The sequence below is a fragment of the Ornithodoros turicata genome, chromosome 10, assembly GCF_037126465.1.
Source record: "Ornithodoros turicata isolate Travis chromosome 10, ASM3712646v1, whole genome shotgun sequence".
NCBI lineage: Eukaryota > Metazoa > Arthropoda > Arachnida > Ixodida > Argasidae > Ornithodoros > Ornithodoros turicata.
The window spans coordinates 14,674,261-15,219,597 of NC_088210.1; the positions used below are offsets into that span (position 1 = coordinate 14,674,261).

Consider the following 545,337-nt stretch of genomic DNA (forward strand, 5'->3'; position numbering starts at 1 on the left):
GGAAGGAAAAATAATTTTTGCATAGAGTTATAGTGTGTATAAGGTTCCGTTGTTCAAAGGGCGTTTCGGACAAAAGTAACGCGGTCCCGTCTTTCCAGTTATATACGGTCTTCAAACAGGAGGGCGGTTGTGATGGGACCGTGTTATTGCCGTTGTTGGCCTCAGTCAAGTGGGCAGTGTCACGGCAGTGGCGGTGGCCAGGATGGGATGAGATGAGATGAGATGATATGATATGAACAACAACTTTATTTTTAAGGCGATGAATGGGGATTTTCATCGCCAGGGGGCGATACTCTACCCCCATCGCTGGTCGTGATGTGGGGAATGAAATAACGAGCCCCAACAATCGGATCGAATTTACAATAAGGATCGAAGTCCTATGGTGTCCAAAAAGAGCTTTGAGGGCAGAGCGTTAGTGGGCTGGATCTGGCCAGGGACTTTAGATGATTAGACAGGACAGAGTGGAAGGATGTCTAGATGTGCTGTTTATTAAGCGGAGATCGAGCTGAGAACGAACGTGATTCCGTCGCGTGGGTGAGCAACCTTGACCTTGTCTTCTTTGTTGACATAACATATTCAACAGGGACCAAGCAATTTTGAGAGAGAGAGAGGGGGGGAGGGAGAGGGCGGTTCGGGATGGTTGGTAGTGCGGGCAATGAAGAAGAATGTGTGATCCACGTCTTCTAGAGTACTGCATCGACTGCAGCAGCCGGGAGACTCAACCTGTCTCAAGCGGTCAAGTGGTCAAGCCACATCGAGTCGCACGTGGCCAGTCACTGCTACACTCTAAAAACAGGGAGGGGGGTGTATTAAAAAAAAAAAAGGAACGGGTGGAGATTGAAGGGTGGAGCTGCGTAGAGGGTGCGTGAGTTTGTCGAAAGTCGAGAAACCTTAAAAATTTCTCGACTGCCTTTTTCTTTTTTTTCTTTTCTTAAGATGCGGCTTGGAGTGATTTGGAGTGAAATGGGTACCCCTTTTGGAGAAAAATCTGCGACCGAAGCGGGTCGTTTGTTGCACTAATTAATTGGTTTCTGTTTGCATATTTTTGTCGCGGCTGGTCGCGGTGAAGCGCAAACGGACGCTCTTCCACACCCTTATCCACCAATGAATAATGTCCTTTTGCGCTTCACCGCGACCACCGCGACAAAATATGTAAACCGAAACCAATTAATTAGTGCAACAAATGACCCGCTTCGTTGGAGAGTTTTCTCCAAAAGGGGTAGTACCCATTTTAATGCCGACAGCGCCCTCAGTTAGAAGTAATGTTTTATTTTCGAAATTCATTTGAATTCGTATTTAAATAATGAGCGCATCCCACTCATTCACACGGTACGCAGCTTCTAGGCGGCATCGGACAGACACTTGGAAAAAAGAGAGTTCCTTGATTAGTGCACCCGTTCGCGAATTATTTAGCCCGGGGAGACTTTCCCCGGACAGTAATAAAAATACGACAAAGCAAGAATTTGAAGCCGCCAAATACATGACACGACAAATCGCAGAACGGTACGGTTCGCGTAAGCGTGTTTCTTCACTCTGGAGACGGATTCCTAAGCACACACTTTTTTCCTCCTCTCTCCTCGAGTAACAATAGCGTCTTACGGGACGAAAAACAGAGACACCGCCTTCACTTTTTATTCACCGCGATGCTCTACTATAGTTGTTCACATGAAGCAATCGCCGGACCTTCGAACCGCAACTGGACCAATCAGCCGGTGTCCTTCACGAACAATGAGCCCATTCTCGAACGTTCCCAAGCTGTTCTACCGGCGAAATGTTGAGCCGCGTCCAGTAGGCTTAAGTAATTTATCAATTTTAATTAGGGCGGAGAGACCGATCTTTGGAACGTGACTGAGCTTTATTGACCCGCATACTTTGGTTTCATCATCCTTAACCGCATACACTCTAAAAACAAAGCTTCACCGCATTGCACGCTCTGACAGGGTTTTGTCGCTTCTGATTCCAGGACAGAAGGGGGGGTACGCCTTTTTGTGTCAATTTGGATATGTGATGACTGACACAAAAAGGCGTACGCCCTCATCTCGCTTCGAATCAGATATGATATAACTCTACACTCTTAAAAATGAGGGGGGGGGGGGGGGGGTGTCGAGGTAGCTTGCCGTTGTTGGCCGCACTCAAGTGGGCATCGTCACGACTATAGCCAAAAAAAAGGAAAAGAAGGTGGGAGAAAGGGGAGTTGAGGGCTTCAAAGTGATGTAGAAGCAGGATGACCGGTACTGATGGGACGGAAGCACACTGTAGGTGAGAGGTGCACTAGAGTGGTCTCTCCGCTAGGCCCGTTGCTTGAAGAAAGCGCACGAGGCCGCGAGTTTTTGAAAGTCGTTCCGCACAAGAACCTTCGGGGAAGAGGACGTCCGTCAGTATACCAGGCCTGGCGTGGGGAAGATGGGTTTCCCGCATGGCATGGTATGCACGGCATTCTGTCAGGATATGCCCAATTGTCTCCGGATGATTACAGTGTCCGCAACTGGAGTCCTCCCTGGAGCCGATCTTGCACAGTTGCGAGTTCGTGAACGCAGATCCTGTGCGTAATCGATGGAGCATTGTCTGCATACCACGGGGAAGATCTTTCGTGGGAAGAGAGGGTCGGTGATTCTGCATGATGTCCTGTATGCCAGGGTGACGCACCTCAACTAGCCGTTTAACGACCATGAGCCTGTCAGTGTCGGCCGGGACTGCTAAGGATGGGCTGCAGCTGTTGTGTGCTGAGGAAGCTAGCTGGTCCGCGGAGGCGGAGTTTATTTTGTGTCAATTATGCACGGCACAGAATAGACTCCGCCTCCCGTTTTCAACAAATGAGGGGCCAGAACGTTGTCATTCGGGATGATGGTTGGCTAGGAGCGTGCTGTGTGGTGAAGTTCATTTCTAAGAGTGCATCGTTCGTGGTCATGGTTGGGTGCTATGCGGTGAAGTTCTGTTTTTAGAGTGTAGCTCACATCTATAGCTATACGCCGTTCCATGGCGTGTATCCCTCCTCATTTGTTGAATATAGCAGAGTACACCCTCTGGTGACGCATTGCATTCGCGTTAACTGTCACAAAAGAGCGTGCGCCCTACTCTCTCCGCAAATCAAGAACGGCTGAGTATCATTGTGTGAAAAAACTTCACCCCGAAACAGCTTGAAGGTCAGCCATTGCTCCGAAGGATACAGTTATCACTTTCGATTTGTAGGAACGGGGGAAGCGCACACCTTTTTGTGGTAATTTTGTGGTCACAAAAACGCGTACGCCTCCAATTTTCAACAAATCGAGAAGAAAAAAGAACTATTCTGGATGGCATCGTGGTTCTATAGGGGTGGTGGTGAAGTTCTGCTGTTAGAGTGAACTCGTGATTTATGGAAAGCGCGGGGCATGTGCCTTTTTGTGACAAATAAAAGAACTCAATAAGTGTCTCAAAAAGGCGTACGCTTTCTGTTTTCAATAAATCAGGAGAGAGAACGATATATCATTCGGCACGGTAGTTGTCTACTCTCTAAAAACAAGTTCTCATACCTGTCTCATTAAATTTTCCTATAACAAAAACAAGTTCACCGCATAGCACGCTGTGCGCCAACCATTGCGACGAATGTCCTGATTCGAAGAGAGAGAGGGGGCGTACGCCCTTTATGTCAATTGGGATATTTCATAAGCAGCACAAGAAGACGTTCTCCCCCTCATTCCGAATGAGAAGCGATAGCCCTCTCATTCGTGGCAATGGTTGGCGCACAGCGTGCTATGCGGTGAAGTTATGGTTTTAGAGGGTAGTAAGGGTGCTATGGGGTGAAGGTTTGTTTCGAGAGTGTGCAGTATTTACCTCTAGCGTGTTAGATAGTGAGGTTTCATTTTAACGGTGAAACGCATCACACCTTCACCGTCGTGTACACTTCAGCTTCACCGCATAGCGCTCTGAAGGACTATCATTGCACGTCGTTTTCTCCCCTGATTGGTTGAAAACGGGAGGCGTACGTAGTTATTTTAATTGTCACAAAAAGCCGTATACGTCCCCTGTTTTCTCCCCTGATTGGTTGAAAACGGGAGGCGTACTTTTTTTGCGACACTCTGAAAGAGTTGACATTACCGTATAAGTATCACACACACATACACTCTTAAAAATGGGCTTCCCCGCATAGCACGCTCCTAGCCAACCATCATCTCGAATGATATAGTTATCTGTCCTGATTTCTTGAAAATGGGAGGCGTACGCCTTTTTTGACAATTATGAACAGCATAAGTGTCACAAAAAAAAGTGTACGCCTCCCGTTTTCAACAATTCAGGGGAAGTATAGGAGACTGTCATGCGGTAAAGCTCTGTTTTTTTAAAGCCCTGTGAAGCCAGCCCAGGACGCACAATCCGCTCCTGCGATAATCGTCACATTTCCCGCCTAAGCGTGATCTACTACGGCAAGCAGTGCCATCGTCATCGCCATTACCACCACCTCTGTTTTAAGGCTGTACACTCTTAAAACAAAGCTTCACCATATAGCACGCTGAAGGCCAAATATTGTACAGAGTGATACCTCTATCACTCTCGATTTGTGGAAAGCGCCGGTCGCACGCCTCTTTGTGACAATTAACATTTCCTCATAAGTGTCACAGAAAAGTGTTCAAGTTGAGCTGTGAAAGTGTCAAGGTGAAGTTCATTTTTAAGAGTGTACGCTCCCTGCCGTTGATTCCAGTATATAGGTACAATAACTTCCCGGTGACCTTACCAAGGGTTTACCACCAGTTCGGATAGGAGGAAAAAGAGAGGCATACGCCTTTGGCGTACGTAGGTTTAATTTAATGTGTCAGTTCCCTGATTTGTTGAAAACAGGAGGCGCACGCCTTTTTTTGTGACAATTGTGAACCGCATAATTGTCACAAAAAAGGTGTACGCCTCCCATTTCCAACAAATCAGGGCAGAGAACGATGCCATTCGAAATTATAGTTAAACTACAGGTGAAGTCCCGGCCGTTCCACTAACGGCCTTAAGTTTGCCGTCTGACAAGGGTATTACTTATTACAGATCCGTTTTAACATTGAAAGACGACAGATTATGCAGGCTGTCGACACGAACACGGCTTGCATTGAGGCACTTATACCGCGCGTTCTCATCAATACTTTCAACACTTTTCAACACTCCCTCTGATGGCTACTGTCTCTATACAACAAAACAGTGACAGCAGCAGCTGCGCCCTGATACATTAACAACCACCACGAGACTCGTCAAAGTCACGGCGAGCCCCGCAGGCAGCCGAGGTGTGGCGCTCTACAAAACCCTACCCACACCCGAGGCGCGCACGAATATATACGGTCTCGATTTTAACCTCACTCTGACCTTCGTCAAAACTCTTTCAAGCACATATCAGCGTCCTTTCACGAGGGCGACAAGAGAAAGGAATATGGCATCGGTGTAAGGGGAGGAGGGGGTATCATTAAAGATGCGTGCGCTTCGGCGCCATTAGAAATACATTAAATGCAACGATCGACGATGAAAGTTCACGACTTCCTGATGTGGCACCAATATTATAAGTGTTTCGTATAATTGAAGTGTACGTTCGCTTTTATACATACAGGGTGTCCCAGAAAACGTGTCATTGAATTATAATAAAAAAACTACACCAACTAGAGTCATGCGGTCAATGGCATTTGTTCTTACTGGGTTTTTGCCATCTCCTCATGTGAATGTCGTGTAGCGTGAGTTTAATTATGTAAATTTTTGCGAGCTTAAGTCGGAAATTTGCCTAGTAAAGGTCACTTTTTTACCCCACCAATGTGAAGAGCGTGTCTAATTTAGTCAAATTAATGATAATTGACAGGGATATTCAGGAGCTATCCCATCGGAAAAAATAGCTGAACATCATGCTCTACGGAGGTGGCACAGAATAGCGCACGATAAAATTTTCAGCGCAATTTTTGTCAGTCCGACGAAAGGAGGTTGGAAACCCAGCCCTCTCCGACATCGCAGAAAGAGATAAAACGTCCGGCTTAAAAAAAACGGCTTATCGCGTCCGACTTTCGCTGGGATTTTGCTTTCCCTCTCCCAATTTTAGGAACTGTTACTTTTTCTACTATTACTCTGTGGGCTGGCTTCGGAACCTCCTTTCGTCGCACTGAGAGCGATTGCGCTCAAAAAGTCATCGCGCGCTATGGTCCGGTGCTCCGAAAAACATGATATTCGGCTATTCTTTTCGATTGGATAGCTCGTGAATATCACTGTGAATTATCATTAATTTGAGTGAATTCGGCACGCTCTTCATATTGGTGGGGTAAAAAAGTGACCTTTACTTGGCAAATTTCCGAGTTCAGTTCGCAAATATTTACATAATTAAACTTGGAGTACATGACATTCACATTAGGAGGTGGCAAAAAGCTAATAAGAACAAATGCTGTTGACCGCATGATTCTAGGTGGCGTAGTTTTTTTATTATAATTCAATGACACGTTTTCTGGGACACCCTGTATATGAAAGTGTGTTATAGCAGCGATATGTGCGGCTCATAAAATGGCTTTTATTTTCAACGTCATCATCAACGTCACCGAAAGTGCTTTTGTTGGCCCTGTCTTTGTTTGTACAGAAATATTGCCCGTACAATGCCGGGCAGTAAAGCTATTGGTGGAAACTATGGGCCATTGATCTCCGCTCAATCAACTGTGCATTCAACAGAGAGAACTCAATCTTCTGATAATGCTCCGCAGGCGGTAGACAGTACATTGCATTGGCAGGATAGCATTGTTTAGGGTGGGGGCTGTCTAAGTGCTCCCTGCAAGTAATACAAGCACGCCTTTTTTTTTTTTTCGGATAAAAGACTGTGCGTTGCGGTTATGCAGTGGTATATATAGTGATGTATAGAGATACCTATATATCACCATGTGTATATCTTGGAACATAGGAACAGAATACAATGAAGTTGCCGTGAACTATAATTGTTGGTACACCCAACCACTATAGTTCATCATTACAACAACATTGATCAAGAATGCGAAGTGTTCACTTTGTATTCTACATATATATCAGCGGCATGGCCGGGAGGGTAAAAGCATCCGGCGCGTGGTAGCCACTCCAACAGCACCGCATATCCTCTGGACGTACGAATAATGTCCTAACGCAATCGTACGTCCGCTGGATATCCGAGGGACATCTATCGGACGTACGACTCTGTTAGGACACTATTCGTACACCCAGAAGATATTCAGTATTGTAGGGGCAATGTCGGGCGGAAGACTAGGAGGTGTTAGGTTCGAATCCTACCACCGGATGTGCTGTCCGGCAGAGTTCCCAGACGAATGTCTGCGCAGATCCCCCTGAAGTCGGCCCAGGACGCATAGTAGCTCCCTCTGTCCCCTACGCTATTAAAAATGTACTTCAGCAGATAGCATGCACGCTCCTAGGTAACCATCATCCCGAGTGACACCGTTCTTTACCCTGATTTGCTGAAAACGGGGGGGCGTACGCCATTTTTGTGGCATTACGCAGTTTATAATTGACACAGAAAATGGCGCACGCCTCTCGTTGTCATCAAAGAAAGGGAGAGAACGCTGTTATCCGGGATGATGGTTGCTATGCGGTGAAGCTCTGTTTTTAGATAGCCCTTTCACCATCGCCACCACCATCTGTTTTTAGATTGTACACCTTCCTACTGTCATTTTTGCATCTGTCCAGGTATGTCCGCCGCTCATAGCGACAGTTGCTTCGCGGCGCTAACACAGAATAAAAAATAGACAATAACTGTCAAAAAAAAAAGCGGAAGAAAGAAAGAAAGGGAACGTGCTGTATTCCACGAGCAAGGAGTCTAAATAATATCATTCGAAATGTCGGTTGGCTCCGTGCGATGTTATGTGGCGAGGTAACCCTGATTTTTATCGTGCACCCCAAAAACGGAACTTCGCAGCCTAACACACTCGAGATCAACCAGTACACCGCTCTTTCGCCTGATTCGTCGAGGAGTCGGGGGGGGGGGGGGCGTACGCCATTTTTGTAATACTTAGCGTACATGAAGAAAGGGCGTACACCTCCCGTTTTCAGTGGAAGACATAAGGTCACCTTCTCGAGTGTTGTTTTTAGGAGCTGGGCACACAATCCCCTTGCGTCTTCTGCCAGAAGGACATCATCCTGAGTGCTGTTTTTAGATATAATGGACACACAATCTCCCCAGCATCACAACATCTTGGCCCTATATTGGCTAGGCGTTGGCAATATTGGTCGAGTACTAGTCCAATATTGGACCAGTATTCGGCCAATATTGCCAACGTCTAGCCAGTATATAGGGCCAAGATGGGCCAGATGGGGGACCAGTTTTGGGCCAATATTGCCAATGTCAAGCCAATGTTTGGCCAAGATGTGGTGATGCATGGACTCCTTGCGTCTTCTGTATCTTCAGTAGTAGGCGTTTTAAGCCTTGTCATTCAGGCGAACGTCGTTGTATCGCATGGTCGCAAAACTACCAGAAGCGGAACACAACAAGAAGAAGATTAACATGATTCGATGCGTGCCAGTCCCAACGAACGAACGGTCACGACTTTAAGTGCAGCCGGCGCTACCTCTTCCACCGGCATCCTTCGCGGTGCATTTGACGGCAACGAGGTCACATGAGCTGCCCCAATACAATTGCGACGCCGCAAAATGACCGCCGGGGACTGATGATTCCGAAACGTCTTATTTTCCCGCATCTTTTTTTTTTTTTTCCACCGCCGAATTTCTCGTCAAGGTTTATCTTTCCTTTTTTTTTTTTTTTCAACCGCCATTCATTTGTCTCCGATTTGACCGAGTTCGAAGGGCGAGCGAAAGTTGCGAAAAAAAGAGAGCGAGAGTGACGTGCCCACGGGGAGGGGCGCGGTCACGTGATGCTGACCATGAACAGGTGGGCATATATAAACTTTTTCGAGAACACAGTGGCGGACATTTCGTCACACAGTGCACGCGACAAAACTTTGAGCGGCCATGCGTTTCCTGGTAAGTGTGATGTGCTCTTGCTTCGTGTGCATGTGAAAGAAAGCAGGAAAACGGATGTGCTCTTCGGATGCTGCGTGCGAGATGAGGAAGATGGTGCTCGGATGAGTTGTCTCGTTTTCTCTTTTATTCTTGAGGGCGGGGGTTGGATTCAGTCAAACGCTATAGGATGTGAGTAGTGCTGTATCGTATATGCGGAAGGAAGGCACTGCATTGATCTGGATATTATGATTTTCCGGTTAAATTGGAAGGTGCTTCATCGATCATTGAACAAATTCACACAGGGGCATTATTTCTTTCGATTAGAATTGACAGAATTTATTATAGTTCGTTTCTCGTACAGGCGAAGTCCGTAATTCCTATTCCTGGACCACTTTAGGAAGTCAAAGTTCCCGTTTGATATTCCGGAGAAGCTCTTAATGAACTTTAACTGTATTGGTTAACGCGTTAGTAGCTCCTTAAATTTATTCAACTCTTTCGTATAATCAGTTATCTCATCAGATTTAAAGTATTTCTTTCAATGACCTATGCGTAATACTCTATACTTTCTCTTACTGCGTGTACACCTGGGAACATGCCACTATAGGACCCCAGGGGACTATCATCGTTTGCACTTGAAGTTATGGGCAACCATTAACTGTTCCTTATATATTCGATTGAATTTCCAATGTTACTCTGCCCATGGGCAACCAGGATGGGTGTATGTGATGGTGCACCACACGAAAGGGACTTACGCCCACTTCTGTGTGGCTATAACAACGGGAAGTCGATCCTGCTATTACCCCCCCCCCCTCCCCCAACCCCGGGGACTTAAGAACCGCAAAAGACAATTAATTCAATTGACTCACAAATGTACCGCCGCATTACTGCGCATTTATTTTGATTGCATACTGTGCTAGTCAAGAATGCGGAATGCAGTTATATGAGTACAAGTGATCAATGATCGTCCGCCCCTGCGGTTAAAATGAATTGCAGTTCCAATCACTCAACCGTTCAGGGACGGAACAAACAGTCGAACAGCAATCAATAAAAGGACACCCATGCCCGTTTTGCGCACTTTATGAACGCGCGATTTCCTTAGTGATAACCCTCACTCAGGAATGATAATTTCTTCGGCTAATTTTTTTTTTCCCCAACGGCGGGGGAAGCAGAAATAGATGTTGATAGAGAAGATAATTGGGCAGCAAGGCTAGGATTTGGGAGTGTGCATGTGGAATTTTGTGGCATTGACGGGTGAACCAATAATGTGTGGTTGTTCTTCGATAGCTGAACAATACGGAAATGTAAGGAGCTCTGTGAGAAATTGGGACGAGGATGTAGAAAACCGCTTCGTCATGCAACAATGACTCTCAATAAATATATATCCACCCCCCACCCTCTATCGTTATATTTATTTATTGATATGGTTCGCAAACGTTTGATATGTAAAATACTTCTCCCAAAGGGTTTGCATTTTCAAATTTTACGGTTAGATAACTCTCGATGGTGACTCTCGGACTTTCCTTTTCTTATTTCTTTTACTTTTTGTTTTTTATTTATTTATTTATTTATTTATTTATTTTTGAAAGCGAATTTAGGAACTTTCTCAGTTTGAATGTTCTGTGGATATAGACTCAAGTTGGGGGAACGGTTTAGTACAAACCTATACCCTGAGGGCCTGACCTTCATTTATAAATTTGTTACAGAGAGCATCATTCTTTTCTTTCATTCATTTCTTCTTCTTTTTCGTACGACGCTTTCTCGGCGGGGCTTCCTTCCGCTGTGCACTGTTACAGATTAGACAAGATTCGATTAGATTTTTTTAAAATTAAAAAGATAGAGTCGTTAGTCTCGATAGGGCAGTGTCTCTTTTTCACGTGAAACATCCATTCTATTGACAGAGCTGAGTCGCAAATAGTTTCAAACCCGTTTTTGAATAGCACTTAAGTGCCCTTTCATTTTTGCGCCTTGCTTTTTCTAATCAGAAGATAATTACTGGATAAACGATAACTAAGCACGAAATCACGGAATCGGTTTATCATCATTTATGTCGCAAATAGGCGTTGCATCCTACATTATTGGTTCCCATTCTTGACTTTGTTATCTATATTCTTATCGAAACTTATCTACTTGATAATGCGTGCCGCGTGTTTCTGCATCACAGGTACGGGCGCCCGCGCTGATTAAAAAGATAGCAGACAGATATCGAGGAAGGGGTGCAACGGAATTAGTATGATGGAATTTTACTAGATTGAGAGCCCTCTAGGAAAACGACACGACAAAGGAACCTGTCAAATCTAACATCAGCAGCGCGATATGTCAATAACTTATCAACTGAAATAAGACGATCAGCTTACAGTATTTTCGGAACGGTTATCGTGAACACCTTCCTTTATACTAAAACCCCAACGGTCTCGTGTTAGTGCCCTATAAATAATATATTTATTCATAAACATTTATATATTTATAAATTTTATAAATATTATTTATTCCCATTCGCGATTACTGCTTTTCAACTTTTCACACCTGCATACAATTCACGCACCGCAACGCAGACAGACTTTATATTGTGTTAGAAGAAAATTTATGAACATTTATTATTTAGTTGTTGTTGTTGTTGTTGTTGTTGTTGTTGTATTGTTATTAACATCACCGATTGGCTGGTTGCGCTGCTGGGACTCCCTCTACTCGAATGCAATACATGCCATACAATAACTATACAATAGCTACACAATGCTATACACTAACTATAAACTTTTGTACATAGCTACAAGGTTAGATATGTGTAGACGCTTATATGTCCACTCAGGGATGTCCGGATTTAGGGGGGGGGGTCCGGATGTCCTGACCCCCCCACCCCCCGCCCCCTCCCTCGGAAAAATCCTAGAACCGCCCCTGTGTACACTACACACTAGTATGTACACTCTTAAAAATGAACTTCACCGCGTAGCACGCTTCTAACCAACCATCATCTCAAATGATATCGTTATCTGCCCTGATTTCTTGAAAACGGGAGGCGTACGCCTTTTCTGTGACAATTATGAACAGCATAAGTGTCACAAAAAAGGCGTACGCCTCCCGTTTTCAACAAATCAGGGCAGATAACGATATCATTCGAGATGATGGTTGGTTAGGAGCGTGCTACGCGGTGAAGTTCATTTTTAAGAGTGTACAGCTTGGGACAAAAGTTTACGGAACACGGCATTGGCGTATTTCTTCATGGGAGCGGCCCCCTGCTACATATCAAGAAGATATCAAATAAGAAACGGGTGTCCGGCTATTTTGTCCATCTCTCAATGAGTGCGTCCACCTCTGTTTTCTGCTATAGGGTGTCGCTCAAATGGAGAAATGTGACAACCCCGTGTTCCGTAAACTTTTGTCCCAAGCTGTACCTATACAGTCAATATGTACAAGCGCAATGTGTGACCATATACAGACGAAAAAGCGATTCATATTGGCTCCATATTAGCATATTTTTTTATAGCGTGCTTCGCGCCTTCAAATTTTCCCCTTCGAACCGCGTTGCGTAACACTCCCTTCCCGAACACTCTAGAAGAATTATAAAAATAAGAACCACTAGAGGTAGACACTTTTCAGTATAAGCACATAGTACGCGCACTAAAAATTATACTTCAGCTACATTTTTTTTTTTTTCCTTTTCTCTCCGAAAGAATCCAGTTCAGCGCACTTTCTTTCTCTCGCTCGCGCGATAGTTTCTCCGAATAATTCCGACAGTTTTGCCGCCAACGCGAACAGAAGCGGAAAAGTATTTTGTCCAGAGTTTCTCACAATTCGACAGACACGGAGGAAACAAGACTGGGTCACTGGCACAGGCGGCCGGTAACAGTCGGTTCCGTTCCGACAAAATGAAAGAACCATGTAACGAGCGGAGGGGGAAAGAAATATGTGAAACTAAAAGTAAACGCGTCGGCGCCTGCAACAGTTGATTGCCTTTTCTTTTCATTTTTTTTTTTTGTTCTTTCATACTCCGGTGATATAATAGCTATAAAGGCACGCCCAGTTCGAGTGACCGGTTCCGCGGTTTAAATGGGCGCCTTCCGGGTGCCCCTCTCTCCCTCCTTTTCTTTCAAAACAATGGGAAAAATATGCTCAATGGGACCGATCATAACTAAGCCATGTGCAGTGACCGCTGTAAAAATAAATGTGCAGCTCTTCCAATGACCGAATAGGATGTGGAGTCCATGAACCGATTAGAGTATACATGCATGAGCGGGTGTATGAAAAACAAGCACGAAAATAGTCTATGGAGCAATGTGAGAAATTGAGCTGTTCGGTGATCCACAGAAAGCATTGAAAACGGTGTACCTCGAAATGAAGTGATCGAAAGAAATCCCTGTTGCAAAATAAACTACCGTAAATGAACGTTATCTTACCATAAAATGTTAAATAAAATCTTAAAAATAAATATAATATAATAAATAAATATAATATAAAAAATAAATATAATATAATAAATAAATATAATATAAAAATCTTAAAAATCCATAAAATCTTACCGCGCAGTCGCGCGTGGAAAACTGCCAACGGCGAACTTCGACTAAAAAATGACATAAGAAATGCAAACACCGAACTTCGACTAACCTAATAATACCCAACATGCCGCTCAGTCGTGCCCGCCCTGATAAGCCGGCTGCTACGATGTGGCTTTCGTTCGCTGAAACGACTTGGACAGACATAGAAAACCCGTGAATTTGAGTGATTAAATAGCGATGTCGTGGTTTTAAAACACGGCATATAACCTTACGAAGCAGTCAAGCATTCTCCTTGACTTCCCTTGTTTCAAGAACGTGAATTTCGAGATCAGGGATTTCGCAACCAGGATTATCGAGGTCCTCCTCATTGAAAACATCAATGCTTGGACAACACAAAAAAGACGCATACACGACGATGCACTGACTGTTGTATTTTAGGCGCAAGTGTGTCTTGATTAAAATTTTTGTTTGTCAGTCAGTGCATGTCGTGCATGTCCCTTTTGTGTTGCTCAAGCACTGGGGGGGGGGGGGGGGGGATATGTTTATTAAGAAAAAAGAAAGGAAAGGTTAGCCAGGCAAAGAGCCGGCTTGCTATTCCGAAAAAAAGAAAAAAAAGAAGGGGAGGGGATAACGAAAAACAAAAAAAAGAAAGAAAGCACTGGGGGTTTTGAATGCATCCTAGAAAATAGAGTATGTTGTAAAGCATGAAATAATGTGAGTAGTGAGTGGTTGGAAATTATATTTTATGGCCTGAAGTGTAGTAGCAAAATCATCGTTCCCATGGAACTCGAATGCGCGCGACCTGAAGATGGCGATGATCTTTATATTATGTGAAATGAATTACATAAGTACTTTATTTTGCAATGTGAGGAGCCAGAGCAAAAAGCTGCTGGCATCAGCTTCACGGGGCTCCGGGCTCCTCTTGCGACACCGGCAATCGTGATTGAAAAAGAAAAAAAGAAAAAGTGATTGCAATCATTTTTTTTTTTTTTTTGCGGTCACTGTAATTATAACACTACAGTGACCGACCCGCCACTTCATACACAATGACGTACATACATAATGACATTTACAGGGTGACACGTACCATGCAGATACGCGATAAACATTAGAAAACAATAAGTTTTGGAAAAAAGAGCAGAAAGAACCAACCAACCAGCAGAAAGAAAGACGATGAAATGATATATGCTGATGCTTATTATGATTCTGACCTCACAATATTATTAAAAGAGAACAGTAGTGACGCCCATGCGATGATATTGCGATGATATGCGATGAGATGCGATGATTGCGATCATGCGATAATACGACGCTAGTACCATGATACTAACGCATGATACGTTAGTCTTCCACCAATTACGCACATTGACATCCCCTCTCTGTTTTATTTGTCTTCGTTGTCTTCGTCTTCTTTTTTTCTCGGTCTCTCTCTCGTTTCTTCGAGTGATACAACCTGCGACGGGTTCGGGAATTGAGATTCCACTGCTGCAAAGGCGTATCCCAAGTTATGAACCGGAAGAGGCCCAATCCAATCCCCTTAGGTATATATCCCCCCTGCCCCACTTCATGATCCCAACTTGTTATCTATTGGACACACCACCCGTAGCTCCGTTTTCACATGCATGTCGGTAAAATCTGAACCAGCCAAAGCTCCTCATCCCGAAAAGCCCAAGAGAGCTGTGTATTCCGTTGCTAAGCTTGGAGGTTACTGTGCATAATCTAATCCTGTCTGCGGTTACTTCCATACGTTTAAAACACCGGCGTTACAGAAAGAAAAAAAAAAGCCTCCTTTTATAGTTCTTCCTTCAGTCACCAGATGCCGCGAGCTACCCAAAGCGAAAGTACGCTGCTCAGTTCAGAGGCTGAAATATGGTCGGGAAAGTCACGCAGCGGCGTGAATCCAACGTGCCTCTCAATTTGCCATCTTATTTTCCATTCCTTCAATTATACTTTCCATCAGCTCCTTGGCTCGTTCGCTGTCACTCAACGTGATCCTGCCAAAGTCTCGCGTCGTTGCAAACTTTCAGGAACACCCCGAGTGCATCATATACGAACTTTCGGAACGTATACGCATTAGACTGGATCGAATCGATTTCTACACAAAACTCAGTACATAGTATACACATATACTTATCCGCTTCCTTCACGCATAAAAGCTATCCAACAGAGTGGAAAAAGAGTCCGACACGAAATATTGACGCAATCGCACAATAGCTTGTTTGTCGAGTAGCGCCGAACGGGAGTACCAATTTTAAGAACTTGACTATAACAATACAGCTCGGACAACAATCGTGGCGGAAGTCAGGAACTGGAGGGGGTGGTGGGGAAGGGGGGGAATTGTCCGTTCAATGAAGTCGTGCTCCGACCCACCCTGGCATGGTCACCACGCCTTTTGTTGCACAGGTTCATTTGACGCCGGCTGTAAGTGACCATAGAGAAGGCTATGCGGTAGCGACTGGTAAAAATCAGGGCAGCACTTTGCCTTTCTCCCCCCCCCCCCCCCCTTGATTATCGAGGAAAGTCGAGTCGCCAATGCCCAGCTCAGACAATGCACAAAAGCGGTCGCAGCTTGTTAAGCGCAACGATTACAAATCACGGCGGTATATCTACGAAAGCGCGAATGTTAACGACAGCGTTTTTATTCGTCGTGATACTCAATATCTTTTTTGTGTGTTTATTTTATCTCTGCGATCTTAATTCGCCTCTGCTGAAGGATATAATTACTGAGGGTTTCCAGAAAGGATGTTATGTCCGGCTAATAGTTATAAATAGGAACAACAACAAGAACAAAAAAGAACTCGTTATCGAATTGTTTTATTTTCATTGGGTTCCACGTACTATCTGAAACTACATTTCTATGCTGGGGAATCGTGCGTCCTGGGCCGTCTTCTCACAGGGAACCTGTCAGAACTTGCAATGACTTTTTTATTTTTTACATCTCGGCATCGTAAATGTCGCCAGTTATGACTATGACTATGAATGTGAACGGTGAACAAAACGCACATAGCTGAAGGCCCTCTTAGTTTAACAAGTTTAAACGAAGTCTTGGAAAGCACGCCATATGGCACAGTAAAGCATTAAAAAAAATCATGAGATTCTCATAACCGCTGCTCACGATGTCCAACAGCCTTCCGTACAAGGACCAGTACCAGGCGTAGCAGCAGCCATATCTCAGCAACCGGCGAACGCAATGATGAATGCGGATGCGAGGGAAATTGCCGAATGGGAAGAGCACGGTAACGCTACCCCATCTCGGGGAGGATAGACTTCTCGAGCGTTCAGGAGAAGACGACCCACCAAAGTCCGTATAGAAGCTGGTCGTACAGAGCCTAAACGTGTTCCACCACAGAACGACGATTACTGATGTAGTGGAGCCTACGTGGATGATTCCAGAGCATGAGCTAGTCCAAGTCACGGAATACCAGACACCAGCGTGGACAGAAAAGATCACAGGAACGACAGCGCACGTATCAGAGTATCAGCCACGTATGCATCAGCAGAAGCTCATGCAGAAGCCAATGATGATCAGAGTACGATGGATGAGAAGCCGCAACAGAACCCCACTACATACGGACCTCACGGGCTCACAGAAACCAGCTGTCGCGGATGCACGTCAGGAAGACGGAACATTTTCGGGTTCCGCGACGCACCTCGGACTGCGCTTTCTAAGCTTTGATAACGATGTAGAATGCCAGCTGGGGCCTCAGCACGAAATTGTCCCACCTGTGGCTGCTCGCGACAAAGACATCAGAAATGGCATCACCGCATCAGACACGGCGGAAGAACAAAAAAAAAAAAAAAAAAAATACACGTAAGAGCCACATGGGACCCTGGCGGAGATAACAACAACGACAATAAATGATGGCGATGAGATGGGGTGTTTCACCGCGATGGTGCGGTACCCTATACCCCATTGCACGTGGAACATTATATGAAGATGATGAAGGAAGGATGAAAATACAAGAAAGAACTAAAGCGTCTGAAGCAATCCACCAGACGACAGGAAATACATCAAAAGGTGAAGAACCCGACGATGGAGCACAGGGGAGATAAGTGGGGCCCGATGCAGTGAGATTATACAGCCACCAGTACGGGCGCGCCGGCGTCGATCAGGTCTCCCTGCACAAGTCAGGAACAGATGAACAGCTGTTAGCTGTCAGTAATCAATATATGACTCCCGGTTTTTTGGGTGCTTAATTTTTCAGAGATTCGGTGGGAGAAATCGGCGGCTAGTTCGCTCACCAGGAACCGGTGTCTTTCGGTGCTGACATTTTGAAACGTGAAGACACCCGGTGGAAACCGGCGAAGAACATGACAGGAGGTTCCCATGCATACAGCGAACCAACACTTGATGTCCTTGTATGTGTGTGTGTGTTTTGTTTGTTTGTTTTTCATTACAATGCCAACTGTTAAAATCAGGGGTTGATAAGTTTGTGAGGTATATGTTAGCTATGCAGGTGACATTGCACACCTCTCTTTTCACTGTAAGGAATAAACATCGGAGCTTTTTTGTGGAAGGCAAATCTTTCAGTCAGTCCGTGTCCTAGTTTTCAGTGTTTGTGGAATAGGCGAATAGTTCGTAGTGAGGTACACTCCATGCTCTCTATATGCTCTTAGCTGCCACTGTAAACTTTTTCACACCTTGAAAGGTGTGCGCTATGAACATTCAACCTGGTTGCGTAACATTGCATCTCCAAGATGATATTTTACAAAATTTGGAAAGCATTACTAAAGATCAAGTGTCAGTGCAAATCTTGCTTTCATTATGTCTTGGATATCGTAGGTACGAGCTAATGCATATATGCATCGCTATCGATAATCGAGCACGCGCAAGTGTCTACAATACTGTTGAAACAATGTTGAGATGCTGCAAGACTGAATTTTTGGAGGACAGACAACACTCGAGTACAGAAAATTTGTGCGAAACCGTGCTCCATTATGATGTTACCAAAATTACACCTAAAGGCGTGCGCCATGCACGTTGTTTCACCTTTAAATGTGTGAAGAGATTTAGAGTGTGGGGCACTTCCTGACCGAACAGACCTATTCTCATTATGCAGCTCTATTTGTAACTGGCCTGGATCCTGACTATCGGCAACATTAAGACCTACCAAACGCGGCATCGGTCAATGACAAATCAACACCAACGCTGGCTGCACTCTATATATGGAACGTCTTCGAATATGTTCCCCAAGCATATTCTGACAAAAGTGGGCTCACAGGAATATTCTCGGAGAATATGATCTCTAAGATACGCTGTTTTGAATACAGTCCCATGGCCCCAGTCGTCGGCTTTCTTATGCTTCCACCTGCCAACGATTTAATGAATCAAAGTGCAGCGTTCATTTGCTGTGATTTTATAACATCAGGTCATCGCCTTGTTTTGTGTCTGATACGGGTTCGACAAAGCGCCGTACACACTCGATTCCAGGCTTATGTGATGCCTTGTAAATCTTACAGGAATCATTCATCGCGAATCAGCATTAAGATATGCTCTGCATATAACTGGGAACTGCTGAATTATGTAGAAAACAGCATAATTTTAAAATAAAGAGGGATGGAAATAGCACAGAATATACGAGTTCCTTGATGATGGCGTTAATATAAGCACGTATTTCATCATATCTGCACATTCTTCTGCCACCTCATCGTCCTCATTTATTGTTGTTGTTAATGTTGTTGCTATAGTTTAGTTTTACTATTTGACATGGGAACAATGAACTGTCAGAGAAACTTACAACTGTCAGTTTAACACGAGACACAGTTCCCTACGAGGTAAACACGGATGAGTAGAGTGTACAAGATGAAGCGGTACAGTTCCTTTGAAACTCAACCGATTAGAATCGTTTCATAAATGCTTATGAGGCTTTTCTTTAATATTTCAGGCTGCATTTTCGTGCCTACTGGTATGGGCCAATGCCCAGCAGCAGTACCTCCCGGGTCCCCCTCCCCTGGGTGGAGGCCGTGGATACCAACCTCAAGCACAAGCACAAAAGGCTTACCAACCACAGGGCTACCAGCCCCCTGCCTACCAAGCCCAACAAGCTTACTCCCCGCAGTCCGCACCGCAGCAAAGCTACAGCCCCCCGTCCCAACAGAGCACAACTACACCGCCACCCATTGTGTTCGACCCTGCACCTCTTCACTACGTCAGCATTGGAGCTAAACTTGAAGGTGACTACAAGTTTGGATACGACACCGGAAAGAGCAAGGACAAGACTGGAAGTTTCCGGGAAGAATCACGTCTCCCAGACGGCACTGTGAAGGGATCTTACGGATACATCGATGCCACCGGCCGCCAGAGGATTATTCGCTACACTGCCGGGAAGGAAGGTTTCAAAGCTGAGGGAGACATTTACCAAGAAGGTGCTCCGAAGGACACGATCCCAAAGCACCTTCAGAATCCCCCGTCCACACCTGCCCCAGCCCAAGCATCCTCAGCTGCTGGCGCTGGATATGCTGCTCCTCAGTACGGTGCACCTCAGCAACCACAGTACCAGCCACGCGCTGCACCATCCTTCCCACAGTACCAGCCACGCTCTGCACCATCCCTTCCACAGTACCAGCCACGCGCTGCGCCATCCGCTCCGCAGTACCAGCCTCGTCCTTCTGCCGCTGCACCATCGCCAAACTTCGCTTCTTCGAACCTTGCCTTCCCCCAGTTTTTCCAGAACCTGAACCTGAACCAGCCCGCTGCTGCGGCTGCCCCTGCCCCAAGGCCCGCTGCACCAGCTCAGCAGCCTTCCAGTTACTCCCCTTTCCAAGTTCCTCCAGCGGCGAGGTCGGCTCCACAGAGTTACGTCCCGCAGTACACGCCTAGGCCTCAGTCTCCATACGGTGGCCTGCAGCAACCTGCAGCTACTCAGCAGAGGCCATCCTTCCCACAGTTCCAACCAAACTCACCGGCTCTGAGGTCCCCATACGACAGGCCCGCCGTTCCACCCGCGTACGCCCAGCAAGTTGCCTCGGCTCAACAGCGGGTACCACAGTTTGCTTCCCAGGCCCCCAAGTTCAACGTCCCAAGTCTCTTTGGTCAGGAAGCTAACAAGGCCGGAACAAAGCCAAACTACCAAGACTTCCTGAAGCAGTTCATTCCGTTCCAGAAGCAGCAACCAGCACCAGCTGGTTCCCCCGCTGGTGCAGCACCCTACAGTCAAGCTCCACCACAGCAGGCTCCCTTTGCTAGGCCGCAATCCTTCCCACAATTCGGTCAACCAAGCGCCGCACCCGCACAGCAAGCTCTGCCACCTTATCTTCAGAACCAAGGTCGCCCTGCTGCTCCCCCTCAGTTCAGTCAGCCTCAACAAGCCGCGGGCGGTGCGCCACAGTACTCCTCGTACAGACCACCCTTGCAAGTTCCTCAGCAAGCACTTCAGCAAGGTGCCTTTGGCGGTGCTGCCGCAAAGCCAGCCAAGAAAGTAGAGGACGGCACCTACGACGCAAGCCTCTACGACCACGGACTCTACGACCCTAAGAAGTACGAGGATCCTTATTTCGGGAAGACATCTTCGGCTGCAGCTCCAGCACAGGGTCTGACGGCGGCGGCAGCTGCACCTCAGGGTTACGCACCACAACAACAGGGTCAGCAACAGGCCAGGAGCCTTCCCGCATTCGACACATCACTGCTTTCTTATAATATCGGTACGGGATGAGGGACGTCCTCTAGATGAAACCGGCATCCGGTTATGGCTTTATGTAACCGCTCGCTGCACTGAAGTCTGGGGATGTTCTTACCATGCGTTGTGTGATAGATGTGCATGTAATTGTGGTGGCCTTTGCCTTCTTCACCGTAACTCCCACTGTTGCATAGTTCAGTGACTTTTGATTCGGGATGTGCTGCCCACTTTCTAAACTGCGTAGTCGAGACGTAGCTTCGAAGAACGCAACTACTGTGCTGCTCCAGTCCATTTATTTATTGCGATGTTTCTTTGCACATTTCAGGCTAATCAGTGCATTGCCTTGGCTTGTTCCTTGTGGCAGATACAAACGGTAGGACATTTTCTCTACGGGTATGGTATAGTGGTTTTATGGCATCATCAACCAACGTCATCCGTGTACAGATCTGTGCAGGCATACTGACGTCCTTGGTACCATATACTTGTGTCAGTCTGCCGTGCTACACCACGTGCAAAAGATTGTATTTGGCGAATTTGCGTCTCTAGCAATGTTTTCGTTCACTTCGAGTGGTTAGGAAGAAATATTGAACTAATCGGGCATTCACCGCACTGTCGCCGGTTCACAACCACCTGCTGTTGGCACGGGACGAAACGGATCTGTCCAAGAACAACAGTACCTCCGGTTAATTTAGTTAGAAATGCGTTTTCAGACTTCGCCGAATCCGCCATGAATGCGTCCATATCCATCCGCGATATCAACAGCGATAAGAGCACCCCGGGGACCACGAAACACTGACGAACTCCATTGTCTTTTCAGAAGGAAGGCAAGGAACACAAGTCAACTGGTAATGGCTGTTTGTATTGAGAAGGCCCGGAGACTGGGACACACTTGTCACACTGCCCACTGAACACGGGACCTACGGGGGTCCTCAGGTCCAAGATAAGCATTATGACATTTCACACAACAAATCAACCTCCTGTGTCTCCGCCTCCGGGCGCATTTTTCTTTGCAGAATGTTCTGTGTAAGTGGATGACGTGTGCGAGAGATTGTTCTGTGATGCGTAATTTATCGTGTTTGAATATGTGTACGTGTTATATTTCCTTATACTGTTGCAATAAAGCTGTTTGTTTTTGGCGTAAGTTGTTTCTTCATCGCTATCTTATTTCGGTCACATTGACTATGGAGATGGCAAATGTAGATCCTGCTACTCCAGCTAATACTTGTGAGTGTAAGGATGAGTGTTTAGCAACTGCTTGGGATTCAAAGAGAAATGAAGGCGATAAATCGGAGTGTGAAGAAGAAATACGCTAGAGAGAAAACACAAAGAAAAGAATGGCATTACTTTCGCAGAGATATGCGAGACTACCGAAAGCAACGAAGCCGTCACACAGCTCACGACAAGAAATAGCTCTGTTAGTTGGTTGCTTAAAAAAGAGAAAAATGTGGATTATATTGCACCACACTTTCTGTACTTTTGTCAATCTTTTGTCACCGTGTTGCACACAGTGACGACGCATGTGCAAATACGACACATATCCCGAAAGTGCACGCTCAGGAGCTTTCACGGACATTCAGGCATGTTACTTCTAGCCCTAACAATAGACCTTGTATCGCCAACAATAGACCTTTTTACAAAAGCAAACGCCATCTGTGGCACGCTAGGAATCATGGGAACTTAGAGCGCCTTCGAGCATTACGAGACGGCCAGAGGCGGAGGTAGAAGAAGAACAACAACATTTCAAGTGTGCGCAGCAGCAGCGTCGGCCGTGATAAACCATAACCAGACGACGGAGTATAGTGTCCCTCAAAGTTCCCATGCTGCTTTGCGCCGCGCGCGTCTTTTTAAAATCGTCTATTGCAGACATGCCTGGACCTGCAGATAGGCTCAATGGTGTTTGCCTGTGGACTTCAGACTATCCTGCACTCAGGGCTGACTTGAACTGCCTTGAAAGAGCCTGAGGGAAACTCAAGTAAACCACTCAGACTAGCACGGTGCTGGGACACGAGGATATAGAGAAACGAGTTCGATTGCCTCCTACATTTAGAATGCCACACCCTTCATGTCTTAGCCCCTGTGCATGGCCGCTGGTCCAGGTGTGGCGCACGGACAGGTCCGGCACGTCAACTCCGCCCACAAATTTAAGACGTCTGCGATTGGCCTATAGGTGGGCGCATAACGCCTCCGAGTCACAACGTAGTGCGCCCACATACTTCAAGCTGTTGCTTGTGCAGTGGTCGTGTTGCGAAAACACCCTTCAGCGACGACGTACCAGAACACATCTGCGTGCTTTTAAAGTAAACACGGAAGATATTTACGCTAACAAAACGTATGAATCGGCTTCTACGTCTTCCTGGCGTCTGCAACTTTCTCGTGTGCCTCACTCTCAATGTGCGAACATTCTTCTCTGGCGGAGATACACCTTTGTAACTGCACCGCTTGAGTTGTCTCGGAGCGTGGAAAGTGTAACGTATTAAACGTTAGAGATACATGACTTTGGGGCGCACATCTCAAACACTGACACTGTGGGGGACACTGAAAGAATGGTTACAAACTGATCTAGCTGCCGAAAAAGAAAGAAAAAAAAAAACATAACGAAGACCTCAGACTGGGAACGACCTTGTTCGTGTGCGTTTTTCTTGTCGTCCAACATCGTTTAGGTTGTCGTCATGGATGACGTAAAGATTTATTTTCAATTCGATATAGAACTTCTGCCAATTGTTCCGTGGCAGTTTTCATAAAGGCCTTGCCCGCTGCTCTACCTATGCTAATAGCTCATTTTCTTCCGCGCCCATGCATGCCAATTTGATTATAACGCGGAATAGTCCTTGGCAGAGGCCGTCAAGTTTCTCGGGACAAGAAGCAAGACGCCGGCGACCTTACAGTATGCCGCAGGTAGACGTAGCCGACATTCCAGAAGAAAAGTTCCGGTAGAGAAATATAATATCGCCCCGCCCAGAACGGCAGCGCCCATCTGGATATCTGGGTCATCGGAATAACGGCTCTGCGACTTTGGTGAGTGGGACTGTATAGTGACAAAAATATATTAAAAAATGGATATGCCTAAAGCGATTTCTTTTCTTGTATCATTAATTTTTTTTATACCGTGCTCACACCACGAAGCAACTGCGGCTATGAGATGGAGAGGAAGACATCAGAAAGCAGTGGGAGTGGGGTTAGTACGGCATCCTGGGACGACTTCAGACGGGACTGTGCCGGTGCCTGTCTTCGAAGCCCCCGGAAAACCCGAAGAAAACTTCAGACAGCAGTATCGGTAGTCGGACTCGAACCCAGCACCTCCCGTTCTTCAGCATGACCTTGGAGTATACAACCGACCAGATCCAAACTAATTAGTGCAAATTCTAATTAATTTCAATTACAGGTCGTTGACTAATTAAATTTTTATTAATTAATAAAATAAATTACATTAAGTTGCAAGTAACCAATGTAAATTCTACGCTCAGTACCGCACGTATTTCTCCAACGGAGTGAGCCCCTGCATGTTGTTTTTTTCAAAAGAACAACTTCGTTTGCATAATTGCATTGGTGATTTTTTTCCCGCACTGTATAGCTTAATATGTTTTTTTTTTTTTTAATAATCAGCCCGTGAGACGTGATTACATTTGGATGGCCTTCTGTGTTGCTCCCGGACTTGACTATATTACCTAGTTGCATAAGCGCATGCGCCCGTGCCCTGGAAGACGGACGGCACGGAAAATTCCCTCTGCACTCAACAGATGGCGTTATACGCGCAGATTTTGAGATTTACCAGAGTCGTTTATTACGGCTCTGAGGTTTACAGCACATTCAAAAGATTTTATGGCCACAAATTTGATATCCTAAATGCCCGCCAAACTCCTGTCGCCATTCACTTCAATCAACCTAATCACGATTTTGAAACTGATTTGAAAATTATATTGCTAGAATCTGGGTTCCGCACCGACATTAAACGTAAGAATAGAGAGTCCTACTTAATTTCGCAATTCAAGTGTCTCACACCAAATGGTCTGAATCTTAGTCCTGGCTCGTTATATCCGCTTATGTAAATTTAGTAGCTATATATCTATATTTATTTGTGCACAATTCTTGAATCCCCACTTTCAGTCATCGTCTGGTACTCCGTTAGATAATCCGTAACCTTCCCTTTTGTCCATTCTGGGCCACTCGTTTCCCATACTCCTGACCCCCCTTCCGCGAAACTGGGTTGGCGAGCCTTTTTGTTCACAACAACACCTTTTACTGTTCTTAAACGGTTAGAGGTCACTTATCCGTCTGCCCAGCTATTCATTGTACACAGACATGTGGCACCATATCTCCTTTCCTCTTCCCTTTCTTTGTACAGCAGTGTCTATACTATATATACTTATGTGTGTCACCACTTCACTTTGTACCTGAGGAAGCGTGGACCTCCACGCGAAAGCTTGTACAAATTAAACTTAAACAAAAATCTTCAGTGTCGGCTTCTGTATTTTGTTTATGTGATCTACAGGACTTGACTCCCCTCTTCGTATACGCATCTAGCACATTCAGGCTGAACAACTCCCCCGTGCACGACGCATGTTCGTTGGGAGGGGGGTTTGTAAGGAGACGTTAGCCTAGAGTGGATGACTTAGTAGTCCTGGACACATGACACATCGACATCGAGGGCGGGGTTTACCCTGTGGGGGTCTATTTTGGCGCACGACAACTCTGATTCACCGAAGAGCCGCTAGGCTAGCGCTGATGTTGCGTGATTCTGGCTAGGCACGTTAGGCGTCCAGTTGTCATAATTGCGATATTTTTCGATTACTTATCTCAGAGACGTTTAGTATGAGCGTTAACTGTATCTTCCTCCTTTCTTTTCACTTTCTTATATTTTTGATAATTAATAGTTCGTTGCGTTGTTCGTAGCAAGACAGTATATTTTATTTTTAGTCTCTCACGTACTATATAAATTGTCGTTGGCCGGTTTCAAATATGTGTCATGAAAGTGCTTTTGCTGGAGAAGGTAGTGGAGTGTTTTGGTGCTATGGGTACCACATTTAGTTTCGGTTTCTGCACAGGTGGCAGACGCAACTGTGACAACACTGCTATGTCCCATTGGCCACGCAAGCTGTTCTCTGTTAGCATGTCAGCCACGCAAACTTTGCTCTCCGTACATGTCAATATGGCGCCAACAGCACAGTTGCGTCCAGCTGCCGCTAGAGGTGCCACGTTTCGTTTCGTTTTCTTCGCAGGTTGCACCCTTAGCGGTAGGGTGACGCAACTGTGCCAACACCGCCATGTCCCATTGGCCACACAAACTTTACTCTGTTAGCCTGTTAGCCACGCAACCTTTACTCTCCGTACATCCCGAATTGCCTATACACAGATGTCAATATGGCGCCAACAGCACAGTTGCGCCCAGTTACCGCTAGAGGTGCCACGTTTCGTTTCGGTTTCTTCGCAGGTTGCACCCCTAGCGGTAGGGCGACCCAACTGTGCCAACACCGTCATGTACCTTTGGCAACAAACGGAGAGAAAAAATTCCTGCGTGGCTAACGTTTTCGTTATACAAAGTTTGGTCACCACGATTTTTTTTTGTTTGGTTTTTGTTTTTGTCGCATAAATGTGTCACGGTGCACTGCCGGAAGTTCGTACGGTAAGCAGGGCATGCCCTATGCACTCACCCAATGCAGGACAGTGTACTGACAGCGCAGGTTTGAACGTGATGTTACTTTAGCGAAGAGGTCCATCGATGGAGGTGCTACCTGCCACACACTGATATCGTTGAAAGAGCACCACAACGCCCTGACGTGCGACGCACCCGATTCACGAGGAGCGTAGCTGGAAAATTTACAACCTCTCTCCTATTGGGTAAAAGCAGGACATATCGACACATGCGACCGTATACATGCGAGTAGGAAGTAATTAACTCACCATCACCATAACAATCTAAAACACAGAGATCGTGTCAACCGGTACGTGATGCTGAAGTGGCTTCATCAGATAAAAGCCGCCCGACGGCCTTCCTGTCGTTGCGTTGAAGAAGATAATTTGCCGGTTCTTCTTTTATCGGTTATCCTCCATCAGTCAAGGAAAAAGAAAAATCACAGTAGTAGACGATATGTACACGGGTACATATCATCTACATGGGGGGTACCGCACATGTTTATTCGCGAAGTGCGTATATGGGGAAAGCCAGTCAAACACAAGGTCAACTTTCTGTACCCTCGACAAAAAAAAAAAAAAAAAGAAGAACAGGAAAGTTATGGCTATCTAGTGGTTCACCTTGGCTAATAGTTACTCACTGTCACTGGATGAGTTTAAAATCTCGAACTATAAATTTGATATCTGTACTACGAAGAGAAAAGGATGCCGTAATTAGCACTATAAAGCTAAGCTGACGATAATATAGCGTAAACGCAGGCTATACTTGGTGGACGAAACCCATAATAGACGATTTGAAAAATATGCGCTCGCCACCAAGTGCGCTGCGCAAGGCACCATGGGAACTTTGAGGGACGCTGCTCCGTCGTCTGCTTCGGTTATTGTTTACCCCGGCTGACGCTGCTGCTGCGCGCACACCGGGAATATTGTTCTTCTTATACTTCCGCCTCTTGTCGTCTCGTAAAAGCCTGAGCAATGTTTAGTTTCGTCTAGTTCGTGTTGCCCATTGCTCAGGCTCGTTTAATCTATTCTGATGAGAGCTGCATCGCTAGTAGCTAATGTTGTGACTGCCACGCAGGTTCTCTAGTTACATCTTCCGTGGGAGGGATTTTCGACAGGCCAACTTAGAAATCGAGATTGAAATAGAAATTCGATACATTTAATTCGAAAAGGAAAATAAGAAAGTTACATCATATAGAACTCAGTCATCAATCTAATTGATCCCTTCTCTCAATCTCTCTTTCTCTCTCTCTTGATCAAGCCTCTCCCTCGCTGATCAATTCTCTCTTTCTCTCTTTTTCTTTCGTATTTCTCATAGTGGTACAAGCGTGGGTACAATCATCGGCAACTTGTCCGGAGGGAATAAGTTTAATAACTTATTCCCTCCTTCGGTATCCCCTTTACAGATGTTTTTTTTTTTTTAATTATGCTAACTATATACAAGTAGATTTGTACGTAGATTCCCGGATGCATCACTTCTTCGCTATCGTTTTCCAAAGCATCACTACAACAATGCCGACCTGATTTTTCTTTCTTCTATGCAGAACGTGGTCTCCATCCCTCACCACTGCCTGTAATTTGTTCCCGGTCTGATTTCCCTCTCCGTTCCCACTTGCCCTCTCTCTTCTACGGGTGCCATCGTGTTCATCATGTCCGGTGACGTCACAGCGTGAGATACAAGAAGAACAACTTTATTTTGTGATCATTTTTTGGGGAGTTTTTTTTTTAATTCCGTTTTAGCGCCGCGAAGCAACTGTGGCTATGAGCGTCGTAGAGACGTGGACAGATGGAGAGAGGACAGCAGGAAGGAGTTGGGGACAGGGGGGATTTAGTATGTGTCCTGGGCCGACTTCTGGAGGAATTGTGTCGACATTCGTCCTGGAAAGTCTTCGGAAAACCCAGGGAAAAACCTCAGACAGCACAACCGGTGGTAGGATTCGAACCCACACCTCCCAGTCTTCAGGACGACCTTGACCAACGAGCGGGTCATACCGCTGGTGGGGAGTTTCGTCGCCAGGGGGCCATACCCTACCCTTTTGCTGGTGGTAATGTGGTGAAATGGAATAACGAGCCCTCTCTCACAGTGAGGACCGAAGCCCTACGGTGTCCGAAAAGGTCGCAGATGAATGCATACGAATAGACCGGAAACGCATAGTGATACTGCAGTGTTGCAATAAAAATATCCATAGATTTCACTGCCGAATTTCTTTGGCTTCTATCGACAGCATTTGGCGTATATGTTACGCACATAATTTATAATTCATTTTGAACGCGAGAAGGCCAGCAGTATCAAGGGAAGCCAAGTACCATCATGTTTCGTAGAATGCAAGTCCTCCACAGTAACACACGTGCAGTTGAGACTCTGCCCCATCTGTTCAAGAGAGCAGGACCATACGCAGAACTGTAACAAAGTACTTTATTATAACACTAGGTCAAGGTAACAACTGCACCTACACAGTGCAAGTACACAACATTCTCTGTGTGCTAACCACTTTTCCGACTATCCCGCCAACGCAGCGATGGTACAGAGAAAAAAAAAGAAGTGAGAAGATACCTGGCCTTAGTCCCTACCATTACTACACAGACACAGACATAGACAAACATCTTTCGCCCCTTCTGCCCTGGCCAATCTCCCTTAGTGGCTCACGGCCGTCATCTCATTGGATGAAGAAGAAGAAGAAGAAGAAGAAGGTACACTCTTAAAAACGAACTTCACCACATAGCACGCCCCAAGCCAACAATCATCCCGAGTGACATCGTTCTCTCACATGATTTGGGGAAAACGGGAGGCGTACGCCTTTTTGTGACAATTAACATTTCTGCATAAGTGTCACAAAAAGGCGTACGCCTCCCGTTTTCAACAAATCAAGGAAGGGAACGATATCACCCGGGATGATGGTTGGCTAGGAGCGTGCTATGTGGTGAAGTTCATTTTTAAGAGTGTAGTGAGTTCCCGACATAAGACGGATAGCATAAAAGATGACTCTGATACACAGGGTGGTGACATACAGATGGAATCAGGTATAAAATGTAGTACGAAACCGTACACTATAAGCAAGTAGGTAGACGTGACGCTGTGTTGGAGAACGCCAATAGGGGATTGGTCCGCTACGAGCTAGAGGTTACCGACAAGTGTGTCGCAAGCAGTACAGACATGACGGAGGGCTTATGCGGCATTGGGAACTTCAACAAATTTGTAGTTTCACAGAAGCTCCTCGTTGCAAATTCACGTTGTCATACTAGCAGCATCGGGAACCGCTTGGAACTCGCTTTTCCTTATCTCAGAAGTTAGCGATTACCTTTAAATATGCGGTGTGCTCACAGGGAACTGCATTCACGAACTGCATCGGCAATGTGGAGACAACTTCTGCACGTGCCCTATAAATCTTCCGCCCAACACAACTTGTGCAAACGAAAACTGAAAGTTGAAATTGAGAGGTCGTGCAATGTTAAATTTATGGTAAATCCCTGTCTGTAATCACAGATTGAATGGAGTTGAATCCTGGAGTTGAATATAGATATCGCACATTCATGTTGGGAGCTTCGTATACTCGCTAACTGCTTCATATACAGGGTGTCTTTCTTTTAGGCGATACAGATTTTCATTTAAAAAACTATAAGGGCTACAGACATGCTGATTTCACCTTTGGGCCGACGGACGTTCTTGGCCATATGTTGCTCGGCCGTCAAATGACTAATTACCTAAAAATTGTTAATTAAATTTTTAGTTATATGAGCTACGAAGTTGTCCCAATGGGAACGCCTGTTCCTTTCGGTGACCTGATATCGTAGCCGTTTTCAGAACAAAAATCCGTTCGGTAGATCGTCCGCAAAAAATTCGTGAGGGAACACCATTTTTTTACTTTATTTTGTTCATTGCGCATCTTCGGAGACGCGTCTTTCCTTCACCCTCAATGTGAGATGGTGAAGGAGCCTCATGCGTCGAAGATGAACTTTAACTTGTGGAAACGAAACAAAAACACATGCATCAGGTGACCCTATGGGAACTGCCCTTATCTTGTGTTGCATTTCTGTTAGTCTTTTTCCAGGACGCAAGAGGCGACAGTGTGCTCTTTCACCCTCTCACATTGGGGGCAAAGGAAAGACAGGTCTCCGAAGATGCACAATGACTAAAATAAAGAAATACAAAATGGTGTTCCCACGAATTTTTTGCGAACAATTAATCTACCAATGGATTTTTGTTCTGAAAACGGCTACGATATCAGGTCACTGAAAGGAACAGATGTTCTCATTGGGACAACTTCGCAGGCTTTCATAATTAAAACGTTAATTAACGATTTTTAGGTAATTAGTCATTTGACGGTCGAGCAACATATATGGCCAAGAACGTCCACCGGTACAGAGATGATAAAAGTGAAAACAGCATGTCTATAGCCCTTATAGTTTTTTTTATGAAAAATCCGTATCGCCTAAAAAAAGATACCCTGTATATGGACAGGATGTCGCAGAATAAATAAGCACGTTAGAAACCGACGAGGTTTAACTCTGTACTATACACAGAAAGCGTCGACAATTTGTCCACCGGCAGGTCGGCAGGCAAAGTCGGCTGAGCCGTAAGAGCTGACTTTTCGAAAGTACCACATTTCCAGAAGGTGCTACCCGCAGGTAAAGCACATTCATTTTTTAGTCAATGCTACAGAGCATATAGGCACTCCTAAATACCACAGGTATAATTTGGACTACGAAGAAACGGGCGAAACTCCGATGCTATACGACAACAACCGCCTGTCAAAAACGGGTGACGCCACATTCTGTTGAGACTGCACCGCCTGGCTGTTAACTACCGTAGGATTTGCTGTCGAAGAACTGCCATAAGGCGACAGTACGGCTTGACCACCCGTGCCGTAGTCTAGCGTCTGGTACTGAGGAACTGCTTGAACCGGAGCGGCGTACTGCGTCTGGTATGGACTGTTGATCTGGTACGGGGCACTGAAATCGGCTTGAAAAGGATCGCTGAACGCCTGCTGACTCGTTTGCTGGTACGGGTTGAAGAGGGTCGCGGGCAGTTGTAGACCGCTGTACGGCTGGTACGAATTGACGGGTTGCGGCTGAATAACTTGCGGCCGAGTTTGCTGCGCTGGCGGTGGAGAAGCCGTTGTCACCTGCGACGCCGTTTGAATTGCCGGTTGCTGGTTCGGTTGCGCTTGGGCAACGGCTCCGAACTGGTTCGCGGGGAAAGGTTGGTATGGCTGGAAGGTCTGTGGCGCATATACATTAGCAGGTTGCGGTTGCTGTTGAAATGGGGTGGTGGGAAACGACCTAATGAAATTGTTGTACTGTTGGAATAGTGGTTGCGAGCCGGTAAAATTTACTGGAGGTGGAGGCGGAACAGCAGGAACGTGCTCGAAAGAGCTCGTCAAGTTATGGCCAGGTATCGGAACGTTGAGGATGGACAAGTCAACGGAGTGATTGTAGCGCGGTGGGTACACCTCGAGGGAACTCGCTGGCGTTCCTTGCTGTACCAGACTGTGGTGCTGAACAGGCTGTTCAACCGGTTGCTGAACAGGCTGTTCAACCGGTTGCTGACTGAGCTGCTGAGTCACTTCCTCTGGCTGGGACTGGACTTGAACTGGCGGAGGCAAGATTGGACCAGACGAAACAGGATGGAAAGGTCTGAGCGGCTGCTGAAAGAAAGGCACCTGGGACTGGAAATCTTGCTGATTGCTTCTAGGCGGGGCATTGTAAATCTGCTGGTGTGCAACTTGCTGAGTATTTCGGGGTAACGATGGGGAAAGCTGGTACTGCGAAATTTGCTGACCGCTGAACGATGATCCGTGTGTTTTCAAGAAGGATTGTTCAGCGGACGGGAAGGTTTGAGTCGGTTCTTCCGGTTCAGGCGAAGAAGTTACCGCGTACGAAACAGGAGCAACGGGCGGCGGTGTAGCCAGGGTAACGTGGTGCTGTGGTCGCAGCTGCGGTCGCAGCTGTGGTCGCAGTTGCTGGTCGCTGTGTAGTCGCAGCTGTTGGTCCAGGAAATGTGGGACACGGACGACTTTCACTCTGCGGCGTCTCGGAGGCTCGACGGGCACGGCAGGACTTTGAACCTCAACGGGCACGGCAGGATTCTGCACCTCAACGGGAGAATAAACGTCCAGAGGACTTGGCGTCGTGGGTCGTCGCGTGCGACGTACTGCATTCAACCTCCGCGGAGGAAGTTCCGGTCGAGCTTCGGGTTGCTGCACAGCACGGGGGGCTTGTTCCACGATCTGTTGCTGCTGTGGGCGCTGAAACTGGCGCCGTAACTGAGGCTGACGTCGTGCTTGAGGAAATTCCGGAGGCGGCACAGTGATCGTTCCCTTTGGCTCGGGGTCCGGTACCTTGACGGCTTTCCTGCCGCTAATGCGCTCACCGTATCCGTCACCAGGGAGGCCGTGGGTTGTATCCACGAGCCGGGGAGACACGGTGAACAGACGCGGGCGAGGAGGTGGTGGAGGAGGCAGAGCGTCGGGAAGAGGAGTTTCGGTCGTCGTGGTAGTGGGCCTCCTCAGGCGCTTTCTGCAACATTGGTAGAATATTGGTATGTTGGTAAACAGGAAGTGATAGATGGCGTGAAACATGTCATTTAACATTGGCATGAAACAGGGCTGTTATTATGAGACACATGTTCGAGACAAAAGAAAGTAATTTACACATTTGTTTCCTGTCTTGTATCACTACTGAATCAAAAATGAATGGTGAAATCTCTCCGAAGGATAAGTCCTTATGTATAAATTTTCAGGTGGGACAGAGCAGACGTATATATCTTCGATTAGCTGCCCTATGATTGGCATTCGTGAACTGCTGAAGAAAATGTGTAGCTTTCTCTGCATCTATGCATACATACAGCGCCATCCCCACCATTCTCTTAGGACAGATGACTAGCACAGACATTATTTATAAAAAAAAACATCACGGGTATATACACCCATTCCAGACATACTCAGAGCGAGACAAATTAAGTAATATTTTGACAATTACGCAATTAGTGTAGCGCACACGCTTCGCGCTTGTTCGAAAAAGATGTCCAAAATAAAACGAGCCCGCACGCGGGGGTATATAGTTTTCCGGGACATAAATTTCATTAATTACAGTGAACGTACAGTTTAGACGTACATTAAATTTTTATCGGAAAAAAAAATTGAAAAAGAAGCTGATCATTCAAAGTGTAAGACTGGGAATGCCTCTGCCTCTTTACGACAGCTATACTATGCTATACTATGATTTGTTGCAATTGTTCGTATTATCATTATCCTGAAGATTAAATTACTTTCATCGTGTTAATATTATTAACACTTGAGGCCATGCACGGTAAATTCAAATTCATTTGATTCGTGTTTTCTTCGTGTTTCTTCTTCTTTTTTTCGCCCAGCCTTACATTTTGAAGCATGAGGTGGGCTGTGCGGGGAGCTTCTTCTACAATTTTGTCTCGATAAAAATTTAATGAACAGACGTACGTAATTCACAATGCGAAGACTTCTATTGAGGGAAGCTACCTCTACCGCTGAGGCAGTGTTAGCGGACTGGACGAAGACTTCTAGACAGGCGACAGAAGTAATAAAAATATTTAAAAAATAAAATCCACCTATGCGCCCGAAATATTTCCAGCACACGACTTATAATTGCTCTTGCGCAATTATTCTTATAAGCCTGTCTGCGAGTGTGGTTGTTCCAACACAGGAATCCTTCGTCCTTACTATTATTCCTACCAAAAAGTTCTTACCAAATGGGGTCATTTACACGGGGGAGGAAAAGCGAAAAACTAAATACTAGGAAATAACATAAAGGAATAACCGCCTTCATTGCTTTTTACTCTTTCGAGTACTGGCTCTCTACGCACCAAAGCCAATCTTTCTCTCAAAATAACTCGTGCACCCATATATCGTGGTGTATGAAAAAGGGCCCAAATTTCGCGCAATGGCGAAATGGCAGTTCACATTCAACTTCTACGTCTAGCCTATTTATTGCTATTTATTGCCTATTTATTGTATAGCCTGTCTAATTGAGCTGTGTTGTTTGACACCGTATGTGTGTTCCGGCGCAACACGTGTACATAGGTGCTTCAAATGGATGTCCTGTATACGGACCACTCTGGAACAGCGTGAGCGAACTTGGTGCAACTTTGGATTCATCGAAAAAGAATGAAAGTTCTATTTTTCTCAACAAGAGTTGCTTCGGATTCTCCGGGCATGCCCTAGTGGAAAACAGACCAGTATACTATCATGTGAACATAGTTTTAGCATATTGTATAGTTTAGTATCATAATAGGGAACCGAAACACAAGCGGACGACTGCGTGCAATACTATCAGCCGATATATCGAGCAGCATAATTCAGCTTTATTGTAAACGAAAAGACGGGAACGCACTGTAGAATGCCCGGTGACATATATTCCATTGCAGCCATCAGCTGGCCACCAAACCCCCGAAATTGATCTTTAATGATATTCGACCCGTGAAAATGTTTCACAAAACAAACAAGTTGTTAATTCTGTCTCGTACCGATATTGTACGACAAAAGGCCAACATTAATGTATGGTTGACCGTGACTCCTCTCTCTGTACCTTTTCCTTAGAGGACGTCTGTGCTGAACAGGCGGTTCACCGGGCTGTTCACTGTCAGCGTCTTCAACGGGCTCCTCAAGAGCTACCTGGAAAGGCTGCCTGGCTTCTGGCTGAAGGACCTGCTGCCGATGCACAGACTGTTGCCCGACGAAACGCGTGGGATACAATTGCTTGTGGACGTCTTCTGCCGTCTTAGGCCTAGAAATGGCAGCGTCATTGTGACTAGAGTACTCAACGTTTGAGTACTGCTGAATGGACGCTTGCTGAACAGGTTGCTGCTGATGTTGACGTCGCTGTTGAAGAGGTGGAGACTGAACAGGTGCGGGCTGAACGGCCGACTTTGGTGTCGTCACGTCGTACTGGTCTGAGGAGGGCGCATCGTCCTTGATGATTTCGTCTTTAACGATTTGGAAGCCATTTTTACCGGCCGTATAGTGCACCTTCCTCCTGCGTCCCCTGGTGTCGACGTACCCGTACGAGCCCTGTACGGTACCGTCTGTGAGCCTAACTTCCTCCCTGTAACTCTGGCCGGCGGGTCCGGTTCCCGTGTCGTAGCCGAACTTGTAGTCGCCTTCCAACTTCTCGCCAATGTTGACGTAGTGGACAGGCGCTGGAGGGTAGTAGTAGGACGGGGCCGGAGTGGTGGTGGTGGACTGTACCTGACCGCTGTACGGAGGGTTGTAGTAGCCGTTCTGTTGTGGTGCTGTTTGAGCCGCTGTCGGTTGTTGATAGAACAGCTGTTGCTGCTGACAGCTGCTCCACGCTACGAACCATGTGGTGAAGACCTGCAATGAATCGTGACAAAATGTAATCGGACATTTTTTTTTTTTTTTTCAGGGATATATAGTTTCAATGCTGAGATGGAGACAGGAAGCGAAGCTCTGAGGGTAAAAACGGTACATGCACAAACGCGTCCGTTGCTATTTTTGATTGATTGATCGATTGATTGATTTGGAAAAAAATAGAGACGTTGGTCTCGAGCCAGTCGGGACTGGCTACTCCAGGACGCGTTATTCGGGAAGGGGAGGGAAACACACTTTGAAACGGAGTGGATGAAAACATCACCACAAAACTTGGCACCAAAAGCAACACTGTAGGATAGTCCAGGTGCTATTTTTTTAAGCGAACGCGTTCTTAGTCTTTCATGGAATTGATTAATGTGATGTTGTAAATTCTACGTAGTTGCACAAGATAATGCAAATATGGCTAAAAAAAATATAGGCAACCGTGAGTAGCTCCGTCACGCCGAATGACTTTTGCTCTATTTTGCAGAAACTTATCTTCAGCAAAAAAAAGAAAAGAAATCGAAAATCAAATAACGAGACGGAAACACACTTCAAAGTAGAAAACATTGCACAAACTATTCCGTCCATAAAAGCGAGAGCAAGTACGTAGCCGCACTACAGTGGATTCACCATGAAAAGAATTTAGTTGCTTACAACTGGATTATTTATGCCTCCTCGAACTGTGATCGTAAGAACATCTTGCAACATCGAGACGTATAGCCGGTGTAGAAAAGACACTCGTGACTTGCCGGCACACCACGAGAGATGAAAAACTACATAGGGTAATCCACGATACTGAATTTATCAGCAGAGAACCGCCGTGGCAACAAGTTTAGCAGACGACGCGCCGCTCCGTGACGCAGGTGTTGGCCTACGTCACGGAGCGGCGCGTCGTCTGCTACATAAGTTCGCATCACTATGGGTGAACGGGGAGGGATATGTTTATTAAGAAAAAAGAAAGGGATGGTCAGCCAGACGGAGGTCGGCTTGCTATTCAAAAAAAAAAAAAAATGAAAATGAGGAAGAAAAGAAAAGGGGAAGACAAAGAAGAAAATAAATGGGAAATAAGAACACAAAACTAAAACTTAATACTGGATCACAGTCACATCCATCGTTATCGAGGATATGGCGACAACAGCCAAGCAGCACAACGTCATGGACCAATATTGGCTAGATATTGGCTAGATATTGGCAATAGTGGTCCAACAATGGTCCAGTATCGCGCCAGCATTGCCGACATCCAGCCAATATTCGGCCAAGATGTGGTGCTGCTTGGGCAGCAGTATCTGCTTTGTCTGGCATCCCTCCGTGTTTGTAGAACCGATTCTGCATTAAAAATACTCAAACTTTTTCCTCATCAATTATAACCGTTCCGCATGCCACTTACAAACACGGCGCACCCGATATGGTACCCCCACGCCTCTCCCTCTCCACATTTTCCAGTCATGCGGCGTCAAGCGACCGTAAACATGAGCGCTCCAGAATCTTCCATGCATCGGCATGCGACACGCTAACCCGCTTGCTATCGATAAATACTTGAACGCATTCCTTCACAGCCAACTGCTCGCCTTGACACACCCGATGAAAAAAAAAAAGTATATATGTACATATATATATGCATAAACAAATAGCTGAAAGAAAGATAAAGTGGTCGGGAAGATGGCGAGGACAAAAAGGGGGCAGGGAGTCCGACAATTTCAGAAAGGCCGCTTTAATTACTCGTGGCTAACGATGGGTTCCACGCTAATAAAATTCCTCGCGGGTCTCATTTAATTGCTGTTTTGCATCTTGCGTCAGAGAAATCCGTGACCCGCTCTTGAGTGAGCGTGGTATGGTAGCGTGTCAATTGGAGGATCACTGTGGTCTGCACAATGCCGCCAGACTGCCAAATGGGCTGCCAATGCCGCCGTGCTCTCTCAAGACGTGGCCCTCTTGCGGCAGCCCAGTAAAGTGTTGCCTTTTGTCCCACGGGCAGTGATGGGCAAGGTACCACAAAATTGTACTTTAAGTAAAGTACCAAGTACCTAGCACCTATTATACTTTAAGTATACAGTACAAAGTACCACACCACAAATGTACACTTCAAGTAAAGTTAGAAAATCATTTGCAAAGTATTTTAGGGTGCTCATAAAGTACATTAGAAATCTAGATAGTATCACTGCTCGTGTCAACACTTGGTAGTGATAAAACGTGAGGTAATTATGCTTCGACTGTTATCTTTAGAAAGGTTTCAGCTAGCATTTTTGCAAAGTGCTAGTTAGAAAACATGAATAGTTTTGCGATTGTATTACCAATTGGGTACTTGAGTACTTTACAGGAAAGTACCGAAGAAAAGTACTCGAAGTACGGTACAAAGTACACAAATTGAAATGTACTTTAAGTAAAGTACAAGTACTGAGAAATGTACTTAAAGTAGTACCTGCGTATAGTTGGTACTTCAAGTACTTCCCATCATTGCCCGCAGGCGTGTCTCGCTTCTCCGGACGCCGCAGTACCCCTCCCCCTTTACTATCCGGATATAGCGAATTTCCGGATAAGCGTATCAAGACTGGGAGTGCGTGCAGTTTCTTGTTCCAGAACGTCTCTTGTTCCCGCAGAACGTCGCAGATGATGGACCTTCGGACATCAACGCCCACACTCTTAAAAATGAACTTCACCGCACAGCACCCTCCTGGCCAACCATCGTCTCGAATGATATCGTTATTAACCCTGATTTGTTGAAAACGGAAGGCGTACGCCTTTTTTGTGACAATTATGAACAGCATAAGTGTCACAAAAAAGGCGTACGCCTCCCGTTTTCAGCAAATCAGGGAAGATGACGATATCATTCGAGATTATAGTTCGCTAGGAGCGTGCTATGCGGTGAAGTTCATTTTTAAGAGCGCAGGGCTTCTTTGTCGCAGGCTTAAAGGTTATAGAAATATTTCCACATGTGGTTTGGAAAGTCGGCGCTCGCATATCGACTTTTTGTGCCCAGTCTAGAAACCGGACAGCTTCTTCGCTTCGCGGGAGCCATCGCTACTGTCCTATGGACACCAGTCTCCGGTGGCTGACCTGACACCTGACCAAAAGGGTGCCAAAGAGTAAAACTGATGCAGGAGGCGACATTTAATCGGTGACATTTCCACCTTTGTTTTTTTCCTTTTTCAATCACTCAATCAATCCTCGGGGACAATGCCAACGCCAGCAAATACCAAGGACGGGGCTATTGCCACGTTTCCGTATAAGCGAATCAGAGTGACACTATAGTAGAACATTGTTTTCAGTACTTCATGTCCTGATATTCGGAATAACGAATTACGGATAACCGAGTGGAAAAACAAAACAAAACGAGTGTCAATAGCGAGACACGAGACCGTGTGTACATATGTAGTCACTTTGTGTTCTTCCATCTTGTATTCCTATTCTTGTGGAGGGGAACCTCTCAAAGTTCTGCGCCGACACGTGGAGGCGACACCTGGTTCGAATCTCTGTACTGCTGTGCTCTGTGGGTGTTCTCGTTGAGTTCTTTTTTTTTTCTCTCTCTCTCAGGCGGTCTCAGGTAGATGACGGCAACGTTTCATGTGAATACTGCCCGAGAAGTTTTCCTCTTCAGAGCGCTACACACTATCACGTTGTCGTATAGAGCGTTCTTTTTTTTTTTCTTCTTCTTCTTCTTTCTCAGCTAACTGCCGTCTATACTTACGGCGATTTAATTAACGGCGTTTCAACAACGTAGAGAAACTCTCGCAATTGTTTAAGCGTGACAACGACAAAATCTGGGCTCGAAATACAACCGATAATTAAAGGTATTTTGGCCCGTTTCCAACGAAGGGCTATTTTGTCAGTGCAACAATACAAGCCGTATTGTTAACTGAAAACAAGGCACAAAAGAGAAGAAGAAGAAGAAAATGAAAACAACGGAAATGTGCCGTGGACTCGTGTCCAGGCACATCAATTTACGTGACCAGCATTCCGTGCTGCGCCCCGAACACGACGGAGAACTCAACGCGCAGCAGTGATGTATGAGGACGATAGAGATCGACGCAGTTCAGGAAACCGAAATCAAACCACCATTTCATTAAACGTGCCTTTCACCGCAGTATTCACCGTCGAGCATCGAGGAAGTAGAAAATGTATCAGGGCCCGGAATCAGTGAGCCTTGATGAGTGAGGCCTCCGGTGGCCATTACGACTAGACAGGATATAGGTTAGTGGGATCGACAGGCCCGACCCTCGGCGGCAATTTGCGAACTTACCTGTAACACAGTTTACTGATTGCGTAAGCAGAGCAGGCGCCGAACTCACAATGGCGAACGAAAACCGCCAGAGCAGTCTCGCGGTTACACGCGAGCATTGTCCGCGGACAATGGGTATTATTATGCGCGCGTGCAAAGACTTATATTAGTGTATCGCTCTTTTTTTTTTTCCTTAAAAATGTGCAAAAAATGTGCGAGGTTAAACTCTTTCGGTGCAAAGACGGCTAGACATTACACACTCTAAAAACACAACTTCACAGCATAGCACGGTGCACACTAAACGCTACCACGCACGCTTAGAAATGAACTTCACCGCACAGCACGCTCCTAGCCAACCATCACCTCGAATGATATCGTTATCTGCACTGATTTGCTGAAAACGGGAGGCGTACGCATTTTTTGTGACAATTATGAACAGCATAGGTGTCACAAAAAAGGCGTACGCCTCCCGTTTTGAACAAATCTGGGAAGATAACGATATCATTCGAGATTATGGTTGGCTAGGTGCGTGCTATGAGGTGAAGTTCATTTCTAAGAGTACGAATGATAGGGTTGTAGGGTTATTTGCCGAAAATGGGAGGCAGTACGCCTTTCTCTTTTCTTTTTTTTTTTTTCGAGTGACAATTATTATGAACAGTGAAGGTGTCACAAAAAAAAAAAAAAGAAAGAAAAAGGCATACGCCACCCGTTTTCAACAAATCAGGATATATAACGATATCATTCGAGATTATGGTTGGCTACACTCTTAAAAATGATGGTGGTGGTGGAGATGTTGAAAGGGCTTGCCGTTGTCGGCCTCACGTATGTGGGCAACGTCACGACTGACGCCCTGGGGAAATGTGCGTCCTGGGCCGACTTCTAGGGGAACTGTGCCGACATATGTCTGAAAGCGTCTGAGGAAAACCCAGGAAAAACCCCAGACAGCACAGCCGGCACCGGGATTCGAACCCGGGTAAAAATAAACTTCACCGCATAACACGCTCCTAGCCAACCATCATCCCGAATGACAACGTTCTCGCCCCTGATTTGCTGAAAACGGGAGGAGGAGTCTATTTTGTACCCATTTTGCACGGCACAAAATAGGCTCCTCCTCCCGTTTTCAACAAATCAGGGGCGACAACGTTGTCATTCGGGATGATGGTTGGCTAGGAGAGTGCTATGCGATGAAGTTCATTTTTATGAGTGTTCGCGTGGAAGGTAACAATCTACGCCACTCATAATGGCCACTAAGCAACGGTCACTGAACCAGTCTGCGGATCGCAACAAAGCCCGTGACATTCTCGGTTGAGCTTTGGCTTGGAACATATTCAACTGGTGCGTAACGAAACGGAAGCACGCACGTTCCTCGTCTAGTTTTTCCCGGAGTCAGAAATGAAGACCATTGAATTGTCCGACCGCAGTGATTGTGAAGGGGAGCGTTAATGGTCCGTATGGCCTCCGCCTAATTCATTCACGAAAGCGTGACAAAGCCTTGCGCTCGTTGAGAACGCAGTAATTGGTTGCGCCGCGTTTTCTGAATCTGTCTCTCGCAAGGCAAAAAAAAAAAGAGAGATATCGTCTTGCCCGTTGAACACACGGCGCATTGTGGCCAGGCTGGGCTTTCGCGTGGAGAATTTCGAAGTGGAAAACAAAGGCGTGGTTGTGCACACGTTGACCCCCGCTAAACGTGTAAGGGCATTCAAGGTTGATCGTCATGGGGAGCGTGAGAATAGGGGACCCAAAAACGCGAGCGCTATAATGCACGTAGTGACTTCTTGCGCACGGATTGCGTTACTCGTTTGCAGCGCCGCTATACGGCCGACACCGGAGACGTTGGAAAGAAAACAACGAGGAATAAAGAAAGACCTTTTGTAAACAGTGGAGTATTGCGTCATTAGTACTAAAAATGATAAACATAGTAATACTTTTTTTGTGTGTGTGTGTCTTTGCCGAAAGTAACAATATTTATTTCTGGATATTAGTCTGGTGGTGGTTTAGCACTTTGTGACCTCGAGCATTTCAGACCTACAACCGTATTTGTAAAGCAAAGCGCTGTTGTATTGACATCGAGTAGAGCACGCTTTTACAACGGACTAACCGGGACCGGTAATCCAGAAGATGTGGGTTCGAGTACAATACAGCTGGCTAACCGTTTCAGTGACTTCCTTCTTTCATCATTAACCTGCCATGTCCAGTTTGAACATGGACTCTAGTGAGCCAAGCCAGAGGTGGCTTTCGAAAATAGCGTGCGGCCCCAAAAAATTGCTTGAGTCGCTCTCGCAGCCGGCGCGAACCCATGTGAGCGTGTCGTCTGCAGATGGACGAAAATATTGACCCCCCCCCCCAAAAAAAAAAAAAAAAGAAAGAAGAAGAAACGATTTCTGTTTATGACACAAATTATTTTTACGACTAATGACGCAAAATAGTATTTAGCAATTATTATAAGGAGATTTCTAAAATTTTTGATATTATATTTGCCTTTTATAGTAAGGCTTGATGGCTACACTCTAGAGACAGAGCTTCCCCGCATGGCACGCTCTGCGCCAACCATTGCCACGAATCATATACACTCTAAAAACAGAACTTTACCGCATAGCACGCTGTGTGCCAACCATAGCCGCGAGTGATAGGGTTATCGCTTTTGAGTTGAGGAGAGAGGGAGCCGTACGCCTTTTTGTGGCAATTACCATATATCCAAACTGCCACAAAAAGGAGTACGCCCCTCTCTCTCCTCGAATCAGAAGCGATAACCCTATCATTCGTGGCGACGATTGGGGCACGGCGTGCTATGCGGCGAAACTCTGTTTTTAGGGTGATACACTCTTAAAAATGAACTTCACAACATAGCACGCTCCCAGCCAACCATGATCTCGAATGACATCGTTCTCGCCCCTGATTTGTTGAAAACGCCTTTTTCTTTTTTACCACAGTGTGTAACTGGTACAAAAAAGGCGTACGCCTCCCTCTCTTTTCGAATCAGAAGCAATAACGATAATCATTAAATAATAAAATAATAAATCATAAAACCGTTATTAATTAACTAAACAATTAAAATAGTTATAGTTCAAACTGCGCTATAAAGCCCATTATATGCCACGCGCGCAGAAAGGCAGCTGCGTACATTCTACCGCTTGGGCTTCGGTTCACTCATTATCACGTATCCTTCTCTGAAACTCTCTTCGTTCCGATTTCTTCCAGACTGTTTCCGTTCCAGGCTTTCCACTCCACACCGTCTCTAGTGGTTTTCCCAAGATTTCAAAGACGTTTCGCTTCTATTCCATCGCGCTCGTATTGGAAACCAGCCTCCGTAGCTTCGATTTTTCCTGCGGAATATAGCTAGCAGAAAAGCAGAGACGGCTGCATTGAAGCGTAAATGTTACACGACCCAAACACGCCTTGTCGAACGAGAGTACGCGAAACGGTTCACTTTACACAGAAAAGGTACTACGCCCAGCAAATTTATTTTTCTTCTTATTTTCTTCCTTTTCTTTGCATGTGACCACCCCCTGGAGAGATACTTCCTCTTTTAGGACTTTCTATTAGTAGTAGCCCATTGGGCTATCGGCCGAGGAAACGGATTTATTTCGGGAAATATCCAGCAGTGAATGTAATTATCCAGGCAGGCGGAAGTGTATAGCCCACGCGTCGTAGTCACGCGGCGCGGTCGGTAATCCGGCGAATGAGACGGGAAATTAAATGACCAGTTGAAATGAGGAAGGAAGGCTTGAATGAAAAACACCTGGAGCTTAACTGTGAAAGAGTGGAATTGTTCCAATGTGTACAAGTAACATAGTTTAAAGCGAAGGAAAACTCTCGCGCGTGTGCTTTTTTTTTTTTTTTTTTGCATATATCGGTGTAAATGTCTTTTTATGTCCTCGACACATGCGTTTGTGGTGACAGAAGGATGTTCTGTAGAACACCCTCATTAAATTGTGTATCCTACAAAAAACACCATTTCAAGTGGCGTATTCTAAGCACCGTTTCAAAGGTCATATTCTACAAAAGCGTCATTTCGAGGGTATATTCTATAAAAGTACCATTCCAAAGGGCATATACCAAAGAAGCGCCATTTCAAATATTCCATAGAAAGCACCATTTCAAATTGCATATTACATAGAAAGCACGGTTTCAAAATACATATTTTATACAGGTTGATATTTTTTATGGCAAGGTTTATTTTATGGTTTCAAAATGCATTTTACAGAGGTTTATTTTATGGCAAGGTTTACTTTATTTTACTAATTTGCTAACTAACTAACTAGCTAGATACACCCTGAAATGTGTAAAAAAAAATCACTGTGTGCGTTTAACAGCAAACGAGTGGTGTTGTTCCAATGTACTGACAGGCAACACCATTTTGAACCGAAAGAAAACTTATACGGGCAACATTGTACGCTGGTTTCGCAAGAGGAGAAAAAGCAGCAAAATTGTCTCAAAATTAAACCCGGCCCTCACCTCATTACAACATTAAAGAGAGATAATACTGGAAGAGAATTGAGGAACGACGGTTTAAATTAAAACTAGCGCGGTTCCAGAAAGAATAGCAAACTTCCGGGTGGCTGAAGCGATTATACGTACCTACTACTTATTCATGCTACCAAGCAACCGTTCGACTGTCTGTTCGCGCCCGTACAGATTGCCATCTACTCTTTCACAGCAAAAAAAAAAAAAAAAAAAAAGACGAACTATCACAGTATAAAGGGGCATTAGAAGAAAAAAAAAAGGAAAGAAAGAACGAGATAAGAAATGGAAGGCGTGTTGTGCTGAACGGATGCAGCAGTATTTTCTTTCTTCCCTATCCCATAACCTTCTTTCGTCTATCATCTGGAAAAATCTTGACAAAGTATTCCGATGAGAAAATAAGAGCGATCAGCAGACGGATCACAAAAGGCGGTCGGCCAGGTGTGGACGATGATATCGAGGGACTGGAGGCCAACGGTTCCCGGAAATTATCTCAAGGAGCCAAGTTCTACAAATTTCTGTTGCTACATACCCATCGCACCCGTGAATTATCTATCAGTTATGACTATCCGTGGCTTTTTGGCCAACCCATGGTGCCTGAACCGATAAAACCTGCTTCCTGCGTAGCATATTATCGGAGATAAAGAGCCCTTGTGGTCAAGACTAACCGCAGTCCTGCACTCTCAAAAATGATAGCTTCAGCACATAGCACGCTCCTAGCCAACCATCATCCCTACACTCTTAAAAATGAACTTCACCGCATAGCACACTCCTAGCCAGCCATCATCTCGAATGATATCGCTATCTGCCCTGATTTGTTGAAAACGGGAGGCGTACGCCTTTTTTGTGACACTTGTGCTGTTCATAATTGTCACAAGAAAGGCGTACCCCTACCATTTTCAACAAATCAGGGTAGATAGCGATATCATTCGAGATGATGGTTAGCTAGGAGCGTGCTATGCGGTGAAGTTCATTTCCAAGAGTGCAGTGACATCGTTCTTTCCCCTGACTTGCTGCAAACGGGGACGTACACCGTTTGCAGCAAGTCAGGGGAAAGAACGATGCCGTTTTTGTGGCATTATGCGGTTCGTAATTGCCACAAAAATGGCGTACGCCCCCGTGTTTTCATTAAATGAAGGAAGAGAACGTTGTCGTTCGGGATTGTAGTTGGAGGAGCGTGCTATGCGGTGAAGTATGCTACATCATATATCCAAACTCTCTCCGAATGTGAAGCCAAACCCTATCATTCGTGGCAATGTTTCGCGCATAGCGTGCTATGCAGTGAAGCGCTGTTTTTTTTTTAGTTCCGCGTTAGCGCCGCGAAGCAACTGTGGCTATGAGCGGCGTACAGATGTGAACAGATGGAGAGAGGACAGCATGAAGGAGTGGGGGACAGAGGGGTTATTATGCGTCCTGGGCCGACTTCAGGAGGAATAGTGCCGACATTCGTCCTGGAAAGTCTCCTAGAAAACCCGGGGAAAATCTCAGACTGCACAACCGATAGTATTCGGAATTCCGGTAGGAGTCGGTGGGATGCGAACCCGTCACCTCTCAGTCTTCAGCACGACCATGGCGGAACTACCGAGAACAGGATTCGATTATTAAGGGTGTACCTCGGCCGGTGCGTAAAATCACTATAAGATCGCACCAGAAAACGGGCTGGCTCACTTTATGTGTAACATAATTCTGCTTTTACTGCATAACATTACTATTATTACACTTTTTATCTCTCGTTCTCTCTCTCTCTACTACTACTCACTTTCTATTATCACTATCATTGTTATTATCACAGCACGTATACCGGGTAAAGTTACCGCGAGATGAGGTTTCGAGGTCGGTTAATTCAATGAATCAATTGCACGAGAGTATTTCTGATATGCCACTAAGTTTTTCAAAAAGAGGAAATCGGTTTTGGGGAGCCTTTTTCGCACCTCTTCGCTGGAGCACGAAAATCGCGTCATTTTGCGTTGAAAATCATTGGGGAAAGATATTTCATGAATTGATCACAGCTGTCTCGCGACGTAAAGTCACGACTTATTATTACTTCGTTAATTACAATTAATCACGAGCTGCTCCCTGCAACTAATGAAGCTCATTTTCAATTTTCGTACTGGTACGGGTACAATGTGACAGATGCCCAAAACGCCCTGTCTTTTGGTCAGGCAGTTCGTCACCAGGGTCACATATATCTTAATTCCTACACTTATTTCTTATTCTTTTTGTTTCATTACCCTTCATTAGCATACAGCACACGGCTAAAAGTGCTAACTGGCACCTATGTTCATGGAGTCTACATGTTCATTTTTATCAATACCAGTGGTGTCAACCGAGAAATACACCTTGCTGGCATAAACTTCAACATCATGGATTTTGACAGGATGCGTCCTTTTTTAAAAAATGCAGTTTTCCCCGGAAGCACGCAAGAAAGTTCATAAATCGTGGAATCCCCAAATTTGAACTTCATTCCTCAAAAGAATGAATCGCGGGTAATATAATCAAAAACTCTTGATATGGCTCAAAATATAACTCAAAATATGGCTTTTTTGCCCTGATTTCCAACACCTTGAGTGTGAAATAAAATTATCTATTTATCTGAACTCATTCTACGTAACTAGTCTTTACAGGAACCTTGTCTTTACAGGGATATGCAATAAAAAAAAGACAACGCCTGTGGGAATCTCAGATTCCGAACAAAAATAAACCCAGACGACTTGGAACCACATACTCGTACCGCTATCTAGCAAGGTCAAAACATGCATCAGTTCGGTTACACCGATTAATTGACTGCGGTACGAAGATGAAACGTCACCAACACCGTACTTACAAGAAATCGCAGCATGGCTGTCTCTAATGTCGCGGATCCTCGTCCCGTTACTTCACCTTTTTATAGCAGACGACAACACCCGTCTTCAAAAGGGGGGCGGAGATCGACGCAGACGACACAGAATAAATTTGCGAAATGTCGTCTGTTTCACTTTTCCACACTCTGTGAACACGCACTTCACTACTGAGCCCTATCCATGATGTGAACGGGAGCTTAACTCTCCTTCAGAGGGGTGGGACGTCTGCGATAAAAATGAGAAAAAGAAAAAGAAAAAACGAAGAGATCAAGCAGAAAGCGAGAAAATAAGGGAGGAGGCGAAAGAAAAAAGGGGTCAAGTGCAAGAAGGGGAGACGTTTTCACTTCCTACATACCTGCAGATTACGGTGAGTTACGAGGAACTGGACGGACGGTGAGGAGGGTACCATACGGCTCTGGGAGGGTACGCCTCTTGAGCGACGCTTCCCCGGCGACCTCAAGAAAAAACACGTCGCCACAGTGAAAGCGCCAGGGCGGGAGCTTTTGCTTTCCAACAATCCATGAATGGAGAGAAAATAGCGTGGTTTCCATGCGGAATGGCCGGGGAGACGGAGAACATTGGTGTAGTCTTGACCGAGATGCTTGCTCAGTTCCACTATTAGGTACATGTATACTATACGAGGTCCCCTTGTGCGCGACAGCACCTATGAGTACGCACATTCCATTAAACCAGTGGTTTACCCAGAATCCCAAGCATGGAGGGGTGTGAGAAAAATTAGGGGGGGGGGTCACTATTATAGTTATGTCATTACAGCTTAACATATCATTACCGACATATGTCTGAAGCTCATATAGCAAGGGCACCCCCTGTAGGGGGTACACAGGTGAAAAAGTTAGGGCGCTGCCACTGAAGCTTTGGGGGGTTGTTAGGGGAGTGTAGGGGGGAGGGTCTGGATAAATCGCTGCATTAAACGCAAGCGGGAGCAACCCTCAGTGTTCTGCGCTTTCATGGCAAACTACATCTTTTCGTTGTCGCGTTTTGAGAGTTCACATCAGCACTTGTTGAGGCACTTGCGAGTTCAGAGAAGCGCCGCAAGTGCTTCTTCTGGAGCTTCCCTCACGGTTTCTTTTTTATTTCATTTGTATCGCCTTCGTCTTTCTTGAAAATGAAGTTATTTCAAACGTGGGAATGAGTATGAACACGGCGTTTCCCCAATGGAGTAACATTACAAACATGAAATATGTCGTTAAGTACACATTACTCATTACTAGTCTGTGAGGATTCGTATTGCCATGAGGTCTAAAAACAGAAATTCACCACATAGCACGCTGTGGGCCAACCATTGCACACGGATGCTAGGGTTATTTGCTGCAAACGAAAGGCGTACGCCCTTTTATGACACTTATGCAGTTTCCCCGCGCTTCACACGGATGAGAAGTGATAACGGTATCACTCCGTGGAGGTGGTTGATCTTCAGCATGTTATGTGCGGAAGCTATGTTTCAGGAGCAGTCGTTTAAGGAGTGCCTGGGCGCGTTAAATAGCGACTCTAGCCAACGCGCTTGGTGTACTCTGTCCCTCCTACTCCGGTACCTCTACAAAACGGTCTTTCAGAGCCATATCCATGGATAGTGCCACAAAATGGCGTACGCCTACAGTTTTCAACAAATCAGGAGCGACATTGGTATCATTCGGGTTGGCTAGTAGGGTGGTAGCATGGACAGCGGGATTCCGTACTACTTAATACAGTACTTGGTAAACGGCTATATTTATTGCCCATGGTATACCTTCGTATAAGACATTCAACATCGTTTTCCAGGATCTCGCTGAACGCGTCGCATATATCACTGACAATCTTCTATCTTTTCCAGTCATTTCTAAAAATGGGACGCGGGATGTTGTTACGCTTCGGTTCTCGCTGTCCCTGATGGCGTACTTGATGTCGTCAACGTGTTACGCTTAAAAAGGACAAGCCGTGACGACCTTCGGAGAAAAAGAAGCGGATGATGATCCCCGCCCACCTTTGACCACGACCTACTATAGATTATAACGACCATGTCATAATTGGCAACTCCTATGACGAGCCCGTCCGCACGATCCGCTAGGGGCGCTACTCATCGACCCGTGATATCTGCATCATGATTGGACAACGGAAATTTGAATTTTGAACGCGCAGAAGCGGACGTACGACTACCGTAGCAGACGACAGCAACAGATCCTATGAAAACGCGTAGAATGATGATAATCAACTTTAGAAAGAAGCGTCTCCCGGGGAACATCCACCGCTTGTACAAAAATACTAAGGTAAGCTGAAGTACAAAGTATTGCAGAAATTGAGGAAGCAATAACTGGGCCGATGAGTGGCGCCACCGCTACCTTCCAAATGCGGCGCTGGGAGGAGGTACCTATGACATGGTCGTTATATGGTCTAGTAGGTCGTGCCTTTGACCCGGAGATTAAATAAGATACGTAACAGGTTAAACATGATGGTAGTTTCACCAAAACTAGGATGACACATTTTAAAGCTCGTCATGCACGGAGTATAGGAACAGCCGCGCTGAAGACTTTCCCACAGACTTTTGCACACTGAGGTATGTGGCGGACATTCTTCGTAATGTAGGTAACAAGTTGAGAGACAATAACGCCACAGACAATGGTAATGCCTTCCTGGGTCTCTCTCCGCGGAGAGACACTTTAATAGACGAGTTCAGAAAATCCCAGAGTGCTTAGCGCCGCCTTGAACTGTGGGAGTTTACTAACACGAAACAAACGGATGGCCTCCAAACGGTTCCGATTTCTCCCCTACCGGTCCATTGTTCACGACGTGTCAAGGTGAGCGAAAGCGAAATGTGAAGGATTATTATTCGTTCCCCCGCTCAGCAAGTGCCCAGGATGCAACGCGTGCGCAAAGAGCACTGGGATTTTCTGAAGTCGTCTATTAAAATTGGGAGGAAAGCGCTCCCAGTGCCAAACGGAAATGCTTGCTGAGAATCCAGCTACACGGAAGCTTTGACGTGATGGAACGTTTTTGTGTTTCTCTATGGGAGATGCTCAATAGGAAACAACAACAACTTCATTGTGAGATGATGAATGGGGAGTTTCATCGCCAGGGGCGACACGTATCGCCCCTGGCGATGAAAAGAGTACTCTGCCCCATTGCTGCTGGGGATGTGGGGAATACGAAGTACCATGAACGTTACTGCTTTCAGAGCTCTGAAACAAAAATGGCCTCTGTTCTCCACTAATTACCAGCTCTTTTGTGACACTTATATGCTGTTCATAATTGTCACAAGAACGCGTACGCAATTCTGCGTGGCGGCTGGTTCCGAGCGCCCTTAGTCGCGGAAGGACCGGAAGTCTTCGTGGCACCGGAAGTTGTGCTGGCGGGGCGCTTGTTTATGTTGACCCGAAAATGTCAGTATAGGGCAAGCAGTTTCATCACTACCAGAATCTGTATTAAGAGTGCACAATAAATACACCCTAAAAATTTTCACGGTAATCACCGGCATACCTGGCGACCGACGAAACTGCGTTCGCCGAAAATACCCTCTTTTAGCTGTCGTCTGCTGCTTTCGTGTGTCTGCTCGTGTCGTCTGCTTTCTGCGCTGTCGTCTGCTTTCTTTTAGCTGTTCTTTTGGTATTCGTCGAACGCGAACTTTCCAAGACCAACAGCTCCCCTGATCAGGAACAAATCTTGCGTGCAGCAGACACGCCTTCAAAGCGACTGCCCCCGGAAGAGCCTCGAGGATCTACGTCCCAGTTTGTCATGTATACGTACGTTGTGTAACGATACCTGTAACTGCGAGGGCGTCTTTTTCATAAGGCAAGTCGAGCGACCGACAAGGGACGTAGATTGATTTTTCAATGGCGAAAATTAAAAGAAGGGAGCGACAACAGGACGTGCCACGGTGCTTGCGCCCTTGACAATGACAGCCCGTAATTTATTATGACGGCTTTATGCATGCGCCCACCTAGTACAGAAAAGAACCGGATCAGTCCGTGTTTCCCCAGAAAGGAGTAAACACCGTCACGCACCGCATGTTTCTCATAATGATAATTCGCGGCTTTACGACGCCAGAAAACTATGATCATGAACGACACCACGTCATATTTAAAGGAGCACTGAAACCCCCTCGATAATTCGTTTCCATTGAGATTATGCACACGCATGCTAAGTGTCATTTCATTGTCCCTGTAGCATCTTTCGCGAAGGACGCCATGTCCTCCACCGGGTTTGAGTTCGCCTGACATGAGCTAACGCGGGTTCCCCACATGACAAGCTAAGTACAACTATATTACACGGAATGATACATTCCGGATATATGTGGAGGGCGGGCGCATTTTTGTGAAAACTAATGTTAACTTTATAGGTGTCACAAAAAGGTGTATGCAATTCGTTTCCAACAAACCAGGGGAGAGAAAGATCCGTGATGATGGTTGGTCAGGAGCGTGGTATGCAGTGAACTTCCATCTTAAATGTAATAGTTCCTCTCTCCCTAAGCCAATTGAAAGAAAAGTGTGCATGTGGCAGGAACATTTAACTCCTGTTAGACGAAATCGTTGTATTTCCCAAGTTAGCCGTATTTTCCCGTGAGAATTTGCAGCACGGGCAGTTCCACAGGGAGGAGGCAGACGAGCCTCTCATCCGCTCGCGTGACGTTGCATGATGTTCACTCTGGAGTGGTCACGTGGGAGCGAAGATAACAGCCAGACCCTGCCGCTGCTAGACCAGGCGATTAAAGTCCCTGGATGCAGGCGATTGGTGGAAACGCCCTCGTAACGTCACAGTCTCATAATGTCACGCGTAATGCGCGCGAATTTCAAATCGCGTGGATCTCAGAGCTTTCTGATGCTTATGCTGAATTATATACCGTACAACTTCATGCAAAGTGACGCAAAACCTTGGTAAAGCGGGAAGTGCACTACCTTTCCAACGAGTCAAGCCGCCACACCATTCGACACACATGACTATGTCGGTGACCCTCTCAATGCTCTCGTTTTCCTCATTCCTGTATCGACATTTCCCTCTAGAAGTTGTCTCAAGCGGATGTTCCACTCGAAAATTGTGTGCCTTTTAGGCTGACCTATTGACAACGTCAACAGGCTAATCAACAGTATTATTGATTCCGCGAGTATTCCTTGCATTTGTACGCGGTTCAACAAAAACTTAGCCGACCTTACCCGCGAAACCGGAATGTCTTTGATCTCCATGTTTCAAACGTCGTCTGCTTTCACAAGGAGTCCGCTCCCTAGGTCAACGCGACTTCCGCGTGATCACAACCTTTTCTGTCTTGTGCGTGTGTATATGATATGTCCATGGGCGTTCCTAGAAGAGGGTTCGTTTGGAGCTTCAGGATCACCCGTGGAAACTGCACACTCTGTACCGCGGATTGTTATGGTTTATACTCAGATGTTGTCATAACATTAATATCATATACCGGATCCTCTGCGGCAAATTAGAACAATCAAAGCCTAAGAGGTTTTGATTGTTGTTATTTGCCACCACCCCTTGGCCCTGGAAGCTCTTTGTGCGCCCGCTAAACAGTTACAAAATCATAATATATGTACAGTCATACTTCGATAAGTAATTGAATTATACCGAGTTGTAGTCATTTCAATATGTAATTTTGATGTATAGCTTTGTTCTCCCATGAGTAACGTAGTACAAATACGAATATATTAATTGAAAAGCAAAATGAAATGACCGATGGAGCATATGATGTCTGTTATGCTTATAGCTGTATACTGAGGCTGAGAAAGCATGCATTACAGAAGTTTGGTGATTGACTTGAATGCAACAGTAAAAAGGTGGAAGAGGTCCCTGCCTTTCATGAATGAGTAAAACATCGTGGACATTACGAAAAAATTATTTAAAATGAAGCTGAACCCCAAATCGCAAGGCAAAGTAATTCCAAAAGTACAAGCGGCAATACATACACGTTGTTCGCAAAAATATGTAATTAACTTAAATTTACAATTACATAATATCGAAAGTAATCGAGGAAATAACTAATAATTACTGATAATGTATAATTAATGACAGTAATTAGGTTATATGTTATGTAATTGTTTTACAGGTGTGATAGTCAATTGGCAAGACGGTGGCTCGAAGGGTCGCAATACCAGCTCCAAATCACGACACCGTGCGCTCTTTCGGTAGCACCACTTCTACAGTTATTTTTGCCAGTCTATTGTAGTACACTTATTGCGTTTTTTTTTTTATCTGAACATTGTACTTTGCAGTGCGGCTGTCCCACTTTTCTCGCAGTAACAAACGCAAGTTCCTATCCATCTGGAACACGGCCACCGTATAATAGCGATGTACGTCCGTATGGACGTGCTTCCTACACGCATGCAGAGAGAGACGCCAAATCAAACCATCAGTGGCAGAACGACCTACGAAAGGCAGCCTACGGAAGTAATCATTCCAAAGGCTATGCTTTCTTGTAGCTAATATTAGATCAATAGGGACATTGTAGAAGAATCGGAGATGCGAGACACTCGTATGGACTTCTGTTTGTGGGCCTGTTGCGCAAGATGCGATTACCAGCATAAAAGAATCAATAATTCATACACTGGTCCGAAATTTAGGTCGCCGGCTTCGTTTCTCAACTGCTTGCAAATTACGAGCATGACGTATTATTAAGCCTTCCGGCCGAGATGCAACCTAACGGTCAATTGAGGAAGAGTTCCTCCACTTTCGATGACACTCGCCTAGGGTTGCCACCAGGCCGGTATTATACCGGCACGGCCGGTTATTTGCTCGCTCTGCCGGTTGCCGGTAGGAAGGTGATACCGGCAGCCTTTTGCCGGTATTTGTGGCTCAACACCATTCATACACAGTAAATCGAAAAGCACCCTTTTGGGTGTAAATGAGTTTACACCCCTTGTCCTATAACTGACTCCCTTTTTTACACCCCAAATTTTCAAACACCCTTTTTCAGAAGGTGTGTTCTGCACAAAACACCTTTGCAAAGGGTGCTTTCAGCATAGAACACCTATGTGAAGAGTGTATTACATGCAAAACACCTTTTTTTTACGGGGTTTTCCTTTCAACATTCCACTACAGCTTGAATAAATCGGGAACACAGACCCAACTCCGTAGTCACCAGTCGTTTTCTTAGTTATTCATTATTATCATTGTTGTCTTGAGCCAGTACGCTCGTTCTTTCTCTCTCTCTGTATACTCTTCACCCCTCACTTACTTTCCCATTCCCGCGAACATTTCCCCCTTTTCCTTTATTCCACCTCCTCTCCCTCAGCCGGTATTTTTCACTACGAAAGGTGGCAACCCTACACTCGCCGGAACGAGAGCAGAGAGAATTTTCGCTGCGGAATTCAAAATACACTTTCTCCGATTCAGTCTTAACCGTTTCACTTTTTTTGTGTGTGTGTTAGAAGTTCTTTTTCTATGTGGAGCCGCGAAATTCAGAACATTTGCAACAGAATTAGGCGTCAACGCGATGATACGCGATGTGTGCAAACCCCCGCAGACCACTAGGAACCCATTTCCGCAAAGAAAACGTTAGGTTGACTTGGGAAATTTCGGAGTTCATTCCAATGCTAAATTAAATTTTCATTGATTGAAATCAAATAAAAATGGTACCAATATGTGCCAAATGTTCCTGGCAGAAAAAAGAAAAATCCCTTGACCGCAAGCCTCTCTGTTGCCTACGTTATAGTATGAATTTCTATCATGCTTGGTGGACCACCACACTGTATATAAACCCGCAAATTTTGACACGCAAACGCACAAGAACGAAAACTACACATTTCGCGAGAGTAAGAAACTGTAGGGGAGGTGGTGTTTCCCTATATGAGTCCTGACCGGCGATGATGGAATGTCTCAGCGGGCAGATGGACGTGGTCTCACGCTAGAACGGTTCCCGTAGAACTGGCTGCCAGGCGCCGTGGCACGCGCCAGCAGAGGCGCGTCGTCGTCCACGGGCCGCCACATCACTCCCCCCTCAGACGCGGAGCGGTGCATGCGGTTGAGGTCCGTGTCGATACCATGAAGAGGAGAATGAGGACGACTCGTGGATGATGGACTACTGGACACACGGCTTGTGATTAGGCGACATGACACATGATTATTGACGACATGACCTTCGGCTTATCTGCACCAGGAAACTGTGTACCTGGCCATCGGATCAGCGCCTAATCCAATCAGCTCCATCGCTACAAAACACGTGGCCCTCCGACGTGAACGCCCGTCGCGCCGTTTGCGCTCTAGAGGTGCGTCGTACGCAAGGACCTCCATCTCAATATCTCAAAGTACGTGCTCGTTTCGCAATATTGAAAAAGAGAGGGTGGTTACACTCTTAAAAATGAACTTCACTGCATAGCACGCTCCTATAGCAAACCACCATCTCGAATGACATCGCATTTCCCCCCGATTTGTTGAAAACGGAAGCCGTACGCCTTTTTTTTTTTTTTGTGTGTGTGTGTGTGTGTGACACTTATACAGTTCAGAATTGTCACGAAAATGGCGTACACCTCCCGTTTCCAGCAAATCAGGGGCGAGAACAATGTCATTCGAGATGATGGTTGGCTATAGGAGCGTGCTATGTGGTGAAGTGCATTTTTAAGAGTGTAGATAGTGACTGGCTCCAATTCAGCTATCTCGCATCCCCCCCACCCCCGCAAAAAAAATGTCAAAAACCGCATCTACCGCAATTTTCTTTGCATAACACGCTCGTTAGACACGAAAAAAAGTTGAGTTCGTTCTAAACATCGATACATTTCCACATTGTACCGTCAGTGACCGCAGGGTGATGACGGGTCAACGGTTGCGGGTTACACACGATGCTGCTACGCACCGAAAATTACTTAGTTTACTCTCGTAGTTTTATTACACAAATTGTAAAAAGGTAGCGCTTTGCAGGGCGATCCTCCCCCTTTTTTTTTTTCTGGATCTGCCAATGGCTAGCACCCAGGTGCCGCACAGCCCCTACACCGGTCAAGAAGCTAAAAAAAATCACAACGACGCCTGTCGCCATGTTGCCTCACAAAGGGGAGAAGTCCCCAGTCGCGTGCATTCCTGCGTGGTCCAGCATTGTTGAAAGTGGTCTTGCTCATGGCTCGGCATATTTTACTGTCCAGAAGTTAAATAATTAACCTAATTAATTAATCAGAAAGAAATTATATATAACCTTAGAACCAGAATGTCAGTGATGTAGCCAGGGGGGGAACGGGCATTGGGGGTTCAACTCCCACACCACGTAATCGTACGTTTGGTAGTGCATTTGAGAGTGGGAAAACAGGGTGAGCTCCTGTTCCTCCAAGCTCCAGTGGAGCCCCTCCCCGAAATATTTTTCTGGTTACGTTCAACCATGTATGTAGTTTTTTTTCCAGAGCACGCGGCAACGCGTCCGTGCGCCACGATAGTCGCGCCCTCAAGCGGACTGTGAATCAACGAACCCGGGACCGCAGAGCCAGACAGGCCAGTGGACTGAGCTGAACGTTCGTCATTCCATGTGCTCCAAACGTCACGCAACGGCACGGCAAGACTTTTGACACGACAGGCTTTTGTTAGACGGAAACGGAAACAACAATAATAATAAAAATAAGACCGTTTTAATTGGCGGGCTGGAATTCTGAATGAACGTTGTGATTGGCCATATAACTAATCACGGGGAAGTGAGGCATTTTTCGCACGTTACAGAACGAAAACAATAGAGGCGGTTGAGCGTCGGCAGCGCGGACTTTTTCCATTTTCGCAGCTACCGTGGCGCAAACCACGTCCACAAGTGTAGAAGACATGCACACAAGAGCAATGTTAGGCCACATACAATGACTGACCCAAACTATAAAGACAGGATTTATATTCAAAATGAGTAAAATACAAGTCGCCACCTTAGGTCTTCTTCCAAAACCGAAAAAAACGTGCTAGCTGGAAAATTCCGGGTCGCACTTTGACCAAGCGAACATATGACTGCTCGGGATGTGGCAAAAAAAGAAAAGAAGAAAGAAAAAAAACAAAAGAAGAAAGAAGAAAAGAAAAGAAAAGAAGAAAGAAGAAAGAAGAAAAGAAAAGAAAAGAAGAAAGAAGAAAAGAAGAAAGAAGAAAAGAAAAGAAGAAAGAAGAAAAGAAAAGAAGAAAGAAAAAACCTGCCACGAAATGACCACCCGAATTCACCATAAATAAAAATAACTCTTTGATCAGTCCTTGTTCAGCTCCCATCAATGTTAATAATAACGTTGGAAAAAATTCAGGTCACATCTCCGAGCGAGGCAAAATACACCCTGGGGGCACCGGTGGAAATCTTTCCGTTAAACTAACAGAATAATTTTTGGTTCAATTAAGTTTCTTCATGGCAAAATGGGTTGCTTTAATTGTGCTCGGGAACGAGACCATATTTTTTCCCGGTGTTATTATTAAGGTTGATGTGAGCTGTACATGTCCGAGACGTTAGCCTTCACACATGAATGTAACAGCGAAGGGGACAGAAGGACAGACAGTTCACCAATCTGCACCCTTCCAGAAGTCCTCTTGTACGGAACACATAGTCAGAAAAGAAGAGAGGGACTTTTAGGAAAGAAGCAATTTTAATGTTCACATACAGATCAGGTGCATCACAGGAAGGCTTAACACACACACTTTCGCGTACATGCAAGCTACGACACATGCGGAGTGACAGCGAGAGTTTGCCGAGCACAAACACACGCATGACCAGCTTGTCCTCGGCGAAGCAAAAACAACTTTCATTTCGAATAAATAAAAATGGGTGGGCACAGAAAACAAAAAATTGTGCAATGACTCGCCGTGAAAGTTATTTGTGCTGTGTATGAGGTGACCACCTTGTCGACAAGGACAAATGACCGCCACTTCAAACTTATTGTGCGGCTAAACATAGAACGAGAGAAGGGAGTGGTGCCCGTGGAGGACTTCAAAGCAGTCTGTGAGCAATTCTAGAAACAGGTCCAGCGTTAGTGATGCTTTGTTGTGTATGCTTTTTGTGCATGTGCCCTCACTGGCAAAAAATGCTGGTACAGCTTAGGATAAAAGTTTACGGAACACCGGGGTGTCACCTTTCTCCGTTGTAGCGACACCCTAGCAGCAGCAAACAGGAGCGGACACACATACTGAGAGAGGGTTAGAATAGCCAGTCATCCGTCTCTTATTCGATCTCTTTCTCAAACCTAGATAGCAGGGGTGCTGCTTCGATGAAGAAACACACCAGTGCAGTGTTCCGTGCGTACCAGAAATGTGGAAGTGACTCCCAACATCAACAATGCGTGCCTCGGCACCATTGCTTATTGAAGCGAATTATGGTTACCGAAGACATGAACAGTGATGATGCATTACCGTATTAATTGATGCTAAGTAATGCCACAGGACTCCAAATTAGTGCAGAGGCTTAGGATGATACTACAGACTTTACCAAAAAGATATTTAAGCATCACAAGACAAATCACACTGCTCCAAACAGTAACACCTGCTATGTTGTTTAGGATCACCTGTTAGAGAATTTGAAATTTAAGGCCACCTGTGTGCTGTACCTGGCCATGAATATATGAATAACACTCAGAATGAAACTTAAAACCTGTACATAATATTTGAAGCAAAATAACGAAAATGTCCGGCAGGGGGTTCATCTGAAAAAATCTGACCTTGGCATTGTTTTCGATCAACATTGTTGAGGGTATGTATTTCGATGCTATCTGCATGCTACCCTGAATCACATACAACCTGAATCACTCTCCTGAAGTCAAACAAACATCTCTACGAAGCGCTGAACTCTGGAAGTGGCTTAGCTAGAGTTGTACACTTATTAGGTAAGTGTGCTGCATATTGAATGAGTACTAGATAAGCAGAGAAGTAGTTTCCAAATATTCCTGGTATATGCATGTTTATAAATGGTCACATGTAATAAGTAAGTCTGGTTCAGGTACCACGTCATGCTTTGCCTTTTGTACCTGAACCTCGTATCTGTATGAAATGAAATAAAATCAAATGAAATAAAAAATGAAATGAAAAAAGAGAATCTCAGTACCGCGTCACGGAAGCAACAATAACCCAGAAATCCTACGTGTAGGATGACATGCGGTCAACAGACGGGGAAACTTTTGAGTAAACTATGATCTGTCTAACGCCTATGAAACTAAGTTCAAGAATAAACTATGTGCTAATCTTAACACAATAAAATCTTTTAATCATAGTACTATGACTGCAATCAGAGCGCGACCAACTTACACAAGAGCAACACGTTCAAAAGAGGGGTTCCAGAGTACTCAATTTCGTTAACTACCGACGACACGTAGAGCCGTGTACTTTCGGTTAAACACAGTAAAACCTTTTTTTTACCTCAAGCTCGGCACCGCCATTAGATCGGGTAAAACACAGAAAAACCTGACAACGAAACTTGCCAGTGCACAAACAGAAACTTGTACAGGCAGAGATGAACATTAAACACTTCCCACTCTGTGCCCCTTCTAGCCACACACGTTGTTCATGTTGTTGTTGTTGTAATGTTCAGTTTGTTGATTTTTTTTCCCAAACAAAAATCTGCCATTTCGTGTGATACTACCAGATTTTGCGGCACCTAACGTAAAACCCGACCTCCCCCCTCCGGATTTAGAAAAAAACAAATAAAAAAACAGGTGTCCTGAAAACGCAATTGTATAACTATGCGTAGTCACCTCAGTTCACTAACAGTACACCTAGATCCCTTCGTCACTAGAGATAAATTTCGATCCCTTGTTTGCTGTAGCAAGGACGTGTCAATGCAAATCGTCGCCCTTGCAACCCAATGAAGTAGATCACTACGAGATGCGCATAATATTTCCTCGACAAGCATACATGTATACACTGCACAGCAGTTAATAGTTCCTGCAGTGTTGCAGGAATAATTTTCAGTCCTCTAGCAACTGTCGTATATGATTCAATATTTCAGGCATCAGAGGGATCGCCCCCTAAGTAGTGGAAGACATTAACATATTTTACACGCTTATATCTGGCTCAGAATGCACTTTAAAAAAAAAATGGCTGGTGCAAGATTTAAGATTTCATGTAAGGGTATACAATATCTGTGAGCGGTACTTTGGTTTCCTTAATCGTCTGTGCGGAGCTGAAGCGCAGGAGGTAGTGCGGACCGCCGGCCTTGTCATTGGTCCCTGTTAAATGCGACAAAAAAAGAAAGAGAAAAACCCAGCGTAATTATTGCATGAATATTCTGCAGAGGAACACTTAGATAGTGCATAATGTAAAACCCCGAGACTAGTGAACACGAAGGGACAGACACAACACGGAGTCTCAAAGCCCTTGAAAGCCCCTCAAAGTCCCTTCGTGTTCCCTAGTCTCGGGGTTTTACATTATGCAGCAGCATCATCTTCACCAGCTCGCTTGCTTCCTAGCCATTTTTTCACTTAGATAGTGTTAAGGGGTCGGAGATTCTTTTAAATTTCTGTAATTAAATAATAATTATCAGAAAATTTGTAATCTGTAAAAGTTCTCTGGCAAGGAACAGGTTTGCTTGAGAAGGACTATCCTTCGCCAAGCACCTCGGTTCTACGTCTTTCATTACAAGTCTTTTACATTTTTCGTTACATATTTTGTTACATACTCCATATTGCAGGTGGAGTGAGATGTACTTTAATTCCTAACCTGATATCCTCGCTCCTCCAAACGGCTGCTGCCCAACCACAGCTCCGGTTGACTTGTCGTTGACGTAGAAATTACCACCAGTCATTTTCAGCATTTCACATGCTGACTTCAGGAAGTTTCTGGAAATTGTGGAGCATGTTTATATTACAATCGTAGACTCCCGCTGCCACAGTTTGTATGTACCTAATACCAACGCTACATGCAAATATGTTGCAGAAAGAGGAGGTGCGTGTCCCTCCCCCGTGACATGCCCCCCCCCCCCCCCCTTTATGCCCCTTCAACAAGCATGTTGAGGCACAACACATACTGAGTGGGCCCGCTTGCTTTGGACATAGGGAAGATGTGCTGCGGTCCCATTTCTGCATGTTTGTGTTAATTCATGCCTCTTCCAATTTTTAGCTGGTGATTACAAAACAAGACTCAAAAGCGATTTAGATTATGCTCAGATGAGATTTATACTACAAGCTGCACTGAAACTGATCCACAGCAAGGAATGTGACACAAAGCTGCTTCAAAATAAATATGTCCTAAAATACTGGCTTTGTTCTTTACACTGAATGTGCGTGTTCAAAAAAATTTCACGTTTTCTACTACCGTATTACTGCTTACGCAACTTCATCTAGCAATAATGATACGGTTGAACTACATGTTTCTTCAATACCGTTACAAACAAGCTCGATTGCATATAAAAAATGTGTGCACTTTTAATCGACATGTTAACATCTCTACATGCCAATAAAATGCTCTAAAAATGTAATACCACATTATGATCACCGTGCACACAGCAGTGGAAAAAAATTTGTAATAGTCAGCTGGGCATTGATGCAGAATGTTATATGACATAAAAATTACAGGAAATATCACTGTGGTCAGTTCATCAGTGCACATTAAAACCCTTCAAGAGCACAATAAATGTTTTTATTTTCTGTAAGAACACTAGAGGAGTGGAGCAGCCTACATGCTGACTTACTCGTTAATGCGCGTGATTTCCCTTCTTTTTCGGAAGCGCTCGAAAAATGTGATGTGAACTTGTGATACTTGTATTGTCAGTATGTACTATGCATGTATTTTATCTTCTCCTGCTACAGGGCCCACAGTATTAGTAAATAAATATCGCAAGTTAATCCTGTGTCCCATCACTCGTTTTACCCATTTTTGGCATTAAGTGTTTTGACTGTACTCTGTGACGTACACCATTAAGTTCATTAAGGGGCATGAAGGGGGTTCGATATTTTGTAAAAATCGTACGAAGAGCATACGTACTCATCCCTGCCAAAGATAGCGGCAGTGAGACCAAACGGTGCAGTATCCCGTGCCAACTTGAGCGCCCCCTGCACGTCTTTCTCTGGGTAAACGTAAACGGTGAAAACGGGGCCAAAGATTTCCTCCTTCATGAGTTTGTCTGTAGGATCTGCTGTGTGGAAGATAGTGGGCTGAACGTAGTAGCCTTTGCTGTAAGAAGGAAAAAATGTCACGTAATCAAAAACTTGCTAGTCTCGCACTAGGCATGCACTTCAGGAGTACGTAACAACAGGCTTTACGAAACTTAAAATTTTTTTTGTAAAATTACTAAAGGGGCATGAGAGTGTATGAATGAAATACGCTGTTACCTTGACACCAACACAAAAAGAGCAAGATTCATTGGTTGCATCATTTGTGATTTATGAGCAAAGGAAACCGCAATTTACCGCTCAATAAATCACTAACGATGCAACCGATGACTCCTGTTCCTTTCGTGTTGATGTCAAGGTAACGGGATATTTCATTCTGCAAAAAGAAATTTTGGAATTAGTGCCCCTTCAAAAATACAGGCAATAAAACTGATACACCAGCCCAAAGTTAACTTTGAGTGAACTTCCTAATGGTAGCGTTGCAACAATGGAAAACCGTAAAATAAACTGAACGGAACAGAACAGAACTCTTGAATCAAACCAGTGATATTTTCATCCTGACTTCCTCAAACTCAAGGAAATGAACATTACTACTGTCTAACTGCCTTCAGCCTGCTTACACCTTTTCTAAGCGTTCTTTTGCTGGCAGCACCCCTTTAGATGCGACTAGCCTCCAAGGAGAGAGTTAGCCACCATGATGTACGTCTGCCAAAGTTTTGTTTCAGTTCTTGTTTGCTGTCATATGCTATTTAGAAAATTATATAGAAAAAATTTGATTTCTTCTATTAATTCTACTATTAATTATATATAAAAAATCATATGAGAGAAAACGATACTGCGGGAATGATGTTCACGCAGTACAAGAACCTACAGAGACTAAATGAATGGTGAACACAATGACGCAGGACCTATATCTCGGTGGAAAATCCGTCAATGATTGTGGCGTTCCACTGCGAGTGCCGCCATGTGAATATACCTAATACCCTGGATTAATTATTATCCTCCTAACTTCTAGCTATCGGAACCCTTGCATGTTTGTCTGGAATTGTGAAAAGTTTTAAATGCAGAAAAGAAAAGAAAAGAAAAGAAAAAACATTATTTGCATTGCAATGATAACAGATCTAGTCACCCTAAAGCACCCTTCTTGTAACATCTTTTAAACATTCTTCTTCTAAACATTTAGAAGAGCAACTCTTAAGCATTCACAAGAGTAGCTCACCTGTCATCACAGCTGCTCCCAGCCAAGACCTTGAGGTTTGACTTGCCGTAATCGACGTACGACGAGATCTTTTTAAAAGCATTTTTATCAATCACAGCAGAAGTGAACGTGTCAAACTCAAGCGGCGAACCTATCTTCAGAGAGTTCACGGCACTCACGAGGCCATCTCTCATCTGAAGTTAGAAGACAAATGCTTAGGCAATGAAAGTACATCTAGTGTAAGCAAGCAATAAAAAGAAAAACGTTGACGTCGGATACCTTGGACCACAAGGATTCTGGAATGTAGACACGTTCCGCAGCGGAGCATTTTTGCCCGCTGTATTCATATCCAGACCGAACCGTTAACGCGATGGCAGATTCAATGTCGGCCGATGGGTGTATGAAATGGAAGTTTTTGCCACCACACTCTGCAATGAAGGTAAAATATGTTACAATGATATGGCACCCTTGATCTAGATTCTTGGAATGTGAGGGGTTTTAGGTTTTAGTGGTATGAAAACACAACGCAGCAACGGACCAAGCCAGAAGGATCACAACAATACAACAGCGTACTCTCAACTAACAGGTTTTTAATGACAACAGGTTTCTAAATAACCAAGACGTGCACTGGTGTCAGCCTTCAGCAATGCAGGGCAGTCATTGCTATCTACTTCATTTTTAAAAAAGGGTATCTCTTCTTTCAAGTCAATAGATGGGTGTGCTAATAAAACTTCCTACTCCTTTTTCCTTTTATTAGAGAGGCCTCGTAGATCTCCCTCCCAATCTGTTTCGGGTATGTGGCTTCGATAATTTTTTTTTTCTTTCAAAAACCGTATCGCATGTACACGTTCTATGGCGTACCTTAAGGTGACCTGACAGGGTGTTACGTTTTACTGAAGCAGCATGCTCTCTCAGTCTATCATTTGCACATCTGCCAGTCTGCCAGAGATAAACTCTACCACTCTGGATGTTCCTTCTTTTTTCTTTTTTTTCAGGGCTAATTCAGTTTAGAAGCTTTTTAGCTAAGGAAATACCAGGAAGCAATCTCGTGCCTGGAAGCATTTATGAAGAAACTGTGCTACTGCTCTACCTTTACCTTTGCAAGAAATTTTGTGTATATAATTTTGTGTAAGATTTGCTGTGGCTAATGAAAAGAGTGAAAAGGAAAATCCCCAATTTCTGCATGCTCCTTGGAATGTAGGAACAAAAGGAAAAAAGAAAAGGAAGAAAGCAACTATGTTTGATGCCGAACGTTCATACTAACTGGAACTACGTAACATCTGAGGAATGATACTCGTCCGAGGGTAAGGATATAAGAATGCTACACATGCTCAGTATTTGCTTTGATGTGCACTTCTCAATGCATAGGCACTTGTGCCCTCCAGCTAAAGTAACTCATTCCACTTTCCAATTTTCCCTTCTGACTGACTGACTAGTGCTTACTTTAAATGTTCACTGGATATCTGTTGTCACCACAATTTTTCGTACGCCACAGCAGTCATACTTATCATATTCAGGACACAACTGACTGTTAATGAAATCACTGTAACACAGGCACTCAAGCTTATTATACTGGAATACAATTTCAGAGATGGCACAAACTGAAATTAAACTCACCCCCTACTAGCCTCGGGAAATTGTGATAAATCTCCAAGTTTTGTGAAACTTGCTTCCAAATAGTTCGGAACGTCCTGATGAAAGATAATGCCATCATCAAAAGCTTGTGACATAAGACACACACACAACACCCACAGTGGAGAAATTCTTATGAGCATCATCATCAGCACAGCATACCTTATGCTGACTGTAGCTAAAACTCATCTGCAACGGACATCTGCAGTGCAGAAATATCCCGCAAGGCTTACGAAGCTGTCCGACACCGAAAACTGACGTGGTAGGGATAGCCACAATGCCAAAACATTTCTATCTATTGCCCTCCTAACATTTCCTGCACAGTCCACTTAGCCTTGTGTGTATGCAGTTTCGCGTAGCAGTAGAAACCTTGTTAAAACATTTATGGTCCTACGCTTCTACAATTTCAAGGCATAACATGCGCCATTCTCTTGTTACACTCAGACAAGCACACTTAGTCTAGCACACTTAAGGTACACCTCGAAGAATTAATTTCAGAGCGTCACTGATACCCTGAGTGCTCAAGAAAATGGTGGAATAGGAAACTGACAAATTAACTACGTATAAGAACGAGTAGTTTTTCAGAGGCTGGAAATCTCGACAGGATTTTTAAGCACTCTTTACATTTTTTGATGAAGCTTGCATGAGCCGTTGCTGTGGGATTTTCTACAAAACAGGTTGAATACAGCACTTTATCTTGGGTATTCCTGTCAGTGGTTTATCCAGAATTGCAGGCAGAGGGGTGTGCACCCCCCTTGCCCCTAGGATTCTGTCCTACATAGAGATGTGATTAAAGCTTACCCGACGCTGCCAGTGAAATTGACACCGGCAAGGTGCGGAGATGCACTGGTGACATCCCCAAAAAGCTTTCCGTCTGCGGGGACAAAGTTAATGACACCGGGTGGAAAGCCAGCCTCTTGAAACACCTTGTATATGAGGTAGTTAGAAAGCACCGCAGTATCTGATGGCTTCCAGATGACAACATTTCCCTGGGTGCAGCAAAAATGGTAAGCATCATTCATTTCTAAGGGCTATACAGGGTGTTCTAGTAACTATGTGAGAAAAAAACAAGATAAAGAAACAGGCTAACAAAAAGCACACTGCAGAATAACGTGTATGTCAGTGGCATGTGCCCTCATGGAACTTTTCCCACGTACAGTGACTAATTTTATCAAAATTCTGACTAAAACAAATTTTTATTCAAGTAACTTTGCCAAGTTAACGTTACATTTCCGTACCAGAATCAGGAAGCCCAGCAATTGTGCTCGTCGAATTAACTGCTTTCACGGTTTGTCTGTTGTTGTTATCATTGCACTTGGGTACCTACTTGTGTTATATTTTCGAAAAACCCCAATTCCCAATTCTAGTGGGGGAAAAAGAACATTCCTTTGATTTAACAAATTTTTGAAGCTCAGAGCTTAAATAAAATTACTACTGCTAACTAAAGTTTACTAAAACTACTCGCCATACATTACAAAAGTTCACAGAGGACAAATGTGATTAACCATATTTTTTTTTTCATAGTATGTTTCTTTTATCGCAATTTTCTCACATGGTTACCAAGATACCCTGCACTTAAAGGCATACCATCAGTGTGGGTGCGGATGCTAAGTTCCCACCAATAGCAGAGAAGTTGAAAGGCGTGATTGCCGTCATGAAGCCCTGAAATTACATTCAAATATTTTAGTTAAGCCAAATTTGCACCTACAAAAATACTGCACCGATAAACAAAATAGTGGACTAAAGCATGCAATGTAAGAAATGTGACATGTATCAGAAATCACATCTTCATAATTACCTCAAGACCTCTTTGTCTGTAGTGATTTACACACACAGATGGATCGGTGCTGATAGGTTTGTACTTTGTTAGTTCCTACACACAAAAGAGAGTGGATGATGAGAAACCCAAAATTCTAAACAAAAATAAAAAATGGCCATAACATGCCTATAGAAAAGCAGGTGGTTGAAAGCAAGGCGGAAACTAAAGAGTTGCCGTATCTATACAAAAGACCTGAGAGAAATACAGTTATTAAAATTGGTTGAGGCAATTTAGTATTCCATGTTCCATTAAAACCCATTCCCACCAAATTTCTGCGGCTGCCAAAGTTTGATCAAGTCGACATATAGCTGACCCAGGTACATGGCTTAGCAGGGTCGGACTATATTTATCAACATATGAAGCAGATGCACATAAAAGCTGATTTCAACACATTTGTTTAGCCTCGCATGGATACGTTTAATTAATTTGGAGCTCCTCATTTCTTCTTTCGCCTTTTGGTCATTTTACTTTTCAACTCAAGACAACATGTGTTATCTGATACATGCCCTCAGGCTATGAAATGGCATCCACAAAGTTTTGTTCTTGGCATCTTGCCCAGTTGATACTGTCACCCAGCATATCCAGTTGCAAGAAAGCGGACCTCAACAACACTTCTAGGATCACATGCTATCTGCAGAAGACATAGGATGCCTTGACAGCTGGATAACATGTTTTTTTGTTGTGTACTGTACCGAGTCTCTATACCAGCAATGCAGTTATTCTGATGATGCAGTGATTTTACGTGTGCAAAGTTCACAAACAGACCCATACGTGCCTTTGCAAAGAAAGCATTGAACCTGAGGAAGTCTGCCAATTCCGCAGCAGCATCGATTTCTGCCTGGAATACAGTTTTTCCCTGAAAAAAAAAAAAAAAAAAAAGAAGAAAGAAAAAAGATCAACAAAAATTATTGCATATACAAATTCAGCCACACGTACACCTCTAAACACGGAACATCACTGCACAACACGTTCATGGCCAACCAAACATTCAGAACAACATCGTTCTCTCTTCGGACTTGCCAAAGACGAGTGGCGCAAGCCATTTTTGTAATGTGTTGCAGAAAGAAGGTGTACAACTCCTTTTTTCAACAATCAGGTGACGGAACAATATCATTCTAAGTGTTGGCTGGCAATGACGTGCTATGCAGTGAAGTTGACTGCCCACAAGTGGGACTCACCTGACCGATCATCGTTGCAGCAACAAGGTCGTAACGGTATTTCCCGCTGACGAGGTCAGCCACCTTCAAGAACAGCTTCACTTTGTCGTTTAATGGAAGCGCTTCCCATTCTTCACGAGCGTTCATGCAATTGTCGATCGCTTGTTGGATGATTTGCTAAAAGCAAGAAAAGCATGAAGCAAATCTTATGAGGTATGCTAAGTCTGAAAACTCACTTTCTGTCAGAAATGATGTTTTTTTTGTCACTTAAGCGCAGCATAACATATTTACCTCGTTGGCCCAGTAGTACTTTGCAACCTTTTTGGAGTGATCGAACGGCTGAAAAGCAAGTTTTAAAAGTATGTTAAGTTCACATACTATAAAAGTATAATCAAAGAATAATTAGGTATATAAATGCTGCATAGGATTTGACCACTTTGGATCAAGGTGCCCATAGTATTCCCTGACAAAAACAACAAAAAAAAAAGCTATAAATGTCCTATTCCTTTCATTTTCTATCTCCTAAAGCAGTTGTTTGTGACTCGGGGTGTCTGACAGAAGCAACAATATTGTTAGCATGACCTCAAGGAATATTCAGCTAACCTAATCCTCTAACACTACATACGCACTTATCCAGAAATGTGTAAGGTGAGCTCATCAGTATCAATGACTGCTGAACTTCAGGAGGGGCTACCCAGAATTCCTGATTGAAAACCACTGCCCATGCAGAAAATATATGTCTCTCACAGTGACAGTTGGCCTGCTTGCAGACTGTGCTGTAGCTCAAGATTAGGTTAAGATTAAGATTAACAGAACAGGAGGGACACATATTTATGCTTTTCCATGTACGTACACTCTTACAAATGAACCTCACCACTTTTTCATTGTCCCTAATTAATTATGCATATCAGATTAATTAGCAGGTTTTTAAGATATTGATTTTCAGGTGGAGGTGTCAATTGGAAAGTTGTATAGACTGCAAACCATAGAGCTACACATAGAACATGCAGTTCTACTTAAGACGACATCTTGAGCGTTGTTGAAAGAGATACAATAGATGTTTTATAGTATCGGTATTTATAGTATTGACGACTACGCTTATATATATACATATACTCACTGCTACGTGATGTCGTTCTTCCGAAGTTCTAATTTCTTTCCCTCCAATAACGATGGGGACCTCCGTGCAAGTGTTCGAGAGCCTGTTAAGTGACTCTTCGAGAGCATTGCGTTCTTTGCTGCCAGGAAGGTAGCCCAGGATAGGCTCATTCTTGATGCTAAATTCGTCTACGTGCTGTGCAAAGGACAATGTTCTAGATCTGGATAATTCAAAAGGATATGTAAGCACATATAGTTGCTTGCCAGTTCCAGCACAACATATATGCATTTCTGCTCAGTCTGTTTTGCGAACGGGAGCTTCCATCGCATAGCCTGGTAATCATGGTGAAAAATTTTTGCAAGCGCAGCTGGTGCAACCACTTACAAGTAGTTCTGAAACAATTTTTACTTACGAACCTCTTTGAAAGCCCCAAAGTGGTTTTCAAAACGAAATTCCTTCATTTAATTTTTTATTTTTCTCCTATGTGAATTACTGTGATTCGAAAGAAGTTATACTTTGAGCTTCTTTATCGTGCTTAACAATTTATCTAGACTCAGCAATGCGGAAGCCCTGAGACACACAGTTCACTATGCCTAATAATTAAGCGGTGCAAACTCAAAGCCATCATTATGATACAGATAAAATGGTTAAAAAGCAAGCGAGCTGGTGGCTAAGATCCATGACGAAAACCCGAGACTGGGGAAAGCTTTTTTTCGTCTTTTTCCCAGTCTCGGGTTTTCGTCATGCATCATTATGATTGACGCATCGACTTACGTCCATCAAGTAAGCGACGGCCCTTCGAATCGGCACTAGCAACGGCGTGCGTTCGTGCTTGCTCTGAAGAATAACTGTCCCATGACTGGAACGGTTCGGTTATCAGCTGTTTTCCGTGCACTGAGACAAGGCTCGACAGATCACGCACCTTCACATTCCCTTCCCGCGAAGGAGCACTACACTTACTATTGTCGGCCACTTGTGTCGTCATATTTATCTGTATCTCACACGTTTACGATAACTGACGAATACTCTGTAGCGATAACGCGCGTGAAACTGGTGAAAGCTTCCCGTAAAAAAAGGCGGAGCGCAGCGGAGGTCACATCATCATAAGGTGATCGTACAGTGGAGCGAACGGTGCAGGATTACGCTTAAATTATCCAGGAAATGACTTACCTAGTGGCGTTCGCGGAGGTAATCAGCTCGTGTGCCCTTGTCAGCGAGGAAATTCGGCATCGTTTCAGTAAGAAAGATGCCATTGTGCGTTAAATGATTCTCGTAACAAGCTGAAAGCACGCGCGATGCGAAGTGCTAAGCCGCTACGGAAGAGTTGATTTTCGTCTGCTCGTCGGTGACGTGGCGCCGGTATTATACCGCCGCTGCGCAAAATAATCCCATATATTCTGTCGTCTTTCTGCGAATCAGTGCAGCACACATTAAACTTTGAAGCTCTATAAATATGACCTGTTTCGCAGACATCGTTTAGGCAGAGCGATGAAAAGGTTTAAGGGTATTTTGCGTTTTGAAATTTTCCACTCCTCCAAGGGTTGACCACCTCAACTACCCGCGCCAGGCCAAATACGCGTTCCCGCTTCTCGCGTTCAATTCAATTCGTGTTAACCATGGTGTTAACCCCGGATCCCGATTTTGCGAGTCGTGTAATCTCAGATAGGCTTGATAGAATCAGCTATCCTTCGCTTCAAAGTATTTCTTGAAATGTTTTTGGCTCACGTGCAGTAACGTAGCCAGAACAATATGTTTCGAGAAATGTTCTACGAGAACTTTAAATGAGGGAAAAGGAATTCGCTCTTCGTTTTGCCTCTCCCAAATGCACTACCAAAGGTACGATTTCGGGGGGTGGGGGGTTTGAACCCCGAACACCCTCCCCCTCTGGTAGTAAGGTTGTTCAGGAATGCTCGAATGAAATTTTGCATTGCCGATAGTAAACAGATAAATAATGAAAAAAGAAAAAGAAAAGAGCACAAAAGCAGGTATATATAACTACAGAAGCTGCATTATTGCAGCACGAAATGAAGAAAAATAAAGGAAGAAATAAAAAAAAAGAGGAGGGGGGTTACGGCATGTGAAAAGATTTTGCGATAGGCCTTTTCGAAGGGAGGATTAGTTGCAAATCCAGATATTTATTTATTTTACCCTCAAGGTTACACATCACAGATGGGAATGGGTATACACACAAAAAATAAAAAATAAAAATAATCATGGCCTATGTACACATTACACACGCAGTTAATAGGAAGTACAAGAAAGATAATAATTTAGCACATCATTAAAATGTTTTACAGAAGTAAAGCCACAAAACTTAGGGCAAGGCGATTCCACTCCAAGGCTCGAGAAACAAAAACTTTATGAATGTGGTCCAGTCCAATCAAAGTGTAATGCAGAGAGCAGTTTATTATTGTTATTATTATTATTATTATTATTAAGAGAGTTTAGTGACAGCGTATCTTATGAACATAGAAATGCTGTCTATTTTACGTCGAGTTTGTAATGTTTGTAGGGATAGGTGCATCTTCATTAGCGTCACATTGGAAGTTTGATGGTAGTTGAATAGAATAAAACGCGCAGCTCGGTATTTGCTCTGGCGCATTAATCAATACAGAATGCATAGGGTTCCATGCCACAGATGCATATCCAAGGTGACGTCTAACCAGAACAACAACAACAACTCTATTGTGATGATACCAGAGATTTGTATTAATATGTCACTCGGAACGCGGGAAAGGTTACATTTCAAGTATCCAAATAGCTTTGTTACTAATGTGATCAACGTGTACTTCCCAAGACAGGTTCGTTGACAGAACTGCACCTAGATATTTGTATGAGGATACCTGCATGTTCAAGGGGAACGTTATTGATACAATATGAGTGACATGACCTATGCGGAGAACTTTTGCGGGATGCTCTCATGTGTTTACATTTGTTAATATTTAGTTCCATTGACCATTTTGTACACCATAGCCTGATTGCGGTTAAGTCGGTCTGAGGCTGTTTGGTGTCATTAGTAGTTTCGATTTCACGATAAATAACGCGGTCATCTGCAGAACATTCATGCTAGCTACCACAGACTGCGCCTCTTGATGCGTGCAGCCAGAACTGCATGGCCGTGCTGCTTCAATTGTGCTTATGGATCAAATGGAGCTCCCATGTGCTTCTGATGGGGGCAATGTCCTGATGAAGAATACTTCTCACGGTTGCTTACAGAAGCCTCCGGGATAAAAGCGCCACTCTGGAATTAAAAAAGAAAAAGAAAAACGCTTTCTTTCTTTTTTTATTGTAAGTCGACCTCACTCAAAGACTCGGCGTCCACGAATTTTCGAAAGAACCCGCAAAACTTCATGGTTTCGGATCCTCCAAGGGTAGGGTGACGTCGCCGAGAGCTCTGGCGTCCGTCTCCTAGCAACGGCGCGCACCTTGCACGTCTCCGCTCTCCGCCCCACGTTGGACGACTGCCAGCAGCTCGCAGCGCTGAGGGAAAAGGGAGATCGTCCTTGGAGGAGCAGTGTTGCCAGACGGGTGGCAGATTGCGCACGCTGTGACGTCATACTTCCCAAAAGTTGGAAATTAATTTTGTGACATTTCCTCGTCACACAAAGAACAATAGAAACAATATTTTGAGAGAACACAGTGGGAGACATGTGGATTCAGACGGATTATTTTTCCAATCAAACGACCGATCGATCAATCAATCAATCAATCAATCAGAATGGAACTCCGAAGATACTTGGTCCGTTGTGACGGCTTGACAGTTATAAAGGAACAATAACAACTTTATTTCAAGATGATGAATGGGGAGTTTCATCGCCAGGGGTGATTAAAGGGACAATGAAACGATTGTTTTCTTGTCTTTATTTGACACAACACATGTTTCTGAGCGTGCAACGGAAGTGTTACCTTGGGTAACCGCAGCGGTTTGTCCAGTATCGCGGGTATATGAGATAGGGGCTGCAAAACAATTAGGAGGTGGGGTCATTATTGCAGTTTCGTTTTAACAGCCTTATTTGTCGTGTCGACATGCATATAAAGCTGAAATAACAAAGGCCAACTACCCCCCCCCCCCCCCTGCTGTGGGGCAAGGGGTAGTTGGCCTTTGCACAGAAAAGATAAAAAAAGGGTGTCTCCAAACATTGGTGGGTGGGGGGGCTGGCAGAGATGGGGAGGGTTAGGGTGCCTGAATACTAGCTACCTCTGTGTAGGGTGGAGTCACCCTTTGTAGAAGCGAATGCCACAATGCCGCCATGTTGACGCCTACGATTACCATGCGTGAATGCTGTGTACCGATTTCACCCATTTTTTCAAACCTCCTCTTCTACGTATTTACTCAACTTCAAGATGTAGTGTGTAGCTAAGCGTATAGCTACACCTTTGTGAACGCATCGCGAGCTATGCATGGGAGTCAAGATGGCGGAAATTCGTAGCAGACGACGCGCTGTCTTCACCCAATGCAGAGAGAGCTAGTATTGAGGCACCCTATGGAGGGTAGCCAGCACACCCGGCGTCGAGTCAGGACAAGCGGCAGCAGAAGGGCCGTGTGGCGAAACTTGACACTGTACGCGGCCACGTCACCTATGACGTCACTGTTCCTCGCACGGTTGCACCTGTCAACAACGCTAGCAAGGAAGAGAAGCGGAGAAGCACGACGGATCTTTCTGTGAGCTGTGTGCAAAACCAACGTAAGGAGACCCCCTTGAACGCGAGGGGAAGGAAGAACATGGAGGAGAGTTCCGGAGCCCATTTCAAGCGCGCGTCGTTATAACACGGTTAAAAACACGGTGATGGTGGTGGTGGTGGTGGCGGTGAAAGGGCGGCCTCACAGAGGTGGGCAACGTCACGACTAACGCCCTGGGGGAATGTGCGTCCTGGGCCGACTTCGAAGGGAACTGTGCCGACATATATGTCTGAAAGCGTCTGAGGGAAACCCAGGGAAAACCTCAGACAGCACAGCCGGCACCGGGATTCGAACCCGGGTACCTCCCGGGCCCCATAATATTTACGCTGAAAACGGTTTTTCCTGTCGGGAAACTCGTATAGTAATAAAAATCTTGCCCGTGCACTCTTAAAAATGAACTTCACCGCATAGCACGCTCCTAGCCAACTACCATCTCGTATGATATCGTTATCTGCCCCGATTTGTTGAAAACGGGAGGCGTATGACACTTATGCTGTTCATAGTTGTCACAAAGATGTTTTTTTTTCTGGCAAACAAATTGCGCACATCAAAACCTTTCGCGCAATAGACCTCTCCCTGTTTGTAAACAAATGACGTCATAGTGTTTGGCAGCGCCACCAGTTTGGTAGGGTTGAACTACGCTCGAAGCTAGACGCGAACAAGGCCTCGCCCGAAAGCTACGGTCTTGAGAGGATAATGATGGTCCCTGAAAGGGACGCGACCTTCGGTCCCACTTTTCTTTCAATACACTCTTAAAAATGAACTTCACCACATAGCACGCTCGTAGCCAACCATCATCCCGAATGACAACGTTCTCACCCCTGATTTGCTGAAAACGGGAGGAGGAGCCTATTTTGTGCTCATTATGCGCGGCACAAAATAGGCTCCTCCTCCCGTTTTCAACAAATCAGGGGCGAGAACGTTGTCATTCGGGGTGACGGTTGGCTAGGAGCGTGCTGTGTGGTGAAGTTCATTTCTAAGAGTGTAGGAGGCAGTGAACAAGTATCCATTCGTGGAACCCAGCCCTCCCATTCCGATTTGTTTCGGTTTCAGTCTGTCTACTAACGTCATGATGACGTTTCTCGGGTAGAGGTTTATTCGGTAAAAATGACACACACACTTTCATCAAACGTCTAAACCCAAAATTTTTTTGGATGGCCCTCTGTAATACTTTAAGAAGAAAAAAATGCAAATGAACGTTGTGCAGTCTGTCAATCACGCGCTCACGACATGAAAAGGTCTTCTGTCGAGTCTAACAAGGCGCGACCAGGAGACCTCTTGACGGTGCCCACCACATAGCACCCGTCGAAGATAGGCGGCCGATATCTTGCCAAGAGAGAGAGAGAGAGAGATTACGGCTTCTTTCTAGGGCAGGGTTCAGAGGCCCGTATTGAGCAGGTGCCTCAAAGATAGGACCGCAACGTCAGTGACAAGACAGATAGGCGAGGCCGTTATGGGGGAACGTTGACCGTTCCCAGCAACGACGCTTCGGAGCTAAACGTTCTCAGTATTACCACCGTGTTCAGTGCATTCCTCCTTCCATAAAAGGTACGTGTATAGTTATAGGATATCACTCTGAAGTTTGTCCTTTGTACAAACAAACACTTCCGGTGAATGAGATGGTTTAGCGCAATCTAACATACTTGGCGAAATGATTGCTTTGATAGTCCGTTAAAGTAACTTTTTTTAGACTTCTCAGTCTGTTAATTTTTTTTTTTTTTTGTAAATAGACACTCCTACTTATTCCGCAGACCCGCAGCGGAAAGGTGTAATGACGGTGTTGCAAAAAACACCCATCTGAGACAGTACAGAGTTAGTATATACCACAACCGGGAGCCCGCTATAGGCTACCGCGTCTGCCGCACCCATAATATTCACCCACAGTCAACCATAATATTCTGAGTCATGCACGCTGTCATTCCCGGTAGGTACGGTATCTTGATGGTGACGTTACCGACGGTATATATACTGAAACTCCGGTAACTAAAAATGTGGTGTTTTCTGCAGAATATGCTCGTTGAAACTGGACATTTTGTAGAACATACACGACTTGGAAAAGAGGCTAACGTATAACGCCCTTTTGCACACTGAGTGTGAAACGTTCAATGATAAAACAGAACTTCACCACATAGCACGCTCCTAGCCAACCATCATTCCGAATGATCATCGTTCTGTGTCCTTATTTGCTGAAAATGGGAGGAGGCGTCTATCTGGGACACATTATGCGTGTCCCACATAGGCTCCTCCCCCTGTTTTGAACAAATCATGGCACAGAATATGATATCATTCCAAATGGTGGTTGGCTACACTCTTAAAAATAAACTTCACCACATAGCACGCACCTAGCCAACCATCACCCCGAATAACAACGTTCTCGCCCTAGATATGTTGAAAACGGGAGGAGGAGCCTATTTTGTGCCATGCACGGCGCAAAATAGGCTCCTCCTCCCGTTTTCAACAAATCAGGGGCGATAACGTTGTCATTCGGGATGGTGGTTGGCTAGGTGCGTGCTATGTGGTGAAGCTCATTTTTAAGAGTGTAGGAGCGTGCCATGTGGTGAAGTCCTATTTTAATAGTGTATGCCACGAAGATGTGCCCGTACTCGTATAGGTATAGAGTCCCGGGTTTGCGGATATATCCGGAAAAATATCCGAAAAACATAGAACGGTAGAAATTTAAAGCAATTTCGATTCATCCGAAAAAAAAAACAAAAAAATACTGCTTTTGGAGTTTCCACTAAGCGAAAGCCCAGCGAGGAAAGCCATGTCCTGATGGCATAGTTGACGGGGTTCGTCTCCTTCGGTGTCGGCATTGCCCCGCGTCGCCGTCTCGATCTGCTCCACTTGGGGACATTGTGACGTCATTTCGGCTAATTTCCCAGGTCTCCAAATACGCTCTGCAAGTAGGTCACGCTTCCGCGCAGCTCCTCAGTTTTCCCCCTTTCCCTCAACCTCTGACGTAACCCAACGCGGCACATGGTTGCCCCCCCCCCCCCCCCCCCCGGCACAACAAACCGGACGCGGAGGTCTCACGTGGGTAGGTTCACGCGGGAAGGAAGCAACGAAGTAACCGCAACCACAACATCGAGCACGTTGGTTACTCCGCGTCGACCGGTGAGCGGAGGAACGCTGCCCACGTGATTTCTCCGCCCATTTTCCCCTCTCCTGCGCAGAAGTTCAACTTGCACAGAGTATAGCTAGGGCTCCCTATTTCCTTTTTCTGTGAATCATGCTTCCCTCCTTTCTCAAAGTGGATCAGAGCGCACAGATGCAATGCAAATTGTCTTCTTGGGTATGTATGCTAGACTGTGTCTTGAGCCTGCGAGTGCAGAAGTACCGGACGTGCGCAAAATGGACAGCATCCCTGCACCCTGCATCCCAGACTCAGGGTTAATGACACACACATCTACCTTACACCAGCTCCGCTCGCATTTTATCCCTAATATTACATTAATAAACTTAGTTGTTGCTGGAGACACTTCCCGGCATAACGCGCCCCTGTAGCCAAAATCATCATCCGCGGGCTAACGTCGTTCTCTCCCGTGATCTGTTGAAAACGGGAGGCGTACGCCTTTATGTGACACTTCTGCGGTGACGTTAATTGTCCGGCGTACGTCCATGCTTTACAGAAATCAGGAGCGATAACGGTATCACTGTGCGATACGTATAGCCCACGGAGTGATAAGCGGTAAGGTTGACAACCCCGCAGAACATCTTCGCCTACGCGCTTAGAAATGAACTTCACCGCATAGCACTCTCCTAGCCAACCATATCATCTCGAATGATATCGTTATCTGCTCTGATTTGCTGAAAACGGGAGGCGTGCGTCTTTTTTGTGACAATTAAGAACAGCAAAAGCGTCACAAAAAAGGCGTACGCCTCCTGTTTTCAACAAATCAGGGCGGATAGCAATATCATTCAAGATTATGGTTGGCTAGGAGCGTGCTATGCGGTGAAGTTCATTTCTAAGAGTGTAGTGTTGGCTGGATATTGGCAATACAATGATCTAGTACTTATATGTATCAAGTATCCAGTATAGTACACGCTTAAAAATGAACTTCACCGCACAGCACGCTCCTAGCCAACCATCATCTCAAATGATATCGTTATCTGCTCTGATTTGTTGAAAACGGGAGCCGTACGCCTTTTCTGTGACAATTATGAACAGCATAAGTGTCACAAAAAAGGCGTACGCCTGCCGTTTTCAACAAATCAGGGCAGATAACGATATCATTCGAGATGATGGTTGGCTAGGAGCGTGCTATGCGGTGAAGTTCATTTTTAAGAGTGTATATGTATCTAGACAACATTGGGCCAAGATATTCTAGTGCTTGCGAAACGACACCTACAGTCGTACAGCAGCACTTGTGTACAGAAGTGCCACAGTTCCTTCAATATCAGCACATCGTTTACGATTACTGAAACAGCAAAAAATAAACCTGCGAACTCGCGCCGAAACAGACTGGATGAGCTGTGTGCCCAGGTGTTTTTCGCGAGGATCGCGTACGGAAAATGCGACGTTTATTTCGCGATATCCGCCGAACGGAAGCGTAAGACAATGAGACTTCTCACGATTGCACAGGCTGAAAGAGCGCCATGGCAGCCAAACTCTCATATTCCCTGGCACGGACCAGCGCTGCGAGGAAGGCCAAGGAGCGTTCCCTGGAACCTCTGACGGAAGTGGACGAGTTCGAGCGTGGTGTGGTGGACTCCAACTGGTGCTCCAGGCTGTCCATAGCCCTCCTCTGGACCGTGGGTGTACTGCTCGTTGTGTCTCTAGTGTCCGTCATCGTCTACGTCGAGTTCTTCTTCAAGTGGAATTTTCCGTTCAGGATAGACTGTAACCTCGATGACAAGCTCGACTTCAACCGGTGCCTCCGAAGAGGGTGAGTGTGTGATGGTCCTATACCCCTGTTGCTTAAGTAAGCTTCCTCCAAAGCACGAGGAAGGACATTGTCCGAAAGAAAATTGAATTTTGACAAATCGCGTATTGGTGAACTAATTCACACTTTTAGAACAGAAATTCACCGCACGGCACGCTCCTACACTCTTAAAAATGAATTTCACCACATAGCACGCTCCCAGCCAACCATCATCCCGAATAACAACGTTCTCGTCCCTGATTTATTGAAACATACTTAATACTTCATACTTCAAATATACTTCAAAATAAACATACATACATGCTTCAAAATTTGAGGCACACGCCTTTTCCGGACACATTGCATTTTGCATTAATTGTCCAAATAAGGATATTCTGTTTCCAACGGATCACGATACTGAACTGTCGTTGGCTTCGGGCGGAGTTATGTGGCGAAAGCGCGTTATTTTTTTTTTTCTCTCTCTCTCTCTTGCAATTTATGAGCTCGTTCGTACATTTTTCTGTCTCTCCACAGCTGCAGGTATGTGGTGACGGACGAGAAGCTTCCAGTCTGTTTCTTCCCTGATGACCACGGCTACATCAAAGTCGGAACCGAAGAACTTACATCCGATGGTTTCAAGCTCATGTTGCATAGGGATTCCAATCGTACGATCATAGGGAAAGAATATGAATATGTGCGACTGCAAGTGTTCTACGAGACACGAAACAGGATACGGTTTAAGGTAAGGACGTATATACGCACTCCTCTGGGCCAGAGACGTTTATGAGGAGAGTCTGGCCATTCTTTGATCTTTTGCCGTCCGGAGATGGGGAACCGCCGTGACGTCCCAGCCGTCATTGCTCCGCCTGCTTGACCGGGATGAAAAGCGAGCCGCAGCGGCGCGGGGAGATTTCAAGGCTTACCTCTGCTCCAAGATGGCGGAATAGTAGGTTTCAAGGCTTACCTCTGCTCCAAGATGGCGGAATAGTAGGTTTCTAGGCGGTAGCTCTGATCCAAGATGGTGCCACTGGCCTTGGCGCCGCCCATCGTGTGACGTCAAATGGCGCGCTTTGGGACAGGCTCCTCCCGATGGCCAAACTCTCCTAATAAACGGCTCTGCTCTGGGCCATGTGCCGCACAAAACGCTGTCGTTCTCTTTATATGTTGAAAACAACAAGCGCCGTACGCCTTTTCGTGACAATTCGGATGTACGCATTCATAAAACAGAGGTGGTGGTGGAGACGGAACTGCTCGCCGTCGTCGGTAATGCTTAGGCGGACAACGTCACGACTATCGCAGGGCGGGATCGTGCGTCATGGGCCAACTTCACGGAGAACTGTGCCGACATTTGTCTCAAAGCGTGTGAAGAAAATCCAGATGGTGGAGGTGGTGGTGGTCAAAGGGCTCGCCGTTGTCGGCGGCCTCACAGAGGTGGGAAACGTCACGACTGACGCCCTGGGGGAATGTGCCTCCTGGGCCGATTTCTAAGGGAACTGTGCCGACATGTGTCTCAAAGCGTCTGAGGAAAAACCCAGGAAAAACCTCAGATAGCACAGCTTGCACCGGGATGAACTTCACCACATAGCACACTCTAAAAACTGAACTTCACCGCATAGCACGCTCTGCGCCAACCATTGCCACGAATGATAGGGTTATCGCTTTTGATTCGAGGAGAGAGGGAGGCGTACGCCTTTTTGTGTCAATTTGGATACATTATAATTGTCACAAAAAGGTGTACGCCTCCCTCTCTCCTCGAATCAAAAGCGATAACCCTATCATGCAAGCGTGCAACATCACCGCAAAGCGTGCTATGCGGTGAAGTTCAGTTTTTAGAGTGTACGCTCCTAGCCAACCATCATCCCGATTGACAACATTTTCGTCCTAGATTTGTTCAAAACTGGAGGCGGAGCCTATTTTGTGTCTATATAGCATGCACGGCACAGAATAGGCTCCGACTCCCGTTTTCAACAAATCAGGGGCGAGGACGTTTGTCATTCGGGATGATGGTTGGCTAAGAGCGTGCTATGCGGTGAAAGTTTATTTCTAAAGAGTGTAGCGCTGAAAGAGCTCGCCAGGACTTCACCGAATCACGCGTTCCTACACTCTTAGAAATGAACTTCCCCACATAGCACGCTCCTAGCCAACCATCATCCCGAATGACAACGTTCTTGCCCCTGATTTGTTGAAAACGGGAGGAGGAGCCTATTTTGTTCCATTATGCACGGCACAAAATAGGCTCCTCCTCCCGTTTTCAACAAATCTAGGGCGAGAACGTTGTCATACGGGGTGATGGTTGGCTAGGAGCGTGCTATGTGGTGAAGTTCACTTTTAAGAGTGTAGCCAACCATAATCTCGAATGACAACGTTCTCTCGTCTCATAGCTGTGAAAAAGGGCAAATTCACTCCGCAAATTCACTGTTTGTGACAATTAACATCTGCATAAGTGTCATAAAAAGGCGTACGCCTCGGCCGTTTCCAGCGAATCAGCGGAGATAACGATGCCATTCGAGATGAGCATGTTGCGTTGTAGAGTTCTGATGTAGGACTGCGGTATAATTGTCACAAAAAGGCGTACGACCGCTTTCTCCTCAAAGCAGAAGCGATAACTGTATTATTTACTTTGCAATGGTTGCCGCAGAGCTCGTTGTGTGGTGAGGCGGCGTTTTTACAGCGTACAATCGATAAACAACCACCTGGATGGCATAGTTGCATGTACTGGGTGCTCTGCAAGAGTAGGGACACTCCTTCAAACAAACTTGAAAGCCGTCGGTGCAACTTAAAAGTGTTAGGTGTTCACTAATGTATTAGAGGTGCCTCATATAGTTTACTTTAATCGGAAAAACAGGCAGAACCTCCGCCTTTCTCGGCCCGATATTGGCTGGACATCGGGCAACATTGATCCAATACTGGACAAGTATTTACAGTACCATGCCAAAATGTTGCGATGCATGGGAAGGGAGTTATTTAGCAAGTATCTTTCAGTTTTATCAGCATTTAATAAGATATTAATTCATAATGACAAAAATGCAAGAATTTCATTGTAACGTTTCTACATCAGGTCAAGCAGCATTCAAAATGCTATTACTCTGTTTTCTGGATGTTTAAATAGTAGGGAACGCATACACCCCTCTCTGTACAAAATTGGCGTGAGGCCCTTGCCCCTCAGCAAATCACGAGGCAGAGCGATATAGTTCTGGAGTGGCGGTTGAAGCCAGAATGCCTCTACACAAGGAGGTATTGAAGCAGGTGACTAATCTTATTCAATGTCGCTACCAGGAAAAGGGTTTAGATAAAGGCTAAGAGGCATCATTGATGTTTCTTGTGAAACAGATAAGGTCCACTTGACAGGATGACACGCTGCCCAAAGTATGCGATGCGCATTGTCAAGCTTGTGTGACGTTGCCAACGTCTCTTCAGAAGACGTATATGATCTTCGTCCAAGAAATATGACACACTCTATCAGTGCACTCTAAAAAACCAGAACTACACTCTGCATATAGAGCGCGCTATGCGCCAACCGTTGCCTCGAATAATATGGTTATCACTTCTGATTCTAAGAGAGGGGCGGGCGTACGTCTTTTTTTGTGGAATTATCGTATATCCAAAGTGCCACCAAAAGGCGTGTGCCCCCTCCAATCAGAAGCGGCAACACCGATTGGCTCGCAACGTGCTATGCGTCGAAGTTCTGGTTTTAGACCTCATCCTTTTTCTGCAGAATAAGGCAGGCCTTGCTCAACGACCCATCTAATACTTTGCTCTCCCCGACAAACTCGTGCACCCTCACCGCATCCCCCATCCTTCATCCTCCTCTATCCTCCATCTGTCCGTCCTTTCTTTGTGTTTTGTCTTCTTTTTTTTTCTATATTCGTGACGACGCCCACTTCTGTGTGGCCGACAACGGCGAGCCTACCTGCCATCACCCCCCCTCCCTCTATCTGGTTTTAGACAGACAGACCCTTTCAGACATATGTCGGCACAGTTCCCTTAGAAGTCGGCCCAGGACGCACATTCCCCCAGGGCGTCAGTCGTGACGTTGTCCACCTCTGTGAGGCCGACAACGGCGAGCCCTTTCAACCATCACCACCACCACCACCTCTGCACTCTTAAAAATGAACTTCACCGCATAGCACTCTCCTGTCCAACCATAATCTCGAATGATATCGTTATCTGCACTGATTTGTTGAAAACGGGAGGCGCACGCCTTTTTTGTGACAATTATGAACAGCATAAGTGTCACAAAATAGGCGTACGCCTGCCGTTTTGAACAAATCAGGGCAGATAACGATATCATTCGAGATCATGGTTGGCTAGGAGAGTGCTATGCGGTGAAGTTCATTTTTAAGAGTGTACCATTCGCGGCAGTGGTCGGCGCAGAATGTGTTACGCGGTGAATTTATGTTTTAGAGTGTAGTCTCGGATATTTAGAATGTTTTGTTTGAACGCAGTTTGAGCCCGAAAACGACACTCGGCACGAAGCTACAGTGCTCCCAGTCACCACTGCTGTAAACGCTCACCCGTTCGACTCGCTTTACCGAGTCACTTATGAAGATGGAAAACCGTTTGGAATCAAGGTGCACAGGAACGAGACAGGAACGATTCTGTGAGTACTGTACTGCTCAGTAGGTCCCGCGTGTCTTGAGTTAGCCTTAAGAAAGAAAGAAAGAAAAAAAAAGATAAAAAAGCAATCGTACATCGTACGCGAATTATACTGAACGTATAATGCTGACCTGCAGAATTCAGGGCATTTTTGTGTTCGTAGCTCATCAATTTATGATAATATTTCCGAATCGTTTGTGCTAATTCTAGAGTTGCAGGGTCTATTAGAAATTTGTCGAGAGCCTTCAAAAACCCCGGGTTCAGTTGTCTGCAGTCAACTACCCTTACGTCGTATTAAGACGCCAGAAAAATTTGAAAAATGCCACGCGACTATACGCTGTACGTGCACGCCGCAGTGCCCTCAAGCGTGCTCTGAAAGCACGACGTCTGCGTGCTCCTTCATTCGACTACCACGGGTACCAGGTACCTAGTACCCCGGGTACTGGAACGCCGAGCTACAACCGAAATGCGCAGCCGGTTAGTCGCGTAGTACTCGTTCGCGGACGGGATACGAGTAGTATGTTCGTTGTTTTCGCCTCACAGGCCGTGTTATTTTATTTATTATTATATTTAGTTATTTTATTATAGGTTCGACAGTACACTTCCCGGAATGGTGCTCTCGGATCAGTTCCTGCAATTGTCATCGCGGTTGGCTACGGAACATTTTTTCGCATTTGGCCGGAATTTGACGAAACAAAGCGGTCTCGAATGGGAGAAATGGACCCTCTTCTCCAGGGCACACGAAGACGAAGTAAGCTTTTATCAAATTACTTTTGCGGAGCGACTTTATCGGACCAGATGTCGACGGAGGAGAGCGAAAAGGAAAGCGCACACCAAGAAGATATCGCGGAAGAAATGCCATGACTGTCCGAATGTTGTACAAAAAAAACGATGGAAGATTTGTTAGAAAGTGTCACGCGCCTAAAGTGACCCGCTGCTAGCAGACGACGCAAGCCAGTGAAGAGCGGAAGATTTAGTATCCTGTGGCGAGACAGAACCTTCCCCAGTTATACGGTACACGCGACAGTACGCGAGAAGACGTGACGTCATGTCATCCGGCCAATGGTGGGGCGCCGCGCTTTTCCCCTCTCTCTTTGCAGTTATATTTTGCGCCGCCCGTCCCGCGTCTCGACCGGTCGTTCTCGCTAGCAGACTATTCTCGGCAGCCAATCAGAAGTGCTGCTGACCTGACGTCACCACACGGGACGAGTAGCTGGGTGAGATCACAATCGCTTCGCGCATTCTTGTAAATTAATTTTCCCAAGAAAATTTTCACGCTTCCCAAAAAGGAAATATTTTACGTTATAGTTCCTAAAGGTAGCATGTTCATCTGAATCGGTGAGAACAAAATATATATGTTCAAAGTGCCTTCCAGCAGGTAGTGTGTACAACGGAGAGAAAGTGTTACTATACACTCTTTACCAAGCGTTCGGTTATTGCAGAACACCAACGATCCTAGTGTCCATCCGTTTTACATTGTGGTCGAAGACGATGGTAAAGCCCATGGTGTGCTACTACTCAACAGCAATGCTATTGGTAAGCTGCGATCACATCTTTGACGTTATCGCGTAGAAAGCGCTCATTGAATGGTGTAATAGACATATTTAGAATAGGGGACCCAAGCTCATTGAGATCCCAAAGAAATAGCGCCGTCACCACTGCGCACTTTTCTGCGCACTTTTCTGGGGTGTCGTCTGCAAACGGATGCAAACGTTCATAATTTGTTTTTTTTTAGGCCAATTATTTTTACTATTAACCACGGAATATACGTTTACAAAAGGCGAGTTTTTATTTCTTGGTTTCGTACGTCTTTTTTTTTTTTTTAATTCGCGGTTGTCAGAACTTCACACATAATACGCTGCGGAATTACGTCGGAAAACCATCACCCAGAATGGCATCGTTCTCCTCCGCGATTTGTCGGAAACGAGAGGCGTACACCCTTTTGTGACACGTGTATAGTAAGGTCAACTGTCACAAGAGGGCGCACGTCTCGCACTTTCAACAAATCAGGGGGCTTAATCGCTTCATGGTCGTTACAAGCTAACGAGTGGCGGGAAATTCAAAACGGCGGGCGCGGGAAATTTAAAAAGGTGGGCACGTGATAAAACACGTGCACGGCGCTCTTCGCGCGATACGTGAAGGCCGTGGTATACGTCACGCGCAATGTGTCACGTGCCCACTTTTTGAATTTCCCGCCACTCGTTAGCTTGCAACGACCGTAACGACGATGAAGCGATTAAGCCCCCAGGATCGATAACGGTATCGTTTTGTGCACTGACTGGACCTTTTAACGTGTTACTGTGGCGAGGTTCGATTTTAGAAGTGTATAGCGGCGCTGCCAGTTTAGGGAAGGCAAGCTCATCGTAATGCGTTATATGAAAACCCTATTGTGTAAGCCGAAGCGCGGGTGCAGGTCGCCGCATGCATCATTGCGCATGCGTGCGTTCTCGGTCTTCTTCCCCTATATTCTCTGGGTCCCCTATTCTTGGAGCTGGATTTTGTATCTCTCGGGGTTAAAAAGAGACACTCCATGGAACAGCCGCCAAATGTCCACATGTCGTCGGATACTGTATCCCTTGAACGCACAAAACAACTGTTTGTTCTGCACTCTAAGAAAAAATGGCGTGGAAAGGTGGTAACTTCTATAGTTACCACCTAGGTCAACGTAGCGTCTGATAAAGGGTGTAAAAGGGTGGTAAAAGCAATTATCATATCTCCAAATCGCTACAAAAAGGCGTACGCCCCCCTCGTTCACCGAATCAGAAGCGGTAACCCTGTCATTCGAGAACTTTGCAACCTTTTAGGCACAACATATGCGACAACTATATTACCGCCTAAAAGGTGTAACTGCTCCACCCTTTTTTCTAATAAAGAGTGTGGTGCAAACAACACCCCACACCAAACACACAATGCAGGTTAAAACTTAACGTATTGCAGACATGTTGGTGCAACCGGAAAAAGCGATCACCTTTAGAACGATTGGAGGGATTTTGGACTTTTACCTTCTCGTTGGTTCTTCGCCAGCGGATGTCGTCCAGCAGTACTTGGAGGTAGGTGGCGCCACGTCTCACGTAGCGGTGCAAGGAGAAATCGTATAAACACAATGTCGTTTTCACTCAGCTAGTTGGACGACCTTTCATGCCTCCCCAATGGGCACTGGGACCTCAGACGACGATATCGTCAGAAGCAGATCTGTATGCGGTTCCGCACCTGCTAGGCCTGCTGCAGTCTCACGGAGTGTCGCTGGTAGATGGAAGAATAATTCCTAGCAGCCTTTTCGCACACTCTTAAAACAGAGCCTCAATAACACTCTCAAAGGCTAACCGCTCAACAGAATGATATCATTATCATAGCACTCGATTTGAAGAGCGAGCAGGGCGCACGACTTTTTTGTGACAAGGTAAAACCAAAGTTCCACTGCGGACTAAACACCGTGTCTTCTCGTGATTTCGGAATCATACCGAAATTTGCGTCGTTGCAGCTGCCAAAATATTATACTGTGCGACTAGGAAGCATAATAAAATTACTTTCTAGCTTTGAGAAGCATGACGTCACGCGGCGCCCGATCTACACTGACAGCACTGCTGCTCGAAGATCGCTTTCCGTTTCCTCACCACTGCGTCTGGCAGTCTTCCAAGGTGGAGCGGAGAGCGGAGACGCGCACTGTTGTTAGAAGATGGACGGCGGGGCGCCCGGTGACGTCATCTACTCTCGGATAATCCGAAACTTTGAAGTTGTGCGGGTTCCTTCGAAAATTCGTAGAATTGCGTAATGTCATCTGACGGCTCGCTGGACCTTTTCATTGTTGGCGCCGCGAAGCAACTATGGCTATGATCGGCGCACAGACTTGGACATGATGGAGAGAGGAGAGCAGGAAGGAATTGGGGACAGGGGATCAGGATGCATCCTGGGCCGACTTCAGGGTTAACTGTGCCGACATCGTCTGGAAAGTATGCCCAGAGAAAACCTTATAGACAGCACGGCCGGTGGTAGGATTCGAACCCACTACCTCCCAGTCTTCCACACGCCGCTGGTCTATAGGTCTTTGAGCGATGCTAATGAAAAACACGGAATAACGTACACTCTTAAAAATGAACTTCACCACATAGCACGCTCCTAGCCAACCATCACCCCGAATGACAACGTTCTCGCCCTAGATTTGTTGAAAACGGGAGGAGGAGCCTATTTTGTGCTGTGCATAATGGCAACAAAATAGGCTCCTCCTCCCGTTTTCAGCAAATCAGGGGCGAGAACGTTGTCATTCGGGGGTGATGGTTGGCCAGGAGCGTGCTATGTGGTGAAGTTCATTTCTAAGAGTGTATGGCGGTTGGCTAAGAACGTGTTATGTGGCGAAGCTCTGTTTTAAGGATGCAGACCCGAGTAAGGGGGACTCACTTTAACGACATTTTTTCCTGCAGAGTGCAATCCGCATCGACAGGGGTTACGTACGCGGACTGCAGATGAATAATGACGACGTGAATTTGACGTCCCATATCAGGGCTACAGGAGTGAAGCTTCTTCTTACAGCAGTAAGTTTCGACGAGATGGGCGGCGAACATTGTTTGGGATGACAGTTCTTAATTCTTTCTCGGAACAGGATCCTCTCGTTCACGTGACTGACGGCGACAAGGATTTGCTGATACTGGTAATCTTCTTATCTATTTGTGCTGAACCAGAATGCTCGGAGAGTGAACCATAGGCAGACAAGCGTTACACTCTTAAAAATGAACTTGACCGCATAGCACGCTCCTAGCCAACCATAATCTCGAATGATATCGTTATCTTCCCTGATTTGCTGGAAACGGGAGGCGTACGCCTTTTTTGTGACAATTATGAAAAGCATAAGTGTCACAAAATAGGCTCCTCCCCACGTTTTCAACAAATCAGGGACTAGAACGTTGTTATTCGGGGTGATGGTTGGCTAGGAGCGTGCTATGTGGTGAAACTCATTTTTAAGAGTGTACGTGTAACATCACGGCACAATTATTATTTTCGGAGTGAATGCTCTTTCTGAAAATAGGGCTTCGACGCATAACACGTTGAGTGAAACCACGCTCTTAAAAATGAACTTCACCACACAGCGCGCCCCTAGCCAACCATCATCCCGACCCCCGAGTGACATCGTTCTCTCCCATGACTTGTTGAAAACGGGAGGTGTACGCCTTTTTATGACACCTATGCAGTAATGTTAATTGTCACAAAAGGGCGTACGCCTCGCGCTTCCCCCAAATCAAGTGTGATAGAGGTGTCACTCTGTACAATGGTTGGCGCACAGCGTGCCATGCGGGGAAACTCTGTTTTTAGAGCCCGTGTGGAACACTCTTAAAAATGAACTTCACCGCATAGCACGCTCCTAGCCAACCATAATCTCAAATGATATCGTTATCTGCCCTGGTTCGTTGAAAACGGGAGGCGTACGCCTTTTTTGTGACAATTATGAACCGCATAAGTGTCACAAAAAAGGCGTACGCCTCCCGTTTTTAACAAATCAGGGAAGATAACGATATCATTTGAGATTATGGTTGGCTAGGAGCGTGCTATGCGGTGAAGTTCATTTTTAAGAGTGAAGGCAACCAATGAAAAAAAATGAAACCACGCAAAAGGAACGATATCCATCCGATGCGTGTCGTTCGCGATTTATGCGGAAACGAAACTGCAGCTTTCGCCTTCCTCTTTCTCTCTCCTTCTCGAGAAGGGCGGCACGTGCGTAGCGGCATGTTATTGGTCACCCCAAACCATTCGTCCAATCGTTGCTGCAGATCGTTTGAGAAGACCAATAACAAGCCATTCCAGCATTGGCGAGCTTCTTGATGAGAAGCGCGAAGGGGAAGGCACAAACCACAGTAAAGGTTCGTGTGAACACATGACAGACTCGATTTTGTCGAACTCTCAATCTGAAATATATACAGAGTGCGGGAAAAATATCTCCCAGATCCGAAAGGCTAGCAAAAGAGGCACCCTAAACCAGGGGCGGATCCAGCCCCCCCCCGAGACGTACCTCTTCCCCCCATTCCGGCAGATTTTCCTGCCGCACGCTCCGTTTTCCGCACACGCCGCACGGTGGCGTTCCCCTACAGCTTGCTAAGCTTCGCAACATGTAGATCATAAATAAAGTTCTGGTGTGAAGTGAAATGAAAGCGCAGCAGCTCGCCGTCTTACATGGCGATCCCCCCCTTCTTCTCTCTTTTTGTTTAGTCCCCCCCCCCCCCCCCCCCCCGAGGATCTTCCCTGGATCCGCCCCTGCCGTAAACGCTGTTTAAATTTTCATTCCGTAGTCTAAAAGTGCACGAAATACTGTTTATACTTTCAATAGACCTCTACCCGAGAAACGTCATCACGACGTTGTTAGACAGACTCAAACCGAAACAAATCGGAAGGGGAGGGCTGGGTTCCACGAATGGGCACTTGTTCGCTGCCTCCTATTGAAAGCAAAATAGAACCGAAGGTCGCGTCCCTGTCAGGGACCATCGTAATCCCCTCAAGACCGTGGCTTTCGAGCGCGACCCTGTTCGCCCCTAGCTTCGAGCGTATAGTTCATCTCTACCAAATTGGTGGCGCTGTCGATCACTATGACGTCATTTGATTACAAACAGGGAGAGGTCTATGATTGTGGCCTTCATTTGCGATACAGGTTTATATAGTCGGTTCTGAAGTTTCGCATCACTCGGCGGGCATTTTTGGCGTTATCGCTGCAATCTTCCATCGTCCGTTCTAAATGCTGCCTTGTTGTTGTCCAGAATGGATGCTCAGCCTTCACAGACTTCAGCAACCCAAAGGCCGTTACCTATTGGGAGGACAGGTGCAAGAAGCTCTACAACGACGTCGAATACGACGGGCTGGTCCTTGTAAGTTGGAAACATCTAGAAGTAACCTTAGGTTAGGTTAAGAAGTAACCTGTTTCGCTGAACGTTGCGAAGATATTCCATAATATCTCGAAATGGGTGGAAGATGCCGCTCGCGCTTCTTCTACGCTATGCTGTCCCTACGCAGAGCCCAGGGAACCCTACTCGCTTGCTGTTCCCTTTCAATTTTCAGGCGAATTTGAAAATCGCCGAGAAAAATTAATTTCGTGAGGTGAGCATTCCGAGGGACACACAGGTGCGGGCGCGCAAAGCAGTAAAATGCCGTCTTGATCCATTAAATATCAAAACTCTGTGAGAGCAGCACAGATGCCGTCTTTAGGGTTATACCGCTGAAGAGAGTATGCTACTAGATCACTAATAGACGAGTTCAGAAAATCCCAGAGTGCTTAGCGTCGCTTTGAACTATGGGAATTTACTAATATGTACGAAAGAAATGGGTGGCCTCCAAACTTCCGATTTCTTCCCTACCGGTCCATTGTCCACAACGTGTCAAGGTCAGCGAAAGTGAAACGTTAAGGATTATTCTTCGTTCCCCGCTCAGCAAGCGCCCAGCATGCAATGCGTGTGCAAAGCGCACTGGGATTTTCTGAACTCGTTCATTACCTCAAATTCATCATTCTCAGTTTTTTAATTGGAGGTTTTGGAGAAATAGCAGAGTGGGAACCGGTCATCATTTAATGCCACCCTATTAAAAAAAAAAAATTGAGACACAAAACTAGGTACATGCTGGGACAAAAGTTTATGGCACATCGAGCGGCGTACTTTTTCTCCGGTGCGGCACCCTGGCGGCCGCCGGAAGTGGGTGAGTTCACTGTTTCAGAGGGGTGGAAGGGTGCGCTGTTAACGACACATAGCGGTAGCTTCTCTACTTCCGATACACACACCATAGCCCCCAAGCGACACCGGAACTCCATCCGGAAATATCCATCGTTGTAGAGTCTGGAAGTTTCCCACTAAGACACTGGTCGGTCCAGCATCAAACTGGCCAGTACCTTAGTGGGAAAGTTCCAGATGGGTCTGCCATCCCTGCCACTACTGTAGTACGACAGCTATGCCGCGAGTATGACATCCCTTAGGGTACTGGAACGTCTATCTGGCAATCTAAGATCGTAATCGTTTGCAAAACTTCATTACGTGAAGAACGAAATACGATACTGAGCAGGAAATACAACGGCCGAAAAGCATTATACTTGAGATGCATTAAAGCGCATCAAATACAGACTTAGTTGGTCACTCTGGTCTTTCTGCCTTGTATATGACGTGTATGTTTTCACTGAATCACAAACGAAAACAAATTACAGAACTCCAACGAGCCATCTTATCCAGATAATGTGAACTGGTCGTCATGCAGCAATAACACCTGGAATTACCCACCGTACGTTCCTGGTAAACATACACTTTTCCCCATTATTACTTCGCCCGATACTCGACTGGAGGCGTTACATGCTTTATTACGTGCCCATATTCAGGAGGCTTTGCTGAGCTGTTCCACCGCTCAGTGTGCGGCGATGCCAAGCAGTTTGGAGGAAGACACTATGACCTGCACAATGTCTACGGTCACACGCACGCTGAAGCCACGTGGAAGTAAGTCTTCAGAAAGTCTTTAGAAAGTCTTCAGAATGTATACTGGCTTCGATGCAATTTGTCTTCCCCTTTAACAACTACAGAGCAATCCGAGCAACTGCACCAGGCAAGCGGCCAGTGATCATTAGCAGCTCCACGTTCGTTGGCTCTGGGAAGTACGCTGGCCACTTGTATCAGCCCAGCGGTCACTGTTCTGGGGAGGCCATCCGCGCTTCCATTGTCAAAGTCACAGAGCTGTCACTCGTTGGAATTCCTTATGCAAGTCACTATGATGTTTCCGCCGTGCCTTCGAATCCGCATTTGTGAAGTGTACCTTATTCGTGTCTCAAATTCGTTGCAGGCTGGCGTAGAAATGCCTTACGGTTTTGCCGAGTGTTCCGACACACTGCAGGCGAGGTGGCTGCAGATGGCCGCATTTTTCCCGCTGTCTACGTTTCCTGCACCACGAAGGCTGGTAATGTATCAAAGTCTTTGCGTTCTTTAAGAACCCACTCTCTAGAGAATACGACTTATTTAATGACGTCACTCCACTAAGAGGAGCGAAACCGCCACAACGACTTAGGTCCGGCGAACTTTGGTTTGCGTTCGGTGTTACATGCTATTCAGAGCACTATAGATGAAGATGTAAAAGCTACAGAGATATCGTAAGACTAATATACACGCAATAGAAGAAATAGGCACACCAAATGAATGTGAATACGGTGAGAGTGAGTGCCATGAACCTCAGTACCCATATGATGGTAGTAAATCCGCTAGCAGCTGTGGTGCTCCCACGCGAGTGACGTTCTGAGTGACGTTCTGAGTATCGTAATATGAATAATAAAACCCAAGGTTCTTTTACGAAAGGCTAATTCTCATCCATAGACAGATTTCGCAGGTTGAAATTACGGGTGTTGTTTCGGAAGAAGGTTTAGCCATTGTGTCGGGTACACCACTTGGGGGCGCTGCGGGTGCATCACCACTTGAAGGCGCTTGCGACTGTTGGGGAACAGTCTGTTCTTTTGGGGAACATGGCTGGAGACAGTGGGAGAAAGGGGAACAGAGATGCGAAGTAGAGCGCTTTTCTGCGAGCGACGGCAGCGGCAACAAAGGAGCGTGGTTATCATGCTCGTTATAGCCTCGTGACCGCGATATGTTTGCGGCGTCGGCGGCCTGACTTCGAGCTATCGAAGTCTGGTTGGTATGGTGAGCTTGAGGTATTGAACGCTGGGGACATGTCAGATAATAAAACGTTTGAAGTTACAGTATGCATTAAGGCTTTGGTCCCACTCATAACCTGAAAAGTGTCATTTTCAGTCAAAGGATAGGCGACTTTTGAAAAGCTCGTTCCTTAAACTAGCTTCCTAGAGAGCTTTGTTTTTTGATGCAATGCTCAGCTTCTGTGTAATAAATCGAGAAGTACGACCATATTTGATACACGTAGTTTTTTGCTGATTTGCGTAGTGGGCGCTGGAAACAACACCCGAAATTACCTCCTAGCGTTTATCAGAATTTAGACTAATACCACTGTTTGTTTCTAGGAGCCTGACCAGCGGGAGAATGGTTTCCATTTTATTGCGGCCGCAGCGAACGCAACGAAAGATGCCCTACAAACACGCCAACTGCTGGTGCCGTACCTTTACACTCTATTTTTTGAAGCACATACCGCAGGTTTACCGGCTGCGCGCCCATTGTTCTACGAGTAAGATTATCAAGCAATTTTTTGTATACAATATATTATACATTTACATACATACATACATATTTATACATTGATATACAATATACAGCCAAACTATTTACAACAAAACTCAGGAGACAGCAAAAAAAAAAAAAAAAAATTGCTGTAGTGGTATTTTCGTTAAAAAGGTGTTCGCTATAAAGGAGTTTGACTGTATTATACAATTTTGTATAAAATACAAAAACCTTTATCGAATGGAATGTGCAGGTAGTACATGGATTCTTTTTGATACAGATTCCCACAGGACAACAGCGTGTTTCGTATCAACCAACAGTTCATGTTGGGGCCAGCCATCCTAATTTCTCCTGCAGCTGATGAGGTAAGCGCTTTTTTAAAGAGGCTGCCACAAAATTCAAAGCATTAAAGGAACATTGAAGGACCCGTTCATAATTGTTTCGTTTTTGGGGCTGCGGCGTATTGTGCAACAAATAGCATGCACTCTACTTGCACAGAAACAGAGCGCAAGGTCCATGCACTGCGCGCCCTCTAGAAACCCTTCCCCTCTTTCAAACGGCCCGCAAGTGAATGAGCGATGCTGACGTGGGGAGTTCCCCGAAACTGGTGCCGCGTCGTGTCTTTGGTAGGCGAATTATCAATAAGAAATAAGACTTCGCGGCCGCTCGTTATGGTCATACTACGTCACGGGGACCTCAGTACGTCACGACAGGGGATCGAACCGGGGACTCCCGGTTCGATCCCCGCAACCAGGACTCCGCAACCAGGGCTCCAACGCCGTTGCCCGCTGACAAGATACCGTTCAGTGAAAATGTTCTGCATGGTTGCTGCTGCTGAGTCCAGACGACTTCAGACCGATTAAGAGACTGGTTGATAAATTAAGCAGCGTTTTGAGAAATACCAAATGCCAGTTTGCTGCTCATTTAAGGGGTTCCAGCAAGTTCCTCATTGCATTTAGTCGAGGGAATGCTGCCGGTTAGTTGGTATAGTGCATTTGGGAGAGGGCAACGTCGGTGAAATCCTCCTCCCCCAAGTAAAGTCCTCATAGAACCCCTCCCGACATATTTTTCTCGCTACGCCACTGCGCTGTTGCTTTGCGTCGCGAGACGACCATAATCATGAGCGAAGCCACAGTGGTCGGCCCGTGGTTTAATTTTGCCCAGCTGAGGGTTCTTCTAACGCGACCCCAATAATCGAGTAATCGAGCTCAAAACGCATGCATTGCCGTCGGGTCATCGTGAGAGCTCGAAAGAACGATAATTAAAAAAAAAAGCGATTAACGATTGCTAGTTCTTTTTGCAACATAATAAGCACTTTTGAAAGGAGGTCCGAGGGACCTTTTCCCACAACTGCTTATGCGCATGCACTGCGGCGGCGACGACCTTGGGAGCGCCAGACAGGGTTATATTCATATTCAATAGATGGCGCTTGGTGGGGCTGGTCCACACGGTTTATGCCGGCAGGAGTGGAACGGAAAGACACCGCGAGCTCTGACCGCAAGGGCTCGCCGGCGGCACTGCAAGACCGGCTTCTGTTGGCGCATATTTCGCAGTAACGGGAGTCGGCTGGCAACAGAACGCGGATAATGCGGTTCGAAACGCATGTATTCTAGAACTGCGTAAAACTTCGAATAAAGTGATAATTCGAATAAAGCGGTTTCGTTATAACGAGGGCTTTCTGTATATGTTTCGCAACCTGAACTTATAATGAACTGCTTAACGCGCTTAACGAATGGACTTCTGTTTAACAGGAGGGCAACATGGAAGCATACTTCCCGCTCGGTATCTGGTACGAGTTCACCACTGTAAGTTCATTTCAAATTGTCAACTTTCAGAAGTGTGAAACACATTTTACTCGTAATATAACTTAGTGTTTATCTTAATCAACAGGGAAAAGCGATACGGAGCGAGGAAGGCTCATTTTTGACATTATCAACATTCCCAAACCCGCATATCCATATCAGAGGAGGCCACATTGTGCCTCTCCAAAACTCTACTCTGGGGTGAGTGTGTTTTGCACGTACTTACGAAGACACAAAATGGCAAAACCCGGTACACTAATGAAGGAAAGTGCTCTACAGAGTACCATATGTCCCAGTGCACAACGCGCACGCGGACATAGTAAAAAGTGTCGCAAAGAGGCAGTGCGCGTTAGTGATCAGTTTCTTTTCCCGGATGAGCTGCTGCTGAGACGCCATACAACCTTTGGCTTAGCCCCGACGTGTTCGTTTGATAAGATATGTGGTGCATGACATCATGCACACATTGTACTGCACGACACAGTACAGTACAATCCGGTTAATTCGAACTCAAAGGGGGACCGACGATTTGTTCGCATAAAGCGGAGTTCGAAGTAAAGGGGAGCAACCCTGAATGAGGGCTTGATACTAGCTGCACGGGAGACGCGTCACGGTGGCTCGCTAGGCCTTGCCGCACGTTCGTCATGGTCACGCGATGCCGGAAATATAAGAGACTTTCATTCATTCCAAAATATTTATATACAGGCAAGCACGAAAACATCTCAGAGCAGAAAATAATCTAGTATTACACGCGGTTGCATGAGTTTCTTCAGTCGCGACTCAATCAACGTCGTTTGCGATGTTCAGCCCAACCCTCGCGAACTCGAATGTCGCCGACCCAATTCGAGAATATATCCCCTCTCATCCACGCCTTTATCTTGGCTGGGCTGACAACAGGAATTGTCTTGATCCCCTTAAGACTAGGAGGCTTACTTGATTGCCGACCACGAGTATGCGGCATCGTTCCGCGCGTTCGAGCACATTATTGGGATTCGTTCCTTGTTCCTCTGGCACAAGCACAAGTTCGAATTACCCGGAAATTCGAATTACTCGGAAGTTCGAATTACCCGGAGGTTCGAATTAACCGGAAATTCGAATTACCCGGAGGTTCGAATTACCCGGAGGTTCGAATTACCCGGAGGTTCGAATTACCCGGAAATTCGAATTACCCGGAAGTTCGAATAAAGAGATTTCTAATTATGGGGACTGCGGTGCAATGAGGAAAAAGTTGCAAAAGTTGAGGAATGGAATGCAGTTGCAGCTTTTCTTATTCACTGTACTTCGAATAAGCATATGTTTCTCAATAAAATTTTGATTGTTCACGTATTGGTTTCAGATTGTTTGGGTCGGATAGCATTTTGGATGCATTTCATGCGCAAGTTTGTTTCAGACAAACCTCACTGGAGCTGTTTGTTGCACCAGATGTCAATGGGGCAGCTATTGGAAGGATATTTCTCGATGACAAGGAAACCTACCGTAAGCATTCTACGCCACCATTTTTTTAAATGAAATATTTGTGCCGGAGGACTTCTTAGCTCCAAAGCACTACTCTGAATACGCGATATTATTTTCAAAAGGGAGCCACAAAAAGCTTTACAGTTGCACCTCTGTGATTTATGCAGTGTGAGTACATCTCATCGCTGCTTACCTGTACATATCACACCGAAAACAACAGTCTCAGTTGTTAGCTGCCTTATTGCTATAATACAATGAAAAGTAAAAATTCTGTTCGTTCAGTCGTTATATTACATTAATATTATCGTTATACTATCATATAACATATCATATTATAGTAATGTATATCATATAGCATAATATTATCGTTACATTAATCTAAAACAACTGTTTGTTAATAACACATTAACAAAAGATATCAGTCTGCCCTTCAACCACTATTCTCCATCGTCAGGGGAACAACAACTTTGACATTATGGTGAACTTCCACTATACTGTGGTTAACTATAAGTTGTTACCATATGCTGTTCCTAATGCGATAACATGTCACACAGAGGACCATAAATTTATCAGGCAATTCAGCATCTTACATATTTCATCCATGAAGTTGTTAAGCTAACTACACCTTTGACTTTGATGCCCGTTAGGTGAAGACTTGAAGAGCGACAGCCAGCAAATGAGCTTTACATTTTCCAAGGTGATTATGCAATGTTTATGTCACCTTCCAGTGCATCACATATATTCTTCCTCAACACATTGAACTCAACTGTGCTCTTTACAACAAGTGAATGGGGTGCATATATTTTACAGAGAGACACCTTGTACACCTTGACCACAATACTCGAGTCCAGTGAAAGAAATGATGCAGGAGTTGTCTTAAGTAGCATTCGAATATGTGGAATTCCCAAACCATCCAGCATTGAAATGAGTGGAAAAGGCAAAACACTCGACTCCATGTACTACTATGAAGGAAATGTAAGTAGATATCATAACCAGTGCTTCTAATTCATCGAGTCCTTATTTGCTATAACAAAAAAATAAAATAAATAAAAGTGTCAATATCCTGTTGTCTACCACAGGCATTATCTGTAGGGACGTTCATCCTACAGTGTGAGGAAGTGTGGGGGGTGGACTAGCTTTAAGAGCTACAACTATTGTTGTTAAAGCTCACTTCATTTGGCTGCTAGAGATGTAAATTTCGAAGTCCTCCACACCCAAGTTTCATGTTTCATACCTGATTGAAAAATTTAACATGTTTTTGATATGACCATTTAAAAACTTCTTGAACAGCATTTATTGCAACAAATTACCAAAATTTGCCCAAAGCATCGAAACATAAGCCCTGGCTAGATGACTCACTGTATTATATTTTTTGCTCTTTTGTCAGGTACTTCATTTGCACTCCCTAGACCTTCAGCCTGGAAACCACACGATAAGAATCACATCTCCAGCGAATGTTTATTAAAGAACACAGGCTTCTGTACAAATGATGCAATATTTCAAATGATCTACCACGGCAGCTGTCGACTTGCAACTTGAGCTCCATTTTTGCTCTGGGGCTGCAGAAAGAATGCAGAGAGAGAGAGAGAGAGAGAGGTGGGAGAGAGACAGAATGGAGATGATGAATGCTTTTTACTTTACTGTTTACTTGCATCATTTACACACTACAAACACTCTTCAGTACGTAGAGCAGCTCTGCCGTCATAACTGCATGGCAATGGCACCCCTAACGCAGAGAGAATACTGTTTTCCTCGCGTAATTAGCGCACCCTGTTGCAGAGTTAAAATGTGCGCTAATTACGCGAGTAAGTAAGGTAATATCATGGATGGAACAAAGAAATTCAAAAGCGTTTGGCGGACATTCGCATTCATCGTGAAATTCTGTAAATCTCCATCTCCATATCACACTGCTTATGTATGAGCTCTGTAAGCTCTGCTTACCATTATGAAGATGTGTGATGGCACCATCTCTCCAATGAGTGCATCTAAGGTAGATGCATTGACTGTGTTTGGGTTAATGACAATGTGCATTCTGGGAAGTGGAACATAGCCGGACACCAGCGGGTAGAGATTGTACGTCAGCATCTGTTGCTCCCGAGGCAATATCCGGAAGTGTAGCTGCGTAAAGAAATATTTCCCCATATGCGTATAAATGTGCAGTACATCCACTGTGAAAAGAGGAGTGAAGGCATTGTGACTGCACGGCCCTGTACACATCCAAAACTCAAACATCATGAATCGCACCACTGCCTGGACTAAATACAGTGAACCCTCGTTAATATGACCCCCGATAATGTGACATATGCGCTTTACAACCATACTCCTGGGGAACAATGCAGTGAAACCTGTACAAATCCCCCCTGTTAATATGACAATTCTGCATTATGACCAAAATTTTCAGGATCGACCATGGTCATAATAACAAGGGTTCACTGTATTTTTTTTTTAAATGCGCTCGCACACTTCCTTATGGTGCCCAAAATCAGAGTGCAAAATATTTCATTGAAATTTGCGGCCATTTATTTTAATCACATTTTATGTACGGGGCTTTTGCCACAGTGTATCTCACCGTCGCCTAGCTTTTGGTTTCTGCTTTTCCAAACCAATCAAGTTGCCGATTTCAGATAAAACTTGCTGATTACGTTTTACACTTGGATCATGGCGCGTGACTGGTGAAACATTGCTACTCTAAAATTACTAAGTGACATTTCTCCAAGCCATTCACTCACATCCCGCATAATTTACGTTTTACAGGGTCTAAAAATTTGCCACTCATGTGTAAAGTGTGCACTGCGTCATAATTAGAGCCTGATGTTTTTGGGAAATTTTTTGTTTCTAGATTCGTGGGGTAAAAATCAGGTAAATAAACATGTGCACTAAATTGATGCAAATTCCGGTGAAAAAAACTTCCAGTATGCTAAAATTCGTGCAGAAATTGGGCTCAGTTACTCAAAGTAACTATAGTGGTTTGGTACAAAGGTGATGTAACTGCATTTGCTGTCAAATAAGTTAGTGCATTCCTACAGACGTCCCACTGAGGGCAATTTGCCGGGTGAAAATTGGGTTTCACCCTGGAGAGCAATTTGGGGTGCAAATTCCGGGAAGAATCCGGTAAAACCCTGAAACTTCAGGTTCTAGTCATAATATCTTCATTTTCCTCTCTCAGATCATGTCTTCATGTTTGAATATGTGAGTACTCTCGATCACCACACGGACGTAAATAAATAAACAAATCGAACATAAATAATGCTTGCTCAAAAAACTCCATTGGTGGCAGATATTGGTGTACATATTTTCTGCCATACTTAACTAATGGAAACCTGCAATTTCCATTGAGTAACAGAAACGGAACTTCGTTCTCCAGTACTTGCACTTGCCAAATGCCTTCACCTTGGCACGCAATTTGAAAATGTTACAAAGTGCTCCCAAGGGCTCCCATGGCACACACTCTTATACCGAACCAACCATGTAGTGGAAAGGTATGCGGTTGGAAAAAAATATCCTAGTAAGCAACACAGTACACTGATATATTCTGAAGCACTTAGTAGCAGTGATGGCCACTAACTACTTCTACAGTAGTTTAACTATAACTACTAACTACTTCGTGATGGAGTAGTTTAACTAGTAGTTCAACTACTTTTCAGGGGAGGTAGTTAAAACTACTTCTTTAACTACTGCAATGTATTTTAACTACATCTATAACTACTTAACGTTGTCCATCATCACCAATCCCATTCTATAGTGTTCTTGGACACCTAAATATGAATCACAAGCAGTGATAAAAGTGAAGATTTAGTACACATGCACGGCACAATTGTTCTGCACCTCCGTTCTCATCAAACAAGTAGCTCTCAAGGTAAAAGTCTGAAGCACAATCGTGCCCTAAAGCTTGCGGCAAAATCGGAAGTAGTTGGCGCCTGCAGTAACCTAACTACTGTAGCTAACTACTCGAAATAGTAGTTTAACTAGTAGTTGCCACTACGTTTCTGCAAGTAGTTGATAACTACTTTTTTAACTACAATCAGGTAGTTTAACTAGTAGTTTAACTACATGTAGTTAACTACTGGCCATCACTGCTTAGTAGAGACCGCATGCTCCTAAAACTATACTGTACACATAATTTGGGGTGAGAAGCACTGGCAGCCAAGAAGTGACATAACGGATGAGATGGAGGTGACGACGGACATAAGCGACGGAACTCCAGTGAGGGCGCTCAGGAAAGTACTTGAGGTGCAGCAAAGGATCCTGATCGTTTGTCATGTCACACAGAACATTTTGCTTTCACAGCACAGAGGGTTTGCAGACGACGGGTAAAACTTTCAAAAGCGAGTAAACCCAAACTGGCATCATTGTAAATGGCAGACGACCGTTGTATTTGCTCTACCCGAAGCCGATGTCAAATCTAACGATACACTCAACTTCAGACAGATTGGTACAACAAAAGCGTGTTCTGCAAGCACAAAAATATGTAGGACAATACCATCTATGCTCACGCAAATTATTTTTGCCAGTACCAATACCTGGAAATGATCAAATCTACAATATATTTTACTGAATCACATAAAAATAAAATAACTGTCTCGTACCATTTTTCTCATCTCCGTGTCAAATAATTGTACTTATAGACAGAGCTTTGTGTTTTAGAGTCAACCCCAGTAAGACCAGTTCCTGTTCCTCCGATGCAAATTGGGATCATGCACTGGACTCCCAGACAGACTGAACAGATTCAGCCACACATACAGGCGTGAGAAAATGTTAAATACTTCACAAACAGCACTACCACTTGGTATATTGTGTTTATCTAAAATGTGAGAGGCACTTTTTAGTATTTGCCACCTGAAACTGTGCTCTCTTATGCAATATAAACCCCCTTATGCTGTTTTACAGCTCCTGACACAAAACCTGATTTTTAGACTGATTCTGAAAAAAGAAAACACGAAGTTCAGAGGATCCCTTCAGAAGCAAGGCAAACGTTGGGATTGAATGTTACTGCACTCAAAATATTCAAAATTCAATGCTGAACTGAACAAGTGCAGCAGAAAGTTGGACTAGTTGGTAGGATAGCATACCGCAATATTTGGGGGGCAATTCCTGTTCTGTGTGTATCTTATGTCCTCGCCTTTCGCGTGCCCAAATATTGCAGTATCGATGCACTGTACCTCAAACGCTGTAACAAAGGATGATTCATACCTGCTTGTTTCCTGAATACATGAACGAATCGCTAGAGTCCATGAACAACTCAATATCCTGCGCTAGAAGAGTCCGGTTGTGCACGACGTAGCTAACCGTAAGTGGCGTGCGAACTGAGCCGTGAGCTGGTGCTTGAAGTTCTAGTAGTAGAGGACAAGCTTGCACTGCTACGGTAGGAAGTGATACCGAGTGCTCTGCCACTGTAGTCGATTGCTTCCTAGGGAAAACATCGGTAAAATCCAACTTAATCGCTTTCTGTGGCTGTAAGATGTATTCAATAAGACAAAGGTTACTTGAGCTGCCAGGCAAATACAGTGGCCGACAGATTTTTCGGACTCGTTGGCGCGGCCTCATGGCCGCGGGTCCCATAGAGGTGATGTATAAGAACGTCCAAAATTTCGGACACCGTGCAGCTCCGTCGCTCGATATTTCGGACACTGCCTTACCCAACCCGCGAATTTCTCTCATGGGGTGACGGAAAACATTGGTATCATCTGAAATTCGTATCAAAAGAAATCAACCAACTAAAATATTGAGGCAAAAAAACAGGCAGTGATGATTGTTGATTTTCCATTCCTCTGAGTAGAAGAGGTCTGTCGTAGCGCTTTGGCGTCTTCGTTTTTGGTCAACGGCCCAGCACGTGCTGTCCGCCCGCGGGTCACACGACAGAGCTGTAAAGCTAGCTTCGCCTAAAGCACGCATGGGTTAGGTGAAGCCGACTTGCGGACTTGATGACGGCGGTGCCTCTGTCAGCGTACTTACAGTGACGAAATGTCGCTTCAAGAAATAGAAGCTGATGTTATCAGGCAGAGCTGGAAGTGGGTTAGGAAAACATCGACAAATTTTTCCGGCCTACTAGGGCTTAGTAAAGTTTATCTTGAAGCGAAATTCGTTTTTTCGGACTGCTCGATTATTCGGACTCTTGCGCGATCCCCGCCGAGTCCGAAAAATCGGACGGCGACTGTATGTAGGAAGAGAACATAATGACTAGTGCATAGAGTGGGCAAAACAAATCAAAAGTGCTACAAAGACAGATTCCCAGACAAAGTGAAACAAGACACGTAGCCTAATACCCCTGTTACATGCCGTTACAGCCGTTGAAGCCGACCACCTTGGAAAACGCGCGTAGGGCGAGCAAACATGTGATGTGTCAATCTCAAAGAGGCCATTGAATCCAATGCTGCTCGACAGGTTGACATGATTCATGCATTTTTCAAAGCAGTTGGTTTCAATGGTCGTCGAAGGCTGCCTGTGTAACGGGGGTATATAAGCCATTTATGAACTTCTGTTTTGTTTGTGAGTGTGTTTATTGTCAAATAAACACATTCACAGGCAAAACAATTTCTAATATATGAATAATATAGAATAATATTTTTAATCTTTGATACGAAACGACTTTTAATATGTCAAAGCAACACCACCAAGTCCAAAAGACAGCTTTAGTACAGGGGAGAAAGCGGGTCTAGCAAGTGTGAGATTCCAGCAGAGAAAAAGACAATAAAGGGAAAACCAATACGTACTTTCCCCGTTTTGTATAAGGATGAGTGTTCACCACCAAAACTGGCACACCCCGTTCCCCCTGTACAGTACCAATCTCTGACTTCTTATCTCATCACGGGGGCATAGCCAGCAAAATATTTCGGGAGGGGTTCTACGGGGACTTTACAGGGGGGAGGAGGATCTCACCCTCTTTTCCCTCTCCCAAACGCACTACCAAAGGTTCGATATCGAGGCGAGGGGGACGGCTGAACCCCCGAGATCCCCCCCTGGCTACACCACAGCCACATCATCAAGAGAAGTGAACAGAATCAGGGAGGATTCAACCGATCTTCCGGAGGTCCCAAAGAGCTCTGGGTGATTCAACTTTTTCTGCAACATCTCCGAAAGCTTACAGTCGAAGTTCCATCGCGCATGTTTTCAGGAAGCGTAATGACTTTTTAGTTATACCTCTTCCATTGCAAGGTGTATTTCCCCAAGCACGTCGGTGTCTCCACAGCACTTGGTGCCACTAGGCAGAAAAGGTCTCTCGCAGCCTCTTCATTGCAAAGTCCTACTGCAATTGGACAGAAATGTAATTCGTACAGTGCACGCTACAATGCAATACTTTAGGAGTAAATAAGCACATCACGGAGCATCCAGTGCGTGCTCACCATTTTCAACGAGAGATCTCACATCCTTGTCAACACTCGTTACGTGATGCGCCTGTAACAGAACAAAGTTGGGCGGAGAGTGTCAGGACGTAGGTGTAACATCGGCATGCATGTTACCTACTAGCTCTAAGGTTCCTGACACCAGTTCGAGCTGTAATGGGCATTTCGATGCAATATCCACCTGCACAATGAACTGCTCTTCTGCACGTACGCTTTCCGCTGTTTCAAACTGAGAACAAAGGTCAGAACTTTACGTCTGATCCCAGTGAATATCGAAGCACTTCAATATACATACATATACCATGAAATATTCTTCAGCGTTCAGCTGCCCTCACCTTCATATTCAAGATACTCGTAGAAAATGTAAATGGCTCTATGCATTCCAAGTCCATTTGAATCTCTTTTGAGCAGCTACAACACAAAGTTTGATCGTCTACTTCGACATCGGTCTTGTATGCCACCTGCACAAAAACAACAACAACACGTGTACAAACTGGTAAGCACCTGCGTCTCTGATCAAGAAATGGGCGAGTGATCAACACTGACTAAGAAACGTGGGGATCGATACTAACTTTCTTATTTCTTGGTGGATTTTGATGAAAATTGGTATGGTTAATGCCCTTGCTTCAGGGATGGTGCCATTAAAGGCGATATTTCCCGAAGTTTTCGAGTTATGAATTTTTCATGTTTGTGCAGCGTGTGGAGAACTCCAGACCCATGATAGAAGCGTGTGGCAACTTCGTACACATTCCCAAATGTATGCTGCATACCGTAGCTCTCTTCTTTTTCGCGAGTTCCAAAACAAAAATTTGCTGTTCGCATTGTTTGCAGTGTTATTGGAATGCGCAGGTAGTACATGTTTATGTAAAAGCAATTCACAAATTTGAAAGTTATCAATACAAAAAAGCAAGAGAATCATGGTCATGGAGCTCTGTCCTTTTTCCATAAATTGCCCACAACATTTCTGTGTTATCAATTATAAAAAAGAAGTGGTGCAAAGCAGAACACAGAGATTATGCAAAACAAACTGCACATTAACTATTGTTACAGAACTGAGAGATATTCGTCAACTCGTTTTGCTTACTTTGACGAAAATTCTTCTAATTCCTATTTCAGAGTTCCTCAAAAGTATGGTTTGCTTCCTCTGCAATTAAAGCAATGGTGCACATGTACATTACAATACAACTTTGATGTACAGTATCTTGAGTGAATAAGTCCATAGTACATACCTGTTCAGCTGGCAAGATGTCGTCCACATGGAACCCATGAAGCTTTGAGGTGGGCTGGCTTGGCACATCGCCATCTTCGCAAGTAAAATGGGCTGCACGCAAGAATGCTCAAAATAAAGTTATTGTTTTGTTTTGCATTATGCTACATCATAGTTGTATTTTTTTATGTTAGGGAAGGGTTTTAGGTTTTTTGAAAATCGGGAGGTAAAAATCGGGTTTTATTTCGGAAGCCGTAAAACAGGGTAAAATAGGGTGATATCAGGTGGAAAACAAAAAGAGAGCACTTCTTGCATTTTAGATTGACATAACATGCAGAACAGCCGTGCTGAATGTAACAGTGTTTAGCGATCTCCAGTGCCCATACTGCTGACTGAATTGGCACTTCGCAGAGCTCGTTTTAGTTTCTTTTTCGGTTTTTACCCTAAGTGATGATGATGCAAATCGGGGTGTAAAAACGGGTTTTACCCTAAAATACAGGGCTCACTTATATTGTAAGTAATAAAAAAAGGAAGTGAATTAAGCAGGGAATGCAATCTTGTGTCCTCTTCTGAACGCTGCAGAAAAGTTCCTATGACCCAAACTGAAAATCTAACCTCCATTAAGCACTAGAAATTAGTAAAATATACCAGCCAAGACATATTTCATATTTCTCTGCAGCATACAGACAAGTGGGGAGTCCCATAGATGTTCAAACATTAACATAGATAAGAATTATTCAATGCAGACTCACTGCTCGAATAGTACTTTGGATCCAGATCGTCCACAAGGCCCAGACTGAGGCACACATCCGTCAGTGGACTAGCCTCTTCACTGGTGATCTTCACCGACAAAGGGTAGAATTCGTGAAGCAGCACCGGAGGCTTGTGGTCCAGGTCGACCCGAATGCAGGCCCTTCTCTGGTGGATGCTGCATTAATCAGAAGACCCACCATGTAGCCAACAGCAGAACGTTTCTTTTTCTTTTTTATGATTGTACAAATCCCTTGCCGTGTAGAAGAGAGCTGCGGCAGTTGGTGGAAACCTATTTCCTCTCCTCCTACGAAGCTCCGCTTGGGGATTCGATCCCACGCCAATCCTGCCCTGCTGGTTAGAGATGCCTTGTCCACGTTCCACACTAACATCAGGCCGAACCCCTCTTTGCTGCCCAACTGTAGATGGACTGAGGCAACCTGAGGGACAATTAACATCACTAAATGGGTGCTTCGACATCTACTAGTTTGACGAAGGAGGGGGTCTGGAAGCATCACTGATAACAAATTTCAAAACCAAATGAGCACAGTTCAGTGATTTATCCAGACCCTCCTTACACCCCCCCAACACCCCTCTAAATCCTACAGGAGGCCCCCTAAAATTTTGCAAGATTGTGCAACATTTTGTCAAAAGTAAAGACACATGACAGATGAAAGAGACAAAGAAAGACAGATGTAAAGACACCCCCTTGCGGAGCCCTACATCCCCCCCAAGGACGAAATTCTGGGTATACCACTGGCACAGTTCCTTTTCACCTTACACCCCCCCAGCCCCTCTTTTCACTCTTGTGCATTCCACAGAGGGTAGTTCAAACAAAAAAAGAGGAAAACACAGTCCAGACTCCAGAGGGGTAATAATGGAGTAATAGAAATGACGACACAAAATACGGAGCACCTAAAAAATCTTTAATTGCGAGCTTTCATGCAGGCCCTGTGCTTCATCAGGTCCTGCGCCAAAGCTTGCAATTAAAGATTGTTTAGGTGCTCCATACTTTTAGGAAGCATATCCCATAGGGGGTGTACAAGGAAGAAGCAAGGGCGCAACGATACGCAGAGCTGTTACAAATTAAACGTAACTGTAATAATGGCACGCCTTAAGAGTGTGGCTTCCACATGAAAGCCGGAACAACGATAAGCGGTATAGAAATAGGCATACCTGGATTTCTGTGTTGACATCACAAGGCTTCGAGAGGAACGCAAAGGAGAACGCCTGCGTTCTGCGGGGCACAAGGTGAAGGCTGTTCCCAGGGCAGGTGTCGTCCACAATGCAGAAGTCATTGTAATGCTGCGTGCGAGGCCTGTTATAAATTCACCCTCGATAGAGACTTTTCAATCGCAACGCTATAGAAACGGAGCACCTTTCTGAAACACGCAAACACGTAGCAAATGCACGTCCGTAGAAGAACAATCTGGTACAGTATAATTAGGGCCTGACTTTTTCGGGTTTTATTTTTGGCCAAATTCGGGGGGTAAATATCGGGTGATATTTTTCGTGTGAAAATTCGGGTGTATTCGGGTTAAATCCCGTTAGGGCATATTCTGTCGTCAGGAATTCGGGTGATTTTTTTTTGTTTAATAAAAATTTGTCTTAACATGGAACTAATGTTTAGCAATGTTATCAAACTTTATTTTGATGCACACTTATGAGTGTGTCACGCGACCCGGTTGTTTTCGGGTAGATTCGGGTGAAACCCGAATTTTACAGATTTCGTTCGGGGGATAAATATCGGGCGTATACGGGTTTAACCCTAAAAAGTCAGGCCCTAAGTATAATTGATTGAAAACCTAAACTGTAATGTTATTCATCAGTATTATAGAAATGCAGCTGTGAAAGGTTCATTCAGAACAGAGGAGTATAGCTTTCCGGAAATGTTGAGCAAAGTATCAAATTTGCAGACACCAGATGTTGAAGGAAGGGTTCCTTTCACTTGCACAAAATCACGGAAAACATCATCCGTGACGTATGTGCCAATCCCTCATGCTCTAACAGGGTGTATACCAAACTGCAGCCTCCAAATTCCCTGACTTTCCCAGGTTTTCCCTGACTATTTCAAGCCAATTCCCTGACAAAAACAAAAGGGAACTTGGTGCCTGCTCATACGTTTTGATACAGATCCATCATAAAACAGACCATTTATTAAGTATTAGTGGGGCTTTCCTACTTTTCTGCCTCAGAGCTTGTCATACTGGTGTACTACTAATAGTCGCGGTAACGTTGCTGCGACGTTGCGGCATAACGTTGCTGCGGCGCTCAACCTCCGGTCGGCACTTGCGATTCGCCGCGCATCACCACAGCACTAATCTGCGGTTTTCCCTGACTTCAGCTGCTTTTTGGCCAAATTCCCTGACAATTCCCTGTTTTCCGGGTTTTCCAGGTTGGTAGACACCCTCTCTAAGCCTGAGGTTTCCCCCAGGGTAAGAGAATCAGTCGATTGTGGCCCTTGCTTTGGTCCTTTTCTGTTTGTCTTTAAAGTGAGGATGTTAAAGCCTAAGTTTTGAAGGTCATCTGCTCTCGACTGCTCAATGAATTTGCGGTCTTTCTTTTGTTGAGATCCAGATGGATACTCCGGGTGACATAGCAGATGTTGTTGTTGCCAGCACAGGATGAAAGTCGTGGCTGTCGCTTGCAAAGGTGGATTGTTCTTGCAATTTGCTTTTGACTTACACAATAAAATGATAGAAGTTGTTCACAAAAAAAGCTAACATCAGGGTTCAACACCTAGACCTTCCTGATTTCGAGTCGGGGAGGCCAGCAATTACTCGACAGTGGCATGGCTGTATGCTGATGGGGCGATGTAAAATGTTAATGCTACACACAGTTTACATAAACTTTAACAATCATTGTGAACATAAAGCAGGGTGAGATTCATGTTTATTTATCACCAATAAGTATACTTATTTATACTTATTATATACTATATTACTTATTATATACTTATTTATCACCAATCTGTATGCACACAATAATCCAATGTAAAAAGTGGATTCCACATATTTGCTTACCTTCAGCCTCTACATAAAAGAAACATAATTACAGGTAAGAGAATAATAGCAAAAAATTGTCTTCAGTACGAATCCAGAGCGTAAAAGAGGAATGAAATGGCACTTAGCACACAAGTGGAAGTGACAGGGGTGGGGTGGGTTCAGGAGTTCGAATTTGTGTGTTGTCCTTCGGTATTTCCTCAAGCTCAAGGTACAGTTTTGAATCACTATGCAAAATTAGTTAGCTTGTATTACCCTTCCCACTTCTATGTTATACCTTTGGCAGTGCATTTGGGAAAGGGCAAAGGGAGTGAAATCCTCCTCTCCACGTAAGATTTCCATAGAACACCTCCCAAACCGATTGTCTTGCTGCACTATTGATTAGCACTGCTAGGAACCAGACTTCATGCCTCTAAAACTCCACCAGGAACCACGTCTAGGTGCAAATGTTGACCGAATATCAAGTTTACATTATGCTGGCGTGCATCAGCATTTATGTACCATGGCCGTCATCTTTGGTCAAGTGCAGTGCCATGTAGATAAAAATGCGAATGAATTTTTGTGCGATTACAATCAGAGTAGAAAAATATGGCAGATATTTGTAGCTATAGCCACATATTACATGACAAACATGAATGTGACAAACCCAGAATATATCTCTACAATATGTACTCATGGCATAGAGCACAATGCAGTTTATTTACACTTTGGTTACATCTAGAGTGTTACCTGCTGTGTTCAGAGCTAACTGGTGTTAACCTCAGTGTTTTTGACTGCCAGTAAAGCACAGATGGCCCGCACACCGATTCAAAACTTACCGTGGTATTGAAATGCACAGACAGCCTGGTGGCCTTTATCGGCAAAGGGCAGTTGGATCTGCCACACAGAAAAAAAAAAAAAGGAATGTTAGTGTTAGTAACAATGATTCTGCATGTGCAATGTGCTTACCTTAAGTAGACCTTGAGACAGACACGTTGGTCTGCAGAAAACGAGTGCTGGGTAAAATGTACCTTGCATTCGACTGCGGAATGAAAGAGCGGGAGGATGTTTACTCAAGTGACGAAAGGACGAGTTTGTTAACTGTTTCTAATGAAGAGCTTTACTTGACTGAACAATGTGGTCCATTTCTAGATTGTGCATTTGGTCTTCCGCGGGAGCCGAAAGCGCATTCCTCCAGGCCACATCAGCACTGCTGACTTCAGATTCAGAGAGACCGGGATATGCCACAGGATGTTTTCTCTGGGTTAAAAAAAAACAAAAAAAAACATTCAGAATGCCCCTCAGGGTATGATGCAAAACTACACGAGAGAGAAAGATCACATGTCTCAGTCTTTTTTTGGCCGGTGCTAAATTTCACATAACTCGCACATCTCTGTTCTCAAGTCTCATTTCCGAAGATCGTCATTTTTCGGGTTCTGCACTCCGGCACACCTCAAGGAGTTACAATGAACCCTCGTTAATATGACCCCGCGATAATCTGACATACTACGCACTTTACGACCGTACTCCTGGGGAACAATGCAGTGAAACCTCTGCAAATCCCCCCCCCCCCCCCCCCCCCCCCCGTTAATGTGACAATTCCGCGTTATGACCAAAATTTTCGGGAACGACCATGGTCATAATAACGAGGGTTCACTGTATTGCAGTAGCAGTAGAAGCTTACCTCAATGATGTTAAACACGCTAGTCTGAACCGAGCTCTTGTCTTCTTGACTTCCCAGTATCCCTTCAAGTTCTGTTAAGGATTAAAGTCAGACGAACGAAGCAAAACCATAAAGACTAGAGATTAAGAAGCTTCACAAAAACAGAATCTTACCCTTTGATTATATGCACTCAAACTTTCTGAGCAGGTATATGAATACAGTAGTTTAGTGAGCATAATCCGCGGCTTATCTCTTTAAAAAAATAGTTCTCTGGGGTGCACTGCGGCTTATGCGCCGATGTTACTCGTCTGTGGGAAGTTTTTCCTGGAGCATCTCACCCCGCACCTAGGAGCCCCTCGTATGTGGTGACCACGACTTACTACAGGTTTTCCCGGCGATTTTAATCCAAGCGCCATCGAAATTAATCCATGTGCCATGCAAACTTTATGGGGCATGGATTAATTTAGCTGGCACTTGGATTAAAATCGCCGGGAAAACCTGTAGATTATAATGACCATGTCATAGGCACCCCTTCCTGGCGCCGGATTTGGAGGCTAGCGGTGGCGCTACTCATCGGCCCGGTTATTAATCCTTAATTAATTATTATTAATCCTTATTAATCCTCAATTTCTACAGCGCTTTGTGCTTTAGCTTACCCTAGTATTTTTGTACAAGCGATGGATGTCCCACGAGAGATGCCTCTTTCTAAAATTGATTATCATAATCATTCTACGCGTTTTCATACGAGCTGTTGCTGTCGTCTGCTACGGTAGTCGTACGTCCACCTCTGCGCATTCAAAATTCAAATTTCCATTGCCCAATCACGATCTACATCGTGCGGGCCGATGAGTAGCGCCACCAGCAGATTTTGTGGATGGGCTTCTCCTTCAAAAATTTCCAGTCAAAAATTTTTGAGAAATTGAGACCTGCAGCAACCACAACCTGACCACTGCCAAATGAACACACCGAAAGGTCAGGACCCCAGCTACAATCCTTCAATATGGCTAAGTGCGTTTCCCATTTGAGTCAAAGTTTTCTAACCATATGTTGTCAATATCGAGCTGAGAAAGGTTTTGTATGTGTGAGTGCTGCTTTGGGTCATAGGTATAAAACTTTTTCAGTGCAAAATGCGGTGTTGTGCACGTAACTATGCAAGTGAACCTTTCTTTTGAACCTTTCTTTTGTGCCTTTCTTCAGGCTTGTACCATGCTTGTCCCTTTGTAGGTTCCAACCTCAAAACAATTACTTTCCATCACTTTCTTTCACTCCTGCCTGTCACAGAGAGTATTAATTACCGCGACTGCGTACTAATGACCAAACTGACCACACAATTATTATTACAAAATGCCATAAATGGCAATACCTCCCCATTTATTGAGAGGCTGCCGAACTAACTGGAAACAGCACTTTACGATTGAAACAGCAAAGGCGTACCTAATCAAGACAAACTGCAGCATACCTCAAAGATCAACTCTGGCTACTGTAAACCCCACACGCGCCATTTTTCTGCCAAATATTAGTCACATGTAAGCACAGACAATTTCTAGTACCCTGACAAAGCTCTAAGGCTTCCAGCACTTTTACCCAGGTGCGCCCCACAGTACGACTGCGGAATATTCCCTGGATGTGCCTCCGTCAAGAAAGGAGGTATAAGAGGATACAGCTGGAAATAAACTCCAGCCCTAGCATGAGGAACTCTGGCACGCTGGCTGAAAGGTAGGCACACTTGAGGCCAGTTGTCAGGATATCAGACACCAGGGGCCGCCACCGCTCGGTGCGGTAGTCCCACAGGATGTGTGTAAGAATACTGCAGCAAAAAAAAAAAAAAAAAAGAAAAAAAAAGTCCAACATGAAGTGTGCTTCGAACTGATACATTAGTGACATATCCAATGATGATCCGTTCCCACCTGAGAGCCTTGTCGTACTCCTTGTTTGAGTAGTATTCTTCTGCAATCTGGACCACTGCATACAGAAGCAAAATGGTTACTTCAGAGCAGCTCCGATTTGGGGCTATCTGTAGCAGCAGTTCAATTACGTGCAAATGTTTTTGTCAAACTTACTCAACCATTAAAGCTTTACAGATTTCTTTTGCTTAGTAATCATTACAAGGAAGCTACTTCAGATATATTAGAAGCCCACAACGCTGTAGGGCAATAATTTAAAGACAGCACACTTAGTGAGGTGCTACACCGTCCCTGTTCAAACCTGGATGCAACATAATCTAACCCAAATTTTCTGGAAACCAATTAATTATGCAATTCTCACTGATCAATTAGCGTTTCACAGTCAGTAAACATAATCAGGAGTATCAAATATAGAGAGAGTACAAGAAAGCACATGGAAAAAGCTAAACGTGAGGAAGCAGTTAATCTCGTACATGTCACTGGTTGACTAGGCACAATTTTATTTTTCGCTCCGCAGCGGAGAATGCATGTTGTCATCGCTGCGTCAATCCAAATTGGGTTTGCGCATTTCACTCGTTGTTTTGGATCGACTGGCTCCGTGACGGACCTCCCTTTTTCGCCACACAGAGGAAGCACCTTGTATTTGGTCAGAACTCCAACAAAGCACTCTCATCAAATCAATGAAATCAAATAGTTGTTTACGCCACCCTCATCACCTATGCATCTTACGAGGACTAGTCGCTGAGTTTGCCCGCCACGGGAGATTTTCACATTTCACAGAGCAACATCTGCCAGGCTGTTGGCTGGAGCATGATTCTTTCTTGCTGGTGGATTCCGATTCAAACCGTCCGTGCTAGATTTTACTGCTTTACTGCTGCTTTATTTTTGACGGATTTTACTGTTTTACTACTTTACTGCTGAGCAGGTCCCTGCTCTTGCTCCAAACCAACCAGTCAAATTCACTATAAGAGACAATGACACTTGGGAAACACTCACTCAGATGCCTCTTCATCCTGGGACAGCGATACTTCTTGAACTGTGCAACGGCACTGCTTAGAAGAGGTATCACAAGGGCCTGCAAGAATATGCTATTCAACATCAAAGTACATTTCCGTCAGAACACAGTCGTGAAAGAAACTTACTGAGTGATCGACCAACTTCTCCCTGTACAGTAATGCCTTGATTCCATTTTCTTCCAACTGGGGATCAGGGCTGTCCCCCTTTGCTGCAATAAAATAGCCCTCTCATAACGAACACTCAAGCAATGTGGCTAGAGGTTGCGTTCCGCAATAAGCTTAAAGGGACACATCCATTAGCACATCCATTCCAGTCAATCCCGAAACTATAGTGACATTTTATTCTTCGATGACCAATGACCAACAGTATGAAAAATCCTGAAGTGAAATGGTGGCATAGTTTGACCGCTATGTGAGGGAATACACGGCAAGAGCAGATGCCTGATGTTGAGAGTATGCAGGAATTCCTTCTCTCAAAAAAGGCAAAAACGTCATTCTTTACACCAAAGTTTTACACCAACTAGAGCCCGGCCTTGACAAAGAGGGAGCCGTGGCCATGAAGCAGACAAACTTGCGGAAAAAAAGTCTTTCTCTTCTGCACTCCACACTTTCTCTCTCCTCCTGTTACAAAAGCGAATGTCACACTGATGTTGTTGCCACTGGAGCCTCCGCAGCTGCGGTAGCTGCGCTGATCTTTAAAATTTGTTTATTCAATATAGTATAATCACGTTTTGGACAAAAAAAAAGAAAAAAAAGCCGAACATCGTGGTATCTGTTTCATTGGTGGGTTCTCGGATGCAACTGTCCCTTTAAACATTACACAAGCTACTAGATAAGATGTCAACAACTAGTACCCACAATTAGCAAGGTTTTGTTGGGATTTTGAGTTGATGACCATTGTTGCATGAACGCGCGAGAAGAAATAAAAATAAGAAGTACTCAGTCTTCGTTTAACACACGTCGGGTGACGACAGCTCTCATTTTGAAGCAAAAGTTATCTCCCTAGCATAACTGAAATAAACGTGGCTGACAGGAGCGTCTCACTCCGACCAACTCTCCTGCGAGCCCTTTCGCTCAAAATCCCATGTTTCCAGAGTTATACGTCCTTTGCCGTGAAAGCCGAAAGCGGGACTACACCCACAGGCAGGAGAATCACCTCATCAGCACGCGTGACGTTTCGCCAGGATGGTCACATGTGACCAGGGTGTCGAACCGAACCCGAACCCGAACCGAAAACCGTACCCGAACCGTTATTTTTGCCGGAACCGAACCCTAACCCTAACCGAAATTTTCGGAACACTGCTGAACCCGAACCGGAGCAGAACCATAAAAAATAATAGCGGTAACCGGTTCGCAACAAAACGGTTCGGACATAGAAGTCAGCACAAGAGTTCCTCTCTATCCCCGAACGAAGACACAATGGTATCATCGTCACGCGCCTATATCATGAATTTCAGAAATTTTCACCTAGCAGTCAGACGACGACGTATAGTAAGTATACTTTCAGCATCTTTTTAACATGTTGAAGCTCAGTTGTCCGTGTGAGCACCCAGGCTGGCGCCCCACGCACGCGGTGATGCGGCGTCTACTCTTCAGAGACGAGGTGCCACGCGGACGAATGCAACAGGAATGGAGTAGGCCAGTTATGTAGCTCTACACGACGAATATGTGATCAAATAAGCGCCCAAGATTTCTTTTTACACGTGAGCAGTAAAAATTAAACAAGTCAGAAACATGAGAAGTGGAAAAGGAGCGTACGCAGAACGGTGCCTGTTTGATTGGTCGTGGTTTGAAAAGTAAATGTGGCTCTGCTTATTGGTAGTGCAGTTGTGTCGTGATACATTGCCTTGGTGAGGTGGATTAACTAGTACACTGCTGTGAGCTCGGACAGAGTAAGGCTGGCAGGCTTATTTGCCAGTACGGTTTCAGATCGATTCACGCTACGAAGGCAGTGTGCCGGCAAGTACTGTCGTCTATCTTACGCTGTCCATCTTATTAGCCTTCCTTTAAGTTTATCTTGCTGGCACTGTGCGTGTGAAAAAGAGATTTTGGGAACAGAAAGTAGCGGGACAACACCGCTTCATCAGCGTGGACTCTATTTGCAATAAGTGTTCATTCATTTCTTATTTCTCTCGCTAAAGAGCTACCTCACCGCTAAAGACGTCAATGCAGACAACAGCAGTAAGCTATTAGTCACGCATTTCCTAGTAAAAGCAGTTTTATGGAACATACAAAACGGAAGCGTTGAACCGGTTCGCGAACCGGTTCGGGGCTGCGAACCGGTTTGCGAACCGGTTCGGTTTTTGGCGTGGCCGAACCGGAACTGAACCGGAACGAAATCAAAACAACGCGAACCCGAACCGAACCCGTATTTTTTGCGGTTCGACACCCTGCATGTGACACACCTCCTCTTAAGGAGTCCGATTCACACTGTTGAGGTCGCCAATGCATTAAGAACACCCTATAGTTGTTACAATGTCATCACACTGATGTTGCACATAGATCTCTCTGCACGGGAATTTCAAACAGTGCGGATTCAAAACATCTATAATCACGACAATAATTTATACAGCTCAAGTTCGCGGAACGTAAAGCTGGGATTCATTAAGTCACTAAATCGATAGTTTTAGGTCGAACTATCACTTTAGTGGTAGTAATGGTTGATGGTGGTAGTAAAACAGTGTATGACCTTTTATAATGTTTTTTTAGAGACCGCATATGCATCATTCTGGGAGTGTTCAGAAATACTGGATTTTACGATAATCTTCCGCAAGTCTATGAGCTCTCCAAGATTTGTATGTAACGCTTGCAGGAACAGTCACGATGCACTTACCTGATTGGTTGTTCTGCCACGGTCGCTGGCCATAGAACTCTAAGGAGTCCATACCTTCCAGTGGGTCAGGATCTGGGTAGCTGGTCATGTCCTGCATTTTATGCCAGTCAAAGAACGTAATTCCTCGCGACAGATTGTAAGTGCATACCACGGAAATTTTATGCGCTTGTTCCTTCCTGCTCATGGCGTTGTTGGCTGCTTGCTGGTAATAAAAGCCAGGGTGCTGCGTCTGTATCGCCGTCAGCCCTAACTGCACAGCATCTTCAAAGAGGTCGCCAAAGTGGCTGAACCTGCGTCAACATGGCAGACAGACGTATTTCTCACAACATCCGGCGACCCTTTCGCGAAATTCGCGAACTTCGCAGAATTAATCGCGGAATCCCTTATTTTTAGGGAAGTGCAGATATTAGAGTTCTCCAATTCGACTTGAATATCAATCACTCGGATTAGTATCCGATTCGCGAATCGAAATATCCAATATTCGGGTTTCCGGATAATTCGACTGTTCGCCGAATACGAACGACACCTCCCCAAAGTGGGCTTCACCTGACGCTTCATGCGTGAGGTGAAGCCGCCCCTACAAAATTGAAGCCTGCTTTACGAAAATGTTCATGCTGCAGGACAAAACAGACAGATTGTAGTTTAGCTTACGATAACATTAGCCCTAGTTTACTATGTATACTTCACCTTGAGGAAGGGGCAGCGTCCCTCCCGTATGCAGTTTAGCGGTAGCAGTGGGGGATTTTGATTTGATATCTGGGAGGTTGCCTTCAAGAAGTTAAGACTTTTAAACAATGGCTACAGTCCAAGAACAAAAAGGGGGCGCAATAAAAATGTAACTTCCTCAGGGCATGTAACTCCTTCCTATAAAGTTCCTATGAACTCTGTAGATGCAGAAACATCTTTCAGCAGGTATAAAATGATTTCAGGCAACAGGCCACATCACATGAGAACACAAGATATCATGTATGTAATGCTGAGCCACAACAGTGCTTTGAATCTGTAATGTTATAGCATATCTTTTGTTCCCGCATTATCCGAGCAAATAAAGTGTCTCCCATTTCATGCAGCTGTTGACTGCTCGCCACGGAAAATCATGGAATTTACGAGTTAGTGCCGCGAAATTTTGAATTTGCTGCAGCAGAAAACAGAGGGCCTTAACAATGTGTGATAGAGCATGGCACAGGCTTGGGCCATCATTGTGCCACCCCAAGGAAGTAACTGGTAATGAAAGTAATGAAGTAACTGGCACAAAAATGAAACTGCTGTAATGTCTCATCTATACGCTCATTCATTCACATAATTAGAGTCACAAAGTTTGAGGACAGGCAGTTGATGCGGCTTTGTCCTCAAACTCTCGTGGACATCTCGAACTCTCTGAGGCTGTAGTGGTAGAAGCGGCAAGTTTGAGATGCTGTTTTTTTGTAATGCACGTACTGTTTGGAAAGCCACACACTGTGTTCAAAGGCCAGCCTAGGAGATCCAGTGTGGTCCCTGAAATAGTCTATGTGCTTCCTAAACTGATGGATGGCATCCAATGGAACATTGAGCACGAACGCCAGCTGGCATAACTGCACAGATTAGATTCAATCAAATGACATGCAACCAACATACAACACATTGTACACCCCAGAAAACTAACCTTGTAGTTGAGAAACCCAGCTACCGTTTTGACTTCTAACGAATTCCTTTCGGTTACTTTCAATTCACAGAGGTTGGTATATGCCTGCTTGTAATGCCTGTAGTGAAGATATACAACGTTTATCTGGCGACAGCTCCAAAGCGCAAAACGGGAAAAGAAAATACGTGAGACCTGGATAAATTATAAATTGGTGGCAACAATCTGGTCGTACCTAAGAGCCGATGTTGGATCCTGCTTTAATTCGTGCATGAACGCCATTTTGAATTGGTGTCTTATCAAGAGAAGCTGCAAGGAAAACAGAGGTGCTAATAATGTAGCACAGAGCAATATTAAAGGCGCTGTAAACCATTGCACCACGTTATGCCGCCTAGACGTAGACCACAGTTATTTGTATTGATGCGAAACCTGCATTCGAAGTTTTACAGCAACGGGCGTACGTCTACAGACACACTTCCGACTGGCTGAAGACGAGATATTCGACAATACTGCTGCTCTTCGGCACTTACTTGATGGTTGTTCTTGTTCAGAAATTCCTTGTGCGCCCTTATGTGCTTGCACTGGGCTGTGTAATAGCCCTGGGCTATTTCTAAGAATGCACTTTCTAGCCTGCACATAAAACAAGGATACAGCACGCGAGCCCCGGGTTAGCCAAAATCGACGCATCCCTCTCGGCAAAGACTCACCGTAGTATGAAGCCAAATAAGTGGTCCGAATAAGGTAGCACAAAAAGCGACTTCGGCTGGAGATCACAGGCAGTACACAGAGAGTGAGCTCTCTCAGTCGCTAATATGCTGTCACCTGCAGAATGCCACGGCTAATTAGCTGTACTCTCCAGCAATGAAATACGCGTGGGGCTTTGAAACCTCTCTAGGAAGACATTCGAATATGATTTAAATTTTTGCTAAACATCCTCCTCCTGTGGAACCTCTCAAAACTCTCTCGGAGGAATCTCAGCTGGACTTGTCATGTTTAGAGAGTGGATATTTAGGCACTGACAGGCAGACTAACTAACTAACCTTCAGAATCATATCTTTTTATTCCGATCGGAAAGAAAGGTGACACCGAAAAAAGCGTGTGCCCCTTTTCTCAGCTTATCGGGAGACAGAACTATATCATCCGCGACGATGATTCGCATACTGCGTGCTACGCAGTCAAGAGCGCCCCCTGTTAATGCTTCAAAATCCACTCTTTAGACATGTTTGAAGTTTGTGATATTAGCTGTCCTCGATTAATAATTTTTGTACATAATTAAAGGAAAACCGCACTGCACAGGGCAGTGCAAAGGATTGCCAGCCTAGTGCACCACACATGATGCCCTCCTGCAATATATGCCAAAAACTGCATTGAATAGCTTTGAGTGACAGCCGACATATTAATTGATTAAAGGAGCCAAGGACTGGCCGATCTCGACAAAACCGATTGCCACTATGCATCAGATCAATGACAAAACACATCCAACAAACACTGTATTACACAGCTAACCTATTTGTGTTGTCTGCTCCATGGCGTACAAAATGCTGCACAGATATCGCGCAGTGCTCCCGTGAACTCGTGCTGCCCTCTTACAGCACTTTATCCAATCCAATGGGGAAAGTGTAGCGCAAAAGCGTTGTAAAACGATACAGTTGGGTTGATTTGATTTCAAAAGTACCGTATTTTCACGCGTATTAGCCGCGGCTTATGCGCGATTTTTTTTTCTCACGGGCGCCCTGCGGCTTATCCACCGGTGCGGCTTATCTGATGACTATTTTTTCCTGGTATTTTCCCCCATACGCCGATTTTAACGAAAGGGCCGACAGTGTCTCTGGAACAGCACTGCCCTGCCGATGCACGAACAGTGCGTAACAGGGACGGGTCCACATTCGAGTAGATTGATCTTCCTGGTGCATTCCCCCAAGCAGCTTTAAGGAAAGTGGTGACAGTGATTCACGGCTTCTGGAAGATCACTGACCCATCAGTCCACGAAATACACCCGACAAGGGCACAATCCGATCTTGGTAGAACTCCAGAACTGACCTCCTCTGTTGTACACTGTGCCGATCCCGGAGTATGGACCACAGGGTTTATGGCCTTCTCTATGGTCTCCTTTGTCGCACAAATCAGTCGTCTCGTATTGCCCGCGGCTTATCTGCGGGTGCGGCTTATCTGTCAGAAAATTTTCAAAACGTCCCAAAAAACGCGTCCTGCGGCTTATCTGCGGTGCGGCTTATACGCGTGAAATTACGGTACTTTGCTTTGGCTCAGTCGTTCAACTGTGTCACAGACACGTAATTAACGCTGCATTTTGAAACGCCGCGGTGGTGCTTACGACACAAACATTGCAGTCGTGCTGCATTGAAAAGCACTGCTGTTACATACCCACAGGTATGGAAGGACTATTTTGAACGAGGACCAGGGCAACTTTCATGTTTCTACCTTGCACACTTCCTCTAAAAAGCAAAAGAAGCAATAATATTAGGCAAAATTCGTGGCGATTTATCCTGAGCAGAGAGTCAGCTTAAGGTACCTTAGGGCTTTTAATTTTGCGGCGCAGTCATTTCGTTTCTCGGCCCAATTCTGATCATCCCAGTCCAAGTCATAGAAAAGGATTACCACAGCAGGCACCTCGACCATATGCTTGTGCAGCCAATTCGTCTTCAGGATGCCCCTTTCATCATACCATTCATACGAGGGGTGCTGTAACATTGATAAGTATACAACAATTTAAAAAATTCTCAGCAGGATTGGGATAGAGCACTGAACGGGCTGTATTCTTAGGCCCAGGCCCGGCCTCCCTTTGATTTACCCGGCTTTGCCCGGACCAAGGCCGAAGAAAAAAATCTAGGTTTTTCGGCCCAGGTCTGGCCCGGCCCAAGCCCGGGAAATTTATAGGCTACCTGGCTCATCCTAGCATGCTGTAAAAGTTGACCGTTGCTAACTAACACAGGCTTGAGCCCGACCTAGGCCGGGTAATGTACGAGCCCGGGCCCATAATGGCCAAACCCGAGTCCAGCCCAGGCCCCCCAAAAGAGGGCTTTACCCGGCCAGGATCGTGCTTAGCCCGAGCTCATTGTAAGCCCGAGCCCGTGCAGTGCTCTAGATTGAGCAGCGCCTTGGAAAACTTGAATGCACTCTCGGGCTTCAAATAAACTGTACCTTGGGTTTCGGCTTTGGAAATTGGTGCTTCTCCGGCAACAAATTAAAACTTATTGGAGCTCTGTCAGGTCCTCTGTTGCTCGTGAATGCTTGCCACACCGCAGAGTGGATGTTGTTATTCTGTGGGTCCAATCCCATGAAGCCGACGTTCGCCTTTGGACGACAAGTCAGTTCCTCCGGAAGATCTCCGATTTCCAGTGCTTGCATAGCTGCTTATTTGAGAAACACAGGGTAGTCACGATACAACAAGAATATTGTGTAATCAATTAGTTTCGGGCTCATACTTTGTGTAGTGGTTGTCTGCTCTTCGATGATATAGGCAGGGAACGAGCATGCAAGCACACCTGAGCAGCTTAAATTAGATCAAACATCCATGTAACAGCATAGATTTGTACAGATACAACAATTGAGCTAGGTGGGACTGGTCGTGGTGAATGGTAGCATAATCAAAATATCGAGCCCCACACGCCCCGTACGAAAACCACCGCAAAACATGTGTCCTACTCTCGAACCCAGCTTTCGAAGGAATCGTTCTTTATATCCTCGCTCCCACGTTAAGTCGATCATGGCCGCTGTCATCTGTATTTTGAGCGTTCAATCGGAAGGCGTTCCCTCAGTTTTTTAATTATCCCGTGAACTTAATTAATTTCGATATGACATCAGTCGCCAAATAAGCGCACGAGGAAATGATTGTATTGTTGTGCCGTGTGTTTTAGTACGATCCCGCCGGAGAAAACCGATTTGATGCCACTCTTCAGGCGAAAAGCAGGTAAACTTAATCAAAATTCATTCGGCGATACTGGTTCGTACAACAGGTTCACAACTGGCAAAACGTAGTTTTAGAGATTCAACCACATCACAAAAAGACGGATAGCTCGTTTAATTGCAAAAATCTAGTCGTCACCTGTGATACTTCGAACGTGATCGAGTCATTCGGTCACTTGAATGTGATAATGAAGTAGGTACAGCTCATCGTCAACACATCGTCACTGTAAAGCACCGTAATCGAAGACGTAACAACGTGTTCTGGACACTTTTGCAACAAGCTATACGACTCGATTCGGCTTATTCAGCTTATTCAGCAACACATCTCTGTACCGGTACCTAGAAATGCTTACTCGTGCCAGGAGTGCATTATGTGTCTATTGCTGTCTCATTTATGTCAAAAGAAACTGTTCACAGTTGTCTTGTGAAGTACTGCTGAGTTGTGTTTACGCGGGAGTAATATACGCATAGCGCACGACCGTTGTCGGTCGTAGGATGTGTTTCGAAATTATGTCAGTCGCTCCCCAAGAACTGGGTAACATCCTCACCGCCCTCAAATAAAACTTGGAGGGAAAAAAATATTTATATACAGTGGCCTTGGACTTTCGTATAACACGTACGTGAAGGATGATGCTTTAACCCACTCTCTGTACTGTGGGATAGTAAGAATATGCAAAATGTTTCTGAGCTGATTGCAGTTGTGTGCCCCCACGTGTACGCGTGAGACGTTCCGTCAATCGATTATCAATCAATCTATCATTACTGGTATTGATAAAACTAGTCTTGTGGTGTCAGTGTGAAGAGGAGCGAAAGCCATATGGACAGGAACACACCGACACGAGCAGCTCACTTATGTAACTCGTAGTCAGTGCATGTATTCTTGTCTGTGTCGTTTGCTCCCTTTTAATTTGTGGAATTTAATTTAATTTAATTAATTTAATTTAATTTATGTACCAATTGGACCACGTCGCTGTACTTGTGGAGCACTAGAGTACCATATAAGTTGATCTTCCGTGATGGTGATAGCATGAAATGCATGCATAGCAGGCAGGTGTGATGCAAGAGCATGGTCACTCCTAATATTCTTTGCGATGTACATGTGTAAGTTTCTCCTTGACACAGAGATCAGGCCCAGGATAATGAACGTAAATATTGTAACGCAAATACCGGCAAATTATCATATTTTTTGTATTATCGTGAGGAGAAGATCACACTAGAACTGCTGAGCCATAGATATAATTAAGCTGGTGATAATGTGGTGTTTCTTTTGGCAACACATTTCGGGTGGAATGTTAAAGTAGGTTTTGCTACGGATCACGAATCGAGGAAATGTTCGGTATGGGATGCTTAGGGCATCACTGAGGTTTCTTCGCTGGTTTTCTTTCACGCTTTTTAGCTGTTTTTTGTGATACCAATTTCCAGTCAATCAGAAAAATTGATTTATGGCCAGTGCTTTGATCAAGTGATGAGAATAATGAACAAACTTAAAATTACAATTTGCTCGTAGACAAACCCCCGCAACTGAAGCCAAAATGTGGTCCCGCAACACCTCCACCTTCGAGAGGCATGGCAAGAAATGGCCTTATGTCAGCTGATGTAGAAGTGACTCTGATGCCACCTCCTCCATCTCCTCCTCCCCCAGGACTACAGCATGGTGAGATGGGCTACTTATGTGCACAATGAAGTTGGATTGGTTCTGTGGCAAAATGCCAGCAAACATGCTATAAGAGTCTATCGAAAAAAAATGAAAAAAAAACTTGTCTGAAAATTATAAGGTCAATGGCATTTATCTGCAGGGAACTTTTGCCAAGTACTAAGAGTAATTTTGCCAAGTTCTAACTAAAAATTTTAATTTCTTGAATTGGGCTCTGAAATTTTCCTAAGTTGAAGGGGCATTCGAAGGGGCATAATGTTCTCCTTTTTCAACGAAACATGCCGTTACCTTGATGGCAACACAAATGCGAGTCATCCGTTGCGTCGTTTGTAATTTGCGAGGGAAAGAAACTGCAATTTACGCTTTCTCTCTCCCTCTTCTTCTTGAAAAGGCAAACAATGCAGAGTGCGCTCTGATTGGCCTACTCAAAAGATTTCTCCAATTATCCTATTATATTAGGAGGCCAATTCGAGGCCTGTCCACATTATAGCACTTTTTAAGAAGGAGAGGGAAAGTGCACATTGCGGTTTCTTTCACTCGTAAGTAAATCATGAACGCCTGAACCGATGAATCCCATTCCTTTTGTGTTGGCATCAAGGCAACAACATCTCTCATTCCGCACGGGAAAGTTTTTGTAACGTTTTATGTAACATTTTGTAATGTTTTGTTACATTATGTAACATTAACTTTAAAATAACATTTTCTTACCATAATCGTAAATCGCACTGCACGTTTACTGAAGTCCACCCCGAAAACACTACCTGGTGTAAATGTGAAAAAAAGCGTGACCCTGCAGGATGACATCAACAAAATATGTGCTGTCTGGCTAGTAACTAACATTTGCATCAGTCACATTGACAATGTGCAACTGACATGCATAACGTAAAATGGTAGAAGGACGGTGAGTAGAATGTGAGAGAATGAATGATGAAATGGTGAAAGAGAAGGTACGTATTTATTACGGCCTTACTTATCACCCTATTGATTGATTGCCGCACGTAACTTTTGTTCTGTCCTGCGTTCAGCAACCACCCATCTCATACCAGGACATTTCATACTGGGATAGCCCTATGCACATGAATAGGCACTAAACATATGTAACAATCAGTCAGTACATAACATGTCCCGCGTAGATCAGCAACAGAAGTAGTGTTAATGGACTACGAAACATGATCGTTTTTGCGTGGATAATTTTTTTAAAAATCTCCAAAATGTTCGTTTTTAAACATACTCAAGTACTTGATTTCGCCATTGGCGAGGCCCTTCCTCTTGCGAAGTTCCTCAGTTATTTCTGTCAAGGGTGCCATGTCAGAAGGAAGCTAATTGTTTGTTGAAAATTATTGCGTGCCTTAATTATGTGTGCCTTTACAGCCTATTCCTGAATCAGTGTAACTTTATTCTCGAGTAAAATTTTTCACAGTTAAATCCTCACTGCAAAATTCATGAAAATGAATACATCATTAATATAAATACATTCACAGTACCGTCACGGTCTGTTGTTCGTAATCATCAGTGTACTTCTTCAGCTTCGTTGAGGAAGCATGAAACACTCATTCGCGGGTGACATTATTCTGCATGTACTGCATGCCAGTAAGTGCCTGCACAAAGATGGCACCGGTAACTGAAGCGTATGCATTGTGGCATTCGTTCCAGCTGAACAAGACTACGATCCCCGCTTGTGCATGCGCACAAAGTCACGCCTCTCCAAGACGCTCGAAGAAGTTCTGGCAGACAACAGTGCTATGGCTTACTTCATCCAGTTCATGGAGGAAAGTGGATCAAAAGCGCTCATCAAATTCTGGATCGAGGCACAAAGCTTCCACGGGTCCTGCCTGCTGAGGACGGCAGCGAACTGCGCTTCCGCGGCGCCCAGCCGGTCGAAGTGCCAGGTTGTGGACGAGGATGATGATGATGAAGTGTTTAAGGACAGTGCGGTTGCAAGCACAGATAAGGAGAAGTCCGCTGGCGATTGTGCGCAGATTCAGAGCCGGCTACCTACATTGTTCACCGAAGTAAGCTTTATGACACTTCCGGGTGACACATTTATTTGTGGTAGTACCTCAAGGTACCCCATTGGGGCATTACATGAGGGGGTAAGCGAAGATAAAAGTTGACACAAGTAGAATATAAATAACACGGAAATATTAAATACACAGGAAATTGGCTAGTTCTCGCTTGAATACAATGAAATCGTTAATTATGACAATGTTCTGAGGAAAACAGTCCCACTCGTTGGATGTGTACGGAAAAAATGAACGAGAAAATTGGTCAGTGTTGCATAGAAAACGTTCAACTTTAAGAATGTGGACATGTCTTGGCGATGTATAGGAAGCAGCTGTGATGAAATTCGGTCGTAGAAAGGTGCTGTGAAAAAACATGAGCTTCAGGATGGCTGTGGTCTTAAATGCTATTCTAATCGTGTAATCTGCACGAAGATACTGTACTATACTAGCTATTCGAATGTACTAACAAAGCCTTTCACTGTTGACTTTGCTTGCTTGTAGTGTGCCAGAATGTGATTGTTAGGCAGCATAACTTCCCAGTTCTGACTGACATGGCCAAGTGTATTACAGGGCACGGAGCCAATGAACAAGCTTCGACTTTTTGCTGTGACTCTTATAACTTATAAGGCATTGTCACTGGCAGACATTATTAGAGCTGTGCAAATAGCAAAATTTCCGTTGTGAATCGAATTCGAATAATCAGAAAAGCCCCATTCGAATAATTTCAAATACCTCATAGTGAAATATTTTGTGGTGTTGTGCTCATTCGATGATGATCTGCTCCAACTTGTGAGTCGCCCTTCATACAGCATAACATATCGTGAGAGAAGAGTCCCTCTCTGTTGTATATGGTAGACTGCATCAGTGGGATGAACTGCATTGAGAGTTAGTCAACATGATTCATGCAGCCTGCTTTGTGTGCATCTCCTCATTTCTATGTTTACATCATGAATTCCCTGTACTTTATTTTAGAAACTGCACATATTTCCATCTGTTACTGAACATTCCTCAGAAAGTTGTGAGTACATTTACTGGAACATGCAGTGCCCAGAGGACACTGTTGACCGTGAGGTCAAAGAAGTTGTAGACTTTAGTGACAGGATACTGTAAGCAGTGTAAAGTGGGCTTCACCTAACACTCGAGTCTAATGATGTGAAGCCGACTTGCAGAACACAGCCCCCGAAAAATGGTGGTAACATGAAGTGGGCTTCACCTCACCCTTTGATGCATTCAGGCGAAGCCCACTTGCAGAATGGCGATAGCGATACCTCGTTTGAGTACTATTCGAAAAATATTGGAAAACTTTGAGTACTGGAAATAGGTTGCGAATAGCATTCGAATAGCCTCAGCTATTCGATTCGTATTCGAAATTTCGAATATTCATACAGCTTTAGACATCATCTTGTGAAACAGTATGATGTACATTGGCATTTATGCAGATTAATGATACATAACTTTTTTCCAATAGGATGCTCTTGCGGAAGGCCCCGCGGGAGGACCAGTATTACCTGTCGAACATCCGCTTGGTGAAGAAGCCCCAAAGGAGGCCCTCAGTTCCCGAACGCATTTTACGTGCAACTCGGCCCTCTCTGCCACTGGCAGTAATAACGTGCACAATTCCACGGAGACCGACACTGCTCTTGACCCTGCGGAAAGATCCGCGGCGGAGGTTGGCGTGAGCGCTTTGGTAGAAAATGGTTCGGAACTGAGGGCAAGTCCAGCAAGAAGAGATAGTAAGTCTAACAATACTACAGTCTGATCCACAGTGAAATTTGATAATACACAATCGCAGTTCACACAGTTTATACTTGGGTTGTACAATGCCTACATGCACATTGTTGATGACCCCGTTGGAAACGGACAGCATGATCAGAGAACTTCCTCAGCACATACGCCTTTCGTCGTACATTAAAGTACATTAAAGCTCTCCACCCTTTGTAGATGTGAGAAAACATCCGCAGATATCCGTAGAACGCTTGGAGAGTCAGTTGAAGTATGAATAATAATGGCGGCACGCGGATCAGTTGCGGATATAGGCATTGCGGAATGGCAGCTGTCCGGGTGTGGATGAACTGCATGAGAGCATCGAGACAGTCACGATGTTTTTCACGCTGCGCATCAACATTGAGTTGTTGTCGTCCACAGCTGGGTTTCATCCTGCAACCTTTTTTTCTTTGTGTAACAAAGATGAGTGTTGAAAATGAATGACTGAAGAATGTGTTCCTACATTTGGAACAGTACTGCCCTGTGTGCACACGTAAACGTGAACTTTCTGGGAACAGAAGAACAAGTTGCCGGAGAGTAAGATTGCATCTCAACAATGTGAACCTGCACAGAGTTACATCACATTACTGGAACCCGGACTTTTAGGCACCTGCCTATAAGTGCCTATAAATGCCTAAATGCGACATTTTGGGAGTTGCCCGCCTTTTTATCGACTCTCTTGAATTGTAGCCCTTTTAAACATTTTTAAATGGCGTAACAGCCCTATTTAGAGGTGCAAGTGCGAGAGTGCCTTTCAGACTCATGCTGACTGCTGCATTTTGCTTTTCGTTTCCGTGTGCTTGTGCTTTTTCTTTTTTCTTTTTTTTCTTGGTTTTCTTCAGCACCTTGGTTTGCTGGGAGGCGTTCGTGTATATTTGATCAAAAGATTTGGCCTTCCTTAGGCCTTCAAGATCTCAGAGAACTAATTATTCTATAGCGTGGTTCAGGCCGCCTCAGCATTCATGTAGGAGAAGTCAAAGCTTCTTTGATGGAGGGTTCTGTAGCACCAACAAAGCCAAAGAGTGTACCAGATTAACGTACCTATTTTTGTATTTTATTGCCTATTTTGCTGTTTTTGAGGGCCTAATTGCCTACCTATTTCCGTCATTTTTAGTGCCTAAATTTCCAGTCCCTACACATAACACATTGTGTGTGCATTTGACTTTGGGGATGACGCTAATGATAGAATGCAGGTGGGAAAATCTTACCCACTAAGGGCTTCGATATATACGATACTGTAAAACCTAATTTTTGCAAACTTTAACGAAAAATTTCGAGTAAAATTTATCACTTGAATAACAATGCTGGAATCACAAACTTTATAAATTCGATGTACAGGTTATTGATAAACATTTGAACTGCTTTACAGCACAAGCATCACTTTTTTCTGATGCTCTACGTATATGGGAAATTTCGTCTTATCGTGATTTAAGCTACTGACGTGACAAAATTTGTCGTACAGAATTTGCAAAACATGGTCGTGAATATGTGCTTGATTTGCCAAAAATTTGTGTCGCATTACTAAAGGGTTTTGTGGTATTTGTGAATGCATAGTGTAATCTCTTATTCAAGTTACATTTCAAACTTAGTAAGCTTACACGTGTCTCAGCATTAATGACATGTTTCTGTTAAAACGATAATGCAGTTGAATAGCATCATGTCTTCTCACTGTTCTTATGTACGAGTTGTGAACTTTGTGCTCTGTTGTGGAAGAAAATATTGTGTATGACAGACATGATGTCTTAATTGTTATTTGCAGGCTTATGCCAAGATGCGGCTCATATCTTTGCCAAGTACATAGCAAGCAATGCTCCACTCCCCATCGGAATTACGGAGGACCTTCGAAACCGTATTTCAGGTTTGTCTCGACAGCATGTTATTGCCGGATAGCTGGTAACAAGAAAATGAGAAAGGGAAAAAGAAAATTGCTTGTAGATGTACCGGGTGTTTCACCTAACATGAAAAAAATTTGGATTAAAAGATCTGCTTTGGGGTCAACGCTATTTATCTCGGGGGAGATTTTGCCATGACGTCTGAGCACTTTTATAAATTAATTTAATTTTAAATTTAATATAGTAAATTTAATTTATGGTTCAATTTATTAATTCAAAATTATTTTATTTATTTATTTATTTATAATTTAATAAAAATGTAAACTATAAAATTTTATGGGAAATTGAATTTTCCGAATTTAACTTGGAAATTTGCCAAATCAACCTGACATTTTTTCAACAGAAACAGAAAACACATGCCAGATTTGCCCAGGTCTATTAGAAAATACATTCACTAATACAATGGGAATAGCCCAAATAGCTGCAAGGAGGCCTTTTTCTTTTCCACAGTAGGTGAAACACTCTGTATAGGTATATTTTCTGAAGTTTTCAGGAAATATTTTTTTCTGAATTTAGGGGGTAAAAATCGGGTAGATAAACACGTGCTCTAAATTCATGCAAATTTGGGTGAAAAAACTTTCAGTATGCTAAGTTTGTGGAGAACTCTGGATCAGTTATTCAACTGTACTAGTTTAAAACAAACAGTGTTGTAACTGCGTTTGCTGCCAATCAAGTTAGTGTGCATTCCCACAGACATCTCAGTGAGGGCAATTCGCCGGGTTAAAATCAGGTTTCACCCGAAACAGCCAACCTTGAATTTGGGGTGAAAATTCACGGAAGTATCGGGTTACACCCTAAAACCTCAGGCTCTATATATTATCCATCTCATCTTCTAGACACTGCATCAGTGAGGCTGATTAATCCTGTTCCTCTTGTATTGCTGCTAAGCCAATTGCACCTTTTATTCTGCAAGGAGAAATTTTCACTCTTTAGTGCCCCTTGTATAGATCCGTAGCACTGCAGTGCTATTGGAGCCAGCATTGGTAATAACTGCAACTTGTCCCATACAGAGGCAATATCTGAAGAAAGCATAGATCCTGACTGTTTCCTCCCCGCACAGAAGTTTGTACTAAAGAAAATGGAGAAAGAGTAAGCTATCTTACCACTCACCATTCCATATCCCCTCACGCATGCACCCTGTACATGCTCACAGGGTGTTTCCATCATTCCTGCGGAGCCCGTACAACTGCAAGCACCAGGTGGACGTGCTGACAAGTGGGAACGTCTCGTTAGCAGACATCCTCTACAACGACTCTGCGCTGTTCTACTTCATGGAAGTGAGTCTGGGAGATATTTGAAGTTGTTTTTTGCTCGTTAATGAGCAAGTTGGAGTGACTACGGAACTAGTTTACTGCAAATAAAGATACACGCCTTCAGCAAGAATGGCTTTGTAAACTTTACTGGGGGTAAGATTCCTTGTGTCTCGTGCATCAGTTTGAACTTGATCAAGAAAAGATTGTGTCTGCAGAGCACAGTAACCACGTAGTAATAAAATTAAGCCTGAATTTCATGCATTTTTCACACTGCATTGTAACTAAGGTATGACATTTACTTATTTGTCTGGAAAAAGCGTTGTCAGTAAATTTAGTAGCAGCTTCAATTTATCCCAACTGCTATTTCCCAATGTCCGATCGAGCTCATTAGTTTTTTTATACCAGGACTGAACCTAAATTAGGTAACCTAATGAAAGAACATTCCCAAGCACTTACATGTGCCCACTATAGTGTGGTCGCAGCATGTTATGAAACGTGATCCACAATGCTTCTTTCGCATGCTTTACTTTCAGTACATGGAACAGGAACAGTCGAGGCACCTAGTAGATTTTTTGTTGATGGCCGACAATTTTCGGAAGCACCTCCTAGACAAAGGTCACTATGATGGACTGCAGGCTCAAGACGATGCAATGGTCATCTATGACAAGTTAGTAGCCTTGACCACTTCCTTTGACGAAAAGTGGGAAACGCAAAGCACCCAAATATTACCTTTCAGTGGACGTTAAAGAACCCTCAGGTGGGCAAACTTAATTCACGGACCAACCACTGTGGCGTTGCTCATGACATAAAGCTACGAATGATCAACTATCTAATATATTGCCTGATTGTACTCCGGCAAGCACCAACCCATGCCGCAAGTGCCGCATCTACGGGGTGGCCACCAAGCATGATAGAAATTCGTAATAAATAACGTAGACAATGGAGCGACGTGCGGTCAAGGGATTTTTTGCTGCCAGGAACATTTGTCACATATTGGTACCATTTTCGTTTCATTTTAATTGATGGAAATTTAATTTCTTGAATTGAACTCTGAAATTTCCAGTGTCAACCTAAAGTTTTCTTTCTGGAAATGGGTTCCTCGTGGTCATTTTGGCCATTTTACTTAGTTTAGCAATTGATTTCAGCAATTGTCGTTGCGTTACAGGTGCTTTACTGAGTAAAATGGCCGTGAGGAACCCGGTTCTGCAAAGGAAACGTTAGGTTGACCTGGGAAATTCCCGAGTTCAATTCCAGAAATTAAATTTCCATCAATTGAAATGAAATAAAAGTTGTAGGTTGACTTGGGAAATTTCTGAGTTCAACTCAAGAAATTAAATTTTCATCAGTTAAAATGAAATAAAAGTGGTACTAATATGTGGCAAATGTTCCTGGCAGAAAAAAAAAAATCCCTTGACCTCATGGCTCTCCATTGCCTATGTTATTTACTATTATTTTCTATCGTGGTTGGTGAACCACCCTGTACAGACAGTGCCGTGTCGTTGCGATATGCCAACAGGAAATTCTTAAGTCGCTGTGACTACTTTAGGATTTCATCTTTGTCGCTCTGACCCTGAAAGCCAGTCGCATCTTAGTTCACTACCTGTGGCTGAGTAATACTCAACGTGAAAGTTGCTGTCTGAGAAAGAGTTATTAATTATATTATAATTACAATTACTGCTTAATTGGTCAGTAAGTGAATACCAGTAACTAAGTTACTTCCCAAGAGTGCTTGGCGTATTGTATGAAGAGTTGCAACATGTTTGTTGCTTATTGAAGATAAGCCTCATGAATGTTGTTCCGGTTGATAGTGGATGTCAGTTTACAAACTTTCGGAGCTTTCGTTGTACTAAAGGCAGCATTTGTCATGTTTGCAGATACTTTTCACTCCAAGCAACGAGTCCTCTCGGATTCAGCGACGCAATAAGACTGGAAGTGGAGCAAAACATTTGCCGCGAGGAAGGTCCGCTCCCAAACTGCTTCGAGAAACCGGTCATGATTCTCATGCAGCACATGGAGAAGGTACGCAAAGTGTGTCTTCTGCAATGTTTCCCATAACATGGATGAGCTATGAAATTCCAGAACCACTTGAGGCACTTCCTGTCGAGCCAGCTATACGTCAAGTACATAACCGAGTGTATACAGACGATACAAACTGCACAAAGTGATTCAGACTCAGTAAGGTGGAAGAAGAGATCAGGTACGCCATTTATTCCGCTCTGATTTGAAGGTACAGTTCGTAGGGCATTTCCCGATTTATGTACTTGCCACGTAATTTTTTTTTTTTTTTTTGCAAACGTGAGCAGTGTAATTTGTTACGGGCACTATAAATAATCAGTATCCACACTGTTTGAAATTCCTATGCGAAGACACAAATGTGTGATGTCAGTGTGACAACGTGAGGGCATTCCTTCGATTACTATTGGTGCCATTGTCACGTGACCTCAACTGTGTGAATGATTTACATTGGTTACTCCTACTGCGGAATTCTTCGTGTTCCGCTGCGGAGGATACGTGAGGAGGGTACCTGAGAGAGAATTCTCACACGTGATCATCACATGCAAGCTGATGAGGTTCTCCTGCGTGCACCCCCCCATTGGGTTGATTTCCACTGTCGGCTGTCACGACAAGATACGGGTGGATCTGGGAATATGTAGATTTTCAACGAAAGGCTCGTTGGCGATTTATTTAGAGACAAAAACCCCTCCAGAGACGTTTGCTTTCATTGTGGCAGGGGGTGTACTTGCCCTTTAACTAAGATTTTGCGTGTGCACTTGGAGAAAAGAGACTACACGTACGCCCACATGAAGTGACACGTACTCTGACGACTACTCTTCCGCTGTTCTTGCGTTGGAGGCTATTTGGTTTTATCAATATTCCGCAGGAAGCGACAGCAGCAGTAGCGACATGTCAGTGGCGTCTCACACCATCAACACCCTTCTCGCCATGGATGGTAAACAGCCTGGAGCCATTGGGAGTAAACGCATCCTCAAAAACATTGCCAGCAACGATATGAAAATAGACACGGGCCAGTTTAACCCCGACTCTCTGTGGAAGAGGTCACTCGCAGGGTAACCACTTAACACTGCCCATTCCCAACCGTGCCCAGGCTTTATTTCTGTTCCGACACTATTGCAGGAAACTGCAGATGGCGTACGTGGACCATTTGGGAAAGGTCACAACCGAGTTTGAGCCTGAACCGGACAAGAAGACAGGTAGATAAAAAGAAACGGATGACTTTACTTGATTCTGACAGTATAGCTAACTTCTTTGGATGTTTTTCAGGTTCAAATCTCACCAAAGCGTTCAAAAAACTAGTCAACTGGGATGTAGATAAGGTAAGATTTTTCATTGTGTACGGTACCATAACGAATTTGGCCCAGTTTACTACTTTGGTCACCAACTTTTCAAACTGCGGTAATGAATTTAAAAATTTTCTCGGGGGATTTAGTGCCGTATCTCACTGCGCTGGTTCGGGATGGACCTAATTTATGAAGAACGATTGTTTGCAGCACCTTATTTTATGGTTCAAATCTCGTGCGAAGAATATGATGATTCTTGCTTGATAAACATAGTTACCAACTACTATTTAGAATTTTTGGATGCCGTAAAATTAGTCTTAAGGATTATTTTATTCTTGTGTTTTGGGGTCTTATGTTTTCTCAAAATTGGATTGATAAAAATCTGGCTTCAAAATGTGGAGTCAAAGCTGGCAGGGTTTGATTTGGTTCGAAATTGGGTTTGAAATGCATAAGTTTCAGTTGGAAAGGTGTGAGACATTGAATAATGTAATAATTTTAAAAAATTAATTTTTGTTATAAAGACTGTTTGCTATATAACGTTGCAAAAATCAGGCAATGCTACTTCCGTGAGAAACGATATGAAGCTGAATGAAAAACAGTCTAGTTTCGAAATATCAGCAACAATTTCACTGGATTCTGCACTTTCCGAAAGTTTAGAATGGTAATAAAAATGGCCATAAAAAGCAAGCTTTTTATGACAAAATTTTTTGTTTTGTTGGTGACCGTATCTGTTAAGTGTGTTGGAAATGTCGCTGTGGGTCGCTAAAAATAAGCTATTAAAAGCTATTAAGATATTATAAAAATAATTCTTATAAGCTATTATACAAATAATTTTATAAGCAGTTATAAAAATAAGCTATTTTATGCTTTGTCAGTCATATGTAAATTAAAAATGAGCTTTCAGTAACAAAGGGTCACTAATACTATGTTTATCATGCTACACTCGCAGTTGGTTTTGAAGACACCTTGTATGTCTATTGTAAGCATATCAATGTATTGCATATTAACTATGAGAATGTAATCTGAGAATATCACACTGCTGGATGTCCCACATGAAGAGGACTGATGAGGGAGATAAAAGTTTTCACAATGACAGTATAGAAATATTACCTACGCACTTGTTAGTATGAGCATCTGCTGGCTGCCAAAATTAGGGGTCTTTTTCAAAAGTTTATCCCATTCCAGCACTCCACAGAGAAAACTGCTTCTACGTGGAGTTTGTGGCATATCCAAATTGTCTTGCATTGGTATCTAGTAATAGATTTGGAATGTTTAGTTTTTATACATTTAATATGATAGGTTTCCTAATTTTGATGGTGCATATACTGAGCAATATAACAGTTGCTACGAAAATGTGCGCACCATGTGAAATAGGTCATCCCATATTGATTAGAAAATTCTGCAGTTTTATTTGAAATGCACATTTCATTGTTCATACTCGACTTCACAAAGAACATGACATTCTGAACAAATTGATTTTCACATTAAGTCTACATAAAAAATAAGGAATTTTGTAATTGCATGTACTCGAGTAATTTATGCACTTGCATAATTAATGTACCTTCAATTTGGACGCCCAAGCTTTGGCACTTTGTACCGCCTATTTCACACAGCATGACTCTAGTAGCACGGCAATAGCCACTGCAACATAGAGTTTGTGCCACACTTTCAAGGCATGGGTAACCTGCCTCGTGTAAAAGTGCAAACAATGAGTGGCGTACATGAGTACATAGCATTCCAGTGTTTACTCATGTCGCAAGTGGAATCAGCACTTGCGCAGCTCAAGTTTAACATGGTCTCTTGTTTACCCCAACAACATCGAATATCCTCTGGATGTACGAATAATGTCCTAACGGATTCGTACGTCCGATGGATATTCTCAGGATATCCATCGGACGTACGAATTCGTTAGGACATTATTGGTACATCAAGAGGATATTTGGTGTTGTTGGGGTAATGCGCACTTCATTATGTGGCCTCGTCACTGTCAACCTGAGGTGTAAAATGTTCTGCGTACAAAGCCATTCTACGAAGTCCTATGTATATAGTTTGTGATCCATCCTTTCATCCCTTGCAAGGCATAAGTGTGCTCACACCAACATTGTTGGCAACATTGACATTGGCCACCCTCGCCTTCGTGGTCCACCTTCTTGTGGGACATCCCATACACACCTCACTGAATGACTGACTGCTCAATACCTCGAATGCAAGCGTAGTGAAAGCGTAGAGAGCCGGTGGTCTAGTTGACTGCTGTCAACAGCCTAATGCTAACGCATCTACGCAGGCGGAGGAAGAGCTCGCGTGGCAAGTTGCGGAGATGATCGTCAAGGACGTCTGCGCGGTCACTCTACACGCTGACTCTGCACTAGATGATAATGGTTAAAATTCTGACTCAAGGTAAGCCCACTGAGGTTGTGTTATATATATGTACGGTCACTGTGAAATACCCGCGTTATCTTTTCGCCTTGCAGGAGTTCAAGATCAAAGTTTACCGAGGCTTCCACAGTGTGCATGAATGGTGCCAAGATGACTGCAGTTTGTGTAGGACCTTATTTGGTGTCCACTCGAGGACACTGTCTGGACGGAGGACAGCTCTCATCCAGAACGTCAGGCCAACTCACAAAGAGCCGAGCTCTGCGACGCCAGAGCAGATCCCTGAAATGTGATACTAGACAGTCCCGACCTCCTGCTGCAGTGACTGACAAAGCAAACGTATTTTCGCTGGTTGAAAGTGATTTGGGGTTCCGTTCAAAATGAATAAATGTTTTTCTTTTACGCCGTGTTAAAGTGGGGAGCAGCGGAGAGATGTGGCGAAAATCTTACCTCATGCAAAGAAAGAAAGGCAAGAGGTGTCGTGCCTGCTTGAGGAGCATGGAGGGCAGTGACTAGAAATAAGTTTGTGTGGGTTTCGGTGCCTCTTGCAAAAAAAATCTATACAGATCACTAGCAACATTTGCCGAGCATATCTAAGTGGTCATGCATAACAACATTGCTCAACACCATTATTTGTTATTTCACTGCGTAGTCAGTGCAACGCAATACGAGTAGCAGGTGCACATCCTACGGTGGGCAGACGTCGTGGAGCTGGGCATTAACAAAATACAACGAGGTAATGTGCGAAGAACAATACAGCAAATAATATTGCTGCCATAAGTTGTACAGTGACTTGTTAGTTCAATTTCTCTTTTTTTTTTTTCTATGCCAGGGTGTATTATATGGGAAACAGTGTACATATGTAGTATAGGTGCTATGTGATCATGACCACTAGAGACATTGTGTACTTGTTTTATACAATGTGCTCCAGAGAAAATAAATCTTACAAAAATATCCATAGTGCAATTGTTTCAATTCAAGTCTTGTTGGTACGGTACCCATATATAAGTGTCCATGAATAATTGACCACACACCCAAATTTTATGCACGTAGATATTCATTTCCGGAATATCGGAAGATGACAAAAGGGCACTTGCATGGGGCGTTGGGTGACCTTTCGGAGTGAGTTCAATTATTCAAATTACAACCCAAATTTGAAAGATGCAAATGTGGCAAGAAAAGAGGTGGACATTGAATTTGTAACGTCATGTTGAGATAAGCTGTTCACACTAACCCTAAGACTTACCTATGCTCTGCTGAATAGTCCCATTAAAGGAGGAGGCGCCGCATGGCCGCGGCATTCCTTTTCTCAAAGTCGCGCCCTCGTTGGTTTCTTAGGGGGTGGCGCTTTCTCATTTTTTGGGAGAGGGAATTCCGGCATGCTCTCAACATCCGGCGTCTGCTCCTGTCATGTATTCCGTCGAATAACAGAGGTCAAACTACGCTACTATTTCGCGTGGGATTTTTGATACTGTGTGGTCCAGGAGGAATAAAATGATAGTATAGTTTCGAAATCGACTGGAAAGGATGCGACCGTCCCTTTAAGGACAAGCATGGGCGTTTCCGTGATTTTTTTCAAGAGGGGGCAAAGCGTGCAACCCCCTCACCTCTTTTCCTGGAGACTGACGCTGCGAATTGTGCGGGTGTTCAGAGCTTCACCTGACATCTGAGAGAAATCATGACGACCTATGCATAAAGAGTGCACAATTTTCACAAGTGACCTTGAAGCTCCAAAAGCAACGACGCTCCTTTCTGCGAGCCGTGTGCAAAATACAACGTAAGGAGTGCCGCTTGACAAGAGGAGGAATGCGAGAGGAAGGATGAAGAATGTGGAGGCAAGGTCGGGATGGGGAGCCGCACTAATGTTGAGGAACTTCTCAGTGGCGTCCTCAGCAGCTTTGACAGGGCTTCACGCACGAGCCGCGTTGAGGACTGTGGCGCGTGCTCGAACCACGATACGGAAGCTATTGAGGACGCCACTGAGGAACCTCCTCAGTGTTCGTGCACGTGGGCCCCGATTTAAACCGTGCGTGTTTAATAAACGGAGCACTCCGGTCGATTTCGAGACTACAGTGTCATTTTATTCCTCCTGGACCAGTGACCACAGTATCGAACATCCCACGCGAAATAGCGACGTTGCGTAGTTGGGCTCTTATTAGATGGAATACATGACAAGAGCAGAGGCCGGATGTGGAGAGTATGCCGGAATTCCCTCTCTGGAAATACTAGAAAACGTCACTCCCTAAGAACTAATGAGGGTGCGACCTTGAGAAAAGGAATGCCGCGGCCGTGCAGGCGTATAGTTATGGGGAGTCTGAAAGGTGCCTTTCCTCCTCTGAGCACCGCGCTCTCACTCCTCGGCTTAGAGAGTGACGTCACGCCGCCGGAGCTTCTAAGGCCGCGGGTGCAGCGCTGATCTTTAAAATTCGTTTATTTTGTATCCAGGAACTTTTCGGACGAAAAAAATAGTCAAGTAGATTGTCGACTGAGGCCGAAAACAGTGGTATCGGTTTCACAGATGGGTTTCTGGATGCGACCGTCCATTTAAGAAAAAGTTTTCCATCAAAAAAAGAAGAAAGAAAGAAAAGAGAAGCATGACATGTTCGTGAAATATTCACTGAAACCCGAACTAAACTTCTTATCCGTCAAATATGAAGTGTTCACATAACCTACGCCAGCAACCAAAAAAGGGGAAAACAATACCACCACAGAGACGACGGCTAGTTGCGTGCAAATAGGCCCGGGCACCCTTCTCGAGGCACCTTGCTGTTTTCTCTTCCTGGCTTTTTGCGGCCATGTTGCCGCGACTGAGAAATGTCGAGGCAGTATAGCCTCACTTCGAATTCTGGAACGTCGCAACCATAAACAATAGCCGAAGCTGAATACTAATTTTTACCCACCGGTGCAACAAAATTTACATAACAGGATTTATCAAAAAAACATTTTTTCTAAGATTATCGCTTTGGTTAGGACAAGTCAGGTTTGACCGCACGAAATTCAAAATGACGACAATGCTAAGCACGCTCCAAGACTTGCGTGTGCAAGCTTGCATCTAAAGAAGACGAAAGCCGGGTAACACTGTCGGGAAACCTTACACAGTTTAAGTGTCCGTCATGGATGAAGAACTAGCCCTTCTGGAAGACAGCACTATCGAAATAGACTTCGACGACTTGAACGTTGCACGGTGTAATCCAGGTTTCATAAATGACGCGTCATTGCACAGGCGATCTAAAGATGCCCTAAACAGCAACGGGCCCATCTCTACAAGAAGAGCTGCAGAGAGCGTTTGTACTCCCGCTGACGCAACGACAAAATGTAAACCAAGCATCCTACGGGTCTGCACATCGCCACTGTGCAACTTGATTTCATTGATGGCCGCTTCGGAAGGTTTGAAACCAGCCAATGACCTCGATGCTTTTCAAGGGCACGCTGCAGTTCAGAGTACGGGCTCTGAACTGTCATTCACGAACCTTCGCGCCACCGAACCACGGAACGCCGATCGCGCCGAAACGCCGGACGGGGTTGCAGCTCGCGGTGACAATCTGGAGCGCACGTCAACGGGAAACATGAATCCTGAAGAGATACTGACAGGGAGTGCTTTCCCAGGCTGCACGAAGACAATCTTGCCCAAGGAGGCTGTTGAAAGAATTGCAGAATTTAACTTCCCTTCAGAAGCGCTTGTGATAAATGACGGCTTGATTGGTGAAATCAGAAGTGATGGTGATAGTTCAACAGACGCATTCATCCAAGATAATTTTACAGATTCATGCGCGAATTCACCCGCGCCTGATATTATTACCGCCGCAGTGCAAAATTGTGAATTAACTGAAGAATGTGTCAAAGGTCCGCAAGAAGGCGAAACATCAGACATAGTGTCAGACGTCCAAGATGTACAAGTGCTTCCATGCGACCTCAGAAGGGAACACAACAACTGTGTTTTCTTAGGGCAAGTTACGACGCAACCTGTTGGAAATATTAACGCATGCGCAGTGAAGGAAATATTCGATAGCCAAGACAGTCTTACACGAAGCGTCAGTGTAGAAGTAATCCGGGACACTTTGAACCGAAGCTCATGCAAGCTAACTTCATTAACAGACCAGAATGAAGGTTTAGACACAAGCACGCATTTCCTCCCAGCCACTGATGAATCGTCTCTACAAGAGAGTGGTGCCCATGCGATATCCAGTTCATCAGTATCTGTTACAACGACATCAAACAGAGAGAGTTTTCGTGAGGGTACAGCAGACTTACTTGAGTTTCCAGAGACACAAGACATCCGCCAAGTTTCTGACGACATACCGTGCTTGTCCCTGCCGGTTCCTGGGGAGGGAGGTGCGACCGAACATCTTAAAAATAATTATGCTTACGCAAACACCGGGAACGGCATATTCAATAGGGGCACATACAGCGCATGCGCTGGGTCCTTTGATGTCGACAACCAGACATTAATTCACCCTTTTGATTGTGAACTGAACAGTAGCGCTGTTCCCAGCTCAGACTTGGATAGCGCAAGAAACATAAAGTTCGGACTTCAGCGTTTAGATCGGGACATCTGTACCACCATAGGACCATATGAAAAGGACTCTGGCGAGAGCGGCGTTGTCAACTACGGAATAATATGTGATGAATCATTATTTTCTACACATGATAACCCGGACGCCAATGATAATGAAAATGTAATCTATAAGAATGTTGGAGAGGGCAGCTTCCACACTCCAGAAGGCAGGACAAGTAGAAGTATTACTCCGGATCAAGGGGATGTTGAAGGAGGAACTACTGGTCAACAGTTTGACTTCAAAGAAAGCGAACCAGACAAAAATGCTTATGGAACTGTTCAAGCTACCTTGGAGATGAACGACTTCATAACAGGCAAAGAAGTCAAAAGCAGCATAACGGAGGGTTTCCAAAATGTTCCATTTGGCATATGCAATGAACCAGATGATAAGGATCAAAGAGTTTACCGTGAGACCGACTTGCTGTTGGAGAGCCCAACTGAGAGGACGGAAGACACGGCAATTTTTCCTGTGCCAGACAGCCGGGGCGACGTGCATGGGACACTTATGTCCTTGTTAGGTGCGTGTCAAGACCGCAGTACATCCGGATTTACACAGTTTGAGGTACTACTACCTCCCGCAGCGTCTTCACTAGAGTACAGAAGTTCGCTTCCCATATTCTCTGAAGACAGTGATGGGAACAATGAAACGCGAGTTTGTGATTCGCAAGACACTGGGCATACTACTGAGACGCGGGCACTGCTCGAGTTCGATAAGGATAGTTGTAAGGAAGTCATCGCGCATACTCGTGATATACTGCATGACTGGATGTCGGATCTATATACTAGTCAGCATGCTGATAGCTTTGCTACTGACCTGGCAGAACTGTGTCTCGACCGTGCTGACCAAGACGGACGAAGCTCTACAGGAGACATGCTGTCCGTTGAGGGCACGCAATGGGACATACCCATGGGGACATCGGCTCAAAGTGAAACTAAAAACATTTCATCCAATCTTTTCTGGGAGGCAAAAAGAAAATTACCAGGGACAGAACCACGCGATGGCAACGGGCGTAGTGGTGTAGAAGAGAGTTGGCGTTTGGCTGCAGACCAAATGGGCAATGAATGCAGACTGTGGAGCGGCTCCGTTGTAATAGGTAGGCCAGCGGAACAACAAACATCAGACGACAAGAGGATACACCTTGAGAAGTTCTCTAGTACTGGGTTCATGTCCCTGAAAGACGTTATCTATGTCGAGTGTCGCGTTGGGTCCACGCCGGTATATCTGCCGCGAGACTTTGCGAGCTATGATCAGTGCAGAAAGCCCGTATCTTCTGTCTTGAAAAGCATTCCTGTGGTATTGTGTCTCACGGGTTCTCGAACGAGGCATGCGACCTGCGAAAGCCTTCGGTAGAATTTTGTCTCGTCCAGAATAGCACTGAGAGGTTTCTGCTGGGAGGACAGTTTTTACTCTACTCACACGCTTTCGTCGTAAATTGTAAATAAAAAATGCTTCTTATCAGATGAACCAATTGTCATGGCAAAAAGGAAGCTTCCATTGCGACCGGCTATTGTTTAAGTTTCTTCCCTAACCGCGTACTTTATGGTGTAGTTGAAGACGTGGGTCACATACTCCAAGACTGCCCGAAGTACAGTGCACACCGTACCCTTGGGTCATCGCTCGCCCGCCTGGATAATCGCTCATATTCCACCGAAAAGGTTCTTGGGTGCTGACCTGGAAATCAGCTGATACCCGCCATGCGTGCTCTTGTGAAATCCGTCGGTTTTGCGCTTTACTTGCAAGTTTTTCCATTTAGTACGCGAGGACGTTCAATCACAACTCGCAGACGACGGTGTTTCTTCTCCGTGGCCACGATCCTGCTGAAAGCACGTTCGTGATTGGCTGCCGCCGTTGTAAACACGGCCCTGATTGGCTGACTCTTAATTGTTACGTCACGTCGACGAGTGAGCAGGCTTTCTCTATCTAGGTGGTGTTGGCTTTGCGCGGCGGCGTTACGTAATCAAATGACGTAGGGGATAAGCAGGTCGTCTATACGCCACTCATAACACCAGTTGCTTCGTGGCGCTAACACACACACAATGAAAAACTCTTCTCCTCCAATACTCTTACGTGCAATACAATACGTGCCCTACGCAATGAACCGCACGTACCAAGTCGTCACAAACCCTTTAACATATACGCTCCAATCAGATGCAGTTGCGTAACGACTTATACACGAAGGATTTAATCCACACTCTTCCCGCCTACATAGATATCACAGCGGAGCCATTCTTTCTCAACGCTCGCGTTGTTCTACCTAACTTCATTATTCATGCGGTTCAAGCATTCGTGCTCGTCCCAACGGGGGAATGTTCTACAAGGCACGTTTCGTCGGCACAAATGGTTTCCTCCTCCCTCGGCAATGCCACAGGCGCGTGTATGTCGTGATGAACTGGACTCGAGAGACATTTGCGGTAAATGTGCTTAGTCCGGGTCTCTTTCCCCCTTTTCTTATCCCCGAAAAGACGTTTGTTGCGATTAAAAATAGTCGGGTGATGGCCACGACCGCGTAAACTGTATTAAACATTCAAGTTGCCACCCTGGCATTTTAAAATTTGAATACAGTGAACCCTCGTTATTATGACCATGGTTGTTCCCGGAAATTTCGGTCATAATGCGGAATTATCGTATTAACGGGGGTATTTCCAGAGGTATCACCCCGTTGTTTCCCAGGTGTATGGTCGTAAAGCGCGTACGTCAGATTATCTGGGGGTCATATTTACGAAGGTTGACTGTACAGACAGACGCGTTGTCTGACCAGTGGAAATCGTGTATTTTAAAGAGACGATCGCATACGGAAACCCATCTATGAGACCGCGATGCCACCATATTCGGTATCGAATCTCCTTGGCTAATTTTTTTCCGTTCGAAAAGTCCTTCGACATTAAAGATCAGCGCTGCTTCCGCGGCTGCAGAGGCCCCGGCGGCGTGACGTCACTCTCTAAGCGGAGGAGTGAGAGGGCAATGGTAGAAGTGCAAGGGTGCAGGCGAGCTGGTACATTGTAAAACGACGATAAAACCGGAGACGATAAAAAGTGAGAGGGCGGCGCTCAGAGGAGAAAGGCACCGCCAGGTCCCGCAAGGTCGCCATTTTCCCATGTATTTGTTCCTATCCCGATGCGTGCAATGCCGGAGGCCGCCCTTAGATACCCCATTGTTACCAGACGTTGGCTTGCGTGGATTGTAGCGCGCTAAAGATCCAGTTGAAGCACAATCCAAGCCAGGCCAAGTCACCGAAGGAGAAATGGACGACTGCAGCGCCTGCGGCGCCTGGTACGACACGTACGCTATGTGATGCACGCAGCCGTGCACTAGATCCTTCCGATCGCTCAACACGTTTAAAAACGGGACCAAAAAGTGAAACACGACAGAGAAAGTTGTTATACGCATTTTATTTGGACATATAAAGACTAGATTCATTCGCAGAAACAACAAAAACATTTTGCCGCTAAACTTAGCGCGCTGAAGTGATCCGGAACGGCAACAGTGGGGTATCTAGTGGCGGCCTTCTTCGTTGCACGCTTTTCCGAGGTGAGTTTGGGGGACCAGACGCCCTCTGTGAGACACCCGCGGCATTCCTTTTCTCAATGTCGCGCCCTCATTGGTTCTTAGGAAGTGTCGTATTTCTCGTTTTTCCAGAGAGGGAATCCCGGCATACTCTCAACATGCGGCGTCTGCTCTTACCATGCATTCCATCCAATAACAGTCAAGCTACGCCAGTCTTTCGCGTGGGATTTTCGATAACGTAGTGGGTGAGTGGTCCACGAGGAACAAGATGACACTATAGTTTCCAAATCGACTGGAACAGAACGGACCGTCCCTTGACCTTTCTGCCTACCCTTCTCTTCCTCTTTCTTTTCCTTCTGTCATTCTGTGACGTCACGTTGGGCGCGCGCTTTCTCTCTTCTTTCTTTCTCTTTGCGGTTGCCCGCGTCTGACACAGAGCAGTCGACCGGTGGTGGTGGTGCTGGTTAAAGGGATCGCCGTTGTCGACCTCACAGAGGTGGACAACGTCCCGTTCAGCCGACCCCAGAGCCGTTCCAGGGCGAGAGGGGCAGCCGCCCCGGTGAATCCGTGTGAGTTGCGGTAGTTGGTCGCACAATTCTAGTGTGCTACGATGGGAATAAAATGTGCCGCTTTTTTTATACACGACATTCTCGGGTAAACGCAAGTCCCCGCCACAACTTCCGGTGATACGAAGAGTTCCGCTCCTTCCGCGACTAAGGACGCTCGGAACCAGCGGCCGTGCGGAATTATATCGTTCCCTTTCCTCATTTGTTGAAAACGGGCGGCCTATACGACCCTCTCTCTCTCTCTCTCTCTCTCTCTCTCCCCTCAAATCAGAAGCGGTAACTGTATCAGTCAGCACAGTGGTTGGGGCAAAGCGTGTTTGCTGTGAAACCGGATGTCGTTTTGGCACCAAACTGGAAGCGTTAGGTGCATTCTTTTTGCTTGCACCTCCTGCACTACATTCGAGCTGGGTTATTTCCGTGCTGCACTTTTCTGTTGGAAAGAAAGGCATTACTAATAAAGTTCCTATCATCTGGAAAGTGCAGCTCACGAAAACCCGTCTTGCGTGCAGTTCAAGTTAGTGCAATCCAGTGCAAGCAAAAAGAATGCACCTGTTGAAAACGGCATGAATAACACCGTCCTTTCTTCTTCGTCTTTTTTTTTTGTAGTTTATATGAGCAACACGGAACCCATTTTTTGGGGAGCGAGTGACAATTATGCCGCGCTATCCAGACTTGCCGTCCGGCGCCCAGGGCGGCTGCCCCTCTCGTCCCTCCCCTCCCTTTTTCGGGACGGCTCTGCTGCTTAGATAGACGCCGGTAACTGCAAGAACTTTCGCGATCGTAATACTGGACCCCCCCCCCCCCCATCATTTATATATATAATTTTCCTCTTCGGATGTGCAGGATTTGCGTGGGTCGGCCCGTGGCAGGTAAAGGGGGGGGGGAGGCTCAAGCTCCCCCAAGCCCCCAACCCCCACCTGCGCCCCGTGGCTACGCCACTGGAAAAGGCCCAGAAGAACAGTCTCTGTTCCAAATATGGGCGGCGACATAGAGGAGCTCCGCCCTCCATGTGGTGCTCCACTCGAGTCCAGGCTTGCATTTTAAATCATATTTACACAAGTAACGAAGCAGTCAATTAGGTAATGAAACATTGAAGGACGAACACAACTGTGGAGCCTCATAATGGCACTTGAAGGAAAGCCGCTGGCAGTGGGATTAGTTGAGGGAAAGATACGCGGCAGTAGTTGATGATGATGAACTAGCGGTGGTGGTGGTGGTGGTGGTGGTGGTGGTGGTGGGGGGGTAACGTGTTGGTGTGGGAATAGACCCATTTCTATTTGTAAACAAGGGGGCTCATCTGCGCATGTGCATGCACGCGCATGGAGCAAACGTCGCTGGTGAGCAAAAAGGAGTAGGTGAGCATAAAGGAGTAGGAAACCGCATGGTGTGTACGGCGTAATTGGCCTTTCTGCACCGCGTAGCACATCCAATAGCTTTACACCAATTTAATACATCACTTTGCGGCATACACCTTTAATAACGACAGAAAGCACCCAGTGACTCGAGGATCGCGCGGTTTTTGCCCACCGAACAGGATAGCAGCGCCGGCGCATTGGTATATGACGTCACGCATATTGTGTAGCAAGTATCATTCAGGACCGGAAATCGAAGGGTACGAGTTCGAATCACACTGCCTGTACCTTTCATCAACTGTCACTCTCCGTAACCGCATTTGTCCAGAACTAAAAAGAGTCCGCGCGGCAACTTTAAAGGTACTGTAAAGCAGCACCGATCAAATGTCATTTAGTGTGGCTATTCGATAGTCCAAGCCACCACGACAAAAACTACGCAAGTTGCATTCCAATCGACGGTGCAATTAATTAGGAAATTACAATTAAAGATTACGGGCAACACTGTGCTAGGTATTCGAAATGATTCCGTACTCCTGCCACATACGGCGGCAACCACATTCCATGCGTATAACACTGGGCCCGACATAACAATCCACCACAATCCACCATAAAATCCGTCCCTGCAATTCACACAACGATCCACATCTGAGGATAAACGGATAAGCCAACTGAAATGAAATGCTCAGCCCTTTAAAAAAATGTGTCAGACGTTCAAGAGGCCAGACAGCGTCGGGACTTGTTTGTTCACAGAGGTTCACAGAGAGAGTTTGTTCGTTCGAAACAGGCCGCGAAGAGAAGGAGCGCGCAGGCGCAGTAGAGAAGTAGGGAGAGCCTCCATCGAACAACGGCCAGCGCTGGGTTACATCGCAAAAAACGCTGTTAACAGGGGTTTCAGAATGCATAGGTAAACAGGGAAACTAATAATATGGTTACTAAAATAACGAAGTTCCGATGTAATAGTGTGTAATACCAATTTTCAGTGTTGCCCGCTGTACAGGGGGTTGTTTGACACCAGGCGTCGCACCGCTCCACTACGCCGCATTTTTCATGGCAAATTAAAAATATTTATAGCGCGTTGTCGGTCGTATGGTTCCGCATATGGTATTTAGAAGCAACAAAGTCTCAGGTCACATCACCGGCATACCATGCTTGTCTACTGCTTTACAGTACCTTTAAGCCGGTGGCTGAAAACACTCAGGAAACCGAGAACCTGTTCCAAGAAATGCGCCATGGCGTGGGCGAGTGAAGTTCAATTGCTATTCTTCATCTCCTTTACTCGTAGGTAGGCGCGGATCTTTTCCAATAGACCATTTTAGAAAAGCAAGCGCCACCTGTGGTACGCAAGGGCTCATGGGAACTTACGGCGCCTTCAAGCATTACGATACGGCCAGAGGCGGAGGCAGAAGAAGAACAACAACATTCCCGGTGTGCGCAGCCACAGCGTCAGCCGATATGAAGCATATCCGAAGCAGACGACGGAGCAGTGTCCCTCAAAGTTCCCATGCTGCCTTGCGCCGCGCGCTTGATGGCGCGCGCATCTTTTTAAAATCGTCCATTCCAGACTTGAACATGGGGTTCAATGGACCAATCTCAGCATACACGTGGCACTTGTCGACAGCGGACACCCCCTCGGGAAAATCCTATAGATCCGTCCCTGCTTGTAGGTGCTTCGTTATATTTCTCAACTTTCTTCAGTTTCTATCAGAATGTAAACTGGAAACTTAAGAATAGGTATAGCACAAAGAAACAATACCATAAAAGAAGAAGAAGAAGAAGAGAGATCCGTACGTCAAACTTCCCACACTTGGTTTCTTTCGATGACGGCCCAGAAAATGATGTTCGCTCCGCGGTCGTATTACAGAATGAGGTGCCGCATAATCTCGTGTAACGTAAGTACGCCATTTTTTTCCCCCACGCAACTTTCTAATTAAGACTCCTGCGTCGAAGTCGAAAATGAGTTTCCTTCTCACGTTTGTGAATTGGATTTCAAATAAAACAAAAGAGGGTTTTTCGCATTCGGTAACACGAAACCACGTTGTGTGTGCTTAAAAATCACTCTATTTTTTAAAAGTTAACGTATTTTTCATTAAAAATTTAAAAATATTAATTTAAAATTCAGTCGACGGAGCTCGGTGAGATTCCAACGAAACCTCGTTGTGTGTGTTTAAAAATCACTCGATTTTTAAAATTTACTAACCTGTTTTTGATTAAAAATTACAAATTCAAAATATTGATTTAAAAATAAGTCGACGGAGCTCGGTGAGATTTCCCCGCCGTTGGCAAAATCGTACGCATACAATTCCGTGACGTCACCCAGCATTGTCGTCGGCTTCGAACATGGCTTCGCAACTTGCATTCTCCCTTGCCGGATGCCGTATGATGTCAGCAGTGTGTTGCTTTCAGTGCGCTCCCGCTTCACAAAGGCTTATGTTCACCTCTTGGCTTTATGACGACGGAGATATGTCGGTAAGCGACATAACGAGACGTAAACAAAGTCACAAGACCTCAAAATGACGTTTTCTATGGCGTTAGACCAGGACAAGATGGCAGGTTCGCCAAAGGCACACGCTTGAGGGTAGTTACAACAATGGCGGGTTTGTCACACCCCTGTGTTACTATTAGTCGTGAGGCCTTGTGCCCCGAGTTTGGCAGGGAAGCTCACTGCGTGCATCATAGTAGGGTTCTTCTGTCGTGTACATGGTTTGCCCTGCAGTTATCGGCGAATATAAATCGTAGCATAATTTTCAAAGCTGTGCGTCTCTGCGCAGCCTTAAAATCAGAAACCAATACAAAATTAGCCCAGCTGTGTGGCACCACAAAGGGAACACTTTATTGCTTCACAGCTAAGTGGTGGTACCTAATCGTTTCTTTTTATTATTATTTTTTTCTGAGCAGAGCTCTTTTTTTTCGTTAAATTTAACGTGTGCCGCGATTACTCCCCCTAATCTTTCCTCGCACGTCCATTTGTATTCGGATTATTTCGGTTAAAACCGAATAGTGAAAAAATACCGGCGTATATTTTCGATGTTTTTCGGTTACAACAGAGAACGCGGAACTCTAATTTATAGCGCTTGCTTGCTCGCTTTCAATATGCATCAGTATCATTTTTTTTAAAATCCCGTACGTTAGCACCGCGAAGCAACTGTGGCTATGAGCGGCATACAGACGTGGACAGATGGAGAGAGGACAGCAGGAAGGAGTTGGGGACGGGGGGCTTGTGCCCTAGGCCGACTTCAGGGGGAACTAGGCCGATATTCGTCTGGAAGTCAGCAGGAAAACCAAGGGAAAACCTCAGACAGTACAGCGGGTGCCCGGATTCGAGCCCACATCACTTCCTAGTCTCACATCACATCACATCACTTCACTTCACTTCACTTCACTTCACTTCACTTCACTAGTCTCGCAGTGAAAGACGATCATCCTAACCATCACTACGCCACGCGAACTGTTGCACATCAGTATCACCGGCTCGCTTGCTTTCTAACCATTTGATTTTTTAAAAATTATTAATCATTTCTTTCAGTGAAGACTGGGGACTTGCGGACAAAAAGCTCTAAAGCTTGACGAGGTTCGAAAGCCCTGGAACTTGTTGTAATAAATATATCCCCCCCCCCCTCCCGGCATACATGCAATTCAGCAGTACAATACGTTGTACTCTGTTACGTAGGTTATGAAATCATGCAACAGAAAAAGCTTGCAGATGACTAAACAACAACAATACTGTCAAAAGCGGCGTGTTATCATAGAGAAGCAATCAATCATTATCAGCGCGTAATAATAAGTTGCACCTCACTAAGGGCACGTAACAGTCGTAACTAAGGCCCATGCTTTTCGGATGCAGCAAAATCAAAATTCCGCGGTACCGACTTCTAAATTCCACGATTTTCCGCGGCGAGAAGTCAACGGTTGATTGCAACGGGAAGCACTTTATTTTCCTGGATAATGTGGGAACAAAAAAATATTTTATGAAAGTACAGATTCAAACCAATGTTGTGTTCTCCTCTGATGCGGTGTGTCGCCTGCAATCATTTTATACCTGGCTGAAAGATGTTCCAGCATCTACAGAGTTTATAGGAACTTTATAGGAAGGGGTTTACAATAGATGCCCTGAGGAAGTTACATCTTTAGGACACCCTTTTTTTGTTCCGGGGGCTTTAGGCATTATTTAAGTCTTAACTTTTTGAAGGCAACCTCCCAGACATCAAATAAAAATCCCCCACTGCCAGCGCTAAACCGCACGCAGGAGGGACACCGTCCTCTCCTCAGGCGAAGTACGCACAATAAACTTGGGCTAACGTTATTTTAAGCTAGGCTACAAAGTGTCTGTGTTTTTCTTGCAGCATGGACGATCTCATAAGGCAGGCTTCAATTTTGTAGGGCAGGCTTCACCTTATGCAGGGAAGCATCAGGTGAAACCCACCTTCGGGAGGTGTCGTTCGTATTCGGCGAATAGTCGAATTATCCGGAAACCCAAATATTGGGTATTCGATTCGCGAATCGAATACTACTCCGAGTGATTTATATTCGAGTCGAATTGGAGAACTCTAATATCCGCACTCCCCTAAAAATAAATGATTCTGTGAAATTCTGTGTCAAACTAAGGATTCCGCGATTAATTCCGAATTCCGCGATATTTCGCGGAATCGCGGAAAAGCAAGGGGCTTAGTTATAACATATTTTAGCTTAGTTAAATTATATTCTTTAAGACCGGGTTTTACCATCATTTCAGTTTTTCAAGCAACGTCTTATCGTCATTGTCATCATTTCCCCCCACAATCCGTCGACTTGCTGTAGACGTGGAAGTTTCTTTTTAAATACCAGACAGTTTTGGCACTGCGTACGCAAGGTAATAGCTGAAGCACACACCACACGCATGCGCAGAACGTAGTTTTGCATGCTGCGCGTGTGACGCGTGAACACGCCACTTCCTGGCGTACGCAAGTCGATTGCGTTCACAACCCAAATCATCTTAATAGCGGACCCCAAAACGCAAGCGCTATTCCTCTCCACGCGCATGACTTACATAACAGGGTTTTCATAATGCAGCGGGGTACCTGTGTCCTTCGCTCACACAGCACCGATATGGCTAACAAGCTATACTTACGAAAGAAAGAAAGAAAAAAAAAAATATACCGAGCAATAATCTCCTTTTATAAGCATATTGCGTTATTAGTAGCAAAAATGATTGGAATCGTAGAACGAAACCGGTTTCTTTCTTTTGTTTTTTTTATGTGCTTTTTTGCTGTTTTCGGCCGTTTCCAGACGACACGTTCACGCGGATACTAGGCGGCAGCGACGCAAGCCAGCTTTTGGGGCCGCACGCAGTTTTCGAGAAATGGTGCCCAAAGCGCTGTTTGCGTTCCGGGCATGCGCAGTGCCAACGACGCCATATCTTTGGAGCCCCAAAGCGATTGGGTTCGCTTTCGCGGGCCTCGGTGTGGCTCAGTCGGTAGTGTATCCATCTGCTGATCCCCAAGATCGCGGGTTCGAACCCGGCCGAAGACGGGGGCAACTTGGTGGAAAGGGTACAAGGACGTTAAGTATGGTGTGTCGAGACTTCGGTGTACGCTAAAGAACCCTCAGTGGGCAAAGTTAATCCACAGACCCGACCACTGTGGCGTCGCTGATGATCACCGTTAGACCTCTCCGTGTTTGTAAACAAATGACGTCATAGTGTTTGACAGCGCCACCAATTTTGGCAGAGTTGAACTACGCTGGAAGCTATAGGGGCGAACAAGGTCGCTCCCGAAAGCCACGGTCTTGAGGGGATTACGACGGTCCCTGAAGGGGACGCTAGAGTAACAAGATGGCGCATGCTCGCTCTTAGAAATCAGTGTCGCTACTTATTTATTGACTCTAAGGGATGCGACCTTCGGTCCTACTTTTTTCAATAGGCGACCTGCGCTTCGCTAGAGGCGCCACTAGCAAAGCTGCGCAATGCTGTAGCGCACCGAACAAGTGCCCATTCGTGGAACCCAGCCCTCCCCTTCCAATTTGTTTCGGTTTCAGTCTGTCTACCAACGTCATGGTGACGTTTCCCGGGTAGAGGTCTATCATTAGAATTATCATCTAAAAGTTACTATTATCAACCAACTCCTCCAAGAACGTATACATTCCGTTTTCCTCACTTCTCCCGATTAGAAAGAGAAATTGCGTAAGAGACTCATACCTTGTTCAATACCCGCCCTCTACAGTCTGTAAACAAGGATTATATGCGTGAGGGCACACATCGATATAGAGACTCGTTCACGCAGTTACGCCTTACGTAATCCTCCATCGATGCCATCTAGCTTCAGGATCTGAGCCCCGACGATTAATGCGTCACCTGAACTCTTGTGTCCAGTGTGGTGGACCTGTAACGTTACGAAAGAAGCGACGTTCGCTTAGGAGCGTGAACAGGACCAGCCGATCTTCCCTTTTTATGGGAGGAATATCTTGCGTAAGATGGGTGGGGAATTGTCGCCGCATGGCTCAGAAACGCTATATGCCTATCCTGGAAACTGGGATAAAGCGTCGGAGGATGAAAGCGGTGACCCTGTACTCGCCAGTCAATAAGACCAGAATAATCCATTCGCGTGCTCGTACCAGGACATCCGGTGTTAGACGCCGAAAGCATGTTGCCAAGATTTGGTGTGTATTTTTACTCACCAGGGTGCTGCTGGTGTGTAAAGCAGCATGCCCCACCCTGCTGTTCCGGCAAAACTTTCTGTAGATGATATGTGCATGTACCACGACCTACTAGATTATAACGGCCATGTCATAGGCACCCCTTCCCAGCGCCGTATTTGGAGGCTAGCGGTGGCGCTACTCGTCGGCCCGTTTATTGTTTCCTCAATTTCTGCAATGCTTTGTACTTCAGCTTACCTTAGTTTTTTTTTGTACAAGCGGTGAGTGTCTCACACGGGAGATGCTTCTTTCTAAAGTTGGTTATCGTCATCATTCTACGCGTTTTCATAGGAGCTGTTGCTGTCGTCTGCTACGGTAGTCGTACGTCCGCTTCTGCGCGTTCCAAATTCAAATTTCCATCGTCCAATCATGATGTAGATCTCGCAGGCCGATCAGTAGCGCCCCTAGCGGATCGTGCAGACGGGCTCCTCATAGGGGTTGCCGATTATGACATGGTCGTTATAATCTAGTAGGTCGTGTGTGGTGCATACATGGATATATAAGGTGCTCAAGAGTCGAGCGCTCAAATACACCCAGCGTCTCTCTCGACCTTTATAAAAGGGTTTTCACAATGCAAAGCGGTGCGCTTGCGTCCTTGCTGTCCTAAAGGATGCCTGCGCGTAGGGTGGAGGTGCAGTCACCCTATGCGGTCCTCGATCGCTTGCAGCGCCGCCACGTGTAACAACCGAGCCTTACAAGGGAAGAAGAAGAAGAAGAAAAAAAAGTCGCGGTTTGTTGACATACTGCATCGTTTGCAGTAAAAATAATTGGCATCGTAAAATGAAGTAAGTTTAGCCGGTTTTGGGACTCCTTCCTATCAAACATAGTGGGGAATACTCAAAACCCAAAGCGCGGTTTGGGTTATGGGCATGCGCAGTGGGCGAAAAGACGGTGCTTCTTTTGGGTGCCGCCCAAACCGCTTGGATCCCCTATTCTAAAAATATCTTACTTCGTCCCGGTAATAAATAGTACTTTTTCAGTGGCCATAACTAGCAGCGCTAAGAACTAACAAGGTGGTGGTGGTGATGAAAGGGCGCGCCGTTGTCGGCCTCACATAGCTGGGCAACGTCACGACTGACGCCGTGGGGGAATGTGCGTCCTGGGCCGACTTCTAAGGGAACTGTGCCGACACTATGTCTGAGAGAGAGGCTGAGGAAAACCAAGGAAAAACCCCAGACAGCACAGCCGGCACCGGCATTCGAACCCGCGTACCTCCCAGTCTCGACAAGTGTTTTGTTTTTTATTCCGCCGCGAAGCAACTGTGGCTATGAGCGGCGTACAGACGTGTATAGATGGAGAGAGGACAGCAGGAAGGAGTGAGGGACAGGGGGTGGTTAGCATGCGTCCAGGGCAGTCTTCAGGGGGAACTATGCCGGTCGGGAACTGTGTCGGGTTGGGGTGTCCCCGGGGGGGGGGGGGGGGGGCTAGTATGCGTCCTGGGCCGACTTCAGGGAGAACTGTACGAACATTCGTCTGGCTACCGGAAAACCCAGGGAAAACCTCAGAACTGCACAGCCGGGGTGACAGGATTCGAACCCGTGTCGCCTCCCAGTCTCGGCGTGGAAAGCGATCGTCCTAACCACTACGCCACGGGAGCCGGTGTCTCGACGGCTAACAGCAATAACGCCGAGCAACGATAGCATATAGCTCTCGTGCAAACCCAACGGCTGATACGGGACTTCCTAGAAGGGAAGCTACCACGCGTCTGATGAAAGGCAGATTATATCTACGAAGACCGACAGGACTGCTTTCTTGAGTGCCGCAACTTTTACGAGATCTGGATCGTAAACGCCATAAAACACACAAACCACCTCTTCCGACGGCCGCGCAATAAAAGTGCCCTTGTGAAAGCAATTAGGGATGGGGGGAAAGAGGGTGATTCGGCTAACATCCCTGTCCTGGATATCCATCGCATGGAATCCGTCTTCCGTTCCCCTAAACACTTGCTTGGATGTCTTTCTTTCCCTCCTGCCTTTCCCCTCTAATTATATGTGAAAGTTGTAACTTTATACCTGCCATGACTTTTTGTGAGTGGAGACCCTGCAATCCGTAGGCGGTGCCAATAACTATAGGCATTATCATTTATTGGCCCGGAATGGTGCAAAAATACGTACCAGTAATCTTCGCTAGGGCCTTTGCGAGACATTGGTAACGATGGATGAAAAGTACTGGTGTTGGAACCTGCAACAAATGAAACATGTGGCGCCTATAGATGTTCCGAACAATAATGATATGGCAATTCCTAGCCAATGCAATTCTCCAAAAATTTTCTGCAAAACTCAAACGAAGTTCCACGGTATCAAGGAGCTGCGGACGTTGTGGGTTAAGTCCAAATGATCCAATCGAGATGGTCTCCCTATTAACACGTTTGCAGCCTATATTGCTTCACAAAAAGCCTAAATGAAAGTGTGCAAAAAACGAGATCGAGGGAGAACGAAAGCAGCGGCTTGTCCCATAAGAAGGAAACCCCCAGACCGCTGTCTCTCAGACGGGTTCCACAGCTTGCAGTCGCACAAGCTCGACACGGTCACGGCAGAAGCAAACCGAATCATGTCACGACAAGACTCGTTCTTGATAGCCTCACTGAACCTACTCTTCCTTAAGGCGCACTGGTCTGACGTAGCTAAGGAGCCCTGCCTTCGACAGGCCTCCCTCCTCTGCCTCTCAGAGACTTCAAATCCCATTCAAGTCCCATTCAAGACCCATTCAAGACCCATTCAAATCAAGGGCTTCTCCTACATCACTGGAGACAAACGCCCTGGAAACAGAAAGGCCGGAGTTGTCATCTACGCTAAGGATGGCATCAGCGTTACACCTCGAGAGATTCGCAGCAACGTTCACGAATACGGAGAGTCCTGTGCCCTACCGCTTCCCACAGATCTCAACGTCGTTGCTGTAACACAGTAACGCGTTACCGAGTAACGCTGGACTGTGTCCCCCTCACCATGTCGCAGTTGCTTGATTCATGGCCAAATCCATGAACCAAGCCATGAGCCAAGCCATAGCCAAATCCAGTCCCATCAACGCTCTGCCCTCGAAGCACTTCTGACCTTTACGGACAACGTAGGACGCATCGGTCCTCACCGAGCAATACGAGCATCCGCTACAAACCCTAGAAGCAACACGATACTAATACCGCTGCCAAATAAAAGGAACGCGCTACTTTAACGTTGTTAAGTTCCTCTAGCGCTTCGCAAGTCGAGATTTTTTTTTTTCATTTCTCTTTTTTCTCGGCACACAAGATGCGTGAAATCTCACTTAGCTATACAGGTAAAATAAAATGCTCATCGCAGAAAAAAGTGAAAAGCAAATATGCAAGTCATCTATACGTACGCTGCCACGATTGCACCATATCAACTAAGTAAATACAATTTCGGTATTGTTAAGGAATGTGGGAAGTTGTAACATTATTCGCGACGTTGACCTGCTAAGAAGGCGGAGACAACAAGATAATAATGTGTGATAATAAACGATAATAACTCAGTGACGACCAATAATAATTAGGGGTCAGTGTCGCGAGAAAACCATGATCAAAAGCAATTTTTTTTTTCATTCATCTGCATGAGGTCCACTATGGCTTGGTCGACGGCCATATCCAGCCCATCAACGCTCTGCCCTAAACGCACTTCCAAACATCGTAGGACTTCTGTCCTCACCGTGTAGCCACTCATTGTTCCATTTCACCATATATTACCGGCAGCAATGGGGTATAGATGTATCGCCCCTAGCGACGAAGCTCCCCAATCATAATGATGAAAATATTGTTGTTGTTCCCACTGTGTTTCACATGACCACACTAAGTTAGCCGTTATGAATCAGTGTGCTGTACAAGCCCACGATGTGGTCGTCTTGGTCGACATTGAAATCCCGAATGGCACTTGCACATCTCTCAGTTCTTCAAAACCGCACACTAAAACTAAGCTCTAACACAAAACAAAGCATGAAATTCTCACCATTACACATTACAGCTAGGACGGCCTACTGTAAACCTGCATTTGCTTCACCGAATAGCCAACGCATCGTCCGAAGCAACTCGAAGAAGACGCATACAGGTCCGGATAGCACCAGTCTTTCAATTCCATTTGCTTCACCGGACAGCCAGCACATCATTTGAAATAGCTAGATGAAGACGCAAGCAGATCCGGATAGAACCAGTCCAATGCCTTCCAATTCCATTTGGAAGGCTGGAGACCTTCCATTGAAAGAGACTGGAAGGCTCCTGTCTCTCTACTGTACTGTCGGTTCTTCACAAGCCATTTATCGATGCACTGACCGTGCGCGCTTAGCAGCCAACACTACGCCGTAGTAAATGTCGTGTATCGCGATATAACCGCACGGGGAAAAGAGATAAGGGCAGCCGCTGCCCGGAATCTGGTATCAGATAGCACCAGATAATTTATCAGATGCATGTCATCAACACGTACGACAGTGTCTGAAAGAAACGACACCGATACAGATTTCATACGATGATGCATAATGTAAAAAACCCCGAGACCTTGCCTCCTCCAGGCATTTGCTCATACGATGGTGGTATGCTTTAGCATATTTCAACTATTGGAGTAGCCAGTGAAGTCGACCCACCCTAACCTAATCTGACCGAAGCGAACCGATCCCGACCAAGCCAAACCACTTCACCCCTTGGTATACTTTCGAATCCTATAGTGCTGGAGACCTTTGTACCGTGGCGTAAGAGCTGTCGGTTGCACGGCGTAGGAACACCAAACAATTTATCTTATCTTATCGTGATCTGTCCACCTTACAACTATTTTCTCCATAAAAACAGGATCATTTTTAAAATGTTATTCTGGCCGGGCTTCAGCTCTGAGAACAGCTTCGAGAGCACGAACGGAAACACAAGAGGAAAGCGGAACCACAGCTCTATACATATAAATAAAGTAATAACAGCTAGAAGATACGAAGACAAGAATATAGGCGATGTCATGTTGCCGGTGGTGAGTAAATCAAAGAGTGATATTAAGCGGTAGGAGCAAGCTATTTATTTACACATTGTACACAAGACTTTTTTGTGCACGAGACTGCACATCTTGGGGTTACAAAAATATGAACATGCTACAGGCACATATATACAGTTGACGGGAGAGTTTTTGCATGAGAGGGCAACAGGATGGTGGGAACATTGCAAATACAGATAAAAATAAAAAAAATTAACATAAATACAAAAGCAGGGGTATCAGCGTTATGTTGCGCCTCTGATACCCCTGCTTTTGTATTTACGTTCTTTTGATTTTTACCTGTATTTGCATCCTTCCCACCACACTGTTACCCTCTCACGCGCCAAAACTCCCCCGTCAACTGTATAGATGTGCCTGTACCATGTTCATATTTTTGTGACCTCAAGAAGTGCAGTCTCGTGCACGAAAGTCTTGTTTACCGTGCGTAAATAAATAACTTGCTCCTACCGTTTAATATCACTCTTTGATTTAATAACAGCTACTAAACTCAGCTAAACTCACCAGACTTGTGCGTAACGCGTTACTAGTAATTGCGTTACTTGTAATCAATTACTTTTTGAGTAATTTTTCGAGTAATCAGTTACATTACTGTGAAAGTAATTTTTCGAGTAATCAATTACTTTTTGGAGTAATCGATTACTCAGTAATTGATTACTTTTCCGGCAGAGATTAACTTATTTTTCAGATGTTCTGCCCAAAGTCAAGGCCCTCGTGCCGTCAGCCTTTGTTGGATCCTTCTACTAGAGCAAGTACAGGTCATTGTACTAACGTTCTGGAATTTCAGGGTCTCTCTCCCTAATCTTTTCCTACACCAGTATGGTGATACTTGAAGGTTTAGAGGTTTAGTGAGTCATGGGGAGGTTCCAGCTTCCAGGCAATGTTCTTCCACAATCGGGTCAACGTCTTCCCGATAAATACAGTAGACGTACAGTTCTACCTGTCCTAAGCGTTTTTGTTTTTCGTGTTATTTCAGCTGTTCCGCTATTGAACCTTTCTTTCGTTCCTTTCTTCTTTTTTTTTTCTTTTTTTTCTGGGGCACACAAAGACAGGTATAATTTGCGTGAATGCAGAGTAACGACCGGAGTAACGCGTTACTTTTTTACTCGTTACTCAGTTACATTTGGAGTCGAGTAATTGGTAACGGTAATCAATTACTTTTTGCGTAGAAGTAACGGTAACGGTAATCAATTACTTTTTTCGAGTAACGGGCACAAGTCTGCAAAATACTTTCAATAACCTCAATATCTGAACGCACAGCAGTCGGAAGCAAGCGTCCTTGCACAGAAGCAAATCCACAGACACAGAATATGTACCGTACGAATTCCTCGAACGAATCTCGCGTACCCTTGCACCTCAACTATAAAGGGAGGCAGAAAAAAAAAAACAAAAAAAAAACACACTTAATGACGCATGCAGAGGGATATCAGTTAAGAAACGAACCACAGCAAAAAAGAAAAGGAACAAGTTTTGCCAAGTAATGAGCATAGCACTAGTTTCAGAGTCGTGTTCGCAGACCGTACGCATAAAAAAGAAGAGAAAAATTGCGAAAGAATCTTCTCATTATAGATACCTCGTCAGTATCATAATAATGAAAACTAGAGCACGTTCGCCCCCTCCTTTCTCCTTCTTCTGCTCAGAATCGTATATTATGCGTGCGGTGCTGTTCAACGGTTACAACGGCACTATATCTGCGTTGCAACTGCGGCAAAGTGCTCATACGACGCGAGCAAAAGGAAAAGACGCTGAACTAACGGAATTAGTCCTCCCTCCCCTCTTTTTGGCTCCGTATCGTTTCTCTCTCTTCGACAGTTATCTCGGAGAAAGTGTGCGGGAGCGAGGAATGTTTTTTTTTTTTTCGAATGCAGCGATGCCGTATAAGGGGGAATGAAAAAGGAAGAGAGAGAGAGAAAGTGTGTGTGTATAAAGGTACAGATGGTCTGGAGCATCTGCATTCGGCGCGCTGCTAAAGCACTCGGCAGTCGCGTCGCCACGAGAGCGAGTCGATGAATAAGTGAAAGCGTTTTAACCGAGGGCCACATTCCGTTTGAAGAAGAGACGGTAGAGCCAGGTCCTCGCGGTCTTGAACTCTGACATACCATGTGTTATCGTTATATTTAAAGTTCGCGCGCTCGAAAGTCGCTTTGGTTGGCTCACGCAAGGGCTCATGGCGAATCACGACGGCTGTGCCACAGTCGGCACAGTTCCCTTAGAAGTCGGCCCAGGACGCACATTCCCCCAGGGCGTCAGTCGTGACGTTGCCCACATACGTGAGGCCGACAACTCCAAGCCCTATCACCACCCACCCACCACCACCACGACTGCTGTGCTGTCTGGGGTTTTTCCTGGGTTTTCCTCAGACGCTTTCAGACATATATCGGCACAGTTCTCCTAGAAGTCGGCCCAGGACGCACATTTTCCCCCGGGCGTCAGTCGTGACGTTGCCCACATACGTGAGGCCGACAACGGCAAGCCCTTTCACCATCACCACCACCACTACCACGAAGTAACGGCGAGCCTTTTAACTACCACCACCACAACCACCACGACGACGAAATGATCCCGGCGCCGGCTGTGCTCTCTGGGGGTTTTCCTCAGAGGCTTTCAGACATATGTCTGCACAGTTCCCTTAGAAGTCGGCCCAGGACGAACATTCCCCCCAGGGCGTTAGTTGTGACGTTGCCCACCTTTGTGGGTGGGCCGACAACGGCGAGCCCTTTCAACACCACTACCACCACTACCACTACCACCACCACCACCACCACCACCACGAAGTGATGCATTTAATTGATGCATTTTATGGGGTTATAACGAAAAGTTGAAGATCGGGCTCCAGGTATGTCGGCAGTTCATGAAGTCCTGCTAGACCGTTTGCAAACCGTTTCGGCGAAAGGGGCATCTCAAAGGGCATGTTCGGTGCAAATACGACTATATATATACCTTTAATATACGCCTTTAATATGGGTAATATATACCTTTCCCTTTTACCGGTTTCTCCGAGCGGCTTCACGGTAACATCCCTCACCGGACATCGGAGGGTATGGGTTCGAACTCCACTGCGGGTACATTTCCATTAACTGCCATTCTTTAATCGAAATGTCCCCTATATATTTGGTAGCACTTCCCACTCGGACGAATCTTTGTCGCTGAAGGGATTTAATTGAAATTCCAATCAACCCTTCGTGACTTATTTCCTTCCGACATTTGTCGTTTGATCACAACATGCTTTCCGCCGAAAGATAAGCCTTCTTTCGCTGTTTCCCTCAGTCAACCTGGCATTCAATTAACTCCACTAATCACCGCGCCCACACGTGAAATTGCAAGTCATTAAAACGGACTTAAATAAAGAAACCCCTCCGTAATCCGCGGAGGTGGTCTTATACCGTCGGACTGCGTTTAGAAACACAGTGTTTGCGTGAATAATGGAATAGGGAACAAAGTTTTCCACGTTACATACGGGCGTGGGCACAGCGGCTGCATACCTCAGGAAGGAATTCCCGAAAGCAGTAACTTACACTTGGGAAATACAACGCGCGGCGGCAGTTGCGTTTGAGGGCTCATCAGGTGTATACCCAACAAGTTATGCGAGTATACAGTGCGCTTGGCTGTGCGGGCTCAGCCACGTTACTTTAGTACATGTTTATAGCCATGTTGTTAATGTAACATGGCACTCGGGGATGGAAGTTGTGAAAGAGGCCAGACGAAATTTTCGTCTGCATACCCTTTCGCCATGTGCGTTCTCGGTTCAATAAGTTACGGTCCATATGACGCGTACAAAGGTGCACCGGCATATTGCACACATGAGATAAGCCAATCTGTGCTGATACTCAAAAAAAAAATTTAAAAAATACCAATGGTGTTATAGGCTGTGTTGGGAGACGGCACACGTCAACACTATCCCCCCCCGCTTCACTTCGACGCCCCCGCTTCGCGATGTAGTGCCAGCTCTGTCTCCCTCCCCCCCAGTCCCCACTTGGCCACGCTGCACTACATTCGCGCGCGCGGAGCGATTCTTGTGTGGGGGCGTGGTCAAGTGTGTGACTTATGTTGTCACTGACTCCTTTTTTTATATATATATAATGAACTGTCACTCCGAAATGTAGTGCTCGCTCATCTTGTCCTGAAAATGATAGGCGTTCGCTTCCTTGTTTTCATTTTTTTTTTTTTTGGCATTTCAAACATGAATACATACACATACAAATATATCGCGGCTTGTGTTGTAGAAGATTCCTCGAAAGTCTTGCTGGCGCGATCACCGGTTTCCTCCAAGCTGGAGAAAACAGAAACAGTGAGCTCTCCCTCTTCTTCACTTCTATACAGAACTCTTCCCCGAAACGAGATTTTTGCTTCTTGGATTCTCTGTCTACCGAAGTGTATCGCGTAAGGCGCAATCATGTGCAATGCTCGGGGACTGAGCTAATGCAGCGACAGCTGCTGTACGTATGCGATTATGCATGAAGCGATGGTGCAGCAAGAGATTTTGCTTCATCGCACACACAACAGCTTTGGCTATACATTCCTCCTTTTTGGCTACATATTCCCGCGGGTACGAGCGCTTGCTTAATATTTTGTAGAAAGTACCCACAGACAATTTTACGCTCTTGAGAGTACCTTTACCGACGGTTCTGGCATTAAAATGTGACGAAGAGGCCTTTATATAGTCACTGAAATGGTTGGCTGCTGGTATAGGACGGGCACACGGGTTTCCATATATCGTTTGCAAGACGCACTATCCATGCAGCGTTGTTATGTTGGTTGTGTCGTTCCGCAATACTCCTCTACCTGAGAAAAGTCATCATGACGTCGGTAGACACACTGAAACCGAAACAAATCGGAAGGGGAGGGCTGGGTTTCACGAAAGTGGGCACTTTTTCGCTGCCTCCTAGTGAAAGAAAAGTAGGACCGAAGGTCGCGTTTCTTTCAGGGACCGTCGTAGTCCCCTCAAGACTGTGGCTTTCGGGCGCGAACTTGCTCGCCCCTAGCTTCGAGCGTAGTTCAAGTCTACCAAATTGGTGGCGCTGTCGAACACTATCACGTCACTTGTTTACAGACAGGGAGGGGTCTATTTCTGGTTCAATTCTTCTTGTATTGTTGACTCTGAGATGAGCCACAGAAGATTGTGTACTCATCTTCCTAACCGTTTAGCACGTTCGTTAACTGTATCTTTCCTATTGCTACCCGGAGTCAAGGACTGAGACGAGTTCTAAAACTTGGCCACATTGCTATCGCACTGGAGTGCAGCATCCCATCGTATGTAAGTACTCTCGAGGAGTGCCAACACCGTTGTGCTTCACATTCAATGCTGGAAAAACACTTCATCTTCATCTTCTTGTATTTTTGTGAGCGGTTCCCAGCACTTTCTGCATTACGCTGCAGTCAAAATATTGACACAGACAAGGTCTCAAAAATTGAGACCTTGTCTGTGTTTGTCGTTTTTTTGTCCCCTAGTCTCGGGTTTTTTAAGTTATGGATCCATACCACCAGCTCGCTTGCTACCTCTCTATCCCCTCGTTATAATATTGATGTTATCACTATACACAGGGGAAGCACTTGAATCATCTCTATTTTAATTTCAACAACATGCTGTTGTCGCACATCGAACCGACGCTGCAGAGCATGAAGTTTCCACCGTGGTCAAAGGGCTAATTTTTTTAAAGAAAAATAATTATAATTAACGTAAGACATTATTTCCAATAGGAACAGGACTCTCCCGATACCATTTTCTTCCCATGTGTGCATTGGAACGCCCTCTGAAACCTTGGGAAATTAGTCAGAGCACTATTCACCCTCAACCGGGCCGGGATAGTTTTGCGATACAGCAGCTGCACCCTCTCGAGTCCTGGCCTCTCGCAAAGACCCATCGCGTACGCGTAGAAGAATACCCTGTCCTCTTTCACCCTTTCGTCCCCCCTCATCGATCCATCCCAGTTCCTCTTTGATATTCTTCGCCGGTAGACGTCGTACAGCGGTTCCATGATAGCGTTATCTGCCATGAACGTTTCCAAGAAGACGTGGCCGCTGGCGATGGGTAAGATACGTTTTACCGCTCGCGAGAGTTGAGCCTTGTAGCAGTGCGACTTGTTCTGGAACAGGTGTCTGTCTCTGGAACTCCACCACGTACGGTACTTGTTGCCCGCGAGGAGGGATTCCGACCCCCTGCTGTCAATGGCCGCCATGACGCCGTGGAGCACCTTTTGGGCGACGATGGGAACGAAGATGGGATGCAGCCTATCAGATAACAAGATGGGCAACGTCACTATCCCATGTGGAATGTAGAGCGCGTTCGTGTCGCCGTTGTATTCGACCTCAGTGGAGAAGATGCTTGTTTTGTGCATAAAGTCCAGGTTGCTCTTGTTGTGGAAGTCTCGCCGCACCGTATCACTGATTAGGCGACCGAAATCGCGCAAATCTTTTATCTCCGGGGTGTTCTGGGCGTAGAAAGAAGGCGTGGTTATCCTGGCGCCCAGGTAGGTGAGTTCCATGCTCTGTATCTTCTTGACGGCCACGCTGGCCGTGCCAGGACTGAACCATTTCAGCGCGTACTTTGCAAGCACTCGTTTGACGTCTTCAAATAACGAACTCATCTGGTACTCGAACGGTATCCGCCACTGCGCGAAATTTCCCCCGAGTGCCTCCGTGCCCAACATTCGCATACCCTGCTTGTAGATGGTTTCCACGAAGCGAAGGCACCCCTGTACCTTTGGAGGTACGTCTTTGACCTCTTCTCCGTAGCTCAGGGGTATCAACGGTGTGATGTTCAGAAAGGGGGAGTAGTGCACCAGGGTACGGAAGTCCAGATAATTTTTTATGTCTTTCGGCGCGCACACGTCTCTGAGAATGTCTACCATGCGAGTGACGTAACCCTTGTCGAGGACGTGAATGCTGCTTCCTCGCCCGGAAGACGACGGAAGCAACTCCGTCAACCAGTTCAGTGTCGCGTTGCCCCTGCGGGCCATATGTTCCGGCGTCATTACTCTGTCACCGAGACGCGCGGACGAGCCCGATATGACGTCGCTGAGCCTTTTCTCGATGCCTACGATCTTTATAGCGACTGCCTCAGGGTCGTTCACATCAGTGAAAGTAGATGCGATAAGCTTCCGGTAATCTTCTTCGGTACGGTTCGGGTACCGAAGGAAGAACCGTTTTATAATCAAGTCTGGTGAGTCGATGAAGGGTACGTAAAGTCTCGACTTTCTTCCCATAGGTGCCATGTAAACGTTCGCCAGCGCGCTCACCTTATAGCCTTCCAGGTACTGCCGGTGCAGCCTTGGCAAGACATCTCGAAGATCTCGCTCCAACGAGGGCGCCATTTCTTGAAGGCCAATCTTGAAGACCACAGCAGGCTGGGGCGGTGGAGCTGGCGAAGTCGTCGGCGGAGGATGTGAGGTAAGACGAAGATGAGGACGAGGCCGTGCAACATGAGGACGCGGAGTTGCACGTCGCGGCCTTCTATAGAAGAGTGCCCTCCGAAGTGACTTCGAAAAGTTTCCCGTGACGCAGGCGTCGTACAAGAACGCAGAATTCCGCAACCACTTAAGCTGACTGTGTCTTTCCACGCGCAGGTTCATATCCATGGAACTCATAAGTTTTTCCAGGCTGGACATGTGGAACGTTGACTTGTCATTGGGCGCGAACCACTTGTCCGTGCAAACGTGCGAATAAAAGTCGTCGCACGGATCTATGCGCTCGTTCAGCTTCGTACGAATGTGCTGGAGGTACCACAGACACTCCGGCTCCCTGCAGACCTCGACGGTTGCCGGCGTTTGCAATTTGTGCGACCGTCTGGTCGCCCTCTTTGTCAGAGGGGCCTCGTAGTCCGTCAGGATGTCGTCGCGTGGTCGTTTGAATAGCGGATGCGCTGCCATGTACCGTTCCGTTTGCATGTACAATGGTTCCGTCTCAACGGATTCTGGCTCAGTGGTTGCACCCACGGGGAACACGCGGCGCACTTGTACGCCGTTCGTGGCGTTCCCGCCGTCTGTCCTGTAGTAGTTGACGATTAAGACTCCATTAATCGTAGCAAAGACGATGACGGCAAATGCTAGGAGCCAGTGTACAGTGCGCCGCCTGCCGTTCGCCTCGGCGTCCTGGTCGGCGGGTAGCAGCGCGGTCATTGGACCCACGGAGCTGCTGGCTACGGCAGGACTCGATCCGCCGGAGACCACGTGCCACAGGCTGTTTTTTCGATCCAGGGCTGTTCCCGCCTTCCGCTGCTAGGCGTAAAGGTGATGTCTGCTCGCTGGCGATCGCGTGGCGACTTGGATGACGGAGCCTAGCATCTCCGGACGGATCACGAGACCTCTGGCTCCCACTTCTTCGTGGGAACAATGGCGCTGCAATGGATATGTTAGGTCTGTGAATGTGACCATATAGGGGCCCAAACGGTATATCTTCGTGTTTATTCGCAGCTACACGGTACGATACCCACGTTAAAATCGCGCAAAGAGTCACGGACGAATTAAAATGAAACGACACGAAATGGAATCATTCCAAGATCGAATCAGCGCAAGAGTTGCTGCAAAGGTACGCACCTTTTTCTTCTTCTCCTTCTTCGATGCCGTTTCGTTGGCCCCTCAATACCTTTCAGCGGTGAGAGAATGTGCTTTTGCAAATAAGGATATGAATAAACGTTTCAATTATATTTCTTTTATTATTTTTTATTTAAACTACTCTCAGAGCCATGTGGCATTGAAGAGGGGATGGGCGGTTATAACATGACAGTAGACAAAAGTTTTTACAAAACGAAAAAAAAAAAAAAAAAAGCAGATAACACAACGAAGAAAAGGAAACCAAGGAGACAGCTTCACTATGGTAACCTTCTATTATACTTCTATCCCGCCATAGCTTCACGTAGCTTCACGAAGTGACGACCATTTTTTGTTTGGACGAAGAAGAAGAAGTGCCTCGGTTGCCGCTGGCATTTTATATTTTATGTATCAATCACTCCGTTTTTAGCTTTGTGTGTGTTTTCATCTACTTAGCAGCCTAGTGGTTTGTATATCACGAGCCCTGACCAATCTCTCTTTGCAGATCAAGGCCACTGGACGAGGAGGAGGAGGAGGAGGAGGAGGAGGAGGAGGAAGAAGAAGTGCCTAGACACTATACTACCGTATATACTATATGGATATGGCGGGATATGAATAGGACATGGCGGGATATGGATATGGATCAGCGCATGTACAAACTACGACCTGCTCTATACTAGAGACCTGAACGACCGGCAATCCCCTGTGGAAGAGTTTGGTCAAGAGGGCCAGCGACCGCTGCAAGCGCCACATAGCATTATTGCATTATTGGGGAGGGGGAATGACATATGCACTAGAGAGAACTGATGTTCTGAGGCTAGAACAACATAGAAGGGACAATCACATACAAGGCCTCAAGTTGCCTAAGAAATTAACGATGAAAGATGGAAGTCACTGAAAAGGTTAGCCAGGCTGTCATTGCCACCGTCGTTCGTCTGCTACACAGGCTGAAAACGAGAGGCGTACGCCTTTTTTGTGACAATTATGAACAGCATAAGTGTCACGAAAAAGGCGTACGCCTCCCGTTTTCAACAAATCAGGGCAGATGACGATATCATTCGAGATGATGGTTTGCTAGGAGCGGTACTATGCAGTGGAGTTCATTTTTAAGAGTGTGCTTGTGACGATAGTTTGCACGCAGAACATCTATGTTATTGTGTTGGTTAAAAGGAAAGTATAACCAGAGCATTTACTTGTGTAATTAGATAATTATATTAATAAAGTATTCTGAACAGCTAGGAGCGTGCTAAGCTGCGAAGTTCATTTTTAAGAGTGTACATTTCCCACAACGGCAAATGATCATATAAAAAAAGAAACTAAATACTCACAAAGCATTTTCAAGCCAAACAAGAGCGTAAAAACGAAGGCCCGCGGAGCTCCATGCGTTACAACGAATCTTCATCAATGGTATGCCCTTGAAATGTCGTTCATGGATGTGACCATAACCATTATCCCGAAGTGAACTTCCACTGGCGGCGGAAATTCAGGTGGTGGCTCCTCCTGCATTGTAATGCTGCTCGTTGCTGTTCGCTACAGCGGTAGTTACGTTTCCGAAACCAATCCTCCCGCGTCCTTGAGGAATGGTTTGATGAGATGGGCATGGGAGCCCTGACCTTAATCTAATCGAGCGCTTCTGGGATGAACTGAACCGTCGTCAACGAAAACGCGCCCGGGAAACGGCAGGCGCCGTCGCTTTGCGAAAGGAACGAAGCGAAACACCGGCGGACGTTCACAGAAAGCTTTAATGAAGGAGAGTTCCACGAAGACTCGGTGCCATCAAATACGTGGCGCTTTATCGGTTTTCTCAAAAGTCAGGGGCTACGTGCCGATAAGGGAGGTGTCCGGGTGCTTTGGGTTAGATATAGTGCTCATTTTCAAGTTCACAGGGGAGGTTCTCAACGTTGGAAGGGTCCGCGAGTTTCTCGTGTAGAATTTACGTCGATAAGTTTTTAATTTAGTTTAATTCACTGCTGTTAAATTATTAAATAAATTAATCTATAATTGTCAGGTAATTAATAATTAAACATTCGTTATTTTAATTAATATAACATTAATGCAAATCGCAATGCAAGAACGTTCTTCTTCCTCTCAAAAGATGGTAGATGGCGTGATGGCGGGCAGTATATTCTACGTCGAAAGCAGAAGTATGCCACATATACTTCTAATATCTGGATGGCTTCTGCAGCTATGTGGTCTCCCTGGTGGGCACCCGCAGCTCCATTTCTTGTGCATAAAGTCCAGGTTGTTCTTATGGTGGAAATCTCGCCGCATCGAGCACTTTTAGAAATAAACTTCACCGCAAAGCACGCTCCTAGTCAACCACAATCTCGAGTGATATCGTTATCTGCCCTGCACTCTTAAAAATGAGTTTCACCGCATAGCACGCTCCTAGCCAACTACAATCTCCAATGATATCGTTACCTTCCCTGATTTGCTGAAAACGGGAGGCGTGCGCTATGTTTGTGACCATTATGAACAGCATAAGTGTCACAAAATAGGCTCCGCCTCACGTTTTCAACAAATCAGGGACTAGAACGTTGTCATTCGGAATGTTGGTTGGCTAGGAGCGTGCTATGCGGTGAAACTCATTTTTAAGAGTGTGGTTTGTTGGTATCTGGTATCTACACTCTTAAAAATGAACTTCACCGCATAGCACACTCTGCGCCAACCATTGCCACGAATGATTGGGTTATCGCTTCTGATTCGAGGACCGAGAGAGGCGTACGCCTTTTTGTGTCAGTTATCATATATCCAAATTGACACAAAAGGGCGTACGCCTTCCTCTCTCCTCGAATCAGAAGCGATAACCGTATCATTCGGTATGATGGTTGGCGCAGAGCGTGCTATGCGGTGAAGTTCAGTTTTTAGAGTGTAGTTTGTTGAAAACTGGAGGCGTACCCCATTTTTGTCACAATTATGGACAGCATAAGTGTCACAAAAAAGCGCACGATATCATTCGGTATGATGGTTGGCTAGAAGCGTGCTATGCGGTGAAGTTCATTTCTAAGAGTGTATCACTGATTAAGCGACCGAAATCACGCGAGCCTTTTCTGCATAGCACGCCCTTAAAAATGAACTTAACCATACAGCACGCTTCTAGCCAACCGTCATCTCGAGTGACATGATTCCTTCACCTGGCTTGCTGAAAACGGGGGGCGTACGCGTTTTTGGTGGCATTACGCAATTCATAATCGCCACAGAAATGGCGTACATACGCCCCCCGTGTTTCATCAAATCAAGGGAGATAACGTTATCATTCAGGGTGATGGTTGGCTAGGAGCGTGCTATGCGGTGAAGCACTGTTTTTAGAGTGTAGGGAAGGGGTGATGGTGTGATATGAGCGTCATATTCGGACTTTTTCCGAAAATGCAGAACCTGGAAAATTACACCCGGAGGAACTCCAACCGTAATGTTAACACTGGCATATTTCTAGGTTTTGCACAACATATGGTATGCAAAGTTTATTGACTTTCACGTATATCTCCGAAGCACCTACCAGCCATAATTACTCAAAATTAAGTTACGTATATTTATTTTTTTTACCATTATGGATTTTAAGTGTGTATTTACTTTGTTTAATGCTTAGTAGTGCCTATTTTTGTGTTTGGACCAGTACTTACTAATGTCTAGTTAGTCTGGTCAAGAGTGTGTTTTACTTTGTTATCAATTAATTATCAATCAATCAAGCGGCACCTGGCGGCTTTTTCCCCCGGCCTCACCCATCGCTTAATGGAAAATAAACGATTGAATTGAATTGAGTTGACGTTGATTTACCATGATAGGCAAGCCTGAGCGATGTCTTGCTGGTTTTGAGCCTTCGTGTTTGTGTTTGTGGTGGTGGTGATAGGGCTTGCCGTTGTCGGCCTCACAGAGGTGGGCAACGTCACGACTCACGCCCTGGGGGAATGTGCGTCCTGGGCCGACTTCTAAGGGAACTGTGCCGACATATGTCTGACAGCGTCTGAGGAAAACCCAGGAAAAACCCAAGACAGCACAGCCGGCACCGGGATTCGAACCCGGGTACCTCCCAGTCTCGACGTGACATGGCCAGCACGCTAACCACTGAGCCACCGGGAGCTGGTTGTGTGTTTGTTTACGTGTCTTGCCCATCACTCAGGCTTGCCTATCACGGAATTTATCCACCAGCTATAGCCTGCATTTACGTCACTCTGTTAATGACGTTGACTTACCTTTTCCCAGACCTGACATACCTCGTGTCATGCCATCCTCGCCTTTCCCTTTTATCCCGATGCAAATTCATCCCATAAGAGACTTCCGGGCACGTGCTAAGACCCCCAGGAGAGCCATAGCACATCGACCGAGGTTCTTCCCTCTACATCGCTGCCATCGTTATATGGGGTTTTAATTTCGCTCTATATACGAGCGCGCTGTACTAACACAAGTAATGACAGCGACACCTCAACCCTATAGGGGGAGACAATATACAGCCCTACTTGCCCTGGCGACCCACTTGGAACCCTCGCCCCTTTTACGACCTGCGCTCCTTCTCTTTCTCACCTATATCTTCGTTTGTCGTATTTTTTTTTCCTTCCTCGCAGATTTCTTTTCCTGTGAATGCGCTTGTCGCGGCATTTCAAACTTCACCGCATGACGCGCTGCCACCGACAATTTGTTGGAAATGTGGTGGATGCGCCTTTTTGTGACACTTATGTGGTTATCTTCACGAGAAAAAAAAAAGAGAAAAAAAAACGTCCTTTCCACAAATTGGGAGTGACAGCAGCATCATTCTGCGCAATGGTTGCATCCCTTGCTTCTGTTGTCTGCGATATGTCTATCAGGGAGAACTTTGAGACGCGCAACTTTTGAACAAATCCTGTTCTTCAGGAAACACCGAACTTCACCACATAACATGAAAAAGATAATAAAAGTATATGCGTCAATTTGTAGAACAGCACAAAAGGTTTTCATGCAAGCAGTTTTTTTATCACACACACACACACACACACAAAAAAAAAAGAACGTGCACAAACCACGACCTACTAGATTATAACGACCACGCCATAGGCACCCCTTCCCAGCGCCGCATTTGGAAGCTAGCGGTGGCGCTGCTCATCGGCCCGGTTATTGCTTCCTCAATTTTAGTTGGCGGTAGTTTGCGAAGACCGTGCTATGTGGTGAAGCTCTAAAAACAGAACTTCACCATATAGCACTGTCTTAGCCAACCACCATCCCGAATGACATCGTCGACAGGAGGCGTACGCCTCTTTAGGACACTGTAATGTACTGACTGTACAATTGCTAGAAAAAGGCGTACGCCCCGCACTTTCCACAAAACGAACAGCGATAACGATAACATTTGAGGTGCACTTCTTTCCCTGACCACTAACATCAATATAAAGTGCCCCAAAAGGGTGTATGCCTTCCATTTTCAACAAAATTTTTTCGAAAAATTTTTTTTCGGAAAAAAGAACAACGCCATTCGCCTTTGTGTGTGCGTGTGTGTGTCACCAAGTCTTCATTTCACTCTTTCTACCCACGCGCCATCAAATTATGAAATTCCTTGCCACAATCCGTTGTATTCATTCGAGCTCATTCATCCTTTGAGCCCCCTGTTCTCCAAGTCCCGTATAGAGTGTATCTGAAATTGTATTCCATTTTATTGTAATCGTATTTATTTTTGTTGTTCTCTCTCTGTACCCACGTGATGCATTACGACTCTCGGGTTTTCGACAATAAATAAATAAATAAATAAATAAATCTGCAATTGGCCAGGAGCGTGTTATGCGGAGAAGTTCCGCTTTTAGAGTGCACTCTTTTCCGCGACCACCACTTTCCTGCCGATGTTCCCGCACACCAGACATCCCATTGTCTCTTCCTTGGTTATTAACCTGATATCCTCCTGTCTGTACCCTTTCCGGACAGGAACATAAAAGCCTTATAGCGTTCGAGAGATTTTCCCCTCGTCTCCGTTTCCGTCGACCTCGTTATGACGTCACAACAATCTCAGGGGGGAGAGGGGGAAAAGAAACATAGAGAAGAGGGCAGAGCTCTCGCGGGCTTGGTTTGTCCTACTTGGGCGCAATTCATCTTGGTTATGAAGCCAACAGAACACACGAATCGATAGAAAATTAGGGAGACTGGGCACTTACACGGAGGAGCTGTGTAGATTGCACTGTGCCGGAGGAGGCTGGACTGTATGTGGGTCAACTGTGGAGAGATTTACTCGGAAAATTAGAGGTGTGAGAAAGCGGAAGGATTCGACATTCTGTCTCGTAAACAATTTAAATTCAACTGTAAACAATTCCGCCCGACAATTTGGTTGAGCATGTTCAAAACCGTCGTTCTCCGAGGAGAAGAGCGGTTGGGAGAGCGCTGACACCTCCATTCTTCTTCTGAAATGATATTCTTTTGTTTCACGAAGTACACTCTAAATCTTTTCACACCTTTAAAGGTGTAATAACGTGCATGGCGCACGCCTTTTTAGGTGTAATTTTGGTAACATCATAATGGAGCACGGTTTCGCACAAATTTTCTTTACTCGAGTGTTGTCTGGCCTCCAAAAATTCAGTCTTGCAACATCTCAACATTGTTCAACAGTATTGTAGACACTTGCGCGTGCTCGATTATCGATAGCGATGCATATATGCATTAGCTCGTACCTACGATATCCAAGACATAATGAAAGCAAGATTTGCACTGACACTTGATCTTTAGTAATGCTTTCCGAATTTTGTAAAATATCGTCCTGGAGATGCAATGTAACGCAACCAGGTTGAATGTGCATAGCGCACACCTTTAAAGGTGTGAAAAAGTTTACAGTGTATCGTGTTGATAGGTGTACAGAGCGGCACAGGCAGAGAAGGAAGACGATCGCGCGCCAAAAGGCAACGCACTTCGGCGAATGATGGCGAATTCGGGTGGTCATTTCGTAGCAACTTTTTTTGCCAGATCTCGAGCAGTCATGTTCGCTTGGTCAAAATGAAGCAAATCTCGCATGTTCGCGTGGCGCTTTCCGAGCGCTCGGAATTTGCCAGCTAGCACTTTTTTTTGCCCGGTCTCAAAACGATCGAGCAGCAGATTGCTCAACTGTATCCGGTGTCGTCACATCCGCACTGCAACGGTGGCGAATGCCCTCATTGGCCCGCAAGTTGAAATCACGTGGTTTAGCAGACGACAAAACTCGAAGATGGGCGACCGCGACGCCCCTAGCGTGATCCAAGTGCCTAACACCGCTAGATTCCTAGCAGTCATGTTCGGGTGGTAACGGTCACGTGATCCAGCTCAGTCGCCGACCTAGCAATTTTGGAGCGCTCGGCCGTATTGCTACGAAATGACCACCCGAATTCGCTATGAGCCAATTTGTGCAGGATATTTCCGCAGACAGATATCACATAAGGCATCCAGACATTTTTTTTTTTTTTTGCAGCGTGTCCCGTCTAGCACATGAAAAAAAAAGAAAAAGAAAAGAAAACGAATGTCGCCCTCATTTAATTGCGCTCTCTGCTTTCACGCATTTCTTACCTCTACAAAATTGTCGAAGTACAGGCTCAGGGGTAAGGGAGCCAATGAGAACTACAATACGTCATTTCGGTGACTATTCCATTTTGCTATTAGCTCCTTCTAAGGGGATCTTCTAAGTTGTCTCGCGACGTAAACCCCCAAATTATTATTATCCTCCTAAGGGATGGTAGAACTTCACCGCATAGCACGCAGTGCACCAACCATTGCCACGAATGATAGGGTTATCGCTTCTGATTCGGAGAGAGAGGGCGGCGGACGCCTTTTTGTGGCAATTTGGATGATAGCTGATACAAAAAAGGCGCACGCCCCTCTCTCTTCGAATCAGACGTGATAACGCTATCATTCTGTGCAATGGTTGGCGCACAGCGTGACAGGCGCTGAAGTTCCTTGTGAAGTCGGCCCAAAACGCGCAGTTCCATCGCCTTAATTTAGAGGTGGTCCGTCCAGCTTGCTTTCACCGTTTGTCTCTTCCCGTTTTTCCTTTTTTTTTTCCTTCTTTCTAAACAAAGCTCCGTAAAAGGGGCAATGTACTCGTATGTTGTTTGACGATGTCTATACTCAGTTCACATCTACCGCCGGCATCATGTACAAGTTATAGATTTGAAAAACAATCGTACCCTGTGCTAGTTTCGAAAACATTTTTCGGATAAAATCGATACATATTGTGTATCCGCTCTTAACAGTGGGGGATCGTTTCCAACATTCGTACCACGTTTCTGGGGGGCCTAAAACACATACGGTTTCACAATCGTTCGCTTAAACCTCGTTAGTTTGTCTATACGGAGCACGAAGCCAGTTGTATATGTACAATTTTGAGAGCGTGCAGGAAAACGACAGCTTCCTGCATCCGAATGTGCCCTGGGGAGTGTGAGCTCTGTTAGAAGCAATGCTGGATGTAGGTCCTTATTTTTCTTTTTGCGTTCGAAATCGATATGGCCAATTATCCTGAGAAGACTGTCCTTGCGATAGGAGGTCCGATAGTCGTATATAGCGATAGTAATATTGGGGAACGTTTCAGCCAAAAAAAAAAAAAACAAAAAAACACACGAATATGATGGGAGCTCTGGCGGCCCGGTTAATTCGATTTGGGCCCTTCAGCACACATATAGACGGGGAACAGAAAGTTCACCGTACCACAGGCCAGTGGGGGGATCCAGATCCTCGGTTGGGGGGTGGAGGTGGACGGTTTTGTTGTCGAAATGCGTAGTGGGGGAGAGGAGAGAGGGGAATCCAATACAGTCAACCCTCGATTTATGAACCTTCGATTTATGAATTCCCTCGTTTTATGAACAGGAGCACGAGGAACCAAACTTTTTACGTGTATTTTTCCTTCGTTTTACGAACCTCGATATCCGAATAATGAATGTAATTTCTGGGAACCAACTAGGAGTTGCCCAGCGTTTTTGCCCTCAATTTATGAACAGATCGTTCTGAGGTCAACAGAAATCTTCAAAGGTATTATTTCGTGGTCTTATGAATGATGCCGGAACGGACGAATCTTTTTCCAGATATTGCACCCTCGGTTTTTATCCCCTCGAAATCCGAACAACAAACTGCTTTTCCGGGGACGCATTAGGGTCGACCAAGTGTACAGCAGAAGGCATGGTCGAAAGCAAAATTACACAATATATTGTATTATAAACACAATCCCAACTCGCAAGTACTGATTCGTCAGCTCGATAGTACTGACTGAACGGAATTTTCGATTTATGAACGATTTTTCCGGGAACCGAGGGTGTTCATAAATCGAGGGTTGACTGATATAAACTGATGTTTTTGCCCCCCCCCCCCCCCCCCACCTCCGGATGCGCCATTCTCGCGGGCGCAGAGCCAACCGCTTTCCCCAATCGCGTCTTTGTCTTCCTTGATTATAGCTCATAATATGAGGCTCACGCCTTTATTTCGTTAGGTGTATGTTACACATGTAAACCAGAAGTTGTGGAGACCGACCATTTGCATATAGGGTGATACCGTCATCATTGCTGATTCGTGATTCAACTACACTCTTAAAAATGAGTTTCACCACATAGCACGCTCCTAGCCAACCATCAATCATCCCATCCCGGATGACAACGTTCTCGCCCCTGATTTGTTGAAAACGGGAGGCGGAGCCTATTTTGTCCCATGATGCACGTGCATAATAGTTGGCTACGAGCGCGCTATGTGATGAAGTTCAATTTTAACAGCGTACACTCTTGAAAATGAGTTCTTCCACAGAGCACGCTGAAGGCCATCCATTGCACAGTATGATATCGTTATCGCGGCTAATTTGTTGAAAGCGTGGTGACGTACGCCTTTCTGTGACAATTGGCATACGTACATAAGTGTCACAAAAGGCGTACGCCTCCAGTTTTGAACAAACAGGGGAGAAAATGACGTTATTCTGGAATGATTGTTGGCTGGGAGCGTTGAATGAAGTTCTGCTTTAAGAGTGCACGCTTAAAAGAAAGCTTCACCACATAGCACGCTGAAGGCCGACCATTGTACGGAGTGATACCACTTTTACTCGTCATCTGTGGAAAGCGCGGGGCGTACACCGTTTTGTGACAATTAACATTTCCACATAAGTGTCACAAAAAGGCGTAGGCCTCCCGTTTTTAACAAATCAGGGGAGAGAACGATGTTACTCGGGATGATGGCTGGCTACACTCTTAAAAATGAACTTCACTGCATAGCACGCTCGTAGCCAACCATCATCTCGAATGATATCGTTATCTGCTCTGATTTGTTGAAAACGGGAGGCGTACACCTTTTTTGTGACACTTATGCTGTTCATAATTGTCACAAAAAAAGGCGTACTCCTCCCGTTTTCAACAAATCGGGGCAGATAACGATATCATTCGAGATTATGATTGGCTACGAGCGTGCTATGTGGTGAAGTTCATTTTTAAGAGTGTAGGAGAGTGCTACACACTGACGTTCATTTTTAAGATTGTGTAATTGCCACAAAACGGCGTACGCCCCATCCCCTCCTCAAACCAGAAGCGACAGATCGTTCGGGGCAACGGCGTACAGAATTGAATAGATGGAGAGAGGACAGCAGGAAGTAATGGGGGGAGAGGGGGGTTAGTATGCGTCCTGGGCCGACTTGAACTAATTTCAAGTTCCGAATTAATTTCTCGTTAAGGATGGCTTCACAGGGTGCAAAATCTGCCACACGTCTGGAAACTCTGCTACTTCAAGGTCGATTTCCGTCCCCTCACCACAGCTGCCGACAGTGTTCCAAGATGGGACGAAGAGCGGAGACCGGGAAGGTGCGCGCGCACTGTTGCTAGGAGACAGACGTCAGAGCTCACAATGACGTCATATGCTCTTGGAGAATCCGAAACTATGAAGTTCTGCGTTTTTTTTTTTTTTTTTAGAATTCGTTGAAGCTTGTTTACTCATGACGTTTATACTTTGCGTACTGAACTTATAATGACATGAAAACTGCAGTAAACTAAATACATTTTTTTTAGTCGGCAGCGTGTCATCCTCAACAACAACAACAACAACAGATATATTCTGATGATGAAGTGGGGAGGTTTTCCACTCTAGGAATGGAACGCTACCCATTTTCAGAGCACACGTAGGAGCTGCATCTTTTACCTCTGTCGCAGCGGAACGTGTCGTGAAGTTCTGAGAAGATCTGAAAAGCATCATTCGATTTGCATAAAAGCGACACGTTGTCGTTGATGCAGTTCACATTCGCCTTCTAGTTATTTTTGACGGTTTCGGAGTAGAAACGGAAAAATCCGGTTATAACGTTGTGCTGTGGAGACACACCGAATTCGTAGTAGTCTGTACCATACGGGACCATCGGATGGAATCAGGGTGGATGCAGAATGCCAACCGTGAGTCGAATAGATGTCATGCAACAAGAACAACAATTAAATTATGAATGATGATGTTGTGAGACAGAGTATGAGACGAAGGAATGTATGTGCCTGGTGCTGACCAGTTTTAGCGATTTCCTTTTAACGACCGCTGTACCCAAGATCAAGTCTTCTCGACATCGAGGGCCGTGAAGCATGAAGCCTCTCTTCGTAATGCGTGCTTTGACGTTCACGTACAGTCCGACGAAGGAGGTGTTGTATTGTTTGGTGGCTAGATATTGTTCCAGAATGTTCTAAAACGCGAGTCATTCGGCATCCAAGTGGAAAATCTGACCGCTGTTCGGATTCAACTGATGAGTACGTAAGCTATTTGTTGCTCCTGAGTAAGGATCCTAGACGACTGAGAGAGTATGTATGCTAGAAGCCGAAGCATATGTGCTTCCTGCCCGTCTGTTACGTTAATGAAAGTAAGATATTCATGTGCGCATCCATCATCTCGAATTATATCGTTATCTGCTCTGATTTGTTGATAACGGGAAGCGTACGCCTTATTTGTGACACATACACTGTTCATAACTGTCACAAGAAAGGCCTACGCCTCCCATTTTCAACAAATCAGAGCAGATAACGATATAATTCGAGATGATAAGGTAGATAACGATATCTTCGAGATGATGGTTGGCTAGGAGCGTGCTATGCGGTGAAGTTCATTTTTAAGAGTGTACGACGTAAACATTATAACTCCGTTTTCATAAATTTTAATTTTTGACTGCCTAGTGCCACAGAATTACTAATTTAACGCCAGTGGTACATGTGCTTTCTGTTCTGCGTTACGTTCGGCTAATCTATTTTCGACATAAGTTGTACTGCTCACATTAACATTCGTGTCATTATCAACCATGAACTCTTGCTATGTACTCTGATCCCTATATACAAGGTGGCCCACCGAAAAAGGGCCAGGGGCTAAAGAAAAACGGAGTGCTCTATACAAATGGAACCAACTGTACGTGCTTGGCAGTTGTGTGGTCTGCCCAAAAATATGTTTTTTCATCGCCCCTTGTCAATTAGTTAGCGGTAATTAATTTTCGAACTTTTTAATTATCGGCTTTAGCTCTCAGATGTCTATGAGGAAGTTGTTGTACATGTCAAAAAAGACACAACTGAAATGGTTCGAGGTCTCTATGGCTTGTGGTTTCGTTTTTTCCCGGGTTTAAAAGTCCGGCAATCCGGCACCCGCGCGCGACGATTCCAGCGCCCTCCGGCGTACATTGACCTTGAGATTAGCGCTTGGAAACCATCCCTGGGCCACGTCGCATAAGAGGAAGATATTTCACCTGTCTCACGGCACAACTATCAGAGTGCACTGCTATCGTCGCGCGCGTTCGCCGAATTATGGGAAGCGCTCTGTAGTGCGCGCGGCTTCTGAAACCAATTTTTAAACCCGGGAAAAAAAAACGAAACCACAAGCCATAGCAACCTCGAACCACTTCAGTTGCGTCTCTTTCGACATGTACTACAACTTCCTCATTGACATCTGAGAGCTAAAACCGATAATTAAAAAGTTAGGAAATTCATTACCGCTAATTAATTAACAAGGGGCGACGAAAAAAATATTTTTGGATAGACCACACAACTGGCCAAGCACGTACAGTTGGTTCCATTTGTGCAGAGCACTCCGTTTTTTCTTTAGTCCCTGGCCCTTTTTCGGTGAGACACCCTGTATAAGAAAGCACATGATAGCACTCTCTTTAGCTTTTAAGCTGCTAATATTAACTTGCTTAAAAAAAACTACAATCTTACTGCTGTTCATTCCGCTTCGCATTAATTAATTAATGAACCGCGGTAATCGCAGTGCTCTGCACACTGGCAGTAATCCATGATCTTGGCGCCAGACGACCATACATCAGACTGCAAGCTGTACACTGCCTGGCAAATTAAACCCGGACCGCCTTGACAAGGTCGCACACGAGGACGAAAAGAAATAGAAAGAACGACGGGTCGAACAACTGCTCACTAATTAGTCGTCTTAGGGCCTTCCATCATTTCGTTGACGTTAATGAAAATTTCACGATACCTTGACGTTTTGAGGAAAGAAAGAAAGGATTGCATGGGCGTTCCCTTTCGTTTTCCTATACGAAGTTGATGCATTCACTTTAAGATATGCTTATAGGCCTGGCACTTCGCGAGAACCCTACAAAATCGATTTTCCGACCTTATTGAATCAAATTTTATTCATCGAGAGTAATTCTATTGAGTACAGACTTCTCTATACGTCTTGACGAAAGAGGTCTATTTGCATAGGCTCCCTCCTGCTTTCGTCCAGGGCAGCGCAAAGGTTTAGCCTATTACGACTTGCATAGGAAAATGATTAACAGTCGAGGGTGTTTAACTTGACGGATAAAGGCGACGTTTACGGAAAAATACCTCCCGCCATATTATTGAAGGGTAGTCGGTTATGCTACTACTATATACAGGGTGTTGAGACAAAGTATTTTTTTTTTTTAGAATGGTTCTTCGCACACCTAAAAGACGGACTGCATATCATAGCATTACCAGTGGCGTGAGGATACTCAAACTATTTTTGGTTTTGTAATGAATTAATTAATGAAGTGAAGGGGGTATTTATTGGCAAAAAAAAAAAACAAGGAAAAGGAAAGATAAAAGGGAAAGGTCAGCCATGCAGCACGCCGGCTGTCTATTCCCTAAAAAAATGAAGATAAATAAATAAAAATAGATAAAAATAAATAAATAAATAAATTTTTCCCGGCTCCAAAGAGTAACTTTCAGGTTTGCAAAAAGCAGACGGGCGAGGAGCTCCGAATCAGAGCGCTCTCGAGCGAGCTGCTATCGAATGAAGACTAGTCGCAGTTCACATTGACAGTTTGGCTCTAAACCTTATAATAATAAAAAAAACTTACTAAATAATTTTACTTACTTAATTAATTAATTGCAAAACAAAAATTAACTGGTTTCTTTGTATATACCACTGTTATTCACTGCTTACACTGTACATATCATCAGGTTAATGTACGTAATAAATTAGCTTTATATGTAAACAAAAATTGTTTGAGTATCCTCACACCACTCGTAATACTATGCAGTCCGTCTTTTTGGTGTGCGATGAAGCATTCTTTTTAAACTTTGGCTAATTTTTCGTGAAACACTCTGTATGCTAAATTATGTCCACTACATTATCAGGTAGATGATTTTTAATGACGTTGCAGTTTGAGCTGAACAGTTTCCCACAAATGCGCTCTCGATCCGTCCCAGAAACCCAGATGGATTTCAAGGCCGACACTTCAATTCCGGAGAAGATCAATCAATCTGTATAATAACGGCTCGACATGCGCGTTTATTCGCTTACATTGCAGCGAACACGCTGCATCTCCAGTCCTGTTTATGTCACGTTGCAGTGAACACGTTTCGGTTTCAGTCCTCTCTTACGAGTTCCGCACAATAGCATCTACTCTTGCTGCATGCCTGCACCTTTAGATAATACGAGGGCGCAAACATGTACTTCCAGCTTCTGTGCGCTCCTGCGATGGTCTTTCGCTCGGGGAGAACGCATAGCTTGACACTCCCCCCCCCCCCATCCCAACGTATCAATCATCGCCGTGTCATCTGTTGATGACAGTTCAACCAGAAGGTAGGGGCTATACATTGTCGGATAAATTGTTGCACCACACTCTTAAAAATGAACTTCACCGCATAGCACGCTCCTAGCCAACCATAATCTCGAATGATATCGTTATCTGCCCTGATTTGTTGAAAACGGGAGGCGTACGCCTTTTTTGTGACACTTATGCTGTTCATAATTGTCACAAAAAAGGCGTACGCCTCCCGTTTTCAACAAATCAGGTCAGATAATGATATCATTCGAGATTATGGTTGGCTAGCATCGTGCTATGCGGTGAAGTTCATTTCTAAGTGTGCAGGACAGAGTATTGAAGGGGGGGGGGGGGGGCAATAGTATACGCAACAAATTTCAAACTACGAAGGTTTAGGTATAGTTTCGACCCATGCGGAAGTGCACTGTGCCGATTCGTTCTACTGTGCTGCCTCAAACTCAACGAAATTATGCCTCTTTCAAGCGTACACTCTTAGAAGTGAACTTCACAACATGGCACGCTCCTTAGCCAACCATAATCTCGAATTATACCGTTATCTGCCCTGATTTGTTGAAAACGGGAGGCTTGTGCCTTTTTTGTGACACTTATGCTGTTCATAATTGTCACACGCAAAAAAAGCGTTTCCAGCAAGTCAGGGCAGATAACGATATCATTCGAGATTATGGTTGGCTAGGGGCGTGCTATGCGGTGAAGTTCATTTAAAGAATGTACACCAGCTTGCCTTATCCTTCTTTGATCATCAATGATAAGACAAGTTCGCAGCCCTGAAAGCGCGATTGAGACACGACACCGTCAGTTTGACGGATTTGTGCACCATAATGTGTCTGATACGACGGCCCCAATGATATTCACGTGAGCCGTGTATATGGTACAGCACAAAGAGCGTCTCTACAGCCCTAAAGCAAGTTAGAATCTAGCTAGGATATTGCCCTTTGACGTCAGAGAACGCTGATTGGCGTGAAAGCATCGCACTCTCGTCATTGGTGAGGCCATCCTGCATTCCCGTCACGTGGTACATTAGAGTCGTCTGCTACGTGCGCGGGCTCGCAATTTCGGAATCGAACTTTCTCGCGCGATGCATCTTTCCTTGTTACTGCCGTTCTTTTTCTTCCCTCTTTTTTTTCCCTTCTTGTTCTCTTTCTTTTCTTTTTTTGTTTCGTTCTATCCCTCGTCACCGAAATTGGCGTCTTTTTGCTGCGCGAAGCTCCGTGCGGAACTGGGAACAAGGTTAGATGAATGCAGACGACGGCAATTTCGAAGCCACGCGCACGTCATTGAGTACACGGCGTCCGACGTTGAAGGTGATGTCGATGTCGGAGTAATTTGCTGTTTTTGTTCCTGTCCCATAAAGAAAGGAAACGGTACGCGGAAAGAAAGAATCCAATAATACGTCTACCTTATTATCACTTTCTTGGAAAAGTTTACCCGGTTACGATTAAGTAATCAACGTCTGCCAAATTGCAAATCCTATCAGAGTGACATTTCCCGCTGATGACCTTTTAGGAGGACGTTGTAACCGCCAACACTCATTTGTTCATAACTGTTGCGTAATAGCATGCAGTGTCGACTGCTACATTGTACTCTGGGTTTACGCAAGAAACCTCCGGAGGTGATGGAGAAACTCTGCGGGAATGTCATTAGAAGACGAGATAAAAAGTTATTATACCACCGGATACCGCTGGGTGGAAGGTTACCGCAATCACCACTCGATGTAATGTTATCCGCGGTGTACAGGTGTAAAGGGGAGATATAGTTTTTGTGCCATGATGTGATTACAGCTGGCAAGCCTTGTCGGAGCTCCCTATAGCATCCGAGCACTTTTGCGTCTTGTCCCCAAGATAAAAAGTGTCACGATAAAATGTAAACGAGCTCACAGGGTGTGCAAAATCGTGTCTATAACATCAAATTTACAACGCTGTTTTCTGGCGATACATTTGAAATCGAACAAACATGAACTGCTGAGCTCGCTGACATGGTATCGAATCGACGTTCCCGTTCAGCATCTTCACACTGTCTTCCCATTTTTTCCTTCTTCTTAATCTTATCTTACCTCGTCTTCCCGTATGGCTGAATCTAAACTCCAGGGCACTCTCTGATACGGCCTATATGACTGTCTGCACAACGACTAGTGAAGGAGCTGTCTTTTACTGTATTTTTTTCATAAGTTTCTCTGTCTCTGCTGCTTTTATCTTCTTTTTGTTTGTTTGTTTGCTTTTGGGAATAGCAAGCCTACATCATGGCTAACCTTTCCCTTCTGTTTTCTCTTCTTTTTTTCAGCATTAAACATATCCCCCCTCCCCCCGTATGGTTTCCGCTTCCCGCACAAAGTTGGAAGGTCAGACTCACCAAATTGCTTACCGTGCACGACGATATGATCTAACGGTGTCTGTGCAACTAACTAGGGCTTCTGGTGTTTAATTTTTCAGAAATTCGATAGAAAAAATCGGCGGTTATTTTCCTCGCCACGAATCGGAGGTTTTCGGTGGTTAATGGCGAGTTTTAGTGGGTAGGAAGGTGTTTACGGTTCCCCACATCACCACCAGCATTGCCCCTGGCGATGAAACTCCATGGGATTCATCATCTCAAACTAAAGTTGTTGTTGTTTTATGATAACGGTTCCGAAAACATGATAAGCCAATCGCAGTGCTTCTTGGAAGCGGGTGACATCACATTGCTTTGATTTGATAACTTCCTGGATCGTATCTTTTTGGTAGAGTTCCTCTAAAGCAAGAAACCTTGTTCTCTCTCTGCAGGAGACGGGTCTTGCCCAATGACCCCTCTAGCCCTTTGCACTCCCCGACGGACTCACGCACCCTCTACACTCTAAAAACTGAACTTCATCGCATAGCACGCTCTGCGCCAACCATTGCCAGGAGCGATAGGGTTATCTGTTGCGATTGGAAGACAGAGGGGAGCGTTTTCATATATCAAAATTGCCACAAAAAGGCGTTCGCCCCCCCCCCCCCCATATTCATATTTTTTATATCTCAGTCTAGCCATCAAGACATTGCAGTTCCTGTTTTTAGGCTATCTTGATAAACGATTGTTGTCAAATCACCGGCCGGTTTCATTAGCAGCTGCAACCTGTAAACTGTTTGAATACATATACTTTGCAGTCAAGTCCTTCGCTTCGACCCTACACTCTTAAAAATGAACTTCACCACATAGCACGCTCCTAGCCAACCATCACCCCGAATGACAACGTTCTCGCCTTAGATTTGTTGAAAACGGGAGGACGAGCCTATTTTGTGCCGTGCATAATGGGCACAAAATAGGCTCCTCCTCCCGTTTTCAACAAATCTAAGGCGAGAACGTTGTCATTCGGGGTGATGGTTGGCTAGGAGCGTGCTATGTGGTGAAGTTCATTTCTAAGAGTGTACGATGACCCACACACTGGTAGCTATAGGCCGCTACCCCAGGGAGGAAGAGTCCTCGCTTCACAGGCTTCGATTGAATGTGGCGCGGACTCCACTGCTCCTCTTTCAGATGGGCCACCTTTCGTCCCCCAACTGCCCCATCTGTCATGTTGAAGGAGACATCCCGCACTTGCTGCTCCACTGCACCCGTTACCACCAACATCGTACGAGTTGAGTTGAGTTGATAAGAAATGAAAAAAAAAATGGAGAAATAGGCACTCATTACGAGAGCCGGCTACTCCAGATCACTTAGGAAAACACAAATGGCTATCTACAATAAGACCGATGAGTGACAAAGACTCTCGGTCAGTCACTCACACACACTGTCAGTCACACTGTGTCCACCAACTTGGAGTCTGCGCAAAATCGCTCAAAGGCCTGCATGGTGCGAAACTGATGGTCGGGTGTCCAAGGGCCCAGAACCTTAACAACATCAAATGGTCTGCCATCCAGCCGAGCTAAGGGAGCTTCTAGAGATTGTCTGTGCTGCTGATACCGTGGACAGGATAATAAGATATGTTCAGCGTCCTCAACAGTCCCACAGGTGCCACAGTTGGGCGAATCCGCCTTTTCCAAGCTTGTGAAGAAGACGTCGGCTGTAGGGCACGTAGAGACGGAGCCGGTGGTAAAGTGACGCAAACGGCCTAGGGAACGATGTCGGGAAAGTAGACGCAAGCTCCGGGTCAACGCGGTGTAGCAGCGAGGCGCGAGCCCCGCAAGAGAGCCACTGTGCCTCAGCCAGTTGGCGACACAAAGCAGTCAACATGGACCTAGCGTCGGACTTGGTGAAATATATGAGTCGTGACGCATGCTTCTGATGTGCTTTGCGTGCCGCAGCATCAGCGGCATCATGCCCAGGTATGCCGCAGTGTCCTTGAATCCATTGAAAGAACATGTCGTGTCCAGCAGCCACCGCCTCTGCACTCTAAGAAAAAAAGGAGTAAAACGGGGAGTAATTGCAGCTTCTACTCCCCTAGTCTGCAATTACTCCCCATTTTAGTCCCCTAACCCGACATTTAGTCCCGACATTTACTCCCCAGGACTGCAAATTGTCACTAAACTTCGCGATTGGTCTCCTGAATGCGACAGTCTACGTAAATATGTACCCTTGGTCAATTTGGACGACATAAGGCTGTATAACTCAGACAACGTAGCAATTTTCCAGACATACAGAGTAAGAAACAGTTAGCGCATCTTAGAGTGTGCGTGTAGTTTTACAACATCAGCAACTACAGGGTTGGCAGCATTGGTAGTTCCTGCAGAAACAAGGGACTGCAGAGCAGCCTGGGAATCCGAGATAATAACCCACTTGGTCCGTGAATGAGCCGACGCTATATATTCCATAGCCATGAGCAGAGCGTACAGTTCAGCTGCTGTCGACGATGTCGCATAGTACAAACGCACTCCACTTTCAAGACCAGAGGCAGGTAAGACGAAGGCACTCGTCGATCCAGTCGTTGTAGTGGAGCCATACTGTGTATACTACCACTCGGTCTTGGATGTTATGTATTAAGTCGGCAGTCAGCTGCCGCTGGACACAGATAGGTACATATTTCTTCACAGAGAGATTCGGAACCGCCAGCCTCACCCTCGGGATCGCCATACTGCGTCGTCTTCTCCAACGGTTGCGCATCGCTCGCCTGACGGTTTCGGACTTTTCCCTATAGCTACGCTGGTGGGCCCCACACAATATAGTCACGTGACAAAGGCACTTGTTCAGTTTCTGCGGACCTGTGGCCTTCTGGGTGAACTGTGACCAGTTTCGTCTTTGTTTTCCTTTTTGTTTGTTTGTTTGTTTTTCTTTTTTGTTTGTCTTTCTTTTTCCTTTCTTTCCTGGGAATAGCAAGCCACCGTAGCGGTGGCTAAACTTTCCCTCCTATTTTTTTTATATAATAAACTCAACCCCCTTCGCTTTCTGCATGATTGATTGATTGATTGGTAACAGAAAAAACGGAGATGTTAGTCCCTAACTAACAAAGGGAAATGCACTATTGTCTGACCATCAGCATGCTCCTCGGCGAGAGTGTCCTATATACGGTCACTCAGCTTTCTGAATTTGTGCACAGCTTGGCTTTTGGTATTAATGTTAATAATCGAACTGGTGTCACATTTATTGACTTCCGCAAAGCTTTTGACAAAGTTATGCCATCATGAACTGACGATCAAGCTGAAGTTTTTGGTGAAAAGCAATAACATAATCAGATGGAATGAAAACTATCTTGCTGATCGTTAACAAAAGGTAAGGTTCGACCCCAACTGCACCTACTGCCTCCCACCGAAGATGCCAAGGCCGTTAGAGTCCGTCATCCATCGCCTGCGACTCAACGTCCCGTTCGCAGCAGCATTCCTTCATAAGATATAGGTGTCGTTGGATCGCCGAACTGTTCAACTTGCGGAACTGTGAAGAACACAGAGCACGTCGAGCTCTGGTCACCTGCCGACGCTTCGACTCTGGTCGGCGAACACTGAAGAACGCCCTCATGAAACTTGACAACTGACCTTTTAGTGTTGAGAAGGTACTGGGGAGCTGGCCAAGGCAGCACCAGCAACCCGCGCTGTGTGCACTGACGAACTACACCAAGGACATACGTGCTGAAATAATCATTCAGTGCTACCTACGTTCATTTCACCTACGTTTCCATTTTTTTCTTTCTATGTCTATTACTAGAAGGTAAGGTCACGCGCAATAACTGTTTGTCCACGTGCTACCCTCAGGGGTTCCGCAAGGACCAGTGTCAGCTGTTGGAACCATTACTTCTTAAGTACTGTGTTTGTTGTTGACATTGTGGGGGAAAGTACCAGCAACGTCCGGCTTTGCACATACATATGATTGTGATCATCACACTGATCGTCACAAAAGGGCGTACGCCCCCCCCCCTTTTCCACCGATCAAGCGTGATAACCTGGTATCAATCTCTGCAATGGTTTGCCTTTGGCATGCTACGTGGTGAAGTTCTATTTTAAGGGTATGGAATGCCATTGATGGTTGAGCACATTATTTGCCTTTTTTTTAAGGGCACCTCTCCAACTTAGGCTGCAGCATGCAGAGATGGGGGTATCTTTTATCGAAAGAAAAAAAAATAAGAGAGAGAGATAGGGCCTGACGAGACGGGCAGCAAGTTGCCACAGAGTGAAAAAAAAAGGCAAGAAAAAAAAAGGAAAAACGAAAAACGGGACACACCAACACGACACACGCATGTAGTAGAGGTCAATAGATAAATAATATGTAGAATGTTTCATACACGTAACCATTCCTCCCTGTATATGAGAAAGAGACCTTACTCTTTTCGACCCCAACCTGCCAATCTGTCCGTTTCTCGTCTTCCCTCTGCCCTCTCTCCCCCCTCTCGCCTTCCCTACCTTCCCCCTCTCCCAAGCGAATGAGTGCGCTCCTTGCGCTTCCACGTGACCGTAGCCCCCAGTTCTCCGCTCAGTGATTCCAAGCGAGCGCGACAGCGAGTCGCTTCGGAGCCGCTCGCCGGGCCCACGAGGCATGCCCGTCGTCTCGCCGCCCGCCGTCCCACCGCGGCAACGGACGATGCCGCCGGAGCAACAGGCGTGAAAGAAACCGAGCAGCATGGTGTTCTTCGGCCGCGACGCCGAGTCCGCCAGCGTACTCATGTTCCAACCCGAGTTAACCACCAACATCACCGACATCCTCGTTCCAACCCTGACTGTCTCTCAAGCCCCGGCAGATGACCTTCTGGCCCACCCGTTCTTGCTGCATCTAGTCAGCACTGCCACGGCGTCAGTTCTCGGCATTGTCCTCAACGGCTACATCCTAATCGTGCTCATCTGGAACAAGCACTTTCAAACGGCCAACAACTTGCTCCTGCTTCACCTTGCCTTCGTGGACACCCTGTTTTGCGTGGTGGTTCTCGGGACTAATATCGCGTTCTGGGCGCTCCCTTCGACGACGGATGAACTGTCTTCCGCTTGCCAAGCTCATGGCGCTGTGTGGACTTCCCTCCCCGTTGTTATGGTATGGACCTTGTGCGGGTTAAGCTGTGACCGCTACGCGGCGATCTCAACTCCGCTCCACTACTCCAGACTAGTCAACACTCGACGAGCGTCCGTGTTCCTCATCGTCTCCTGGATGCTCGGCGTCTCTCTAGCCATTCCCCCGTTGGCCCGTATTTGCAGCTACGTCTACCAGCCAGCCCGATGTGCTTGCATCTCGCACTGTCCGGGCACGAGCCCAGTGGAACTGGGCTACGCTTTCACCTACGTGTGGGTCGTCATCGTCTTCCCTGTAACTATCATCCTCATCTGTAATCTGCACGTCCTCACCATTGCCCGCTATCACCGACATCGCATCGTGGCCGCCATCTACGAAGTAACGTTACGGGCGCAAGCGACGGTCACCCACCAGCGTAACCCCTGGTACCTCTCCAAGTTCAAAGGCCGCAACGCGGTGTTCACCATCATCCAACTGTTCGGCTCCCTCGCGCTGCTCACTGCACCGTACTTCGGGGTTTTGTCCTGGGAAGCGGCGACGGGCAAACGCATCCACGAGGTGGTCGCGTCTGTGACTACTGTCCTGCTGTGCTGGACGCCGTCTGTGAACGCTTACGTGTACGGCGTCAAGAGTCGCGTTCTGCGACAGACTTTCAAAAACCTCTTGCGGCGCCACTTCTACAAGCAAGAGGTGACTCGGGAGGTGGATAGGAGACTCTCGATGTGCGCGGCGGTGGCCCCAGGTGGGAAACCGAAACTGATCCGACGGTTCTCCGCTCCGGACATGGTAGGGAACACCACTAAGAAGCAGGGTAAAGGATTTTTGCCGCGCCGGGCGTCCGAAAAGTGTATGGTGTTAACGGGGTTGCGAACGCCGCCGACCAGGATGGCGCTGTCTACCAGGAGGTCGGCCCTGAGGCTGGACGGGCAGCCGAGTAGGGTGTCCGTGTTTCCGCTTATTCTCGAGAACGGACTGAGCGAGGACGAGCAGTTCGGAAACAACAACAACGATGACGAAGACGATGACTCGAGGTCACCTTCCCGACACACGCCGGATTCTACTATTACGAGGTAATTGTCGCTTACTTCTTTTTCGAGGTCCTCGTGGGGGCCTCGCAATAGACCTCTCCCTGTTTGTAAACAAATGACGTCATAGTGTTCGACAGCGCCACCAATTTGGTAGAGTTGAACTACGCTCCAAGCTATAGGGGCGAACAAGGTCGCTCCCGAAAGCTACGGTCTTGAGGGGATTACGATGGTCCCTGAAAGGGACGGGACCTTCGGTCCTACTTTTCTTTCAATAGGAGGCAGCGAACAGGTGCCCATTCGTGGACCCCAGCCCTCCCCTTCCGATTTGTTTCGGTTCCAGTCTGTCAACCAACGTCATGATGACGTTTCTCGGGTAGAGGTCTATTGAACCACTGTATGCAATAAGTGGATAAGTAAAAAGAAAATCCGAAACCGAGAAAACTTCAAGTGAATATTTGGTAAAGTAATTGCAGGTGAGTTTCGTCGAATAACGCAAATGTAAAATGTGTAACATATATATGTACGTATGTCTACTCTACATGCATGTCCTGTTAGCATAGTTTTTCTGTGTGTGACTTAGCAGAAATTGAACGAAATCCAAGAGCAGGACATATGCTCTTATTCAACGTAATTACCACCGCACGCGCAGGATTTTCGTGTAGTGCAGTAGCAGTTTTCGTCGTCGATTTTCACGAGTCGGACTTTGATGCATGAACAATGGTGATGCCATGTATATAGGATGAAGTCACCTGTGTGTATAGTAGAACTGCTAGGGTCGGGTTTATCTGCTGGTAAGCGAGCACAATCTCGAAAAATAATGTCCTAGATGACCAGCATAATATGACATATTAGCTTAGTGCACACGTTTTTCCGATTACAACGCTCAGCTGACTCAACTGCTGACGCGGTCACGTGAGGTAGGTAGGAAGAACATATATCTCGAGTGGTTTCATGTCTGCACCGTAGCAAAATTTAAGCTACACCATTTGTATGCGTGCGTAGAAAAAGGGGCCTGATCTGACTGTCCGTCCCATTGGCACACACGCATTTCTCGTTTCTTGCCCTCCTACTCTAGCGTGTCAATAAATTGCGATACGGTTCTAAATTATCCTTGGCAGGTATGTACGTTCTGGTATTTAGATGTCATTGCGGCAAAAACATTGAAAATGATATAAGTCGACTTATACCGTTAGTGTATATTTTTGTCGCGGCTGGTCGTGATGGTGGTGGTGGTGATGGTGAAAGGGTTTGTCGTTGTCGGCCTCACGTATATGGGCAACGTCACGACTGACGCCCTGGGGAAATGTGCGTCCTGGGCCGACTTCTAGGGGAACTGTGCCGACATATGTCTGAAAGCGTCTGAGGAAAATCCACGAAAAACCCCAGACAGCACAGCCGGCACCGGGATTCGAACCCGGGTACCTCCCAGTCTCGACGTGAGACTGGGAGGTACCCGGGTATGACCGGGTACCCGGTCGTGATGAAGTGCAAAAGGACGCTTTTCCACTCCCATATCCATCAATGAATTAGTCCTTTTGCCCTTCGCCGCTACCAGCCGTGACAAAAATATGCAAACCGAAACCAATTAATTACTGCAACAAATGACCCGCTTCGGTGGCAGATTTTTCTCTAAAAGGTGTCCACTGAAGGTCCCAAAAGGGATACTACCTATTCTAATGCCGACGGTGCCCTGCTTTAGAAGTTACGTTTTTCCACGAAACTCATTTGAATTTTTATTTAAATAATGAGCGGCTCCAACTCATTCACACGGTGCGCAGGTTGTAGGCGGTATCGGACAGATACTTGTAAAAAAAAAAAAAGTTCTTCGATTGGTGCTCCGGTTCGCGAATTATTTATAGCCCACGGATTGAACTCAGACACCCGCCAGTATGTATACCTTTGAAGTAGCTGACATCACGTTGCTGATATTTGATTTCATTTGATCGCGAAAAATGATTCTTTTTTTTTTAAGATCCGAAGCTCTGTATGAAAGCTATACGCGAAAGGAAGCCGTCAGATCAAATATCTGCGACGTGATGCCACTTCAAAGGTACCGGAAGAGATACCGCTGAAGAACACCTTCCCATATCACGGAAACTCCCGATGCCGAAAGGGGGAGGGGGACCTATATATTATCTATTTATATTTTTCTTAAATTGCGTGTTAGCGCCGCGAAGCAACTGCGGCTATGAGCGACGTACAGACGCGGACAGATGGAGAGAGGACAGTAGGAAGGAGTGGGGGATAAGGGGGTTAGTATGCGTCCTGGGCCGATTTCAGAGGTAACTGATGCCGACATATTCGTCTGGAAAGTCTTCGGAAAACCCAGGGAAAACCTCAGACAGCACGGCCGATGACAGGATTCGAACCCGTGTCACCTCCCAGTCTCGAGCTGGTATCTATTTTGCTTTGATCTCTTTACTTTACACTCTTATAGAAAAAAAGGGTGAAGCAGTTACACCTTTCAGGAGGTAATAGTTGCCGCATATGTTGTGCCTAAAAAAAGGTTGCAAAGTTCTACCCGCTGCCTACACTCTTAAAAATGAACTTCACCACATAACACTCTCCTAGCCAAACATGATCCCGAATGCAAACGTTCTCGCCCCTGATTTGTTGAAAACGGGAGGAGGAGCCTATTTTGTGCCGTGCATAATGGCACAAAATAGGCTCCTCCTCCCGTTTTCAGCAAATCAGGGGCGAGAACGTTGTCATTCGGGATCATGGTTGGCTAGGAGCGTGTTATGTGGTGAAGTTCATTTCTAAGTTTTTTTTTTTTTGGCTATAGTCGTGACGATGCCCACTTGAGTGCGGCCAACAACGGCAAGCTACCTCGACACCCCCCCCCCCCCCCCCCCACCTCATTTCTAAGAGTGTACGAATGATAGGGTTTTCCCTTCTCATTCGGTGAGTAAGAGGGGCGTACGCCTTTTTGTAGCAATTTGGATATATGATAATTGCTTTTACCACCCTTTTACACCCTTTATCAGACGCTATGTTGTCCTATAGGTGGTAACTATAGAAGTTACCCACCTTTTCACACCCTTTTTTCTTAGAGTGTATGTCTAAACGCCACTGATGAGATAATACTAAGAGGCGCCCGTTGATCATGCTTGACACAACAAAATATGTCACACTGTCTGCGTAACATTGGGCACTCCAAGAAACAAAATGTGCATAATTTGAGTTCTCTCGGGGACGGAGTGCATGGAACTAAATAAAAGTTACAAAGTGAGGACTGCATTTCAGGCTTTGTCCTCGCAGTCCTATACACATAATTCATGCGCATGAATGAAAATACTTTGAATGAAACTGCTGCGATATATTGCGTAATGTAAAATCGCGTGACACGCACAGGGCATAATTTGTCGAGTGTCAGGGCGCTAACTATTTCTTACCCCGTAGGCAGAAAAGTGCTTTTAACTATATTGCTTTGTTCGTCGAATTCCCGCAGAGCACATAGTTACGTTGACGGTGGCCCTTTTGCGAAGCTTATGGGCGTATTTGCAGTACCATGTCATAGTCGCGATTTACTTGTTATTGTTGTTGTTGCAGTAGTAGGGAGCAAATTTGAGGAGCAGGGCACCAGAGTTGGGTGTGCGTAATTGCAATCTCGGGAACTAGAAGCTGTATATAATTACTCCGATTACATTGCTCCTTTTTTGCCCTTACGGTATATATATATAGAAAAAAATGTTTGAATGACTACCTCACTCGGAAGCATCAGAAAAAAGTCAGACAGGTCGCAACCAGACAGCCACACCCACCATAACGTTTATGTCATCCAATGGTCTATTCCTTTCGGGTTGCGTGCCACGTCGAGGCATGGCGTATTATACGTGCCGTGTCTAGGTTTTGGGGAACCGTTGAGATTTTGAGATTACACCAGTTGAGAGTACAGCGACTTCACCGCACAACATGTTCCTGCACTCTTAAAACAGAGCTTCACCGCATGACGCAGTTGTATTCCAATGTGAAACACGTGTGACACAGTGCCATCCACCTAACCTCGCACACTCTCAGAGCAGAGCTTCACCACGTAGCACGCTGAAGGCTAACAAATACCGTTATCGTTCCTGCTGAATTGTGAAAAAGCGCGAGGCGGCGTACGCCTTCTTGTGACAATTGACATAACTGTACAGGGACTCACTAAAACGGCGTACGCCTCCCGTTTTCGACAAATCGGGGGCGAGAACTATACGTCATTGTGGATGATTGTCGGCTATAGGATCGTGTTATGCGGTGAAGTTCTGTTCTGTTCTGGGTTCGAATCCTCGTGCCGGCTGTGCTTGTCTGGGGCTTTTCCTGGGTTTTCCTCAGACGCTGTCAGTCATATGTCGGCACAGTTCCCTGAGAAGTCGGCCCAGGACGCACATCCCCCCCCCCCCCCAGAGCGTTAGTCGTGACGTTGCCCACCTCTGTGAGGCCGACAACGTCGAGCTCTTTCACTATAGCACCAGCAGCACCATCACCACCACCACCACCTCTGTTTCAAGTGTGTAGAACTCATTGAAAATGGGGAAGAAAAGTAGCACGGATTTCAGCAGCAACACAACATGCACTGTTAAAACAGAACCTCACAGCACAACATGTTCCTGCAGTCTTAAAACATATAGCTTCACCGCATTACGCGCTCCTAGCCAACCGTCATCCAGACTCTCATAGTTCTCGCCCCTCATTCGCTGAAAACGGGAGGCATACGCCCGTTTGTAACACTAATCCTGTCGCGTTAACTGTCACAAAAGCGCGTGCGGCCGGCGCTTTCCGCAAATCGGGAGTGATAACAGTATGCAGTCATACCTTCACCGTGTTGTGTGGTGCGGTGCTGTTTTAAGAGTGTATAGTCAACTGTCATTCGGAACGATAATAGTTCTCGCTCATCTTGTCTTGAAAATCATAGGCGTACGCCTTTTTGTGTCATTTCGCAATGACACCCAACCCCAACAACACCGAATATTCTCTGGATGTACGAATGGTGCCCTAACGGATTCGTACGTCCGATGGATATCTGAGGGATATCCCTCGGACGTACTAATCCGTTAGGACATTATTCGTACATCCAGAGGATATTCGGTGTTGTTGGGTTGGCGTCATTGCGAAATGACACAAAAAGGCGTTCGCCTATGATTTTCAAGACAAGTCCACCACCACAAGACAAGACAAGAGCACCACCACAAGGACTGGTGGTGGTAGTGCTGGTGAAAGGCTCGCCGTTGTCGGCCTCACAGAGGTGGGCAACGTCACGACTGACGCCCTGGGGGAATGTGCGTCCTGGGCCGACTTCTAAGGGAACTGTTAAACGGATATCCCACTCTTTCCTTCAATGAGGAGTGACATAAGGGCATCATTCTCTACAGTGGTCAGCCTTGAGAGTATCACGTGGTGAAATTCTTTTCTTTTATTTTTTGGCTGAAAGATATCGCTTTTCCAAAAACATTCTTCACTTTATAGCATAACACTGTCAGGAAATCGGATATATCTTTCCTATCGTTTCGCATGCTAAGGAGAAAGAAATAACATTAGAAGAAGCGAGAGGGGTATATGCTTTCGCTAGCGCAGTTATTTATAAACTCTGGCAGGGTTGGCCTTCCTTTGTTTTTGTTTTTTTCGTTGGCCGGGCGACCAGCTGTCTCAGGCGCACCGCTCTTCGCGATTCTAAATTTTGGAACAAAGCGAGTCCTTTGTATATTGTGCCCCGCGGAACAGCGGGAAACCGTTGAGAAATAGTTTGGCAGGTAAAGTGCAATCTTTATGCGTGAAAAGCAAATACAGAAAAAGAAAGCAAAGAGATGATCGCGCCCGGAGGATGTTTAGAAGAGCCCAATTTTCTCCCTTCGTACAGCACGCCATAACTTAATAACGTATATTAAGTTATGGCGTTATAACGTAAGAAGTAAAAATTATACTATTGGACGTTGTACTGAAAGCGCTAAAAAAAAAAAAACGAAAAACACGCGCTGTTAAAACGGGTGGTGGTGGTGGTGGTGGTGGTGGTGGTGATAGGGCTTGCCGTTGTCGGCCTCACGTATGTGGGCAACGTCACGACTCACGCCCTGGGGGAATGTGCGTCCTGGGCCGACTTCTAAGGGAACTGTGCCGACATATGTCTGAAAGCGTCTGAGGAAAACCCAGGAAAAACCCCAGACAGCACAGCCGGCACCGGGATTCGAACCCGGGTACCTCCCACTGTTAAAACGGGGCTTCACCGCATAACACGCTCCTATCCAACCATCATCTCGAAAGAGAGAGAGAGAGAGAGAAATACATGATGACGATGATATGGGGATGATCTCGAAAGACATCGTTCTCTCCCTCGATTTGTTGAAAGCGCGAGGCGTACACCTTTTTGTGACACTTGCGCGTTTACGTTATTGTGCTTGAGAAAATTTATTCAACGACTCACACTATAGAGCGTTATTTATCACAAAAAGGCAGTGGTTGCCGTTCAGAGCGTTATGTGGTGAGGTTCTGTTTTAGCAGTGCACTGCACAGACTGATACCGTATCACTTGTGGAAAGCGCCGAGCGTACGCCTTTTTGTGACAATTGGCATAGCCGCATAAGTGTCACAAAATGGCGCATGCCTCCCCCCCTTTTTTTTTCTTCAAAAAATCACCGGAGAGCACGATGTCACTCGAAATTTATGGTTGGCTACACTCTTAAAAATGAACTTCACCACATAGCACGCTCCTAGCCAACCACCATCCCGAATGACAACGTTCTCGCCCCTGATTTGTTGAAAACGGGAGGAGGAGCCCATTTTGTGCCGTGCATAATCGGCACAAAATAGGCTCCTCCTCCCGTTTTCAACAAATCTAATGCGAGAACGTTGTCATTCGGGGTGATGGTTGGCTAGGAGCGTGCTATGTGGTGAAGTTCATTTTTAAGAGTGTAGGAACGTGTTTTGTGGTGCAGTTCTGCTTCAGTACCGTGCTACACTGTTAAAACATAACTTCACCACATAGCACGCTTATAGCCAACCATCATTCCGAGTGATATCATTCTGTGTATTGATTTGTTGAAAATGGGAGGAGGCGCCTATCTGGGACACATTATCTTGTCCCAGATATAGGCGCCTCCCCCCTGTTTTGAACAAATCAGGACACAGAATGATATTATTCGGAATGACGGTTGGCTGTGCTATGTGGTGAAGTTCTGTTTTAAAAATATAGTCATACTTTTGTAGAGAATAATTTTTTGAATAATTTTGTAGAGACACTAAACTCGCGTCGCGCGATATTTTTGTACGTCTGTGTAGACGAAGCTCAACAGAGAAACGCAGCTTCCAGCCCCCACAACTTTTCACCCTAAGCTGCGAAATATCATCAGCCCAAAATATTATAACGTTCTGCATGAGCTAATGGGAATTCCTCACAATATCGATAGCATTTTCCAATTTGCGCCCTGCGCATAACAAAGAGCGAGCCTGTCCTGCTTCTTTACCACTGCAAGTACAAAACTTACAGGAGTACAAACTATTTTGCGAGTCGTATGTATTGCCTGCGAGACGAACAGCCGGCGCTGTCCGCACTGTTCTGTAGAAGGTGGCCATGACGTGCTTCCTGGTGACTTTCGTTGCACTATCAACAGCTAGGGTTCCTCGTTAATGCCGGAAAACACCCGCCGAGCTTTTTTCTTTTTTTTAAATTTCGGCACATTTTGAAAGACTTATACTTTATACTCCTGAATAGTATACTTATACTAAACTTATACTCCTGCATATGGTGCTACATGCCAAAAATGCCGGTATTCCATTGCATTCTTTTTTCTTTTTTTTCCCCTCAGGGGCATCACATTTTTGTTTTTTCTTCATCTCGTTTCCAGGTGGAATGCGAGGAGGAATACCGCACTGCGAAGCCGCTAGCTTTTAGTTCAGGAAAAAACCTTCCCCAGTAACACTTTGATCAGTGGGTCAAGTGGGGCGAATATCCAAGCGAATAAAATATTTTCTCTCATCATTCAGTTAGTTATATTTCGTGTGGCTCTTAGGGGAAATAGCACCTCCCTGTTGAACTCTTCCAGGTGATTATAGTTGCCGATTTCTCGGCATCCGTTTTCGGCACGAACGCTTTAAAACGCCGAAAATATCCTAATTTGATAAAGCATATCAATGCCAAAAAACAACCGCCGAATCTCCCCAGAAACAAATGCCGAATATTGGCAATGCCGGCACAATATTAGTATTGCCAATATGGGTCCAATATTGGACCAAGATGTTGTGCTGCTTGGGTATATTCTGCCAGGAATTTTTTTTTTCTTTTTCCCTGTGTGTGACACGTTCAACGACAAGTGTCATAAAGTTAATTTCTAATTTCGAGAAGTATAATATCATAGTGTGTTCAATCCGGAACCTGTCTAGCAACATTGTTCCTCCAGGTTCTATCCCCGTCTCGTCAGCTGCCGGCGCGGGTTTCCAAACGTGAGGCGGACAGCAGAGGCTGGGAAGGTGCTCGTGCTGTTTCTAGGAAACAGACAGAGCTCGTGATGACGTCACATACACTCTAAAAGCTGAACTTCACCGCATTGCACGCTGTGCGCCAACCATTGCCACGAATGATAGGGTCATCGCTTCTGATTTGAAGAGACAGGGAGGCGTACGCCTTTTTGTGTCACTTTGGATATATGATAATTGACACAAAAAGGCGTACTCCTCCCTCTCTCCTCGAATCAGAAACGATAACCCTATCATTCGTGGGAATGGTTGGCTCAGAACGTGCTATGCGGTGAAGTTCTGTTTTTAGGGTAGTTACCGCAATTATGTTTTTTTTTTTTTTTTTTGTCTTTAATAGGCATATGAGCCGTGCTTTCCACAAACCAGGAGAGACAACATTCTCGCCCCTGATTTGTTGAAAACGGGAGGCGGAGCCTATTTTGCACCATTCTGCACGTGCATAATGCTACTATAAGGCTCCGCCTCCCGTTTTCAACAAATCAGGGACGATCGAGAACGTTGTCATTCGGGACGACGGTTGACTATAGGAGCGTGCTATGTGGTGAAACTCATTTTTAAGAGTGTATATATAGCTTGTCATCTGGTGAAGTTCTGTTTTCTGACTGTAGCGCGTCGCTACAAATTTGAGAAAGTTGTTGAACACCATTGCGCTACCCAATAAAAATATCGCAAATACTTCTCCGCCACTTTGTCCCTATTGTGCCTCCGCCATTCAACAATTTCGTTGCCTAGCACGCGTTACGACGGTGTGCTATTTATGTTCCTTCAAACAGTCAGCATCCAGAATAAAGTACACGGTATACCTGGCAGCTGCATATCCAAAAAAATATATTCACACACTGATTCCAGGGCAGGTCGATTCTTTCGCTTTTTACAAGGGGCTTAGCAACCGTGGGTACGTGAGACACTTGTGACAGACGGAAAGCAACAATACTCCGAGACTATATAGCACACACATGCGAACAAACAGCAGCACATAGAGCCCCCACGCCATAGAACATGTAAACAGGGCAATATACCGTAAACGTATCTTTATTCGCGACGTATTTTTATTCGCGAATCGCGCGTTCAGTCATTTGAGAAGTCATTATTCGCGAGTATTTTGATTTCGCGATTCCAGGGCCTGTTTCCTTTCGTGGGATGAACGTCAAGCTGTGTTCGCGAGTACAATTTTTCGCGATTTTTCAGCGGTCGCGAAATTAGCGAAAATTAATACATCGCGAATAAAAATACGTTTACAGTAATCGAAAAGGGCGCATTGCGACTCGATTCGAGCCCGCATTCTAACCACAGATCTAACCAACGGATCTAACCACATATCTCTCTCCTTTTGCCTCCTTGCACATCTGTCTGCTTTCTGAACTTGTGATTGGTAGTGACTTGCTGATCTGCCCTAATGTTTTAATATCATGTTTATAATAGCAGCGAAGACGACGGCGGTAACACGGAGACAGACAGGGAACGTCGAACTTTCAAACTTACATCGTGGGACAGAGATATAACCAGCAACTGAGTAGATTACAACAGCCCCACTCTTTGTTTTTAGTGCCTTGAGACTTCGCTTTTGGTGACAAGCTCGGTGATGATGTTCTCATTTATTCTTTCAAAGCGTTTCAAAGCGTCGAGGTTAGTGTAGTTTCCCTTTCTTTTATTAATAACGCGTCCTGGAGTAGCCAGTCCCGAGTGGCTCGAGACTACCATCTCCATTTTTTTATTTTAAAATCAATCAATCACAACAGCCCCACTTCAACGTCCCCACTTCATCGTCAGATGCCGCAACAACAACAACTGTTGTTGCTGTTACAACAGCCGGCCTGGCGGGAACTGGAGAGCGGCAACCAGATTACTCACCCGAGTAGCACCCGATAAAATTGCCGTGTCTGTATACTGATACACGGGCTTCGGTGCTTATCAATCTGCAAAGTCTCTACAACTTGTCTGACGTGGCGGTCAGCGGATCTGAAAACGGATCTGATCTTTGCTGCTGTCACGTACGGCCCCGTTCGCCTCTTACTTATACGGGGTGTTTCACCTAAAGTGATAAAAAATTCTAACTGGCGACGTACCCGCCGGAGGATTGTGGGACTTTCGGCAATTACCTTCTGGAAATTTTCGCTGCCATTTAGGAAGGCTTTAGACAATTTTTAATTGATGAAAATTTATTTTTCAATTGAACTTTGAAAATTGCCAAGCGAACCTCACTTTTTTTTACAGAAATATGAAGTCCTCCACGAATAACCACAGTCCCAACAGGACGCAACAGAAACAGGTATCGTAACAGAAATAGTCCATAAAAATTAGTAAAAATTCCGCTCTAGCCCCGCCCGCTTGATTGTCGCAAAGAAGAGCGCACGGAAGGTGCGGGGAGGAAGTGTTCCCGCCTCTTATTTTATCTTTCTTTCTCCGGCTTTGACCTTGATGCTGGTGACAACCGTCTTATCACAATGAAAACAAAACAATCGTTTTATCACAAAAAAGGCGAAACAAATGAAGGCGGGGACACTTCCTCCTCTAGACGAACATTTCGCGCGCGCTTCTTTGCGACAATCAAGCAGGCGGGGCTAAAGCGGAATTTGTACTAATTTTTTTCGACTATTTCTGTTGCGATACTGTGCATAGTTTTTGTTGAGTCTGTGGGTATTCATGGAGAACTTCATATTTCTGTAAAAAAAAAAAAGAAGAGGTTCGCTTGACAATTTTCAAAGTTCAATTGAAAAAATTAAATTTCCCGCAATTAAAAATTGTCCAAAGCCTTCCTCAATGGTGTCAAAAGTTTCCAGAAGGTAATTGCCGAAAGTCCCACAATCCCCCGGTGAGTACGTCGCCAGTAGGAATTTTTTATCACGTTAGGTGAAACACCCTGTATGTTTATAATGCACTACAAGGACAACAACAGATAAATTGATGATAATGGATGGGGAAATAAGCCACTACACTGCATATGCACAGGTGTGAAAAGCGACTTTTTCATTATAATTCTTTTTTTCTATGAAGCAACCAAATATGACGATGATGAATTTGTGAACAAATAAGAAGAGAAAACAACGACCAAGATGTTAACCCAGACAGGCTGCAGTCTTAAAGCAGAATTTCACCACATGTAACGTGCCGAAGACGCACCATTCTTTTAGGACTTGTCTTTGAGCCAGTCGACATGGATGACACCGACGCGTACCGTGTCCTTATGCATTTCCTTGAAACACAATACGCTGCCTCTTCGCGGGTATCAGACGCTAGGAATAGAACGGTCTCTCATGCCAGGCGTTTGTGCATTGTGTGGCATGTCGGGAACTGCTGCTTATAGTCATGTGCAGGCAGTGGAGCACATCATGCCTCGGGGCACAGCGCTTTAAGCCGTTTCCACCGATACCGTTGCAGAAAGAAGGTTTAGCTTCTTGACTGGTACTAACACCTGATTTATATCGTGTCCTTGGTAAAAAAAAAAAAAAAAAAAAAAAAAGATGCGAGGAATGGATTAAAACTCTTTCACACCGAAAAGTGCAGATCGGAACTTATTGAAAACAAAGGCACTCCTGGCCCGTATACTGCATGTGGTGTGGCAGCTATCGGTTCGGAGCTCTGTGCACGATCCATCACTCTTGATACAGAACTTCACGCACGGTGAAGGTCAACCATTGCACAGAATTATACTGTTATCACACCTGATATGTGGGAAGCGCGGGGCGTACACCTTTTTGTGACACACTCTTAAAAATTAGGTGGTGGTGCTTTGGAAAGAGCTTCGGTGCCTTTTTTGTACCACATGGACATACTAACACATACTTGGACATAATTGGTAAAAAAAAGGTGTACGCCTCCCGTTTTCAACAAATCAGGGGGCGAGAACGATGTCATTCCGGATGCTGGTTGGCTGGGAGCGTGCTATGCGGTGAAGTTCGTTTTTAAGAGTGCACTCATGCTAATTGTGACAATACGTGACAATTAACGCAACTGCATAATGGTCACATAAAGGGGTACGACTCACGTTTTTAATCAATCAGGGGGCAGAACGATGTCATTCAGGATGGTGGTGAATTTCCCCATTCATTATCATTAACTTATTTGTTGGGATGGTGGTTAGCTAAGAGCATGCTATGCGGTGAAGTTCTGAGCAATACCGACTACAGTCTTAAAAATAAACTTCACTACATAGCACGCTCCTAGCCAAACATCATCCCGAGTGACACCGTTCTTTCCCCTGATTTGCTGAAAACTGGAGGCGTACGCCATTTTTGTGGCATTATGCAGTACATAATTGCCACAAATATGACGTACGCCCCCCCCCCCCCGTTTTCATCAAATCAAAGGGAGAGAACGTACACTCTTAGAAATGACGGGGTGGGGAGGGGTGTCGAGGTAGCTTGCTTAGAAATGAACTTCACCACATAGCACGCTCCTAGCCAACCATCATCCCGAATGACAACGTTCTCACCCCTGATTTGTTGAAAATGGAAGGCGGAGCCTATGCTGTGTCGTGCATAATGGCACAAAATAAGCTCCGCCTCCCGTTTTCAACAAATCTAGGGCGAGAACGTTGTCACTCGGGATGATGGTTAGCTACACTCTTAGAAATGAACTTCACCGCATAGCACAATCCTAGCCAACCATAATCTCGAATGATATCGTTATCTTTCCTGGTTTGCTGAAAACGGGAGGCGTACGCCTTTTTTGTGACAATTATGAACAGCATAAGTGTCATAAAATAGGCTCCGCCCCACGTTTTCAACAAATCAGGGACGAGAACGTTGTCATTCGGAATGATGGTTGGCTAGGAGCGCGCTATATGGTGAAACTCATTTTTAAGAGTGTAGGAGCGTGCTATGTGGTGAAGCTCCGTTTTTAGAGTGTATACGGCAAGCAGTTTCATCACCACCACTACCATCACCACGGTCTTAAGGGTGATGCACGCAGTAGTTGGGCATCAGCGTCCCGGATTACACTCTGGTTACCGAAGCAAAATGGCGGATTTGTTTTCAACCAACCAGAAACCAGAAATAAATCGCGGTGGATAACACCAGAGAAAAGGAGAGACATGCGCTGCAGGAACAGTATGGCCGTATTATATGTTTAATCCATTCCCTCTACATCTCTCATACCAAGGACGCAATATAAATCAGGTGTAAGTATCAGTCAAGAAGCTAATCCTTCTTTTTATAATGGTATTACATAGAAACGGTTCACAGCGCTGTGCCCCGAGCCACAGAGAGGTATTCATGATTGCAAGCACAAAAGTTATGAATTGTTGAAAACGAGAGGCGCACGCCTTTTTTTTTCTGTTTTTTTTGTGACACTCATGCAGCTACACTCTTAGAAATGAACTTCACCACATAGCACGCTCCTAGCCAACCATCATCCCGAATGACAACGTTATCACCCCTGATTTGTTGAAAACGGGAGGAGGAGCCTATTTTGTGGCCATTATGCACGGCACAAAATAGGCTCCTCCTCTCGTTTTCAACAAATCTAGGGCGAGAACGTTGTCATTCGGGGTGATGATTGGCTAGGTGCGTGCTATGTGGTGAAGTTCATTTTTAAGAGTGTACGGTAATCGTCACAAATCTTCAGTGTGCTTTCTGGAAAATTTCTCCACGCGAACTTCTTGAGAAGGGGCGCGGGAGAGGGAAAGCATATAAATTGTAATTTCAGTCGTTCATAAATCAATTAATCCCGTTCATTTTGTTTTGAGTGACAAGCTAGCGGCATCTCTCATTTGGCGAGCAGAGATTTTCGCGATTAAATGCCCCTTTTAAAAAATTAATACCGATCAAGTGCGCTCTTCTTCTACATCACGAAAGCACCAGTGAACCTATACACAATTATTTCTCTTTGCCTCTCCAGCAAGGCGCTCTCAAGGACCCGCGCGCGCGGTGCTGTGTTTATCGTGTGCCGGCTTGCGGAACAGAAACTGATTGTTCGAATAGCGTGTCTAATTGATCAGGGACCGGCGCGAGGACTGTTTTGAATTGTGGGTACAGTAAGCGTGAAACACGGTACTCTTGCGTGGAGGAATCGATTAGAACGAATTGAATTTAAACAACGCTTTCGTTCGTAGAGCATTGAGGGGACAGCTGGATGAAAAGCGTCTTCCGAGGCAACAGCTGTGTGCACAGCGGGTGAGAAAATCCTGAATGCTTAACAACTCTCTAAAAACAAAGCTTCACCGCATAGCACGCTCCGAGCCAGCCATCATCACTAATGACAATGTTGTTCGAATGGCAATTTGCTGAAAACGGGGGGCGGCGTACGCCATTTTTGTAATGATTATGAACTTCATAATGTCCCCCAAAAAATGGCGTACGCCCCCCCCCCCTCATTTTCAGCAAATCAGGGAAGAGACCGATGTCACCCGGGATGATGGTTGGCTAGGAGAGTGCACTCTTAGAAATGAACTTCACCGCATAGCACGGTCCTAGCCAACCATCATCTCGACTGATATCGTTATCTGCTCGGATTTGTTGAAAACGGGAGGCATACGCCTTTTTTGTGACAATTATGAACAGCATAAGTGTCACAGAAAAGGCGTACACCCCCTGTTTTCAACAAATCAGGGCAGACAACGATATTATTCGAGATTATGGTTGGCTAAGCGCCGGCGCCGGCTGTGCTGTCTGGGGTTTCTCCTGCGTTTTCCTCAGACGCTTTCAGACATATGTTGGCACAGTTCCCTTAGAAGTCGGCCCAGGACGCACATTCCCCAGGGCGTCAGTCGTGACGTTGCCCACATACGTGAGGCCGACAACGGCAAGCCCTTTCACCATCACCACCACCACCATCATTTTTAAGAGTGAAGGTCTCATTTCCACGGATTTTCGGCGAATTTATTTCGGCAGTTACGAGTGGGATAATGGCTATACTGAGTAAAATGACCACGGGTAACCCATTTCCGCAAAGAAAACGTTAGGTTGCCGTGGGAAATTTCGGAGTTCAATTCAAGAAATTAACTTTCCGTCAATTGAAATGAAATAAAAATGTTACTAATATGTGACAAAAGTTATGGGCAGAAAAAAAATCTCTTGACCGCATGTCTCTCCGGGGCCTACGTTTTTTACTATGAATTTCTATCATGGTTGGTGGACCACCCTGTATATTGCTTTTCGGGACACGAACATAGGCCGGTACCCTGGGATCCGGACCCTAATTATGTGGTGGTTATCGGTAATACACACCAAAACTACTTCACAGATAACCTCGTATGCATACAGAACGGTGCAATAAGGTTCGTCCTTAATATACATGACCGTTAATTCAGTCTTAGCTTCCCGTTTCGCTGATGCGCATTGCTGATGCACAAGATCACATAATAAAGAAGCTCTACATAAGTACACAAAAGGGAGTTCAATAGCGCACAACATACGGCATATATATAATTTCACCAAAATGTCACTAAAGACACTGTCATCACGGTCGTTATTACTTGTACAGCACACGAACGAAAACTTGAAATACGCGCCCTTTTGCCCTTTTGTGTTGTTTAAAATGATCCGTGTCGCTTTTTTTTTAATTTTTTTTTCCCTGTAACCCACTCCTCCCATGTAACGCACTCCCGAGGGACTCTTGGGAGTAAATAAATTGATTGATTGATTGATTTTGCCGTACGTAGAGTCAGCCGAACGTAAGCGGTGCTCGATGCGCCTCCGCACATCTACTCATGTGAACCGGTCAACTGCCACCGAAATGTCCGGCCTTTCCCTGTTTGTAAACAAATGACGTCATAGTGTTCGACAGCGCCACCAATTTGGGAGAGTTGAACTACGCTCGAAGCTAGGGGCGAACAAGGTCGTGCCCGAAAGCCACGGTCTTGAGGGGATTACGATGGTCTCTGAAAGGGACGCGACCTTCTGTCCTACTTTTCTTTCAATAGCAGGCAGCGAACAAGTGCCCATTCGTGGAACCCAGCCCTCCCCCTTCCGATTTGTTTCGGTTTCAGTCCGCCTACCAACGTCATGATGACGTTTCTCTGGTGGAGGTCTATTGTCCATGCACCAAAACGCCCGTTCTCCGCGATGGCCATGCACCAAAATGTCCGTGCGTCGAAACGTCCACACCGAAATGTTCTGCACCGAAATGTCGGGTTCCCCACTGAAACACTCATCATCATCAAAATTCTCTTTCTATTATAAGGCCTTGAACTGGAGAGAGCATGTGATGGGGAAGCTATAAGCGCTGTTCCTGAAAAGACTGGAGAGAATCAGACACTCATGACGTGGTGCCGTACTATTCTGGTGGCTCTCCGCTGTATTGTCCCCCGATGTTGCACAACGCGCCCTACTGTTGTAACAATTAGACGACGGTGACGCAACGTGACAGCCACGTATTTCTGGCTGCGCTTCTCAACCATCTGTTGCTGGGAGCGACACATTTCTGCAGCCACCAGTGAGCGTTTTTGCGAACGACCTCCGATGTCGACTGAAGCATTGTACAACACGTTTCCACATGCATGATGGGACAAGTCTAACGAACTTTCCACATCGAGCTAATGTTCTGACAGGTGGTTTTTATGAAAGGGCGAGCTGCGTCAGTTGTTGCGTTGGTCTCTGTCGAATATGGCGCGGTGAATAGCAATGGTGGAATTAAAACCGCTTTGATATGTTTGAACCGGAACATCTCTTGCACGAGTGTATTTGCTTATGTGAAACCAAATGGGGAAACCCAAACTCCAACCAACGGCTACAATCCCCATTTTTCTTTCTTTCCTTCAATCAATCAATCAATCAATCCAACCAACGTTAGGGAGTGTCCCGACGTTTCGGAGGCGCGATAGTATCAAGCTGTTTCGTTTCATTTATATTTTCCTGAAAGCGCCCTCGGGACATTGCAGTTTTACTGTTTACAGGGAAAGTGCAGTTTACGGTTCACATTTACTGTTCCTACTGATCGCTACCCAGGTGATAATCACTTGTCCATAATTTATTGTCGTTGTTGACCGCGCTCCGAAACGTTAGGACATCTTTCTGCCGAATCTTGGTTGGAGTTTTGAATTTCCCGCTTCGCCTTGATACAGTAACGAAACAACGCGAGTACCTGCTATTGATTCGTTTCTTTCGTAGCGCACTGAGCACGAGAAAGGTTGTTAGGCGCCGCTGAAGTGCAAGAATTAGTCCTCGTGGAAAGAAAGACGTCGTTACCTTGACAGTAATGCAGAAGGAACGGGACTCATTCGTTGAGTCGTTCGTGATTAATGATAGATTGAAAAAACGCAATTTACACTTTGCCTCTCCCTTTTCTTCTCAACAAGGCCCACAATGCGGAGCGCTCTCTCACTGGTCTTCCTCAAACTTTTTGCCCAATCATTGGAGAATTTAACACGAAAACTACAGCACGATATTTTAACAAAACGGTCACTGTCGAAACGTCGACCGTTTCGTTAAAATATGATGTCGTAGTTTTCTTGTAAAATTCTCCACTAAATAAACTAGTTTTTATTAACTTCTCTGTAATCAGTTTTTCAGGCCCTAGAGACCGAACTACACATCGCTGTGACACATCCACATAACCGATACCTGTACACCTACGCTACACTCGTGCCACGTTGCATCCGAGGACAAGGAAATTGCTTTCCCATCATTGTTCCGCTACATTTCTAACGAATCGTGGAGAGGAAACAAACTACAACAACAACAAAAAAAAAAAAAAAGAAACAAAGAAAAACGGAAATGTGTCCAGTCGGTCGTGAGACTAGCAGCGTTGACAATACTACACGGGAAGGGGACTAGAGAGGGGGGGAGGGGGGGGGTAAGAGAATCAAATCGATGACGAAGACAAAGTGGTTTCCAAAACGGGGCGAGTAGGAACGCCCCCCTCCCACTCACCCCTCTTCTTAATTCCTGCCTAGCCTGATCTCTCTATACAAAATGGAGGTTTCCGTCTGGAAGCACGACAACACGGTTAGAGTGCACTAAATCGATGACTGGGCAAAGATCCTTCTTTCTTGTGCCCTTGTTACTGTTCTCTTTCTTGTTTTGAGGACGGACCACGGGAAGAAATTATAGGCGGCATGCGAGCAGCGAGAATCTGCAAGGGAGTTGCTGATGGTTCTGGATTTTGTGTGGGGGTTTATATCTCTCTGCAGTGTTGTACGCGTAACGCCGTTACAGTAATCGATGCTTTTTCGGTATCGGAGTGTGTATCGCGATAATTTTTTTTTTAAATCGGTATCGGAAAAGTATTATTTCCGCTACAAATTTACGGTACCACGATTTCTGTATCGTTACCGATACCGATACATTTTAGCACCCCACTCTTTCTTCACCGACGATGTTTCTCACTCTTATCCGTTGTCAATGGTCCGCCTAGCCCTCAACAAGAAGCCTGTCGACACGCCTACGTGCTCCGTAACTAGGAATTATGGAATTATACCAAAGACATGCTCGCTGCTTTTCTTTGAAACTAGAGGAAATAACCAGGCTGTGTTCAACAAAAGAGTTGAGGTCAACGAACAGAGGTCAAGTTTTTGACAGCACGCTCTGGATTCCACTGCTAAACTGCTGTGTCGCACGGAGTCCTTGGTCAACTGCACTCTTAAAAATGAACTTCACCGCATAGCACGCTCGTAGCCAAACATCATCTCGAATGGTATCGTTATGTGCCCTGATTTGTTGAAAACGGGAGGCGTACGGCTTTTTTGTGACACTTATGCTGTTCATAATTCTCACAGAAAAGGCGTACGCCTCCCGTTTTCAGGGTAGATAACAGGGCAGATAACGATATCATTCGAGATGATGGTTGGCCACGAGCGTGCTATGCGGTGAAGTTCATTTTTAAGAGTGTGCGGGAGAGACCACGACCTGCAAAGACGGCAGAAGAGGACTTCGAGAACCAGCTATTGATAAAAGTTAAGCATAACGTCACCGAGCTTAATATGAAATATGTTGTCTTTGTACTGCAAAACTGTTCACGTAAGCGATATTTCTATGTTGCATCATCTTCGCATTTCTAACAAAAGTATCGCGCAAGGTATCGCGTTACCTTTTTTAGTAACGGTAGCGGTACTCCTTTAAGAAAATAAGTAACGAGTGTCGGTATCGCGATGCCATATTTCGGTAACGGGTACAACACTGTCTCTCTGTGATTAAACCATGTACAACGTCCCTATACCAGGGTATGAAAAGAGTACCTCACCGCATACCGTATTCAAAACCAACCGTTATTAACATGATTTGCGGAAAATTGGAGGCGTACGCCTTTTCGTAGCAATTTGGATATACGTATGTTAATTGCCACTCTTAATCGTCACCACTCTGGTCGACAGTATAGCGAAGTGTTTTTGCGTAGCAAGCGACCCACGTGACCTGGCCCGCACGCACTCGCAAAATTACCTGCTATATGCCGTATGTTTTACTTTTAAAGTGCAAAAGAAAGTTAAAGCAGAACTAGAAGGAACTGATCTCTCATTTCAAAGCGTTACATTTCAGCTAGTGAATGCTGTACGCTTTAAAGAATGATGGTGGTGGTGGTGATGGTGGTGAAAGGGCTTGCCGTTGTCGGCCTCACGTATGTGGGCAACGTCACGACTGACGCCCTGGGGAAATGTGCGTCCTGGGCCGACTTCTAGGGGAACTGTGCCGACATATATCTGAAAGCGTCTGAGGAGAACCCAGGAAAAACCCCAGACAGCACAGCCGGCACCGGGATTCGAACCCGGGTACCTCCCAGTCTCTTAAGAATGAACTTCACCACATAGTACGCTCTTAGCCAACCATAATCTCGAATAATATCGTTATCTGCCCTGATTTGTTGAAAACGGGAGGCGTACGCCTTTTTTGTGACACTTATGCTGTTCATAATTGTCACAAGAAGGCGTACGCCTACCGTTTTCAGCAAATCAGGGCAGATAACGATATCATTCGAGATGATGGTTGGCTAGGAGCGTGCTATGCGGTGAAGTTCATTTCTAAGAGGGTACACTTTTAAAAACAGAACTTCACCGTACAACACACTCTGCGCGTTGAGCCGAACGACACTGTTAGCGCTTCTAATTTGAGAAAAAGAGCGAGGCGTACGCCTTTTTGTGACAATTAACATATCCCAAATCGTTATAAAAAAGCACGAGCCTCCCGTTTTCCGAGGAAAGACAGCAGCACCAGCCATTCTGAATGACGAACAGATATGACGAATATATAAATGCCTTACGTTACAAGCTCTTGAACATGAGAGAACTGATGTTCTGAGGCTTTCATCGTTACAAGCTCTCTTTTGTGAAACAGTTTTTCACAGCTTCACTAATGATAATGACAATTTGTGGCTTCTCGTCTCGAGACAGTTGCCTCGACTAATTAAATAATGATGGCGTTGGCTGTGCTCGGGGGGTTACAGTCGTTGGGGTTTGACATAGAACTGCGGGCATTTTGCCGCGTGATGGTTGAAGTCATTTTCGCTCGTTTCGTAGCTCAGTAACGAGCGATACAGTCTTATGGTGATGCAATACCGCTGTTAACGCGAGCAGCCGCCTTTTTATGTCTCTGTCCATAAACGTTCTGCAGCGGTGATAGTGACGGTGATGTGATAAAGAAAAAAAAAATGGCGATGTGAGTTTCGACGAAGTCGAACTGGCTGCCCACACAGAAAGTACAAACATATGATGAGAAAAAACAAAGAGATGATGACCAGAGAAGAACGGAGATGATGAGAACGGTCTGCAGCACTGAGTGGCACCTTTTGACATTCCTTATCCCTTAGGAAAATGAAATTTGCCTGTCTATTGACATCTTTTGGATATTCTTTAGTGTAAGCAAGTTACCAGCAAGCTACAGGAATTACATGCTTTGTTTTTATTTGCAGCAACTCCTCATACAGTCCATCATCCGTCAGGGCTGACACTTCAATTGCATTCTTTCCCCTTCCACACTCTATATACTCTTCCGTTTTACTGCTTGACCGAAATGACATTCATTTTGAGCGAGATGAAACCTCAAGTATAATAATCCTCTTGACCAAAAAGATGGTCTGGGACCGAAATGGTACCCTGACAAAAATGAGACAAGACCGTATGAAACCTGGCCCCCATCATGAACATTGCGCCGCGTTCTGAGTTGTTGCGAGAATGCTGTATATTCTCTCTCATCTGGAGGGATCTTTCATCTTTCAAGAGGATTACAGAATGCTGAAAGTGACGTTGGAGTGAGAGGGCATCGTCTTTCTACTATAGCGGGTTCGTCGTCCGCAGAAACAGAGATGAAAGGAAATTGTGAGAGAATTCTGAGTACGAATGAAGATCGTTGCGTCGAGTTTCTAATCTAGTTACGATCGCAGACAGTGAGATATGCTGCGGTGTCGTCGAAGTCAGGACCTATGAAGGCAATATGAGAGAATGAAAGAGGTCGATAATTCGATCAGGTCATCGTCGCGAGATATAACCACGACTGCGTGACCGTATAAGAAATCATTATGAATCTTGACAAGAAGCCAATGTGTGTCTGAGTCGTAAGTCGGAGCTTTCAGATCTGTGGTTTGTCCTGCTGACTACATCACATTTCCTTCTCAACTCGGACGCCTCAAGTCCGACACGATTTTATCATTCGCGCGCTGCAGATTTTTTTCTCGTTTCTTACCAACTCGAGCGCGTATTCGCGTGAGGCATAGCTTTATTGATGATAGCTTTCTTGCAGAGTCAGCACTCCAGAAGGTGACAAAATTGATAGCACAGTCAAGCATATATCAACCAAGCAGGAAAATGTGGCGTGGATACAAGCTGGAAGGAGTAACAATACGAAATAAGGGCACAAAATGGAGTCGTAAACGTGCAGACGTGCAAAGCAGTTTACAGCCTGTAACAACGGGAGAAAAGGCCATACGAGGAAAGGAAAAGGAATTTGTTATGCAATACGCCACGACAGTCTCTCTGTCTGAGAGGGATAAAATTTGGAGGGAACCACGTGACAAATAGTCTGTCCAATCACAAGGTAGCAATAAGGGGCCATTTATAGACCGGCACGGTACTATGGTGAGCTATAACGGTACGTCGCACGGGTCAACAGAACAAACCACGTGCGCGAATCCTTGAGCTGTCACCCCCCCCCCCCACGTTTGGGAGATAGACCAATGAGGTCGCTGCACGTGCAGTAGGGAAGAGAGGGAAACAAGGAGCAGCGCGGACAGCGGGCCTGCTTGCATGGCATTGTTCTGACTCTTAAAACAAGTCCACGCACTTTAGAACCGTGTAACCAAATTCAAAACCAATTGTCATTCAGAATGCTGTCGTTCTTTTTTCTTGATTCAATCAATCAATCAGTCAATCAAAATATTTTATTTAATATAATGAGCACACAAAGTCAAATGTGGGACTGCGAGGGCAAGCCTGTGATGCAGTCGCGAATAAATACATGGTTCCAAAACACTGATAACTAGAGAGCGGATTTTAAGGCAAGAAAAACACGCGTTTTAGGCGCCTAAAAGGCACTAAATAAGACCGAAAAAGGCACGATTTTTTCAGCATAGGCACGATGAATATTGCACTACCGGCACCACGAGCGATGCCGCCAGCATTGGTTCCCAAGCAGCACAACATGTTGGCCCAATATTGGGCCCGTATTGACAATGTCGGCCCAATATTGGACTAATATTTGGCCAGTATTGGCAGTGTCGGCCCAATATTGGACTAATATTAGGCCAGTATTGCCAATGTCGGCCCAATATGGGACCAAGATTGGACCAAGCTACTGTGGTATGTTACCGTAAGCAACCCAAGCAGCATCTTGGTCCAATATTGGACGAAGATTGGGCTAATATTGCCAATGTTGGTCCAATATTGGGCCAAGATTGGACCAAGATAGTGTGGTATGTTACCGTAAAGCAACCCAAGCAGCAGAGCATCTTGGTCCAATATTGTGCCAAGATGGGACCAAGATAGTGTGGTATGTTACTGTAAAGCAACCCTAGCAGCAGAGCATCTTGGTCCAATATTGGACGAAGATAGGGCCAATATTGCCAATGTTGGTCCAATATTGGACCAAGATAGTGTGGTATGTTACCGTAAAGCAACCCAAGCAGCAGATCATCTTGGTCTAATATTGGACGAAGATTGGGCTAATATTGCCAATGTTGGTCCAATATTGGGCCAAGATTGGACCAAGATAGTGTGGTATGTTACCGTAAAGCAACCCAAGCGGCAGAGCATCTTGATCCAATATTGGGCCAAGATGGGACCAAGATAGTGTGGTATGTTACTGTAAAGCAACCCAAGCAGCAGAGCGTCTTGGTCCAATATTGGACGAAGATAGGGCCAATATTGCCAATGTTGGTCCAATATTGGACCAAGATAGTGTGGTATGTTACAGTAAAGCAACCCGAGCAGCAGAGCATCTTGGTCCAATATTGGACGAAGATTGGGCCAATATTGCCAATGTTGGTCCAGTATTGGACCAAGATTGGACCAAGATAGTGTGGTATGTTACCGTAAAGCAACTTAAGCAGCAGAGCATCTTGGTCCAATATTGGACGAAGATTGGGCCAATATTGCCAATGTTGGTCCAATATTGGGCCAAGATGTTGTGCTGCTTGGGTTGGTTTACGGTAACATACTCGTACTACACTATCGCGCGCACTTTGGTGACAATTGCTGCTCAGAAAAAGTATGCTTCTATTATAAATTCTGACGTCATTCGGTCGCACTGCAAAGATTCTACAGAGCCAGTGAGAGAACTAGGAAGAAAAATATTATGGTGCCAAAACGACATCCGGTTTCACAACAAACGCGTACCCGTAGTACCCGTGTGCAATCCGTTCAGTAAATCTCCCCCCCCCAAAAAAAACAAAACAAAAAAAAAACAAAAAAAAACAAAAAAAAACATGCTCTGCGCCAACCACTGTGCCGATTGATACAGCTATCGCTTCGGATTTGAGGAGAGAGAGAGGGGCCGTATACGCATTTTTGTGGCAATTCAAATTGCCACAAAAAGGCGTACGCCTTCCGTTTTTTAACAAATCAGGAAAGCGAAAGATATAATTCTGCATGGCGGCTGGTTCCGAGCGTCCTTATAGTCGCGGGAGGACCGGAAGTCTTCGTGGCACCGGAAGTTGTGGCGGGGGCTCGTTTATGTTTATACCCGAGAATGTCACGTATATTAAATATATCGCGTTTTAGCACCCCGTACTTCACGAAAAGCGAAAATCGTTTCACGGGACATATACGGTAAACAACATCCATCGACTGCCGCCAAACTGTCGGACACAGCCGGTTGAAAAAACCTCCAAACAGTTACAAATGAAACGTGAAAGGTCGGAGGCTCCTATACAACGCGCACCGTGAGAGGTGGCTTTTGTTCGGCAAATTCTGGTTAAATATACGCGGAGGCGCGCAGACGACAGCGCATAAACACTTCCGCTCTTGAAACGAAGGTTCGTTCAACGCCTAACGCTGAACAGCTGCGCAAACCATGTGTGTTTTATATCACCGAAAAGTGGGTGAAACGAGTGATGCTGTTGGGACGCAAGTATATACACGCCTTCGCGAGGTTCGCACACAAACTCGTAACTCACGGGGTGCCTGGGGTTTTCCGCGCGCGCGGGAAAGTGAGGGCCATAAATAGAATGTTGTGGAAGAGGTGCCAAACAAATTGGGCATGTTGCTCACGAAAGTGTGAGCCATGCAGTATCTGCTGTCAGAGGTATATAGTGCGGAACATCCGGTATAGCTTTGTATGAAATGTAGTCTTGTCACGGTTCAGAGCTGCGATACAATTCATAGCATCCTTATGTATATGAGGGGGTGGATATATGTTTATTATGAAAAAAAAAAGAGGGAACAATTAGCCTGCGCTACGGCGGCTTGCTCTTCCCATAAAAAAATGAAAAATAAAAAATAAAGAAAAAGAAAAACAACAACAACAACAACAAAAGAAAAACACGGAATTGGTCGCAGTTCATGATGGCGAAATGCAGCAAGCAAACAAGGACACAGAAAGAAGTAAACGGGACCACCGCGACTCTCAACTGAAGTATAATCATAGAAAACAGCTTATTAAATACAAGCATCAAGGACACTGACTATCTACCCTGTCCTTGATGCTTGTATTTAAGAAGCTGGAAAAAGAACAACAACAAAACAAACACACACGGAATTGGTCACAGTTCCTGACGGCGAAATGTAGCAAGCAGACAAGGACACATAAAGAAGTAAACAGGACGACTGCAAACTCTCAACTGAGGTTTTATCGTAGAAAGCAGCTTTCTAAATACAAGCATGAAGGACACTGATTATCAACTATGAAACCATCAGTCCTTGATGTTTGTATTTAAGTAGCTAGACCTTTCAACCTGCACTCTTAAAACACGGCTAGTAGTGAGTAGTAGTTTTTTTATTTTTTTGATGGGGAGAATTTATGAAAGGAGTGACAGAACACGTCGTGAGACGAGTTCAGTTTCACTTCTTTTTTTTTTCTTACAAAGAAACAAACAAACAAACAGCTTCACCGCATGACAAGCTTCATAGGGTAAAATTGGGCTATATATAGGTATTATGCCGTGTGGATAAGCAGCTTTTCGGGTGGAAAATAAGAAAAAAAAAGCTCGTCTCGTATCTGAGACGTAAACGAGATGCCAGGCAGCTATGACTGATTGATTGATTGCTGAATGCGCGTCAGTGTTTAGCGTTCTCCAGTGCCTGTATTGATGACTGAATTTTCTCTTCGGCAGGTCCATTTTCTGGATCTTTCGGGGTTTTTCCCTAAGTGACGACGATGCAAATCGAGGAGGGAGGCGTAAAAACGTGTTTTACCGGGCTTATCCCTAAAACGCAACGCTCGAAATGTACACAATGGCTCCTTGATTGATATCCGACTACAAATGCTCCCATAGGGCACCCTTTTCCATAGGAAACCACACACGACCGCAATCATTGCTCCCACGCGTGCCTCCCTTTCACGAATGTCGTTCTTAGAGAAACCGCTAAATGAGAGGCACTTGTTTCACGCGCCACATGTACATGTCTTGTAGCGACATCAGAAAGGAAAATCAAGACCCCTTTCACGTAGCTTCCACCGACTCAACGCACAAAATGGACGGATGTTTGCGCCCACCCAAACAGTTACCGGAGAGTACTGCCACGTGCGCTGCCTCACTTTGACACAATGGCGATGTAGGCCGTGTGTGTCAAACGTCAAACACCATCTTCGTTGGGTCGAGAGAATGGAGGGTGTCGTCAGTGGAACACAAAGCTTACCGTGTGTTCACGCAAGCGACATTTGCACGGAATATTCTAGTGGAAGTAAAAGAGAAAAGAAAGAAGGGGAAGGAAAGGAACTGCTTGCAGGGCTGAAATTTCGCCGCGTCTTATGTTGAGTGTTCGCATAGCGCCGGAGTATTGAGAACATAGCAGACGACACCATCGGCGCTGTCGTCTGCTACGCAATATCTTGTAGCTGTGCCGCAGGATATTCCCCACGGTTAGAAGTGCACGAGAAGACACGGCGCTGATCCAACACCACCTAGAGACAAAGCCTGATCGCGTGAACGACGTGACGTAACAATCAAGAGCCCGCCAATCACGGCGCCGCTTTCAGCGGTCGTAGGTATGGAAATGAGCCGCCATCAGCCTCATGGGCAGCCACTGGGAGCCGCAGAAAGCCTGGGTTTCAAAATCGTCTGCGGCGATTGGCTGACATCTTGGCCTGCTGTTGTGATTGGCGGACTTTATGTGTCTACGTGCGAAGGATTGAGAGGAGGATCTAAGCAGGCTTAATGCCTCCTCCTTCGCACGTAGAACGAGGAAAGAGAAGCAGACGCAAATCGCAGCAGCCAGCCAAGATGTCAGAGAATGTGAGAGAAGGCATTAAGAGTAAAAACAGGGACTATATAGTGCACCTAAAAGGGGGAAATAAGTGGGAGAACGATAATTAGGAACCTTGACGTTTCGAGCGGACGCTCTTCATCAGAAAAAAAAAAGGGGGAAGAACAGAAAGGTAGTGTCGGAGGATGTTCAACATACTGCCCCGCCAGCCCGCTAGAGGGCTGCACGTGAACGTGTTAACTAGGGCAGCATGTGTAACACCGGTCGACAGTTGATGAGAAGCCTAAACCCAGTCTTTCATCTAGGCCTGTTGGATGGGTAGAACAGAACTTCACCGCCTGACATATACTCAAGGTCGGCGACTGCACACAATGATACCGCTATCACTCTTGATTTGGAGAGAGCACGGGGCGTACACCATTTTGTGACAATTAACGCAAGTGCAAAGTGTCACAAAAAGCGTATGCCTCTCATTTTGAACAAACCGGAATGATGCGGGTGACTACGCCCTATAAAGCGGAACTTCACCCCACATTCTTAAAAATGAACTTCACCGCATAGCACGCTCTGCGCCAACCATTGCCACGAATGATATCGTTATCTGCCCTGATTTGTTGAAAACGGGAGGCGTACGCCTTTTCTGTGACAATTATGAACAGCATAAGTGTCACAAAAAAGGCGTACGCCTCCCGTTTTCAACAAATCAGGGCAGATAACGATATCATTCGAGATGGTGGTTGGCTAGGAGCGTGCTATGCGGTGAAGTTCATCTTTAAGAGTGCACAACACGCTCGAACTTAGTCATTTTGAATGATATCGCGTTCTCTTTCCGCATTTGTTGAAAATAGGAGGCGTACGCCTTTTTGTGACAATTAACACATATACATAAGTGTCACAAAAAGGCGTGCGCCTCCAGTTTCCAACAAATCGGGGGGAAGAACGATATCAATTAGAATGATGGTTGGCTAGGAGCGTGTTATGTGGTGAAGTCCTGTTTCAAAAGCACATGCAATTACACTCTATAGAAACGAGAGAGAGAGAGAGAGAGAAAAGCCTGATTTGTTGGAAACGGGAGGCACGTGCATTTTTGTGACCCTTGTACAGTTATGTCAATAGTCACAAAAAAGCGTACTTCTCGCGCTTTCGACAAATCGGGAGCGATAACGGGATCAGTTCTTCACGAGCGTGTTATAGCGGCCAAATTTCGTATTTTTTATCCTAATATTTGTACCGGTATTTTTCCCGTATCGTAATATTTGTATCCGTAATAATTTGTCAGTACCATAGTCCAATAGGCGCTGACCTTATAATCACGAAACCCATATATCGTCCGCAGCATTTCAGGCAGTTATAGACGCGGTAATAGAGTTCGCCGTTTCTATAGACTCGTTTGCGTTAAATCGGAACGGAGACAAACGCTGTGCCAGCGAACTCTCCACAATTGTATTCCGGTTTATAGCCAAATGTACCGGAAACTCATTCCGTATCAACTGAGCCAGCTTGAAGTGATATGATTTATAATGAAATGCGCGTCGCGAAGTAACCCGCTTATAGCGAAGCTCTGCGCTCCGGCGTCCAAAGCACCTGCGTTTCCTATTCATCGGTGCTTGACCACAATGCATTGCGCGATACTTGCATTTCACATCGAGCGTGGAGTTGCATGTGCGGTATCTGACGAAACCATATATAATACGCACAGTCGAAAGCAGTGCAACCGGGCTTATGGTCGTTCCTCGTTAAAAGGGCTACGAAATTTTATGAAAGTTTTTTGGACACCCCATAAACTTTTTGCTGAACGGTTCCTCCTATCGAGAAACTTGTTCACGAGAATTTTCCCCGGAAGTTTTTATTTTTCATTTTTTCACCGCGATTAAATATCTACTCCACGTCCCTGGATCCTTCCCCTCGCATTCCTCCTCTCGCTTTTTAACTTCCACGCGCGTAGTTCTGATAGTGCTAATGAAAGAACTCGCCGTTGTCGACGTCATAGAGGTGGGCTACGTCACAGAGGTGGGCAATGTCACAACGTCAGACCCGGAGGGAAAGCTGTCGGGGGGGATGTGTGTCCAGGGCCAACTTCTAAGGGAACTGTGCCGACATATGTCTGACAGCGTCCGAGGAAAACGCAGGAAAGACCACAGACAGCACAGCCGGCACCGGGATTCGAACCCGGGTACCTCCCAGTCTCGACGTGACATGGCCAGCGCGCTAACCACTAAGCCTGCAACCTACGCGTGCTCCTGGGTGCCTCCTTACATTGAGTTTGCACACGGCTCGCAGAAAGGGGCGTCGACCAATCATGGGCGTACCATGCGGTGACGCAGTCGGTGACGTAATCGAGTACAGTGGTGAAAGGGTCAAGTTCCTCCGTATAACATTCCTCCCGCCACTCGCCGCGGCGCGGCGCAAACTGTTCACTCGTCGAACGTAAAACTACGGTTGTGTGTTCAATGAATGCAACAACTTCTGTGAAACAACAACGAGAAAAACTCATTTCACAGTCCTTTTAAAGCGCGTCGATGCAGAAGCAAGTTAACTCCAACCACCCTGCCACTGTTCTCGTTGCAGAGACTCAACTTAGAGAGCTGCAGGACAAGGGAGGGGGTGAATAGGGGTGGGAAAACGCAAACGTTCTAATGTACGTTACAGCCTTAGCCCGCACACGCCTTTATAAAATAGGGATTTCATAACGCGGGCATGCGCAGTGCCGATGATGCTATTTCTTTTGTCCCCTATTGTTTGACTCCGTCATCGCACGAGGCTGGGAGATTGACTGAACCCTTCGCAGATGTGATACTACAGTGCGACGATCTTTTGGTTGAGTAAACATGCCATCAGAACTCTGACTGTAGTGTATGCCGCCGTTTGCCGAAGCTGTCGGTTTCCCGGTATACTGCGAAATACGCATATCCGTACCCGACGCCGAGTGACATTTCATATGGAAAAGGGTTTATTGATGAAGAGATACACTAGCTATACGGAGAAGTGTTGACATCGTTGAATGACTGAATGTATAAAAAAAAAAGAAGGAATAGATGCGACCAGCATTGTTTATACTGCATGCTCTATGACATTTCACGATGCTATGAATTACAGGGGCATCGGAAAGTTGGAGTAAGGGGGTGACCGCCCCCCTCTTTGAACTCTGACTGGGGGGGGGCATCCCCCTTTCCTTTTCATACATAGAACTGAGTGACATGTGCTCTCTTTCATTTCACTAGTATTTCAGTAGTTTATAACGCGCGCATATGCGGGTAGTTTGTAATGCCCCTTTTTTCTTCTCCCAAATAATTAGGCATATCAATTTGTCGCCATAGTGGCGGGACAGCTTTAAAGAGATAAGATAAGTTGATAAGTAAATTTAAAAATATGGAGAAATTGAATTCGGCAGGAAAGGAATACTATGCAGCCGTCGACTGATTTTGAGCTTAGACTTATATTCCACTGTTATTCCTTAGCGCTATATTCCGCTGTAAGTTAGGTGTATAGATGCAACACACGAAATAATTTCAAACCGGAGAGAGCTCCCGGAGTTGTTGCCGCGAATTGCAATGTCAATGCCGAGTCCGAGCTATGTCCAGCCGCCGCGAAAGCAGAGAAGACGACAAGTACACTCTTAAAAATAGACTTTACCACATGGCACGCTCCTACACTCTTAAAAATGAACTTCACCACATAGCACGCTCCTAGCCAACCACCATCCCGAATGACAACGTTCTCGCCCCTGATTTGTTGAAAACGGGAAGAGGAGCCTATTTTGTGCCATGCATAATAGACACAAAATAGGCTCCTCCTCCCGTTTTCAACAAATCAGAGGCGAGAACGTTGTCATTCGGGATGGTGGTTGGCTAGGAGCATGCTATGTGGTGAAGTTCATTTTTAAGAGTGTAGCCAACCATTGCCACGAATGATATCGTTATCTGCCCTGATTTGTTGAAAACGGGAGGCGTACGACTTTTTGTGACACTTATGCTGTTCATAATTGTCACAGAAAAGGCGTACGCCTCCCGTTTTCAACAAATCAGGGCAGATAACGATATCATTCGTGGCAATAGTTGGCACAGAACGTGCTATGCGGTGAAGTTCATTTTTAAGAGTGTAGCCAACCATGATCTCGAATGATATCGTTACCTGCCCTGATTTGTTGAAAATGAGAGGCGCATATACCTTTTTTTGTGACGCTTAATGCTATTCATAATTGTCACAAAAAAAGGCGTACTCTTCCCACTTTCAACAAGTCAGGCCTGACAACGATATCATTCGAGATGATGGTTGGCTATAAGAGCGTGCTACGCGGGGAAGCTCATTTTTAAGAGTGTACGCACACCAGGACGTGACGTCGCTCTGTTGTCGACCAATTGGAAAAGACTTACGTAACTGGAAAACGACTTCACTCCTCTCCCGTGTGAGGAGCGTTGTATGCGTAGTCCACGTAGTAAAGCGTTCAGCAGTTTGCTCCATTGAAGGACTAAATTCTACTCCAGCTGAAGCGAAAATTATGGGACGTCTCGACATATGATGTTAGATTAACAGCATATTAACACACTTAATCTGCCCATTGTGGATTACGGTCGTATAGTTTGGGACCCGTACCTCATTTGTCATGAAAAACGACTCCAGAGCCTGCAGAGAAAAGTAGCTCGATTGACATGCAAAGACTTCCGCACAACAACATCTATAACCAATGAACAAATGGCTACGAAGCAAGCGAGCTTCGTGAAGATGATGCATAATGTAAAAACCTCAGAGACTATAGGGAACACGAAGGGACAGACCAGACAGTGTTTGTGTCTCTTCCTTCGTGTTCGCTAGTCTCGGGGTCGTTACATTATGCATCTGTAACCAGTTTGTGTCACAGAATGGAGTTGCTCCCAATTGAAGAACATTTTTTTAGGTACTCCGTCTAAAGCAGATTTTTCACTTATTTCATTCTCATTATCCTTTCTTGGTGAACGGTGCCTTAAAATCGAGACATAAACATCACTTTGCGTTAAAACCTTTTTTTTTTTAGCTTACACAGACATTTTTAAACTCTCATTCCTTCCACGTACAGTTGAGGACTGGTCTCCCAGCCGCGATCGTAGAAGAACAAAATATCAATACGTTTGTAAGAAAAAAAAAAACTGTTACCTATATATGATGCCGGCCACTTTCTATATAATGACCCACAATGACGTGGGCGAACAGTATTGTTCAAATAAATAAATATAATAAATAAATACGGGGGCAAAAGTGGCTGTCGAAAAAAAAGCGAACCCAAGACAGCTCGCTGCGCGCTCATTCGCTTATTATTTTGATTACGTCATTGGTTATCCGTTCAATGCGGGAGTCAGTTAGACCTTCGTTAACTGTGCCTTTAACTACCAGAGCATGACGGAGTGTCGGCAGAGCTCGTGGTCATTTCATGCGTGGCTCAGAATGCAGGCTTCATCTGTGTAGTAGACACTCATTTCCCCGGATGGAAGTCGATAGAGGGTGGTCGTGAGAGGAGAACATCATTCGGGGTCGTCCACGCGCCGTTTTTCCTCGGCCAAATAAAGGAACCAGATGCCCCAGCTCCCACACCTCCTTTGCTGCCAGGGAGTCTGTGAGAAACACGATACAGATAGCTGCTCAAGCGCCAAGCTGAGAGCCGTACACGTCACAGAGGCCAGCGCCACCTACACTCCAAAAGCAGCGTTATTATCCCCCACTTGAGGAGCGAGCTGGACGTATACGCCCTTCTGTGACAGTTAACGTAAATGCGAAGTGTCATAAAAAGGCGTATGGCTCCATTTTTTTGTTAGGAGAGATCGAGAAGGATATCATACGGAGTGATGGCTGGCCGCACCATTTTCTTTCTCCTGTGCATTTTTCCCTTTTAACTAACTATGTGTAGGTGTACTGGGATAGATATCATCATCATCATCATCATCATCATCACCACAACACTGTTAAAAGAGAACGTCACCACATAACACGCTGATGGCCTACCTCTGCACAGAATGGTACCGTTATCACACCTAATTTGTGGAAAGAGCGGAGTGTACGCCCTTTTGTGACAATGGAGAGTATTAGTGCATCGTACGCTATAGTGCCTTTGCGTGCGTAAGGGATAGCGTTGGTGGCTCTGCGCACTGCGCGAAGCTCTCTTTCTGTTGTGGGCGTGCGCAGAACCATCAACGCTATCCCCTATGCGCGCAACCGCGAGAGCGCACGGCACACAAAAAACTCCACTAACTATTCTGAGTGCATAAGTGTCATTAAAAGGCGAAAGAACGATGCCACTCTGGTTGTTGGTTTGCTAGGAGCGCGTTGTGAGGTGAAATGATGATCATGATGACGATGATATTTAATTACTATTTTAGAGCCTGCACTCTTAGAAATGAACTTCGACACATAGCACGCTCCAAACCAACCATAATCCCGAGTGACATCGTTCTCTCACATGATTTGTTGAAAACCGGAGGCGTACGCCTTTTTGTGACAATTAACATTTCTGCATAAGTGTCACAAAAAGGCGTACGCCTACCGTTTTCAACAAAGCAAAGGAGGGAACGGTGTCATTCGGGATGGTGGTTGGCTAGGAGCGTGCTGCGTGGTAAAGTTCATTTTTAAGAGTGTGCTCTTTCAAAACTTGACAACTCAAAAATTCTCCCTGAGAATACTAATTTCGGAAGAAACTTCAGCTGCGTTTTACTGCACTTCTTGCGCGAAAACATAGCCATAAAAGCGACCTCTAAAAGCGTTACATAAAGTGCACGTGCGGACCAGATACCAATCACGTCATGGAACACTTCCCGCACACGCGGTAGCCGTAATTGTCACGCTCGCTCACCACCGGTCTCCCCGTGACAATTAAGACAAATGTGAGGTTTCAAAAAAGTGTGTCTGCCTTCCTGCAGAATGGAATTTACGAATACGGAGAGGAGACAGACAAAGCGTTGGCCGTGTCCGTCCGTCACTGACAGTCTTCTGTAAAGCGTGCTTTCACTGCATGGCCATTGTGTTCGCAGGAGAAGCAACCTACATGTCTTTCCGGCTCTATTAGCGAGACGACTTAATGTAGCGGAGCTGTTGTAATGGACTGCGAAGCGGTTCCTTCGAGTTTGCTTCGTGCATACATGACGGTGGAGAGACCGAAGCATGTGTGCAGTACATCACCTAAGTCACATTACGTCACAGCTGTACGTCACATGCATTACCACTTCAAACACCCCGGAAATGTTTGTGAAAAGTGTTCCCACTAGTTCGGGATGTTTGTCTCGCGCCTCCCCAACTACAGGGTTTTCTCCTTTTTTTTTATTTATTTCAACTAACTGCGGCTAAGTGGTCTGAGCTAGCCATTCTGACTTTGTCGTGACTTAAATCTCCCCCCCCCCCTTTTTTTTTCGATCACATCACATCATTCCGGAAACGTACAGTTTGGTCAACGAGTAGTAACAGCACAAGAAAGATGAAGGGTCTCATCGACGTCCACGGAAGGCACAAAGCTTGATCTGTACTACTCGTTGACAAAAATTCAAAATTGAAAACTTCAGTGTTGGATTTTTGTCAACGAGTAGTACAAGGAGAGTACAAAGAATAACACAAAGAACAGTACAAAGAGTAGTACAAAGAATAGTACAAAGAATAGTACAAAGAGTAGTACAAAGAGTAGTACAAAGAGTATTACAAAGAGTAGCACAAAGAATAGTACGAAGAGTAGTCCGAAGAGATAGTACAAGCACAAGCACCCTGATATCCTGCAAAATCATCGACTAGATCTCCCGTTTAAAAGACTTTCCCGGAATACACAACCCTGCTCTTCAGGATACGAACAGGAACCGCTTTCACCAACTTACAGTTATACAAGATTGGCTCTCTGGATAACGCAAATTGCAGACGCTGTCAGCGAACCGAAACCATCGAACACATCCTGATTCATTGTCGTGCATATATGCGGCAAAAACACCTCTTACGGTGCAGGAATTGTACGCTGGACGATATCCTACGATATCCTCCAGAGGCTCTTTCACTGGAAGATATTTCAAAACTCGCAGCCCAAATTCTGCTTTTTCCAGCAAAGTGGTCTCGTCCAAGGACTATGACTCAGAGTTCGTTTGCTCACGAGACTTCTAATCAATCTTAAACTCTAGGAACAGAGCTTCACCGCATAGCACGCTCCTAGCCATACTTGTCCAATATATTCCAACATATTGGTCCAATCTTGGTCTAATATTGGGCAGACTTTGCCAATATTGGTCCAATATTGGGCCACTAGGTTGTGCTGTTTGGGTATAGGCACCATACCACCAGATGTACTCAATTTTCCGCTCACACATAAAATCTAGACTCGAAACGCGCATTTCCTTTCATTCCCGTTTGGTTCTCCTCATATATACTGTGGACGCGTTGCCGTCATGTTGTTCCGCCACGAAGTAGGACATGACCAAGCCGGCGTTGAAAGGAGGGAAGCCTGCACGGACTCGATAAGCAAGACACCTCATTTCATTGCCGTATAAGAAGTCTTGCTGCCAGCCCGTTGTCATCAAAAGTTTCCATTTTCAACGAATCAGACAAGAGAACGTTCTCATTTCGAATGACGTTTGTTTGTGAGCGCGTTTTGGGGTGAAATGTATTATAAATGTGGAAATAAATTAAAATGTGTGGTGTGCTATGTGGAAATAAATAAATTATTATTATTATAAATTATAACGTACGTGTAAAACACACGAAAAAAGAAGAAAAAACTTCGTGTTGCATACTTTGTGTCCGCGCGAACTACCAGCTCAATTTTCTACGATATAGAAATGTCCTTTCTTCTTTATTATCATTCACTTATTTGTTGTTGTTGTTGTTTCTTCTTCGGTTACAATAAAGGCTTCCTGGAAGCGTTGTCCTAATAGATTTTAACTAATGCACTTTAATTATGAAAGATGGAAAGTGATAAGGTTTATTTCTTTCGTGGTGGTGGTAATTAGAGTCACTAAATTAATGACTCTAGTGGTAATCATAGAGCTCGCTGTTGCTGACCTCACAGGTGCACTCTTAGAAAAAAGGGTGAAGCCAGTTACCCCTTTTAGGAGGTAATAGTTGTCGCATTCGTTGCGCCTAAAAAGGTTGCAGAGTTCTGCCTGCTACATACGAATGATAAGATTACCGCTTCTGATTCGGTGAGCGAGCGGGGAGTACGCCCTTTTGTAGCATCACCATTTTACGCCCTTTATCAGATGCTACACTCTTAAAAATGAACTTCACCGCATAGCACGCTCCTAGCCAACCATAATCTCGAATCATATCGTTACCTTCCCTGATTTGCTGAAAACGGGAGGCGTACGCCTTTTCGTGACAATTATGAACGACATAAGTGTCACAAAAAAGGCGTACGCCTCCCGTGCGAATCCGTGCGGGAATCCAGTGCCCAAAACGGCGAATCGAATCTTTCGAATCCACCGACCACGTTTGTTTGTTTCTTTTTCAAATTGGCGCCTCAAGTGTCTGCCGAAAGCCTCATTGACCGACGGGTGTTTTCTCGTTTCTCTGTTTACATTGCTCTGGTCTGAAAGAGTTCAGGCAGGAACTGTTACATTACAAGTTTAAAAAGTAATATGGTTTTGCTTTCGATCGTTGCTTTAGCTTTATGGAAATAATTACTCGAGAATGTACGTATTTCTTGTTGTCGATTAACAACATGCTCAGTAAACTATATGGGCATACTTTCTCCCCACATTGAACTGTTATTATTATTTTTTAATTAAACAAATGTATTATATTCTGCTTCAAAACAATCTCCACTTGAAGTTTTTTTTTCCTTGGCTTTTTAAACTCTTTTTTAAAGAAAAGATTCGAAAGATTCGAGGTTCGTAAGATTCGTGGATTCGCAGAACCTTCCTTGGATTCGGATCCGGATTCGGATCTGGATTCGGATTCGCAAAATTCTGGATTCGTCCCATCTCTAATATAGACAGTATCTGAATCTGTGCTGGTACACAGCCCTAAGCATAAAACACAGCCGGTTCTACTACATCACGTGACGTGATGTGACGCTGAAAAATAAAAAATAACTAAAAAAACGCGGTCTGCCTGCCAGAAAGGCCGCAAGGTGCCTGCCCCGCGAAAAAATAAAATAACAAGCACCGACACCTAACGTTTTCGGCTTCCCCTCCAGAAATAGGCGCTGTCCTTCCAGCCGAACTGTTTCTCAATACCTGTTACTACGTCTGTGTGTATATACGTGCATATATAAACTTGGCGCAGATGGCGCTGCTCATATGCGCACGCAAGACTAGTGCCAGAATAGCGTTCTGAAGGAAGAAGTATCAAAGAAAGACGGACGGACGGACGAAACCAGGTGAAATGAAACTCAAGTTATCCGACGGTCATGCCCTTCTTCGATAAAGTAATTTATATCACTGTGTCCGCTTTGAAATGCCTTTCCTTCTCGTAACGAGCACGTCACTTTGAGGCTCACACTCTTAAAAATGAACTTCACCGCATAGCACGCTCCTAGCGAACCATAATCTCGAATGATATCGTTATCTGCCCTGATTTGTTGAAAACGAGAGGCGTACGCCTTTTTGTGACACTTATGCTGTTCATAATTGTCACAGAATAGGCGTACGCCCCCCGTTTTCAACAAATCAGGGCAGATAATGATATCATTCGAGACGATGGTTGGCTAGGAACGTGCTATGCGGTGAAGTTCATTTTTAAGAGTGTAGGGTAACGCGCCCAACGGTCGTTTTATGAGGGGGGGGGGGTATATTTATTAGAACAAAGGGGGAAAAAAAGGAGGAAAGGTCAGCCAAACAGGACGTCTACTTGCATTCCACAAAAAAAAAAGAATCAAAGAATTATATAAATAAAAAGAAAATAATTAGAAAATAAAGGGGTGGTCGATACTGAAAACCGGCAAAGGCAACAGGCGCGCCTCCCATATAGTCTCACTCATGACATCGTTCATATTCCTCACAAACGTTGTTCGTGACGACGTCAAAATAGCGCGACAAAGAAAAAGTTGCTTCAGAGATTGACGAAGTTACGTTGGTGGAGGGACGAAGTACCCCAGGCGCAACTTCTCAGTAAGGGGCACAGCAACGGCTGTAAGGCTGTTCTTTTTTTCCTTGGAGCTCTCTCAAAAGTGCACTCACTCTAAAAACTAAACTTCACCGCATAGCACGCTCTGCGCCAACCATTGCCACGAATAATAGGCTTATCGCTTCTGATTCGAGGAAAGAGGGAGGCGTACGCCTTTTTGTGTCAATTATCGTGCACTCTTAAAACAGAGGTTCACGACATAGCACGCTGAAGGCCAACCATTGTACAGATCGAGTGATATCTCTATCGCTCTTGATTTGTGGAAAGCGCGGGGCGAAAGCCTTTTTGTGAAAATTTACATTTCTGCGTAAGTGTCACAAAAAAAAGGCGTACGCTTCCTGTTTCCAACAAATCAGGGGAGAGAACGATGTCACTCGGGATGGTGGTTGGCTAGCATGGTGTAATGCGGTGAAGTTCATTTTTAGGAGTGCGTATTCAAATTGACACAAAAAGGCGTACGCCCCCCCCCCCTTCTCTCATGGAATCAGAATTGATAACCCTATCACTCGTTGAAATGGTTGGCGCAGAGCGTGCTATGCGGTGAAGTTCAGTTTTTAGAGCGCTGTCATATGAAATAAAGACAACATAGGGTTTCGAGAACACTGATTGAACTAACGACATCAACGGTGAAGAGAAAAAAACAAACATACATGCATAGTACAATAATATGACAATAGTCAATAAGTGACTAGTTCAATTATCGCGCGTCATATTCATATTCAATTTCGGTTCTCGATCATGTCCACGTAAACACATCGCACATAAATGACGACGAGCGCGAACGACACCGGCATTATCCTCATCCGCACTATAGCCGCGCTTGTAAAGACCCGCATCCGCAACCGCACTCTTTGAAAACGGGTGTACGTTGTGATGTATATTAAAGGAAACGGAACAAGAGAGAAAGGAGGGGTCGAAATAAGGCCAGCAGGAGGTGATCGGGATTCCCTGCATGCATGGGACGTCTCATTACGTTTACGAAGATTGTGCGGAAGCTGCAAGCGTGTGGGAGGAAAAGGAAGTTGATGATGTTGAAGTTGATGTTGAAAATACGGAGGAGAGGCTGTATTCGTGACAAGACAGATTCGGCTATTCCCGTAAACAGACCCCTCCCCCCCTCCCATGAAAAATAAATATAAAAAAAGAGGAAGGAAGTTATCATCTTTGCCAACAAATGGTTTAGCGAGGAGTGAGAGGAGGAAAGGGGGAGGGGGCGAGGAACAATGTACTATACCATATCAGACACGGGGACGCCGCTGTAGAATGCCTCCTATAGGGGGCGATATGCGACGTTCCATTAGCCTGTGGAAGGTTTGTGGACGGACGTATCAAGGAGCGCAAGAACAACGTACACTCTTAAAAATGAACATCACCGCATAGCACGCTCCTAGCCAACCATAATCTCGAATGATGTCGTTATCTTCCCTGATTTGTTGAAAACGGGAGGTGTACGCCTTTTTTGTGACAATTATGAACAGCGTAAGTGTCACAAAAAAGGCGTACGCCTCCCGTTTTCAACAAATCAGGGAAGACAACGATATCATTCGAGATTATGGTTGGCTAGGAGCGTGCTATGCGGCGAAGTTCATTTTTAAGAGTGTAGGAAAAGGGAAATAGGGAAGGGGGAGCGTAAACGTGAGGAAACGCCTAAAGACACCGAAATGCGTGACATTCTCGGGTATAAACATAAACAAGCTCCCGCCATAACTTCCGGTACCACGAATTCACACTGTAAACAGAGAAATTAGGAGATGCACAAAAACCAGGCCGCATGGATCATGTTGACTAACTCTCAATGCAGTTCATCCCTATAATGCAATCTATCATACACAACATAGAGGGACCCTTCTCTCACGATATGTTATGCTGAGTGAGAAGGCTCGCATGTTTAGAGCAGAAAATCATCTCATGAGCGCAACACCGCAAAATATTTCACCATGAGGTATTCGAAATTGGGCAAATTGGGCCCTTTCTGATTATTCGAATTCGATTCGCAGTGTTAGTGAAATGTTCGTAAACTGTTCGCAATGAAAATTTTGCTATTCGCACAGCTCTACGAAAAATCCCTAGACAACCCACACAACGGGGTTTGAGGCTTTGTTTGTATCTGTCCCTTCTATGTTGTTCCAGCCTCAGAACATCAGTTTATCTCTTGTTCAACAGGTGCCGCTTGCGTCGATTTCCGTCGTATGAATGTGTGTATGAGTGAGCAAAAATGTAAGAGTGAAAGGAGGGTGAGTGAGAGTGAGTGGCTGGTTTGTCGTCCCTTCGGATGACGCACCCCGAAAGTCACTGGAGAGGCGTGTTAGCTTAGCTCAATTGGTAGAGCCCTGGACCGGCAATCCAGAAGATGTGGGTTCGATCCCTACAGCTGGCTAACCTTTTCAGTGACTTTCATCTTTCATCGTTGATTTCTTAGGCAATTTGAGGCTTTGTTTGTATCTGTCCCTTCTATGTTGTTCCAGCCTCAGAACATCAGTTTATCTCTTGTCCAAAAGAAGGTTTTGCTTGTAGTAGGTATACTTCCAATATTTAATCAATGAAGGGCCATAATCATGTCATTCAGGATGGTGGTTGGCTAAGGGCGTGCTGTGCGGGGAAGTTCGTCTTTAAGGGTGCACACAACGGCACGACGGGTCCCAAAGAATGTCTCGGTTGAAGTAGGTGTATCCTCATTCGGCATCCGCACGGATACTGACTATATCCGCACATTGCATTCGTAAGGGGGGAAATCGACAACAAAACGAACGCTTCGACTTCACAGCATAAAACCCGTCTAGCAGTAATATGCCATCCACGGCGTTCCAGTAATAACACTGCTAACTGTGCAGCGACGAAAACGAATGGAGTATAATTAGATACGCCATTCTGGGTTCATTAAGAGGTCGTCTCAATTTTTGCTCCTCCAAGGGGACGACGCCAGGTACGCTTGAGTATGGCGACGCTGTTATCAGAGCTTATGAAGGTCACCTTCAGACGCGTGACGTGATGCGCGCGCGGTGATGTGATAAAAAAAAAAGGAAAGAGGATGTAAGTCACGACAAAGTCAAGCAGGCTACTCCAGGACGCTCATACACACAGAAAATGCAAACAGATGAACGAGTTAAAGGACGTAAGAACTCCTATCTGCAGGTATTTAGTTAGGGTGTAATAGGTGTAATATTGTTCTTCTACGCTTCGTAATTCTATTCACCAATTTATTGTTCAATACTTCTCCTTCATAACATGTGCAGCGTTAATACAAAAACGGCATTTTTTTTTTCAAATACGAGCGAGTAGTCGTACCGCCATCCAGATACCCCTATCCGTTGCTACGTCATTTGAAGAATTGTAGCATCCAATCAGACGCCAACGCGGAGGTACACATAGCGTTCTGCTCTATACACTCTTAAAAATGAACTTCACAACATAGCACGCTCCTAGCCAACCATCAGCCCGAGCGACATCGTTCTCTCCCCTGATTTGTTGAAAACGGGAGGCGTACGCCTTTTTGTGACACTTACGCAAAAGTGTTAATTGTCACAAAAAGGCTTACACCGCGCACTATCCACAAATCAAGTGTGATAGAGATATCAGTTATATATAGGTATCCTTGCGCTACACGGTGAAGTTCTGCTTTTAGAGTGTGAAAGCACTTCAGCATGTTGTAAATTATCACAATAAGGCGAACGCGCTTTCCACGAGTCATTCTGTACAATGGTGCCACGATTCAGCATGTTACGTGCCCGAAACTGAGCCAAAAAGAAGCTCGTCTCTTTGTTTGTTTTTTTCTTACAAACAAACAAACAAACAGAAGCTCGTATTTTCGCACGTGTTACTGACCCTTCCTTTTCGCATCGCCGACCACGTGATAACTAACAAAAAACAGAAAAGAAAGAAAGAGAACATCGATGAACGCACGCGGTCAGAGCTCCCTCTTTTCATTCTCCCCATCTCCTGAGAGCGGGGAGACGTTGACAACAATAGAAGGATGAGAGTTTCGTTGGCCGTATTTCCTTTCACTTTGCTCTTGTCGTATAACGACAAGGCGGAGATGTCGGACGCAGGAACAAGAGCAAACAATGTACTTTCCCAATCGCTAATATCATAGACGCACGCGGGACAAACGACGAGGAGGGACATTCCGCTATTACAGAATGCATGCATGCCCGTACGTGTGCACCATGCGATGCGTATATGCGTGTCCACCCTGTGCAGGGCGGATTTATTAATGACGAATTGCGTTGCAGTAAAATAAGGATGATACAGCGACGAGCGTTTACGGGAATGACTATTTAGCAATATGGCAAGGCGCATGTACACGACTGAACATACGGTGCCCGTAGAGGATGTCCCATCTGACATGCAGCAAGATTTTGATATTGCAGCAAGGCGGAGCGGTCTAAACTCAAAGAGCAGAACTTCAGCACATAACGCGCACCTATAGGCAACCACCATCTTCGATGACATCGTTCTCGCCCCTGATTTGTAGAAAATGGGAGGCGTACGCTCTTTAGTGATGGTTGTGCTGTCAAGGCCTGTTTCACACGACAGTGTTTGTCGTCCGCCGGCTTCAAATATAGAACCATAAGGGCTACACGGTTAAAAGTGAACTTCACCGCATAGCACGCTCCTGTAGCCAACCATCACCTCGGATGACAACGTTCTCTCCCCTGATTTGTTGGAAACGGGAGGCGTACGCCAATTTTGTGACAATCATGAAATTGTCACAAAAGTGGTGGGGTAGCTAGAAAAAATATTTCGGTGGAGGTTCAATGGGGAATTTACATCGGGGTGAGGATTTCCATGCTGTTTCCCTCCCCCAAACGCACTACACTAAAAAAAAAAAAAAAGAACTTAACCGCATAGCACGCTCTGCGCCAACGATTGCCACGAATGATAGAGTTATTGCCTCTGATTCGAAGGGAGAGGGGGAGGGGCGTACGCCTTTTTGTGGTAATTTGGATACACGATAATTGCCACAAAAAGACGTACACCTCCCTTTCTCCTCGAATCAAAAGCGATAACCCTATCATTCGCAGCAATTGCTGGCGCACAGCATGCTATGTGGTGAAGTTCAGTTTTTAGAGTGTACAAGGTATGATTTCGTGTGTGTGTGTGGGGGGGGGGGGGGTTGAACCCCCGAAACCCCCACTCTTGCTACACCACTGAAGGCAACCGAGATCCGTTTGTTCCAATGGGTCCGTTTGGACTCTGTTAAATACACGACCGAGAGGGACGTTCGTGTGAAACCGGCTTTAATTGTCACAAAAAGGCGCACGCCCTGCTCTTTCGACATGGTTTCAGCTATATGGTCGGCCTTCAATGTGTAATATCGTGAAGGCCAACCATTGCACAGAGAGATGCCGTTACCGCTCCTAACTTGTGGAAAGTCCTGGCCTACGCATTTTTGTGACAATTCGCATATCCGCATGAGCGTCACTAAAAGGATGGTCACTTCGGGATGCTGGTTGGCCAGGTGCGTGTTATGCGGTGAAGTTCTCTTCTTAAAATGTTGGAACGAACTCACTCTAAACACAAAACTTCACCGCATAGCACGGTGAAGGTCAACCATTGCGTTAGCACTCCTTATTTGTGATACGCTCGAGGCGTACGCTTTTGCGTGACGCTTAACATACATACAAAAATTGTGACGCAAAGCAGTACTTACACTCTAAGAACAGAGCTTCACCGCATAGCACGCTCCTTGCCAACCGTCTTCACGAATGACAACGTTCTATCCCTTGATTTGATGAAAACGGGGAAGGGAGGCGTACGCCATTTCTGTGGCAATTATGAACTGCATAATGCCACACAATTGGCGTACGCCCCCCGTTCTCACCAAATCGGGGGGAAAGAACGACGTCACTCGGGATGATGGTTGCCTACACTCTTAGAAATGAACTTCACCACATAGCACGCTCCTAGCCAACCATCACCTCGAATGACAACGTTCTCGCCCCTGATTTGTTGGAAACGGGAGGAGGAGCCTATTTTGTGCCGTGCATAATGACACAAAATAGGCTCCTCCTCCCATTTTCACCAAATCTAGAGCGAGAACGTTGTCATTCGGGGTGATGGTTGGCTAGGAGCGTGATATGTGGTGAAGTTCATTTTTAAGATGACGCCCACTTCTGTGTGGCCAACATACGGCAAGCCAATCCTGCCATTACCCCCCTCCCCCCTCATTTTTAAGACAGGGATTCGAACCCGGGAGGTACCCTGGTTCGAATCCCACAGCTGTCTGGGATTTTTGCCTGCGTTTTCCTCAGACGCTGTCAGACATACATCGGTACACTTCCCTTAGAAGTCGGACCAGGACGCACATCCCCACAGAGCGTTAGTCGTGACGTTGCCCACTTCTGTGAGGCAAGAACGGTGAGCGCTTTCACCAGCACCACCACCACCCCCATAAATGTTGTCAGAGTGCATGGCTGGCCTTCAGCGCGTTATATCGTGAAGTTCAGTATTAGAGAGTACACTCTAGAAACATAACTTCCCCGCGTAGCACGCTGTACGCCAGCCATTGCCACGAGTGATAGGGTTGTCGCTTGTGATTCGAAGAGAGAAAGGGGTGTACGCCTTTTTTGTGACAATTTGGATATATGAAAATTGCCACAAAAAGGCGTACACCCCTCTCTCTCGTCCTATCGCAAGCTGTAACTCTATCATTCGTGGGAATGGTTGGCGCACAGCGCGCTATGCGGTGAAGTTCTGTTTTTAGAGTGTACACTCTTAAAAATGAACTTCACCACATAGCACGCTCCTAGCCAACCATCATCGGGAACGATATCTTTATCTGCCCCGACTTGTTCAAAACGGTAGGCGTACTCCTTTTTTTTGTGACACTTATGCTGTTCATAATTGTCACAGAAAAGGCGTACGCCTCCCGTCTTCAACAAAGCAGAGCAGATAACGATATCATTCGAGATGATGGTTGGCTAGGAGCGTGCTATGCGGTGAAGCTCTGTTTTTAGAGTGTATAGCACAAAACATTTACACGTGAAAGGTGTAGAAAAAAATTACTCCTCACGTCGGAGTGTAATCCCCGTACATATACAGGCGTTCTTCCTCCGCTAGTCAACGCAGAGGAGCAGCGCGTAAGCCGGCCGTATATGAGCGAGTGAAGGCCGTTATTTCTGTGCAGCGCAGCGACTTAACGGGAGCACCGTTCCTACATCTTGCAGCATAATGTCATTCCGGAATGTTCCTTCCAGCCCCTCATCGCGCAAGGCGGACATGACTGATAGGGAAGCTCACGTATAGAGTATATACATGCCGCGTATATAGCGCTGCGCTTCTTCTTTATGTGCTTCCCGTGCGCGTAAGGAAACTTCACCTTACGTAAAAGGAGAAAGAGCTGCAGTCGTTTCGCCGTTTTTACAGCCACCTTTTACGCTCGTGTTCCGCATCAGCCGGGGAACAGTGACGAACGGCCAATTGGGCGTCCCGGAAAGTGGAGCTCAGCTTTTTGTGTGTGATGATGCGTCATCTGCTGCTTCGGAATGTTGCCTCCTGGGAAATGAATCGACAGAAATCACTGGTACCGTCTCCGATAAAGGGTGCTTTTTTTTTATCCTTTACGGATTTTTGTAAAAAAAAAGAACTATGAGAGAAGCATAGATGCCGTTTACATTTACATTTTACGTTTGCCGTTGTCTTTTTAGACGTCTTTTTTTTCTTCTATAACTCTAAAAACAGAGCTTCACCGCATAGCACGTTTGTAGGCAACCATCATCCCGAATGAGATCGTTTTCTCCCCTGATTTCTTGAAAACGGGAGGCGTACGCCTTTTTGTGGCACTTATGCTGCTCATAGTTGTCACAAAAAGGCGTACTCATACCGTTTTGAACAAATCAGGGCAGGCTCACGTTGCTCATTTCGCGTTACACGAAAGCTGAATGAAAACCGCAGTTCCATCCGGCTAGCAACATGTGCGACACGTCGCCGTCTGGGAGGCAGCGTCTCAACTTCTCTTCACTAACTATTCGCACCTGTGTCATTGCATGAATCGCGTTAAAACGTTTTTCTTTTTTATTTCGTGTTAGCGCCGCGAGGCAACAGTGGCTATGAGCGGCGTACAGATGTGGACAGATGTAGAGAGGACAGCAGGAAGGAGTGGAGGACATGGGGGGTTAGTATGCGTCCTGTGCCGACTTCATGGGGAACTGTGCCGACATTTCGTCTGGAATGTCTTCGGAAAACCTCAGACAGCACAGGCGGATTCGAACCCACCACCTCCCAGTCTTCAGCACGACCTTTGCTACTACCAACGAGCGGGACGCCTTAACCCGATCAGCCATACCACTAGTCCAGGATTGAAGTCCTTCAGAGCTTTCTACGTGGGCAACACAATGTTCCACCTGCATTGAGTAATATACCTTTTTGTATATATGTATTGGCATCATCGTACCTTTTTGTATTGCCAACTGTAGGCACGCAAGGGTTCATGGGAACTGAGGGCGTTTTAGAGCATTACAAGACGGCCTGAGGCGGAAGTAGAAGAAGAACAACAACATTCCCGGTGTGCGCAGCAGCATCGACAGTTAAAAACAATTAAAAAAACCCCAGTGCTGGGTAGGACAAGGACAGAGGATAAAAGGACAAGGACCGGCACTGTCCTTGTCCTACCCAGCACTGGGGTTTTTTTTAATTGTTTTTAATTCAATATGAACCAACCAGCCCAAACGCTTGCTCAGCATCGTCAGCCGGGGTAAACCATTACCGAAGCAGACGACGGAGCAGTGTCCCTCAAAGTTCCCATGCTGCTTTGCGCGCCCGCTTGGTGGCGCGCGCATCTTTTCAAAACCGTCTATTGGCGAGCACGGCATGCCGGTGCGGGTAGACTTTTATAGGGTAGGACCCTGTATTTTACGGAAGCGCCTCTCAGCGAATCTACGGAGACCGCTGTGAAATACCTTACACGCAGCGTCATCCTACCTTGGTAAGGGGCGATAGATAATCAGGCGTGACGGTTGTTTACCGCGTTTGCGCTTCACTAGTTCGTTGTCTCTATATTGGTTCTTCGAATACGCGTTCTTCGTAGAGCGAGGCGGAGTTGCTTGCTCTGTACTCGCTTCAGCATCCAACGGAGGCATGGCGGAGAACAAGAACAAGGACTGACGCCAACACACGCAACCGTCTTCTAGTTTTACCACGCCGACACTGCACGATTGGATCCCATCTGCAGGAACCAAAACCCGTCGCACGTCATACGAAAAAAAAGAAAAAAATCCTGTTCCTTATCAGGGCCCTTTTTCTTTTATCAGTCGTGCTCGGTCGACCATCTCATCTTATCTTTGTGAAAGCCTATCACCCGGGTGCTGTAATAACCATAGAAATCATAAGGAAATCACATATACTCCTTATGATTTCTATGGTACCAACACCTCCTAGATAGCATCAGGCCTGCGCCCCATGTGACACAGCGTCACACACGAAGGCCTGCTGTGGATGCTGTCATATGACGTCAATGAAAGAGCGAACAAGAGAAAAGCTCGAAGCAGCTCGCAAAGCTCACGCAGACCTCCGTGAGTTGGGCAGGGCGCCGGCCTTCTAGACTATCTAGGAGGTGTCGGCTGTACACAAGGGCCTTGCATTTACAAGAACTCACGTGTGCACTCACTGGGTCTGGAATACTATTAGCTGAGTTTGCGTGGCTCTCTAAAAGGATCATTGACGCATCTTCCACTATGCCCTAATATACAGGGTGTCCCAGAAAACGTGTCATTGAATTATAATAAAAAAAAACTACGCCACATAGAATCATGCGGTCAACGGCATTTGTTCTTGTTAGGTTTTTGCCACCTTGTCAAGTTAATGTCATGTACCCCAAGTTTAATTATGCAAATATTTGCGACCTGAACTCGGAAATTTGCCAAGGGAATGTCACTTTTTTACCCCACCAATATGAAGAGCGTGCCGAATTCACTCAAATTAATGATAATTGACAGCGATATTCACGAGCTATCCCATCGGAAAAAATAGCCGAATATCATGCTTTTCGGAGAACCGGGCCATAACGCGCGATGTCTTTCTGAGCGCAATCGCTCGCAGTCCGACGAAAGGAGGTTCCGAAGCCAGCCCACAGAGCGATAGTAGAAAAAGTAACAGTTCCTAAAATTGGGAGAAGGAAAGCATTATCCCAGCGAAAGTCGGACGTGATAAGCCATGCCTGCGTTATCTCTTTCTGCGATGCCGGGGTGGGCTGGGTTTCCAACCTCCTTTCGTCGGACTGACAAAGATTGCGCTGAAAAATTCATCGTGCGCTAGTCTGTGCGACCTCCGTAGAGCTTGATGTTCGGCTATTTTTTCGGATGGGATAGCTCCTGAATATCCCTGTCAATTATCATTAATTTGAGTAAATTAGACACGTTCTTCACATTGGTGGGGTAAAAAGGTGACTTTACTAGGCAAACTTCCGACTTAAGCTGGCAAAAATGTACATAATTAAACTTACGTTACACGGCATTCACATGAGGAGGTGGCAAAAACCCAGTAAGAACAAATACCGTTGACCGCATGACTCTAGGTGGTGTAGTTTTTTTATTAAAATTCAATGACACGTTTTCTGGGGCACCCGGTATATGCACTTTTCCACAAGACAAAGGAAGGTCGTAGACCAGCCCACCAGCGGGATCCAATGTACTCAATTTTACGCTTCTTTCTGCATTCACTTCTCGGCACCTGGGTAGCCTCGATAACTTGTCCCCTTTATCTTGCGTGACACAATCGGTGCGCATACGGAATATAATGAGGACTTTTTTTTTTTTTTTTTTTCTGGGATGTGGCGTTTTCTCCAATGTCGTCTGCTACTGGCTGAACCGCAGTTTCGTTTTCGTGTCTTTCGTTCCAGCCTGCTGCGTGTGTTCCCTTTTTCAGTATCCATTTTAGGTTTCGAGCCCGGTGTCTGCTTCTTCTGTCTGAGTGTTTGAGTGTCCCTTTGATGTATGCAAGATGACCCTGGAGTCCGCCGTGCCATTCCGTGCCACATCAATCAGCTGTGCTGCACTGATTTGAAGAAGAGGAGGAGGAAGAAGATGTTGATGTTGACGAAAAGAATAAGAGGAAGATTAGAAGAAGACTCTTGCGCTGGTTGCAGCTATTCTGCATTAAAGCTGTTCCTTATAGTTGCCTGGGTCCTTTTCCTACCTTTTTGGGTGTCAAAACCCGAGAAGCACCAGCTGCATCGCCGAGAGCGTTAAGCGCCCGAGCGAGTCCTCTCTCCATCTGTCCACATCTGTACGCCGCTCATAGCCACAGTTGCTTCGCGGCGCTAACACAGAATAAAAATAAAATACGTTGACGGAAAGATTTCAAGAATGAGAAAATGGTATATATATATAGTAGCGTCAGCGTAGTAATGGTTGCGGCTGTTTTCAGCCAGAACGAGAGCCGCGCATGCGCAGCGCATTCTCAAGCAAACGGTCCTGCGCGCCATTTTTTCTCAGAATGCACAGAGCAAGCAAGCACTTCGTTGCGCCTGTTATTTCATTTAATCTATCTTTCATTTAATCCCACACTCTAAAAACTGAACTTCACCGCATAGCACGCTCTGCGCCAACCATTGCCACGAATGATACGGTTATCGCTTCTGATTCGAGGAGAGAGGGAGGCGTACGCCTTTTTGTGTCAATTTGGATATATGATAATTGACAAAAAAAGGCGTACGCCTCTCTCTATCCACGAATCAGAAGCGATAACCCAATCATTCGTGGCAATGGTTGGCGCAGAGCGTGCTATGCGGTGAAGTTCCGTTTTTAGAGTGCAGGTGCACCCTTTTTTGCACACAACTTTATCGTCTCCTTTTCATATTCATTCATTTCATTTCATAGCTTTTTGTCTCGGCTCCCCCATCGTTCTGATGGTAAATGATAAATAAATAAATAAATAAAAATAAATATCCAGTCGCCCACCCCGGCGCTCAAAGGCTTCCCATATGTGGGACCGGCATGACCGCAGAACGAATGAGAGAACATGGCTCTCCCTTTGTTCACCATGTTTGAGTGGTTGCTATTATACGACAACAATGCTTTTGTGCTCCTGTCGATTGAACTCCCAGCCCATGGCGCTGCCAACCTCCTTCCGTGCTTTCGGCAGATTCACTCTTAAAGCAAAGCTTCACCACACTACACGCTGAGGGCGAACCATTGCACAGGATGATGCCATTATCACTCCTGCTTTGTGAAAAGCGCGGTGCGTACGCCTTTTTGTGACAATTCGTGTAAATGTATAAACGCCACGAAAAGGCGTACGGCTCCTGTTTTCAACAAATCAGGGGACAGAAAATGTCATTCGGCACTACACTGTTAAAACAGAACTTCACCACATAGCACGCTCCTAACCAACCATCATACCGAATGATATCATTCTGTGTCATGATTTGTTCAAAACAGGGGGGAGGCGCCTATCTGGGACAAGATAATCTGTCCCAGATAGGCGCCTCCTCTCATTTTCAACAAATCATTGCACAGAATGATATCATTCGGAATGATGGTTGGCTAGGAGCGTGCTATGTGGTGAAGTTCTGTTTTAACAGTGTACGGTTGGCTACACTCTTGAAGAAATGAACTTCACAACATAGCACGCTCCTAGCCAACCATAATCTCGAATGATATCGTTATCTGCAGTGATTTGTTGAAAACGGGAAGCGTACGCCTTTTTTGTGACGCTTATGCTGTTCATAATTGTCACAAAAAGGCGTACGCCTCCTGTTTTCAACAAATCAGAGCTGATAACGATATCATTCGAGATTATAGTTGGCTAGAAGCGTGCTATGCGGTGAAGTTCATTTTTAAGAGTGTAGGCACAGTTTTCAAACGCGACGGAACGTTGTTTCCTGTACTGTTGCCTGCTTAACCGCAAGTTGGAGTTGCTTCTGTCTCACGTGTTGCTGCAGCACACCCGTGTTGACGACGTCCCAACTGCCATTAAGTCTCATGTGCGCGGACTGGATGCACGTGCGGGTAAATAGTGCAGAGCTTCCTATGCACGCACGAGCGACGGCCGTGCAACCAGCGATATATAGACGTCAGAGTTACCTCGTTATCGCTTCACGCTTGAAGGCTTTGCTGGGCACACTGAACCGATAGCTATGGGAAGATAGGTTTAGCTCTGATGAACCGCCATAGAGGATGACGTCCTTCGCTGCACTCTCACTGCCTTATGCAAACACACTGTACAATTAGAGATGTGGCGATTGGTCATCAATTAGGTGGGTTGTTGCTACGGTGGCAACTTGTGAGCGCGTTGGTTTTGCTTTGAAATTCCCATAACCCTTTCTCTTCTTCTATTTTTTTTTATCAGCATTAAACATATCCCCCATAACCACAGTTGCTACGCTGTGGCAACACGAAAAAAAAAAGGAAAAAAACTAATACATCACACTGTTATAGTCAACAATAATTTCGAATGGTATTAGCTCTCCAGATTTGTTAAAAATGGTAAGCATACGCCTTTTTTTGGTAGAAGTTTAGCCTTCATGGTAATATTCACAAAAAGGCGTGTGCCCCTCTCGCTCTTCACATCAGGAGAAATAACGGTCCGCTCTTAAAGCAGAACTTCACCACACAGCACGCTGAAGGCTAACCATTGCGCAGAACGATAAGTTAATTGCCGCTCACTGATTTGTTAAAAGCGCGGGGCGTGCGCCTTTTTGTGACAAATTCATGCTACTAGCCTTCTCCAAGAACTCTAAACAGAACTCCGATCTGTTATCTCTTTTCGTTTCCCTTTAGTACATCCTCATTGGAGCGGGGTAGGATACTGCGACCACCGCGGGGAAACATATACCATGCCGCCGTCACTGTTCATTCACTTATTGTTGTTGTGACAAATTAACGTAAGTGTCACAAAAAGGCACACGCCTCTCGTCTTCAACAAGTCAGGGGAGAGAACGATATGTCATTCGGGTACAATGGCTGACTACCAACGTGTTGTGCAGTGAAGCTCTGTTTTAAAGGGAATACTTTCCTGTGCTGTGAATTTACGGCGGGTGCGTTCTATTGTGAAGGTCTATCTTGGCTGTCTTTAATTAATCTCACCCTTCTTTCACCTTTTGATAGTTTATCCTTTATTTCCTGATTGTTTTCTTTTCTTTCTTTTTTTTTCGGAATAACAAGACAACCTACCGTTTGGCTGACTATTCATCTTTTTTTCTTTGTTCTAATAAACATATCCCCCCTCCTCTATTTTCAAAAAAAGCGTTTGGAAGTTACGGTTGTGCGCTAGAGGCGCGAAATTACCGGAATTTTGAATATTCATAAACATCGATATTTGACACAGGATATCGATAAAGACGAATTAAAATATAAATACTTTAGTATGGCAATACTATACGTAGTATATCGATATCGAGAAAGAATATCGATATTCAAAAAAAAAAGATCGATATTTTTAAAACATCAATAACACAGGCTGGAAAAAATGTCGATACGAATATCGGAATCCATCCCCATACAGCGGACATTCACTCCATGATGCCTACTGGAGTGACGTCACGAGACAACACTATAGTGCCGCAGTGCATGGTCGGTTTGTGAATTAATTTTGCCCATCTGATTGTCTAAAACCAGATCACACAGCATCCCCTCAGCGGGCGACTGGGTTCTATCCCGCAACCCGCTTCACTCGGGAATGTTAGCTGGAATCGGACTGCTGGAGAGCTGACAAACGACATCCCTTCCCAATATCCTATACCACCAGCCGCGGATGCCTCAACTCCGACGACATATCCCGAGTAGAAGAGGACAGAAAGAAAATATTTGGGCGCTCCGTGCCGGGAATGAGGAAAAGACAAAGCATCTGCGCAGGATGTATATATATATATATATATATATATATATATATATATATATATATATATATATATATATATACCTATTATCTGCGCGAACATTTTATCCCGAAGTACAGCTGGCTGTGTAGGCGTATACCTCCGGTCTTCGGTAGAGTGACTTGTACCTTATCTAGTAGCTTTTCTAGGAATGTATCTGTACCTGCATCGTTTGACGTGAAAGTAGCTGTGACATGTAGCCGTGCAATTATAAGCTTCTGGTAGTGGCAGAATGGCGTAAATGCAGGCTAGCTGGTGGATAAATTCCTTCTGGTAGTGATTTTGTTTTCCCACGCATCAGCTTCCAAACGTCTTAGTTGTCGTTCTTCAGAAAGTTATAGAGAAAAGAGCTCCAGTGCTCAGAAAGTTACGGCTTGAAAGTTAAACGACTGAGAGTTGAAGTGAACACTGAACTGAAAATGAGCTGGAACTGAACGAACTGATGTGATGGAACCTTAGTGACAACGAGTTCGAAAACCAGACCCCCGCTGTTTCGGTGTAGCAAGTATGTGATAGATATTTGCTGTTGAAATAGCGTAGAGTAATTGTCGTTGCACTTTTCGAGAGATGCGCTTACTCCGATTCCGTTTCTTGAACGATAAATGTAAAAGTATCTAAGCTACTTTAACCCGATAACTCTACTGTAAAACTGATAAAGATAACTGTAACTGTGATAACTGAACTTGATAATTAAGAGCTGTAACACAGTTGCGCTTTTCACAGGGTAGCTTGACATAGCTTATTTACTGTTTTAAAGTATCTTACCCCCATGCCCATATACTTCTCCTCACCCTTTCGATACCAAGTGTGGTATCGATACGTTATGTGCAGAGTTTATTCTCGTAAAGGAGTAATGAAATGACATTTACCATTCCTGGGAATCCTCCGCATTCACCAAGCAATCCATCACGATCCACCGTGCGAAACGGATCTACTGCAAATAAATATTTACCGATCGTTAGTGTCTTAATGTAGTTTCGTCTACCTTGTAGTATCTACCTGAGTAATAAACATCCTGACCAATAAATATTTTTAGATCTATACTCCCAACCATCATTATTCTTAGGCGAAGTATTTTCGATGAACGATGTCTGCTCACTGCCCCGCACTTCAATGAACAGAAACGCTCTCAAACACTCTCAGAACAGAACTTCACCGCATAGCACGGTGTCCCCCCACCATTGCCACGAAACTTAAAAGAAAGCTTCGCCACATAGCACACTGAAGGCCAACCGGTGTACAAAGTGATACCTCTATCACCCTTGATTTGTGGAAAGCGCGGGGCGTACGCCTTTTTGTGACAATTAACGTTTCTGCATCAGTGTGTCACAAAAAGGCGTACGCCTCCAGTTTTCAACAAATCAGGGAAGAGAACGAGGTCACTCGGGATGATGGTTGGCTAGGAGCGTGCTATGTTGTGAAGTTCATTTTTAACGGCAAGCCCAATCGCCATCACCACCACCACCATCATTTTTAAGAGTGTAGGGTTACCGCTTTCAGACATATGTCGGCACAGTTCCCCTAGAAGTCGGCCCAGGACGCACATCTCCCAGGGCGTCAGTCGTGACGTTGCCCACATACGTGAGGCCGACAACGGCAAGCCCTTTCACCATCACCACCACCACCATCATTTTTAACGGCAAGCCCTATCGCCATCACCACCACCACCATCATTTTTAAGAGTGTAGGGTTACCGCTTCTGATTCGAAGAGCGAGGGGGCGTACGCCTTTTTGTAGCAATAGGGATATATGATAATTGCTACAAAAAGGCGTACGCCCCCCCCCTCTCTCTCTCTTGAAATCACAAGCGATAACCCTATCATTTGTGGCAGTGGTTGGCGAACGACGTGCTATGCGGTGAAGTTTTGTTCGGAGAGTGATGACCAGCCGCGGCGGCGTGACCTTGGAGGTCCGCCTCGATCTCGTGGCGTGACGTAATCAGATCAGTGTCACGTACACTCTTAAAAATGAACTTCACCGCATAGCACGCACCTAGCCAACCATCGCCTCGAATGATATCGTTACCTGTCCTGATTTGCTGAAAACGGGAGGCGTACGCCTTTTTTGTGACACTTATGCTGTTCATAATTGTCACAAAAAAGGCGTATGCCTCCCGTTTTCAACAAATCAGGGCAGATAACGATATCATTCGAGATGATGGTCGGCTAGGGGCGTGCTATGCGGTGAAGTTCATTTTTAAGAGTGTAGCATCGGCGTGCGCGAGCAGTCGCGAGGTTTCATTTCCTACTGGAACTTTTGTCTGCTTCAGACACGGCGCGGCGTACTTTATACCATATAACGCTCTGAAAACAGAACTTCACCGCATAGCACGCTGTGCGTCAACCATTGCCACGAATGATGGGATTATATCGCTCGTGATCCGAAGAGAGAGTGGGGCGTACGCCTTTTTGTGTCAATTTGGATATATTATAATTGCCACGAAAAGGCGCACGCCCCTCTCTCCCTTCGAGTCAGAAGCGATAACCCTATCATTCGTGGCAATGGTTGGCGCACAGCGTGCTATGCGGCGAAGTTCTTTTTTTAGATTGTATAGTAGCGCGTATAAAGTAAAGAACACGTAAGTGAATGAGGGTGTCGACACCACTCGGTGACATAAATACGCTAGCATCCCCTATTCACTTACGCGTTCTTTGAAGGAGTTGAGGGTCTTCTAATCGCGTGGGTGTGCAGATCAAAGACCACGCACGCGCGTGATAGAGGTTTTCTTTCGTGTGTTCGTTCTTGGGCAACGAGAGCATGTTATTTCTCATACGGTCTGTTGGAGCCAAAAGCGAAATACGTATGAAGGAGTACCTTCACTGTTCCATTAAAATCCATTAATCTCCAGGTGTGTGTGACAGTTTGCGTGTGTTAGTGACTGAGTGAGTCTCTCCGTCACTCATTGTTGTAGTTAGCCATTTTCGTTTTTCTAAGTGATCTCGAGTAGCCGGCTGTCGTAATGAACGCCTATTTCTCCTTTTCTTTTTTCTTATCAACTCAAGCCTATCTCCCGTGGGACCTTCATTGCTTGCACAAAAATACTAAGGTAAGCTGAAGTACTGTTAGGGACACGGTTGTCTAAAATCTCCAGCCCGCGGCGGAACGATCCCCTATCGGCGATGTCGCGCACGAAGGAACTATACCAATACCCTCCCCGAGGGGAGGCCGCGCTGGACTGCTCTCCCTAGCAGACGACACTTAGAATGCGATGGTACTCTCTCCCGACAGGTGGCGCTTCGTGGCCTTACCTCGGAGACTGTAATGGTATAGTTCCTTCGTGCGCGACATCGCCGATAGGGGACTGCTCGGCAACGGGCTGGAGATTTCAGACAACCGTGTCTCCAACAGTACAAAGTATTGCAGAAATGCAGGAAGCAATAACCCTGCCGACGAGTATAGCAAGAGGTGCCTATGACATGGTCGTTATAATCTAATACATCGTGAGGTGGACATGCCGTGATTTGTTGCGGTATGCGTGCAGTTACGAGAGATAAAAGATAGAGAGATAAAACAGATAAAAACACACGCTGCTGCCTTATTCGGTCCGCGGTAAGACACCTAAGACGCATCCTCGTGTTTTCCCATGTCACGTGTGTCAAAGAGTAGAGAGTAGAAGTATAGCTGCGTTCTGGAGCTTGGTGACGCACGAATATGGCGTCTGCTGCTCCATTTCTTTTAGTTGAGGATTACGCTCCTCTTCTTCGCTCTAATGTCGGCTTGGGGGAGGTGGGGGGGGGGAGTAGCTGGATTAGGTAGCTTGACGATTAGAATAGACGATTTTAAAAAGACGCGCGCGCCATCAAGCGCGTGGCGCAAGGCAGCATGGGAACTTTGAGAGACACTGCTCCGTCGTCTCTTCGGATATGGTTTATATCGACTGACGCTGTGGCTGCGCACACCGAGAATGTTGTTGTTCTTCTTCTGCCTCCGCCTCTGGCCGTATCGTAATGCTTGAAGGCGCTCTAAGTTCCCATGAGCCCTTGCGTACCACAGGTGGCGCTTGCATTTCTAAAATGGTCTATTGTAGATCGCAGGAGGAAAGAGGGTGGAAGTGGTCGTTTGGTTTGGGAATATATCCTTTGCACTTTGGATCTATCTGCTGATTAATAACGCGTCCTGGAGTAGCCAGTCCCGAGTGGCTCGAGACTACCATCTCCATTTTTTTCTTTTAAAATCAATCAATCAATCAATCTATCTATCTGCTGATAGTCGACACGCGGAGTTTCTTCTTCAGTGGGTCCAAGCAACACCACCTATAGAGAGAGAAAGCCTGCACACTCGTCGCCATGACGTAACAATTAAGAGTCAGCCAATGAGGATCGTGTTCTCAACGGCCGTAGCCAATCACGAACGTGCTTTCAGCGGTCGTGGCCATGAAGAAGAACCACTGTCGTCTGCGAATTGTGATTGAACGTCCCCGCGTACTAAATAGGAAAACTTGGAAATGAAGCGCGAAAAAAGTCTTTCTCAAAAATCGCTTTTTCTGGAGAGCGTCTTGCATTAAATATTTAGGACTGCAGGTTCCAGGTGAGCTGCAATCATTTGCGAGTTCTGGAATTCGCAGAACGGTGAATCGCGGTAGCAGACGAACTCTGACTCTTCTCTTCGAATTCTGACGAAGGAGAGAGAGGAGGCAATGAGCAGGCCTTCTGCCAAAGGGTGCGTGTGACGTCATGTGTAGGAGCCTCATTACGATGCAAGAGGCGCACGACTTCTGACGCGTGGCCTGGCGCCGAGTGGTGTACTCAGTTTCGCGTCGCCGGTGTCTTTTACTGGTCTCTTTTGAATTCAAGAGGCCTCGGCTTGATCCCTAAATGCATCTTGTCGGTCGCGATAGTACTTTGCGTGGCGCTTCTTCGGCGTCTTTGAAACAGTAAGACCCATATCCAAATTCAGGCCCCCTATACCAAATTGTATTTTCCTGCCGGCCGCCGGGTTGCATTTTTATGTGACGCTCAATTCCCAAGTTACCTTCCTCATACCAAGTACGAAGAAAGATGCAGTTCTATGTCAAAAAAAAAAAAGATGAGAGAGAGAGAAAAAAAAATACGTCCTACGTAAATGTTTTTGTGGGCACGTAAAATTGTAAAACAAATTGTAAAAATTTGTGAAATTGTGTTCGCAGATGCGAACGAAGTTTGTTCACGTTTGCCACACAATGTGTACTGTTGGTGATGGTGATGTGATAAAGGGGAAAAAATGGGGATGGGGGGGATATGTTTTGATAAAATAAAAGGAGGGAAAGGTTAGCCTGCACTACGGCGGCTTGCTATTCCCAGCAAAGAAAGAAAAGGAAAAAGGAAAACAAAACAAACAAAAGGAAAACAACCTGTTAAAGAATTTCACCACATAGCACGCTTCCTAACACCCCATCTCATCGTCATGACTTGTTGTTGTTGTTGTAACGCCCATTCTAAATGACAGTGCATGGTCTCTCGCCCGATTTCTTGAAAATGAAACTCTTGGCCAACCACCATCCCGAATGACATCGTTCTGCCCTGATTCGTTAAAACACGACGCTTATATAGTTACGTTAATGGTCACAAAAAGACGAACGCCCAACGCTTTTCCACAAACCAGGAGTGGTAAAACGGTATCATTCCGCGCAGTGGTTGACCTTCAACGTGTGACGCGTCCAAGAGTGTAACTTGCAATTTCGCCGTTACGGTAACATCACGATAAAACATTAAACCAGACGACTTAACATCCATGCCGGCATAGAGAGCTTCCGTGTGTTGTTCTCAGAAAGTAGAAATTTGAGGCTAAAAGGGCAGCGTTTGTTAGACTGTCCTGAATCAGTTATTAGGCGCGGAAGCGGCCTTCAACGGCACAAGGTGCAAGCCGGATGCGAGAAGCTAAATTAGCAACTACAAGCAACAGCGGCTCTTTTACAATTCCATTAGTACGCGAGGGGGGCACAGGTAATCGGCCTCGCTAATCCTCCGGGCATTTTGCGCTGGCTCGCAGTTTGTTAGTGCCCTGGGGAAAAGCCGCTTCTGCCGTGAACAAGCCAGTTAAGCGCGTAAGCAGAGTGCGTTGCATAAAGAACCCCGCTGTGTGCGTCTGTTTGGTGCGCATACGTCTGCGGTTGGCAAAGGCGAAGCGGCGGTATAAGGGGATAGGGATTTCGCGTAACGCGCCTTTGTTTAAGAACTCCGTGGAGTAAGAACTGAGGTTTCCAGTTTATAAAGGCGGACTCACTTCTTAAGAAAGTCTATGGGGAATTTTTGTTCGTAGGGTTCCCGTAAACCTCGCTAAATTTCTACACGAAACAAGTACAGGCGTGTTTATCTCTAGTTTATCTAGGGAATGACACGTTTTTGAAGGCCCGACGCGATCCACTGATTTTTGGATAATTAAAGTTTATCAAATTTTCGATACATGGGAATCTATGGGAGATGTAACAAAATCACTTCTCAAAATCTTCCCTTTCCCTTTCCTTTATTAATAACGCGTCCTGGAGTAGCCAGTCCCGAGTAGCTCGAGACTACCATCTCCATTTTTTTCTTTTAAAATCAATCAATCGCTTCTTTATTCCGCCCGCCCGTGATATTTGGGCCAAAATGATGTCATTCCCTAGAGTTGTAGTCTGGGAATTGATTGCAGTCAACAAATTCGACGAGCTTACTGGAGTTATTCAGATCCCTTCGAATGAAAATAATGTCTTTGCGGTTTGCTAGCATGTTCTGCACGCTGGCGCCGACTCTATTACTTCCATAGAACGCGCGAGAAAAGCAAAGCGAAGAAAACAATTTTGGGACGGTGGATCCAACCCTCTGCGGAAGTAAACGTTAACTAGATCGCACGAGTCCACCTTAAAGAAAGAAAAAAACCTTTCCAGTGGGACGGCATTGCGCGGAAGGATACCGTTATCATTTAGGATTTGTGGGAAGCGCGGGGCATACGGGTTTTTTTTCTTTCTTTTTTTTTTCCGGGTATATAGTTGTTTAGGTGTTGTAATTATGTTCAGAACTTTGCGGATACTTTTGCACTCCACCTGGCAGATACTGTTAAACTATTTACTGTTGCTTTAAGGGGGCTGTATAGAGCACGCTCTTAAAGCACCACGCGGCGAAACACCCCATCTCATCGCCATCATCTATTGTTGCTGTTGTTGCTCTTAAAGAGGTGCACTCTTAGAAATGAACTTCACCGCATAGCACACTCCTAGCCAACCATCATCACGAATGATATCGTCATCTGTCCTGATTTGTTGAAAACGGGAGGCGTACGCCTTTTTTGTGACAATTATGAACTGCATAAGTGTCACAAAAATGGCGTACGCCTCCCGTTTTCAACAAATCAGGGCAGATAGCGATATCATTCGTGATGATGGTTGGCTAGGAGTGTGCTATGCGGTGAAGTTCATTTTTAAGAGTGGGGGGGGGAGGTAATTACAGAATCGGTTCGCCGTTCGCAGGGCAACACAGAAGTGAGCATCGTCACGACTATGCCCCTCCCCCCCCCCCCCCAAAAAAAAAAAAGTGTGCTGGATAAATCGTGGAGACGCGTAGAGGGTGCGAGAGTCCGTCCAGGAGTGCAAAGGGATAGAAGGGCCGTTGGGCAAGACTCGCCTCCTGCAGAAAGAGAACAAGCAGAACTTCACCGTATAGCACGCCCCTGGCGAACCATTATCCCGAATGACATCGATCTCTGTCCTGATTTGTTGAAAACAAGAGGCGTTCGCCTTTTTGTGACACTTATGCAGTTACGAATATTTGTCACAAAGAGGCGTACGCCCAGCGCTTTCCACAAATCAGGAGTGATAACGGTATCATTCTGCGGAATGGTTGGGGCCTTCAGCGTGCTGTGTGCGAGGTGCTGTTTTAAGAGTGCAGGGCTAGCTCTGCACTTTCAGAACAGAACTTCACCGCATAGCACGTTGTCCGTCAACCATTGCCACGAATTACACACACTAAAAACAGAACTTCACCGCATAGCACGCTGAGCGCCAACCATTGTCACGAACGATAAGGTTATCGCTACTGAGTCGGAGATAGAGGGGGCGTACGCCCCCCTCTGTCTTCCAATCACCAACGATAGCCCTATCATTCGTAATCATCACTACCAATCATCACAATCACACATAAACACTATCATTCGGCAATGGTTAGCGCACAGCGTGTTATGCGGTGAAGTTCTGGTATTAGAGTGTAGGGTTACCGCTTCTGGTTCGAAGAACGAGGGGGCCTACGCCTTTTTGTCGCTATGTGGATATTGTATGATAATTGCTACAAAAATGCGTAAGCCCCCCCCCCCCCCCCCCCATCTCCCGATTCAAATCAGAAGCGATAACCGTATCATTCCTGGCGATGGTTGGCACACAACGTGCTATGCGGTGAAGTTCTGTTCTGAGAGCGTATACCAGCCCTGCACTCAAAAAACAGACCTTCACTGCATAGCACGCTGTGCGGGAACCATTACCAGGAATGACACGTTTATCGCTTCCGATTCGGCCCCGTGCGCCAACCATTACCATACGAGGGATAGAGCTATCGCTTCCGTACGCCGGCTTCTCTTTTCGAATCGGAAGCGGTAACCCTATCATTCGTTGCAATGGCTGGCACGGAGCGTGCTATGCGGTGAAGTTCTGTTTTTTTAGAATGTGTTCGCATCGTGTGTTTTTCGTTCCTGAAAAAAATAAAGCGTCATCGGTCCTTTTATCATCGCTTATTACCTGTGAAGAACGCGGGTACCGTACACCTCTTTGTGACAATTAGCATAACTGCGTAAGTGTCACGCAAAGGCGTACGCCTTCCGTTTTGCACAAAAGCAGGAGAGACGTCAATCGGGATCGTGGTGGGTTGGGAGTGTGTCGAGCGGTGAAGCTCTATTTTACGATACGCACGTTACGCTCGTCATATGTCGGCACAGTTCCCTTAGAAGTCGGCCCAGGACGCACATTCCATCCAGAGCGTTAGTCGTGACGTTTCCCACCTCTGTGGGGCCGACTGTACGGCGAGCTCTTTTCACTACACTCTAAAAGCAGAACTTCACCGCATAGCACGCTATGCGCCAACCATTGCATAGAATGATAAATGATAGGGTTATCGCTTGCGATTGGAAAGCAGAGGGGTAGGGCGTAGGACTTTTTGTGGCAATTTTCATATATCCAAATTGCCACAAAAAGGCGTACGCCCCCATCTCGCTTCGAATCAGAAGCAATGACCCTATCATTCGTGGCAATGGTTGGCGCACCGCGTGCTATGTGGTGAAGTTCCGTCTTTGGAGTGTAGCACCACCACCACCACCACCACCGTATGTTTTACGAACGCACGCCTTTCTGTAACCACCAGGACGCACGCAAAGCGTCACGAAAAGATGTACGCTTCCCATTTTCTGCAAAGCAAGCGACTGTCAGTAGACCCACCCGATGTATAAGTCGACCCGCAATTATTGCTACTCTCGCGACGTAAACACCCAATTATTAAATTAATTAATTATTACTACATTCGAGGAGAGAGAACGAATTTCACTTTCTAGAGTGTAATGGTTGCCGTGAACATTTGACGAAGCGCAAGACGAAAAAAAAAACATTATAGTATGAAAAAGAGAGAGAGAGAACTCCAGGAAAAAGACATTTATTGGAATGCAAATTTATTTAAAATTTAAATGGAAGGGGCTGGAGGGTACCAAAGCACCTCTTCATATTACTAACGCATTCCTTTCACATCGTCTGCCTGCGCAGAAAGAGAAAAGGGATCCAACGACCTTTTCCACGCGGAAGAGAGGAAAAAGGCGGCTCAATTGCCAAGTACGTCGCGTTCACTTTCCTTCTATGAAAACAGGAAGCTCTTCGAATACACTCCATATGTGGAAATGTAAAAGGTACCGGAGAGGCCATCTCGCTTGAATAGCGATTCATATAGCCACGATCTTGTAAAAAAAAAAAAAAAAAAAAGACATCGGCGCGAGAAACACAACACTGGCGGTAAGGGAATCCGTCGCATACGTGCATGTCCGGTATGGAGTGGTTCATATAGGTGGTGGAGGGGGAGGATAGCAGGGGAAAATGATGACGTGTCCACTCGATCCAGAAGGCGGAAATTAGCGTTGGGTTCGTATTGATGGCAACGATGTGCAAAAGCAGGTGCGCTTTGCGTCTGGTAAAGAGTTCGCCGGAAGTGCGCTCCTGAAAAGAGGGTGGGGGGGGGGGGGGTAATGGCAGGATCGGCTCACCGTGATAGTGATACTGATAGTGATAGTGGCCGTTGTTGGTCACATAGAAGAGGGCGTCGTCACGACTATAGTCAAACAAACAAACAAAAAAAAGAAAAAAAATGAAAGACGGATGAAGGGTGGAGATGCGTAGAGGGTGCATGAGTTCGTCGGGGAGAGCAAAGTGTTAGAGGGGTCGTTGAGCAAGACCCGCCTTCTGCAGAAAGAGAACAAGGTTTGTTGCTTGAGCGGAACGTTCGGCAGAAGAACCAGCGGGGTAGAGGATGTCTGCTAGCGTGCCCGAGCTGGAGTGTAGGACACGATATTGTTTTTAGAGCGCAGCTGCTGCCCTCTTCCAGAAGCCGAAAACCCCAGTGATGTCGTAACGCGTGTAAAAAAAAAAACTGAAAGTGCAAAAGTAATTTCGTATTCATTCGTCATAAAGGGAACCGAAGGTATTGAAGCAGTGTTTGATGCAAGAGCGGGCATAATTATATTTTTTTTAGTATTCAAATATAAATACAAAATACGTTGTTGAAAGGGGTATTTAAATGCTCTTCATAAATACTCTTCAACGTGAGTATTTAAATACAAAATATAAATACAGTATATAAATAACGTAACAACTACCATAAATACTATGAGGAAACTGTCATCTGTCCGTTGGCGGCGGCGGTGAATCGCCCACCCCATCATCATCCAATGTATGTGTGTGTGTGTCCGTTTCCATTCAGTTTCAAAGTGTATAGATTTGTGTAGTTTCCCTTTCTTTTCTTAATAACGCGTCCAGGAGTAGCCAGTCCCGGGTGGCGCGAGACTAACATCTCATTTTTTTTCTTTTACAGATCAATCAATCAATCATCTGGAATTACAGAAATAATAATGATCGTAACAACAAATCAGCAACAAACAATAGCATTTATCTGTTCGACTATCATGTCGATTTTAGTATCAGAAGTTTCTCGAAGACTGCATCTTTTAGGCATCTTCTGTTCTACTGTACAGAAGATGCTTCGTACAACTAGGTAATTGGGTAGTCGCGACCGTGTTTCACTGTTGTCGCGACCGCGACAACAGTGAAAAACTTGCCATATAAAATGGTTCGTCACATGCGCGTGCTAGCGTGCTAGCGCAAACACGGGGGGAGGGGATATGTTTATTGCAAACAAAAAACAAGAAGAAAAACAAGGAAAAATTAGTCAGGCATAGACCGACTTGCTATTCCTTTCACGCCATAACTGCGACCCAAACTAGCCCTTCCCGAAAGGTCAAATGCGAGCCAACTTTAAAATATGAGTCAGTGTATATACTGTATTTAGGTGTATTTATCGAGTATTTACGAGAATAAATACCCGAAAATTGGTATTTAAATATAATTATAAATTACATTTTTCGAGCCTGTATTTAGATACAAAATATAAATACGCGCGCCGATGCGCGAAAATGTCTTCAAACCAGGGATGGCCAGTATTTAAATACGTTGTAATTAAAATACTATTTAAACTATAAAGTTTATAGTTTAAATAGTATTTTAATTACAACGCATTTAAATACTGGCCATCCCTGGTTTGAAGACATTTTCGCGCATCGGCGCGCGTATTTATATTTTGTATTATGGGTACTTCATCCAGAAACGCATGACGATTCGTCGTTAGAAGATCCTTAACCGTGACCTTTACCGCGGAGATCGCCGGATTGGTTCACATTTGCGTTGCAGAAAAAAAAAATCGCCTATCTAAAATTATCTGAAAGGATGCCACCCGCGGGGGCGTGTTTTCGATAATTAAAGCCAGGAATCGTTCTCCATATTGGGGATATGTTTGTGTCGGCCTGCTTTCAGGCGAAGCTGCCGGTAATGAGCACTACAACTGTAAAGCCGAAATCCATACTCATTGCAGCCCACGTATGGGTGATTAGCAACTTCGTCTCGACATGGGCGTAAAGGAACTTGCAATGTGCGCGTTGCAAAGTGCTGAATCCTTGGCCACCTGACGAGAGGGATGCATGCCTTGGTCAGCGCTCGCGACATTTACTCAGAGGTGTTTGCGTTTTGAGTCAGTCTATGTTTGGACCGTGTCGTTCATTGTGCGCTACGTTATAACAGGTGATTTGGCCTTTGGCCGATAGTTATCGCGAATGCAGGGGGTTTCTCTTTTTCTATTTTTGTTCCATTTGGGAGAGGGGGGGGATCTGTTTATGGGAGTACCCGAATTTGTCGTGTGACGAATTCAGTCTCTCCCTATTATTTTTTCTTCATCGACGCCAACATCGAGGTTGCGATGCCACGTCGATTACCCCATTTTTTTCTTCTATCACATCACGTGGGTTTAGCTTCCGGTCCGAAGTTCTACTGGAGTCGCATAGCGTCAGCGTGTTTACAACGTAAAAATGGGCGTCTGTTCAGCGCTTAACTGCATGAGTTCAGCGGGAAAAAGACATAAAATGTATCGCCTACGCTGCACTCTTAAAAATTAGGTGGTGGTGGTGGTGGTGGTGGTGATAGGGCTTGCCGTTGTCGGCCTCACGTATGTGGGCAACGTCACGACTCACGCCCTGGGGGAATGTGCGTCCTGGGCCGACTTCTAAGGGAACTGTGCCGACATATGTCTGAAAGCGTCTGAGGAAAACCCAGGAAAAACTTCCCAGAAATTAACTTCACTGCATAGCACGCTCCTGGCCAACCACCATCTCGAATGATATCGTTACCTGGAACTGCACGCGCGGACGGCACGGAACGGCACGAAAGGAAGGCGCACGCCTTTTTCGTGACAATTATGAACAGCATAAGTGTCAGAAAAAGGCGTACGCCTCACGTTTCCAAGGACAAATACACATGTATGTACTAAATACTAAATAAATCTACTAAATACTTTGTATGTATTTGTCCTTTCCATGTTGTTCCAGCCCCAGAACATCAATTCTTTCATGTTCAGAGAGATTGGACAGTTTACTCCGCATCCATTTGCTTTAACCTCGCTTTCGACGGGAGGGAAAAGTCACAAATCGTCGCTAGGTGAATTGAGAAAATGAAACGGGAACGTCCATAGAACGTGCACGGGCGCGACATTAAGTGGGTATATACGCGTATATATAAATATAGCACGCTTCGCTGGCTTCCTCGATCTGTCTTTCTCCGTCTCCTGGCCAGCACGAAATGCGACGCCGCCGCCCCAATATCGGTCGACGAAAGGAAATTAGAGGACTCGCACGACAATTCCTTCCCAAACGCTAGTATACGATCATACTGTGATGAATTGCTTCGTACGAAGGAAAAAGAAAAGAAAAGCGAAACGTCCACAATGGATCCCTTTTTCTGTCTTTCCTCCTTCCCCATTTTCTACACCTCGCTCGCGGCGTTTTTATGCGTCTTTCGTTGCGATTACATGCGAGAGGGTTACACTCGTGGTGTATATAACGTGTAAGCTTAGACCTTGACAGCTATGCCTATAAGGCGTGGATAGACGACCAGGCACTAATTTGGGCCACATCTCTCTTCCTCAATTCTCGCCTCACTCCTGCCCGATTCGCTTAATATACTTTCTTTTTTTTTCTCTCTCCTTTTGCACGCTTGGGTTCTGGAGACTGTGTCTGGAGCGCATCAAGCGTGTGCGGGTGGCTCGGGTTGCTGCCTCCCTCATATCTTTATCCTATTTTTTTGTGTGCTCCGGTATTTGAGCTGACAGGCATTGCACGGAGCGTGCTTCGTTAACTGGGTTGATGCTCCGCAGGTGCGTCGAATGGCATCAGCGTCCACTTCGTCGATAACTGGATCCGAGACGTCGACCTCACCCGACGGGGCCATCGCTTTGCGTTTCATCCCCATTGTCGCCGTGCTTGTTGTACGTGTCAGTCCGTGTCAGCGTGCCCTTAAAACAGGACTTGGTCGCATAACACACTCCGCGTGACATCGTTATCTCCATAGGCTGAGAGTTTTCAATATATGCCGGAGGGGGCTGGAGCACAAAGTCCCCCCTGGGACACAGAGCTCGGGCAGGACCAGGGTGGCCAAGGTCGTGCTGAAGACTGGGAGGTGGTGGGTTCGAATCCACTGGGCACCGGCTGTGCTGTCTGAGGTTTTCCCTGTTTTTTTTTTTCGAAGGCTTTCCAGACGAATGTCGGCGTAGTTCCCCCTGAAGTCGTCCCAGGACGCGTACTAACCCCGCTGTTCCCCACTCCTTCCTGCTGTCCTCTCTGCATCTGTCCAAATCTGTACCGCGCTCATAGCCACAGTTGCTTCGCGACGCTAACACGGAATTTAAAAAAAAAGGAAGAAAAAAGGTCGAGCAAGGTGTCGGGGATTCCGTGTGATGTGACGTTGTGAGGCAATTGTTTTACAAGATTTTCATGTTCACTCGCAGGAAACACGTGATCCTTACACCCTTAAAAATGAACTTCACCGCATAGCACGCTCCTAGCCAACCATCATGTCGAATGATACCGTTATCTGCCCTGATTTGTTGAAAACGGCAGGCGTACGCCTTTTTGTGGCACTTATGCTGTTCATAATTTTCACAAAAAAGGCGTACGCCTCACGTTTTCAACAAATCAGGGCAGATAACGGTATCATTCGACATGATGGTTGGCTAGGAGGGTGCTACGCGGTGAAGCTCATTTTTAAGAGTGTAGGCTGTCCCTCGAAGCGTTGATCAAGGTCCGGTTTCACCAACCACCAACCCCAATTAACATTTGAACCGAGATCAGCAGGCCCTCAACTTGAATTTAATCCTTAACTCTTCTTCACGAAGGGTAGTTATTGTCACTTTAACATTCAACACGCCGTTGCTAAAAAAGAATTGAGTGTTAGCTTCAAGTTTTAGCGACCCTTGATCTCGGTTCAAAGTTCATCGTCATCATGTATTTCTCTCTCTCTCTCTCAAAGCTAACCAGCGTTGGTGAAGCCAGGCCCCTAGAGTGCCAGCTGGGTAGACTTCTCGAGGGGGGCATGCCCCCCCCTCTCCTCCGGGAACGTTCCGGGAGGTACTCAGGCCCTCAAGTCCCCGCGTGCCGTCGGCACCTATGGTTCTCTCCTCTGTTTTGGTGAAAGCGAGAGGCGTACTTATTTTGTGACACTTTCACAGTTAGATGAGATGTAAAAAATAAATATTTAAAAAAGGCGAGGAAAATAAGTCCTGTTTGAAGCGTGCGGTGCTTCCGTGCGGTGTTTCCGAGGCGGTACACCCCAAACCGGAACATACTCGGAATGAGGGCAGGCCAGGAGTATGTTTTGTGGTGAAGTTCATGTTTCAAGAGTGTACGCAATACAGTATAATATTCGGTTAGAGTCTAGTTTAGCTAGAGTCTAGTTCCACAACTCAGGACTGATAACAGTATCATTTATGTACAGTAGTTGACCTTCACCGTGCTACGTAATGAAGTTCTGTTCTACGAATGCAGAACTTCACCACATAACACACTCCTAGCCAACCACCGTTCCGAATAATATCATTCTGTCTCCTGATTTGGTGATGGATGTCCAAGATAGGCGTGTCCTCCTGGTTTCAACAAATCGGGAGACAGAGTGAGATCATCCGGAATGGTGGTTGACTAAGAGCGTGCTGTGCGGCAAAGTTCTGTTTTCAGACATATGTCGGCACAGTTCCCTTAGAAGTCGGCCCAGGACGCACATTCCCCCAGGGCGTTATAGTCGTGACGTTGCCCACCTCTGTGAGGCCGACAACGACGAACCCTTTCACCATCACCACCACCACCTGTTTTAAGATCGTGGTGCGAATCTTGGAGAATGCGAATGCGGAAGAAAGAGAAGACACAAAGAGACGCAGTCCCAGCACAAGTGCATTTGTGCTCACATTCACCCTATTTACATAAGTTTTGCGCAGAAGGTCTCTGCTTTGTTGCACGAAACGAACCAATCACGGAGAAGAAGCGGAGCAAACCACCAGCTGAAAGCTCCACTGTTGCCACACTGCGCTCGTTGGCTGCCTTCCGGGACGAAAATGAGTTCTTTTCCCTCTTCTGAGACGAGTACTCCGCATTACTTTGTCGCGTTTACTTCAGCAAACCGTAGACTGAGGGAAAAAAATACAGTGCAGCAAAGATGAGAACCTCTCTGTTTTGCTTTTCTTGGAATGGATCAATTTATAAGAAGAAAAGAATGGGAGGGAGACCAGTTTGTAGATTTTCTTGTGATGAGACTGCACACTCTTAAAACACAACTTCACCGCGTAGCATGTTGAAGGCCAACCATTGCACAGAAAATGATACTGTTATCACTCCTCATTTGTGGAAAGTGCGGGGCGTACACCTTTTTGTGACAATTAACGTAACTACAGAAGTATCACAAAAAAGGCGTACATCTCCCGTTTTCAACAAATCAGTGAAGATAACGATATCATTCGAAATTGCGGTTGGCTATGGTCATGTGGTTGGCTAATGACAACTATAACAAAACACGACTATAACAAAACATGTGGTTGGCTGTGGTTGGCTGTGGTGAAAAGCGTGCGATGCGGTGAAGCTCATTTCTAAGAGTGTAACATAATTGCATAAGGGTGACGAAAAGGCGTACGCCTCCCGTTTTCGATGCTATTTGGGTTGGTGACTGGTTCTCAGCCCGTTATGGGGTGAAGCTCTGTCTTTACACTCATAAAAATGAACTTCACCGCAGAGCACGCTCCTAGCTATCCATCATCTCGAATGATATCGTTATCTGCCTTGATTTGTTGAAAACGGGAGGCGTGCGTCTTTTTTTTTTTTTTTTTTGATAATTATGAACAGCATAAGCGTCACAAAAAGGCGTACGCCTCCCGTTTTCTACAATCGGGACAGATAACGATATCCTTCGAGATTATGGTTGGCTAGGAGCGTGCTATGCGATGAAGTTCAGTTTAAGAGTCGAATACCGGTGCCGGCTGTGCTGTCTGGGATTTTTCCTTGGTTTTCCTCAGACGCTTACAGACATATATGTCGGCACAGTTCCCTCAGAAGTCGGCCCAGGACGCACATTCCCCCAGGGCGTCAGTCGTGACGTTGCCCACCTATATGAGAACGACAACGGCGAACCCTTTTCACCAGCACCACCACCACCATCATCGTCATTTTTAAGAGTGTAGAGCGTACCCTCGGAGACCCGTAACCTGTGAACAACCACTTCACCAAACACCAGCGTGAGCACGTTTGTCCTCAGCCCCTGATACACGCGGTGTGCTTCCGGTATTTGAACTACAAGTTCTTTTCTCTCTTTTATCTTCCTCCTTTTTTTTCTTCTTTTTTTTTGTCACATAAATTACAGATTTCCAAAAATAGGACCACGCGCATCTGAAAGATTCACTTCCGCCTATACGCATGAGTGGTTTACAACCAAAGAGGGATGCACAATCACTCAAACGGAGCACAGAAGAGAGCAGAAGTGCACGGAAGAGTGGAGGAAGAAATTGAGTGTAAACGAAACTTAATGAAACAAGCTTCCATCCTGAAAGCAGCCGTATCCCTCCTTCCGTAGCGTATTTCGTCGGCTGTCTTGAGAGACTGTCTATATCTACTACAAACGCAATACACGACCAACAATGTGGTTTACATCCCCGGGTTAACAAAAATGGATGGAGGATGAAGGGTGAAGATGCTTAGGGGGTGCGTGAGTTTGTCGGGGGGAGCAAAGTGTTAGAGGGGTCGTTGAGCAAGACCCGCCTTCTGCTGAAATAGAACAAGGTTTCTTGCTTCAGCGAATGATACGGCTATCGCTTCTGATTCGAAAAGAGTGAGAGAGGGGCGAACGGCTTTTTTGTGTCAGTTCGAATATATGATAATTGACACAAAAAGGCGTACGCCCCCCTCTCTTCCTCTTCGAATCAGAAGCGATAACCCTATCTTTCGTGGCAGTGGTTGGCGCACAGCGTGCTATGTGGAGAAGTTTCTGTTTTTAGAGTGCACGCCATTTTTGTGGCGTTACGCAGTTCATAATTGCCACAAAAACGGCGTACGCCCCCGTTTTCATCAAATCAATGGAGAGAACGTCTTAACTCAAGATGATGGTTGGCTAGGAGCGTGCTATGCGGTGAAGGTCTCTTTTTGTCGCGCACTTCGGAAGCCACGCTCTAGAAACAGATGGTAGATGGTGGTGGTGGTGCTGGTGGTGGTGCTGCTGCAAGGGCTCGCCGTTGTCGGCCTCACAGAGGAGGGCAACGTCACGACTGACGCCCTGAGGGAATGTGCGTCCTGGGCCGACTTCTAAGGGAACTGTGCCGACATATGTCTGAAGGCGTCTCTAGAAACAGAGCTTCACCGCATAGCACGCTCCTAGCCAACCATCATCACGAATGACATCCTTGCCTCCCGTGATTTGTTGAAAACGAAGGCGTACCCCCTTCTGTGACGCTTACGCGTTTACAATAGTTGTCACAAAAAGGCGTGTCCTTCAGCGTGTTATGTGGTGAAGCTCCGTTTTATGAGTGTATACGAGCATGTACAAGTTTGTAATCTTCGGCTCATATCTCTTTTCAGGCCCTTTACGGTGTGACGGACTCCGCAGACGGCATGGAAAAGATCGGAACTGGCGTCCAGTGCTTCTCCAGTGTCTCTTTCAACGGGGGTATTTATCTATTTATGGGGACAATACAATATAGGAGGTCTTCCTCCAGTGATACTTTTTTTTTTTTTTTTTTCAAAACGGTGTGCCAACTATATAACTCGTCCGAGTGTTCCGTATAAAAAAGATATTTTACACTAATAATGTTCGCAATTAGCTATCTAAGTGTTGAGGTGGGGAAAACTTCGTGGACTTCACCGCATAACAGGGTCCTGACCAATTAAAATCCCGAATGAAAGCGTCCTCATTTCTTGAAAACGGGAGAGATACTTCAGGCCTTTTTCTGACAACTAACGTAACCGCATCAGTGTCACAAAATGGCGTACACGTCTCATTTATGACACATGAGGGAAGAGAACGCTGTCATTCGGGATGATGTTTATTTAATGTTTATAATTGGTAAGCAGCGTGTTGTGCGGTGAAGTTCCGTTTTGAGGGCGTGAAGTTCCCTTCGACCTGTCCTCGAAGAAGCTGAGGATGATGTTGCTGTCCTCCACTGTTACATATTCGAAGCATTACACAGATTTCCACGTGACACAACATATGAAGGACGTATGGGCATGAATCTGAGTAAAGTTACAGGTACTTATCAGAAATGTAGTCAAACACTAATGGCTGACGCTTTTCGTTCTCTTTTTCTTTCTTTTTTTTATGTCTCATTAACTGGCGACCTGCTTATATTGTTCTGCAGCAACATCGAAAATATATGCGGCCACAAGACCGCAGCGTTGCTTTGAGAATGTGTTACAAAAAAATAGTAATAAAGATCATGGTTCGCCAATTGCGAATGCTGCCCAATTACGCTCGGAGACAACATTTACAAATGCACGGTGGAATTGTATGAATTGTATCGTGCACTCTGAGATAGTAATCAATTGATAAGGACAGCGCCGACGACAACTGGACTTCCGTTATAGTTACTTCAAAAAGAAAAAGAAAACGAAGAAGAAAGAAAGAAAGCAGGTACACTCTTAGAAAAAAAATTTTCCGCCTTACACCATCGCCGTGCAGTGTAGCGACACGCTCAGGACAAACGTTATTAAGAATAATGTCATTATCTTACCCGATTTGTTGAAAACGGGAGGTATCCGTCGGTTGCGTGCACATTTGGACACGCGTTGACTGTCACAAAAAAACGTACGCCACCGTCTCTCCTCAAATCAGGACCGATATATCAGGAGCTGTGGTTAGCGCAAAGCCTGGTTATGGCTTCTCTTTCTGATTCTGAAGTGTACGAAGAAAAATATCGAGATGTTGACCCGTAACGGCTCCTTTTCCCAAGCTTTCTAAGGATGCGCAATATTACTTTTTCTTCTTCTCCTTTGTTTTTTACCGATTTTGTTGGGTATACTACGGCTTCATACATAGCAGCGGTAGGACTGGGGTGGACTCTAAATCTAAAATTATCATAACGGACAAAAATGAATGTAGAGTTCGAAGTGCATGTTTACAAACACGGGTGAAAGAATTTGCCCGTGCTATACATCATGCGCAGGCTCGACAATATTCCATTGTCAGTGCACTCACACGAGCGGTATCTCCACGAAATATTCTAGTGGAACAAAACGCAAAAAAAAAAAAAAATACTCACGGGGTGAAAGCTCCGCCTCGTGTCATTTTAAGCATTCGTACAGTGCAGGAATATGGGAAATGGCGCACGTAGCAGACGACACCATCGACACTGTCGTCTGCTACGAAGTATCTTGTGGTCGGGCCGCAGGATATACCCCGTGGTTAAAAGAACACTAAAATACATTGTGACGGCTGTGGCAATACAAACTAAATGAAGTATGCATAGATTTGAAGCATTATAATGAGTAGAACATATGCGCGCTGGAAACAGAAATTCACCGCATAAAGTGCTCCTAGTCAACCAGCACACCGAATGACATCGTTGCTCCCCTGATTCGTTAAAGCACGACATACTGGATTATACCGACCATGCCACAATCGGCAACTCCTACGCAGGACCCCGACATACGACAGTAGCAGACCACAGCAACAGCTCCCGTTGAAAACGCGTAAAATGATGATGATGATGATCAATTTATAATTTTAACAGGAACGCACCTCTAGTGGAACATGCACCGCTTGTACAAACGTCTTAAGGTAAGCCGAAGTACAAGGTATTATAGCAATACAGGAAGCAATAAACGGACCGATGAGCAGCGCCACCGCTAGCTTCCAAATGCGGCGCTGGGAAGGGGTGCAAATGACATGGTTTCTATAATATAGTAGGTCGTTGCTAAAAACGGTAGGCGTGTTCCCTTTTGTGACATTTATGCAGCTATGTTATCTGTCAATAAAAACAAAATGCATAGGCTCCGCGCTGACTGTAGATAAGATGGTATCAAATGGTCCATGACGTCATCATCTTCTTCCATCGATACAACGCAGACAACAGATCATCGTGGGCTGTACTTACACACTGCCAGAACGTGTTTCAATGCTGTACGTTCCTTGCATATTCGAAACACACCACTACCACCACAGACAGTAGCAGGTCACAGAACGTAGCACGCGCAGATAGATGTCTCCGTAATGCCTGTCAACAAATCACATTATTCTTCCACCCTGACACAGTAGCCGTTGCAGAAACACTAATTTTCTGTTCAACGGTGGGAAATATGATCCACGGGAATACCTAAGATTTAGTAAAATTAGGCATCATTTGCTGTGGCGACACGATTTCTGTATAAATAACAGTGAACGTCGAGTATGAACATGAACGTAAGACAAGAACAAATTCATGATATTGATGGCATGAATTTTCGAACATAAAAAATTTGGTAGTAAGAACAAAAATGGACGCGCATTTCCGAAACTTCAATCATCGGAGCTTACACCTGCATTGAGAAACGAGACCAATAACTATTTGTTCGCCTTCAAATTATTTGAAATAGCGCAGCAGTTAACTGCTATTTCTCACAAATAAAGGATATCGTCAACAGCAGCCTCTTTGATAGATAAATCCGGTAAAAGTACGGTAAATTCTGTGTCGTGTTATATCCCCGGTGTAACAGTGTAATTACAGCTTAATGGGAATTTCGAAACAGTGCCGGCGTTTCGCAATTCGTCATTAAAATTAAAGAGTCGTAACTTATATAAGCTCAGTCTATCTCCCGACAACACTTTAACGTAACCGACGACGCTCACTTCCGAAGTCTGTCAACATTGGGTTCGTGTATACAGTAACAGGTCACTGTATCTCTCTACTAGAGGCGCAAGAATTTCGAAATTCTAATTGTCGATAAACACCGATACCTAAAAGGAAATATCAACGAGCAGCAATTGAAATATCGACTAAAAAGTCAATAATACATCGATAGTGTACGTTCTATATAAGCCAGGTCAATATCGTTATTTTCTTTTATATTCCCGTAAACAAACATCGATATTCTATCGGTTCATAACTAAAACGTCGCCATACCAGCACTGGACAGCTGACTCGAACTTATTGGGCCATCGTCAACAGCGCGCAGACAGGCAACGTTTGAGTGGGAGCATTCAGAAGGTCACGTAGGCACACAAATAGATAAGGTACGACCTTTATACCGGTACACGCACCAATAAAGTAGCGATATTTTAAAGCCATCGATTTGCAATAATAGCGATATCGTTCTCCATCACGGACAAAGACTAAGTCTGGACAACGCAGAGAGAGAGACACACACACACGACTCAATACATGTCCACTCTGTCTGTCCGTGATGACGTTCGACCTGCATTTAGTATGTCATGCCGTCTTATTAAAGTTGTTCTATGCCCACACGTTATTACTGCATCGTCGCGTACTAAGACGAATTAAAAAGTCATTCAACGCGTAATTAGTGCAAAGAGAGTTTCGTTCAGTTCCTTAGAGCTGGAGTAGCATTCCGTTTCCAATCCAATCATTGTGCGCTGGGTTCCTCCCCTGCGGTCTCAGTTCAATAGCGACACCGTCGATTTCAATTACACTGTGTCCCAGCTGCGCGTTCAGGAATCTTAAGACGCGGCGTCATGCCCGGAATGCTGCTTTCAAGGAGTATAACACTGCTTTCCCAGCAATTGCATCGCACACCGCAGGAGAGTGTGGTCCCCTAAAAAAAAATGAGGAAACTGTGTGCTTTTACTGCACTCTTAAAACAAAACTTCACCACATAACGCGTTGAAGGGCAACCATTCCGCAGAGTGATGCCGTTATCACTGTCACAAAAAGGGGGTGCACCTCCCGTTTTCAGCAAATCAGGGGGAAAACCACGATGTCATTCGGGATGTTGATCGGCTAGGAGTTCGGCTAGCTCTGTTTTAGGAGTGCGGTGCCTTTTGGCTTTCCTCGCGTTTTTCTTACGTCTTGTTTACATAAACAAAATACAGAAGCCGACACTGAAGATTTTTCTTTAAGTTTAATTTGTACAAGCTTTCGCGTGGAGGTCCACGCTTCCTCAGGTACCTGAGGAAGCGTGGACCTCCACGCGAAAGCTTGTACAAATTAAACTTAAAGAAAAATCTTCAGTGTCGGCTTCTGTATTTTGTTTATGTGATCTACAGGACTTGACTCCCCTCTTCGTATACGCATCTGTTACGTCTTGTTTATAAAATACCATGCATGAACGACCAGGCATGTTTTTGTTGTTTGTTTCATGTTTGTTAATTTCATTTTTTATGTTTTTCCCACTTTTTGATCCATCGCGAATCACTGAAGGAAAAGCTTTGGAGGATAGGTTAGGAGTTAACAAAATAAAAAGCGTCCTGGTGGCTCCTGTAAAGGGTACTTCACCTTAGCCCCATTCCTCATGAGGGAAAACCACCCTTCCGGTCGCCATGTTGAAACTTCTAGTAAGCGAGCACGACATAGCAAATATATATATATGATAGGCATAACAAATTGTATAGCTAGGTTAATTTATGAATAAGCTAAGGAAAGGCCGCCAGGCTATGAGTACAGGAGTGCGCGGATACGCGCGGATCCCTGCGTCATCCACGCTCACTTTTTAGCTGTGAGTAAGCGAGCAACAATAACGCCGAGAAACACAAAGCATCGAAACTTACTCAACCTTTACTGAGGGTACAAAAAGCAAAACCTCTTGACAAAATCGATAAAGACAGTGGATATTTTTCTATACGACAAACTAGGGCTGTGTTTTAACGAAGATGCACTTAGGATATAAGAGAGCTTTAAAAAATTAGACGAATGTTCTGAATGTCGTGGAGTATATGAAACATATAGGATTATTTTTAAATCGTGGAGTTTTTCAGCATCTTCAAAGACGCGATGAGATGTGACAGAAGAAGAAGAAGAAGAAGAATGGTGATTTAAGTCACGACAACATCTTCAAAGAGTATCATCGGAGTCTGTATCCTTGTACATACCGCACGCACAGGTGTAATATGTGCCAATGTTCGCGTATATAAATATGTGTAACTGTATAAATGGTTGTGTTCAAAACCTATAGGAACAAGACCTCGAATGCTGAGGGGCATCCTTGTGATGTAAACATGAGCACTTTACAAGCACGTTAATTATCAAGTGAATAGGTGCTATTCACTACCTTTCGTTGTGTGTACACTGATTCCTTAATGTTCAACTCCGGGTGCAGACAATGTGCTCGCACTGCCGTTCTTGGGTTCAACGGGACCACAGATAAGTGTCTGAAACATCTTCGAGCTGAACAAAGGACACAAATCATCCTTTGTCATGCCTAAAATTTAACATTTGCTGGTTGCGAGCAAGTTGTGTAAAAACTTCGTAACCTATAGAGAACTACATCAGTATTATGTGCCCTACATGGTAGCGCGAATTTGCAAGAAGCAGAAACCTCGATACCTGACACGAATGTCTTCTCATGACAGACAGCGTCTCATCTGTGCTACTTGTAAGCCAATCATAATTATTGGCCGCGTCCGTTGAAACGAGTTAGTTAGGTATACACTCTTAAAACAAAGCTTCACCACATAGCACGCTGAAGACCAACCATTGTACAGAGTAATGCCTCTATCGCTCTTTATTTGTGGAAAGCGCGAGGCGTACGCCTTTTTGTGACAATTAACATTTCCGCATAAGTGTCACAAAAAGGTGTACGCCACCCGAACGATATGTCACTCGGGATGATGGTTGGCTAGGAGCCTGCTATGTGGTGAAGCTCATTTTTAAGAGTGTACTCTCTTAAAATGAGTTTCACCACATAGCAGGCGCCTAGCCAACCGTCATCCCGAATGACGACATTCTCGCCCCTGAATTGTTGAAAACTGGGGGGGGGCTGAGCCTACTTTGTAACATTATGCACGTGCATAATGTAAAGAAAATAGTCTCCGCCTCCCGTTTTCAACAAATCAGGGGGGAGAACGTTGTCATTCGGGATTATGGTTGGCTAGGAGCGTGCTATGTGGTGAAATTCATTTTCAGGAGTGTAGTTCTGCACGCTGTAAATATCGCAGCACGAAAACTTTGTTGATATTGAAAACTATGTACAGTGACAAGGCCTACTTAGTGCGAATTTTCATTCCATCAAGCATGTCTCACCCCCGCATGCACAGCACAGTTGTAAATGTTTTGTAATCCAAGACGCGCTGTCGAAACCGAGCCTTGCCACATGACGCGCTCTGCGGAAACTTAAAACGCAACTTCACCGTACAGCACGCTCCCATTGCCAACAGGCATCCCGAATGACATTGTTCTCTCCTCAGATTTGTTGGAAACTGGAGGCATACGCGTTTTTGTGACACTTATGCAGTTACGTAAACTGTCACAAACAGGCGTACGCCCCTCCCGCCCTCCAAATTTTCAAAAATCACGAGAGTGATAACGGTATCGTACTGTGCAATGGTTGACCTTCAGCGACTTGTGTAGTGTAGTTCTGCTTCAAGAGTGTACAGTGAACCCTCGTTAATATGACCCCCGATAATCTGACATACGCGCTTTACGACCATACTCCTGGGGAACAATGCAGTGAAACATCTGCAATCCCCCCCCCCCCCGTTAATATGACAATTCCGCATTATGACCAAAATTTTCGGGAACGACCATGGTCATAATAAAGAGGGTTCACTGTATAGTTATCGCTTCTGATTTGAGGAGAGAGCGGGGTGTACGCCTTTTGTGGCAATTAAAAGGCATCCAGAATGCTGGAAAAGGGGCGTACGCCTCCCATTTTCGACAAATGATGAGACAGAGCGATACCATTCTGATTGGCGGTTGATTCTGAGCGTGTCATGCGGTGAAGCTCTATTTTTAGAGTGTACTAACAGTAACCCGTGCTCCCAAGAGACTCAACTTCACCACCTACACTCTAAAAACAGAACTTCACCGCACAACACGCTGTGCGCCAACCATTGCCACCAAGTTCTGCTTTTAGAGTTTAGCAAGTTCAAGGTCAACCACTGCACAGAATGATAGCGTTATCACTCGCAATTTGAGGAGAGGGTGTGATGTACACCTTTCTGTGACTATAAACATAACTGCAAAGTGTCATAAAAAGGTGTACGCCTTCCCTCTCTAACAAATCAGGGGAGAGGACGATGTCATTCGGGATGATGGTTGGCATAGAGAGCGTGTTCTAGGCTGTGAATGGTGAAGAGAGCTCGAAAGACATAACTTCACCACGTACAGTTTATTCTGGTCAACTATCATTTCGAATGATATCGTTCACTCTCTTGATTTGTTGAAAATGGTAGGCGTACGTCTTTTTATGACACTGTATTATTATGCTAATGGTCACAGTGGCAAATTAAATCGCAAATTTCCTCACACATCGTCACAGCATGTTTTTCTTCTTCCTCTTCTTATTTTCCTTTTTTTTTTATTGTTAATTCTCACAAAAAGGTGTACGCCAGCGTTTCTCCACAAATGAGGAGCGATAACGTTATCATTTCGTGTATCCTTGAGCGTGGTATGTGGTGAAGTTCTGTTTGTAGAGTGTAAGGGGTGAACTTGTATAGAACAACCTTTGCTGCAGCACGTGGGTAATGCAACGTTGGACAGTTGCGAACTTGTGAACAAAAACAACATAGTACATCTGTGTACGAGAAGAGATAATCAATAATAAACAGATAACATTGCGAGTGCGAAATTATTTAGGAGTACCAGATGGGTCCTCGTCCATTGCCATTGTTGAGAAAAGAAGCTGTTACTTTTGTTGTCTGTTTCTGCTGCCATCTTCCTCTCTTGCTTCGCTGTTACGTCTGTTCGGACAATAAAATGAAGCAAAGACGCAACCTTTCTTGTGAAGGGCAATGACATATCGTCTGTGGTTTCTGTCCTGTTGGCCTTGTGGAGGTAAGGTGAACTACAGCTACAATGGGGTTGGCGCATAAGCGTTGAAGGTGCTGTGGATTGCAACTCCGAATTGCACGTTTCTCCCACATCAAATATCGTAGTGATGTGATGTGATGTGATGTGATGTGATAAAGAAAAAAAAATGGGAATGTGGGGATGGGGAAATATCGTAGTGTTACGTGTTGCTTCTGTTGCTCTTCTTAAAGGGGCAGTAAGGTGCCAATAAAAAAAAAACTATCCTCGCGTAATGAAAGACGACGTTACCTTGGCACCAACACAAGCACGTGGCGTACACTTTTTTGTGACAACTAACATAACGATAACAACAACGCAATAAGGCGTACGGTTCCCGTTTTTAACCAATCGGCGGGTAGAACGATGTCATTCAGAATGGTGGTTGGCTGAAAGCGTGCCGTTTTTTTTTTTTTTTGTTTTTTCGTGTTAGCGCCGCGAAGCAACTGTGGCTGTGAGCGGCGTACAGATGTGGACAGATGGAGAGAGGACAGCACACTCTTAAAAATGAACTTCATCTCACAGCACGCTCCTAGCGACTGAGGAAAAGATTGAGGAGATCTATAGATTTATTCATATATTACTCGTAAATTCTTTTTTGTGACACTTATGCTGTTCATAATTGTCACAAAAAAGGCGTACGCCTCCCGTTTTCCGCAAATCACTGCAGATAACGATATCATTCTAGATGTTGATTGTCTAGGAGCGTGCTATGCGGTGAAGTTCATTTTTAAGAGTGCAGGAAGGAGTGGGGGATAGGAGGGGGAGGGTTAGTATGCGTCCTGGGCTGACTTCAGAGGGAACTGTGGCAACATTCGTCTGGAAAGTCTGAAAGCGTGCTATGCGGTGAAGTTCTGTTTTAACAGTGTATCTCATGGACTGTTAAAAACAGGAAGTGAACGCCGTTTTTGGACAAGTAATGTAAAGTGGGAAACGTTCAACAACGACGACAACTACTTCTGAAAACATAAGTCCACCGCATCACACGTTCCTAGTCAACCGTCATCCCGAATGACATCGTATCTCCTCTCCGCAAAAGACTACGGAAGAGCGAATAGCATGAGTAAAGTCAGAAAGGATATTGTGAATAAATTTGCATTGTGAATTTACATTGTGAATTTACATAGAATAGGTCTTGGGGACGTGGGACGCCAACCAGAGAGACGCCGCATTCAAGGCTCTCGTAGGCTTCATCTCAAGTTGTTCTCTTGATGTTCAGTACTAGTTCATCTGTACGTGACACCCTGGTTCCTGTGTGGCGCGATCCTCTGACGGTCATGTGCCCGTGAACACCGCGCCGTACAGCCTAGCCTAGCTTTTTTTTTCTTTTTTTGCTTTTGTTTTGTTTTCTCGGAGTAGCAGAACTTGTCAGGTGACAAGTTCAACCCCTCCGTATTATTTTTAGTCCGTCCAACTCCAACTCCAATAAATTTACGAGTAATATATGAATAAATCTATAGATCTCCTCAATCTTTTTTTGTTGTTATTGTTTATCTCTAAAACTACGAATTATCTCCAAAATAACGCACATGACGTCAACACGTAACTCACATCCCGATACAACTCTGACCTGAAGACCAGGGTCGCGGAGTTGCCACTCCCGGAGTTGGAATGATTCCGGAATCATTCCCGATTTAGCAGAGCACGGAATGGAATTAGAGTGGAGTGGCGGAAACTATCCTATAGGAATGGGAATGGAATGGTCTGGGTGCCCCTGTGGCAGTTTCGATTTCAACGCGCTGGTTTCTGCCCGCGCACCCTTTGCACCGCACCTGCACACGGTCAAGAGTGAAATAACCGTGTCTTTGTGCTTTTTCCGTGCTTGGTAATGTCAATCTCCTCCATACCTGGGTAAATTACTCCTAAAATGTAATTAAATTACATTACTCATTACTGCAATTGAAATGTAATGAAATTACATTACAATTACTTCGAAAAAGTAATGACATTACAAAGTCATTACTGCCAGTTTAATCGCAATGATATTGAGGATGTGGAAATTCATTGTCAGACAACGCTACGTTATAAAAAGAAGACACATTTTATTCTGTGCCGGTTGAGTGCGTCACCGTTTATAGTGGGCGTTGGAATTCTTTTAACTCACCAGTCGGCAACTCTCTCTCTCTGCCAAGTGCCAGCACAGAACACACAGTCGATTCTTTTGTAAAAAGTAATGAGTAATATCATTAAAATTACTGCCAAAATGTAATTAAATTACATTACAAATTACATAATACCAAAAGTAATGTATTACATTACAAATTACCAGGAAAAGTAATTCATTACTGTAATTTCATTACAGTAATGACATTACTACCCAGGTATGATCTCCTCTAGCACTGCTGGACTTGCCAGTATGGTTACCGGTCCTTTTATTTTATTGAGGGAATTAACGGAATGGGAAATTGGGTTGCCAAGCCATTCCAGGAGTGGGAACTGACCGTACCTTTTCATTGCGAGGAATTGAAAGGAATGGAATTATCGCAAATCTCCATTCTTCTGAATGGAATTAGAACGGAATGAGAGACCCCATTCACTGTAAACTTTTTCACACCTTTAAAGGTGTGCGCTATGCACATCCAACCTGGTTGCGTAACATTGCATCTTCAGGATGATATTTTACAAAATTCGGAAAGCATTACTAAAGATCAAGTGTCAGTGCAAATCTTGCTTTCATGATGTCTTGGATATCGTAGGTACGAGCTAATGCATATATGCATCGCTACCGATAATCGAGCACGGGCAAGTGTCTACAATGCTGTTTAACAATGTTGAGATGTTGCAAGACTGAATTTTTGGAGGACAGACAACACTCGAGTAAAGAAAATTTGTGCGAAACCGTGCTCCATTATGATGTTACCAAAATTACACCTAAAAAAGCGTGCGCCATGCACGTTATTACACCTTTAAAGGTGTGAAAAGATGTAGAGTGTTCCACAACTCTGCTCAAGACCGCCCGACTGTTCCACACTGCCCGTTAAAATCAAACGATACCCGCTCGTGAGAAAGTGAAGGACAAAAAATAATAATAATAAAACAGCGCGAACCCGACAGCACAACGGACAGCGTAGACTTTCCTCCAAGAATAAAACGTGCACCAGTATCCGTGGGTGAGTGACACATACGGAACAAGGACATCGTATGACGACCCCTTCGCAGGATGTCATGCACGGCACGTCGTGAGCTCAGGGTCCTTCGCTCCGTCTCCTTTCGTGCTTGTCAACGAGGCGTGACGTATACACTTCTCTGTCAAACATAGCGCTCTACATATCTTTCTGGTGGTCGCTGTCAGTGGGAGTCGATATCTGGGTGATTGGGCTCAAGGTAATTCTCTCGGGGGACGAATCTGCCATTGGGAATGTCTGTGTGGCTTTCAACATGGCCTATCAAATGTGGACGGTACGCTCTAAAAACAGAGGGGGGGGGGGGGGGGGGGTTCGAGGTAGCTTGCCGTTGTTGGCCGCACTCAAGTGAAGTGGGCATCGTCACGACTATATAGCCAAAAAAAAAAAAGAAGGAAAGTGGGAGAGGGGAGTTGAGGACTTCGAAATGATGCATAAACACAGAACTTCGCCACATAGCACGGTCAAGGCCAACCATTGCACAGAATGATACCTTTATATCACTCCCAAATTTTGGAAAGCCTGGGGCGTACGCCTTTTGCATAAGTGTTCCTAAAAGGCGTACGCATCCAGTTTTCGACAAATCAGGGGTCAGAACGATATCACTCGGGGTGGTGATTGGCTAAGAACGTGCTATGTGGTGAAGTTACACTGTTGAAGCAACTCCTCACCGGTCGTCAAGGCAACCTCACCACGTCCATAGGCCGCCCGGCTAGGTCTATTCTGCACTCTTAAAAATGAACTTCACCGCATAGCACGCTCCTAGCCAGCCATTCTCTCGAATGATATCGTTATCTACCCTGATTTGTTGAAAACAGGGGGCGTACGCCTTTTCTGTGACAATTATGAACAGCATAAGTGTCCCAGAAATGGCGTACGCCCCCCGTTTTCGACAAATCGGGGCAGATAACGATATCATTCGAGATAATGGTTGGCTAGGAGCGTGCTATGCGGTGAAGTTCATTTTTAAGAGTGTGCGACCTGCTACTCCATGGCGTGAGATAATGCCCAGTATCTCGTTGCACATTCCAGGGCTAAGAAAGAAGGGCGAATCCATGCTCAGCGGAAACCGAGGCAGCTGCTGAGGTCCTAATTAGTGACACTTTTCACGCAAACACTCTGGTGTTCACAGATGGCTCCGTTGACGCCGAGTGTAGGAGCGCCACTTCCTCCTTTTATATCCCATCCTTAAATGTGGCACGGCAGAGAAAATCAGTTCGGTTCCCAATACGACGGCTGAGCTTCTGGCAATATTACATGCAGCAGCTGCGGTACAGGTCAAGGGAATCACCAAGGCTGTTATCCTCACGGACTCGCGTAGCGCTCCGACGAGCAGGCCGACAGCGCCGCAGAAGCAGCACTCTCGTATCGGAAACTGACCCGTACTGTTCTGCTGAGAAGAGACCGCCGTTCAATTCTGCGACGCCTAATGACACCCCTGGCTTCCCGCCAACGGACAACCGACATTCTCCCCCCCTCTATGTTGAGCAGAGTTGATCCAACGCTCGCTTTCCGCATGCCACGAAACACCTCTCGTCAAGATGCTGCATTGATCCACCGAATGCGCCTCGATGTGGCCTTTACAGCTCAGTGGCGTTACCGCTTGAGACAAGTTGACTCTCCCACCTGCTGCCACTGTGGTGCTCTTGAGGATCTGGAGCATATTCTTCTTCATTGCCCTCACTACCAACCTTCCCGAACCACACTCTCCGAGTCTCTTCGTCAGCTGGACTCTCGCCCTTTCTCCCGATCGAAATTCCTTGGTCCCTGGCCCAATCCAGCCCAGCAACGCTCTGCGCTCAAAGCTCTTCTGACATTTCTGGACAAGATCGGACTTCGATCGTTATTGTGAAGGGGCCCGTTATTTTATTTCCCCCATTCCATCCAGCAATGGGGTAGAGTATCGCCTGTGGCGATGAAACTCCTCACTCTCCAAGGTCAAAAATAAAGTTGTTGTTGTTGTTGTTTCTTCTATTAGAATCATCGTCATCATTGTCGCATATCCTGCAGAACGGTGCGCCTGCCATTTTTGCTTGTTCTGGGAGTCCTCAGGTACAGGCCTCATCGTGACCCGAAAAATCCTGGCAAATTGTATACTTGCAATGCATAGCTATTTATTATGTATACTCGTAAAACGTTCATCAGACTGGCACTCTTTATTGAAATCACTATCCCGATACGATGCGTATTTGGGTTGTTACGGTAGCGTAACAGAATATAGGAACTCCCTATCTCATATTACCTGTGTTTTCGTATACGGACGGACCTACGAAGCCGACACGATTGAGGAAGCTGCCGTGACAACAAATACGCTGTACAATCACGATGAGCATCATTTTGAACATCTACCGGCCCACCAAGACTCGTCAAGATCGGCGTCCGCGATTTGGTCGAACGCCGTTTGATCGAAGGCCGTTTGATCGAAGGCCGTTTGATCGGATTCGTTTGATCGAAGGCGTTTGATCGAAAGCCGGTTGATCGAAAGACGTTTGTTCGAAGGGAGTTCAAAGCTCGCAGCGTGTCCTTAGCACCTCTTTTTCTGTAACTTTTGACGCGAGCATACGGAGCAGGCAATCAGTGTCCTCTGCTTTTTCGTTTGTTTGTTTGTTTCTTGATTTTTTTCTTCATGTAAAGAGGGTAGATTACTGGTTATTTGCAGACCTTTGTCATCCACGAACAGCACAGCCTTCTTGCTTTTTACTCTCTCCCATCCGAAAGAAAAATAAAATTGAATTCAATTGAATAGAACAATGCGGAAGTATCCGGCGAACCATTGGGACACATAGTATTGAAGAAAATGGCCTCAGGTTGGGAGCAGCCAATAGTCTATGCTTCTTCTGGGCACTCTTTTCATTGGTGGCGACAAATTTAAAGGGAACGATCCGAAATGGGATAGCGATATGTGCGCTAAAGGCACTCGAAGTCTGTGAATGCTAAGAAGGAAATTTCGCCATAGTATAAGATAAATATAATATATTAACAGCCATATAAAACCTTGGTTCATCCTTGTTGATGCATCTACAGTCTGAGATACCTACACATCCACCCCGTAAAAAAAAAGAAGAAAAAAAGAAAGACAAAGTACAAAGATCTACTCCCCGGCTTATATTGTCTAGGTTTCGAATGACTTCTTCGGTTACATGTATGTTGGAAGAACCAAATTTAGATTCACTTGCACATAGGCGCAAAGTAAATAAACTAAACCACAACAAATAAGTAATAGTTGATGTAGTAAATAAACTAAAACTGTTCTTTCTCCAAACCAATGCTCAGTTAACTACAAACATTAATAATACGTTATTAAAATTTGCTCACGTTCCACGCGAATAAATCCTTCAAAAATATCATTTATTTATTCGATTTATTTATTTGTCAAAAATGTTGATTATTTGACAACTGACGTCAATTATTAGTGAGTGTTGTGGGACTAGGGGTGAAAGGCATGTACGCCATGTTTAGTCACTATCTGTCAGAGAGGAAAAACCAATCAAGTTATCGAACGGGATAGGGTGAACAACCCAGGCCATCGGATCGCCTTCTGGATGCGAAAAGGTGGATTAGGATGAGGAATGTGTTTATGGGCAAGCGGATTACACGGAGTGAAATATTCCTTAGGATAACAGCATTTAGAACTGAATCTTTCTTTCGTTGTTTTCTTCTTCTTTTTTGTTTCATCAACGCTCCAAGCGAACCAAGAAAAAAAAATCGATCGAACAGCCGCTGCCGTTTCCATCGAACGGTGTTCGATCAAATGGCCTTCCAAATCAAATTCCTCGCGTTCGATCAAACGGATTTCAACCAAACGACGTTCGATCAAATGTCCCGGAACCGTCAAGATCCAACAGGTCTCCCCGTGATTCGGAAATGCCCGGCAAGTGGCATTGATATCTCAAAAGCAGTTGACATGCCATTGTTGATGCACACTCATCGAGATGCAGCCATCTGACGCACAGAAGAAAACGGTGACATGTAATCCTTTACTATATGTTTGCACGATTGAACTTCCTGTTGAGGAAATGAGGAGATTAGTTTTTTCCTGTACAGGGAAAAGGAAACCGGAAGGAAGGCTTATATGAACGGAATAACTAAAAAGAACGAGCGACTTTCTCTCGACTTTTCTTCCTTCGCTTCCGTCGCCATTCTCCATCGGGATTCGCGTCATGCGGTTAATCACAGCAATTCGCGACAGTACGCTCTAAAAACGGAAGTTCACCGACGCGCACGTTGTGCGCTAACCATTGCCACGAATGATAGGGTTATCGAAAAGAGAGGGGGGGGGGCGTACGCCCTTTTGGGTCGCTAGAGCTCCCCGTGATTTACGTCATTGTCACGTGACTTACAATGGGTCCCGCCTATTGGTGGGCACTCGTGGTCATATACGCCAGAACACGCGAATAGTTCCAAGGGTGGCCGGCGTCCACCACTATAACACTTCAGTCGCTGCAGTATTTACATAACACGGGAAGCTCTATTTGGATGTATGATAATTTATCTATTCATTTATTTATTTTATTAAGAGAGCTCTGCAGCGCCGTAAGGCAGAGATAATTGACACCAAAAGGCGTACGCAGAAATTGCTATTATATAAAGAACATTTATTACATTAACCTGATGATATGTATTGCTATTGAAATTGCTATTGAGGGTTGAAAGACGGGCGTGTTGGTATGGGTTCATATCGCAAGAAAGGGAAAGCACAAAAAAAAAAACAGCAGACCACAGACGATCTTGTCTGTGTCGTCTGCTGTCTTTTGTGCTCTCCCCTTTTTCTAATGTGTAACACAAGCCGCTATTATACGTTTTCTTTACGAGGTTGTGGCTTTCATTGTGTCATTTACTTGCATACCTGGTCCTGGTATTTTCTGGTGTCCATACATCCTTAGGCAGCACTTCACTGCATAACACGCTCCAATAGAGCTAGAGGGAGATCGAAGACTTCTCTCGGGCCCTATATACAGGGCAGCTACGATCATGGTTCGCATTCGCGCGTAACATCGCATGTTACCTACCGTATTTTCCGGTGTATAACGCGCACCACAGTCGTGCAAGTTACAGTTAGCTGCACCGATAGATAACGCGCAGTGCGTCTGCGCGACACTTTTTTTAATGTATAGCGCGCGTTATACTCCGGAAAATCCGGTAATTGTTGCATGCGCGGCAACCAAAGATGGGAAACAATGGAGGGTGTGCCTTCAATGTTCCTATACGAAGCGAAAAAAAAAAAAAAAAAACAAGGAGTGGTCAGACATCGTGTTCTTAGAACATGCGCCAAATGCATGGCCATGAAGCGCAGAGTTTTTTTTTTTTTTTTTAATCCACATCGATTTTATCCGGTGGATTTTTGAATTTTATCCACACAATTAAATCCGTTTTTTTGTTTTTTGTTTAGATTTTGTCCAGATGCGATGCGAAAGACCATCTTAATTCAACGTCGCACGGAACACTCCCGCTTTATTCTATTGTAGTGTTGGCTGTTTACAAAAACCCAGGTTAATTGCATTAACTTCTAACTTTTTAAACTTTGTAACTTTTTAACTTGACTTTCACATTTCCCGTTTTCTCCTACTTCTGCCCATTCAGGGATAGGCTTTCTTTCGCTTCCTGGAGGCATTGTAACTGAAGTACGACACCTAATTCAGGCGTGTAGCGTCTGCACCATTCACCCACGCGTGCATGGGACTCCACTTTTCGGAAAACTATAAAAACTCATTCAATGTTACTGGGACAGGCTGTTCCATAAACCGAAACTATGAGAGGTCACCCGAAATCAAGAAAAACAGCAAAACACATTTGTTTTTACTCTGTGTGTCACATTTCTATGCTTGTATATATATTCTCCAAAAATATCCAAAAACATCATCAACAACAACAAAAAAACACTGGAGAGGATCTTTTTTTTTAAATATCCGTTTTTTTGTTTTTTCAACCCTGATGAAGTAGAGAGAAACTGATGTTCTGAGGCTGGAACAACATAGAAGAAACAGATACAAACAAAGCCTCAAATTGCCTAAGAAATCAACGATGAAAGATGAAAGTCACTGAAAAGGTTAGCCAGCTGTAGGGATCGGCCAGCTGAAAGGAGGGTGAATGAGAGTGAGTGGCTGGTTTGTCGACCCTTCAGATGACGCACCCCGAAAGTCGCTGGAGAGGCGTGTTAGCTTAGCTCAATTTATAGAGCCCTGGACCGGTAATCCAGAAGATGTGGGTTCGATCCCTACAGCTGGCTAACCTTTTCAGTGACTTTCATCTTTCATCCCTGGTGAAGTGTCATGGTTGCAAACCAAAGAAGATACATATTACGCAAACAAAATCGTTTATGTAAGAACACAATATGTTTGGGGAAAAAAAGGTGACTATCTGGCGATCTCTAGATTAGTTTCCCTTTCGTAAAACTCGTTTGTTAGCCGTTACGCCATCGTGGCAAACGTGTCGGAAATCCGGCTTAGATGATCGAAGATTTTACGCTGCATATATTGATCAATTCCTAAAGGGGAAGGTCTTTCGTTGTTGCAAACAGTGTTGCGCACGTTTTACACGTTTATAATTAACGAGCCAGCGCGAAAAAGTAGCTCGAGAGGATTAAATGTGGGTCGACGTAACGCATTCTGTATAGTCCTATCGTTTGTCGAAATTCAAGCTCCTTGTATGCGGGTGAGTACATTCTCCTTGATTAAGTCCTTTCCCCGTCTGTAATAGATGAAACTACGCTTCAGTTGTGATTCTATGTGCGAAGAATATCGTCCCTCTACGTAATTTACCCAAAGTTTAACCAGGACATCGAAAAATGATAATAATTGATAAGATTATTGTACAAGTTTGATGTGAAGGTGAACTTGCGAATAACTTTTGCGAGAAATGATTAATTGTATTTAAAGTACCGCGTTCGACATGTTTGTAATTGGACATTTTCAATAAGAGCCCTAAAAACACTACAACGGCACATTAAAACTACGCAGGTTTACGTTTACAAGCCGTACACGCACTAAGGCACAACGAGCACGAAGTACCGACAACAGTTAAAACGCCCAACAACTAATAATGAGCAAATAAAATATAAAAAACATGCAGAAAAAAACGTGTAGGTGCTACAACGTCCTTTCGCCGTATACCGTTATGCAGAAGGTGCAGAAGCAAGAAAAGAAAACGAGGGGATGTGGTCTGGCTTGTCCGCTAACGATGGCGGAAATGAAACCGTACGACGAACAACAATGGGCGAACCGGTTACAGCGGGTATTTCGTCTCACTGGCCAAGGAGTTACGCTTAGACACCGGAAATTGGCTGCCACAGCGAGAAACTCATAAGAGCGTCTTTCGAGATGCCGGGCGCAAAGAAAAAAAAAACACACACACACATAGGTAAACGGATAAACGCTGTTGCTTGCTTGAAGTGCAAGCATGAAAGTTTCTGCGGCTTCTTGTATTGTGACAAGTGTTGCATTTATTGGATTTGCACGAACCTATACGGCTGTTTGTTTGTTTGTTTGTTTTCGTTTTTGTTGTTCACTCGACAAGGAGTCCTGAAAACGGAGGCAATTTCTAAAATGTAACTTCATGTTACCGCGGTTCTCGTGTGTGGCGTAATCAATGCGCTGTAATAGAAAGTGAAATGGTGCGGAGGATTATGTACTCTTTCATAAATAGCGACAAGCTACAGGGCTTTCACCCTGGTCTCTTATGCCCTTTTCGCCGTCAACCAGTAACGGACGTTAACGCCGTTAATCAATAACGCCATAACGTTTTTTAGATGCATCACTACCCTGCCCAGATTTGAACGTCCTTTTCATTTGTATTTTTTATTTATTTTTTATAGAAAGAGAAGGAAGGGACTTTTGCGTTTTCGTTACTATAAATATGTCCAACTTTTATTTCTCCACTTTCTTTCTATTTCAATTTAAATACCATGGCCCCAAGGTGCACTCTCAATGGCAACACATGACCTCTACCTTACTCCGTTGACCCCACATTGTCCCTTACTCTCCGCGGCCGAATGCCACGTTCCTTTACCACAGTCATCTTGGCTTTTACACCGGCTTTCACACATCTCCTCGGTGTTGGCGCATGCAGCCTCTGTATCACGTGTGGTGTGCGCGGTGATCTCCATCACGTTATCTTGGTCTGCCGACAGTACGATCGCGAGCGCCATAGAAACTGCTCTGCAACGCGTCGATCAACGCCAGTTCGACTTGGCCAAAATGCTCTGGCCATGGTCGGACTCCTCACATCAAATGCAAGGCCTACAAATTGTTGCTGAGTTCCTCTCCAGCATTGGACTAATGGACGAACTCTAAGAGGTCACCTTTCCATTATCATCACTTTCTCATCCATTCCACAAGCGCAATGGGACAGTGTACCGCCGTAAAGACGCTGAATAACCCGCCACATAATCATCCCATTTATGTGTGTGCGTGTGTGTATGCACTGCAAAGTGCATGCCTACGTTGAAGTTCCTGATGACGCAAGCAGGAATCATCAACAGTTTCGAGAGCGATGACGAATTTACTGCCCAGTGAATTCTAAAACGTAAATGTTCTATACCAATACGAAAAATTAAGATGGGCAGCATAAGGGATCAAAAGATAGAGACTGGAAAACACTCTAGATCTTTCCAAATAAGCTCGTCATCTAGCACGTTAAGGTTCTTTCACTCGCACTCCGCGTCTCGCCATCACTCTTTCCAAAATGTCAAGAGTGCACGAGGGCCAATTACTCTTTCGAGTTGAGAGGCACATTGAGACAGTAACATCACTGCCGCGCTGGGGCTGTTTATTTTTAGTCGGAGTCAGTGAATATAAGTGTTCTTGGGCGACTGACCTCAACACGGAACTGCTTGTAGACCTGGCAACGGGCCCACGTCTGTTTGAGTGGAGAAAGGCACGTGAAGCCCCGAGACACAACAACAAGTATACGTGATGAAGATGACATGGCTTGTGTTTCACGGCTACAGTATATACTGCACGCTACTTCTTTGCATGTGAGAATGGATAAGCCATATGGGAGTCTGTCCTCTCAAGCGGTGAATCACCCCAGGCCATAGTCATGATTTATTTGTTGTTGTTGTTGTTGTTCATATGGGAGTCTTTTTTTTTTAATTCCGTGTTAGCCCCGCGAAGCAACTGAGCGGCATACAGAGGTGGATAGATGGAGAGAGGACAGCAGGAAGGAGTGGGGGACAGGGGGGTTTAGTATGCGTCCTGGGCCGACTTCAGGGGGAACTGTGCAGACAATCGTCTGGAAAGTCTTGGGAAAATCCAGGGAAAACCTCAGACAGCACAGCCGGTGAGAGGATTCGAACCCGTGTCACCTCCCAGTCTCGGCGTGGAAAGCGATCATCCTAACCACTATGCCACGGGAGCTGACCATATGGGAGTGAAGGCGAAACACGAAAGATGATCTAGATTTTCTGCATGTTCTTGGTTGTTGTTGTTGTTGTTTTTGAATATGTACACAACAACAACAACAATAAATGAATGAGTATAGTGACGATGACATGGGGTGCTTCCCCGCGGTGATCGCAGGACACTACCAGATTGATTGATTGGTAAAAGAAAGAAAATGGAGACGTTAGTCCCAAACTACTCGAGACTGGCTACTTTTTTTTTATTCCGTGCTAGCGCCGCGAAGCAACTGCGGCTATGAGCGGCGTACAGATATGGAGAGATGGAGAGAGGACTGCAGGTAGAAGTTGGGGACAGGGGGAGGGGGGTTAGCATGCGTCCTGGGCAGACTTCAGAGGGAACTGTGCCGACATTCGTCTGGAAAGTCTGCCGGAAAACCCAGGGAAAACCTCAGACAGCACAGCCGGTGGTAGGATTCGAACCCACCACCTCCCACTCTTCAGCATGACTTTAGCTACCACAAACGAGCGGGACGCCTTAACCCACTCGGCCGCTGGTGTGCTGGCTACTCCAGGACGCGTTATTCGGGCCTCACTATACATATGTAAAATAAATGAAGGGAAAGGAAACCTTATGAAATTTAATTAAAATAAATGACGGTATATTCCAGCCAAGTGGGCCACATTGTGGCCGCACTAGCACAACCTCTTAGGGCACCGGCCTCATTAATTTTGGCTAATGAATCTTTTAATTATGAAAGATAGCAAGATTTTGGCGCAACCTTTTGGGTATAGCCGCGGCGCCGTTGCCGTGCTATATAATGTTTGTTACTTCAACCTCAGCTTTCTTACTGGGAAAAGAATTTTCTAGCAGATTCCAAATGCGCTACACGATTCCAACAAATCTTAGAGTTCGACCTGAAGAAGTTACCTTCCGCGAATTCAAATTTAGTTTCTTTTTCTTTTTTTTCTTTTTTTTTTTGTACGATGTGGCAAACGTTATGTATATGGACGCGTAAACAACATCGACTCTATATGTTTTGGGACATATGTAGCTCCCACGCGTCTGTAGATCGCCCATGGCCATAGTTGCACCGCGGTGACAGTAGTCGATAAAAACCTCGTCTAGCTCGCTGCGGCATCAGAACGGTTCGGGCGGGTATAATTTCAGCAAAGCTTCCGTTCTTTGGGTGCCAAGGTAGGCACATAGCTAAATAGATATAGCTTCATACGGCCACGTGACGCACCCTTTGAAGAGAACTTTTCCACATAATACGTTGAAGCTCAACCACTTCCTTTTTTTTTTTCTTCTTTTACCAATCAATCAATCAATCAAGGTCAACCACTGCTCAGAATGATACCGTTATCACTCCCGGTACGTGGAAAGCGAGAGACGTACACGTTTTTGTGATACGGAAGTACCATATACCTGCAAAAAAAAGTGCCATAAAAAGGCGTACGCCCTTTGCTTTCAAACAAATTGAAAGAATCATGTCATTCGGGATGGTGGTCGGAATGGAACGTGTTATGCGGCGAAGTACTGTTTTAATAATGCACTCTTAAAACGGAGCTTGGAAACGGGGAGCGTACGCTTTTTGGTGACACTTATGCAATTATATTAATTGCCAAAACAACAACTACATAAATGACAGTGGGAATACCATAAGTCAACTTTCTGCCCTGGGTTCCACCGTTGATGAGACTTGATGAAACGAAGAACCTGGCAGAAGTTGTCGTGAAAGGGTGGTGGTGGTGGTGGTGGTGGTGGAGGATTGACACGAGCCCGTCACGGAGCGGGCAAAAACCATTCCAGGGTACTAGCAACAATAACTGTTTGAAGGGCACTAAAATGCCACCACAAGTTAACTTCAAATTACGTTACCCGCTATGTTAATTTCACACTTGTTGTCGTAATTCAAAACTTTCGATTCCGTTACGAAGCTACAGTCAGAATTATACCGGACTCGTTCTTGCTTCGGCACTACACAGTGAACGTCGCTTGGGCTGGTGCATCGGGTATACATCGGGTATACATCGGGTACTTTTAGTCCATGCTGTGCGTGCACGCGCGTGCCACGCCCTGGACCAGTTCCAGCGAAAAACATAGTGCGACTTACGAAGCGCGCTGGTGCAACACCACCTATAGATAGAGAAAGCTCTGCTTACTCGTCGACGTGACGTAACAACTAAGAGTCGGCCAATCAGGATAGAGTTCTCGACGGCGGTAGCCAATCACGAGCGTGTTTTCAGCGGTCGTAACCATGGAGACGAACCGCCGTCGTCTGCGAGTAGTGATTGAACGTCCCCGCGTACTAAATGGAAAAACCTTAAAATGAAGCGGAAACGGTCCCGTATTTTTCTCATGATTGATTTTCTGGAAAACGTGTTGCACTTTTTGGCTACAGATTCAGGTCTACAGGTTCCAAGTTAGCTGCAATCATTTGCGAGTTCTCGAATTCGCAGAAGGGCGACACGCAATAGCGGACGAATTCTGACTTTATATGTCCATGTAGTGAAGGAGGTAGAGGAGGCAATAAACAGGCCTTCTGTATCTACACTCTAAAAACGAAACTTCACCGCATAGCACACTCTGATTCGAAGAGAGAGGGGGAAGCGTACGCCTTTTTGTGTCAATTTGGATATATGATAATTGACACAAAAAGGCGTACGCCTCCCTCTCTCTCTCTTCGAATCAGAAGCGATAACCCTATCATTCGTAGCAATGGTTGGCGCAGAGCGTGCTATGCGGTGAAGTTCTGTTTTTAGAGTGTATAGGTGGCGTTGGCTGGTGTCTCTGTCCGAAGGACGTGAAGATAGTTGCTGCCACAAGAACATTTCTGATTGCTGTTGTGGGCTACAATTCAGTAAATCGGTGTTGAAAGATGCAGCAATGCGCATCATGCCGCGCAGGTATACACAACGCTGCGAGCCACACGCATGCCACGATAGGCATGCGCGCGCTTCTCCTGCTGTCTGATTGGATGCTTGCAATGTTTGCTTCCTGAGGATCCTCAGACGCTTTCAGACATATGTCGGCACAGTTCCCTTAGAAGTCGGCCCAGGACGCACATTCCCCCAGGGCGTCAGTCGTGACGCCCTGGGGGAATGTGACGTCAGTCGTGACCCACGTGACGTTGCCCACATACGTGAGGCCGACAACGGCAAGCCCTATCGCCATCACCATCACCACCACCATTCGTTGCCACTAAATACGGCACTGTTTTCATCGCGTTTTTCTTCTAAACGGAACTCTCTATGCACCAATCTTGCTTACATTACACTAATTAAAGCACGGACTTTCATTTGAGAACAAGTTGTTTTTACAGTTTAGTGCCCCTTCAATTACAGTATATACGTGGTACACGTTACCTCAGGTCGAAGCTGACCGTCTCTTCCAAAACCGTGTATTCACGCGAGCGACATCCTCACGGAATATTCTCTAGTGGAAGAAAAAGTGAAAACACTGCTCACAGGGCCGAAGTTCCGTTCCATTTTATGTTGAGCATTCACACGGTGCGGAATATCGGGAGTGGCGTACTGCGCGTTTAGCAGACGACACTTAGCAGACGACACCGTCAGCGTGTTTTCCTGTCGTCTGCTACGGAATATTTTGTGTCTGTGTAGCAGGATGTTCCCACGGTTAGCAGTGTACGTGAAGACACGACGTTAAGCCGTGTAACAACTATTCATGTAGGTTTGTTTAAAAATCATACCGACAACAGAATGTGTCCCAGCAGGTGGTTCTGCCAGCAGAGGTACAACGACGGAAGCAGACGATAATTCCCGACGTGTCTTACGCTCCCTAGGTGGCGCTTATCAAATTTGCACCAACAATCCACTACTTTTGCAGATTGCGAGAGCTATACATTTCAATCCCATCCAATCCACTTGCCACCCAAAATGTCGCTGCCCATGTTGGATAGGGGGGCAAATAGTGAGGATAGGCTGATTGATAGCGCCTCATATTTCAAGACTTCATTGGTTGGAAAGCTGAAAAAGTGGGTGGAGCTTCAGGTATAGGCATGACCCATTAATGGCCAGACTCCCTTTTAATATACGGCTCTGTACACGGTAACTCTGATGTCGTCTTCTCCTGTCGAGTTCGTCCTCCCTTCACTATTGTTCGTCCGGGCCTTTTTATTTGCAAACGTCACCGTACCGCCCAAAAGTTCTCAACGAATCGCAGTGATAACTTACACTTTCCCCAATACCCCGATTGGGCACATCAACATCCGTGCAGCCAATAAAATGCACCCCCGGAAGAGCTTACCCAAAAGGACACCAGGCCGTAAACACAGTTGTCGTAACATGAGACAAGTTCATTAGTGGCAATCCATAAACCATACGGAAACAGCGGATTAGCCTGTTCCCAAACACTCTTTCTATGGTATCCATAGGAAGTCAACCTTCACGTGCGCCAGTCGTTTTTGTTAGCTTAACACTCCTTCAGTCTAAGTCTCAACTGCGACACAACAACTCTAACCCATTAGCGCGTCGTCCCAGATGTGATTTTGTTACCAACGGGCAAGATCGAGACACTCGTGACAAAAAAACAAATAAAAGAATGCCATATGCGCCAGATTACCGCTGACTGAGGTCACTTAGAAAAGAAGAAAATCATATATCCTCATGACAATAATATTAAGAGACACAGAGAGGGGGGGGGGGGGGGTAACACCATACCTAAATGTACTTGGGTTAATATATGAATGGGATGGCGATGAAACAGATGAAACGTACACACACACGTACACACATGACAGAACACATGGCAAATGAGAGGCTATACATGAGGGGGCGTCTTAACTCTTGAGGTTAGCAGTTCGTGCAGTTGGTCACACGTGATGTAGTGCGATGATCAAACAGGCCGGTAGACGTCAAGAAGTTATGAAATAAGAGCAGGCGCGTTGGCGGTGTTCCGCAGGGTTAGAGAAGGGTCCAAGATTGCGGCGAGGTTAAACGGCCTGCTGCTGATACCAATCAGTCGGTACTGAAATATAGCTCTCTCCGAATTGTATAGTTGACAGTCGACGAGGACGTGCTGAAGATTTGCCACCACGCCGCTGTTGGAACAGCAGCTTGTCGAGGCGTACCCTAGGCGAAGTGAAAGCAACACTGAGGCGAAGCCTGTGCAGAAGGGAGGAGAAACAGCGGGGCAAACGGCCTGAGACTGAGAACGACAACGTTGGATCAACGGTGTACTACAAGGATCTAGTCTGTAATGTCCCGGCGCCATTGTTGTGTCGCCAATGGTTGAGTCATCGCCGACAAGAATGCCCTCCTGTCGCCACGGGTCAACATATTTGGCACAACAGACTGGCACTGTCTGCCAGCAGCAGCCACACTGTCAGCCCCTACATTTCCACTTAGATCACGTGACCTGGGATCCATTGAAAAGCGATGGAGTGACCTACGTCACATAGCATTTTATACTGCTCGCTCATTTGACAGCCAGGGTGCTTAGTATACAAGCGCCACAAATTTCGTTCAAATCCACCTCGTAGTTTTTTAGAAAATTCAGATTTAATATTACGGGCAACCCTGTGTCTAAGACCCCACACGAGCTCCGCAGTTCCCGCCATATAGGGCGGCGAACATAAACATGCCAATAACAATGGGAGCGTACAGCGACATCTGTGGACCGCTACCATCACCATGCCGATTCCCCGGGCGTGATGCATTTTTGCGTAGGTGACTCTCATGGTGATTCTACTGACAGTTCTGTTACCAATTTCCACGATGTACCAATGTTCTTGCGTTTTGACAGAGCGTATGTCAGGAACTATCTCATTTGAACAAACTTTTCAAAGGAAGTTCGAGAAGTCGGCTACTTAGCCTATGACTTAGCCGATAGAGGGTTGGGGACATGTAACACTGTTGCTCGACGAATGCGCGATTGTTTCGTACCAGGCGTCGCCCCGATACTTTTTACCGCAAGTTCAGTCGTGATTAAAAAATATTTAGTTTGTCGTCGCACATAGAATTTTCAGTGTGGGTTTCTTCCGGAGTAAGCTTTCAAATGCCGCTGCCAATATTAAGGGCCGGGTCTCATAGCTTTATGCGAGCAGCAACAGCGGTGCGGCAGCAGCAACACGGCAACATGGCAGCAGAGCAGCTTTCCGCTGCCGCTGCTCTGCTGCTGGAGGCGTCCCATAGCTTCGTTTGAATTAGCGGCAGCAGCGGCTTGGGAAACACAAAACGTGTTGACAACTGTGGCATTGTTTACATTTCGCACATTTCGAAGGCGTACGCAGCAGCTAAGCCTTTTAGTACACACACCTAGGAACGTAACCCTAGGCGAAAGGCGCTTGTGTGAGAGATATGTTGTGGATTTGTAGCTCGTGAGTGGACTCTGAGATGAGTGTGGTGGTGGTCTGAGCCTCGTATCACCTGATTGATGGTTGATTGATGGTGATGGCTGGAAATTTTTGTCCATTTTTCCGGAGACGAGGAAAAAAACCGAGAAGAACTGTTTTTTCCCCAAATTTTTTTTTTTTTCGGGGCTTCGCATCTCTACTTCAGACCCATCATGACGAGGTTAACAGAGGAGAGCAACGTCACGACTGACGCAGTGGGCGAATGTGCGTCCTGGGCAGACTTCTTGGGAAACTGTGCCGACATGCGTCTGAAAGCGTCTGAGCAAAAACCCCAGACAACAACACAGCCGGCACCGTTATTCAAACCCGGATACCTCCCAGTCTCGACGTGAAATTGACACAAAAAGGCGTACGCCCCGCTCTCTCTACGACTCAGAAGCGATAACGCTATCATTCGTGGCAAATGGTTGGCGCACAGCGCGCTGTGCGGTGGAGTTATTTTTTTAGAGTGTACGCGATCGTTAGATTGCGTTTGTGACTCGCTGAAATTGTCTGACCACCACAGTAAATATTAAAAAATAAATAAACGGTTTCACGAAACATTAAAAGGCTTTCAATAAGAATTTAATGACGTAATTTAATTTCCGTAAACTTGCCGTGAACGATGGCCCCCCTATAATGCCACCGCATTATAGGGGGCCGTCTATATATTTTGGGCGTTGTGCCTCCGGCACAACGCCAAAAAGACGCAGCCATTTTTATTTTTTATTTTTATTTTTATCTCTACGCCTGTTCCACGTGCGAGAACGACCTCGCTCCAAAGCGACAGCTGCCTTCCTTGCAAACATCGCTTGCGGATGACAGCGTGTAAACACCGTGGCGAGGTCCCGTTCGGTCGTTGAGCCGCCCTCCGTCCTTAATCCCCTGCTAATCCTCCATTAATCTTGACGGCTAATTCCAGCGCCGTATCAATTCTCGGACGCGCGCATATGATGAGCTTAGTGTCTCCTCTTCTCCTGTCTGATCGCAATTCGACGTGGTCACATAAACACACGGACGTAGGAGCTCACTCTGGGATTGGAGGGGAGCTTCCTAGCTAACGAGGATGGTTCATGGCATGGGAGTGCTAAACGTGATTATATCGACTGTCTCCTCAAATCACGAGAGATGGCGCTACACTCTCAGCATAAAACTTCACCGCATAGCACGTTGTCCGCCAACCACTGCCACGAATGATATAAGGTTATCGCTTCTGATTTCAAGAGAGGGAGGGGCGTACGCGTTTTTTTATGACAATCACCTTAGCTCCCTAAGTGTCACAAAAAAACGGGTACGCCTCCCTTTTTCCACAAGTCAGAGTATACACTCTTAGAAATGAACTTCACCGCATAGCACGCTCCTAGCGAACCATATTATCGAGTGATATCGTTATCTGCCCTGATTTGCTGAAAACGGGAGGCGTACGCCTTTTTTGTGACACTTATGCTGTTCATAATTGTCGCAAAAAAAGGCGTACGCCTCCCGTTTTCAACAAATCAGTGCAGCTAACGGTATATCATTCGAGATGATGGTTGGCTAGGAGCGTGCTATGCGGTGAAGTTCATTTCTAAGAGTGTAGAGCACGATGTCATTCGGGATGGTGTGTAGCAACGAGCGTGTTATTTGGTCAAGTTCTGTTTTTAAGAGTGTACTTTCTTGGCTTACCTGCCTCGTGTTACAGATAACACGAGAAGACCTCGAGAGTAAAGAAAACGCGCTCCGAGGAAAGAAACCGTACCTTGCCGACTTTACGAACCTCATAAACACCCCGTGCAGCCCAGTCACATGCTCTCTTCCTCCTGGCTTTATGGTTCCCACGAGAAGAGAGAGGGAGAGAAAGAAAGAGAGAAAGAAGGCTGAAATCTTTACCGCGTTTATCATCGCACGTGTACAGAATCTAATACACCCCTTTATATCTCAACCGCCTCCCGCTTCCAAAACGAAACCAAAGTTTTACTCTAACACACGGCCAACCAAATCGACATTAGCAGCAACACGAAAAAAAAAAAGCTGCGCTGTATTGAAAAACGATCTCGGAACGCTTGCTTTGGAGTGGTTTTGCTTCGTAACGGTAATTCGAGCGTGGGGTGTTACGCTTTTCTCGCGAAGTTTCAATATACGTAAGGTAATTTGGTGAAAGCGGAACTGGTCAACGACGCTCCTGAAGAAAAAGGTACCGTATATAGCTGCGGCTGGAGCAGTTCCGCGTGGAAGCGTTTATTGCCGGGACTGTGGCAGTGGTCATTACGTTTGGATCATTGTATTACATTACGGATGCAAGTTGTGGTTTCCTGTTTTCATTTTATCCTTCCGGCAGTTGCGCATCATCGTCGTTGACGGAGCGGTTTGTTGTAGTACAAAATGACAGAAGAGCAAAGATATATGAGAGTGATTAGATCAATAGCGGATATAGACACGCCATAGTCGCCCTACCCATAAATTAGGCGATTGTTAATATAGTTTTGAGCTTTACAGGGTGAAAAAAAAAAAAACTGCGGTCATGAATGGCTCCAGGGTGGATAGACCTGTAAAAATTAATTTTTTTTAAATCTGATTGAGTTAAAATTACAACTACGTGCGCATCAAAGTGATTAAATTATAGTTAGGATACTTGTTTTGTAAGTGTAATTTAAATTCAATTTACTTTTATAAACATTTCTTTTTTTCTTTTCTTTTCTGGTTAAAACGGGCTCTACGGCGCAAAAATCCTCGTAGAATGGAAGGTGCCGTTACCTTGATATCAATACGAAGGAACGGGACTCATACAACAGTTGATCGCACCAGTTCCTTTTTTCTTTCTTTTTTTTCTAATTCTAATTTAATCTAATCATCAGTTGCGGTGTTCGTCATTTTTGACTTATCAGCGAAAGAAAACTCAATTCACCGCGCTTTCCCTGTCCGTCTCCTTCTCAAGAAGCACGACAATGAGGAGCGGTCTGTCATTGGTCTCCTCAGTCGATCTCCGGCGATGATGGGGCAAACCGTGTTTGAGGGGACCAATGGGAGGCGCATCGGAGTAGCTTCTTGAGACGGAGTGGGAGAGGGAAAGCATCAATTGATTTTTTTTTCTCTCTCTCTCTCTTTCTCTATGTCATAAATCACGAACTACTCAACTGATGAATCGCTTTCCTTTTGTGTTGCCGTCAAGGTAACGGAGTCTTTTATTCCACTAGGAGGGAGAAATTTTTGTACTTTAGTGCCCCTTTAATACTCTGGAACGCTGTTTAATGCGTGAAGCATGTACTGTGAATGAAGAGAGACTGAAACAGATGTCTAAAAGTGAGTGCTCACTACACAGATCGGCATAGTAAGGTAGAGTCACTAGATAAGCCGCGCTAAGCTAATCGGCTAATAATAACTAATAAATAATAATAATAATAAATAATTAATAAGCTAAGTTCAGCGTAGCTTATTTAGTGACTCAAAAATAAGGCAACTTCCTCATCTCTTCTCTCTTACTGTGCAAGGATGCGACGTTACAATATCGGGGCAACAATATCTCTGCGGGCCGGCAGTATCTTTCAAATAAATAAATAAATATCGGTAAAAGCACGGGTGCCTCTGTTGTGGTCAGCGGTGTATCTTTATCATAAATGCACACGTCCTGCATCACGGCAACAAAGTGGTACGCGATACAAAGTGAGTTCGCATGCCATCCGCGGTTAACTTGAGATCCACTGCTTTGTAAACTATACCGGGTGTTTCAGTTAAATCCCCGGGCTAAATAATTCGCGAACGGGTGCACCAATCCACGAGCTTTCTTTTTTACAAGTATCTGTCCGATACCACCTACAAGCTGCACACCGTGTGGATTAGTGGGAGGCGCTCATTATTAAGATAAAAATGCAAATGAGTTAAGTAAAAAAGCGTAACTTCTAAAGCAGGGCGCTGTCGGTATTAAAATGGGTACTACCCCTTTTGGGACCTTCAGTGGACACCTTTTACAGAAAAATCTGCCATCGAAGCGGGTCATTTGTTGCAGTAATTAATTAGTTTCGGTTTACGTATTTTTGTCGCGGCTGGTCGCGGCGAAGCGCAAAAGGACGTAATTCATTGGTGTAATTCATTGGTGTAATTCATTGGTGTAATTCATTGGTGTAAGGACGTAATTCATTGATGGATAAGGGAGTGAAAGAGCGTCTTTTTGCGCTTCGCCGCGACCAGCCGCGACAAAAATACGTAAACCGAAACCAATTAATTACTGCAAGAAATGACCCGCTTCGGTGGCAGATTTTTCTCTAAAAGGTGTCCATTGAAGGTCTCAAAAGGGGTAGTACCCATTTTAATACCGACAGCGCCCTGCTTTAGAAGTTACGCTTTTTTACGAAACTCATTTGCATTTTTATTTAAATAATGAGCGCCTCCCACTCATTCACACGGTATGCAGCTTGTACGTGGTATCGGACAGATACTTGTAAAAAAGAAAGCTCGTGGATTGGTGCACCCGTTCGCGAATTATTTAGCCCGGGGATTTAACTGAAACACCCTGTATACCCATCTGGACTTTCCAGCGGAACCTACACGTATAACGCGAAGTAGTAGGGAACGGATTACGTTTCGCGACGTGGTTGGAGCATCTATACCCTCCAGTGTAAGCAGCTTATGGTTTGTGACTCTCAAGTGATAACAAAGGCGTGCCTTTTCCAGTGCCCGTCGAGTTTGCGCCGTGCCCTTGCAGAGTGGTGTGTCGCCCAGATCTTGCGGTCAGTGCCCAGCCGGTTGAGCTTAACAGGGCCGTGCACATCGCTTCTGCGCGGATTATATTGGCAGCAATATTTCTCGCACTGAATGTAGCGAGCACACGAAACGCGCAGAAGACCGTGGTAAAAGCGAGGGTTTCTGAGTGAAGCGAGATTTTGCTGGAAGGGTGATCTGATCTGCGTTTCACGGCTCATCTTACACGTGATTACGGGATCTCTAAACTGATTTTCCTCTATCGTTGACTCCTAGGTGACTCCTGACTCCTCAAACTCCTCCAAAATATCTCCTTGCGGAATGAATGAGTGATGTTACCTTGACAGCAATATAAAAGGAACGGTTTTCACCCGTTGCGCCGTTCGTGCTTCTTGTGCGGACGGCCGTTTACGTATTCCATTTTCTTTCCTTTCCTTCTCTCCACATTTCACAATGCCCACCGACAAACTAAAAAGGGGGTCTCCACGACAGCTTCAGCCCCTGGGCAGAGGCACCGATCTGGACGAACGGCATCCGACCGGCAACCATCGCCATGGTAGAACGTTCTCACATCTCGCCCGTGGGAGGTTCACACGGAACAATACCCTTCTCTAAGCGATAGGAAGCACAACCGATGATAGCACGACAAGACACTTCACACACGGAGCCCAGAATGAAAGGCACGACTTGGATTGAGTTGGATTAGAAGATGGGATACCAGCAGTGCCGAGGCGCTTTGAAGGCCGGTGGCAATACCACCTAGAAACAAAGCCTGCTGGCGACCTGGCGTAGCAATTAAGGGTCCGCCAATCACAGCCGCGCTTCAGCGGCCGTAGCTATGGAGACGAACCGTCACCAGCCGCTTGGGAAGCCACTAGTAGCCAGAGAAAGCCTGCGTTTGAAATCTTCTGTGGCGATTGGCTGACATCCTCACTGTATATGTCCAAGTGCGCAGAGTGCCATACAAACGCCACCACCACCACCACCATCATCATCACCAACGCCACCCAGATGCAGAAGAGCTGCTTATTGCCTCCTCTCACTCCTTCGCTACGTGGACATACAAAGTCGGAATTCGTCCTCGACTGCGATTCGCCGTTCTGCGAATGCGAGAACTCTCAAATGACTGCAGCTAACTTGGAACGTGCAGACCAGAATATGTAGACAAAAGTGCAACACGCTTTCCAGAAACTCAGTTTGGAGAAAGATATGGGACCGTTTTGAGCTTTATTTTCGAGGTTTCCCATTTAGTACGTGGGGACGGTCAATCACTACTCGCAGACGACGGTGGTTCGTCTTCGTGGCCACGACCGCTGAAAGCAGGTTCGTGATTGGCTACGGCCGTTGAAAACACAGTCCTGATTGGCTGAGTCTTAGTTGTTACGTCGCGTCAACGACGTGAGCAGGCTTTCTCCATCTAGGTGGCGTTGACCATGCTCACTTTACCGGTGCCTGACTCGGTGCCGGAGACTGGGAGGTACCCGGGTTCGAATCCCGATGCCGGCTGTGCTGTCCCGGTTTTTTTTTCTGGGTTTTCCTCAGACGCTTTCAGATATTTATCGGCACAGTTCCCTTAGAAGTCGGCTCAGGACGTCAGTTGCCCACCTCTGTGAGGCCGACAACCCTTTCACCAGCACCACAGCCACCTCATTTTATATGCCAAGTGCTTTCATCGTCTTAAAAATAAAGGTGTTGTTGTTGTCGCGAAGGGGTAAGATGTTAGCTCAGACATACGTCGACACAGTTCCCCTAGAAGTCGGCCCAGTACGCACATTCCCTCAGTCGTGACGTTGCCCACCTCTGTGAGGCCGACAACGGCGATGTGGACGAATCTATCATGGCGGCTCCCAGACATTGACATTAGGGAGTGCATATCGCCTGTTTACAGATACTTTGCTTTCCTCATCTATTCGTCTTCTCGGCCTTTCTTCTTGCCTCTTCCCTTACGACTTCTACATATACACCGTCAGCGGAGCCGCACTTAACCTTATGACATTTGACGGACACTGGCGGCATGCACCAGCCGGTTTCATCATGAAACGCATGCTACGTTCTGTTATCTATCTTTCCTCGCGATCTTCGCTTGCCTCTTTTGGTGGCATTGCGAAAGTTTGCGGTCTGGCGTTGCACAACGTCGCGTCTGCGGTAGGCATCGCGCCAGACTGCCGTGCACGTTGCAACGCTGCACTCTAAGAAAAAAGGGTGTGAAAAGGTGGTAACTTCTATAGTTACCACCAAGGTCAACATAGCGTCTGATAAATGGTGCAAAAGGGTGGTAAAAGTAAATATCATATATCCAAATTACTACAAAAAGGCGTACGCCCCCATCGCTCACCGAATCAGAAGCGGTAACCCTACGATTCGTGTGTAACAGGTAAAACTTTGCAACCTTTTAGGCACAACATATGCGACAACTATTACCTACCGTATTATTTTTAGTCCGTCCAACTCCAACTCCAACTATTACCTCCTGAAAGTTGTAACTGTTCCACCCTTTTTTCTGAGAGTGTGTCGCTCATCCAAAACTGGAAACAGGGGAATGGATTGGAGACCTGAGCATTTCCATCGTTTTGTACTGGAGTAGCCGGCCCAATGTAGAGCTGGGTCACCACCTCCATATATATATATATATATTTTTTTTATCTTTTTTTTTTTACCTATCTACGAGGGGCGTTCAAGTCAAACCGGGACTTTCTGTCTCCTGAGTGTACAAATGGCTCGCGCTACTTCTTTTTCATCATTTTCACACGCGACAGGCCTCCGCGTTCACCACGTAGTGGTCCAAAGTTTGTGCAAAACAGAAGACACGTGCTAGACAAGATGGCCGACAACGATGTGAGCGTGCACATCGAACAGATTGTCATGAAGTTTCTCGTGAATGAAGGCGTAAGGTCATCTGAAATTCACAGAAGACTTCAGGCTCAGTATGGCCACGATACACTTAGCCGCAGCAAAGCGCTTGAGTGGTGCAAACGGTTCCGAGACGACCGTACATCAGTGCAGGACGATCCCGGCCGGGGCGCCCAGTGTCAGAGTTCCTGAGAACATCCAACTTGTGGGGCGCCTGATCCTCATGGACCGACGGATAACATGTCTCGAACTGGCTCGAAAGACGGACCTTTCTGTGGGAAAGTTGAAAACTACCATTCATGAACACCTCCAGTTTCGGAAAGCCGGACCTCATCACCAAAGGAGTCCTCCTCCTACAGGACAATGCAAGCCCGCATACCGCGCATCTCACGACACGCACCTTACAGGAACTTGGCTGGGAGTTGCTGCCACATCCCCCTTACAGTCCAGACCTCGCCCCCAGCGATTTCCATCTCTTCGGGCCACTGAAGGCGTTCCTTGGGGGCCGCCACTTCAGCTGCGACGACGAGGTCAAGAATGCGATCCGATCATGGCTGCTACGCGTCGGTAAGGATTTCTACGCTGCTGGCATCCAAGCCCTCGTGAAACGCTGGGACAAGTGCATTAGTGCCCAGCTGGAGATTACGTCGAAAAATAAAACTAATTTCTCGCCTTTTTGTAAGTTCATTTTACTTTTGCGAAAAATGAAAAGTCCCGGCTTGACTTGAACGCCCCTCGTACGTACCTCCATCGTTTTTTACCATCAGCCCTAGTTTGAAGGTTTCTTTCGCCTCGCATAAAGTAATTATAGTAGGGAATTACAAAAAAAAAATGATATAGCTTGGGCTTAAAACTACCGTGCTACTCTTCGTCCTTCTCCTATAGCAGCAATGCCAGTGAAACTGAAAGTTGCCCTCGACGCATGCGTCTGCATGAGCGTGATTGATGCATTTGTTTTCTCCCATTCGTCACGTGGATCTCATTATTAAGTGAGCTTCACCTATATATGACGTACGAAAGTAGGAGACACAACAATGCTTTATTTTTGGTGACTATGGGGTATATATCATTCTCGCAGGCGATGCGTTACTTCATCACTTAAGTAATTTGGTAGAAATATAATGACGAACCTCACAAAGAGGACCAAACAGTAATTTTTGTCCTGCCGGGAATTAGACGCATTGCTACTAACGTTACTCCCTAAATGCGCGAAAGACTGTGTGAAGTTCATAGACACTACCTGCACTGTTAGGGAGTAACTCGCAAGATCAGGAAACTAAGATGGGAGTATCTGCAACCTATAGGGGACGAGAATTCCAGTTGACTGCCTACCGATGTACTCTTTTTCTTCTGTGCTGGGAAGTGTGCTGGAATTCTGTGCTGGGAGGTGACACGGGTTCGAATACCGTCGCCGGCTGTGCTGTCTGGGTGCTTTCCAGGACGCTTTAATGTCGGCACAGTGCCCTGTGAAGTCTGCCTGCGACGCATGATCTCCCACTGCGATAGTCGTGACGTTGCCAGCCTGAGCGTGGCTGACCACGGCAAGCAGTTCCATCATCATCATCACCATAACCACCACCTCCACCGTGTGTCTGCATGTGCATGGCGCTCTGAGGAGCTGGATTTGATCACGAGCCAAGAAAATTCGTCCTATTTCGTCCTTCGTCCTATTTCGAACTTCGTCCTATTTCGAACTTCGTCCTATTTCGAACTTCGTCCTATTTCGAACTTCGTCCTATTTCGAACTTCGTCCTATTTCGAACTTCGTCCTATTTCGAACTTCGTCCTAAACTTCGTCCTATTTCGAGTTTGAGAGTGTATAGCTAATTTCCCGTAATTACACTGTATGTCTCGTACTGGAACGTTTCATAATGCGTGCAACGATAAAAACGTTTTTCAAACTTTCCAAGTCACAGCAGTGACGGCAGCTTGGTGTGTCTGCCTGCCGCAAACGGTAGCCTTTCAGTTAAAAGCAACTTTACTAAACCGCACTCCGGCAAGGTGCGTTGCGGAGAACGAGCACTGGGTCGCGTCCACACGTTCAAGAATTTCAAAATTCATCAGGCTGTCTTAGAATAGGGTACAGTCGAAACCTCGATGGCACTCGCTAATACGACATGTCCGCTTTACGACCATTTTACGACCATCTCGGGAACAGTTTCCTCCCAATGGCCTCCGCATGTCACAGTTGTCCGTTAATAGGACACTTCGTTAATATGACACTCGTTAATACGACGTCCCCGCTTTATGGCCCTTTTATCTCGGGAACCGTTCCCTCCCTAAAGGCCTCCGCATGTGACACTTGTCCGTTAATAGGACATTTCGTTTATATGACAATGACCGGCATTTTCAGCACAACTAGGGGGAACACGTGCACTTTACCCCCGTTACTATGACTGTTGATCACTGAACCTATCTCTCATAACGTTTGCGGGGTGACTCATGATGCCCCTAGCTGACCTGCCTAGAAGAGCAGTATTATTGGTCATATGGTGAGAGTGAGCTGCTACAATCATGCGGCATTCATCGAACACACCTGCAAACAAGCACAAGTGAACGGAGCTGACTGTCGGAATCAAGAACCAGATATGCGTCAGATTGCGAATTGCGCTAAGCAAACGTACTTGTCAGACTTTTCATTATGCCTCATTATTCGAATTCTGTTACCAGCTTACGTAATTTTCTGCTTTTCGAAGCTTACGTAGAGGGCATGGTACGACTCGTAACGCGCGGTGTTCGTTAATATGGCAATCGCATTATGACCAAAGTACGCAGGAACGGCCATGGTCATATTAACGAGTTTCGACTGTATACCCAACCGCTTTGAGGCTCGAAAGAATTAAGGGGTCGTCGCTGCGCATGCCGGAAACCCAAACGGTGTTTCGTGCAACGCGCAATAACGGCTTGTTATTTCTTTGGGACACCTAAAACGCTAGAGCGACCATTTCTAAAACTGTCTATTCGATTCTCTATGTGCACCCCGGCTATAGAGGTAAGAAGTCCCGAAATCCCATTTGACGGACCGCCAATTTTCGCATTTTTTTCTGGGCGCTCGACATTGGTGACCTTTTCCGAAAACTGCACTTTTGAAAAAAACAAAAAAGACATATTCGTGTTTTCTTTTTGTTTTTTTTTTTGGCACATGCCGAAAAACGCTGAAGTGTGCTTATCGTTTATCTTAAAATGTTGGCAGTCAAATCCGAAAATCCTCAAAAGCACAGAGGAACACAGACACTTTGTGCTTGCATACGAACGTCTGCCAGAAATTAAGTCACGTTGTGGCACGGTAACTCTTACAAGTCGGTAAAGATCACTAGGTGAAGCTCGAAATAAATGAATGAGGACGAAGCTCACATAAAACGTTGAATCACCAGCTGCACTATAGCTGCACATATCTTCACGAGAAGAAGTGCAGGCCCCTGCAGGAAGTCTTGTGACTCAATGTTTTATGGGCGCTTCGTCCTCCTTAACGTATTTGCAATAACGTAGTACGGTTTATTACTCTTTCAAGCATGTGACATTGGACGACTTTCTTAGGCCCGTTCCTCTGGAGCTCTTTTTTAGAGACTTGTGAGCTGGAAGCCATCGAAATAAGTGAACCTCCTTGAGCTCTCTGCCGTTCTAGCTTCTTAAGACAATCTTAACAATCACAAGCCTCGTCTATACTCTAACGTGAATGTTACACGCCTAGTGTATTTTATAGGGCCTGCACGTTTGAGACCTGTACAAGTCCTCCTAAGTATAAAAGGGAAAAAAGTACGCTATTTCTGTAGCGAATGCAGTTGTAAAACGCTTGTCGTAAAACGATCGAGAATCAATATTTCGCGCGAGACGCGCGAAGGAAATCAAAGCGAGTGCGTGATATGGCAGAAACCGATACTAGCGGCACATGGCGGGGTGGGTAGAAGCATCAGGTCGCTGGTGGCAGGACCCCCAAACTCACCTCGGAAAAGCGTGCAACGAAGAAGGCCGCCACTAGATACCCCACTGTTGCCGTTCCGGATCACTTCAGCGCGCTAAGTTTAGCCGCAAAATGTTTTTGTTGTTTCTGCGAATGAATCTAGTCTTTATATGTCCAAATAAAACGCGTATAACAACTTTCTGTGTCGTGTTTCACTTTTTGGTCCCGTTTTTAAACGTGTTGAGCGATCGGAAGGATCTAGTGCACGGCTGCGTGCATCACATAGCGTACCTGTCGTACCAGGCGCCGCAGGCGCAGTCGTCCATTTCTCCTTCGGTGACTTGGCCTGGCTTGGATTGTGCGTCAACTGGATCTTTAGCGCGCTACAATCCAACGCAAGCCAACGTCTGGTAAGAATGGGGTATCCAAGGGCGGCCTCCGGCATTGAACGCATCGGGATAGGAACAAATACATGGGAAAATGGCGACCTTGGGGGACCTGGCTGGTGGTACGAAAGGTCGTGCTGAGGACTGGTAGGAGGTGGGTTCGAATCCTATCACGGGCTGTGCTGTCTGGGGTTTTCCCGGGTTTTCCAGCGGGATTTCCAGACGAATGTCGGCACAGTTATAATAATAATAATAATAATAATAATAATAATAATAATAATAATAATAATAATAATAATAATAATAATAATAATAATTTACCCACATTGGTGGTGGGAGACACTGGCAAACAGTTGCCAAGAAGGCGGCTTGAAAGGGTCGTGGCCCCCTTGGTACTTTTGACATGCAGCACTGATGCAACCATAACACTAATACGATTTCAATCGCAGCACTAATGCAAAGTAGTACATGTAAACTAACTAAATGTGATAAGATCAGAACAAGTTAATGGTACGTGATATACACATTGCTGATGAAAAGCATAGATATACTGTATACATAAGTGTAATTTATTACAAAAATATCGTAACATTTAACGTTGAAAATATGAATTAGTTAAGTGTTTAGCTGACGTAAAGAGCTCTTAAGGACCGATATGAAAGAAACTCAAACTTGGATGCTATTACTAGTTTGCGAATTTATGAGTGCTGGTCGTTTGTGCGCCAGCAGTTGTAGGTCATAGTTAGTTCTTCGTAGGTCATAGTTAGTTAGGTCATAGATAGTTATATAATTTACTATGTCTTAAGGAGTGGTGGGCTCTTTCTGCGTCAGGCTGGCTAATCGAAGAAACATGCGATTGTTTTCTTTCAGTGACGTGATGTAGATACCGTTCCCCCTGAAGTCGGCCCAGGACGCACAGTAACCCCACTGTTCCCCCTCTCCTTACTGCTATCTACTCTCCATCTGTCCACATGTGTACGCCCCTCATAGCCACAGTTGTTACGCGGCGCTAACACAGAATAGAAAAAAAAACAGAACTTCACCACATAACGCGCTGAAGGCCAACCAATGCGCAGAATGATACCGTTATCACTCCTAATCTGTGGAAAGCGCCTAGCGTGTGCCTTTTTGTGACAATTACCGTGACTGCATCAATGTCACAAAGCGGCGTACGCCTCCGGTTTTCAGCAAATCAGGGAATCAGGGGAACGATTCGAGATGATGGTTGACTAAGACCCGGTTTCACCAACGCTGGTTAACTTTGAAACGAGATCAAGGGTTGCTAAAACTCGAAGTTAACATTGAATTAAATTTATATATGTTAGTTGGTGACGTGATGAATGTTTCAGCGACAATAATTTTCTTTTAAGTTAAGAGACCGTTTACCTCGGTTCAAATGTGAATCGGGGTTAGTAAAACCGGGCCTACACTCTTAAAAATGAACTTCACCACATAGCACGCTCCTTGCCAACCATCATCTCGAATGATATCGTTATCTGCCCTGATTTGTTGAACACGGAAGGCGTACGCCTTTTTTGTGACACTCATGCTGCTCATAATTGCCACACACAAAAAGGCGTACGCCTCCCGTATTCGACAAATCAAGGCAGATAACGATAACATTCGAGACGATGGTTGGCTAGGATGGTGCTATGCGTTGAAGTTCATTTCGAAGGGTGTGAGGTACTGCTTTAAAAGTGTACCAGGAATGTCACTGCGAGTGGTTTATCCAGAATCCTGATCATGGAGGGGTGTTTCTTTTTTGGGGGGGTCATTATTATAGTTACGTCATTACAGCTTAACACATCATTACCGACATGTGTCTAAAGCTGAAATAGCAAGGGCATCCCCTGTAGGGGGTACACAGGTGAAAAGGTTAGGGGGTGTCACCGAACATGTGGGGGTGTTAGGGGATGTAGGGGGGGGGGTCTAGATAAACCGCTGGTCACTGTATTAATACCAGTTTAGGACTGGATTGGATTGGAAAAATACCAGTTTAATTAACCAGTGAAGGCATACAAAGTGTGTGACCGTCCGTGGCGGCCTCCTGTAAAGCGTGCTTTCACTGCAGTGGAGCAATGTACGCAGGAGAAGCGACCGGGCAGTATATCTCTTCTCGACTCTCTCAGCGAGCAGATGGAATGTTGCTGCGCCGTTGTGATGGAGGGAAAAAGCAGTGAAGCACGCCCTTCGAAACTACAGGGTTTCCCCGAAGATAAAGATTGATGTTAAGATAAATATTCTCCCGCTTCGTAAAAAAAAAAAAAATACCGCTCGCACGGCAGACGTCGAAACTGTTGCCAGTGATGCCGTCACGAGCGCTCAAACATCGTGTCGTGAATTTTCAGCTTCCACATTTATTTGAGAATATTATGAAAAATGAAAAACTGCCCTTTCCTATACACTCTTCACGGCACAGCACGCTGTGCGCATACCATTGCCACGAATGATAGGGTTATCTCTTCTGATTCGAAGAAAAGTGGGGCGTACGCCTTTTTGTGGCAATTTGGATATATATATGATAATTGGACAAAAGAAGGCGTACGTCCCCCTCTCACTTCGAATAAGAAGGGATGAACCTGTCATTCGTGGCAATGATTGGCGCACAGCGTGCTATGCGGTGAAATTCTGTTCTTAGAGTCTGTGACGTCGACGACGGCGAGCTCGTTCAGCAGTACCACAACCACCATTTATTTTTAGAGTGTAGAAGGTCTGAATACCCTGCACTCTTAGAAATGAACTTCGCCGCATAGCACGCACCTAGCCAACCGTAATCTGGAATGATATCGTTATCTGCACGGATTTGTTGAAAATGGGAGGCGTACGCCTTTTTTGTGGCAATTATGAACAGCATAAGTGTCACAAAAAAGGCGTACGCCTCCCGTTTTCAACAAATCAGGGCAGATAACGATATCATTCGGGATTATGGTTAGCTAGGAGCGTGCTATGCGGTGAAGTTCATTTTTAAGAGTGTGTAGTGCCATTTTCTTGAGCTGTCGTGATATCGCTAACGCTTTCAAATCAACACATACTTAGCATATTTAATAGGAGTGGAACAAGAGAAGTGCATATGTTATGCTTTCACGATTTAATAAATGCAGTAAAATAAACATCGTAACATATAGTGGATACTGGTACGAAACTAGCATGGAAGGCACTACGGACATGTTTTTCTTTCTTGTACTTTCTTTTTCTTTGTTTTTTTTTTTCTTCTTTTTTTTCAATTTGATTGCACAGCTATAACTGTCACTCCTTTCAGCAACTGTCACTCAAAATATTGCTTTTGGGGAGCGCGAATTTCCCGAGAAAATTAGTTTACAAGAATGCGGGCCAGTGGTCCCGTCCACCCTATACTCCTGACGCGTGGTGACGTCAGGTCAGTGGAGCACTTCTTATTGGTTGCCGAGAACGTTCTGCTGACGAGAGCGACCGGTCGAGACGCTGGACGGGCGGCGCAAAATCGAAGAGCAAAAAGGAAGAAAGGGAAAAGAAGGATCGCGGCTCGCTATTGGGCGGATGAGATGACGTCACAGACTGGTAGCCCAGGGAAAGGGCTTTTCCGACCGGCGAGACTGAACGCTCTCTTGCTCACCGGGATTGCGCGCTGCACTCCTACGTTTTTGTGCGTGGGGGTATACGTATACGAGACGGTGTCACTAAATTCCTAAAACTAGGTTTTACTTGAAACGACGATAAAACTACTTGGAATGCACGCATACAGACTTTTGTCACAGGTTGAGGCCCTTTGCATTCGTGCTACACTCTTAAAAATGAACTTCACCACATAGCACGCTCCTAGCCAACCATCATCTCAAATGATATCGTTATCTGCCTTGATTTGTCGAAAACGGGAGGCGTACGCCTTTTTGTGACACTTGTGCTGTTCGTAATTGTCACAAAAAGGCGTACGCCTCCCGTTTTCAACAAATCAGGGCAGATAATGATATCATTTGAGATGATGGTTGGCTAGGAGCGTGCTATGCGGTGAAGTTCATTTTTAAGAGTGTACGTATTAATTAAGCTCATTCGCATAATTAAACTCGAAAAATTGCCAACTAAAGGCACCATTTTCTTCCAGAATTCGGAAGCCTATGACAGTAACACACCATTCCAATGAAAACCACGTGTTTTTTTCAAGAGATTTCTACAAAAATTTGACAGCCGAAGATCAGTCGCTGGGCGAAGCATGCCCTGTGAAATTTTCGATAGCGGAACTTTGGCTCCGCCTTTATCGAAGCGGAGTGGAAAGGAGTCATTAGCATTGACTGGCGGCTAATGACAGACACATTGAAGGCGAAAGGTGTGGTTGTGGCGTAGTTTCATTTCTTCTTGCACAGGAGGGAGGGTATTTGGACGGAGTCAACAGTTCCGCAAACCTAAATATCAGCAATCTTCCGAATTCAGGCAGAAAAATGCTGCCTTTGCTTAGCAAGTTTTACAGTTTAATTATGCAAATTAGCTTAATTAATGCGTACCACGAATTCAAGCGGCCTCAATCTGTGGCAAAAGTCTGTATGAGTGTATTCCAAGCAGTTTTATAATTTTTTGATGTAATAATATAATAATTGTAATATTTGGGGGTTTACGTCGCGAGACAAATGAGATCATTTTTTTATGTAAAACCTATTTTTAGGAATTTAGTGACATCCCGTGGAACACCCTGTACGCAGCTCAGGGAAATATTTTTGAATTTTTTCTTTTTGATTTTTACGATTTATTTATTTTAATTTATACTATTTACGATATTACGATTTATTTTAATTTGTGCGATTTATATTTTTCGGGAATTCTTTTGTAATTTTTACGATTTATTGAAAATGAACTTGATTAAATGACAATTTCTATACGAATATTTAACGTGTAATACGTCCTCCCTCGCATATTACATAGATCCCAAATGAGATTTTTATCTTGCCTTTTTGCCGTGCGAGTATTATCTTTATATTCATCTTGCCTTCATTACATCCCCGTTGTTTATATTGACTCAGTTGTCTCGCGACGTAAATCCCCGATTATTAAATTAAATTAAATTGTTTATATTGAGAAGCCCTGCATATAGATCCACCAGTCGCGTTCCCCCTGAAGGCAACGCCTACCAAAACGCGAGAGTTCTTCGTCATCCGTCGAACCGTTCAGAGAAAAGCTACCACGGACGCGCAACAGCATTTAATCACGTACACACATTTTATGTTTTCTTTGTCTTTCGCGGCCATGTAGCGAATGCATTACGCATGTATATTACACGTATTATTATGTATTATGTATGTACATACATGCGTACGCAGCCTTGGTCGAAATGACTAAAAAAACAACCGCAGTTTTTTTGTTTTTTTTTTCAGGCGTACACAAATCGCCCATTCCCATATTAAAAAAAGAGAACCTCTTTCATGCCTAGAGCGGAGAAAGACTTAGTTCTACGTAAGAAAACAGACAAAAAAGGAAGACACTGCTGTGGATAAGGCATTCTGTGGGAATTATACCGGGAAAACCTGTGACACGATTCGGAAGAACAACTCACAGGAGGCCGCCACGGACGCTCACAAACAGTCTGTCCTTGAACAGAAGCCTCCTCCGTCATTTGAGGACGAGCTTTTAACGGCTTCTTTATTGTATCTGTATCCTAGTCAACCTCATCCATCATCTCTTTCCTGCGTGCCCCGCATTGGCTGACGGTGCTTGCTGCCGTCTACAGTCAACGCGCTCCCCTTCGCCACGTAAGTGACGTGACATCATACGTGTATTCACACTGCCGACATACCCAAGATTACGTCAGCGGAAGATGCGCAATACGTCATTGCTTTCTGCTGCACGTCAGCACGAGCGCTCAACGACATGTCTTTTCGTGCTCTTCTAACCATAGGGAATACCCTGCGGCGCAGCCATAGGATATTCCGTAGCAGACGACAGGGCCGACGGTGTCTTCTGCTATGTGAACAGTGACGCCACTTGCAACGTTCCGACGCCGTGCGAACGCTCAACATAACACGCTACGGAACTTCCGCCTCGTGAGCAGTTTTTCGCTTTTTCTTCCACCAGAATATTCCGTGGAGATATCGCTCGTGTGAATACGTATAAAGTCGGGATGTCGTCTGCTTCAGGCAGTCGCTGCAGACGATTTGAAATACAGGCTTTCTGTGGCTGCCCATGCAACTGATGGCGGCTCGTTCCCATAGCCACGGCCACCGAAAGCGTTGATTGACGGACTCAAGGTACCGTAGGGAGTAGAGGCGCAATCTCAGAAGATTTATGTGTTCGATAGCCTGAGCCCTTGGTGCTCCTACGTCACAATTTTTGACCCAGTTGAAATTGAAAGTTACGGGCAACACTGTGTCGAAGTAGTCGCCAACAGCGCGTCGCTCGTCAAGTACGGCGGCAAAACGACATTGCATGCGGACAACACTGGGTCTTAAAAAATGAAGTTAGCTACGTTTATTGCGACAGAGACAGAGAGCTAGGTAACAGGAAAACAGCAGAGCCCTGAAACAAGAGCTGTTTTCCTATACAGGTAGCCATCAGGAGGAGCAAGTTATACTTATATCACTGTTGGTTGACTAATTGGGAACTATTTGGTACCAGACGTCGCCCCGAGTGGTGGGTGGTGGTGGTGGTGATAGGGCTTGCCGTTGTCGGCCTCACGTATGTGGGCAACGTCACGACTCACGCCCTGGGGGAATGTGCGTCCTGGGCCGACTTCTAAGGGAACTGTGCCGACATATGTCTGAAAGCGTCTGAGGAAAACCCAGGAAAAACCCCAGACAGCACAGCCGGCACCGGGATTCGAACCCGGGTACCTCCCAGTCTCGACGTGATATGGCCAGCACGCTAACCACTGAGCCACGGGAGCTGGAGTCGCCCCGAGCCGTTTTACCTCAGAGCCGTTTATTGAGAGAGGTTGGCCATTGGGAGGAGCCTGTTTCAAAGCGCGTCGTTTTGCGTCACACGACGGGCGGCACCAAGGTCGGAGCCGCCATTTTGGAGCGGAGCTACTGCCTTGAAATCTCATTGTGCCGCCGCGGCCGAGTGGGCGGAGCGATGACGTGGCTGGCGACACGTCATGTCCAACCCCCTATCTTCGTGCGGCAAAAGATAAAAGAATGGTCGAACTCTCGCTATAGGCAGCTCTGTTTACCTCAATTTTGCAGCAAATTAAGAGCATTAATCGTTCTCGGTCACATTTGTAACTTGTTGCACTGGGTTAACAAGAAATAAGATGTTAAATGACGCCGTCAACACAAACCGTCTATCTCCTGCTTTAGGTATATCCTTTGAGCGACCAGGCCTTCTTTATCTACACTCTTAAAAATGAACTTCACCGCATAGCATGCTCCTGGCCAACCATCATCTCGAATGATATCGTTATCTGCCCTGAATTGTTGAAAACGGGAGGCGTACGCCTTTTTTGTGACACTTATGCTGTTCATAATTGTCACAAAAAAAGGCGTACGCCTCCTGTTTTCAACAAATCGGGGCAGATAACGATATCATTCGAGATGATGGTTGGCTAGGAGCGTGCTATGCGGTGAAGTTCATTTCTAAGAGTGTGGGTCGCGTTGCTACACTGCCCCTTTAGTGTTCGCCATGCTCGCGTTTGGGCCATGCTCAACCAAAGAATGACTCCTTTTGTTCAATGGCGACATCACGTGATATTTGTTCGCGTCCCCACGCAGGAGTAACTCGAGCGGATGTCATTTACCGGGCTTCCTTCGATATATGTTGCCTTTCAGCCAATGTATGCAAACCGGGTATAGTTGGCAGCAGGTTGCGATGAATAAAAGCCGCCATAGCGACGCTGGGACAAAAGAGCAGGACGATATATACAGGCAGTTACTCACGACCGTCAAGGTGGCTCTAAAAGCGCCGAGCAGGGAGAGACAAGCATTTACACACATACACCGAACGCAACACAACGGGCGCTTATACTTTCAGCAGTAGTTTAATTCACATGCCGCCCACATCGTTTTATGAGCTCCAAGGAAATCGAGTTCCTTCTCAAGTTCTTTATCAAACAAGGCAACAGAAGGAACGCCTTTCGTTGTGTATCTGTGTACGTGCTCTTCTCCGTCCGCTCGGCGCTTTGAGAACTAGGATCCATTACAAACAGGCTTAACAAAATGTTTTAAATTACCGTCAACACGCGTAATGAAGGGTCTTAAATATAAGGGTGCGAACACAGTACAAAGATGAGTTGTATGGTTAAATGAGAAGTGAGTAAACGGGAGAAGGGAGGAATTAAAAGGAGCGGGCTATCATTGGTCTCCTCAAACGATTTGTCCAGTCATCGCGCGGCATTGTTTGAGGAGACCAATCGGAGACCTCTCCACATTGTTACGCATCTTGAGAAAGAAAGGAAGAGGGAAGGCATAATATGCGGCTTCTTTCGCTCCCAAATCACGAAGACGCAACCTTTAAATTTCGTTCCTTTTGCGTTGATGTCAAGGTAACGGTATATTTCATTCCGCGAGAAGACATTTATGCGCATTAGTGCGCCTTTAAGGAAAGGTCCTATCTAACCATGTGACTTATAGCCCAGTCAGACGGCAAACTGATGACGCGATCTTTTATGCATTCCAGAGACCTTTTTAAGTGCTACAACGTTGTGCCAATTCCACAGTTGTTTAATTATACATTGACATTAACGTAGTCTCCAAGTGTTCATAACAATCGTGCCGAATTCTTGGATTTGTGTCATCTTCGGAAACGGTCCTGTTCCTATCAACTTAGAGCTGCGCAATTTGATGTACCGATATGTAGAACTAACTACAGGAAACAGTCACTACAGTACATGTCGGCGTCTTTGTTTAATCAGTTTATAGGTGCTTCAGTAGACCCTTTCTCGTTTTCTAAACAGGAATTGTGCTATCTCTTTATATCCAGTGATTAAGTGAATTTCAATTGCCTACGTGCTTCTTGTGTATAATTCTCCGTAATGCTGTTGTACGATGTATTCTTAGGAGCAGGGTCTTCGTCCAGCCTTCTGGCTTTTTACTATTTTCCATTCGAAAGGAAAATAAAAATTGAAATTGTTTCCTATATTATGTCGCTTTTGTCTGCCCCGAATTCACCCACCCGTCGCACGCTTGCGGACACGAACGACAGCGGTCCCGATTGCACTTGTCCACAAGCAAGATTACAAGTAAGTCCAGAATAACTGAATAACTGAAAGATTGGGCTTGTTGATACATCGTGGTATAACTTGTGGACAGGGACAACAGATAAAAGTGGTAGTGTCAATGTGTTCAATAAAGAGCGTGTGGGAGATCGTGCTTGTTGTCCTTTCTGTCCTTGTCTAGTGGTTCTGCGCTTCAAGTTAAATCACGAGCAAGTCCTTTGAGTTTGAGATAGTGCTACACTCTTAAAAATGAACTTCCCCACATAGCACGCTCCTAGCCAACCACCATCCCGAATGACAACGTTCTCGCCCCTGATTTGTTGAAAACGGGAGGAGGAACTTATTTTGTGCCGTGCATAATGCCACAAAATAGGCTCCGCCTCCCGTTTTCAACAAATCTAGGGCGAGAACGTTGTCATTCGGGATGGTGGTTGGCTAGGAGCGTGCTATGTGGTGAAGTTCATTTTTAAGAGTGTACGTGGCCAACTCATCGTTACATAGCGTTCGACCGCTCTTGTGGTGGACGCCCTCGCTGTGGTGGTTCTAGGGTGCCTGAATACCAGATCCCCCTGCGTAGGGTCGAGTCCCCCTTTGCAGAAGCGAACGCCGCCAAGCCGCCGTTTTGACGCTATCGCGGTCACAATGCTTGGACGCTTTCACAGACTTCTTCAAACATCGTCTGCTATTTATTTACTCAGTTCGTAAGAAAAGTTGTGTGTATAGCAACATCTTTGTTAGCACAGCGCGGTCCGCGCCTGGGCTTCAAAATGGCGGATATCGTAGCAGACGACGCAGCAGACGTGGTTCTGGTGGCTCTGGACATCCGTACGGAAGGAAGAGGAGAAATCGGCGAGCGACGGAGGCGTGGAAGCACCGTCGCAAGCTTGGCTCCGTCACCTCATCACTGTGCTCTGGATCGTGGTCGTGCTACGGGACCCCCGCAGCAACACAGCATGAGATCAGTCCATCTACATGTACTGGGTCGTCTCCAGCGTAGCGCTCTCTACCCGAAGTAACCCTCAGCGGCCACCTGACGAACCGTCATTAAAACGTATCGTTTGATCTTCACTTTGTGCCGGCGTTGCACGGTCTCCGGAAATGTACGTTTCTCGTCTTCAACCGAGTGACATCGTCTCATTGCTGGTGCGTATACATGTTTGGGTGTATCACACAAAACTGGACACCCCCAGCTTTCATTTTGGTAACACATGGCTCATTTGCTAGCAATTAACAACCCATGCATGCAGACAAACTGGTCCTAATTTTTTTATGACCAACCATTTCTCTGCATAATTTCACATATCCCCTCCTGACGGACCCTTGATGGATTGGATTGGATTGGAAAAAAAGAAAAATATGGAGAGGTTTGTCCCGACCCAGTCAGAAGTGGCTACTCCAAAACGCGTTTGTGGGTGAAAAAATGGAGCCAGAAAAAAAAAGAGAACAAACAAACAAACAAAACAGGAAAGGACCCTTGACTCAATACGGGATTGGGATCTTTGCCGCGAAAACGACTTTATCCATCGCATCACCGTCTTCAGCGTGCCCGTCAACGTCACCTGCACGATTTTGCCCTCGTTTTCTTGTAGCTACGTAAGAAACCCAAGATAAAGTACTCCCACCAGCTATCACTTTGATGTCACATTATACCTTGCTTAGGCAGGTGATATCCCCGAACCAACTCGTCAAATTACGGGCATACTTTGAGCATCGACGCCGCTTAATTTCCCTCTGCGGAGAAGTTGCGATTCAGACGAGCTTCCTAGCAATTACGCCATGCAAATCTAGCGAGCAGCGCTCGTGTAGAAGAACTTATATGCGCATATACGTCCAAGACCCCCCCTTTTTATTTCCTTGGGAAGTAAAGGAACCCTCGGTGAGAAACTACAGATTATGGATATTCCCAGCCGCCGTATCAACAATTCATCTTCACTCACCGCGTATGCATTGCAAAGCATCGGAGATGATGTACGAGACGCTATATGTGAGGCGGGTGCGTGCATGCTAAACAACTTCTTTGCCCTGACACGGAAAGAGGGAAAGTATCACGTCGCCCGCGTGGTATTTCGAAGAGGTGCGCTGTGCATTTCCTTTCGAAGCGCCCATTTTCAGCGCGCATTTTTTTCTTTCTTTTTTTTTATGTTTGTAACGTATGGCTTTGTAAAACAGGGATTTTCTCCACATTCTTAAAGCGGAAAATCACAGAAAAATGCACTCTTAAAGCAGTTCTTCACCGCATAGCACGCTCCTGTAGCCAACCGTCATCCCGAATGGCATCGTTCTGTAAATGGGAGGCGTAGGTCTTTTTTTGTGTGTGTGACTGGGAGGTACCCGGGTTCGAATCCGGGGGCCGGCTGTGCTGTCTGAGGTTTTTCCTGGGTTTTCCTCAGACGCTTGCTGACATATGACGACACAGTGCGCTTAGAAGTCGGCCAGTTGTTTATGCGGATCCCAAGCACTCAATAGCACTAAATCCCAAGGACTCCAATCCCAAGCACTAAATCTGTAGTTCGGGGAGAAATCGGGTGAGAATTGTGCCTTCGGGTGTTATCGGATGTTTTTTGTTTCTCCTCTTGTCTATTAAGCCATTTCCTAATTTGTTTCCTTTTTTGTTTCTTTGTTTTTCTGGGGGTTTTTTTGTTTGTTTTTTGCGGGATCGTGATTTTTCCAGCGGTAATCCCCGAAGGCATAGACAGTGTTGACACACATGAGTGTACTACTGGGAACGTAAGTGACCCATTCTTACATGTGTTACACGTAGCGACCTTATTCGTCTTCAGTGGAAACGTCACTTGAGGATTTCATAGTGACTGGAATTCGGGGAGAAATCAGGTTTAACCCGAATTAGTCGGAGGTCTGTTCGGGGGGGGGGGGGGGAATAACCGGGCGGAATCGGGTTTAACCCGAAAAAGTCACTCCATGGATATGGTGCTGGGGCAAATCCCCCATTGGTATTGTGAGGATTGTAGGCCCTTACGCGTTGCACTTTTGTGATGCACTATTTACGAGTATAAAAACAGAAGTGGTGGTGTCATTTTGCGGCGTCGAGCTACTTTGCCCTCCTTAAATAGCGGATCGGATGGGGGTTCATGCGTACCGGGTCGACTTCGCAGGGTGCCAATATTTGCCCTGGAGCGCCAGAACCCAGGTAAAACGCCCAGACAGCACGTGGAGTGTCGGTGTCAAATGGTTCGCGTACGTATTTTTGTGACACTTTGTATTTATGTTAATGGTTAGAGAAAGGCATGCGGTCCATTATCCCCCATATCCCCCATAACGACGGAATCGTAGTGTCCAATGTTTGCTCTCTGAGCGGCGAAGTTCTTTTTTACAGTCTGTAGGGGAAATTGAGCAACATCTAACAGAGTCGGTGACTTATATTTTACCGTACCGAAGCTTCGAAGTACGGAGGCTTCTTGATGGCTGTGATTACAGGCGCACATCAATATCAATGAGCTCTTGATGGAATCTGCCACATACTGATCTAAACTAAAAACCTACACACTCGTGTTCATCAATTTCAGATTTGACACTTTGCTTCTTTCAAAATACTCGGGACAACTTCAGGCGACGAAACATATTCTAGGTAGAAGGATACTGCCGAAGATTCATCAAAGCTGATCGCAACTTTTTTCCTTTCCCTCTCAATCATCTGTTCAAAGTCATTGAGAGGGATACTACGTTCCAACTATATGTATATCTTGTGCGTATATTACCCATGAGCTAAGGCTCCGGTTTTTCGAATTGATCCGGAAAAAAAATAATAATAAATCCACTTTTGAGGGTCCCAGTAATCGAAAGCTCAGCAAGAAAAGTCAACTGGTTGATGAGGTTCGTTGCCTCTTGCGTCGAGACTGCCTCGACTTACGATTTACCACGACAACGAATGGTGGATCTCTTGACCCTAATCCATATTCTTCTCGAATGTGCGCTGTTTCACACTGCCCGTTTGCAACTTCAGAGATCCCTGGACCGTCTTGATAGCCGACCCTTTGACGTCGTCAAAGTGCTGGACGATTGGCCTGCGATTCATCGTCAGGGTGCACAGCACTATGCTCTTAACGAAGGTATACCTTCGTTAAGAGCGTAGCAGAGCTCTTGTCTTTGAAGACGTTCTTCTCTTCCTTTGAGCCGGATTCGAACGCTTGAGCTTGAGCCGGATTGGAACCCGGACGACTTTGTGCGACCCGGGTTCGAATCCGTGCGCCGGCTTGTTGTCTGTGTGTTTTCCATGGGTTTTACTCGGGCAGACCTCCTGTATCACTCTAAAACCATAACTTCACCGCATAGCACACTGTGCGCCAACCATTTGACGCGAATGATATCGTCATCGCTTTTGATTCGTAGAGAGAGGAAGGCGTACGCCCCTATCTCTCCTCGAATCAGAAGCGATAACCCTATCATTCGTGCCAATGGTCGGCGCACAGCGTGCTATGCGGTGAAGCACTGTTTTTAGAGTGTAGGCGGCGCTCGCGCAGCAGAAAAACAAATCTCTCTCTCACACACACACACACACACACACACACACTCACTCACTCTCTCTCTCTCTCGCACACCATCCAAAGAAGGCACTTGAATGAGAACTGTCTTAAAGCACACTTTCCGGGATGCAGGTGTAATATTTTTAGTAAACATATTTCACCTTTCTTTTCGGTCTTGTGAAGGCCCGCTAGTGGATATATACACGAAACCAAATGGTGGTTCCCAGCGGCGAATGAGGTCACCACGTAAGCACACCATAAATAACGGGCCTGTAGCGCTGCCGTGTTAACGATGGGTGTGTGTGTGTGTGTGTGCGGAACACTGGCCAAGCGCCATTGGAACGGCCATTCAGTGGAGCTAGTAACACCCCCCTGATTTATACGTTCGTATCCATTAACGGATCCTTGTGCGTCTAAACCGGGCGATTAACTGCGTTAACATTTTATGGCTCTCCCTAATACTGAAGAAATGTGCTCATTAATTCAAAGCCTGGAGGCCGCGCAAGCCGCGAAGGATATAGGCGGTGATGCAGACACGAGATATATATATGTAAGCGACGACGCGTCCTCTAGGTAAATTACTTCAAAGAAGTAACTGAGTTACAGACAGTTACAGCTTGCCCGTGAAAGCAGCGCCTGAGTTAGAGTTTAGTAGGTTAAAGTACCAATGATGCCTCGTGTTTGGTACTTTACTTGAAAGTGCCACTACGACTAGATCTCGTGTCTTCAGAACCCTACCGAACTATATAGTCTACGGTAATGTGAAAGACGAGGGGTACAGTGAGTCGCAAGGTCCACCGGCAATTTCGTGCGGAAATGACGTCAGTAGCCGTGTTTACGTGAATACGACGCAAGCGTATCGAATCGAGTCGAAACCGAAGAGAAGACGATACGCCACCGAAAACGTAGCATCTATGCCTCATTTTCAAGTGTACACTCTTAAAAATGAACTTCACCGCACAGCACTCTCCTAGCCAACCATTATCTCGAATGATATCGTTATCTGCCCTGATTTGTTGAAAACGGGAGGCGTACGCCTTTTCTGTGACAATTATGAACAGCGTAAGTGTCACAAAAAAGGCGTACGCCTCCTGTTTTCAACAAATCAGGGCAGATAACGATATCATTCGAGATAATGGTTGGCTAGGAGCGTGCTGTGCGGTGAAGTTCATTTTTAAGAGTGTACTTCAGAATGAAATCTGCTCTACGGCTACAAGCCCTGCTGCTTCTGTTAGTGTAGACTAACCTACATATCCAAAACGAAGTCTGGCTGGGAACTCTCTAATATCATCATTTTGTGATCCCGACTAGAAGTAGCAGACGACGCAACTATCCCGCAGTCGAACGCTCCTTCCCCATAATCCTCTCCTCTTCCTCTATGCGCATCGTCTGTTTACATGCACAATCCGAATGCGCATCCACCGTCTCGATCCACCTCTGTTTAGCGAATTGAATACGATACGCTCTCCTAGCGAATTGACCCGTTTACATGGGTGGATTCGATTCGACAACTGCATACGATACGCTCGTGTCGGATTCGTGTAAACGCGGCTAATGTCCTCGCTTCCGTGTCAAGCGCCCCACAGCCCTAGCAACACAAAACGTTGCCGGAACATTGTTGCAATGTTGCCCCCAAACGTTGTCAAAACGTGGCTAATGTCCTTTTGAAGCCACGTCCTATAGTAACGTTACATGCGAACACTTCTCCGACATTGCCACAATGTTTAAATTAGCTTTGCAACGTTGCTGCAGTGATACTGCCGCATAAGGACAACATGTTTTTAACATTTTTCCAACACTGCTGCAATGTTCCTGGCAGCAATATTCGGTAAACGTTTTAGTGTGACGTTGTGACGACATGATGACATGTGACGAAAAATGTTGACCAACATCCAGCAACGTTGCCACAATATTGTTGAATATTGTAAAACATTGCTCCACTATTTACAACATTCGCAACGTTGCAGCAACGTTGTGTCAACAATATGTGTTACTAGGGAGGTTGCGATAGGCAATGTGCTTTGTGATCGCTGCGTGTTTAAAATTGGTTTCCCAGTCGCTTCTGAAGCAGTACGAGTGGCTGTTGCGCTGTTGTGAAGGGCTGACTATTCCCTTCAGGACTACAATGCCAGGTAGTGCTTGTTGCAGCCGTTATACTCAATGTTGCATTACGTGCATGCTTACCGTCTGTAAATTAGTTTATGTACACAGAGAGAAAAACACAGTCTATTAGTCAGGTTCTGAGAGTCACGCTTTACCGCTTTCTAAGATGTTTCTAGAGCCAAGCGCCATAAGCACGTCCACCTCCAGCAACCATACAGCATGCGTCGTCTGCTAGTTTAGACACGGAAGTCGACCCTTTTCCCATGATTCTTAGAAAGTACCGGTGACCTATTCGGTGTTCATCGTTTGGCGTGTGTAACTTTCAGCAGTTTCCTTGGAAATTGTTCAATTTTTCGTTTCCTTCTTTTATTTTTTATAGCTTCCGCGAGCGTCGACGGCTTATCGCCATCCTGATAAGTTAGCCTTTCCGTGGCTACTGTGTCCGTCAAACCCAAGCATGAACACCATGCAATATGCATGCATATACACTATACATAAAGGCGCGAAACTCGGCCGCGTATGGATATTTCCATACTTAGACTGCAAAAGAATGGGCATTCGCGAGCAGAAGCAGACGTTGTGTTTCTGGCGACCATCAGAACGCCCTCTGAATATCTTATGATGTAACAGGGAGCGGTCTCTATTCCGAGATGCGCAGAAAACGAAAGCAAGCCGACCTCAGCGTGGATATGCCACGGACATGAGCAATGACGAGCGTACCGGGCTTTCGGTGTTTAATTTATGACAAGTCATCCGTTTTTTTTTTTTTTCGGAGTTTATACTTCTTTTTTTGAGTGTGTGTGAATTCGATGTTTTCGCGGTGTTTACGTATGAGAATGGACCTTTTTCACAACGGCTTACGCGCATGCGCATAACCTTGAGGCGCCAGAGAGGGTTATCTCAGTCTTCACTAGATGGCGCAGTATGGGGACGACAGAAGTGGGGACCAGTGGGGAGACCGCACGAACGGCGCGAACTCGTCGGTCCCACTCGGGACTGGTTTCGGTCCTTTGTGCTACCCACGTGGATTTTGTTTTGATGCACACCGAGCGTGGTTCGTTTGAGAGCAGCTAGGATACGACACGAATGTGAAAAAGGTCCATTGACTTACTATTAGGAAGCCTGACAAAATGTGACGGCATGTAAGACATCGGGGTTCTTCCATCTATCTTCCGGCGTTCTCGCTAGCAGACGATTCTCAGCAGCCAATAAGAAGTGCTCCGCCGACTTGACGTCACCACGCGCGTGGAGCAGCGTGAAATGGCGTGAGACTACCAGTCTCACGCCATTTCAAACAACCAGAACATTCAATCAACGAAGCCTCAGTTTTTATTCTCTAGTCGAACTTTACCTCCGACCGCTCCCGGGAACAACGGGAATCTTACCTAATTTACAAATTCCGATCGGCCATTAATGAGGACCCTGGCATGCTGTCAACAATAAGAAGTCTAACAACCTAGATAAGACCCTGTTGCCTTTTCTCGTTTCAGCCAGATCAAAATCCCCACTGACCCACAAGGACGATGACCCCACTCCTGGACCTGACACAAAAACGCTCTGGAATTTCCCGAATTGACAACCGCCAGGTGGCGGGAATTTTCCCCAACCGACCACGTCATTCTCAAGCCCCTTATCACCCTCGTGGCCACATTTAGCTCTTTTGTCCCGAAGAAGGCGGAGCTTCCGCCGTAACGTAGACATCCTCCCTAACTTTTATGATTTTTAAGTTTTAATAAACCCCTTTTTTGTTACTTCCCCTACTTTCGTCTTCTGTCTCCCATTTATTTCAACTATATATATATATATATATAGAGAGAGAGAGAGAGAGAGAGAGAGAGGGGGGGAAGCCATTAAAAAATAAGATAATATATAAGATAAGATAATATATATATATATATATATAAAGAAAGCCACGAGAGCAGCATAGATGTTGCTTTTGCAGGCGGGCTCCACGGCCAAGCGGACATCCTACAAGATGACTAATTATCCGAAATTCACTAATTAACCCTTCGATTAAGGTCTTTCGTGGAAAAGCGAAAAGCGAGACAATCCTAGTTGAAAGGCCACTGTATATTTTAAAAGAAATGGAACAAGCGCGTGCCATGAAATATCCATCGCCGAATTTCGCTATGCTAATGAGCCGAAACCAGAACCGAAACCGAAACCAGGACCGCATGACCTCCGCGGCGACGGAGGCTTACACTCTTAAAAATGAACTTCACCGCATAGCACGCTCCTAGCCAACCACCATCACAAATGATATCGTTATCTGCCATAATTTGTTGAAAACGAGAGGCGTACGCCTTTTTTGCGACACTTATGATATTCATAATTGTCACAAAAAAGGCGTACGCCTCCCGGTACGTTCATTTGCCCGAAATCCCCTAATTAAAAGTTAATTAGCGAATTCTAGGTAATTAGTCACCTTGTAGTTACGTACCCTCCTCGAGAACATGTCCAATTGGCCGCATAACTCAACTGCAAAAACGACATCTAAGCAGCTGTCATAGCATTTTTTACAAAAAGAAAAAAGAAAGAAAGCTATAACGAATTAAAGTGGACATCCTCTAGGTCACCTAAGCCAACTAACTATGGCGGTTTTTCGGTTAAATCTGAATAGGTAATAAGAATCGTACGGGATTTTTCGGATCAATCCGAAACCCTAGAACTCTCCGAAATCGCAATCGGCTGAAGGAGAGTATGTCTCGAGTCCGAAGAATTCTTACATTGCTTGCGAGACGCAGAAAAGCAAGTCAGAACACTGATAACGTAGAAATAAAGTCAAAGCAACTTAAGAGAATATCTGAAGTAAAAACGTCAGGAATTTAGATGCTAAGGAATTTTCGTCATTCGCTAGCGAGGCTTCCATGTATGGAAAAATTGTACAAGAAGGTATGCCGCTATTTTGGCAATCGTTTATGTGTTCTATATTTCGTCATCTATGATTGTTTCTGGAGGGACTGTAACCTTTGCATTTTGTATATTCATAGTAAACCTGGGAAACTTCGCCGCGCTCATCTCGAAGTGCAAGCGCCTAACTGCAGTCCAGGAAGGCCTGCGACAACCGCCGAGATACAACGGGTAAAAGACATTTAAAAAGTAATAAAAAGTGCGGCAGCATCCGAGGAAAGCAATCTCGGACGATTACCGCGCGCACTGGGACACGTTCATTGGACGACCTTGAGACGCACTTTCCAGGTGGAGAGGGCGGAAAGAGAAGTGCAGCATCGGTCTCCTAGGAGATGCAACCGCAAGAGTTATTAAATTTTTGTTTTGTTTTTTTCTCCCGGCGTGCTTTCCAGAAAGTGTGCCGATATTTGGAAAAGAAAGTCGCTCTTGGGGGGGCACGTCTGAAGCACACACGTACGCGCAGCTCTTTTCCCTCCCATGTCTTTTGATGTGTCGTATCTTATAGGTACATCTTCCAATAAAGATCGGCGGTGGTGCATCACCGAAGATATGGAAAGAAAGGCGTTACTCGTAAGCGGCCGGAATAAAGTGCACTCGATTATCCCTCTGCTGGAACTTCCGTGAAAGAAAACGAGCGCCGCGCACTTAGCTTTTTATCTGTGTATTCACACGAGGGACATCTCCCCACGGAAGATTCTAGTGGAAGAAAAAACGAAAACGCTGCTCACAGTGACGAAGTTCCGTCCCGTGTTATGGTGATTGGTGAACATTCACACGGTGCGGAATATCGGGAGTGGCGTACAGCGCATTTAGCAGACGACACTTAGCAGACGACACCGTCAGCGTGGTTTCCTGTCGTCTGCTACGGAATATCTTGTGGCTGTGTCGCAGGATATTCCCCGCGGTTAGCAGTGTACGTGGACACTGGACGTTGAACGCTCGATCGCGTTCAGAAAGCTATGACGTTTTTCGCGTCTTCCGCTTCTGCGGGGAATGTCGCTCGTGTGAATACACGGCACAGAGACTGAGTCCCTTCTTGGTAGTTTGGTTTCGTCGCTAATCATCCTTTCCCATACAGAAGTCAATCAAATCGTCAGTGTCAGTGCCTCTTGAGATAGATTGATTTTATGAGCCATATACATAACAGATAACTCCAGCCAAAGTTTAAACACTTAATTGTGTCTAAATAATACACTCAGAAATTCAGATTCAAGCACGAAAAAAACGTTAGGTCAAGTCGTCGGCCATGAGAGGAAGCGTCCTTCGTTCTGCACTTGCATTTGCCTATGCGCCTCAAGTAAATGAGAAGTGACGCGAGCACGTCCTACAATTTTGTACGCGCTATGCAAGTAGTTCAGCTGTCTGCGCATGCAGTTCCCCAGTTTCCCTCTTTCCCCTATTGCCCGTGGAGCAGCCTCATTGGTCCCTCTCCCAAATATGAGAGCAAAAGTTGAAGGGGAGGTGCACGAGGTCTCTGCTGTAAGCCCATGCCTAGGGGTGGATGGAGTCACCCTTTGTAGAAGCGAATGCCGCAAGGCCGCCATCTTGACCCCCACGCCTATACCATGCATGAACGCTGTGTACTGGTTTCACCCACTATTCCACCTCTCTTGCTATGTATTTACTAAACTCCAAAATGTGGTGTGTCGCTAAGCGTATAGCTAGATTTCTGTGAGCGAATCGCGAGCTGCGCGTGGGTGTCAAGATGGCGGAAATTCGTTATTGCTGCCTTGTGAGTGGACAGGCACTCTTGTCACGTGATTTCTGCAAACTTTGCCCTCTCGCAGTGACACCTAGCGCACTGCACAGGAAGGAAAATAAGGCAAAGTAAATGAATCCCCTCCAACCCAATCTCTAGGCATAGATTCGGTGTTATCGTGCAATATACCAACAAGAAGCAACAAAAAATTCATGGAGCAACTGGATAGTAGCGCGAATGGCAATAATGAACTAAAAGGAGAGAAAGAAAACACACTTTTCCACATACCTTTAAAGTTCTTGTGTAAATAGCAGACAATCGCTACACATCAGTCACCATTCACACATCTGCTAAAAGTCATTTGTGTGCAGCGCTGTTGTGTAGTCCACTGCAGGCTCTGGCAGCTGCTCCTCTGCAGGCATAAATGGCTCTGGTCCACTGCAGGAAGTTTCGACGACGACGAAGTAGACAGTTGTCCGAGACGCAATGTGCACTGCTTATCGAAAGCTGATTACACACATTTCCTACGCAGTGTTTCGCATCTGTTACGCTGAAAGCACAACACCACCACTAAACGACATCGCTGTCTGCCCGCACCGCAGCAACTGCGGGACGTTGGCTTTTCTACGAGATGCAGTGTCATACAAAGTGAACGCATTGCACTGTCGTCGGCTGATCAGAAGAGAGATATGTTCTTATCAGCCGAGAGGATGGTGCATCTGCCGCCTGTGACATATGCTTCTAGCGTAGCGGATGCGAAACAGTGCTAGTAGAAATGGCTGGTGTAATCAGCAGGTAAAATGGCACTAAAGTGCTAAGATATCTGAATGTTGATTTAAAAAAAGAATTGTTTTACTGCGAGTTGTAAGTGGCCCAGAAACCCTCAAACAAACTTTCGCTCCAAGCTCTGCTGTCAGAGGAGCGAGGAGCCTCGGCCATTCCCATTGGTTTTCGAAAGCACGTGACCTCTCCCTTAGCCCCTCGCTGGCTGTGACGTCATAGTTGGATGAGTTTCGGTATTCGCGATGCCAATTTTCAACGTGTCTATAATTCTCTTTGCTGTAAAACTTGGAATGTAGGTTTAAATCGATGCATATAACCTGTTTTGTGTGTGTGTGTGTGTGTTTTTACATTTATTAGGCATAACTTGGGCATAAGGCATAACATTTATTAGGCATAAGCCTTTAATCAATCAGATGAAAGATTCGTATGGTAACTTGACGTCTATCACAGACCCTTCTCAAAAAATTGTCCGAGAATTAATGTGCACTCAGCACATGACATGCATGTTCAAAATCCCTCGTGAACAACATGTTTGACCCAGTAAACAACATGTATCCCAAAAAATATCCATATCGTGTATCCTTAAAATATCCATATTCCAGACGACTGCACAAAGCCCGTAGATCCCTCTTTTTGTACATCGAGGGGCCGACGCTTTCCTTCTAGCACATCCCAGAAGTGTCCCGGACACGTCATTTCGGGATATTCGTATGTTCGTGGGACATTCACAAATTTTCGCATTTTAACGACATAATGCAGAATATTTTTACAAATATTGTACACTTACACCAATTACTGAAGAGACTTGTACCAGGCCACAAGATTACCGACGTCGTCGACCGGAATCGGAGCTGCAACTTTGGGATCGGGTTTTATTTACTTATTCAACGCAACGCTTTTTATTGTGATTTTATGGTGCTGCGTGTGAGCGTACGATATCGATATATAAAAGAAGCAAATTCGCCGAACACGCAATGCGTGGAAGGCTTCCGGGATGTCGCTGTTGGGTGACCGAAAGCAGCCCGAGGGGCAAGAGATTGATCGACTCTTATCGGCAATTTTAATCGTGTGGAATTGAACTTGCATTCCTCACCTCGCCACGACTGGCCATCGATCCTATTGCGAAGAAAATTGCGTGTCTGCACGTTGGCTTTCGATGTGCAGCAAAGATGTGGGCAATGTCGTCGAAAAAAGACTTGATTGCGCCACGGCTATGCGCAATACGCGGTGGTACCAGAGCAGTTGTTTATCCAGAATCACAAGCACGGGGAGGGGGGTTTGCAAAATGATGTGTATCTTTGTAGCAGCTTTAATATCATGACCGCAGAGATTTTCCCCGCACCCCTAACACCCTAAAAAGAAACTTACAACACTCCCAAACAAGCCAGAAAGGTCACAAACGCCACAAAAGCAGCAGATATGGGCGCGTCACCCCCTCCCTCCATTTCCAGATTACAATCCTGGGTGTATCCCTGCTACCGACACGTGCCTGAAGAAAAAATAAAAAAATAAAAACTCCGGAATGAACACGTGCCACTTATTTTATTTGGTATTACAAAAACCGACTTTGGTCACAGATTAGGTACGCAAATTATAAATGCCGCCAGTGCACGTTACACGTTCGTAGTTTCGAATTCTCCAAGAGTACATGACGTCACCACGATATCTGGTGCCTGCCTCCTAGCAACAGCGCGGGCACCTTCCTTTTCCTCGCCTCACGTTGGAAGACGGCCGGCCGCTAGCTAGCTAGTTTTTCATTCTGGTCTTTGGAGGTGCGTACCTCGTGCTTGGGGCATAAGCACGGGCAACGGATGACTTCAAACCTCACTCATGAGTATGCTTCCCCATGACTTCATGGTCTTCAACTTGTCCGCTTCTTCGATAGATAACTCACACTTGAGCATGATCACGCTCATCCATGCTCAGTGTGGCGAATGAGCTGAGCATGAATGAGCAAACGGAGTTGCGCAAAAGGTGGGAGTGAGCATAAGCGAGCAAACGGAAAGCTCAGCGGGCGGGGGTCACGTGCAGACTCCTGGTGAGGAGATTGAAAGCGATGTTGCCAGACGAATGGCAGATTTTCTACATTGTGACCGGTCATACTTCTCAACACCACAAATTAATTTTATGACACTTGGGCGTCTCACAGAGAAAAACTATTTTTGCAGACCAGAATTCGAGACACATACAGGGTACTTTACAGGGTGTCGAACCGAAACGTTTTTCGTTCTGGTTTTCGTTCCGGTTACATCATAAACGATCCGGTACCGGTTCTGCTCCGGAGCAAAAAAATAACGGTTCATACCGGTTTTTAACCGGTTCCGCTTCTGCTGGGAATATTCATCCCACAAAAAAAAGAAAAAAGAAAAATCAATGTTGCAAAATGTAAACCCGTTTATTCAGCATACATGGTATTTAATATTAATAGATAGCTGTGAAATTGGTAGCTCCTGGTTCCTGTAGGTTACTGTCTGTTCAAATGGGCTTTCTCATTTCTTGAAGCGCATGCTACAAACTGACTTGTTTGTCGTGATGTCATACATAAAGCACTTTCTTGCTGGGTTGGAGCGATTGCGTCCCATCCGAATGTCTGTTGCTACTGTCTAGCCAGCAAGCACCACCGCACGAGTACGACGCAAATCGAGGAACACCTTCACTCACAAACGCCTCGGCGGCTCCGTTTTATTTTCTTGGTGTCCTGTCCACAAAAAAGTTGCCACTTCGCACGGGCTTGCCCTCGCGTATACGTAAATGTATTCAACTTAGCTGCTCTCAAACAAGGGACGCGTTGCGCGACATTACCGATAAAGAAGCTGTTATGCAGCCCCCTTGTTGTTTAGTTGAGGAGAGTTTGGGGGGATCAAATTAAAACGAACACTACGGCACATTGTTAGAGAGTCACATGTACCTCGAAGTCTGTGTGCGTGCGCGAACGATAAACCATTACAAAGGGAGCCTAAGGGTCATACTATACCGACATACATTCCATCGTAACCGTAACCCTCGTATAGTATCCATGACATGACTTCAGAGCACATGACGTCTCATTCGCCTATCCGTAGTCCAAACCGGCGAAGTTTTTTCTTGGACCGAAAACCGTTAAATTATTTTTCGGTTTCCCTCCTGAGCGAAAAAAATGTATACGGTTTCGATTCCGTTCCGGTTCGCACCAAAATAGCGTTTTTTTTTCGGTTTTCGGTTCCGGTTTTCGGTTCGCTCCGACACTCTTACAGATTTAAAACAAAAACAAAAAAAGAAACAAGCTGTGATCGTTGCTCTGATGTCATTTTTGCAGTTATACGGGTTATACCGCCAGGCGGACATCCTATTCCTGGATGACAAATTATGTGCCTAAAATAAATAAATTACTTTTTTAATTAGATGTTTTCGAGAAAATACGAGACAGCAGAATTGGAGGCAATCATTATTTGAATCAATGCTCTTTTTTAAAAATTTCTGAAACGAGCACGTACATTCATTGAGATAAAAATCGTCCCCCTTTTTACGCAAATGAGCCGAAACCAGCACTACGCCCTTCTCGAGCGCAGAAACGACAAGGGAAACAAGCGACGCCGGAAAGCGATCAGCGCCTACTCCAATACGCTCCATCGCTACGAAACACGTGACCCTCGGACGCGAACGTCCCATCACTCCTTTAGCGCTCGAGAAGGGCGTGGTTTCGGTTTCGGCTAATTTGGATATCAACGTTTGGCGATTTATATCTCAAAGTACGTGCTCGTTACACGACATTTGAAAGAGAGTGTGGGTGTAAGTAATAACTGGCTACAATTTTATACGCTTTCCGACATGATGTCTGCCTGGCAGCGTTAGAACCAACCTGTGAAAACCGCACCTATAGCTACCGCAGCTACTTGCAGCGGCGAGACGAGAAAGGAGAGGACGGAAGAGGAAAGGGCACGACAAGCAGAGGCAGACGAGCGTAGAAGAACCCAAATGAGTGTAGAAGACAAGGCTCGATATGGACAAGCGCACAGAGAAAGATGATCCCAAATGAGCGAAGAACAGAAAGCACAAGGAGCCGTATATTGGAACGAGAAAGAATACAGCGATATCTGCGACGGACAGCGCACGCACACTATCAGATGCTCAACTCCGCATATACAGGATGTTTCACGAAAAATGAGCCAAAGTTTAAAAAAAAATGGTTCATCGCACACCAAAAAGACGGACTGTATAGTGTTACATGGTGTGAGGATACTCAAAAACTATTTTTGTTTTTAATCAATGAATTAAGTGAAATTAATTAGTCAGTTTTTTTTTATTATAAGAATTAGAACCAAAATGTCAATGAGAAAGTTGTACCGGGCGATACGACGACACGAAACCCGTTGATTGCAACTTTGTACCTCTAACGGATCCTTTTTTTCTTTTTTTCTTCCGGCTTCAAAAACTAACTTTCGGGTTTGCAAAAAAAAACGACGAGGGACCTGTCGCAGATGCAGGAGGAGTCAATGTCAAGCCAAAGTGTCAAAATGTCAATGAAACTGTGACTGTGTCTTCGTTCGATAACAGGACGGTCGAGAGCGCTGGGATCCGGCGCTCCTCGCGCGTCTCCGACAGGTGACGCGTCGGTTTTTTGCAAACCTGAAAGTTAGTCTTTGGAGCCGGGAAAAGAAGGATCTGTTAGAGGATCGCTCGGATGTTTGAGGATCGCGAAACGGTCGAACTCCAAATGCAAAACGCCTCGGACGGTAGCAGACTGCCGAACGACACAGGGCAAGTTGTGGTCGGTGAGTTAGATTACCAAGGATGTGCAGGGTCAGGACACTGAGCACAGGAAACGCTACCAAGGCACTGGTGTTTCACTGCTCCGAAGGCTGGGGTCTTTTCACTTTTCACTGTTTATTTATTTATAATTTTTTCTTTAGATATTTGAGCTTCGAAGTGCAGAACAGTTATGCGACAGAATAAATTACCCCAAGTCATATGTATCTAGTTAGAGATAGAGGGCACAAGAGCAAATCCTACATGTAATTTTTCTATTGTGCAATCTTTGGCGGGTGCAGGGGTGGGGGGTCTTAGTAGTCGTGGCCCAGGTGGAAGTTAGCTTCAGGACAGCTGGGCTCACAGACACAGCACAATGAACTCCGAACCAGCTTAAGAGAATGACATTGCGAACAGTGGTCTTACTTTTATTATTAAATAAGTTGGCATTTGAAATGCCTCGTATGTACAGAATGCAATCTCACAGGGTGTATATTATACATATTAGTACATGTGCTGGGACATTCGTTCCTGTTCTACCTCATATCGCCCAAACAGAGTGAAAATGTACCAACGACTAGATTGTAAATTGTGGATTTTGGATCGTGTCCCAGGAATTCAGGGAACAATAAGACATGGAAAAGCAAAGACGCTTACGCGACCCGAAAGCGAAGACAAGTCCAATTATCATATTTACTTGATTAGTTTCTTATAAGTTAGCAAACTGGTTTTATGTTACTTTTACTGTGCAAAATAGGGACAGATTCTGTGTTTTCCAATTCACGTTGCGTCTGTCTTTCAAACGATGCTGCAAGGTCTGAAATGTAAAGGCACCATTTCATTACGTACCTGTTACTACTGCTACAAGAAGACACCAAACAGAACAGATTCATTAGAACATGGTGGCAACAGTGGGTAAGGTAGGTAACCTAGCTAGAACGTAATAGTATGCCAATATAATTTTCTGTCAAGAGATCTTTGGTTAGGTCACCATGCACTGTCAAAATCCATTGGAGAAAGGGTACGTCTAAGCTACTTGCCACTCATATGGCACAACAGATATTTAAAAAAAGTCAGTAAAGTGGCACTTTCTTTAGCTACAATGCCCTGCAAGTGCACATGTAAATACTTACCCATGGAAAACAAAAACTAAACCTCATTACGGAATGCTTTATGTTAATTTCATAAAACAAAGCATCATATAGACAATATATAATCGATAGATGGTCGGGGTTTTATAATGGTTTTCCCATTATATCTGCCTATGGCAAACATTCCTCAGTGATGTGAGCGACACAGTAGTATGTAAAGTACCACTACTAAAAAAAAAAAGGCACTGAAATGCTAGCCTAGACGTCAAAAGTTACAATCGTTCTTTTAACATGCACCACTGCGCAGTGATAAGATCACAAAGCGACATGAAGCATCTCCCAGAAGCAACAGGCTGATATGAGTTTCTGATTGTAGAACCTTGCTTGAAGGCACAACACGATCCCAGCGAACACCGGAGAAAGCAAAGGTCTGTACATGGACGTCACAGTATACAGGGCACACAGACGGGACTCAGGTGTCTAAAATCAACCGAGCACTGTCGTTAATCCAAGGTACAAAGCCGTCGTCTGCTTCGACGTGTTGTAAAGATTGGTCGTCATAGACAGACTGCTCAAGCGCACCACCTACAAACACAGAGGAACATTCACATGAAGCTGATATTGATTGCACATTGATGTACCACGTTCCTGACTGATTACACAACATGCGTCGAATCAATGTTATGCGCATTAATATGTGCAAAATTGCTTGGTGGTTCTTAACATAATTGGAGCAGAAGCCTGAAGTTGGGAGCAAATAATATTTTGCGCAGAGACTGCTGTTTTACTGAACAACCTCTAGTTGTTTGAACCACCTTCCCGCTTGTTTGACATCGATTTCATCCACTAATTTATTCAAAAGTCCCGTTTACGATTATGCTACAGAGTGGATGTCTTTTCTAACTGCATTACTTTTCGCTACTTGCACTATCTTTCTACTTGCTACTGTGTTTGTACTTGTTGATAAACCACTCCCCCTCTGTAATTAATTCTCTATGACCTGAGGATAAATAAATAAATATATACATAAAAGATGTCTCTTCAAAATCAATCTAACGTTCATTCCTTACCATGTGTTTGTTTTTCACAGCGCTTCCTGTCATCCTCGATGTGCCAGGACAGGACGAAGAAAAACAGAGCGCCGAGAACAAGAACGGCAAGGGGGAAGTACAGAGCGTACTGGAGACTGAAGTACTGCTTGGTGAACTCGTTGCTTCCGTGTGATATGCTGTCAAATAACTATGCAGAACACCATGTAAAATGAGAGAGATGATGAAAATGATATCTATCGAGAGGGCAGCACAATGTAACCATTACGGTTAGGTTAGGAGGTTTGCGGGTTTTACACCATTCTTCCCCGAATTTACCCCCCGAATCGCGCATTTAGCGATTCGCGTAGAACCCGATTTCACCCGAACCAGAGGTCCTTTTTTTTGTTTGTTTCGCGCGGGGCGGAGCCGGCGAAACCACGGCGCACGACTGCAGTAGTGGGAGAAAGGGAGGGATGACTGACAAAAGGAGGTGACACCGCAGCCGATGAGGCGAAACGCACAGGACGTTTCCCCAACGCCAAATCGTCGCGTGAAACGCCGTGGCCTCGTACGCACCGCGAAGGAACGCCCGCAGACGACCAGCCGAAACGCGTGGGACGCGGCTGGACGCGGCGGACAGAGTGAGTGACGCCCGCCAATGTTGCCATATTCTGTCGTACAGTCTCCGCGCACGTTTAAAAAAAAGAGTTTTCCGAGGCCACACGCGCGTCGTGAAATCGTCCGAAAAACGTTGTGGCGCTTCCGGCAGTTCCGAGTCTGTCGCACCAGTTCAGGATGGGCTGGGATGGCTGTACCGCCCAGCGCCCAGCAACTTTATAGCAAATTAAGTGGTTGTGAAAAGTTGGAGAATGTCGAGGGTTGGGTGAAGATCCACTTGGCAAAGGTAACAACAAAAATATAAAACACTGAAGCTTTCCTTTAACAGATACAAGCTTTTATGCAGTGGACTGCATTTCGTCAGGTACAAAAATAACAGCATTGGTGTTCCAAATACATATACTCTTGGATGGCACACACGTGAACATACGAAAAGGGAGAGGGTAAAGGATACAAATTAAAAGAGGGGTGACAAATACTACGTGGCGGGAAAAGTGTGGTCACAAACCCGCGGGCAAGCAGAAGGGATAATGGAAGGAATGCAGAAACAGATACATAATTAAATGAAAAAAATGTGAAAAATGTTAAAACTGGAGGCAAAGGTGGCACACGGGAGGCCACTTAACCACGCTCACATTTATGTTATTGCACTCTGAGAAACTAGAAATGACGCACAACAAATGGCCCCACAGGCGAAGGTTACTACTAGATGTATTCATTCACATTCAAGATCAAACAAAAATTTCACCCTAATTAAAATTATTTGTAAAAAACGATCGAATATGTTTATATGTGTAGGGAGCATTACTTTTTTTTGTCAAGTAATGTACAGCTACGAGTCTATAAATTGAGGGCCACAAAAAAAAGGCCCGTGTGCACTAAAGTAGAGCTTCCCTCGAGTAAACTTCAGTTCATTTCAAGTAACCAGACGACACTCCGTTTGTGAACGGGTAACATTCCTGGAAAAATCGTTCACAAATCGAGGGATTTGTAAATGGAGGTTCGGAATGAAGAAGAGGGAGTATATTGTCCCAAAGGGGGCACCGTTCATAAAGTGAGGGTTGACTGCATTCCAAAGTTGTTTCAACTTACAAGTCCTACGATGTACGGACTGGCCGCATCGCCAAGTAGGTGAGAGATGAGGATCTGGAATGCAGCTGCTGTAGCCCTTCTCGTTGGAATAACGGTATACTGGATGCAACAAAAGTGTAAGTAAATATGAGCCCATTCACTCTTCTAGAACGGAACTTAAAAAAGACTTACAAGGAGAATGTCAGAAACAAGAGACCAGTTGAGGCATATGGAAGTGATACCAAGAAAGAAGAACACCTGAAATTGGCGTATGAATACACATTGTTACACACAGTGGCGTATCTAGAGCTACCTGCGCCCATGGCAACATGGTTAACATGATGTCCTTGGGGATGCAATTTCGTGTGGTCCGCACTAGGTTTCACACTACAACCTCTCTAATGGCGGGTGCTTCACATCATTTATGAATGTGCCAGGTTGAGTGCCCGACCTGACACATTCACACCCGACCACATAATGGCGCCCCTGTACACCTGGCGCCCATGGCACCTGTCCACACCTGCCACACCCTAGATACGCCACTGGTTACACACCACCTCAGAATGCAGTCGTGTCAGCCATTAAAGGTGATGTGCAGTGTCATTAACTGTGATGTGCCTGTTTACATGCGTACTAGCTTGAAATCTGGCAGCACCACATACATGAGGCAAAAGTAATGAGAAAGTAACAGTACGGACAAGTTGGTACATAGTAATACGAGGAAACGGTGCAAGAACCAAACAAATAGTCAGCGCTCCGTTTTCAGTAGAAAAACACTGTACATCCTGTTCACGCCCTTTCTGGAAAACATGTAGACCCTCATATCCTGGGGTTAAAGGCAGCTCGACGAATGTCCTCCAATTATTATGCTAAGCGTAATCGACGTGAGTCTCTCCCTCCATCCTTGGAACAGGGTCACGTCACAACGTTCCAACGTATAGCAACGCCGCATTCCAGGCGCTGGGGGTGGGGGAGATTCCGCTCTCCTAGCCAATGACGGGCCCCACTGAGGCAAGCTGCAGCTCGCGAAGGAACCGGTTGCAGGATCATCGCGGTGGCCTCGCGGAGCGACACAGCACTGAAGACATAGTGCGAACGTGAAACGGAACATTGCGGCCGATTGGTACCTTTTGATCTGGCTACCTTGTGACTGACAAGCGAAAAAATGTTCAGAATTGACCTCACTTTCCGATATTACAACTAAATCAATGTATAGGAGTCCCGCATTTTGAGTGGTTGATGGTGCGCGACGTTAAAATGACGTGTGGCTATTGTCGCCACGGCATCATAGTGCGGGGCATGAGCGTGAAAGAGTCTAATGAATATTTGGTCGGTTTGGAGCCATTGTTTACTTTCTTGCGACACCAATTTTTTGAAAATGTACACCGTAGGCAACGAATCACTCTGCATTAGAAGAAAGTGCACCTTGTATACCTGTTTATTGCCCCTTTAAAACCAGTAAAATTCGGTTCTAGTATAGTAAAAAAAAAAAGTAACCGACTCGATACCTACCCAAGACATTTGTGGTATCTTGTGGGCAAAAACAGAGCCAATGAAGATGAGTGGTATGCTGACCACCATGCCCACAGCACAAATTACTGCATCTGCATCCTGATAGCGATGTCGGAAGCGTGTAGAAAGAAAGCTTCCAAGGGCAACGCCGCTAATACCAGCACCGCTCATGATCCCACCGAAAATGGCATTGATGCTGCGAGAAAGGAGAAACCAAAATATTCCTTCGCACTCGAGACTTGACAAAAGCATATATAAAATGTGATTGGACAAAAATGCTACCGTGAGAGGCAGGAAGACTTCATAACTAGGGCTGCATGAATATTTTCACGTTTCAAATACCGGAACGAACGATGGTCTTTTCGATTAGAGTTCCGAATGAAATATAGAATTCTATATTGAAATTGAAGGAATGTTTCTTTCAAACAGATTATGTTCAAATTCTTCTGGAAGCTACACATGTGCGGCTGAAAACGTCCCAGGAAAAGGTTCGCAACAAAGTAAATGTTGTGTCATACGAAGATCTGTATGTGTGTGTCACATACATATTTTGTATACACGCTGCATATCTGTATGTATGCATGCACTGTGTACGAATTTGGTTACGACACTCAATGGGGAAGGGTGAAATCCTCCTCCTCCTCCATGTAAAGGTCCCATAGAATCACTTCTGAAACATTTTTCCGGCCACATTGCTGGCATAACTATTCACATTGTATTCACTACGGTTGTACCTATTATAGCTACTTGCTTTGTATTTTCCTTTTGTAAATATGTAAATAATAAATATGTAATAAATGTAAATGTAAATATAATAAAAATAAAAATAATAAATATGTAAATGTAAATATTTTATATAAAACTATTCGTTTTTTGATTGCATCAGATTCTATTCACTTCAACTTTAAACATGCCACACCTTATTTTCTTTTTCACTGTAATGCAAACCTTCATTATACCAACCCTTGGTTATCAACGGTTTCGGTGTTGTTGAGCACTCGAGCAGCGTACACCATGTACGTCGGCGCCCACCACGACAGGGCCCCAGTTGCAAAGGTGACACACGTGAAGCCTAACGTCGACCAGCGATACGAAGCACTGAAACGTGTTAGAAAGGACAGAGCCTCATCACCACTTTTGAACCTTATATAGTGATTGACGTGGCATCAGCTGTTGCTGTGTGAGCAACTGCTGACCTCAATACGAAGGAAAAGAACAACTAACTTTCTCGCGAGAGATTTGAGGTCCGCCTTCATAGACGTAGGCCCCAAAGCAACACCACCTTCACTTGCACCCCGCGGCGGGTCCTTCAGCACAAAGAGCAGTAATATCACGGCTACAGCTCCCAGAAGAGGTGTTACCTGAGAGAGAAGTGGGCACAGACGCATTTTGTGGCTTCCCCTGCCATTGCGCAGTATCAGAATGGCAAATTTCCTTCATAACTAGAATCTGACTTTTTTTTAATTACCGTATTTTCACGCGTATTATCCGCGCCGCAGATAAGCCGCAGGTCACTGTTTTACCCGCACTCTGGAAAACTTTTGAGACATAAGCTTGCACCGTCAGAGAAGCCGTGGCTTGTACGCCGGAAAGATATTGCAATGAATGCAATGGGACAGGCACACATATGGTGCGCGAATTGGCCAAAGATTTATTTGCGCAAATCAAAGGATTCTTGGTGTAGACGAATGCAACATTACTTTAAATACTATAGAGCATTGACCCTAGAAGATTCCTGGTGACAAAGAGGTAGGAGAGGGGGAAGGTCCGTAGGCATTCCGTGGACACGTTTAGTCGTTCGATAAGACCCTGACCTCGTGGAAGAAAGAAGGGAGACGAGAACTCCTGGTCAGTCGCCCTCAAAAGCATCTGGGGCACATACGAGGGGCTCATACATGCTGGGTGAGAAGCCCCGGGAGAAACTCCCCTCGGGTAAGCAGCACCACCGCATAAGCCACGGTGGACCCCCAGAGAACTTTTTTAACACATTCACTGCGGATTATACACGTAAAAATACGGTAAATGTCATTTCCAGGTTTGCGGGGGGGGGGGGGGGGGGGGGGGGCAATCAGGTGCTACTATAATTTTGGGTAAAATTATGTGCTAGCGATACATTTGGGTTGTTATTGGTGTCTTCACGCTGCCCGCAGTTAAGGGCACACCGAGGTGCAAAAATTTCTTCTCGCGGAATGAACGATGCTGTTACCTTGACAACAATGTAAAAGGAACAGGATGTGGTTGCGTCGTTTCATGGTTTATGAGCGAAGGATACCGCAATGTACGCATTCTCTCTCTCCTCCCGGAAAAGCACAACGATGTGGAGGGGCCTCCGACTGACCTCCTCAAACGATCTGCCGCAATGACTGGACAAATCGTTTGAGGAGACCAACCAGAGCCCAATCCGCACCGTCGGTGAGAGGGCGAGGAAAAGCGTAAATTACATTTTCTTTTGCTCACAGATCACGAACGACACAATTGACTAACCCAGCTATTTTTCCATTGATGTCAATGTAAAGTCGTCTTCCATTCCGTAAGGAGAAACTTTTGCACCTCGGTGACCCTCTAAGGTGCATGTATTGGTCAAACATACGTACTTCGCCAGTTATAGTTACAAGCTCCACATGTTGTGACATTAAGTCTGCTTCGCATACTTTCTTGTTGCACTCGAATAATATTTACAACAGACTGAAATTGAATTGAATCAGGTTTAACCCAAAAAAGTCAAACTCTATTCATGACACTAGAGTTCTACTAAGAGCCGTAGGTGAACTCCAGCATTTGACCTGCGAAGCAGCACAGTCGTACATCATTCTAAACTTTTAAAAATTAATTGAAAATATGGTTCATTCGCAAACTGTGCCAATTAGTGTCGCCAGTTTTACTTAAAGTACACGTAAAGGTGGTTCACCAATCGCAATATGGTTGTTTGTTGCATGTGGGCACTTCGAAGTGGACGTTTGAAGAGGAATGGACTGTAAAAGGTGGGCAATAAATTTAAAAACCTATTAACAGCTGAAAAATTTTATTTGCAGTGTGAAAGCACACATGCGCTGTCTCCCAGGTCTGGCGCTCGAAGGAGTGTGGCATAAAATAAATGGCAACTTTAGATGTGCACTTCCTCAGTAAGAGTGGAACTTTCATACCATATCACACTCTATACGTAGCATATTTCTGATTTGTAACACTCACCCTAAGACCCCAATACCAGCTCCCCATGGCAGCTGCAACATTGGCACCAACAATGTACCCCAGACCACTGCAATAAGGATTTTTTTTAAAGGTTTCATCAATGTAGCAGAATGGCAATGTGTGAAATACAGTACATAACTCTAAAGTGCTACTGACCTTCCCACGGGAATGGCGAAGTAGAAGCATGCCAGCATGGTTGACCTCTTCTTCCCGACAAACAAGTCGCCAATTACGGTGGGCGCTATCGTCGAGTAGCTTGCCTCTCCGACGCCAACAAGGGCACGGAGTAGAAAGAACAGTATGGCGTTCTGTTTGCAAAACAACATGAAGAACATTTTCAAAAATGCGCCTCAACAAGATAAACCAATGCAAGCATAGCATGATATTTTCTGCAACTAACGGAACATTCTCGAGCCATCGACTACTTTGAGCTCAGAGTTGTACTTGATTGTGTGTTACATGCCGATGGCATGTGCAAACTTTTGCCCAACGGGACCTCATACTTTTGGAGGCAAATAGGAAAACGAACTGCACGTTGGTTTCAGTTTTATGGCAATGCAAGTATAAGCTGCTGCATGTTTGTTTTCACCAAGAAAAAGTCAAGTGGGATCTCTGTGTTGGAGAGGTCTGAATGGTTTCGGGCATAGAATTTACTCTGATGAGTTTTAATTTAATTCTAAAATTTATTCTATAAGTCATTGATGAATAATTACTTAAAGCTTCAGTTATTAATACATTAATTTATAACAATAATCGATTAATTTAATTAATTTCATATAATAATCTAATTAATAATACAATAATTTAATTTTAAAATTTATTCTATAAGTCATTAATTAATAATCAGTTAAAGCTAAAGTTAATTCCATTAATTTATAACAATAATCTAATAATATAATTAATTTAATACAATAATCTATTGTACCTTTGTTTGATTGGTTATATATACCTCTATCGCAAATATATTCGTGTAACCTGAAGAACTGCAGCCTCTTGCACGAAAGTTCTCGTTCTAATAAAACTTAGCTAAAATGCTCCCAACCGTTTTAATATTACATTAATTTAACTAACTTATCCCTCCACGAAACTGTAACCCCAAAACAACACATTGTGTTGAACAACACAACACATTCAATGTCGAAATTTGACTGAGGACTGTTTCGAGATATGATAAGTAATCAGCAAGTTTTGTCTCAAATCAAAAGCATCATTTTCTTAGTTTGCTTTGGGTCAGACTGTCAATTTAAAATGCTGAACGTCAGCAATGATCTCCCTGAAGTCGCCTCCGGTAGCACACCTGAGGGTGAGCTGCGCCTGCAGTACATGTTAAACATTAATCTCTCTGCCAGCCTTTGAAACATTTCTAGCTTTCTAAATTTCTACCTCTGCTCTTTTCTTTTCTTCTTTTTTTAGTGTGTAATGAACAGTGTAATACATCTGGGTAATACGCCGTGTAAGAACAAGACGACAGTGTCAAGATGTACCTGTAGTGTGTACAATACTGACCCCAGGTGGCAACGAGCCTAATAACGTTGTCGTGCTCCAGAAGGCTACTCCAGCGGCCATGAGGAACTTCCGGTTGTAACGATCACCGAAATAGCCGAAAGCTGGCGCCGCCACCATGTAGCTGATGATGAATACCGTCTGCAGAAGACCGCCCTCCGAGTTGTCCAGGTCATAGTGACTTATGACGTTGTCGAGCACAGCTGCATCAGAGAAATACATGTCACTCACGCGGGTATTAAACACCCGCAGAGCATTTCCTGCTTCACATTCTCATGACGATATGTAGTGAGGTACTCTGCGTGTTACTCTGTGATAAATCTCTGACAAACCTTTAGTGTGCTGCCCAACAACAACAACAACTTTATTGTATGATGATATGGGGAGTTCCATCGTGAGGGGCAATGCTCTACCCCATTGCTGGAGGTGATATGTGGGGAATGAAATAATGAGCCCATTCACAATAAGGATCGAAGTCTTATTCTGTCCAAAAAGGTCAAAAGAGCTTTGATCGCAGAGCGTAGGTGGGCTGGATTTGGTCAGGGTCCACGCAATTTTGATAGAGAGAAGGGGCGAGAGTCCAGCTGACTAAGAGACCTGGAGAGTGTGGTTTTGGAAGGTTGGTAGTGTGGGCAATGAAGAAGAATGTGCTCTAGGTCTTCTAGAGCACCGCAGTGACACCACCCGGGAGAGTCAACTTGTCTCAAGCGTGGTAACGCCACTGAGCTGTAAAAGCCAGATCGAGTCGCATTCAATAAATTACTGCAGCATCTTGAAGAGAGAGGTTTCGTGGCATGCTGAAAGCAAGCGTTGGATCAACTCTGCTCGGTATAGATGGGGGAGAATGTCGGTTGTCCATTAGCGGGATGCCGGGGGGTGTCACGAGGGCCGCCCAATGTGGAAGCTACCTCCTAGAAAATAACGAGGTACAGATACTACCAGTTTGTACTGTACAGCACACAACGACAGTTTTGAACTGAAACACTGCCAAACACAAGGGTGATGTTCTAGTGATGAGCACTAGATTACTGTATCGGCAGAACTGACCTTAATTTGCAACCGAGAGTGATGCAATATAGAGATTAGACCCACTAGTATTAATCCACGTTCTCGTGTTCAACCTTAAAAACTGTTAATCCGACAAGTTCGGAACTGCATCTGTTACTGCATCGGTGATCGCAGACTCCATGTTGAAAAAAAGTGTGATATGCTCTGTATGTGTAGGTCAAATGTTTGCATGAACTTCTCGTTCGACATGATTTACTCCGCTGATGATAAAGGTGGTCTAGTTAACATGTCACTGGCAGCATTGAGGAGAAACGCCCACAGGTTTTCATCGGCTGGCCACAGAAAGCTCACGATACTCACCTGCAACGGTAAATCTGTCCATGTAATTAATAAGATTGACGAAAAACAATATTGCAACAGAAATGTAATCCCTATAGCTAGTAGCAGTTTCCGCAGCCGACGAAACCCCTGGCTGCACTACATAATCGGGCATCGTAGCCTGGTTTTCGTCACGGGACATGTTTCGCCTCTTAACGTCCTGCAGTCGCAGCATTCAGGCGTCAGTGTCGTGCTTTGCAATCTCTAGAAGCACAACAATGCAAGGAGAACAAACACAAACACCACACGGTAAATGGTAAACAGAGGGATTATTGATGAATTGGATTCTGTTGGCTATTGGCATACATATTGCTATTTGGCATCTTACCGATCTTTTTTCGTCAGTTTGTCAGTGACGCTGCAATTTATGCACGTGAATTTATACTTCATGTTTTCCTTTTTTTTGCCTGTGGAGTGGACTTCGGCAAAAGCTTTTAGTGAAAGCGAGAATTATTGTGGTGCGAAACTGCGGCTAAATTTGGTTCGGGGACACCTATCACGTGGTACGTGACGTATGCCTGACGTACAAAGAAATATTCTACTACTTTAAACTAGACGGGAAACTAGTGCAGCGAATAGTGTCCCAACATGGCACGGGTGAGCAACAGAATGGGAGGAAATGCGGGTTCAAAAAACGGCTTTGCTACCTAAGTTTTCGTCCTCGAGCTACACGCCACTGTATCGGCAGTCAAACGGCAAGGAAATGCTACTACGTACCACCAACCAACCATGGACAGAAAAGAGTGCGAGCAGGGATGGCCTGCCGAGGGAAGCGCCATAGTTGGGAAGTAATCAGTGTTGCCAGCAGAGCGAAACACCTTGAATCTATAATCGTGTGTGCGAGTAGAAAGTGCAAAACAGTGTAAAAAAAAAAAAAAAAAAAACGTCCGCAAAGCAGTGTGACAACGTTGCATGTCGATCCCACTTGCCAACTGCGTGGCAGAGCCGCAGAGCAACACGCCTTGCTCGAATGCTGCACGTTACAAATTCACCGCTTTTATTTCTTCAACATAAAAAGGTTGTGCAACATACAAGGGGGCGAACAAACAAACGTGCAACACAGGTAGCTGACAAAATGGCGTAGATACAGGCTAGCTAGTGGATGAACTCCATCCAAGGTTTTACATTATGGAACACTGGCAGAAACTATGTTTATTCATCCCCTTGTCTTCACCACAAACTCATGGCATAGCCCAGCTCAGGGAAACTATGGTCATGTTTCCCTACGTCAATTTTATTTCTGGCTTCTGCCCTACTCGCCCACATAAATTATTGAACGTTCTTTGCACACCCAAACACCCTGGAATGCACCAGGATTTTAAGTGAGAGAAAGACCTACTCAGACAACTCGGGTCATTTTTACCATGGTGGGTAAACGTCACCTGCCAGTTCACACTTTTCGTTCTCTTCCCCTTGTGAAACAAAAGTGTGAAATGGTCGTAATCATTCCTGCACACATGAAGTTACTCACACTCTGGCTTTCGACAAAAGATATGACTTTTATTCTGATATACATTCAACAGCACGAACTGCAAAGGTAGTGCATTGCAGTCATGAAGGGTGCAGGTCCTTTGGTATCAGAGCGACAACATCCTTTTTACAGACAAAAAACCTCAGAAATATGGAACAGCATGGAGGCAACCAGGCCCACATGTACTGGGGGTCACTGTCGGTTTTCCTATGTGGGTTAACTTTGGGATTTGTAACTTTGGAATTGCAAGGCTGTGCAAATTGTGCTAACATCTCTAAAATCCCAAAATTATAGACATAATTTTGTGAGAACTGTTTATGACAAGTTGTAGTCATAACGTATTTTGCATATAGCCTAACTGCAAGGTCCTTTTATCACTTTTCATTTCTTTGGTGTACTTACTAAGAGCATGCTGTACAGTAATTCTTGTAGCACCCATTGTAACTTTTAAACGGATGTTTTCCTTTCGCTTATAGTACATGTTACATGGATCTGAAATGCTTTTTTTATTCTATTTTTGTATATAAAATAAACTATCATCTGCCAGCAGTAAATTCCTGAGGTGATTTTACAGGGAGCTTTCTGATCCCGCGGTCACTGCTGGGTCGAAAGTACACACGGGACATCACAATGGTGTGGCACAATATCGTAAGCGGAAATAAAATGGAACTGACGGGCGTAACAATCCTCAATGCTGATGATGCGAGATACGCGTAAGCATCAAAATGTGGCTAAATGCAACTACATCGTATTACAGATGGAGTTTGTTTTTTCAAAAACTAAAAGGGTTTTATGTGTCACATTTTGTACATGTTACAACAGCCTGGCTACCTTTACGAAAGCAAGCAAGGTTGATGTCGGCAAACGGAGCAAAAATGAGTCGTTTAAATAAGAGCGTTGTCTCCTATACACATGCGTACGGCAAACCAGAGCCTGTAAAAATAAGTTATACAATATATCTAATCAGCTCTTTCACTTTCAATAACAACTCTCACAATACTATACACAATATAGTGAACACAGTTTATAGCAAGCACATAGAGACGGCGGTGAACAGCGGAACGGCGCGTCGTCCTGAACCCTGTTGGACGAGCTCGAACGAAGTCGGGCAACAAGGAACGTTTTCCTCCCCCCCCCCCCCCTACGGTTCTACGCACGTAACAAATTGTTTTTGGCAGCTTGCGTCTCCCTTAGAAACCACGTAACAAAATATACATTTGGCCCTGTGAGGTGGACCGAGATTTCTCGTGATGCTGACTCTATGTACATAAATTCACAACGCAGTAGCTCAGCACAGAGCTCTCTCTCTCTCTCTTTGCTCGGTTTTTGTAATGCCTTTGTCCTTCTGTACAAAACCCTTCACTCCCAGCTTGCTCCCAGTGGTGTATGTACAGTACATCAAAAGATCACCCATTGCTACTATTTCAAACAGCGCATTTCACGTGCTTCGAGTTGCAAGGAGCCCACCCCTGACCCTGCGTATGACCCATGGCTCGACGCTTTGAAATACCAAGCAAGCCAGGAAGAAGGAAGCGAAGCGTAACGTCCGCAGGTATCGGTAACGTCGCAGCAGGTGTACACTAGGTGTCGAAAACAAGATAAAACAGTTTTTGCAACTGTCCCACGTGCTGTGGAATTTAAGTTTGACACGAATGATGCGAATATCTAGCATGCTCGTAGATGGCATTGTAGAACAGTAGTACCTGCTGGACAGCGTCAGTTCTAGAACCGGAAACCTAGTCTTAACGGCTGGAGATCACAGCAATTTAGGGGACTCCACAACACTTCACTTCCCTTCTTCCAAGTGCATTATGTATTAGCTTTTTCACACAGCATCGAGACAACACTTCCCCGTGGTGATACAAAAAGCTATAGTCATTCTCGCTATAAAAAAAAAACTGCACAATAGTTCAATATTTCGTACCTGGTTCAACTCCTCAGAAACCATGTTTTGCCTCATAAAAAAATAACTCAAGCTTGCCACATACAAGGATTATGAGACTTGCCGTGCAGGCACCCTTGTCTGAAATACTTAAAATTCCTGGAGATAGGTGGTAAATGTGTGTTTGGCAAGCACATCAGAATGGACCACAACCGTAATAACAGTCAACTTACAACTTTAGAAGGTTATCTTTGAAACCAGATTACATCTTTTCGTAATTCCTGCTATTGTTACTGCTTTACTGTTTTTGCCCACTTCTAGTTGCCGTTCAAGGGATATTTTGCGACTGTAAGATGGCAGTCGTATTGGCACGTGTGCATTGACGTGCATGTGTCATGTGGAAATAAATAAACAAAGCTGTATTGGTAATTTGAAAGCAGGAAATGCTCCAACAGCCATATGAACCTCAATTGCCAGGTGTGGCAGACGACAGACACGTCCTACCTGGTTGAACAGTAAATAATCAGTTGTAACAATCAGTCATGTGTTGCTTTTAGATGGTTTAAGTCGCCATGTTTCTCCCTGTGGAGAGGTTAGAGAAAAATGCCCTGTCACATGACATTCCAGAGATTGGGGATTTGTACACTACGTGCCAAAGCTTTTTTTACTGTGGCAGCCTGCAGCTTTTGGTTCGCACTGCTTCAATTGCATATCACAGTTATTCTCATTGCAAAGCAGCATGTGTGTTGAACGGCTTAGAAGTACATTCCTTATTCATTACTTTAAATAGATCCACTTTCAAAGGCAGTACCAGCAAAGACTTTCAGCAGCAGCTTAACCATTTGCTTTCCAACATCTCTCCATTTCATGGTTCTATAATGATGCGCGAGGCAACTCCTTCGTTTTTTTGTTCATTATCGATCTGATACCTTCGCAACAATGTTTAACAAGTGCACATTTCTGAAGAGTACCAGAGCAGTCCTTTCAAAAGTATCGTTATCATGCCATTCTGTGATTTGGTATAATTGGTATAATAAAATACGGGACTTCTACTATGTGTAAAACGTCTCCAACGTGCTTTCACACCAGTATCCCTCACTTTTTCAGGCAGGAGTGAAGTACGGATACCAAGAAACAAATTTTGGCGCTACAAATGACACGTCAATGAAGCAACTTGATGTGAAAAAAAACAAAAAAAAACGTTCAAGCATTCTTCCTCCCTATTTCACTTCAGTACCCCTTACCTTCCCCCTTGTTCTGCCCCACTCATCCTATCGTATTCCTTTTGATTCCAGTCTCCTAAAATTGTCAACTCGATCCACCGCGTGCGAGGTCAGTGCGAAGTACGGCCATTCTTTGGTGTCCCAACGGCGGCGGTGGCTCCCTTGCACTTGAAGCTGCGCTGCTTGGAGAGCTGCGACGAGGACCGCTGCCGGTCGCCCCCTGCGGGGGTTCCGCCCCCTCCGTCAGAGCAGGTGCCCCCGCCCACTCCGCTCTCTTTGTCTGTCGGGGAGCCGAGGGTTAGGCTGGACATGGAGGAGGAGAGGTTCATGGCTGAGGCAACGGAGAGCGAGCTGGGGTACTGGCTGAGCTCGCCTTCATCTGCTGGGAGGCAAGTCTCGACCATGGCTTCCAAGCAGTTGACGAACAATTCGGCGTTGTCGAGGTTAGTCTGGCACTGCCAAAAACGCGATTGCAGTATGAGAAAACTTATTTGGTATGAATGTATACGAAGCAGAGATGAGGAAGTTAATCGGCAGATGGAAGTTGTCATAGCTCGGCATTTTGGGTCGCGAAACTCACGCTCGCAACCATCTGATAAGGCATGGGCCCACGCCTTATCAGATGATTGTGATCATGAGTTCCGTGACCGAAAATGCTGAGCTATGGTTACTGTATAAAAAAAATTAACTTTTTCTTTCAGTAATTCGAAGGAAAAAAATGACAAAGGATCTATGCAAAGACTCAGTATTAATAGGGCCTGACTTTTTAGGGTTAAACCCGTATCCGCCCGATATTTACCCCCCGAACGAAATCTGTAAAATTCGGGTTTAACCCGAATTCACCCGAAAACATCTGGGTCGCGTGACACACTCATAAGCGTGCATTAAAACAAAGTTTGATAACATTGCTAAACATTAGTTCCATGTTAAGACAAATTTTTATTAAACAAAAAAAAATCACCCGAATACACCCGAATTCCTGACAACAGAATATGCCGTAACGGGATTTAACCCGAATACACCCGAATTTTCAAATGAAAAATATCATTTTTAAATATCATAAATATATAATATCATACCCGATATTTACCCCCTGAATTTGGCCAAAAATAAAACCCGAAAAAGTCAGGCCCTAAGTATTAACAGTAGCCCGAGTGCGGGAACACAGGAAACACATCACAACCGTTTAAGTCCTTCATGTTGGGCCGCTTTTTCTGTCTAATAATCAGACCCTTCTGTTGTACGGTTAACCCTGGTCCAATGAAATACTCTTTCCAACACAAGTAACAGAAGCAAATACATTTCACTTTTTCTACTTACTTTTGAGAAAGGCCCTGCAAACCTCCAGAGGCCACCAAATCCACAAGCTGGGGATGAACAGAGGATGTTAGGTCGTATGTACAACGTTTATGATAAACAACAGCTTTTCTTCCAGTGCCTTACTTTGCAGATAGTGTAGCTGTTGTTGACTGCTGTCTTCACAAGCAATCATGTTCTGGATTATGCACTGCACGGCACTCAGAATGATGTGGTCGTGATTCTGCTGCAGCACTGTCGTTATTTTGGCGTCCAGTAGACTGTGACTGTTTTGTCGGAGACGGAAGAAAACGGAACAATGCTCAACCTGGTGTCACGAGAGAATACCGGCGGAGGAAGTTGCGAGGGACCAATACTCACATAACGGGAAAAACTTTGGGAAAGACTACGGATGCCTCAGCAAGATATTCGTACAAGATGCGGGTTTCATTTTCGTCTGTTGCAAAACGGACCAAGGTTGCCTGGAGATAAACGCAACACCAATAAGTACATGTTCCACGTCTTGACAGCACTCATGGGGAAGAAAATGACAGTTGTCTACTATCCCTCAGGGAGAACTTAAGAGTTCAAGTGACAGAGGTCCGGGCATATGAGAAGATGACGTGTGCAGTTCGGGATACGACAAGGTGTTTGGGTTTCTGCAACAGCTGTCACAACAGGTCGTCAATACACTTTGACATCACTTTTCTTTATATATATTAGAGCTGTGCGAATAGCAAAAATTTTCATTGTGAATGGAATTCGAATAATCAGAAAAGGCCCAATTAAAATAATTTTGAACACCTCATCGTGAAATATTTTGTGGTGTTGTGCTCGTTTGATGACGTTCTGCTCCAAACTTGTGAGCCTTTTCATGCAGCATAACATATCGTGACAGAAGGGCCCCTCTGTGTTGTATATGGTAGACTGCATTAGAGGGATGAACTGCACTGAGAGTTAGTCAACATGATCCATGCAGCCTGCTTTGTGTGCATCTCCTCATTTCTATATTTACATCATGAATTTTCTGTACTTCTTTTTAGAAACTGCACATATTTCCACCTGTTACTGAACACAACTCCGAAAGTTGGGAGTACATTTACTGGAACATGCAGCGCCCAGAGTACAGTGTTGATGATGAGGTCACAGAAGTTGTAGACTTTACTGACAGAATAGTGTAAGCAGTGTAAGGCGGGCTTCACCTAACACTCGTGTGTAATGATGTGAAGCCGACTTGCAGAACAGAGGGGGGGGGGGAAATGGTGGTAACGTGAAGTGGGCTTCACCTAACTTTTGGATGCAGTGAGGCAAAGCCCACTTGGATAATGGCTATAGCGATACCTCGCTTCAGTACTATTCACATAAACAAAATACAGAAGCCGACACTGAAGATTTTTGTTTAAGTTTAATTTGTACAAGCTTTCGCGTGGAGGTCCACGCTTCCTCAGGTAGGTACCTGAGGAAGCGTGGACCTCCACGCGAAAGCTTGTACAAATTAAACTTAAACAAAAATCTTCAGTGTCGGCTTCTGTATTTTGTTTATGTGATCTACAGGACTTGACTCCCCTCTTCGTATACGCTTCAGTACTATTCGAAAAATATTCGAAAATTTCAAATTCTGAAAGTAGGTTGCGGATAGCTATCGAACAGCATCAGATATTCGATTCATATTCGAAATTTCGCACAGCTCTAATATATATACGACCGATGTGCACGTTACTGTCGTCTCACCAGGAAGGGAGGACGCAGCTCGCAGTGTTTGTTAGACAAGAATTGAACAAAAGGAACGAGTTGCATTAAAAGTTACAAAAAAAAGGCGTAAGTAAAGTAGTTTTTGACAGAGTCGAATATTTTGCAATATAATACTGATTTCTAGCAAGTATTATGTATGTGTACTATAATACAAAATATGAGCATTACTGCCCACCCCTTGAAGAAGACATATTGCTTCTCCTGCATACGCTACGCTGCTGCAGTGAGAGCACACTTTACAGGAGACCACCATCGATGGACAAACGGACGGACGGACGGACACATCTTTTCTGACTGTGCTCCATATTTGTAGAATGCATTCCAACAACCACATTTCCTGCAAAGAGCAGGAAGTGCTCCATGACGTGTTACGTTTCGGATTATCGAGTTCCCGTCAATATCGTTGTGAACTGGCTGGACTGTATAGTAAATTCCTTCGCAAGGGTGACTCAAAATTATGCACAATGTGTTGGAACACAAAAAGAAGCAAGTGAACTCACTAGAACAGTGAGCACAAGTGCCTGCGTTGGGAAGTCTGTTAAAACTTCAGGATCGAGCAGTACGTTATCTTCGTTTGAAACCGAGACCCGTGACGATCGGTGAGTGAGGGTCAGCTCTTCGTCCTCGGACCCTGTCCCAGTACCTGGGCTGGAACCTACTCCTGGAGGCTTCTGAGAGCGTGGGGTTGGCATTGAGCTGCTTCGCTGTGTGCGAAACAAGGGACGACCCACTGCTGCCCCCTGGCTGCCTCCCATAGAAGAGCTCACTTCACCAGTGTCAAGACTCCGCCAGAATTTTGGGTCCTTTCCCTGCTTAAAGAGATGGATGTCCGTGAGAACCAGTTGAACCGAAATGCACAGACATATCTAATCTCACTGTAAAGTTTCGTTGGGACTGTTGCCGACACTCAAGGTCCGAATAATTTTTGCTGTATGCATTCCAATGTAGATGTAACGAAACAAAAATTGAGCTCCGATGGATGAGCCTGAGTTCTATAATGGCCCCAGTCACATGGGCAGTCTTCAATCATTATTGAAACCAACGGCCACTGAACATGCATGTACGTCACCAAGTGTGTTGTGTGTCAACTTCTCAAAGGGCATTGGATTCAATGCTCCTTGATTGGTTGGCACATTACACACTTCGTGGCACCCCACACACGTTCAATGGTCATTGGTTTCAATGATCATTCAAGACTAGAGTGTTGCCACTTCTGGAACCTTTCTGTGTAATCACTTGGCACTGGTAGCGAGCATTAAAAAGTATGTTACTGATAGAATAGTTAGGAAGCAGGCGAGTGGGTGATACAGATCCATACCGAAGAAACCCTGAGACGAGGGACACGGAAAAAGGGGACAAACGTCACCAAGTCTCAAATTGAGACTTTGTTGTGTTTGTCCCCCTTTTCCGTCTCTCTCATCTCAGGGTTTCTTCAGCATGGAAATTGTAACAACAACAACAACAACAACTTTATTGCGAGATGATGAATGGGGGAGTTTCATTGCCAAGGGCGATACTCTACCACATTGCTGGTGGTGTGGAAATTGTATGTATTCATGCTTCATCATGTTTTCCCTTTATCACAACGCTTTATTTTGAGGCCAAGTGCCGGTATCCACGTTGCAAGTGTGCCTAAAGTGTTTTCTTTCTTCTTTTTCTTTTTGTGTACCTTTGTATAAGCATGCTTGTGCTGAGGAAAGTTTATGTATAGCGAGCCTACAAAGCAAAGTCACGGTTTAGTCGCACAACATACTGATTTTTAATAACTGAAGCACAAGTCCGAGGTTGTGCGTGAAGTTTGAATCGACTAGAGCTCACTGTAACTGCCTCCTAGGATGTCAGAGCACTGGTGTGGATACCGCGTAATGTTCAGCTACGAGTTCTCAAAAAAATTTACTTTGGAGCCGCGCTCGTGGTTGGCACCACTCTACCTGTTGCTGTTTAGGTTATTTTTGGATTTGGATTTGGATTTCTTTTTTTGGATTTGGATTTCTTTTTATTACCACATAAATTTTATACATGACACTGCGATAGGACCGCGAGGTGAAACCTGTTATGCGGTCCTATTTTATATACACGGTATGCAAAGACACAAACCTCATCATCGCCAAAAACTTGCACAATACCAAAATAGAAAAAAAAGCAGAGTCATCATCATGTTCCCCCAACAAAGACATCATCGTTCTCATAAAGATAAATTATACAATACCAAGTAGAAGAGAAGAAAAAGTCATAATTCATGAAAGCATGCGTTTAAACATTCCGAGGCTACCTATTTGACTGCCTAACGCTCGGTGATGAGGACAAAACATTCCAGGCCCACCTGCTGTGCTTGTCCCTGCTTGCTGAGCCTAGCCTGTGCCAGTGCGTACTGGTCCAACACGTCCCAGGACTTCTGCCTTCGTCCCCCAGGGGGCGCGTGAAGTTGGTTACTTCCCCCGTGAGGGGCTGAAGGAGAGGGCACAGGGCTGGGCTGTTGGGGCTGCGTGCTCCCCACACTTCCCCCAGAGCCGCAGGGGGATGTGCGGGGAACGAGGGCCTCGCAGGACGAGGGAGACTCGCACGACACTCGCGTTGCCACCCTGTGCTTCAGGTGACAGCGGCTCCGCACTTCTTCGGAGACGGACACAAGTGCTGCAACATAAGTAACAGAGAAAAGCTTGAGTGAAAGCGCAAATACGAGCGCCGTACTCCTTCGGGTGTGTGTCGGCTGGCGTTAGGTCATCCTCATCCATTACTCATCCTCCTTTCACTCTTACATTTACACATGAAAGGAGGATGAGTGAGAGAGAGTGGCTGGTTTGTCCCTTCAGACGACGCACCCTTGGAAGTCGCTGAGAAGGCAGTGTTAGCTTAGCTCAATTGGTAGAGCCCTGGACCGGTAATCCAGAAGATATGGGTTTGAGTCCTACAGCTGGCTAACCTTGATTTTGATTTGATTTATTTCCGAAGGGAATAAGGGCCAGGTACAAAAGGGATTAGGATCCCTGATGAGGAACCTGGCCCTCTACAAGCAGTCACAGCGATTTTGACAACACAAGAATAACATACATTTTGGTCAGTTTTAACATCACCAGTCAGCCTATTGAGCCTATTAATAGCCTCTAAATTTTTTTAAAATAAACGTGTTCCCCTCTAAATCACCAGTTCATATCTTGAGTGAGATTAAACGAGTCAACTGGTCTTTCCTATGCACTTTCCTTTGAATAAACATGTACAGCGCTGGACAAAACTTTACAGAACACACTCCGGCACATTCCTTCCTCAGAGTGACACTCTAGCACCGTATGCCGTAGCACCCGCAAACGCGACCGCACGGACTCAGAGACATGTGCCTAGGTAACCCAGTCATCCATTTCGAAGTCCGTACCGTACCGTTCTCTGCTAGCGTGTCTCGCTGAGGAAGGAATGCGCCGTGGTGCGTTCCGTAAACTTTTGTCCGGCACTGGACCAACCCCTTTGCGCGTAAAATTAGGCAGTATTGATACGAGCCTCACTTTGAATAGTGCTTGCCTACACCTAGGGTTGCCACCTTTCGGAGTGAAAAATACCGGCTGAGGGAGAGGAGGTGGAATAGAGAGAAAGAAGGAAAGGCTCGTGGGAAAGGGAAAGTGGGTGAGGGACGTTCTAGCTGGCTCGACACAACCACCAACAGCTTTGCACAACCACTGCTCTTGTACCCTCCGAACACAAGACGTAATGAATAACAATGATAATAATAACAATGAATAATAATAATAATAATAATGAATAACTAAGAAAACGACTGGTGACTGCGGAGTTTGGTCTGTGCTCCAGATTTATTCAAGCTGTAGTGGAATGTTGAAGGAAAAACCCCGTAAAAGCCCTTATGAAAGGTCTTGAGCCACAAATACCGGCAAAAGGCTGCCGGTATCACCTTCCTACCGGCAACCGGCAGAGGAAGCAAATAACCGGCCGTGCCGGTATAATACCGGCCTGGTGGCAACCCCACCTACACCTGTGGTCAACCTCTCTGTATCTGACTGCCGTAATCTGCCTTTCTTTCTCGGTAAAGTAAATTGGACAACCCGCTGGTAGAAACCGTACCTGCGAGGTAGGCAACACTGTCCGGCGTCACTTCGAATTTGTCCCTGCAATGAGATGTTACGCGTGATGAGCAATGGTCATAAGCGTGCGGCAATGGTGACTCGTACCTTTTGTGAGGTCTGGCCACGATCCCCAGGAGCATGCTGAGGACACGAGCCGTTCGGGACACTGTGGTTGCCGTGGGATGCCGGAAACCTATCACGGAAGACACGAACGTAACCGAACGCATTCTAGGAAAAGGGGTGCCCGAAAGACAACCTGCTCTAAGTTGTAAAATATTTCGAGGAAGTACTGTAAAGAGTCACTGAAGAAACCAGACATCCAAGTTACCTTTAATTAAGTGCCCTACAAGAGCAAAATGAAAGCTGGAGTTGAAGCTAAGCCCAACGGAATGGTCGAGTTGCTTGAAATGCCACTCCAAGGGTTCACGCGTGCTCATCATGATGTGCTTCAAACTCTGTGCAGACCATAAAAAAAAGAGTTTGTTACAATGAGAAAAAAAAAGAAGGTGAATATGACATAAACATACACTTGACGTTGTAACAGTAAAGAGCCCGTAGGCCTGAATCTCACCGGAGTTTCAAACATCCCTTGAGAGTCGAGCGTATGTAAATTTTGCTCCAGCAGTGCAAGGCCAGATGCGTAGAGTGACATTTCGTCGAGCTGGAGCACGGAAATTGCAACCCAGAACAGTGCCCGGTGTATGGGAGATTCCTGTGGAGGACGATTTTTTAATTTTAATTTGGAGGTACCTTACGATAAAACCACGAAGATGATGTAAGGGGGCGATTTTGCTAGCAGCTTGGACCCATCATACATACCGTATTTACTCGCGTAATTTGCGCCATCGCATAATTTGCGCACCCCCACTTTTTCACTAAAAAAGTTGTGAAAATAAAAACTCTCATAATTTGCGCACTCCTCCATTCGTGTGCAACAGAGGTCGTTCCTCCCCGACGCTCTCGCGTCACGGGGCGCATGCTGCTGCTCCTTTCCAAAAAGGAGGGGGATCCTCACCACGAATTCCCTACATCATGTTGCGTAATGCAAGCAATGACTCTCCCCTTGATGGAGGAGATAAGATAAAAGGGATTACCCGGTATGGAATCTTATCTCTGTTTTGACCTTTTATCCCCTCACTACAATAAACCGCGAAGCTGTGTGACATCGAGCTGGCTTAGGAAAGAACTACCAGAACACGTGGAGGGAACATATCAGGAAAACTTCTGGCGGCAACATACGCGTCAGCATTCCGCAAGCTGGCTTCACCTAACGCATGCGTGCTTTAGGAGAAGCTCGCTTTAGAAAAAGAGTGGAAAGCACGTGCTGGGCCTTTTTGAATCATCTCGCAAATTTTTACAGCATTGGCCAAAAGCGAACGGAGAAAATCCTTACGACCGACTTCTTTCGCTGACAGTTATAGAAAATGAACAGTCACTGTCTATTTTCTTGCCTAAATTTTTATTTTGGTGTAATTTTTTTTATACGAATTTCGGACTATACGAATGTCTTCCGCTACCCCGTGAGATTCCTATCACCAAGATTGTATTGTATTATTCACCTAAAGGAACATCTTTTAACAGATTTTGCACATTTTTCAAGTCGGCTTGTTAATCACTCGCATATATTTGCCCACCCCCAACCTTCACGTCATTTTTCGAAAAAAAAAGTGCGCAAATTATGCGAGTAAATATGGTAGTACAGGTGAAAAAGGGTTAAAACCTGGGCGGGTTGGTAACTGATATTTATTGATTTATTTATTGATAACCGATAACACCCTCAGTGCAGGAACGAGAGACGAAAGACAACGACGACACACTGCACTGAACTGCAAACCGTGAATTTTATTTCGTGAAACGGTGGGTGCATAAATACACTGGAAAGCCCTGTCCAACACTCTTTTTGACTCGAACTTCCTGTTTATTTCCTGACTTCCTGTTTAAAATTTGTGGTTGGCAGTTTAGTGTAGAGTGTCGTAGTCTCCTTTTGTGTTCGTCTTTTGTCTCTCGTCTGTGCACTGCAGTAGGATTCTATTTTTAGGATTGTTCTAAGTCAAACCGACACTGGCGCAAAATTTCCTCAGCGGAGCACAGCATTCAACCAGGAGGTCTACGAGAGAACAAGAACGAGCCCACGCTTCCGGTTCCCGTAGGAATCCCTTCCGCGTGAGTACCCAAACGCCCATATTAAGCATCAACGGCACCAGCAATTATCGTCAACTTCACCGCACTTTGTCAGAACACCCGCAAATGTCTGGCAACCATGTCTGTTCAAAGAAAACCTGAGAAAGCAGCCGAAATGGTACGCACGGGCCTGAGGAGCGGCTGCAGTCGGGTGAGGCACATGATGATGGCATCTATGAGCTGAAGGTCTTGGAAAGATTCCAGAGCCTTGACGAGGATCCGCAGAAGCTGCTTCACTTCCTGATCTGTTACTGTCTTACTGATGCATCCAAACACTATAAGAGCACGAGGCTGCAAAGCTGGGTTGTAACGGAATGCAAAGCTGCAGGCATAATAAGTCATCGATCAGCACTGTGCAACATGACATTACACTGCGTGGTTGAAGAGCAGCGCAGGAGTGACTTACCTCTTGGCCAATGCTGTCCACTGCGAGAGCCAGTCGCAATTCGGAATGTTCTTCATGCAGGCCTGTAAACCAAGCATACAACGTGGAGCGTCGAAGAAGCATGTTTTCCGTAATTCGAGAAGAAAACCTGCGTGCCCCTTCCCATGCATACTTTTCGTCGTGGTAAAAATTTTTGCGGATGCCAATTGTATAGTTTTGCCAGAAATAGTGTTTCGCTGCCTTTTATCTTGGTGTTTCGGGTTACAAAGAATGATTCTTAATGCCTGAATCACATGCCTGACATTGTGGCTTGCCGAAATCAAAACATGGTACAAAACAGAGTAGTGGTAGTTTTCGTTGTAAGGAGTAGGGAGCTAGTAGAGTAGCCCTAGTATGTAGCCCCCTTTGGTGCGCCAAAGATTTTGTGGACGTTACATAAAGAGACATGGCATTCACAATGACCCAATATATATCGATGGTTGTCAAAATATGTGGGAGGTGAGGTAATTTCAACTAGAGGTAAAAAGATTTGTGGAGCTACATGAAGAAGCAGGCCTGAAATGGTGGTAGTATCGAGGTGTCACATTTTTGGAACATGTTTCTGTGATATTCCCTCGCTAGAATTTTCACAAGATCGTGCTCCCCCAAAACATGTTATACATTGAAGTTTTTTAAATCTAATAACCGATTTAAAGAACATAAAAAAGACTGTCATTTTAGGAACACTTCACTAGGAACACGTCATCGTAGGAACACTATAGGCCACTCGACATTAAGAACAACATGCACTGACTTCTTTGGTGAAGTATTTTCTTTCTTTTTGGATTGTGTTACACGTGTAAATGCTACAAACATCACTATTTGTTGACTAACAGCCAATGGCCCACCTCCATGATCTCAAGAAGAGCATCTGTAATAATCTCCAGTGAAGAGAGAGGCATCCGATCCTGGTCCGAGGTAGCGCATGCGAACGATCGATCCAGGAGGCCGTGACGGCAATTGGAACGAAATGCTGTCACGGCTGTTGACTTCACTTTGCTGATTCCAAACAACAGGTAAAATTTAGCGAGGGAGAACTCATCCAAACTCAGTCTCAGCACCCTCTGAGTGTCTGCAATCAACAGCAACACATTACTTTTCCTTTCTTTTTACCACGCATTCACACGAGCAACATTCCACGGAACACTGCAGCGGAAGATGAGAGAAACATCGTAGCTTTCTGCTGTAACATCGTGTCCTCACGCACACTACTAACCATGGGGAATATCCCGCACGGCCACAAGATATTTCATAGCGGACGACAGGAAAAGACGCCGGCAGTGTCGTCTGCTAAGTGCGATATTATGCCCGACATTTTGCACCGCGTGAACGCTTAGGGCCCCGTGTTTTCGGGTTTTATATTTTTTGAAACTCGAGGGGTAAAAGTTTGGTTTTATTTCAGTGTTCAATATTCAATTGAGGATCAATCAATTCAATCAGTTCTTCTTTCATTCTCATTCTTTCATCAATCATTTTTCAGTTCAATCTTCCGTGAGGATGTCACTCATGTGAATACACGGTTTAGGTACCCAGAAGCTTACCATTGAATGATGGCTTGGTGCAGGTGCAGAGAGAATGGATGATGTTGATGACTAGCCCGTGAATGGACGCTCGAAGCGACATGGGACCCGTGTGCACCAGCAGGGTCACGATGTGAAACAGGTAAGGTAAGTGGCTCGCCACTGAAGATAAGGAAGCACAGTGTTACCGACATTCAAGTAAGAAACGCGTCAAAGCATGGCGGAAACAGAAGAGAGCTTCACCATCTAGAGAGTTGTTGAAGGAGAGCATGAGCAGGTAACGAGCAAGGATGGCAATGTCGTCCCACATGAGATGCTGTTCCAACGTTGGGGTAGGTGAGGTACAAGTCTTCTCTATCACCTACAAGTGGGGGGGGGTTGCAAGTTGAGACGGCTCGGCATGTTCGTCGACTGCAGTGGATTGCAGCAAAAAATTGCTCACCCTGCACAACCGGCTTATGACCTTCATAGCAACAAGCTGCACGTTAGATGACGCCAGTGCCACGGCTGTGTCAGCCATGATTTCTGCCTGGGCTGAGCCCAATCCACCTGTTACACTTCTCTGTGCATGAAAAATAAAAAATAAATAAAAAAAGCCTCAGTGTTAGTAAGTATCACAACCGCCGGGGTGTTTTTTTTGTTCGTGGGTGGGTGGATTGCTTCTTACATGTGCATTTTATATTTATGCTCTAAGCCCGCACTAATGTCAACATATAACACTCTGTATCTGCTGTTAGGTATCAGCCGTCTTCATCTTCCGCCCATGGCCAAAGGTGACGACGGGGACGGTGATGGGGGCGGCACGCACTGCTTGATTGAGGCTGCAGTCTCGGACTGATTTTTCGGACACCAGTTATTTAGACTCGTTCAATACTTCGGGCTCCCAGGGGGAACCGTGGCCTTTGCCATAGGGTTAATACATTTTTACTACGATGTTTTCCGGTAAGATTGTAGTCAGAAGGCCCGATTGTCCAGGCCCGATTTTCCTAGAACGCTTGCGGGGAAACATCAGTACGACTATTTTTGGCACTACGGCGGCAGTTTCGCAACTGACATTTTGGATTGTGTGCTTGGATGGACCAATGGTAATTAGAATCCTAGAAGAGGCTGCTCTAAAACTTCCGAACCGTGCCGCCAGGTGACACAAATCTTTTTTTCAAAAACGGATTGTCCAAACTGGGGGTCCTTAGATTCGAGAAAATGTAGTATGTACATCGTTTCCAGTTTATGATGTGAGGCTGAATGGCAAACAGCTACTCTATGGCACAAGTAGCATGAAGCTTACCTTGATAAAGCTGTCCAGAACCATATCTAAGAGGTCAGACACTTGGCCAATTTTCCCCCAGATTTTAGCTTGAATGGAAGGGTACATCTAGCACAGAAGAAAAAGCAGAATCTTTTCAATCCTCCCAAATTGTTCTGTTCCACCCTAGCATCCCAAAGGTGCTTGTTTAAAGCTAAAGCTGTATAAATGTTCAAAATTTAAATCCAAATAAATCTGCAAGCAAGATCAACTATCAGTGAAATCGGAACCTGCGAATTCATGCGGAACAATCTTTTGCTCAGCTGTCATGCTTTGATGCATCACTTTGCATCTTGCAGAACGCTGGTAGAGGAATACGGGTTTAATGTTGATTACATATATATTTGCTAAGAGACCAGCATCTCGTGCATAGTTAGCGGCCAATCAAGTTGCTTCACACTTGCAACTTTCCCAGTCACGGCTTTATAAGCAATTGACATGTATGTGCCCAAGCATTGATTTGAAAGTTATGTTGACGTCGTGCAGCATGACTGTGCACCTTTGACCTCTGTGCCGTCCTTCTGGTGTAGCATTGCATGGACCTTGACTAACTGCCAGATGGTCCTTTTTCCACACGAACCTAATTTTTTGCTCGAAGCATTGTTCCCAGACATTTACAACAAACCTGAAATTTAAATGGCCGCTGGGCTAGTTGGTATTCCATGGCAAAGGTGCAAAAAACGCTGCAAGGGCGCTCGTTCCTGTTTGTCTTCCGCTGTCCGTTTTGTAACACTTTGCAGCGTTTTTTGCACATTTGCCTGAAATTTAAGCTACTACTTATGCAGAAAGTTCTAGTCGCATTCAACAAAGTTACCTTCGCATGGACAATACAGCAGATTAATGCAATACAAGATACAAGATGCAATGCAGTTACAGTCATCCGGGAAGCAGGCTTTACATCACAAAACGACAACGTTGAGTGGATATCTTACACCAGCCTTCATGTTGAAAGGTAACTTTTACGTCTGATCCATTTCACGTCAGGATATTTTCACGTTTCTAGCCATGCAAGTAAATGTTGGAAGTTTCACTGCTTAAAACATATCCCTTACTGGGTCTATACGTCAGAATAATTAAGTCGATTAAATAGGAATAATTATGTCGACTTTCCCCAGCGGGGTAGCTCGCGGCTCAAACTGTAAAGACGTGGAACAATACTGGTTCTGAACAAACAGCCTGGAGAATTCCTTGCTATTAAGGCACTGGAACCATTTACCACCGAAAGTAGGTGCCTATGACACCCTGTCCTCCTTTATTACAGCTGCTTCGAGTCTTTGCACGTGCCAGGATTAATCGCTGATGATTTGTGATCGTCCGTTGTTTCAGCACTGGCTTCCTTGTACACTTTAAGTCATTCTGCCTTGACATGTGTACTTGCTTCTCTCTCTAAGACACTTACACCAAAAGCATCATAAATAAATAAATAAATAAAATAAAGACCCACCTCGACTTCCTCTATGGTGAGGGTGATGAGCTTATCTAAAATGGTGGCTACCCTCTGGCGCTTGCTATCATCAGAGTGCTTGCAGAACCTACAGAAGTCAAATGCAGACACTGACACTGATAATTCTTTTTAAATAGCTCGTTCTATATGTACAAGGGTGTCACCCCCCCGATATCTAGGCTGGGTACTTTCACTCAGTTAGGGTGCCCACGGGTCAGATGTGTTTGCGAGGTTGAATGACACGATCATGAAATGGGACCGTCCTACCTGGTAAGGTTCGGCAGCCAGGGTGTCATGTATTCCAGGCAGAGATGCTTGAGCTCAATGGAAGACGCTCGAAAACCCTGTATGCACTCTTCCAGGAATTCCAATGTCAAGTGGGATGCATTAGTAGCCAGCTTATCACTGATCTGCTTGATAAAGATGGTATTGTTGGACGGAATGCAGAGCCCTGTAAAAGATTTCACAGAAGAAGAAGAAAGAAAGTCAGTCGAACAAAACATAATTAACAGAAAGGGGTTAATAAAAGACCCTCAACATACACAAAGTGGCTACCACGTGAAATACTGTGTACTGATTTCGTCTCACATTTGAGGGTAAGAGTCATTTGTTGATGCATGTTCAAGGACAACAGTAAAACAGAGTTGAAATACTTTGACATTTTTCCTGTCACACTGTCACAGTACGGGAACTGACCAGCAGTTTCAAGCAGCTGTCCCTCAATCTTGAGGTCAAACGTGGCAGTGAGAGCGCAGAGCAGGTTGTACGCTGCAGTGCGCAAGTTGGGGTCAGAGCTGCCCAAGTTCAAAAGCGCCATGTTCAGCAATGTCCCAGGGACGTCCTTGGGACGTATTTTCGTGTGCACCGTCACTGAGTCCTGCAAAAAAACGCGTGATCACGAGCGCGAACAATCACGTCAAAGCGGCACAATCTCACAAACGTACAGGTTGAGAGAGCTCCCAGCGGGTACGGATGTGTATAATGGCCTGCACAATGGAATCGCAGTCATTGTGAATGAAGGAGAGCGGCCCGCTCTCATTCGCTATGGTCAGCGTGAACTGGTTGTCGTCCACTAGGCACACCTGCAGGTAACATCACCGCTTTCATTAGGAAGCACATCCACGACGGGAACGCCGAGCCTCACCTCTTCGATCTCCGACGCATAATAGACGTCATTCAGCAAGACTGAGTGACTGAGCACTTTGGTCTTTTCTGCAGACGTCACCTGGATTGCTGTCGGCCCCACCTGGTAGCAAAAAATATAGGCACTACTGTAGTCAGTGCCATGAGTTGGAGCCAAAACCCCAACAGCACCGAATATCCTCTGGATGTACGAATAACGTCCTAACGAATTCGTATGTCCGATGGATATCCTCAGAATATCCATCGAATGTACGAATCAGTTAGGACATTACTCGTACATCCAGAGGATAATCGGTGTTTTGGGGAAGACAGTGCGTGTACGAGAGTCAGGGGCATCAATATGGGCATCAAGGCGGCGGAGAACGAGACCGATCCTCGTGAAGATATTCTGCGGCAGACTCGAGGGATCGTGGACCGGACCGGCTGCTACCACCAGAGACATCTTTAGAACATCATTTGCAGACCTGTCCTGACATCCGCAATATATTTTCCAGGCATCCCTTCCACCAGCGAGGTTCACCCTTTCCAGGCTTGCCATTTTCATCATTGGTTCTGTATATCAACGCAAGGCTCAGAGTCCGGTTGTTCCCACGTTCATCTTCAGCTATCACCACCCACTGGTATTAAACCATTTTCGAATTGTTTCTGTGTCGCTATTCCTGGTCGCGTCACGCCCAGGGTTTTCCAAACCTTGAAAACAGCATTTTACCTTTATGGCGACCTTGGTGTCCTTGTGGGACAGCTTGAGGGCATTGTTGAAAACCTTCAGGTCTTCATCCAGAGCTAGCGTAGCTCCGGGTAGCCGCTGCTGATCCACGTCGATGTAGTCGTTGAGCCGCTGAGGAGTGTCGATAAATACAAGCTTCCTGTTGCCCTAAAGTACCAATCGTTTAGTTTAGAGAACAAGGAATCGAGGAAATGACTGCAGCTCGAGGCACATACCTTAAGAGGAGCCAGGATGCGGTCATGGTACTTTGTGTACTCCCTTACCCAGGAGTTACAATTGTAAATGTAAGCTGCCTGAATTTTCTCGTACGCGACCTCCGGTAGCACCACAAACCACTTCTGCAGGAACTCCGTCTACAGGAGAACACAAACGGAATGATAAATGGAACAATGAACCAAGCTGAATGCTATAGAGCCTGAAGTTTTAGGGTTTTACGCGATTCTTCCCCGAATTTGCACCCCGAATTGAAGGTTGCCTCTTTAGGGTGAAACCCGATTTTTACCCGGCAAACTGCCCTCACTGGGATGTCTGTAGGAACGCACTAACCTACTTGTTTGGCAGAAAAATGCAGTTACATCACCGTTTGTACCAAACCGCTACAGCTAGTTTGAATAACTGAGCCCGATTTCTCCCCGAATTTAGTGTACTGGAAGTTTTTTCATCCGAATTTGCATGAATTTAGTGCACATGTTTATTTACCCGATTTTTGCCCCCCGAATGTAGGAAAAAATATTTCCCGAAAACTTTAGGCTCTATGAATGCACTGTACGCTATATCATTTGTTCTCCTTTTACGCAGGACATTCAAACAAATAAACAAAAACAAACAAATAAACAATATCACGACGGAAGATGACATTTGTATCATACCCTGAATCTGTTGTCGGCACATGTGTGAGTGAAGTCCACGATGAGCTCAAAGGGCTTGTGGCAAAAAGGCTTCAGTGTCAGGATGACGTGGTAAATAAGGAGGTCACCGTTCGTTTCACCAATTCTGAGTGGTGGGAAACACAACACGAGAAGCAATGAGTTAAATGTATTTGCCACTGCACACACAGAAAAAACAAAAACAAAAAAACAACAACAAAAAAAGAAGACTAGTCTCACTTGTATCGGCGAGCAATGTAATAGAACACGGGGTTTCCGGCTTTCGACGTTCCGGCTTGATAAAAAATGTTGAGAGACTTGATAGACTTAAACTCGTCCTTCTCGTGCATGTTGTGCTTCGACATGATCTCTTCAAATTTGGTGCTCGTCATGTCCATGCTGCTCCACCTGCACCAAGAAGATAGATAGAAGATAAAAGACAGAAGAAGATAGACTGGACCAATTTTATGGCTCCGGGAGGTAAAAGAACTGGAATATGCTAACTGTTACGTACAACGAACCCACAGCCACGCAATAAAATCCGCTGGGAAAATCCCTGGAATTAAACAACCCTGGTCTCGGAAGGGTTTATTCGCATCCTATCGCTCGATAGCGTGCTCGTGGCTCTTTCTACAGCGTAGCGCACGAAGGCAAGCCCAAGGGCTCGAAGTGCCACAACAAACTTACTGAGAGTCCATGGGCTTATGTTCTGGGGGCCCCAAGTAGGCAAGAAGGGTGGCCATCTTGTCAAACGGTCGTCTCCCCACTGCCTTGTGGTCACGCGAGCTGGAGAGGTAGTCCCCAATCTTTTCCTGATGGTTCCACAGCAGCCGGTGTAAAGCATGGACGTTTGCATCGCTGATGAACGACATGCTGTGGCTCGCCTGGTCCATGGACTCACAGTCCGAGGTGATCTGCGTCACTAACCTGCAGAAATAAGGGAAATACTGTTTGCTAGCGTGAGGTGTGCACAGGTGTGTGCATAGATGAAAGAAGAAATGAAATAGTGAAATGAAATCACTCAAAATCATGCTACGATAAAACGGTCCAACTGAAATGAGCATGAATGATAATTTTTTGCTTAATTTAGGAAAATATCTCAAAAATCCAGCAATGCACAAAGCTGCATGGCCTTGGAAGCCTGTTCAGAACTGCTGCCGTAACGCAAAGGGGACCGTGAACTCTTATCTCCCCATTGTCTCTGCCGCGTTATGAAAGTTGCCCCAACTCAGTTTCTCGCGGGTTTTCTGGAGGGAGTGAGGGGCTTCTAGAACGCATGCAGATCAAAGGCCTCTCGCACATGCTGCGAGCTAACTACTGAATCCTAACTAGCTAACTACGACCCCTGCTCTCGTGCCAGAGTGCATGACATTTCTCGTACAGCCTGCTGCTATCAAAAGGAAAAAATTTCGCTGCTCCTTTAATGCAGTACTGAGGAACACTGCATGACCATACCTGTAACGTTGTAGCGGGTGAGGCATCATTCAATAACCATACTTGGTGAACAGCAAGGCTGACTATCCAGGGAGCAGCTCCAAGACAAAGAACTTACTAGAACTCTTGGAGGGCTCCGCAAGGTTTTGGGCGCAGGATTCACTTTGGTGACTTTTAATTTACGGTAATTTAACTTCAATTAATCTACCTTATTAATTAATAATTAAGTTAATTATATTGATTTATTTCATTTATTTAATCATATGCCCATTTCGCGAAATCTCTCGAGTGTCATGCACATAAACGATCAGAAAGACGTTAATATTATGCTGAAAAGGATAATAAAAGTGTTTATGTACCTCCGTCCGGCTTCAAAGTTTGCCCTGAGGAAATCGTTGAAGGGCAACATGTGCTGCTCCTTGCTGAATTCCACGTGGTTGGCAATGTTTTGCAGGATCTTAGACATAAGCATGAGGCCCCTCTTTGTGCGCGACGATGGTTGTCTGTCCACGATGCCCATTTCGTACGGTGACACTGTAAGAAACGGGGTCTCAGAAAGGTCTGGCCCCTAGAACAAAGGGGGAGAGCAGGAACGGAACCTACCAATGGCTGGATTGATGAAACGTAGGAAGATGACAGTGCCGACAGCACTGATGTTGTGAGGGAAGTTGGGGAAACGCTTGTTCAGCACTTGGTATAGGCAGTGGCACATGCTGCGCAGCTGGGGTGGGAACCTGCGAGAAATACATGTTGAGACACATTGTCCTTGTTCATGTATAGCCTATATCTTTCGTATTTTATTATTATGAGATACAAAAGATATAGGTCAAGAAGGAGCAAAAATTTATTGAAACATATAGATTCCAACAACACCGAATATCCTCTGGATGTACGAATAACGTCGTAACGGATTCGTACGTCCGATGGACGTTCTGAAGATATCCAGTGGACGTACGAATGCTGTTTCACCACCTCGTGTGTTCTTCGTTTCGCTTTCCTTTTTATGTTCCACCTGAAAATCTTCTCTATCATGTTATGCTATGCTATGTTATATCAAGCAATTTTACCAAGTTTTACAGCTTCAAATGTAAAAAACAATTTTTACCCACGATTTTGGGAAAACCATAAAGCCCGTAGGGCCCTGCTTTCGGGTTTTATGTTCTTGCAAAAGCGGCGGTAAAAATCGGGTGTTATTACAGGGATCATAAAACAGGGTAAAATCTGGCAATATCAGGGGGGAAAGCAGATTTTCAGGTGGAAATAAAAAAAAGGAGTGCTTCTCACATTGTACATGAACATAAGATCTGGAACATAGCGTGCTGTAGTGGCTGGTATTGGCAGCTGAATTTGCACTTTGCCAAGTTAGTTTTCAGGTTTTACCATAAGTGACAATGATGCAAATCGAATGGTAAAAACTGCTTTTACCATAAAACACAGAGCCCTACGTAAACACAAGGGTCTCGGCATTTTTATCATTTTACTTTATTGATTTTTAAATAGAATAATAAATATGGTTTAAATTATTATACATTACATAGCAACTAATTAAAATATTGCGTAATAAAATGTGTGTTATACTTTCTATAAATAAATTTATAAACAAGGGTCTAAGCGTTAAACACTGCAGTGCAGAAGTGAACGCTTATTGCCCGCGAAGAGCGCTACCTTTCCGCAGAGGAGATGACGGCATTGAAGACGCGTTGAGTGAGCTGCAGCAGGTTCCGCCGATTCTCTTCCACGTCTTCCCCTTCATCCAGCCTGGCAGGATCCACTTCGTATCCCACCTTTTATGACACATTCAATGAGATGGGCGCACATGGCTAATTCAATGAAACAGATTATCCATTCTGTACATCTTTCGCGTGTACACTATCTCGTAGAGCTGTGCAATTTCCATTGAAATACTTTACGAATATTTCACTTGAACTGCGAATCGAATCCGAATAATTTCTTCAGACGGCGAATCGAATTCGAATAATCAGAAAAGGCCCAATTCGAATAATTTCGAATACCTCATGGTGAAATATTTTGTGGTGCTGTGCTCATTCGATGATGTTCTGCTCCAAACTTGTGAGCTTTTTCACCTAGCATAACATATCGTGAGAATGGTCCCTCTGTGTTGTGTATGGTAGACTGCATTAGTGGGATGAACTGCACTGAGAGTTAGTCAACATGTTCCATGCAGCCTGCTTTGTGTACATTTCCTCATTTCTATGCTTACATTGTGAATTTCCTGTACTTTTTTTAGAAACTGCACATATTTCCCTCTGTTGCTGAACATAACTCTGCAAGTGGGGAGTTCATTTACTGAACCCTGCAATGCCCAGAGTACAGTGTTGACCATGAGCTCACAGAAGTTGCAGACTTTAGTGACAATATTGTAAACAGTGTAAAGCGGGCTTCACCTAACACTCGAGTGTAATGAGGTGAAGCCGACTTGCAGAATGTAGCCTCCCGCCAAAAGAACAATGGCGGTAACGTGAAGTGGGCTTCACCTAATTCTTGCATGTAATGAGGCGAAGCCCGCTTGCAGAATGGCGATAGCAATACCTCGCTTCAGTACTATTAGAAAATTTTGAATACTGAAAATAAGTTGCGAATAGCATTCGAATAGCATCAAATATTTGTTTCATATTTGAAGGATTCATATTCGAAAGTCATCCATATTCATATTCGTTTCATATTCGAAATTTCTAATATTCGCACAGCTCTACTATCTGGAGATGCGTTCTCTGTACCTGGGGCGCCCCCTCAGCCAGCAAGGGGTGCACGAGGGGCTCAAGCAGGCTGTGTAGGTAGCTGGCCCCATAAATCTTGAAGCAGAAGGCCATGATTTTGCTGCCCAGGCTGTTGCCCCGAAACAGGGTCTGCATGCAATCGGACAGCTCCACCTGAAATGAATAAGAAAAAAAAAAATGGTAATGTTAGTAAGAGTGTAAGCGTTCCTGTTACATGAACTGGTCCTTTGAACATTGGGCATGACGAAATTTGCATCTTAGGACTTGATCGCACGTACAAAAACTCTATTTGGGCTAAATCTTGATTTTGCGGGACTTCATTTCACAGTTGGAAAGTTGTTTCTTTTCTGCGAAATGAACGCAAAGATCTGTAGGGTTTCAGCCGACCTAAAAGAGTTAGCTCTGTCAAGTTTGCCATCTCTTTGTTAAAGGAAGCAAAGTCCTTGTTGAATGTATTTATCCCAGACAAACTCACTGGTACGTTACAGTTATGAATGCTATGAGGACAATATTCTTCTTCTTCGCAAATAAAAGTTGACCTCTGAGATATCACAATCAAACCTGTCTATACTGCTGGCTGGTCAATAGCGGCTCATGAAGAAATATCTATACATATACGTGAAAGTGCCATTTGTTCTGGCCACATGCAAACTTGACTTGCTCATGCTCTAGGAGCGTGACATGAACAAAAAAAATACACATGTTCTTGGCTGTGCTTGGTTGTGGTAATGACAACGTAACCGACAAGATTGTATTTTGGTCAGGATAGCTATAACTTCATCCGCATGCACGGCTCTCTGCGGTTATTTTGCCGGTCACAAATACTAACATACATGCACTGCTTCCCAATGTGAACCTAACATGAACGCTACACTCTTAAAACAGAACTTCACCGCATAGCACGCTCTTAAACAACCACCAACCCTGTTAAAATCGTTCTGCCCCCCTCCCCCCCCTCGATTGGTTAAAAACAGGAGGTGTACGCCATTTTGTTACACTCGTGCAGTTACATTAATTACCACAAAAGGGCGTACACCCCTCGCTTTCCACAAATCAGGAGTGCCAACGGCATCACTCTGTGCAATGGTCGGCCTCCACCGTACTATGTAGTGAAGTTCTGTCTTAAGACATACGTTGTCACAGTTCCGTTAGAAGTCGGCCCAGGACGCACATTCCCCCAGAATGTTAGTCGTGTAGGGCTGTGCGAATAGTGATTTTTGGGTTCTAATCGAATAGTAAAGTCTCCAAATAGTAGCGAAGCGAATAATGTCGAATACCACACAAAAATGTGTGCTTATTACTAGGGCCTGACTTTTTCGGGTTTTATTTTTGGCCAAATTCGGGGGGTAAATATCGGGCGATATTTTTCATTGGAAAATTCGGGTGTATTCGGGCTAAATCCCGTTACGGCATATTCTGTCGTCAGGAATTCGGGTGTATTCGGGTGATTTTTTATTGTTTAATAAAAATTTGTCTTAACGTGGAACTAATGTTTAGTAATGTTATCAAACTTTATTTTAATGCACGCTTATGAGTGTGCCACGCGACCCGGATGCTTTCGGGTAGATTCGGGTTAAACCCAAATTTTACAGATTTCGTTCGGGGGGTAAATATCGGGCGGATACGGGTTTAACCCTAAAAAGTCAGGCCCTACTTATTACTGAACAGTAAGCAAAAGTTTGCATTGAAACCTGGTGCTCAGTTGTAGTTTGTGAGGCTGACTACGAACTATATACACATATTTCATTGATGAATACGTTTGTGCTAGAATTGTCCTGAAAATTGCAATTCCAGACATAACGTAGCTGGCTGTGTGATTAAATCCCTCTTTCTAAGGTGTCATAGCTGGTCCAGCCAAAGCTCAACATTTCCTAAAATATTTCTCAAAAGTGGCAATTTTCAGTGATCCCTCAAACCGCACTTTTAAACCACGCCTGCAACCCCGCGGCACTGGCAGAAATGTAAACTATGCTTCGCCTGATGCTCGGAGACATGAGACGAAGCCAACTTGCTGGATATCGTCACGTCCGCATGCGCAAAACTGTAAAGTAAGCTTCACCTAACACTCAGAAGCACGAGGTGAAGCCACCTTGCAAGATATACTTATTGTAAAGTAGGTTCCGCCAAACGCTCAGAGGCATGAGTTCATGCCAGAATTCGATGAAGTGTTGTTCGATTCGAATACGAAAAGCGCGGCACCGTTATTCGGTACGAATATCGAACGTTTCGAATATTCGCACACCCCTATAGTCGTGACATTGCCCACCTCCGTGAGAGAGCACACATTACCTCTTTGTAGAACATGTTCCACAGGAGAGGGGAGAGCAGATGCTTGGCGTCAAACAAGGTCACAAACACCCTCGCCAACTCATCCTGAAACACAAACATTTCCCGTGAGTACCGTGCCGGGACGCAAGGCACGGCGGAAACAAACCATCTGCGGAGTGACGACGACGCTGGCCAACGCCATGGCGATCGGGAGCTCCCCCTTGTCTCCGATCATGGTGACCAACTGGACGAGCTGCTCGTACCTGTCGGCCAGGACGGTCTCGGCCAGCATGTCGAACTCGGTACCTTGCTGCAGGATCTTGGTGAGCACTTCCATGAAGGCTGCCCGCGTCTGCAGGTCTTTGTGATATCCCAAACCTGGCAGGGGACAAATACAGTCCAGCATTCTATGGGGCTAGTTGCCTTCTACTCGCTACCAGTGCGGATATGAGGGCTAACTCGGGAATTAATTGTAAACGTTGCCGCCATTACACTGGTGGGACCTCCTCCGCCGCGGTATTTTTATAAAATTACCAGGGTGGCCCCCCGAGACTTCATAACAAACCAGTGAGGTCTGACAATTTATTTCGAAACAGGATTGTGGAAGTAATAAAGGCATTTGCTTCCCTCTTTGTGCGCTGGTTTCACAAGCAATAGTTATATTGACAGAGAAAAAAAAACAAAAGAAAAAACAAAACAAGAAACTAAGTGGTGAAGTTCAGAGTCACATTGCTGCTTCATTCGTGATTGTTTGCATGGGACAGATTATTTAAGGTGGTACACTTTCTAACATATACATAGGGAGTGACTTTTTCGGGTTAAACCCGATTCCGCCCGGTTATTCCCCCGCCGAACTGACCTCCAACCAATTCAGGTTAAACCCGATTTCTCCCCGAATTCCAGACACTATGAAATCCTCAAGTGACATTTCCACTGAAGACGAACAAAGGTCGCCACATGTAGCGCATGTAAGAATGGGTCACTTACGTTCCCAGCAATACACTCATGTGTGTCCAACACTGTGTATGCCTTTGCGGATTACCACTGGAAGGTCATGATCTCGAAAAAGGAAACAACAACAACAAAAGAACAAAAAAGAGAGATCAGGAAAGGACGTAATAAACAAGAGGAGAAACAAAAACGTGCGATAACACTCGAAGGCACAATTATCGCCCAATTTCTCCCCGAATTAGAGATTTCAAAATAGAGCCCAATGTTTACCCGCCCCGAATCTGAGAAAGGCATTTAACCCGAAAAAGTCACTCCCTACATACATACCGTCTGAACTGACGAAATCGGTCACACTGTTCTTTTACAATGCTAACTTAAGGACTGGGGAACATGTTTACCGATGGAATGCATGAGCCCAGAATCAATATTGGCGCTGAGTAGGTTAGACATGGCCTGGATGGTGCAGGTGCGGAGTTCACCAAGCTTGGAAGACTGCAGTCGATGTCTGCCAACATCCTTGTCTTCTGGAGTCTCGCTGCACTCATTTAGCAGGTTCATGAACAGTGAGAAGTACCTGCACAGGGAAAGCACATTAATGTGAAGAAACACCTCACAAAACATCAAGGACACAAAAATAATGTTGCTGCAATTTTGAAAAAAAAAAAAAAAAGTGCATTGTGGGTGCTACATCAGCACTCTCCACTTTCCTCTTCACCATATCCCTTTTAGAATCACTGGTGTCACAACCAAATACATGTATTGTGTCTTCACTGCAGTATAGATAGACCCGTGTGCTTTCAGGTTTTATGTATGAAGTAACAACAAAATTATAAAACACTCAAGCTTTCCTTTAATGGTTACAAGCTTTCATGCAGTGGACTGCATTTGATGAAATGCAGTCCACTGCATGAAAGCTTGTAACCATCCTTGTTGTAACCAAGCTTGTTAAAGGAAAGCTTCAGTGTTTTATAATTTTGTTGTTACTTCTGCCAAATGGACCTTGACCCAACAATCTACATTCTTTAACAGGTGTTATGTATCTGAGAATTGTGGGGCAAAAAACATGTGTTACTTCAGAGCCGTAAAACGGGGTAAATTCAGGTGATATCGGATGGAAAAGCAGATTTTCAGGTGGGAAATTAAAAGCAGGGCTCTTCCAGACGAACACGAGATGCTTAGCGGTTTTGTGAATTTGCCCTTTGGCAAGTCTATTTTCGGGGCTTTTCCGGTTTTATCCTAAGTGACAATGACAAGTATAGAGAATGTGCAGTGAAGAATGACTTTGATCTCTGGAAATCCAAACCCAGACCAAGAGCCCCCCAAGCCTCGAATACCCAGACATCAAATCAAAATCCCCCACTGCCACCGCTAAACTGCACACGGGAGGGATGCCTTCCCTTCCTCGGGTGGAGCATGCACAATAAACTTGGACTAACGTTATCTTATTCTAAGCTACAATCTGTCTGTGTTGGACTGTTGATACTGCAGCATGTGCAATTTCGTAAAGCAGGCTTCACCTCATGCAGGGAAGCACCAGGTGAAGCCCACCTTCGGGAGGTCTGGTTCATATTCTGCGAATGGTCGGATATTCGGAAATCCCAATATTGGGTATTCGATTCGCGAATGAAATACTTCGAGTGATTGATATTTGATTCGAATTCGAGAACTCGAATATCCACACACCCCTAAAAATAAGGGATTCCGTGAAATTCCGTGCCAAACGAAGGATTCCGCGATGAATTCCGGATTCTGCGACATTTCGCGGAATTGCGGAAAAACCGGGGCTTTAGGCATGGCTCGATACTGCACGAGAGAGCTATTATTGAGAGCCTATTATGACACAAAAAAGTGTGCGGTAGAATCGTGCAAACACGGTAACTGCTGCAGTAAGTGCACCGTCAGTAAATGCAGGTTGCGCTGTGTAAACAAATTTCCCTGGAGGTCGTGTATAGAGAAAGAAATGAGCTACTATTTACTTGAGGAAGAGCTGGGATTTGGCTTCCATCAAGTCTCCCCTGTCGCTCTCCTCAGGCTGCAGTGGCAGACCAAGCAGCAGCGCAGCCACTGCCTGCATGCAGGCTTGGTCGAGGTCGCGCGTTATGGCTGTGACGTCCCCGGATCCCGGTGGTGCCATCTGGTGGCTGTTGCCCATCACCCAGTCGGTGAGGTACTCCACCATCTTATTGCGGAACTTCATTTCTTGCCGGAATGCGAGGTCATCGCGACGAGCCATCATGGCCTCCACCAACTGGCACAGCTTCGTCTTGATGTGCAGGGCGTGCACCGTTGTATCTAGGTGGCGCACATACCTGGAATTCAGACGATGTATACCGAGTCAGGCGAAGCCAGTTACTTGTGTTAAACTGAACAGTCATCAGCTGAAGCGACATTGCCATCAGCATCGACACGCCAGAATGCATCTGAGTGGAAGCATTTATACTAGGTCAAACCACGACCCTATCAGGAGCACGTCCGCACTATCCACTAGGGGCGCTACCCATCGGCCCACGAGATCTACGTCGTGATTGGACGATGGAAATTTGAATTTTGAACGCGCAGAAGCGGACGTACGACTACCGTAGCAGACGACAGCAACAGCTCCTATGGAAACGCGTAGAATGATGATGATAATCAACTTTAGAATCAAACATTTTCCGTGGGACATCCACCGCTTGAACAAAAATACTAAGGTAAGCTGAAGTACAAAGTAGTTCAGTTTAAGATAAAGTATTTTAAAAGTTGAGGAAACAATAACCGAGCCGATGAGTAGCGCCACCGCTAGCTTCCAAATACAGCGCTGGGAATGGATGCCGTTGACATGGTCGTTATAATCTAGTAGATCGTGGGTCAGCCACAAGACGAGCCACATCAGACATCATTGCCTGGTTCTCATAAGTTGCTGTTCAAATAAGTGATACTGACTCAGGTTTTTTTTTTTTTATCTTTAGCTTAGCGGCTGACTGTGCTCCTGGAGTTACAGTTCGAATTTAATTACTATTAGTAGATGCTTCAAGGTATTATACCCCAGATATTTTTTTACAGATATTTTTTTGTCTTTTTTGAAGACAAAGATTTTTTTGTCGAAAGGACAAGGTGTACCTGACAATGGCAAGCATCATGGCTTCAATGCTTGTAACTCCAAGATGTTCTGTAGTGTGATCCACTTTGTTCTCCAGTACACTCTTCATGATAAAGATGATGTGTTCCACAAACTGAGTATTTGTGTCAATCACAGTCACCTGCACAAAACAATCGCAGCTTACAACATGTCCGACAGTGCTAGGCCAAGAGTTAAATGAAACCAACACACATACTTGTCCCTGTGGGTCAAAAAATTTTTCTACAATTGCCTTGATCTGATCAAAGAGAATGGGGTAGAGAGTGGGACTCATTTCGTGGGCAACCAAGTCTTTCACGTGCTTCTGGATTTGGGTACCAAACTTTTCGTTGTGGCACACCAGCAATCGCAATAGTTGACCCACGAACCTGCAAAGAGGGCAAAAAGTGATTTGGTCGTCATTTCTTCGAAGCGGAAATGGGCGCAGCCAATAAGGCAGCACAATTAACTCTTGCCAGGGTGTTGCATAACTGCGTATTTCAAAAACGTAGTTAGGGCCTTGCGTTTTAGGGGAAAACTCGGTAAAACCCGTTTTCACCCGAGAGTCATGGAAGGTAAAAAAAATCGCAATAATTGACCCACGAACCTGCAAAGAGGGCAAAAGGTGATTCGGTCGTTATTTCTTCAAAGCGGAAATGCGGGCAGCCAATAAGGCAGTACAGTTAACTCTTGCTAGGGTGTTGTGTAACTGCGTGTTTCAAAGGTAGTTATGGCCTTGAGTTTTAGGGGGAAAACTCGGTAAAACCCGTTTTCACCCCCCCGAGTCATAGAAGGTAAACAAAAAAAAAAAAAATCGCAATAGTTACCCCCCAACCTGCAATGAGGGCAAAAAGAGATTCGATCGTTATTTCTTCAAAGCAGAAATGCGGGCAGCCAGTAAGGCAGCACAATTAATGCTTGCTAGGTGTTGCTGCTTGGGTGTTGTAGAACTGAGTGTTTCAAAGGTAGTTAGGGCCACACGTTTTAGGGGAAAACTCGACAAAACCAGTTTTCACCCCCACCCCGAGTCATGTAAGGTAAAAAAAAAAGAAAACTAACTTGGCAAAGTGCCAATTCAGCCGGTGGGGGAATGGTAAGCACTGCACGTTCAGCATAGCCGTTCTGCATTTCGTGTTCATTTAAAATGGGAGAAGCGCTCTTTTTTATTTTCCACCAGATATCGCCCGATTTTACCTTGTTTTACGGCTCCTGAAATTAAAACCCAATTTTCACCCTTACCCCTCAATTTTCAGAAAAGCACAACACCCCTAAACATAGTCCATCTGGTGTCTTGCATATGTGTACACAGGGCCTGACTTTTTCGGTTTATATTTTTCCGCAACATCAAGGGATGAATATCGGGTTATATTTAGCTTCAATAATTCCGGTGTAATTGGGTTCAACTGAACCTGATTCAACCCAATTCTGGTATGAATCAGATTGAATCAGGTGTAATTCTTCAGTTGACTCGGCATAATACACAACACACCAGCAGACACAGAGTATCAATATTTAGTCCATGCTTCTAAGAGGCAGCAGGCTAAGAGGCATACATACTGTCTTGACAGTATGTATGACCATATTTATGCATTTACAACACAGTTTCCAAACTTCTGCGTTATTAGTTGTGACGACTTCGGATCCCCCTGGTCCAGCAGTTTTCGAGGAAATATCGGGTTAAACCAGACTTGTGCGTAACGCTTTACTAGTAATTGCGTTACTTGTAATCAATTACTTTTTTGAGTAATTTTTCGAGTAATCAATTACTGTTCTGAGTAATCGATTACTCAGTAATTGATTACTTTCCCGGCAGAGACTAACTCATCTTTTAGATGTTCTGCTCCAAGTCAAGATCTTCGTGCCATCAGCCTTTGTTCTGGAATTTCAGGGTCTCTCTCCTTAATCCCTTCCTACACCAGTGTGGTGGTACCTTTGTGGCAGCTTTGGAGGTTTAGTGAGTCATGGGGAAGTTCCACGCATGATCTTCCACAATCGGGTCAACGTCTTCCCGGGCGATAACTACAGTAGACGTACATATTTTTGGGTTATTTCAGCTGTTTCACTGTTGAACTTTTCCTTCTTTTTTTTGCTGAGGCACACAAAGATGGGTATAATTTGCGTGAATGCAGAGTAACGACCGGAGTAACGCGTTACTTTTCTACTCGTTACTCAATTACATTTCAAGTCCTGTAATTGGTAACGGTAATCAATTATTTCTTCCGTACAAGTAACGGTAACGGTAACGGTAATCAATTACTTTTTTTGAGTAACGGGCACAAGTCTGGGTTAAACCCTGTTTTTGCTGATTTGAACAGGGGAATAAACGTCGGGTGTAATCGGGTAATAACCCTAAAAAGTCAGGCCCTAAGTGCACACCACATCATACATACAGCTGTACTCTTCAGAAACGACTTACTTAATCGTAAGATTAACGAGAAACGTTCCGATGTAACAAATTCCTACATCAACACAATTTAGCTTTGTGGACCGCACTATTTCTTCAAACTGAAACCACTCCAGCGTGGGGCACGCACGTCCGGCAGTGTAACTTCCGGGCTGCGAGTCTCGTTCGAGCCCCGGCGACGATGGTCGCAGGGCGGAGCTGAGACAGGAAAGAGGTCAGTAAAATTTTTATTGGAACTCTGTGAGTGAATGGAAATTTTGAGTTGTAACATGCGCTTACAACTTATGCAGTTATAACGAAGCGAACGAAGCCTTTAAACTAGGGGTGTGCGAATATTCGAGTTCTCGAATTCGAATCGAATATCAAACGCTCGAACTATTCGGTTCGCGAATCGAATATCCAATATTCGATTTTACGAATATTCGACTATTCCACGAATATGAACGACACAACCCGAAAGTGGGCTTCACCTGATGCTTCCGTGCATGAGGTGAAGCCTGCTTAACGAAATTGCCCTTGCTGCAGGACCAACACAGGCAGGACTACAGTAAGCGTAGGCTGACCTGGAAAGCTGGGAACACTCTCATGTAAGATTAAAGAGTAGGGGCTTTAAACAGAAAAATTGCATGTCTCTCTTGTGACAGTTAATGCCAGAAAAATTACACTAAAGCCATGGGCTACAAAATGGAAATTTTTAGTGCGCAAGTCACATTTTGTAAATTTTGCACGAATATTCGATATTCGATTCGGTATTTGAAATTTTTCCCCCCATTTGATTCGATATTCGATTCGACTTAAAATATTTGGATTCGCACACCCCTACTTTAAACTAATTCGAAATTAACTTGCAGCAGGTGCTTCAGTGCCCCTTTAATGCGTCTCGTATATCTTGGCACTTTGAGAACTGCTTATATGTATTCGCAAAGGGCTGAATCTTGGGGTTGCCGATACGTACTTCAAAGGTGCAACGGCGCCAAACACAACTTAGAGAAAGAGACACCACAGAATGTTGAACTAACAAGTTCAGCGTTCTGTGGTGTCTCCTTCTCTGTGTTGTGTTTTGGTGCTGTGGCACCTTTGAAACTGCTTATATTCATACTATGTGCAGAGAATCAACCCCATCATGGGGACATGTCATGTCCCGATAGAATTCAATGTGTTTCTATCGAATTAATTCGAAGAAAATTTGTTTGTTTGGTTGCTGCCACCCTGAATCTAACCTGACAAAGCCAAACAATAGGTGCATTCTTTTTGAACGAAAAGTGCTGCACTCGTGCTGCACAAGTGCTTAAGTACACGCCAAGTGTATGACAAAAAGAACGTGCGAGGGTTGCACTCCTTGAACCCGTTCAGGAGGTGCAGGCAAAATGAATGAACTTATTATCAATAAGGCCGCATAGGTGGGCTTCTGCTCACTGTCACTGATACACTAGCGAGATCAAGTAGCAACAGCATTTAGGAAGAAAGAGCAATCAAACTTACTGTGTTACCGGACAGAACTGAATGTCCTGCCCCGGAGTCAACATCCCACCTTTCCGAGAATCCAGGGATAACGCAGAGTAGGGAACGTTGTACATGTATAAGGATGACCTGCAAACGTTTCCCGTTCAATGAAAAGGGGGCTCACAAAAACACTTCCGAGGGACGAGGCACGAGGACACGAGAGGGTCACTTACCTGGGCCGCGATGGAGATTTCTTCTGCAGGCAGACGCCACCGAGAGCACAGAGAAAGCCTGTCATGTTGGCCCATTCGTTTAACTGGTCCTACGAATGTGGTGGGAAAAAACAAAAAAGGTAAAAGAGGGTCAATTGTACCCCGTCTGCCGCGTTGGAACGCAGCCGTACTTGCGGGTTGACCCCCATGTTCTTTTGAGAACAGTGTGGTACCTCCAACTCATGGTCTGTACTCTGGTGCGAAGCTCGTCGCTTGCCAATAGTCCGATGCAGGGATTCACAGATTTGACCTTCCTCCAATTTCGACTTTGGGTAGCTGACTAAGAGCTTTGTGACCACATCCCAGTTCATAAAAGTGTCTTCCCAGGCCTGCCAGAAAAAAAAAAAAAAAGAGTTGCTGTACTCTTTGGTGCACTGCCAAACACGTACGAAACGCGATAGCATTGCAGCGCATGAAGGACCATGATTCCATTCCGGACGCGAAAGAAGCGCACATTTATTGCTAAGGTCATCAGCGTCAACTGTTAACCATGAAATGCTGCTTTTGTCTCACTGCACTATACTTAGGGAGTGTCTTTTTCGGACTATATGCCTTTCTCAGATTCCGGGAGGGCGGGGGGGTGAGGGGGGATAGGGCGCTATTTTGAATACTGTAATTTGGGGAGAAATAGAGCGACAATTGTGCTTTTGGGTGTTATCAGGTGTCTTTCTTTCTCCTCTTGTCTATTAAGTCCTTACCTAATCTTTTCTTCTTTCTTCTTTTGGGGGGGAGAAGGGGTGACCTACCAGCACTAATCCCCGAATGGCATAGACAGTGCTGACACACACGGGTGTATTTCCAGGAACGTAAGCAACCCATTCTTACGTGTGTTGCACGTGGCGACCTTTGTTCGTCTTCAGTGGAAACATCACTTGAGGATTTCATAGCGAATGGAATTCGGGGAGAAATCGGGCTTAATCCCAAACAGTCGGAGGTCGGTTCAGCAAGAAATAACGGAGTGGAATCGGGTTTAATCCAAAAAAGTCACTCCCTAACTATACTTAGGGCCTGACTTTTTCGGGTTTTATTTTTGGCCAAATTCGGGGGGTAAATATCGGGTGATATTTTTCATTTGAAAATTCGGGTGTATTCGGGTTATATCCCGTTACGGCATATTCTGTCGTCAGGAATTCGGGTGTATTCGGGTGATTTTTTTTGTTTAATAAAAATTTGTCTTAACATGGAGCTAATGTTTAGCAATGTTATCAAACTTTATTTTAATGCACGCTTATGAGTGTGCCACGCGACCCGGGTGTTTTCGGGTAGATTCGGGTTAAACCCGAATTTTACAGATTTCGTTCGGGGGGTAAATATCGGGCGGATACGGGTTTAACCCTAAAAAGTCAGGCCCTAACTATACTGTATGTGAGCGGCATCATGCGAGACGTGCTGTGCAGACACTGAGCGAGCGATGAAAAGATGGCTAAGAGAGAGAGCAGACTGAGCGAACGTTCTTGTCACAACATTTTTTTGTTTTCAGTCGAGGCGGCACCATGTACGAGGCTCTCAACGTTGAAGCCAGTGGGTGAGTGGGAGGAGAGGGTGCATCTGGAGAGTGGGGCCCCTCTCCGCCTCGGGCTACAACCAAACTGACGTGCAACAGCTTCACCGAGGATTCAAAAGCGTGTTAAACAAATTATAGCTCATTATAATCACAAAATGCACCAGTCTTTCAATAGATGCATCGTGCCCAAAAATTGTAAGCATGCATGTTATACATAGGGCCTGACTTTTTAGGGTTAAACCCGTATCCGCCCGATATTTACCCCCCGAACAAAATCTGTAAAATTCGGGTTTAACCCGAATCTACCCGAAAACGTCCCGGTTGCGTGGCACACTCATAAGCATGCATTAAAATAAAGTTTGATAACATTGCTAAACATTAGTTCCATGTTAAGACAAATTTTTATTAAACAAAAAAAAAATCACCCGAATACACCCGAATTCCTGACGACAGAATATGCCGTAACGGGATTTAACCCGAATACACCCGAATTTTCAAATGAAAAATATCACCCGATATTTACCCCCCGAATTTGGCCAAAAATAAAACCCGAAAAAGTCAGGCCCTAGTTATACAATGTGCATCTATGTGTAATGCACATCAAAAATGCTAAGAATTTATAATGCAAGTGAACAGAGAAGTGCTTGTGTTGCTTCGCGAAGTGTGAACGACTGTACCAGACAGAACAGCTTATGCGTGCTGCCGGTTCTTAGCGTGTTAAGATATAATGCAAAGATAATGCTTTTCCATGTCAAATGTCAACACAAAAGAAGACAAATGGTAGCAGACGACAGCAGGAAACGTCCTGAACACTACCCGAGCACTGAGCACTATCTGGATGCATTTGAGGCAATCAAATAGAGAACACTATTTTAGAAGAAAAAAAAAAAGCTTTTAAATATTTACACAAGCCACTTGATATTTCATGGAGGGGTAACAATGCACAGTTCTAGAAATAGGAAAGAGATCAGACAAAACATGCTGGCCAATAATGCTTAAAGGAACGTACACGGTTACTCTGAAAATGTTCCGAAGAAGAGTATTATATAATATCAACCATCATCACAATGTTAGAAGTACAGCCAATAAATATACATGTAAATAAATAAATGCAATGACAAATGTAAAAAGTAAATGTAAAAAATAATTGTAAACATAATGTAAATGTAAAATAAATTTAAATATAAAGAAATGTAATAATAAATGTAAATGTAAATGAAATTCACTTTGTAAAAAAAGACAATCGTGTTGCTCCCACCTGAGAACAACCTTGGGTGCAGTGTTCTATCTTCCTCAGCAATGCCATAATTCTCTTTTGAAGTGCTGCCCTTCCTGCACAAGACAAGAGCTTTTACATTTGCAAGTCCACCATTTCCAAAGTGCAGGGTTTCACGAACAACTGTTCATGGCACCTCTTTCAGCACTGAACTGGAATTACAAGTTCACCTGTGGTGAGAATGGTACTGGCCGTGGCTAGTTCCTGATAGACAGAGTAGTTTGGCAGCAGGTAGGTGACGGAGAGGTCATCCTGTCCGCAACGAATATCCGCCTCCTCGCATAAGAGGGCGAAGCACGACATTGCCACCAGCACCGCATCAATATCTATGCTCCACAGGTACATAAAAAACACCACCTGCAAACACAAATGCATAACCACGGTCAACATGACACACATAAGATACCGTAGAGTACATAACATATACCAGGGGCGTGGCTTTTTCGGGTCAAACCTGATGTCTCCCCGAATTCCAATAATGGATCACGTTGTGTCAGGCATCAAGTATACGATTTAGTAGCTATCCGTATGCATGTCTGATGTAAGTGTTATTTGGGTGCAACAATAAACTATGCAAAGCACACTTGATGGTACAGCATGTGGTGGACAGAAAGAAAAAAGATCACCCAGCGACACCTGGATTCATGTCAAAAGCACACGATTTCGATCACAGATTTAACAGCAGCAGACTTAAAGCGGATATGTAATTGCAGATTTGTGCTTATGGATTAAAATGTTGTCGAAACGAAATACAAATTGCACTGTTAGTAGTGGTTATAGTTTATGTCGTTCTGCTGGTTTAATGCTGTATGTTTGTAACAATATCCCCTTGTGCTGTCTTGTAGCCTTCCCTACTATAATTACTTTGGTGCTGTAGGCATTATAGTAAATAATTAAATAAAAGCAGCACCTGAATCCTTATCCCACCCCACCCCAACTCCGAAAAAAAAAAATGGCTTTATGGAGTGTTTGATGAAAACACTAGTTTTGTCCAAACAACTGGAAAGTTCGCAATTTTGAAGTCCAAAATATTAGTCGGCAACTTTACTTATAATGAGGACGTTTGTTAACTCTAGTTAATGCGTCATTCTCCCACCCCGTGTGACGATAATGAACCGCAACAAAGGTAACATGCACGCTTAGGCTTTTAGTCTAAGAAACAATGTTCCCCGCTTACTTCCAGCTTGATGTGTGCCTGTTTGCAGATGGCAATATGGCTGCCCAAGTTGGCATACTCCCGATGGCGCAGCAAGAACGCATTGCGCCTCCTTAGCACTTCTCTCAGCCACCTGAGGACATCCGTATAGTTGAGGATCTGATGCTGGATGAGTTTCTGCGAGATGGAGAACAGGGCCTGGGAGCTGACATCCCAAAATGTGTTTATGGGGGCTTCGGGGTTCCACAGCTCTATATTATCTGGGGAATGGAGCACCAAGAGCGACTCCATGGCTTCCTGGGCAACATCTTGCATGGTTGGTTGGTGGACAAGAGACACCAGGCCATTGATCAGCTCCAAAGTGCTGCTCTGGACTTCATGGCCAGCCTTGCCTTGGTTCTGCAAGCGTAAAGTAAGCAACGATGCATATAAAGCAGATGAGAACTAAAATGGAAACATGAATTCAACAGAAAGGCGTCAGCTCTTGTAAACATAAAGGACTGCAGACAAAATGTAATTAAATTACAGCTAAAAATACTCATCTCTGAAAGTAATTAATTACTGTAACTTAATTACTTGTAATTAATTACGTCAGAGGACCGGCTAGTACGCATTGGTCACCTCACTAAATCCACATTTTTTTTTTTGCGTGGAATGATGATGCAGTGAACTGGATTCATGTCGTCATCTGCAGGTAGAAGGGTGACACCAGGGAGGCTAAGTTCGTTCAGTGTAGAGATAACTTAATGCGTCGAGATAAGTAATCGGAACACAGCATATTTGAACTATCACAAGCCGCTAGGTTGCATAGGAGGTGTGGTGGCGGCACGGTGACGGATTTGGATGGCTTTACAGGTGTTTACAGGGCGACACTTTAATGTAATGACACGTCTAACAAGTAGCATAATGGTAGTGTCCAGTAACTGCACCTGGCGTTTAGTCCCCAAGACTAAAGGATTTCTTGCAAATTTTCACACGTTGCATTTTGCCAAACAATGCTATGCTATCTTTCACTAACATGTTAACAAAAATGGCGTGTTTCTGTTCTCGTTTGTAAAGCAAAGATTAACAATTTTGGACAGAGAAAATATCACTCACTATAGACGTACGAGTGCTGTGTACATGTGTGTAAACTTACATTCAGCATAAGCATGGGATCCGCATGGATGAGTCGAACCATGAGGAGAAGTAGATTCTTGTAACTAAGTTGCTCCTCCGCTTTCTCTTTGAACTTGAGCGTGCTCACTTTCTCTTTGAGCGTTAGACTCTGTTTGAAGCACATTTAGCAGTAATTAGCAAAAACTGAAACAGCTGTAATATGCAGTGATGCCACGAGTTTCTTGTGAACCAGAGGCTCGCAGTCAAGCGCGCGAGTTTACACAGTTCAACAAACTTTCAAATTTCCAACTGGGTGTGTCGAAGCTCTCAGACTTGTACTTTCAATGAAAAGTTAAAAAATTTAAATGTTTGTTCAACATTCCCTTTCTGCTGCACCAGCAGAGCTCACTGCTTGACACACATAATAGGTTTCTTGAGAGTTCCCATCTGGGTACAGTCCAAAACCAGAACTTCAGTGCATAACACACTCGAGGCCAGCCACCATTCAGAATGGAATTGTTCAGTCTCCTGGTTTGCTGAGGACAAGGAGCATGCGCCATTTCTGTAATTGCGTACATGTAAAAGCGAAACAGAACAGAAACAGAAAGAAAGCTCAGGAACAGAAACACGTAGAGGCGTACAGAGAAAGCATACGCACACTGTTCTCAACAATCAGAACACAGAACAACATCATTCCGTACGCTGGTATAGCCATGAGCGTGTTACGCAGGGAAGCTATTTTTATAGCGTAGCACAAGCTCAAATAAACATATGGAAGATGGCAAGCCATGCGGCATCATAATCCAAACATATTTGTAAAACATAAGGTGGCCTTTCAAGAGTGGAACAAAGCTGAACCTCCGTAAATGTTTTTGAATTTTTTGAATAAAGGTTTGAATTGTGCAAACGTTTTCTAATTCGGACCTCAAGAGCTTCGTGACATCACTAGCAATACCCAACAATGCACGTGTACACAAATCAGAGCAGTGCATGGGTCGCATGCTCTAACACAAATTATGTAACACAAAGTATGCAATGTACACACACAAAGTATGCACTTTCATATGCAACTGCAAATATGCAATGTACACACACAAAGTATGCACTTTCATATGCAACTGCAAAGTATGCAATGTACACACACAAAGTATGCACTTTCATACGCAACTGCAAAGTATGCAATGTATGCACACGGAGTACATATTTTACGTAACCGGGCAAATACTTACAGGTATCATTTTGACAGGACCGTGAGAGATGAACCCTTGCGTGACTTTATTAAGCGTGTCGGTGAACATATGTCGTAGCTCGGGTGCTTTGTTGTATAGTAGGTCGACCTGAAAATGCACCACGGTACAGTCACAAATCCACATTTCCCGCTTATAACGCACATGTTATGCAGTGTCCGCTATGTGCCCTTTCACTGTTTGCAAACAAACAGCGTAAACCGGAAGACATACAGGGTACAGATCCAGTTGACGTGCGCTGAAATGTGTGCTGGCGTGCGCTGGCACGTTACACACTGTATTTTTTGTGTGGGCAAGAAGCTTCGAGTCATCATAGGTCACGGGTTTGAAATTAGCACAAAACGGCGTCAGCTTGGTGGCATGCTGACACACAGTCTTCTGCGGGGAACGCTAGATGCAGTGGACAGCGTGCTGAGACTTCAACGCGCGTTAAAGAATCTTGAGGTGGGCAAAATTATTCCACAGACTGACCACTGTGCTGTGTGTGTGTCTCGCGATGGAGAGCCACAAATTATCATCAACGTGATTAATTATCAACATGACTCTTCCTTGTTTTCTGAACATACGTACTCACTGACTGAACGTGTGCGTATTACATGCCAGTGCACATTATACACAGTACTCTTATTTTAAAAATTTAATGTTTTCCACTTCCACTTTACCAACGGTGCGCGGTATCGGTCAGAAATTACGGCAAGTGGTTGCCAGCATCATTCTGCGTCATGTGACCTCACCTGTGGCCACCAGGCCAGTCTAGGCTGCGTGACAACGCGCAGCAGCGACCCCAGGAGAACGTGGTGGTAAAGTGCCGAAGTCTGTGCTCCCGCTCCAAGGCACACTTTGAGGGCTTCATTGTTGTGCGGGTTGATGCGAAAGCACGACACAAAACAGTCCGTCATCAGCTCCACGTCCTGGGACACTGTGGCTTGACTACGGGCAAACGGCTTTGCAGGGTTGAACAGCAGCAGCTGTTAAGAAGAGGGCACATAATGTTTGAGCATCACATCCCGACGTACGCACAGACCACTGCTAGTGTGGGCTTCAGGTTTTTTGTTTGTTTTTGAACAAGGGGAAATTTTTGTCAAGTTTTACCCGAGTGATAGAATTGTGGTTTAAAAATGGGTTTTACAAGGTTCAACCCCAAAGCACAAGGCTGTCCAAACGCTGTATCATGTTACGTCGATTAAACTTAATAACGGACAAAATGTCTTACAGCAAACACGAATTATGACAGTGGTGTAAAATGACAAGATCAAAATTGTTATGCTGTCATCTAAACGTCAGTCTAACATCCATGATCAATGTAATTATTTTGGCCGGAACCCATTCCATCCCCATGTGGGCACTGTCAAGGCAATAAAGAGCTCAGGGCAAGGGTATTACGCATGATCAGAACAATATAATTGTCGTTGATGCGCCGGTATACATATGACTTAGGTTGCACGTAACCACAGTACTACCAGCATGCTGTGGTAGATAGCACTGGTACGTACCTTGAGATCATTGATGACGGCCTGGACAAGCGCAAAGACGACGTTGCCACTGTCGAGGATGTTTACGTAAGTGGAAGCCTTGCAGAGTTTAACACACGTTACAGCAGCCGCTTCTGTGAGCTGCTTGCTTGAGCTGTGGGGCACCAGTGCCTTCTTCACGCTGTCTATAAACTGTCTCTGTAAAAAAAGACGTGTGAACCTCCATCAAAAGTAACACAAGGATGCTAAAAGTAACACATTAACTTCTTTAAAAGTAACACGAACTGTGTAAGGGAGCGCTGCGTTCCTTTTTTGAAGTGACTCTGACCGAAACAGGTGGCTTAAAATTAACCACCACTTTGAAAAGCATTGCTTTATGATGCACCTGTTCGAAGTGCAACGTAAACAGTTAAGCTTATGCAACTTTTTATTCTTTAAGTGGTCGTTTTGTGTGAAGGCGCCCATAGCAAAGCAATTCATGAGGCAGACAGCATGCTGTAATGGTAGAATATCGGACCAGAAACTGGAATGTGTTTGTATGTGTCGGAAGTACATGGTTTATTCAAAATGTAACGTAGGAAACTTCAGTCAAAGATCAGGTCGACTTGCTATTCCACGTGATAAATGGAGATAAATAGAAAGAAGAGAAAAAAAAAGTTGCTTCATCTCCATTGCTGGTGCCTATTCATCAACTGCCATTCCCTTATCAAAATATGAGACTGAGCACCGTGAGGCTCAGTCGTGCATATTTCACATTACTGCATGACTGTGTCATGGCGGTTGCTTTGCAACAATTAAGTTTGCTCCAAGAAATAAATTTCCACAATGCCTTATCACCAGGTCAACAAGCCAGCAAGTGTTTACCGTGTAATATCTAGGAATGCAGATGCGGTTGGGCAATGACAAAAATAAGAGACCACAGCTTCTATCAACTGTACGTGCTAGTTTTGCTTTGACCCGCTGCGGTCAAGAGCAATAATTCAAACTGCAACAATTTATTGTGCCCAGATGTCCACGAATACCCGAGATATTCCGCAGTCCTGCGACGACAGAATAATCGGGCTGCACGGCAGTGTCGTTTCAGATAATGGGCTTTGATTTCAGTGCAAAACTATGGAGTAATATCACAAACTTAAAAACTATCCACTATCCTTAAGTCAAGCAAGAACGAGAACTAAAACTGTGTTAATGGGACAAACTGTACTACAAACCGTTCTTTAACTGTAATAACTCTATTGTGGTACCAACACTTACTTTCTTTAGATGTCTGGGAGAGCAGGGCGCTCCTGCATCAGCATTTACGATTTCTTCCAGTATGATCTACATACGAGAGAGAGAAATGTAGAACTGTGGAAACATTGTAGGATAAGGCACATATACATGCATAAGTCACAGCGCATGACACTGGACTCGACTCTGAGGCCTTTATAAATATGTTCAGGGGAAGAAATTGGGAAGCATACAACGCTGGACATAGCAATGCCTAAACGACCTAATACAGTTGCCGATCGTTTTTTTTTTTTCTTTCTGACTTCTAAGAGCCACGAAAATCAGTCGTAATTATCGGGCAGTCGGAATTTTTAGTGAATTGCATAAATCTACATTGTTTCAAAAGCCTTCACTCAGAACATTCAAAGTGACTTAAAAAAGTAATCTATACATGTTTGCTCCACTGCGCAAACGTGCAACAACACATCACGGGGATTTTTGGCGAGCGCATCATCGGTGCACCACCACCGTTGTTTCTTTCTTTTTTTTTTGTTCTGTTGTCAGTGCCGAAGACGAGGTTGATGCCAATGCCACTGAAGTGTCAAACGGCGATTAATGCGCATCTTCGCCTCTACTAAATACGCTGATCGTAGTAGCATCATCGGCATCCTCACCTGAAGTTGAGGTTGACATTCCAGCATTTCCGACTCTCATACACTCTCTTCCCGCACGCGCCCACTGTGCTTACGAAGCGATACGATATGTTGGGCGCGGCAGTACAATTTTCTGCCGCATCTCTGGCGCTCGGGAGGCGGTAAATCCCCCCAAACCACGCGGGTTTGCAACACGACGTACTAGATTATAGCGACCATGTTATAATCGGCAAGTGAACCCAATGAGGAGCCCATCCGCACGATCCGCTAGGGGCGCTACTCATCGGCCCGCGAAATCTGCATCATGATTGGACGATGGAAAATTGAATCTTGAACGCGCAGAAGCGGACGCACGATTACCATAGCAGACGACAGCAACAGTTCCTATGAAAACGCTCAGAATGATGATGATAATCAACTTTAGAATGAAGCATCTTTCGTGGGACATCCACCACGTGTACAAATATACTAAGGTAAGCTAAAATACAAAGTACTGCGGAAATTGAGGATTAATAAGGATTAATAATAATTAATTAAGGATTAATAACCGAGCCGATGAGTAGCGCCACCGCTAGCCTCCAAATGCGGCGCTGGGAAGGGATCCGTATGACATGGTCGCTATAATCTAGTAGGTTGTGGTTTGAAGCGAGATGAGTACAAATAATCAAGCACATCTTCCAACAGTTTTGTCCAAGAAACTGTTTAGTCCAAATTTCTTTTGTCCAAATTACATTGGTCGGCAACTGTAGCACATTCTGCTCATGCACATCGGACGCACTGGTCTGTCTCTAGACATGCCGCAGGGCAAATGTGTGAAATTACTTTAAACAACACCGCTACAGTATGCAATGCAGTTGAGGATGCAAGTTTCAATATACTTGGTGTTTGACGTCGGGTCGGAGCTGTTGCTCTAAGACTAAAACAGACGCTTATACAGTAGGTAGGGGCCTTCAAAATGTCACTGCAACTTGCCCACATTCGTTCCTGTAAAAACAACACAGTGAAGTGCAAGTGCATGCAAGCTTACAGGACAGAGTACAAGCAGCATGATCTGAAGTGGCCAGGCCTGAGCTCGCCTCTTGTTGTTTTCCGCAAAACTATCTAGTAGGTCAAACATTCTGTCGCACGCATCTGCAGTAAGGCAAAGAGAAAATATGTGAAGTCATTGTGTCACAAATCTGTTCGGCTACATTAAACGACGGAAGGACTATTCACCTGCTAATTCGTCATTTGGTTTCTTCTGCAAATCCGTAAACTCATGAGGGTATGTATCCATCCAGTTCCATATGGCCTGTTTAAACGTCGATTATTATGGTTAACTGTATTATTATTTGAAAACATTGCCATTCCTACAAATCTGAACAGGGTTTGGCAGGCATAGGAGACTGGTTCAAGACAGAAAGTAAACTGAGAAAATCTTCCCACAGAAAACACTGCTGACTTCTCCAGTCATGAACAGCCCTAGTGCGAAACAAAAGCAGCTTCTACGCATTTCTCACGGTAGAAGCTTCAGTGATGAAGCAACACCTGATGCTTAAAACAGCAGTAAAAATCCCCCCAGTGGCTGGTGTGCCACATGAGACAAACGTTCTTGCACAAAAAACAATCATCCTAGCTGACTTGTGGCGTACAGTGGATGTCCTTGATGTGTACACCCTCGTGAACCCTACACCCTCCCTCCAGGACAACGTAAGAGAATGAGTGAGGCTACCGTGTGAGCAGGGTCCGACAGGACAACGGTTCGCCTGTGTTGGCCCTACAGCACTGGCAATTTTGTAAAGCAAGCTTCACCTCATGCCAGGAAGCGTCGGGCAAGTCAATGAGTCCTCAACATTCACAAATGTACGTCGCATTCAATGTCACCCTGCTGTGAGAGCGAGGACCATTTTTCGCAGTCACTGCTGCACTACTGCAGTCAGCTGCGCCGATGCGCGGAAGCCACAGTGATGACCAGTCTATGGGATCCCCAGCAACGACTGAAGCCCCACTATCATAGAGCACTGACTATAGACGCCCCCTGGTGGCTCAGTGAAAGGAGAGAGGGGGAAGGCCCGTAGGCATTCCGTGTGCATCTTTAGTCATTCGATAAGCCCGTGACCCCGCGGAAGAAGAGGGGCAGGATCCCCTGATCAATCACGCTCAAAAGCATGTGGGTCACATACAAGGGGCTCCTTTATGCCGGGTGATAAGCTCCAGGAGAGACTTTCCTCGGATAAGTCGCAGTGGACCGCCAGCTAACTTTTTTTGACAGATAAGCCACGGATAATGTACGCGTGAAAATATGGTGCAAAAAGTTTATAAGACCATCAACATATTAAAACCATTGTTACAATGATTACTTACTTTCTCCAGGCTATTCATGAGGCAGAGGTGCGCATTTTTCCGTAACGAACGAAACTTTGTGTTTATTTCTGATAGAAAGATAATCGGTGAGTACCCATAATACTGAAGGACAGAGAAAAACCCAGAAAGGTAACAAAAAGGTTCTCACCGTTTAGCAGCTTGATTAACCTCGTAACATCAACATTAATGTGTTGAATTAGTTCAATATCACTAAAGTCGGTGGTTTCATCACTGGCATTGGATAACTCGTGAAGTCTGGAAGAGTAAGGACGTTTTAAGCTATCTGCAATGGGTGGGCACCACACAGTGCAGCTACAGCAAATCTCAATGACCAGCTGATCTCATGACACTGCTCTTTCAAAAGCCCGAGTCCAACTGATTTCCTCCATTCGGTTTAAGTAATTATATTTTGCCGATTAAACTTATATTACACTTACGGAATTTGTAACACAATTACATTCAATATGATATCATGGCGGGGGGCAAGACACAATCACACCGACTCGAGCAACTTTTCCAGAGTTGGTGACTTTCAGCGACTTCCTACTCCTTCACTTGCGACCGTCGCTTCCGCATTGTCATAAATACGCGAGAAAATTAAACTTACGTAAGTAATACGGAGCTAGTAAACAAGGCTAGGCAACAGAGCTAGTAAACAAAAACGGCCTTAAGAAGCCATTACCTCCCAGAAATTCGGTTGAACACAGCATTGAAGTTGTTGAGGCTCAGGGCAAATAGCACTTTGGAAGCCAAATTTTTCAGCGGAATTACCATAGGACTATCTGGCATGTCGATGAACTGAAAAACGAACATGAAACACTCCACAGTCATGTGTAACCAGTAAAGCACATTCAAATTTAAACAATATACCATGCACCTACTAGATTATAACGACCACTTCATAGGCACGCCATCCCAGCGCCGCATTTGGAAGCTAGTGGTGGCGCTACTTATCGGCCCAGTTATTGCTCCCTCAACTTCTACAATACCTTATACTTCAGCTTACCTTAATATCTTTGTACAAGCGGTGGATGTTCTACTAAAGATGTTTCATTCTAAAGTTGATTATAATCATCATTCTACGCGTTTTCATGAGAGCTGCTGCTGTCGTCTGCTACGGCAATCGTACGTCTGCTTCTGTGCGTTCAAAATTCAAATTTCCATTGTCCAATCACGATGCAGATCTCGCTGGCCGATGAGTAGTGCCCCTAGTGGATAGTGCGGACGGGCTCCTCGCAGGGGTTGCCGATTACGACGTGCTCGTTATAATCTAGTAGGTCGTGGTTGTGAAACAAAACAATGTTGACAGCAGGGGACATTCTCTACTCACCTGACAGAGTTCTCTGAGAAGCGCTTTCACGTTCATTGTCTCATCATAACGAGTTGTTTCTTTTGGTTGCTGGAAAGATGAAGAGCATGAATGAGCATGAACGAGGCACTGGTGAGCATGGGAAAAGGTGCCAGGCACACTTGTGTTGGAGTACGGGATTAGATTCCAGTGTATGAACATGTGGCCGTGGCAGACTCTGTCATGTTAAACAACGCATGCAGTGTGTAAAAGGAGGTGAGACAGCTGAAGTGGTCACCTCTCGTCTCTGTGTTGTCGTATTTGTGTGTGCTGGTAGCACTCTGAACTTTGCCCCAAGCTATTCCAGCACCCCCCATCCCTCCCCCAGAAAAAAAGAAAAGCTACCAGAAAGCTAAAAAAAGAACAGAAAAGACCCCCCCCCCCCCCCTCAAGAAAGATGGCAATCCTGAGAAAATCCCGGTATCCCTGATAAATGCATACCTGCATACCAGCATACCAAGCTTTACTGTATGGTAATAGACCGAGGGGGGAGGGGGGGCACCCCCGTTATCAAAACTTATCCGTCTGTGACATGCTATGCAGTGAAGTTCTGCTTTCAGAGTGCACAACAATAGTATAAATTACATGAACTGGCGACCAGAGGTGGGCATGCTCACGAGAGGAGGGCAAGGGTGAGGAGATGAGGGCGAGGGTGCCCTCACACAGAGGAGGTGAGGAAGAGCCCACACGAAAAAGATTGAAGTGAGGCAAGGAAAACCTTCCAAAAAAGAAAAAGAACTGAGGTGAGGAAAACTCAGTGAGAAACCCCCGTTGGCAGAACTTGGGGTGAGGGCAATTGCCCACCGCTGCAGACGACAGCTTGAAGCTGCCGTCGTGCCGTCCAATTTACTAGCAGCTCACACTCAGGTTGGAGATGAACATACCAATGCTGAACCCCCTGGTGATGAAAAAAGGTCCCTCCTCAATACTGCAAAAGAGCACTCGCCAAGAATGCAGCACCCAACACGTGAGTGTCAGTGGGCTAGGTGCTTGGCATGCTTACTCTTATTTAATTTCCTCGTTATAATTTCATTAATTAATTTAATTCATTAATTTCCTTATAATTTCTGCATCCCTCAAATATTGTTACTTAATTTTTTTATGGGACCGTTTCGTGGGATTCAAATGCGCTTTTAGGGAGGAGAGTTTTAAATTCACACAACCCCCGTTATTTTGGCGTGAATACCCTTCTTGCATTCCTGGCATGTACTGACAACGTCGCATGAAAATCAGTGGTACCTTGCATATTGGACTCTCAGTCTAGCCCGCATGTGGAAAAGAGAAGAATAATAGATATCAAAGGTATAATAGTCACTGTCAGACTTGCAAAAATTGTTTGGTGCTGCGATGCACTTTAAGCCTCACCCTGTTTAGACACTTTTCAAGCGTGTCAAGCACTATCAGCTGAGATTCGTAGAAGTTCTTCTCAAACTCTGGTTGAATTGGACCGTGGCCTCTTTGGAACATGAACTGCAATATGTGAGAACACCATAATTACACGCATCAATAACACATGCAAGCGCGTACATCAATTAGCAGGGGGTAGAGTATCGCCTGATGCGATAAAACAGCCCACTCATCAAAATAAATAGTTAAAAACAATAAAACCCTCAGTGCAGCGAAAGACGAGGACACGGCACTGAACCGCCAATCAAAGAATTCTTATTTCGCAAAATGACGCCTTAAATACGTAAGAGCCATGCCCTCCCCCTTTATTCCCTCCCGTGTCGGACTTCCTGTTTACACTGCTATCCCTTGCACACACAACCATTATCATTAAGTGGTCGACATGAATGCTATTTTTTGGGAAAGATATATAGAGTGGCTACTGATGCAGTTACCACCTGCCTTTTTGATCTCATGTGCCTCTCAAAAGAGAAGGCTACCTTGTTTTTTTACACCTGAATAAAATTTTTACGGTCCCACACATGTTAATAAGTGGTCCCCCAACATGAGAGGGGGGGGGGGGGGTACGTTGGGGGACCACTTAGCAACATCTGTGGGATGTCAAGCAGAATTCCAAAAAAAACAAAAATTTTGTTCAGGTCTAAAAAACAAGGTAGCCTTGTTTGTTAGGTAGGTAGGAACAGGGAGACTTTGGAGAGGCGCATGAGATAAAAAAAAACAGGCAGTAACTGCATCAGTAACCCCCTCTATTTATCTTTGCAAAACATATCAGCGTTCATGCCGACCACTTAATGATAACGGTTGTGTGTGCAAGAGATAGTGGTGTAAACAGGAAGTCTGACACGAGAGGGAATAAAGGGGGAGAGGAGGGTTCTTATACATATTTAGGGCCTCGTTTCACGAAATAAAAATTCTTTGGCTGGCAGCTCAGTGCTGTGCCCGCGTCTTTTTTTGTGTTCCATCCTCATCTTTCCCTGCACTGAGGGTTCTATCTTTGCTAACTATGAACCACCAACCAGCCCAAGTTTTAACCCTTTATCGAAATAAGGTTATTGTTTCAAGGCGCACAGAGTTAGGTTCTATTTATTCACCGTGAACCCTACTTATTAGTAGTAACTTGATGCTTATATGTCCAAAGTCAATGTGCAGGAGCACAAACAATCTAAGATTAAACATTCACTGCCTCTGCAAAAATTTAAACCACCCACAAGGTTGTGTATTTCAGTTCAGCAATACAGAGCATGTCTGCAACTCTACTTATAACACTTTTAGGTGATACATAAAGCTTTCCATTATTGTTAAGAATTTGGCCTGTTAGTTATGCGTCATACTAAAGAGTTCCAGTGCATAAAAAAACCCACAAACAAAGAAAGCAAGATGATGGACATCGTTTCTTCGTGTTTTAGGTGTTTCTCTGTATATTTTTCAGTTGTAGTCCAACTTGGATGGCACACGATATGAACTTCATAATCTGCGGCAGTTCCCGTTAGAGCACTGCACGGGCTCGGGCTACCCGAAAACCCCAGCCCAGCCCGGTCCGGCCCGGGCCTGGGCTGGACTCGGGTTTGACTATTATGGGTCTGGGCCGGGGCCTAAAAATGCGGCCCGTGCAGTGCTGTAATACCCGTATCCTCGCGCAACCACATCTGTTACATGAACTCCGCTGGAGCATACTTCCGTTACGGACACTGTACATCAAACACGGGCCCCACTTACGACTTCATTGACAGAGTGCAAGATCTTCGTAAGCCCCGAAATGACCATAGAGAACTTGAACTTGCTGATGTTGATGAGACATTCCTTGTTCTGCTCCACGTTGATCCGGGAATGAGTCGTCTGCGGTCCACTCCGGCACGGTAGCTGGGCACGTCAGGAGGAGTTTGTGAGCAGCACGAGTAGCTCGAAAATGCACTGCCACCGTTTCCAACAGAGACCCTACCCTCCGCCCCGTCAGGTCTTAAGATTTTCTGTTCCTTTCTTTTTCTCATTCGTACATGGTGCAGGTAGACCTTTCCTGTCAAGGGTACTGCAAATTTGAACATTACATTGTCTATCCAGGGTGTCTATTAAACTGCAGCCTTCAAGTTCCCTGACTTCTCCAGGTTTTCGCTGACTATTTCAACCACTGATCGGCACTTGTCGGCACTGTCGGCGCTTGCATAGTTACTTGTCTGCGATTTTCCCTGACTTCAGCTGCTTTTTGGCAAGTTCCCTGACAATCCCCCAACATTTCCAATCGCATCAAAATTCCCTGACAATTCCCGGTTTTCCAGATTGGTAGACACCTTGCTTTGAGAATGAAATTGTAGGATCAACTGCCTCGTGTCAGCTTTTGCCAATTTTCTGATTTCGAGACGAATGGACATCTCCTTTGTAAAGACCGGTTTTACTCTGAGCAACTCAGACTTATTTGCAAATGGTGCTGACAGGGGTAGGCAGCACTGGTGCTGCCTTCAACATAGCTGTTATGGGGCTACATATTTACATATGTATCCACAAAATAAATTAGATGTTGACAACACAGGTAGGGAGAGTAATAAAAAAAGGTTCCAAACAGGGCCCCACCCTCTCTCCCTTTCAGGAAAAATCCAGGCTCCACACAAATGTCCTGCACTGTTCAAGTTTAGAAATTATTCAGATTGGAACAACTAGTGAAAGGAAGAAGAAAAAGCAAGAAACTTGAAGCAGCGATCCGTAACCAGAGCTGTGATGCAATAAATTACAAGTAATTAAGCTACAGTAATTCATTACTGTAACTGCAAACTTTCAGAGATGAGTAACTAAAGCTGCAATTTAATTTAATTTATTTTGCATGTAACTTATACCCAAGGCATAGTTACTTTCTGCTGTGTTTCTACGAAGTTTGCTGTAAATTTTGGTCTGCAGTGTTTACAAAAGCCAATGCTTTTCTACTGCATTCACATTTGCATTTTACACGGAGCTGCTGGCCTCACATACATTTCAGCATTTCTTTAAAATTTCATATACTCAAACAGGGTGTGAACTGCATATGTGAACACTCATCTCTCCTCGTCAATGGTGCATTAACTCCCATTTTCATTAGATTGAATTACGTTTCAGTAGCACATCTAGTGCCATAGAATTATTAATTTAACAGCAGAGTTGGATGAGCTCAGGTTCCGCATTCCATTCAGGCATTCCGTTTACTCCATACAAGCTGCGTGGTTCACGCAAACATGTTTACGTCGTGTAGCATGTTATACCAATTATCAGCTTCAGCTATGAGGTTGTGCTACTACTACTGAGCTACTAATGTGTGGTCAACTTTAAACACATACAGCCTGAAGCAGCTCAAGACTAACTCATTTACATTTGACAAGTAACTATAACTGAATTACATTTTAGTTTCAGGATCATCTCCTGTAACTTAAGTAGTTTCAGGGCCATGTGGCTATAACTTAAATAGTTTCAGGAACATGTCCTGTAACTGAAATAGTTTCAGAGCCATGTGACTGTAACTCGATTACATTTTTTGAATAACTTACACAGCTGTGACCATAACTATCAATCGAAAAAGTTGGGGAGGCTCCCCTTCACTCCCACTGTTCTATGGGAAATACAAAACAATGGGAAATTAATGCACAAACAAATTAAATTAAATCAAACAGTTTACTATTTATGTGTCATTATGGAGGCAAGTGACAGGGAAGTAGGGGCAACCGCACAATTCCTAACTCGGTGTACTGGATGAGAACATGCACATAACTTCCATAAGGGCCCTCTCATTTGCAGTGATGAGCAGTACTTGAAGTACCAAGCACTCAAGTACTACTTTATGTGCATTTCCGAGTCCTTGTACTTTACTTCAAGTGCATTTTCAATTGTGCGCTTTGTACTGTGCTTTAAGTATTTTGTCTACTACTCAACTACCCAACTGGAAATGCAAAGACAACGAATGAAAAAAGTCAAGTAAATTTTTTGTCTAAAAGCAGTATTTTTGAACAAGAAAGTGGAGTGTTGCCCTCCTTTTTCATATTATACCGAGAGGTGCAAGGACAAATAGATTGGGAAATAAAACCATTTTCCACTCGCACAGCTGGCTGCCTGAACAGCTGTAAACAGAAATTATGCCATTTGTTGCAATTCATACTCATGGCCAAGCACTAACTAGCTGGGTTTCAGAACTAGCATTTTCAGAAAATGCATGGAATCAGATTTTCTGCAGCTTGTAACTCTTATCATATTTACTGTAGAACATTGAGGATGAGTTCAAATAAATCTTTTGACAACACTACAGCACTGTGACAGCTTACATTGTGATTGTTATTATGTATAATTTTTAATAACGTTTTGAAATGTGTCGGAAATCTTCTCACACCCTGTATGGTACTTTGCACTGTACTTCAAGTACCAATTGATGCTTTACTTGATGTACAATTTTGGGTACTATGCCTATCACTGCTCATTTGCACCATAGATTGGATACCTCCGGTAATTGTGTTAATGCTTTATGCTATTTAGCTGCTCTGAAAACAACAAAAAAGAAGAAAACAAGAATTGTACAGGCGAAGCCGGATGAAAATTAAAAAAAAAAAAAAATTATTCGCAATTGAAGCGATTACAGAAGCAGTTATTCCTACTAGTCCAAGAATTACATTTGACAGCGTTGCCTTCACAAAAGCAAAATACAAGGAAGAGTGGTGACAAAATTCGTCAAGCGTGAGCTCCCGTGTTCGTGAGTTGAGCGCGCCCCGAGAGATCAAAGCGGTCAACGTGAATGAAATGCCGCTGCACGTGAGGCGCATTCATGGAAAGGACTTCCGGTACGTAAAACTAGGGAACCAAATTGTCCTTGCAGATCACGCATCCGCGCAACGTACTTTCAGATCTGCCGCAGCAGATGAGATAACGGCGTTACTTTGACATTCCTTCGTACTGATCCTGCGTTTAACGAAACGCGAACGCTGTTCTCCCGTCCAGATATTTGTATCGATCCGTCCTGCGGAGGATGTATACGCCTGAAAGTTCTGTCAAATCACACTAACCAGTTCACCTTCGAGGCACATCACGCACATATAGACGTCATGTCAACGAATCAGCTGATGATTAGAGGGTCTTAATTCGTTCCTTTTTCATCATTGCCATGTACAAATGTACGGTTGAGCAAAAAGGACTCGAGCGGTCAGCCCACCCAATTCACAGATCATGGCAACCGCTTAAGGCTGCTCGCAGGCTTGTTGCAAACACGATCCTCAACTTTCGACTTTTCACAAAATGATCTTGGCCCTGGTGTACAACAACATCGCGCAAGCTAACGGACAACGACAGAACAAACAGACGAAAACAAAACAACGGCGAAGACACCGCTACCCAAGTTGATGACAGACGTTTACGATTTAACTTCAAACCGAAAGATGATATCAGATAATTAGAAAGGTAATATGCTTACTTGTTCTTCGAATCGTGTTATTAGTGATGAAACCCATTCTACAGGCTTCGTAGCCATCGTAAGGTGGGTTTCTAAAAACATCAACTGCAATCACTCAACATTTTCAGTCGCCATCTTTTAACAGACGCGGTGTTTAGTCGGTGTGTAGAGCGCATGCGCTTCTTCGGTGCCTGTGATTGGTGCGTCCGTTTCGCGGAAGTTTGCCGTCTGCTACAATTTTAACGTGTTTTCGGTTTCGAAGCATACCGTGTGGCAGCGGATGACCCCCAATACCACAAGTCCCTCTACAAGTACAAGTCTGCAAAAGGACCGCGGTTCATCCGCATAGACATTATTGAGCTCAACGTTTCAAGTCGCGATTTCGAGGAGTACTGGAAAGGGAGCGTCTCTGTGGAAAGATGAAGAGAAATGTAATTAGTAGAGGGACTTGAGCAAAATTGTAATCTTGCGGAGGGGGGGGGGGACATCAAGAAGTGAAGGCCTACTCTTGCTTCACTTTCGACAACGATAGTCGACTTGAGGACATATAACATCGGGGGTGTTGGGAAGGAAGGAAATAAATAAATGCGATAGAAAAGGACTCTTCATAACTACATGCCGAAAGTTGACCAATTTGAAAAAAAAAAAAAAAAAAAGCAAGCGGTGGCAGTGCTGGCGCTATATTACTGACACCCAAACATGGCACACAAAATATATCAGACGTCTGGGCTAAGCCAACTGGAAAATTTTCAATGCCAGAAGGTGGCTGCAATTCCTGCAAAGGCCCTTTAGCCATGTATACAGAACTACATCTGTACGTTCATCATTACGTAGATGACATGCGCTGGTGATGTGGTATGCTAGCAGGAGGTCAAGAAGCTCCCCTTGGTGGTCTGAACTGTTGGCGCTCCAAAACGATCGTTTGATGATGGTTACAAATTTGCAGCTTCTTGTCAAAACAAGGAAAGTAGACGAACACGACAAGGACCTCAAACACGGCACATTACATTATTACAGCATTTATTACACAAAACAAATAATATATTCATGGGGAAAGGGGAAGTTTTCCACAAGCCACTGCATGCAGGGAGATTCGTCTTCCTCAGAAGCCATTTTCAGGTCATCCGGCTCTCCGTTTTCCATATGTTTAAATCTGTTATGCGTGAAACTTACGAGCGAATTTAATGACAGAAGTTTATACAGTATTCCTTGTAGTTGCAGGTGCCTTTGTCTTGCACAGCAAAGGGACTCCAACGACTTCTCTTCAAGCTTATCTGCAGTGTTTTATCCCGGCTCCCCACACACACCCTCTCCCTTGCTTTCCTGTGCACCTCATACACGGGGGCTTTGTTATTTCAGCTCTAGGCACATGCCAGCAACGACTCGTAAAAATGTTACAACGTGCGCAACTGCGACCTCCTCTCTTATTCGTGCAGAGACTCCCCCCCCCCTTTTTTTTTTCCTCTCCCGGGCTGGCTACTCTGGATAAATCGCTGCTTATCTGTGGCGTTTTAAGAGTGATTTTTTTAGTGCATCGTCCACTTTCGCCTTTGCGTACGCAAGAGATAGCGTTGGTGACTCTGCGCACGCGCGAACCATAAAGAGAGCTTCGCGCATTGCGTAGAACCATCAACGCTATCCCCTACGTACGCAAAGGCGAACGTACGATGCACTTCCTTTCTTCAACGGAAACAAGTCGGAAGGGGGGGGGGGGGGGGCTGTGTTCCACGAATGGACACTTGTTCGATGTCCCTTTCGGGGACCATCGTAACCCCTTCAAGACCGTGGCTTTCGGGCGCGACCTTGTTCGTCCCTAGCTTCGAGCGTAGTTCAAGTCTACCAAATTGGGGGCGCTGTCGGACACTATGACGTCATTTGTTTGCAAACACGGAGTGGTCTATTCAACAGGGAGAAGGCGCAGACTAACTGGTGCATGGTGATTTAAAAAAACGAAAAATCGAGAGACACGGTACACGTAGACAAACAGGAAGATGTTCTTTCGAGAACTTTTTTGAAACCCCCGAAACCGCCTTCGGTAGTGTAGAGAGGGAAACGAAAGTACGTGGAATCCTCTAGTGACTCTAGAATCCTTCTCCCCCCCCCCCCCCGATTTTTTTTTTTTTCTGGCTACGCTACTGCTGTGTTCAATAATGAATAATTGGGGCGTTCTTCATAAGACAAATACGTATTTTCAATAAAACAGTAAATTTTCTGTTTTTTCATGTTTTGGTTGTGAGGTGATGTCAGCACGTTCTTCATTGCATTTGTGTTGTGTGACTGCAGCTTTTTTTTTTTTTTCTGTGATGTATTGAACGTTTTTTTGTGCACCCATGAAAATACAGGGTGGAGACCTACAAAAGTTTTCTCGTTCCGGCATGCGGCGCTCAACAGCTATAGTCAATGCTGATGAAACGTTGTGTTTTCTGCAGCTGAAGCGGTGAAGGCAATTCAATATAGTGATAAACTTCGAAGTGATTGAGCATCGCAATGCAGAGTTACAACGCGAAATGTACGAACTTCGTAGTCAAAACAAGGCTAATGGCCGCATTGCAAAGTATGGTTGAGGCATAGTTGAGGGACTGCTCCCCAGACGGCGACGTGCGGGTTGTTTTGTTGCGTTCTGGCGTCTGGCCTCCGTAGGTGCTATAGCTATAGCTTGTGTCACAGTGGACTGTTCTATTCAGCCGCTTCGGTGTTGTGCGTTACGTCGACGGCTGGGTAGCAGCGTTTCAACTGCTATTCACAACACCGCCATTTTGATTGTATTGATTACGGAGCTCGTACTTTCGTATTTTAATTTGCTGCGATGCTCAGTCTGTCCTGTCCACTTTATTAACAACCGTCGTATTGTGCTTCCTTCATGGCTTCCTCAAACTCAAGGAAATGGCGCTTTTTTCACGGAAAACTAACAGAGTGAGACTTCGCCGCATACTTTGCCGGCAGCACCAGTTACACTACACATTACCTCCATTCTACTTACTTTCATTCACAATCTTCTTGAGCTTGACGTCACGAAACGACCGTCCAATGGCATGATAATATCTATGGTACTATTTCTTGTAGCGCCTGCAGAAGTTCAGCAAATGAGCGTTTGGAAATCGGTGAACAACTTCTGCAGGCGCTACAAGAAATAGTACTATAGATATTGCTATGCCATTGGACGGTCGTTTCGTGACGTCAAGCTCAAGAAGATTGTGAATGAAAGTAGTAGAATGGAGGCAATGTGTAGTGTAGCTTGTATAGTAAATATTATTTAAACGTTCATGGTAAACAATGGCTGATCGTTTGACTCAACTTCAAGATGCTGTGAATGCGGTACGTTATTTATTGTGTTGCTGTCTCGCACAACAAGCGCTTCGAGCAGCGACCACGTCGTACGCATTTTGTTTTTTTGTGAGTGATAATATTCACGCACGATCTTGAACCTTCCAGCAAGCAGACAACTTTTGTAACAGCGTTGGAATCCTGCAGCAGTTTGCAGTCCCAAGTAACTTCCCCGAGTTTGAAAAGTCTCTTTCCAAGCCTCCACAAGCTCCTCAGGAAGGTAAGTCATCGGATGGTATCCTTGTTGCTCAACTGATATTTTTTTTTTTCCCCGCAGATTATCCACAGTTGTTCGCATCCTTAATTGCAAGAACGGCTAAAGACATAGATGTCCTAATTGATTCTCTCCCAAGTGAAGAGGCTTCCCCAGAACTACAAGTACGTGCAATGAGTGTGATTATCTAACTTACATTTCCTCAAGCAACACTTCTGTTACAAAGCATCTTCGACATTTCATGCTAAGGGACAGTTCGAATACTTTAGCACACTCCAAAATGCTGCATCCATGTTATAAAAGCATTACAGTGGGTCCAGGGTTTTTCAGGCTTAGTTCCTCTTCTCTCAATTTGCTTTACTGACTTTAGCTCCTTTAAGAATACACTTTGCCACCTTATACTTTGCTGGACTAATTCGTAGGGAAGGAATTTCGGTATTGTTTTTAACTGGCCTGGTCAGAATTTCGTATTTTCTGGGTTTCAAGGCAGTCAAAGGACTTTAGCATGCTACGTCCCATGCATTTTTGGCTTATATTTGAACACTAATTGAAACAGGATATTTTTTAAATTGGTTGACTTATGATACCGCACACGAATAGAGCAAGAACAGCTGAATTAGTGGCGGTTGCTGGACCCCCCCCCCCCCCCCTCGGTATGCAAAAGTGGTCTGCTGCAGGGTGAATAGAGGCACAAACATATTGCATTTTGCATACCGATAAATACTGATATCTCACCCCAGGAGGTCGCTAGTGTTGCCACAGGGTTGCCCTCATGGCCTAGAATACACGTATGGTCATTTACATAGGGAAAAAAAGAAAGACAAGAAAAGCACCTCCCTATTTTATAAAATTCTGTCCATTGTTAGTGTGAACACCCTGCATATCAATGTCAGTGAGAAAACTATTGAGATTTATTTATTCAGTGATTTAACCAGGTCACCCCTACACCCCCCTAAATGTTGGGCGACCCCCCCCATTTTTCTTTCCTGTACACTATATGCGGGGGGGGGGGGGAGAATTTGTTATTTCACCTTTAGTGTTTAGACACATGTCAACAATGATACGTAAAACTGTTACAATTTAATATAATAGTGGCACCTCCCCATGTTACTGACACTGTTAAAAGATTCACTATTGTGTAGCGCTGGTTGTAGGCACTGTTTAAATAAATTTTTATTATGATGATTGATTGAAAAAAATATTCCTAGTGGTCAGTACTTTTTGTACCTATACGGCCAACTCTAGTTACACTTTCTAGAAGCGTGTTTAGAACTCAAAACGTGGCAATGATGATCAGAATTGAGTCTGATTTATAACTCAAAAGTTGATAAAAATGCTCAAAAATAGATATAAAGATAAACTAAAAGAAAACAGTTATGTTTGAGTAGTCAGGGATTTATCCCTTTTGCACCTGGTCCTCCTTCACTGAGGAAAATTAAAGACAACAATAATAATAATAACCCATACGTCATCTGCAGCCAAAGAGCTTTGGCTTCTAAGCCCTTGTATATTCCACTGGCTTTGCACTAGATCTTTCACTTGGTGAGGCTCCGACCCCGATCGGAGGAATAACGTTCTACGTGACCTTCTGACGCCACCTGCTGGGACATTGTCTACATGCGCACATTGTTCCTGTGAAATGGTGATTTTTAACCTCCGGTCGCCATTCACTTGCAGGCAGCAAACTTGAGACGTCTGGAGCTTGAAAACCAAGATGCAGCAAGGCGGCTGGAAGAAGTAGTTCAGCAGGGAGAGTCTCTTTTGGAGCAAATACAGCAGGCACTGCATGATATTGCAGAATCTCAACTTAATATGCAGCACTTGGAAGAGATTCCAGATTGAAAGTGTTGATCACTGTACTTTTTCGAAAAAATTCATTTCGTATTTCTGTAATAAAACAAAAGTTTAATTTATGATATTTGTGCCTACATATTAAGACAAAGTATGATTGTAATATAAAACACATTTCTAGGTACTGAACGGTGTTCTCGTTTATTACGTGCGGGGCTTTCGGTTCTTGACGTTTACAAATCTGGTGTTTTATTCATTCAGTTTCAGGTAGATCTGGCTATGCTTGCTGGATTTGTCGTGTCTCTGAGGGGTACAAATTTACTAGACTCTTCTTAGGTTGATGGCCCGGTTTGCTAGATAGAAATAAGAGGTCATAAGTTATTCCACTGTGACAGACAACTCTGTCTCGTTTGACGCTGTTGAAAACGTTGAAATGCTGTGCCTCATCAGCGTGGTGTCTCTTGTGGATGTTACAGAAGCTTCTCAGCTGCTAAAAAAAAAGTTTTAATGACAAGCAGAAAGGGGGCATCTTACATTCCTAACCAAATTATGGCCAACAAAACAAAACAAACCAATATCGTAGAGAAAGAGATTGGGCAAGAAATTTTCTTTGACATACATCCCACCAGCTGTGCGATTATCATGGTTGTGGTGTGCTATTTCCGAGCGATCTGCCTGCCGGTATGGTGGCGCTGGCTGGGTATGTTTTCCCTGGGTTTTCCTAGGACGCTTCAAGACAAATGTCGGTGCAGTTCCCTGTGAAGTCGGCCCAGGACGCACGATCCCTCCCTGCAATAGTCGTGACGATGCCCGCCTGAGCATGGCCGACTACCGCAAGCCATAAGAGGCTATGCCATGCTATGGGGGCTATGTGCATGGGCAAAAAGTCATGAGAGAACCGGGGGGGGGGAAAGCCTTATCCCCCACCCCCACCCCGACAACTCCTCTTCAGTCAGCAACTTCTGGACGGTCGTGACCGGTATTTTTGTGGAAATGATGCGCTATGACGTCGTGATGTGCTGTTTTTTGGAGCGAATATCGCAAGTACGCAGCGCAATGAAGTAGCAGTTTTGGGATTTTGGAGTTCTGCGTAATTCTCTTAAATGCCGCTAGGCGATTGCGCGAACGCTTTGTGTGGCACCGCCAGGTACCACGAAGCAATGTATTCATGCGCTCCAAACTTTCACTTATTTTGATGCTCGTAAACGAAAGCGCAGATAAAATGAACCGAAACGAAGGTTAATAAATTATAGTTACGATGTGTTGTGTGATAAATAATAAAGTTGATACTTGCATGTCGGTTGCTCTTCAAATCTAAGGAACTATTTTATCTCCGTTGATATATGGCCGGCAAACGCCATTTTGGGTGGAAGTTGGTGCGTACAGGATAGAGACTGGAGGTGTTCTCATTCAAACGCTTTGATAACAAGTGTGAACCAAGCCCCGACACCCGAGAGCGGGTCCTACGGCCACAATGACACAAATATTACCTATACGATTTCAAGAGCATTTACAGGTATGCTTACAGCTTGTCTTTATAGTTCATGTAGGCCTACTCTGGAAGAGTCATCAACCGGTATTAGGCCTAAACAAACTAGCACTCGCGTGGGGATATTCTTGCTAGAGTACACACAGCTTGGTACTGCCCCGACACAGCGTGGAGCCAGTGTGTACAGCTGCGCAAATTGTTCTGGAAGGGAAAACGTTCTGCTCGTATTAAGCAACTCGTCGGGTGACTGCATTCGTATACCTCTTCGATACGCCCCCCTTCTCTCCCTTTGCACCCTTTAGAATGACAGCAAAAATGCATTCACTGCTCAGAAGCCGGATTCGGCGAGTTTTTTGTGGTTTGTCAGGACCTTTTGCGGCTCTACCGCCTTCTCAACCCGCCGTCAAGAGTTTGAGTGTCCAAAATCATCATTGAGCAGCTTGTGTGAGGTACTTTTCGTGGAACGTGGATGCAGATGTTAAAAAGTTCGCAATCTGCATGTGAAATGCAGTCGTTACGGCTGCCGTCACTCGTGTAGTGTGCCATGTTAGCAGGTTTGTGACTGCCGTAGGGGGGGCCAATTCAGCTAAATTCTCAGCCAAGCGGCTCCTTGAAGCATTGATATCGATTTGACCCCATTGCAGCAAACACATACTGCCGCATCTTGGGGGGAACTCCGTTGCAGATATTCCTTTCCGTTATGTTAATGAAGCTCTGCAAGGGAATTGTATAGCTCGTAAAATGTGAAGAGTGGGGATCGAAGAACACGTTGCTGAGACGCCCACTTGGACAATCAAGCGCAGGGCGCGACGATAACCCCCGAAAGGTGTGTGTGATACCGACTCGTGTGTGTCAGCGAAGCGGCAGTGTCTTCGTCGGCCGCGTCTTGCTTGTATACAGCATCAGAAACAAACTTTCGGTGTATTTTGTACCCGAATACATCAGGCATAAGTTTCCATATGGTTTCTTTTGTGCAGACTTTTTCTTGAGCATAAAATCTGTTCAGTCTTACAGGATGACCGCTAATTGCATCAGAAAAAAATACTAGGCAGGGTCATGCATGACATCAATTTTACGTGCTAATGGTGATATCCTTGTCGTTACACAATTTTTTTGGGACAGTTTTGTGCTACAGATATGTAAAGGCACAAACCATGCATTTGGGAGTGACTTGCAGTGTTTTTGGTTCTGTTCCAATGTCACGATAGTGTATGAAAATTTGAATAATATGGGAAGGGAAGCATTATATTTATGTATGGTCAAGTAAGACAGTCATGTTTTATGTAACCTAGAAGTGGAATGACCCGCTCTGTTCAAAATTGGCTGTGAATCGCAATGAAATGTGCAAGCATGATATTGAAGAGAAATATAAAAGCAGAAATAAAGGATGCAAATTGTTTGTCTGACGGGCGTCTGTGCTGTAGACGTTGAGAGAAATATTGGCTGATGGATGAGGACAGTTGACTGGGACCTGGAACAAATTACATCATGCAGTGCTCCCATTAATTGGAGATAATTGGGAGTTGCCCCTGGGGGGGGTCTGGCATTTGGCACTGCAATTGCTAAGGTCATTGTGGGAGCCGTACGTTCAAAGTAGGGCAGTGTAAGGTCGTATGCCATGCGGAGACGGCAGACAGTGGGCGTGAAATGGAGATATTCTAATGCGTCCTATGCGAAAAGCCGTACATGCCTATTCCCTAGAGCCACTTAGGAGCCTCATGCCTTTCCTTGCATGCAATTAAGATTGTGTGATTGCTGTGGCACTCTGATTGTTCTGGTTGTACACTCCAGATAGATTCAGCCATAATGGGTGACTCAGAAAATCTTGGCCTGGGTCGCTTTGAACTGTGGGGACTTTGTTATCAGAAAGGACGAAAAAAAATTGGAAAACTTTCTTTTCTCTGATTTCTTGGTGTCGCTAGTCCACAAGGTGTTAAGGTGTAACGGATGAAACCATCTTTTGTGTTGGGGTCAAGGTGATGGCATCCTTGATTGTGCGAGGAGAAATCTTTCAACTTTAGTGCCCATGTCAGTGGTAAACGAGAGTCTGAAGCTAGAACTCGATAGCACAGTTTCAAGCAGATGTGCAAGAGTATTTGAATGGTCGAGGGCTTCAGTAGATTTTCCTTCCTGCATGCTGTTCCTGTATCACCAGCATTCAACAGTATCTGAGTCATGAGAGAACTGATGCCCTAAGGCTGGAATATCTGAGTCATAAGGAACTAATTGCCACGTCCGTTACCAAATAATAAAGTAATAAAAATGGACATCAGAATAATCCATAACTTAAAAAATTGAGAATGGAGCAGAAAAAACAACACAGACAAGGTCTGTGTTGTCGTTTTTTGTCCTCCTGTCTCGGGTCTTTAAGTTGCGGATCTATACCACCACCAGCTGGCTTGCTACCTCTCTGTCCTCTCATTATCATAATAATAGCTAATAACCTTTCACTGTTTCTTGCTGTCATATTTACTTATGCTGTAGTGCCTGAAGCAACGTGTTGAACAAGGAATTTCCTACATGGTCTCTATAGCGTAATATATTAATGATTAATTTAATGACTCACAAGCAGTTATCTGCATTAGCTTAGTTTCTCTCGTAGGAAACTTAATTTTGGTAATGATTGCCTGATACATACTACACCATACTAATGGGTAACAGATATAACACAAACATCTGATAATTGTGTTTGGCTGTCAAATAATGTGGAATATAAAACATGATATGCAACTCAAATATGAAACTACAATTAACGGTAATGTCACTGAAAACAAGGTAGCTGTAGTGAACGGATGCAGTGACGTAGCATATAACAGAGCAGTCTTCGGTGCTGGTAATGTAATGTTCTCTCCCAAGAGTGTAGCAGATGACACATTGCAGACGACACGACAAGGGGGCTCAGCCAGCTTGCATGCATAAACGTCGTTTTATCAATGCATGAAGCTTTGCTAAGGTGTTCAGGGCCTGTCTTGTCGGTATTAGAAATCTGAAGTGGAATTGTACGGGAACAGGTGGTCCCTTCATCGCATTGTTCAGTAAAATCGGTTTAAACCCTGCACCTCTCCCGCCATGGGCCCGTCCCAGAATCTCGCAGGGTGGGACGCAAGGTGATTCCCTCACCTGTGGTTGCCCCGAAGTTTTGCGTCACCCCACTACCATTGCTACTGGGAAACGCGATGAACGTATATATATGTGAGATACCTGAAGCATTTGAATTTCTGGCACTCTACCATATCTAGCACTCTACCATATCTAGCACCACACACTGCTATTGCCACTGATATACTTCATTGGTATCTGCATAACAAAAGCAGGCTTATCGAGCAGTAAGTTGGCAGGTTCTCATAAGAAATGCACGACATTGCAATGTTTGAGCAATCTGAGCCGAGCTCAAGTGCTGCTCTCCTGTTTCCTTATATCATGCTAAATCATCCCGTATTTAACTCTCACTTTGCTGCACGAATACTGATATCATTTAAATGTGCAACACTTGATCAGATTTTATCACTGCACTGGCGCAGTACGACCTTCGATGTTGTTGCGCCAAAAAACATCAAACCCCGCACCTCTGCACGAGTCACTGTGCATTAGTGCATTTCTACATGTATCTCAATGTATAACTAGAGTAAGCATCGCAATTAAAAGGTCCTCGTTTTAAGCAAGCAGTCACCGTGGACAATGCAGTTGACACATTGTGCCTTAGTGCAGCAAACATCTGTGCCTTTCCCCCTGCTATCAGAACAGTGAGCACTGAGGCTTCGTTGGGGAGGGACACTCAGGAGGAGTTGCTTGCAGGTGGTGCATGTCACTTTCCGAGGTGTTGTTTACGGTGCCACAGACTCATCTGATCTTGGCTGCTTGGCACTGCAGCGACACATTGTTTTAATGAACCTCATGTTAGGGATTCCCCCAGCTGAGTTTCCTCCCAATGAAGTTTCTCCTGCTGTAGAACCTATGTCTTCTTACTCGATATTCTGCTGAATAATATTAGGTCTCGTATGATTAGGGGGTGACTTTTTTTGGTTAAACCCGGTGGGTTAAACCTGAATTCCATTTGCTGTGAAATCCTCAAGTGACGTTTCCACTAAACACTAACAAAGGACACCACGTGTGACACGTGTAAGAATGGGTCACTTATGTTCCCAGAAATGCACCCATGTGTGCCAGCACTGTCTGTGCCTTCGGGGACTAGTGCTGGTAAGTCACCCCCACACACACACTCGAAAAAAGGGAAGGATTTAACAGGCAGGAGGAGAAACAAAAACACCCGGTAACACCCGAAGGCACAATTATCGCCCGATTTCTGAAAGCCGAAAAAGTCACTCCCTACATATAACGAGCAGTGTATTTCTATATTTTTTTTTCTGGAGCATGGTACTAAGAACATGCTTCATGTTGTTCTCATTGATGCACCTGTGTTGCGCCTTTAATACGTGTTGGTTTAAGAGGACTACAGTGTAATTGGTTCTGTGGAAAAAAAAATGTTGTCAGAACCAGACACAGTTAAGGACAGACAGACAGTTAAGAATGCAGAACAGGATTCCCCAGCCATCATCATAGAGCTCAACGCAGATTAAAAAAAGGGGGTCGGGAAAAAGCACAGAAGAAATCCAGAGTCACTGTGCAATAGATGTATTGTACTAAGCGTAAATGGAACTGGCGTGAAAATATTTGACAGTATTACTGGCACAACTTGCTTCCCTTCCTGTTACTCACTTCCTGTTATATTACTCACTTCCTGTTTGGTGCTAGTTAGTGAGTTAATAAGAACCTCCTTCCATATATAGGCAGTGGGAGATGTGCACGCTATAGGAGGAGCATTTGCTTCACGTTCAAATGCTGGCCCCCTACGTGACCAATTTGCATTGGTTCAATCGGCTGTCTCTCCTGATAGCATATCTGCCTTCAGCAATCGGTGCTAAAGGAGCAGTCTCCCCAGGATACATGTGAATGAAACAAGGATCACCATGTTTGGCAGCGCTTGACTATCTATCTGGCTAATTTTAATAATTTTATAAATGAAATTGCCTCTGCGGCAGAGGAAGCTCTATTGGTGAAAACATCATGATATGCTGCGTCTGCTACTGCGATTCACCGTTCTGCTAATTCAAGAACCCGCAAATGATTGCAGCTCACCTGGAACCTGCAGACCTAAATATTTAGACTAAAAGTGCGAGCCGCTTTCCAGAAAATCAGTTTTGAGAAAGATTGAGACCGTTTTGCGCTTTATTTCGAACTTTTTCCCATTTAGTACGCTGAGACACTCAATGAACTCTCAGACGACTGTGGTTCTTCTCCATGGCCACGACCGCTGAAAGCACGTTCGCGATTGGCTACGGCCGTTGAAAACACGATCCTGATTGGCTGACTCTTAATTGTTACGTCACGTCGACAAGCGCGCAGGCTTTCTGTACCTAGATGGCGTTGATGAAGGGCTAACTTGAGGGCTGCATGCAGACGATTGGCATTGTTTCGGAGTTCGTCTGCTTCGCTTACGAGGAACCTTGCAGACGTTGGCGGTGGCATTGGCAGACATACCACTCGGGCGGCTGACGGTCTTCCCCATGTTCCCTCATTGATTGGTATCATTCTGACATTTTATAATGTAGTTCCACAGGGAGCTGTCTCTGCCATATTCTCATTCCACCACATCTTGCATCTGCTCTTGGAGGGGCCTATTTCATGAAGTGCCCGTTTCTCCCACCAAACTTTTGGTGATATAAAATTACTACTATTATTAAATCGAACAAAAAGATATGGCAATAATGTGCCTAGAATTTGTTAAATAATTTTCTGTGGTCAAGGATTTTTTAATTAGAGACATTTCATGCAGTGTTGTTCCACCGTTAAACAAGGTTTGCCTCAATTGGGTGACACTAACGAGTCAAGCCAGAACGTCAGTGAGTAAGATGCAGATTAAATGCACGGGAGGTGAGCATGTCATTGACCGGATGTGAGCTCTACAGCAGGCTACAAACGAGAGTAGCTACCTATGTATCAGCAAAATATTACATTGTATTTAAAGGCGGACTTCTCAGTGATCCGAAAAAAGTTAGGTGAGTATCATACTGAACGCGCACCACCCCCTCAATACCGAATAGAACGTTCGCAATCATTTTGTGCCAGTAATTAATTAGTAAATTATGGCAATACTAAATCGAAACCAAAATGCGGAGAGCGGAAAACAGAGCTCCATACTGTGGCGGTTTGGCCGTAGGAGAACTGTGACGTCACCTAGCATTGTCGTCTGCTACAAAGCCTGCGTTCTTCCTTGCCGGATCCCGGATGATGTCAGCAATCTGTTGCTTTAAGTGCCCTCTTACTTAACAGAGGCGAAGCGCTCGCTTTGTAATAAATTCGTGTGAACAAAATTTGCTCGGTTTTGGAAAGATTTTATGCACATGTTCCTGACATCCCAAAGGTTACGGATATGCCACAACCTTTGTGGTGATTTTGTTTCGAAGTCGCACCTTAAATAAACAAGCCCCAAATATAACAGTACTTGTACTATCAAAATATAGTTAACGTGGCTCTTCACTTCATGAAACTCTGCTGCTGTGACTGCACTTGGTCTGCTGGAGTACGTGCAGGTGGTTTAGTGAACTCGCTTACTCATTAGTGTGCTTGCTTGCAAGTGTCATGAAAGGTTGATGTGTGACTCTCAGAAATAACACCTACTAAAACTGTGATTCGTTCAACCTGATGTATTAAATTTGTCCATGTGACTGGTATTACCTAATCTGTGGGTGCCTTTAACCTGTCTATTAACAAGCTGGTGTTACTCTCATTTCCAGCTCACAAATATAGGTATAAATGCGGCCAACGTTGGCTTCAACACACTCACCATGGAATCTGACAAGTTCATCTGCGTACGTGAGAAAGTGGGGGACTCCTCACAGGTGGTGATAGTTGACCTGGCAAACCCCACCAACCCTATTCGACGTCCCATCTCGGCTGATTCCGCAATAATGAACCCTGCTTCCAAGGTCATTGCCCTCAAAGGTAAGCTTTTGCAACATTCAGTGCGTAAATGTTGATAGTTGTTTCTTAAAGGAGCATGAAAGAGCAAAAAAAAAAAGTCTTGGTAGCAGAAATTAGAACTACAAGCCCTGGGACACGTATTAAAACAGTGCAACGTGCAATCCTGGTGTGCAAGAGAGCTTTCAATATGTCTGAACTCGGGCCTGTCTATTGACGAGAAATTCTTTGGGCTTGGGCAGTGCCCAGGCCGGCTATGGAGCCATCGTGCCGGGCCCCCCGGAGGGTAAATCGGAGAAAGACTGGGTCAAGTTCGGGCCTAAGCGTGTGGCTCATGCAGTGCTCTATTTCTCACGGTTTGCTTTGCGTGCACAATTTAAGTTCCAGCCAGCTTCACGAGAGAGTACATGGTTCCCACTGGTCCTTGAAACCCTTGAATACCCGGGAATTCGAAAATGCGAGTCTTTGAAGCCTGGAAAACTGGAATTTTCCACAGTCCTTGAAAACCCTTGATTTTGCTTTTTTTTTTTTTCTATTGTGGAGCTGATAGTGCAAATTCTGCTTTTCCGGGGTCACAACAATCTTTTTGAAGCCATATAGGATTTAGTGCGGAAATGAACGGCCACCCTCTGTTGTATTCATCCACCTTCCTTTCTATCCTTCTAACATGCGGGAGTTGTCAGTCATGTTTGTGAACGGGCCACTATGGCATTCTTTCATGCGATACCTGTAGCTTACGAATATTATTGTGAAACATTTAAGCCCTTGTCATAAACTACATTTTATGTCCCTAGCAAAATGACGACTGAGCCTTAAAGAAGCCCAGAAAGCCATCCAAAAGATTTTCTGTTTCTGGCGAATTACGAAAGGATGTAACTTGACGTGACAACTAACACAAAAAATTGTCTGTGCACAGTATTTTTCTTGGAATAAAACGTTCCGAACGTGCGCGTTCCGGCTCAACTCGTTCTGCAGGCCGAAACGAGTGGGAGGATTGTGATGTCATCAGGGTTACAAGAGAGACCGCGCTCCAATCGGGCCTGGCGTTTTTCGCACTTTTTTTTCTTTTCTACTCCCAGTTCTCTCTCTGTAGCAGACGACGCGTCTCCAAAGAAGCAAACAAGTTAGCAGGTTGCAGTGCAATGATGTCAAAACGACTCTGGCGGATAGTTGCGTGCATTGCCACGGTTGTGCGCGGTCGCGATTTTCAAAATATCATTTCTCGATACGTATGCATCTGTTGAGTGAATCACTTCGCATAGTGCGTTTTAGCAGTCAGGTTAACGGTTCGGTCTGAAAAAATGGTCGTGACTGAAGCGCTTTCTATGCTCCTTTAAGAGGTCCTCGGCATACCCTCGAATTTTTGTTCCCAAAGTCCGTCGTAACCATGAGAGTAGCATTATGATGGACTGAAATCTGAGCACCTCCGCCGTTGCAGCATCCAGAACACTTCAAATCTTCAACATTGAGATGAAGAGCAAGGTCAAGGCCCACACCATGACGGAGGATGTCGTGTTCTGGAAGTGGATAAACGTGAATACGATAGCCCTCGTCACGGAGGGAGCAGTATACCATTGGAGCATGGAGGGGGACTCTCAACCCCTGAAGATGTTTGACCGTCACTCCAGCCTGACAGGTTGTCAGATCATTAACTACAGGACAGACGCTAAGGTCCAGTGGCTGTTGCTCATTGGCATTTCTGCACAGGTGAGGGCAATGTGGCGTAGCTGGAGATAAGAAATTTCCAGAAATTTTGAACTGCGGGAAGAGGGTTTCTAAAAAAAGACTGTAGATAGACTACCTTTTTGTGACACAGTTGATGTTCTGAGGCTGGAACACATATAGGACAAATACATACAAAGCCTTTTCAGTGACTTCCATCTGTCATCATTAATTTCTTAGGCATTTGATGCTTCGTATGTATTTGTCCTATGTGTTCCAGCCTGAGGACATCAATTGTCTCATGTTCAACTGATAGAACATGTTGTCCCTTCTATGTTGTTCCAGCCTCAGAACATTAGTTCTTTCATGCTCATTAGTTGCCGCTTGCGTCGATCCCGTCGTATGAATGTGCGTATGAGTGAGAAAAATGTAAGAGTGAAAGGAGGATGAGTGAGAGAGAGTGGCTGGTTTGTCCCTTCAGATGGACACACCCTGGAAATCGCTGAGAAGGCGTGTTAGCTTAGCTCAATTGGTAGAGCCCTGGACCGGCAATCCAGAAGATGTGGGTTCGAGTCCTACAGCTGGCTAACCTTTTCAGTGACTTTCATCTTTCATCGTAAAAAAAAAAACCTGGAAGAAATCAATCCTTTCAGCCAGTTTTTACGTCCTTTTCCGTGGCCTTGTGTCTCTGGGTACAGCACTGTCAGGGTTTCTTTAATGACGTTTGCCTTTCCAGCAAAACCGGGTGGTAGGAGCGATGCAGCTATACTCCATGGAACGTAAAGTGAGCCAACCTATAGAGGGCCACGCTGCAGCCTTTTCCCAGTTCAAGATGGAAGGGAACCCGGAAGCTTCAACACTTTTCTGCTTTGCCGTTCGAACAGCACAAGGCGGCAAGGTGATGGTCCTGAAATGCTTTCAATATACATACTAGTATTTCTGATGGGCATGTGCGAGTATTCGAATTTTTCGAATGCAGAAGTGAACGTGTAATTCTGTATATGATTCGATTTCTGAATTGAGTACAAAATTTTGAATCACATTGGTGTCTTCCAGACTCAATATATGCGTGATGGGCAGTGAATCAAACCAGCTAGCCTTCAGTAAACCAACATAACTAGTACGACGCAGCACAATCCCAGATATCACTGTGCCAGAAAATTACAAATCAAACTCAAACCCAATATATGCAAATACTAGTTCCGAAGCTGCACAAGTGAGCTCTTCTGTTTTCTGATTCATTCAAATATTTTTATTTATTCAATATATCGCATACACATGCTGTACCCACTTTTATATATCCGCACAATCGCTTCATGCGTATCCGGTGTGGTTATGAAACTGCTCACTTCGTATTCGATTGGGGTTTATCACTAATCGCTTCATACTTGCTTATGTATTTATTGAATGTAGAAATATGTCCCTGAGGTTGGGGACGAAAACAAAATGAACCGCACACGCAGAACTCAAACCCGCAAATACTTTTAACGGGCTTTTTTAATATAGTAATATGTATAGTAATATCATTGCTGTGAGGACATTATGCTTCTTATTGTGTGATATTTAGTAGTTCTTCGCACTCCCACAGTATGCCCCATGGGACTGAGAGCGAGGGTGCACAAAAAGTGAAGCGCTAAGCTGTGGGCAATCCGAAATGCATGATGTTTGGCTATTTTTTTCTGACTGGATAGCTCCTCAGTATCAGTCAGTTACCATGAACTTGAGCAAATTCGGCACGTCCTGGAAAGGCTCTTGTACTTGCACATGAGTATGCGTAACAGTTCAGCTTATGGGTGCTTCACATGCCGTGACATGCCCTGCAGTTGCACATCATTGAGGTGGGCCAGCCAGCTACAGGCAACCAAGGTTACCCCAAGAAAGCAGTGGATGTGTTCTTCCCACCCGAGGCCCAGAACGACTTTCCCGTGGCAATGCAAGCCAGCCCCAGGCATGACGTCATCTACCTCATTACCAAGTACGGCTACGTGCACCTCTACGACATTGAGACGGGAGCCTGCATTTACATGAACCGCATCTCTGCGGACACCATCTTTGTCACTGCTCCTCATGAGGCATCAGCGGGCATTATTGGAGTCAACAGAAAAGGACAGGTGAAGTGTTGTTCACCTCTGTGTGCTGCGTGCAGTTCATTGATGCAGTTAAATTCCAAGTGTAATTAAGTTGCAGAAAATTAGTACTGGAGGGATAGTATTCAGTATAGTATATGATATTATATATTGTTCCTATATCCTATATATTGTATATAGTATAGTATTCACATTCAGGGATAGTATTTCAGAAACGTTCCTAATATCTGAGCTGTTCCTTCAGACACTTGTCCAAGCAATATTACACTGACCAGCACTGGTCAGTGTAATATTGCTTGGACAGGTGTCTGTAGGAACAGTTCAGATATTAGGAACATTTCTGAAATACTATCCCTGAATCTGAATACTATGCCCTGTGTGGGATGGGTTTAGCAACCTCCTTCCATGGGACTGAGAGCGAGGGTGCACAAAAAGTGGTGAAGCGCTACGCTGTGGGCACTCCGAAACGCACGATGTTTGGCTATTTTTTCCGACTGGATAGCTTCTCAATATCAGAGTCAGTTAACATGAACTTGAGTGAATTCGGCACGTGCTTCGCATTGGTGGGGTAAAAAAAAACGGACCTTTACTTGGCAAATTTCGGAGTTCAGTTCGTAAAAACTAACATAATAAAGCTCAAGTTGGATGACAATTCACGTCACGAGGTGGCAAAAACCTAGTCAAACCCTGTCGACCGCGTGATCCTGGATGCCGTAGTTTTCTAGCATAATTTCATTACACATTTTCTGGGACACCCCGTATAATTATAACAATTATCTTGTACTTGTGTTCACTAAGATTGCTTGCTTGTTCGCGTTTCTTGAATGTTTAGCTTACACGAATTTAATCTTGCAGGTGTTGTCTGTCAGCGTCGAAGAAGAAAACATTATCTCGTACATCACCAACGTCTTGCAAAACCCAGACCTGGCTTTGCGCATGGCAGTCCGCAATAACCTTTCCGGTGCGGAGGACCTTTTTGTCATGAAGTTCAATACCCTCTTTACGAATGGGCAATACTCAGAGGCTGCCAAAGTGGCTGCCAACGCTCCAAAGGTGTGCAAAATTCTCGTTTGACAGTCCTGACTTGGCGAGCTTGGCGTGACTTGACTGGGTCCTTCTGCAGGGTATCCTACGCACACCCCAGACGATCCAGCGGTTCCAGCAGGTTCCCAACCAGCCAGGACAGACGTCCCCGCTGCTCCAGTATTTCGGTATCTTGCTGGACCAAGGACAATTGAACAAGTACGAGTCGCTAGAGTTGTGTCGCCCTGTCCTGCAACAGGGCCGCAAGCAGCTGCTCGAGAAGTGGCTCAAGGATGACAAGGTATGTACTCCTTAAAGCCTCGTGCTTTGCGGTAGAACCCAGCAAAACCCTTCCTTACCCCCGGATTGGATCATTGTCACTGAGTGATACCCGGAAAGCCCGGAGAATGGAAGCACTTATACCGCTGTCACACGGACACTTTCGATCCACGTTGAGCCAATGCTCCTGGAGCTCAATGCGGATCCGGTGCTGCTACACGGACACGTTCGAGCAGGATCGAACTCCGATCCCGCTTAAGCGATCCAGTTCGTTAAACAGGATTGAGATTCTTAAGACGGCTGGAAGACCGCCATTGGCATCATCGAACTCAGCGAATTTGTAGTAGTGAACAAAAAATTACATTAATTTGCAAATGTTCCTATACAAGCCCATGGAATTTCACGATTACGGTTTTAGTCTATAGGTATGACGGACGACTGCGTTTGCTAATTTGTTTAATCTCGACCACTATCGACACCACAACCCCCGTAAAGGATTAGTAAACAGCACTATGCGGATGTGGTTATTCTCGATTTTTGTGAAACATAGTTCTCAATCCCAGCGCACTGCCTCGGGGCTGCTAGCGCCGCCTGTCGACAAGCCAACCTTTCAATAGACATTGAGCTGGACCGTGTAGCAGCATCGCACACCGAACGCTCTTGAGAAACTCGATGCACATGGGATTCAATCGGCATTGAAAGTGCCGTGTGACAGAGGTATTGTACGGGCTGAGGCGAATGCTAAACAGTTTGCATTCCTCTCTGTGTCTCGTGCCCTCGTAGGCTCTTCCCACTTTTTTATTTATTTTCCACTCAATTTTCACGTCTTTTACAGTTTCAAACGTAACAGTATCTCCTGGGGTTTTTGCCCCACTGTTGGCAAAAAAAAAAACACGTAAAATCTGAAGATGGAGGAGTCTGCATATTTATTAGCAGCTGTGTTGTTCTCCGTGTAGGACTGCCATGTCTATCACAATTTGTAGAGATTAGAGAGCTGTATGTGTGAACTTGTGTTTGGTAAAGAATATCCTGAACTCTAATGCTTGGTTTAGGCCAAATATTGCCAGAAACTGTAGTAAAAAAATTGACCCTCAATCTCCTCCCACAAAATTAAGGTTGTGTAACCCCCTACGCCGATGCTTTGCGCCCTAATTGTGAAACGAAGCGTGGCACTAGGTTGGAGTTAGTTGCATAATATGGTCTACATTTACAGTTGGAATGCAGTGAAGAACTTGGTGACTTAGTCAAACAGGTGGATCCCACCCTGGCACTGTCTGTCTACCTGAGGGCAAATGTACCCAATAAGGTATGTATGTCATTCTGTCTGTCAGACGAGATCACTACACGGTGCTTATCAAGTGCACATTTCATAATTTTTTTTGTATGGTAATGACCTTTTAAAGTTCGGGAAGTGCCTGAGGAATCGTGTTGTACCAGATTTCGTTTAAGAATTTAAAGCAGAATTTGGGGAGCAGACAGTGGATGTTTTCCACAACAGCTTAAGTGCTGCTCGCACTGCTTTTGGGAGCGACGGACAAGGTTATCTCCGTATTCAGTAGATGGTGCTGGATGGAACAGACATCTCTACTGACGTGAGTGGGGAACAGTGGGTTCACTCGCGTGAACTCTTTGGCTGCCACTTTAACACTGGTTTTGATCGTCTATAGTCGTATGCTGCCCACACTGGTTTGTTTTGGCACGAGCTGAAGGTGGTGTGCTGGAGAGTCGCTAGGATATACTTAGGGCCTGACTTTTTAGGGTTAAACCCGTATCCGCCCGATATTTACCCCCCGAACGAAATCTGTAAAATTCGGGTTTAACCCGAATCTACCCGAAAACATCCGGGTCGCGTGGCACACTCGTAAGCGTGCATTAAGATAATGTTTGATAACATTGCTAAACATTAGTTTCATGTTAAGACAAATTTTTATTAAACAAAAAAATCACCCGAATTCCTGACGACAGAACATGCCGTAACGGGATTTAACCCGAATACACCCGAATTTTCAAATGAAAAATATCACCCGATATTTACCCCCCGAATTTGGCCAAAAATAAAACCCGAAAAAGTCAGGCCCTAGATATACTGCGAGTGTGAAAAAGGTCCATTGAGCCTGAATGATGTGAATGGTGTCGGTTGTTAATGGTTAGAGCCTGAAGTTTTAGGGTTTTACCCGATTCTTCCCCGAATTTGCACCCCGAATTGAAGGTTGCCTCTTCAGGGTGAAACCCGATTTTTACCAGGCAAATTGCCCTCTTTGGGATGTCTGTAGGAATGCACCAACTTACTTGTTTGCAGTTACATCATCGTTTGTACCAAACCGCTACAGTTCGAATAACTGAGCCCGATTTTTCCCCGATTTTAGCGTAATTGAAGTTTTTTTCACCCGAATTCGCATGAATTTAGTGCACATGTTTATTTACCCGATTTTTACCCCCCGAATTTAGGAAAAAATATCTCCCGAAAACTTCAGGCTCTATTAATGGTCAAGGTAATAAGTTGTCGTGCCGCTTTTTCACTCGCACGTTCATGTGTAGCTGACTTGAAATGGCTTGGAACGGTTTCCTCGTGGATGTGTAAAGGGATTACAAAAGTTTTTCAGAGCTACCACGAACTAGCCAACCTCGGTCTGCACACCGAAGTACCCGCTATGCTAGAAATCATTTCCATTTCTAAATACAAAAGTCAAATCCTGCCAAACGAGAGGCCAACAGTGCCTGTTCTCAATAACCATATGGTACTCCTTTGTGCTATTACAGGTGATCCAGTGCTTTGCAGAGACTGGTCAGTTCCAGAAGATAGTGTTGTACGCCAAGAAAGTGGGATATACGCCGGACTACGTGCTCCTCCTCAGGCAGGTAATGCGCATCAATCCGGACCAAGGGGCCTCCTTTGCCCAGATGCTGGTACAGGACGACGAGCCGCTCGCTGACATTAACCAGGTTGGTGCGGATGACGTTCCTTTGACGACGATCGAGCCCAATGACAAAAGTTCCCGACTCACCCGTATGACTTCCCGTATCACTTCCCGTATCAGATAGTGGACGTGTTCATGGAGTCTAACCTAGTCCAACAGTGCACTGCCTTCCTACTGGATGCACTCAAGAACAACCGTCCTTCCGAGGGAAACCTGCAGACGAGACTTCTCGAGATGAACCTCATGACTGCACCGCAGGTAATGTGCGCCCTCTACTTGTCTGTCACGTCGTTGTGTTGGCAGATTTTAGCCAACAACGTAGAGCTCTGCAAATATTCGAAACTTCGAATATGGAACGAGTATCTGATGCTGTTCGAATGCTATTCGCGACCTATTTTTCAGTATTCGAAATTTCCGAATATTTTTCTAAATAGTACTGAAGCGAGATACTAGCTATTGCCATTCCGCAAGTCTGCTTCGCCTCATTGCATCCAAGAGTTAGGTGAAGCGCACTTCACGTTACCCCCATTGTTCTTTTGGTGTGCGGCTCCATTCTGCAAGTCGGCTTCACCTCATTATACTCTTTCTTGCTTCGGCACCAGGCAGTGAACGACACTTCAGCTCGTGCATCAGTGTCTTTAGTCCATGCTACAAATGCACGTGCGTGCCACGCCATGGAGCAGTCCCGGTGATAAACATAGTCCGCATTGCGAATCGGACCGGCGTCACTGTCCGAAGGAAGGGGATAAATATTATCAGTGGAACATTGGCGATAACTGTTCTGGGCTACAATTCTGTGAAATGATATTGCAAAATGCAGCAATGCGCATCATCCCTCGCATACACGGATCGGACCAAATCCACATGCCCACGATAAGTACGCGAACCTTCTCCTGCTGTCTCATTGGATGCCGCTAAGCTTTGCTTCCTGAGAATCCATTCGTTGCTACCAAAGGCTGTTTTCATTGCGTTTCTTCTAAATGGTAGTGTTGTGTGAACTAATTTTGTTTGAATTGTACTAATTACAACATGCTTTCATGTGAGAGCAAGTTGTTTTTTCATTTTAGTGCCCCTTTAAAGTGCTTTATCTGAGTTGTCAGTTTCAGTGCCATGCTAATAGAACACACAATTTTTGTTACAGGTCGCAGACGCCATTCTCGGCAACCAGATGTTCACACACTACGACCGTGCCCACATTGCTCAGCTTTGTGAGAAGGCTGGCCTTCTGCAAAGGGTATGCATTAATTATCTATCTGCAAAATGCACTTGAAACCTTATTCATCATTTTCACAGGCACTGGAACATTACACAGACCTGTACGACATCAAGCGAGCCATTGTGCACACTCACTTGCTGAATGCCGAGGTATGGGCCTACCTTCGTTGACTTCCTTTTAGTATTTTAGTATTCATGCAGTATCGTTTCATTTCTTGTTCATAACCGTTGGTTTTATCTGTGCACAGTGGCTAGTGAACTACTTTGGCTCCCTTTCGGTAGAAGACTCACTGGAGTGCCTGCGGGCGATGCTGACTCACAACATTCGTCAGAACCTACAAATCAGTGTCCAGGTTGCCACGAAGTACCACGAGCAGCTAACCACCACAGCTCTCATTGACCTCTTCGAGTCCTTCAAGAGCTACGAAGGTATGTTAAAATCTACTTTTGAGAATGTTACGTAAGTGTATAGCTTTGTTGTAGTTTGCAGTTGTCTGAACCCATTGCATTCCCAGACATTTCCTCAGAGTGCGACGTGTTACGTGTTTCTGGCAGTGAATAGAGGGTGTTAGAATAAAGGAACTGAGCAAAGAAATGACAGAACCCAAACAGAGCTTTGTTTTGTGTGCAAGCAATATTTTTTCAGAAATATATTATATGTTTACTATATTTTATTTGTCAAATGGTGTGGGGCCTCAAGGTCATCTTGAGTCCCTCTTGTGGCCATTGAGAATCGGCGTGGCGAAAGTTCTCGCGTCGTCTGCAAACTGCTGAAAACGTTTATGACAACAGAAGTTTTGTGTTTGTACTGTTTGTACTACTGACACCTTTTCAGAAGGCATTGTCTTTATCTTAACTTTTTGCTTGCAGCAGCGCTGCTCTTTGTTATCAAAAACTTCAGGTTCTAGCTAGAATGCATGTGTTTCATGTGTCAGTTTTTGGAGCACACCAGTTTTTATCACATTGCCGCTAGACCGAATTTTTTTCCTGCACACGTGAACGTTGTTATAATGAGGGTTTACTGTATTTTGATTTGCTCACCTTTGAAGAGAGTCTTCAGCTCAGGAGCTCTAATGGGGTAGCATACCACCGGGTGAACGTTGGCAGGTAGCTTGGGGGGGGAGTCATTAGATCAGCTGACCTGTAAACTAGGGTCTTGGAGCTGGCAAACACTTGCTTTTTCATGTTACGTGGCTTGAGGTTCTAGCACAGCTGTGCACATTACTGAATATTTTGTATGTCTCCATTAGGCTTGTTCTATTTCTTGGGCTCCATCGTAAACTTCAGCCAGGACCCAGAAGTGCACTTCAAGTACATTCAGGTAAGATGAGCTTCTTTTTGTGCTCTGGATTAGCTTCTGCGGGCATTGTTCTGAGTGTTTCCGTCTTCCTCAGGCTGCGTGTAAAACTGGCCAGATCAAAGAAGTGGAGCGTATCTGCCGTGAGAGCAACTGCTACAATGCAGAGCGTGTTAAGAATTTCCTGAAGGAAGCCAAACTCACGGACCAACTTCCCCTCATCATTGTTTGCGACCGTTTCGACTTTGTACATGACCTGGTCCTTTACCTGTACAGGAATAACCTGCAGAAGTACATAGAGATATACGTTCAAAAGGTAAGTCTCAATGTGCCTCCTAATTTCTGATGCATAGGTCAATACATAAAAAAGGATGGGGTATTAGGAAGAGTGAAGCAAGATGCCTTTACTATTAATTGTGAATTATTTTTTATAATACATAAAGGTATATTTTTTTTACTTCCCTCGACCTAAAGCTATAATAATATACCTTTATTATTATTATTACTTTGTTATTATGTACGAATTATGTATTTCTCGCCGTGCTGTACAACTTTCCTATTTACACCTTTGCTCCCAGAGCAATAATGAAAAAGTTAATTATTCAAATTAAATTAACTAATTAGGAGCAATGAAAAATTACTAGTGAACGAGGAGTAAGAGTGTAAATTTCCGGTTGGTTTTACCCGTGTAGAGCGCTTAGTCTTTTTTAGGGATGTGCCAACCGAACCCTAAGCAGGGAGTCTAGTCTAGGTTCGGGAATCCGAATCCGAGTGCCCAAAACGGCGAATAGAATATTTCAAATCCACCAACCACGTTTATTTGTTTTTTAAAATTGGCGCCTGCGGTGTCCGCTGGAAGCCTGATTGGCCGGCGGACGTTTTCTTGGTTGGTTGTTTGTTTACATTGCTCTGTACTGAGAGAGTTCAGGCAGGAACTCTTGCATTACAAGTTCAAAAGTAGCACAGTTTTGCTTTTGATCGTTTATTAGTTTTATAAACTATATAGTTATTAGAAACAATTCAGACTCGAGAATTCACGATTTCCTGCATTGCATTGAAGTACGTATATGCGTATGTTTTCTCCTGAAAGTGAACTATTATTCAATTTGTTTTTCATTAACCAAATATATGGTATTCTGCTTCAAAATACTTTTGAGTAGAAGTGTTTTTACGTGTTGACGTCAAAGAAGATTCGTTATACGCGGGTTTCACTGCGTATATTCAGGGAAGGGCACCCCATTACCGATGTTACTGTCTCTCTCAGGTGAATCCATCTCGACTGCCGGTAGTGGTTGGGGGCCTGCTTGACGTCGACTGCTCTGAAGAAGTGATAAAGAGCCTGATCCTGGTTGTGCGTGGACAGTTCTCGACGGATGAGCTTGTTGCGGAGGTAGAAAAGCGCAACCGCCTGAAGTTGCTGCTTCCTTGGCTGGAAGCGCGCTGCCATGAAGGATGCATTGAGCCTGCTACTCATAATGCTTTGGCAAAGATATACATAGACTCCAACAACAACCCTGAAAGATTTCTCAAGTACGTTGTTTCCTGTCAAGTTCGAGTAGAACCCCAGGACAATTTTGAGTTCAACAGTTTGAACACTTTCAAACCAATTAGCACATTTCTCGCAGTATGACATGAATGGAAGGTAACTGACAATGTAGATTGATAAAAGCACATTAACGTTCAACCAAGTGGTAGAAGAAAAAGAATGTAAAGCTTGTTCCACATAATATATGGTGAAGTGTTCCCAGCAAGCACTTCCACCAACTTTACGTCTTACCCACGTGGAGACATGACAGGTAGCTGCATTGTTTTCGCTGTCAGTTGTCCATAGCCAAAGAGCAGTATCGATGCCTCCCTACTCCTCCCTGTGTTGTGTAGGCTTTTAGAACTGTACTGTCGTCTGCTTCAACCAACAGACAATTTCACTCTGACTTCGTGTGACTGACAGTGGCTCGTCTTTGGCTACGGCCACTGAAAGCTTTGCTGTAACTGGCTGGTCTCCTAACGAACGCTTTGTCTCATGGATTGACAATTGGGCCTGAAGTCTAGGTGGCGCCGGTGTAGAAAGTCATGTGTCATAGTTCCCTCTGTGGTCTTTTTTTTTTATCGCAGGGAGAACCAGTACTATGATAGCAGAGTAGTGGGTCGATACTGTGAGAAGAGAGATCCTCACCTGGCCTGCCTGGCGTACGAACGAGGTCAGTGCGACCGGGAACTGGTTCAGGTGTGCAATGAGAATTCCCTCTTCAAGAGTGAGGCACGCTACCTGGTCAGGCGAAGAGACCCCGAACTCTGGGCTGAGGTTTTGGCAGAGAGCAATCCTTACAGGAGACCACTTATCGACCAGGTGGGATATCTTCCACTGTGAAGATTACAGGGTGTCTGCCAACCTGGAAAACGGGGAATTTTGATGTAACTGGAGTAACTAAGTCGAGGGATTGTCGGGGAATTTGGCCAAAAAGCAGCTGAAGTCAAGGAAAATCGCGGACAAGTGCCATGATGAGGCATGGCGAGTCGCGAGTGCCGACCGGTGGTTGAGCAGCGATGCCGCAGCAACGTTACCGCTAGTAGCAGCTCGCCTGTACGACAAGCTCTGAGGCAGAAAAGTAGGATAGCCTCACTAATATTTAGAGCCTGAAGTTTTCGGGAAATATTTTTTCCTACATTTGGGGGGGGGGGGGTAAAAATTGGGTAAATAAACGTGTGCACTAAATTCATGCAAATTCGGGTGAAAAAACTTCCAGTACGCTAAATTCGGGGAGAAATCGGGGCTCAGTTATTCAAACTAACTGTAGCGGTTTGGTACAAACGATGATGTAACTGCATCTTTCTGCCGAACAAGTAAGTTAGTGCATTCCTACAGACATCCAGGTGAGGGCAATTTGCCGGGTAAAAATCTGGTTTCACTCTAAAGAGGCAACCTTCAATTCAGGGTGCAAATTCGGAGGCAGAATCGGGTAAAACCCTAAATGGTCTGTTTTTACGAGGGAGCGGCACGAAAACGTAGCCCGAAGCACCAAGTTCCCTTTTGTTTTTGTCAGGGAATATTCTTGAAATGGGGGTCCAAGAAATCCACCATTAAGAATAAACGTTTAAGAATAAAACATTCAAGAATAGTCCGCTTAAAAGATACACGGTTAAAAATATATCTTCTAAAATAAACTGCTTACTATCCCCGCTTAGAGATCACAGTTTAATAATCCACCATGACAAATAAACTGTTTCAAAATCCCCTCATCATCTAGCACGGAGGCGGACCGATTGCAATTTGCACCGGGTTAGATCACGTTATGTTAGGTTAGTTTAGTTTGGTTTCGGTTAGTTTGGGATAGTTTAGGCTAATTTGGTCCTGTGAGGTTAGGTTAAGCCCCTTGCTTGCAGGTTCACCTTGATTTGGGTCATACCACATGACTCTAGCAACTGTAAGGTGGAATTGGGGGGGATTCTGAAACGATTTATTTTTAACGATATATTCTTAACCGTGGATTCCTTGGGGTTTATATTTAAACAGGGATATTTCGGCGTTTATTTTTAAGCGTATATTGTGGGAGATATATTTTTAACAGTGGGTACTAACGCGTTTATTTTTGAAAGTCGGGGAATTTGAAGGCTGCAGTTTGGTAGACACCCTGGTGAAGAAACATACCATTGTGTGTGGGAGGGATTTCGAAAGGGGGATCCCCCTCGTCTTCCAGGTCGTGCAAACTGCGCTCTCAGAGACCCAGGACCCGGAAGACATCTCCGTGACCGTGAAGGCCTTCATGACCGCCGACCTCCCCAACGAGCTCATCGAGCTGTTGGAGAAGATAGTGCTCGAGAACTCTGTGTTCAGTGACCACCGCAACCTTCAGAACCTGCTCATTCTGACGGCCATCAAGGCCGACCGCACTCGTGTGATGGAGTACATCAACAGGCTGGACAACTACGATGCCCCCGACATCGCGAACATCGCGATCGGCAGCGAACTCTACGAAGAGGCCTTCGCCATCTTCAGGAAGTTTGACGTCAACACGTCTGCCATTCAGGTAACTGGGCGCGATCCGCGGCGGTCTCGCGCGGAGGGTTGAGGGTTCCCGAACGTTGCGTTGCAGGTGCTCATCGACAACATCCAAAACCTCGACCGCGCGTACGAGTTTGCCGAGCGCTGCAACGAGCCGGGAGTGTGGAGCCAGTTGGCGCGTGCTCAGCTGACGCAGGGACTCGTCAAAGAAGCCATCGACTCTTTCATCAAGGCTGGGGATCACACTGCTTACCTTGATGTCGTTCAGACTGCACACAAGACTGGTACGTAGGGCATGATTCTCGCCTGGATGGCCGTGCGCTTTGTTCGCGATTATACGTAGACCTTATTTTCTTTGCAATCGGAGGTCGGCCCTAAACCTTGTTGGGTGTTTCTTGGGAAGATAGACCTGTGTTCAAATAAATACGGTAGTACAGTCAAACTCCTTTATAGCGAACACCCTTTTAACGAAAATACCTCTACAGCAAATTTTTTTGTGGTCCCGCTGGAGCCCTATAGGTCCAATAATGGACATCCTTTTTAACGAAAATACCTTTACTGCGAATTTTTTTTGCTGTCCCCTGAGTTTCGTTGTAAAGGAGTTTGACTGTATATTCCTAAGTGGTGCGTGACTACATTAGAGCATATTTTCTGCTGCTACAATGTGAAGGTCCATTTATAACGTGCCCCATTTGCACTATCAGGTTAGCCATGAAAATTTGGATATCCCCTCGTAATGCTGTCGCTAATTGCCAAATTTACTTGCATAATTAACAGCCATGTTAACCTTCTTCCCCCATTGCATGTAACACCAGGGAATGCTATCTCGAGTGGTTCACAATGTGACTAGTTAGGTGTTGCATTTTTAATTTTTTTTCCTTGCATAATGAATGCTCGTCACCTATGATACACTAAAGGCCAACTTCCATGGAGCGAACTTTTTGCGACTAAGTTCATGCGGCAGACTGCTGAGTGCGTTCCGCCACTAGTTAATTTAATTTTGTTTTTTAAAAAATGTGCTATGTGAGTAAATACTTAGAACCTGAAGTTTTAGGGTTTAACCCAAAGTTGCACCCCTGTCTGTCTGAAGGTTCCCTCTATATGGTGAAACCAGATTTTTACCCGGCAAAATTGCCCTCACTGAGACGTCCGTAGGAATGCACACTAACTTGTTTGGCAGCAACTGCAGTTATATCACTGTTTGTACCAAACTAGTACCATTCGTTTGAGTAACTGAGTCAGATTTGGCCCCGAATTTAGCATACTGGAAGCTTTTTCGCCCGAATTAACACCAATTTAGCGCACATGTTTATCTGGTTTTTAGCCCCGAATTTAGAAAAAAAATATTTCCCGAAAACTTCAGGCTCTATAAACACGGTACTAGCAAGTGACCCAAGCTTGCAAGATTCTGGTGGTTGCTTGCAGTTTGCATTGACGATTTCTCCCCTCCATTACAGGCTCGTGGGAGGACCTCGTGCGATACCTGCAGATGGCCCGAAAGAAAGGGCGAGAATCCTACGTAGAGTCTGAGCTCATTTATGCCTACGCAAAGACCAATCGCTTGGCGGACCTCGAAGAGTTCATCTCCGGTCCAAACCACGCGGATGTACAGCGTATTGGAGACCGTTGCTTTGAAGATGGCCTTTATGAGCCCGCCAAGCTGCTCTACAACAACGTGTCCAACTTCGCTCGCTTGGCCATCACGTTGGTGCACCTCCGAGAGTTCCAGGGGGCGGTGGACTCGGCCCGCAAGGCCAACTCCACCCGCACTTGGAAGGAGGCAAGTGTTTCTCGACTTTACGGCAGGGTCAGGCGTGAGAGTACAGCGGGTATTTTCCCATAGCACCAGTGTTGCCCCTCCATGGGATGGGGGACTGGTGACAATGGGATATTTGGTGGGTCAAACTTGGGATTGTATAGACACCTTCCCTGAAAGACAGACTTTCTGCCAAAGTAAACAGTGAACAACTATTTACGTTTACTTATAACGTGACTGTGCACCAACAATCAGCCCAAAGGGAAAGAAGTGTGGGCTTTCAACAGGAAGGCAAGTTTTCCGACCAACCAGGGAATCTGAAACTGACAATGCAGTAGAATCTTGATACGAATCTCGCGGGGTAGTGGAAAAAATGCATATAATTTGAAATTCTTATCAAAAGAATTAAACCAAAACAAAAATTGAGGCAAGAAAATACAGTGACTGTTCATTTTCCATTGCGGTCAGTGAAAGAGGTCTGTCGTAAGGCTTTTGTGTCTCCGGTTTCGACCAATGCTGCCCAAATTCCAGAGAGGATTCAAAAAGCCCAGCACGTGCTTTGCACCTTTGAGTCGCGGGACAGTGTTCTAAAGCGAGCTTCTCCTGAAGCACGCGGGCGTTAGGTGAAGCCGACTTGCGGGAATGGTGGCTTGTAATGTTGCCAGAAGTTGTCCTGATATGTTCCCTCCACGTATACTGGTCGATGTTCTCCTAAGCCAGTGGGACGTCACACAGCTTCGAGGTTTATTTTTGCAAGATGGGTGAAAAGGTAAAAATATAGATAAGGTGAGAAGGTTCCCGACCGTGTAATCCTGTTGATCTTATCTCCACCACCTAAGGGGAGAGTCATTGCTTGCATTGTACAACATGATGTAAGGAACTTCAATAGGCATTCTGACCGGGATGGGAAAAGAATTTGTATCAGTGATCGTATCATCGAGATTCTACTGTATTTCCGCGTGGACAGGAGCTGGTATGGAAAACTTTCATATCCAAACATAGCTTTTGCCAAAATGGGCAACAGAGTCCTATTGGTCCTGCTGAGCCTCTTTCAGCGTCTGCTGGTCAGACGTTCCAGGTTGTGAAAAGGACGCTGGCTCCGGGTGACCTAAAAAGGCTCATAATACCTGTTGAGGAATCCAAAAGCAAATGTCGTTCCTTGAAGGGGTTTCCCATGAGAGCAACCAAAAGATAGTGAGTCAATTAACAGCAAAACTGAGGTTGCTCAGCTATGTACTAACCCCCCCCTCTCCCCACCAGAGAACTTTCCAACTTTATTGAGATTTTGAAAATATAACGGTCACATCCGTAAATATTGTTACTTATGACGTCTTTCTGCAGGTGTGCTTCGCTTGTGTGGACAACGAGGAATTCCGGTTGGCTCAGATGTGCGGGTTGCACATAGTGGTTCACGCTGATGAGCTGGAGGATCTAATAAATTATTATCAAGATAGAGGGTACTTCGAAGAACTAATCAGCCTCCTAGAAGCAGCGTTAGGTATGCACTGTGGTTCGTGAAGGTTTATCGTCTCGTGCGTGGGGACAAAACTAGATGTGCGGATTTTTATCTCGTCGCAGGCCTGGAGAGGGCGCACATGGGCATGTTCACGGAGCTCGCCATCCTCTACTCCAAGTACAAGCCGAGCAAGATGAGAGAACACCTGGAGCTGTTCTGGTCTAGGGTTAACATTCCAAAGGTCGGCGCTCACTTGTTGCACTATGTAACGCTGCTGTCGTACGGGTTATTTGAAAGATCATTGAAGGCAATGGCAGTCTGACATCTCGAGCACCGTTGACATTGTCCCGCCGCCACACGGACCAATCCAGTGCTCCTTGACGGGTTGATACGTTGGGTGCTGGATGGTGCTACGCATGTCAGTCTGCATCGTCTGAACAAGATTTTAGTAGACAGATGTAACTGATAACAATAGTAATTAACAATAGTAACAAAAACGTAATGCAAAAAATTACTACTTTTAATGAAGCTTACAATGTTCCTTACACAACTACCAATTTAGTGACTGTTTGGATGACTGCGTGATGTTGTGCATAATGTAATGTAGAAAAGTGGATTTTCGTAGGCCTGCAGTTTGCAGCAGCCGTAGTAACTGCTATACTGGAGGTTCGGGACCTTTCGTAGTATTTGCTGCAGGTTTATTGCATGCATTTGTTTACCGTTTGCTCGTTCGCTGATCACAAGGCTGCAGTCTTTTAAGTCCCTTGACAGCTCGAGTACGATCAGAGTCAACGGTAATTCAAAGTGGCCGTGTAGCAGCGTCAGACTACCGTTCACTCCGACCGTAATCTATTCCGAGGATCATTAAAATGCGGGCGTGACAGCCAGTATAAGGAACAAATGCGAAACTTTCTCGTTCAATATTAGGTGCTTCGAGCAGCGGAGCAAGCCCACCTCTGGGCGGAGTTGGTGTTCCTCTATGACAAATACGAGGAGTACGACAACGCAGTCGTGACTATGATGCAACACCCGACGGAAGCATGGCGTGAGGGCCACTTCAAGGAGATGGTCACCAAGGTTGCCAACATTGAGCTCTACTATCGAGCCATTCAGTTCTACCTGGACTACAAGCCCATGCTCCTCAATGACCTGTTGCTTGTCCTGGCTCCCCGTATGGACCACACCAGAGCTGTCAACACGTTCACAAAGGTGAAAGGCGTTGCGCCGCTCCTAGCTGCTTTGCTAACAGTAACTTGCCTCGCAGAGCAACCACTTGCCGCTGGTGAAGCCCTACCTACGGTCGGTACAGAGCCTCAACAATAAGGCCATCAATGAGGCTCTTAATGGCCTCCTAATAGAAGAGGAAGACTTCCAGGGGCTGCGAACATCCATTGATGCCTTTGACAACTTCGACAACATTGCACTGGCTCAGCGGTTGGAACGTCACGATCTGATTGAGTTCAGGCGCCTGGCTGCCTACCTGTACAAGGGCAACAACCGTTGGAAGCAGTCTGTCGAGCTCTGCAAGAAGGACAGGCTTTTCAAGGTATGTATCTATGGTATGGGTACTGGTCAGACTTCTTGACAAATTAAATAAACAGTGAAACCGAGAAAGCAAGGGCCTGTATCATTTAGACCAATTTGGACCTAATATAGTTTAGATCAGTTTGGACCCCCATATCGTTTAGACCAATTTGGAACCCATTTCATTAAGGCCAATAATTTTTTGGAAATGTCCTTTTCTTTGTTTTTATTTGTTGTGCAAGCCAGTGTTACTCAATAATAAACAATTTTTCCTTAGGATGCCATGGAGTATGCGGCGGAGTCGAAGCAAGCGGAGACGGCGGAGGAGCTCCTGGCGTGGTTCTTGGAGGAGAAAAATTACGAGTGCTTTGGAGCCTGTTTGTTCCAGTGTTATGACTTGCTTCATCCAGATGTGATTCTCGAGCTTGCCTGGCGTCATGGCATCATGGACTTTGCTATGCCCTACTTTGTACAGGTCATGAGGGAATACATCTCAAAGGCAAGTTCCAGATTTGCATGCACCGTATTTACTCCTATATTTTGCAGCACAACTGCATAGTTTGCGCACCCTCAGTTTGGCATAAAAAAATGCCAGCAAACTTTACAGATGCATAATTTACGCACCCGCATTTTCTCGCGCGGATATCTGACCTGCGCGACTCTGCAAACGCGTAGATTGTGTTTTGGCTTACCACATGCTTTTTGCAATGACGTTAGTACAGCTGAAGTTATTGCAGTGCTTTTTTATTTTCGCCCATGTTCGGTTAATGGTTCACTGGTGCAGTAGACGACACTGTGGACATTTTGCAAGTCACCAAGTAGTACATGTAACAGGATGTGCTTTGCCAGAAGTGATTCTCATGCTCTTTCCTCCTTTCCCTTTTCTTGTGCCCTGAACCAAAATTTGTCCCGCAGGTTGACAAGTTAGAGGAACTAGAAAACCAGCGACTGGAGGAGTCCGCACAGAATGAACAAAAGCCTCTTGTGTATGGTAAGTCCGCTTGTATCGTGCCCGCCTCCCCCCCTGCTCTCCGCTCACCCGTTCAATCTTGCTCCCAGCTCCCGAGCCGCAGCTGATGCTGACGGCGCCCCCTGGGATGATGGCGCCGGGCTACCAGGCCTACACTCCAACCATGCCTGGCTACCAGGGCTACAGCATGTAACAGTGTCCCACCTCCTGTCTCCTTTCCCCCTACCCCACTTCCTCTTCCCCCACCTTGATCCAAGCGAGTTGCGTGTCTACCTGGCTGGCTCAGGACGCGTTCGGGGGTGGCGTGCGACACTGCCATCTCTATCCGACCGGTTGTACAGTTTGGTTCGTACGGATTTTTTGTGCGCAAAGGGGGGAGGGACACAGCAAGAAAAAACGACGGAGCATTCCGCGGACCCGTCCCCGTCTGCAGCTTACTTAACGACATAGAAGGGGGACTCTAAGCATCTGTAAATTCTTTTGGGCTCTATCCAGTGAGGTTCTGATGGAATGTGTATGTTTCTTTCCGTAATGCTGCATTAAAAAAGTGTTTTTGTTACACAGAGGGCAGTGATGCTTTTTACGACACCTTCTCTCGCAGCGTTGTTCCTGGAGGAGGGAGGTGTTTCTTTTTTTTTCCGTAGCTTTGGTAGTATGTTTTTTCTTGAATGTGCCTCTGGTTTGTGGTGCGCGGCTCTGAAAAAAATGTTACGAGGTCCGTTTGTTGTCTTGTGTAGTGGAGAGATTTGCCCCACATCTTTGGATTGCGAGGCTTGTTATATAATATACATTATACAGATATATAGGAAAATTTAAAAATGTATGTAGAAATTTGATGGAGAAATAAATTTGGCGTCCTCATCTGTGTGTTATGCTGGTGTTAAGGCGAGGCTTTTTCCAGTCACTGTCTGCAACTATTGCCCGCCTGTGGAGGGTGTGCTGCTAGTATGCTGCAGTGAGTGTGGGATGTTTCAACTCCGTCTCAAACAGAGGTGATGGTGCTGTGTGGTGTGGGTGTCTGCACTGGTTCTCGCACGCCACGGTGAAGTGTGACTGCGGCTGTAGGTAGCCATCTAAAGTGATGTGGATAATGTAAGATCTCTCTGCACACAAAGCACAGAGGCTTATGTCATAAATTGTGCCAATGCTATCGAGATCAGGTGTTTGTGTTTACACCACTGTAGCCGAGTGTTACAAATGTCGCAAAACATTTCTAGAGATTGAAAACATAAGAATGGCACAGCTGAGATTACAGCAGTGTTGGTCATCATTTGTCGGAACTACCCATGAATGGAGTACTGTAAACATATTTTTTTCTTTTTGCACGACTGCTAAAAAGTCGCGATGCGCAATTTGCGAAAACATTGTGAACAAAAATACTAGAGATGGGAGGAGTCCAAAGAAGGTTCTGTGAACACACAAATCTGTTATCTCTAAGATTAAAAAAGACAAAGAGCTGCCCTATTGCTCTATGCAGTGAAACTGAGATTGGGGGCCACTCCAGTGACATCACCGCTAGTCTTCAGGTATCTGTTATACACATCTGTATGGGGGCCCCCAACGCGTAGTTTTGGAATGCTTTGGTGTGGTGGTAGCACGTCAAAGTGCCCCCGCTCCAACGTGGCGCATGCAAAGCGACCTCATTGAGCTATTCAAGTTATGTGACCCCCGCATAGTTCAAAAGAGCTCTTTAGAGCCATGCGAGGGTGCAGCGCCCTGTTTTGTTTCACATTACAAAACAACCTCGCTCACAGTCTCTGTACGCAAAGTAGAAATACCGTCAATGAAACATTCGGGCTTCCACGAATTTTGGAAAGAAGCCGCAAAAGATTCATGTTTTCGGATTCTCCAAGAGTAGGTGACGTCACCGAAAGCTCTGGCTGCTGTCTCGGGACAACAGCGCGCATCTCCGCTCTCCGCCCCATGTTGGAAGACTACTAGCAGCTGTTTTGAGGGAGACTGAAATCTACCTTCGATAGGAGTAATGTTGCCAGACTGGACACACCACGCCGTGGTACTTCAGACTTAGAAATTCATTTTATTTTGAAAACTCGTACGCTGAATTGTGTAACAACCACTGGAGAAATGAAATGAAATGAAAAAGATGACAAACCTTAAAGGAGGCTTTCAATAAAAATTTCGTAGCATTTCAGAAAGTATTTCGCCCAAAATTTGCCGCCAACGATCTCATAAAGGGCCCCCAAAGATTCAACATTTCTTTTATGTATGCGCAGCGAATAAAGCAGCACATAGTATGTGTCAATAGACCTTTTTCACGCTCTCGTTGCATCCTGGAGGCTGCCCAGTGAAACACGCTTGGCGCGCGCCAAAACACAGCCGGCGCCATCTATTGAATATGTAGGGAACCCTCTCCGGCGCCGTCAGGACCACACTGTGCATTCACACGAGCAACATCCTCACAGAAGATTCTAGTGGAAGAAAAAGCGGAACACTGCTCACAGAGACGAAGTTCCGTCCCGTCTTATGTTGAGCATTCACACGGTGCGGAATATCGGGAGTGGCGTACGGCGCACTTTTAGCAGACGACACCGTCATCGTGTTTCCTGTCGTCTGCTACGGAATATCTTGTGTCTGTGTCTCAGGATATTTCCCACGGTTAGCAGAGTACGTGAACACTGGACGTTGAGCGCTCGCATTCAGAAAGGTATGACTTTTTCAGCGTCTTCCGCTTCTGCGGCGAATGTCGCTCGTGTGAATACGCGGACAGAGCATGCGCAGAAGCGTTGCAAAAAAAGAAAAAGAAAAGTTCATGCTTATCTACATCTAATACTCTTGAGACAGTCACCCTGCAAGGGGAGGGAGCGCTTCACGTTTATCCTAGAGTCGCTAGTTTATCCTGCCCCACGAAGAAGTTGGCCTCGGAACAGCTCTGCATGCGTGCATTGTTGGATATAGCATTGTTGAATTGTTACAAAAAGTCAGTAGAATCTAGGCTGATCTTCCTTAACTTCCTCGCCCACTCACTGGCCGATCATCAGGCCTGACTTTGATAGTGCTGTCGTTTGACTGCTCGGAAGAAAAAAAAAAAAAAAGTGAAACAACAGTGAAACTGTTGAGAATGGCCTTGACTGCCAGTCTGCGGCAGTTTATCGGTCAAGGTGATGAAGTGCTCTGGCCGCCGTCTGCACGAACATAAATATAAATGTATCTACAGCGTTGCATCAGCAAGTAGGTCACCTTGGCTGAGTGGACAGGCAAGGATTTAGCTCGGCCAGTTGGATGCGGGTGGCATCGGCGATGAAGGGAGCAAGTGGATAGAAGTAGCAGACGGCGCCAGTAACTTATCAGTTTTAAGTTTTACAACAGGGTATGGGTAGCATTAAAAATAGAGAATCTCCACATTATTCGGAGTTTCGGATTATCCGAGTGTCACCAGGCGGCGACGTCACCATAGAGCTCTGTCTCCTAGCACTAACGCACGTCTCCGCTCTCCGTCCCACGTTGGAAGACTGCCAACTTCGGGTCCCCATAACCGTAACAATCTTTTGGGCAATGCGGCTCCTTATTTACTTGAGGGGGGGGGGGGGGGTTATATAAAACGAATTTAATCGGATTATGCAGCCGGCTGCGCGCTCCCGGCTGAACTCAGGCAACAGTGTGCGAACCGACGTCACCTGAGTCGGTTATGAAGGAAGGCAGTCCGTCACAAAATCCCGTCTGCCGACTCGCAATCTGCTGCCGAACAGTCGCTGGAAACATTTGCCTTCGTGCTTTCGGTGACATCGGATTGCAACTAGCCCGGCGACGCCCCCAGATAGCGATTGAGAATCTCGCTGGCATTGCCAAATACGTCACCGGAAGAGGCGGAGCAAGGAAGGGCAAATTTTCACTAAATTCTCCAAACTCCATGTTCTGAAAAAAAAGAAAAGAAAAAGAGAAATAGAGAGAGAGAGAGAGCAAAGAAAAACAAAAAATAAAGTTATATTCATATACTAATTAATTACCACTTGATAACTCACGTAGCCCACTAGACCAGCATTGACCTGGAAGAGGTCTTATTATGAAACCACATTCTCATTACTAGTACATATACAATGCATGGGACTCAGGTAGCCCGAAAAAGGATGGTCACATATACAGCATGGTGATATCCCCGGATAGTATGAAAAAGATAGTCATAATTAGTATCAATTTGCACATACACTAATACATACATCAGCATCGGGATCAGCGTATTGATATGAAAAAGACGCTCAATATCCACTTGAGCATACATATTAATACATGGGGAAGGCGGGGCAAGATGAAACAGAAATTTGCAATTGAATATGGAATTTTTATATTTCGTGTTAAAAAAAAGGAAAAAACTAGCCATAGGCACATTCTCAGAGGTCTAGAGCTTCTGATCCGTAAATCAGAACGGACGTGGACTGTTCTAAAATAAGCACAGAACAAGAAATTCAAAAATGCAGATTGTCTCATCTTGCCCCAACCTTCGGGGCAAGACGAGACATCGCGTGGGGCAAGACGAGACACGCCGTGGTAATGAACAATACAAATTAGTTTTTTTTTTTTTTTGCAATTCATCCACCAAGACAGCCCCCTTGAGCCCACCGCCCATATGACGTGCAATACAACCACATAGAACCTGGTGCTATTTTGCTCCACCGTCTTTTGCAAACAAGGCACCGCCAGTCTGATGTGCAGCCGGTCGCTCGCTTTTGAGCGCGCTTCCGCTTTATAATATCTTCGGAAACAGGAAAATTTGCTGGAAAATTCGAGGCAATATGCAAAAAAAGGAGTATTTGAGGAACAAGCACAAAGCCACCTAATAGTTGACTTATCCGTTTCTAAATTACATTAAATTTTAATTAAATTAAATTTAAATTACATTAAATTGTCGCGTCTTGCCCCGTGCATATCATCGGATGAATTATTTTTTTCTGTTCAGCACCGGGAAACCAAGAGTGCCCCGTATCTAGACGAATGAATAAAGACATAAAATGTGGACGTACACTGACAGAACAAGCCAGCGAAACGTTGCTGCACAGATGACAGGCGGCGTCGAACAAGAAATGTCGCGTCTTGCCCCGCCGTACACTACAGCATTGACTGGGTAAGATTTCACGCCTTGTTTGTGTGTAATATGATTTAAATGAATGCTGAAGTAAATCCAAGAAGATCACCTACAAGAAAAAGAAAAGTAAAAGAAGAAAAGGCAATGTGGATGCAATTGACATTTTTCACAATGGCCTATGCGCATGCGTATGACCTCGAGGCGCCGGAGAGGATTATCTCCGTCTTCACTAGATGGCGCACTATGTGGACGACAGAAGTGGAGACCAGTGGGGCAAGCTTGTCGGCCCCACGCCTGACCGGTTTTAGTCCCTTGTGCTACCCACTTTGATTTGCTTTGACGCGCACCGAGCATGGTTCGTTGGAGGGCCGCTAGGATACTACGCGTATGTGAAAAAGGTCCATAGAAAAGCCCTAGCCTTTGCAAACTACGCTGGCATCGCTGGAGAGACAGCGGAAAGTAAACGTAATTATACAAAATGTAATTATATTACAGCGACAGTTCCTGCCATTATTTAGGTACAGGACTTTGTTACTCCAGAGGTATAACTAGTCCGTCAACTCTGAAAATGCTACTGCGCCGCGGATAGGATGTCTAGAAACAATGAGGTCACGCTCCCTCCTTGCGCCAGACAATGTAATCCGTCATACCCACAGTGCTTCCGTATTGGCTGTTAAGATTGGTCGCATGACACTACGCTGCGGCAGAAAGTGCGCTCCTCTACTCATGGCGCATGGTGGCGCTGCAGTATTTCTCCTGGCGCGCTATTGCTTCTCCTTATCTCCAACGGCGTATGTAGTTGAAGGACGACAGTAGGGTAAGGTGGGGCAAGATGAGACACGGGGCAAGACGCGACATTTTTCCTCTACGCCGCCTGTCCACAGGGGTGGCATCCAATGTATTGCTCCGTAGACGAAAGCGTGCCGGGCGAACGCAATGCATCCTGGACAGGTCCTGGTCGCACGTCACAGAAAACGTCAAGGCACACGTGACCTTAAAGATGGCTGCGCCCGTGATCGGCGGCCAAACCGTTTGTAAACAATGCGGTTGTAGTTTCTAGACGACGTTTTGGATGTTTTTCGATCACGGTAATTATTTTTATCCGATAATCCCGCATTAAAACGCGTAGTTTTACACATAAAGCCTCGTATTGTTGACAGCTTCCAAAGATGTGATGACGACCGCGCGTTAAGACGTACCGAGCCGATGCAATGTACGTAACTGAGGTGAAATGGGCTACCATGTTGCGGAAGAAGCACCGCATAGTTTACGCTGGCAAAATATGGTCATCTCTTTGTGTTATGACGGTGAAAATATGTCGGTAAGCGACAAAACGACACGTAAACAAAGTCACATGACCTCAAAATGACGTTTTCTATGACGTGCGACCAGGACAAGATGGCAGTTTTGCCAAAAGCACCCGCTTGAGGGTAGTTACAACAATGGCGGGTTTGTGTCACCCCTGTGCGCATGGAGGAAGGAAACACAGGAGCGGCCCTTCCAACTTTTTGCCATTGGGACGAGCGTGCCAGCTTCGCACTGCATTCTGGGATGCTCCTGTCTACCATGTGACCGCTCACGTGACCCCAAGAGCATGCGCAGGCCAGCTCCCAAAGCAGACGACGGGAGCCGTGATTGTCTTGCAGTTCAGATATCTGCATTGTGACGAACGCCGCGCGTCCAGCTTTATTTGTGTGTGTTCGGAGGTTTACTCTTGGTTTACCCTTCTACTACAAGACCGGTCAGGGTCTGCAGGACAACCACGCAGGACTAGAAACATCATTCGCGGCAGCGATGTTTGTGTGACGACGTGGCCGCGTTTTGTGTGTTTGTTGTTGAAGTGGTAAACCATGCCAGTAATCAAATTTGTACAACGATGGAGGAAATCAATTGAATCAGCAGCTGTAGCACAGCGCCAGCTTGCAAAGGAACGATTCAAGATGACTCTCTCACAGACAGGGGTACGAAACAACTGGTCAAGTACGTGCTTACGAAGGAAACGTTATTCGCTGACAGAGCTGCTTTCTGTTGAACGACAGCCGCAACCGCGGTAAGAACACGTTAACAAAACGTTGTTTCCGCGGTGGTGCTCACATTTTAAGAGTAAGTGACTTTGGAAAAGCATAAAAGCACGAAAAGCAGCGCGAGCAACAAAGCGTTGCCAAACCGAAACTTTAGAGAGGATCACGTGGTGGACAGGAAGTAATGGCGGTTTTGACAGGAGCGACCGCCAGAGGGGTCCCACGGAAATCTGCTCGAAACGGCCGCTCCTGTGTTTCCTTCCTCCATGCCTGTGCGCCTGTCTCAGAGATGCGTTGCTCCATGCGCTTGAAACTTTACTCATAGGTGGCTCTGCATGTCCGCTTTATTGCACGTGAGAAAAGACCTCTACCCGAGAAACGTCATCATGACGTTGGTAGACAGACTGAAACCGAAAAAAAATTGGAAGGGGAGGGATGGGGTTCCACGAAGGGGCACTTGTTCGCTGCCTCTTATTGAAAGAAAAGTAGGACTGAATGTCATTTCAGGGACCATAGTAATCCCCTCAAGACCGTGGCTTTCGGGCGCGACCTTGTTCGCCCCTAGCTTCGAACATAGTTCAACTCTACCAAATTGGTGGCGCTGTCGAACACTATGACATCATTTGTTTACAAACAGGTAGAGGTCTGTTGTTCTGATAATCGGTACCGTATAACGAAACATTTTCTTTTCTTTAAAGGTGGTGTACGGACAAAAAAAAGTGCAGTTGAACTGTTTACAAACAGGGAGAGTATTGTCCGGATTGGTGTTTGCGTTGAAGAGAGAGGGAGAGAGAAAAAATCTGTTACTTTATTGATCTTCATCGTTTTCTACTACATACATAGAACAGAACGGGACTGTGAGGGCGAGCCCTGTATTACAGTCCAAACTAATAACTAATAATAACAACTAATAATAACTTATCACTTCTACCTGGAATGTAAAGATCTTTACATTCCAGGCAGATTTTCTGTAGTCCTTTTTCTTGTCATCTGTGCAGCAGCTTTCCCCGGCTGTTTCTGTTGATATAAGCCCACATCTTATTTCTTTATTCATTCATCTAGATACATGCAAAATATGGGCAGTCTTGGTTATCCGGTGTTGAACAGAAAAAAATAATGCACCCGATGATACGCACGGGGCAAGACGCGATAATTTAACGTAATTTATTTTTAATGCGATTTATATTTAATGTTATTTAGAAACTGATAAGTCAACTGTATTAGGTGACTTTATGCACGTTCCTCAGAGATTTCGTTTTTGCATATTGCCTAGGATTTTCCAGCAAATTTTCCTGTTTCCTATGATATTTCCAGCCAAGCAGAAGCGCACGCAAAAGCGAGTGACCAGCGACTTCTGGTGTTGTTTTATTGCACATCATGTGGGCGCGATGGGCTCGAAGGGGGTTGTATAGGGGCCTGTGGGCTTTACTTTGTCTGCTTGGATTGCAAAAACTAATTTGTACAGTTCATTACCACGGCGTGTCTCATCTTACCCAACGCGATATCTCGTCTTGCCCCGAGGGTTGGGGGGGCAAGATGAGACAATCCGCATTTTTGAATTCTTGTTCCGTGCTTATTTTAGACCGGCTACGTCCGTTCTGCGTTTACAGGTCAGAAGCTCTAGACCCCTGATAATGTGCCTATGGCTAGTTTTTTTTAACACGAAAAATAAAATATAATAAATATAATAAAATAAAAAAAAATAAAAAATAGAATAAAAATAAAAATTTAATATTCAATTCAAATTTCTGTCTCATCTTGCCCCCACCTTACCCTATCTAGTAATCTAAGTCACGTCCATATCACATACGCGATGGATATTCACTTTACAAACATATTATACCTGATGTAGACGTATAGACGCGACCTTTTCATTTTTCATTCTGAACGCAAAACGACGCTATCGAACTCCTTCGCATAGGCTATATGCAAATGCAAGGTTTCTCCAAGGCCATATACGACATACTCCGATCCGATGCCATGGCGAGGTATGCGCTTCCAGAAGAACATTTCCCTGCGCTACATTCACATCAAGGTTTATCGCATCAACTCTCCTTCTGCATTCATTCATGCTGTTGTGACCGCTCCCTGATTGACTCATTAGTATTCCTCCTCCGGTGCGCATTGAATGCAACGAAAGAAAGAACGTACTTCGTTCGTGAACGTCTTTTTGCTGCAAGGACCCTAGCGTTAGGAACTGATGAGAAGTATGAAAAACGAGCTGATGGTGGCTATTCGATGAAGGCGACATTTCCTTGAGTTTGAGGAACGTTTGAGGAACTTCCTCAAATTCGAGGAAATGTTCCTTTATCGAGGGACCTCACCGTGTATTGACATGAGCGACATTCCGTAGAATGCTCCAGCGGAAGATGCGCGAAAGTATTGCAGACGACAGTGCTTAGCAGACGACAGTGCTTAGCAGACGACAGTGCGTAGCAGACGACAGTGCATCGTACGTTATCACCTTTGCGTACGTAAGGGATGACGTGGTAGTCCTGCGAACTGCGCGAAGCTCTCTTTTTGTTTTGCGCGTGCGCAGAGCAACCAGCACTATCTCTTACATACGCAAACGTGATTGCGTACGATGCACAAAAACTCATTAATAGTGAGTTTCACTATATCGTATACGCTGTCGCCTTTGCGTATACATGAGGGATAGTGTGGTAATTCTGTGCAACGCGCAAAGATCTGTTTATATCTTGCGCATGCGCTAATAACGCTACTAACCACTAACGCTATCCCTTGCGTACGCAAAGGCGGTACTGTACGACATACAGGGTGTGCGCAGATAAACCTAACAGTCATTTGCGCACTCAGCTTGTTGTCTACTTAACTGACGAACTTCCGGTGGCGCACGATGACGTATTTATGCGTGCAAAATCTACAGAAAAATCGTGGAAGCCATACTCAGCTTTAAAAAATAAACAGGACGACGAAAACGTCAGATAGTTTAACAACAGTCTGCATCTCCAAACTATAGATACTTATCCCGCGCGTGTTCCGCGGATATCACATCTGGGGCATACGAATGATTCTAGCTGCCTTCGCTGTTATGTCGCTGTTAGGTTGCAGTACCATGAACTGTCCGTACAACCGGCTTAACTGTAACGCGCGTGCATGTGGCTTGCGCAGACGCCAGCGCCGAAGACGAAACCGCTAGGTCAGGGAGCGGGTTGAGACTTGAGACACACGACCGTGGCTGGGACGTAGTTTCAAGCTTATCGGTCAACGCTCCGCGGCGCTGGCATCTGTGCTAGCCCCACCACCTATATAGTCGCCCGCTCTAGCGTCAGCCTCAAAATATCACTGCACCGCTGATGGGACGGCTGGACACAGAGAGGCCACCCTCCTTGCGCCAGATAATGTAATCCATCATACTCACTCTGCTTTCGTATTGGGTGTTAAGACTGGCGCATGGCACTATGATGCGACAGAATATGCGTTCCCTTATTGATGGCACATGGTGGCGCTGCAGTATTTCTCCTGTGGCGCGCTGCTTCTCCTTATCTCCTTATCTCCAGCGATTGTTACGTTGTTACGGTTAAATATGAAGACAACTGTACGTTTGAACCCTCCGCAACACCTAATAAGAAAAGCAAAGAAGTGAACACGTTAAAAATGCAACGAAGCAAAATAACCCTTCCAAAAACCATCATCAACCTATCATTGTCAACAACGTATGGTCATGGGAAGTATGCCACGCAGAATTAGCCTGCGGAAAACTCAATATTTCCTGACGACGCCTCTTTTGATTAAAGTGCCGAGCTAACACTCTCTGACTTAACTCTAGAAGACAGGCCATTTAGGCTTACTCGCGTCCAGCCAGGCCCCGTTTAGCTTTTGAAACGGCCGTTCTTAATGAGCCCCCCTTTTTCTAAGCTATTCTCCGCGGCTATTTTAGAAATCAATTGTCTCGGGCCTTCCTGACTCTTCCTTTCAGCGGCCTTCGTAGAATGGCCTTTCGGCGGCCGGAACAATTAGGCTGCAAATCAGCCACTCTTTTCCGCGTTTGGAGCACGACAGTCTTTTTTTTTTTCTTTTCTTTTCCATCGCGGCTTTGTGTGACGCGGGGAAGAGTAACGGTACATGCCGCCTGAGGTTCAGGTGAGGGCACATCCCGTACGTACGCACACGGAGAAGCAAAATAAGAAGTCAGATTTCGTTAGCGGGGAAGGTCGCAGCGTCAGCCTCCTGGACTGCCGCGGCTATTGTTTCGCGCTACTGCGGTGGTTGGTCCGTTTAAGCGTCTACTAGACCTTGGGCCCTCTTACACGAGCGGTGAGGAAGCTCCTCAGTGTAGCCCTCAATAGCTTCAGCAGTGCCGTACGTACAAGCAGCGTTGTGGACCGTAGCGCGTGTCCGAAGTTACTGAGGAGGAGGACACCACTGCTAGGATTCTCCTCAACGTTTGTGCAAGCGGACCCTGGTACATAGAACGTACCGCAATCCCCCATGAAATGGCTGGCCTTCTAGACCAAAGGCGACCTGCTCCTCTTCTGCTCCTGCTCTTGGCCGGCTTCTACAGGAACTGTGCCTACATGTCTGAAAGCGTCTGAGGAAAACACAGGAAAACCCCCAGACACCACAGCCGGCACAGGGATTAAAACCCGGGTACCCCCCAGTCTCGACGTGACATGGTTCTCTCATTCCTTCTCCTCCTCCCCTTCTCCTCTCATGGTGGTGGTGGTTGTGAAAGGGCTTGCCGTTGGCGGCCTCACAGAGGTGGGCAACGTCACGACTGACGCCCTGGGGGAATGTGCGTCCTGGGCCGACTTCTAAGGTAACTGTGCCGACATATGCCTGAAAGCGTCTGAGGAAAACCCAGGAAAAACCCCAGAGAGCGCAGCCGGCACCGAGATTCGAACCCGGGTACCTCCCAGTCTCGACGTGACATGGCCGGCACGCTCCTCTCTCCTCATTCCTCCTCTCATTCCTTCGTCGCTGTGTCGTCTGCTTCATCCAATCGCCGCAGACGATTTCAAACACAAAAGCCTATGGCTACGAATGTCTATATCCTGCGGCTATAGTGGCGGCTAGTTTCCATGGCAACGGCCTTTGAAAGCATGGCTGTGATTGGAAGGTCTCCAGATGACTACGCCGCGACAATTAGCGATCAAGCCTTCTCAGTCTTGGTGGCGTTGCCTTTCGCCAGCCTTCACGTCATTGTGTGCTTACTTCGAGTGTCATCGGAAGTTGTATACTTTCTGAATGCGGCAATTAGGTCTTTTAAGGGACGTTATGTCCTCGGCTTCGTCCTGGATGCTTTGTAGCTTCGCGCGGTAAGGTCGCGTCGCCGTCGAAAAGATGTCGAGACAAAAACGCTCCTTTGGTTCCTGCGCTGTCCGTCGTGCGCTTTCTTCCGTATTGTTTACACATAGAAGTAGGCTTAGCGTCTAATTAAGGACTCGCCACGCTCTGTCGTAACGCGCCCCTGCACGAATGTGAGGCAGAACATGTGTCTTTGTGTGCTAGAAGCTTGATTTCGAGAGCATGTTCTTGTATGCGACTGGTATCAGAAGGCCGTTGAGCGTTGCAACAGACGCGACTGAACGCTGTGTTATATATGTTACGACAAGACTAATTGCGAAGACATCGCCACTCCTATTGGTTAACTCACTGATTGGGGGATATAACACAGCATTTCTGAAGAGCGACACGGTGGTATGCAGTTGCTTCATATTCTGAGAATTGTCAAGAACAGCGTAATGAGCGAGAACAATGTGGGCACGCTGAATAATCCACAGCGGGAAGCGTGGACTGGAAATAAATCGGACGCATCCAGTCAATGAACATATATAGCAGAGTCAGAAACCCAGATTAGACTATTATAAACCCGGATGGACTAGCTATTCCACTTCTTATTCACAGAGAAAGCTCGATCGTCCTCCTATATAAACCTTGAGCAATGAAAAGTTACTTTATCTTTATCTGCGGAATTTTGCTTCTCCACGTAACTATGTGCGTTTGCTAGTTCTAGTAGTACCAGCGGCATGGCCGAGCGGGTTTAGGCGACTGGGAGGTGGTGGGTTCGAATCCTACCACCGGCTGTGCTGTCTGAGGTTTTCCCTGGGTTTTCCGAAGACTTTCCAGACGAATGTCGGCTCAGTCCCCCCTGAAGTCCGCCCAGGACGCATACTAACACCCCTGTTGCCCACTCCTCCCTGCTGTCCTCTCTGTCCACATCTGTACGCCGCTCATAGCGACTGTTGCTTCGCGGCGCTAACACTGAATTAAAAAAAGTTCTAGTAGTCCTATATAGTAGTTGTCAAACGAGGTAGCAGAAGGCAAGCGAGCTGGTGTAGGTTACTACACGAAAAGACTGCACGTTTGTGCAACTCAAACCAGCAATGTGCACATGTATACCTGAAGTAGTCCGGTCCGAGTTGTCAGTTCGTGCCGTCTACTCGTGTAGTCCTCATCCTCAAGGCAACGTGACGACAGACAGAAGCCATATCTTGCTTGTTAGTACGAGCAGTGTATTTCAACGTCAATAATCCCATAAGATTCCCCTCCGACAGTTCACGCATCTTTATATCAAATATTAGTTGCACTTATTAACCCTTCCACAGCAAACACTTTCGTGCAGGGTTCATACGAGAGCCCACCGGACAACGGAACGTCTCTTGGAAAGCACGGCTGTTCCACAAAGGAACATTCACGACGTGTCTGGCACTGGTACTCGCATGCTTCTCGCAGTATCCAAGGACGTGGTACGCAAAGAACAGGTGCTGAGCCCTGAACGCTTCCAGTTGCGTAAAGCCAGAATTCAATCGGCTGCGCTGCAGGTACAAGTCCAGCGTTGGTTTTAGCGAGGCCGTTGACTCCAGGACTTTCATAGACAATGGTTCACTGACGTTGCAATACTGCTCAAAGCACAACTGGGAGCTGCTCAGGAGTGAATGCCCTAAATCGGGCCACCAGTTGTTAAGAGTGTTTCTGACATCGAAATTGATGTTGCTCAGCAGTACGTGCAACAAACAGCGCGTAATCCTTGAACCAGCATGTGGCAGGAGCAAGTCGTCACCGCCTTCGAAGCGAACCAGTGTCATGTTGAACATTAGCAGCGGGAGGTATATCGCATGACCGTCGAAGCTGCAGTCAGTATCGAAGGCGGAGCCAAACCAAGGGTGGTGGCCATCCTCCCGCAGACTCGTCGAGAAACTGTGCCCTCGAAGAGTGTAGTAGGACAGAAGTCCTTGCCCCTGTGTGACGCTCGGGAGCCCGTCGATGTACTCGCGGAACTTCTCCTTGTGTTCTAACCAGGAAGGGTAGAAGTAGAATATCTTGGTGCGGTTAAGCATAATTTTCGCCTGCATCATCGAACCTCTGTCCAGGACCGTCAGCTTGCCGAGCGACACCTCTAGTTGCTGAACCAGGGCGCTTGTGTGGCGCAAGATCGTGTGCAAGACCGAGCGAGTTTCGTGCACAAGCCGGACAGCGTAGAGGAAGAGCTGTGGAAGGGCGCGCTCCGCCATACGCATGCACAGCTTCCATCGGGGAAGCACGGGAGGTGGTCGGTTATACAGGTGCGTTACAAGCGCTTGAAGTAGCTGTTGCCCTTCTTGTGGTGTGAAAGCGGCCATTTCAATTAGCGTTCGGACGCCAAAGTAATTTAGTATAACGGAAGATTCAAAGCTCGAGATGAGATGAGACAGGTTGTCGATGTAGTTCTGACACTCGAAGAGCACCTCCGCGCGTGGACCGGGGGATCGTTCGGGTGCGGAGACCTCGGTGACGAACAGCAGAAGGTCAGGGTGGTTTTCGAGTGTTCCCAAGCTTCTGGTACAATGGAAATTGGTGTGGTTGAAAGCGAGGATCTCGTGTTGCGCCGCGAAGTCCGCGACCTTCTCGGAGATTGCGGAAGAGTTAAGTCGTTTATCCAAAATGGCCACGGCCGCTGAAGCGCTTCTGTTATAGAAATTGATGGTCTTGGTAACGTTGCCTGGACTCGGGGACAACGGCTGAGGCACGCCGATTGATATAACAGATTTGTTGCTCTTGAAAGGATGAGAGACGGTGCGAATGTCCACGAGGGTTTGTACGCCTGCCACTGCGAGCAACCTTGCGGCCGCTATCCAGACAGACGTCCCATTTGTAGGCGGGGTGTCGAAGGGAAAGCCGTCAAGCGTTACCAACCATAGCAGCTCAGAAATATGGCCCCAGCTCTGGTTCTGCTTGTTCGTATTCATGCACTCCAAGAAGATGCCCTTAAGCTGTGCCAGCTCTTCATGGTTCTGTGGCTGTTGCATGAGGTTCAGCACTTGGGTCTCTAGCTGGTGCGTGAGGTCACCGTAGGCGGAGGCAGCACTGTCACCCCCCTTTGCGGCGGCTTCCGTAACGGTACTGTTCCATCGCGTGCATACGAACTGGTAAAAGTCGTCGCATGGGTCGAGATTCCACGAGAGCAGATTTTTTAGGTACACACCGTCTCTCCGACACGGAACTGTATTACAGGTGCGGACGCGGACTTCAGACTTCAGCGGGATATCGCGTACAGCTGGACTTTCTTCTCCTAAACCGTAGTGAGTGTCGTTAAATACAGCAGCCAGTGGCGCCTGAACTACGGCGTTTCCAGAAATGAACGAAAACATGAAGGCCAAGGCTACGACAATTGGCATCAAGGCCAGGACCGGGAGGATGCGTTTCAGGAGTTGTATCTGGCGCACGGGAGAGCCGGCCTCGGATGGATGCATATACGTCACGCTATCGGTCACAGGACGCTGGTCCGGATCCTTCAGCAAGGACATGCCTTCCAAGCTTCCAAAACCGGTCAGGACGCATGAACTGCTAAAACTTGAAGGCCCCTCTGTCGTTTGCGTCGTAGACTTTTGAGGGTTCGCGTACGCGTCCTCAATACGTGTCGTGATGGCGTCGAGGCTGATGGATTTCCTCGGCTTCTCACACCTTGCCAAAGAAGGGCTGAACGCATGCTCTTGCGACCGGGCTCTCTTCTCACGAGTGACATCGCTTTCGTACACGAGGTACATGTACGCATTGAAGTTCTTGGCAAGCGGCCTGCTCTGCTGCACGCTCCTGGTTGGGACGACCGTAAAGCGCCTCTGTAAGTGGGTAGTCCGTTCTCGTTTGAACTTGATATCTTTCTCGGCCTGCGGTACGTCTCCTACCGCTTGGTCGCTGCCACATGCTTCTGGTTTCGTCTTTCGTTTCCTCCCCCTAATTCTGATGCGGAAGGCGGAGTCCTCGCAGGGCTGCTGTGTTAACGCCGCCTCCGGCTGTTGCAGAATCGTGCCAGTAAGACACCCTGTCGATGTTTGTATTGTGGCATTGGAGTATCCGCTTGGATTGTAACCTGAAGGGCCAGGAATTTGGCATGTACTACCAAGGCCATACGTCCTGCACTCAAGTTTTAAGTCGCTGCGACGTGGGCTTACGGGTAGTGGACTTGGACTCTGCTTTCTGCGGCCGATGCTGTCGTCCGAAATGCAAAGAGTAACGCCCTGAGTGACGGGACTGTAGCCCTCACGTCCTTGCTTGCGATAAGGGCTGTCGTTCCTCCGGTCGTAAGCACAATCCGTTTGCTCCTTAGAAAGTCGAATAGTACGGCAAATACGACAATCCTCGTGGTCAGTGCCATAGTCCATAGTCATCGTATATTCCAGCCCAGAGGCCTTACGGTCAGGCAGACTGCCCACGCTGGGCCCCTCCTTCGGCTCCTTGAGGGAAAGACTGGAGTCCTTCTGGAGTGTACCGCGGTATTTAATATCCAGGACGGAGTCGTTTCGTCCGGGGACCCTAGCGTTTCGATCATCCCGAATGCCACTGCGCTCGACGCCAGAATGCCGATGGTCACTGCTACTGTCTCTACGAACAGCAACGCGGCTCGTCCTGTGGGTGCGGCCACGACGGGTAAGTCCGTCGGATCCCGAACCTCTGTAGTCGGAACTCCGAACACTGGACGAATCGCTGCCACGACGAGCCGCAGACAGTTGACGTGGTGGTGACGCTGCCGCGACCGTAATTGCAGTTTTCGACGGGGATTCTTGGACTGTAGGCGGTGTGAACATCACTATGGTCCTCGCTCCCTTGGATGGAGTTGGAGAGATCGGTGGCATAAAAGCCGGCGGGCTCGGAGGTAAAGGTGGCGAACTACCACTCCATGATGCTGCGGAAATCTTGCTTCTGCTACTGCTACGACTGCTATGGTCTTTGATTCTTCCGGACGCCTGTGACCTCGAACGTTGGGGTGTCGATCCCTGCGACCTCGATCCCCGCGACCTAGAGGCTTGGTATCTAAATGACGGAGGTCGTTGTGATATTGGGTTGTCCGAACTGTACTGGCACTTCACGACGACATCGCTATCGTCAGTTGGGGCAAAGTCGGCTCCCCTCTTCCTGTACTTCTTTCTCGGCATTTCAGAGGACGACACTCTCGAAGACACCCGTGTGGAACCCGAGCCCGAGCCCTGAGACGACGATCTTCGGACGACGTCGGCTTCCAAACCATACTGATATTTCGCAAAAGCCATTTTGTTCTTGCTCTTCGCAGCTCTTCGGGGTTTGTACTTCCTGCCCAGTGACTCGGAAGACAACACAACTCTCAAAGGCGCACCTCCTTGGGCCTGCGGCACTGACCGTGGACGATTCTGCTTGAAACCGGAGAGCTCTGATGTTACATATGACGTTCCCCGGACAGCATCACCAAAGTCGTACTGATATTTTGCGCTGATCTCTTTGCTCCTCGGAATGAGGACCTCTCTACCGGGTCCATGCACCTTAGTGACCGATTCGGACGACACGCTTACATTCAATGGAGGCAAAGCTTTTCCTTGCATTCCTGGTGCAACTGTCGAACGTTTATGTTTGACGCAGCCCCGATACCCAGGAAACGAGCGCCTCCTGGTCTCATCGCCAAATCCGTACTGAAACTTTGAAACCGTCACGTCACTGCTGCTAGGCATGGAAGCGGTTCTGCTCGGCGTGTTCTTTTCACTAAGTAATTCGGAGGACAAGACAATCCTAACTGGTGGGTTTTTCCTGTCTAGGAGTCCAGGGATGGACCCGTGCTGCTGAGAATGCAAGGCCCTTCGAACGGCATCGTTACAATCACTTCGATATTTGCAGTGGTAACTTGTCTGTCTCGGTGCGCTGCCTCCGCTGAGAGATTCCGAGGACATAATCATTTCCAAAGACGCAGTACCCTCGCGTACCGTTGGCAGGTACGCTCTCCGCTGATACCCTTCTAGCATTTCATAGAACCTGTCCGGGTCGAGCTTACCGCCGAAGGGTTTCATGTTCGCGACGTAGGGCCGGGAGTATGAAGGTACGGTCATCGTGGCCATCGCTCCAACGTTCTCGGGAGTCGGAGGGGGGCTCGGAGTGGACCTCGACACAGAGAGCTTGGATGACCTTTGAATTAATTGAGTTGCGGATCCAGGGGGAGACCCGGCGGGCGATCCCGATATAATCACCGAAGTCGATCCACTCGGTGAGTTCGCTCGCGTGGCATTTAGGATGACTCCGGAAGCGGAATCTGGTAGTACGGGTCTTGAAATGCATTCCGCGGATGACCTAGGGTTGACGCCTGGGACTGCATCTTCCGAGAAGACTTCGAATTGATAGACGTCTCCTTCCGAATTTGTAGATGACCATCCTTCGAACTTGACTCTCTTCGGCGAACGAGCGTTGGGAATGTACTTCAGTCCAGGTCCACATACTTCCACGGCTCCGTGTATAACGCTGTCTTCCGAAGAACTTTCCGCGACCATTCTGATTAAAGAACTGCTGCGGGCTACGGGAGGGGGGGTCGGCCTGACGGGCAACGGTCTGGCCGGCGTGCGAACACGGATCCGAACAGCTCCTTGTGGTGGAACGTCGCTGCTCACCGATCTCAAGCCTTGATCGTCGTTCAGCATACAGCTGGTCGAAGAACAAACCCACGGCATGAAGCCCGTCGGAGCAAATTGGGATTGAGAGAGGCCAATGTTGCTGCTCGTAGACCGTGTTGGAAATCTGGCACGGACGAGTAACGCGCGGGACGGCTCCGTGGGAAAGTTCTGGTACGGGTAGAGGGACTCTGCGCTGCGGGACCTCGACCTGGAGACGGACGGGCATCGGAGCCGAATTCTGGTTTGTCCGGGCAGGTTCGATGAAGAAGGTGTCGGAAATCCTCCGAAGCTTGCGCCGTCCATGGTCACAAACAAGCAGTCGGATCCCAGCTCGCGGACGGCACTTTCGACCGGGTGGTGGAATGTTGCGCACGAGCCACTGTGTACTGGATTGGATTGGCTTCACTCGAAAATGACATCGAATGTCAAGACGCTCGAGATCGCTGGCGTTCCTTTTTCTCTGCGGGCGAGTCGAGCTTTCGCACAAAGACGAAATTATTTTATGGTGCGATTCGATGGCGTAACCGCCGTGTCCAAACTGCAAAGTAAGCAAACAATTAAGACAAAACCAGATAGCTGTTGACGAAGAGCCAAGACCCTTTTCCGTCAGAAATATTTGATTTTAGATGTTGATGTTGATTTTGGGGGAAAATATATGGGTCAGATTGAAAGATTGATTGTAGTTGATTGGTTGGTCAGTTGTGGCGTTCCGCTGCTGCAGAATCTGCTTGGAATCGCAACCACGGCCACCACATATCTGCCTGCCGATGTAGCCGTATGTTGCACGAAGAGCATCGTGCAGCTTATGCTTACGAGGAAAACCCGAGGAAAAGAAGCAGGATGTTTCAAGCCGGATCATCTCGCAGTCTGATCTCGGGGTCAGCTACTCATGAGAAAGGAAGTTCATATAACCTTTCTCTTCTTTTGTCTTTTTTAGTCTAAAGCGGCAATCCGGCCCCAATCCGGACAAACGCTGTCATACGCTTTGTTATGTGATGCTCGCAATCACCGTACAAAGTAGTTCAAATAGATTCGCAGACAATTATACAAGAGAACTCATACCCGGACAACTCATACCACACTCAACTCTCTCTCTCTCTCTCTATTCTCTCTCTCTTTTTTTTTTTTTGAGGGGAACGAGTGTTGTTTTTGGGAGCAGCTTTTCAAACTCAAAGCTGAAGTTACGCCGGGAAAGGCCCTATCTGAAAAAAAAAAATGTCACAGAATTGCACTTCTACTGAAGAAAGTGTAAGAATTGCACAAATGGCATTTACCGAAGCTCAACCGAATGAAGCTTGGGGGAGCTAGCAGATTCGGCTACAAAAAGAAGAAGAAGAAGAAGAAGAAAAAGAAAACAGGATCCACTTTACCACATAACACTCTGAAGGCCACATTGCACAGAACGATATTGTTACCACTCCTGATTTGTGGAAAGTGTGGAAATTTTGTGTGTCACAAAACGGCGTACGCGTCCCGTTTGCAACAAATCGCGGGAGACAAGATATATAGCGATGTCATTCAGCATGATGGTTGCCCAAGCAGCACAAAATCTTGGCCCAATAATTGGATGCCCATTGGGTGCCAATATTGGGTGGCAATGTCGGCCCCCATATCGGACCAAGATATTGTGCTGCTTGGGTGGCTGCGAGCGTGTTATGCGGTGAAGTTCATCACCATCACCATCATCACTGCCTCTTCCGAAAGGCACACATGTTAGCATTATCACTAACGTGTTTCAGAGACAACGCAGAGACGTTGTTGCAACGCTTGTATATACCTGGAGCATTTCGAATACTCGCCTGCGGTATACAGCTACAGGCGATCGTGCTCTGAATCTACGGTCTTCTGTAACCGCAATCCCGCATTGCATCGCAACGTCCTTGCTCCAACGGTATACGGGTGCTCCGAATTAAAATGGGGCTTATTATGCGTCCGAGAAGCTGCATGGCGTACAAATGAGCGTATAGTACAGGTACGCAATGCCAGAGGGAGAAGTTACCCTTTTTTTTTTTTTTTTTAAGCGGAAGCAACTTTCTTGTGCAAGGCTCTCCTTGAAACGTGATGTCATTTTTTGGACGCAGTTTATTCTTCAAAAACAAATAGTGCTTGAAACTATATCGGGCTGGAGCTGGGTAGTTGGTAACATTGCGTAATGAAAAACTGCAGCAAGCGTGTTGACGTGATTGAGAATGCCTAGAAGCGTTTTTGTACGACTAATTTATTATGACCGATACCCGCGTTGTAGGTTGTATAATGAGACGTTGAAAGACACCATGGAGCACTATAGCAATACCAACACTAACGTCTAGAAGAAATGTGATTGATATGCTGTTTCATCACGAGGTTGTAAATGATTTTAGTGATAGCCCGAATCCGGCGAAGCGCTGTAAATTTTAATGCTCCAGCCAGAAGAGGCAGAAACAACGACTTGTCGATAATATATAGCATCACTCAGGTAGCAGCTTTAGATTTTGCATAATGAGAATATATCTCGCGTTGATATATTTCAACTTTTTAAAGCGTTACGAAGTTTGTTCGCAGTGTATTTTATCATGTATGCCCCTGGCGATGAAACTCCTGCTGGTGAGCACTGTAAAAGTAAATGCGTTATTATTATTATTATCAACATCATCATCATTATCATCATCATCTGCATTTGCGGTAGCCTCTATGAAGCTTCGTTTATGGGGATCGTAGCCTCCGTGAAGGTATATAGAGCACCGGATTAACTTGGCACGTGTATCTAAGCGATGCCATATCGCCTTTGGTATGCGGCTAAGGACTTTAGTGGACGTCAAGCTTGTTTGCATATCGATGTTTGTAACCTCGTATCATTCGAGAAAAAAGGAAAGACGACAGTATGCAGCGTGGTTTCCCCCTCGCGGCTCCAAGGCTGTATACCGCGTTTCGGAGGGCTCGCGTCGGATGACGGCGATGTGACTGCCGATGTGATGGTATGCGTTCTTGAGAGCTGATAGCAGGTCCTGGGTACGGATGGCACGATATCGATGTTTATATCGATATCGTGCTATCCCTATTGCCGTTTATATCGATATCACACTGTTGAAATAGTACTTTGCCGCATAACACGCTCCACCATTCCGAATGATATTCTCTTATATTTGCTGCAAGCTGGTGGAGGCGCCTATCTCTTGGACATGCTATATGTCCAAGCTAGGATCCTCGTCTCATTTGAAACGACTCAGATGATGATGATGATGATGATGATGATGATGATTCGGGTTTTTATGGCGCACGGACAACTAAGGTCATACACTCTTAAAAATGACCTTGAGCGGGGCGTATATAAAATGACGGGGGCGTACGCCTTTTTTGTGACAATTATGAACAGCATAAGTGTCACAAAAAGGCGTACGCCTGCCGTTTTCAACAAATCAGGTCAGATAACGATATCATTCGAGATGACGGTTGGCTAAGAGCGTTCTATGCGGTGAAGTTCATTTCTAAGAGTGTAGTGCACCAAAACTGTAGTGCAACGACTTAGAACACAGAATATCATTCGGAATGGCGGCTGACCATACACTCTAAAACAGAGCTTCACCGCATAGCACGCTCCTAGCCAACCATCATCCCGAATAACAACGTTCTCTCTCTTGATTTGCCGAGAACAGGGGGCGTACACCATTTTTGTGGCAATTATGAACGGTATAACGCCACAAAAATGACGTAAGAACGACGTCACTTGGGATGATAACTGACTGAGAGCGTGCTACGTGGTGAAGTTAATTTGTTTTAAGAGTGTAGGATCGTGTCAGATGTGTGGCGAAGTTCTCGTTCAACAGTGTGCGCTGATACCGTTATAACACTCATAGTTTGTGGAAAACGGGGGGCGTATACGCCTTCTTGTGACAAGTAACATAACTGCGTCAGTGTCACAAAGAGGAGTACGTCACGCTTTCAACGAATCAGGGCAGAGAACAATGTCATTTGGGACGATGCACTCTTAAAAAACGAACTTCACCACATAGCACGCTCCTATACAGACAACCATCATCCCGAGTGACATCGTTCTTTCGCAGGCGAAAAAAAAAAAAAAAAAGAAGAAGAAGAAGAAAAACCGCGCGAAAAAGAGGACGGAGAGAAGAGACACCCCTACCTTAGTGGCTCACGGCCATTATCTCATTGGTAGAAGAAGAAGAAGAAGACACGAACTGTTCTTTCCCAGTTCAAGACGTACTAACTATACTAACTTCACTGCCTACACTCTACACTCATAAAATGAACTTCACCGCATAGCACGCTCCTAGCCAACCATTATCTCGAATGATATCGTTATCTGCCCTGATTTGTTGAAAACAGGGGGCGTACGCCTTTTCTGTGACAATTATGAACCGCATAAGCGTCACAGAAATGGCGTACGCCCCCCGTTTTCAACAAATCAGGGCAGATAACGATATCATTCGAGATAATGGTTGGCTAGGAGCGTGCTATGCGGTGAAGTTCATTTTGAAGAGTGTAACAACAGAACTTCACCTCACAGCACGGCGAAGGCCAACCATTGCACAGAATGATATCTTCACCACACCCGATTGGTGGAAAGCGCTAGGCGTACGCTCTTTTTTTTTTTAACTGCATAAGTGTTCCAAAAAGGCGTACGTCTCCGCCGTTTTTAACCAGTCAAGGGGCAGAACGACGTCATTCGGAATGGTGATTGGCTAAGAGCGTGCTATATATGGTGAAGTTCCACAGACGCTTTAACACTCTAACACTTTGCTCTCCCCGACGAACTCATGCACCCTCTACGCATCTCCACCCTTCATCCTCTATCCCCCATCCGTCTTTCTTTTTTTTTTTTTTCCTTTGGCTATAGTCGTGACGACGCCCACTTCTGTGTGGCCAACAACGGTGAGCCGATCCTGCCATTACCCCTCCTCCTCCTCCTCCTCAGACGCTTTCAGACATATGTCGGCACAGTTCCCTTAGAAGTCGCCCCACGACGCGCATTCCCCAGGGCGTTAGTCGTGACGCTGCTCACCTCTGTGCTGCCGACAACGGCGCGCTCTATCACCATCACCACCACGACCACCTCCATCTGTTTTTAACTCTCCACATTAAGAAGTTTTTAAGTGTACGACGTGCTAGATGCCCACGCCACCGCCTTAAATCCTACTTTCCCCTGATTTACTGAAAACGGGGGGCGTACGCGCCATTTTCGTGGCATTATGCAATTCATAATTGCCATCTTTCCAATCTTTCAGTCGGAACTTCCGCCTTGCTAGTGCCTTTCACTAACTACTCTAATATTTTACGGTTGGCCGTCGAACGATTGCGAGCGAGGCTATAATTCCCGAAGTAAATAGCGAACGTTACAGAGTGGAGCAATCAGATCGTGAGTCTACACAATTCGCTTCGGTTGAGCCCTCTTACGGAAGCGCCGCGAAGAAGATAGGAACGTGAAAAAAGGATTAGGCTTGCCGTCCCTGGCGAACGATATAGGCCAGTGGATGCCAGAGCTAATGGATGATTTGGAACGCTTCCGTGGTCTAACCGAGAGATCGATATCCACAGTGTTCGCTTTTATTGCGTGGTCTACAGAGACGACAGGATATATGAGCAAGAGGAGCAGACGAGGACGACAGCGAGTACGGTAAAAACAAGAAGAAGAAGATGAAAAATAAAAAGGGTCAGTGTGTGTGGGGCAATGTACTAGGTCGAGAGACTGTTCCATGCGCGAAGGCTTGAAAACTGTGCGATCCGAACTTTGTAGACAATGTTACCAATGTTCGTGAGTGAGACCACCACTGTTCGCGTTCATCATAATTCATCTTCTTCTATTAACCGCTCTGAAGTGGGGTAGAGCCCTTTGGCTACCGCGGGGAGAAACATCCCATGTCATCATCACTTCTTCTTCATTTATTGCTGTTGCTGTTGTCGTTGTTGTTGTGAGTGAGAAACTGCAATGGTGATACCGTGATACTAATACGTAACTTTAATTTGGGAAACATCCCATGTCAGCATAACTTCTCCTTCATTTATTGTTATTGTTGTTGTGGCTGAATATGTACGGAGAAGTATCTAAGAAAAAATAAAATATAGAAGGGCGACCACCTTTTCAAATACAAGAGGCAGGTTATACAGCATATTATTGGTTTTGTTTATTTTTGTATCCTCTTCGAAGCGTGACATGCTTGTTTTGTTTTGTTTTTGTTTTTGTTTTTGATGCGACAGCATATGCAGTCTCGGGAAAGTTTCTAAGCTACAGTTACTTTGCATGAATACTAAATAGCATAATTGCATAAATAGTAACTACGGATATGTTACAGTTACCATTAACGTAGCTACTATTTTACGGATACTTGCCGAACTAGCACAAGCATAAGTCTTCCCTGCCCCATCTCTCTGTCTCTGAGCGCGACTCCAGCTACTTTTATTCCATATCCTACGCCAGTGCAAGGTGAAGTAAGTTGCACCTGTTGCAAGTCCCATATACGTCGAATAGCTACACAACTGGGATACTCTACAGGACAGCGGATGTTATAAAATACACGTCAGCTGTCAAAAGAAAGACAGAAAGAAGTCGATGAACAGTAAAAGGCGATTACCTACCTATCTACCAATACTTGTCACAAAAAAAAAAGGCGTGCGCCTCCCGTTTCATTCATAATTACTAATTAATCACAGTTACGAGTTACTTTTAACTGCAAAGTTACTTCCCAAGACTGCTTCAGTGGATCAGTGGATACGCGTTGTGCGTATACCGTGAAGTTTCTAGTGGCCTTTTCTCCGCCGACCCCATTACGTCCCTCTCCAAGTGAGCTTTCTTTTCTTCCGCTCTCCTTTTCCTTAGTAATTTACTCTATTAAGACTTCACCAGAGATGGAAGCCAAGTCGAGCGATCACTAAGTTTCCGCCCTGGCGCGCACGCAGTGTAATGTATCGCTTGGTACGGCAACACCAGTCATGTCATCATCATCATCATCATCATCATCACCTATCTCTTGTCGTTGCTTATGGATATAGGCTTGCGTGCTCAAACAGAACATGTAGCGAGCCGTCATTCCCAATGATATTGTACACTCTTAATGGGAGGCGTACGCCTTCTTTATGACACTTATGCTGTTCATAATTGTCACAAAAAAGGCGTAAGCCTCCCGTTTTCAACCAATCAGGACCGATAACGATATCACTAGAGATTATGATTGGCTAGGAGTGTGCTATGCGGTGAAGTTCATTTTTAAGAGTGTACTGATTGATTGATTGATTGATATGATATTGATTGTTGAAAATGAGAGGCGTACGGATTTTGAGGACGCTTCGAATTTCTATGAATGGTCACAAAAAATGCAAACGTCCGCTCTCTCTTCTCAAATCAGAGGCGACATCTGCACTCTTAAAATAGAGCTTCGGCCACATAACACAGTGAAGGCCAACCGTTGCACATAATGATACCGTTATCGATCATTCCTGATTTGCGGAAAGCGCGGGGCCTACGCCCCCTTTTTGTGACACCCTCATAACTGCAGACGTGTCACAAAAAGGCGTACGCCTCCCGTTTTCAACAAATCAGTTGAGAGAACGATGTCATCCGGGAAGTCGGCTATATACTATAAAAACAGAACCTTACCGTATAGCACGCTGTGCGCCAACCAGTGTCATGAATAGTGGGGCTATCGCTCCTGATTCGAAGAGAGAGTGGGGCCTACGCCTTTTTGTGTCATAATGATATTTGGATATACATGTACATTGCTTAAAAATCAACTTCACCGCATAGCACGCTCCTAGCTAACCATCATCCCGAGTGACATCGTTTCCCCCGATTTGCAGAAAACGGGGGGCGTACGCCACTTTTCTGACATTATACAGTTTATAGTCGCCACAAAAATGGCGTACGCCCCCCCCCCCCCTTTAACCAAAACAAGGGAGAGAACGTTGTCATTCGGGATGATGGTTGGAACGTGCTATGCGGTGAAGCTCTGTTTTTAGAGTTTATGACAATTGACACAAAAAGGCGTACGCCCCCTCTCTCTTCGATTCAGAAGCGATAACCCAATCATTCATGGCAATGGTTGGCGCACAGCGTGCTATGCGGTGAAGTTCTGTTTTTAGAATGTAGGAGGGTGCTATGCCGTGAAGTTACGTTTTTTAGAGTTCCATAGTCAGTGACAACATAAGTCATACACTTGACCCCGCCCACACACAAGAATCACTCCGCGCGCGCGAATGTAGTGCTGCGCGGCCAAGTGGGGACTGGGGGAGAGAGATAGAGAGCCGGCACTACATCGCCAAGCGGGAGCGCCGTGCAAAGGCTGGTTGCCAATCGCAGGAGCCTTCCACGGATGAGTGGGCGGTCCCAATTGTAGGACTTAAGTTGGCACGGACTACACTCTTAAAAATGAACTCCACGGCATAGCACGCTCCTAGCCTACCATCATCTCGAGTGATATCGTTATCTGCCCTGTTAAAAACGGGGGGCGTACGCCTTTTTTTGTGACACTTATGCTGTTCATAATTGTCACAAAAAAGGCGTACACCCACCGTTTTCAACATATCAGGGCAGATAACGATATCATTCGCGATGTTGGTTGGCTATGAGCGTGCTATGCGGTGAAGTTCATTTTGAAGAGTGTATAAGTCGACAGATCATTCATTTAACGCACTCGATTATCGATTACCGAATGTTTTGCGAATAAACGGCCGCGATTAACGCAACCGTTCTCCCGACCCATTAACTTACGGAGCGGCTTCCTCTTCCTGCTATGCATATTCATCGGGATTAATAAGTCGCGGCATAAACCCAGTAAGCCGTAAGGCACGCCAGTGTGCTGCTGCCGCCGCATATAACAGCTGGAGAAATGCCCTCACATGTATACCCTTGATACTTAAAACGGTTGTCCTTGTATGCGAGATAACGTTCCTGCAGCTTCTGTTGGATCACCTCCCGAGAAGGCTCTGCTGTGCCAGGCTTAATTACGGGTTCCAGTAAGCCGCGAGCGCACTACTTGCAGAGAAAAGACCCCTTTTTTCATGTAGGCAGCCTTGAGGCCGCGAACAAAGGGACACACGTATATAGTAGAAGTGTTTCGCGTGAAAGACGTTTATTTATTTTTATCCGCGTCGGCTCCTTTTGCTCGACCTTATAGCCCACCTAAAGAGGCGAGGAAAAAAGAAAGCAACCTCCGTGATCTTCTACTGTTAGCGATAAACTCGGTGATAATTTGAGCGTAAAGACAGGCTCTCTCCTCTGCTATTCATAACCCCTCTGAGTGCGGCCGGTCTTTACGCCCGATAATTTTATCGTTGGTTTCGCAATGACGATCACGTGACAATGGACGGCACTATTTTACATCGTGACCGTTGCTTTGGTGGATTCGTGAAAAATAAATAAATAAAATAAACGGGCAGTGCGGCGTCGATGAAGGGACCTGCATGGCTCCTTCGGTTTCCCGTACTTGGAATAAGAAAGAAAATAGATGAGAGTAGACTGATTGATTAGATTTTAAGAAAAATAAAAAAATAAAATTGAGATTTCGGTAACTCCCCATCACTTGCAACAGCTACTTTGGTGGAAAACTCCTGAAGTGATGGTGCCAATGAAGAGGATGACGATGGCTATGATGATGATTAGTGGTGGTCGCGATCCGGACAGAAAACAATTGCAAACGTACACTGAGCTGTCACGGAACACGCAAACGCGACACACAAACAGGCAGGGCAGGCAAACTGGTACTTCGTTACACTCTTCGAAATGAACCTCACCGCATAGCACGCTCCTAGCCAACCATAATCTCGAGTGATATCGTTATCTGCCCTGATTTGCTGAAAACGGGGGGCGTACGCCTTTTTTGTGACAATTATGAACAGCATAAGTGTCACAAAAAAGGCGTCCGCCTCCCTCTTTCGACAAATCGGGGCAGATAACGATATCATTCGAGATGATGTTTGGCTAGGAGCGTGCTATGCGGTGAAGTTTATTTTTAAGAGAGTAGGGTTATCGCTTCCGATTCGGAGAGAGATGGGGGAAGGGCGTACGCCTTTTTGTGTTAATTTTCACAAAGAGGCGTACGCCCCCCTCTCTTCGAATCGGAAGGGATCGTGGCAATGGTTGGCGCACAGCGTGCTATGCGGTGAAGTTCTGTTTTTAACATGGTATGATGTACTTCATCATGATTTTGAGAATGTGTGTGTGTGTGTTCCCCTTTTCTTTTTTTTCTTTTTTTGTGCGTGCCTTTCGGTTTTCCTACAATCATGAAGAAAGAAGATAAATGGAAGAACAAAAAGGCGGTGGACACGCATGTGCTTAGAAATCAGATTAATGGAAAAAGTAGGTTACCCGACTTGGTGCCCGTAACAACAGCACAAAAGCCAGTAGGATTTGGAGATGTTCGTCAAAAGATCCGCTGTCCAGACCAGACCCTTAATCCAATCGATCTGCCTGGAGATGTTGTCGATGTTTTTAACGTCGTCGGCAAGACGGCAAGATATATTCTGTGTCCTTCAACGGCACCCACACAGTCGTCTCGTATAGCGGATAGGTTATAGGGCAGCTCTCTATCTACACTCTGTAAACAGAACATCGCAACATAACACGTTGAAGGCCAACCATCGCACGGAATGACACCGTTGTCACTCCTGACTCGTGGGCAGCACTGGGCGTACGCCTTCTTGCGACCACTGGTAAAACTGTACACTAAAAACAGAACTTCACCGCATGGCTCGCTGTGCGCCAACCATCCTGAATGATTTACATTCTTAAAAATGAACTTCACCGCACAGCACGCTCCTATAGCCAACCATCATCTCGAATGATATCGTTATCTGCCCCGATTTGTTGAAAACGGGAGGCGTACGCCTTTTCTGTGACAATTATGAACAGCATAAGTGTCACAAAAAAGGCGTACGCCTCCCGTTTTCAACAAATCAGGGCAGATAACGATATCGTTTGAGATTATGGTTGGCTGGGAAGGTGCTATGCGGTGAAGTTCATTTTTACGAGTGTACACTCCTAAAAATGAACCTCACCGCACAGCACGCTCCTACAGCCAGCCATCATCTCGAATATGATATCGTTATTTGCCCCGATTTGTTGAAAACGGGAGGCGTACGCATTTTTTGTGACACTTACGCTGTTCGTAATTGTCACATAAAAAGGCGTACGCCTCCCGTTTTCAGCAAATCAGGTGAAGTTCATTTTTACGAATTTTTAAGAGTGCACACTAAAAACAGAACTTCACCACACAGCACGCTCTACTCCAACCCTCTACAACGTGCTATGCGGTGAAGTTCTGTTATGAGAGTGTATGTTCTAAGAGCGCAGGAAACATGGGACCCCGTCGATGTATCAATGATCCTGAACTCATTTAAGAAGTTTAGGACAGAGAGCGGCAAGAAGACCGCGAAGTCTTCTACACTCTTTAAAATGAACTTCACCGCATAGTACGCTCCTAGCAAACCAAAAAACGAGAGGCGTACGCCTTTTTTTGTGACACTTACGCTGTTCATAATTGTCACAAAAAAGTCGTACGCCTCCCGTTTCTAACGATATCATTCGAGATTATGGTTGGCTCGGAGCGTGCTATGCGATGAAGTTCATGTCTAAGAGTTCAGACATATATGTCGGCACAGTTATCTTAGAAGTCAGCCCAGGACGTACATTCCCCCAGGGCGTCAGTCGTGATGTTGCCTACCCTCTATGAGGCCGACAACGGCAAGACCTTTCACCAGCATCACCACCACCACCATCGTGTCTAAGAGTGTAGGCTACGCTACACTCTACACTCTTAAAAATGAACTTCACCTCATAGCACGCTCCTAGCCAACCATTATCTCGAATGATATCGTTATCTGCCCTGATTTGTTGAAAACGGGGGGCGTACGCCATTTCTGTGACACTTATGCTGTTCATGATTGTCACAGAAAAGGCGTACGCCCCGTGTTTTCAACAAATCAGGGCAGATAACGATATCATTCGAGATTGGTTGGCTAGGAGCGTGCTATGCGGTGAAGTTCATTTTTAAGAGTATAGGACTTTGACTTTGACTACACTTAGGACTTTGTCGGATCGGAGTTTGATGCAGGAACCAAAAGCTCCATATTTTTTCCCTTATACATCAAACCTTTTGGTTCATCAGCAGACAGTTGTACGTTGTACGTATACCTGTGTCCTTATATATATATGCTATCCCCTTTGGCTACTCCCAGCACAAGGCTATCGCTTATAGGCCCGACGGCGGAAGGACTCTTACCCTATTCTGGAAAATTACCGGCGCGTAGCGGGCGTTTTTGTTATAAAATTGTCTCCGATACCGTTACGTCCCCGCAGCATATTTCGCGCTTACCTTGGCACATAAACACGTTCGTATCTACTTGGCGCATATATAGGTTGTGCATCAAGTCTGATGCCCACGAGAATAACCTTTTCGTCGGTTTATTTGACGCTTGAATGGAAGGCAAAGAAACGTTACCTCGATGGTGAGAATCAATGACTTTGAGCAAATGTATCCACCATAATGGCTGTGGCCAGTCAATAGGATAGGCCGCGTATTGACGGACGCGGATAATAGTATACGGGCGCTGGAGTTCAGGTGCTGCCATATACGCAACGCATACCATTGTTCGCTGACCTCACGAAGGGAAATGTGAAATGGCTGCCCTCGGCGCGGTGAATTGGAAGTGTCTTTCACAGCCCTCGATTTTACCTTCGACGGGAAGAGAAGTAATCATCGCTCACTGCTCGTGACTTCGTAATTTTCTCAAATAAAAAATAAATGAAAAAGTGAGGTGGTAACCAAAGGGGTACACGAGTATATGGGAGGACAACGACTTCGTGGTATATACGTGGATCGTGCTCTAAATCGATTTTTATTCGTCGCGTAGTTTAGAGAGCTGAAGTGATATGGGGGACAGTGCTGGCCCATTCACTTTGTCAGTGTTAAAGGAGATGGTGGTGGTGGTGGTGGTGGTGGTGGTGGTGATGATGGTACTGCTTCCCGTATACATGCCGTTTTTACCGCTTCCGGTTTGGTGCAAAAACGACATCCGGTTTCACAGCAAACACTCTCTGCACCAACCACTGTGCCGATTGATACAGTTGTCGTTTCTGATTTCAGGAGAGAGAGAGAAGGTCGTATACGCCTTTTTGTGGCAATTCAAATTGCCACAAAAAGGCGTACGCTTCCAGTTTTCAACGAATCAGAAGAGCGGAAGATATATAATTCTGCGTGTTGGCTGGTTCCGAGCGTCCTTTGTCGCGGAAGGACCGGAAGTCTTCGTGGCACCGGAAGTTGTGTGGCGGGGGCTTGTTTATGTTGACCCGATAATGTCACGTTATGGAGAATTTCACCGCATAACGCGCTGAAAGCTAACCATTACACAGAATGAAACTGTTATCAATATTGATCTGTGGGAAAACGCTGGGAGCACGTCTTTTTGGGACACTTAACGTATAGCTGCTGCATAAGTGTCGGGTGGGCTGGTTGGTGAAATTGCATATCGGGGCGATATCGGGGCCATAAAGGAGGCGTAAAGACAACTCCACAACGAAGTCGCACCTTTGACGCTTCTCGTTTTCAACACATCGTGGGAGGAAATTGTGTCATCCGTGACGATGGTTGGCTATGGTACCGTTCGTTCGTACCGTTCGTACCGAAGTTCGTTTTTTTTAACCCTGCGGCACGTACAGCATGTCGCCACACTATAGGTTGGCACCCCTTATGTGTAAATCTGCACCAATTACCCTTTCACCACCACCACCACCACCATTATTATCTTTTTTTGGTACAGTATGGTACACTATACAAAAAGTATACAGTGTACACTTTTTATCTTTTTTTTTTTTGCGGTGTGGTTCGTTGACTGCACATCTAGCTTGTTAGAGAAGGAGGGAAGAGAAAGGGAAAGCATAATAGGGCGTGTGTCTGATCGCTTGTACCATTAGAAGAATTTGTTACTTCCAGCCTCTGATTTGGGGGGGGGGGGGATATATTTATTAGAACAAAGAAAAAAAGGGGAGGAAAGCTCGGCCAAACGGGACGTCGGCTTGCTATTCCGCAAAGAAAAAAGAAATGACAGAAGAATAAAATAAATAAAAAGAAAAGAAGTAATTTGTTTTATTTTAATTTAATAGGATATATGATTATTTTATTTTATTTTAATGGGATAAACTAACAAATGGTGAAAGAAAAAGATGAGGTTAATGCTGATGCTGTTGATGGATGGGCCGTGCCATGAAAAGAGGGACCTGTGGTTTGCATGAGCGTAGCCATCTTTATTCCGCGACCCACGAAATAAACCGGTGAATCCCGAACCCATAACGTCACCCTACTTCGATGCTGCATTCATCCAGAATACAACCTGATATGTCGGGCGGTTGCACCGCGGCATACCAGGCATTCTTCGACGGAGACACTTCACCCCTATGAGGATACGTCAAACTCAATCGTCCATACAAACACCAGACAACACTTTCTACATGTACATGCACGTCTCTATTAGTGTCGTGACAAGCATGCTTTGCACAAGGGAGGCGTATTTTTTTCTTTTCCATATAGAGGTGCGCCTTTGCGGTCCTGTCCATTCGTCTCGCGAGGTAATAAGTGGCGCGCCCAAAGGAGACGTTCTTCTTCGCCGACGTCGTCGCCCTCTGGGAGGCCTCTGTGCTGGGGGTCGAGGCTTCCCGTCGGTTCAGCGAACCAGCAGAACTGGCCGGCAGGTTTTCGTACTACGAATGCACACGTTTTCTCTCTCTAGATATGGTCAGTTATAGGAAGTACGTATATATACGAGTGGATGCGACAGGGCTGCTGTTGGATCGGAGCTGAATGGAAATCTTTGGCGAAACTTTTTATTTATTTGACCGGGGGAGGGGCACACGGGTGGTGGTGGTGGTGGAGGTGGTGCACTCTTAAAAGTGAACTTCACCGCATAGCACGCAACTACCCAACCATCACCTCGAATGATCAGGGCACATCAGGGCAGATAACGATATCATTCGAGGTGATGGTTGGATAGTTGCGTGCTATGCGGTGAAGTTCATTTTTAAGAGTGTGGTGGTGGGGATTAGTGTAACGTCGGTAGAAGCCCGACTCCGTGCACTCTATAAGAAGCTGTCCACGTAACACGGTGCTAGCCCGGCATCATTGCGAGTGATCGCTCTGTCCATTGATTTGTTGACACTCAGGAAGATTATGAATTTTTTTCACACTTTGTATTTGTGTCAATGCACTCTAAAAAAACAGAACTTCACCGCATAACACGTTCTGCGCCGATTTTCATTTAGAGGAGAGAGTGGGATATACGCCTTTTTCTGAAAACTAACATACGTAAAGTGCTACAAAAAGGCGTTCGCCTTCCATTTTGGACAACGGCTGGTTCTGTTTCCGTCCTCTTGCCGGACGGCACGCTCACGCTGATTCTCGCTGGCTGCGAGTGCGCGTGCGGACCAGCTTTGGAGTCCCGCGCTATATTCACGAAAAAGGACGAGCGCACCCGAAACCCAAACGCGGTTCGGGTTCCAGGCATGCGCAGTGAACGGCGATACTATTTCTTTGAGTGCCCTAAGGCACTTGGGTCCCCTATTCTAAAACTATCTATTATCAAAGTGATGAGGTTGCGTTTTTCGATATAAATACGTGTCCTCTCTCATCTCTCTCTCTCTCCTTCTTCTTTACAATTCGCACGTTCCTACTGGTATCTCGTTTTGTACCGAACTCCGAAAATACCCCGCGTGCCCTCCAAAGACAGCGAGGCGAAACGCGATGTGTCCAATACAAACATGGTCTTGTCACAGACAGAGAGGGCACCCTCGGCGACCGATCTTTCAACAGGTCCGCTTCAGGGACAGGTGTGTCTCCAGCGAGACAACCGGTTCCTCTCTCGCGCAACACCCCGCCAGCTGTTTGATCGCACGCAGTAGCTCCTCAACTCCAGCCGGCCTTCTCCCCTTTTGCGCTTTGTTTCTCAGCCTCTCGAAACAATCATAATTGAGCTTTGGTCGTCCGCTTAGAAGCCTTTTGTACTCAACCTTGCAGAATGGTGGCGCTCGTGGGTATCTGGACGTCAACTGCTCCACTTGAAGCAATGATACGTACGGGGCGGTGCGTGCACCTGATGTAACACGGGTGCCCTTTTGTGGAAGGTGTGGCACCGTGCGCCACTTCTAACAGGGCGACACGGTGATTGGCTGCTCTGCGCGGTATTTCGTGGCGTTTTTTTTCTTTTTTTTCTTTTTTTTTGCCGACTGATTGATTCGGGGTTAACCGGTTGGAAAGAAAGAGAGGCTGCTCATTGTACCGCGTGAAACGTTTGAACGTTTTCCGTGTCATCTCGGGATTAACTCGTCATGTTCGGAGCCCGCGAGGTTCATTGCGCAAGAAGTGTCAGAGACGACACGATGAGGCGACCGCCCCGCTCAATCACACCCAATCACGCCCAACAATTATTATACACCCAACTCGCTCGCGACACTGCGGTCTTGTTGCGTCTTGAGCGATTTGTGCCGGGATGCGGGAATCCCTGACGGTCGGCCGGTCAAGTGGAAAGGGGTGCAGTTATAGGTTCCCACGGGGAAATTCTGAAGGATTGGAATGAGGCTGTCGTCGAAAAAGCCGGCGTGCATCGTATATACCCACACTTTTTATAGGATTGCCGGTGAAGTGGGATACATATTACGCCACGCTGGCGTGACTTTCCGACGCCATGAAACCTTCGGACAGACAGGACACGTCTCGCACCCTCTCCTCAAATTTTCTCTCTCTCGTTCTTTTCCTTCAAACACACACACTCACACACACACACACACGCCCACATGCAAGTACACTCTTAAAAATGAACTTCACCGCATAGCACGCAACTAGCCAACCATCATCTCGAATGATATCGTTATCTGCCCTGATTTGCTGACTGCGGGAGGCGTACGCCTTTTCTGTGACAATTGTGAACAGCATAGGTGTCACAGAAAAGGCGTACGCCTCCCGTTTCCAACAAATCAAGCAGATAACGATATCATTCGAGGTGATGGTTGGCAAGTTGAGTGCTATGCGGTGAAGTTCATTTTTAAGAGAGTAGAACGAGGTACAGGTGATATCTGGTGACTATGACGGTTATTAATTACATAACGCTTTCCTACACTCCTAAAACAGGACTTCACCGCACAATTAACACACTCCTAGCCAACCACCACACCGAATGACATTGTTCTCTCCACTGATTTGTTGAAAACGGGACGAAGGAAGCGGTTGAGTATACACCAATTGTGACACCCATGCGCGTGTGCGCTAATTGTCACAAAAAGGCGTGCGCTCCGCGCTTTCAAAAGACCAGGAGCTTGATAACGGTGTCATTCTATGCAGTGGTTGGTCTGCAAGCTTGTTATGTGGTGAAGTCCGGTTCTAAGTCCTGACCCGGGTTCGAATCCGTGCGCATGCTGTGCTGTCTGGGTGTTTTCCCTAGGTTTTCCTCAGATGGGGAACCCCCCCCCCCCCGGCTTTAAGACAAATGTCGGCAAGTCCCCTGTGAAGTCGACCCAGGACGCACGATACCCCTCCTGCGATAGTCGTGACATTGCGCGCCTGAGCGTGACCGACTACGGCAAGCAGGTTCCATCACCATCACCACCACCTGTTTTAAGTAAGTTGTAACTTCACCGCATAACACACTCACGGCTGTGTCTGTGAAGACACGCCCAAGGCTGTGTGTCTATAGAGTGTTCTTTTAAGCACGCCTTACAGCGTTTGTAATGTTACAAAGAGGCGTAGGCCCGCTCCCTCCGTCAACGGTGCACTCTTAAAGCAGATGGTGGTGCTGGTGGTGGTGTAAACAACGAGAATTGTCCGAGGCAGACCACAATAAGGGACGACACAGATCAGAAGACCCAAGTCCGACTCGTGGCGTCAGCACCTCTTTTCCCTGAGTTGTTTGAATTCGTGGCGGTGGTGGCGGTGCTGCACGAGCTCGCCGTCGTCGGCTTCGCAGAGGCTGCGGCAACGTCACGGCTAACGATTTGGGTGATTGTGCGTCCTGGGCCGACTTCTAAGGGAACTGTGCCGACATAAAGCAGAACTTCATCACATAGCACGGTGAAGGCCAACCATTCACTCCTGATTTGTTGAAAGCGCGGGGGCGTACGTCTCTTTGTGACACTTAAACATAGCTGCATAGAGGTCACAAAAAGTCGTGCGCATCCAGTTTTTAACCAATCAGGGGACAGAACGATGTCATCTGGGATGGTGGTTGACTAAGAGCGTGCTATGCGGTGAAGTTATGATTTAGACAGTGTTCAGCGTGTTTCTTGAGTGATAAAAATAATAGTAACATTCTAAAAGCAGAGCTCTACCGCATAGCACGCTCCTAGCCAACCATCGTCCCGAATGACAACGTTCTTTCTCCCTTGATTTGACGAAAACGAGGGGCGTACGCCATTTTTGTGGCAATTATGAACTGCATAATGCCACAAAAAAGGCGTATGTCCCTCGTCTTCAGCAAATCAGTGGTAAGAACGGTGTCATTCGCGATGATGGTTGGCTATGAGCGTTCTATGTGGTGAAGCTATGTGCTGTGTGAAGAGCGTGCCCGACTACGGCAGACAGTTACATCATCATCACCACCACCACCATTTTTAAGAGTGCAGTGAAAGAAACGGATGAAGTGGCTCTTTTTTTTTTTTTTTTGCTTTAGTAACTGAGTGATTGTATAAGTAGGTGTAGTTATATAATTTCGCGGTCCTCTCTCTTCGAAGCAGGAGCGATAACCCGATCAATCGTATACCCTATAGCAATGGTTGGGGCGCAGCGTGCTGTGCGGCGAAGATCCGTTTTTAGAGCGCGGTACGTTGATCCTGCACCACGATGACTTAGGCGTGTCACTTACTTCGGGATACTTTGATTTCGCGGGAAAAGAGCATTCGCTGTCGCGAACATTACCACTTATAATACAGTAAGCAGTTTGAGAGAATCTCCGGTAAAATCGGCGAAGGAAAGAGAGCGAGCGAGAGAATAGGAACACGATAAATAGAAAGCCATGCACGCGTTTCGTGGCAAACTTTGAATTGTGATCTTTTCCGTGTGCGCCGAAACAGTGGTATCACAATCAAATGTTCTCGGAGATCGAGCGCCTGGACTATCTTGTATTTTGACGTCGTGACGCAACATTCGCCAGTATTTCGTGAAATTACGGATGACGAGAGATGCGTGATGAGAGATCCTGCCGCTGTCTGGCTTTTCCGACCACTGCCATATTTCAATTTCACGTTATACATATACACTCTTAAAAATGAACTTCACCACATAGCACGCTCCTAGTCAACCATAATCTCGAATGATATCGTTATGTGCCTGATTTGTCGAAAACCGGAGGCGTACGCCTTTTCTGTGACACTTACGCTGTTCATAATTGTCACAAAAAAGGCGTACGCCGTCCGGTTCCAACCAATCGGGCCAGATAACGATATCATTCCAAATGATGGTTGGCTAGTAGCGTGCTATGCGGTGAAGTTCATTTTTAAGAGTGCACCTTCAGTGATTCAAGAGACACGATTGAAGTACGCCGCCGCCAGGGGACTTCATCTATACCTTAAGACCAACGCTTTAAACCCTTGTGGGATCCATGCATCTCAGGTCTATATGCGTTGAATTATTACTGCACTTCTTCAGTAATTGAAAAACTGAACTTCACCGCATAGCACGCTCTGCACCAACCATTGACACGAATGATAGGTTTATCGCTTCTGATTCGAGGAGAGAGGGACGCGTACGCCTTTGGTGTCAATTATCATGTATCCAAATTGACACAAAAAGGTGTACGCCCCCCCCCCCCCCCTCACCTCTCTTTTCGAATCAGAAGCGATAACCCGGTCTATCGGTCGTGGCAACGGTTGGCACAGAGCGTGCTACACTCTTAAAAATGAACTTCACCGCATAGCACGCTCCTAGCCAACCACCATCTCGAATGATATCGTTATCTGCCCTGATTTGTTGAAAACGGGAGGCGTACGCCTCCCGCTTTCAACGAATCAGGGAAGATAACGATATCATGACGATGCCCACTTGAGAGCGGCCAACAACGGCAAGCTACCTCGACACCCCCCCCCCCCCCCCCATCATTTTTAAGAGTGTATGCGGTGACATCGTACGTTATACTTTTTATCTCCTAATGAGAACCTCCATTCAAAAGACGTGACTGTGGAACCAGCAACAACGGCTATTTATAGCTTCTAACAGCACTCACACAATGTAATTTCATTTTCTTCGTTGTTTGTTCAGCTACGTCACTATAGCTATATGTCACTGATTCGTCCCGCTTTGACTACACGCGTTCGGGTAATCCAGCGTCACTCCTCGCGTCGGGCATGTTTCTTGCACCACTGCACATCTATGGCACCACCACACTGTCACTGACACCGGTAATCCTCAAGGCATGTATCCCAACTCGGAGTGCAAGTTCGTGTTGGACCACCTCCTAAAGTTGTCCTTCTCCACGCCGTGATGCACCTGAATGTGGGTCACTTCGTTGGCGAAGTGTTTGAGCTCGGAGTCCGACTTCCGCCTCTGGTCGTACCGGGCGTACGACTTGTAGTCGTCCATTCCGGAGTCGGAGGTCTCGCTGCTCACTTTGTCCTGGCTCTCGCATTTCTTCTTCCGCCTCGGCCGGTGCACGACCACCACTCCCTTGCTCGAGTTATTGCCGAGCGCGGAACGCAGGTCGTGGAAGCTCCAGGAAAGTCTTCGGCGCTTCCTCTTGGGAATGCGGTTTCCGTCCGGACTGAGACACACCTCGGAAGTGTTGACGCTGTTGTGGTCTTCTTCTTCTTCTGGCTTATCCTGCTTTTTCATCTTCGTTCTAACGCTGCTAAATATTTTCCCAGTCCTCCGTTTCGCTTTCGTGAAAGACGCAATGCTCAGCTTCTTGAGACTGTACAGCAGACCCGAGTGGCGCCTTTCGGACGTGTTCGACCACCGCAGTGCTTTCGTCGGTCGCTGCTGGGTTTTCTGGAGGGGGAGCGTCGTTATCGTCGTCACGTGCGACGAGTCGGAGCATCTGCTGAGGGAGGCCCAATCGCGTACGTGGCCGTGCTTGTTGAAACTGATGACGCCTGGTGAGATGGAGCTGGGCTTGGGGCTGTCGTACTGGACATCGATCACAACTTTACTCGTTCCATTCCCTCGAATGGTAGAAGTTGTGGACGTTGATGCTTCTTTCGTCGTTGACTCTTTGGTCGCCCTCTGGTACTCTACTTCGCGACCTGCCAAATGGTGTACTTGAGCTTGCGTTGTGAACGGTCTTTGCATACTCGCGCCCTCCGACCGACCCCTGACCCTGAAGTCAGAGGACTGAGGTAGAGTGTATGTGTACGTCCCTCCCGTCTCCGACGCCTTGTGCCCCCAGATCGTTTCAGGCTCCGAGTACTCGCTGCTTAAATTCATGGTCTCCGACATCGTCATCTCTGCGCCGGCCTTCCTGCATCCGCAACGCTCCAGACTGCAATCGGAGCACACAGAGGACAGATCGCACGAGCAGGAGCAGTCCGAGTAACAGCACGAGTCTTTCGTCATCGTGCCCGCATCTTTCGTTTGGCAACAAGAGTCGGAATGGTAGCCGGACAAAGAACTATCGGAAATCGTTTCGGGGGCCTTTGTCTTGCGGACCGTGTCAGTCACGACCACACGCGGCGACTCCGTCGTTGAACGTTCCACTTTCGTTTTACTTTCCTCACGTTTCCAGATGGCAGTGGTGTCCCGACTACGTCTGCTGGTGTCATTGAGAAAGTAGGTGTAAGACGTGACACTTGGCTTTGACTTATCGTGCTCCGTGTGGGACGTGTGCTGACCGAAGTAGTAGGTTGCCTTCGGCAGGCTTTTGGGTGTTGTCGCAACGTTCACCGCGAACGTTTCTTCCTGATCTGTCTCCTTAGAGGCGTTCCCGCTTTTCGATTTCGAAGAGAAATATCCGGTGTCGTTCGTGGGTGTCTGACCCGATGAGGAATCGTCGGAGACCTTAGCCAGTCGAAGGTCGCTCTGAAAGCCTCCATTACAATACGTTCCTCTGGAACTCCTGTGCGAGGCGACGATGCTGCTGTTCGTTTCAGCGTGAGCTGTGGGTTCGTTGCCCGCGGAGGAGTCCGGGAAAGTGTTGATAAGACTAGCAGACGTCACCTTAGTGGTGTTCGATGCATCACGGTATTTATGGGCGTTCGACTTCCGTCGAACCCTTCTCTTCCTATCTTCGCTTATCGAAGACTTGGATTCCGTATCCGTTCGCGGCGGGAATCTCTTAGACGGCCGCTTCGACACCTTTGTCCTCCGGTCTATCACCTGGTAATATCCACTGGCGGAAGCGGTGACGGACGACTGAGGCTCATCGATGGACGAGGCATGCTTCCTGTAATGTCCGAAGTGTCTCGGCGAGTATGACGAGGCACAAGAGGTGAACGCGTCGCTGAAGTCACTGTACTCCGGTTTGATAAGTCTCGGCGGCCTATCCAATACCACAACGCTGTTCCTGGCTTCCGCCAGGCTAGAACATATCAGCAGAGCGTCCTCCGCCGAAGCGCAGAGGAAAGCGTGGCATTCCCAAGTCTTGGGCGCTGCCACCTGCCTGAATAAGCAGGCAAACAAAGGCGGATGAGCCAGGCCCACGAGGAACCGCCGCTTCGTCGGTAGGCCGACGTACCAACTCCGATCCACAACATCCTCGGAGCAGGCCAACGGAACGAACGCTGCGCCGATAGATCTCCTCTTCGCCAAGCGCGCACTGAATCTCAAAGCTGCCCAAAGGACGACGTTAGACGCCGGTGTTATCACCCTGGTAACCGCCGTAACAGTTTTTCGGGTCTCCGGGTCGTCAACTGGTTCCGCAACGACGAGCCCGTAGTGTGAGACATCCAGGCGCTGGGTCAGTGCAAGGGGATGTACGGACCTCCTGTCTTCACCTTTGCGTCTTGCGGTGCTGTACAAGTCCAAAAGTGGTCGCTGCAGTGCCTTGACGCCTCGTTGCTTGGCCCTGGACTGGAACCGGTTACAGCCCAGGTAGCGGACAAAGAAACTTCTGCCCACCGGTTCCGCCGCCGAGCAGAGTTCTTCATCCCGGGTCTTGAGGCTGTACATGTCCTAGCGGACCGGCGGAGAAAGTATCGGGCGGAGTGGTTCGGTGGCCCACATCCTTGCAACTGGCGACGTAGAGTTGCTGCTGCCCTCGCTGCCGTGGGAAGCAGAGAGGGCATAGGTGAGCGAGGAGGGAGAACTGGCTTTTTTTGCAGGGCTGAACGGGTAGGAGAAAGTAAGAGAATTTGGTTCGCGACGGACGCGCGTGTTTTGGATCGTTAATTGAGGTCCATATAAGAGGAGTGCCACAGGAAAGGGAAGTAAGGACGAGAATCGGAAAGGGAAGGGGTGGATGCCGATGAGATGTGGCCATCCAAGCTTTTAGATAAACATCGATGTGGCTCTATAGTCCCATACTATATAGGTATAGTTTGTTTTTCTACTTCTTTCGGGCGGCCGCACAACGTTCGAGGCTTTAAAAAGAAGAGAGTGTTTAAATATTCCTCGCATGCGTTTTGCTCGTCTTTCGTGGTCTTGGAGTAGCTCTGTTCACGTGGGGAGACAGGCAGGAGCGCAGGCGGGTGCAGTACGAAAGAGGTTCCAGTGGATCGATCCTAACACTCCTTGGCACTGTTCTTCTCAGTAATATCCGTCGCGTGACGTTTCGGATCCACAGGGACGCAGACGAAAGGTAGAGTCGACAGACACGCGTAGCCTACGCTAGCCAAGCAGCAGAGATATATTGGCACAGTATTGCCGATAGCCTATACAGGGTGTTTCAGTTAAATCCCCGGGCTAAATAATTCGCGAACCGGTGCACCAATCGAATAACTTTCTTTTTTACAAGTATCTGTCCAATACCGCCTACAAGATGCGCACCGCGTGAATGAGCGGGAGGCGCGGGAAGCGCAAAAGGACGCTCTTTCACTCCCATGTCCACCAATGAATTACGTCCTTACACCAATGAATTACACCAATGAATTACGTCCTTTTGCGCTTCGCCGCGACCAGCCGCGACAAAAACACGTAAACCGAAACCAATTAATTACTGCAATAAATGACCCGCTTCGGCGGCAGATTTTTCTCTAAAAGGTGTCCACTGAAGGTCCCAAAAGGAGTAGTACCCATTTTAATGGTGACGGCGCCCTGCTTTAGAAATTAGCATTTTTCACGAAACTCATTTGAATTTTTATTTAAATAATGAGCGCCTCCCGCTCGTTCACGCGGTGCGCATCTTGTAGGCGGTATTGGACAGATACTTGTAAAAAAGAAAGTTATTCGATTGGTGCACCGGTTCGCGAATTATTTAGCCCGGGGATTTAACTGAAACACCCGGTATATCTAGCTAATACTGGGTCAATATATTATGCTGCATGGGTAGCTCTGTGCGTTTGTTGACTACATACATTTACATCTGCGTCCCGGTGTCTCTGAAACGTCCCGCGACGAATGCCTACCACCCACTTTCCCATTCTATAGTTTCTCAGCAACGTATGCTCAATGGTGACGGAGTGCAGCGACCACGCCTAGCTTTCCAACAGTGATATACTTATATCCAGACTCCCCCCTACACCCCTCCAATTTTTTTTAACTGTGCACCCCCGGCCCTTGCCATTTCAGCTTGTTCTGACCCCACGCATTCCACGCCGAGACTGGGAGGTGACCCCTGAGAGAATCCAGGCGACGGCCGCGCTTGTCTGCGTGTTTTACCTGGGTTTTCCTCGGACGTTCTAAGAGAAAGGTCGGCACTGTTCCCTGTGAAGTCGGCCCTGGACAAACGATCCTCCCTGCGATAGTCGTGACGTTGCCCACGTGAGCGGAGCAGTTCCACCACCACCACCATCATCATCATCATCATCACCTCTGTTCTGACGATGCCTACTCGCGTATATGGCCAACAACAGCGAACCCACTTCGACATCGTCCCCCGTTTTTAAAAGCAAATGCACTCTGCACTCTTAAAAACGAGTTTCACCACATAGCACGCTCGTGAATAATGATTACAGAATAGGCTCCGCCTCCCGTTTTCAACAAATCAAGGGCGAGAACGTTGTCATTCGGGATGATGAGGAGCGTGCTATGTGGCGAAACTCATTTTTAGGAGTGTACACTCTTAAAAATGAGGGGGGGGGGGGGGGTTCGAGGTAGCTTGCCGTTGTTGGCCGCACTCAAGTGGGCATCGTCACGACTATAGCCAAAGAAAAAGGAAAGGAAAGTGGGAGAAAGGGGAGTTGAGGACTTCAAAGTGATGTAGACGCAGGATGACCGGTACTGATGGGACGGAAGCACACTGTAGGTGAGAGGTGCACTAGAGTGGTCTCTCCGCTAGGCCCGTTGCTTGAAGAAAGCGCACGAGGCCGCGAGTTTTTGAAAGTCGTTCCGCACAAGAACCTTCGGGGAGGAGGACGTCCGTCAGTATACCAGGCCTGGCGTGGGGAAGATGGGTTTCCCGCATGGCATGGTATGCACTCTTAAAAATGAACTTCACCGCATAGCACGCTCCTAACCAACCATAGTCTCGAATGATATCGTTATCTGCCCTGATTTGTTGAAAATGGGAGGCGTACGCCTTTTTTGTGACACTTATGCTGCTCATAATTGTCACAGAAAAGGCGTACGCCTCCCATTTTCAACAAATCAGGGCAGATAACGATATCATTCGAGATTATGGTTGGCTAGGAGCGTGATATGCGGTGAAGTTCATTTTTAAGAGTGTGTGGTGAAGACCACTCTTTAGAGTGTAAAAATACACCCCTAGCGAACCATGATGCCCAGGGGCACCGTTCCATCTTCTGATTCGTCGAAAATTGGAGGAATGTACGTCTCTTTGTGACACTTTGCGTTTATGCATGTTAGCAGTCACATTACGGTGGACGCCCGGCATCTCTTACCAAATCAAGCGTGGTAATCGTGTCGTCCTGTGAGTGGCTAGCCTTGGCGTCTTCTGTGGTGAAGTTCCGTTTTCGTAGTGCGACTTCCCTGAAGACCGGTACTACGAAGCATAAATTATGCATTTTTCAGAGGGCTTACGTAATCAGTGTACGTTGTGACGTATTTTCGTCACGTTGCATTAACGAAGTGCTGCCGTCCAAGGTGAAAGAACTTCGCACTGCATCATTACATTTCGCAGAAACTTGTCGCACCCGCACTCTAAAAACAGAACTTCACTGCAAATCACGCTGTGCACCAGCCATTGCCACGAATGATAGGGTTATTGCTTCTGATTCGAGGAAAGTGGTGGGCGTACTCCTTGTTGTGGCAATTTGGATATATGATAATTGTCACAAAAAGGCGTACGCCCTCCTCTCTCCTCGAATCAGAAGCGATAACCCTATCATTCTTGGCAATGGTTGGCGCAGCGTGCTATGCGGTGAAGTTATGTTTTTAGAGTGCAGTGAAAACGACTATCGCAGCCCTGCACTCTAAAAAGATAACTTCACCGAATAACATGCTCTGTGCCAACCATTGCTTGGAATGATACCGTTACCGCTTGCGATTTGAGGAGACAGAGGGGCGTACGCCTTTTTATATATGGCAATTATTATGCACATCCAAACTGCCACAAGAAGGCGTAGACCTCCCGTCTTCAACTAAATGAAAGATAATATCTCGGCCGTGTTGTGTCGGGCAGTTCAGTTATTGATTACCACATTATATTAATTAATGATCAATCGATTGACAGATTGATTATTTCATAAATACAGTATGGCAATTCTGCTATTGATTAGCACGTTATATTTTTAATTGATTTATTTATTATTAGAACTATTAAAACTGATTTTACAGTGTACAAAAAAAATACATGATGTACCGCTTCGAATCTGCACCTCGCATAACTAATATTTTGCTGTTTTTCCTTTCTATCCTGGGAATAGCAAGCAGCCGTAGCGGTCGTGGCTAACCTTTCCCTCCTTTTTTTTAATATAACAAACATATCCCCCCCCCCCATATTTAGAGACTCAGTGTGTGCCGTGGGGATAGTGGACCCCGCCCCATGTGGCGAATTTCCCCATTAATCATAATCAATTTGGTGAATCTGATGGTACATCCCACTACTTCAGCAAAATTTTTATACATACAGAACGCTTTAAGGCGTAACAAAAACAGAGCTCTGAATATCTTTGCATCAGCAATAACCGCTGCTAAGTGTGCGCTCCTTTGTAGGTGGTATCTATACCAGAGGAAAGTGGTAAGGTTCCAAAACATAGTAGATATATTTGCAATAACCACAAGACACTATAGTAGAAGCTCGATAACAAAGAGTTTGGAGATATTATCAGACGGTTTTCCATACGTCGTGGTTGGTTTGGTTCGGTGTAGGCGAAAATAAAATTATACTTCGTCTGGAAGTCAGTTCCTAGGGTACACTCTAAGCAAAAAAGGTATAATTTCCTACCGAAGCTAGTAGAACGACAGTAATTCTACCATTTCGGGCCAATTAATCCACGCGCGCCCTCTCCTCCGCTGGTATCCCTTTCCCTTCCTCCTCTCTCTCACGTTTCCTCTAAGGAAAAAAAAAAGATATAATTTCCTACCGAAGCTGGTAGAACAACAGTAATTCTACTCTGCAGTTATACCCGAAAGGTAAAACTAGTTTGAGTAGAAATGTGGTTACAATGCAGCTCTACACCGAGATGGGTAGAAAATCCAACCTTTTCTTTCTTAGAGTGTACCCTAAATACTGACATCGAAACACCACGCTCGAGTACCTACAGTTCGAAGCGTTCAACAGATGGAACTCATCCCTGCTACTCCGGGAGGTCATTTTGCAAGATGCCTAATTCCCATCGAACTCTGCACTCCCTCTGCAGTCATATTCCTATACCGCATCATCTAATATTCTCTCGGAAAATGACTTTTTAATGCCGCACTAGTGAAAGCTTAACGGCGAGTAATGAGTCTGGTTTACCATGAAAGCCGCGTCCTAATAAGCGATACGGGGAAAATGGCACGAGGGCAGGCTAGCGATAAGTATAGGTATAAGAACCGATTCCGGGAAGAGCAACGGTACATTTACCTGCTGGACACAGTGCGCGTGTTCTCATTGTTAAGGTCTACGACATAAACGCATGGGTAAGACGCGCTACACGAGATGGGAACAAGGGCGATACTTTGATAGTTCGATCAGCAGCTGAGTAATCATTGACTCACGATAACGCTCGTGGAAATGGATTTGTTAGGGGGTACTGATAAGCGCTCCCTCGCTCTAACCAGCGCGCGTATCACCAGACACGTCCTGCCTGGCAGATGCTGTTCTAACTTCACTGAACTATCACACACAAGTGTACCTCATCACATAGCAAGCTCCTATAGCTATGCAGGTGCAAGGTACTCAAAAAAGTCATGAGGTAGTAGCAGGCACTAGAGTAACGACAAAACTGTAACTGAGTAGAGTACTAAATACCCAACACTGAGTTATTTGCTTTTTTATTCTTTTTTTGCGCCTCTTGGTGATCTTCAAGTTCGTATTTCTACTTTTTTTTTGTACTCACGAGTTCTGGAGTATAGCCTGACCGGACTTTGTTGGGTCTCACATCTTCAGAGTTTTTATTTCTCAATCAATCAATCAATCAATGAATCTATTTTTACAGCGTGACTTCGAAGACTATAACCGCTTCCTCGTCGTAACAGTAATACAGTACCGTACACCTATTTTCTCTTATTCCTCCTGGAAAATGTGTGACACAACAACACACAAGTGAGTGTCGTGCGATCTGCCGGAAAAAGGCGTGAAATCGCCACGCGAGCCATACCCGCTTATAACGATGACACGTTCGATGGCCAGAGACGATTCCCATCGCCTTTTCCCCCACGAAGCTTCCGTCTGCTCGCATTTCACGACCGGCCCAAATCGAACGCGCGTATTGTGCACAACTGTTTCCGGTTTCTGCGCTCGTAAACCTCTCCTGATGAAAGCGTTCACTATATATACGATACATAATGGAGGAAAAAGCGATTACGTTTTTATTATTGGTGTCTAGCGGTACACGATACAGCTAAGGCATGTCGCTCGGTGTGAAATCGGTCTTCGGCTTTGTTGAAGAAATTGGTCTTTTTACGCCTTACTTTGCATGTGCGTGAATAGTTACAAGCAGGAGTTTACGTCCTGATCTGTCCTGAAATTAAGGTAGACAATAAAATTGTGTATGTTTGGGTGTTTTGCAAATCGCGCTTGAAAGCGGGCAACTTTAGACAGGGTCATCGGTAGGGGTAAATTTTCGACTAAACTCTTTGTGTCACGTGACCCTATGAAGCTATGGTCAGACCTATATGGGGTGGTTTCGGCCTTCGGACCACGCTTAGGCCGGCTAAGGGGGGGGGGGGGATGTGTTTATTGAAAAAAACAATGGGAAAGGAAAGGTTAGTCAGGCGTAGGCTGACTTGCTGTTCCTTTAAGAAAAAAAAGAAGAAAAGAAGAAGAAGAACAAACAAAAACCACACACACACACACACACACACATATATAAAAAGGGTATAAAGGTCGCCAGGATTATGCAGTGTTGTGCTGTACAGCGACTCTTGCAGTGAAACATATCATCACTATCATGCAGCTGCTGCCGCAGCTGTTGTTCCGTGCACCACACTCTAGAAAAACAGAATTTCACTGCATAGCACGTGCCTAAACTCTTAAAACAGAACATTACTGCATAGCACGCTCCTATACATTCTTAAAACAGAAATTCACCTCATAGCACGCTGAAGGCCAACAGTTGCTCAGAATGATACCTTTATCACCCTTCACTTGTGGTCGCACGCCTTTTTACGACAATTAACCTAAATGCATAAGCGTCACAAAAAGGCGTACGGCTCCATTTTTCAGCAAGAGAGAACGATGTGCTTGACTGCACTCTTAAAAATGAACTTCACCGCATAGCACGCTCCTAGCCAACCATCATCTCCAATGATATCGTTATCTGCCCTGATTTGATGGAAACGGTAGGCGTACGCCTTTTTTGTGACACTTATGCTGTTCGTAATTGTCACAGAAAAGGCGTACGCCTCCCATTTTCAACAAACCACGGCAGATAACGATATCATTTGAGATGATGGTTGGCTAGGAGGGTGCTATGCGGTGAAGTTCATTTTTAAGAGTGTAGCTGCGAGTTATGTGGTGAAGTTCATTTTTAAGAGTGTAGCTGCGAGTTATGTGGTGAAGCTCTGATTTAAGAGTGTACACTGAATCATCATCTCGAATGGCATCGTTCTTCCACCATCCCTCTCCGATTCGTTGAGACCTGGAGGCGTACGCCCTTTTGTGACACTCACGCAAAGGCACAGGCAGGGCGCTTTCCTCAAATGAGTAGTGCTAATAACGGTGTCATTCTGCGCAATGGTTCGCCTTATCAATGTGTTGTGCGGTGAGGTTCGTTATCAACGCCACTACACTCTTAGAAATGAACTTTACCGCATCGCACGCTCGTAGCCAACCATCATCTCGAATGATATCGTTATCTGCCCTGATTTGCTGAAAATGGGAGGCGTACGCCATTCTTGTGAAAATTATGGACAGCATAAGTGTCATAAAAAAGGCGTACGCCTACACTCTTAGAAATGAACTTCACCACATAGCACGCTCCTAGCCAACGATCATCTCCAATGATATCGTTATCTGCCCTGATTTGTTGAAAACGGGAGGCGTACGCCTTTTTTGTGACAATTATGAACAGCATAAGTGTCACAAAAAAGGCATATTCCTCCCGTTTTCAACAAATCAGGGCAGATAACGATATCATTGGAGGTGATCGTTGGCTAGGAGCGTGCTATGCGGTGAAGTTCATTTCAAAGAGTGTATTTTGTGCCATTATGCACGGCACAAAATAGGCTCCTCCTCCCGTTTTCAACAAATCTAGGGCGAGAACGTTGTCATTCGGGGTGATGGTTGGCTAGGAGCGTGCAATGTGGTGAAGTTCAGTTCATTTTTAAGAGTGTAGCGTTTCGAACAAATCAGGGCACATAGCGATATTATTCGAGACGATGGTCGGCGTGCTATGCGGTGAAGTTCATTTTTAAGATTGTATACACCTGGCTCAAAAGATGCAAGGGAAACCTGATCGAATACTGGTTCCCAAAAATTGTCTTTTTTCACTCTCGTTAAAAGACTTCCCAAAAGAACACGCCCTCCTGGCATGAGACGGAAGAGTGATCAACGCGTTGGTGGACGCTCAAAGTGAAAATCTGTGTGTTCCACCGGGACTCTCATGCTGCGAATAAGGGGAACCGACATTCATTCATCGCCCAATTCCGAGAACGATCCGGTCGTATATATTTACAAGCGACACATTTCCTCGAGGTGAAAAACGACTACTCCGTAGGATGTCCACTGTACACGTTAGAAAGAATGGACGTGTTCTGAATTCGGAATGGCCGTCAATCGAGTATCGTTGCACGTTCGAAATTATCTATCAGACAGCTTTTAAAAACAGGATCCGATCCTGTGCCGGAACGTTCGTCGCTGAATCTGAATGAGAGAAAAAATCGAATGCAGCATTAGATATAGCTCTATAGGTATAGAACACACTCTTAAAAATGAACTTCACCGCATAGCACGCTCCTAGCAAACCATCGTCTTGAATGATATGGACGGGACCAAGACTAATGAACGGGACCAAGAAGGGTGGCCATGGACATTGTGTTGCGCGCAGCCCAGCTGCATTAGGAGGCGATGGAGGGCGTGAATTGTACACTCTTAAAAATGAACTTCACCTCATAGCACGCTCCTAGCCAACCATCATCTGGAATGTTCAAAACGGAGGAATGTTCAAAACGGGAGGCGTACGCCTTTTCTGTGACAATTATATGAACTGCATAAGTGTCACAAAATTGGCTCCGCCTCCCGTTTTCACCAAATCAGGGCGAGAACGTTGTCATTCGGGCTGATGGTTGGCTAGGAGCGTGCTATGTGGTGAAGTTCATTTTTAAGAGTGTACAATTCACGCCCTCCATCGCCGCCTAATGCAGCTGGGCTGCGCGCAACACAATGTCCATGGCCACCCTTCTTGGTCCCGTCCCTCGGCCTACTAAGTGGGCCGACACCACAGCCCTGCTCCGCTTCCTGAAAGACTGGGGCCTTGCGTCTGCCCTCTGCCTGCACTCTTAAAAATGAACTTCACCTCATAGCACGCTCCTAGCCAGCCATTATCTGGAATGATATCGTTATCTGCCCTGATTTGTTGAAAACGGGGGGCGTACGCCATTTCTGTGACAATTATGAACCGCATAAGTGTCACAGAAAAGGCGTACGCCCCGTGTTTCCAACAAATCAGGGCAGATAACGATATCATTCCAGATAATGGCTGGCTAGGAGCGTGCTGTGCGGTGAAGTTCATTTTTAAGAGTGTGGACTTTCTTGGGCCATGTCGTGCCAGTATACTGTACTCGCTGTGTTTCTTTTTCCTTTTTTTTTCTTTTTTTTTCGTTCATTCTATTAAACATATCCCCCCCTCACCCCCTACAATGTAAGCAGCAACCTCTCCCCATGCACGGTTTACAGCTGAGGCTTTAAAAATAAAAATAAACTGGAGACATAAGAATATCAGTCAATCAATTTAATTACTCCCAAAAGACCCTGGGGAGGGCGTTACATGCTATAACAGCAGGTACCAGGAGAATTGCAAACATGAACGCAAAAATGAGATATATTGATAAGAAATAGGTACACTTTTAGAAAAACGAAACTAGCATAGACGAAGCGTATGCAAAAGCAACGGCACGCAAAGAACAAAATAGCAGAAACTGAGTGATGATTTGATTTGAAGGAAAAATAAAATGGAGATTTCGGCTTCACTAGTGGGTGACCGGTGACACCAGTAAAAATAATTGTTATCGTTCAACAACAAAAAATTTTGTAGTTGAACTGTTGTCAGTTGTTTCGACCGTTTGCAGACGACACGTTCTCGCGGGTTCTCGCCAACTGCGAGAGCAATGTGAGCCACCTTTAGAGCCCCACGGTATTTTTTATTTTTTATTTTTAATAACACCCCCAAAAACCCAAAAGCGCGGCTGGTACCTGATACCTGAGCGTGCACATACTGGCGACGACGCTATCTGTTTACAGCGTCAAAGTACTTGGGTCTCTTATTCTAACAGGCCCTACTGAAAAAAAAATAAAAAATCAAAAAAGAAAAAAAAGGAAACACAATGCAAACATGCCTGTATTTATAGGCAGCCAACGCAATGAGGAAACAATTAAGTGAATTGCATTTACCCTACATATTCCGGCTATAATGTCCACAATCTCGTGGTCATTCCTAGAGCCAAGCCAGTGTTTGCGGGCGTCGTTCGCAAAGTGGGTCAAGTTTTAACGGAAGAGGTACAGTAGCGGGACTTCTGTGCAGCAGACGCGCGTAATAGCTTCCTTCGTTATTTTTGTATAAGGGGTGTGGGCGGTATATTAGGAATAAAGTGGATCTAACCTGCTTCCGGTATATCTTTCTCACACAGGGCGGCGGTTGGGTTTTGAACGTGATTTCATTCTCTTGTGTGGTGTACGTCGTAAAGTTCTAGAATAAATTTGAAAAAAAAAAAAAGCTTTACGGGAGAAACTTTATGAAATACGAGCTGTAAAAATGCACCCCTACACTCTCAATCGTTTTACACCTTAAAGGGTGTAAATCAAAATGTTCATGGCGCACACCTTTTAAGGTGTATTTTAACACTCTCATGGCAATTGGGGTGTAAAGGGTGTAACGCTGAATAAAACTGCTGGGTTCGTGGCAATATGCTGGTAACTGTGTATTCACAAATACCAGCATATTGTATATAATCACATTGAGGTCCATATATGTATGCACATCAAGGTGATTAAATATGTGTGTAAACATGCACAGCCGACAAACAGACAATCATGTATGGCATGGCAGCTGTGCATGGCAATGAAGCATGGCAGCTGTATATAGGTTTTCATGAAATTGTAGACTTTCTCATGAGCAGGCACCTCAGATTTCAGGCATCAGATGGTAGACGTGTTGTAAATCCACGCCATGCCACTTTTGTAATGTAACTTCCCGTTTCCTGTTGTTGTATATATTTACTTTTGTTCATGTGAACGAAAATACACATACTCCCTTTATACACCCAGGCGACACACTTATCACCATATTTCACCTGAGGGTGTAGTACACCATTGTTACACCCTCAGGAACTTCCAAAACAAAGTTGTAGGGTGTGAAAGGGGTGTGATCTTTGTTAATACACCTATTTTACACCTTTAAAGGTGTGATACGATTTAGAGTGTATGGAATCCACCGTATGATAGACCTCTGCCGTAAGAAAAGAAAGAGAAACAAGGAAAAAGAAAGCAAAGCGAAGGCATCCTTCAGAAGCGTATAGGTCGGCAGGTTCACTCATGACGGGCTATTATACGGATATCATTCACCATCGCCATCACGGAAAATGACGTGATGTTGAGTGATGGGCTGCGATATGATCTTGAATTTGATGTTGGAATGATGGCCTATTATGTGATGTGACGCTGAAGTTGAGGTCGGATATGATGAGTTTCGAAGTCGATGTCCAATGACGGAGGTTCTGAAGCTGAAGTCGGATAATGGAAGTTGAAGGGATGTGATATTGATGTCGAATGATGTTCTTTTTATTCCGTGTTATAGCGCCGCGAAGCAACTGTGGCTATAGGGAGTACTGTGCCGACATTCGTCTGGAAAGTCCGCGGGATTAAACCCATGGAAATGCGCTTCACGTTCGTTATGGGAAAACCAACTAGCCCAAAGATTTGCCCATGGAAAAACTCCGCGGAAAACCCATGGAGAAACCTGAGATAGTACAGGCCGGTGGTAATATTCGAACTTACCACATCCCAGTCTTCAGCGCGTCCTGCACTCTTAAAACACGTGTGTTCCACGTGTTTAAGTTCCACGTGTTGTTCCATGTGTTCCACAACCGCCGTCGGTAATGAGGGAGGGGGGGGGGGGGTAATGCCAGGATCGGCTCCTGCCGTTGTTGGCCACACAGAAGTGGGCGTCGTCACGACTATAGCAAAAATAAAGAGAGAGAGGAATAAGAACGAAGAAGACGGAAGAAAGAAGGACGGTGAAGTGTGGAGGTGCGTAGAGGGTGCATGAGTCCGTCGGGGAGAGCAAAGTATTAGATGGGTCGCTGAAAAAGACCTTAAAAATGAACTTCACCTCATATCACGCTCCTGGCCAACCATCATCCCGAATGACATTGTTCTCGCCCGTGATTTGTCGAAAACCGGAGGCGTACGCCTTTTTGGTAAGGAGCTCTAAACGGAACTCCGACCTGTCGTCGACCTTCGCGTTCATCATAATTCATCCTCTCATATTAACCGCTGTGAAGTGGGGTAACCACCAACGAGCGGGTTTTATTGTTGATGCTGAATGACGGGTTGTGTATCGATGATTATACAGGGTGTCCCACCGAAAAAGGGCCAGGGGCTAAAGAAAAAACGGAGTGCTTTACACAAATGGAACCAACTGTACGTGCTTGGCAGTTGTGTGGTCTATCAAAAAACTTTTTTCATCGCCCCTTGTGAATTAATTAGCGGTAATTAATTTTCCAACTTTTTAATAATCGGTTTTAGCTCTCAGATGTCCATGAGAAGGTTGTAGTAGATGTCGAAAGAGACACAACTGAAGTGGTTCGAGGTCGCTATGGCTTGTGGTTTCGTTTTTTTCCGTGCTGAAAAGTCCGGCAATCCGGCACCCGCGCGCGACGATTCCAGCGCCCTCCGGCGTACATTGACCTTGATATTAGCGCTTGGAGACCATCCTTGGGCCACGTCACACAAGAGGAAGATATTTCACCTGTTTCACGGCACACCTATCAGAGTGCACTGCAATCGTCGTGCGCGGGCGCCGAATTATGGGAAGCACTCTGTGGTGCGCGCGGCTTCTGAAACCAATTTTTAAACCCGGGAAAAAACTAAGCCACAAGCCATAGCAACCTCGAACCACTTCAGTTGCGTCTTTTTCGACATGTACTACAACTTCCTTATTGACATCTGAGAGCTAAAACCGATAATTAAAAAGTTGGAAAATTAATTACCGCTAATTAATTGACAAGGGGCGATGAAAAATATATTTTTGGATAGACCACACAACAGCCAAGCACGTACAGTTGGTTCCATTTGTGTAGATCACTCCGTTTTTTCATTAGCCCCTGGCCCTTTTTCAGTGGGACACCCTGTATATGGTGATATGATGGAATGTGAATAAGACTCACCATGATGTAATGTTGAACGAGTTCCTAGGAAAAATGTCGACCTATATGTCCAGAAGTGTGGGTTTTCACATCCCAATTACTCGTTTTATTGCCTGTCCCGCACAGCCGTGTTCTCCAAGCTTGATGTTCCGTTAGAATAACGCTATGCACGACACTATATTACTGCGCAATTAAAATCGACCTTCATTTTCTTTCTGCCCAAGGCAGTGGCTGTAGCTGTCGAGAGCACACTAGTCGACTTTGCATACCGCTCGAAGAGCGTCTGATTTTTTTTCCCGTTGGTGTCCGCTGTACAACAGCGCGCCAACCTGGAACACGGGTGTTATTTCGCGTAACCGGTCCGCGGCAAAGTGTCCCGCCGAATGGCGATCAAGACGATAACCTCTGGCTTGACAGGAAGTTGCGGTTGCGTCGTCGCCAACTGAATACCTTTTCAGAGATAAGACTAGGGTAAGAACGGCGCCTTTTCTTTTTTCTTTTTTTTTTTTTTGTAATTTGAATTAGATGAGGTCGATTGAGGAAGGACGTTCTGATCGTTAAGCTGTGCAGCTTATTGAGCAATCCTTGCTGAACGGAGTCCAAAGAGTCCGCTGCTTGTTGTTTATCTTGTCGTCTCCCGTAGATGTGTTCGATATGGGCTCTTCTGTAGAAACATGCTAGTGTAGTACTCCGTCAGAGAAGTTGAAAGGAAACGGAATAAAAATGCGATGAAACGGAAATGTAATTAAAAATGCATAACCTGGTCTCATTGACACCAGCGCCCTCACAGGGTGAGGAAGGAGTCGAGGTGAGGTGAGAAAAATTTCCACAAAAAAGATTGAGGTGACGCAAAGTGAGGAAAATTTTCAGAAATTGACTGAATTGAGGGAAATTTCCAGAAAACAAAAAAAAAAAAGACTGAAGTGAGAAGAAGTCAGGGGAGTCCTATTAGAAACGACTGGGGCGAGGTGAGATGAGAGGATTTTTTGAGAAAAATGACTGAGGTATAGGTTGAGAAAATTGATTTTGGTTTGATTTGATTTTAAGAGGAAAAAAGAAAATGAAGAAATGTTCAGGAAATTCTTCGAAACGAATTCTACGTGGGATGAGAAGCAGCCTCTGTTTGCAAAAATTGAGGTCAGGGCAGAGATCATGAGGGTTCGCATTGGCTGCCACACCAGATACCCCCCTATCCGTGACCTAAGTTGGTATAGTTCTCCTATTACGACTTAATATTTATTACTACTTATACTACACTCTTAAAAATGAACTTCACCGCGTAGCATGCTGCTAGCCAACCATCATCTCGAATGATACCGTTATCTGCCCTGATTTGTTGAAAACTGGAGGCGTACGCCTTTTTTGTGACAATTATGAACAGCATAAGTGTCACAAAAAAGGCGTACGCCCCCCGTTTTCAACAAATCAGGGCAGATAACGATATCATTCGAGATTATGGTTGGCTAGCAGCGTGCTATGCGGTGAAGTTCAATTTTAAGAGTGTACTCTTACTATTTACTATTACTAATATAATTTATTTACTATTAGTATTGATTAAGAATATAAATGAATAAGGGGGAACACCAAATTTTCGGTAAATGCCTAAGTACGCAAAAAAGAAAAAAAAATGGCTGCTGTTTTCCGGAAAATATCGAGGATCGGAAACCGTGATTATGAGACGCGTCTATACATCGGCCAACGTGCCGCTTTTGGGTTGCATACGACTGCATAGTTGATTCTGTCGTGACTCCGACGGGGCAGGTGTTCACTTTCCCTTCCCGTATACATTCCACAGGGTGAACAGCACAAAACGATGGCCTCGCCTCGCATACTGAATAGCGAAGATCGACAACGCAGCTCATCTTTATACCACGGGGAGGCGCGGCGGTGAATCGTCATCTAAACATCCGGCACACGGAAAAAAATAAATAAATAAGAGGCAGGCGCTGAATATGTATGACTGCCGTTTTGGCATTGGCGGGGGCGAAATTAGAGAATTACCTTGGGGGTCGCATGTGGCTCTGATGGATAAGCGTAAAACACCGGTGATGCTATTACGACGCGTATGGAAATTTTTTTTCTCGTATTTAACGACGTGATGGAATCGCGATTAAACTCCGGCGGAAGTGGTATTACGGAGACGGTTGCCGCATCCAGAAAGTGCAGTTCTGTTCGCGAATATTGGCGCTGCCGACACACACACACACATTGGCGCTGCCGAACTGCGTTCACCCCACTCTAAAAACAGAACTTCACCGCATAGCACGTAGTGTGCCAATCATTGCCCCGAACGATAGGGTTATCGCTTTTGATTCGAGGAGAGAGGGAGGCGTACGCCTTTTTGTGTCAATTACCATGTACCCAAATTGCCACAAAAAGGCGTACGCCCCCTTCTCTTCTCGAATCGGAAGTGATAACCCTATCATTCGTGGCAATGGTTGGCGCACAGCGTGCTATGCGGTGAAGCTCTGTTTTTAGCGTGCACTGTGTGGATGTGTGCCAGTTAAATTGTTCGCTACACTCTTAGAAATGAACTTCACCACATAGCACGCTCTTAGCCAACCATCATCTCGAATGATATCGTTATGTAATTGCCTATCTATCGTATTGCCCTGATTTGTTGAAAACGGGAGGCGTACGATTATTTTTTTTTATTTTTATTTTTTTACAATTATGAACAGCATAAGTGTCACAAAAAAGGTGTACGCCTCCCGTTTTCAACAAACCAGGGCAGATAACGATATCATTCGAGATTATGGTTGGCTAGGAGCGTGCTATGTGGTGAAACTCATTTTTAAGAGTGCAGATGAGCAGTAAAAATCACTTTCCAGTGTGTACATGTCTTTTCTCTCTTTTATTCCGTTTAGCGACGCACACATGTGGACAGGGGTAGAAATGAAAAACAGGAAAGGGCGGGAGACAGGGGTGGGGTTAGTATGCGTCCTGGGCCGACTTCAGGGGGAACCTTGCCGACATTTTTTCTGGAAAGCCTTCCAGAAGTAATTGAATCACCCTTGTTACTACGTGCTCGCAAAAGTAATTAAACAACGGTTACAGATACAAGATCATAATTCAACTTCGTCGCAATTACCGACATTACTGACTGGATGACATTTCCTCTTTTCTCTTTTCCTTCTATTAAACATGTCCCCCAATGTCCATTTAAGTCGGTGGGACCCGTCCGTGTCTACAAGTTGAAAGGAATGAAATGTTGCGGTATATTCCAATAGTAATGGTAATGGTATATTCCATAGAGACTTATGTATCACATCACCGAACAGAAGCGAACGGTGCATATCTTCACGACATAGTCACTACATTTTAATGAACATACAGAGAAGGTGATGTGATCTGATACAGATAAGGACTCAGTGAAAGATAAATGCCATTTGTGTGTGTGTGCCTTAGAACAGCCTTGGAGATACAGCTTTTTAGTTCCTCATTTATTATCTGAGAGGCTAAATATGAACATACATAAAATCATAATACATAACACATAAAAGTTACATAAAATCAGTCTTCGCTTACGCTTCGCAAGTATTATTTTACGGTGCAATCCTATGAAAAATATTGGGAAGTGTCCCCAGCATTCGATACTCCATTTCTTGGTTGAATACGAGCAGACAATTTTCAAGTGGTCATTTCTCAGGGATAGTACCGGCTGCTTCAGCAAGTTCAACAATACTGATTCAACAAATCAGGTGACGGTGAATGACAAAATTTGCCACTCATCATCATTCACATAAAGCTGTTCTTGTTGCCACTTAAATTGGGGGTCAGTAGCCCTGGACACACTGCTGGTCAGTATGTGATACGAAAAAATGAAGCGAAGGGTAGATAATGATCGTGTACGCATTAATGTAATGATATCCGTACACTCCATATTTTGTGGCGCAGACGAGTTATTCCAAGTAGAGCAAGCAACACTGGACACGCGGAAGATCTATGAAACGCTGAAATGTCTGGCAACGTTGCTGTCAACTTTCGCACGCGTCGTCTGCATTGATAGCAAGCTGACCAGCGCGAATCCGTACACTCGTTTATTTTGTGCTATTGATTTTTAATCATTCATTTATATCTTTATTTTATTTTTATTTTATTTTTAATCATTCATTTGTACTGACGGTACATAAGGATTATGCCTCAAGTACAGCCTACATGATCATGCAGCGGCATCATTGTGATGCAACGTCCGGTTACGTTGTTAGCAGATTTTGCACGCGTCGTCTGCGTGAAAAACAAGCAGACGACTGATGCACGCAGAAACCGTTGGGGAGGCGGAGAGAAAGGCGGCTCACGACCAAAAGAGATTCTCACGATCCTACCAAGGCCTTTGATGCCATACGCACAGTTCTATAAGGGAGGGTGAGTTTATAAACAGACCTAGTTTAATGGCACGAAGCTTGGCTGCAAATCCTAATAAGATTATGAGTCGAGTACTTGCCGGAGATATATAGCGACCTTGGATGTCATTTTTGTGGCGGGACAATGGGTAACCGGGCATTCATTGTCCTTCATCTGCTGTTTCCGTATTGTTGTATAAATAAGGACGCTCGACTCAGTGATCAGAGTTATGGCATTTGGATCCGTATCGTATATCAGTGAGAAATAATTACAGGGACATTGCGTAGGTGTTGATTGCGTTGGAGATTAGTGTTGCAGTCGACCGCAAGAAACGTGTTTTTGAGATGAACAAGAGCTGTAGTTCTTGAGATAAAAGAAGCAAACCGAAGGCGACTTTCCAGACGAACGTCGGTCCAGTTCCCCCTGAAGTCGGCCCAGGACGCATACTAACCCCCCTGTCTCCTCTGTTTTCCCGCTGTCCTCTCTACATCTGTCCACCTCTGTACACTCTTAGAAAAAAGGGTGGAGTAGTTACACCTTTTAGGAGGTAATAGTTGTCGCATATGTTGTGCCTATAATACGGTTGCAAATTTCTACCTGCTACCTCACTCTCTGCCACGCGAATGATAGGGTTACCGCTTCTGCTTCGGTGATCGAGGGGGGCGTACGCCTTTTCGTAGCAATTCTGATATATGAGAATTGCTTTTACCCATCCTTTTACACCCTTTATCAGGCGCTAAGTTGACCTACACTCTTAAAAATGAACTTCACTGCATAGCACGCTCCTAGCCTACCATCATCTCGAGTGATATCGTTATCTGCCCTGATTTGTTAAAAACGGGGGGCGTACGCCTTTTTTGTGACACTTATGCTGTTCATAACTGTCACAAAAAAGGCGTACACCCACCGTTTTCAACAAATCAGGGCAGATAACGATATCATCCGCGATGTTGGTTGGCTATGAGCGTGCTATGCGGTGAAGTTCATTTTTAAGAGTGTAGGTGGTAACTATAAAAGTTACCACCTTTTCACACCATTTATTTTTTTCTTTGAGTGTACGCCGCTCATGGCCACAGTTGCTTCGTGGCGCTAACACTGATTTTTTTTTTTTTTTAAGTTGGTAAAAAGGAAAATCACGAGACACTGTTCGTGGAGCACCACCACCTGGACTGGCACAGATCTGTGACTGATGATGATGAATGACGCTATTAGACACTTCCAGCAACATATATCACATCATTCAAACTTGCTTCATCAGACACGTCAGATTCTCATTTGAGGATCACATGCATTGTATGAGAAGAGCCAGTGTCCGAGGATGAAAAAGTGTTTTGCGACCGTGGACGAGGGAAGGTGAGGTCAGCCAAGCAGCTTTTGTCTCGGCACAACCCGGGTCGGCGATTGCACACGACTGGATCCCATCTTTTTTTCCGGGGTCACGCTCCCCTGCGTGCACGAACGAGCTGCGTGATTTGAATGCGTATGTTGGGAGGCAGTATACGGCGGGATGTACACACATATTGTTGAGTGTCGTGCGGGGGCCATAGAAGTGTTCGACAGCGAGTATAGGAACCTGTTATTAACGCCGCGCGGAACACTCCATTATGCAAAGCTGTAGTAAAGTATAAGGGAAGAGAAAGTGGAAAAAGTAATGTGGCGAATGGCACACGCGCACGAATACAAACATCGTACACTCTTAAAAATGAACTTCACCACATAGCACGCTCCTAGCCAACCATCATCCCGAGTGACATCGTTCTCTCCCCTGATTTGTTGAAAACGGCAGGCGTACGCCTTTTTGTGACACTTATGTAGAAATGTTAATTGTCACAAAAAGGCGGACGCCTCCCGTTTTCAACAAATCATGGGAGAGAACGATGTCACTCGGGATGATGGTTGGCTAGGAGCGTGCTATGTGGTGAAGTTCATTTTTAAGAGTGTACACATACACTCTTAAAAATGAACTTCACCGCATAGCACGTCCCTAGCCAACCATGATCTCGAGTGATATCGCTGTCTGCCCTGATTTGTTGAAAACGGGAGGCGTACGCCTTTTTTGTGACACTTATGCTGTTCATAATTGTCACAGAAAAGGCGTACGCCTCCCGTTTTTAACAAATCAGGGCAGATAACGATATCATTCGAGATCATAGTTGGCTAGGAGCGTGCTATATGCGGTGAAGTTCATTTTTAAGAGTGCATACACTCTCAAAAATGAACTTCACCACATAGCACGCTCTCATAGCCAACCATCATCCCGAACGACAACGTTCTCGCCCCCGAATTTCAGAAAACGAGAGGCGGACCCTATTTTGTGCCGTACATAATAGCCACAAAATAGGCTCCGCCTCTCGTTTTCAACAAATCCGGGGCGAGAACATTGTCATTCGGGATAATGGTTGGCTATAAGAGCGTGCTATGTGGTGAAGTTCATTTTTAAGAGTGTATATGCCTAATAACTTCTTTGGATTGTGTGTTAGCGCCGCGAAGCAACGGTAGCTATGAGTGGCGTGCAGATGTGGACAGCAGGAAGGAGTGGGGCGAGGGGTGTTAGTATGCGTCCTGGGCCTACTTCAGGGGAAACTGTGCCGACATTCGTCTGGAAAGTTCTTCTGAAAACCCACGCAAAACCCTCAGAGAGCACACAGCCGGGTGGTACACTCTTAGAAATGAACCTCACCACATAGCACGCTCCTAGCCAACCATAATCTCGAATGATATCTTTATCTGCCCTGATTTGTTGAAAACGGGAGGCGTACGCCTTTTTTGTGACAATTATGAACAGCATAAGTGTCACAAAAAGGCGTACGCCTCCCGTTTTCAAGAGGGCAGATAACGATATCATTCGAGATTATGGTTGGCTAGGAGCGCGCTATGTGGTGAAGTTCATTTTTAAGAGTGTAGGATTTGAACCCACTACCTCCCAGTTGCACGACCTCCCAGCCGCGACAAAAATATGTAAACCGAAACCAATTAATTACTGCAACAAATGACCCGCTTCGGTGGCAGATTTTTCTCCAGAAGGTCTCCAGTCCCAAAAGGGACAGCACCCATTTTAATGCCGATAGCGCCCTGCTTTAGAAGTTATGCTTTTATTTATTTATTTATTTTTTTACGAAACTCATTTGAATTTGGATTTAAATAATGAGCGCTTGTAGGTAGCATCGGACAGATACTCGTAAAAAAGAAAGTTCGTCGTTCGGTGCACCCGTTCGCGGGGATTTATTTAGCCTGGGGATTTAACTGAGATACGCCACCCCGTATTTCGTACCTTTACCTTGTGCGCACCTTTTCCTTTCCTCAAAGCTACCACCTCAGTCTCGTCCTTTTAGCGGCCCCGTTTATTCAGCGCCCTCGTTGACAGACTCACGTACCGTTGACCCTTCAGGGGCATTCTTTCCGTCGCCGGATTAATAATCACGTGACAAAACATTTATAAACGGTTACCTTTAAGACAATGATGGTAATATCTAGCCCGTGGCAAAACTCAGCTCAACAATCCCTTAGTTGCACAGTCGCTGTGTGTATGATTGAGAGGTGCAACTAAAGCTCAGGACATAATCGCCCGTCCAAGTAGAATACGATGACGCAACTTGATGTTCATAACGATTGCCGTAACGTCGATCATATATAGGAAAGAGCGCGTCGTTACGAATTAATAGCGGGCTACCATTTTTTCCGGGATAATTTTCCTTTCGTCTGTGGGTTGTGAGAACGTCGCAAGTCCGGGCCATGTCCTCAAATTTCTCCTCGATGGAGTAATTGGGGTCAGCGCCTGAATTGTGGAGTGCCGCACATTTAAAACAGAACTTCACCACGTAACCACACGCTGAAGTCGTCAAGTCGTGCCATTTCATTCTTTAGTGCCTCATTCTCACCCTCAACGCATCAACATCATCTTTTTTTAAAGTCATCTCATCAGTCTTTCACCGTTTGTTAGTCATCTTATTTGAAAGTCATCTTCGTCTTTAATCTATCTCATCCTTCTTTCACCGTTTGTTAGTTTATCCTTTATTTCCTAATTGTTTTCTTTTTATTTATTTTATTCTTCTTTCCTCCCTTTTTTTCTTTGTTCTAATAAATATACCCCCCCACACACACACATACACTCTGAAGATCACGCGCTTAAAACTGAGCTTCACCGCATAGCACACACCAGCCATCGTCCTGACACTATCGTTCTCTCCCCTAATTTGTTGAAAACGGAAGTACGCCCTTTTGTGACACTTTGCAGGTATACGTTAATGGACCTTTTTCCCAACGCCTCTGCGCATGCTCTGTGACCCTGACGGCGCCGAAGAAGGTTCCCTATATATTCAATAGATGGCGTCAATATGGCACCGCCAGTATAGGATGCCGCCCTTTTTGCAAAGAGGGCGCAAGTGTCGAGGCACCCTCGACTATGCTTTGCGCGCGCCGATCGTGTTTCGCTGGACAGCCGCTAGGATACGACACGAGTGTGAAAAAGCTTAATTGTCACAAAAAGGCGTACGTCCCCCGGTTTCCAAAGGGGCGATAACCATGGCGATAACGGTATCATTTTTGCACTCTAAGAACAGGTGATATAGCGGTGGCGTGATATTTCCGAACGGTCAGCCTCTTGTCTGGCGGCATGTTGCTCGGGGGCGGATCACGCGTCCGGGGCCGACTTCCCAGTGAACTGTGCCATGTCTTAAAGCGCTTGAGGAAGACCCAGGGAAAACAACCAGGCAACACAGCCGGCGCCCAGATTCGAACCCGGGACACCTCGCACTTCCCGGGTGGGATGTGTCCCGGGTCCCTGTGAAGTCGACCCACGGCGCACGTTCCCCCTCCCTCCTGCAAAGGCCAACCATTATCACTCCCGAGTTGTGGAAAACGCACAGTTTACGCCTCTTTGCGACACCTAACACACACACCTATCACCTATCACGTCTGCTAAGTGCGCAGTACGCCACTCCCGATATTCCGGGCTCAACCCGCTCAACATAACACGGGGCGGAACTTCGGTTCCGTGTGCAATGCTTTTTTTTTTTTATTCCGTTGGAATATTCCGTGAGCATGCATGCCGCTCGTGTGAGCACAAGGTTACTGGGATATGGTACATCTACATATACTATGAGATTCACAGATAACAGGACAGGGCGGGGACGCTGTTTTATTTGTATTTTTATTTATTTTATTTTATTTTTTATTTTTTTGCAAAGTCTTTAGTCGGGTGTTTATTCAAAGTGTCTAGTATTATGGGATTAGCAGAATTCGTCGGGTGACGAACTCAATTTCTCCCGTTCTAACTCAAACTCAATATTCGTTGGTGGTATAACCTGCTGAAGGCTGGAAGGTGGTGGGTTTCAAATCCTACCACCCACCTGTGCTGTCTGAGGTTTTTCCTGGGTTTTCCAGCTGACTTTCCAGACAAATGTCGGCACAGTTCCCCCTGAAGTCGGCCCAGAACGCATATACTAACCCTCCTGCGGCCCCCATTCCTTGCTGCTGTCCTCTCTCCATCTGTCCGCATCCGTATGCCGTTCATAGCCACAGTTGCTTCGAGGCGCTAGCACGGTATAATAACAAAAAAAATCAGAACTTCACCACAAAGCACGCTTCCGTAGCCAGCCACCGTCCCGAACGGCACCGTCCTCCCACCTGATTTGTTCAATACGAGATACGTACGTCCTTTCGTGACACTTATGCGGTTACGTTAATTGTCACAAAAAGGCGCACGCACCGCTCTTCCCGCAAATCAGGGGCGATGACAGTATCATTATCTGCAATGATTGGCCTTCTTGATTGGCCTCGGTGTTATGCATGCTGCAATTACGCAGACAATTCACTCACCATCATTCAACTCAGGATCTACGCTCTTAAAAACGAACTTCACCGCATCGCACGCTCCTAGCCAACCATCATCTCGAATGATATCGTTATTTGCCCCGATCTGTTGAAAACGAGAGGTGTACGGCTTTTTTGTGACGCTTATATGCTGTTCGAAATTGTCACAAAAAGGCGTGCGCCTCTCGTTTGGAACAAATCAGGGCAGATAACGATATCATTCGAGATGATGGTTGGCTAGGGGCGTGCTCTGCGGTGAAGTTCATTTCTAAGAGTGTACATCATCGCGACTGTGGCTCCTCCCTACGAGTGACGTCATCAATAAACCCTGTAAGGACGCTGCCGCCATGGTACCTGTCCGTAAGACCACGGGGTAAAAGACTGACTGCACTCGTCATGAGGACTTTCAAAAACGTGCATTGTACGTGTGTACTGGGCATGCGCTTCTCGTGCAGTTCTTGCGACGTAAGTTTTCGTAAAATTCTTCACTTGCCCATTTTCATTGCGTCTTGTCGCAGCATGATTAAGCAGACGGTTGTGCCCGGCAGGCATTGTGCTCGGTCTGTGTCTCGGTGAAACGGGACCAAGTAAGACAATCGACCTTTGTGTACGAGGTCCGCTTTTCATAATTGGACTGCGTAACTCGGTAAAGCCGCTTTCGTTGCGCTTTTCGCAATGCTTTTGTTAGGCATCCTAGCCTAACGGAAATGAAAAGCGCCGCTGTCAGGTGAATTCGGTATTTGTTGACATCGGACAAGAACTCTTCGTTTGTCTCCGAAATACAATGACTTCGACGCGTTCTGGTCGAGAGTGAGAGCGAGTGAGTAAGAACATTACTTAAGTTTAAGGTAGGAATACCCATGCACCATCTAATTTATGAGATGACCACTCCTCAACCCGTTCGCTTAAAGGGAGACCTTGCAAAGATAAAAAGGAAAAAAAAAAGGTGAGCATTATACCGAACGCGAACCGCCCCCTCGATATCGAATAAAATATTCGCATTCATTTTGCGCGAGTAATTAATTCGTAAATGATGACAATAGCAAACCGAAACCGAAATGCGAAGAGCAGAAGACAGAGCGCCATACAACGGCGGTTCGTCCGGAGGAAGATTTCGTGACGTCACCCTGCATTGCCCGTCTGCTTCCAAGCCTGCATTCTTTCTCTCTTGCCGGATGCCGGATGATGTCAGCAGTGTGTTGCTTTCAGCGCCCTCTCTCTTCACAGAGGCGAAGCGCTCGCATCGTAATAATTCTGCGTAGAATCTGAGTGGTTTTGGACCGAGATATTTCGTACACATGTTCCTGACATCCACGGATATACCCCAACCTTTGTGGTAATGTGGTGCTGATTTTGTTGAAGTTGAAGTAGGAAGTTGAAGTTGAAGAAGGATTCTCGAAGGTCGCTTAGAAGGGACGACACACTGCACGGCTGCAAATACTAATTTGTATAGTTCATTACCACGGCGTGTCTCATCTTGCCCCACGTGATGTCTAATCTTTTCCCCGAGGGTTGGGACAAGATGAGACAACCTGCATTTTTTTAATTTCTTGTTCTGTGTTTACCTTACACCGGCTACGTACGTTATGCATTTACAGGTCAGAAGCTCTAGACCAGAGATGTGCTGTAACTACTTTTTTAGTAGTTTGACTATAACTACTAACTACTACATCACAGCCGCACTAGTTAAAGCTATTTTGAAACTACTAGGATGTAGTTGTTTAACTACATTTCTAACTACTCTGATACTTTGTGCGCGTCGTTATATCTATATGATGGCTTAGGCCTAGAAATAGCGCGTGGGTGCATGGGAAGCGAGAAAACAGTGGGCTCCCACACTCGGAACAATTACTATAGCGCAGCACGCGCCCCTCCAAACAGTACTGATATTGTGATATGTCATGCAATGATACAGTCATGGCCTCCAATCTGACGACGGCAGAAAAAGACGTATCCTTTCTGCTCATGTGCCTCTGAAACAAAAAATGATGCCAGTGAGCTTTGTGCTAAGGCCGTGAAGCATACGAAATGCTAAGGGAAAAAATTCGAAGTAGTTATAGCCCGCTATAATCCAATTACTGTCGTTACTAAAAAAAAAAAAATAGTGATAGGTTTAGCTATAGTACTTGTAACTACCATTTTGTAGTTTAACTAGTAGCTTAACTACAAGTAGTTAACTACTGCACATCCCCGCTATATAGACCCCTGAGAATGCGCCTATGGATAGTTTTTTTTTTTTACAGGAAAAATAAAAAATTTGTATTCAATTGCAAATTTTTGTCTCATCTTGCCCCAACTTTCGGATGCAATCCTTCTCTGGTCAGCGACACGAGCAGTTGCGACAGTTCTATCATGGTGGCGGACAGCCAGTGGTTAACCCAGAATTTCGTTCATGTTGGACTCTCCAAGGAGGTGCATTTACGTGCTTTTAACTAAATATTGCTCAATCCCACAAAATTTTAGGGGGGCACCTCTCGTTTTCAACAAATCAGTGGCGAGAACGTTGTTATTCGGGATGATGGTTGGCTAGGAGCGTGCTATGTGGTGAAACTCATTTTTAAGTGTGTAGGGGGACGAATTGTTGCAATCGACCATCACACGTAGTGCACGTGCAGCATGGAATGGCGACATAATGCACTCCCGCCGTCAAAGAGGAACAAGACGTAGCCGTCCATATATAGGAACCTGTCGGAAGCCGGAAGTCCATAGAAACTGCTATATACATGCGGAGTGTCATTGATGCGGACTTCTTGGAGCAAGGAGTCACGATTAATGGCGCAATTCTCAGAAAAAAGGCCTGGGATGTTGTCCGGAAGGGCCATTTTTTCCTCGTGACATTGCCTGGCCTCACGCAGCGAATCTGACGGTATAGCAACTAGAGCACTGCACGGGCCTAATTTTCAGGTCCAGGCCCGGCTGCTACGACCCGCACCCGGCCCGGGCCCAGCCCGTACCCAGCTGGTTCCATGCTCAGGCCTGTTCGCAGCCCGCCTCTGCTCTATGTGTTCTCGAGGCCTTGGGTGAAGCGACGCTCCTACTGTTGCCCAAATCGCCCAACTGCTTTCGTCTTGTCGGCAAACATCTCAGCACGCCCGCCACGCCAATCGTCCCCAGGTGCGTGCGAGTGCACGTGTGAAATCAAGACCCATCACGCGAAATAAGCGTGATCACATATAAAAATAGTGATAGTTCTCAGATGAGAATACCATGATATGCCGCACCCAATGAAAAAAAAAAAGTGACACGAAAATTCAGCTGTCCAGTCTCGTGAAATATGTTCGCGTAGGGGCCGGCCAGGGCTGGCGTTGTCAAGCCCGTACCCGGCCCGGGCACGGTGGCTGAAACCCGAGCCCGGCCCAGGTCCGCATAAAAAACGCAGAGCCCGGGCCCGTGCAGTGCTCTAATAGCAACCCTGGCCGAAATGCGCTGGGAGATTTTCCCTCATGCCCAGGTTTAGTCCCAAGCGATTACCATTTGTTTGGAAAGAGCACTTTGGAGGAAAGACGTTCCACACAGATGAAGCCCTCCAGAAAGATGTTCTGCAGTAGCTATACTACAGCAGCTCACTTCTTTCTACGCCAAAGGCATCAAAGAGTGGCACAGCGATGGCAGCGGTGTGTAGGTGCGCACGCTGAATACTTCGAAAACAAAAAAAAAAAGGAAAAAATGACGCACTCTGGTGCTTCGCGAATTTTTAATTGTATTTAAAGAAATAAAAGTGACCCGCGTTCGAATCCCGGCTGTTCTGGGTTTCCCTCAGACGTTGCAAGAAAAATGTCGGGGCAGTTTCCTGCGAAGTCTGCCCAGGATGCACGGTCCCGGTGGCGGTGGTGATGCTGGTGAAAGGGCTCGCCGTTGACGGCCTAACAGAGGTGGGCAACGTCACGACTGGCGTCCTGCGCCGACCTCTAATGAAACAGTGCCCACAGACGTCTGAAAGCGTCTGAGGGCACAGCGTCTGCATGAGCGTCTGAGGGTCTCGGAAAACTCCAGACACAGCACAGCCGGCACCGGGATTCGAACACCAGGACTATACCAGGACCAACCAGGCGCCCCGAGAAATAGTGGGCTGTTTGAGGCTGCTCCTGGAACCCGTGACGCCATCTGTGGTCTATATAAGTATCAAAACCGAAACCATCAAACCGGAACCGGAACCAACATGCACAAGCGAGACAAGCCACAAGAACGTGCCACGAAATTTGACGCTCAGGCCAAACCAAGCACACCGTCTACGAGCCACATGAGGAGCCACCTGACCCCCCCCCCCCCCCCCCCTAACGACGGTGTCACACGATTTTTCTTTTATTTTCTTTATTCTAGACACCAGTCTAGTTTTCGCCTGTGATATCATTCTGATATCTGCCCTCTTTCAAAATGGATTAGGCGTTCCTGAACCTGAACCTGAAGTATAACAAGAGTTGAGTGACGGAAGGTACCAGGGGTACCAGGGGATCGAAACCGGAACTGAACCATAACCGAAAACCGCAACAAAACGTTAATTTTTTGCCGAACCGAACCCGAACCAAACCGTAAACATTTTTTCTTATTGTCACAATGACAAGATATGATGTTTCAAAATTCAAAAATAACGAAGACGGTTTACTACTACTTTTTCACACCTTGTTTTTCAATCATGGCAGGAGCGCATTGATAGGTACGAAAATCATGCCACTGAAGTCTTATGTGAACTGTATTTCGAGGGGTTCGAAATAAAAAATAAAATAAAATAAAAAGTTGTTCGAAACTACGAAACTACAGCCGCTGCACCTACAGTCACAGCCAGCCAAAACAGAAGAACACCACCACCAGCACGGAAGGTAGGATGGTAGGACGTAGTTGTGTTTGTGGCCGATGTTAGTTGGGTGCACTCGGCGTGCAAATATGTTACAGCCTGCGGCTTTACCCATCCCATAGATAGCGTTTTAAATTGGTTTATGCTGCACATTTTGGTACTGTTGTACGGGTACCTATCCATAATCTTTGGCGGTATAGGGATAAGCTTGTGACGACGACTTGAACGGCTTGCAGAACCATCCTTGGAACCATCATGGACGGAATAGGGAACGAAGTTACACAAAAAATACGGGTATGCTTGGATCATTCGATGCCTAAGGTTTTTGTAATTTGCTTGTGGACATCCAGAAAAGAACGATGTTCGTGATGGTGCAATTTTAACGAGTTCTTTTTGTTATTTTAGGCTGCCATCAAATCGAAACTTGTTGAACTCAGTGCTTATGTTGGTAAGTGTTGCACCCTTGTTATGGCTTTGCTTTTATGTCACTAGAGACGACGACGGCGACGTTTTTGGGTTTGGGGCTGTGAGAATGTTTGTTCTACTATGATGGTATGGACAATCAGGGTTCTTGCTGGTGTCATCGAAGTCTTCGCTGATTTAGAGGGGATATTCCACATCAGTTTACACAATTTTTGTTTTGAATACGGTAAACGCAGACACGCACGATGAAATGATGGTACCATACTTAAGTTCTTGAAGCTCTCGCGATCCTTTTTTCCCCTTGGATAGTTAATAATTTAAGAAGTTGGCTTACAATATTGGAGGGAAACCTAAAATGAAGCAAACGGCATACTTAACAAGTGTACACGAACGTACGTCTCTTTCACTGAGAAAATATGCTATAAAAAAGTAAGGTACAAGAAAACTTGCAGGTTTAGTCACTTGCAAGCTGAGCTTGTTTGTTCCAACTATTCACTGTATGGTTTTATAGCCTATGCCAGGAAGCTTGCTTGTAAGACGTCTTAGAGAGACAATTTGTTACATTCATATACCATCACTGTTGCAATATCTCTGTGGTATTGTTGCTGTCTCAACATTCTTAGTTTCTAGCAAAATGTTGGTTAGATCATCGTTGTAACATTAGACAGCCACTGTAACAATTGAAAACGTGTTTTTTTTTTTCATAAGGAGTCAATGCTGGCACAAAAAAAAAGAACAAACATTGAGTGCTCTCGCAAGTACCTCAGTCATGACGACACTTCTCATTACACGCACTGTTCTGCTGAAGAAACACTCTACTGAAGAAACACTCACCGCTGTGCATCGCTGCTGGGGTACACGGAGGAGCAACATGGAGCTCGCATCATTTTTTTTTTTAAATGCAACATCGAGAAATATTCTCTCGCTCAGTTACTCGCAAGACAGCAAAGAGGGCCCCTGACTGTTTGGAAATTTTGTTGCACGCGCAAAGTTATACTGTTTGCGACAAGCGGAAATAATTTTCCCAAAAGCAGAATAATAACTAACGCAGACTCGTGTAGCACGAAAATCAATTTCGAGGTGCCAGGGTTGATCGTGCCAGCAGCATGTCATACTATGGTAAAGATAAGTGACACAGGTGTAGGCCGTCACTGTAGGCCGTAGGAATCACTGTATTGGGGACGGTATTAAAGTCCCTTTAGGTGATGCAGTGCTGCACTGTGTGGTACAGCTCACATCAACCTTAAGAATAACACTGGAGAAAATATGGTCTTGTTCCTGAGTGCGATTACAGCAACCCTTGGGACCATGAGGAAATCTTAATTGTACAAAATTATCGTGTTAGTTTAACGCGAGGATTTTGTTCACTTAACATTCCCCAGTGCTCCCAGGGTGGCTGGTTATCGCGCTCGTAAATGAGACCAAATTTTTTCCAGTGTTACTATTAAGGTTGACGTGAGCTGTACCACGTGCTGTAATGGATGGTATGTGTCTTGGGCAAGGTCAGCCCTTGACTTGACTTGAGCACATGCTCACACTCAACCCCGCAACTTGAACTCGACTCGCGCTCAAACTCATTGGAACCTTAATGTGAACCTCATTGCCCTGAAATACCCCTGTTACACGGGTAGCCTTCAATGATCATCGGAACCAACTACCATTGAACATGTGCATAGCGCCAGCTAGCATGTAACGTGTCAACTTCTCAAACAGCATTGGATTGAATGCTGTCTGACAGGTTGACTCATTACACTCTAGATGGCGCTATGCTTATGTTCGGCAATAAGGCTCTGGTTCAGCGGGCTTTGGTTTCGATGACCATTGAAGGCTGCCCCTGTGACAAAGGTACAAGAGTGAGAGTGATGCCTTCTCCCACTTGTTTCATCCTCCCCTGTTGGTACTGTTCTAAGTAGAAGGACCCTTGGTCTGCCATTAAATGTGCTACTCAAATAATTGTGAGGAAAATAAAGGTGTTGTTTCGTTTGGCTCTCTCATTACGCTGATGTTGATGGACTTCCGCAGATGATGAACTTCCTGACTACATCATGGTGATGATAGCGAATAAGAAAAGCAGAGAGCAGATGACGCAGGACCTCTCCTTGTTTCTTGGTGACAGCACGGAAAACTTCACTGGTTGGTGTGTAAACTGTCAAATATTTTTATGCTAGGCCTTTCTCTGAATGCCTGCTCAGCGATCTAGTGCATTTCCCATCTTAATTAGTGGTACATAATTAATTGTACAATAAATTTAGAATGGTCTTATTCTTGCAGGCTGCAGCAAGTCTTGAACCAACTGCAGAACATTGCATCGGGTGAGCACACTTGGACTGAATTTGCTGGATCTACGAGTTTGCACTCTCGTGCTTCAAGAATGTCTTTAGTTCTATGGAGACTCTATGGGAATTTTATCGTTTGTTCCATGTACTACTACGCATTTTATGTGTGTGTAAAACGGACCAGACTTTCTTCTTTGTTAACGTTGACATATTTGTTAGCATCTGTGTGTTGGACAACGTGAAGCTTACTAAAAAATTTTTTTTTGTTGCCTCTTTTCACGCCTATCTTATCTCAAGCTCTTTTCTATGTTGCCTCGGTATCACATATTCCAGATTTCATGAGTGCCACCCCGGTAGTTAGCAAGCGAGCTTGAATAATTGCTGCCATTCAAGGAACGGTTCCGTTAATTTGGTGTGCCCTAATATTGCAGAACCAAAGCAGAAGCCAAAGGAAAGTAAGGCAAAAGACACCGAAGAAGAACGCCCGGTGCCACCTCCAGAGGTTGCAGCACCGGCGCCTACCGTTGCCCTGTCCGCAGTACCAGCATTGGTTGAACCACGAAGTGAACCAGATGACGAAGTATTGGCTCTCAAAGCGGACACTGAAGCAGGTACAGTGTTTCCTTGTTTTGCAAATACAGTGTAGTCACGTTAATTCAAACTTCCAGATAATTCGAACTGGCACTCTGGTCCAGTCAAAGTTGTGTACATTTGTCTTGTGGCTCTTCCGTCCTACCGTATGCTGTTTAATGCGTGTATTGAAAGTATATTTTGTCCAGCGGGAACTTGATGAGTACACTTAACGATTGGGCACTATCGTAATATTGTGGTGCGAAAGTTGTGCCCGAACACGTTGTGTGACCACGAGTTAAAAGTGTGATCAACGTGCTCCAACATTCTATGTGTCTCAGTAAGTCACTAAATGAGTTACCGTGTTTACAGTGACTGCAGAGCACAAACACTACTAATCTGATATTGACTTTTCCTCTCTTTTTGTGTTCCCAGATGATGACTTTAGGGAAGACCTGCGATGTTCATCTGTGGACCAACCTGTCACCAAACAAAGTATACCACTCATCAGGCCATTTCCGAGGGTTGCGGCTCCAGAGTCTGAGCAACCAAAGGCACGCTCAGTTTCTGCAAAGGTATGAACGTGTATGTCTTCATTTTAGAAAATTGCAGTGTATTTGCATGAATTTCTGACCACCCCCATACTGTATTTGCACCCCCATTCTGACCACACCATACCGTATTTGCACTACCATTCTGACCACCTCATGCTGTATTGTCACCCCATTCTGACCACCACCACACCGTATTGGCACCCCATTCTGACCACCACCATACCGTATTGGCACCCCATTCTGACCACACCATACCGTATTTGCACCCCATTCTGATCACCCCATACTGTATTTGCACCCCCATTCTGACCACCCCATACTGTATTTGTACCCCTATTCTGACCGCCCCATACTGTATTTGCAGCCCCATTCTGACCACCTCATACCGTATTTGCACCCCATTCAGACCACCGCCAAACTGTATTTGCACCCCATTCTAACTACCCCATACCATATTTGCACCCCCCCCTTCTGACCACCCTCAGTTGTCTCGTGACGTAAACACCCAATTATTATTATTATTCTGACCACCCCCCATACAGTATTTGCACCCCCATTCAAGGAAAAGGAAAGCCTTTGCACTGGTTTTTGATTATAAATAGAGCCTGAAGTTTTCGGGAAATATTTTTCTAAATTCGGGGCATAAAAATCGGGTACATAAACATGTGCTCCATATTCATGCAAATTCGGGTGGAAAAATTTTCAGTACACTAAATTTGGGGAGAAATCGGGCTCAGTTACTCAAACTAACTGAACTCTTTCAGTGCAAGTGGTGATGTAATGTAGAAAAAAATATTTCCCAAAAACTTCCGCTCTATTTATAGTACATATTTAGGCTCTAGAATATCCTATCCTGCTTCATTATGTGTCGCATCCTGCTCCTTGGAACAGGCTTCTGTTCCTGTTCCTGGGAACAGGATGGGACCCACAAGACTCTGATGAACAGGTTATTTTTGTATTACATTTCTGTACATGGTGATCAGCAGTGATGATTTGAACTTGGGCTACACAACAAGTTTGAGCTTTAAACGGAGAAATTGCATGACGAAATAACAGACGTCAGCATCACTGCACAAGATTAGAGGTAACTGTCGTTTAGCTGCAAGTGTAGGGAAATGAGAAATTATTCCGCAAGAGGGTTAGATTGGTTGGTATGGAATGACTTGTGGAATGTTTGTTTCTGAATGCTGTCATTCAGACCTGAGGAGCGTGCACAAAAAGGGGACCGACACACAGAGGGCCTGTGTGTGGGTCTTCCCCTTTTTTTGTGTCCGTGCCTCCCGTTTTTTTGTCATGGAACTTCAACGTCCGGGCACTCTATCCCTTCTCTCGTGAGCATGTGAAAGTTGGGAGTGCCAGAGGCCCTGTGGTTATTAATAGCAGACCAAATTGTATATTGCGTATCAACTTTTTGCATGTAATCTTTTTAGCATAAAATAGATGCAACAGCTGCTAGATGCACTGCGAAAACTAAGTAAAAACAAATAGGGTTCTGACGTAGGTGCCGGCGTCGAAGCGGTCCGGAGTGCCATCGTCAACGGTCGGTGCCGTGGTTCGGAGGAAGCCGCAATTCATAAGCGACGACGAAGACGAAGAATATGATCCCAACAATCCTTCAGTTGGTAGCGTGGCAAGCATAGTTAAAGTCAGCGAACGAAGGCAAGTGCGACGCTCCCCCGTGACATGTCACTGTGCTTCACTGTAAAGCCCTGTGTGATCAAGCTATTTGCCATCTGCGTCCAAGCCAAATCCGCAGAGCTGTAAACCTTTCATATTCACATCCGACCCGCTAAGTGGATGGTTTATCCGTTTCCCAGCAGCGCAGTACATGTAGCCTTTGAAAGCATGTTGACAGAATGCACAGATGGTGTGCTAGGACGACGTAGTAACAGAGATGTGAAATACATCTTCATGTTGGAGCAAGTGAGAACGATCAGCAAAATGTCTCTTTGAGAGAGAGAGAGAAAAAAAAACAATTAGTAGTGCACCACCATCACCAACAGGTTACTTCGAAACACACAGATGCAAATCATGCTTGCAAATATTGTACGCTTGCTTGTATTCGCTTTCCCTCTCGTACCGACTCTGTACCCTCGTCAGTACAGAGGTACCAAAAAAAAACATAAACATAACAGTCCGGAGATATTAAATACGAATGAAGAGTTGCACTCCAATATTTTATCACAAATTTAATGGCTTTTGACATGAAGGACAGAAGGGTTAACACTGTTTTTCAGATAACTAACCTCGTTCCCAGTCAACTCCACCCCCCATGCGATTTGCGCATCGCACATGGACTTGTTTGTCTTGGCTTGCTATACATAACCGAGTTGCGTCCAAAACGTAACGATTTTGTAAAATAATCTGATGTTTTGAGAAAAAGAAATAGAAATGTAGCGAATGTATTTGTAATAGCTTGAATGCTGCACTGTGTGGTACAGCTCACATCAACCTTAAGAATAACACTGGAGAAAATATGGTCTTGTTCCTTTGTTCTTCATTTTTTTAATAATTGTCCACCCTTCTCCTCCCAGGTCTAGTGTCCCAGAGAACATGCAAGCCAACAGGTTGTTGGTCATAAAAGCAATGAAGGATGCTCATGCCTCTGTCACAAGCACAGCAAAGAAAAATCCATGTAAGCTCATTAATTAATCGTAGCGCCTACAAGTGTTCACACTATCTTTTTGTCTGGCACATAGCAGCTCGCGTGGAGCCATACGAACCTACTCCGATATCGAAGCAGACGACGGTGAAAAAGAAAAGGCCTGCCGAGGTATCCCTCCCTGAGAACAGGGAAGATGACTGCACCCCTCCAAGTAAATAGTACACTATACTATACTACTATACTATAAATTTTATATCTGTGGTTCATCGTAACAGGAGAGTGCAACTATTTTACTACCCAGTATACTCATAACTAACTGTAACTTCACATTTCTTTTTTTTTTTTTTTTTTTTTAATTGGGCACAAGGCACATGTATGTGTGCACTAAATTCCTGCCTGGAATTTTTACACGCCCTTAAAATTAATTCAGCTTGCGACATTTGCAAAAATTTGGGACTCGTGAGCAGAAGTTAATTTCTCATTGTCTCGCATCATCTTCAATTAGTGCCTGCTGTTTAAAACCTGCTATATTTGTTTATCAGCTTCAAAAATTTTAATGAATGTAATGGTTATCCCTGTGACAAGGCCAAGAGCTGTTCATCTATTTACATTAAGCAACGAGTCTGTGTTACTAATATTAATCTATATTTTCGCACCTGTAGAGAGGCCAGCATTAGGTTCCATTAAGGATAGGCTGAAGATGCCACCTGGTGAGATTTCTAATCATTCACACAAGAGAAAGAAAAAAAAGAGCTTGTTTCACACATTTTTTTTCCAGTTGCGAGTTCAGCTTCTGCTGTTGTTCAGAAAGAACCCTGTAAGTGAAATCACCTGGGCCAACTTTGTGTTTCCGCGCATTTGAAAAGCCCTTTCATTTGTAACAAATGAACATCGCATCACATTTTCAGGCAACGTTGCTGTGGTCAAGAGTATCCCAGTTCTGGAGGAAAACATAGAAGAGGACTCTGGTAAGGTCGAGTCACGCGTTGGATGGTGAGCTGTATCTCACTGTGGACCATTTCTCAGATTTGCTGGAAATAGGGGTTCAGCGGGAGGACGTGCACACTGTTGTCAAAGACACCTTGCCAAGCGCGCATGGCAGAAGTGTGACTGATGCCACGAGAAATGAGGTGGAGTCAACCAGGTGAGGCTGGAGAAAAAGTCAGGCCCTATATATTTTGCATCAACAAGTTGGCGACTCAGATTAAAATTTGTGGCATTTTCAGGGAAGAAAGCTGGCCCCACTTTGTGGTAACCTTGAACGGGGTGGACCCAAACAACTTCAAGGTGGGCAGTCGTGATGTGGTTTCCACGGGTGGGCAAGATTTGGATGAGCTACCACTAGATGCAGATGACGAGCTGCTCTTAGAAGAAGACGATTACATACCAGAGGAGGAGGAGGAAGTTGCTACTGGAGACATTCAAGGTAGCGCACTGTGGTTCATGCTTCATGTGTGGGGCTTCCAAAATGAATGAATATCGTAGTCTCGGGTATTGTCTGAGTTAGGAGAAAGTAATTTTTAACTGTAACCAGTTATCACCTAAAATCTAAATGTAAAATGTAACTAATTTACGCACGTCAAAAAGTTCCTCCGCTATGCTCCATTCTTCATAGCATTATAGAGAGTATAGACACAAGCTGAATTAGATTCTCCCACGTGTGTAGCCTGGATATCATGTTTTTCCTGCACTTTGGAGAACAACTGCTTGAGTGCATGTGCCAAAATGTTCTTTGAAAGTTGAGTGTTTATTTACTCGCCTTTCATCTATCAAAATATAACTGTAAAGTGACAAAGTTTCCTACCCTTGGTAACTAAGTAATTGCATTCAAAGCCTTTCAAAAGCCATACCCATGTCACGTGGGCTAATTTAGTGTCATTTTCGTCAAGTGCACTCCTCCCAAGTGAATGTCACTTTCACCACATGCTTGCTGCACGGCTTAAGGAAGTGCACTAAATTATAACTGCAAAGATGAGATGAGATGGACAGATGAGAATAAACGGCAGCAAAATTTTTAGGCGTGAGCCACACTTCAGTCTTTGAGAATGATGTTCGTCGATGCGCAACCAATTTCCACAAATCTTCTTCCGAAATTAAACGAACTTCCCTAAAATATGTGATGAGCTACCACAAGTCAGGGCGAGTAAGACAACGGGCAAACTACGTATACTGCAAAGTTTTCACAGCCTGTGAACGAGAGTAATTACATGTCCTTTCGGCACAATGCAACATGCATCGTGCTTACATCTGCTTAAATCAGACGTGCTTACACTGTGCATAAATCAGATAAGCACAGCTGTTGGGAATACTTGCTTAAAAGTATTGTGCTTGCTTTTGCTTGTCCTCAATATTTTTACCTGTACTTCAAAGCCTGCTGTCGAGTTTGGGGAACTCATGAAATCGTGAGTGCATTTTCTGCAGAGTGTCACTAAAAGATGCCGTGTTAGAGCACATGAATGACACTAAGTACAAGCATTACTCGCTGAAAGTGACATTACATTAGTCCATGCTTAAAAGGGAGACTTTGCAAGGGTTCAAAAAAAAATTAGGTGAGCATCATACCGATCGTGAACTACTTCCTGATCGATACCGAATACAACATTTGCATACATTTTGCGCGAGTAATTAATTCGTAAGTGGTGACAATGGCAAATCAAAACTGAAGCGTGAAGAGCAGAAAACTGAGCTCCTTAGTACATCGGTTCATCCGGAGTAGGATTTCGTGACGTCACCCAGCAGTGTGTTGCTTTCAGCGCCCTCTTGCTTCGTAATAATTCGTTTAAATCTGCGCCGTTTTGGACAGATATTTCGTACACATGTTCCTGACATCCCAAAGATTACGGACATACTGCAACCTTGCAACCTTTGTGGTGATTTTGTTGAGTGAGTTGCCCATGACTGGATTGTGACTCCTCCAGGCCCTTATGTACGCACTGCTGGTATGGTGAAGGGCACCTACAGAGCATTTCATAGCCGGTTCACAGGTCGCAAACCTAACTATTTCAGTGGCTGAAGAACCGATGGAGCACACAGAAACCGGCGTGGAGAAAGTGAAAGAAAAGTGCCGTTACTGGCCGGCATGTAAGAATGGTGACCAGTGTCCATATCATCATCCCACTGTGCCATGCAAGTAAGAGAAATCTGCATTCTTTATTTTTTTATTTTTCAAACTAAATGTCATTTTGCGACAGGAGCAGGAGCTTGATGGTGTCATTGTGACTGCATTGTGTACAAAGGGCATTGAACCAGAACTCTACAGCTAGTTTTTCCCAAACCGGGGCAAACCGTGTCCGAAATATCGATCGACAGAGCTGCATGACATCCGAAATTTTGGACACTGTTATACATTAACTCAATGGGGCCTCATTGGCCATTCTGCGAACGGATCCGAATAATAGAGCATGTCCGAAAAATCTGTTGGCGACTGTACAGTGTTTGATTATATCGAGGTTTGACTGTATGTACATGCAGTGAAGAGTTTTAATGTTGAAGAGTTGAATGTGACAGATGAGGTTGTTCATTCACTTTCTCTGTGGCTTTCCAAAGGGCATTTCCAAATTGCAAGTACAAGGAGAAATGCCTCTTCATCCACCCCAACTGCAAGTACGATGCCTTTTGCAAACGCAGAGACTGTCCTTACACCCATGCCAGCAGGCGTAATTTCTCCTGTCCGCCACCAGGTGAGAAAGTGTAACTGCATGTAGTTGTAACTAGAGCATCAAACCAAACTGGAATCGAAAACTGCGAAAGAACCAAACCGGAACCGAATCGAGAAGGCTGCCACCATCTTGAACCGAATCAATTTAGAGAATTTGTGTTAGTTTCAAAACCGGTTTCAAAGCATCGAGAGTTCGAAACTGACCAGTTTTCATCTTACCTACATAGAGTGGCCTAACCTGTTCCAAAACTAACTTGTTCACAGGACATTTTTGAGCTGTGCAAGTATTCGAAATTTCGAATATGAAACGAATATCTGATTCCATTCGAATCCTATTCACAACCTATTATCATTATCCGAAATTTTCGAATATTTTTCGAATAGTACTAAAGCAAGTTTTTTCTATTACCAACGTAGCAGAAATGTTTTTGTACCGTGAGCATGGGCTCTCTACACCAAAATGTGTTTGCTGTAAGCCCGTCAGTTGAATCAGATACACGTACAAGTGAATATAGCTAATGTGTGCTTTATGTATCTAGCTTAGATTTCAATACAATCAAACTGAGTCACATAGATGTGAGACACATGAACAAGTTAATATAGACGATAACTGGTTTAGTGCATCTTGAACCGGTTCGGAACCGATATATCTGCCCTCCTTGAGCTGAACCGGAACCAGACCATAATGCCTGGGTCCAAACCTGAATGGAACCGGAAACCGAGTATAGTTGGGGACATATGCCATGTGAAGTATCAGCTGATCGTACCTTGAGCCATTTGCGAAGGGAATGCTTTCTTATATTACCCATTTTTCCACTCCCCCAGTACTTGCACACTGGGGCTCTATTGTTCAAGTTGGCACAAAGTGAGAGTTCACTGATTTGTCAAACAATACTTTTTCTGGTGCGGGCTGGTGGTAACTTTCTTGGATTGTTGTCGGCACTGAGTTGGCCTCTGGATCTGTGATGTGTTCTTTTGGGAATAACAGTTGCAACATGCAAAAAACAACGTGGCAGGCAAGACTGAAGTATTTTGTATGTTGCAAATTATTTTTCACGGTTGGGTTATTTTAAGAGATGAAGTGCTGTTGGTGTGTGGCTTATTGTTATTGCACCCCATGCAGTTGCATCGTCTCCATCCTTGAAGCATTGCAGATTCTACCCTCACTGTACCAACACAAAGTGTTCCTACTTCCACCCAAAGGTAATCAAATACTCATTTAGCGGCATGGGGAAGGGAGAAACAAGGCCTACATGAACGCAGGAATGATCTTGAGTGGACCAGTACGGGTTTCAATTCACGGCGTGTATCGTAATTTCACTCGTATAAGCCGCAGGACCCGTTTTTTGGAACGGAAGATTCGAATTTGAGAACTCTTGCTTTCGCTTTGCATTTGACATTCTACCGTGCAAGGCTTGCAATACATATGTACGTATCACACACGAGAGCCAGACAGTAATGGGCACAAGTGGGTTTTTGCCAATCTCCCTTTGTGATGGGACCAGTACGCCCTGGCAAGTGGCGACTCACACACCCTACCTTGGATGCATTAACCTCAAGAAAGGGGGGAAACTCATTCTCCTAGAAGGACGGGTCGCGGTGTTGGTTTGCATCGTACATCGCAGCAGAACGGCATTCGGCCGCACAATTTCATTGTAAAAGTTACGAATGGTGGAAAATTACTAGAAAGACCAGAAATCACTTTGCTATTCTGGTATGTTCGTTGTCAATGTCCGAAAATTACACTGGTCCATGTGTGCTTGACGAGACCGTGAAGAAAATTCGTTGTAGCGCTTTCTTCGTTAGAGGCGTTCTGAAGGAGTTTGACCCTATCGTAATTACATTTATCGGTAGATACTTTCACAGGACAGACAGTTTCAAGTGTCCATTCCAGTGATATTTATCAGTTTTATAACGATTATTTAATATTGAATTATTTTCACCAACCGGGTAAAAAATTTACCAGCTCATTTACCAGTTCGTCGATGCTTTTTGGTAAGTACTAAAACCTGTGGATGAGTAAGTACCAAAATATAGGCAAGCTGGAGTGCAAACTGTAAGAAAAGTCAATAGACATAATAATAAATAAATAAAGCATGATCGTGGAGGCTGGCATGGAGGGAAGATTCCACATGTAATGGAATTTTGAATTATGAATAACAAGGATGAATATGTCTCTGATATTAAACAGTAAACTTGCATAACTTCATAACATGAAAAAAAAAATGCTTTTCTTATATGACATGGAGGCCATGAAAACAATAGAAAGCTTGCATAATTCACTGTGACCGAATCTCATTCATACCTTTCCGTAACAAGTGGCCTCAAGCTCGTGTCATAACACTCTTGATTCTGTTAGTGGCTTTCTGCTGGCGGCTAGGGTTGACCAGTCACTGTTACTTTGATCTAGCAAGACACGGTGTGCCACGTTACGTTGTCGCTACCACTGATTGCTTTCAGGTTTAATTTGAACCAAAAATTCTTAGCCTGCAGAGACCTGAACTACCAGACATGTACACCATTACGGGGAATCGATGATTCTGATATATTCGAGGAAATACTATTCTAACCTAATGTCGAATACATGGTTGCTGTATTAGGCCTGAATATCAAATATTCTGAAAAACTGCACAGCCCTAAAGGTTATAGCACTACTGGACAGTCGCACAGAATGACTCTATAGGAATCTGTCCTAGTACATTAAGCAGTTCAAATATTTACACCCATACAAAAATTTCCAGTTTTCAAGCTTCATTGAAAGCAGTTTGCTCCTTGCTATGCGTGAAAGTCTGAATTTCCACTAATGTAAAATGGAACCGGTAACTACCCTAATGCCAATTCCCGCCAGGACAGGGTACTGTAGTTCCCGTTCTCTAGCCAGTATATATCTGCAGCTAATCACAAACTTTGCATGTCGTTTTATCTAGCCTTGCAAATTTGGGGCAATGTGTCAGGCCGCCACCTGTCCTTATACCCATGAACAACATATACCATCCCCGGATAAGCTCAAGTGGTCTGCCACAACATCCAAGAAGGCCGTCAGGTGAGCAAGCTGTTATCGTTTGTCTACATAAATGTAAAAAAAATGGAAAAGAGCCCTGGGTATATTTATTTTTATTAAGATAATGGTAACAAAATTTGCTAGAAAAAAAATTGTGGGAACTGCGATTGTTTGCAGTAGTTCACTGTTGCTGTTCACTCGGCATGCTGTTACAGCACCTGAAAAATGTTCATAAGATTACATCAGGAGCCCTTGGCAGGTGCCTCAATGAACAGTTGGTTTGTTTTTGCACTGTGTAAGTATTTGCAACACAGTCATTATGAAAACAGCATCAAGGCTATAGATATGTACTGCGGATAATCTAGCTAGCTCAGCAGTTTGTTTGCAAGTCTTTGCTAGCCTTCCAAATGTGCTTACATTCAAACGCCTCTGCTTCCATACTTGCATCCTGGAATGGGAAAGTTGATTGGGTACAACAATTGTGGAACTGTGGGTGCTTTTACAGACATTGTCAGATTCAAAGCAGTGAATGCAGCAATGCTCATTAGGAAATTTTTCTGACGTCAAGCATTGTGGTGAAGCCACTCTAATGTGGTCAAAACTGAATTTTCAGTACAGCCTCATGACTGCCCTGTGCTGCACTGGTGTCCGTGAAAGCAGATCAACATGCCGCAAAATTGTTCCGGTAAGTAAGTGAATGTCGCGAGAGCACACAGCTAATGAAGTGATGATAATTCTGTTGTGCACTTTCAGGAGATCTCAATACAAGTTTGCGGCTTCGACTTGAAAATTGCATCCTCATTGTAGAACTCCTCACACTGTAAATATGAACTGTATGCAACAGGTGTACTTTTGTTTGTTCGGCCACACTTTTCCCGAGAGCTGCACATGTTACATGATGTAATTTCTCACGGGGATTCAAATAAAGTTAAATCGAAAGAGCACTGGAAGATGCTCCTACATCAAGCAAATGTGGGGTGTGCAATTCAACTACTCCAACACTGCCAGGCTAGCTACTTTCCGGTATACTAAGCTAAGCTTATGCTAAGTTTTGACCACTTCGAGACCTCTCTGGATTGTGGAGAGTGAGAGCACATATTACTCTTTCTCACGCTCCCAAATCTGCACCCCACACTGAAGGTTACGAATACAGTTTGAGTAACTGAGCCCGATTTCTCCATGAATTGCACCGCAATTCGCGTGAATCGCAAGAGACTCCCGTTACAGGGACAACTCACACCACACTTAAATGAGTTGTCCTGGTATGAACTGGGTGATCACCCAGTTTTCACTCACCTCATTGTGGACACATAACGCTGCGTCCACCGTCCACTGCTAACGTCTGGCCCGTGATAAAGGAGGCATCGTCCAAGGCGAGAAACGCTATGGACTTGTCCCACTCGTCCAAGGGCATGAGTTGTCTTGCTGTGTTCCAAGAACTGCATGGTGTTCACAACTGTGAGGCAATACAGCAATGAAAGGAGGGCAAAGTTTGCTTTCTTGTACCCCTATCATATGGGCAGTCTTCAATTGTCATACGTTTTCAATGACCATTCAAACTAACAGCCATTGAGCAGTGGACACACTACTGAATTTGGTAAACATTTTTTTTTTTTTAATGCACGTTCACATTCCCATACATCACATTCACATACCCATACGTGGTGGTGTGAACGTGACGCAGACAGAGGGGAAAATACTGTCGCGGTAAATGTGTAACGTTTGCTCAAATCGCCCTGTACGCACTTGTGTGACAGAGGTATGATTACCTTGGCATAGTCGTCTTCACTCATACCGCCACGCTTGTGCACGTCCGTGACAATGACAACAGGGCTAATGCGGAACAAGTTTTGAAGTTAGTGCACTTGTGTGTGTCAGCGCACTACGTGCTGTGGCAAGGTACGTACTTTACAGCGTTGACACGAACTCCGTCGGGAGCCAGCTCTGCAAAGTATGAAAGATACTTTGAGTGATGTGAGACTTGAACGTTGTGTGTGGAATGTTCAGTCTGCCCCAGCAATTTACCATCGCTATAAAATTGGGGTAGTGGGGCTGCGTACAGTGTGGTTCACTTGAGACTCCACTCCACGTACCAGTTCTCTTCGGGTCGCCAATAACTTCCATAGAGCCACGTTTCATTCTGAATGCCCTAAATAACGCGAAAGCTTGCAGAAAAGAAGCACTAACCAAGTGCAGCTGTTCTCGTCAGTTGATCCAAGCCGGCCTTGCTGACATTGTATGCCATTAAACCATGAAACTGAGGAAATGAAAGCCCAGGTTTTATTCCCTGGTGCAAAAGGAAACGACCATCGAGTATACCTTGCTGTGTGTGTTTTCATTAGTGGATGAGGCATTGGCCTCGAATTGTCAATGGCCTGACAGCATAGACTGGGTACACATCTCATTTAGTGGGACCAAAATGTTCATCACCACCAAGGAAGCTTTTTCCTGTGTGTGACTAATATGTACAGCACAGAGCATTTCTTGCCTGATGCACAAAACTTTGTAACTCGGGCATATTGCGTTGCCAGCTGCTTTCGTTGCCCACACTGAGATCATGTGGGAATTCACATGGCCCACCTCAGATTTGTTTTTTTCCCATATTTGAAATTACATTCATAAATGGAGCAATGAGGAAGCTAGGAGGAGTGCACAGTAGTGATGCAAACCTATTGATAAATTGACTATCGATACAATTGATAGCTTTTCAAAACAATCGATAGTGCCAAAAAATTATCGATAGTCGGCGATTGATAGTAGTATCAATAGTGTTACGATAATCATTTAATTCCCCTCTTTGTTTTTGCACTTGCACAGTGACAACGAAAACAGAATCGTGTGTGGCACAAGTTCTTTCCATTTAGCTGTAATGTATGGATGCACTGCAAGCAGCAATAGCCAACTATCAATAGTTTTGCATCACTAGTGCACACGACGAAGCACCTGAAGTGAGTACAGTACGTCAGAGACATCAACTTCACGCAAACGTAAGTCTAGAGAGAATCGTAAGTCTAGGGCTCATCCGTGCCTAAAGGCATGGATAAAGGTCAGGAAGGTTCTTCGGTTACAATTGCGCGAGTTCTGTCACCTGTCTCTGATGACACCCGCAAGTTTCTCAAAATTTGTTGATAAAAAAAACAGCGACTTAAAAAAAAAAAAGAGAGAGATCTAAAATGCTGCTAAGACGTGGCGGCATCTACACTGGGGAAAAATCATTATTCGAAGAAATCCCGATCCCGTATCCTCCCCCCTGTTCCTCCCACGTGATAACTTCGACGAGCCGGTAGCCGGCAACTGGTGTTACCTTAGTTCTGTTATTGAACGGGACAGTATTTTCCCTCAAATGTCGAGCCTCAAAGACAAAGTTGCGCTAATTACTGGTAAGCAATTACTAAGCCCTGGATTTACGTTTGCGTGAGGTTGATGTCTCTGACGTAACTGTACTCACTTCAGGTGCTTCGTCGGGGATCGGCGAAGGGACAGCTGTCCACTTTGCTTCACTTGGCTGTTCTGTAGCACTGTGTGGTCGCAATGTCACTGCACTGGACGCCGTAGCAAAAAGGTGCTGCGAGAGTGGATTGCCCAAGGACAAGGTATGCGTGCCAAATGCAAAGTGTCTGATTATCGTGTTCACCACCGAGACACTTCGTGTACATGGTAACAGTAGCCAACGGCCAAACTCTAAAAGGCAAGAAGGGAAACGTTGTGAACGTTGCAGCATCCTTTCGTACATTTCACTTGCTCCGTTTATAAGTAATTTTGGACGAAATTTGGTTAGATAAGTGGTAGTAAAACATACGCCGGAAAATTTAGATTTCAGTGTCTTCTGCTTATTTGGCCATAGCTTGTAGGCTGTCACCTGTTGCCCTTACCTATAGGATTCCGTCATTGCTGCTATGTGTATTGAATGCACCGCTGGTAATTGATTCTGCTGCATAAATGTTCCGCACTTCAAAGCTCTACAGAAAAATTCCAGCTGAAAAGAAGTGATTGATCAGCTGCCCACATCGATAGCTGATCTCTGGTGAACTGCTGCTGAAAAGCAGACGGACATAACTGCCGTTCTATGCCCACAGGTCCTAACTGTAGTGGGAGACCTTGCCGAAGAGGAAGGCGCAAAAGCCGCTGTGAGCAAGGCTCTACAGTATTTCGGGAGACTCGACATCCTTGTAAGTGCTGGTCTTCAAACTAAACCGAAGGGCTTGTGACACTTTGACACACGCAGTGCATTACAAAAACATTTGTTTCTTTTATTTATATGTTGATTTATTTGTTGTTTATCTTATATAGTATACTATTTTGTATATATATCACTTATTTTTACTGTTTATAGTAGTTGTTTGTTTATTTATGCTTTCATCATGTGCTCACGCTGTACGTCATGCAAGCACCACAACCCAACCAGAGCAGGGTCCAGTTGAATGCATCTTCACGTTGATGTGAATAACCATATTTTACATTCACATGGAGCGAAGTGTCATAGCCCTTTTAGGTAGTGCAGCGAGGAGATGTGCAATGATTTGAGTCGTACGCCCAGGTAAATAGCGCGGGCATCCTGAAAAATGGCACCACCGAGAACACCCCACTGGATGTCTACGACCAGATTATGAACATCAACTTGCGCAGTGCCTTTCATATGATGCAGCTAGCAATTCCACACATACGCAAAACTAAAGGCAAGTGTGTGTCGGGCAGTTTCCTTGTGGTAGTCATCGAGTAAGGTACTGGAGAACGGAATAAAGGACGCTTTTTGTTAACCCTTTTTTTTTTTTTTTTTCAGGAACCATCGTAAACGTATCTAGTGTCACTGGCCTGCGTGCGGTAAGTGAGCTTTTCAACTAAACACCATTTTTAGAGGGAGTATACTGGTTTGTGCAGATGTATATGCGATTAGGTCAAGGGACTGTGCACTAGAGATGGAAAACTATCGATAGTACTATCGATAGTTGGCTATCCGAAAACTGTAGGGGAGCAGATAAATTATGATGATTATGATGAACATCATGTTTCGCTGCTTGCAGTGCATCCATCCATTACAGCTAAATGGAAAGAACTTGTGTTGCAAATCATTGTCACTGTGCAAGTGCGAAAACAGATGGGAATGAAATGATTATCGTAACACTATTGATACTATTATCAATAGCTGGCTATCGATAGTCAATTTATCAATAGGTTTGCATCACTACTGTGCACTCCTCCTAGCTTCCCCCTTGCTCGATTTATGAATCTATTTTCAAATAAGGGAAAAATGCAAGTTTGGGGTGGGCCATGTGAATTCCCACATGATCTCAGTGTGGGCAACGAAAGCAGCTAGCAACGCAGTATACTCAAGTTGCAAAGTTTTGTGCATCAGGCAAGAAATGCTCTGTGCTGTACATATTAGTCACACACAGGAAAAAGTTTCCTTGGTGGTGATGAACATTTTGGTCCCACTAAACAAGATGTGTACCCAGTCTATGCTGTCAGGCCATTGACAATTCGAGGCCAATGCCTCATCCACGAGTGAAAACACACGGAGCAAGGCATGCTCGATGGTCATTTCCTTTTGCATCAGGGAATAAAACCTGGGCTTTCATTTCCTCACAGTTTCCCGGTGTAATGGCGTACAATGTCAGCAAGGCCGGCTTGGATCAACTGACGAGAACAGCTGCACTTGGTTAGTGCTTCTTTTCTGCAAGCTTTCGCGTTATTTAGGGCATTTAGAACGAAACGCGGCTGTATGGAAGTTATTGGCGACCCGAAGAGAACTGGTACGTGGAGAGTTGGTATCCGTAGAGTGGAATGACCAACAACGGTGAATCTAGCAGACATGCTAGACCTCAAGTGAACCACACTGTACGCAGCCCCACCACCCTGACCTTATACTTTCATACCTACATACTACCTACCTACCTTTCATGCTTTGCAGAACTGGCTCCCGACGGAGTTCGCGTCAACGCTGTAAAGTACGTACCTTCCCACAGCACGTAGTACGCGAACACACACACAAGTGCACTAACTTCAAAACTTGTTCCGCATTAGCCCTGGTGTCATTGTCACGGATGTGCACAAGCGTGGCGGTATGAGTGAAGACGACTATGCCAAGGTAATCGTACCTCTGTCACACAAGTGCGTAGCCCCACGAGCATGTAATGTGTGACTTGAGCAAACGTTACACATTTCGATCGTGTCGTAAAAAAGCGTCTCTGGAGCTTCAAACTTTGCAGACCGACAGTAAATTCCCATCCCATGCATCTCCTATAACTTATACTGCCTGCAAACCTACATTCAGCTTTCAACCATTTACCGCTGAAGCGAGAAGATGCGCGCTGCCTGGAGATGAAGCGAGGACAAAACATGAGAATGTGAAGTGCATTTTAAAAAAATTTGTATAAAACGTTCCGTTTTTACGACACGATCAAAAGGTGCAACGTGTCAACTGCTCAATGGTAGTTGAAACTGAATGACAATTGAAGACTGCCTATATGGGTACAAGAAAGCAAAGTTTGCCCTCCTTTCGTTGCCCTATTGCCTCACAGTTGTAAACAATGATGCAGTTCTTGGAACACAGCAAGACAACTCATGCCCTGGGACGAGTAGGAAGAGTCAGTGAAGTGGCCAAGACCATAGCGTTTCTCGCCTCGGACGATGCCTCCTTTATCACGGGCCAGACGTTAGCAGTGGACGGTGGACGCAGTGTTATGTGTCCACGATGAAGTGAGTGAAAAAAATTATCGTGGAATGAAACGTTGAATAGGGGTGATCACACAGTTCGTACCAGGACAACTCATTTAAGTGTGGTACGAGATGTCCTTGTAACGGGAGTCATGTCACATGTGTCACATGTGCGTTCTCTGGAAAAATGTGGCCGAACAAACAAAAGTACACCTGTTGCATACAGTTCATATTTACAATGTAATGAGTTCTACAATGAGGATGCAATTTTTGAGTCGAAGCCGCAAACTTGTATTGAGATCTCCTGAAAATGCACCACAGAATTATCATCACTCGCGATGATCAACCGCGACATTGACTTACTTACCGGAACAATTTTGCGGCATGTTGATCAGCTTTCACGGACACCAGTGCAGGACAGGGCAGTCATGAGGCTGTACCGAAAATTCAGTTTTGATCACATTAGGGCGGCTTCGCCACAATGCTTGGCGTCAGAAAAATTTCCTAATGAGCATTGCTGCATTCACTGCTTTGAATCGGACAATGTCTGTAAAAGCACCCACAGCTCCACAATTGTTGTCCCCAGTCAACTTTCCCATTCCAAAACTACCAGGATGCAATTATCGAAGCCGAGGCGTTTTAATGTAGGCAACATTCGGAAGGCTAGCAAAGACTTACAAACAAACTGCTGAGCTAGCTAGATTATGCGCAGTACATATCTAGTCTTGATGCTGTTTTCATAATGACTGTGTTGCAAATACTTACACAATGCAAAAACAAACCAACTGTTCATTCGGGCACCTGCCAAGGGCTCCTGATGTAATCTTATGAACATATCGATTTTATTTTTCAGGTGCTGTAACAGCGTGCCAAGTGAACTACTGCAAACTATCGCAGTTCCCACAAACTTTTTTTTTTCTAGCAAATTTTGTAACCATTATCTTAATAAAAACAGATATACCCAGGGCTCTTTTTCATTTTTTCTACATTTATGTAGACAAATGATAACTGCTTTGTTCGAAAATCATACCGACAACAGAATGTGTCCCAGCAGGTGGTGCTGCCGGCAGCGGTACTACAGAGTACTACAACCACTGATCTCTATGTATAAAGGCTGGATCGCGCGTAGGAGAGGGGCTCGTGTGAGAGAGGTGCGGCAACCGTCCGCCATCTTGGAGGGCCCACTGACGCCGGCTGCTCCCATAGGAAACAATGGGAAGCGATTTGATTTTGAGTAGTTATTGGCTTTAAATGCTCCTCATTGCTGATTAGCACCCATCTTTCTTAGGAATCAGTGTACTGGTGTATTCCAAACATGCTTCAGCCGTGTTCCTGTAGTTTTTAATGGTAATTGCCTTCTTTTTCTTCTCCGCCGCCTGAATTCCGAATACGGGGTCGTAATGGACCATTTCCGACAATGCGTATGCGCATGCCCAGCCCTTGAGTCCGCCATTTTTGAGCGGAAAACATCGCCATGAACCCACCTGCGGGCGACTGTCATATTCATTGTGGGGAGATAATCGGTTTCAAGGTTACGCGGACGTTTGAGGTCTGGTAATGAGTACAATGCGCTTTCACCCCTCTTTCCGCATTCTTCTTCCAATCTTCTCTTGCTCCATTCCCACGCAACGTACGTGCCAGTTCGTAAAGCGTCACCATTATTGGGGGGAAAGACACGACGTTCGACATTCCACCGCCAGGGGCGACGCGAATATGGAAAAGGTCCATTGTCGTGCACAGGGCGCATACGCATGAAGGTGAATTTGTTGAATATAAAATTATAAAATTAATTATTTTTACTCAGAAAGGTTTCACGCTGTTTGTTATTGTAAGGTACTTCCGTTTTTATATTTTTTGTTTGTTTTTGGTTTGTTCGGTTTTCGTGTGGTGTTCCGCGGTTCTCCTTCGTTATTATGTGGTTTGGTATTGTACGGTTCTCGTTTGACTTTTTCTATACTCGTATCGTATTATGTTCTACGGGTGTCTCTCTGTGTGCGCTGCAATAAGACCTCGATCCTTATTCTGAACGGGGCTAGGTATTCATTAGAACTGGTAATTTATCATGGTGATATCGGAGATATCACCATGATAAATTACCCATTACCGGCGAAAGTCCAGATGTGACTTTCACACTGCCTGAAGGACTGGCGGCAACCTGAAACAAAAGCTACGATGTTACCACTGGATAAAGATCTTTACGAAGCGCTTCGTTGCTTCTCACTACTTTGTCGGTATGTTGGCGGACTGGCGCTTCTCGTCGAGGGCGCACAGGCAATTCATGTACTCTCCCACGGCTTGAATGAGCCTGACGGAACTGGGAGACCATTGGGTAAACGTAAAGTGATGCTCTGTGGACACTACAACAAGCTCACGCAGTGTGGTCATTCATTTCTCCGTCAGCAGGAGACCTGTAGCTAAAGAAGAGGTTGAAGGTCGCGTGCTCGTAGTTGGAGCGCGCAAGGCCGCAGCCTCGTGGACCCTGCCTGACAAAAAAAAATCGCTGCGCGTCTCTCCGGTAAAAATAAAAGATTGTCTCACTTGACGTATAAAGTAGAGGCATGACGCCACCTTTGCATCCAACATTAGCAATTTTCGCCTACCATGTGCGATTCTCAAGCTAATAACACAGAAAGCACTGGGCTGACAAAAATGAACTTTATACAGCACGAAAGGTCTTTCAACGTCATATCAAATGGCACTAAGCTCGATGTGCTCAGACGTTCCGTCATGAAGCAAATTGGTAACAAAGTTTCGCCTATTTGAACGTTTACGCCAAGTTTGGAATTTTTTAACATAAAACCTGTGGCCCCCAGAGTTCTGTGGGTGGTTGTCGACAGTGTCTATGGTGCAGCCTATAATCGCAAAAAAACCTCCAGTTCCTAGGCATAAAATCAGCGGTGCTAGATCCCGTCAAAGTCGGTCCAGAAGAAAGCGCGCTCAAGCAGCCTCAGGCTTTCCTCTTCTTCCTCGCGGAAACTACCCCACGCACGAGCGTCGCACGTGGTGCGATTTGCTTCGTTTTCGTTTGAGCTCTCCTCTAACATACATTTTTTTTTCTGGGCGAATTAAAAAATACGACTTTCATCCGTTGTTCGATTTAAAATGAAACTACCCAATAGTTTGGGAAAGCTAGGGCTCACCGATGGCTATTAATGGTCCTGTATGATAAATGTTTCTGGTAGTGCAGGTACGCAATGAAGTTCAAGACTATTCAAAGGAGGAGAAAAGGGATCAAACAACCGTGCACTGCACCAGCTATCCCACCTCCGACAGCACAGGGGCGGATCCAGGCCCCCCCCCCCCCCCCCCGAGACATACCTCTACCCCCCATTCCGGCAGATTTTCCTGCCGCACGGCGACCCCCACCCCCCGTCTTCTCTCTTTTTTTTAGTGCCCCCCCCCCCCCCCCGAGGATCTTTCCTGGATCCGCCCCTGCGCCAGCAGGAATTGTAGGCGAGTCGTGCCTCTGCGCCAAAACGCGGTGATAAGCCCTGCAGCCTCTCCCGAAAGGCTCGAATGCGAAGGGGGTCACTGGTCAGCTTCCACACAGCCAGGAGAAGGCTGTGGCCCACCAATGGGCGAGACACACCTTGCGGAGAAGATCCTGGAGTGGTTGGATGAGTCGAGGTTCTTCGCAAGCCCGACGCCAAAGAGAGGGGTACCATGGCTGGGACGGCCAGGTCGGGGCTACAAAGATGAGGTCCCCGCCTGTCTCGCACATTTTCCGGAGACATCGGTTTACTAGGTTGAAGGGGGGAAACGCGTAAAGTCGCGTTCCTGACCAGATCTGGGTTAAAGCATCCACCCCTGCTGCTCCTGGTCTGGTGGTCATCCACCCCTTTCCAGCTGAAATAATGTGTAACTTGGTGGTTTGACAGATCGGCGAAGAGATCTACGTTGATAGGACCACAAAGGCTATCTTCCGAAACGTGGGCACATGAAGTTTCCAACTGCTGTTGTCGAAGTGGACACGAGAGGCCCTGTCTTCCGCAGCATTCGATCGTCCGGGAATGTGTTGAGCACGCACCGTTAGGCCTCGCTTCAGGCACCACGACCACAGATGAAGGGCTACTTTGGTGAGACGGCTGGAGCGAGTGCTCCCCATTGGATTGATAGCAGCCACTGCTGCCCTGTTGTCGAGCTGCAGTAGGATGCAGTCCTGGTGGGATGCCCTCCCAAGAGCCTGGAGCCCCAAGAATGCCGCTATCAACTCCAACTCGTTTATGTGGAGCTGGGCTTGCTCGTTGGTCCACTGCTGACCAACTACCAGACCCTGAGAGTGAGCGCCCCAACTTCGAAGAGAGCTGTCTCTTGGAATGGTCTGAAGGACTGAACTCTCGCGCAAGCTGTGCCTGGGGTGGGATAGGGGGACCGTACGCCACCACCCCAAATCCTCCCTGGCTGCTGAGGAGAGTGTAACTGTGGTTTCGTAAGAGCCTATCTGTAAAGCCTGGTGCAAGAGAGACTGGAGCGACCCTGGAGATGCAGAGGAGCTGCCAGAACAGCCAAGGAAGTAGCATTCAGACAACCTGTCAGGCTCGCTAGGGTCCTCACACCTATGCTCTCTCCGAGCATGGAATCTGTCTCCTGCTTGATTGCTAATCCCCTTGTCGACGGGGAAAGCAGAGTGTCAATGGTACCGTCATGATCTCGAATCCCAAAAAGGTGAGAGTCTGAGTTGGGGTGAGATGACATTTTGTCTGATTTAGCACGAAGCCCAGATAATGTAACAGATTTACGACTGTCTGCATGGAGGACCTCAAGCGACCAGGTGATTGGTCCATGAGGAGGATGTCGTCTAAGAATATTACCACCCGAATCCCCTGAGACCTTAGATGGCCAACTACAGGTTTCATAAGCTTGGTGAACACCCGCGGTGCCGAGCAGAGGCCAAAGGGGAGAACGTTCCATTGGTAACACCTCCTCTGATGCAGGAAGCAGCGCCAACGTCTGTCTCGCCTGGCTATAGGAACTGAAAAGTAGGCATCGTTCAAGGGACTATGAAATGATTTTCTTTTTCGTTTTCTTCAGAAAGAAAATATTTTTCTGAGTCTAGAACCAAAATTTTACCTTCGTCATGCGAGGAGTTTTCTCGGGAGCGAATTTAAACAGAGTCGCGAAACGAGTACAGCTGGCGCCGCGCCGTGGCGAGCTTTTGACGCGGACCACGGCCGAGGTCCGCGACACGTCATCGTGACGTGTCGTGGTCCCGCCAGGAGCATGCGCCGTAGGATCCCGCGTATGCGTTAATTGGGAGTGGTTATCTCCATGACGCCAGCTTCCGATCGGTGGTCGCAGGTCACAGTCTGTCGCTGTCCATCCTATGGTTTTCGGTGATATACCGAGACGATGTTGGGTGGTTGGTTGCCCTAATTCACGTCAATATTCGCCGAGCATCTAGTGTCATATGCTGCTCAGTGACGAGACGGACAGCTTTTGATGCCAGGAAGCAATCGGATCGCCGGAATGGAAAGACGGCGCAGTCCCATCGACTGCCCGTGTTTGTAGCGAGCATTTCCATGATTGCGATTACGAATGAGACGCTTAAGCTCTTCAATGTACTGGTCATTATCTTATAACCATTACTCAGGTGGACTATATCCATTTGCATTCACCGGACCTGGAGTTGCATACCGAGTTATTCATTTTCTTCTCTCAAACCAGGGAGGCCCATGTGCATGGCAGCTGAAGTCTTTCACCAGGGTGACATCGCCAGAACAACCCCAGTATGTGCTCCGCCGGCCACCTCTAAATTAAAGAAACCTACACTTGATGCACTATGTCCTCATGAGTTTTGTTCCTGCTGCAACTCTGCACTTTGTTTCACGTTACCAAAAAGTAACCTTACCAACCGTTACCATATCAGTGGTGTACTGCTGTGCTCAACCAGTTCAACTTATTCTGGGCATCCTGTAAAGCCTGTGCAGCTACTTCAGCCCTTATTTGCTGGTAACACTGGTGCCAATACAGTTGTTGGATTAGCTGTGTGACAGTGTATAAAGAATACATCCTGTGTTTGCATATGCATAAAAGTTATGCATGTGTAGCATATATAATGTGTAGATGTTAGGTCCTATATATTTTAGTTATCGTACCATTTGAGCTAAATGTCGACATTTCATCTGTTTCAGCCTAGTGCCTTCATCCTTGACACACATACAAGTGTGCCCACACCCTTGGTGGAGCCTGCACAGCTGAGGGCTCTCTGTCCAGGTGGCAAATGGAATAGTTCTTTCACGAAGAAAGCAGATTTCCGCCAGAAGACCAAAAAGCAGTTTATTTGAAATAGTACCAATTACTTGTCGTTTTCGTAACTGCAAAATATAGGGCATGCTGCGTGACTACTGGGGCTTTTTGCTTCTTTTCAGTTACCTCAACTCGTGACTTCAGACGTATGTAACACATAAGGTAATATAAAGCGTATATATGTAATATAAGGTGATAATGACGCATGCGAACTGGTGTCTGGGTTGTGTCCCTCAGTCTCGGTGTTATGGATGTATTGCACAGTATTGGAAACCTGGTTGAACAACAAATGTGTTAAACAACAGACAGTTATCATAAATATATACGATGTGCAGAATACTCTTACAGAATACGCTGCAGTTGAGTTTCTGTAGGCACAGTGGGTGTTAATGCTAAATGTTCAGATTTACGACGAGCTCGACATTGAATACCTCATAAATTCTTCCGTGAAACATACTCTTCGGCAAACAACAAGTCCTTGGGAAAAGAAGGAAATACAGCCATCCTGTCTCGTCTGTAGAACAAGCAATGCAGAGTAAATCAGAATCGCTTGAAGGCGCGAAGCTGCTTTGAATAATTATAGTAATGATGACGAAGAACAGGGGGTTTAAAAAAGGTAAAACAAAACATTAGACCACCCAGTCTTTTACGACAATTCGTGCAAACAAACTGAGCAGCAAAGAGGAACATCTTCCAAATATCACAGTCGCACTTCACAACGCACTTGTTGTCACACTGCCAACATGTAAATATAACTGCAACGCCAAGCAACCACCAGACGCTTTCCACTGGTGACGGCGATACAACCAATACAACGTTGCGGCCAATCGCTAGAGGCCCACATAACGCGTCAAGCAAAAACCTCATAGCCACGGAGATGGGTGCTTGGGTTCCCTGTTGTGAACAGCCGCCGAGCAGACGATTTCATTCATTGAAAAAGTACAGCTCACATGTCATACCTGCCAGCGCAAGTGTAGCAAACGATTCACGCACAAAAAGCTGTTCATTATCGCGTGTTATCCGGACGCCTTCAGAAGAGAAACTTCAGCCCTCAGACGCGACCAGAGGCCTTGTAGGTATGACCACCAGGCGCAAACGCCGCCAATGGGCGAGCATTACTTGGCATGACGCAACACCGGTGACGTAACGGGGGCCAAAAAGAGAGCCCGTATAATTACCCGATCTGCAGGAGAAAGCGCGCGGGAGAGGAGAAATGCGGAAGAGACACTTCAAGCGCGCGCTTCTCACAGAGTGGAGCGATCTCGCCCGGAAAAATGTCTGGCACATTAGTTTCTCGGCGGGAAGAACAGTTTACAGCAAAAAAAAGAAAAAGGGATTCGGGAAATTTCATAGTCCCTTTAATGCATCGCCATTCCCGTGGCACGCGAATTTTCTCAACAACGTGAGCGAAAGCGCCACGGGTACCACACAGGAGCAGCCTATGCGCGTCGCAGCAGGGCGTGGAGCGTCGGCGCGTGGCGCAGGCTGCGAAGCGCGACCTCACTGGCAGGCTGACTAGGCTCACTGCCGGCGCGGCTTGCGGCGCAGAATCAGACCACGTGGTTATGGGTTCAGCAGTGACTGGTAGAGTGGCATGTGTGCTGCGTTTTGCTGCAAAAGGTGGTCGGTACGGCTACGAAAACGGCATCTCACTGAGGAGGAGGAGAACGAGCAGAAGAGAAAACATGACAGGACGCAGCGAGAGAAACGTGCAAGGGGGACTCCCCAGCAGAGAGAGCGACGTCCTGGCGGGCCTGTCGCAACAAACACAACGTGGTGATGAGGGACGCGACAAGCATGGAGATAAATTGTCACTTCTGGCAATTTATCTTGGCGATAATCGGAGATATCGACTTATCTTCGTGAGGATCAGTCCAAGAGCACGTGCAGCACATGACGGATAAAGGTTCCTCGGCTACGATTGCGCAAGTTCCGTCAACTGTCTCTGATGGACACACCCGCAAAGGTTATCAAAATTTCTTGCTGTGTTTCCGTTAAACACAGAAACAGGGATTGCAAAACGAAAAACGTATAAAAAATATTTAAAATGCTACTAAGACGTGGTGCTATCTACATTCGGAAATATCGTTACTCGAAGAAATCCCGAATCCTCCTCCCTGTTCATCCCACTTGATAACTTGATAACACTTCGACGAGCCGGTGACTGATGTTGTCTTAGTTTTGTTAGTGAACGGGACAGTATTTTCCCTCAAATGTCGAGTCTCAAAGACAAAGTTGCGCTAATTACTGGTAAGCAATTACTAAGCCCTGGGCTTACGTTTGCGTGAACTTGATGTCTCTGACGTACTGTACTCACTTCAGGTGCTTCGTCGGGGATCGGCGAAGGGACAGCTGTCCACTTTGCTTCACTTGGCTGTTCTGTAGCGCTCTGTGGTCGCAATGTCACTGCACTGGGGGCCGTAGCAAAAAGGTGCTGCGAGAGTGGATTGCCTAAGGACAAGGTATGCGTGCCAAATGCAAAGTGTCTGATTATCGTGTTCACCACCGAGTCACATCGTGTACATGGTAACGGTAGCCAACGGCCAAACTCTAAAAGGCAAGAAGGGAAACGTTGCAGCATCCTTTCGTACATTTCACTTGCTTCGTTTATAAATAGTTTTGGGTGAAATTTGGTTAGATAAGTGGTAGTAAAACACACGCTGGAAAATTTAGATTTCAGTGTCTTCTGCTTCAGCTTGCAGGCTGTCGCCTGTTGCCCTTACCTATAGGATTCCGTCATTGCTGCTATGTGTACTGAATGCACTGATGGTAATCGATTCTGCGGCATAAATGCTCCGCACTTCGGAGCTCTACAGAAAAATTCCAGCTGAAAAGAAGTGATTGATCAGCTGCCCACATCGATTGCTGATCTTTGGTGTACAACTGCTGAAAAGCAGACGGACATAACTGCCGTTCTATGCCCACAGGTCCTAACTGTAGTGGGAGACCTTGCCGAAGAGGAAGGCGCAAAAGCTGCCGTGAGCAAGGCTCTACAGTATTTCGGGAGACTCGACATCCTTGTAAGTGCTGGTCGTCAAACAAAACCGAAGGGCTTGTGACACTTTGACATACGCGGTGCATTACACAAACATTTGTTTGTTTTATTTGTATGTTGATTTATTTGTTGTTTATCTTATATAGTGTACTATTTTGTATATATCGCGTATTTTTACGGTTTATAGTAGTTGTTTGTTTATTTGTGCCTTCATCATGTGTTTGTGCTCATGCTGTACTTCATGCAAGCGCCACAACACAACCAGAGCAGGGTCCAGTTGAATGCATCTTCACGTCGATCTGAATAACCATATTTTGCATTAGCATGGAGTGAAGTGTCACGGCCCTTTTAGGTCGTGCACTGAGGAGATGTGCAATGATTTGCGTCATACACCCAGGTAAATAACGCGGGCATCCTGAAAAATGGCACCACCGAGAACACCCCACTGGATGTCTACGACCAGATTATGAACATCAACTTGCGCAGTGCCTTTCATATGATGCAGCTAGCAATTCCACACATACGCAAAACTGAAGGCAAGTGTGTGTCGGGCAGTTTTCTTGTGGTAGTTATCGAGTAAGGTACTGGAGAACGGAATACAGAATGCTTTTTGTGACCCCCCCCCCTTTTTTTTTTTTTTTCAGGAACTGTCGTAAACGTATCTAGTGTCGCCGGCCTGCGTGCAGTAAGTGACCTTTTCAACTAAACACCATTTTTAAAATGACTATACTGGTTTGTGCAGAGATACATGCGCTGCAATTAGGTAAAGGGACTGGACACTAGAGCATTGCACGGGCCCGGGCTTACCGGAATGCCGGGCCGGCCGGGCCGGGTCACTCCCTAAGCATATAACCCGATTGTCTGTTTGCATCTGGGAATAGAACTTGGGTCTTTCATTTCCTGGCAGTTTCCCGGTGTAATGGCGTACAACGTCAGCAAGGCCGGCTTGGATCAACTGACAAGAACAGCTGCACTTGGTTAGTGCTTCTTATCTTTGCAAGCTCTCTCGATAGGTAGGGCTGTGGGGTATTTAGAATGAAACGGTGGCTCTGGGGAAGTTGTTGGTGACCTGAAGAGTCTGAAGACTGAACATTCCACACACAACGCTTAAGCCTCACATCACGCAAAGTATCTTTCATGCTTTGCAGAACTGGCTCCCGACGGAGTTCGTGTCAATGCTGTAAAGTACGTACTTTGCCACAGTGTAGGAAATGTTTCAGGAGTGCACTGACTTCAAAACTTCCTCCGCGTTAGCCCTGGTACCATTGTCACCGAGGTGCACAAGCGTGGCGGTATGAGTGAAGACGACTATGCCAAGGTAATACCTCCGTCGCTCAAGTGCACTCTAAGAAAAAAAAGGAGTACTTTTACTCCTTTTGGGGAGTAATTGCATTGCCACAAAAAATAGTCCCTTTCGGGAGTAAATACACGGGAGTAAATGAATGTCACAGAGTGAAGACCGCATTTCACGCGCTGTTGTAAGAGTCCCAGGTACATAATTGGTGCGCATGCACGAAAATACTTTGAAGCAAACCGTCAACCGTGATATGTCGAGTGATATAAAATCTTGCGCCATACTAGGGCACAATTTGCGAAGGAAGATGCGCTAACTGTTTCGTATTCTCTGTGGCTGGAAAATTGCTACTTGGTCTGAGTTATACAGCCTTATGTCGTTCAAATTGACCAAGGGCACATATTTACGTGGACTGTTGCATTCAGGAGACCATTCGCGAAGTTTAGTGACAATTTGCAGTCCTGGGGAGTAAATGTCGGGACTAAATGTTGGGTTAGGGGACTAAAATGGGGAGTAATTGCACACTAGGGGAGTAGAAGCTGCAATTACTCCCCGTTTTATTCCTTTTTTTTTTTCTTAGAGTGTGCCTATCCCCACCGAGCATGTATACAGGGTGAATTTAGCAAATGTCGTTTCTGGCGCTTCAAACTTTGCAGACTGATAGTCGCGGTCGCCTTAAGTTTTATCCATATTTTCTTCAGATGCTCTCACTTTGTAGAAAACAAGTTAGAAGCAAAGCAAATTCCCATCTCTGCATTTCCTATGACCCATACCGCCCACAAACCGCCATGTTTTCCTCTGTCTGCATCACGTTCACACCACTACGTATTGGTGGCGCTGCCTGCATATGCAGGGGATGCAGGGTTTCGAGGCAGCGCCACCTGTACGTGGTGATGTGAACGTGAAGCAGAGAGAGGAAAACATGGCGGTTTGTGGGCGGCCATAGGAAATGCATGGTGTGAGAATTTGCTTTGTTTTTCAACTGTTTTTCTACAAAGTGATAGCAGTGATAGTGAACTTAAGGCACTGATAGAACTTAAGGCGAATGACTCTGTCTGCAAAGTTTGAAGCACCAGAAACGTCAACTTCTGTTTCTACGCGATCAAAATGTGTAACCTTTGCTAAATTCAGAAGTCAATGGTTGTTACATTGAATGATCTTTGAAACTGAATGACAATTGAAGACTACCCATATGACAGGGGTACAAGAAAGCGAACTTTCCCCTCCTTTCGTTGCCCTATTGCCTCACAGTTGTAAACAATGATGCAGTTCTTGGAACACAGCAAGACAACTAATGCCCTGGGACGAGTGGGAAGAGTCAGTGAAGTGGCCAAGTCCATAGCGTTTCTCGCCTCGGACGACGCTTCCTTTATCACGGGCCAGACATTGGCAGTGGACGGTGGACGCATCGTTACGTGTCCACGATGAGGTAGGGATTTAATGTTTGTAACCCTTTCGGCCCTGGCGTCGTCGAAATCCGGGACAGGTCAGAAAAAGTGCTTGTGTGGCACGGAAACAAAACCGAAACCATCGGAACCAACAGAGAACTTTATGTTGGGCACCCCACGCGTCGACGGCAATTTTCTTTCGTTTTCGTTAGGGTCACCTGGCGACTCTCGACATGACGTCGGGAGCGGGCGGCGGAAATAGACGCGCATTTCCGGAGTCGGGAGAGGAGAGCCATCTAGCCAAAAAAAAAAAATTGCCATGCCGGTCTTTTTCACGACGTCGGCGAGAGGTGGCGAGAACGATACACTGGCGACCAATAAGGTGACAGAGAAAGGCCACGCCTCCTGATTTTTCGTCTGCTTTGGATGACGGGATGCCACTGTGATGGGAACATGAAAATCGTGCGCGCTGACGGGGCGGCGGAAATGCGCCTCTACTTCCGCCGCCCGCTCACGACGCCGCGTCCGGCATCACCAAGTCGCCACGACGTCGTTCATACCCATGTTCATACCAGGCCAACCAGGCCCAGTTCATACCAGGACAACTCATTTAAGTGTTTTATGAGTTGTCCCTGTAACGGGAGTCATTTGCGATTTGAGTAGAGAAAACATGTGCTCTAAATTCATGACAATTCCGGTGCAATTCATAGAGAAATCGGGCTCAGTTACTCAAACTGTATTGGTCTGGTACAAATTGTGACTTAGTTGCATTTGCTGCCAAACAGATGCCTGAGTGTGGCAACCTTCAATTCGGGGTTCAGATTTGGGAAAGAATCTGTGTGAGCACATGAAAGAGGAATTTGTGCTCTCACTGTCAAAGAGCACGACAATCCAGAGAGGTCTCGAATTGGTCAAAACTTAGTATAAGCTTAGCTTAGTATACCGGAAAATAGCTAGCCTGACAGTGTCGGAGTAGTTGAACTGCACACTCCACATTTGCTTGATGTATAGGAGCATCTTCCAGTGCTCCTTCGATTTAACTTTATTTGAATCCCCGTGAGAAATTACATCATGTAACATGTGCATTCTCAGGAAAAATGTAATCCCCTGTAATGTAATGACCCTGATGTAATCTTACGAAGATATCGTATTTATTTTTCAGGTGCTGTAACAGCATGCCAAGTGAACTGCTGCAAACAATTGCAGTTCCCACAAATTTTTTCTAGGAAATCTTGTTATCATTATCTTAATAAAAATAAATATACCAAATGCGCCTTTAACTTTTTTTTTTTTTTCGTTTGTGTCGACAAACGATGACATCTTGCTCACCTGACGACCTTCTTGGACGTTGTGGAAAACCACGTGAGCTTATCTGGAGGTGGTATGTGTTGTTCGTGGGTGTAGCAGGGACAGGTGGCGGCCTGGCACATTGCCCCAAATTTGCAAGGCTAGATAAAACGCCATGCAAAGTTTGTAATTGGCCGGAGATATACTGGCTAGAGAACTTGACTTGAAGTTTGTAATTAGCCGGAGATATACTGGCTAGAGAACGGGAACTATAGTACCCTGCCAAACCTGCTCCACAGTGGGATCTTGACGGGAATTGGCATTAGGGTGGTTACCAGTTCTATTTTACATTAGTGGAAATTCGCAGACTTTCAGGCATAGCAAGGAGCAAACTGCTTTCAATGAAGCTCACTGTACTAGGACAGATTCCTATAAGGTCATTCTGTGCGACTGTCAGCACTACGGGCACCTTCCAGTAGTGCTATAACCTTTAGGGCTGTGCAAATTTTCAGAGTATTTGTTATTCGGGTCGAATACAGCAACCATGTATTCGACATTAGATTAGAATAGTATTTCATCGAATACATTAGGGTAATCGATTATCCATAATGGTGTACATATATCTGGTAGTTCTGACCTCTCTACAGGCTAAACTTAGCGAATTTTCAGTTCCAATGTGAGCTAAAGGAAACCTGAAAGCCATCGGTGGCAGTGACAACATAACGTGGCACACCGTGTTTTGCTAGTTCAAAGTATAACAATGATTGGTCAATTCCCTAGCCGCCAGCAGAAAGCCACTAACAGAATCAAGAGATTTATGACGTCAGTTTGCGGCCACTTGTTACTGAAAGGTATGAATGAGATATAATCGGGTTACAGTGAGCTTTCTATTGTTTTCATGGCCTCCAATATGTCGTATGATAAGAAAAGCACTTTTACTGCAAGACTGCACAGACTTTCTGACAGCTTTCTCTCTCCCTTTTTTTCTTTTCCTGTTACGAAGTTACGCAAGTTTACTGTTGAGTCTCAAGAGACAAGTTAATCCTTGTTCTTCGTAATTCAAAATTCCATTACATGTGGAATGTTCCCCCTGCAGCCAAAGGATATGTGCTAATTGATTATGTGAAAACTAGATTAGACACTAGAATAAATAGATTTATTTCGTCTTCTACCGCCATAAGCATTGTTTGCATCAGGCATGGTTGGCGCGACCACAAAGTGACAACCACATTTCTGTAGCTGCAAAACTTGGCTTCCTGGTGTCAGATCTACGGTTTCTACTGATTTGCATGGACGCATATTTTACGTTGTAGTGTTCCTGGATGCGCAAACCATGCCTAACCGACCGTACTCTGGGTGAGGAGCACATGAGATATGATGAGAGCTGGTTGCTGTGTGCAGGCCCGGATATATAGAAAGGGGGGGGGGATCCGAATGTCCTGATCCCCCTTTCAATTTCTGTCTTCACATATACTACTTCAATGACTCTAGGTAGTGTGTGTAGCATACTATCTAAGGCTGGACCGCTCTAAGAAAAATCCTGGTTCCGCTCCTGGTTGTGTGCATGTATACAGTAGACCTCATGAGCTCATGCAACTCATGACCGCAAACCACCATTTTTTCATCACCACGTATAGGTAGCGCTGCCTCTAAACCCTGCACCTGATCCATTTGGTTGTTGGTTGTTCCGTAGGTTTTGGTTTTGCTTCGTCTCCAGGCAACGCCACCTATACGTGGTTATGTGAACATGAAGCAGACAGAGGAAAAAATGACGGTTCGCGAGCACTATAGGCCATAGGAAATGCATGGGCTGAGAATTTGCTTTGCTCCTAACTTTTTTTCTACAAAGTCAAAGCATTTGAAAAAAAATTATGGATAAAACTTCAGGCGAATGGCTATCTGTCTGCAAAGTTTGAAGCGCCAGAGACGTTATCTTGTATTTTTACGACTCGATCGAAATGTGTAGCCTTTGCTAAATTCACCCTGTACTTCCAAATGGGGCTACGGTTCTGCTTCCATATTCCTGGCATTATCATGAGCGGAATAATATTTGCGAATAAGAATAACGTATCTGACGAGCATTAAGTATCTTGACTGTGCCACTTCTCGGTTTTGTATCATATTTGCAAATGGAGCACGCGTGTTTCCCTGCCGCGAACAAGTGCATTTCGAATGTCCCGCCTTCAATTTGGATTATCTCAGTTTTCGTAGTTCGGCTTTTGCGTCGACAGGGGGAGGGAGATATGTTGACGTCACCTACGTCTGCCGCCATTGACGATTTGTGATCGGCGTTTTCCGGATAGGAGGGTGTTCGGTTTTTGGGGTATAGCTATTTACTATTCAAAATAAGGTAAATTCTTTCCATGGCCGATCAGCCGGAAAGACTAAACATTGACAATGTGTTGGCTAGACTCCTGGAAGGTATGTGTAGTCAATGTTCCCCTGTTGTGGTAGTCCTAGTGCTTCGGTTCTTTTTAGCATCAAGTACTGGAACGAACGTGTATGTGCATAAACACGTGCTCTTATATCGCGAAGACAAGATATTGTTGTTTGTTAAGGACCTTGTTGTTGTACAGAGCAGGGTCTGAGGATGTTGCACGTGTGGCGTAGAAGATTTCGATTCATTCTCGCATACGAGGTCATGGTCAGAGTACGTTTCAAGCGTTGCTCAGCGTGGTCACTTTGCATTTCCTTACGACAAAGTGCAGCGTCCATGCCATAAGACGAGGCAGTCCCGTGAATATATCCGTTTGGCCTTGCCTTTTGTACTGTCATTAAGAACCTCGCACGCCTGGGCGGTGTTTGTGCCAGGCGGTATATCCGCATTTTATCTGCATTGATGCAGAATGACGTGCGACGATACATGGCCAAGATAGGTCACATGCTCAAGTGCTCGTCTTTTGAATGTGGTTGAGGGCGGGCGAATAGCTCGCTCGTGCTTTGTTTATAAGCGCTCGTTGTTTTGACAGCGACGTTGCCGGTCAGGCTCGCCGATGAGCGATACATTTTATTTGTCGCGAGTCATCACCACAGTGTTGTTTTGAGAAAAAGCAGACCGCGACCCCATTTCAGGTCTTTCCTGCGCGCCACAAAAAAGTGACGTTCGCGCTTGAATCTCACTTTTGGTGGTGATCTTTCACGCATTACAAAGTGGAAAACTCTTGGCTGTCACTGCCGTTTCCGATGTTCAAGCGATTCCTTCCATCTTCGATGCACTAACGATGGAGACAATGTAATAGAACTTTGCTTCCCTTTCCCCTCTTGTTTTGGCGACAGGGTCGGAAAGAATATCTTACTGAAGTGGAGGTATAACAAAATCTTGACTTGAATTTAAGATAGAAAATTTGAGCTCTTCGTCGTACTTACTGCGTGTTGCTTGAAACTGCGAAAAGTTTGAAAACTCATTGATCACATTTTTTCACAAATCCGCGCACCCAGCTGCCTTGCTTTCTCACCATCCGTACAGGCGCTACTGCGGACAGACGCAGTAAATACGAATAAGTCTCAATTGTGCGTATTGATTCCCCCACATCCCTGCGTTGCATCTCAGGCGGGCAAAATTAATCTGCGACTTCAAGTCCGCAGTTCTTCGTGCCTTTCTTCTGTTTGTTTGTTTCTTCTCAGCTCAAACGCTGCTCGTACCTGCTTGAGCTGCCGTGGTCTACATCACGATATACTTCTCAGGGTAGCGCTCTTTCAGAGAGCTGAGGATTTTTAAAAGGTGTGCAGCACAGAGGCCTTCTGAGCTCATTCTATTTGAGGCAGAACATGCCGCAGCCAAAAGTAAAAAAAAAAAGAAAAAGGAAAAAAAAAAGATTAAGAATTAAGAAAGGTAGGAGGTGTTAAACATAATCAGCATACAAAGTGTGGCATGCAAAAAAATGATAGACGCAGGAGAACGAGAACAAAGCCCTCGGAGCTGGCAGTTTTGTGCTGGGCGTGCCTAGCAATGCGTGTGTATAGCATTGTAGATGGTCCGGGAAATGACTCCAATGAAAGTTCAATGGTCATTGAATTAAAATTGATTGAGTGCTGCATTTGTAATCTTGCACTTTCAGTGCGTGGTTCACGGCCTGGAAAGAACGTGCAACTTTCGGAGAACGAAATTCGTGGCCTCTGCCTGAAGGGCCGAGAGGTGTTTCTGAGCCAGCCCATTCTTCTGGAGCTCGAGGCACCGCTCAAGATATGTGGTACTGTACCGTCACTTCCTCATCTTACATAGGCCGTGGCCTGCTAAAAAAAAAGAAAGACGTCTGGAAGTACACGGCAGAAACGCATTATTGTGGAGATCTAAAATCCTGAAGACAAACGCACAACAATCTGAAAACAATCGCATCACAAAGCGCTAGACTGTCAACAAGTTTTATCGCACGTCTCTCCGGTCTTTCACGTGGAAAGACCCTCCTACTCCTTGTCTGTCAACCCGTCAACCCTTTGTGCAAAACCACGTGTGTCAACATAATCAGATATGTTTTTCGCGTCTCATGCACTTAGAATTCCAGCAGCTGCGTACTTATATCCATGTCACACGGGCTAATTTAGTGTCATTTTCTAGAAGTACAGCTTGGGACAAAAGTTCACGGAACACCGGGTTGTCGCATTTCTCCGCTGGGGCGACACCATAGCAGCAATCAAGAGCGAGCGGACACACATACTGAGAGATGGACAGCATAGCCGGTCACCCGTTTCTTATTCGGTCTCTTGCTGAAAGCAGCAGGGGCCCCCTCCAGTGAAGAAATACGCCAGTGCCATGTTCCGTAAACTTTTGTTCTAAGCTGAACACTTATCCCAAGCGAATGTCACTTTCACTACACACAAGGCACACATACACTACACTACTTGTCACTACATTCTCACTACACGACTTAAGTAAGTGTCACTGAACTATAATGGCAATGACGATAGATGAGAATGAATGACGGCAAAATTTGTAGGCGTGTGCCACAATGCTGCGCCTTTAAATTCTGACGTGACACAAATGCGTATCAGTATGTTTCTGGTACACCTGTGATCGCCAGACTGCAAAGTTTTCACAGGCTCTTAACGAGAGTAATTAATGTTTTTTCGGCAGTGTTATACTGTACTTGAATCAAATGAGCACGCCGTTGAAAACACCTGTTTAAAAATATTGCGATCACCAGGGCTTTTTGCTTTTTAAAAATATTTTTTACCTGTACCTCAAGGCCTGCTGTCGAGGCTACGCACTCGGTTTGCCGAAGTGAAGTGAAGCGAGTCTGGGGAACTCACTAAATCGTGAGTGCACTTTCTGCTGAGTGTCACTAATGGATGCTGTGTGACAGCACACTAATGACATTAAGTGCGTAGTGTAATTCGTTGAAAGTGACACTAAATAAGTCAGTGTGACAGGGGTTGAATTGAGAATTAAAGGGACGGTTGCATCCGTTTCAGTCGATTTTGAAACTATGGTGTCATTTTTTTTATGGTACTAGAGCACTGCAAGAGCCCTTTGCAGTGCTCTAGTACACAGTCACGTTTATCACCTTTTTAACAGATTAGCTTGCCACATTGGACCTAATCAAGCATTTGTGTGTGACGCGCAGGAGATGTACACGGGCAATACTATGATCTGCTGCGTCTGTTCGAGTACGGCGGGTTTCCACCCGAGAGCAACTATTTGTTCCTAGGAGACTACGTGGATCGGGGGAGGCATTCTATGGAAACCATCTGCCTCTTACTTTCGTACAAGATAAAATATCCAGAAAATTTCTTCCTGTTGCGTGGAAACCACGAATGTGCCTCTATCAATCGCATCTACGGATTCTATGATGAATGTGAGTCCTCCCCTCTATCTAAGATAAAGGGTGTCGGAACCGCAAGGGCCTAATTGCACTGGAAAGATGTTAGTGAGAGAGTAAGATATATGATGCTGTGCTAATAGTTAGTTAGATTAGAGGTAATTAATTACTTAGATTTTAAAAATAATAATGTGTTCTACTTAAATAGTCATCAGCTAAATAGGTTAAATGGGCAACAGTTTAAAATATTTCATTCTCTTTTATATTCAGTATTTTATATTCAATATATTCAATTCAGTCAACTCAACATATTATATTCAATATGTTCAATATTTTATTCATTTCATAAATAACCAGTTCAAAATATTAAAGAGTTTAAAAGTAATGTTGTATTCCATTTACATCGTGAATTGAATATAAAATTGTGTACAGTAGAACCTCTCCGTAGTGAACCTGCATACAGTGAAGATTTGGGTAGAGTGAAGTAAACATGCAGTTTCAATGTGTTGAAACCCCAGTTTTTAACTACTGATATAGTGAAGATACTGATATAGTGAATTTTTTAGCGGTCCGACCAACTTCACTATAGAGATGTTCTACTGTATTAAAATTTTGAACCGAAGGAGTGTCTTTTTCAAAACTAGTAAGCATATTTGAATTGTTGAAGCTGCACACATAATGATCCGAGAGCCTCTACAATATACGTTGAAAACATAAGCCCAAAAATGGTACACGCCAAAATGTGTGCTGCTTCACACGAAGGTCCATGTGCATGTGTCGTGTATGTGTGCTACATATGTATTCGGCTCAGTTATATAACTTCGGTTTCAAAACTACTTTTGGTGCAGCCCCAGTAAAAAGACGCCACAGGGAATAAGAGCTTTTTGATGGTTGGATAATGCGGTGATATGTATATTTCAATGTGAGACTTTTTGATTATTTGTGAGTACATAAATGGTTTATCTATCTCCATAGGCAAGAGGCGGTACAACATCAAGCTTTGGAAAACGTTTACAGACTGCTTCAACTGCTTGCCAGTGGCTGCCATTGTTGATGAGAAGATCTTCTGCATGCATGGAGGTGTGTGTCGTTCCTAATTATTCTCCTGTTGCAGGTTCCAGTTTGGCTCTGGGAAAACCAACACATTATAAATATTTTTTAAGCAGTACATTTCCACCAGCCGTATGTGTACCTAACCTGTAGATAATGAATTCCCTGAAATTTATTAATCGATATTTTAATTAGAGCTTTTAGGGCACACGTTTTAAAGCCATTCCATTTTAGAAATGCTGGAAGAAACACTCACTTCGAGATTTTCTTCATCGGATATTGGCCTCCAAATCTGCCGAAAGTGCGTGCGTCATGAGATAAGGATAGTCCAACATAACTGGTGTAACCAGTGTAGGACCAGTTCAAAAGAGAAAGACAATGTGCACAGAGTAAATGAAAAGTAAAACCAAAACCACATGCATCGGTAGTATAGGAACAACAACCCCTTCGGTGTCGGGTTAGGTGCGCCATAGGTGGCTGTCAGGCCAGCAGATGGCGTTTCAATCTGTTATTCTGCGCACCTTATTTTCTCCGTCTATCTTTCAAAGCAGTGTCCAACCAAAAATACTGCACACAGCGGCGGGTGTGTTACAGGAGCAAGGGAGAGACGTTTAGCGGCTAGGGTAGCGTTAGTCTATGGACAATAGGGGAGAGGGGGAAACTGGGGAGCTGCGCAGACAGTTCCCCTATTGTCCATAGACTGACGTCACCCTAACTGCTAAATGTCTCTCCCTTGCTCCTCTAACACACCTGTCGGGGTGTGCAGTATCTTTTGTTGGACACTGCTTTGACAGATAGACAGAGAAAATAAGGTGCGCGGAATTACAGACTGAAACGCCATCTGCTGGCCTGACAGCCACCTAGTGGCGCACCTAACCCGACACCGAAGGGGGGGTTGTTCCTATACTACCGATGCATGTGGTTTTGCTTTTCATTTGTTCTGTGCACACTATTTTCTCTCTATCTTCCAAAGCAGTGTCCAATAAAAAATACTGCACACCCCGGCAGGTGAGTTAGAGGAGCAGGGGAGAGACGTTTAGCGGCTACACTCTTAAAAATGAACTTCACCGCAAAGCACGCTCCTAGCCAATCATTATCTCGAATGATATCGTTACCCGCCCTGATTTGTTGGAAACGGGAGGCGTACGCCTTTTCTGTGACACTTACGCCGTTCATAATTGTCACAGAAAAGCCGTACGCCTCCCATTTTCCACAAATCGGGGCAGATAACGATATCATTCGAGATGATGGTTGGCTAGGAGCGTGCTTTGCGGTGAAGTTCATTTTTAAGAGTGTAGGGTGACGTCAGTCTATGGGCAATAGGAGAGAGGGAGAAACTGGGGAGCTGCATATGCAGTTCTCCCTTCTCTGTCTCATTGGTGGCTCTGTGTGTGTAACAGGATTGAGTCCAGATCTACAGTCGATGGAGCAGGTGCGACGGATAATGCGACCCACGGACGTGCCGGACCAGGGACTCCTGTGTGACCTCCTCTGGTCCGACCCAGACAAGGACATCATGGGATGGGGGGAGAACGACCGCGGCGTCTCCTTCACCTTTGGCGCCGACGTTGTGGCAAAGTTCCTGCACAAGCATGACCTGGACCTTATCTGCAGAGCTCACCAGGTGTGTGCGCCGTGCTTGTACGCCTGCTGGGGCGTCGTCTTAATGTCCGCTTCCTTCCTCGGTCGAAAGTCTCGAAGTTTCCAATTTGTGTCCTCCAGGTTGTGGAAGATGGTTACGAGTTCTTCGCCAAGAGGCAGCTGGTGACGCTGTTCTCTGCGCCAAATTATTGCGGCGAGTTCGACAATGCCGGTGCCATGATGAGTGTAGATGAAACTCTGATGTGTTCCTTCCAGGTGAGTTTGAAAGCTTGATTTGGTCACGGGCTCCTCACCCCGCAGCCAATTTCATTGTGGCCTTGATAGTTATTTTATGTGTGGTGGGGGGTCCTGAACCACGTTCCACAAACAGGGCACGCACTCGCCCTTTCCACATTCTTTCCTCCGTGTTCTTTCATGCATGCACACACATACACAATACAGGAGAGGGCAGCAGTATCTGGTGAACACCATAGAAAGTAACCATTCTGTGACTGAAACACACAAACGGGCTTGTGGTCGTGTCTGTCAGTTTGTGTGTACTAACCTCAGAATCAGAGGCATGGTCAGATGGGTGTTTCGGGGATTCATGCCCCCCAAAGAAAAGAAATCGTACCTTTGGTAGCACATTGGGGAGAAGGAAAACGAGTGAAGTTCTCTCCCTCCTGTAATGCTTCCATAGAACCCCTTCTGAAATATTTTTCTGGCTACACTACTGCTCCGGATGTTGCTTGCCATCACATCGTGACTAATGCCCCTGGTTTTGTGCTGCGGCACATTCAAAATTCTGCGCCACAGACTTGTAAATTCCGCGATTTTCCGCGGCAAGCACTCAACGGCTGCTTGAAATCGGTAGCACTTTATTTTCTTGGATAATGTGGGAACAAAAAATGTTTTATAAAATTACAGATTCGAAGCACTGTTGTGGCTCAGCATTACGTACATGATATCTTGCGTTCTCCTCTGACAAAGACCACGGTCTGTCACCTTCAATCATTTTATACCTGCTGAAAGATCTTTCAGCATCTACAGAGCTTATAGGAACTTTATAGGAAGATTATAGGAAGGAGCTTACAATACATGCCCTGTGGAATTTACAGGACACCATTTTGTTTCTCGGCTGTAGGCATTATTTAAGAGTAGAGCCTGAAGTTTTAGGGTTTTACCCGATTCTTCCCCGAATTTGTACCCCAAATTGAAGGTTGCCTCTTTACGGTAAAACCCGATTTTTGCCTGGCAAATTGCCCTCACTTGGATGTCTGTAGGAATGCACTACCTTACTTGGCAGCAAATGCAGTTACATCACCGTTTGTACCAAACCACTACAGTTACTGTGAGTAACTGAGCCAGATTTCCCCCCGAATTTAGCCTACTGGAAGTTTTTTCACCCGAATTCGCATGAATTTAGTGCACATGTTTATTTACCCGATTTTTACCCCCCCCCCCCCCCCCAAAAAAAAAAAATTTAGAAAAAGATATTTCCCGAAAACTTCAGGCTCTATTTAAGAGTCTTTAAAGGCACACTCCCGGACATCAAATCAAAGTCCCCCACTGCCACCGCTAAACTGCACATGGGAGGGACGCCACCCCTTCCTCAGGCGAAGTATGCACGATAAACTTGGGATAACGTTATCTTAAGCTAAACTACAATCTCTCTGCGCTGGTCCTGAGGCATGGGCAGTTTCGTAAAGCAGGCTTCACCTCATGCAGGGAAGCTTCAGGTGAAGCACACTTTCGGGAGGCGTCCGGATATTCGGAAATCCGAATATTGGGTATTCGATGTGGATTTAGAGTGGATCACGTGGTGGACAGGACGTAATGGCGATTTTGACTCGAGCGACCGCTAGAGGGTGGCTACACTAGTCTGGAGGGAAGAGCCGCTCCTTGTGTTTCCTTCCTCCATGGAGTAAACACCTTCTTCAACTTGTCGTCGTAATACCCGAACCTGACAGCATAAAGGTTCCCGTCATTGTGCTGTGATAGTGACCGTGGCACCTCACATTGCTGTGCAGATACTCAAGCCAGCTGACAAGAAGAAATTCCCATATGGAGGCATTGCAGCAGGAAAGGCTGGGCCATCAGCACAAGGGGGGAGACAGGTACAGGTGCCATTCTTTATTTAGAGTGCTCATTGGAGAGTTTGCTTTTGAGCTTTTGCATTCAGATTTGAGCGATTCTGCAATGATGCTGATAATGTCTGACACTGTTCAAGTGCCCTGCATACTTAGAAAAATTCAGGTGCCGCTGTTTAGTTCAACGAGGACAGTGAACAGGGTACTCTTTGAAAAGGCGGCATTTGAAATTTTCAAACACTTTAGCAAACTGTTGCACACAGCAATGAAATTACTCTCTCTTGGCATCAAGTCATCCACCTGAGTTATCCTCTGTATGGAAACACCAGAATGTTTTTCTTTCTTCACATTGATTTTCAGCACTGTCATGAACTAGTTTTTATTTAAGCTCTTGCTGCACCCCTTGTCCAGCAAGTGCAGATTGAGCCTTCTCTTTTGAGGTTAAATGTGGTAAAACCCATTTTTTACCACCGGATTTGTCCCATCGTCACTTGCGGTAGAACCCAAAAAACGAGCTTTGCAAGCATTCAGGATAATCACTCAGCATTTTGAATTCAATTCAACTACGAGAAGCACTCTTTTCTTCGATTTTATTTTCCACCTGAAAATCTGCCTTTCCACCGGATATTGCCCAATGCTACCCCGTTTTACAGCTCATGAAGTAAACCCTCAAGTTTTGCCCCCAGATTTTGAAGACTTACAACCTGACAACGCAATGTTCTAACTGCAAAATTAGCCGTGAACTTTCCCTGAACTCACCCTGAACTTGACTCACACTTTTACAAAACAAATAGAAAAGTACACAGGGTGCGCGCAGCATTGGGAGAAACAAGTACCAGGCCGCTGAACTGCACTGAAATGGGTGCAGCACGTGCGGCCAAATCGAAGAGACCTCGTACCGTCGCTCAAAGGGAATGGAACATGTTCCGACTCCTGACGAATGAAGCCAAATTTTGCGCGACAAAACGCCTCACTGGATCTAGGGTTGCCACCTTTCGGAGTGAAAAATACCGGCTGAGGGAGAGGAGGTGAAATAGAGGGGAAGCAGGAAAGGCTCGTGGGAAAGGGAAAGTGGGTGAGGAACGTTCTAGCTGGCTCGACACCACCACCAACACACAGCCTTGCACAACCACTGCTCTTGTCCCCAGCGAACACAAGACTTAATGAATAAGAATGATAATAATAACAATGAATAATAATAATAATAATCAATAACTAAGAAAACGACTGGTGACTGCGGAGTTGGGTCTGTGCTCCAGATTTATTCGAGCTGTAGTGAAATGTTGAAGGGAAAACCCCGTAAAAGCCATTATGAAAGGTCTTGAGCCACAAATACCGGCAAAAGGCTGTCGGTATCACCTTCCTACCGGCAACCGGCAGAGCGCGCGAATAACCGGCCGTGCCGGTATAATACCGGCCTGGTGGCAACCCTAACTGGATCCCCCTCGATTATGTGGTGCACATTTCGTTTCACCTTCTCGTTACAGAAGTAAAAGAATGCTGCTACCCACGAGGAAGAAAAATCGGGAGCAACGTTACGCAGCCTCTCCTCACCCTGTCAAAACAAGCAAGCAGCTGCGAAGGCAGTGTGTTCCCCGAGATGCTGGATTCCCAAATGAAAACGCGTCACTGGGGCGGCAACATTTTTATCTCCTCCTTTGTCAGAGCTTTCGTATGTTTTTTGCTTGTTTCCTTCTTGGACTGCCGTCATCACATTTTGTCTTTCAAACGGGAACATGCTCGGGGCCATTTCTCTCTACTTTTTTTTTTTTTTTTTTGCAATGGCCGCTAGCAGACTGCGGGCAAGCTCAACTGTGGTAACCAGAGTCGATTTTTCGGGCGTAACGTCGTAATAAAGTGCATGTATTTAAGAGCGGGTGCAGTTTAAGTTTGGGATGGCAACATTGTCTTAAAAGAAAAGCGTGGGTACTTTGAGAGAGAGAGAGAGCGCCCTAGTAGGCAGGTGAAAACTTCGTTTTACGCTACGTGCATTGTTGTAATCCCGATGTATCGTGTGGGTGCAGTAATGTGTTGAGACTTGCGCAGCGCCATGCGTAATTGCCTGTTGTTCCGTTGCATGGTGATTGGTGACATGCTCAACACTGTCATAAACGGTTACTTGTAGCGATCTGTTCATTTGTGTTTAATGCTCTAGCACGCAAGGTCTTCCTCTGAGGTGTCACCGTCGGCAACGGGCACAGCTTGGCGGTGAAGGGCCAAGTTGTGATGTTTACCGATCTTTTGAGACAGTGTATTATCAAGCATTTAAGGCCACAAGCAACTTTTGGTAGAGGACATGTACCATTTTAGGATGTTCTAGTAAATGCGGACTGGACGCGGATGTCCCTGCCATCTTTCCACAATATACGGGGGACATGCAGCTAAACCGGGGCCTCCCAGAATGCTCTTTGAAGGGATCAAGAACCCAAATATCCATGACCAGTATTTATTGTACCCATTCTAACGGTTCTTCCTTCGAGTACCATTGCTCACTGTGGCTTCCTTAGGACTCTATTGGACAATTGGAAGTCTTATATGCAATTCTTCTGTCACAAAGCAGCACACTTCTCATGTACTCATTTCCCCCAAAGTTTTTAAACTGTGATGGGTTACTCTGAACATTGTGGGGGCAGTGAAACCTTGTGCATATGTTGGTCACCTACTTAACCATCGGGGAAAATGTCACGCGATCCATTACAAAATGTGCAGACATCTGTACATATCTGCACGTGTTGCGTGGATCCCGGTAGACCGAAGTCACCCATTTCACCACCATAGTCATTCCGTCCCCCGTTTTTGAGTGTACATACAAATAGGCGATCCGTACAAATTTCATCACGTACACTGCCATGCGGCACGTGTTAGTAACGGGATCATTTCATTCGCGTCGTGCAAGATGCCATTTCTTATTTTTTAAACAACGTTTAGACTTTGTTTTTTGTGGGAAGTGCTGTTGGCATATATAAATATATACATAGCCACATATATTTATATATGTACATATGTACAGGCTAGCATCTGAGAACCTTATATACACTAGCGTACGTGGCAAGGGACCCCCTTCACAAGATATTGATGAATTGTAGTTGCGAATAAAGAATTTGATGGAATGAACCCTTGGTCCTACTGTGGTGCTTGGTTTTCCAGCCTTTCACGCTCAAGGTTACTCAGTGGCTATATGGCTATTAAAGATCTTATCTTATAATTTTCTATAGCTTTTTATCCTTTGCAGATTTTTTAGCCTTACGGATTTTTTATTCTGTGCATATTTTTTATCCTTTACATATTTCATATTTTATCCTTTTTTTTCCTGACAATTTTTTCCTGTACAAACTTTTTTTATTATATACAGATTTTTTTTATAAAGCTTAGAGCTGCATAGATGTCGTTTTTGCGGTGAGTTATACGGTATATGTGGTTATATATGTAATTATGACTAATAACCTAAAATTCTTTAACCCTTTAATAGACGACTTCTGAAAATCCGAGAGCGTTTAGCGCTACTTTGAACGCGTGCGCAAAGAGCACTGGGATTTTCTGAAATCGTCCATTAGGGGGATTTCTGGTGAAAGCGAGATCGTAGAATGGGAGACAGTCCTCGTTGAAAGCCGTTGCTAAAAAGAGCCTGAAACACTCACGTGCGTTGAAGTATCCTTGAAGATACATACGCGCATGAACCGAAACTGCGACAATGCGCACCGCTCACATACTGATGGTCACGTGCTTCGGAGCGATGGATAGGATTGGTGTAGGTGCTGATCTGCAGGCCAGGTAAACCGCTTCCGTCGGCGAAGGTGATGCGCTCCTCAGGCGCGTTGTTTTGTTTTTGCATAACGAAATTTAGCTATGGTTATTTCACGGCCACGTCATACTAGATAATAGCGACCATGTCATAATCGGCAAATCCAATGAGGAGGCCGTCCGCACGATCCGCTAGATGCGCTACGCAACGGCCCGCGAGATCTGCATCACGATTGGACGATCGAAATTTGAATTTTGAACGTGCAGAAGCGGACGCACGATTATCGTAGCAGACGACAGCAACAGTTCCTATGAAAACGCGTAGAATGATGATGACAATCAACTTTAGAAGGAAGCATCTCCGTGGGACATGCACCGCTTGTACAAAAATACTAAGGTAAGCTAAAGTACGTAGAAATTGAGGAAACAATAACCGGGCCGATGAGCAGCGCCACCGCTAGCCTCCAAATGCGGCGCTGGGAAGGGGTCCGTTGAGC

The 545,337-nt window shown here is 45.5% G+C and overlaps 18 protein-coding genes and 1 long non-coding RNA gene across 38 annotated transcripts; 10 read left to right on the plus strand and 9 right to left on the minus strand.

Annotated features, from left to right (window-relative positions):
* Positions 1–8,881: 8,881 nt before the first annotated feature.
* LOC135370149 (uncharacterized) lies at positions 8,882–22,141 on the plus strand. Of its 2 annotated transcripts, XM_064603842.1 has the most exons (4): positions 8,882–8,928; positions 19,283–21,038; positions 21,339–21,386; positions 21,831–22,141. In XM_064603842.1, exons 1-3 carry the CDS (start codon positions 8,917–8,919, stop codon positions 21,341–21,343), a joined length of 1,773 nt encoding a protein of 590 aa, XP_064459912.1. In that variant the 5' UTR covers positions 8,882–8,916; the 3' UTR covers positions 21,344–21,386; positions 21,831–22,141. The 2 variants fall into 2 exon arrangements, with proteins under 2 accessions (XP_064459912.1, XP_064459911.1); XM_064603841.1 differs by lacking the exons at positions 21,339–21,386; positions 21,831–22,141 and having other exon boundaries at positions 19,283–21,267.
* Positions 22,142–31,053: 8,912 nt separating this feature from the next.
* On the minus strand, positions 31,054–47,668 carry LOC135370154 (uncharacterized). The gene is made up of 3 exons (XM_064603848.1): positions 47,487–47,668; positions 35,201–35,985; positions 31,054–33,157 (listed from the first exon to the last, which is right to left on the minus strand). The coding sequence occupies exons 1-3, from the start codon at positions 47,499–47,501 to the stop codon at positions 31,342–31,344; spliced, it is 2,616 nt and encodes an 871-aa protein (XP_064459918.1). The 5' UTR covers positions 47,502–47,668; the 3' UTR covers positions 31,054–31,341.
* Positions 47,669–59,591: 11,923 nt separating this feature from the next.
* LOC135370594 (delta-1-pyrroline-5-carboxylate dehydrogenase, mitochondrial-like) lies at positions 59,592–70,698 on the minus strand. Its single transcript, XM_064604363.1, has 14 exons — positions 70,535–70,698; positions 69,386–69,584; positions 68,557–68,604; positions 68,287–68,442; positions 67,884–67,964; positions 67,088–67,162; positions 66,877–66,951; positions 66,091–66,278; positions 65,275–65,348; positions 63,937–64,085; positions 63,679–63,851; positions 62,332–62,520; positions 61,069–61,187; positions 59,592–60,578 (listed from the first exon to the last, which is right to left on the minus strand). The coding sequence occupies exons 1-14, from the start codon at positions 70,615–70,617 to the stop codon at positions 60,463–60,465; spliced, it is 1,725 nt and encodes a 574-aa protein (XP_064460433.1). The 5' UTR covers positions 70,618–70,698; the 3' UTR covers positions 59,592–60,462.
* Positions 70,699–75,447: 4,749 nt separating this feature from the next.
* On the plus strand, positions 75,448–98,397 carry LOC135370602 (lysosomal alpha-glucosidase-like). Its single transcript, XM_064604374.1, has 23 exons — positions 75,448–75,593; positions 78,628–78,931; positions 79,442–79,649; positions 83,353–83,507; positions 84,092–84,254; positions 84,946–85,039; positions 86,441–86,553; positions 86,624–86,749; positions 87,922–88,032; positions 88,101–88,148; positions 90,241–90,348; positions 91,668–91,752; positions 91,836–91,950; positions 92,034–92,208; positions 92,291–92,404; positions 93,471–93,631; positions 93,905–93,989; positions 95,376–95,429; positions 95,515–95,627; positions 96,814–96,899; positions 97,526–97,575; positions 97,689–97,853; positions 98,266–98,397. Exons 2-23 carry the CDS (start codon positions 78,642–78,644, stop codon positions 98,341–98,343), a joined length of 2,697 nt encoding a protein of 898 aa, XP_064460444.1. The 5' UTR covers positions 75,448–75,593; positions 78,628–78,641; the 3' UTR covers positions 98,344–98,397.
* Positions 98,318–157,074, minus strand: LOC135370601 (trafficking protein particle complex subunit 11-like). 4 transcript variants are annotated; one of them, XM_064604370.1, is made up of 32 exons: positions 156,950–157,074; positions 155,111–155,177; positions 121,350–121,558; positions 120,721–120,890; positions 120,573–120,643; positions 118,898–119,012; positions 118,721–118,820; positions 118,426–118,499; positions 118,215–118,311; positions 118,010–118,143; positions 116,721–116,862; positions 116,573–116,663; positions 113,866–113,948; positions 113,720–113,798; positions 112,727–112,781; positions 112,481–112,626; positions 110,841–110,902; positions 110,281–110,416; positions 110,126–110,198; positions 109,996–110,053; positions 107,352–107,480; positions 106,434–106,615; positions 106,178–106,353; positions 105,448–105,539; positions 105,303–105,362; positions 104,554–104,679; positions 104,340–104,447; positions 104,219–104,270; positions 104,016–104,121; positions 102,069–102,285; positions 98,820–98,996; positions 98,318–98,437 (listed from the first exon to the last, which is right to left on the minus strand). In XM_064604370.1, exons 1-32 carry the CDS (start codon positions 156,950–156,952, stop codon positions 98,387–98,389), a joined length of 3,441 nt encoding a protein of 1,146 aa, XP_064460440.1. In that variant the 5' UTR covers positions 156,953–157,074; the 3' UTR covers positions 98,318–98,386. The 4 variants fall into 4 exon arrangements, with proteins under 4 accessions (XP_064460440.1, XP_064460443.1, XP_064460441.1 ...); XM_064604373.1 differs by lacking the exons at positions 155,111–155,177; positions 156,950–157,074 and adding an exon at positions 122,254–122,358; XM_064604371.1 differs by lacking the exons at positions 155,111–155,177; positions 156,950–157,074 and adding an exon at positions 121,634–121,870.
* Positions 121,885–137,308, plus strand: LOC135370604 (A-kinase anchor protein 10, mitochondrial-like). Of its 2 annotated transcripts, XM_064604375.1 has the most exons (16): positions 121,885–122,118; positions 123,622–123,768; positions 125,422–125,780; positions 127,240–127,504; positions 129,295–129,393; positions 130,438–130,516; positions 130,581–130,704; positions 131,214–131,347; positions 132,555–132,699; positions 132,760–132,877; positions 133,562–133,748; positions 133,816–133,892; positions 133,963–134,015; positions 134,929–134,958; positions 136,264–136,376; positions 136,451–137,308. In XM_064604375.1, the coding sequence occupies exons 1-15, from the start codon at positions 122,094–122,096 to the stop codon at positions 136,360–136,362; spliced, it is 1,941 nt and encodes a 646-aa protein (XP_064460445.1). In that variant the 5' UTR covers positions 121,885–122,093; the 3' UTR covers positions 136,363–136,376; positions 136,451–137,308. The 2 variants fall into 2 exon arrangements, with proteins under 2 accessions (XP_064460445.1, XP_064460446.1); XM_064604376.1 differs by lacking the exon at positions 134,929–134,958.
* A 6,576-nt stretch (positions 157,075–163,650) lies between the features above and the next one.
* On the minus strand, positions 163,651–166,080 carry LOC135369729 (phosphate-regulating neutral endopeptidase PHEX-like). The gene has a single exon (XM_064603245.1). It carries the CDS (start codon positions 166,078–166,080, stop codon positions 163,651–163,653), a length of 2,430 nt encoding a protein of 809 aa, XP_064459315.1.
* Positions 166,081–172,598: 6,518 nt separating this feature from the next.
* On the minus strand, positions 172,599–321,329 carry LOC135370611 (uncharacterized). 2 transcript variants are annotated; one of them, XR_010415397.1, is made up of 3 exons: positions 321,038–321,329; positions 243,728–243,792; positions 172,599–172,659 (listed from the first exon to the last, which is right to left on the minus strand). It is a non-coding gene; the product is annotated as an uncharacterized LOC135370611 (long non-coding RNA). The 2 variants fall into 2 exon arrangements; XR_010415398.1 differs by lacking the exon at positions 172,599–172,659 and adding an exon at positions 222,310–222,573.
* On the plus strand, positions 188,237–261,631 carry LOC135370610 (ultraviolet-sensitive opsin-like). 2 transcript variants are annotated; one of them, XM_064604380.1, is made up of 2 exons: positions 188,237–189,861; positions 227,207–227,280. In XM_064604380.1, the coding sequence occupies exons 1-2, from the start codon at positions 188,411–188,413 to the stop codon at positions 227,247–227,249; spliced, it is 1,494 nt and encodes a 497-aa protein (XP_064460450.1). In that variant the 5' UTR covers positions 188,237–188,410; the 3' UTR covers positions 227,250–227,280. The 2 variants fall into 2 exon arrangements, with proteins under 2 accessions (XP_064460450.1, XP_064460451.1); XM_064604381.1 differs by lacking the exon at positions 227,207–227,280 and adding an exon at positions 261,474–261,631 and having other exon boundaries at positions 188,238–189,861.
* Positions 321,330–326,669: 5,340 nt separating the features above from the next.
* Positions 326,670–337,938, minus strand: LOC135370614 (protein spinster homolog 1-like). 3 transcript variants are annotated; one of them, XM_064604386.1, is made up of 11 exons: positions 337,641–337,938; positions 336,276–336,475; positions 334,926–335,077; positions 334,770–334,836; positions 332,805–332,941; positions 332,544–332,678; positions 331,581–331,776; positions 330,261–330,326; positions 330,090–330,188; positions 328,419–328,587; positions 326,670–327,074 (listed from the first exon to the last, which is right to left on the minus strand). In XM_064604386.1, exons 1-11 carry the CDS (start codon positions 337,831–337,833, stop codon positions 326,974–326,976), a joined length of 1,515 nt encoding a protein of 504 aa, XP_064460456.1. In that variant the 5' UTR covers positions 337,834–337,938; the 3' UTR covers positions 326,670–326,973. The 3 variants fall into 3 exon arrangements, with proteins under 3 accessions (XP_064460456.1, XP_064460457.1, XP_064460455.1); XM_064604385.1 differs by having other exon boundaries at positions 326,971–327,933; XM_064604387.1 differs by lacking the exon at positions 328,419–328,587.
* A 1,954-nt stretch (positions 337,939–339,892) lies between these two features.
* On the minus strand, positions 339,893–393,804 carry LOC135370616 (neurofibromin-like). Of its 4 annotated transcripts, none has more exons than XM_064604392.1 (58): positions 393,691–393,804; positions 389,997–390,140; positions 388,239–388,343; positions 388,113–388,133; positions 386,856–386,924; positions 386,208–386,323; positions 385,674–385,780; positions 385,526–385,593; positions 384,398–384,473; positions 384,210–384,313; positions 382,575–382,640; positions 381,342–381,518; positions 380,583–380,816; positions 379,831–379,938; positions 378,642–378,770; positions 377,525–377,902; positions 376,518–376,704; positions 376,330–376,403; positions 373,741–373,896; positions 373,529–373,617; positions 373,335–373,442; positions 369,666–369,837; positions 369,451–369,590; positions 368,328–368,660; positions 366,750–366,925; positions 365,567–365,778; positions 365,422–365,505; positions 363,133–363,285; positions 362,060–362,178; positions 360,998–361,128; positions 360,754–360,928; positions 359,648–359,887; positions 359,201–359,368; positions 358,964–359,087; positions 358,310–358,447; positions 358,077–358,241; positions 357,369–357,470; positions 357,169–357,306; positions 356,921–357,101; positions 356,492–356,675; positions 356,225–356,312; positions 354,763–354,849; positions 353,920–354,039; positions 353,721–353,838; positions 353,499–353,639; positions 352,806–353,029; positions 351,940–352,001; positions 351,660–351,855; positions 349,924–350,064; positions 349,681–349,807; positions 349,458–349,545; positions 349,351–349,394; positions 347,606–347,916; positions 345,783–346,091; positions 343,912–344,012; positions 343,678–343,817; positions 343,555–343,601; positions 339,893–342,689 (listed from the first exon to the last, which is right to left on the minus strand). In XM_064604392.1, the coding sequence occupies exons 1-58, from the start codon at positions 393,769–393,771 to the stop codon at positions 342,345–342,347; spliced, it is 8,421 nt and encodes a 2,806-aa protein (XP_064460462.1). In that variant the 5' UTR covers positions 393,772–393,804; the 3' UTR covers positions 339,893–342,344. The 4 variants fall into 4 exon arrangements, with proteins under 4 accessions (XP_064460462.1, XP_064460460.1, XP_064460463.1 ...); XM_064604390.1 differs by having other exon boundaries at positions 373,699–373,896; XM_064604393.1 differs by lacking the exon at positions 388,113–388,133.
* A 2,507-nt stretch (positions 393,805–396,311) lies between these two features.
* LOC135370158 (mediator of RNA polymerase II transcription subunit 21-like) lies at positions 396,312–399,123 on the plus strand. Of its 2 annotated transcripts, none has more exons than XM_064603858.1 (4): positions 396,312–396,582; positions 397,102–397,213; positions 397,271–397,371; positions 398,885–399,123. In XM_064603858.1, the coding sequence occupies exons 1-4, from the start codon at positions 396,553–396,555 to the stop codon at positions 399,047–399,049; spliced, it is 408 nt and encodes a 135-aa protein (XP_064459928.1). In that variant the 5' UTR covers positions 396,312–396,552; the 3' UTR covers positions 399,050–399,123. The 2 variants fall into 2 exon arrangements, with proteins under 2 accessions (XP_064459928.1, XP_064459927.1); XM_064603857.1 differs by lacking the exon at positions 396,312–396,582 and adding an exon at positions 396,800–396,984.
* A 1,230-nt stretch (positions 399,124–400,353) lies between these two features.
* LOC135370619 (clathrin heavy chain 1) lies at positions 400,354–428,513 on the plus strand. Its single transcript, XM_064604395.1, has 27 exons — positions 400,354–400,514; positions 407,282–407,489; positions 408,904–409,172; positions 409,864–410,025; positions 410,951–411,238; positions 412,070–412,267; positions 412,338–412,538; positions 413,730–413,822; positions 415,277–415,459; positions 415,555–415,692; positions 416,576–416,668; positions 416,728–416,799; positions 416,898–417,078; positions 417,900–417,970; positions 418,044–418,262; positions 419,211–419,476; positions 420,059–420,293; positions 421,642–421,971; positions 422,038–422,230; positions 423,404–423,726; positions 425,044–425,200; positions 425,281–425,399; positions 426,086–426,367; positions 426,423–426,704; positions 426,960–427,181; positions 427,598–427,673; positions 427,742–428,513. The coding sequence occupies exons 1-27, from the start codon at positions 400,473–400,475 to the stop codon at positions 427,843–427,845; spliced, it is 5,007 nt and encodes a 1,668-aa protein (XP_064460465.1). The 5' UTR covers positions 400,354–400,472; the 3' UTR covers positions 427,846–428,513.
* Positions 428,514–466,688: 38,175 nt separating this feature from the next.
* LOC135370159 (uncharacterized) lies at positions 466,689–469,706 on the minus strand. Its single transcript, XM_064603859.1, has one exon. It carries the CDS (start codon positions 469,609–469,611, stop codon positions 466,918–466,920), a length of 2,694 nt encoding a protein of 897 aa, XP_064459929.1. The 5' UTR covers positions 469,612–469,706; the 3' UTR covers positions 466,689–466,917.
* Positions 469,707–497,498: 27,792 nt separating this feature from the next.
* Positions 497,499–511,702, plus strand: LOC135370621 (zinc finger CCCH domain-containing protein 14-like). Of its 5 annotated transcripts, none has more exons than XM_064604400.1 (22): positions 497,499–497,696; positions 497,872–497,965; positions 498,077–498,119; positions 500,117–500,231; positions 500,366–500,406; positions 500,802–500,981; positions 501,376–501,515; positions 502,996–503,153; positions 504,029–504,129; positions 504,194–504,310; positions 504,762–504,809; positions 504,878–504,916; positions 505,008–505,067; positions 505,126–505,243; positions 505,326–505,525; positions 507,106–507,229; positions 507,646–507,779; positions 508,881–508,960; positions 509,724–509,752; positions 510,685–510,800; positions 511,372–511,443; positions 511,512–511,702. In XM_064604400.1, exons 2-21 carry the CDS (start codon positions 497,927–497,929, stop codon positions 511,410–511,412), a joined length of 1,923 nt encoding a protein of 640 aa, XP_064460470.1. In that variant the 5' UTR covers positions 497,499–497,696; positions 497,872–497,926; the 3' UTR covers positions 511,413–511,443; positions 511,512–511,702. The 5 variants fall into 5 exon arrangements, with proteins under 5 accessions (XP_064460470.1, XP_064460471.1, XP_064460468.1 ...); XM_064604401.1 differs by having other exon boundaries at positions 497,908–497,965; XM_064604398.1 differs by lacking the exon at positions 497,499–497,696 and adding an exon at positions 497,703–497,842 and having other exon boundaries at positions 497,908–497,965.
* LOC135370624 (aklaviketone reductase DauE-like) lies at positions 510,854–513,931 on the minus strand. Of its 3 annotated transcripts, XM_064604406.1 has the most exons (7): positions 513,078–513,925; positions 512,946–513,015; positions 512,666–512,702; positions 512,528–512,591; positions 512,055–512,197; positions 511,176–511,206; positions 510,854–510,976 (listed from the first exon to the last, which is right to left on the minus strand). In XM_064604406.1, exons 2-7 carry the CDS (start codon positions 513,001–513,003, stop codon positions 510,968–510,970), a joined length of 342 nt encoding a protein of 113 aa, XP_064460476.1. In that variant the 5' UTR covers positions 513,004–513,015; positions 513,078–513,925; the 3' UTR covers positions 510,854–510,967. The 3 variants fall into 3 exon arrangements, with proteins under 3 accessions (XP_064460476.1, XP_064460474.1, XP_064460475.1); XM_064604404.1 differs by lacking the exon at positions 510,854–510,976 and having other exon boundaries at positions 511,021–511,206; positions 513,078–513,931; XM_064604405.1 differs by lacking the exons at positions 510,854–510,976; positions 512,946–513,015; positions 513,078–513,925 and adding an exon at positions 512,852–512,939 and having other exon boundaries at positions 511,021–511,206.
* A 67-nt stretch (positions 513,932–513,998) lies between these two features.
* LOC135370625 (3-oxoacyl-[acyl-carrier-protein] reductase FabG-like) lies at positions 513,999–518,378 on the plus strand. Its single transcript, XM_064604407.1, has 10 exons — positions 513,999–514,138; positions 514,212–514,351; positions 514,835–514,927; positions 515,296–515,434; positions 515,539–515,579; positions 516,345–516,414; positions 516,667–516,703; positions 516,780–516,843; positions 517,295–517,454; positions 518,266–518,378. The coding sequence occupies exons 1-9, from the start codon at positions 514,102–514,104 to the stop codon at positions 517,451–517,453; spliced, it is 780 nt and encodes a 259-aa protein (XP_064460477.1). The 5' UTR covers positions 513,999–514,101; the 3' UTR covers position 517,454; positions 518,266–518,378.
* Positions 518,379–525,822: 7,444 nt separating this feature from the next.
* On the plus strand, positions 525,823–530,571 carry LOC135370623 (3-oxoacyl-[acyl-carrier-protein] reductase FabG-like). The gene is made up of 10 exons (XM_064604403.1): positions 525,823–525,908; positions 525,981–526,120; positions 526,586–526,678; positions 527,051–527,189; positions 527,298–527,338; positions 527,561–527,630; positions 527,802–527,838; positions 527,908–527,971; positions 529,217–529,376; positions 530,498–530,571. Exons 1-9 carry the CDS (start codon positions 525,872–525,874, stop codon positions 529,373–529,375), a joined length of 780 nt encoding a protein of 259 aa, XP_064460473.1. The 5' UTR covers positions 525,823–525,871; the 3' UTR covers position 529,376; positions 530,498–530,571.
* A 2,291-nt stretch (positions 530,572–532,862) lies between these two features.
* On the plus strand, positions 532,863–543,434 carry LOC135370626 (serine/threonine-protein phosphatase alpha-2 isoform). Its single transcript, XM_064604408.1, has 8 exons — positions 532,863–533,043; positions 534,681–534,812; positions 536,184–536,414; positions 537,354–537,458; positions 538,829–539,052; positions 539,151–539,285; positions 541,040–541,126; positions 542,587–543,434. The coding sequence occupies exons 1-8, from the start codon at positions 532,986–532,988 to the stop codon at positions 542,590–542,592; spliced, it is 978 nt and encodes a 325-aa protein (XP_064460478.1). The 5' UTR covers positions 532,863–532,985; the 3' UTR covers positions 542,593–543,434.
* Positions 543,435–545,337: the final 1,903 nt, after the last annotated feature.

Excerpts from the sequence above, each read along its gene's own strand:
- LOC135370621 (XM_064604398.1), top strand. The coding sequence starts at position 497,814 with ATGCTGCACATTTTGGTACTGTTGTACGG. Across the intron at positions 507,230-507,645 it reads CATCCCACTGTGCCATGCAA|GGCATTTCCAAATTGCAAGT; the intron begins GTAAGAGAAATC and ends GGCTTTCCAAAG. Across the intron at positions 510,801-511,371 it reads ACATCCAAGAAGGCCGTCAG|TACAGCCTCATGACTGCCCT; the intron begins GTGAGCAAGCTG and ends CTGAATTTTCAG.
- LOC135370619 (XM_064604395.1), top strand. The coding sequence starts at position 400,473 with ATGACACAAATATTACCTATACGATTTCAAGAGCATTTACAG. Across the intron at positions 416,800-416,897 it reads CTCACTTGCTGAATGCCGAG|TGGCTAGTGAACTACTTTGG; the intron begins GTATGGGCCTAC and ends ATCTGTGCACAG. Across the intron at positions 417,971-418,043 it reads TGCACTTCAAGTACATTCAG|GCTGCGTGTAAAACTGGCCA; the intron begins GTAAGATGAGCT and ends CGTCTTCCTCAG.
- LOC135370159 (XM_064603859.1), bottom strand. The coding sequence starts at position 469,611 with ATGTACAGCCTCAAGACCCGGGATGAAGAACTCTGCTCGGCGGCGGAA.
- LOC135370594 (XM_064604363.1), bottom strand. The coding sequence starts at position 70,617 with ATGGCATCTTTCTTACTGAAACGATGCCGAATTTCCTCGCTGACAAGG. Across the intron at positions 68,443-68,556 it reads AGTACTACTGGGCCAACGAG|CAAATCATCCAACAAGCGAT; the intron begins GTAAATATGTTA and ends TCTTGCTTTTAG. Across the intron at positions 67,965-68,286 it reads CTGCAACGATGATCGGTCAG|GGAAAAACTGTATTCCAGGC; the intron begins GTGAGTCCCACT and ends TTTTTTTTTCAG.
- LOC135369729 (XM_064603245.1), bottom strand. The coding sequence starts at position 166,080 with ATGACCGCGCTGCTACCCGCCGACCAGGACGCCGAGGCGAACGGCAGG.
- LOC135370154 (XM_064603848.1), bottom strand. Across the intron at positions 33,158-35,200 it reads AGACGTCCTCTAAGGAAAAG|AAAGCGCCTGAGGAGGCCCA; the intron begins GTACAGAGAGAG and ends CCAATGTTGCAG.
- LOC135370158 (XM_064603857.1), top strand. The coding sequence starts at position 396,943 with ATGGCTGATCGTTTGACTCAACTTCAAGATGCTGTGAATGCG. Across the intron at positions 396,985-397,101 it reads TTCAAGATGCTGTGAATGCG|CAAGCAGACAACTTTTGTAA; the intron begins GTACGTTATTTA and ends TGAACCTTCCAG. Across the intron at positions 397,214-397,270 it reads TCCACAAGCTCCTCAGGAAG|ATTATCCACAGTTGTTCGCA; the intron begins GTAAGTCATCGG and ends TTTTCCCCGCAG.
- LOC135370623 (XM_064604403.1), top strand. The coding sequence starts at position 525,872 with ATGTCGAGTCTCAAAGACAAAGTTGCGCTAATTACTG. Across the intron at positions 525,909-525,980 it reads CAAAGTTGCGCTAATTACTG|GTGCTTCGTCGGGGATCGGC; the intron begins GTAAGCAATTAC and ends TACTCACTTCAG. Across the intron at positions 527,972-529,216 it reads GTGAAGACGACTATGCCAAG|TTCTTGGAACACAGCAAGAC; the intron begins GTAATACCTCCG and ends ACAATGATGCAG.
- LOC135370601 (XM_064604370.1), bottom strand. Across the intron at positions 110,054-110,125 it reads TGTCTCAAGGTCTACTTAAG|ATCCAACTGCCCTTTGCCGA; the intron begins GTAAGCACATTG and ends TCTGTGTGGCAG. Across the intron at positions 106,354-106,433 it reads CCGCAGCTCTCTTCTACACG|CATCCACCAGAGAAGGGCCT; the intron begins GCAAGGGATTTG and ends TGATTAATGCAG.
- LOC135370625 (XM_064604407.1), top strand. The coding sequence starts at position 514,102 with ATGTCGAGCCTCAAAGACAAAGTTGCGCTAATTACTG. Across the intron at positions 514,352-514,834 it reads GTGGATTGCCCAAGGACAAG|GTCCTAACTGTAGTGGGAGA; the intron begins GTATGCGTGCCA and ends CTATGCCCACAG. Across the intron at positions 515,580-516,344 it reads GTGTCACTGGCCTGCGTGCG|TTTCCCGGTGTAATGGCGTA; the intron begins GTAAGTGAGCTT and ends ATTTCCTCACAG.
- LOC135370616 (XM_064604390.1), bottom strand. The coding sequence starts at position 393,771 with ATGTTTTTAGAAACCCACCTTACGATGGCTACGAAGCCTGTAGAATGG. Across the intron at positions 360,929-360,997 it reads TTTCATCAATCCAGCCATTG|TGTCACCGTACGAAATGGGC; the intron begins GTAGGTTCCGTT and ends CGTTTCTTACAG. Across the intron at positions 358,448-358,963 it reads GTGCCGACAACAGATTCAGG|ACGGAGTTCCTGCAGAAGTG; the intron begins GTATGATACAAA and ends GTTCTCCTGTAG.
- LOC135370604 (XM_064604375.1), top strand. The coding sequence starts at position 122,094 with ATGCCACTCTTCAGGCGAAAAGCAG. Across the intron at positions 129,394-130,437 it reads CCTTCGAAACCGTATTTCAG|AGGCAATATCTGAAGAAAGC; the intron begins GTTTGTCTCGAC and ends TGTCCCATACAG. Across the intron at positions 131,348-132,554 it reads GCAATGGTCATCTATGACAA|ATACTTTTCACTCCAAGCAA; the intron begins GTTAGTAGCCTT and ends TCATGTTTGCAG.
- LOC135370602 (XM_064604374.1), top strand. The coding sequence starts at position 78,642 with ATGGCAGCCAAACTCTCATATTCCCTGGCACGGACCAGCGCTGCGAGG. Across the intron at positions 79,650-83,352 it reads GAAACAGGATACGGTTTAAG|TTTGAGCCCGAAAACGACAC; the intron begins GTAAGGACGTAT and ends GTTTGAACGCAG. Across the intron at positions 95,628-96,813 it reads CTCCAAAACTCTACTCTGGG|ACAAACCTCACTGGAGCTGT; the intron begins GTGAGTGTGTTT and ends AGTTTGTTTCAG.
- LOC135370614 (XM_064604385.1), bottom strand. The coding sequence starts at position 337,833 with ATGCTGCGACTGCAGGACGTTAAGAGGCGAAACATGTCCCGTGACGAA. Across the intron at positions 336,476-337,640 it reads GGACAGATTTACCGTTGCAG|CTGTGCTCGACAACGTCATA; the intron begins GTGAGTATCGTG and ends TCTCTGATGCAG. Across the intron at positions 331,777-332,543 it reads GAAACCGTTGATAACCAAGG|CATCAATGCCATTTTCGGTG; the intron begins GTTGGTATAATG and ends CCTTTCTCGCAG.
- LOC135370610 (XM_064604380.1), top strand. The coding sequence starts at position 188,411 with ATGGTGTTCTTCGGCCGCGACGCCGAGTCCGCCAGCGTACTCATGTTC. Across the intron at positions 189,862-227,206 it reads CCGGATTCTACTATTACGAG|ATGGCGCTGCTCATATGCGC; the intron begins GTAATTGTCGCT and ends AACTTGGCGCAG.
- LOC135370624 (XM_064604404.1), bottom strand. The coding sequence starts at position 513,003 with ATGGCATACAATGTCAGCAAGGCCGGCTTGGATCAACTGACGAGAACA. Across the intron at positions 512,703-512,945 it reads GACGAGAACAGCTGCACTTG|AGCTGGCTCCCGACGGAGTT; the intron begins GTTAGTGCTTCT and ends CATACTTTGCAG. Across the intron at positions 512,198-512,527 it reads GTGAAGACGACTATGCCAAG|TTCTTGGAACACAGCAAGAC; the intron begins GTAATCATACCT and ends AACACCATGCAG.
- LOC135370626 (XM_064604408.1), top strand. The coding sequence starts at position 532,986 with ATGGCCGATCAGCCGGAAAGACTAAACATTGACAATGTGTTGGCTAGA. Across the intron at positions 533,044-534,680 it reads GTTGGCTAGACTCCTGGAAG|TGCGTGGTTCACGGCCTGGA; the intron begins GTATGTGTAGTC and ends TTGCACTTTCAG. Across the intron at positions 534,813-536,183 it reads GGCACCGCTCAAGATATGTG|GAGATGTACACGGGCAATAC; the intron begins GTACTGTACCGT and ends TGTGACGCGCAG.